This window comes from Somniosus microcephalus, chromosome 18, assembly GCF_052327205.1.
Source record: "Somniosus microcephalus isolate GS21.2 chromosome 18, FLI_Smic_1.0, whole genome shotgun sequence".
Classification (NCBI taxonomy): Eukaryota; Metazoa; Chordata; class Chondrichthyes; order Squaliformes; family Somniosidae; genus Somniosus; species Somniosus microcephalus.
Window position 1 is genome coordinate 56,423,422 of NC_141004.1, and position 491,426 is coordinate 56,914,847.

Sequence of the window (491,426 nt, forward strand, 5' to 3'; positions counted from 1 at the left end):
TATCGAAACATATAAGATTGTGAGGGGGCTTGATCGGGTGGATGCGGGGAGGATGTTTCCACTGATGCGTGAGACTAGAACTAGGGGGCATAATCTTAGAATAAGGGGCTGCTGTTTCAAAACTGAGATGAGGAGAAACTTCTTCACTCAGAGGGTAGTAAATCTATGGAATTTGCTACCTCAGAGCTGTGGAAGCTGCGACATTAAATAAATTTAAAACAGAGATAGACAGTTTCCTAGCTGATAAGGGAATTAGGGGTTACGGGGAGCGGACAGGGAAGTGGACGTGAGTCTAGGTTCGGATCAGCCATGATCCTATTGAATGGCGGAGCAGGCCCGAGGGGCCGTATGGCCTACTCCTGCTCCTACTTCTTATGTTCTTATGTTCATTCACGACTGGATGTGGCAGGACTGCAGGGCTTTGATCTGATCCATTGGTTGTCGGATCACTTAGCTCTGTCTATAGCATGCTGCTTTTGCTTTTTCGCATGCATGTAGTCCTGTGTTGCAGCTTCCCCAGTCTACACTCCTCATTGAACCTGGTTTGATGATAATGGTAGAATGAGGGATATGCTGGGCCATGAGGTTACAGATTGTGGTGGAATACAATTCTGCTGCTGGTGAGGGCCCACAGCACCTCATGGATGCCCAGTTTTGAGCTGCTAGATCTGTTCTGAATCTATCCCATTTAGCACGGTGGCAGTGCCATACAATACGATGGAGGGTGTCCTCAGTGTGAAGACGGGACTTCGTCTCCACAAGGACTGTGCGATGGTCTCAGCTACCAATACTGTCATGGACAAATGCATCTGCGACAGGTAGATTGGTGAGGACAAGGTCGAGGTTTTTCCCTCGTGTTGGTTCTCTCACCACCTGCTGCAGGCCCAGTCTGGCAGCTATGTCCTTCAGGACTCGGCCAGCTCGGTCAGTAGTGGTGCTACCGAGCCACTCTTGGTGATGGACATTGAAGTCCCCCACCCAGAGTACATTCTGTGCCCTTGCTACCCTCAGTGCTTCTTCCAAGTGGTGTTCAACATGGAGGAGTACGGATTCATCAGCTGAGGGAGGGAGGTAGGTGGTAATCAGCAGGAGGTTTCCTGGCCCATGTTTGACCTGAAGCCATGAGACTTCATGGGGTCCGGAGTCAATGTTGAGGACTCCCAGGGCCATTCCTTCCCGACTGTATACCACTGTGCTGCCACCTCTGGATCATACCCAGGGATAGTGATGGAGGAGTCTGGGACATTGACTGAAAGATATGATTCTGTCAGTATGACTGTCGGGCTGTTGCTTGACTAGTGTGTGGGACAGCTCTCCCAATTTTGACACAAGTCCCCAGATGTTGGTGAGGAGGGCTTTGCAGGATTGACTGGGCTGGGTGTGCCGTTGTCGTGTCTGAAGCCGGTGCCGAAATCGATGCCGGGTGGTCCGTCCGGTTTTATTATTCTTATTGTTTCACAACTGAGTGTCTTGCTGGGCCATTTCAGAGGGCAGTTAAGAGTCAACCACATTGCTGTGGGTTCTGGAGTCACATATAGGCCAGACCAGGTAAGGACAGCAGATTTCCTTCCCTAAAGTGAAATAGATGGGTTTTTACGACAATCCAGTAGTTTCATGATTACCATTACTGATACTATCTTTTTATTCCAGATTTATTTAATTAACTGAATTTAAATTCCCCAGCTGCTGTGGTGGGATTAGAACTCACGTCTTTGGATCATTAGTCCAGGCCTCTGGATTACTAGTCGAATAACATAACCACTATACTACCCTTCCCTTGTGGTCGGGATTCGCTGGTGGTAATGCCACTGAATGTCAAGGGGAGGTGTTTAGACTCTTGTTAGAGATGGCACTTGTGTGGCGCGAATGTTACTTGCCACTTATGGTCATCTACATGCTACCTCTTAGCAGATTTCTTGAACGACATCCAGTTTTGGATGAGCCATCATTTTCTCCAACTAAAAAGTACTGGGGAGGGCTAAAGCCAGCGTAATTGGCCCCCGGTACAAAGTCCGTACCCTCACCACCGACCCTTTCCCCCGCCCCAGCCACTGTCTCAGGCTGAACCAGTCTGCTTGTAACCTTGGCAGCCTGTTCAATCCTGAGCTGAATTTCCGACCTTATATCCTCTCCAACACAAAGACTGCCTACTTCTGTCTCCATAACATCACCTGTCTTTGCTGCTGCCTCAGTGCATCTGCAGCTGAAACCCTCATCCATGCGTTGGTCACCTTCAGACTCGTTTACTTCAACGCTCTCTTGGCCACCCTCCAACCTCCAACCTCCATAAACAGCACCTCAATTCAAAATTCTTCTGCCTGTATAACATCTCACACCAAGTCCTGTTTGTCCATCTTCCCTGTCCTCGTTAACCTACATTGGCTCCGGGTCCCTAAATGCCTCAAGTTTAAAATCCTCATCATTGTGTTTAAATCCCTTCATAGCCTCGCCCCTCTCTATATTCATAATCTCCACCAGCCCAAAACCTCTCCTGAACACTCCATTTCTCTGACCCCACCTTTGCTCCATCACTGGTGGCAATCTAGAGCCTACATATTCTGCAATCCCCTCACCAAAACCCTCTGTTTCTCCATCTCCTTCTTGTCCTTTAAGACTCTCCATAAAATCCACCTCTAAACATGCTTTTCATCGCCCATCCTAAGCACTACTTCATTGGTGGGCATCCATTTTTCCTTATGCCTCTGTGGAGCGCCCTGGGATATTTTTCCACATTAAAGTGCTGTATAAATGTAAATTATTGTTGTTATGACCTGAGCTAGACAGCCAATTTAACCTCAATTTGTGCTTAAATTACAGTCAGCTTTTATCGTAGTGTGTCAAGGCCTACAAGGAACTCGGCTTACAGTGTCCCAAGCTCTTTTCATGTAAGACCCTTACCGCTGGCAGGGAATGAAAACTCTGATCCCCAGGGTTGGATTGATATCAGGTTCAAGAGGTAAAAGGGTAATTTGTTAATTTTTATTGAACAATTTGAAAAATGACAGAAAAATCAACAGTCTTGTATCAAATCTAACCATCAGGGAATGTCATAATGAGGCAATGTTATAATGAGGAGCTTGTGCACCTCTTAGATCAAAGCACTATCAGCATCAAAATATAGCTTGGGGAGAGAGGCTGTTGCAGATAACAGTGTATAAATTCCTACAGGGAAACAATTAAGTGATCTGAATGTTCGATATGGATAGATGACGGAGCTGTTTCACATTGATTAAAGTAATTTGCTGTTCAGTATGTGGAGCTGGTTAAAGTCTGCCAGCAGCGTTTCTGGTCCTGGTAGAATCACTGCATTGCAGCTCAGTTCCCGTTACCTGTCATCACGTACACAATGCCACGACCAGGAGACAGCAGCCCACTGAACTGAACGAGACGCCTAAGTTACTGTGGGTAATACCCAGCTTACACTTGCAGTGTTACACAATGCTCTTAAACTATAACAGGGCTAATACAGTATAGTGGTATATAACAGGGCTAATACCTATAGTGGACTGTAACAGGGCTAATACAGTATAGTGGACTATAACAGGGCTAATACAGTATAGTGAACTATAACAGGGCTAATACAGTATAGTGGACTATAACAGGGCTAATACAGTATAGTGGTATATAGTGTCTTGAACGCTAGCCCAGATTACCTTGGCCTGGAAGCAAGTTCTCAACCACTTCTTGATAGGGGTCTAAGACCCAGGCAGACCGAAGAAATGGAGTGCAATTTTTTTTTTTAATTGCTCTCTTCTACTGTACTTGGCCCATGATACTGCAAACAATTTGAGACTGTGGTTTAATTGTCAACCAAACATTGTACTGAGGATGAGCTAGAAACATAATTTTGCAGCCTGAGCTTTAATTATCAAGGTACAAAATAGATAATTTTACCCATAGATTAAGTCTTTGTGCACAAGTGGGATATACCACATTCATCACTCACTGTAATATGTAAGTATGTGAAGAGAGGTGAAGAAAACAGCTTCAGGATTCAAGCTAAATATAGAATGGGTGTTACTGCTCTATCATATTCTTAACGGAGGTGCACGTTACTCACCGTACACCTATGGTGTCCCTGAATGTACAGTATGAAAGATTGATGAAGAAGCAAGCAGCATTTCTGATTGCTTTTACAATTTTGGAATTTCAGTGCACATTTCCACACAGATGGAGTAGTTCATCATCACTGGGCGATAGTGCCAGACTGTACAGAACACTGGCCCCAGGTCTACACCAGGGCCTGTGAAAGGGTTTCAAAGTCATTTTCATGGTACCCAAGTAATCATTCTCTTTGCTTTGGGAAGCATCTTGTGGCGTTTAAAACTTAAACCTGCTCTCGTCTGCCAAAACTGCTCACTGTTCCAGGATCTTCCTGGAATGCAAAAATAACCCCCGGCTTCTCTTTTAATACAGAAAGGTGTGAGGTGAGGCAATATACACTTAATGGCACAGTTTTAAAGAGTGTGCAGGGACAGAGGGACCTGGGAGTTCATGTGCATAGGTCCCTGAAGGTGGCAGGACATAGTGAGAGAGTGGTTAGCAAAGCATATGGTATCTTGGGCTTCATAAATAGAGGTATTGAGTACAAAAGTAGAGAAGTTATGCTGAACCTTTAGAAAGCGCTGATTAGGCCACAACTGGAGTATTACGTCCAGTTCTGGTCACCACACGTTAGGAAGGATGTGAAGGCACTCGAGAGGGTGCAGAGGAGATTCACCAGAATGGTTCCAGGGATGGGGGATCTTAGCTACAAGGACAGGTTGGAGAAGCTGGATTTGTTTTCATTAGAGCAAAGGAGGTTGAGGAGTGATTTGACAGAGGTGTACAAGATTATGACGGGTTTCGATAGGCTAGACGAGGAAAGGCTGTTCCCACTAGTTGATGGTACAAGGACTAGGGGACACAGATTTAAGGTTTTGGGCAAGAGATACAGGCGGGACGTGAGGAAAAACTTTTTTACGCAGCGAGTGGTGAAGACCTAGAACTCGCTGCCGACAGAAGTGATGGAAGCGGAGACACTCCATGTTTTCAAGGGGAGACTGGATAGGCACTTGAGGGAAATAAACTTGCAGGGCTACGGGGATAGAGCAGGGAAATGGGACCGACTGGATTGTTCTACAGAGAGCCGGCATGGACTTGATGGGTCGAATGGCCTCCTTCTGTGCCGTTATGACTCTTCTCCACTGCAAATGTCTTCTTAAACCCCTTTCCCCTGCCTCCTCCACCCTCAACTCCAACAACAAGTTCAAGGAGCCCCTGGACTTCTTTGTCATTAAGATTGAGACCATCCATTCAGCTAACTCTGCTGCTTCCCTCCCTTCCCCTAGCCCACCAGGCAAAACGTTCCCTAAGGCCCTAGCCCTGAACTCACATCTTTCTCTAGTTTCTCTCCGATCTCCTCTCATTCCTTCCCCAAGCTCATCTCGTCCATGAGATCCATCTCCTGCTCCGTCAACACTATTCCCACCAAACTGCTGACCACCCAACTTCCCTTCCTGGGCCCCATGTTGACTGATATTGTTAATGGTTCCCTTTCCTTGGGTACTGTCCCCCTCTCTTTCAAATCTGCCGTCATCACCCCTCTCCTCAAAATCCCTGGCCGCTCTGTTCTTGCAAAGTACTGACCCATCTCCAACCTCCCTTTCTTCTCCAAAGTCCTTGAACGTGTTGTTGCCTCCCAAATCCATGCCCATCTTTCCCGCAACTCCATGTTTGAATCCCTCCAATCAGGTTTCCGCCCCTGTCACAGTACCGAAACAGCTCTCATCAAAGTCACAAATGACATCCTATATGACCGTGACTGTTCTAAACTATCCCTCTGCGTCCTTCTCAACCTATCTGCACGGTTGACCACACCACCCTTCTCCAAAGCTTCTCCTCCGTCTTCCAGACGGTTCCATTCTTATCTATCCAGTGGTGGCCTGAGAATCACCTGCAATGGCTTCTCTTCCCACTCCCGCATCATTACCTCTGGTGTCCCCCAAGGATCTATCCTTGGCCCCCTCCTATTTCTCATCTACATGTTGCCCCTCGGTGACATCATCCGAAAACACGGCGTCAGTTTCCACATGTGCACTGACGACACCCAGCTCTACCTCACCACCACCTTTCTCGACCCCTCCATGGTCTCCGATTTGTCACGCTGTTTATCTGACATCCAATACTGGATGAGCAGAAATTTCCTCCAACTAAATATTGGGAAGACCAAAGCCATTGTCTTCAGTCCCTGCTGCAAACTCCATTCCCTAGCCATCGACTCCATCCATCTCCCTGGCAACTATCTGAGGCTGAACCAGACTGCTCACAACCTTGGTTTTGTATTTGACCCTGAGGTAAGCTTCCGAACACATATCCGCACCATCACCAAGATCGTCTGCTTCCACTTTCGTAACATTGCCCGACTCTGCCCCTGCCTCAGCTCATCTGCTGCTGAAACTCTCATCCATGCCTTCCTGACCTCTAGGCTTCATTATTCCAACACTCTCCTGGCCAGCCTCCCATCTTCTACCCTACATAAACTTGAGCTCATCCAAAACTCTGCTGCCTGTAATCTAACTCGTACAAGTCCCATTCACCCATCATCCCTGTGCTCGCTGACCTCCACTGGCTCCTGGCCCGGCAACGCCTCGCTTTAAAAATTCTCATCCTTGTTTTCAAATCCCTCCATGGCCTCATCCCTTCCTATCTCTCTAACCTCCTCCAGCCATACAACCCTCCGAGATCTCTGCACTCCTCCAATTCCAGCCTCCCGAGCATCCCCTATTTCAATCGCTCCTCCATTGGCGGCCGTGCCTTCAGCTGCCGAGGTCCTAAGCTCTGGAACTCTCTCCCTAAACCTCTCCGCCTCTCCATCTCTCTTTCCTCCTTTAAGACACTCCTTAAAACCTACCTCTATGACCAAGCTTTTGGGCATCTGTCCTATTATCTCCTTATGTGCTTCGGTGTCAAATTTTGTTTGGTAACGCTCCTGTGAAGCGTTCTGGGACATTTCACTACGTTAAAGACGCGAAATAAATACAAGTTGTTGTTGTTAAATATATAAATAAAGTTCTACTTCTTTTTGTAGTACCCGAAACAACTACCTCCTCCAAAAGAAAGAACGTACTGGGACAGTATACTGTACACCCAAAACAGAGTGCATTACGTTGCAATATATAAAGTAGCATTACATCTCTGCCAGAGTGTGAGTGTGTAAAATATACACCAGCACGTTAGGGCTCGGAAAATGTGCATAATTTCTCACTATTACCCCTTATTCTGCCAGTCTGTTGTCATAACATTGTAAAACATTGGGTTAGGTTAAAGTTATGTTACATATTAATTGAGCTGTCGAAAATTACAGATGAATAAACCATAAAGTGAGGACTAAAGGAAGAAAACACAAGGGAGGGAAATCGTTTTCACCTATTTAACTCCCCTTTTGGTCACGCTTCCGAATATCTCCTTCTTTAGTTTGGTGTCCACTTTTTTGATTACACCTCGATGAAGCGCTTTTAGATATTTTTCTACGATAAAGGTTGTATATAAATGCAAGTTGTTGTTGTTGGGAACAGCAGGGGTGCTGGTTTCGAGGACTCATCCCCAAAGTGAAGTCAGCTGCCCAGTTGAGTCTCAGGAAACCAGAATCCAAAATGCCAGGGAATTTACTCAGACAAAAGACTGGGGATTCAGGCTACCAGACAAACTTGACGTCTGTTTGCAATATTAAATAAGGTAATAGCTAATGTCAGTGCTGCAGCAACATTGATGTAATGTGTGGTTTTTATACTTCAGACATCAATTAAAATTGATTTAAAAAAAAGGACAAATTGCATTTGATTAAGTTTCATCATTCCTAAATTATGATAAAATACTTACAATCAGCATGTTGTTCTTTCTCAACACTCCACCATTCACGTTTCAGCAATCATTTACACATACGCTGTAACGCATTTAGTAACACTTAGCCCGTTGTATAGATGTCAGCTCAACTCAGTTGGTTAGTGCTTTCTCTCCTCCGAGTCAGGAAACTGGACTTGCAAGCCCCATTCCAGAACTTCAGCATGTAATCCAGGCTGACCCTCCAATGCAGTACTGAGGGAGTGCTGTAATATTAGATGCTAAACCAAGGCTCTGTCAAATTGCTGAGGTGATCAGCGCAGCATTGTGAAAAGTTGAGTAGGGAGTTCTCCCGATGTCCTAACCAACATTCTTTCTTCAGTCAAAAACCACCACAAACAGATTAACTGCTAATCCATCACACAGCTGCTTGTGAGATCTCATCATTTGTAGTTTCTATAGGGGAAAAAAAATTAAAATCCCTAAAACTCCCTTTCATCTGCTTCCTGTCTACTGACATTTGGCTGTAAGGAAATGCAATTGAATAGTGAATTGTGAAGGAAAGAAGCAAGGAAGATGAATTAAAAGATACTTTTAAAGCACCGTCTTAGCATGGAGTCTGGGAGAACCGTATTAGTGACCCTGCTCCAAGTGTTTGCACTGCTAAATCCAGCTTCCTTATCCTGTTGGCAGGCTGTTCACATTCAACTATTAGTCAACCTCCTTCTTTCTATGGTTCACAGTGACACGCTTTGAGTAAGCATGAGACACTCAATGGTGGAATACATGGAACAGACTTTATTGATATCCAATATATAGGTGATCGATCTATACTTTTAATATTGCAAACAGACGTCTAGTTTGTCTGGTAGCCTGAATCCCCAGTCATTTTGTCTGAGTAAATTCCCTGGCATTCTGGATTCTGGTTTCCTAAGACTCAACTGGGCAGTTGACTTAACTTTGGGGATGAGTCCTTGAAACCAGCACCCCTGCTGTTCCTTGAAAAAGTGTAACATCCCCACCGACACCTGGGAATCCCTGGCCCAAGACCGCACAAAGTAGCGGAGAAGCATCCGGGAATGCGCCAAACACCTCGAGTCTCTTCACCAGGAGCAAGCGGAAGCCAAGCGCAGGCAGCGCAAGGAGCGCACGTCAACCCAAGCACCCCACCCACCCGCCCCTTCAACCACCATCTGCCCCACCTGTGACAGAGACTGCAGGTCCCGCGTTGGACTCATCGGTCACCTGAGAACTCATTTTTAATGTGGAAGCAAGTCATCCTCAGTTCCGAGGGACTGCCTAAGAAGAAGGAGAAGATTGATCTATACTGTACACAGAGAGTGGCTTTTCGGTTTCTGGTTCTATCTTTCGAGCCCTCTGAAAATTTTTTGAAAGCGATGCTCCTTTATACACCAATATATTTTGCCTACATGTCACAGAGAAGACCTCATGATGTATCTGTTCCTGGATCCTTTGAAAATAGTCTATTTACATAAACAGTCATAGTTGTTTACTTCAAAGATACTTTTCTTAAACAAGTCTTCCTGGCTTAACCGTTCTCACATCCTTTGAAGAGCAGGCTTTATTAACCATTATCATTCCATACTATAGTTAATAGCTCCCTCTGCCTATGTTTATTACCCTAGCCACTAAAGTTAAACCTTAATCACTCATAGCTGATGTCATTACTGTCACTTATTTCTTTGCACAAGCACATTTCATACATAACACTCAGACACTAAAAGCAGTAGACAAGCTATGCTTTCTTCTCATGACACTCCAAAGCCATCCTCTTTATCTTGGAAAGTCTATTGCTCCAAGATGTTCGACTATTGGCCCTTAACTCTCCAGGGTGTCCAATACAGGCTAGGCCTAAAAACTGGGGTTATGAGTCTGCTGCTAGGGTAGGTTTAGTACTGTAAACTGAGAACAGGCTCACAGATACCAGTCTCCCAGAATCCAAAGTAAAGCAGAGCCAGTATAAAAGCAGCTTAATAGGAGCATCACCTCCTGCATTTTCTCCTGGGATGCAAGCCCAAAGCATCGAAATCAAATTCACACTTGTTTACAGGGGTTGACAGAAAAATCCACATATAATCATTCATCTTGTAAATAATTTTTGCCACCTGCTTTAATTTCTTCTTCCTCTTTATTGCTTCCCCGCCTCCCCCACACCCGCCCCACCACCAACCAGGGCTCCAATTTGCTGCATCATTCTTAAATGAGAGGACAGGTGCTTGACCCATTCGCAGGCCTCCATCAACAGACTCCCAGGAAAACCAGTTGTTGCTGTGTCCTGCAAAAAGGAGTTGGATAAGTAATTGATAATGGGATGGATGCTTGTAAAGGTAGGTGCAGACTGAGATGATCAGTTAATCCACAGCACACAGAGGTTCCTGTGAGTTGCAGCTTTGTCATCATACTTTCCTGAGTGCAAAAGACCTACAAACCAAAAGCACTGCGGAGGCAGCCATGGCATTCACATGGGAGAGTATCGCAGTGCAATATCTGGTAGTGCTGTAGGGTAGATGCTGATGGAGTGCTAAGAATGCTTTGCAGCAGATAGGTCTGTTAAGTGGTAATTTACTGAAGTGAAATTTATAAATTATTCCCATGGAGCTTAAAAAAATTGGTCCATTACAAAAAGAGACAGAATTGAGTCCCAGTAGGAATAGACAGACCAAACTATCTATTTTGTGTTGGCTGGCAGTCCTCATGAACAAACACTATTAACGTACCATCAATCTTAAAAAGAATGTTCTCTTTTAAGATAAATTCTCCAGAATAATCATACACTGAGTGCAAACCTCAGTTCAGTTCTCCGTTTTCAATGTTGCTAGATGAGACTTTTCCTGTACACTGCACATTGTATCTGATTTTTTTTCCTCTTGGGGCCTTTTACTGCACATCACCTGTACCCAAACACAAAGCAGAATCCACCAATTAAATTGAGGAAACACTGAAAACGTAACGATGTTCTGATCCAGTCATAATATATTGCCACATTTACTGGCCACAGGATTTTATAGTCGTCAGCTGCAAGTTATTTCTCAAAAAGCTCAGCGGCCATTTTGGAAGTGGGTAAGAATAATGTCATTTATGAATCCCACAGGATTTGCTGTACTGATCCATATTTGACTGAAGAATGCTATTAAACGTGGGGTTTCCCCACAGATATGGGATTACGGCATTTTTCAAAATTTTCCCTCACATCACTATTCCAGAGGGGGCCTGCCCCCACTCTTGATCCTTGAGTGAGCCATTAGAAGGTACACCAGAATGGCGTCCTCTGCTTTAGCCTCACTTCCTGCCAGTAAGTGCCTCCCTCACCCCGAGTGCCCTGGCGGAGATCAGAAACTCTGGATGTGGAGAATCATGATTTACCTACCACCCTGTGGAGCAGCAGAAGCACAATTGCCTCCAGAATTAATGGCATTAATACATATATTTTTTTAATTCAATGTTTTCAAAAGATGTAGGCCCAGAAATTGGGCCACTTACCGCCACCCGGTTGCGCCGCTGTCCTGGCGGAAAATGGCGGCCACCACTCTAGCGCCTTTCTCTGGTGCGGGATTCGGCGGCTGCTATTTAGGTGAGGGCCTTTTCACTGCCGATAGCCGCGCTGGCCCTGGAGATGTAAATGAAGAGAGGGTGATGTCACACGCCAACTTAACATCACTTCAGAGATCTTTGACCTTAGCGCGGAGTTCAGTGCTGGGTCCTAAGCTCGCTATGAAAACCCAGCGTTCAACAGACTGACAGAGATGCTGTCAGCACCTCTTAAAGGGACACACACATTTTTCAGGTAAGTTTGCATTTAAGCTTTTGGCTTGGATTTTTAAAATTTTATTGAAGTAGTGGCTTGGTGCAATACATGTTAAAAGTTTTTTTAAGTGTGCAGGGAGTGCTGCTGGATGCTTGCAAGGCCTCGGATGGTAAAGGAATGCCTCTGAGGAAACTGAAAATGCTGGAAATACTCAGCAGGTCAGGCAGCATCCGTGGAGAGAGAAACAGAGTTCACGTCTCAGGTTGCGAGTATTTCCAGCATTTTATGCTTTCATTTCAGATTTACAGCATCCGCTCGCAGAGGGAAGAGGAAGAAGACACAAGAGAAAGAAGAAGAGCAGGAAGCAGAAAGAAGGATGCAACCCAGACTGCCCTTTTCTGGCCGGAATACCAGGGATGCAATCATCCACCTGCGTTATCAGTGACCACAACCCCTATTCGCCTTTCAACATTTGTCCCATACCTTACCTTCCCTCTGTTACTGACCAGCATCCTCTTGGCCTCAATGCTGAAATAAAAGCCACCACAAAGCAAATTTTCCAATCCAACATCTATCCATCCAATATGACAGCAAGAAATCAACTCATCACCCTTATGCATTCCCTTAGTGGCTGTCTTGTGTGTGCCTTTGCCCATCCTACTGATGTCACGCAGTGCTACCCCAGTGGCTACAGCATGGCTGGTGGAAGGCCGCTGATTTTCAGTGGGGGACACTGCAGATGACCTTGCTGGTCAACCTTGAGGAGCTGGTGGCTGGGAGGATGAAATCGAGTGATGGTGTTTCTTCTTCTTCACTCTACACTCCCTCTTCTTGGTCAAGCACTGGCTGGGCAGGCTGCAATTTTTGGGTGTGTGAAATGAGGAAGGCACAAGGGTGGAGTTGCGGTGAGGGGAGGGCAGGAAAGCAAGAGGTGCATGCGAGGAGGATAACATATGAGGATATCAGCATCTTGTAACCTTTCAGCCCCGCTGCTGGTCAAGAGCTCAGCCATGCCTCTGCCAAGAATATTAAGAAAAAGAGGGTAGTCAGGAGCAATGTTGGCCCATTAAAACTGAAAGTGGTGATATTGTCAATGATAATAAGGAAATGGCAGACATGTTGAATAATTACGTTGCGTCAGTATTTACAGTAGAGGAAGAGGATAGCATGCCAGAAATCCCAAGAAAATTAATATTGAATCAGGGACAGGGACTCAATAAAATTAACGTGAGTAAAATAATAGTAATGAAGAAAATAACGGCACTAAAGAGTGACAAATCTCCAGGACCAGATGGTTTCCATCCCAGGGTTTTAATGGAAGTAGGTGAGTACATTGCAGATGGCCTAACTATAATCTTCCAAAGTTCTCTCAATTCAGGAACCATTCCTTTAGATTGGAAAATTGCATGCATGTCACTCCGCTATTTAAGAATAGTAAGAGAGGGAAACCATGGAATTATAGACCAGTTAGTCTAACATCTGTTGTCAGGAAATTGCTAGAGTCTATAATTAATGATAGGGTGACTGAACACCTTGAAAATTTCCAGTTGATCAGAAAGAGCCAGCATGGATTAGTGAAAGGTAGGTCATGCCTGACAAACCTGATTGAATTTTTTGAGGAGGTGACTAAAGTAGTGGACAGGGGAATGTCTATGGATGTTATTTATATGGACTTCCAGAAGGCAATTGATAAAGTCCCACAGAAGAGACTGTTAACTAAGGTAGAAGCCCACAGAATTGAGGAATGTTATTGACCTAGTTAGGAAACTGGCTGAGTGGCAGGAGACAGAGGGTAGGGATAATGGGCAGGTGCTCTAATTGGCAGGATGTGACTAGTGGTGTCCCGCAGGGATCTGTGTTGGGATTTCAACTATTCACAGTATCTATTAATGACTTAGATGATGGCATAGAAAGTTATATATTCAAATTTTCCGATAACACAAAGATAGCTGACATCGTAGACAGTATAGATGAAAGCATAAAATTACAAAGGGATATCGATAGATTAAGTGAATGGGCAAAACTGTGGCAAATCGATTTCAATGTAGGCAAATGTGGGGTCATCCACTTTGGACCTAAAAAGGATAGAACAGGGTACTTTCTAAATGGTGAAAAGCTAAAAACAGTGAAGACTTGGGGTTCAGGTTCACAGATCATTAAAATGTCATGAACAGGTACAGAAAATAATTTAAAAGGCTAATGGAATGCTGGCTTTTATATCCAGAGGACTAGAATACAAGGGGGTAGAAGTTATGCTGCAGCTGTACAAAACCCTGGTTAGACCGCACCTGGAGCACTGTGAGCAGTTCTGGCCACCACACCTTAGGAAGGGTATATTGGCCTTGGAGGGAGTGCAGCCTAGGTTTACCAGAATGATACCCAGACTAAGTTACGAGGAGAGATTACACAAATTAGGGTTGTATTCCTTAGAATTTAGATGGTTAAGGGGTGATCTGATCTAAGTTTTCAAGATATTAAGGGGAACAGATAGGGTAGATAGAAACTATTTCCGCTGGTTGAGGATTCTAGGACTAGGAGGCATAGTCGACAAATTAGAGCCAGAGTTTCAGGAGTGTAATTAGGAAACACCTCTACACACAAAGGGTGGAAGAAGTTTAGAACTCTCTTCTGCAAATGGCTATGGATGCTAGATCAGTTCTAAATTTTAAATCTGAGATTGATAGCTTTTTGTTAACCAAAGGTATTAAGGGATATGGGCCAAAGGCAGGTATATGGAGTTAGGTCGCAGATCAACCATGATCTTATTGAATGGCGGAACAGGTTTGAGGGGCTCAATGGTCTACTCCTGTTCCTATGTTGCCAATGGCCAGCACCGTCTCCTCCAAGGGGGTGAGGTGAAGCTAGGAATGGGAGGTGTGCCTCGTGTTTGGTACAGATTATTGGTAGGTGAGTGATTGGCGGGGGTGGGGAATCGTGCATTAAGAATTGTGCAAGGCTACTGGTGCAGTTGGTAGGAAACAGCTTTTGAAGATGGATTCACTGACGTTGACCACTGGTCTGAGGTCATGAAGCTTCTTTGAGCACTGGAGCCAGGTGGTGGGGGCAACGCTGCTGGCAGTGACGGCCTCGGTGATGTGCGCCAACGTTGTTCTTTCGGGAGGGCCTCCTGGCCCCTGGGGGTAGAGGACCTCTCTTGCAGTGTTGACCCCCTGCACAAAGCTGGAGTGCTGCGTGCGAGACCCTGGGTGCCACTTCCCTGGCTTGATGAGCCATTTGTGTTAGTGCTGAAGCACTTTTCCCATTTTTGTAGGTGCGGAAGGGAATTCAACTTTAAGAGCTGAAGGCTCCCATTTGAGAATCCTTTTTAATGTTTTTTTTTCAGAAGGCAGTTGAGCTGTAAGGGCTAAAAACGGTATATTTTTACATCATTTTAATTTTTTTCATTTCAGAAGGCATTGCCCCTTTAAGAAACTGACAATCCTTTCGGAAATCACAGCCTCGCTTTCAGAGAGGTTGTTCTTGCTGCAATAATGCTACGGCCACGCTACATTGAGGCCTCCTGCTGGGACCATTGTCACCAGGACGGTGTTGCATGGTGAGTTTAGTGCTGGGCTAATGTTAATGAATCCCCAGCGCTAATTCTTTAGTCCTGCCAGCACCACCACATTCGGTGGCCATTAACACCCGGTTGCAGTGTCACCGGCAGCTTTTGTGGTAGTCACGAATTTCTAGGCCATAGGCTTTAGTTGTCGGTTGAAACAGAGGTCAAATTTCAAAGGAGTGGCTATCAGTTAAATTTGCAAACTACAGGCTAGGGATAGATATATTCTCTTCTGAACACTGTCTTTTCTCATAGATCCCTTCAGTCCGCCGCACTTACAACCTCCCTTTCCTCTCATAGTTTCCTCCCACATCTTTTCTGTAATTCTGCTTGAACCTCTTCAATCAGGTTTCCACCCCTGCCACAGCACTGAAACAGCCCTAATCAATCACAAACAACATCCTCTGTGACTATGACCATGGCGCACTATTCCTCATCCTTTTCGACCTGTCTGCAGCCATTGATGCCTTTCCTCCGCTGTCCAGCTGAGTGGGACTGCCTGTTTGCACTCATACCTATCCAGTCTAGCCAGAGAATCTCATGCAATGGCTTTTCTTCACCCCCCCCCCCCATTAACTATGGACTCCCCCAAGAATCTATCCCAGGCCTCCTCCTATTTTTCATCTATACGCTGCACCTGGCCAAAGACATGACATCAGGTTCCACACGTATGCTAACGCCTCTCAGCTTTACCTCACCACCAATGTTCCCTCTAATTTTTTGGGGATCGCACGGCTCATTCAAAATTCCGTGCATGTGTGGTTTTTCCATTTAAAAGCTGGTGAGCCGGCTGCGCGGGACCTCAAGACCGCTGCGCGGCCGTGCAGCTTAACGGGAACATTGCTCACCACCACCTCTCAACACCGCTGTGTTGTCAACCTGCTTGTCCGACTGGATGAGCCGCACTTATCCTCCAATGAAACATTGTGAAGACCAAACCACTGTCTTCACCCTTCACAAACTTTATTCCTATGCCACTGATTCCATCCCCCCACCCCGCACCTCAGGCTGAACCAGACTGCTCACAACCTTGGCATCCTATTTGACTGAGCTGAGTTTCTGACTCCATATCCTCTGCATCACAAAGATCACCAACTACCACCTCTGTAACATCAACTGTCTCCGCCCTGCTTCAGCTTATCTGCTGCTGAAACCCTCATCTATGCTTTTTTTAAACCTCCAGACTCGACTATTTCAGCGCTTTCCTGGCCGGCCTCCTATCTTGCACCCTCAATTGACTTGAGATCGTTCTAAACTCTGCTGCCTGTATTCTAACTTGCACCAAGTCCTCTACACCCATAACCCCTGTGCCGCCTGACCTACATTGCCTCCCAGACTGGCAAATGCATCAAATTTTAAATTCTCATCCTCATTTTCAAATCAGTCCATGTCATCGCCCCTTCTTATCTCTGTGACTTCCTCCTGCCCAAAACCCTCCGAGAACTCTGCGTTCCTCCAACTCTGGCCTCTTATAGATCCCCCAGACCTTTCGTTCACCATTGCCAGCTGTGCCTTCAGTCTTACAGGCCCTCAGCTCTGGAATTCCCTCCCAAACTCACTCTGCCCATCTCTCCTCCTTAAAACCCACCTTTTTGACCAAGCTTTTAGTCACCTGTCCTAATACCTTGGTGCCACTTCTTGTCTGATTACACTCGTGTAGCACCATGGGACATTTTACTACGTGAAAGACGCTATATAAATGGTAGTTATTGTTCAGTACTTTACACATTTTTCCCTTCATTATCTTGGCTTTTGGAGGTTGCAATATATTTATGAAACAGGAAAACTTACAGGATTGCCACCAAATCAGAAGTTATCAGCTTCATAAAAGGTCAGTGCAGCTTCACAATGAAATCCTCATCAGACCTGATGTAAATTAGATTCCTACTGAAGACAAAAGGACACTGCTGGAGATTATGTGCTGTATGAACGGCACAAGTTTGACACCTGTGGAAATCTTACCATCGTCGCTATTCTGTCCTTGTGGCAGAAAGCCCATTATTTTATTAACATTTTTCAGCAGGTAACTGGATAGTGTGGCTTGGATGGAGAACAAAATATGTATTAAACCTAAACCCAATGGCCTGGTTTTCAAAGCTCAAAAAACTGTATACAAAGAGCCACAGACTTTACATATACCCTATAATAGTGAACTTACCAATTTTTCACCAAGTATCCTATGCATCAATTTTTGAAATGTAGCCCAATGACGTGCCTTATTCCCAATTTTCTTGAAATTCGAATTGTACGATCTTATTCCCTCTCTCTGTGTCGCTCACCTTCCCTTTATTCATTTGCTCATCACCTTTTCCTTTTCCTCGCTCAGCATTACTAACACCAGCTCTGTCTGATAAGCCTAAAGACTGGACGTGCAGTTTGTATCACAAGAGCTTCCATGCGTGGCATTTACTCCAGCCATTCTTCAGCAGTTTTTGGATTCAAGTCAATATACGTTAAATTCTCATCTTATGCTGAACACAGAATTATATCTTGTGCATGTGTGAAGGAAGGAGAAACAAAGTTCAGCGATGCAACAGGAACATTGAGGAAGATACAGTGATGTCTGTGGAGAAGCGTGGGTGTGCTTGCTCACTTTATTATTCAATAACTGTAGTGTAGATATTATAAAAAAAGATTTTATTTAATAAATCCAAGAAAATAAACAATCATATTAGAGCCATATTAACTTGTTACAACCTACAAGCAGTTCATGCAGAAATCAAGAATGCATAAAACTACTGCAATCAACACAATGAAGTTTTTTGTAAAAAAAAAACTACTTAATCAAATCTTAAACACCCCTGATCCCACTCCTGGATTTTAAGTACATAAATCTTGCTTCCTAAAAAAAAAGTTCTTCATAAAAAGCAACGCTTCACTTTTCGGAAAAGTGAAAGCTGAGTTTAGGAATCCTAATTTGCTCAAAGAGAGGGATCAATATGTAGGATAGGAGAGAAGTCCATGATAGAAAAATAATGAACTCCGCATGGAGTAGGCTTCATGTGCCAAATGGCCTCTTTTATGTTATGGCTGGAGTCCCACTACACTCATTCTGTTGCTCCGTTCACATCACCAATTAAAAATTTAGTGAAGTAGAAACAGGGAGAGTAGACATTTCTTCTCCTTTTGTCATTACATTTTAATGGGTATAATTCATTAGTGATTCTGTCACTCCTTCCCCAATGAACACATTACACCACATCGATAGAAAGCTATTACTGCCAGCTTAGCTGCACAGTGATGTGAGCACGAAAAGGTAAAATTGAAGATATGAACTCTTGGTTTGGGCTGTGGGATGCTCAAACAATATTAATGATTGGTTTCCATTCTTGGGAATTTTAATATATACTACAGGTGGGACTGCAAGATCAGGCACTGTTTTTCCTCACACTACTCCACAGGCATTGTTGACGGTGCTTTAATGGAAAATGCAGGGCTTGCCAGATAGTTTTTTTTCTCCCCTCAGAGACTGCACCAGAGAACTCAGAGTAGGTCAGCAGTCTGAGAATTGCGATTTGCAGGGGATTAATTTGGGGAAAGGGTGAAAATAGGCTCTAATTGGGTGCTGTGCTAATAGGAGATGCCTGTTTAAGTCTGAATTTAGCCTGCAATTTTGGGGCTAATTGCTACCATGATTTAAACGAGCCTGGAGGGGCTAAAACGGAGACCTGCACGTTTAGCACTCAAGCGCTGATTAGGAGCAATTTTCCTGGAGTGGTATTTGTAGCCTCCATGCATGCACTTCCACTGAAGATGTTTGAGTGCACTGACTGACAGACAATGGCACATGTCAGGATGGCTCAGGGACCGAGGGAGAGGGCTCACAGGTTTGCAGAGGTGGCACTGGAAGTCCTGGTGGAGGAGATAGAGGAGGAGGGATGTCCTGTGCCCGCAGGGGGAGAAGGAGGTCACATGTGTGGCTGATGTGAGAGGAGATCGCCGAGGAGGTCACAGCCAGGAGCACTGACCCCAGGACAGCTGCAAAAAAGTTTAATGATCTGACATGAGTGGACAAGGTAAGATTCTATCTCACAAACACACTTCTCAATAGCTGCACCACCACCAACATCACAACCTCAACAAACTGCATCCACCATCTAACTATATACTGACATTAACACAACCCATCCTATTGCATCCTTCACAGACACTACTCACACCTCAGCCACATCTCACAGCTCTTCAACCATGTGAGGGCATCACACACAAACACACCTGCCAATTACCACTCCTTCTCTTCCAGAACAAGGTAGCGCATAACAGGCACTGGGGTGGGGCGAGAATGACTCCATGACATCACTCCTCTCGAGGAGGCAGTGCTAGCAGTAATCGGAGGGGAGTGGCAGATGCTGTGGCCACAGGCAGAGCAGGTGACATATTGCCTACATTCCAGCTTCCTTACATATCCACAAGTATTCCTGATCCCTAATTCCCCAAACCTATCCTCACTCAAGTTCCATATGGTTTCATCACATACATCCTCCTATAGCGGCCAAATGCGCTGCACCCTAACCCTTGATCATTGCAGGCTCCCAGGAGCAAGATCCACCTCGCCCCCCCCGGAGGAACTGGAAGAGGAGGAAGAGCCACCTCGCCCCTGAGGAGGAGGAGGAGAGCGAGGATGAAGGCACTGCGTCAATCGCTACCACTATCGCAGGCAGCAGCTCCATGACAGGAATCCCATGTAACAAGGAAAGAACCGGGATCCTCACAGTGGCACGCACCGGGCACTAGTGGACAGCAGCTATGCTGCGTGGGACACCACAGGTGGCATCTTGCCAGGGGTCAAGGTCACATACTAGTTCTACTGCAGAAGAGTCAAATGAGGACTTCGCAGGGCCAGGTTTCAGAAGGCTAATGGGTTTGACAAACCAAATGCTTGGTGCAATGGGCAGCCTGCCTGAAAGCTTATGGATCGTGGCTAGGGGGATGGAGGAGTCCACCTCCAGCTTTGCCTGTGGCTTCACGCAGAGCCTGGAACCCATCTTCTCCAGCGTGGAGAGGCTGGCCAATTCCATCCAGCGACTTGTGGAGCCCAACACCATGTAGTGTCTGATGAATGAGGTTGCAGCTTCCATGGAACGACAAAGTGCTGCAATGGAAGCTCAGGCAGCTGTCATGGTGGCTCTGGGCTCCTCGATTGAAAGGGGCTTGCAGAGTGTCTCAGCTGACCAGAGATCTGTCTTCCAGCAGATCAGTGGACTGGCTGAACAGACGCCCCAAGATAGTGGCGTAGGAATCATGGAGCAGGAAGCTACTGGCCTCTCTCCGGATGGCAGCATTCCTGCTCCCTCCCCCGGCACTCCACCATTGCTCTTGCCGTTGCCTGTCAGGCAAGTGGCCCAGACTGCTCAAGCCTATGCTGAGATGGTGCGATCACGGCCCACGGCCTCTTGAGGGCATTGCAGGAGGACATCTGAACTGCCCTCTTCAGATTCTCAGCAGCTATCCAGCTTGCCTGCTGCTGCCACTCGGGATGCACTTCGTAGAAGAACCAGAGTAGGCAAATGCACTTAAAGGACAGCCTCGAAGGGTAAGGACCAAGGTAAATAGTAAGTGCTGTTGGTAGTTGTCATGTTTTCATTGTTTTTGGTATAAAGAGTAAATGGTAATTGGGTAGTGACGGAATTAGTGTTTTTTTTATTGTGATCTTCATGGGGAAGCGGTTGAAAGGATCGAGTGCAGAGGGTGGACTTCTTGATGGATCCTCAGTCCTGGAAGGTAATGCGTGTGGCAACAGTGCTCCGGAGTCTGCTGGTAGAGGATGTCTCTCAAAAGCGGTCTTCAATTAGATGGCGGCGAGCATCCCTCCCAGGTGCAGCCATTTACCTGAAACCCTCTGGTGTTCCCCCAAGTCTTCCTCCTCCTCTTGTGGCTCCTGAGCTTGACCCTCTGGCACAATTGCTGGTGGTAATGATCGTCAGATTGTGGAGCATACAGCAAGTCACCACGAATCTGGACCCTTTCTTGGCCAAGTAGTGCAGGGCACCTCCTGACTGGTCAAGGCAGGTAAACCTCCGATTGAGGACCCCAATATTCCACTCAATGATATTCCTGGTGGCAGAGTGGCTCTAATTGTATGAGTGCTCAGCTGGTGTCTGGGGCTCTCTCAGGGGCATCATGAGCCATGGCATGAGAGGGTATCTCTTGTCACCTTGTAGCCAGCCATGCACACTGCATTGGGACTCTCAAAATTAGTGGGACAGATGACTGTCTCATTATAAAAGCATTGTGGCAGCTCCCTGGATGGCAGACATCCACCTGCATGATGCGCTGCCGGTGGTCACATACGAGCTCACACTGAAGGAATGGAATCCCTTCTTGTTCCTGAGCATCTGGGTTTAAATGAGGGGCTCGCATAGCCACATGTGTACACTCAATGGCTCCCTGGACCATGGGGAATCCTGCAATCCTGTAGTGCCCTGCCTCTGGTAATAGGGAATGATATATAGTCATTCCTCACAGCGTATAGAAACTCAGCAACCTCCCTTATGCAGCAGTGCACAGAGGATTGTGATATGTAACTGATATCACCTGTGGCAGCCTGGAAGGTGCCAGTAGCATGCAAATTAAGTGCTACTGTGACCTTGAGTGTCAGTGAATGCAGTCCTGGCTGTGCTGCAAAGTCGGAGTCTTCCTTCCACAAGGCTACAGATCTCTGCGACCTCCTTGGTAAAGCGCAGACTCCTCATGCACTGGTTGGGTCATGTGAATGGAGTAGTGCTCTCTGAATAGCCTGGGTGGATAGGGCCTTCTGCTGACAACCCCCCTCTCTCTTCCAGCAGCTACTGCTGCTCTGCCTCGCCTCATCTCATCCTCCAGACCAAGGGGGACCTCTTGCGAGAACCCCCATGACCAAACACTCCCTTTCTCCTGGTGATTCCTATGAGGTAGGGAAGTCCTCAGAGAAGTTCCAAAAAAATTAATAGAGTGTTGAAGTCTTGACAAAGTCCCCCACGTGCATCAAAAGACCTCTTCAAACGCAGTGTAGTCAGTCGATCTCCAGCAGCAAGTGAACAGTGAAAGCTGAGTATGGCTTTAAATAGTGCTCGCAATCCTCACCAAGGACTTCTTTACTCCTGTTCAGCTGGTCGCTGTTAAGAGCCAGCAAAATGGCATGCAGCCTCTTTAATGAACATTAGGGACCAATTTAATTGGTAATCAGAGGCGTTCTTACTGCGCGTTTAAACTCCTTTACCGAGATGACGTCTTGCACTGAAGACGGGCTAACCTGGCATTTGCAGCTCAAGACCCCATCTTGGCCACCTCAGAGGCTCGAGCACCTAAACTACTAGCGCTACAGCAGGGAAAATAGTCCCGGCAGTCTCTCCTTTCAGGTGAAGCAATCTACTCTCAATTCCCTAGTACAGTACAAAGAGTCATTCACTGTGAATCGATCTCACATATTGTAATGCTTGAATTTGCAACGTTGTATATCTGGGATCAAATATTGGAACTGAAATATTTTCACAATTTTTCAAACACTAATGGGATCAAATATTGGAGCTGAAATATTTTTTTACAATTTTTCCAACATTAAAACTGAAGTAAGCTACTGACAGACTTAACATGGCTTTGTTCCTTGCATCCACAAATGTTTCCAGAATGCTACACCCAAATCCCACCTTCATCTTTGCTAAACTTTTAGCATTTCTGACCTGCTGTGATAACCAATTCTGTGGTTGGGTGGCCTCTATTGCCTACTGATGTCAAAAATTTGAGATCCTAGGGGCACATTACTAGAAATTTTGCCCATTCACTATGTGAAAAGTGGGAATGGTCACTTGAAACTGATGGGAGCTCCTGAGATTTGTTGGTGAAAGAGTTGAAGCAAAACAATGTGATATGAACTAAGATATATTGTGGCTTCTGTAATGGAGCAAAGGAAACCTGAGCTTCACTGCAAAGAACTACAACCCTGCAAATAACTGCAAAGCAAAAGCATTTGGAGCTGTTAACCTTGGTCCTTATGAAAGATTTACACAAACAGTTTCTCAGGTTCTGTTTATTCACTGATTTCCAATTGTACAAATAATGGCAAAAAGAAATAACAAAAACAGACTGGAAGCCCAAGTATATTTACAAACTCGTATCGTTATGAGGTCAGTCTAGTCTTTGCACAACAATCCTAGTGTTTGGTACCATGATATGTCCAGTTTCAACACTTGATCATGAATCTACAGTTATATACACAAGAAATATGTCTTTCAAGTACTGCAATACAGAACTGGAAAATTAATAAACACCCATCAATACATATTAGATCCAATGCTAACCATTGGAAATGTCTAAAATTTAGAACAAGATATACACCAGTAAGCCCTGCTTAGTGTCTACACAGCATTCACAGCCCTTGACCCAGAGTACAAATATTTTTTAAAACTTAATTTTACAACAGTAAAACAATAATCAGATTGTGACTCAAATTAGGTGAAGCAGCTACTCCCCCTGCCTATTAGTGCACTTTTACTGAGATTATTAGTTAATCAAAACAGAATCAAGACATCATGAAGAATATCTACTAAAAATCTCTACAAAATAGGTTAGCTGTTCATCATTAATCAACAGGTTCTGGGCAAATCCCATCAAGTTATTTAATCAAGCAAGTTAGATTAAAAATACCGCTGCTTAGATATTTGTACATAATTTGAATACTTAAAAAATACTCCATTCACTGGCCCACTCTTTTGATTCAGAAGCCATTTTATGGCATTATGTCCTGCTTAGTATGAATTAGTAATTATATTTGTTTGCTTATTGGAATAATTGTCCAACGATTTTGCTGTTACATTGCACTGCACCTATTATTAAGTTTCTCAAAGAATCCCCACAGAAGTTGACACGTGTCCTAGCAATAAAATGACAACTTGTGATTACAGCTCAGGGTTGCCAGTCACTCAAGCTTATCTACCATTGCTCTGCTTGGGTGCAAATTATGTTGCTTCTTGACTGGGCTGATGTATGGTGCATACTGCATGATGGGATGTTCCACCATTGAAGAGGCTGGTGACAAAATGGCAGTTACCAGCTGCCTCCTTTACAAAATGAATTTTGAATCAGGAAATCATGGAGCTTTTTTGACTAGGGTCACAAAGGAAGCCATTCCCCATATGATTCTGTTCTCTTGGCCATAGGAGGTTGCATAGTGGCAAATGTCTCCGAAAGGAAACTAAGGATTTTTAAAAAGTTGACAAGTGCAAATGCAGAAACAGGTTTAAGCCGTACAGAATTAATTCACGTTCAACCCAAATCCAGATTTGTACCAGTCGAAGGAGTGGCTCGGGGAAGGGGCAATTCGTTAAATGTTTATGTTCTTAGACAATGGCTACTAACAGAAGAGATGAGTCAGTTCTATAACCTTATAAATCACACAATGAAATCATAAGTAGATAGAATTTCATCCCCTTGTGCCATACTATGGTTTCAATATAAAACTGGTAATATTTAAATCCCCTCAACATGCTTTATTAAAATGCCTTGCCCTCCTCCATATTGCAATAAAAATGAAACCGATGACAGCTTTTTATATACCATAAAGACTCTCAATCCCAAAGTATCCTTTATAATCTTACGTTCAACTGAACGTCTTAAAACTACCTTGAACTTTAACCCCAAGACCCAGATATGAAAACGGGATTTCTTCACATTTGTAAATTCATCTTACATAAGCTGATAAGGACACCATTCTGCTGTGGAACAGAAGCACTGCTTGAAATCCTTTCCAGTAACTCATAGCATAACGTAGTATTTTCTGGTGTCTTTCAGCTTCGCTCAAGTACAGGTTCATAGTTTAAAACACAACAATGCTACTGAAGCAAAATACACCATGCTTCCAGACTCTTAAGACTTTGATCCTACAGCTTCTTCCATGTGGAAATGGTGGTAATGATGCTGGCAGGTTAGAATTGATTTGAACACACAAAAACAGTTGAGATGCCTGCAGACTAAGATGATCAATTATCATTTTTTCAGGCAATCAGTTCAGAAAGGTTAACGCTGCAGCTTAGACGACGTACACATTAACCGTGGTACTATTGCTTTGGGTTAGAACTACAGAATTCAATGATCTTAATCAGGTTTGTTTTGGGCGATGGGGAAGGGTCGAAGGAAACAATGGACAAGTGAAAAACCTATGACTTAATGAAAATATGTTCAACGTAAAATAAAAATAAAATCCTTTTCCTCACAGTTTATGTACGAAGGCTTTGGGGTCAGTGCACATCAGTGCTTGCTGTTGCATAAAGCAAAGCAGCATCAACCAAATTAAAGATGATTGCTCCATTTGATCGTTCTCACAAAGGGCAAATTAGTGCTGTTCACAATGATGATTCTTTGGTTACGTGGCTAAATTTCTTGATGGTATCCAAGCACTTGTTAGGTAAGAAGTCCTGAAAATGCTTTTCCTATGTTGTGCTGTTATAAAGTAAGTGGAAACCACTGCTGCACAAGTGAACTTCGGTTCCATGTTCTCTCTGGTATGGGATGCAGCTGCTCAGATGGTTTTAATACTCCCTCATGTTGATCTGGGACACCCATTGCCACATTTCCAGTAAACATACACTCACCCCAGAGTTTCAGCTACATGGAGTTAAAACAAAGAGACAAAATGTAGGTGATGTTAAACTTAAAGCGTATACAAACGATTACCAATAGTGATTGAACTGAAGATGCTCAATACATTGATTTCCACAGAGGCAAGGCTAGAAACGATCCTATTGGAGTCCTGAATTTTTTGTGCATTTTTAGAACAGCTCATCTAGAATACATACAAAAAGAATTTTAAGCCAATATGCAGATTACAAAGGGGAATTGGAAGACTCAATGGAATTGGAAGAATAAATGGGAGTCGAGAAACATTGCTATGTATCCAAAAAACTGGGACACACAGACAGGAATAAATCTAATTTATCTAATCCCAACAGCTAAATAGATAAGATTTCATTTTAAATGCATTGGGAGTAAACAGGTTCAGAAAAAATATATCCTCCAAATTGGATTTCCCCAAGTAAATGCATTCCATTAGTAGGCACATACTGTACCACATAGATTAAGTGCTTTCCAAGGTCTGGCGAGCGTGATGGTGCAGTGTACAGAAACATCAACATGTGATGCTATTTGATGGTAGGAGACAGCTATGATCTTTTACTTGACTAAGTTTCTATCTCAGCTGTACCTTTCTGGGAGAGGGATTGAAGAGAGGGGTGACAGGGGCCTGGCTTTCGCATTCAGCGGCGAAGGAACGGCGCTCGCCATTCACTATGTTGACAGCTGCCCACAGAGTTTTACACAGGCTTTTGAGCAGTAACTTGATGTCATCAGGTGTCTGATCCACTATGGCGCCCTCTCTTGGGTATCTGTGGCGTGTGTGAGCAGGACAAGAATGAGCATGGCTCTTCAACCAATCCGATTGAAGAATCCTCACTGAGCTACGGAACATCTAAACCAGGAAGTATAAATTAAATTTAAATCATGCCCAGAGAGCAAAATAAAGATTGGGAAAGAAAGATGTGATTAAGGGAGTGAAATAAAAGAGACAGACAGAAAAAGTTAAAAAAATGTAATTTTATAAAAAATCTCCAACCCTAATTAAATTCTGAAGGAATGAGACTCCACCCTTGTAAAATTTAATTTTCAGTGTCAGAGGCGTTGTTTGGCAGTAATTACGACTGGTCATGCCGTTAAAAATTCACTTACCCCTGAATGCACCAGCCCTAACTTTTTCTGCTGTGTTTAGTGCGTAACTAGTGGGTAAGTACCGTAACTTCATGCCTTTACATTGATTTCAATGCCGAGTCTATGGGCAAGGGGCTGTTATAGCACAGCCTGTGGAGCATCGGGGTAACTCGGAGTGCAATTTCCGTGTTTAACTATGCATGTGCGTACTCCGGAAGTTGCTGTTAGCCTCACTGTTACTCTCAATGCAAAATCTGGGCCAATGTTTGAGCAAAGGTTGGGCATCTTTGAAGTCTTGTATGGTCTACAAGCTCTGTAAAATTGGAGGGAAAACAATCGCCAGGGCTTCAATTGGTTGGCTGAAGAACAGCCGTGACAGAGATCTGCAAACAGGTGCAGTCATTTTTTGGCCACAGGTAGTGAGTTGGCCTGGTAAGACCATGTGTGTGGGGCTGGGTGAGCAGAGAGGTAAAGAGATATTGGGAGAAAAGAAAGACTGGCTTTCAAAAAATCAAAACAGCACAAGAAATATTGTCATATAGCTCTGACGACTGTTTATAAAATCTTCAAAAAACAAACAGAAGTGTCCACTTTCAACAGAAGGTTACTTGTGGAAATCAGATGGATTAACAGACTGTGCCATTGAGTTAAAGGAAGCAGTTTTGGACTTCCTATTCCCCAAGTGAATTTATGATCTTGCCGGAGTCTTTGGGATCTGATTGGTGCTTTCTCGCAAAGACATGAAGGCAAGAAACCTCATTTACTCACCGAACAACTGGTCACAGATCGCCACTGGGTAAAGCTTAGAACTGGTGCTTGGCCACACTGATAGCCAGCGATCAGAGCAGAAAGTGAAAAAAGGGGAAAATATAAATGTAAAAAATATTTATAAGGTTAGAGAATTCAGACATGCAAGCAGTCATTTATTTATTTAGATGTATGTATTCATTCCTTAAGTTGCCTGCCACTCTGAATCATACTACTGCCATATACAAGACTACCTGAGTTATTGTCTTTATTTTGACCACCAATGACATTACCGAAGTGACCAACAGAATGGACAAGGACCATGTGCCTTTTTCTTCTCTCCCCAAAGACTTTGCTTCCAGGGTGTGCTCCATCAAACAGATGAGCCGAAGAAACTCAAGGCAAGCGTGTTTGAATGACAGGCAGCCCCGAAACTCAAACGCATGACCTGGTTGAGAGTAGGATGTGGAACTGCTCAAGATGATCTGAATGCCTCAGCAAGGTAAGCAAACTTATTTAGAAACATATTTAACATTTTTGATTTACACCAGATTAAGTTCATCATCAGTCATTCATTTTTTTTAAAAAACAACTAAATTCTATTCAGACACACCTTTACAATCAATTGAATATTACATAATTTGTTGGTGCAGAAATGTAATCGTAACTTGCAAGATATTTATTGCACCATGTACAGTTACAATAGTGCCACCTGAAATCTACGCAAGACTAGGAACTATAGAGGGAGCAGTATGAATGTGGATTTAGCAGTTAGGGTTCGACAGACAGCATTCTACTAAAAGATCATGATCAAGTCAGCTGCTAATCTGCACAGGCCCACTGAAATAAAATAATGGGTTAGAGTAGGTAAATATTTTAATGGACATTCATCATTTTTTCCAATCAGTCTGTCTCAATACTTGGAAAGACTCATTTCTAGCCTTGCTGAAGTGGAGAAATGCATCCAATTTCTCTCTTCTCCCTTCTATTATGCCAATGAGATACTTTTGACCAAGGTAGACTGGTGGTGGACTGCAGTGATGCACCAGTGAGCGCTATCGTGCATGTCATGAGATGGACGCACTCTCATGACTAATCACACAAACTTAATGGCTCATCTGTGGAGATGATGCCCCACAGAGGAAGGGTCGTGTGCGGGGGGGGGGGGGGGAGGTGGGTGCAAAGAGGGGAAGATACAATTGGCAGTCAAATCACAATAGCTTTGCTGTTTCACATCTCATCATGGTCTGAGCCAGAGGAGTGCTGGAAGCTGATTGCCTGGCTACCTTCTCAGCTGCAAAAATGGGAGAAGGAGAAGACAGAAGAAAACAAAACATGGGACACAACACTTCCTTGTAAAAGGACACAAAATTAGACAATCCCTAATTTCAACTGTGCCATGCAGGATTTCCCCCTAAAATGCAGTGTGTTTCAATGTTAACAACAAACAGTTTATATTTCATAATCCATTTTGCACAATTATTAATAATTAAAGGTCAGCTGCATGTTAAAATGAACATTCCTAACAGAAAGCATCCATGGTCAGAAACAATCATAAAAGGAATGCATTTTGTAAATTCTTTCTACATAATATACTTCATACAACTGCACATAGGATTCCAATAGATTTTTTGTTATCAACTAGATATAGACAGGAAGAGAGGCTTTTTTGATGTCAGAAGAAAATAAACTGCATTATTTCAAATTCCTTGTGCTGTTTTAAAGCATTGCAGTGAAGCCATTAATAAGTATATTTTTTTGCAGAGTTCAATCTTACTATGGACACCAGATTACTGGCTTTTGTTCAATGAAATATGGCTTCAGTTTTCTGTATCAAACAAATGCTTCTAACAGTACGTGAATCAGTATAAAGTATATACAGCAATTCATTTACAAAACCTGTTATTGTTTCTTGAATGTCACAATAGCCACCCACATGTGCATAAAACTTTGTAAGCAATGTTTGGCCTGGATAATTTAAGAAAAATAACATGACAAATAAACTCAAAAATGATTAACTTAAGTTACCAAAAACAAATGGATGTATAAACTGTTCCAATGTGGGGTTAGCAGGTAGGTGATATTTCTGTAGAATGAGACTGGTCCTGCCATTGTGCTACTTTTGTGGTGCAACCAGGAACTGGTAAAACTGTCTAATGAAGGAAGCTTAGCTCAAAGGACAGTCACTGCTTGGATTCTAATTCCAACTCTGGTTGGTGATCAACTGTTTTAAAAAAAATCAGAGCTAGCAATCTGCATATAACCACTGTCCCTTCACTGGTTACTAGTTGTGGTCACACTTTAACAGTAACAAACTAAATTTTAGTTTTTACACTTTTTGAGCAATGTGATAAAGATCACAAAGTTCAGTCCATTTTATTTTCAATAATAATTTACTGGTATAAGGCAAGTGAACCAAACTGCAAAACAGACATTTTACTGGTCATGGCTGTTAATGACCAACAGATTTATTTACTTCTAACCTTTCAAATATGGTACACGTATATAAAGAATGTACACATGTACTGGCTCAGTACTTGTGCCTGTTCACCATAACTGGTAAACACTGTTTGGAGAGGGGGGGCTGGAGGTGGAGGGAGTAAGGAAGGGGTATGATGTGAACAAGTGCTCACCTCAGATTTCCCCTACTAGGAGATACAAAAACCAGGAAAGCCAAGTTGTATCAGTTCTCTGAGTCCACACAATGAAGCAATTTAGGCAAGGGAACCTGATGTCTGGTCTATGTGTGACTACAGTCCCTCACCAATGTAGTTGAGACTTAATTGCCCTCTGAAGTGGCCTGGCAAGCCACTCAATTGTAACAGGGCATCTAGTGATGGGCAATAAATATGGCCTTCCCAGATATGCAAATATCCCAAAAATTAATTTAAAAATAGGCTCATATCCTAGTTACTGATTCATATTGAATCATCCATACCTAATGAACACCAATTCACACATGAAATACCTTTGTCCTCATCATTTATGTTATACAGAGCACTTTGAGCTGGGACTTAAAGTTGTAGCAACAATAAAGTTTCATGGAAGAGAGAATAAACAAATTGCAAAAAGGCTGCTATCCCAAGTAGCACTAACAAGAAAGGCTGGCTTCCGAACCAAAGAATTAAAAGTATGATATCCCAGCCTGGGTGTCACTTAACTCCCATTTAAGATTTTTTTTTCTACGCATGCAACTATTTTGATTCAGGATTATTACTAAGATTAGATCAGAATGAGACTTATAATTTTAATCTACAAAAATGTTATATAATCTTTCTAACAAAGTATTACCATCTTACATCAGTGTGGAGATGGCCTTTCTGGCTGTCGCTCAGTTTCAAAATTAACAGCAGCGATAATAAATGAATTGTTATTGCTTTGCTTACACTGAAGTTGTTAACTGCGTTAGAATGCCTAGTTTTAAAATCTTATTCCTATTGAGATCTGATAAATAAAGAGAGTGCATTTTCCATTAACTCATGCTCGTGGATGAAAGCACACGATGGAAACATTTTGCAAGATAGCATTTACTGTGAGCTAGTGGCATCCAGCAGAAACTGGACCATTTTCTTCTATAGTAGCAGAAAAAATCTATCAAGATCTGTTAAGATCAACCTTTCATTGGTCAATAACTGATCTTAACAGAACACTTTTTATTAGATATATTACACATGCACATAAACGTCTGTTTCTTATTACCACGGATTGCAAAAGCAAAATTTTAGTTTTCCAATGTCAGAACAGCCGTACACACGATATAAGGGGTCGGATATTATTTCCAACATGGTCTATAGTGAACGTTAAATATCCTTCTCCACCCTAGTTAATTTTACTATTATGTACCTTTCATAAGAACATAAGAATTAGGAGTAGGCCATACGGCCCCTCGGGCCTGCTCTGCCATTCAATAAGATCTTGGCTGATCTTCAACCTCAACTCCACCTTCCTGTCCAATCCCCATATCCTTTAATTCCTCTGGAGTCTAAAAATCTATCGCTCTCAGCCTTGAATATACTCAATGACTGAGCATCCCACCACACTTTGGGGCAGAAAATTCCAAAGATTCACAACCCTCTGAGTGAAGAAATTCCTCCTCATCTCGGTCTTAAAAGGCTGGCCTCTTATCCTGAGACTATGTCCCCTAGTTCTAGTTTCTCCAGCCAGGGGAAACAATTCATCAGCATCTACCCTGTCAATCCCCCTCAGAATCTTATATGTTTCAATGAGATCACCTCTCATTCTTCTAAACTCCAGAGAGTATAGGCCCAATCTACTCAATCTCTCCTCATAGGACAACCCTCTCATCCCAGGGATCGATCTAGTGAACCTTTGTTGCACCGCCTCCAAGGCAAGTATATCCTTCCTTAAATAAGGAGAGCAAAACTGTGCACAGTACTCCAGGTGTGGTCTCACCAGAGCCCTGTACAATTGTAGCAAGACTTCCTCACTCTTGTACTCCATCCCCCTTGCAATAAAGGCCAACATACGTTTGCATTCCTAATTGCTTGCTGTACCTGCATACTAACTGTGTTCCTTGTACTAGGACACCAAAATATCATTAAATATGTAATGAAAAACATATAAAAAGGATTGTAATAGAGGAGCTAAAGATATAGACACACGAGAATATCACACAGCTTTAGCTATCAGTGTTACAATTACCTTTAAGCAGATTAGCTGAAAATACACTGCATTTATTTACAAAACTTCCTATCCTCTCCACTGCTCAAGGCAGCCCCAAGTTTAATGATTATATTAATGGAATCCAGACTGGGTTTTAAAAATGTTCTTTTGATGTTTCCTTTAGTGTAATTAGTTTTGAAGGTAATGTTTTTTAACCTTGAATTCTCTCTGTTGGGCTCCAATAAACTATTAGTCCCATCCGTTATTCCTGCTTATCGGATCTGTACATATAAATTGTCTCATTAGGCAGTGTATTTGATACCAAATCCAATTTCACACAGAGCACTGGAATCATTCTCCAATTTCTTGAGGAAAGCAAAAAACAAACAATAGCTCATACATTGTGCAGCTCCGAACCACAGTGAATGTGCAGCTGTAACAGATTGATTCGGTGCTCCTCTCTTTCACTTTCCCCCTCCCCAATATACATCCAATTATTTTGAATTACAACAAACTGCTCATTACTTGCTCAAATCAAACAATAGCCTCACTCCGCCCACTCTGAATGACCTTTTCCAGCAATCTGTTGTATCCTGCAGCCTGTTTCTCTGGGTACTGCTTGTTCTGCTCCACCATTGGAGGCTAACTCACAGTGACGTCCCAAACCAGTTTTCTTTATATACAAAAAAAGTCGAGCAGGGGATTGATTACTACTGATGCACGAGATCGCAGAGACTTGGGTTTTTACATGGTTAAGTGGCTGAAGCCAATTCCTTATACGAACTCTGACAAAAATCAACACGGTGGCATAGTGGTTAGCACTGTTGCCTCACAGCGCCAGGGACCCGGGTTCAAATCTGGCCTCGGGCAACTGTCTGTGTGGAGTTTGCACATTCTCCCTGTGTCTGCGTGGGTTTCCTCCGGGTGCTCCGGTTTCCTCCCACAGTCCAAAGATGTGCAGGTTAGGTTGATTTGGCTATGATAAAATTGACCCTTAGTGTTAGGGGATTAAATACGTGGGGTTACAGGGATAGGGTGGGATATGTGTCGGTGCAGGCTCGACGGGCGGAAATGGCCTCTATCTGCACTGTAGATTCTGTGAACTGCTTAACCTGGATCACACTATAATGTACAAACTGATTATTGTAATCAGAAAATCAAATGTTTAACAAATTATGATCTGTACAATACTTGGGAGATATCCCCAATAGAAAAGCAAGGATTGAGGTCGACAATATGCATTTGATGCCTTTTCTAAAGTGGGACAAGGTTAAACTTCTGAAACACTTGAATCTAGTCAGACTTCAATATCGAATTTTCAAGAATCCAACAGAAGATTCAAGAAATCAAAGACGACAAAACACTGATGTGGCAATCGCATCAACAGCTGACATTTACATCACTTCTCATGTAAAAGAACATCTCAATGTACATTACAAGGCAGAGAGGTGGACAATGAGCAGGAATTGGTGGGTGAGGAGGGAACCAAGGGTACTGTCACAGAGCTGAATTTTTTTTAAGTGGCATCTGAAGGCAGGGAGAGTTAGAATTCCAGAGACCAGAGGCGCAATCACAAAGGAGGACACAAATATCCCAGAGATGTCGGGGAACATAGGGTCTAATGAGAGGGAGGAACTGAGTGAAGTCAGTATTTGTAGGGAAATGGTGTTAGGGTAATTGATGGGATTGAAGACCGATAAATCCCCAGGGCCTGATAATCTACATCCTAGGGTACTTAAGGAAGTGGCCCTAGAAATAGTAGATGCATTGCTGGTCATCTTCCAAAATTCTATAGACTCTGGCACAGTTCCCATGGATTGGAGGGTAGCTAATGTAACCCCACTATTTAAAAAAGGTGGTAGAGAAAAAACGGGGAATTATAGACCAGTAAGCTGGACATCAGTAGTGGGGAAAATGCAAGAGTCCATTATAAAAGATGTAATAGCAGAGCACTTGGAAAACAGTGACAGGATTGGACAAAGTCAACATGGATTTACAAAAGGTAAATCGTGCTCGACTAATCTACTGGAATTTTTTGATGATGTAACTGGTAGAATAGATAAGGGAGAACCAGTGGATGTGGTGTATTTGGACTTTCTGAAGGCTTTCGATAAGGTCCCGCATAAGAGATTAGCGTGCAAAGTTAAAGCACATGGGATTGGGGGTAAGGTACTGACTTGGATAGAGAACTGGTTGGCAGACAGGAAGCAAAGAGTTGGAATAAACGGGTCTTTTTCCGAGTGGCAGGCAGTGATTAGTGGGGTACCGCAGGGATCGGTGCTAGGACCCCAGCTATTCACAATATATATTAATGATCTAGAAGAGGGAACTAGATGTAATATCTCCAAGTTTTCAGATGACACAAAGCTGGGTGGGCATGTGTGCTGTGAGGAGGATGCAGAGAAACTCCAGTATGATTTGGACAGGTTGGGTGATTGGGCAGATACATGGCAGATGCAGTATAATGTGGATAAATATGAGGTTATCCACTTTGGTGGCAAAAACAGGAAGGCAGATTATCTGAACGGCAATAGATTGGGAGAAGGGGAAGTGCAACGAGACCTGGGTGTCCTTGTGCACCAGTCGCTGAAGGTAAGCATGCAGGTGCAGCAGGCTGTTAAGAAGGCAAATGGTATGTTGGCCTTCATAGCGAGAGGATTTGAGTACAGGAGCAAGGATGTCTTGCTGCAGTTGTACAGGGCCTTGGTGAGACCACACCTTGAGTATTGTGTGCAGTTTTGGTCGTCTTATCTGAGGAAGGATGTTCTTGCCATGGAGGGAGTGCAGCGAAGATTCACCAGACTGATACCTGGGATGGCAGGAATGACGTATGAGGAGAGATTGGGTCGATTGGGCTTATATTCGCTGGAGTTTAGAAGAATGAGAGGGGATTTCATTGAAACTTATAAAATTCTAACAGGACTCGACAGACTAGATGCAGGAAGGATGTCCCCGATGGCGGGGGAGTCCAGAACCAGGGGTCACAGTCTAAGGATAAGGGGTAAGCCATTTAGGACAGAGATGAGGAAGAGTTTCTTCGCCGAGTGGTGAACCTATGGAATTCTCTACCACAGAAGGCAGTTGAGGCCGATTCATTAAATATATTCAAGAAGGAGTTAGATATATTTCTTAAGGTTAAAGGGATCAAGGGAAGAAAGCAGGGACAGGGTACTGAGTTTGGATGATCAGCCATGATCTCATTGAATGGCGGAGCAGGCTCGAGGGGCCGAATGGCCTACTCCTATCTTGTATGTTTCTATGACTGAAAAATCAATCTCTGATGGTAGAGCAGAATGAGCAGTAATGCAGAGTCAAAGAAACCGAGGCCACAGGATTTAAGTTATGGCTGGAGAAGATCACTCAAATAGGGCTCAGTGAAGCTGTCAAACGATTTGAAAATTAGAACGAGGATCTAGAAAATAATTTGTTGTGGTGTAAGGAGCCTGGCAAGATGGATTTATGGAACTTTGTGTTGGAAAGGACAGGGACCGTAGAGTTCTGGATTAGCTGAAGTTTTTCGGGGCAATGAAGATGTGGATAAGCCAGTGAAGACAACATTCAAGAAATCAACCTCAGGGTGATGAAGGGGTGGATTATGCTGATAGCTCAGGGTTGGATACCAGATTCAGCTTCAACAAGTAGCGACAAAGTCATTTTCTGGCAGAAGCCAAAATGGATTGCTATATTCTGCTGCTATTCAGCAGAGGAAAATTTCAGACGATCCAAGTGTTAGAGGCGGCAGAGGCAGAAACCCTCAATGTATTTAAAAAGTACTTGGATATGCACTTGAAGTGTCGTACCAGGCTACGGACCAAGAGCTGGAAAATGGAATTAGTCTGGATTGCTCTTTTTCAGCCAGCATAGACATGATGGGCTGAATGGCCCCCTTCCGTGCTGCAAGTTTCTATGATTCTATAAGTGTTGATGTTGGGTAGGCAATCAAAAAGGACAGCAATGGTCTTTGCGTCAATTGTGGTAGCAGAATGGCAGAGTTGAGTGTTGTCAAATGGTTGTAGATTTATATTGCTAAGGGGCACAGTGTAAATGATCACTAGGAGGGGACCATTTACCGTACAGGCACAGGAAGAAAAATCATTTAAGTAGGCTGCAATGGGATCATATAGGATGCTATGAAAGAAAAGCAGGTGGAAGAGAATGGAGCAGTCGAAAATTGCAGAGCGATCAATGAGGGAGGGGGCAGTGAACCACAGTCACAGAGGATTTGTTGGCGATTTTGACTAGGGTAATTTTAGTGCTGCAGGCAGGTTGGAAATCGGTTTGGAGGGTCTTCCCAGCCCTCCCTCTGCTGCAAATGTTTTCAACATGCTTTGTAAAATAGCAAAATACTGTATTACTAAATGTGTTAGTGGCATCTACAGACAGAACATCAATACTGGAAACTAGTTTCCTCATTAGCTATCCATGGATAAGACAACTTGCACGCATTGCTGTATCTAACACTGGCCAATAGGAAACTTCCAGCCAGATTGTTTGTGGACTGCTTAATATTTATCGAAAATCCATTTCTCATGGGGATTATCACGATAAAAGAACTAAACTAAAAGCTGGGCTCGTGGCAAATTGTAACTCTGTTATGAAGCTGGTATCATAATAGTCTGCTTAATGTTGCCAAATAATGCGTCCATTTTAAAATCTGCTTGACCATAGGAAATTAATAGTTGATGTAACAATTATTTTTTTGTAAATTCTTTGCAATGGCCAGAACTCCTGAAATGCAAAATAATTTTGTTTCAATTTACAGGAAACTTTGTGCTATCCGGAAGTTGAATGTCCGGCAACTTTGATCTAACGGCAGAAATCAGCAGCTGTTTTGGTTAGGTTTTTTTTTCTGCTTTTCACAGGCAGGCTCTGGAAAGCGTCTTTGTCGCTTAGCAACAGCTTCAGAGACGCTTCCAAGCTACTGGGCCGAGTGTTTACAAGCTGTTGCTGAGCAACAGTGTTTGTGGTCAGACACAGCAGGCTCTAGAAAGCGTCTCTGTATCTTAGCAACAGCTTCAGAGATGCTTCCAAGCCACGAGCCGAGTGTTTACAAGCTGTTGCAACAGTGTTTGTGGTCAGATACTGCGATGAAAAGCTCCTATCTGATAACATTGATGCTGGTCTATCCGGAGCTTTTAAAAAAACGGCAGTAGCTCGGTCCCATGGGTGCCGGATAGCACAAAGTTTCCTGTACCTAACAAATCATTGGGCCATATTTTGCGACCCCTATGGGTGCTTACGAGCTGTTTACGCGCCCGTAGGGGCCGCACAAGTTCTGGGTTTAGGCATGCGAAGTGCATGCGCTAAAACCCGGAACTTGCGATCTGTCAAGAATCTTCTTGCCAGGTCCTCCGCATCTCCGGGAGAAGGGCCTCCGCGGGCAGAGAGTTGCGCTATTTGCCCAACTTCCGCTCGCTGAATGCCCGTGAAATTCTTACAACTGGTGAAAGCAGGCATAAGGCCTGCTTTTACCAGCATAAGTGTTTTAATAAAAAATATAAAAATAAAATGTTATCACTCATTTATACATTAAAAACCCTGTCCAATAAGGTAAGTTTATTTTTAGCCCTGTTAAAACATATAATTTTTTTTCAAAAAATGAAATTTTTGTTTAAATGGCATTTTAATTAATTTTAAATGTGTAATTAAAAAAAAGTGTCATGTGTTGGTGTATTTTTTTTTTTTTTTTATTAAAAGTGATCCCCATTCATACTTATGGGGTTTCCGTATGTACGCAACTCCCATAAGTATGAATGGGGATTCCCTTCTTTTATTGGTTGGGCCGGCCCACGTGATCCCAGGGGCACTTGCGAACCGCCTGCGCCCCATGGATACTTGGGCCTCTGCCCGCGCGGACCCAGAGAGGCCCAGGATCGCAAGTCTCCATACCTCCCAGGTCACCAGGTAAATTCGTAGATTTTGTACAGGTTCCGGAGGCATCCACCCGCGGGGAAGCCACTGATTGCAAATTTTGGGCCATTAGAGAGTGAAAAACCAAAATACTGCAGATGCTGGAAATCTGAAACAAAGACAGAAAATGCTGGAAACACTCAGCAGGACAGTCAGGCTCCCTGGAGAGAACAGACGAGGTAACGTTTTGGGCATTGGCGCTCCTTCAAATCGGAAGTGTTAACTTGTCTGTTCTCTACACAGACGCTGACTGATTTGCTGTGTGTCTCCCGCATTTAGACAGAATCTTTGCAGGCGAAAAGTACGGCTGTTACCAGTCTCAATTACAGACAGTGAAAGAACACGGTTCACTCTGAAAGTGAAGTCTTCTAAGCACAAAATAAGTGAAAAGGGATGAATACAACTGAAAAAGTTTTACCAGTGAGATTTAAAGATTCTAAAATGTCCCGTTCACAAATTCTAAAAAAGAATGTAACCGAGCCATGGAGAAAGAAATCAAGAATTCCACACAGTGATGGATGACATACGATAACACAGGAGCATCCAAAGTGTATATAAATACTGGGTACAAGCTGTATGGTAGTACCCAGTATGTACAATTCTAGTGTACTCCTGATAATTCAAAATTGTTTTTGTGCTTAAAGAAATCTGAATGATCCAATAATTTGAATTAAGCAACATAAATAATACAATGGGAAGTTAGAGCCTAAATATGAGTGATCAGATAATTTGAATAAAGCAACTTGGAATTAAAAGAAGACGACTATAAATGGCAAACACTTAGTGGTTGGAAATAGGCCAGAGCTACAGTTCTGAGAGATCTCAGAAATTGCAATATTTTTGATCACTTATAAAAGCGAAATGGCACATCTGTTTCTTAATGTATTTGCTACGGTAAGCGTTTCTGTAACCTTATTAAAAACCTTGATTTTTTCAGAAATGCCCCATCCTGAAGTAAAAAATTAAAAACAAAATGTTGTAGCCAATTGTGGCTAGAGGTCAGTCAGCCTTTTCAGTCATTAAAAAAAAAGTAGCCAAATCTTAATTTCTTTTTGTGTGGTAGAAGAAACACTGTAAAAAAAAATCAGAATAAGGATTTATTTTTTATTAATTTAAACCAATTTGGCTGAACCATACTGCATCTTTCTTCAACCAGTTTGGATGAGGCATGTGTTGTGAATTTGTTTAAATCAAAGTGTTTAAGAAAGAAAGCTAAAAGGATATGCAGTTTGTTAAAAGCACATTAGATCCATCAGCAGAAACACCCAACCAATAGTACCTACTGAAGATGTGTGGTTCTGGAAAAGATGCAACAGGCCCAGGTGCTAATGCATGCAACACTGACATATGCCTTTTAGTAGCATTTGGGTGAATTAAGTAACAGTGCAGTAGCTCACAGTGCTGGGAGGTTAGAGTATTTCAAAGCTCAGGCGTGGAATAAGATTCCCAAGTAATTTTCAGAGTTTTTTTTTTAATTAGCTGAAAGATCACCAGGACTTCTGAAGGCAGCTGTAGTTGAACTATAGAGTACAGTACAGGAAACTCGAGTACAAAGTTCCCTTTGGGAAAGAGAGTGAAAGCAGCTTTGAGGCCCGCCATAGGAAGCGGGGAAGTGGAACAGGTTCACAGTGCAAAGGCACAGAGTAGAAGCAGGAACACCAGGTGGTCAGAAAATGGTGGTTTCATACTTTGTACTGATTGTCCTCTTGGAGTCCTGCTTGGAGTCAGCTATCCATGCCACACTGCCGTGCGATTGAGAATCTTGCTCAATAGAGTCAATCTACAAAAGCAAGACAAATGTGTGAGACAATGCAAAATATACTGGAATGCAGGCTGTTCCTGCGAAGTGCATTTAATAAACAATCCAAATCTGATGAGAAGTGCACTGAAGTTTGCTGACAATCCAATGAGGTAATAATTTAGGGCTTTAATCAACATACAGACTTGTGGGGTGGATTTCTGCAGGTGTTGTCCTGCTTGTCCACTGTAACTTTTGCAGAAGAGCAATGCAAACCACAGAAAAACAGTATAAAACGGTGAGTAAAACCCAAATGGTTGAGACTTAAAAAAAAAAAAAAAAAAATCCCTCTTATGTATTACTGGTAAGGAGTGGATATGCATGAAAAACCTGGAAGGACAGAGCTGAAGACAAATGGGCTTCTCTGTTAAAAGTGTCTAAGAATGTGCTCTGCAACACAAGGCAAATTCTGCAGGCTTACTTGTCCCATTAGAATGATACCACCATACATGTTAGTGCACTTCAGCTCCCAAGGGCCATCCATAAATGGCACCTTTTTCAAAACAATAAAAGGAGAATTAACTTCAGTTAAATGTAGTTTCTTCCCAATCAAAATGAGCTACAACACTGAATAACAATAAAATAAAAAGTGAATGTAGCTAGAGGATTTAGCTACTAACTTCAGAATACTCTCATGATGATGATGATGAATGAGGCCTAATAAGGACTGCAAACGCAACAGCTGGTTCTCACTATTGTGTCTTTTTCCATTTTGTTTTTGCAAAATATGCTGGTAAAATATAGTCTCAAATAGGAACTATAAATGTCAGTGTTTTACTATAACATACTACTGTTTACTTGTTCCGATTCCACTGTGCAATTTAAGATCTGGTATGAAGACCACATCAGCAGTCAGTTAAGCCATGCACATGGTCACACGTCCCTTAGGAGTCCAGAGCGCATTGAACGACAGAATCCTGTAACTTTCCTATTACTCGTATTAATAAATACGCAACATCAATGCTGAAGTTGCATATTTGGCAATCACAAACTTAAAATGATTTGTGTTGGTGCAACAACCTGTGAATTCTATACTTACAGCATACGGTGTGATTTGCAACCAGAGTATTGCAATTTTGCTGTTTTCTGAGTGGGTTTGAGATAAATTACTTGCACTAGTGATGAGTCATCTGTGTAAGCATTACACTGACACCAGCACCAGAACAAAGTTAAAAATTATAGAGGCACTAGCCTTACATGTCAAAGTATCTTCTTGTATGATCTACATATAAACTGTCAAAATCATTAACTATGCAATTTTCAAGTTTTCCCTCGAAATGGTTTCTGCCGTCACCTGTCATTCTCCAGCTGCGTCAGCTGTGGCTCACTGGTTGCACTCTCACTTGAGGCAGAAGGTTGTGGGTTCAACTCCCATACCAGGGACTTGAGCACAAAAATTCTAGGATGACACTCCAGTGCAGTACTGAGGGAGTTGTCGTCTTTCGGATGAGACGTTAAACCGAGGTCCCGTATGCCCCCTCAGGTGGATGTAAAAGATCCCATGGCACTATTGCGAAGAGGAGCAGGGGACCAATATTTATCCCTCAACCTACATCGCCAAAAGTTATCTGGTCATTATCTCATTGCTGTTTATGGGACCTTGCTGTGCGCAAATTAGCTGCTGCATTTCCCACATTACATCAGTGACTGCACTTCAAAAAAGTACTTCATTGGCTGTAAATGCTTTTGGACATGGACTTCTCCATAGGTACCATTAGTGCCGATCAATACTTGTCTGACGGTTATTATTTGGTATGACAAGGCTGGTTCTGCCATTTGTTTTTCTCCTGGAAACAGTTCTCAGTTGAGATCCCTTCAGAACATGTGAAACTATCCAAACTGTGTTATTTGGGAGTTTTGACCTATCAGCTCCCATCTTTTGCCCTTTAAATTGCTCCCTCCCCTAAAGCAAACTTTTTTTCCCCCTCAGAATTGTACATCTGGCCATGCGGCACTTACCTTACAGTGCTGCTGCCAGGGCCAGCTCAATTTCAGTGATACCACCTCCAGTGAATTAGAGGCCTACTTGAAGAGGTATTCTCCAAGTCACCTTTGGAGGTAGATACTGCTGGAGGAGCAACGCAAATTCTTTTGGTCTGTACGGATCTTCCTCACCTATTTAGGAAGGTCTGACAGCTAGACACAAAAGTCATGCTTTAAACAACTGTCTGTTGCCCATGGTGCTGTGGAACCAAACCCTGAGTAGCAGCAGTTATATCAAATTAATGCAATATGCAAATGGACAAATTTATTATAGCTTATTTCAGTCCCGCCCATGAGCTGATCAGCAGGTGATGCTTGGAGTGCAGGGAGCGTGTAATTTTTCTTATTTCCTTCTTTATCTTGAGCATTGGTCCTACTTTATATGCAAATGTGTCAGCAGTGGCTCAGTTGGTAGCACCTTCGCCTGAGTCAAAAGGTTATCAGAGACTTGAGCACAAAAATCTAGGCTGACACTCCAGTGCAGTACTGAGGGAGCGCTACACTGTCGAAGGTGCTGTCTTTCGGATGAGACGTTAAACCGAGGCCTGGTCTGTTCTCTCAGGTGGACTATTTCGAAGAAGAGCAGGAGAGTTATCCCCGTATTCTGGCCAATATTTATCCCTCAATCAACATCACAAAAACAGATTACATCTGGTCATTATCACATTGCTATTTGTGGGAGCTTGCTGTGCGCAAATTGGCTGCTGCATTTCCTACATTACATCAGTGACTACACTTCAAAAAAGTACTTAATTGGCTGTAAAGCACCATGGGACATCCGGTGGTCGTGAAAGGCGCTATATAAATGCAAGTCTTTCTTTTTGATCATTACCAGTACTTGCATCAGAGGTCAGTGAGCATTTGCAACATAAAAAATTGAGGAAGAAAATCTAAAAGAGCAAGCAAAAGATTCACTATAAACTGCTGTTATCAGCACGAACCTAGATTCTGCAAGGTAAAAATGGCAAACAGGAGGTTCCTCTGGAGAAGCAGAAAAAGATCGAATTCAGAACCTGAATCTCAAGTCAGGAGCAGATTGATTCTTTGTCACATTCACCCAAGACAGAGGCAAGGAAAAAGAGACAGCTGTTTGGCACCCTAAGGGGTAACTTACCCCTCCCCAAAATCATGGACCAAACTGAACACTAAGGCAACAATAAAGCAGTAAATAGGAAGCTCAAAGTGCTTGATAAATGCAGTTCACACAAGGCAACAAAAAAGACCGACTCATGAAAGAATCTTTGCACATGTTCATGTCTATTTGTTGCACAGACTAATACAAATGTAAATGGAAGGGGCTAAATTCAGAAAACGAACATTAATGAGTTTTGCTATCTGTTACTCGGTATTCCTGCACTACAACTTCAAACAGATATTCATAAATAAATAAAATTCACGTCACAATTTATCTTCGATTTAAAATGATTGGCGAACACAACACCTGCTCCCAAGTACCCCCCTCAAGGTGATGCATCCACTTTATTTTAAAAATTTATCAACACCATCACTTTAAGTTTGTTACATAGAATCCAGTAAGTGTAGACTAACCTCTTATGAAAATCACTTTATTCTACTTTGCTACAGAGCGCTAAAAATCTGGTCTATCTACTGCAATGGACATTGGTCAATATTACACTAAAATTTCATTTACGGGGATGCAGATTGATTGTGAGGAATTAAATATTGGCATTCAAATCCCATATAGATTAATCACTTAAAAAGGAATGGACAAGTGTTTGAAAAGGAAGAATATAAAAGGGAGAAGGAAGAATATAAAAAGGAGGGAAGAATTTAAAAAGATGCAGGCAATGGGATTAGCCGAAAGTTGTGGTTGAAGAACGAGCACCCGCATGGGCATGATGGACTCCTTCTGTGCTGTAATTTCCATGATTAAATCATTTGTGTGTCTTCTAATGCCAAAGAATTTCCACATTTCTTCAGTTCCTTTGTGTTTATTTCTAGAATGTAATATTCTCAATTTCATTTGAGAAAAATTGCAGTTAAATTTTACAAAGCGCGAGTACACTTTCAAATCTCATGAGACTCTGATTTAGACTGACTTATTTCCTAATATAAATGCTCCATACCTAGTGCCACATACTATAAATAGTTCTTATTGTATCTTCTTGTTACTTCCAGAAATATCAAAATGTACATTAGAAACTGAGTAGATCTAGAAATTTAGCCCCCAGTAATGAATATTTTCAATGCCTATTTTAATGCTGGTGGCACCATGCATGAATGGGAATGTAAGTGAGTACATTGGAAAGAAACAGCGATATATATAAATATAGAGAGAGAAACCTGAACTCCTTGGCTGAACGAATGCAGCGGTAGAGGCGGAAGCGAAGGCCTGTGAGTAGTGCACGTGTGACAGTAACAGCATCTGCTATTAGGTGGCTGCACCTAGTTCATTTGGCAAGAAACGACAGCAGAGTCATTAGTGAACCCAGTTACAGCGTAGTGTAAAATCCAGCTTTCTAAATCAGCAGAAAAATGTATTAATCGAACCCACTCATTTATTGATCAACTGCCACCGGTCACTAATGTATTATACAGATCAGAGCAATGGAGCACAAAGTCACAACAATTTTTAAGCAAGCTCAAATGTAAATGAGCTTTTTACTATTTGTTCAGTTTTTTTTATAACACTGAAGTCAGTTTATTATTTCTGTGGAGAAGATTTGTATTCATCAAGGTGAGGGATGTTGGCACTGGTGAATAGGACATTTTCCTATTTCAGATACCTAATGTCAATATTCAGCACTCCCCAGACAAGTATAGCGCTGGCTAGATATAAAGTAAAGCTCCCTCCACTCAATCCCAATGATATGTCTGCACCCTTCCGCAAGAGAAACACTCAAGTTAGGGTGGCTCAGTAGCTAATTAAGCACTGGATGAAAGCCTGAGCTTGAATCTTAGCTTCGAATGGCATGGGGGCTTTGGTTGGCTGTTGCTTGGGGAACTCGACAAAGAACAATGCACTGGCAGACTGTTCACCTTTTATCAAAGGCACCTTGATGGTGGCAACAGATTTCGGTGTCTTAAACTATTCAGTCTTTGTTCCCGGTTGAAACAGTGACTACTGTCGTGTGGAGACAGTGGGGTCAACTTTTATCCTATCAAAGTGCTCTACATAAAGAATTACTACTGTACGCAAGCATTTTACTGACAAAAGCCCAATCTGGTGGAACAGAATGTATATGTTGCTACAAGTTGCATTTGCCCATACAACATGCCTTAATAATCCTGACAATTAAAAGAAAGTCACATTTACAGGGTCACTATCCAGAATCTAAACCCAATAATGCCTTCCTGAAGTATATATTTCTCTTGCAACAATTCAGAGTTTCATCAATTTTGTTAAATCACATTAAGAGCCTACTGTGTGTATTACAGATTGAATTACATCTTCAACACTTGAGGATTTGTGGATACTCACAGTAGATTTTCTCATGCTGGATCGTGGTTTGGGGACTGGTTTAGAAGACCTCACCTCCGCAGACTCCATCTCAGCTGTGGAAAAAGACTTCTGAGGTGGTTTCTGGGCTTGCAGTGCAAGCTGGTAGGCCACTTCAAATGCCTGTCCTAGTGTAAGGATTATTTCATACGTTAAATTCTGGGAACAAAAAATAAAGCAATGAATGAGATATTATTTTAGTTTTTATTTCAAGTTTCAATACCATGTTATAGAGTAATTTCTACTGTGTTCTTAGTCATTTTATTATATAGTGATCTTAACAAATCAAACCCCTATTAATCAATCTGTAAAACACCAATCTATTTTAATATAAGGTGTCCAAATTGTGAATTCCTATGGTCAAATCTGAGCACAGTCCTTCCTATGGTGCTACACTCAAGCCTGCTGACCATACAGGATGTGGATGATTTATAACCGAATGCAGTAACGTGGTGAATGAATATTGCCACTATATAAATACAATTTGAAAACAAAACAGGCATTATCGCTTATCTAATTATACACAGTCATAGTCTGCATTGCACTCACCGTGCAAGGACATATATATCAAAGAATTAGTCACAAAAGGACTCCACCAGGCTGAATCCAGGTTGTAAAAATCACAAAAGCAGTTTTATATATTACAGGAAACTTTGATTAACCGGCCCCTAAATAACCAGAAATGTCGGTTAACCGGCAAAATTCAGGAGTCGGTTTCAGGTAACTTTTATTACTTGCACAGCAACAAATGGAGGAAGGCAAGGGTTTGGCTGCAGCGGTTACTAAGCTACAGAGACGCTTGCAACTTGTGGACCTTAGCTTTGTTGCTTTATACAGAGCTCTAAGGTCCGTATCTTTTACTATAGCATTCGGTTATCCGGAATTGTTGCTGAACCGGCACCACGTCGGTCCCGTCCGTGCCGGATACCAGAAAGTTTCCTGTATTATGGATGGAAACTGAAACTTGGTAAAGGTTTTACATCAGGGAGTACTCTGGCACAAGACACTGCAATGCCTTTATTCTAAAGAGCTCGTTTGAAATATATGCTGGACATGTGTTTTACGAAACACAAAACATCTTCTACAGAGCTCCCACCTTCGCCTATTTCCAACACTAGAGGAGGAAAAATGTTGCTTAGCCTTAGCTCCAAGTACACCCTGCTGTTCAATGCTTTCTGAGAGTAGCAGGAGGGGCTAGAGCTGTTGATGACAAATCATGTTCATGTACCTAGCCTTGGAAAACACTTAAGGATGTGGCAGCCCCAATCAGAAGAGCAACTACCTCACGGTGAATTTCTTAAAAAAATGACCTGTGACTTGTATAATAATAGCTCTTTACACTTTAGATGGAGTTTCTTTTTAACCGGGGGGGGGGGGGGGGGGGGGGGGGGAGCATGGCTATTGGAGAGCCTCATCTTGCAATATTCCTGTTTTCATCAAGCCCCGTGCCCAAGTTGGCATTATGCTACATCATTTGGCTGTAGTCATGCAATCTTGAATAGCACACCTCATCTGATGGTTTTGAATGGGAAGTGGTGAAATATTAAAGCTTTTCAAAACTGCAAACGGAAGATTTCAAATTTATTAACAATTATATAAACAATAGCCATAACCTTCACCAAATTGTACCTAATTTGTCCAGGAATAGTGAGGAACCAAGGGGCTGATGAGAGTGAGGAACTTAAAGCAATTAATATCAGTAGAGAAAAGATACTTGAGAAACTAATGGGCTAAAAGCTGACAAATCCCCTGGACCTGACGGCCTACATCCTAGGGTTATAAAAGAGGTGGCTGCAGAGATAGTGGATGCATTGGTTGTGATCTTCCAAAATTCCCTAGATTCTAGAACGGTCTCAGCGGAATGGATGGTAGCAAATGTAATCCCGCTATTCCAAGAAAGGAGGGAGAGAGAAAACATGGAACTACAGGCCAGTTAACCTGATAACAGTCGTTAGGAAAATGCTGGAATCCATTATTAAGGAAGTGGTAACAGGGCACTTAGAAAATCATAATATGATTAGGTAGAGTCAACATGGTTTTATGAAAGGGAAATCGTGTTTAACAAACTTATTCGAGTTTTTTGAGGATGTAACTAGCATGATAGATAAAGGGGAACCAGTGGATGTAGTATATTTGGATTTTCAAAAGGCATTCGATAAGGTGCCACATAAAAGTTTGCTAAGCATGATAAGGACTCATGGGGTTGGGGGTAACATATTAGAATGGATAGAGGATTGGTTAACAGACAGAAAACAGAGTAGGGATAAACGGGTCATTTTCTGGTTGGCAAGCTATAACTAGTGGGGTGCCACAAAGATCAGTGCTTGGGCCTTGGCTATTTACAATCTACATTAATGACTTAGATGAAGGGACCGAGTGCAATGTATCCAAGTTCGCTGACGATACAAAGCCAGGTGGGAAAGTAAGATATGAGGAAGACACAAAGAGCCTGCAAAGGGATAGAGACAGGTTAAGTGAGTGGGCAATAAGGTGGCAGATAGAGTATAATGTGGGGAAATGTGAGGTTATTCACTTTGGTAGAAGAATAAGGGGAAACAGGGAGAGAGAGACCGAGGGGAAACATCGAGAGAGACCGAGGGGAAACATCGAGAGAGACCGAGGGGAAACATCGAGAGAGACCGAGGGGAAACATCGAGAGACCGAGGGGGAAACATCGAGAAAGACTGAGGGGAAACATCGAGAGAGAGACCGAGGGGGAAACATCGAGAGAGACCGAGGGGAAACATCGAGAGAGACCGAGGGGAAACATCGAGAGAGACCGAGGAGAAACATCGAGAGAGACCGAGGAGAAACATCGAGAGACCGAGGGGAAACATCGAGAGAGACCGAGGGGGAAACATCGAGAGAGACCGAGGGGAAACATCGAGAGAGACCGAGGGGAAACATCGAGAGAGACCGAGGAGAAACATCGAGAGAGACCGAGAGGAAACATCGAGAGAGACTGAGGGGAAACATCGAGAGAGACCGAGGGGGAAACATCGAGAGAGACCGAGGGGAAACATCGAGAGAGACCGAGGGGAAACATCGAGAGAGACCGAGGAGAAACATCGAGAGAGACCGAGGAGAAACATCGAGAGAGACCGAGAGGAAACATCGAGAGAGACCGAGAGGAAACATCGAGAGAGACCGAGGGGAAACATCGAGAGAGACCGAGGGGAAACATCGAGAGAGACCGAGGGGGAAACATCGAGAGAGACCGAGGGGAAACATCGAGAGACCGAGGGGGAAACATCGAGAGAGACCGAGGGGAAACATCGAGAGAGAGAGAGGGGAAACATCGAGAGAGAGAGAGGGGAAACATCGAGAGAGACCGAGGGGAAACATCGAGAGAGAGAGAGAGAGGAAACATCGAGAGAGAGAGAGGAAACATCGAGAGAGAGAGAGGGGGAAAACATCTAGAGAGACCGAGGGGAAACATCGAGAGAGACCGAGGGGAAACATCGAGAGAGACCGAGGGGAAACATCGAGAAAGACTGAGAGGAAACATCGAGAGAGAGAGGAAACATCGAGAAAGACTGAGAGGAAACATCGAGAGAGAGAGGAAACATCGAGAGAGAGAGGAAACATCGAGAGAGACCAAGGGGAAACATCGAGAGAGACCGAGGGGAAACATCGAGAGAGAGAGAGAGAGGAAACATCGAGAGAGAGAGAGGAAACATCGAGAGAGAGAGAGAGAGAGAGGCAACATCGAGAGAGAGAGAGAGAGGAAACATCGAGAGAGAGAGAGGAAACATCGAGAGAGAGAGAGAGAGAGAGAGAGAGAGGGGGGGAAAACATCGAGCGAGACCGAGGGGAAACATCGAGAGAGACTGAGAGGAAACATCGAGAGAGAGAGGAAACATCGAGAGAGAGAGGAAACATCGAGAGAGCGAGGAAACATCGAGAGAGAGAGGAAACATCGAGAGAGCGAGGAAACATCGAGAGAGACCAAGGGGAAACATCGAGAAAGACCGAGAGGAAACATCGAGAGAGACCGAGGGGAAACATCGAGAAAGACCGAGAGGAAACATCGAGAGAGACCGAGGGGAAACATCGAGAAAGACTGAGAGGAAACATCGAGAGAGACCGAGGGGAAACATCGAGAGAGAGAGAGAGAGAGAGAGGAAACATCGAGAGAGAGGAAACATCGAGAGAGAGAGCGAGAGAGAGAGAGGGGGAAAACATCTAGAGAGACCGAGGGGAAACATCGAGAGAGACCGAGAGGAAACATCGAGAGAGAGAGGAAACATCGAGAGAGAGAGGAAACAGCGAGAGAGAGAGGAAACATCGAGAGAGCGAGGAAACATCGAGAGAGACCGAGGGGAAACATCGAGAAAGACCGAGAGGAAACATCGAGAGAGACCGAGGGGAAACATCGAGAAAGACCGAGGGGAAACATCGAGAGAGACCGAGGGGAAACATCGAGACCGAGGGGAAACATCGAGAGAGACCGAGGGGAAACATCGAGAGAGACCGAGGGGAAACATCGAGAGAGACCGAGGGGAAACATCGAGAGAGACCGAGGGGAAACATCGAGAGAGACCGAGGGGAAACATCGAGAGAGACCGAGGGGAAACATCGAGAGAGACCGAGGGGAAACATCGAGAGAGACCGAGGGGAAACATCGAGAGAGACCGAGGGGAAACATCGAGAGAGACCGAGGGGAAACATCGAGAGAGACCGAGGGGAAACATCGAGAGAGACCGAGGGGAAACATCGAGAGAGACCGAGGGGAAACATCGAGAGAGACCGAGGGGAAACATCGAGAGAGACCGAGGGGAAACATCGAGAGAGACCGAGGGGAAACATCGAGAGAGACCGAGGGGAAACATCGAGAGAGACCGAGGGGAAACATCGAGAGAGACCGAGGGGAAACATCGAGAGAGACCGAGGGGAAACATCGAGAGAGACCGAGGGGAAACATCGAGAGAGACCGAGGGGAAACATCGAGAGAGACCGAGGGGAAACATCGAGAGAGACCGAGGGGAAACATCGAGAGAGACCGAGGGGAAACATCGAGAGAGACCGAGGGGAAACATCGAGAGAGACCGAGGGGAAACATCGAGAGAGACCGAGGGGAAACATCGAGAGAGACCGAGGGGAAACATCGAGAGAGACCGAGGGGAAACATCGAGAGAGACCGAGGGGAAACATCGAGAGAGATCGAGGGGAAACATCGAGAGAAAACATCGAGAGAGACCGAGGGGAAACATCGAGAGAGACCGAGGGGAAACATCGAGAGAGACCGAGGGGAAACATCGAGAGAGACCGAGGGGAAACATCGAGAGAGACTGAGGGGAAACATCGAGAAAGACCGAGAGGAAACATCGAGAGAGACCGAGGGGAAACATCGAGAGAGACCGAGGGGAAACATCGAGAGAGACCGAGGGGAAACATCGAGAGAGATCGAGGGGAAACATCGAGAGAGACCGAGGGGAAACATCGAGAGAGACCGAGGGGAAACATCGAGAGAGACCGAGGGGAAACATCGAGAGAGACCGAGGGGAAACATCGAGAGAGACCGAGGGGAAACATCGAGAGAGACTGAGGGGAAACATCGAGAAAGACTGAGAGGAAACATCGAGAGAGACCGAGGGGAAACTGAGAGAGACTGAGAGGAAACATCGAGAGAGACTGAGAGGAAACATCGAGAGAGACCAAGATGGAAACATCGAAAGAGACTGAGGGAGCACTTTATTTATTAATTTTATTGATTTATTAATTAATTAATTGAATTTATTTAATTATAAGTTGTGAGTTCCTCACGATGTTCTCCCAGGGCGGCCACCCTGTAGCCAGAGATTATTCTAGAAGCCTGGGTAGAAATATCAATTTAATTACTGTAGAAATTACTTTTTTTTTACATTATTGCTTGTTCATTTTATGTGCTGTCTTTTTTTGTCGTCTTTTATTTATTTTATGTCTGCTTTTTTTATATTTATAAAGTACGTATGCGTGTATATGTCGGTATGTGTTTTTTTGTGATGGCGCCGATGAAGATGGCTGTCGTCCTTGCGGGCTCTGTGCGTACCAGGCAGCTAAATGCTCTCGCTGCTTGGTGCTCTCGGCTCGTCAAGAAAAAAGCATTTCACTGACTAGATTACACTTCTTGTATTTAGTTATGTGATAAATAAAATTGAAATTGAATAGAAAAACAGAATATTTTTTAAATGGTGAGAAACTATTAAATGTTGGTGTTCAGAGAGATTTAGGTGTCCTCGTACAGGAAACACAAAGTTAACATGCAGGTACAGCAAGCAATTAGGAAAGCCAATGGCATGTTGGCCTTTATTGCAAGGGGGTTGGAGTACAAGAGTGAGGAAGTCTTACTACAATTATACGGGACATTGGTGAGACTACACATGGAGTGCTGTGCACAATTTTGGTCTCCTTATCTGAAGGAGGACATACTTGCCTTGGAGGCAGTGCAACGAAGGTTTACTAGATTGATTCCTGGGATGAGAGGGCTGTCCTATGATGAGAGATTGTGTAGAATGGGCCTATACTCTCTGGAGTTTAGAAGAATGAGAGGTGATCTCATTGAAACATATAAGATTCTGAGGGGGATTGACAGGGTAGATGCTGAGAGGTTGTTTCCTCTGGCTGGAGAATCTAGGACTAGGGGGCATAGTCTCAGGATAAGGGGTCAGCCATTTAAGACTGAGATGAGGAGAAATTTCTTCACTCAGAGGGTTGTGAATCTTTGGAATTCTCTGCCCCAGAGGGCTGTGGATGCTGAATGATTGAATAGATTGAAGGCTGAGATAGATAGATTTTTTGACTCTAGGGGAATCAAGGGATATGGATGGAGATAGGGTGGGAAAGTGGAGTTGGGGTCGAAGATCAGCCATGATCTAATTGAATGGCGGAGCAGGCTCGATGGGCCGTATGGCCTACTCCTGCTCCTAATTCTTATGTTCTTATGATTAACAAAGCATACAGCTCAATGATCAGATAAAAATAGCAACATAAACCAAAGCTGGTCAGTGATAGCCAAGAAAAGGGGTTGGGGTCATATTTGGCCACAGGGACAAGCTATTACAAAGAAATTGAAAGCTACCGTCATGCCGCCTGGAGGACAGCACAATGCACAACATCATTTAGTTACTTCTTTTGAGAATGAAAGAATAATAATGACATACTACATCAAGTGTGCTGAAAACATGGCAATAGTGGTGATTTGTCTGTAGGTCTTTAGTGATGTAAGCAAATGTACAAAGGTCTTCAGGGTCCTGGGCAGCACAGGAAATATTGCGGATTTCATGCTCGGCGATAATATTCTGTTAATGAAACAAAACAAACATTATTAAATGGTTTGGAAAGTTTTCCATTCTAGAAAAAAAAACTCCACAACAAAGAAACTGGGGGGCGGGGGTTGTGGAATTATGCCAAGCATATTTACTGTATGTGACACCTTATTGGAACAAGTCACTTTCAATTTACCCAGCAAGTCATATATAAAAATACATAAAGGATGGCTGGCAGCAAAGTAACAAGATAGTAATTTAATTAAGTTGCTCTGATATCATAAGCCATTTGATTAAATTAGTGCCATTCTCCCTGGCAGGTATATTAGCCTCCTACAAAAGCATGCACTCTCATCAATTAGGCCATCGTCTGTCCAAGAGGATGGGGCAGGTGGCCTGCACCAAGGTACCATCAATGCTGCTATTAACCAGTCACCAGAAGGTCCATGAATGTGGCATGGGAGAGGTGGTGCATTCGACATTTCCTCTTCCTGCATATTCTCCACTCTTGGCAGGGAAGCAACTCGGCTGAGAATGGAAACTAAACAGACCCAACCTGTGACCTATTATTCTACAAGCTGAACATGATACTCTGTACTATATTGGACTATATACTATAAGCAACTTTCACTTTTAGTTTATTTTTTTATTGCTGCAGAAACATGGAGCATGGATGTTGATTTGTTCTGTGCAAAGTGCAAGGACAATTTAAGGGCAGTATCTGCCAGTATCAAGGCTTTTCTTGTTGCTCAATTTGTCCTAACTACAAAGCATTTAAGTGTACATAAATGACCCTGTCACTGTGTCTGGCTTTGCTATCAATATATGTTTGTTACAGTGGCACAGAACAAAAGATTTTACACTGTCGGCTGTAGCGTATCTCTAGGAGGTAGTAGAACTAATGGCGTGATATAATGACAAACTTCAGCTGGCAGCCTGCCATTTAAAATATAGTTTGGATCACGAGAGCTGCAAAGACAATTTGAAATAACTGTCAGCAGGAACTGGAAATCTGTACCCTAAGCCAGATCAGGAGAGATTCACGACACTTTGTAGACTTCACAGAAACAAGAGAAGTACCAGTGAGAGAACGATAATGTTGGTTTGATGGAGGGTTTCTGCTGGCGTAATGCAGAAATATTTCTATAACCCTTCAGAGTCGTTCCTACACTACTGCTTTATGTAGTGAACTGCACGGTTTAATATAGATATACAGTGTTACTGGCTTTGGCCATTTTTATCTATCTTTACAGGAATTTCTGTATTTTGCAAGAAAAAGAACGCTGCCTATCCCACACTTGAAAGCATGACATTGAAAGTGGCGCACATGGAAAATATACATCACACTTGTAACAGCAATAAATCACAATCGAGCAATCGTATAAAAATGAGAGCCAGTCATTTCGTGCTGAGCGTGCTGGCTGCCCCAAAGGGAAGGACCCAGAAAATATCTAGCTTAGACACAGCTCCATTGTAGCCGCTCCAGACCCCAGACTACCCATGAACAATGCACTGAAACATCAACTAGTATGGGTACAAAGATACCCAAAGCAAAATAAGAAAATCTGATAATTTACCTAGGGAGGAGAGGGGCACAGGCAGACAGAAAGCAAGTAATGGGTGCAGATGTAGACACAGACCTATTAGCAGGTTGCAATGATTTGACACTGGAACATTGTGGGGCGCATTCAATTGAATAGGCAGCATAAATAGATCCTTAATAGGGGTATATCCAAGAATTAAAAAAAAAATTTCAATGCACATAACCCATTGCGGGAGGCATTTGTACATTGGTCTCAATTGCAGTTTACATTAAGCGTATCAGAATTTTGTTTTCACATCTTTTGCGTTGCATTTTCATAATTCTGAATGGATAAAAACACAAGAAAATGACACCTCGATCTGCCCTTGGGATAATCTGCATTCTATGCAAAACATAAAATAATTGAAGGGCAATGGGGGTGGGGAGAGTGGAGCAAGAAGTCACTCGATTTCTAGGTCTTATGCCGATCACTCCATAATAACTTAGAATACAAAATTAAATGGAAAAACGATTATTAGGTCATGAGATATCAAGTCAAACAAGTTTGAAATAGGCACTTCAATAAATAAATAGCAGTGAGCATGACAATGCTGTTAAATGTCAACAGGACAGATGAGGAAGTAAAACGCCTGAGTGTGTTTTGCTGGGAATTGAATAAATCCATTGGCAGTTCAAGACTCAGTATGCAATAATAAACATGCCATTTCTAGAGGGCAAGACAGCTCAGTCCTTTTTTACGTGCGTCAGATTTAAGTGTGGTAAGAATAATCTTTTAAAAGATATATAGGATATTATTGCATTCACAAGATGACAAGCGATATATAGGCAACCCAATGCAAAACAAATGTAAAATCTAATGTGCATTTTTCTGTAATTGTATGAATCTAAGAAAATTAACTAAAAATTCAATTGAAAGGCAGGATATATAAGATACAATGAAAATAATGACGCTTAATAATTCCACAAGTACCTTGTTGAAGGCATCAATAAATTTTACACCTTTGTATGTGATGGAGAGGAAAATAGTTGGAATCTTTTTCATTTGTTCAGTAGATTTCTAGACAAGAGCACAGGGGAAACATTAAAGACTCAAACATAGTTTAGTCCAAAATACTGTGTCAATTTGTGACCAATAGATACAAACCCTCATCTTTGCACAAGCATCTTGTGTTGATTCTGTCCCCTTTAGCTCTTTAATCAGCATGGAACCCAAATACTGCAACAAATGAAGACAGTTATTCATAATAGCTCCAAAAAGTAAATTGCCTTGGATTATCCTGTAAAATGTTCTTTGAATTAAAACTTTTTACAACACTTTTTGGGGAGAGGAGTGAATAAGTCACATGCCTTTCAAAATTTATAGAAGTAAAGCTATAAAAAAACCTTACATCCAACACATGCTTCACACTTCAGTCATGCACTTTGTAAAACACAAAGTGTAACTGAACAATCTTACAAAAGGAGGGGGCGGGGGGAAGCAGTTATTTCCTGCTACAGGAAACTCTCGATTTACCGGCACCCAAATAACCAGTAATCTCTGTTAACCGGCAAAATTCAGGAGTAGATTCAGTTAAGTTTTACTTCACATCAGTGGCCGTTCCTGGATCTGTGGCCCTGTAACCGGGGTTCCTGTACCTGTTGCATAGCAACAGGGACGCCTGGATCTCGTGGCCGGGGTTCCTGCACCTGTTGCATAGCAACAGGGACGCCTGGATCTGTGGCTCTCGTACCTTTTACAATACCTCTCTGGAATCCGGACTTTTTGATAAACCGGCACCACGCCGGTCCCGGATAAAAAAAAAGAGTTTCCTGTAGTTTCTTTTGGCCTGCAGATAACCTAACCTCTGAGGAGCCAAGCAGCTGCCTACCTAGGGAAGCTTCCAACAGCAATTTTCCTCATTATGTCTTTTTAAGGCCACTTTTCCACAGCAAGGGGGTGAAACTCCCCTCGTTTGCACCTCTGCAGGAGGTTAGCGGCAGCTGTGCATGGCGCTAACCTTTTCAAACATTAGTTAAATTCCCATTTTTTTCTTCCAAGGGGGAAGTGGAGCGCTAAATCAAGCCTCCACTTGCCTGTTGGAGCGCAAGAGGCGGGGAATGTCCCGATCCGGGGCGAAGTGCTCAGCAGCGCTACAAGTGGCCAAGCGTGACGCTGCCGCGTTGCAGGGGCTCTTCCCTGCATTAAAGGGAAGGTCCCCACGCTGTGCATGGAGATCATGTTGTCATCTCCGGGCGCAGCGACCCGGAAGAAAAATTCACAATCACACCCTGTAGCAGCACCAGGCGATGTTACCGACTGCTGCAGGGGTCGCAAACACTGAGGCCGGCTGCTCCTAGGGCGTAACTTAAAGGCGCGATGGGCGGCTGGCCAAAAAAATCTGCCGATTTAAAAAAATATTTATTTTTGGCCACCGGTCGTGGCGTCCGTGCCGCGATCGGTCAGCCTGGCACTCTGCATGAGTGCTGAGCTGATCGCCTGGCACTCCCACTCCCTGGTGGCCCACATATCTAAAAATAATCCTGCAGAGCTCACAGCGTGGGGACCTTCCCTTTAATACAGGGAAGAGCCCCTGCAACACAGCAGTGTCACGCTTGGCCACACGTGGCGCTGCTGAGCACTTCGTCCCGGATCGGGATATTGCCCGCCTCTTGCGCTCCAACAGGCAAGTGGAGGCTTGATTTAGCGCTCCACTTCCCTCTTGGAAGAAAAAAACGGGAATTTAATTAATGTTTGAAAACTTTGCAAACTTTTTTTTAAACTTAGCACCCCAAATGGCCCTCTAGGGGAATTTCACCCCCTAAGTTCCTAAGCAGTGGCCTTAAAGACAGTCAAGGTTAGCAGCTAAACATCACAGCATACTTTAGACTCCAGACACCCATAAGCAATGCCACTGTACATCAGCTAGTACTAAGTGTTTCTGGAGAAGTGTTTTTAGTCCCCTTAATTAGAAGTAACATCAGCACAAGATCAGCAACAAGTAATCCAAGAGGAACTATACATCTTCATGCATAAAAAAGGATGGTGAAGCAGAGGCAGAAATGTTGGCTTACACTTCATAAAATAAAAGGGTTTTGATGACAATTATGTACATAATGTGACTGTTCGCAAGAAATAAGTGAAGTACACTGTTCAATTGAGTATCTTAGGCTGAGCAATTAAGAGACTAGCCTAGTAAGGAATGTGGTGCGGTCAATGGGAACAATAACAATAATGATACCTGGTGGGTAATTGGCTCCAAGCATCTTCATTCATTATACTCCAAATACTTTTAGAACTTAAAGCACAATAGTGCTTCAGATAGGTGGCACTGCCATTTGAAAAGTATTAAGGCCTGAAATGAGTACGTCATTTATCGTCCCACACACATTTTGTTTATTGATTGTAGCATGGTGCAAAGCAAAATGCTAATTCTAGGACTATATACTCACGTTAGCTTCATAGCCACAAGACTCAAAGATAAGTTTCTCTGGCTGGTGCTGCCAGTTCTGAACAGGAGCATACGGTGTTGCTAAACTTGGTGGCCGAAGTGTTAATCTCGACTCACGTCGGTCATCCTGGGGAAATGAAGCAACAAAAACTCGTTGGTACAACATGTCTGCCATCTAAATCAAACTGAACCTATGCAATATCCACATCTCAAATGTATCAAGTACAACGCCAAGTTTGGATTGGTTAATGAAACAGAATCTGGGTTCACATATCTGAAAATACCGGAAGTAGCTCAAATGGGAATCAGAAACTAGTTGCGAAATTGGTGCTGTAGCGTTTAACAGCAGCACAGGATGAATGATGTGCAGAAATAGTGACATCATCAGCAGTCAATGCCCTTGGAAACACATTTCATGAAGGAGACACCAATCTGGGTTCACGAGTGAACTGAATAACAAACATCAGTGCAGTTTGAACCTTAGTAACCTGTTCTTTAAAAATTGCAAACGGCAAGTATGATGTGCAGTGACCAGTGTGAAAAAGCACACGTTTCTGATGCTACATGGTTTACACTTGGTTAAACTGTTTAATCAGTCTCAAACGGTTTCCCATTAAAAAAAATTTATAGCAAAAAGTTTTTGCTGCAGGGAGATTTTCTATCCAATTTTCTCCTTGGCCTCCCCCCAATAGTTTTTGTTAAGAGAAATTTTAAGTTAACATTTTTTAGATGATCAAAGCATTCATTAAAGATTATTGATATTACCTATATAGCCATTGATATATTTACATAAAACTTTCACACTCATCTCAGTTTAGAGTCACAGATACCAAGATATCTTTAGAAAAAAAAGCCAATCACTGCATGCTGCTGGCAATCTGCAAAGAAGCAATCATCCTCTAAATGACTTTAGGATGTGCCCAACAGGGACTGGCATCAAGCTAACCTCAGAATATGCTTATTTACAGTAGTTAGACAAGGTGACTTTAAATGAACAGGCTAAGTTACACCTTAGCAGCAGATTAATCTTATATGGTACAATGCTGCTATCCTGAAAAAGCAGCGCATCCTTCAACTTTGAACAATTATAGTATTTAATCAATATTGTCACTTTGAGGTTAGATCACACTGAAAATGCATTTTCAAAAATTGTAGATACAGGAAACTTTTGATTTACCGGCACCTAAATAACCGGAAATCTCGGTTAACCGGCAAAATTCAGGAGTAGGTTCAGGTAACTTTTATTACTTGCCTTCCTCCATTTGTTGCTGTGCAAGGGTGTGGCTGCAGCTGTTGCTAAGCTACAGAGACGCTTGCAACTTGTGGCCATTGTTCTGAAGCACAGGGTTTGTTGCTTTACTATAGCGTTTGGTTATCCGGAATTTTTGATGAACCGGCACCACGTCGGTCCCGTCCGTGCCGGATAAAAAAAAGTTTCCTGTATACTCTTGGTGAATTCTTCACAGTTTTAAATGAACAAGTCTCAGAGGCAGATCTCCTGCTGCTGCTGCATAGCAGTATGAAGTGGGAGTAGACTTAGTCAAATATAGTTCCTCCTACCTCTATCCAGCTCACCCTATTTTGCCCATACATTTTGTCCACCTAATTTAAAACAGGGAAAAGAGAACCTTGCACGATCATATAGACATTTGACTAGTGCAGAGATGGAGAATGCAGCAGGGAAAAAATAATGTAACAGGAGATCATAGAATGTTGCACAGACCTCAAGTGTAATCTAAAGAAAGAAAATGCTATCCGAGAGTTTGGGAAAGTCAAACATACATTTCAGATGAAATTGGACAGATCGCTTAAAGAATATTGAGATACCACAAATGAATTTACATCTTGCACAGGAAGCATGACCCACTGAACTACTGACTTTCCATTGTGGACTCTTGGGTTTGTAGACTGCACAGTGGAGCTCATGACAGCTGCGAATTATGGCAAGCATCGGATGAATAATTAAACATCCAAAAATGTCGAATTATTTAAGCCAGTAATAAAAGCTATACTTTACTGCAAATTACAGCTGAAACAGCTGTACAAGGCAGCAGAAGGATGAGAAATCCATTCTAATCAAAAAAAATGTCACCTATGTGGCTTCAGGAAGAAGCAGCTGCAGCAGAGTTTTAAATGACAATTATTTTCAAATCGTTTGAACAGCAGAGGATTACGTTGTTAAATTTGTATGGACATTTAATTTTGAGTCGCCTCATGAATCAACAGGCAAAAACAAAGTTTTCAAACATGCGTAAGTTCCAATTTATCTGTAGTCATCATCACAACTGTTTGTGTTCATGTGTGAAAAGGTGTGTGTTTATCCTTCAGCAAAAAACTGCGGATACTGGAAATCCGAAATAACCAGTTCTGAAGAAGGGTTTCAACCTTAAACGTTAACTCTGTTTCTCTCTCCACGGATGTTGCCTGGCCTGATGAGTTTTTCCAGCATTTTCTGTTGTTATTGTGTTTATCCTTTGTTATTTACGCTTCCTTGTTTTATAGTTAACATTATTGTTAAATTATGCAGTACTAATGGACTTTAAAGGCCCGGAATTTGCGGTGGGTAATAACGGCGAACGAAGAACATTCGCTGTTATTTCCCCTCCGAAACCGACCGCAACTTCAAGATTTAACACATTTGCATCTAAACGTGGAAATCCTGAAGTTGTGGTCATTCATTGCTCAACACTAGCTGCGCTGTGGACTCCCCAACCCATAGCCGGCAATCAGTGTAATTAGTAAAACTGACGAAAATTTGGACTTTTCCGCCGTAACATAGCTCTTAAATACACCATTAAATGTCAAGACTTGTTGGAATAGGTATAACTGGGGTTTTAATAGCTTACTGACTGCTAAACAAACGTTATGGCCCTGAAAAAACTAATTTTTATATTTGAAAGTGTTAAATTTCATTATGATAAAAATTACAATTTAAAAAAAGTTTGTTCATATTTCAGGTTTTTCCTTATCCCCACATGAGAGTCCCAATCTTAATTTCGCTCTCTAACATTTTTTAAAAGTCCGGATAAAAGCAGCTTCTCACTTCCTAATCTCCTAGCTGTGAGAATTCTGCAATGTGATTGGCTGCTTGGGCAGCTTGTTGATGTCACAGCAGCATCGTGCTAGGGATTCTCACTACAGAGCGCTGAAATCAAATGAACATCAAAAAAGGCAAACTTCTTGCCACAGAGATCTCGGTGGGCAGCTTTCTTCGGGGCCAACCGTGAGTGCCTTTGCTTCAAATTCCGGGCCAATATATTTACTTGCCATCACTTGGAAAGTGACATGCTCCAGTTATAAGTGCCACATTCATTTCTCTGGTACTGAGAAAATGCTGCTCATTTGAAACCCAACTTTTATGAAGACTCTGCATTTATTTTAAGGTCTCTGGGACAGAACCATGATATCTGCAGTGCTGTTTTGTTTTTTTTGAACTGTAAAATAACAATTTTGAAAATTCTTAGGAATGTCACCATCATTGCAACATACAAACATATGAAAGAGACAGGGGCAGACTATTTAGTCCATCACACCTGGCCCATCCAGACGTGGCTCAGCCAATGCCGCAATACCCTGCAAGCAGCAGCACAGTTACACAAATCTGGAAGATGAAGGTAACGAGTCCAAGGAGGTATTTCTCAAAGAGCACAGGCGAGGAGGAACAAGTGATTGTATGAGAGGAAGAGCTTGAACCTACTAGTCACCTTCAAGAATGCCTATGCTTTGGGAAATGCAGCTATCATTAGGCAGCATGTCACTCTCCCCTCATTAAGAAAGATGAAATCATAGAATGATACAGCAACGAAGGAAGCCATTTGGTTCATCATGCCTGTGCCGGCTGTTTGAAATGTTCCTCTTCGAGTATTTATCCAATTCCCTTTTGAAAGTTATTATTGAATCTGCTTCCACCACCCTTTCAGGCAGTGCATTCCAGATCATAACAAGTCGCTGCATAAAAAATATTCTCAATGCGCCTCTGGTTCTTTTGCCAATTACCTTAAAACTGTGTCCTCTGGTTACTGACCCTTCTGCCACTGGAAACAGTTTCTCCTTATTTACTCTATCAAAACCCTTCATGATTTTGAATACATCTATTAAATCTCCCCTTAACCGTTTCTGCTCTAAGGAGAGCAATCCCAGCTTCTCTAGTTTCACCATGTAACTGAAGTCCCACATCCCTGGTACCATTCTAGGAAATCTCTTCTGCACCCTCTCCAAGGCCTCGACATCCTTCCTGAAGTGTAGTGCCCAGAATTGGACACAATACTTTAGCTGGGGCCTTATCAGTGTTGTATAAAGGTGTTGAATAACTTCCTTGCTTTTGTATTCTATGGGCAGGATTTTCATTGGACCGTGGAAGCGGGATTGGAGGCGTGTGGGGGTTAAAATCCCGAAATCGGGGGGCACGAACACATCCCGCCCCCAACCCGCCTCCATGCCAGTTTCAAAGGAGGCGGGTACCCGACCCACACTGGGACCCACCTCCCCGAGGCGGGAAGGGGATTAGTGCCAATTAACTGCCTGTTAACAGGTAGTTAACAGGCAGTTTTTAGCCTAATCCCTATTTTCATTCTTGAAGTGTGGGATTCCCGATGGCTCCAAACCACGCCAAGTTAGCGAGGCGGGCCGTCGGGCTGAAGGGCTTGGAGGGGTCGAGATGTCCGGTGTTCAGGTGAGTGATGGGTGCATGAGTGCAGAGGTAAATGTGTTTGGTGTGTTTAAAGAAGTTTTACTTACCTTTACAGCCTTCCTTCCTTCAGGTCTCGGGAGTCCTTCATCTCGCCGGCACAGAAAGCAGAATGGCCGCGATCTGTCAAAAATTGCAACATTCAGCTTTCTGTTCCGGAGAGATCTCTAAATCATCCTGAGAGGAAGGAATTAACTTACAGTACAGATTGTCAGTGTTTGACAGCTTCAAACAGCTGTCAAACGCTGATATTTCATCTGTCAAAAGGTCTTGACAGATGAAATATCAATCTGTGACATCACCTGTTGCCAGGTGGCCCTTAATTGGGTTCAACAAGATCAATCAAGTCAAAATCGCGTGGGTTGGCTACAACTCGATGGAGGCAGGACTACAACCCCGAAAGTTGTAGCCCCGCCTCCTACATGAAAATCCAGCCCTACGCCTCGGTTTATAAAGTCAAGGATCTTTAAAAGATGCACCTATTTAGCAGCCTTCTCAACTGCCAGCTTCAAAGACATGTGTACGTACACCCCCAGGGGTCTCTGTTCCTGCACCCCCTTTAAAATTGTACCATTTACTTCATATTGTCTCTCCTCATTCTTCCTACCAAAATGAATCACTTCACATTTCTCTGCATTAAATTTCATCTGCCATGTGGCTACCCCTTTCACTAATCTGTCTATGTCCTCCTGGAGTCTGTTACTATTATAGCTACCAAAATGCATGAAATAGATAGCTATGCTGACCAATGCATCACAAAGTGGCTTCATACCTCTGTGGGAAGCATATTGGCTAATGTTGGGCCATAATTTGCTGTAGCAGGACATCCAACTGTGTCTGCTGTTAGTTAAGACTTGCCCTTGCACGTTTAAGATTTTAAAGTTATTGCATGGCAAGTTGCGAAAAGTGTGAGCTGATAACGGCACAGTGAGGGAAAAGGAGCAACTGGTACCCAAGTGAAAAGGGCAAGCAATTGTGTATCTTTTTAACCAGAGTAAACAGTGCAAGGGCTGAGAAGGAAATATAAATTAGAGCAGGTGAATTCAATGTCAAATCAGATATACGTGAAGGAATGAGACTTCACACATGTAATGATTAATTTTCAGTGCCAGAGAGGTTGATTGTCAGTAATTAACAGTTATCACATCGTTGAAAGGGTACTTGCACTTGAAATGACAAGGCTTCTGTGGCAAGTTTAGTTCGTACCTACCACACAAATACAGGAAATTCACGCCATTCAATGGTGAGGCAGACAGCAAGATGCTGTTCTCGCAAACCTAACGGCAAAGCAGCGCAACTCGGACAGCAGCTTTTGGATATTCGCGTTTAGCTACTCATCTGCCCCTTGCCTGAAGTTGCTGTACCATTTACGCATACATAACGGCAAGCGCCATTAGTCTCACTATTATTCTGACAAGTAGTTCTGGCCCAATGTCGATGTTGAACTGGAAGAAGTCAAAGTCAAAAAAGTTCTATGCCCTGTTAACCTTGCTTGCCAACAACCATGCAATAACAGCGTCATCAATGCAATCTTAGCTCATGACAAACAGTTCCTCAAACAAGTCCAGTTAAATTGCCACTGCCTGATAATGCAGTTTGTAGGGTAATCCTCCTCTGGTGCAACCGTAAGTGGCTGGTATCATTCCATTCTTCCTTCAGAAACCAAATAGTGATATTCCAGCAATTTGTAGAACCAAATCAAAACACGGTGGTGCCACAACCCATGGAACAAAAACATTTCATTGAGTGGCCAAAAAATAAAGTGCTTACATAAAAACAGCACTAATTACTTTTGGTTACTATAAATCATTTTTACATCCAGCACAGCACCTAGCCCATCTGGAACACCTATTTCATATGGGATGAACTGATGCAATAGTGCTCATCTGGTGTGAATGTCAGCAAATTGCATGGACACCCAAGTGACACCATAATCACCTGGTCCATATATCACAATTTTGCAGCCATCAAACTGAGAAAATCTACATGATACAAGTAAAAGGAAGAGGTCTGGTGCAACTGATCTACGCCCATATCTCCCAATCGATTACACTTTCATTGTAACTATATATTGAATGTAACCAATTGCAAAATCTACACCATTAAATCCAGTAATGTGAGGGAGCTGAATAAACATGAACAGTTGAATTGAACACTCAAGCAAAGTCAGTCAAAGATCACTTTTTACTGATGGCAATTCAGCTCCATCATACTCCACCGCAACTTTATGCTCGTTCCCATGAAGTTACCAGCATTTACTGGTTAAGTAAAGATCTTCAATAAAACAAAGACTTAGACATGAAAAAATAAAAAAGGATATTAAATTAATTTTTATTGATTTAATTTCAAAAATGAGCACACACACTTATATAGCAAGAGTCTTCTGAAGTCCCAATTTTGGTTAACGTCTCCCTGTGCAAATGTTTACTAGTGGTTTTAAGAGGAACAAACATTGTGAGGTCATGAAACATTAAAACTAGACATTGAATAATGAGAATAAAACCTTATTACGGCTTTTCTGTACATAAATCTAGTCATATAAAAGAAACTGAGTGAAATGTCAAATCAAATATTATTGGTCATTGAAATCTTTGGTGAAATTTTAAGGAAACTGCATCAACTTACTGAAAGGTAGTTATGTCAATTCAATCACTATCCAGGTACTATGTTGAATAAAGGACGCTGTCTCTTTAAATCCAGTATTGATTTATCAACGCAGTTTGACATTTATGGTTTGTGAAGCACATTTCATTTTATGATTAATGGCACCACTAAGTTATCACACAACCCTTGCCAAGGACAGAATGAAAAATGTTCACCGCATCACAACTACTTAGTACCCTACTGACCTATTACCATGGGGCTTTAATCCTTAATTTTTTATTTAGGTACCTGTACTACAATGTGTATGTGCTGCATTTTGAATTTTTATCCATACATGGAACAATTCAGCGGCTAGATATTGAATGAAGGGAACATTAAACAGTTCAATTAGCCAGCTAAAGGATTTTACCATCACATTGTCAGTTTCCGTTCTGTGGACTATTTTAAACCATTTTGCTGGAAATAATTATGCTAATTTTGCAGCGTATAGACCATATATGTAAACTGAATATGTAGAACATAAGCATACAGCATTATATCATGCATAATACAATTTTATACCGTCATAACTGTCAGACAGCTTGTGTGTGAGTATGTCATGGGGCTGGCTCGGTGATCAGTATCAATTACATAATTTTAATATTTATTGTAGGCAATCAAAATATAAAACATAATTAAAAAATGCAAGATGTAGACTAATACCCTTTCAATCTCCAACCTCCCTTACCTCTCCAAAGTCCTTGAACGTGTTGTCACCTCCCAAATCCATGCCCATCTTTCCATAACTCCACGTTTGACTCCCTCCAATCAAGTATCCGCCCCACCCCAGTACTGAAACGGCCCTGATTTAAAGTCACAAATGACATGCTATGTGACTGTGATAAACTATCCCTCCACATCCTCATCATAGAATAGTACAGCACAGGAGGCGGCCATTTGGCCCATCGGGTCTGCGCTGGATCTTTTGAAGAGCAATCCAGTTAGTCCCACTACTCAAGCTCTTTTCCCATATCCCAGCAATTTTTTCTCCATCCCCTTCTTAACCTGTCTGCAACCTTTTACACGGGTGACTACATCATCGTCCTCCAGCTGGGTGGAACTGCCCTCTTACCTATCCAGGCATAGCCAGAGAATCACCTGCAATGGCTTCTCCCCACTCCCGCACTGTTTCCTCTGGAGCTCCCAAGGATCTATCCTTGGCTCCCTCCTAGAAACATAGAAACACAGAAGATAGGAGCAGGAGTAGGCCATTCAGCCCTTCGAGCCTGCTCTGCCATTCAATGAGATCATGGCTGATCATCCAAATTCAGTACCCTGTCCCTGCCTTCTCCCCATATCCCTTGATCCCTTTAGCCTTAAGAAATATATCCAACTCCTTCTTGAATATATTTAATGAACTGGCCTCCACCACCCTCTGTGGCAGAGAATTCCACAGGTTCACCACTCTCTGGGTGAAGAAATTCCTCCTCATTTCAGTCCTAAATGGCTTACCTCTTATCCTTAGACTATGACCCCTGGTTCTGGACTCCCCGGCCATCAGAAACATCCTTCCTGCATCTAGTCTGTCCAGGCCTGACAGAATTTTATAGGTTTCAATGAGATCCCCTCTCAATCTTCTAAACTCCAGTGAGTATAAGCCCAATTGACACAATCTCTCCTCATACGTCATTCCTGCCATCCCAGGTATCAGCCTGGTGAATCTTCGCTGCACTCCTTCCATGGCAAGAACGTCCTTCCTCAGGTAAGGCGACCAAAACTGCACACAATACTCAAGGTGCGGTCTCACCAAGGCCCTGTACAACTGTAGCAAGACATCCTTGTTCCTGTACTCGAACCCTCTTGCTACGAAGGCCAACATACCATTTGCCTTCTTAACCGCCTGCTGCACCTGCATGCTTACCTTCAGCGACTGGTGCACAAGAACACCCAGGTCTCTTTGCACTTCCCCTTCTCCCAATCTATTACCATTCAAATAATAATCTGCCTTCCTGTTTTTGCCACCAAAGTGGATAACCTCACATTTATCCACATTATAGTGCATTTGCCATGTTTCTGCCCAATCACCCAACCTGTCCAAATCGTACTGGAATTTCACGACATCCTCCTCACAGCATACCCTCCCACCCAGCTTTGTGTCGTCTGCAAATTTGGAGATATTACATCCAATTCCCTCGTCCAGATCATTAATATATATTGTGAACAGCTGGGGTCTTAGGACCGATCCTTGCGGTACCCCACTAGTCACTGCCTGCCACTCGGAAAACGACCCGTTTATTCCAACTCTTTGCTTTCTGTCCGCCAACCAGTTCTCTATCCAAGTCAATACCTTGCCCCCAATCCCATGTGCCTTAATTTTGCACGCTAATCTCTTATGCGGGACCTTATCGAAAGCCTTCTGAAAGTCCAAATACACCACATCCACTGGTTCTCCCTTATCTATTTTACCAGTTACATCCTCAAAAAATTCCAGTAGATTAGTCAAGCATGATTTACCTTTTGTAAATCCATGTTGACTTTGTCCGATCCTGTCACTGCTTTCCAAGTGCTCTGCTATTACATCTTTTATAATAGACGCCAGCATTTTCCCCACTACCGATGTCAGGCTTACCAGTCTATAATTCCCTGCTTTTTCTCTACCACCCTTTTTGAATAGTGGGGTAACATTAGCTACCCTCCAATCCATGGGTACTGTTCCAGAGTCTATCGAGTTCTGGAAGATGACCAGCAATGCATCTACTATTTCTAGGGCCACTTCCTTAAGTACCCTGGGATGTAGATTATCAGGCCCATGGGATTTATCGGCCTTCAGTCCCATTAATTTCCGAACACCATTTCCCTACAAATACTGATTTCTTTCAGTTCCACCCTTTCATCAGACCCTATGTTCCCCGGCATCTCTGGGAGGTTATTTGTGTCCTCCTTTGTGAAGACAGAACCAAAATATGTATTTAGTTGGTCTGCCATTTCTTTGTTCCCCATTATAAATTCCCCTGATTCTGACTGCAAGGGACCTACGCTTGACTTCACCAATCCTATTTCTCATCTACATGCTCCTCCTCAGTGATATCATCCACAAATATTACTTGTCCGACATCCAGTACTGGATGAGCAGAAATTTCCTCCAACTAAATCTTGGGAAGAGTGAAGCCATTGTCTTCTGTCGCCACCACAAACTCTGTTCCCTAGCCACCGACTTCATCCCTCTCCCTGGCAAATGTCTTAGGTTAAACCAAACCGCTCGCAACCTCGGTGTCGTATTCGACCCCGAGATGAGCTTCCGACCGCCTATTTGCACTTCCGTAACATCGCCCAACCTGTGCCCCTGCCTCAGCTCATCTGCTGCTGAAACCCTCATCCTTGCCTTTGTTACCACTAGATTGACTATTCCAATGCTTTCCTGGTCGGCCTCCCAACTTCAATCTTGCATAAACTTGAGCTCATCCAAAACTCTGCTGCCCGTATTCTAACTCACACCAAGTCCCATTCACCCATCACCCCTTTGCTTGTTGACCTACATAGGCTCCCGGTCCAGCAATGCCTCAATTTTAAAATTTTCATTCTTGTTTTCAAATCCTTCCATGACGTTGCCCTTCCCTATCTCTAACGTCCTCCAGCACTACAAATCTTCGAGATCACTGCACTCCACTAATTCTGGCCTCTTGCGCATCCCCGATTTTAATTGCTGCACCATTGGCAGCCGCGCCTTCAGCTGCCGAGGCCCTAAGCTCTGGAATTCCCTCCCTAAACTTCTCCACCTCTCTCTCCTCAGTTAATAAGCTCCTTAAAACCTTTGACCAAGCTTTTGGTCATCTGTCATAATAGCTCATGCGGCTCGGTGTCAAATTTTGTTTGATAACGCTCCTGTGAAGCACCTTGGGACGCTTTACTACGTTAAGGGTGGTATCGGAATTCAAGTTGTTGTTGTTATCACACAAGACCCTAGCTAACACCAACACAAAAGTTGCTGTCTCTTTAAAGAAGGGTCTGACATTTTCCCCTATAAAATTGCTTTTTTATTTATATATGAAATTACATCCAACTGCTGATAAATATACACTGAAGAATATGACTCAACTGTTCCTCCAAGTAGAAATGTTCCCTAATGATAAGTTTACATTGCAGTCAATGAGAAGTGATTAGAATTTAGATCTTATGGGGAGGCTTCAAAATAAAAAAAATTCTACAGGAAGAGGAAAATAAAACAAAAACCTGGTGGGTGCTTTATGTTGCTGGGACCTTGCTGGAGTCACCGGAGGGGGGTGGGCGGACAGAAGGCAAGGAAGGAAGAGCAAAGAAGAAAAATACTGTAAGGAGACAAATAGTAATTTAGAAAAATCTGTTCATGCAGAAACCTATTTGATAAAACTTTAAATTGCACAAGGTTTGTCACATCATTTGCAATACTTATTGTGCTTCAGTATGTGTCCACATCACAGTTGCAAATCTGTTCATATCCATCTCAATATTTGCCTGAAAAGCTAATTGTTTGTATTGTGCATTCACAACTGTGTTATGCCATTGCCTAAAAGGAAACGCAATCAAAAGACAAAAACATTCAAAATGGTAATTTATAATTGGGACTTTGTGATTTCAACTTCTCTTGTAGTCTGTTTAGAATGTAGACATGCAATTTAACACAGCAGCTGAATTATCTAAATATTGGGCTGTAAGATATGGTTCATGGCAGTCCTAGGTAATGGGGTGGACTTACATCCCTGTTCTCATCATTCTCATGTGCGGGTCATATGGTGGAAAACCAATCCTAAACTATCAGAGCTCTTCTGTGAACCTTCAGAAATTTGGACTGAGTGGCTTCAAATAGCCACAGTTCATTTTTCAGCTGTAAAGGCAACTGCCAAAAATCTCCCAGGAAAATATCAACTTTCCCTGAAGAGCCACATCAATGGATCAGTCATATTTCAAACATATACTGTAAATTACAGAATAAAGGCATATGAATGTAATTTTTATCTTACAAAACTGTACTCCTGGTGTCCAAACCAAGGAGGATTCAGTCATCTTTACTAATTATTCCTGGTACAGTGAAATGGGTAAGCATCTCTATGGATTCAATCTGAAACCTTACAACTGACTCACGATTGCAAGTCTATTTTCAGATAAACTTGGTGAGTTTTTGTTCGGTGAAGTGCACTTTCCCAGGGGAAGGTGGAGGATCAAAAAAAAAACCTGAAACCGTAAACAATCAAAACCGTTCTTGCAAGCTGTATGGAAATGGGAAAAATGTAAAGTGTCATTTAAAAAAAATAAATGAGCACATTACAAAACAGGCACGTCTATTTAATCTTTCCCGTTAGAAATAAAATATGGTACACTGCTGACAAGGTAGATGATAATGAAACACACAAACCTATGAATACAGTATTTGAATAAATGGAAGATTTGACTTTGGGGATGATGTAAATGTGCTCCCATGGTACAATGCCCAGCTGTTGAGTATTAGTGTTCTTCGTAAATTATAGGACCTAACAGCTGTGCCTTCAGCAACAAACCACTATGACAAATCTTGTCATTCATCATCTAACATTCAGCATCTTAATAATGAAAACCTCCAAAAGGTTTCAACAGCTTCATTTGTATTAATAATTTTATTTGTGATTAAATCCCAAATGGTGCAGATCTGACAATTTGGAATAGACTTCATTTTTTAGACAATTCTTGAGCATTTCAGCTTCCCTGAATAATGATCTGGAGCAAGAATCCTGGCTAACTTTTATCCTTGCCATGCCTTTTGACTCTGAAATGTAGCCCTTCTACTGTTCTCTCAGCTAAGATTGGCGAATCCAGCACAAGTGACAAATTAAACATGACAATTTTAATGACAAATATATCTTACCTATGTAGGAACAGATATTTTTGTCCCTCCCCAAGAATGATGCATTTGAACTTGAGATTGGACTGAGATGTAAAATAATTGGTGCATGTTCCAAAGGGGCATTGGCCAAGCTATAAAGTATTGTGCATCATGAAATACACATCAACGAAAAGCACTTGCACCTTAAATCTGCTCTGACCTAAAGAAGACAAACTACCAACAGCGCCATCAAATTTATACTGGTCTCTAATTATGCCTTCTTTCTGTAATCTGAATTACAGTGCTTTTATACACCATCACCTAGATCTTGATAAATGAATCCAGATGAAATAATCGCTGTGAAGTTCTTGTTTAATTAGGCCTTTTATATCACAGAAAAAGTACGGCTAAGAGTCCCTAACACTTCTCATATCTTTGAAACCACAGTACACAGAGCAATATTCAGTAGCAAAAATGTAATAAACTGCACAGCATCATGTCCTAGAACACAAATAGGGATGAAAAGTCCTATCTTGGAAAAGATCAAAATAAAACCAGAATTGAACTTCAGATGAATGATTTACAGATCCAAAAAAACTTCTGTGAATAGCGCAATAATATGAAATCTACTGTAATTCCTATAAGCAGTGTACTGCAGTTGGCCAATTTTCTTCTATGCTGTACAGTGACAGCAAGGGCAATATTTTAACTTAAAATTAAATATACACGGTCTTGAATTTCAACTTGCTTAAAATGAAATCAATGAGGGTGAAAACGATTTAGTACAATTAGCATTGGGTTTATCATAAGGGTAGTAAGTTGAAGAAATCAGTTCTTTTCAGGAGGAAATATAGTCAAGATAGTGTGGATATGCTAATCCTGCAATTATTTACATTGTATATATAGGGTTCCTAGCGTTTGTGAGAAACTGAATGCAGTAGCATGAATCAAGCATGTAATTTCCACAAAAAAAAAGTAATGCCATATTTTGCCAGGAAATTTGTGGCTAAGAGGTTTGTGTTTGCTTATAAATACCTTTACAACAACTTGTATTTATATCACGCCTTTAATGTAGTAAAACCTCCCAAGGTGCTTCACAGGAGCATTATAAAACAAAATTTGACACCGAGCAACATAAGGAGATATTAGAGCAGAAAAAGAGGTAGGTTTTAAGGAGCATCTTAAAGGAGGAAAGAGGGAGAGAAGCTGTGAAGTTTAGGGAGGGAATTCCAGAGCTTAGTGGCTTGGTAGCTGAAGGCACGACCACCAATGGTTGAGCGATTATAATCAGGGATGCTCAAGAGGCCAGAATTAGAGGAGTGCAGATATCTCAGAGGGTTGTGGGACTGGAGCAGATTACAGAGATAGGGACGGATTTGAAAACGTGGAAGAGAATTTTAAAATCGAACGTTGCTTAACCAGGAGCCAATGTAGGTCAGCGAGCACAGGGGTGATGGGTGAACTGGACTTGGTGCGAGTTAGGACACGGGCAGCAGAGTTTTGGATGACCTCAAGTTTAGAGAGGGTAGATTGTGGGAGGCCAGCCAGGAGTGCGTTGGAATAGTCAAGTCTAGAAGTAACAAAGGCATGGATGAGGGTTTCAGCAGCAGATCAGCTGAGACAGGGGCAGAGTCAGGTGATGTTCCGGAGGTGGAAATAGGCAGTCTTAGTGATGGCGCAGATATGTGGTTGGAAGGTCATTTCGGGGTCAAATATGACACCAAGGTTGCAAACAGACTGGTTCAGTCGCAGACAGATGCCAGGGAGATGGATGGAGTTGCTGGCTAGGGAACAGAGTTTGTGGTAGGGGCCAAAGACAATTGCTTCAGTCTTCATAATATTTAGTTGGGAGGAAATTTCTGCTCACCCAGTACCGGACAATTTAGAGACAGTGGAGGGGTTGGGAGAAGTGGTGGTGAGGTTGAGCTGGGTGCCCTCAGCATACATGTGAAAACTGACATCATGTTTTTGGATGATGTCGCCGAGGGGCAACATGTAGATGAGAATTGGAGGGGGCCAAGGAAAGATTCTTGGGGAACACCAGAGGTAACGGTGCGGGAGCGGGAAGAGAAGCCATTGCAGATGATTCTCTGGCTACAATTTGATTGATAACAATGGAACCAGGCGGCTGCAGTCCCACGCAGCTGGACGATGGTGGGGAGGCATTGGAGGAGGATGGTGTGGTCAACCTGGTGCCACACCACAACACCAGACTTGCTACATTTCTGTGAAGTACAAAACCCCTGTCCAGAAATGCCATGTAGATCCAAAACACCAGAAGACCATGTTAAGTTGAACCTTGATTTTATCACCGAGAATATACGAGAGGTGATAGCATTTTAGTTTCCAAGTTCACACTGATTTTGGTCCATGCTAGGCTTAACAAGTAAAGATGCAAGTTGTCCCAAGCCAGATATCCCTTGCTGAGATGTGATTAGTTTAAAAAGAAAATGTACTGAGGCGTATAATTCAGCACATGCTATGGAGTTAGTCCAATTCAGGCTGATTCTCCGGTTGGTGATTTTCTCTGGAAGAGGGCTCCTGCTGGCATGTCCTTGTAGAATTCCATCCAAATGTGACAACTATTTACCTGAAGTACTTGAGGCTAGAGTCCAACGGATCAGAGATTTCATTTGAGGTGTCCAGATTTCTGTTTCTAATTAATGAAACAAGGGAGCCCAGCAACTGCTGTGCTATTCACATTCTCAGGAAAGTAACAAAGCGGTCAGACTTGCTGCTATCGTGGGGCTGAACAAGAAATTGCAGTCCTTCTAACACTGTGCTTAATAATGCACTAATTCAAGAACTGCTGGGTTACTTAAAATAAGAAAGATGTTGTATGCCTTTGTAGTGATGGTGTTTTATGATCAAAGGGCCAAGCCAAAGATCTATAGCTCATGCCATTTCTTTCGTGGAGTTCTCAAGTCAACTTTCACTGTGATTACAATTGCGGTTGATTTCATCATTCACGTGGGTGTCTTATTCAATATATATGGTTTCTAGTTTGTCAGTTACAGCCAATGATAAGAGCCATCTCAAACATCCAAACGCCTCCATCACCATCCCTGGGTATGTCCTGGCCCTCCAGCAGGACAGACCCACCAGGAGTGGCGGCACAGTGGTATACAGTCGAGAAGGAGTGGCCCTGGGAGTCCTCAACATTGACTCCGGACCCCATGAAGTCTCATGGCTTCAGGTCAAGCATGGGCAAGGAAACCTCCTGCTGATTACCACCTACTGCCCTCCCTCAGCTGATGAATCAGTGCTCCTCCATGTTGAACACCACTTGGAAGAAGCACAGAGAGTAGCATGGGCACAGAATGTACTCTGGGTGGGGGACTTCAATGTCCATCACCAAGAGTGGCTCGGTAGTACCACTACTGACCAAGCCAGCCGAGTCCTGAAGGACATAACTACCAGTCTGGGCCTGCGACAGGTGGTGAGAGAACCAACACGAGGGAAAAACCTACCTGACCTCGTCCTCACCAATCTACCTGTCGCAGATGCATCTGTCCATGACAGTAGTGGTAGCAGTGACCACCGCACATTCATTGTGGAGACAGAGTCCCATCTTCACACAGAGGACACCCTCCATCGTGTTATGTGGCACTACCACCGTGCTAAATGGGATAGATTCAGAATAGATCCAGCAGCTCAAAACTGGGCATCCATGAGGCGCTGTGGGGCCATCAGCTGCAGAAGTGTATGCCACCACAATCTGTAACCTCATGGACCGGCATATCCCTCACTCTACCATTACCATCAAGCCGGGGGACCAACCCTGGTTCAATAAGGAGTGTAGAAGAGCATGCCAGGAGCAGCACAAGGCGTACCTAAAAATGAGGTGCCAACCTGGAGAAGCTGCAACACAGGACTACATCCATGTTAAAAAGTGGAAACAGCATGCTATGGACAGGGCTAAGCGAACCCACAATCAATGGATCAGATCAAAGCTCTGCAGTCCTGACACATCCAGTCGTGAATGGTGGTGGACCATTAAACAACTAACAGGAGGAGGAGGCTTCATGAATATCCCCATCCTCAATGATGGTGGAGCCCAGCAGACAAGGCTGAAGCGTTTGTAACCATCTTCAGCCAGAAGTGCCGAGTGGATGATCCATATCGGCCTACTCTTGAGGTCCCCACCATCACAGAAGCAAGTCTTCAGCCAATTCAATTCACTCCACGTGATAAAGAAACGGCTGAGCGCACTGGATATAGCAAAGGCTATGGGACCCGACAACATCCCGGCTATCATGCTGAAGACTTGTGCACCAGAACTAGCCGCGCCTCTAGGCAAACTGTTCCAGCACAGCTACAACACTGGCATCTATCCGACAATGTGGAAAACTGCCCAGGTATGTCCTGTCCACAAAAAGCAGGACAAATCCAACCCAGCCAATTATCACACCATCAGTCTACTTTCAATCATCAGCAAAGTGATGCAAGGTGTCATCAACAGTGCTATCAAGCGGCACTTACTCGCCAATAACCTGCTCACTGATGCCCAGTTTGGGTTCCGTCAAGGCCACTCGGCTCCCGACCTCATTACAGCCTTGGTCCAAACATGGACAAAAGAGCTGAATTCCAGAGGTGAGGTGAGAGTGACTGCCCTTGACATCAAGGCAGCCTTTGACCGAGTGTGGCATGAAGGCGCCGTAGTAAAACTGAAGTCAATGGGAATCGGGGGGAAAACGCTCCGCTAGCACAAAGGAAGGTGGTTGTGGTGGTTGAAGGTCAATCATCACAGCCCCAGGATATCACTCAGGAGTTCCTCAAGGCAGTGTCCAAGGCCCATCTATCTTCAGCTGCTTCATCAATGACCTTCCCTCCAACACAAGGTCAGAAATGGGGATGTTCGCTGATGACTGCAGTGTTGAGCGTCATTCACAACTCCTCAGATAATAGAAACATAGAAGATAGAAGCAGGAGTAGGCCATTTGGCCCCTCGAGCCTGTTCCGCCATTTAATGAGATCATGGCTGATCATCCAAATTCAGTACCCTGTCCCTGCTTTCTCCCCATATCGCTTGATCCTTTTAGCCTTAAGAAATATATCTAACTCCTTCTTGAATATATTTAATGAATTAGCCTCAACTGCCTTCTGTGGTAGAGAATTCCACAGGTTCACCGCTCTCTGGGTGAAGAAATTCCTCATCTCAGTTCTAAATGGCTTACCCCTTATCCTTAGACTGTGACCCCTGGTTCTGGACTCCCCCGCCATCGGGAACATCCTTCCTGCATCTAGTCTGTCTAGTCCTGTTAGAATTTTATAAGTTTCAATGAGATCCCCTCTCATTCTTCTAAAGTAATAAGAAAAATAATGAAGCAGTCCATGCCTGCATGCAACAAGATCTGGACGACGTTCAGGCTTGGGCTGATAAGTGGCATGTAACATTCGCGCCACAGAAGTGCCGGGCAATGACTATCTCCAACAAGCGAGAGTCTAACAACCTGCCCTTGAAATTCAAAGGCATTACCATCGCCGAATCCCCCACCATTGACCAGAAACTTAACTGGACCAGCCACATATATACTGTGGCAACAAGAGCAGGTCAGAGACTAGGTATTTGGCAGAGAGTGTCTTACCTCCTGACTCCCCAAAGCCTTTCCACCATCTACAAAGCACAATTAAGTAGTATGATGGAATACTCTCCACTTGCCTGGATGAGTGCAGCTCCAACAACACTCAAGAAGCTCGACACCATCCTAGACAAAGCAGCCCGCTTAATTGGCACCCCATCCACCACCTTAAACATTCACTCCCTCCACCACCGGCGCACCGTGGCTGCAGTGTGCACCATCTATAAGATGCAGTGCAGCAACTCGCCAAGGCTTCTTTGGCAGCACCTCCCAAACCCGCGACCTCTTCCACCTAGAAGGACAAGGGCAGCAAGCGCATGGGAACACCACCACCTCCAAGTTCCCCTCCAAGTCACACAGCATCCAAACTTAGAAGTATATCGCTGATCCTTCATCGTCGCTGGGTCGAAATCTGGAACTCCCTCCCGAACAGCACTGTGGGAGTACCTTCACCACACGGACTGCAGCGGTTTAAGGCGGCGGCTCACCACCACCTTCTCAAGGGCAATTAGGGATGGGCAATAAATGCTGGCCTTCCCAGCGACGCCCACATCCCATAAACGAATTTAAAAAAAGACACAAAGAAGATGACACTTAATTCTTGGCATTGCTTACGCTGTGGCATCTCTTCTACTGAGTGACGCAGCAACTAGAACAAAATATCAAACTCTACATACCACACTGACAGTGAAGAGGAACACAGTTGCTGCAGTATATAACTAAAAAATTACTGCTCTTGTGGCAATAATGAAAAGGCTGGTCTCTGAGAATATCTACATCAAATTCAATACGCTTAGAGCTGGTGCCAGACTTCTAGTTGAGAGTAATCCAGGGGAAGAATTCATTGAGTTTAGGGCTGCTACATTTGCTCAGTGCCACTTATCAAGCAGAACAACTTGGAATTCAGCTTTAGCGTTCTGTCTTTTTAAGTGTTTAAAGCATCACTCTGTTATGCAGCACATGTCTCTGGCCCATATAGAAAGGATGCATTCTCTTCAAACTTTGAATACTAGAAGTTTATTCTTCATTGTTTCAATGCTTGTGACATGAGTTCTAAAGAGTTTGCTGAAAAAAAGTTACAAAATAAAAATGTAAAAAAAAAATAAACTCGAAAAACAATGGACCCGGGCACAAGCACAATTTGTGTAAACGAGTAAAAATTCCAGTCCTGTAAAAGGTCAAATGAAAACTCGAATTTAATGTCAGCAAGACTTAACTCAAGGATAAGAGTAACCTTCAGGGCCAACTGGGTGCATCCAGATGCCAAGTATAACCTGGTACCTGGACTCAACCTCTGGCTCCCTAATAATAATTCTGCCGTATCACTATCAGTTGCTTCTTCTGCCACCTGTGTTCTAAAACATTTTTTAAAATCTGTACATACTGTGTTCAAATGTGCACACGCATTCATTTTTTTCTAGTCTTCTGGGGCCAAACATTCTGTGGCTGCCTGTTCCCAGGCATTCACCAAAGTTGCTCTGATGTGGCTGCATAACAGTAGAGTTGACTCTCCTTCCAACGGGAGGGAGCAATGGTAGAGGAAGAGCGGACAAACAGGAGCACAGGCCAGAGGGCGTCTTTGCTTCAGTGGAACATCTAACAATATTCAGCAGTCAGCTCCAATGAAACGAGCAGCAGCAAATTCAAAAGCTGATTCCAGATTACAGCAATGAGTCCCAATGTAAACACAGAAATAAAAACTCCCAAGGGAGGAGGAAACAACAGTAATTATAAGGGTCAAACTGAGGGAGGCCAACAGAAATGAAAAAAAAGTTGCAGATGGCACTAAGTTGTGACCATTGCACCAATCTATTAAAAAAACAAGTTTCTCTTAATGGAGATCTTTATCTTAATTGCATGAGCTTAATTTGCTATGTTGGGAGATAACTAAAGCTTTATCACAAGCAAATTTGAAGCTTTCTTACATCTTGGTTTATGTCTGACTGCATCAGTTGCTATATATGATGAAAATAGAACTCCAATGAATGCAAGCTGTACGATGCCAGTAGTACAGCGAGAAATTGCCATTTATTTTAGGCAGTAAGGGGCTCCACACTAGGTTTTGTGACATGTGCACATGCTTGAAAGTGTGCAGAGGATGCTCGGAAAATGTTGTTTGACAATAGACCTTAACAGAGAACTTCAGCAAGCTGGTGCTTGCCTGTCAAGAGCCATTTTCAGAACCCAACTGCCTTGTTCTTAAATTGCATCCGAGGAAGAGGCAAGCATCAAGAACAAACATTGCGTTTTGACAGAACAACGTACGAGCTAATGCAAAACTGTCACCGTCTCCACATAACTTTCTGAATCTAATATGACCAGAAGGCAAATTCAGAAACACTTCATCAAAAGTATTAAAGTACTATAAGCCTAGTGCGCCTCAAAAACAGGAAGGCAGATTACCTGAATGGCAATAGATTGGGAGAAGGGGAAGTGCAACGAGACCTGGGTGTCCTTGTGCACCAGTTGCTGAAGGTAAGCATGCAGGTGCAGCAGGCGGTTAAGAAGGCAAATGGTATGTTGGCCTTCTAAGCGAGAGGGTTTGAGTACAGGAACAAGGATGTCTTGCTGCAGTTGTACAGGGCTTTGGTGAGACCACATCTTGAGTATTGTGTGCAGTTTTGGTCGCCTTATCTGAGGAAGGATATTCTTGCCATGGAAGGAGTTCAGCGAAGATTCACCAGGCTGATACCTGGGATGGCAGGAATGACGTATGAGGAGAGGTTGGGTCGATTGGGCTTGTACTCGCTGGAGTTTAGAAGAATGAGAGGGGATCTCATTGAAACTTATAAAATTCTGGCAGGACCGGACAGACTAGATGCAGGGAGGATGTTCCTGATGGTCGGGGAATCCAGAACCAGGGGTCACAGTCTAAGGATAAGGGGTAGGCCTTTTAGGACAGAAATGAGGAGGAATTTCTTCACCCAGAGAGTGGTGAACCTGTGGAATTCTCTACCACAGAAGGCAGTAGAGGCCAATTCATTAAATATATTCAAGGAGGAGTTGGATATATTTCTTAAGGCTAAAGCGATCAAGGGGTATGGGGAGAAAGCAGGGACCGGGTACTGAACTTGGATGATCAGTCATGATTGCATTGAATGGCGGAGCAGGCCCGAGGGGCCGAATGGCCTACTCCTGCTCCTATCTTCTATGTTTCTAAAGGATGCAAGGTCATTGGGTCTAAAAATCTGTGGGCCACGATCCTGGTGGTTATGCAGGCTCATGCCCGCTAATGCCCTTCAGTGCTAATCTTGCTGGAGTTTGCCACATCACCACAGGTGCTTCTCCAATGCCCACTTGTTCTACATTAATGGAAATGCTGCACATACTCACCATCCTCAGGGTGGGGGTGCTTAACCAGCCACCCTGAAACCCCATCCACCCCCTCAGCTTACTGTGCAAGAGAACCAATATAATTTTTTTTTTTTTGGGGGGGGGGGGGGGGGGGCACAATTGTTTCACCTTTTGGGGTCCAGGCCACTCTCTTCACCTGTATCCTTCCTCCACTGGGGCTCACTCACATACATCTGAAGGCTAGTAGGCTTCATCTCTCGATGTACTAGACTTCAATAATAAACCAGTCAAGCGGGAACTCCCAGCACAGGAAGTCTTTGTCCCATCAATGTCTGGCCTTGCTAGTGGGTTGGTGGGGGGTTACAAGGCTGACTAGGAACTCCTGGAGTCCTGAGGAACCTAGCTTAAGCAGTGCCCTGCCCCTTTCTGTTGGGTTCTGCTGGACATCCGCTGGAGTTATGGAGGGAATCCACTGGAACCCTCAAATAAATTCAGGGCCATTATCTTTTCGATCACAAAACCTAAATCCAAACAAAAGTTAATTTGCATAAGGCTACAAACGTCACCCCAGTGGAGGAAGGATACAGGTGAAGAAAGTGGCCTGAACCCCAAAAGGTGAAACAATTGCGCCCCCCCCACAAAAAATTATATTGGTTCTCTTGCACAGTAAGCTGAGGGGGTGGATGGGGTTTCAGGGTGGCTGGTTAAACACCCCCACCCTGAGGATGGTGAGCATGTGCAGCATTTCCATTAATTTCCATACAAACGTCACCTCTTAGGCAGTCCCTCGGAACCGAGGATGACTTGCTTCCACGTTAAAAATGAGTTCTCAGGTGACTAATGAGTCCAATGCGGGACCTACAGTCTCTGTCACAGGTGGGGCAGACGGTGGTTGACAGGGTGGATGGGTGGGGTGCTTGGGCTGACGTGCGCTCCTTACGCTTGACTTCTGCTTGATCCCGGTGAAGAGACTCGAGGTATTCGGCGCCTTCCCGGATGCTTTTCCTCCACTTTGTGCGGTCTTGGGCCAGGGATTCCCAGGTGCCGATGGGGATGTTGCACTTTTTCAAGGAGGCTTTGAGGGTGTCCTTGAAGCGTTTCCTCTGCCCACCTGGGGCTCTCTTGCCGTGTCGGAGCTCCGAGTAGAGCGCTTGTTTTGGGAGTCTCGTATCGGGCATGCGGACGATGTGACCCGTCCATCGGAGCTGATCGAGCGTGGTTAAAGCTTCGATGCTGGGGATGTTGGCCTGAGCGAGAACACAGACGTTGGTGCTCCTATCCTGCCAATGGATTTGCAGGATCTTGAGGAGGCAGCGTTGGTGGTACCACTCCAGTGCTTTGAGGTGCCTGCTGTACATGGTCCATGTCTCTGAGGCATACAGGAGGGCGGGTATTACTACTGTTCTGTAGACCATGAGCTTAGTGCCAGGCTTGAGGTCCTGGTCTTCAAATACTCTCTTCCTCAGGCGACTGAAGGCGGTGTTGGACTTCGTCATCGACGTTTGCCCTGGTTGACAGTAGACTCCCGAGGTATGGAAAGTGGTCCACGTTGTCCAAGGCCTTGTCGCGGATTTTGATAATCGGGAGGGGCAGTACTGTGTGGCGGGGGCAGGTTGGTAGTGGACCTTTGTCTTACGGATGTTTAGTGTAAGGCCTATGCTCTCGTACGCTTTGGTGAATGTGTTAACAATGGTTTGGAATTCGACCTCAGAGTGTGCGCAGACGCAAGCGTCGTCTGCATACTGTAATTCGACAACAGAGGATGGGACGACCTTGGATCTGGACTGGCGGCGACGGAGGTTGAACAGTTTTCCGTTTGTTCTGTAAATTAGCTCCACTCCAGCGGGGAGCTTACTGAGGGCGAGATGGAGCATTGCAGCAAGGAAGATCGAGAAGAGCATTGGTGCGTCTGACAAACCAGTTTATAAACAGGATGAAAGCAAGACTGCATGAATGAGCAACTCCAACTTCTTTGTTTATTGTAATTATGTATAATTTTTCACACTAACAGCTTTATGCCATTCCATTAATTCTGAAAGATCATGAGTCATAGGATGAGGATATGGTTATGACTAAAAAAACAATGTGATTAATAAACCAAGTGCACTTATATTCAACATCAACAGGCACAGCAGGGTAGTTGGGGTGCATCAATATTTTTTAAATAAACGTAATGGAAAGGTGACGGCAAGAACTGGACCTCAGCATAATAGACATGATGTCAGAAGAACATTAAAAATAAAATCAGTAAGAACAGGCCATTCAGCCTATTAAGCCAGAGTCCCTGCATGATTATTTGATCATTATTTCCTCCCACACCTACTGTAGAAAACATTTATTTTCTTCCTTGACCGCCTCTGAAAAAATAACCAAAGTGTTATAACTCTCATTCCAGCTCCTTTTTGAGGGAGCCAACTGACCCTGAATCAACTAATTCTGTCTTTATGCAGGGCGGAACTTGGCAAAAATGATGAGCATGGGAAAGCATAGGCTAAAAGTGACAAAGGCATGGATGAAGACTCCTGTGGAAGTGGGGACTGCGGTAGGGAAGTAGATTGGACAACAAGAGAGAGGTGGAAGTAGGCTGTCTTGGTGGTGAACTAGATGTGGAATTTGAAGCTCCGCTCAGGGTTAAGCTAAACACCTGGGTTCTGCAACATCAGGTTGAGCTTTAGTGGGCATCCAGAAAGATGGTTAGGACCAAGGGCTAAGATGTAGATTGTCTGGTAGGGACTGAACAGAATGACTTTGGCCGTGCAAATGTTGAGCAGCAGAAGCACAGCAACAATCATGGGTGGTAGTGGAGAGATGAAGCTGGGTGTCCTGGCAGACACATGAAAGCTTATCCCATGTTTATGAATAATGTTGCAGAGGAGCAGAATGTGCATGAGGAATAGGAGGGGCCAAGGATGGAATCCTGAGGCCACCGCTGTTAATCTATTCCATCACCCTCTTTAAAAAAAAGTTCTCTGAATTTCACATTTTCTTTTGGCTTCTTTAACTTTAAAGTGTCCCCTAGTCCTCAAATTCTGGGCCCAACAGAACGACTTTCTTGCATCCAAATTGTACATATCCATATCAAGTGCCCCCTCATCCTCCTATTCTCCAGAAAGTAAAGTCCTGACGTAGACAATCTTTCTTCAATACTCAGCCTTCTAACATTCAAGAATCAGTCTCATAGCCTTACTCTGCATTCCCTCCAATAATTCTAAACTTTCCTGTAGTATGTAGACTAAAACTGAACACAAAAAGTCTAGAAGTGGCTTTATGCAGGCCAGAGAGAACTTCAACATCAACCCCTTAGACTTACAGGACCAGAATTTCCTGAAAACTTGCGTTGAAACGACGACATAATGCAGATTTTATTGCATAAATGATTAGAGGGAATGCGGGCACAAGTGATTTATGCCCAAATTTCCTCGATCTTGTATGTCAATTCCATGAAACCTCCGCCGAAACCCTCCCCCACTCATTAACATAGCTCTGTCTCCCATGCAAAAGTGCAGCTCACATGAATTTACCTGTACTGAATTTACGCCAGTTCTGAATGGGCTTTATATTTATGCCTAAAATTTTACATGCAACAGGACCCAAAGGCATATTTCTGGTGTGTTATGGTGATTTTTTAAAGCAATTAAAAAAAAAAATTCTCCTTTCTGAGACCGACAATTAATTTTTTGTATCTCTGAATGCATCTTTATGGTATCAGAATGGTTTGCAGTAAACACTGAAAAACATACACAAATACATTTTCTTAAACTGCTGTATCTAATGTGCATAAATAATGGTTTGATGGCTTCAGACTTTAATTTTCACGCATATAGAACATAAAGAAAGAATATGGTTTAAGTTCCGTGCTTTCCTCGAGCCATGATTTCCACACTGGATTTTACGCTCCGACATATGTTAGAGAAATGTTGGCGTAACTCACTGACGGGAAGATCAGTGTAAATTTCAGCATGACTTACTGGTTACAGTGTTTTGGGAAATTCTGGGTCATAGAGTCACCCTTAGCTATTCATCCCAACAGTTCATTTCCTTTCTTCACCACCTGCTTTGTTATCTCAAGCCTGTTTCCATTTAATATGTAATATGTAATCCACATTTGTGCCGCTACCCAAGCCTTTACACTTAACCATGCTGAATTTCATATGCCACCTCTCTGCTCACTGATCTAGTCCATCCAGATCTCTTTGGATTATAGCTCTTTAGACATTTCATCCAGTTTGGTGTCAGCTGCAAACATAGACACCTTGGTCAATACCCCATCTTCTAAGCCATCTATAAAAGCAGACCCAAATACGACCTCTGAGAGACACCAGAGAGCCCACTGACAACTAATTTCCACTCCGACACCTCCCTATGCACCACTACCTTCTGTTGTCTACCTTTCAGTCACTACTTTCCCCACAGTTGAGGCAAGTGTCACAAGTCTATAATTTGAGGGTTCATCCCGTGTTCATTTTTTAAAAATGGTGGTTACATTTTCTATTTCCCAAACCATTGGGATGCTACCCCATTCCAATGAGCTTTGAAAGCTTATTGGATTCAAGTGAGAGGATTTGCAATCAAACCTTGGAGCCGCATTTACCTTGAGTTTCCTAAACCTTTCTGCTATGTCTTTCTTGGAATACAATGGATATCCAGTCTGCTCTCTCCCTTAAATTTCTCGCTCAACTCAGGCATCTCACCCCACCCTTTCAATGGTAAAACCAGTTCCAAAATATTGATTTTGTAATTCTAACACTTCCCCCTCATCACTTTGAGTGCCACCGGTAAAAGGTGCAATGTCCTTCTGCACCCTTTGCTTGCTCCTGATATACTTAAAGAATGTTCGTTATTGTCCTCTATATTCCTTTCAAGCTCCACTTTGCACCGGTTGTCAATTTCTTGACCTTCCTTTATTTGTTTCTATAGCTCTCCCTTACCAGTTGCTTGAACATTTCCAGAATTTTATATACCTGTTCTTTCTCCTGAGTAGTAGTTTTACTCTCCCGTTTGGGTTTTGACTTGTTTCTAGGATAAACTACTTCTGCACTGTAAAAAAAAAAAAAAAAAAAAATCCGTAAAACCCATTTTCCTTCCATATCTTTCCGTTTAAATAATTCTTATTTTATTCCTTTCATCCCCTCAAAGTCTGCTATCCTGAAATACAATTTCTTAATCACTTTTATTATCTGTTCTGTCATTTCCATCTTAAAATCCACAAGTGAATCATTAGACCTCAACTGTCCCCCTTACTTCTGCCTCGGCTTATTACTCCCTGCTCAATAGTTCATAGGTCTCTCCATTGTAAGTTTCCCCACCAGCTGTTCAAGAAAAAATGCTCAAGTACCTCAACAAACCCCTCACACAGACAGCTTACCTTCACTTGAGTGGTCATCTAGGCCAGGAAAATTAAAATCCCTCATGATTACAATTATGACCACCCACAGTGATATATCCAGCTATGTTCTTCCACTTTCTATCTTCCAGATCCACCCAAAGGGACTGTGCCAATCCCCAGTTTCTGCTCCCAGCAACATGTAAACCTTCCCTGATAAACAATGCCACCGTACCCTACTTTGCTTCTCTATCCTTCTTGAAACTCATGTAGTCCTGCAAATTTGTTCTCCACTCATCCTTTCCCTTTACAGAATATCTAATAGCTTTGCTTGTGGAAGATAGGTACTGGTTGAAACAAAACCCTACAGGATACGAGTCCAGTGAATAATCATCCACTCAATTCCTTATATGGCTCATTTAAACCAGTCCCAACTTGTACTCGGTCATGTATCCAGGCCTTGTATCGAATTACTGACTGAACTCATAACAGTGAATAATCAATAATGTTGTTGCAGTTATTTTAAATAGTTTTTCTCACAGGCAGTTGACCACAAAGGAGGACTAATCTTCTTGCAAGTCATTCTCTGTATAAATATACACTGGAGAAAGAATTCAAGATAAATATCTAAATTAGGTTCAAGAAACAGACATGGCTAGAGAGAAGTAATTTTTTGTGTCAGCTTTGCCTATTACTTGGACTAGCTCAAAATGATTGACTTGAGGTGATTTCTCTCCCTTCCCAAGTGCCTGACAACAATCTCTCAACACTGGCTGTGGAAGACTAAAACAGATAACAGCACGGCAGGGCAAAATTAATTTTAACATTGCATTGAGATACAACGCTTCAATACCCACTGAATAAACAATTCTTCAGGACTGCGGATGCATGCCAGGTTCTTGAATTCATGACAGAGACCAGAGTTACTCATAACATGTGGTCCTGAAATATAGATTTCATACTTAAAAGAAATCTGGCAACTCATCTCAGCTTTACTCTAAATATAATATACACTAGTGAATAAACAACTTGTATTTATGTGGCACCTTTAATATAAAAAAGCATCCTGACACTTAACAGATAGAGGCAGATAAGGGAGTGCACAGTGGATCATGAAGAGATTGATTAGAGACTGATAGTCGAATAGATGAGTTTTAAGAAGGTTTTTGAATATGGAAAGATAAATTGGCAAGTGGAGGAGATTAGGGAGGGGGTCCCAGAGCTAGATGTCTAATATGGAGTTATAGTATAACGGAGCTATAGTAAAAGTGGGACTTAAAAGTTAGAGATAAAAGTTGGATTTTTGAGGAGTGGGATGTGAAGTTCAGTTTTATAATATGTATGGGCAGTGCTGGAGAATAGGGAGAGGTTGGGGATGTCAGTGAGTATGGAATGGAGAACATAAGTTTGGGAAACACAAGCTGAGATAGGAAAAGGATCATGGAAGGTGGTGTGTGTTTCATGGATGTAAGAAATAGTAGAGTTTGGGGGAAGTGGGAGCTTGGTTCAGTGGAAGTGTTCAGCTGGAAGTCATAGAGACTGGGGAGGGAAGGGTCAGAGGAGGAACAGGCTACTGTGTGAATGGCCTCAATTAAACACAAAACTCAAATTCTGACCTGACCGGAGAGAAGTGGTATGACACTGAATGAAGTGCAACTTAGAGTGCCATAAAACTAAGTAAAAAAAACTTGGTAGTGCCTAGCTGACCTGGATACTTTTTAATCTCGTGGGAGTTAAATATTTAGATAATACTGGCGCTGATTTCAAGCTCTCTACATATTTAAGTTTTAAATCACTGAGAGAGGGACTCTACACATGTAACGGCACAAATTCAGACCTTTCTCCTGTGCATAAGAATGGAGTCTCAGCCGAGACAGTGTCAACTACGTGACTGAAACCTATAGTGCAGCCACTGGTCTCAGACTGGTAGTTACAGTATAAATGTAGCATTGGAACGTGCCCAAAATAATCTTGTGAAAATTACTTGTAAGCACAATCCACATATACCACAGATCGATGTCAGCCTGCAACCGGTCAGTTTAAAACACAACTGGGCAAATCTACAAGCAGGCTTCCTTCCCACCCTCTCTGCAGCAGAGACGAGCATCTAAGTGAACAGATACAGCTACTTACCTTGGAAAAATTACAAACAAAAAGATTAATTAAAATACTGAAAATCATATGAAAGCTTTAATTTTGGAAATAATACTGGAGCCAACAGAAATAAAAGGTTAGCGTGACAATATTAACCAGCAACATCGCTACTGCCCTTTCACACTCCTGAACTAAAGCCAGTTAACATGGCATGAATGTGATACCTTATATTTACCATCTTCCCTTTCGGCCTTTCTTTCCTGATTGTATCAATATTGACAGAAGCATTTCTGCTATCTCTGGAATCTATTGATTTGCACTTTTGCAGAATAAAATAAGCTATGTAATCAATACAACGTTATCTCTTTTTGAAGTAACTAGTGCTCTTACCATTTATCTGATCACCACTGTTACAGCACAGACCTGCTTTCATGCTGCATTGATCGATCGTGTCATTCATTTTCTGTTGCTACAGCAACATTAATGTAAGGGTAAGGCTGTGCAAGAATCTGTTTTCCACGATTTTTCACAATTATTGGGAAAAAGGAAATCTTTACACCCTACATAGTTCTATTATCCTTCTTAAAAGCTGCGAAGAGGCACAGGTTGAAACAAATGTGCATGAATTTGCATGAAGATTCGATCTGTATCCCCAGTTCAAAATACTCAGTACCTTTTAATGAAATCTATTTTCAGTCATGTGTACTTTTGTAAATTAACAATTTGCAGTCTAAATAAATAAAGCACCCCTTCCAACCCCATTGAAATGTATGTTTTGGTCATCTTTCTAGGCAGCCCTTCATTAATCAACCAAAATGGTAGACAAATGCCCTTCACCTTGGCATCTGAAACTGCTACTCAAACTAGTTAATAAGAGAAGCAAAAAAAAAGGTGCAGACCAATCTGCCCTCTAATTTTCCCTTCCTTTCTATGAAGAAGCATGACTTGCCTCCACTTGGCTCCTCCCCAAAGACACAGCTAAGGTCAGGACACAATATGCAGGAGGCCAAGCACTAACCTACATACAACCACTTCATGGCACAGCTCATTAAAAAATGATTTTTATTAGACGTTAAACTGAGGTCCCGCCTGCCCTCGCAGGTGGACTTAAGATCCCATGGCATTATTTGAATAAGAGCAAGGGAATTTTCTTGGTGTCCTGGCCAACATGTATCCCTCAACCAACACCTAAAACAAATAATCTGGTCATCTAGTTATGGGGAATGAGCCAGAGCAGATTAAGAGATGTAAAGGTAGGGCAACATATAGGCAATAGCGACCATAATATAACACGCTTCAAGATGATAATAGAGAAGGACATAAGTATGACAAAAAACAGGTTAATGGATTGGAGAAAAGCTGATTTTGAGGGGCTGAGAATAGAACTTGGAAAGATAAAATGGACAACAATATTGCAAACAACGCTGTAGAACGACAATGGGAAACATTTAAAACGGTGTTCAACAGAGTGCAGGAAAAATATGTTCCACTAAAAGGAAAGAGCAAACTAAACACTAATGAGACTCCATGGATGAATAAAGACATAATAGAACAATTGAGGGTAAGGAAAGAGGCATACAGTAAGTACATAGACAGCAGAGGAGTGCATGGCAAGAGGGATTAGGAGAGAAGTCAAAAAAACAATTAGGAAGGCAAAGGGGAACCATGAAAGGTTGGGATGGGAATAGGGCCATTAAGGGACAGACAGGACAATGCCACAGGCAATGATAGGGAGATGGCAGAAATATTAAATCATTATTTTGCTTCGGTATTTACCAGGGAGATAGAACAGGTGGACATGACATTGGATGAGGAGATGAGTAATGAGATAAGTGCATTTAAAATAAAAAAGGGGATATATATTAAATAAACTAATCAAACTCAAAGAGGATAAAACCCCTGGTCTGGATGAATTGCATCCACACATTTCAAAAGAATCTAAAGAGATAGTAGAGGCATTACTACACATATTTAATAATTCATTAGAAAAAGATGTAGTGCCAGAGGACTGGCGGATAGCTAACATAATACCTATACTTAAGGGGGATAGAACATGTCCAGGGAATTATAGACCAGTCAGCTTAACATCAGTGGTAGGATAAATAATGGAATCCCTACTAAAGGAGAGAAACCCTGTTCCTGGGGCTAGGGACAGGGTCACTGGCAAGGCTTGGAAGCTAAGCAGAGCCAGGCCTGGTTAGTACCTGGAGGGGTGACCATCAGGGAAGACCAGGTGCAGAAGGTCATGGAAGGAGCCCCGAGGAGGGGCGGTTGGTGAGAAGGTCACGGAAGGAGCCCCGGGAGGGGCGGCTGGTGAGCAGGCCCGGGCGTTGGGCTGAAGATTGTCGGACAGGAGGAATGCTGGAAATGGAATGGCGGCGCGCACAGACGCAGCGGCTTTGCTTCTCCCAGGACGGTGCTATTTACGTTTAATGTTAATGTTAATGTTATTTGTACTGGACTCATGGGAGCTTGCAAGATCACATTTCGTTGTTCATGTACTTGTGCATTGTACAATGACAATAAAGTTGAATTATTATTAATAGAAGAACATCTAGAAAACAAAAAGTATAATAATGAATAGTCAGTATAGATTTCAAAAGGGAAAATCTTGCTTGACCAACCTTATTGAATTTTTTGAAGAGGTAAGAGAGAGAGTAGACAATGGGAATGTAGTAGATGTAATTTATCTAGATTTTCAAAAGGCCTTTGATAAGGTACCCCATAATAGACCAATGAATAAGTCAGAGAATGCGGAGTCAGGGGACAAGTAGCAGAATGGATTGCTGGCTGGCTTCAAGCCAGAAAGCAGAGAGTGGGAGTAAAGGGTAGCTATTCACAGTGGCAGAAGGTGGGTAGTGATGTTCCACAAGGATCAGTGCTGGGACCACTGCTGTTCACAATTTACATTAACGAGTTAGACTTTGGAATCAAAAAATCAATTTCTAAATTTGCAGACGATACCAAATTTGGGGGGGTATAGTCAATACTGAGGAGGACTGCAACAAATTACAGGAGGATATTAATAAACTTGCAGAATGGGCATATAATTGGCAAATGAAGTTCAACACAGATAAATGTGAGGTATTACATTTTGGTAGGAAGAATAGGGAGGTCACATCACTTGGAGGGTGCGAGTCTAGGTGGGGTAGAGGAACAAAGGGATCTTGGAGTACAAATACACAAATCACTAAAAGTTGCGCCACAGGTTAGCAAGGACATTTAAAATGCAAACCAAGCCTAGGGTTTATTTCTAGAGGGATAGAATTGAAAAGTAAGGAACTTATGCTAAACCTGCATAGAACCTTGGTTAGACCACATAATTAGAGTACTGCGTGCAGTTCTGGTCGCCATATTATAAAAAGGATATAGAGGCACTGGAGAGGGTGCAGAGAAGATTTACAAGGATGATACCAGAAATGTGAGGGTATACATATCAGGAAAGGATTAACAGGCTGGGTCTCTTTTCTCTTGAAATAAGGCTGAGGGGTGACCTAATAGAGGTCTATAAAATTATGAAAGGTTTTGATAGAGTGGATACAGAGAGAATGTTTCCACTTGTGGGGAAGAGCATAACTAGAGGCCATCAATATAAGATAGTCACCAAGAAATCCAATAGGGAATTCAGAAGAAACTTCTTTATCCAGAGAGTGGTGAGAATGTGGAACTCGCTACCACAGGGAGTGGTTGAAGCGAATATTATAGATGCATTTAAGGGGAGGCTGGACAAGCATACGAGGGAGAAGGGAACAGAGGATTACGCTGATAAATTTAGATGAGGAAAGACGGGAGGAGGCTCGAGTGCAGCATAAACGCCGGCATGGACTGGTTGGGCCGAATGGCCTGTTGCTGTGCCGTATAGCCTATGTAATCCAATGTAATTTATTTCATTGCTGTTTGTGGGAGCTTGCTGTGCGCTAATTAGCTGCTGCATTTCCAATATTACTACATTGACTACACTTCAAAAGTACTTCATTGGCTGTTAAGTGCTTTGGGACATCTTAAGGTCATGAGTGGCACTATATAAATGCAAGACTTTCTTTACGAGAATTTATCCCTTTGAATGATTAACTGAATATTAAGTAAAAAATAAAATCGTGTCAATCAAACTATTCCACATATTAATTTGAAATGATGTACTGTATTGGTAGACAATTATTTTAGATTCTAAAGATACCATTCAAGACTTAGAACCAGTCTATCTCTTGGTTTACACAGGAAGTGAGTAGGTCTCAGCTGCTGAAATCTTTGAGCTGGCTCATAATACTGAAGTCCCCAGATTCTGCTGGGGTTAAGGACTTTGCCAGTCTTCAAATTATTTACTTTGCCTTCAATTTAATTACAATTTCAGTTAGAAATGCTTAAATATTACAAGACACTTCAATTTAATTAAATCTTCAATTACAACTTTTAAATCATTCGTGTTACTTCAATTCACTTATTTAAGCTTTCATAGGAACAGGAGTAGGCCATTTAGCCCCTCGAGCCTGTTCTGCCATTCAATGAGATCATGGCTGATCTGTGAACTTGCTCCATATACCCGCCTTTGTCCCATATCCCTTTATACCTTTGGTTAACAGAAATCTATCAATCTCAGATTAAAATTAACAATTGACCCGACATCAACTGCCGTTTGTGGAAGTGAGTTCCAAACTTCTACCACACTGTGTATAGAAGTGTTTCCTAACTTCACTCCTGAAAGGACTGGCTGGCTCTAATTTTTAGTCTATGTCCTCTACTCCTAGACTCCCCAACCAGTGGAAATAGTTTCTCTATCTACCCTATCAATTCCCCTTAATATCTCGAAAACTTTGATCATACCTTAGTCTTCTAAATTCCAGGGAATGCAACCCTAGTTTAAAATACAATCCTCATAATTTAACCCTTGGAGTCCAGGTATTATTCTAGTAAATCTACGCTGCACTCCCTCCAAGGCCAATATATCCATTCCTAAGGTGTGGTGCCCAGAACTGAACACAGTACTCCTGGTGTGGTCCAACCAAGGCTTTGTATACCTGCAGCATGACTTTTAACCCCCTTGTATTCCAGTCCTATAGATATAAAGGCCAGCATCCCATTAGCCTTTTTGATCATTTTTTGTACCTGTCCGTGACATTTTAATGGTCTATGTACCTGGACCCCTAAGTCTCTCTGGACCGCCACTGCTTCTAGGTTTTCACCATTTAGAAAGCACCCTGTTCTATACTTTTTAGGTCCAAAGTGGATGACCTCACACTTGCCTATATTGAAATCCATTTGCCACAATTTTGCCCATTCACTTAATCTATTAATATCTTTGTAATTTTATGCTTCCATCTACACTTATTTTGAAGAAGAACAGGGGAGTTAACCCGGTGTCATAATCAATATTTATCCCTCAATCAACATCACTAAAACAGATTATCTGGTCATTATCACATTGCTGTTTGTGGGAGCTTGCTGTGCACAAATTGGCTGCCACGTTTCCTACATTACAACAGTGACTACACTTCAAAAAAGTAGTTAATTGAGTGCTTTGGGACATCCAGTGGTCATGAAAGGCGCTATATAAATGCAAGTCTTTCTTTTTCTTTACACTGCTTACAATGCCGCCTATCGTTGCGTTATCGGCAAACTTGGATATGTGGCATTCTATCCCATCATCTAAGTCGCTAACAAATACAGTGAATAGTTGAGGCCCCAGAACAGATCCCTGTAGGACACCACTAGTCACGTTTAGCCAATTAAAGTACATGCCCATTATTCCTACTCTGTCTCCTCCCACTCAGCCCATCCGTGTTTGCGTGGGTTTCCTCCGGGTGCTCCGGTTTCCTCCCACAGTCCAAAGATGTGCGGGTTAGGTTGATTGGCTATGATAAATTGACCCTTAGTGTTCGGGGGATTAAATACGTGGGGGTACGGGGATAGGGTGGGATATGTGTTGGTGTATGGGTTACGGGGATCGGGTGGGATATGTGTCGGTGCAGGCTCGATGGGCCGAAATGGCCTCTATCTGCACTGTGGGGTTTGTGTGATCTGTGATCACCTTCCAGGTCAATAATTTGCCCTCAATTCCATGAGCTTCAACTTTAGTTAACAGTCTCTTATGAGGAACTTTATCGAATGCCTTCTGCAAGTTCATATAAATAACATCCATAGACATTCCTCTGTCCACTACTTTAGTCACCTATTCAAAAAATTCAATCAGGTTCACCGTGCATGACCCACCCTTTACAAATCCATGCTGGCTCTCTCTGATCATCTGAACATTTTTAAGGTGTTCAGTCACTCCATCCTTAATTACAGACTTTAGTAATTTCCTGACAACAGATGTTAGGCTAACCGGTCTATAATTCCCTGGTTTCCCTCTCTGACCTTTGTTAAATAACGGAATGACGTGCAATTTTCCAATTGAAAGGAACGGTTCCTGAATCGAGAGAACTTTGGAAGATCATTGTTCGGGTATCTGCAATGTTCTCACCTACTTCCTTTAAAATCCTGGGATAAAAACCATCTGGTCCTGAAGATTTGTCACTCTTTAGTGCCATTATCTTCTTCATTACTGTTAATGTGCTTACGTTAATCAACATAACAAGAACAGATTATCTGGTCATTATCACATTACTGTGTGTGGGAGCTTGCTGTGTGCAAATTGGCTGCCGCGTATCCCACATTACAACAGTGACTATACTTCAAAAGTACTTCATTGGCTGTAAAGTGCTTTGAGGCATCCAGTGGTCGTGAAAGGCGCTATATAAATGCAAGTCTTTCTTTTTCTTTCTTGCATGTATTATCTAGTGCCTGCAGTTCCCAAAGATGTGCTCAGCTGCAGCAAAAGTAACTCGTGCAAGATTGTAACGTCCTTTCACACTACACTCATAAATCCAAAGATGTGCCTCCCAATGAAAATAAGTTAGGCCTAGTCCAGGGGGCTCGTATGAATTTATACTCACTTGTGTATCTGTTGCTCAGTGTCCAGGACCATCCCAAAGTTTACCAAAATTATCAGACTTTATAGAATCTAGACATTTGTTTCCGTGTTTTGAAACAGTAATGATAACACCACTCAACCTGTGACATGGTTTGGAAGAAGTCCACAGTGTGATGAAATATTCCATTCATCACTGCCTGTGACTGTGGTTGGTTTCAGGTTCCCCCTTACCATTGTATTGCCTGTGACTGTGGTTGGTTTCAGGTTTCTCCTCACCATTGTATTGTGTATTGGAATGTATGGAATGTGTTGTGTGCAGGGCTCCGCCTATACCTGGCCTCTATGTAAGCCAGCTCAGTCTGGCCTCACAGCCAGTACTGCAGACCTCCAGGGAAGATACCTCCCTCCACTGCGTGTTATCTTCTAAGTTAATAAAAGCCTTGTTTTGTTTCGCTAACATCGAGTCTCGGGATTATTGAGGCACATCAATTTTATTAACTTATTTTTCAACACAATGGATCAACTCCTGAAACCCGAACGTTTGGATTTGGATCAGCATGCTCCGGACGCATCAGCACGCTTCGGACACTGGTTTATGTGTATGGAATTCTTCCTGGACAATTCCGCAGCCGTCAAAGACGCTACGGACGCTGCGAGTATGAAACTCGGAATTCTGCGGAATTGGGTAAGCCACCGGGTTTACCCCCTCATCCAAGATGCCGACACGTACCTGGCCGCCTGCGACATCTTAAGGGCGCATTACCAGCAGCCTACGAATGAGGTGTATGCTAGGCATCTGCTCGCCACTCGCGCACAGCGACCTGGGGAATCGGTGGAGGAGTTCCTAGGCACCCTGAAAATGCTTGGCAAAGACTGCAAGTGCCGAGATGTAAAAGCCGCAGTGTACACCGACGAGCTTGTTCGCGATGCCTTTATCACAGGCCTCAGCTCCACTTACATCCGGCAAAGACTGCTGGAAAAAACAGGATTGGACCTGAAACAGGCTGCGGACACCGCGCGATCCCTGGATGTGGCCCAGAGAAACTCGGACGCCTACTCTTCAGCCCGCGCCGTCCACGCCGCCACGTGTGCACCAAGGGCGCCGCCATCTTGGAAGGCATCTTCCCCGCCCGGCAGCCCGACACCGTCGGGGCCCCGCTCTCCCCCCAGAAGCCCTACGACAGCCGCGACGCGTCGGGGACCCAACTGCTACTTCTGCGGGCAGCCAAAGCACACCAGAAACCTGTGCCCGGCGAAAGGCACCACCTGCTTTAAGTGCGGTAAGGGGGGGCACTTTGGGAAGGTGTGCAGAGGGAACCCCGCCGGAAAACCAAAACCCGCCGCCACCGCCGCGTGTGCGCCGTGGGAGCGGCCATCTTGGACGCCATCTTGCCCGACCTCGTGGGGTCCGCCATCTTGTGAGCAGACAGCGCGGACGCCATCTTGTCTCGATCAGGGCCCTACAGTGGCATCGGTCACAGTGGACCAGACCAGGCCCCACCCGCTATCCAAATCAATGGTGGACATCGAGGTAAACGGGTGCGGGGTTAAATGTTTAATTGACAGTGGAAGCACGGAGAGTTTTATCCACCCTGAACTGGCACAACAACTCTCCCAAAAGGTGGTCCCTACTCGGGGTACCATCTCTATGGCTGATAAAACCCAGACATCGACCATTCTGGGTTACTGCACGGTACAATTGTCTGTTAACGGGACTGTATACGATAATTTTAAAGTATTAATCATGAAGAATCTATGCGCGAGCGTGATCTTGGGCCTGGATTTCCAGTGCAACCACCAAAGCATCACGCTCAAGTACGGTGGGTCCCAGCCGCCCCTCACAGTGTGCGGTCTGGCTACCCTGAAGGTAAAGCCGCCTTCGCTATTCGCGAACCTTACCCCTAACTGCCGGCCAATAGCGACCAAAAGCAGGAGGTACAGCTGGGAGGACAGGCGGTTTATCGCAACCGAGGTAGACAGGCTCCTGAAAGAGCGCATTATTGAATGCAGCAATAGCCCGTGGCGCGCCCAAGTGGTGGTGGTAAGGGGTAGCGAGAAGAAACGGATGGTGATCGACTATAGCCAAACGATCAACAGGTACACCCAACTAGACGCCTACCCGCTACCCCGCATATCAGAAATGGTGAACCAAATCGCCCAATACCGGGTGTTCTCCACCATCGACCTCAAGTCAGTGTACCACCAGCTCCCTATCAGACCAGAGGACCGCCCGTACACCGCCTTCGAGGCGAACGGACGCCTCTACCAATTCCTCAGAGTCCCCTTTGGGGTGACGAATGGGGTCTCGGTCTTCCAGAGGGAGATGGATCGCATGGTCGATGACCACCACTTGCAGGCAACCTTCCCCTACCTCGACAACGAGTTAGGAACGTAACTAAAGGTTTTTATTGACTAAATAACAGAGCCCACCCTCGTGGGTGATCGGGTCCAACAAGGAGGAATACCAGCCAGTCGACTACCTTTATACCTGGGCAGGTAGGTGGAGCCATGGGCGGAGTCGGAGGTGGTCAGCCCAGGTATAACAGCGCGACAAGAGGCGACCTCGTATAGTGATACAACAGTGAGAACGGTGATAACAATACAACAGTGATAACTATAGTGTAACGATAAAAGTGGTTTACCACATTCACCCCTTGTTTAGATTTGAGTCCGGCGGGGTGAAGTGTACTACCAGTTCTGGTATGTCAGTCTGTCCGGAGGCCTCGTAAGCCTCCCCGATCCCCGGTGCTGCATTATCCGGTGTTAGTGCTGGTGTCTGCGTGGTCGGCGAAGGCTCGTGGGGTTCCGGCATGCCGTCTACCTGGGCTGGAATTGGGGGGGTGGTGGGGGGGGGTAAAGGTGGTGTCTCCGGAGTGCCCGAGGGTGCGAGGTCTCGTAAGGAGACAGTGTCCTCCCGCCCGTCTGGGTAAGCCACGTAGGCGTACTGGGGGTTGGCGTGCAGGAGGTTCACCCTCTCGACCAGGGGGTCTGTTTTATGGGCCCTCACGTGCTTTCGCAGCAAGACGGGCCCCGGAGAGGTCAGCCAGGTTGGTAGAGTGGTTCCCGTAGTCGACTTCCTGGGGAAAACAAACATTCGTTCATGGGGGGTGGCGTTAACGGCAGTGCAAAGTAGTGACCGGATGGAGTGCAGCGCTGTCGGGAGGACTTCCTGCCAGCGGGAGGTTGGGAGGCCCTTAGACTTTAAGGCTAAGAGGACGGCCTTCCATACCGTCGCGTTCTCTCTTTCCACCTGGCCGTTCCCTCGGGGGTTGTAGCTGGTGGTCCTACTTGCTGCAATACCTCTCGCTAGTAGGAACTGACGGAGTTCCTCGCTCATGAAGGAGGAGCCCCGGTCACTATGTATATAGTTCGGGAACCCGAACAAGGCGAAGAGGTCGTTCAGGCACTTGATGACCGTGGTACTGGTCATGTCTGGGCAGGGGAAGGCAAAAGGGAAACGGGAGTACTCATCAACGATGTTGAGGAAGTACACATTGCGGTCAGATGACGGTAGAGGCCCCTTAAAGTCGATGCTCAGGCGCTCGAAGGGGCGGGTGGCCTTGATCAGGCTTGCTCTGTCCGGCCTATAGAAGTGCGGTTTGCACTCGGCGCAGGTCTGGCAGTTCCTGGTCATGGTCCTGACCTCCTCGATGGAGTAGGTCAGGTTGCGGGCCTTAATGAAATGGTAAAGTCTGGTGACCCCGGGGTGGCAGAGGTCGTTGTGGAGGGTCTGAAGTCTATCAATATGCGCGCTGGCGCATGTAATTCGTGAAAGAGCATCAGGGGGTTCGTTCAGCTTACCTGGCCGGTACAAGATATCATAATCGTAGGTGGATAGCTCGATTTTCCACCTCAAGATCTTGTCATTCTTGATTTTGCCCCTCAGCTTGTTATTAAACATGAAAGCAACCGAATGTTGGTCGGTGAGGAGGGTAAATCGTTTGCCTGCCAGGTAATGCCTCCAGCGCCGTACCGCCTCCACAATTGCCTGGGCTTCCTTCTCGACCGACGAGTGTCGGATCTCGGGGCCCTGTAGGGTCCTCGAGAAGAAGGCCACCGGCCTCCCCTCCTGGTTAAGGGTAGCGGCTAGGGCGAAGTCGGATGCATCGCTCTCCACTTGGAAGGGGATGGACTCATCCACTGCGTGCATTGTGGCCTTGGCTATGTCTCCCTTGATGAGGGAGAAGGCCGCGCACGCTTCCTCCGTGAGGGGGAAGGATGTGGACTTCATGAGGGGTCTGGCTTTGTCTGCATAATTGGGCACCCATTGGGCATAGTAGGCGAAGAGCCCCAGGGTTCTCTTAAGTGCCTTAGGGCAGTGGGGGAGGGGTAGCTCCATGAGGGGACGCATTCTTTCGGGGTCGGGGCCGATGAGTCCGTTCTCTACTACACAGCCAAGGATGGCAAGGCGCGAGGTGTTAAACACACATTTCTCCTTATTGTAGGTGAGGTTCAGCCGTTGGGCTGTACGGAGGAATTTCTCCAGATTCACGTCGTGGTCCTGCCGGTCGCGGCCGCAGATGGTGACGTTATCTAGATAGGGGAATGCGGCCTGCAGTCCGTTCTGGTCAACCATCCGGTCCATCTCCCTTTGGAAGACCGAGACCCCGTTGGTGACACCGAAGGGGACCCTAAGGAAGTGGTATAGGCGCCCATTCGCCTCGAAGGCGGTGTACTGGCGGTCCTCGGGGTGGATAGGGAGCTGGTGGTAGGCCGACTTAAGGTCGATGGTCGAGAATACGCGGTATTGTGCAATCTGATTGACCATGTCAGATATGCGGGGAAGGGGGTATGCGTCCAGCTGGGTGTATCTGTTTATGGTCTGGCTGTAGTCGATGACCAGGTGATTTTTATCGCCGGTCTTAACGACCACGACCTGGGCACGCCAGGGGCTGTTGCTCCCCTCGATGATGCCCTCCTTCAGGAGACGCTGCACCTCAGAGCTAATGAAAGCTCTGTCCCCAGTGCTGTACCGCCTGCTCTTGGTAGCGACGGGTTTGCAGTCGGGGGTGAGGTTAGCGAACAGGGAAGGTGGCGGCACCTTGAGGGTGGATAGGCTGCAGGTGTTACGCGGTGGGCGGTTTAACATTCGCTGGTTGTCGACTGTGAGAGGGGGGAGGGGTCCACCGTATGCTAGGGTTACACTTTGGAGGTGGGATTGGAAGTCCAGCCCTAGTAGGACGGCAGCGCAGAGCTGGGGGAGGACGAGGAGTTTAAAATTTTTATACTCTGTGCCCTTAACCGACAAGGTCACAGCACAGTAGCCGCTAATGTCCGTGGCGTGGGACCTCGATGCCATCGAGATTCGGTTGCGCGCTGGCAGGACAGGGAGGGAGTAGTGGCTCACCGTGTCTGGGTGGATGAAGCTCTCCGTGCTTCCGCTGTCGAACAGGCAGGTCGTGGCGTGTCCGTTTACTTTGATGTCCATCATCGACTTGGACAGGTGGTGTGGGCGGGCTTGATCCAGAGTGACGGAGGCTAGTGTGTAGGTAAGCGAGTCGTTGTCGTCGGCGGTCGTCAGGTCCGGGGGCTCGGTGGCAGTCGGGCGTGGTGGGTAAAATGGCGTCTCCCACGAGGTAGGACAAAATGGCGGAGAAGATGGCTGCCCCCATAACTCACATGAGGCACTATTGGGGTCGGTTGCCTTGATCAAAGATGGCCGCCCCCATGACTCACGTGTGGGGATGCTGGCCTCAGTTGCCGTGAAAGAAGATGGCCGCCCCCACAGTTCGCATGAGGCACTGCTGGCCTCTGAAGATCCGCTCCTGCAGGCCTTAGAGAAGTGGCCTTTCTTCCTGCAGGTTGAGCAGGTAGAGTTCCTGGCTGGGCAGCGCGACCTCGGGTGCTTCTCCTGGCCGCAAAAGAAGCAGCCGGCGGCCCGATCGCGGGTGCCCGATGTCGGAGCCGGTACCGGGGGTGGCGGGCCCGGTCGGGTCCGGGACGCCGACGCTGAGGTAGGTCCCGGGGGCGGCGCTGCGAAGGGTATTGCGGTAGGGGTCGGGCCCGAGTCCCAGGGTCGCGAGCAGTACCTGGAAAACGCCTCCTGGTCCTGATGGGCCACCTCTAGGGAGAGAGCGAGGGCTTCAGCTTTGTCCAGGTCGAGGTCTTTAGCTTCAAGCAGTCTTTGCCATGAGTAGTCGGACCGTAGGCCTTTCACAAAGGCATCGCGGATATTATCTTCCGTATTTTCAACAGCCGTCACCGCTTTAAAGTCACAGTTCCTGCCGAGTGCTCTTAGCGCCCGTAAAAATTCAGCTACAGACTCTCCTGGCTGTTGCGGGCGGGATCTTAGGAGGTGCCTGGTGTACATGTAATTTACCGGGCTCCGGTACTGCTGTTTCAGTAGGTTGATAGCGGCCTCATATGTAGTCGTGTCCTGGATGAGTGCGTATACTCTCGGGCTCGCTTGGGCGTTCAGAAGTCTTAGTTTGGATCTCTGCGGGACGCCGGATTCTTCCAGGTAGGATTCGAAGCAGTCCAGCCAGTGTTTGAAGTTGAGGGCTGAGTTTGCTGCCTGTGGGTTTAGATCCAGGTACGGTGGTTTGAGGGCTTGCAGCCAAGCCGGCTGGCGTGGCTGGTGTAGCCCGGTGTCTGAAGGCTGCTGTGGCTGTGCTTCTGGGAGGGCTCCTGGCTGGTCAGTAGCAAACATCTTTAAAATTTAGTCAATAAAATTGATATACCTATCAATTCGTCCAATAAAAAGCGACGAGTTAGGAACGTAACTAAAGGTTTTTATTGACTAAATAACAGAGCCCACCCTCGTGGGTGATCGGGTCCAACAAGGAGGAATACCAGCCAGTCGATTACCTTTATACCTGGGCAGGTAGGTGGAGCCATGGGCGGAGTCGGAGGTGGTCAGCCCAGGTATAACAGCGCGACAAGAGGCGACCTCGTATAGTGATACAACAGTGAGAACGGTGATAACAATATAACAGTGATAACTATAGTGTAACGATAGTGAACGATAAAAGTGGTTTACCACAGCGCCCAAGTGGTGGTGGTAAGGGGTAGCGAGAAGAAACGGATGGTGATCGACTATAGCCAAACGATCAACAGGTACACCCAACTAGACGCCTACCCGCTACCCCGCATATCAGAAATGGTGAACCAAATCGCCCAATACCGGGTGTTCTCCACCATCGACCTCAAGTCAGCGTGCCACCAGCTCCCTATCAGACCAGAGGACCGCCCGTACACCGCCTTCGAGGCGAACGGACGCCTCTACCAATTCCTCAGAGTCCCCTTTGGGGTGACGAATGGGGTCTCGGTCTTCCAGAGGGAGATGGATCGCATGGTCGATGACCACCACTTGCAGGCAACCTTCCCCTACCTCGACAACGTCACCATCTGCGGTCACAACCAGCAGGATCACGACTCGAACCTCGAGAGGTTCCTGAAAACCGCACAAAAACTCAACCTCACCTACAACGAGGACAAGTGCGTTTTCAACACCACGCGCCTCTGCATACTAGGCAGCGTGGTGGAGAATGGGGAAATCGGACCAGACCCCGACCGATTGCGCCCCCTACGGGAGCTGCCCCTGCCCAACACTCCCAAAGCCCTGAAAAGGTGCCTGGGGTTATTTTCTTATTATTCCCAATGGGTCCCCAACTACTCCGACAAAGTCCGCCCCCTCTTGAAAGCAGCCTCTTTTCCGCTCTCTGCTGAGGCCCACGCCGCCTTCAAAAGCATTAAGCAGGATATTGAGCGGGCCACGCTACAGGCAGTGGACGAGAACACTCCATTTCAAGTGGAAAGTGATGCGTCTGACTTTGCCTTGGCGGCCACCCTCAACCAGGCGGGGCGGCCCGTAGCTTTCTTCGAGGACCCTCCAAGGGCCCGAGATCAGACACTCCTCCGTGGAAAAGGAGGCCCAAGCCATCGTGGAGGCAGTGCGCCACTGGCGCCACTACCTAGCCGGCAAACGCTTCACCCTACTTACCGACCAGCGGTCGGTAGCGTTTATGTTCAATAATAAACAGAGGGGGAAGATCAAAAATGATAAGATTCTTAGGTGGCGGATCGAGCTCTCCACCTTCGAGTATGACATCATTTACCGGCCAGGGGCCCTTAACGAATCCCCAGATGCCCTCTCACGAGGGATGTGTGCCAGCGCCACCGGGGATCGGCTACAGACCCTCCACAACGACCTCTGCCACCCAGGGGTCACGCGGCTGTTCCACTTCATAAAGTCCCGCAACTTACCCTACTCGATTGAGGAAGTTCGGTCTCTGACCAGGAACTGCCGCACTTGCGCTGAGTGCAAGCCTCGGTTCTACCACCCTGATAGAGCCCACTTAATCAAAGCTACACGGCCCTTTGAGCGGCTCAGCTTAGATTTCAAGGGCCCCCTCCCGTCCGTCGACCGCAATGTTTACTTCCTGAACATTGTGGACGAATACTCCCGGTTCCCATTCGCCTTCCCCTGCCCAGACATGACCAGCGCCACGGTCATTAAATGCCTCAACAGCCTGTTCTGCCTGTTCGGTATGCCGAGCTACATCCACACGGATAGGGGGGCGTCCTTCATGAGTGAAGAGCTACGCCAGTACATGCTGTCCAGGGGTATCGCCACGAGCCGTACCACCAGCTACAACCCCCGGGGTAACGGTCAAGTGGAGCGAGAGAACGGGACAGTATGGAAAGCAGTCACTCTAGCTCTAAGGACCAAGGGCCTCCCTATCTCCCGCTGGCAGGAAGTCCTCTCAGATGTGCTCCATTCGATACGGTCGCTATTGTGTACTGCCACTAATGCCACGCCTCATGAACGAATGTTTAGCTTCCCCCGGAAATCCACCTCAGGCGTATCCATGCCGTCATGGCTCTCCACCCCGGGTCCGGTATTCGTGCGAAGGCATGTGAGGGGCCATAAGATGGACCCTCTCGTGGAGCCAGTGCACCTACTCCACGCCAACCCCCAATACGCGTATGTCCGGCACGCCGACGGAAGGGAGGACACCGTGTCAATAAAAGACGTCGCCCCAGCCGGTAACGACAACAACCACGGCAATAGCAGCAACAACGACCACAGCAACTCTTACCCACCCACTACTCTTTCATCACCCCCGGAAGAACATCGACCAACGGCACCCCCACCAACTACCCCTTCAACAACCCTGGCGGCACCCCCGGCAGAGACCCAGGAGGCCACCGGGGACACCCAGCCGACACCCGCGACACCACAACAGCCACGTCGGTCGCAGAGGACTACCAAACCCCCGAACAGACTAAATCTATAGAAGGGGTGAATGTGATGAAATATTCCATTCATCACTGCCTGTGACTGTGGTTGGTTTCAGGTTCCCCCTTACCATTGTATTGCCTGTGACTGTGGTTGGTTTCAGGTTTCTCCTCACCATTGTATTGTGTATTGGAATGTATGGAATGTGTTGTGTGTAGGGCTCCGCCCATACCTGGCCTCTATGTAAGCCAGCTCAGTCTGGCCTCACAGCCAGTACTGCAGACCTCCAGGGAAGATACCTCCCTCCACTGCGCGTTATCTTCTAAGTTAATAAAAGCCTTGTTTTGTTTCGCTAACATCGAGTCTCGGGATTATTGAGGCACATCACACAGCAGGGTACATTTTAATGGCCTATTTTCTCACTTTCTATCAGTAGCGTAGACAAGCAATCAGATTCAATGTAAATCAAACAATTATAGCTGCAAGTGCATAGTAATTTTCAATAGCATATCACATTATGTAGCAGATTTTTTATTCCCTGAAAGGGGCATAGATCATAAAAAAGTCAAGGCAAAAGAAGATGAAACTATAATAAGCTGGTAAATTTCAACAGTCGACACATAATTTTAAACTTTGTTTTTTGCAAACCTTGTGAAAGGTGAGAGATGTTAGTGCTAAGGAGAGGAGCACTTTCTATCTTCGGCTCCCAGTGCCAGCCAACATCAACCACTCTCAGGTTAGGTGTAACAGGTTATATCAGGCTTAACCCCAACCTTAGAAGAGCACCTGCAGCGGTCAGCCAGGAACTCAACTGAAAGCACCTAAACTCATTTCACTCACAGACAGGCAGAAATTACTTTGATTACATCAGTCTTGACTTGATTTGAACATAAGTCTTGGCGGTGAAAGGCTACTGACTAATCAAGTGCAGCTTATTATGCAAAAATGATTGCTAGTTGCTAAAGATTTTGTAAACTGCAGTTAATATGAAGATTACTGGCGATGCCTTCAACAGTGCAGCACTGTAACATTTATAGCTTCTAATGAGCATCACTAGATGATAATAGGGTACTGAATACTTTAGAAAGAGAGATGCTCGTGTTTTGTAAGAGAAATGCTCTAAGAATTGTCTTAAATGTGTCCTCAAGATGGAGTCAGTTGTGAGAATGAATGCAATGAAAGGAAAGGACTAATGCTAATTAAACGGTAAAGGCTTACACAAACTAAACATCAGGGATAGAATACAAGCTACCAAGACCACAAGCCTTGGTCATTAAGGGGACATAAAAATATCCTGCCTGATCTGGACCTGTGTTAGCTAAGTTTGGAACTCTCTTCCGCAAATGGCAATTGATACTAGGTTAATTTTAAATCTGAAATCGACAGATTTTTGTTAACTAAAGGTATTAAGGGATATGGGGTAAAGGCGGGTATAATGGGTTAGGTCACAGATCAGCCATCATCTCATTGAATGGTGGAACAGGCTCGAGGGGCTGAATGTCGCACTCCAGTTCCTATGTTCCGAAAGGCCTGAGAAGTTAGGAAGTAAACGAGCAACCTTGTCATGTTTAGGTGCCGGTGCTTCATTGATTTAGAGATCATCGACACCACAAGGGCTGTGTGAGGTGACTGACACCAGTAGGACTGAGCTCGAACATGGGTGTCACTCAGATTGATCAATGGAAGTTAGGCAGTTACTTTGAAAAGTAAGGATATATATGATGTTTTTGACACTTAGTTTACAGCCCTTAGTTTAGTTCTGTTCTTTTAGTAATCTTAGTAGACGACAGTACAGAGTTATTTGTCTTGTATATGTAAAAGAGTCTGTAAAATTAGAATGCGCATCTCTGACAGAGAAAGAGGTTACATAGTTTAAGATTGTATGGATATACCAGGAAGCTACAGGCAGATATATGTGTGCCACTTCGATATACAAGTTTCCTTGCGATCAAGGGAGCTGAGATTTCAGGCAGCTAGTCCAGATATAGCTACCAGCTTAGAAGATGAATTTACTCAGGATCAGAGGATCCAGGAGGAATGGATAGCACCTCGACAGTCGGAAGTTCATCACTCTGACGCCTCACAAGGCTAACAACATCCTCCCAGAGGAAGAGGAGTCAACCAGCTCATCCATGCCAGCTCATAAGGATGAGGTCATATAAATTCTGGAAAACTTGCCAACTATAAGCATATAGGCTTGAATCTATTCAATAGACTGGCCATCTAATGCTGTTTACTTGTGAGTTATGTAAGGAATCTAATCCTAAATTAATCTCACCAATTTACATCAAACTCAGACACTGATCATCAGTAAGTAGTTAATGCTGAATTACTATGACACACTGAACTGCTTTGTTTTCCTTGTTATTTAGTCAATCAACCCTATCTCCTAATTATTTGCATACTCAATGTTTAAGTGCTGCTAAATATGTTAATAAACAGCTGTTAGTTTATGACTTGGTTGTCTGACTTCTCTGATAATGGCAGAAGAGGGTTCATTAATTCACTTAGCCATAGTGTAAATGCTAATTATAATCCAAACTGATTGATACAAGACAGTTTGGTGAGCCACAGTTAGGCATCATTAACTCCTAGGTATAAACTGGGTGGTAAATAACAGATGGTTCCTTGACAAGGAGTTAAGACGAAGGGTTAAAGATTTGTCTGGTGCCCTTCATGAATATTCTCGTTAGGAAATTGATTTGTGTTCTTGCAATGTGTTGGTCCAACTAAGGTGATCCCTCTTTGTGCTACATCTAATACCGTTGTTAGTATTTTAAAATACGACTAGGCACAGAGCAGCAACAACACGATCATCTTACCTTCAGTTGGGACGATCGTGGTGGTTTCTGAGGTGGTTCTTCGTAGGGCCGGTCTCCAAGAGATGCTAAGATTCGTTTGCGATGACCAAGTAAGGCTATTTTCAGCACCTAAAATAACACAAAACTTAATCAGGAAAAAGAAATGATCATGCAGGAAACTGTTTATCCCACTTCACCATATGGGTGATCAATCAACTGAATACCCTTGATGTTTGAACACACTTCTCAGATAAAGTCACTTCAGGTTGAATGAAAAATAGAGGTTGCAGGAAAACCAGTCCTTTCCACAACTTACAGCCAAGGCTGATAGATTTATTTGATAAAAAATACTATTCAATAAGAATCACTCACAACCTACGTGCAATCTGCTCTTCACACGATTATGTGACCTTGCTGAATTGACAGTTATACCAGATTTGCTTTCTTAGGAAAGCAGTATCTGAATGTTCAGTCACACACATACAAGATTCTATTTCATAGGGAGAAATCTCCTAGTTGCTTTACCTATGCTCCATCTTCAAATAACCAAAAATTAATCAAGTACTTTTTAAACAGCCCAATGGCATCTATAGTTTTCAAAGAAACACAGAATTTCAATAATCTATTCTCTAAAATTGTGGTTGAAATTAGTACCCAAATGGTTATATACCCTCATAGAGAAACTTATAGTTACTATAAAATAGTGCTTGAATGAAATGAGAGGAGCCATTAGATGCTTAGAAAAAATGTTTACCCACTACTCAGTATTTCGCCATCTCCGCCATGTCTGTTCTGACGATACCACCTCCTACCTCCACCTGGACCATGACCCCACTACCGAACATCAAACCACCATTTGCAAGACTGTCACTAACCTCATCTCCTCTGGAGATCTTCCCCCCCCCACGGCCACCAACCTCATAGTTCCCCAACCCCGCACAGCCCGCTTCTAGCTCCTTCTCAAGATCCACAAACAGGACTGCCCTGGTAGACCCATCGTTTCAGCCTGTTCTTGCCCCACGGAACTTCTCTCTTCCTATCGCGACTATTTTTTCTCCCCTTGTCCAGTCTCTTCCCACCTACATCCGCGACTCTTCTGACGCCCTCTGCCACTTTAAGTTTCCAGTTTCCTAGCCCCAACCGCCTCCTTTTCACCATGGACGTACAATCCCTCTCCACCTCCATCCCCCACCAGGATGGCCTGAGGGCGCTCCGCTTCTTCCTTGAACAGAGTCCCAACCAGTCCCCATCCACCACCACCCTCCTCCACCTGGCTGAACTTGTTCTCACATTGAACAACTTCTCCTTTTGACTCCACTCATTTCCTCCAAATCAGAGATGTTGCTATGGGTACCCGCATGGGTCCTAGCTATGCCTGCTTTTTCGTGGGATATGTGCAACACTCTTTGTTCCAGTCCTACTCGGCTCCCCTCCCTCACCTCTTTTTCCGGTACATTGATGACTGTATCGGTGCCGTTTCCTGCTCTCGCCCTGAACTAGACAATTTCATTCACTTTGCCTCCAATTTCCACCCTTCCCTCACCTTCACATGGTCCATCTCCGACTCTTCCCTTCCCTTCCTCGACTTCTCCATCTCTGGGGATAGTTTATTGACCTAATAAACTACAAGCCCACTGACTCCCACAGCTAACTGGACTACACTTCCTCCCACCCCTCCTCCTGTAAGGACTCTATTCCATTCTCCCAGCTTCTCCGTCTCCGCCACATCTGCTCCGACGATGCCACCTTCCACACCAGTGCTTCCGACATGTCTTCCTTTTTCTTCAACCGAGGATTCCCCTCTACCGTGGTTGACACGGCCCTCGACCGTGTGCGTTCTATCTCCCGCACTTCTGCCCTCACCCCTGCCCCTCCCTCCCGGAACCACGATAGGGTTCCCCTCGTCCTCACCTTTCACCCCACCAGCCTACACATTTAATGGATCATCCTCCGCCATTTCCGCCACCTCCAACGTGATCCCACCACCAAATGCATCTTCCCCTCCCCCTTCAACATTCCGTAGGGACCACTCCCTCCGAGACACCCTGGTCCACTCCTCAATCACCCCTAACAGTCCTTCTCCTGGCACCTTCCCGTGCAAGCGCAGGAGATGCAACACATGCCCATATACCTCCCCCCTTCCCACTGTCCAGGGCCCCAAACACCCCTTCCAGGTGAAACAGCGATTTACTTGTACTTCCTGCAATTTAATATACTGTATTCGCTGCTCACGATGCGGTCTCCTCTACATTGGGGAGACCAAACGCAGATTGAGCGACCACTTTGCGGAACGCTTCCATTCAGTCCGTAAGGGTGACCCTGAGCTTCCGGTCGTCTGTCACTTTAATTCTCCGCTTCACTCCCACTCTGAGCTCTCTATTCTCGGCCTATTACATTGTTCCAATGAAGCTTAACGTAAGCTCGAGGAACAGCACCTCATCTTTCGATTAGGCACTTTACAGCCGTCCGGACTCAACATCGAGTTCAACAATTTCAGACAATAACCCCTGCCCCCATTTTTCATGCTGTATTATTTTGCCATTCCCATTTGCAACATTTTATCTTTCCTGCCTCTTACATAAGCACAGTATATTCTTTCAATTCCTTCCTCCCCTCCTAACCGCCGCCCCCCCCTCCACCGTCTCTGCACCTGCTTAATATCTGTTACATCTCCAGCTTTTTCCAGTTCTGATGAAGGGCCCCAGACCGGAAACATTAACTCTGTTTCTCTCTCCACGGATGCTGCCTGGCCTGCTGAGTATTTCCAGCATTTCCTGTTAACTCAGTATTTTGGTTTCATTTCTGATTATATCAGGTTAGAGTGCTTACATTTTATGACAAATTTCAGTGAAGTTAGTCTAAAAGCTTTTCGGTACAGCTCCCTCTTTTGGGATGTTGCTTTCTCTTCTACCCTTGTCCACGTGCCATGTACTTACTAGCTGCAGCTAGGAAGTGGGCAACCTGGTCCCACGTGGTTTTTCCTATGCCAGTCTGAATTAATTGCTGGAAGATGTGGAAGAGCAGCTTTTGGGTGAGTCCATTCGAACGTTCCCAGGTTTCTGTAAAAGATCAACTCATTGCTGCTCCACAGTGAAAACCAACTTAGCTCGGCTTATTGCTCCTCCCCCAAGATGGGTAAGGTGCAATGTAGTAAGACTGCAGAATGAATCCATGCCTCATTGGGTAGAGTAATCGTGGTCCAATGCATTTTGCCAGCATGATGCCCCAGTTTTTCCACAACATCAGTATCTGCATTGAATTCTGCAGCCAGATAACTTTGGGTGGTGCCAAATTCTCGAGCAATGGATTTCCTTCGGTGTTGCATGAATATTCTACAATACATGTGCCAGCATTTTGTAAAGTCAGACAAAAAGCAAATGTTTTATCCATGGAATACTCAAGGCATTTTCTTGTTTCATTTCTCATACACGGCAACCCAGCAAACCAGCTAAAGCTGACAAACAGTTTCAAAAAGCTGACACAGCCCCCAAAAGGCTCATAACTCAAAAACAGCCCTCATTACAAGCCTATGATATGTGAAAACAAGAAGCACACTGTTGTAACTTAAGCTATAAGTATCTACAATGTTTATTCATCTGTATTGTAGAGAAAAAGCATCTGCATGAAAATCTGAAGGGGTCAATAAAAATGTTGAAGGCACAAAATTGCAAGGCATTTCTGGGGGGAGGTGGTCCGAGACAAACATCCTTGGAATATTTAGAATTTTTACATTAGAATTATGTATTCGGCCGAACTTCGACTTCACAACTGATAGTTTTAAGTGGCATTTGGATTTTCAACAGACCAGACCATCACTCAACCAAAAATGACCATAAGAACCACTCTTGCACATCCAACACTCCCACCTCAGTTCACAGGGACATTACCGTTTTTGGACCACAAAGACACTGTACTCCATCCAACTCCTTACCCTTTCATAGAAACACTCTTATCTTCCAATCTTCCTAGTTTCGTTTTCCTCTCAAATTGACCTAACACTCTACACCCTCCGCCCCAGTTCCAGTTGGTATTCGTCCACCTCCCCATTCAAGCTGGCAATTCTTAACCTGCTCAGTTCAACCAGACATTTTGCTTCCCCAACCCCCCCAAGTTCAAGATGACACTCTCCTTCCTCCCCATCCCAGCAGCTCACCCCCAGACTCTCCCTTCTTCTCCCTCAAAGACCCGCCGTGTTTCTGTCCCCTTCCTGCCATCCAGTTAAAGTGTTAAAATGGGATTCCCGACCTGAGCCCGCCTCCAACCTGCCTACTTCCGGTTTTGCCGGAGACGGGGTGGGTGACCAACTCACTCCCAGGCGGCGTTACTTCAATTTAAATATTGTAATGAGGCTGGAATCATCTTTATCCCCGTCCATTTTGATTTTAACTGCCTGTGGATGGGTTTCACACAATTTGTGTAACCCGGCAGTTAAACACAGGTGGGGACTGCTGCATCCAGGAAGTAAGTGGCTCCTAGATCCAGGGTCCCTACCTAACCACCCCCCCACCCACACGAGGTCTCCGATCACCTTCCCAGGCCTCTCTACCACCCCCCACATGATGATGATGTCAGCCACAATCCTCCAGTGGCTGGCTCCGATCCTCTCTTTCCCCCCCCACCCCCCGATCCCCGGCCGAACCCCCTCCCCCCGACGATACTCTTCCAGCCCACCACCTTGATCCCCAACCCCTCCCGATCCTCTCCCCCCTCCTCCTGATCCCTGACCCCTGCCGATCCTCTCCCCCTCCTCCCCGCCGATCCTCTCCCCCCTCCTCCTGGTCCCCGACCCCTGCCGATCCTCTCCCCCTCCTCCCCCACCCCTCCTGATTCTCTCCCCCTCCTCCCGACCCCTGCAGATCCTCTCCCCTTCCTCCCGATCCCGCCTCCCAATTCCCGACCCCTGCAGATCCTCTCCCCTTCCTCCCGATCCCCGACCCCTCCTCCTGATCCCTCCTCCCGATTCCCGACCACTCCTGATCCTCTCCCCTTCCTCTCGATCCCCGACCCCTGCCGATCCTCCCCTTCCTCTCGACTTCCTCATGATCCCCAACCCCTGCCGATTCTCCCCCTCCTCCCGATCCCTGCTGAACCCCCTCCACCCCACCAATACCCTCTCTGGCTGGCTGCGGGTGGAAATCCGAGGCCTCGCATTCAAATCAGGCCCCGCCGTTAAAGTTGGCAGGGCCTGCGGGAAACCGGGCCTCCCAGGTTTCCCGCCTGCCTCGGAGGCACCCCCCCCCGCCTCCCTTGAGAAAATTCCGGCCACTACGATTCTAACTGGCATTCAATCCAGAAATCTCGTTTTTTGTTTAATTTGTGAGATAATGCATCATTTCTGCCTGGCTACAGGAATATTATTTTTGATAGTATAGGAATAGTATTCTTGATGACATTTGGCAAATTGGATGTAGTGGTGGGAGGGGGACTTATGGACCAAAACGAACTACTCTGTGATACCAATTTGCATTTATGCATAACTGTTTTGCAAGAGCATGGACTCCATTGAAATGACTCTTGAAGGTTGCTTTCAAACAAGAGTAATAGGTGTAGAAACTGTCCGAGCATTAATTATGTTAAATTAGCGAGCAAGGGCAGTTGGTAGAAATTTACTTTCATCAATCTTCTCTCCCATACCATGCCGCAATTTGGTGTCAGCAGCAAATGTGGAAGTATTCTAGAATATACATCATGGGAACTCTGATCAAGAGCAAGAACGTTCTGCTCAGTATCCTGGCCAATGTTTATCCCTCAGCCAATATTACTGAAACAATCTGGTCGTTATCTCATTGCTGTTTGTGGGATATAGCTGTGAAGCAAATTGGCTTCTGCTTTTCCCTATATTACAACAGTGACTACAAATCAAAAAGTACTTACTTTGCTGTAAAGTGCTTTGGCATGTCCAGAGGTCGTGAAAACGCTGTATAAATCCAAGTTCTTTAATTCTTTCCATCTACTTCCCTTGCCCACTAATTCAATTACATCTCCAACAATTTGTGCAGCTGTTTCTATTTTTTGAAAAGCAACATGGACGAGTTCTCAGTAGAAACTATCCCCTTCCAAAGCAGTTATGCATAATTCACAAATTTAAACACAAAATTAATTCCCGTCCAGAAGAAATATAACAACTTGTATTTATATAGCATTTTTAACAGAGTAAAGTAAAACGTCCCAAGGTGCTTCACAGGAGCGTTATCAGACAAAATTTGACATAAGGAGATATTAGGCTAAGTGACCAAAAGCTTGGTCAAAGAGGTATGTTTTAAGGAACATCTTTTAAAGGAGGGTAGGGGGTGGTTTAGGGAGGGAATTCCAGAGCTTTCATCAATGGCTATTTTGCATTGAACTAAAATATATATTATAGAGAGAGAAAATAAATTAGAGCAAGATTCATGCCCAAGGTGCGCTTTCACCTTAAAGTTTGTCAGAGCCTGTGGAGCAGGTGAGCCACAGCTCAAGGCAGCGAGGGGGATCTGACTGCCCCACCCAAAAAGAACTACAGTTCTATAACTTACTTCATGGTGAAGTAGAAATAAGGTAGAATTATGTGAATATATGATTTTTCAGTAGGTGTCAGATCTGATAAAAACAGCATTTTCACCATCTCCTTACAAGACGACAAATACTAGTTTATTTAGCTTACATTTACAATTTCCAGTTCCCAGAGGTTTTTCACACAGTCCATTGAATTGTACCCACTGGACAGAAAGGCTTGATTGTAATCCTCCAGTCCAAGTGATTCCAACCATGCTGCGATTGAAGTATTGCTGTTTCCATCAAAACCAAATGGTTTAATCTGCAATACAAAATCAATAATCAGAATATATTATATTGAGTTGCCTCAGCTGATAAAACCATAACAATGGCAATTCAGCTTGTTCTCATTACTAAGAATAAAAACACTACAATTTTGGGGAGGTTACCAACTCTTCAAATCATAACGATTTTTTCCCCATGAAATTTAGTTTGTCTAGAGGCCTGCTACACAGTGAATTATATAATCCATGTGTTTCTCTTACAGTTAAAATCCATCATAACTGGTGGCATATTTGATGCTCCAACATCCTGTGCCATGCAGAAGAACATTGCATCCATAATTCCCTATACTAGAATATCTTCATCCTAGCTGTGCCATCAAGGAGCAGCGAGGAGTATTTTGTTTGGCCAGTCAAGTGTCTGACACACATGGAAACCAATCACCATGTTGAAGAGTCTCCAAATTAAGCTACTGAGAAATCTAGACACTCAGGCTTTTTGCTTGCCTGATAGAGTACACATTTGGTTCCTAAAAGGACACACCTCACTTATCCAAGCTCAGGGACCTTAGCTGGCAGAACCAAGGCTTAGGGAACCCATGAATACATAGGGGTACAGCTGGAGTCTAACTGCCCAGCCTACAAGATTAGAACACTGGCAAACTTGCCACCATTTGTCTAGCTGGTACCACCCTACTTGTTAGGACATTAGTTTACAGAATTAACCAGAGCCAAGTGGAATGAAGAGGCAAACTACTGCGGATGCTGGAAATCTGAAATACAAACAGAAAATGCTGGAAACACTCAGCAGGTCAGGCAGCATCTGTGAAGAGAGAGACAGAGTTAACGTCTCAGGTCTGTGACCTTCTGCCAGAACTGGAAAATGTTACAGATGTAACAGGTTTTAGGCAAGCACAGAGGCCGGGAAGGTGGGGGGCAAAGAACAAAAGGGAAGGTCTGCGATAGGGTGGAAGGCAGGGGTGATTTAAATGACAAAAGGGAATATAGTGCAAGGCAAAAAGGGGGTGGTAATAGGACAAGTGAAGAAACAAAAGATAGGTCTAGAGGAGCTGTAAATGGCAACAGCAGAATCATTACCAGCAAGTTATCCAAAAAAATGGGAGCAGTGGTTATGATCTGAAATTGTTGAACTCAATGCCGAGTCCGGAGGGCTGTAAAGTGCCTAATCGAAAAATGAGATGCTGTTTCTTGAGCTGAAAAGAATTAGTTCCCAGTGATAGGTCTACCCCTTCAGATTCCATCATGCGCCAGGCTGGATGATCAACTGGAACACTACTGACCGATCTGGTTCAGGTATTGGATTGCTGAGAGAAGATTTGGTTCCAAACCTCCATTGCTATGCATATCATCTTAGAACCTTCTTGACTTCAGTAACCCAGCATGGGTTTGAGCCCTCAATAGGTGGAGAAGTACCAGGACCTCCACATGAGTGACACAGTAAGTAACGTCTGGGGAATAAGCAGGAGAATGGACTTGACTAATGGTGAATGAAGAAAAACAACATGACAGGCTGAAGTGCCCGTTTCTGTACTATTAACATTCTTTGATTCTATGAAAGCCTGTAAGGGCGACGAGGGTGTAAAATGGAAAGTGCTTGATGCACTTTAGATACTCAGCTCCCAAACTAAAAAAAACATTCTATTACCCAGCACAAACCTCTCTCACCCTGACAAATCAAAAACAAAAAAAATTTAAGGTCTAGATTTTTTTTTAAAAGACATGAATCACTTATGACAGAGCTCTGTGATGCCAGCATCCCCACAGCTTTGTCTTCTTATGCATCTGCTAACCATTTATTGTCCAACTCTGTGTTCTCCTACCAAAACACGAGTCTTCCTAGAACTGTCATTAAAATGATAATCAAAGACCCTGTTGAAAGACCTAAAGATAATCGTGGATGTCAAACACCAATTAAGTGGAAAATATTCACAGTAATCCACCTCAAGGTACCTGATGTGAGCACCAATAACTTACATGGCATTAAGGATTACTTGCTGCAAATATTTGGTGTTTGACAATTAATATGTTATCCATCATCATCCTTTTGCTTACTTGCTCAAGCATTTCCTGATGTGTCTTTTTAAAAGATGAACGCAATGTAATATCAAGGGGTTATGACGGTGAACAGGACCTAAAGCATGCAAATCCTAAAGGGCTGTGGTTGTTCTTTCAGCACAATTAATGCAAGGCTGAAAATGTAACTGCTGAGCTTTTTCACAATTCATTGATCATAGTAACAGCTGAGAAATCTTGGGAAAAGTATTCAAGATGTAGCTTCACAATTTGCAGCATTTCAAATTCAAACCTAACTATTATATTTCATATGCAAGAAGCACATCTTCAGATTCATTTCATAATACGGCAAATAAGAGTTGATAAACTTGAAACTTTATTTGGGAAGAAATCAGTAGCCTCCTCCTTCTCCCTATTGACCCCACCCCGCCACCACCCTCCAAAAATATATATATTAGAGCCGGTGATGGAAGTTGGTGCATTCCAGCACAGGTAGAACTATTCTTGGTTGGCCCTCCTCCATCCTCTAATGGAGACTCTAGATTAAATAAATCAACCAATTCACTAATACTTTTCTGTCCTTTTATGTCTCCTTTCTCCTTGCTGACCCTTGCATACAATCCTAGAGCGTCAGTAGGTGGTCAATTTGTGAACCCAGGAATGACGTGTCTTTCAATCCAAGATAATGGTACATTTATTTTGGATTTTAGCTCGACAGAAAGCTGGGTACAGCCTTTTGACTTCATGGTAAAAACATGAGCACAAGCCTATGTCCTGTCGCTCATTCCATTGGCGCAACTTTAAATCACAAATTTAAATTCAACCATTAGATTACCTCTGGACTTCAGGGAGGGCTCTGACACAGAACCTCACAGCACTGATTGCTCTCCATTAGAACTGCTCATGTGAATCCAGAAAGCTCACAGGGAGCAACAGAATATTGATCAAGAACAAAAGCACAGACTTAGAATTCATCATTGCCCTGAAATTAGGTGTGTGCATTTATCCAAGTTTTCATTCATTGGGGCTGTTTTAATACTCTTTTGTCACACGAAAATTCACAATAAAGTCAAATAAATCACACCATTTTTTATTGTTTGCCCAAACTGAAGCAAAACTAAATAAATTCCAATGAAACAGAACTTATTGCCAGAAGCACCTTTGCGCCAACATAATAGGCTGGTGAAGGAAACGATAAAACAGCATGTTGTGGTATTTCCAACCCTTTACAATGCAATAATGGTATCGCTCAAACCAGAACCTTCACCCTGACATCATCAGCATCATAAAAACAGCATGTCAGATACATAGAAACATTAGAATCCCACCTCTGAGAAACTGCAGAAATGGCAATATCCATTCGGACACCATCACTGTAACTAGACGGCAATCTAGTCTTTGGTCTTTCTCATCATACGTGAAGCTTCTGTTATACCATATATAGAGTGCAGCAAACAAAAAACATATTTGAAGTTCATTCTGGTAAACCCAAAATTGGTTTGGAACAATAAATGTTTTGAACAGTGCCAAAACTTTACACCACCAATTTGGTTTTCTTGTTATACGAAAATCTAGAGAGTGAAAGAAGGTCAAAAAGCCTGTTCTTCCAAAATTATGTTTTAGCAGATTTCCAAATCAGATGCGATCTTTATTAACAATCTATTTCAATGACATTTTAAATTAAACTGTTAGTTTTTGATGGATTTGTGTATGGTCATGCTAGATTTCCCTTTTCCCCCATATCACCTGTTGATTCGCTTTTTTTAATCCAATTTCACACTGAAAGAACAATCAAATGAATCAAACTATTAATATCGCTATAATCTTCAATCTCCCTATACAATAGATATTGATCCACCTCCTTTGAAAGGTGCCAACTTCTCCCAAATCAACAACCTTCACTGGGGTCTGTTTCACAAATCCGCTATCTTCTGAGGGGAGGGTGTTAATATAATCTTAAACTTGGCTTGCGGAATGTGAACTTTGTACTTGTGTCCAGTTCGATGGTTAAATAGTGTATTCACTTCAACCTCATCTGGACCTTTTATTATTTTGAACAGCTAAGATCTCCCCGCAATCATTTCTCCAAGGAAAATAAGTTGTCCCTCCACCTTTCTGTAAAACTTATTTTCCTAAGGCCAGTAATCAACTTGGTGACTCTTTTCTAAACAATTTCTAATGCATCTATATTCTTTTTGAGGTAAAGTGACTAAACCTGTATGTCAAACTCCAGAACTGGCCTCACCATTGATCGTACAATGTCAGCATACCCTGTTCCAATTTGTAGGCCAGTGTTTTCCCGATGGACCCCAGTACTCAATTAATAATTGAGTCACACTGACCAGATGCTTTCAGAGTACGACTAATGATCATTCCCAAGTGTTTTTTTGACTTCTGTTATCTATTTCCATGTGCATTATCCTATATTTATCCACATTAAAAACCACTTGCCATATCTCAGACCATTTACATAATTGATCGAAGTCTTAACGAAGATGATCGATCTCCTTTCTACTATCTACCTGCTCAAAGAGCTTTGTATAACCAGAAAATCCAGTACGTCTTCTGCAGTCACCTGTTCCAGGTTATTCAAAAATGTGGTAAATAGCAGGGGTTGTAGAACAGATTCTTGTAGTATACCGCTGGTTACTTTTTCCCAAGCAGAGCAATTTCCATTAATCACCGCCCTGTTCTGTTGTCAAGCCAATTCTCAATCCATCTAGACAATTTATCAACTATTTCGTGAGCTTTAAGCCTTTTGAAAATCCAAGTGAAGCTCTGTAGCAGAAGGTACATCTTAAATTACCCATGTTCATTATACAGTAGCTTAGTTGCCTCCTTAAAGAATTCAAGGAGGTTTGCAAGGCATTTCCTTCTAAAACCATCCTGACTGCACCCTATGATCCCTGTGCTGCTCAAGTGTTCATTTACAGCATCCTGTAGAGTGCCATGTTAAGACTAACTAGCCTGCCATTATCCCTACACTTTTTTGAATACTGTACTGTAATTATGTTTGCCAGCCTCCAGTCTGTAGGTACTACACCTGTATTTATAGAGCCCTGAATAATATCAACCAAATCATCACTAATTTTCTCCTCTAATTCCTTGATGGGCATGCATCCCAACTGGCTTAGGAATTTTATGGATATTTAATCCTTCCAGTTTCTGCAAAACACATTCTTCATTAACTTCTATGCACGCTATGAATTACTTTGTCTCATTTACTATGAGGGGAATTTGTACTGTAAAGTCCTTTGTGAAAACTGCTGTAAATAATCTGTTCATTCTATCTTCTACTTCCTGATCAGACGTAATAGTTTTGCTAATTGATCCTTCAATAGACCATTCATCCACTGTTAACATAGTTGTGACTTTTTGGGGGTTCTCCTTACTGTCCTCTGCAATTTGTTTCTGCTTCTCTCTGACTTTTTCTAGTACTTTTTTTGATCATCCCCAGTTGACTTTTGTCAGAATGCCAAATCCCCACTATTCTGTGCTTCTTTGTGTTTGAAAGTATTTTTGCTTGTTTTTATGTTCCTTCTACCCTCCTTATTAAATCATTGCATTTCTAACTGAAGTTTTCCAATGAAGACATTTCTCATAGCTCGAAAATCCGTTTTTCAAATCCTGTACACCACACTGCTGTCAAAGGTAAAGGCAAAAAAAATCAAAAACAATGGTCATCAAATCGTAGAAGCTCACCAACCTAAACACTCAATCCAACACAACTTCCAATGAACTGGTTCACATACTGTTGGGGGGAAATAATCCCTGACTGCTGCAATAAATTTGTATTCTCATTCCTCGCTTCAGATATCAACGATCTGATCCTGTGGGATGTTGAACTCCTTCAGGATTAGCCACTCTCAAAAAAACTCGCCCAACAATCTTTTGAATGCTTGCACTGAATCTGGGCTCACTGCATGTGTCGACAACTTATTCCAGAGGTCAACAAACCTCTGTGAAAAGAAGTACCTCCTAACTTAGTTCTTACATAACTTACAATCATATACCCTGGTCCTCCCTAACCTATCAAGCTCAAACAGCCTATCCACGTGGACCAAGTTTAATCCTTTCATTATTTTAAAGACCTCAATCATATCTCCTCGAAGTCTATACTTTTCTACAGTAAAATGCCTCAGCTCGCTCAGCCTATCCTGCTAACTGATGGCCCTTAAACTAGGCATCAATCTGGTGGCCCTCCTCTGAACTTTTTCCAAGGCTTCTATAGCCCCCACCATGTGAGAGGACCAAAACTAGACTACACTCCCAAATACTATGCATCAATGATTTTTTTTAAATGGCTGCTACATCCCTGACTGCTCCAGGTCTTGTGTTATCAGATTTCTTCCATGTGTCCACATGCAGTCAGTAAAGCAGGCAAGCCACATGAGATGATAGGGGGAGCAGAAGCCATTTACCTTTTGCCTTTAGAAAGTACAAGCAACATTGGTATCATCACTGCAGGTATCAGCCTTGGCTCAGCGGTTGCACTCTCGCCTCGGAGTCAGAAGGTTTAAGCCCCACTTCAGAGACAAGCACATAATCTAGGTTGATACTTCAGTGCAGTACTAAGGAAATGCTGCATTGTTGGAGGTGCAGTCTTTCAGATGAGATATTAACCCGAGGTCCCTTCTACCTCTTTTTGAAGAGGAGCAAAGGAGTTTCTCCCGATGTCCTAGCCAACATTTATCTTTCAAACAATACCACAATGGCACAAGGGATGAGGGACTTCAGTTACATGAAGAAACTAGAGAAGCTAGGGTTGTTCTCCTTAGAGCAGAGACGGTCAAGGTGAGATTTAATAGAGGTGTTCAAAATCATGAAGGGTTTTGATAAGAGTTTGTTTACAGAAGAAGAAATTGTTTCCAGTGGCAGAAGGGTCAGTAACCATAGGACACAGATTTAAGGTGATTGGCAAAAGAATCAGAGGCGAGATGGGGAGAATTTCTTTTACACAGCGACTTATGATCTGGAATGCACTGCCCGAAAGGGTGGTGGAAGCAGATTCAATAATAACTTTCAAAAGGGAATTGAATAAATACTTGAAGGGGATAAAATGCAGGGCTATGGGGAAATGGGATTAATTGGGTTGCTCTTCCAAAGGGCCGGAACAGGCACAATGGGCCAAATGGCCTCCTTCTGTGCTGTATCATTCTATGATTCTAACCTCCAAGTATTTTGTGCTACAGACTTGGTGGATTTTGCAGAGCCCACTTCAACAGAATTCAATAAAAAGTTAAATGATAATCGGTACCTGACATTCCCTACTAAGTAACATACATTTAAAAAACCTAAAATGAGTATGATCTTCAATTAGTTGTTCTGCAAATGTTTCAACAGAGAGGGCACCAACAGTTAACAGTTGGCACCAAATCCCCAATCAATGCTGTTACTCGATATTTTTTCAATATGTACTAACATCATTTTAGTTGCATTATGTAACTGAATCTGAAGAGACCTGCAAGCGGTGCATATGGTTTATGGCTCTTTGCATCTTGCATGTTTTCGGCATGAAAAAATAAACTCAATTAAATCTATACTAGAGAATCGCCATTCTATAATTTCTATCAAGATCTGAAATGGGTCATAAATGAGAACAAATCAGTTTGGGGATTCATAATCTTACACCAACATATATGAATATGGAGCAGAGTTTCAGAATCATTACTTTTTAAATATTTTGTGTTTCAAATGTGATCTATTTCACAGAATCTATCAATTTATCTCACTCTTTGCAGAAGAGCCAGTAACATTATGGATGCCCTTCACCGTTGTGGCCTGGCTCCAGTGGTGCAGTAAAAGATAAAGAAAGCTCAGGTCGGTTATGATGTTTGCAGTAATAGTGAATTTCAAAGTATTATCTTTTATCTAAAAGTTTTAATGTGCAAATCATAATTCAAACTTTGCCCAAAATGTCCTTAAATAAAATAATCATGCAGATCCCAACTTCCTGCCATCACCACAAACACTCCAATTCAATTCATTTACAGCAATTACTAACTGACATAGTGAGAAATACAGCTTTCATTTTCTGAAAACACATATTTTGTAACTAAAGGTTTGATGTAAGTGTTAGTATAAGCACTTGCTTCAATCATTGCAAAATAGTCCACTGAGTTACCAATGTTATGATTTTATATCAGTTCTGACGAAAAGTCAACGACCTGAAACGTTAACTCCGTTTCTCTCTCCACGGATGCTGCCTGACCTGCTGAGTATCTCCAGTATTTTCTGTTTTTATTAATGTTATGATTCTTTCTGGTTTCACGGGATTCTGGTTCACATTGGTCACTTTCACAACAAGAAAGTCAGTTCTGCATTAACTCTTCGATTTATTACAACACTTAAGCGCTGTTCATCCTTCCTAAAAATTACCATTCTCTGATAAATGAGAATTGCTCTTAAAGTGACTTAACTATGAACAATTCAGCCATCTTGGTGAAAAGTAGGCCATTCTGTGACTATACTGGTGCAACCTCGGTTTTGAAATGGTCTACACTAATCCTATTACTTGATGCTCTTTCCCTGTACCCTTTAGTATTTCCTTCATTTATCTAATTCTCTTAAATGTTGTGATTAACTTGGCTTCAATGGCCACTTGTGGGAATACATTCCATATCCTAGCAATTCTCGGTATGTGGAAATTTCTTGTAACCACTTTCTTTTCTTTGAGGCATACAAAACAGAGTACACTCATGTATTCAAAAAAACTTGTAAATCAGATGTACACATTCTTTTCTAATTAGCTATTGCATATGCAGCAGAATTCATTTTGCATTGTTTTTTTAAAAATTTACATTAGTCACAATGGATATAATAAAATAAAAGGAATATCAATTTGACACCATTCCTTATAAACTGATGTACATTTCTGCATTATTTATTTGGAACTGTCTGGAATAAACCAACTTGTTCAGTAATAATTACAGCCAGTTACCCCTTCGTTAATAAATTCCATTTTTGTTATTCATTGTAAATTACTAAATTTTCATTTCACATTGAATTTCAGTCTATTTTTGGCCTGCTACTATACAAAATGCAATCAGAAGTCTTACCTTTGGAAAGGAACGTGCAGCTTGAAGAATTTTTCGCCGATGTCCTGCTTCATGAATTCCAAGCTCTCGCAAGTCCTGCTCCTCCATTACGTTAGTCCCCTGGGGAGACAGACAGAATTAAAAAGCCAGAAAGTCTTGGCCCTGCTTAGCAGTGCACAGCCAGAGTATTCAAATCCGTCCATGCTCACTTCACAACTGCTGGCATGCAGCATTGGTTGCACTGGAAAAAGATTGATTGCCTGAGCCTGAAGGGTTTGAGTTACACTGTAGTATTGCAAACTTCTATTATTTCCATAGACTCAGACAACCAAAATTAAATTTCATCAGTGCTATTCCAGAAGAAAGATGGAAGTTACGATTAGGCACCACCTCATCCCCTAGGGTTTTGTTCTGGGAGGACAGTTTGTTTTATTATACCAACTACTGAGCTTTTGACTTTGTTAATATCAGGCCCCAGGCTCAGTTCCAACTTCACAGGACTTTCACATTGTGTCAAACCTAATTTTAACATTGCAAAGACTTACTGATTCTTTTCTTTCAAAATTGAAAAAACTTGGAAGTCAAAGTGAAGCATTATTTAGTAATTATTGGGCTGCATTTTGTGATAAAACTATTAAGGTGTAAATTGGACAGCAACTTCCAGCGACCGCACTTGCGCAGTTAAATGCATAAATCAGGAAGTTGCTCCTGCTTCTCCAGAAGCTGCGCTATAATGGTAGCTCACCAAGAGACTCAAAATTGAAATACTTGGAACGACGTGAAGTCGCCGTACTTACCTGATACATACACACTAAACTCGCCAGGAAAAGTTTGGGCTTGTCCATTCCAGTGTAAGAACTCTTTTAATGGTGTGAGAAATGTTAATTACTGCCAAACAACCACTTAGTCACTGAAAATTAACTTTTACATTTGTGGAATCTCATTCCTTCAGATTAAAAAAAATAAAAACATTAAAAAAACTCTTTTACTTTTTCTTTATCTCTTTTATCACTCTCTTTCAATCCAATTTTTCTTTTCCTCTTTATTACACTTTCTGTACCTGATTTGATATTGATTTAAATATTCTAATTGGATCAGACTCTGTGCTACTCATTAACAATTCTTCAATCCGATTGGTTAAGGAGATACACAGGTGCTCTGTAGGACGCTGCGCTTTTTAGATAGTTGGATGAGAAAAACTTGCGCGTAAAAAACCATAAAAAGTCTATGGGCAAGTGCAAGAGCAGCAAACAGCTGGCGCCATTTGTTCACTGCTGACCTCAAAATCTGGCCCATAAATTTAAACCCAATATTTTCCAAAAGATTATTCAACAATAAATGTCTTCTTTTGGAAATTAGAAATTGCCATGTCACAGGTTAGAGGTTAGAGACTAGCACTCCCACTTAACTCAACTACATCTAATCCGTTTTGTCAGTGGTTATCCAGCCTATGATATGGTATCCAAGGACTGTCACACAGCATTTCAACATCAGATTAGTTAAAGGCAGTTGAATCAATTGTCCAAAGAAAACAAATATTCAACCACTAATAATATTACATACAGACATACAATCTGAAGGGAATAATTATTAGATTTTCTCCATCTATGGTACACAATTATGTTAGCAATATAATAAAATAATTGAAGCTGCTATGCTCATCACTTAATAAAGGAAAATAACCTTGAACCACTTACTGTTTAATGAGGGGTACTACAATATCTAAGACTAAGAAATTGTAGTTTGTATAGAGCATACAGCCGATCTCAAAAACCCAAGGATTTAGATCTCAAGTTGATTTTGAAGGCAGTTCATTTAGCTGCAAATTTGCATCAATCTCTACACATCATTGCCATATTAAAGAACAAGGAAGGTTAAGGAGGGAGCTACAGTGTAAAAACTATAGACCCAATATTCACAGGGACTCACATTCGGAGTCGGGGGGGGGGGGGGGGGGCGGAATTCTCCCGGACGTCCTGCAGGTATTTACTGCAGGACGTCTTTAAAAAAATTTCTGCAGGTTTCCTGCTGCGGGAAAGCTTGCGGCACAAGGACACAGCCGAGGATCAGAGAGGGAAGCAGGGAAAGAACGCAGTCGGAGGGAAGAGAGCGCGAGTTTGCATGGTCGGGGAGGGCAAATGGCGGTCAGGTGGGGGTAGAGATCGGTGGGAGGGGAGGAGGTTTGGAGTCAGGGATCCTGAAGCTGGAAGCTGGTAAGCTCGATGGGCCAAAGGGAACCACTCCTACTCCTCCTGGCCCACAAGCAGCGCTATAAAAGGACTTAACTAGTAAATCCGGCCCTTCTTGCCTCCTTCTACCTGCTGGATTTCCCGAGGCCCGGGAAACCTGGCCAAAATGGGTTAAAAATAAAAGTTCAGTTAAAATGGAGGCACACAGCCACTTAAAAGCTGTGAATGACCAACCAACCCGCCTCCCAAAAGCTGATTGGTGGCCCGCCACCCCATTCTGCCGCCATTAAATCCGGAAGTTGCTGGGTTCGAAATTTTTAAGCTTTTAACTTCTCACCCGACCTAAACCCACCCGTTCATGGGGATCAAAATTATTCTCCATGTGCCGCAGATAAGTTTGATTTTTCCTCTCTGTCCACAGAACAAAAAACAACTCTGGCACACAGAGAAAACACAAGTTAGCTGTATTTTTGTGCCACTCATCAATCTGGCAGGCATAGACAACTTAAACATTTGATACTTAGCAACTATGCGGTCAGGTTAACACAGTTGTGGACATGGTTTGTTGTAACAAAATCAGTCCCCTTTCAAAAATAGTCACATGGTTTCAAAACCTTTTATCGCCTTCTGTCAATTTCTATTGATTTTTTTTTAAAGAAATCTTTTCCCTCAAACAGCAAGTGCTGACTACACTACTAAAGGATCTCACTTAAAAGTTATTGAGCCAGACTGCATGAGCAAAGTTTGCGTTACAGTTTGATTTCTTTACGTTATTGCTCTCTGAAGCACTAAAGCCTCAATTTTAATTCAGGACGGATAGGGGGGGGGGGGGGGGGGGGACAGTCCGATATGATCATGGGTAGCCCAGGATCCTCCTGGCCCACAAGGAAATCATTGAAAAAAATAACTAACATTTCCAGTGCTGTTCTAGGTCTACTGATCCTTAGCGCAGTTTCCCCGGAAAAAGTTGTCCTTTTTCTATACTCTTGTCCTTGTAGAGATGCAAACACAACGTTGTGCCACTTGCAGCTATCTGCTTACTGGATTTGGCACGAATGCGTGATGTTACTAAATTCTCTTCAAAATGGTAAATAATACTGCACAAGCAAGCGGTTTACACATTCGCTCATTTAATATCTTTTACACATGAACAGTAGTTTGACGCACAATATATGGAATGGGTTAACTACTCTTCATAACACCCAATTCTGATTGAGGTAAAATGTCTGTTAATTAACAATTTTTGTATGTTATGGCGCCACAAATTCTGCCTATTTTTGTGTTCTGTTAAAAATCATCATTTACCCTCGAGCATGGGTCATTCCTTTGAGTTCCCGTTTGATTCAAACAGGCATTTTGAATAAATTCCAGTCTTTTTTTGAACTCTATGCTTTTAACTCCTTAGATGTTCAACTTTGAGCTTGGCTTCCAACTCCCTATCTCCAGTATTATACAGGCTGCTTACTTCCACCTCCATAACATTGTCTGTCTGTCAGACCTCAGCCCATTTGTTGCTGAAACCTTCATTCCTGCTTTAGTCACCTCCAATGCACACCAAGTTAGCTTCTTACTTTCCATCTCCAAAAACTTGAGCTCATCCAAAACACTGCTGCCCATTGTCACCAACTGCATGGCACAAGTCAGGAGTGTGATGGAATACTCTCCACTTGCCTGGATGGGTGCAGCTGCAACAACACAAGAAGCTCGAAACAATCTGGGACAAATCAGTCCGCTTGATCGACAGCCTATCCACCACTTTAAAAATAAACTCCCTCCCACCACCGGTGCTGCAGTGTGTACTATTCACAGGATGCACTGCAGCAACGTGCCAAGGCTTCTTTGAGAGCACCTCCCAAACCCACAATCTCGACCACATAGGACAAAGACAGCGGGTGCAAGGGCACACAATCACCTCCAAGTTCCGCTGCAAGTCACACATCATCCCAACTTGGAAAGATATTGCCGTTACTTCATCGTCACTGGGTCCAAATTCTAGAACTTCCTCCCTTCCAGAACTGTGGGAGTACCTTCACCACATCGACTACAGTGGCTCAAGAAGGCGGCTCACTGCTACTACAACAACTTGCATTTCATAGAATCATACAATGGTTACAGCATTGAAGGCGGACATTTGGCCCATCGAGCCTCAGCTAGTCCCATTACCCCCGTAGCCCTGCAAATGTTTTTTTTTCCAGGTACTTATCCAACTCCCTCTACGACAGGTTATGTACTTTACAGCCTTCCGGACACAACATTGAGTTCAACAATTTCAGATCATAACCACCGCTCCCATTTTTTCCAAGACAGCAGCTGTTGGTAATGATCCTGCTGTTGCCATTTACAGCTCCGCTAGACCCATCTTTTGTTTCTTTACTTGACCCATTACCACCCCCTTTTGCCTTGCACCATCATCGCTTTTGTCATTTAATCTCTCCTGCCTTCCACCCTATCACAGACCATCCCTTTTGTCCTTTTCTCCCCTTCCCCCTTTCCCTGCCACCTAACTTGCTTAAAACCAGTTATATCTCTAATTTTTTCCAGTTCTGATGAAAGGTCATCAACCTGAAACGTTAACTCTGTTTCTCTTGCCACAGATGCTGCCGGACCTGCTGAGTATTTCCAGCATTTCCTGTTTTTATTTCAGATTTCCAGAATCCGCGGTGTTTTTCTTTTGTATTAATGTCGTAAATACTTTGGTATGAAAGCTTGATAAATTGCTCACTCATTGCTGACAATGTATATAGCACCTTTAACGCAGTAAAATGTCTCAAGGCGCTTCACAAGAGCATTATCAAACAAAATTTGACACCGAGATATTAGGGCAGGAAAGAGAGGTAGAGAGGCGGAGAGGTTTAAATGGGAATTCCAGAGCCTAGGGCCTAGACAGCTGAAGGCATGGCCACCAATGGTGGAGCGATTAAAATTGGGGATGCGCAAGAGGCCAGAATTGGAGGAATGCAGATATCTCAGAGGGTTGTAGGGCTGGAGGAGGTTACAGAGATAGAAACATAGAAGATAGGAGCAGGAGTAGGCCATTTGGCCCCTCGAGCCTGTTCCGCCATTTAATGAGATCATGGCTGATAATCCAAATTCAGTACCCTGTCCCTGCTTTCTCCCATATCCCTTGATCCCTTTAGCCTTAAGAAATATATCTAACTCCTTCTTGAATATATTTAATGAATTGGCCTCAACTGCCTTCTGTGGTAGAGAATTCCACAGGTTCACCACTCTCTGGGTGAAGAAATTCCTCCTCATCTCAGTCCTAAATGGCTTACCCCTTATCCTTAGACTATGACCTCTGGTTCTGGACTACCCCGCCATCGGGAACATCCTTCCTGCATCTAGTCTGTCTAGTCCTGTTAGATTTTTATAAGTTTCAATGAGATCCCCTCTCATTCTTCCAAACTCTAGCGAATACAAGCCCAATCAACCCAATCTCTCTTCATACGTCATTCCTGCCATCCCAGGTATCAGTCTGGTGAATCTTCGCTGCACACCCTCAATGGCAAGAACATACTTCCCCAGATAAGGCGACCAAAACTGCACACAATACTCAAGGTGTGGTCTCACCAAGGCCCTGTACAACTGCAGCAAGACGTCCTTGCTCCTGTACTCAAATCCTCTCGCTATGAAGGCCAACATACCATTTGCCTTCTTAACCGCCTGCTGCACCTGCATGCTTACCTTTAGCGACTGGTGCACAAGGACACCAGGTCTCGTTGCACTTCCCCTTTTCCCAATCTATTGCCGTTCAGATAATAATCTGCCTTCCTGTTTTTGCCACCAAAGTGGATAACCTCACATTTATCCACATTATACTGCATCTGCCATGCATCTGCCCAATCACCCAGCCTGTCCAAATCATACTGGAGTTTCTCTGCATCCTTCTCACAACACAAAGCTGGGTGGGCGTATGTGTTGTCTGCAAACTTGGAGATATTACATCTAGTTCCCTCGTCTAGATTATTAATATATTTTGTGAATAACTGCGGTACCCCACTAGTCACTGCCTGCCACTCGGAAAAAGACCCGTTTATTCCAACTCTTTGCTTCCTGTCTGCCAACCAGTTCTCTATCCAAGTCAGTACCTTACCCCCAATCCCATGTGCTTTAACTTTGCACGCTAATCTCTTATGCGGGACCTTATCGAAAGCCTTCTGAAAGTCCAAATACACCACATCCACTGGTTCTCCCTTATCTATTCTACCAGTTACATCCTCAAAAAATTCCAGTGGATTAGTCAAGCACGATTTACCTTTTGTAAATCCATGTTGACTTTGTCCGATCCTGTCACTGTTTTCCAAGTGCTCTGCTATTACATCTTTTATAATGGACTCTAGCATTTTCCCCACTACCGATGTCAGGCTCACCGGTTATAATTTCCCATTTTCTCTCTACCACCTTTTTTGAATGGTGGGGTTACATTAGCTACCCTCCAATCCATGGGAACTGTTCCAGAGTCTATAGAATTTTGGAAGATGACCAGCAATGCATCTACTATTTCTAGGGCTGCTTCCTTAAGTACCCTAGGATGGAGATTATCAGGCCCTGGGGATTTATCGGCCTTCAATCCCGTCAATTTCCCTAACACCATTTCCCTACAAATACTGATTTCATTCAGTTCCTCCCTCTCATTAGACCCTATGTTCCCCGACATCTCTGGGAGGTTATTTGTGTCCTCCTTTGTGAAGACAGAACCAAAATATGTATTTAGTTGGTCTGCCATTTCTTTGTTCCCCATTATAAATTCCCGATTCTGACTGCAAGGGACCTATGCTTGACTTCACCAATCTTTTTCTCTTCACATATCTATAGAAGCTTTGAGTCAGTTTTTATGTTCCCTGGAAGCTTACTCTCATACTCTTATTTTCCCCCTCTTAATTAATCCCTTTGTCCTCCTTTGCTGAATCCTAAACTGCTCCCAATCCTCAAGTTTGCTGCTTTTTCTGGCCAATTTATATGTCCTCTCCTTGGATCTTACGCTATCCCTAATTTCTCTTATTATCCACGGTTGAGTCACCTTTTTTGTTTTATTTTTATGCCAAACAGGGATGAACAAATTCTGTAGTTCATTCACGCGATCTTTAAATGTTTGCCATTGCCTATCCACCGTCAACCCTTTAAGTAACGTTCTCCAATCCATCCTAGCCTACTTGCGCCTCATACCATCGTAGTTTCCTTTATTTAAATTCAGTCTGAGTCAAATACTTCACTCTCCATCTTAATGAAGAATTCTATCATATTATGATTGCTCCGCCCCAAGGGGCCTCGCACAACAAGATTGCTAATTATTCCTCTCTCATTACATAATACCCAGTCTAAGATGGCCTGATCTCGTTGGTTCCTCGACATATTGGTCCAGGAAACCATCCTGTATGCACTCTAGGAATTCCTCCTCCACAGTATTATTACTAATTTGGTTAGCACAATCTATATGTAGATTAAAGTCACCCATGATAACTGCTGTGCCCTTATTGCACGCGTCTCTAATTTCCTGTTTAATGCCATCCCCAACATCAGCATTACTGTTTTCTGCCCCTTGGTATTTCTCAGCTCTACCCATACAGATTCCACATCATCAGAGCTAATATCCTTCCTTACTATTGTGTTAATCTCCTCTTTAACCAGCAATGCTACCCCACCTCCTTTTCGCCTGTCTTTCCTGAATATCGAATACCCCTGAATGTTGAATTCCCAGCCTTGGTCACCCTGGAGCCATGTCTCCGTAATCCCAATTATATCATATCTGTTAACATCTATTTGCGCAGCTAATTCATCCACCTTATTACGAATGCTCCTCGCATTAAGACACAAAGCCTTCAGGGATAGATAGGGAGGGGGAGCCATAGAGGGATTTAAAAACAAAGATGAGAATTTTAATATCAAGGCATTGCTTAACCGGGAGCCAACGAAGGTCACCGAGCACAGGGGTGATGGTTGAACGGGACTTGGTGCGAGTTAGGATACAGGAAGCAGTTTTGGATGACCTTAAGTTTATGGAGGATGGAAGATGAGAGGCCAGCCAGGACAGCAATGGAATAGTCAAGTCTAGAGGTAACAAAGGCACAAATGAGGGTTTCGGCAGATGAGCTGAGGCAGGGGAGGAAGGTGAGAAGCCGACTAGGTGAGCATTGGAGTGAGAGAGTCTGGAGGCTTTTTTTTAAATTCATTCTCAGGATATGAGCATCGCTAGCATTTATTGCTCATCGGTAATTGCCTTTGAGAAGGCGCTCTGGACCCGAGCCCATCACGTCTACCTCCGTACTAATACAAAAGCAAAATAACTGCGGATGCTGGAAATCTGAAATAAAAATAGAAAATGTTGGCACATCAAGCCATAGTTTCCATCTATAGCCTCATCTCCCTCTCTTTACACCACCATTAGCAGCTGTGCCTTCAGCCCCTTACGTCCCATTCTCTGGAATTGCCTCCCTAAACCCTCTGACTCTCCACCTCCTTCTCCTACTTTAAAATACTTCTGAAACCCTCATCTCTCTTAATCTCTCCTTCTTCAGCTCAGCATCTGTATTTTTCTCACAACTCTGTGAAACACCTGGAGGCATTTTTCTACATTAAAGGCATTTTGGAAACACAAGTTGTTATTAGATGTTAATACCAACACCGCTGTTACCTCCTCAATAATACTGGATACAAAGATATTCAATTAACAATAGAACTCTGATGCCATAACTTCAGGAAGATATGCATACTTTCCATGGCTATAAACACAAATCTTCAAAATGCAACAAACCAGTTTTTTTGATCAAAGGAAGATCGCTAATTAAATTGAGGCAATAAACCAATTTGATCTTAATCCGATGTTTATGCAAATTAAATAAATAAATTAAATAAATTCAGATTTTGTCATTGTCCCACATAGTTGACATGAGAACTTGTACCTTCACATCATTAAAAAACTTTTCTTGTAGGAGATTTAGCTTCTACGTATGAAAAGAAAATTCACTCATACCAATTATACAGAAAGATAAATTGTGTTTAAATATATCTTCCTAAATGTTTGCCTCCAATAGTTTCTTCCACTAAATATCTTCTGTAATAAGTCACTGAAAAGATGTTATTTTTTGAAAACTGTGAGCCAATTAAAATAATAATCGTGACTTTTTTCTGAAGTACCTTGCAAGTAATTCAGTAGAGCTGAATCCCTGCAGGTAATTTCTACAATTGCACAAAAGGTGTGTTACTTTAGAAATATTGAAGGAGTTTTAGGATATTTGTTTCACGTGGATGTACTACGTAGGTCGGACTCAGTTTTAACCTACAGCATCAAATAACAATACCAAGACTGTAGCCTTGCTATGTGACCAAGGTTTGTGTTAGATCTAGAGGGATGTGTGATCAAGGACCTCTCAGATTTATGTCTTCACCATATCGGCTGCTTTCCGTATGGTTAGTGATGTGCACCAATAACAGTCTGTCTTAAAATGGCAGCTGCGTCAAGGAGATCTTCACTCATATTCTGACACCCTCCATACAGAACAACCAATGGCTAATAGTGAATTATAAGGCAGTCCTGTAATTCAGTCAAGGAGTTCTGGTGGCATGAAGAGCAAAACCAAAGCTTAAGTGGTTCATTAACAGCAAAACTGCAGAACTGAATGTAAAATCTAGGGAGTGTTCAGGGCAGTCAATCATATAGTCTGCAATTTAATGATCTTTAAGTTTATGTGTTAATAATAATGGTAGAAACAGCATGATGTAGGACCTTAACATGTATGGCACCATGTGGCTGTACTTTAGTAATACCAGTTTCCTTTTTAGATTACTAAGAAATATACACTAATCACATGCAGGCTTCTGCAGTGGAAAGTCCTGCAACAGCATCTTAAAAGAGAGCTACAGATGTGTAGTAGATAATTAAAAATGAATCTAAGTGTTTCTTTACCCCAAAGGGGAGGAGAGAGGTGCTGCAGCACCAAGTAGGACAACATTTTCTAATACTCCCATGGTGAAATAATTCGAGCAAATGTGGCAGAACATGGCAGCCCTCTTTACCAGCACAGGCCACTGTCCACAAAGTTACTGGCCTTCTAGCTACACCTCTTATAACTGCTCCATACTTGTCCAGTTGTAGGCTAATTTTTATGGCATGCAGCAGATGACAATGATGATCTGCAAGAAATTTGCTGGACTGTATTGGAGCATGCTCTCTGAGCTGTCAAGTCATCTGAAGTACTGCTCAAGGATGCCTACGATGTCTTCTATAATCTTCACAGCTGCAGGAACCTCATTGTAGTTGTGTTCCATAGCTGTCTAAGGAGTCATAAGTCATATCTCCAGAGGGTAGCCTTGGTTACCTAGCAACTAAACTGTCTGGGAATGTAAGTTGTGAGGAGGATGCAAGGAGGCTTCAAGGGGATTTAGACAGGCGAAGTGAGTGGGCAAGAACATGGCAAATGGAATTTAAAGTGGAGAAATGTTAAGTTATCCACTTTGGTAGGAAAAATAGAAAAGCAGAGTATTTTTTAAATGGAGAGAGATTGGGAAATGTTGGTGTTCAGAGGGACCTGGCTGTCCTTGTACATGAATCACAAAGTTAACATGCAGGTACAGCAAGCAATTAGGAAAGCAAATGGTATGTTGGTCTTTATTTCAAGAGGATTTGAGTATAAGAGTAAAGACGTCTTACTGCAATTATATAGGGCCCTGGTGAGACCACACCTAGAGTATTGTGTACACTTTTGGTCTCCTTACCTAAGGAAGGATATACCTGCCATAGAGGGGGTGCAACAAATGTTCACCAGACTGGTTCCTGGGATGGGGATGATTATCCTATGAGGACAGATTGAGTAGACTCTGGAGTTTGGAAGAATGAGAGGTGATCTCTTTGAAACATACAAAATTCTTACAGGACGTGACAGGGTAGATGCAGGGAGGATGTTTTCCCAGGGCTGGGGAGTCTCAGAATAAGGGGTCGGCCATTTAGGACTGAGATTAGGAGAAATTTCTTCACTCAGAGGGTGGTGAATCTTTGGAATTCTCTACCCCAGAGGGCTGTGGAGGCTCAGTCGTTGAGTATATTCAAGACAGAGATTGATAGATTTTTGAATATTAAGGGAATCAAGGGATATGGGGATAGTGGAGATGAGGTCGATGATCAGCCATGGTCTTATTGAATAGTGGAGCAGGCTCAAAGGGCCAAATGGCCTACTCCTGCTCCTATTTCTTATGTTCTTAAATAATGGAGGCACTGATTTGCCTGCAAATAAAAGTAGCGTGTTTGCTGCCTTTGAACTGGATACGGACGTGCATTATTTTGTGTTGTTAAACACAGGTGAGCGGTTGATGGAATGGTAGAACTTGAGTCATGACGATGGCAGGGGCACATGGGTGCCACCAATGACATTTTGGACTGGGAAATTCTGACATCTCCCCTCTCGTGCGGCTGCTCCTTGTCCATGGGAAAGTGATGAACTGGTTTGTTCTTCCATATAACAGATCAGTCACCAGGTTTCTGCACCTGTGCACTGCTGACTTAGGTGATGGATATCTCATGTGGCACCCTGGAAAGATCTATAGCCATAAACATTGAGGGCTGTAATGACCTGGACAGTCTCCAACAGTGCGATGCTCGATATGGAAGTTTGGCTGGAAGCCAGTATGCAGCGTGTAGCATAATCTCTGAGGCACAACCGATGGAAACAGTTTCTCATACAAATCCAGCTACGTGCTCCTTTGTCGATAACTGCAAGTTGAACGCAAATGACTGGTGCAGCAAATAGGCCACTGGTGTGAACTTACCTGTTGGACTTTCCTTTTTTACTCCTCCTCCAAATAACAAAACACAGGGCGGTTCCCATTGGGATATCATTTGAAATTAGAGCAAAAAATTAGCACTACCAAAACTCTTGTTACAAAGTGAAATCTAACAAAGTGGTGCGGAAAAAAGACAAACCACCAACATTATGCTGCTGCCTGAAATACTACAAAACAAAAATGTCAGTATACTGTTAAATCTTCAGCATTATCATGACAGAACTAAACAATTGTTATATATAGGCACAATTGAGCCAAAGCACAATCTTATCATTCGAGGTGAGAAACTATATTAATTTCAGTTTTATTGTTACAGTATATTTAATGAAGCTCCTGCCTGCTTTCAGCAGAGCACAGCAATTACTATATATATTAATGGTAAGCTCTCTAAATATCTAACCCTGCATGAGCTGATTCAATTAGGTGGAGTGCATCAGTGCAGTGCAATTGTTTCAAAAGTAAAGCTTTGTGGGATATTTCGCTGTATGGAAGAAACAAAATCAGCCTCTTTACTGCAAGGTCAGACCCTAAGTCAAACCCAATACAAAGCAATATCGCTAGTTGATGAAGAAGAAAAAACTTGCATTTATATAGTGCTTTTCAAGTCCTCAGGATGTCCCAAAGCACTGCACAGTAAATGAATTATTTTGAAGTGGAGTCAATGTTGGTCTGAAGGCACATAAAATCTGTACAGCTACAAACAGTTGAGCACAAAATAAACATCATTATGTGAATTTCTACAGAAGTTTTGGGTGTGGGGAGAAAGGGGGAATAAACAATCTCGAGTAAACACAGAACAGGATTTATTCAGTACTTTATCATGAATTTGAGTCCTCACGCAGAAGTCGGTGTTCTATGTTTGATTCTTTGTCTCAACTGAAGTACAATTAGCTTAAAACCCAACTTTCATGCTGACCTCAATTAAATGATTTTTTGTAGTTACTGATGAAGTTTCCTGATTATTTTCCTGTTTTGAAAGGGTTTATAAAGTCTAGTGTTGCTGCATCTTACTGTTGCTATGTATTTTTCAACCTCTAAATAAATTCACTAGCCTTAGCCTGTTAACATTGCTTGACAGCATGATATTTTTGCCGTTTGAAATAGATAGGACAATGTGGTGGGCATCCTATCTGATCTTTGACGTACTGTATTACCGTACTTAGTTAAGTGTTAATCCTAGGCACGCCGTCTTAGACTTGGTTTACTTAGGGAAACTTATTTACTATGAATACAAGACAAACATTTTGAGCGAAAGACTGAACTGTAACTGTACTGAGTTACCTGGCCTCAGCTGGAATGGCGGGTAAGGGCGCTGTAATTGGTCTCAGTGATCTCAAACTGTGTGGGGGGGGGGGGGGGGGGGGGGGAAGAGAAATCAGTAAAGGCTCGTGCTTCTGATCACTATCCAGTGACCCATAACGCCAATGCAAATGGGTGGGTATCGGATGAAGACAGGATTGGACTGGGCTGGGCTGCGACGACTCCTCTCCACTATCACCAACCTGCAGACATTCACCGCCTAGGTTCGCTCACCACTCGGATAAGGTACTGGTGAGAAACCGACATGGTGGAACAGTGCCTCGGAAAGAAGGGAACATCTTCAGGAGAGGAAGTGGTGAAGAGAGAAAATTAGTGGAAAAACGGAGAAAACTTTTTTTTTTTTTTTTTTTTTTTTTTAAAAGGAAGCATCTCTTTGTCCTTGCCCATCTTTATTGTGACACATGCGTGCTGTGACAGGAGTTGTCACAGCTGTTGGTCACAGACATCACAGTGTCCTCTATTTCAGTGGTTCTCAAACTTTTTTGGTTGAAGGACCCCTTTTCAAATGGATTAGTAATCACGGACCCCCCACCTAAATTATAATACTACAGAATACTCATAATATGAAAGTGCTGGATGTAAAGAATGTTTTAATAATGCTTTTAAATAAACAGGTATTTACTTACAGGTATCAGTGAGATGATGTGCCTGCTTCTCACACCAATTCTGGATATTCCGCAGCAACAGAGGGCCACTATTAGCCACTTAGTGCTGGACAATGTTTATAACTGTCAGCCGGCTGGCCAAGGTGAGCGAGGGCACGAGCATCTGTGCACATGCTGGGATGCTGCTGGAAGCCTGACTCACCGCCGTACTGCCCCACTGGCATCTTCTGTAACAGCTGCACTGTGGGATCATACGTGCTTGTGAACATGTTCAGACATGTGTTTGAAAGGCTCCGCAGGCTCTCTGATCACGTCGGGAGGATAGCACCGGGTCGCAGTGCCAGAGAGAGGAATCGGCTCGACCGAAAGCGAGCACTCGTTGCCAAGTGAGCGAGAGCTGTGGGCCTCTGTGAGGAGGCGGGCCCAGCCGTTGAGAATAATTCGCAAGAACTGAATCAGTGTCGGTTCTATAAAGCGGGGCAGGCTTGAAATGACCTCCGGCCGCGGAGCCCCTGGAAAGTCTCTACCGACCCCCCCAGTTTGAGAAACACTGCTCTATTTTAATCACAGACTACAAAATTATAACACAAAAGTTAAATCACACTTTGCTCTACGCAAGACAAGCAGAACTGCGTAACACTTGGCCCCTTGCCAGCTAGCAGAGAAGGCCAGGTTTACCTAGCTGAAGTTGAAACATAACTCAAATAACCCAAAGGGGATTTTTTTTCCATCACATTTCCTTGTTATTCTATCAATCAATTGATTGTTTTACTTCATCTATTACATAAATGTTTTAATTTCAACAGAAATATTCAGACAATGTTTGTCTTGTGGCGGTACTACCGAGTGTCCCTTACTTATATTGTACATAATTCACTTTAACTTACCTATGTATGTATATAACTTACCTGTTTGGGCCGTTGCCCCTTTAAGAAGCGGCCTAACGCGCTGACGTCACACATCACGTGACGCACCTAAACGCGTCGGCCGCCGGCCTACTTTGGCCATCCGCTCCCTCGACGATCGCAACGGCCAGCCACAGTGCCGAGTGCCTCTCGCGCTCGCGACTTCGGCCAGCCTCAGTGCCGGGTAGACGCGTCAACGTAGCTACGCGGGCCACGTGACCGTCCCAAGCGCGAGCAAACGCGGCGACATCACGTCGCGAGTCACGTGACGCCCCAAGCGTGGACAACGTGATGACGTCACGACGCGAACGTGATGACGTCATCACGCAATCCACAGGACTGCGAACTCAGTCCTCATGGCGTCCCCGCTGGGACAAGACCTACCTGCTGGTTCTCCTGCATCCATCTGTATCGTCGCTGTATTCCATCTGTTTCCTGCATTAAAGAACTTATTTATTGTTCTCCTGAAGTCGCACTCGATTATTTAGTAGGCAATTCGTCCAATACCTACCTAGATGAACACGAATCGCTACAGTCTAACCTGAATTACATAATATGCTAATGTACACTTAAAGTAGCACCGTTAGTGTAGTCAAACATTCTAGGACGTTTCATGGGATAGGAGAGAACTGACAACAAAGAGGCGTTGGTGAGGTGATTGAAGAGCTAGGTTTTTGAAAGTGGGAGAGATGTAGCAAGGAAAGGAGTAGAATCTGAGAGAACAAAGCAACAATGGCTGAAAGCTCTGAGCCAAATGACGTTGGAGATTGAGGGAAAGCAGGGTGGGAGGGGGGGGGGGGGATGCGGCAGCAGTGAGGTTGGGGGTGGACACAAAGTAGCCACAAAGTAGTAGGTGGAAGAGTTGTATCGTAAACGCTGTTGGAAGGTGGCCATGGAGGGATTTGTAAAATTATAAAGTTGATGTAATTCTTTCCAGTTTGAGAGAAAAGGAAGAAATTCCACACAGTACTGTAATCTGTCAAGTACATTTGGGACTCACTATAAAAGCTTGTAAAATGATTTAGTTCACAAGCCGAGAAGCAAAAATTTACATGGACAGCTAGACAGCGTCAAACAACAGACCGTGTCAGCAATGGGAAAGCGAACTGAGATTCAAAGGAGCTTTGATTTGCCAGCAGCCTGTCACATTTGAATATTGCTCACTTGTTGATGCTGATGTTGGCAGCTCAGTAAACATCTCACATGCATAATATGCAACCAATTTAAATATTTCACATTCACGGATTAATTATAAATGTTGCGGAATGCACACTTTAGATTCATCTCCCTATTAGCTTATTTCCCTTTCCAGCCAAATTAGCAATTTCTTCCTATGACATTATTTACAATTTGAAAAAAATTACTCAGCATGTGAATACACAATGATGCTAATGAAGACTCAATTCTCTGTAGTCTCCCTCAAATGTTCCTGATGACTCCAATTATAAATACCTGTATTGCATCTGCTCCCTGCTGCAATTTCGACCACTTTTTGCTTTGGTCACTGATTTACCACCAGTTGGTACAGCAAAAGAGTAATTAGATAGAATTTTACAGCACAGAAACAGGCCATTCGGCCCAAAGGCCCAATGCCATTATTTATTCTCCACACGAGCCTCCTCCCACCTTACTTCATCTCATCCTATCAAAATATAATTTCTTCTTAAATAACAACAGGAAATGCTGGAAACACTCAGTAGGTCAGGCAGCATCCGTGGAGAGAGTTAGCGTTTCAGATCTGTGACCCTTCGTCAGAACTGGAAAAAGTTAGAGACGTAACAGATTTTTAAGCAGGTGCAGGGGCAGGGAGAGGGGGGGGGGGGGAGGAAAGAACAAACGGGAGGGTCTGTGATAGGGTGGAAGGCAGGAGTAGTTAAATGTTGCAAATGGGGACGGCAGAATCATCAACACTTGCCGCCTGAAAAAATAGGGGCAGGGGTTATGGTCTGAAATTGTTGAACTCAATGTTGAGTCCAGAAGGCTGTAAAGTGCCTAATCGAAAGATGAGGTGCTGTTCCTCGAGCTTACGTTGAACTTCATTGGGACAGTGTAAGAGGCCGAGGACCGAGAGGTCAGAGTGGGAGTGGAGCAGAGAATTAAAGTGACAAGCAGCTGGAAGCTCGGGGTCCCCCTTACGGACTGAACGGAGGTGTTCCGCAAAGCGGTCACCCAATCTGCGTTTCGTCTCCCCAATGTAGAGGAGACCACAGCTTGAGCAGCAAATACAGTATACTAAATTCCAGTAAGTACAAGTAAATCGCTGTTTCACCTGACAGTGGAAAGGGAGGAGGTAAAAGGGCAGGTGTTGCATCTCCTGTGCTTGCATGGGAAGGTACCGTGGAGAGGGATGGGGAGGGGCTATTGGGGGTGATTGAGGAGTGGACCAGGGTGTTGCAGAAGAAGCAGTCCCTTAGAAATGCTGAAAGGGGAGTGCGTGTGTGGGGGGGCTGGGGGAAGATGTGTTTGGTGGTGGGATCACGCTGGAGGTGGCGGAAATGGCAGAGGATGATCCGTTGAATCTGGAGGTTGGTGGGTGAAAGGTGAGGACAAGGGGAACCCTATCGTGGTTCTGGGAGGGAGGGGGAAGGGGTGAGAGCAGAAGTGCGGGAAATGGAATGGACACGGTCGAGGGTCATGTCAACCACGGTAGAGGGGAATCCTCGGTTTGCCACAGAGAGAGCGGAGCGAAAGTTCACCAGGCTAATTCCTGGGATGGCAGGACTGTCGTATGAGAGAAGATTGGGTCGACTAGGCCTGTATTCACTAGAGTTTAGAAGAATGAGAGGGGATCTCATTGAAACATGTAAAATTCTGACAGGGCTAGACAGTCTAGATGCAGGGAGGATGTTTCCCCAGGCTGGGGCTGGGGGGAGTCTAGAATGAGGGGTCACAGTCTCAGGATACGCGGAAGGACATTGAGGACCGAGATGAGGAGAAACTTATTCACTCAGAGGATGGTGAACCTGTGGAATTCCCTACCACAGAAGGCTGTGGAGGCCAAGTCACTGAATATATTTAAGGAGATTGATGCCTTTTGTGTCTAGAAACCTATCTAAGGGTATGGGGAAAGGGCGGGAATATGATATTGAGATAGAGGATCAGCCATGATCATATTGAATGGCGGAGCAGGCTCGAAGGGCCAAATGGCCGACTCCTGCTCCTATTGTTCTATGTTTCTACGTTGAGGAAAAAGGAAGACGCATCATAAACACTGGTGTGGAAGGTGGCACCATCAGACAGATGCGGCGGAGACGGAGAAACTGGGAGAATGGAATAGAGTCCTTACAGGAAGCAGGGTGGGAGGAAGTGTAGTCCAGGTAGCTGTGGGAGTCAGTGGGCTTATAGTGGATGTTTGTCGATAGCCTATCCCCAGAAATGGAGACAGAGAATTCGAGGAAGGGAAGAATCGGAGATGTACCATGTGAAGGTGAGGGATGGGTGGAAATTGGAAGCAAAGTGAATGAAATTTTCTAGTTCAGGGCTTTTCTTCTTCATGTATTTATCTCACTTCCCCTTAAATTCTCTATGCTAATCGCTTCAACCACTCCCTGTGGTAGCGAGTTCCACTCTCTCGAAGTTTATCCTATCGCTCGTTGCAACAATAACGGATTTGATAGGGTTGTGGAGAAGTTATGTTAAACTTATGTAGAACCTTGGTAAGACCATACTCAGAGTACTGTGCATAGTTCTGGTCTCCATATTACACAGAAAACTTAACAATCCTAAATGAATACAGTCAGTAGGTTTTTTTGTTCTCATGCCTCCTGGAGGCTGACATTTCGCCAACTTTAGTGAATTGACAGAAAAGTGATATCCTTTTCGGTAGAAAGCGCTAACACTCTATTCATCAATATTCTGTGCTACTCTCAGGATTCCCGTCCCTCCAAAAATGGATTAATGAACATTCATGAAAAGTTAAAGAAAAAGTCAATTTTTACTTAAGGTCTTGCTATGATGAATAAACAGGAACTCAATCAGTATTCTGCACATGCAGTCAAGCCAAAAAGTGAAAGTTTTACTCATTATCAGATCTGGACATCTGCTACGCATAAGGCAGTGAAGGTCACCAATGGCCTCAACTTCAATGTTGTAGGAACATTCCAAGTACCAACAGGAGACATCTCAAGAGTAACTTTCACTTTACAAGCCTCTTTCAAGTAACCATACACCTTGTGTTAACAGAATGGCTGGTATTAAAAAGGATTTTGTGTCTCTTACAGCATCATAAATAACAATAATACAACATTGTATTGTCAGTGAACCTGGCTGTATTGTATTGCCTATAAAACTACAGTGACTACATTTCAGATGCAACTCATAGTCCATAAAGGACTTTGGGACATTCCAAGCACATGAAAGGCAGATTATAAATGTAAATTCTTCCTTTATTTCAAAATGTTTGTGGGCATCGATAGCATGTTTTTTCCTAAATCAACGTTTTAAAGACAGTTTTCTTTAATTGCTCCTTCCATAACATCAGATATTCAGTGGGATATTATGGCTCAACTGTGGCAAACCACTGTCAAACTTTTATATAAATGGGGATCAGCCGACTGAAATTTCTCAAGTAAATTCTGAACTCATAAGGCACAAGCATGTTTTTGTCAACCTGTATTTACTCAACGTTTTCCTGTACTCCTATCCTAATATCTAGATGGCACAAGAAACATTAACTACGCAAAGTCAATGGGGCCACTCAAACCACTCATCCCCTTCGGACCAACCATAAGGTGTGAACACAAGCAGGTCACTGTTTACTCATAATAGTGTTTCACTGTGATGGCAGGAATCACTGCTGAAAATGCCCCTTCAATTCAGTTTGTACTTCATGTGGAAACCCCAGTAAATTACTGGTGCAATTCTTCAGAGAACATATTAAAAGCAGTCTTTTTATTTATTCACATAGCACTAATTTAAAAGAACTGTCCAGAACAATGCTCCCTAAGGACACAAAGTGGCATCTCAGTGGATATCAAATATAAATCAACTCCTTGCACCTCTATTTTAAATGAAGTGGAGCACCAGTACTGATCAGGTATAAGGCTCCAGGTATGCATGGCTTCAGGACAGAGCATTAACAGAAGATCTGTCAGAAGGTGTGTGACTACTGAAGATGCATTTAACCAAATTTCAGACTGAAACTATTTAAAATATTTTGCTTGTTCAGTGAAGCTTTGCTTTTAGTCTTAGCCAACAAAGGGTAAGGAATCTTCTCAAAATGAGATACCAACCTATCTTCATGTGAAATGTAAACCATAAAGATGCTGGCTATAAACATTCTCACCAACAAGAAAGAAAGAATCAGCCATCTCAAATAAGGACCAGGTGGGTTTTGTGAGTGGCTAGTCTGTTGTGGCATTCAGAGAAAACTGTTGCACTGGCATAATGTAAACACAGATTTCATTATAAACACAATTCACAATCTACATCAATGATTTGGATGAGGGGACCAAATGTAATATATCCAAGTTTGCTGATGATACAAAGCTGGGTGGGAATGCAAGTTGTGAGGAGGATGCAAGGAGGCTTCAAGGGGATATCGACAGGCTAAGTGAGTGGGCAAGAACATGGCATCTGGAATATAATGTGGAGAAATGTGAAGTTATCCACTTTGGTAGGAAAAATAGAAAAGTAGAGTATTTTTTAAACGGTCAAAGATTGGGAAATGTTGGTGTGCAGAGGGACCTGGGTATCCTTGTACACGAATCACTGAAAGTTAACATGCAGGTACAGCAAGCAATTAGGAAAGCAAATGGTATGTTGGCCTTTATTACAAGAGGATTTGAGTATAAGAGTAAAAACGTCTTACTGCAATTATATAGGGCCCTGGTGAGACCACACCTGAATAAAGGAAACTACGATGGTCTGAGGAGCGAGCTGGGTAGGATTGATTGGGGAATGGCACTCAAAGGGTTGACGGTGGATAGGCAATGGCAAACATTCAAAGACCGAATGGATGAGCTACAGAATTTGTTCATCCCAGTTTGGCATAAAAATAAAACAAAAAAGGTGACTCAACCGTGGCTAACAAGGGAAATTAGGGATAGCATAAGATCCAAGGAGAGGACATATAAATTGGCTAGAAAAAGCAATAATCCTGAGGATTGGGAGCAGTTTAGGAGTCAACAAAGGAGGACACAGGAATTAATTAAGAAAGGGAAAATAGAATATGAGAGTAAGCTAGCAGGGAACATAAAAACTGACTGTAAAAGCTTTTTATAGATATGTGCAGAGAAAAAGATTGGTGAAGTCAAGCGTAGGTCCCTTACAGTCAGAATCAGGGGAATTTATAATGGGAAACAAGGAAATGGCAGACCAACTAAATACATACTTTGGTTCTGTCTTCACAAAGGAGGACACAAATAACCTCCCAGAGATGCCGGGGAACATAGGGTCTGATGAAAGGGAGGAACTGAAAGAAATCAGTATTTGTAGGGAAATGGCGTTAGGAAAATTGATGGGACTGAAGGCCGATAAATCCCCAGGGCCTGATGGTCTACATCCATGGGTACTTAAGGAAGTGGCCCTAGAGATAGTAGATGCATTGCTGGTCATCTTCCAGAACTCGATAGACTCTGGAACGGTACCCAAGGATTGGAGGGTAGCTAATGTTACCCCACTATTCAAAAAAGGTGGTAGAGAGAAAACGGGGAATTACAGACCGGTAAGCCTGACATCGGTAGTGGGGAAAATGCTAGAGTCCATTATAAAAGATGTAATAGCAGAGCACTTGGAAAGCAGTGACAGGATCGGACAAAGTCAACATGAATTTACAAAAGGTAAATCATGCTTGACTAATCTACTAGAATTTTTTGAGGATGTAACTGGTAAAATAGATAAGGGAGAACCAGTGGATGTGGTATATTTGGACTTTCAGAAGGCTTTCAATAAGGTCCCACATAAGAGATTAGCGTGCAAAATTAAGGCACATGAGATTGGGGGCAAGGTATTGACTTGGAAAGAGAACTGGTTGGCGGACAGAAAGCAGAGAGTTGGAATAAACGTGTCGTTTTTCGAGTGGCAGGCAGTGACTAGTGGGGTACCGCAAGGATCGGTCCTAGGACCCCAGCTGTTCACAATATATATTAATGATCTGGACGAGGGAATTGGATGTAATATCTCCAAATTTGCAGACGACACAAAGCTGGGTGGGAGGGTAAGCTGTGAGGAGGAGGTCGTGAAACTCCAGTACGATTTGGACAGGTTGGGTGATTGAGCAGAAATATGGCAAATGCACTATAATGTGGATAAATGTGAGGTTATCCACTTTGGTGGCAAAAATAGGAAGGCAGATTGTTATTTGAATGGCAATAGATTGGGAGAAGGGGAAGTGCAAAGAGACCTGGGTGTCCTTGTGCACCAGTCGCTGAAGGTAAGCATGCAGGTGCAGCAGGCGGTTAAGAAGGCAAATGGTATGTTGGCCTTCGTAGCAAGAGGGTTTGAGTACAGGAACAAGGATGTCTTGCTACAGTTGTACAGGGCCTTGGTGAGACCGCACCTTGAGTATTGTGTGCAGTTTTGGTCACCTTACCTGAGGAAGGACATTCTTGTCATGGAGGGAGTGCAGCGAAGATTCACCAGGCTGATACCTGGGATGGCAGGAATGACGTATGAGGAGAGATTGTGTCGATTGGGCTTATACTCACTGGAGTTTAGAAGATTGAGAGGGGATCTCATCGAAACCTATAAAATTCTGTCAGGTCTGGACAGACTAGATGCAGGAAGGATGTTTCTGATGGCCGGGGGGTCCAGAACCAGGGGTCATAGTCTAAGGATAAGGGGTAAGCCATTTCGGACTGAAATGAGGAAGAATTTATTCACCCAGAGAGTGGTGAACCTGTGGAATTCTCTGCCACAGAGGGCGGTGGAGGCCAGTTCATTAAATATATTCAAGAAAGAGTTGGATACATTTCTTAAGGCTAAAGGGATCAAGGGATATGGGGAGAAGGCAGGGACAGGGTACTGAATTTGGATGATCGGCCATGATCTCATTGAATGGCGGAGCAGGCTCGAAGGGCCTACTCCTGCTCCTATCTTCTATGTTTCTATGTTCTCTGTGTACAGTTTTGGTCTCCTTACCTAAGGAAGGATATACTTGCCATAGAGGGAGCGCAACCAAGGTTCACCAGACTGGTTCCTGGGATGGGGGATTGTCCTATGAGGAGAGACTGAGTAGACTAGGTCTATATTCTCTCGAGTTTAGAAGAATGAGAGGTGATCTCATTGAAACATACAAAATTCTTACAGGGCTTGACAGGATAGATGCAGGGAGGATGTTTCCCCTAGCTGGGGAGTCTAGAACCAAAGGTCACAGACTCAGAATAAGGGGTCGGCCATTTTAGGACTGACATGAGGAGACATTTCTTCACTCAGGAGGTGGTGAATATTAGGAATTCTCTACCCCAGAGGGTTGTGGAGGCTCAGTCGTTGAGTATATTCAAGATAGAGATCGATAGATTTTTGAATATTAAGGGAATCAAGGGATATGGGGATAGTGCAGGAAAGTGGAGGTGAGATAGAAGATCAGCCATGATCTTATTGAATGGCAGAGCAGGCTCAAAGGGCCAAATGCCCTACTCCAACTCCTATTTCTTATGTTCTTATATTTCATTGTCTCTCTAGCTATAGTGGCATGATTCAACAGTAGCACTACTTATTCTATTTCTACAATACTTTGGGTTTGGCTGATGTTTCATCCAATGACTAGGGGTTTATATGCTGCCACCTCTGCTTCGATCATGTTAAATGATGGCAGCACCCCTTCATTTGGCCAGGATAGGGGAACAAGTCAAGGTTGGCCTTTGTGCTTGCTAATGTTTTAGTAGTTTTATCTTGAAGATTGAGTGACTTTGTGAAAACAAACTCTGGAATGAGCATACAAATACTGAGAAACTATCTGTAATTATTGGGTTAAACTATAGGCCTTTTACTTTTAAGGCCCGAGTTCAGACACAACCAGAATGATGGGATTATGGCCATCTTTCTTTCTGACACCTGTAAGGGTCTTAATATAGTTCTCAGACAGCATACAACCGAAACACGTTCTAGGCTTACACTTCAGTGCAGTACTGAGGGCATGCTAAATTAGCAGAGGTATCATTCTTTGGATGAAATGTTGAACTGTGGTCCCACCCTCCTGTTCAGGTGAATGCTGAAGATTATTTGAAAAGCAGGGAGCTCATCTGGTCCTGGCCAACATTCTTCCCTTAACCAACACCAGCAAAAATAGATTAACTGGTCAGTTATCTCATTACCATTTATGATAGTTGCTGCATTCACCTTTATAGCAACAATGAATGCATTTCAAAGTAATGTGTTTGTAGAGCACTTTGGGGTGCCATGAGAAATACAGTAAGGTACAATATAAATGCAAGTTCTTAAGTTTTAAAAGTTTTGCATTTTTAATTTATTAAAAATGAGCATTTATAGTTTATTGTTAATATAGTAAAGCTACTGTGGTATTTGACTGATATTATCACTATAATAAGTGTTTATTTACACGTCAAAGTACAAGCTAAAAACATACAAAACTGGCCAGCACAGCAAAACAGTACAATTTAAGGGTTTTCTTTCTGCATAAACTATTCAGCAAATTTATAATAGTATAAAGGCTGTACAGCTAGAACAATTAAACATAATTAATTTTTAAAATGGTACCACATGAGGAAGTTGCCTCAGGCAGCTCTTCTACAAAAAGCAATTTTTTAATTGCTGTAATTTAGGTCAGAAGGACATGGTTCTGAAAGAATAATCTCTTGAGCCAACTGGTCTCACTCAGTCCACCTGTGAACACTTGCATTTCATCTATATTCTCTGGTGATCATTGGTTACATCCTCCCTCACCAAAGGAAGCACAGTCTAAAACTGCCTTCCTGTATCTTGTAATATACCTATCTCCATCTTTGCATTCAGCAATCTGCTAAATTCTTGTGTAAAAATGCCCTGGATTCTATCGCACATGCTAACTTAATCTGCATGCAATGAGCTCTTTTACATCACAACACATCACCCTTCAATTGTTTCCCTTTAATGTGCATGATCTGAACTCCTTAGGTCGATTTTAGGAGTCCAGAAATCATCCCTGTAGCCCTCTCGCTGTGTTAACATGCCTTTTGAGGTAAGGTGACCAGAATACAAAGCATCATGAAAAGACATTTCATTAATCTGTTATTGAATTAGTACAACTTGCTGCAGCTGCTCCTGACACAACCTAATGTTCTGTTTGTTTTGCTGGTCACAGTCTCACACTATGGATTTGCCAGAGCTGGTTAAGTAATGAACCTTTTTCCTCTTCCAATATATAACCATCACTCCTTCCTGTTATGGTTTTTATACATATATGTGAAAGGTAAAATCATCTGCATCCATTCACATGGTTATTTTCAGGCCAAATGTCCATCTTGCTAAATCACTTTGCATATAAAGCCCACTTTTTCCCCACATAGCTTACTCTTATTTAATGATGCTGTTTCAGTCCTCTTTAGGTCACAAACTGGACACTGGCAAACAGATCCATGAGGAAATACATTACACAAACATTGTCCAATCATCATACCCGCCATCATCATCTTGTCAAGTCAAATAACAAGTCTACCAACAGAAATATTACCCAGTTCCCCAGCTATGTCATAAAGCCTTACATTTGTTTAATTCTGTTACCATGTCAAATTTCTTAATATTCCAGGTATGCAATACTCAATTCATGAATTTCGTCACCTTCTCAAAGGCGTCTTTGCAGAACCTGATATGAACTGACCCTATCACCATAAATACTGCGTTTTGTTCTAACTGAAACTAGTCATGCAGTAAATCGGTAATTAACTAAAACCATGTGACAATGACTTTATGAAATTTAAATGTTTAACATCAATATTAGAGAAATACACTCATTGTGTAAGAGATTTTACTGAATTTGGGCTGTTCCAGCCTTAATTTTCTGTTAAGTGCTAACTGATGTGCTCTAAGTTTCGAGCATTTTCTATTTTTAATACCCAAGCAGCTTTTGCCCATTAAGAAAGTCAGCCACAGGGAATTTTGGATTCCATTGTTAATCTAGCATCAGACTGCAGCAGCTGATTTGGTTGCCTCATTGATAATTACACCACTACAACTATCCATGGATGGTCCAACAGTGGATAAAAAAAATCTTCAGGGCTGGCATTGTTTTGACAAGAAATGAAAATTTCTAAGTGTAAAATATTATTTGAGTAATCCCAAGCCAATCGAAATATTTACATTTATTTAAGGGACAAAATTACTGCTTTTACAGCAAAGCATTTGCTAAGCGTAAGACATCAAGGCAGCATTTCCCGGGTGTGGCATCAAGGAGTCCTAGTAAAACTGAAGTCAATGGGAATTGGGGGAAAACTCTCCACTGGCTGGAGTCATACCTAGCACAAAGGAAGAAGGTCAATCATCACAGCCCCAGGACATCATTGCAGGAGTTCCTCAGGGCAGTGTCCTAGGCCCAACCATCTTCAGCTGCTTCATCAATGACCTTCCCTCCAACATAAGATCAGAAATGGGGATGTTCACTGAAGACTGCACAGTGTTCAACGCCATTCACAACTCCTCAGATAATGAAGCAGTCCATGCCTGCATGCAACAAGACCTGGACGATGTTCAGGTTTGGGCTGATAAGTGGCAGGTAACATTCACGCCACAGAAGTACCAGCCAATGGCCATCTCCAACAAGCAAGAATCTAACCACTGGCATTCAACGGCATTACCATCGCCGAATCCCCTAACATTAACATCCTGGGGGTCACCATTGACCAGAAACTTAACTGGACCAGCCACATAAATACCGTGGCAACAAGAGCAGGTCAGAGGCTAGGTATTCTGCAGCGAGTGTCTCACCTCCTGACTCCCCAAAGCTTTTCCACCATCTACAAGGCACAAGTAAGGAGTATAATGGAATACATTCCACTTGCCTAATGAGTGCAGCTCCAACAGCACTCAAGAAGCTCGACAACATCTAGGACAAAGCAGCCCGCTTGATTGACACCCCATCCACTCCCTCCACCACCGGCATACCGTGGCTGCAGTGTCTACCATCTACAAGATGCAATGCAGCAACTTGCCATGGCTTCTTCGGCAGCACCTCCCAAACCCGCGACCTCTTCCACCTAGAAGGACAAGGGCAGCAGGCGCATGGGAACACCACCACCGCCAAGTCACACACCATCCTGACTTGGAATTATATCGCCGATCCTTCATCGCTGGGTCAAAACCCTGGAACTCCCTACCTAACAGCACTGTGGGAGTATCTTCACCACACGGACTGCAGCGGTTCAAGAAGCTGGCTCACCACCACCTTCTCAACGGCAATTAGGGATGGGCAATAAATGCTGGCCTTGCCAGCGACGCCCAGATCCCATAAACAAATTTTTAAAAAATTGACAAGGGCCACAGAGGAATGTGAAGTGAAAATTAACTTTAACAATCAGTGTATATATGCCTCTGGAAGATATATTTGTAGCACAATGAGTTCAGGTACTCTACATCAATGTAAATGTTTTATTACAACCTAGTTTCCCCAGGAAAAGTTGTTGTGAAATATATGATTTTGTAAGTCATTGAAATCAATGCAACAGATTGGCGTATCGTTTGGATGAACTTAAGCACAAATACTGGAATGCCTCCTGGTACATAACAATGAATACTTCCAAGGCAAGACAGAAGTTATTTCAATGGGCAATGCCAAAAGTTACCAGTACAATATCTGATTAGATGCTGCACTTTGCCTCCCATATTCTTTGGTTGAATATTTCTCTGAAAATGTGTACATTTGTCTTTTATCAATGGCAAGTCTGATGACAGCAATTAATAATTAATGAATAGATCTTTGAATATATATTCTATTAAATAACATTGCAATACTTATAAAATCTACTTTTAAAAATAGCCTCAAGAGAGATCACATGGCATTAGGGCCCGGATTTTGCAGTCAGCGGCGAAAGAACGGCACTTGCCGTTCACTATGCTGACAGCTGCCCACAAAGTTTTTGCGGGTTTTTGAGCGGAGACTTGCTCGAATCCGGTGTCTGCTCCAGCGCGACGCCCTCCACAGGGGATCTGTGCCGTCTGTGAGCAGGACAAGAAACAGCGAGACTCTTCAACCAATCAGATTGAAGAATCCTCACCGAGACACTCGGAATCTAAACCAGGAAATATAAATTAGATTTAAATTACGTACAGAAAGTGAAATAAAGATTGGGAAAGAAAGATGGGATTAAGAGATAAAAGAGACAGAAAAGGTAATTTAAAAATTTTTTTTAATTTTTTTTTTATTAAAAAGTCCAACACTAATTAAGCCAGGATAACTCGAACGGCAACTTCCGGATTTCCGCATATAACTGCGCATGTGTGTACTCTGGAAGTTGCTGTCCGATTTACTCCATAATAACGGTGAGCGTCGACAGCTACGCCGTTATTATTAACACAAAATCCAGGCCATTGTATATTTTGGACTGAATGTAAGGGACACTGAGAAAGATCAAAATTAAGAAATTAATCTTTATGGGTTAATAAATATATAATGAAAGGTTCCAACATGTGCTATGGGGTGATGAGTTTCTCTATTGAGCATCACAGTTGTGGGGAGGGAGTAGATGTCATTCAGGCACTCCATCAGGAAGGAATGAAACAAAACTATACAGACCCAGTCACCTCAAGCTCCTCTTACTCCACAGCAACAAATTGTGCATAGCGTAAGTAGAGGTACAGAAGAGCATGTTTGTAGCCTGACCTCTTAATATGTGATAAAGAGAATGGTCAATGGAGGAAACTTTAGCTTACACAATTATCTGTACATATGAAAATGCAGAGTTTATTTTGTGAATCACAACAGAAAATGAATACTTGGTGATTCATGGCAAAATTGCAGATTTATGCTTAATGCGCAGGAATCTCTGAACTTCCCATTCCAGTACACGGAATATGAATGAAAATTATGTCCCTTATGTTCAGTCCACTGAATGCAATAGGGTCTCATTCAAGCTATTTTGATGAGTACATTTTATAAGTATTGCTATGTTATTAGTAGAATACATGCAGCAATTCCTATTGCACTACAATTTGAATCAGACTAACAGTAAATACTGAGATTTTCTCTTCCATTAGTTGGAAAGACATTAAAGAGTTTCAATAACTTTAATCTGCATTTACATCTCAGTAAAAATAATTTTAACCAGTTATGTCTCTTATGCCATGAATAAAAACAGAAAATGCTGGAAATACTCAGTAAATCAGGCAGCCTGTGAAGAGAGAAACAGAGTTAACGTTTCAGGTCAATGACCTTTCGTCAGAACTGGAAAAAAGCAGGAAATGGAACAGATTTTTAAGCAAGTGAAGAGGCTGGGAAATGGGGGAGGGGATGAAAGAACAAAAGGGAAGGCCTGTGATAGGCTGGAAGGCAGGAGAGATTACGAGACATTGAGACACATGAAGAGATATTCAAGGCAAAAGGAGATGGTAATGGGACAGGTTAAGAAACAAAGGATGGCTCTAGATGAAGTGTAAATTGCACTGGCAGAATGGAAGCCAGCTTCCATGTGGGAGAGAAGAACAGACAAAAAAGTGTGGATAAAAAAAAAAAAATATATATATATATATATATATATATATATATATATAAAATATATGTTATGATCTGAAATTGTTGAATTCTATGTTGAGTCCAGAAGGCTGTAAAGTGCCTAATCGAAAGATGAGGTGCTGTTCCTCAAGCTTACGCTGAGCTTCAGTGGAACAATGCAAGAGGCCGAGGATGGTGAGGTCTCAGTGGGAGTGGAGCAGTGAATTAAAGTGACAGGCGACCGGAAGCTCGGGGTCCCGCTTACGGACTGAACAGAGGTGTTCTGCAAAGCGGTCACCCAATCTGTGTTTGGTCTCCCCAATGTAGAGACCACCACATTGTGAGCAGCGAATACAGTATACTAAATTGCAAGTACAACAAGTAAATCGCTGTTTCACCTGGAAGGGGTGTTTGGGGCCCTGGACAGTGGGAAGTGGGGAGGTATAAGGGCATGTGCTGCATCTCCTGCACTTGCATGGGAAGGTGCCGGGCAAAGGGGAAGGGGTGTTGGGGGCGACAGTGGAGTGGACTAGGGTGTCGCAGAGGGGGCGGTCCCTACGGAGTGCTGAAAGGGGAGGTGAGGGGAAGATGCGTTTGGTGGTGGGATCACGCTGGAGGTGGCGGAAATGGCGGAGGATGATACGTTGAATGTGGAGGCTGGTGGGGTGAAAGGTGAGGACAAGGGGAACTCTATCGTGGTTCCGGAAGGGAGGGGTAGGGGTGAGGGCAGAAGTGCGGGAGATAGAACGGACACGGTTAAGGGCCGTATCAACCACAGTAGAGGGGAATCCTCGGTTGAGGAAAGAGGAAGACATGTCGGAAGCACTGGTATGGAAGGTGGCATCGTCAGAGCAGATGCGGCGGAGACGGAGAAACTGGGAGAATGGAATAGAGTCCTTACAGGAGGCGGGGTGGGAGGAAGTGTAGTCCAGGTAGCTGTGGGAGTCAGTGGGCTTGTAGTGAATGTTGGTCAATAACCTATCCCCAGAGATGGAGATGGAGAAGTCAAAAAAGGGAAGGGAAGAGTCGGAGATGGACCATGTGAAGGTGAGGGAAGGGTGGAAATTGGAAGCAAAGTGAATGAAATGATCTAATTCAGGGCGAGAGCAGGAAATGGCACCAATACAGTCATCAGTGTACCGGAAAAAGAGGTGAGGGAGGGGACCTGTGTAGGACTGGAACAAAGAGTGTTCCACATATCCCACGAAAAGGCAGGCATAGCTAGGACCCATGCGGGTTCCCATAGCCACACCTTTGATTTGGAGGAAATGAGTGGAGTCAAAGGAGTTGTTGTTTAATGTGAGAACAAGTTCAGCCAGGCGGAGGAGGGTGGTGGTGGATGGGGACTGGTTGGGCCTCTGTTCAAGGAAGAAGCGGAGCGTCCTCAGGCCATCCTGGTGGGGGACGGAGGTGTAGAGGGATTGTACGTCCAGTGAAAAGGAGGCGGTTGGGGCCAGGAAACTGGAAACTGTTAAAAGTGACGGAGGGCGTCGGAAGAGTCGCAGACGTAAGTGGGAAGAGACTGGACAAGGGGAGAAAAAAAGAGTCGAGATAGGAAGAGATAAGTTCCGTGGGGCAAGAACAGGCTGAAACGATGGGTCTACCAGGGCAGTCCTGTTTGTGGATCTTGGGAAGGAGGTAGAAGCGGGCTGTGCGGGGTTGGGGAACTATGAGGTTGGCGGCCGTGGGGGGGTTTAAGATCTCCAGAGGAGATGAGGTCAGTGACGATTTTGGAAACGGTGCCTTGATGTTTGGTAGTGGGGTCATGGTCCAGGCGGAGGTAGGAGGAGGTGTCGGAGAGTTGGCGTTCAGCTTCCGCTAGGTAGAGGTCGGTTCGCCAAACAACAGCACCACCCTTGTCAAGCAGGTTGTATCTGGGTCGGGGTTGGATCTGAGAGAATGGAGTGCTGCAAGTTCAGAGGGAGGTAGGTTGGAGTGCGTGAGGGGAAGCAGAGAAATAGAGACGGCCGATGTCACGCCGGCAGTTTGCAATGAAAAGATCTAGAGAGGGTAAGAGGCCAGAGGGAGGGGTCCAGGTAGAATGAGAATTCTGAAAGCGGGAGAAAAGGGTCAACCGTGCAGGGGGAAGACTCCTGGCCAAAGAAGTGGGCACGGAGGCGAAGACGGCGGAAAAAGAGCTCAGCATCGTGCCAAGCTCGAAATTCATTGAGGTGGGGGCGTAAGGGGATGAAGCTCAGGCCTTTGCTAAGGACTGATCGTTCAGGGTCAGAGGGGATAGTGAAAACACGGCAGGCGGTGAGATTGGGAGAAGGGATGGGGTCAGAGGAAAGTGATGGGGAAGAAGGTTCCGGAGGGGCGTTGGTGTCCAAGAGCTGTTGAAGCTTGCGATCCTCGACACCTGAAAGGAAGAAAAAAAGTTTTTTGTTGAAGCGCCGGATGAGGCGAAGAATGAAATGGAACTGCGGACCAGGACAGCTTCGAGATAGAGTGAGTCAGTGCTGCTGAAGAGAGGTCGAGTGTGTTCATGTGGCATCGCATGGCATTCCGCGTGGATCGCAGGATACGGCGAGAGCAGTGGTTCGAGGAACGCTGAATATCTTGGAGATATCTGTAATCCTGGGTGGATCCAAAACATGAAGGGTGGAATTTCAGTTGGAATCCACGTGGAGTAAGTCGGAGCTGGAGACAGTTGCTGAGGAAAGATATGTGGCTGTGAAAGTGAGTTTTGGTAGATACCTGATCAAACACGAGAAGGGAGACAGAAAGCAATGAAGATGAACAAGGTAAGAGACAAACGGAAATCCTGTCAAAGAGAAGAGCAGAACTTCTTCAAGGTGGGCATTCCTGGAAGAGAAGTGGCAGTGAATTAAACACTAATACAAATGTCTCTTATGCCCTCAGCTCAATGAGTTCCATATCTGGATGTGTGCTGTATTCCATCTTTAGTCTGATTAAAAATTTAAACCAATTATTTTTTTTGCCCAGTTAGTGTGGTCTCAAGATTTATCTCTCTCTTTACACGCCTTTAGTGTAACAAATAGCCTATTCAAAAAAAGTGCTCATTAAAACAAACTCCGTTCTAGGGAAGGGAAAGCGATTTCTCATGGTACAGCACAAGCAAGAAAAGGAACATTACACAGGTTTTGCACTTTTTCTCTCCTTTCATTATTCAAATTGTTGAGAGATGAATTTGCGTGTTCTCATTGCAACCGCAGCAAGTGCTACTGCAGGAAGTATACACGATCACAGTTTTTCAAAAAATGGAAGTTGCATCAATGAATGAAATGGAATTGCAAATAATTCTTAACCGCCTTCTGGTTTTTGAATGCTCAAGCATCAGGTTACCCATTCCAATCATCAAATTGAAAGGAATTGGAAAGGTTGTGATCTTCAGAGACTTCAAGGAAAATCAAACCGGTTAAAAAAATTTACCCCGTTTTTAAGAAAAAAGTATATGAAACACTTCCATAATTTCTTTAATTTTCAGGAAAGGTATTGTGCCAAGAATTACCATCAGAGCGAAAGACATACACATGGTTGCAATGCTTCCCTTCACTGCACATAACTGATTGTGTGAATCAATATTGGATGATAGACTATATCAAAATAGAAGCACAGGAAGACTGAATACCAGTCAATATATAGCTAATCTGCATACAAAAATTAATAACAATTCAAAAAAACAAGGTAAATGTGGCAGCTACTTTGTGCGCAAGGTGGTGCAATGGTCAGTTAATGTGTTTTAGTGGTGTTGGTTGGGAGATAAATGTTGGCCAGGACATTGGGAGAACTCGACTGCTCTTCTTTGAATAGTCCTCCTGCCCAGGCAGATGGGGTCTCAGTTTAACGTCTCATCAGAGAGACATAATTTCCAACAATGCAGAACTCCCTCACTACTGCACTGAAGTGCTCAAGGCCCTGGAGTAGGGCTCAAACCTGTAACTTTCTGATTTGCTATGAGAGTGCCGAGTCAAATTGATAATAGATTGACAGAAACCACAAACAACTGTCAGGTGTGGATTACGGGAAACTTTTCTTGTGAAATATTTTCCATATTCAATAAACTAAAATGCAATGCGATACCATTTTGCTTTTTTTTTTTTTTTTAAATACAGGTCTTTCATTCTGGTGTCCTGGTCAATACTTATCCCTAAGCTAACATCAAAAACAGATGATCTGGTTGTGGGAGCTTGCTGTGCGTAAAATTGGCTGCTGTGTTTCCTATGTTACAACAGCGACTATACTTCAAAAGTTCTTAATTTGGGGCATCCTGAGGTCTTAAAAGACACTACATAAATTCAACTCTTTCTTTCAGAGGATACACTTGTGGATTTTGGAGCAGTAGTCCAACTGAGGGATTCTGGTAACATCACACCGTGACTGCTTTTGGAGGAATTTGCCAACCATCTGAATCCTAGAATGGAGTTACTGCTTGTGACCTCTGCCATCCACCCAGTATATTATAAGAATGATTTTTTTTTTTTTTTTTAAACTCTGCCAGTATCATCCCTCTGGTTAGCACACAAAACAGTCTCTTTATGAACTGCAAAGGATTCCAACCACCTCTATCTAACAGAAGATTGTGCACTGTGTTTTGACTTTGCATGGTATTTATCCTCTTTGCTGAATTGCTTCTAGAATATCATGTTTATAGTTCAAAGATTTTTAAGTACTTAAACTCCACTTGTTTGCATTAAATGTGGAACTGTTCCAGTCTTATTGTAACTGCCAATTTGAGGTATAATAGGCTGTGGAAGCTAAAGCAATAGGTCAGGAAACTATGGGTCATTCCAGATGCATATTCTTTATTGTTCCTCTTTTACAAACTAACTTCTCCTGCAGAAATGCCCACTGCTCTGGCTTGTTAAGTGTTCTTCGCTCTCATCCCAAACCTGCAGTTTTCTGCTCAAGCTACTAGCATTAATCTGTGTGTACACACAGTTTGTACATGTGTAATGCTTTTTCTTAAAACAAAATGAAAAATCTGCTGATAAGATGTAATGTAAATATTTATGGTTCTATTCAGGATTATGTAGAGACACTGGGGCAGTGGGATTACAAATCAATGGATACCCACCCCTACAAAGTGTGAAACTCCTTTGGGAGAAAATCAAGTTGGAAATGGGGAAATAAATTTTAAGAAAAAATTCAGGCAATTACGACAGGGCGAGTTGTAACCAAACAGCTGCTGTTATATATCAGTTGCATTTTTATCAATCTTTTGTGCATTTCCTGACCATAAAATCTTATTCCAGTTTGCACCGGGGAGTGTGAACAATGATGAAAGCTACTCCTGCTGTATTCAGAATTATCCTGGCTTATTGCACTTTGCAAAATTCCACTGTAAACTTCAAAAACACTCATGATGAGTACTTATGCATACTGAAAACCAAACTTTAAGGAACACATGAGTCACAATTACATTACCTTCATTATTTTTTGCTCTTTTATGGAATATATTGACGACACCAAGCATCTTACTATAAAGACACAAAACATTGGACTCCTAATGACTGTTCGGGAACATGCTGAAACATACCATCAGCATCAAGCCTAGAAGCTGGCAGTATATATGATAGAGGGTGAAATGGTACAGATTTGCAGCTGGTAGTTTCAGTTCTTCTTACTTGAAGATAAATTGCCCCAATTAGTTCCAGAATACCACAATACACACAAATTCTGTAAATGCAAGCTTTTTCTGCCGAAAATTAACAATTATACAATCAACATAGGAGAGCACATGGAAATGATCAAAGAATTGTAAATATAATCAAAGACATGCATGTCTTCTACAGTTTTGTATTCCGTATGGAATTCTGTGAGAAGTCTGCACAGATTGATTGCAGAGTAACTGTCCTACTTGGCTGTAAGAACAAAGAAGGTGAGAAAGAACAGAGGTGTTGTACACTGAAATAGATGGCGAACAGGAGACCGACCTCGAGCGTTCCTCCCCCCACCCCCCCGAATCCTCAGGAGTCCCCAACCCGCCGTCCTCATTAAAATTTAGCAACCATTAATCATCACAACCAAATATTAATGTGCATATAGAATCTAAATAGAGTAGTGCAGTGGATCGGGGGGGGGGGGGGGGGGGGGGTTGATCGGGCCGGATTCCTGCAGATCGGGGGGGTTGATCGGGGCCGGGCTCCTGAGGATCCGGGGGGGGGGGGTTGGAAAGAGAGGGAAGCATCAGGGTTGGATCCTCGGAGGGTGGGATAGGAGAGGAACGGGGCAGGCCTGAGGATGATTGGTTGAATTGGGGTGGGGGGGTTGAGGGAGGGTCCAGTAAGACAATCGGAGGCCTCACGAGGGGCGGTCTCTGATCGCAGGGACCCTGGATCCAGGAGGTAGGTGTAAAGGCACTTACCACCTGGATCCACCAGTCTTCGACCTTGCTGTAGCTGCCGGGTTTTACAAAGTGTGTAAAACCCGACCAGCTACAGTTAAACACAAAATGGAGGTTAAAGAGGCTTCCAGCCTTATTATAATATTTAAATAGGCTGCCCACCTACTCTGCATGTTGGCATTACGCCTTCCATTCCGTCTCCGTTAAAACCAGAAGTGTGCGGGTTCAGGTCGGGATTCAAATTTTTAACACTTTAACTACCCCCATGACCCCAACCCACCCGTTTTTTTTTAGGTTAAAATTTCCCCCATTGTGTTCACAATCAATAACTTTCTCTCAGAGACAAACATTCCGCTATGTAAATAATAGGCCCTTTAACCATTTTAAATTCTTTGCTTATTAAAATGGTGGCTAGAAATCACTGAAGGCCTAATCTGTCAAACCCCCTGCAGTCTGCACTGTCCATTTCCAGTTTAAGGAACAATCAGACAAAAATCCTGGCAGTGAAAACACACTGTATCGGTTGTGCTGACACTGGGAAAGAAATTCTAAGCAGGAGTAATCAGCTGGGGTATTGCTGCGTAGTTTCTAATATAAAAACATAGAAACATAGAAGATAGGAGCAGGAGTAGGCCATTCGGCCCCTTGAGCCTGCTCCGCCATTCAATGAGATCATGGCTGATCATCCAAATTCAGTACCCTGTCCCTGCCTTCTCCCCATATCCCTTGATCCCTTTAGCCTCAAGAAATATATCCAACTCCTTCTTGAATATATTTAATGAACTGGTCTCCACCGCCCTCTGTGGCAGAGAATTCCACAGGTTCACCACTCTCTGGGTGAAGAAATTCCTCCTCATTTCAGTCCTAAATGTTTTACCCCTTATCCTTAGACTATGACCCCTGGTTCTGGACTCCCCCGCCATCGGGAACATCCTTCCTGCATCTAGTCTGTCCAGGCCTGACAGAATTTTATAGGTTTCGATGAGATCCCCTCTCAATCTTCTAAACCCCAACGAGTATAAGCCCAATCGACACAATCTCTCCTCATACGTCATTCCTGCCATCCCAGGTATCAGCCTGGTGAATCTTTGCTGCACTCCCTCCATGACAAGAACGTCCTTCCTCAGATAAGGCGACCAAAACTGCACACAATACTCAAGGTGCGGTCGCACCAAGGCCCTGTACAACTGTAGCAAGACATCCTTGTCCCTGTACTCGAACCCTCTTGCTACGAAGGCCAACATACCATTTGCCTTCTTAACCGCCTGCTGCACCTGCATGCTGACCTTCAGCGACTAGTGCACAAGAACACACAGGTCTCTTTGCACTTCCCCTTCTCCCAATCTATTGCCATTCAAATAATAATCTGCCTTCCTGTTTTTGCCACCAAAGTGGATAACCTCACATTTATCCACATTATAGTGCATTTGCCATATTTCTGCTCAATCACCCAACCTGTCCAAATCGTACTGGAGTTTCACGACATCCTCCTCACAGCATACCCTCCCACCCAGCTTTGTGTCGTCTGCAAATTTGGAGATATTACATCCAATTCCCTCGTCCAGATCATTAATATATATTGTGAACAGCTGGGGTCCTAGGACCAATCCTTGCGGTACCCCACTAGTCACTGCCTGCCACTCGGAAAATGACCCGTTTATTCCAACTCTTTGCTTTCTATCTGCCAACCAGTTCTCTATCCAAGTCAATACCTTGCCCCCAATCCCATGTGCCTAAATTTTGCATGCTAATCTCTTATGCGGGACCTTATCGAAAGCCTTCTGAAAGCCCAAATACACCACATCCACTGGTTCTCCCTTATCTATTTTACCAGTTACATCCTCAAAAAATTCTAGTAGATTAGTCAAGCACAATTTACCTTTTGTAAATCCATGTTGACTTTGTCCGATCCTGTCACTGCTTTCCAAGTGCTCCGCTATTACATCTTTTATAATGGACTCTAGCATTTTCCCCACTACCGATGTCAGGCTTACCGGTCTATAATTTCCTGCTTTTTCTCTACCACCTTCTTTGAATAGTGGGGTAACATTAGCTACCCTCCAATCCATGGGTACTGTTCCAGAGTCGATCGAGTTCTGGAAGATGACCAGCAATGCATCTACTATCTCCAGGGACACTTCCTTAAGTACCCTAGGATGTAGATTATCAGGCCCTGGGGATTTATCAGCCTTCAATCCCGTCAAATTCCCCAACACCATTTCCCTACAAATACTGATTTCTTTCAGTTCCTCCCTCTCATTAGTCCCTATGTTCCCCGACATCTCTGGGAGGTTATTTGTGTCCTCCTTTGTCAAGACAGAACCAAAATATGTATTTACCCCTTCTTAATTAATCCCTTTGTCCTCCTTTGCTGAATCCTAAACTGCTCCCAATTCTCAGGTTTGCTGCTTTTTTTGGCCAATTTATATGTCCTCTCTTTGGATCTTGTTATTCCTAATTTCCCTTGTTAGCCACAGTTGAGTCACCTTTTTTGATTTATTTTTATGCCAAACTGGGATGAACAAATTCTGTAGTTCATCCATGCGATCTTTGAATGTTTGCCATTGCCGATCCACCGTCAACTCTTTGAGTGACATTACCCAATCAATCCTACCCAACTCGCATCTCATACCATCATAGTTGCCTTTATTTAAATTCAGGACCTTAGTCTCTGAGTCAACTACTTCACTCTCCATCTTAATGAAGAATTCTATCATATTATGATCGCTCCGACCCAAGGGGCCTTGCACAACAAGATTGCTAATTAATCCTTTCTCATTGCATAATACCCAGTCTAAGATGGCCTGATCTCTAGTTGGTTCCTCGACATATTGGTCCAGGAAACCATCCCGTATACACTCCAGGAATTCCTCCTCCACAGTATTGTTACTTAATTTGGTTAGCCCAATCTATATGTAGATTAAAGTCACCCATGATGACTGCTGTGCCCTTATTGCACGCTTCTCTAATTTCCCTTTTAATGCCATCCCCAACCTCTGCATTACTGTTTGGGGGTCTATACACCACTCCCACTAACATTTTCTGCCCTTTGGTATTTCTCAGTTCTACCCATACAGATTCCACATCATCAGCGCTAATATCTTTCCTTACAATTGTGTTAATCCCCTCTTTAACCAGCAATGCTACCCCACCTCCTTTTCCTTTTTGCCTATCTTTCCTGAATATTGAATACCCCTGGATGTTGAGTTCCCAGCCTTGGTCCCCCTGGAGCCATGTTTCCGTAATCCCAATCATATCATATATTCATTTACCTCTATTTGCGCTGCTAATTCATCCACCTTATTACGAATGCTCCTTGCATTAAGACACAAAGCCTTCAGGCTTGTTTTTTTAACGCTCTTAGACCTTTTAGAATTATTATTTACTGTGGCCATGTTTGTGTTAAACCCTTGATTTCTTTGATTGCCACCTTTGTTTTTCTCCTTCCTGTCTTTTGCTTCTATCCTCGTTTCCCTTTCCTTTGTCTCCATGCTCAGGTTCCCAACCCCCTGCCATTTTAGTTTAAACCCTCCCCCACAGCACTAGCAAACACTCCCCCAAGGACATCGGTCCCGGTCCTGCCCAGGTGCAGGCCGTCCGGTTTGCACTGGTCCCACCTCCCCCAGAACCAGTTCCAATGTCCTAGGAATTTGAATCCCTCCCCCTTGCACCATAATGGCCAGTGAGGACCAGCATCGGTGCTTATTTGAAGGTGCACAAGTGATTGATGCAGAAAGATCCATAAAGGGAACTGGAACAAAAAGGAAGACTGAATAAAAATTGAATAGAGGGATTTCACACACAGAAAAATTCTGGAAAACTGTTACTCGGATTCTTATTGACATGATATACAGCAGGAGCTAGGGATGGGCAATAAATGCTGACCTTGCCAGCGACGCCCAGCTCCCGTAAGCGAATTAAAAAAAGCTGAAGTACTGTGTTCAATTCTGGGCACCACACTTCAGGAAGGATGTCAAGGCTTTAGAGAGGGTGCAGAGGAGATTTACTGGACTGGTACCAGGGATCAGGAACTTCAGTTATGTGGAGAGACTGGAGAAGCTGGGGTTGTTCTCCTTAGAGCAGAGGGGGGTTAAGAGGAGATTCGATAGAGGTATTCAAAAATCAGGAACAGTTTAGATAGAGTAAATAAGGAGAAATTATTTCCAGTGGCAGAAGGACCGGTAACCAGAGGACACAGATTTAAGGCGATGGACAAAAGAACCAGAGACGAGATGAGGACATTTTATTTTTACACAGTTGTTGTGATTTCGAATGCACTGTCTGAAAGGGTGGTGGGAGCAGATTCAATAGTAACTTTCAAAAGGGAATTGAATTAATAAGAGAAGGAAAAAAAATTACAGGGCCATGGGAAAGAGTGGGACTAATTGGAAGCTCTTTCAAAGAGCCGGCACAGATACAATGGGCTGAATGGCCTCCTTCTGTGCTGTATCATTCTATGATTCTATATACAGCAAACAAATGGCCATTGATTTCTCATATTTTGTTAGTTAAACAAATTTCAAAATCACAAGGTTTATTAAATATAATCAACGTCTGAAATCACACCTGAGGCAATAGGTTCCTTAAGAAATAAAAATTAAATATTTGCAGAAATTAATTTAAATACAGTGCATAAAATTGAAATGGGATGGGGCAAAGTACATCTACTTCAGAAAATAGGTAAATATTGAAAAGGGCACATTTTGTTGGGCATAAACAGATGGTTGTTAGAAGATGCAACAGAGGTAAAGGCTATCTCTTCAGTCATTCTTGTTGCACTAAGTTATCATTGCACAGTATTTGAATGAAGAATTCACTGCTGTAACACCTCGAGAATCAATCATTTTGTCAGTAAAAAATATGAATGGTACAGGAAAGGGGAAAAAATATAGAATCTGTGCAGCAGAATGCGAGGGGTTGAAAAGGGAGGAAAGATGTCAGCTTCCAACATGACCTTCAAGGAATGAAGGTCAGAAATCAACTTTGACCCACAAGCTGTTCTAAAGCATGACCATGTCCTACTTAAAATTTCTCTGCACCTCAGCAGCTATTTAAAGCTGATCTACAATTTAGAATTGGTCAGCCATGACACAGCTTGAAAATGTACTTGAATTTCATTCCAGTGCAGTACTGTGGATTGAATACATAATGCAGGCAAAGCTTTAACCCAGGAAGAACTCCCGAGTAAACACACACTGCAAGAGCAGTGCCTACTACCCTGAAAAACCCATGAACCACCCTTGCCCGATTTACATTAAGCAACAAAAATTCAACTCAGATCAGCTGGAACTCCGCTCCACTTGAATTGGTGTTGATTTAGTCAGGGTCCACATTTCCACTGCATTGGTCAGCACTGTTCCAAATAGGTTGCAGAGGATTTTTCATAGAATTAATTTATATCTGTGTCTCATCATTCCCCAAATTCATTCTAGAGTCAACTTGGTGAGAATCTGTGTGAACCCTTTGCTCTTATCAAAGTAAATGATGGCCCAGAAATTCGGGTCCCAACGCGAGTAAGCACGGAGTACTCACGCGTGGACCCGATGGAAGTGCCGGTTTCTTGCATGCGCGGGAAACCGGCATTTCCAATCCTCTGAACGAAGGGGTTCAGAGGTCGAACGCGTGCGCGCAGGAGTCTGCGCGTGCGCGTTGAACTTCCTTTTTTTTTTAAAACAGGTTTTTCCGTGCGTGAAGGCCTCTACATTTTACACATTTAAAAACCAGGCGTAAGGACTTCATTTTAAAAGGTAAGTGGTCAATTAATTAAAATTAGAACATTTTTTCCACAGGTTTATTATTTTTAAATACTTTAAAGTAAGCTAAGTGTATTTTTAGCCCCTTTTTTTTATAAAATTATTTTTTTCAAAAATTTAAATTATTGTTTAAAATAGTTATTTAATGTTATTTATAGTTCATTTAAAAAAAAAATTATTTTAAGGTTAAGTACTGTTTTGGGGGCCGGAGTTTTCATAAGTTTGACAGTTCTTTCTGTCAATCTCATGAATGGGATTTTCCCTCCTCCGATTGGTTGCCCATGGCTCACGTGATCCCAGCGGACGCATCGCACTAACTACGCCGCTGGATCACGCAAGCACAGCGCGCCGGGAGCTGGACCGGGCCACAGACAGGAAATCCATGCAGGCCCAGGCCTCAACAGCCGGCGCGCTAGGTAAGTGTAGGTCGGGAGCTTGCACCCGCGGGAAGCCCCCGACCCGAATTTCTGGGCCATTGTATTGATGCACAAATAGGCTGCACCCCAAATTTAAACCTGCTAACCCGGAAAAATAATTCAGATATACATATATAAGCCACACCACTGACTTTTGCTTTAAAACAGTAAGGACTGAATGAGAGCACAGTATACGTCCTTTTCACATAAGTTTCTGCAGAAAATATGAATGGAATTTGAACATGCTACCAACCTTTAGGTATCATTTCAACCATGAAAAATAAGAGTCACAATATGTTAAAAACTGCTCGGAGAAGAGTAACTGTTTATGCCACTGGAGATCAGATACCAATATTTTCACAGTATTGAAGATTGCTAACCATATGCAATGGGACATTCAACCCTTTTAATCCATCAAGAAAAGCACAAACTTCTCTGGCCAAAACTACTAGAAAAATTTACTTCTTCATTAGGTCACCTGGCATGGGTCACTCATCAAATGGGCTGAGGGTCACTGTCAAGGTTTCACTGTAGTATCCTCCATGCCACCATACCTTGCCCTAACTGACTGAAAGCAAATTTTTGCCTCGCAACATAGAATGTCAATAAGATACCAGGACTGGAAAATATATCATTCTGCACTCAACCAAACAGCCAGACTGAGAACTGATCAAACTCATCACAACCGAAGCTGGCAGATTGGGGAATGAGACAGAGCTGGAGTTCAAACACACAATCCCTGGATCATGAAGCTAGTGTACTCCCTGCAATATTAAATCCTCTACATACACTTTGCAAAACATAGTTCTCATACTTTTTGCTTTTGTTGTGCTCCTTATGGTTGGGATAAACGCTGAGACAGAGAAAGAGGGAGAGGGACAGTACAATAACTTGCTAAACATTCCCGGTCTACATTTTACTTCCAAACATACTATAGCATCATGATGGCAAGAAATCTAGTCTGACAAAATACATTTGAAGAAACCATTTATTATTTACTCTACTTTTATTATATGTGAAGCGTTGAGATGCTCGATGTGAAAGGCGCTATATAAATGCTATGTTCACAGTTCTTCAAAAATGAGCATTTTATGCGCTTTAGTTGATCCTATATAGCAGCACAAAAAGGGAACATGAAAGTATCAGGAGGGAACAGCCAATACCATCATAATAGAGTCAATTCTCCAACAAAGCACATTAAAATCAGGAGTAGTGCATATAATGCATTGTTTCCCATTGGCATTCCTGGTAACGTCACTCAGTATTACACTGGTTAAAGATCTATCTGTCTGATTCATGTCCCTCTCTGGCAGTGACTGAATTATTTGTGACAAACATTCTGCTTCCATCTGTCTGGTAATTCACTGTGCCTCTCAATGTGTACAAGAAAACTTCAGCAAATGTTGACAACACATTTTCTTGCTTTGACTAATCTGCAAAGGCATGATCCAGGAATGTGATGGGCATAATTTGTTTTGTTTTACAGCACTTGCTAGATTATTCAAGAAATTGTTAAAATCAGTTTTCATTTACATTTATCAAACACTCTGTTCACACTGCACTGTACATTAATTTGCTGCAATTTTTCAAAGTGTCCAAGTCTGTCATCTTGGTTCATTGCACTCTTGTTCTGTAGGGGGTTTCTCTTGCTTGTTCTGGTCTCCTGCCAGGCTTCTTGCAATAATTACCTGTGAGTGGTTCGACCCACTCGCCCCTACGGTTCTCGACCTTGGACTTAGGTGCAGGGAGCTGTAGTGCAGAAAAAACTCAATAGACCAGGTCGAATAGCACGAAATGGATGCCTTTATTGAACAGTTTGCAGCATTATAAAATACATGTCATATGCACAGATTAAAGCAACTACAAGCATGCACACATCTATAAACTTAACTCTATGGAAATGGGGAACACACGGCACATCGTAAAAGGGGCAACACATTACAATTACCCTTAACCCCCTCCCCTAGACCTAACTAAGTTTCGATTTGAGGGACTCTGGATCATGCTCACCACTTTAAGAATTGCGAAAAGGGCTTTGCAGCCTTTCGACACAGCTTTCCGTCGTCACGTGGGTTTGGAAGCTTCTGGCGCAGCTTGTTTTCCTCTTGGTTCTCCTGCGATGAGCGCTCGCCGATATGATGCTGAAGAACTGGAGTACCGGGCCCCAAAATGACACTTTATACAGTCATGATTGTCCTTCTGATTGGAGTACCTGGGCCCTGAGGGTCTTCTTCTCCGGCCTGGGTCGTCGATGATCTCCCGACAAAAGTACCCGGGCCTCCCTCGTCGTCTTCCCGTCGTGGCCGGGCCTTGCCTGGCCGAGCTGGCTTCCAAGCCGAAATCTTCTCGTCGTCCTTTCGTCGTGGCCAGGCCTTGCCTGGCCGAACACGGTCCGAACCGAAGTGCTGCTTGGTTCCGATGGAGTCTGTCCCGAAGCGTACCGATGGAGAACTCACTGATGGACTTTACTTAATCCACAGTTATACTTTTTGGAACATTCTTATCTCCCGCCAAATCATAGTCCTGTCTTTGTAATAATTTTGGCGGGCAGAACTCTCTGCAGGGGTGTTTTGTCTTCATAACGGGAGTCGGTGATAGCTGAACTGGCCTTCCTGGGCCGATAATGTCTTTGCTTTGTCACCGTAACTCGGTTTGTATATTAATCGGTCTGGAGATTGCCCTGGATGGCTGTTAAACGGCTTCTCTTTGTACAGTGTAATGGGCTTAAGCGTTCGTTCAATTGTCCGCCCATTTCTTGATGGGTCTCATCCTGTCACCCAAATCTGTCCTGTACTTATAATCTGATCAATATGTATACTCAGTTCCATGAGTTTCGGCTTCCCGAAACTGGTTTTCGCGGGCTTTTAATGTCCTCAATCCACAAGCCTGTCTGGCTTGCAGTAACAGAAATGCAAATGGTCCCAGAAGCTGGTCACGAGGTCTGGCGGCCATTTTGTGTGCCCTTTTATCAAAGGTTTCTCTGTAAAAGCTTCTTTTGGTCAATAAAGCTGTTTTATTAACCCTATTTTCCTACGTGATTATTTAATGAAAATTTCGCGAATCTTAGAGTTCTGGCTCAGGAGGTTGTGTGTTTAAGCTGCATACCAGGAGTGTGAGCTCCTTAGCTAAGCTGACTCTTGACTGGAATATTGCCACTATTCAAAGAAAAGCAGAGCATTCTCCCAATGAACAGGCCAACATTCCTCCCTCGGTAAACACAACTAAAAAGTACATTCGCTGATCATTCATCTTGTTGTTGTTTGTGGGGTCTTGCTGTGTGCAAAACAGCTGCTTTATTTGGCTATATAACAGTCATTGCAGTTCAAAATAATTCATTACATGTGAAACACAAACGATGAGTCTTTTTTCTTTCAATATTATCAATATATAATGGTGTGGAGATGCCGGAGTTGGACTGGGGTGGACAAATGTAAGAAGTCACACAACACCAGGTTATAGTCCAACAGCTTTATTTGAAATCACAAGCTTTCGGAGCGCTGCTCCTTCGTCAGGTGAAGTGGAGAAATGCATAAAGACACAGCTTATATAGTCAGAGAATAATGTCAGATGTTTACAGGTAATCTTGCCAAGGCAGTTGGCAAGATTACCTGTAAACATCTGACATTATTCTCTGACTATATAAGCTGTGTCTTTATGCATTTCTCCACTTCACCTGACGAAGGAGCAGCGCTCCGAAAGCTTGTGATTTCAAATAAAGCTGTTGGACTATAACCTGGTGTTGTGTGACTTCTTACATTTATCAATATATAAAACACACAAACTGAGAACCCTGTTTTTTTTTTTTTTTAAATGGCTATATCAGGGGCCCAAACAAAAAAAGGTTTCTCCAGGCCTGTACTCCAGGCTCAAGTCCTATGTTATCCCCATTTTCGAGTCTTAATATTAATACAAACTCCTCTCATATCTTATTATAGGCACAGTTTCTGGATAAACGTCTTGGACTCCTGGCAACCTCCCCTTATATTCCATGATGATTGCATGTGCTGCTTCACTGAAAGCTCAAATGCAGGAAACTCTCGATTTACCGGCACCTAAATAACTGGAAATCTCTGTTAACCGGCAAAATTCAGGAGTAGGTTCAGGTAAGTTTTACTTCATATTCGTGGCCGTTCCTGGATCTGTGGCCGTGTAACTGGGGTTCCTGCACCTGCTGCCATGCAACAGGGACGCCTGGATCTGTGGCCGTGTACGGGGCTCTCGTACCTTTTACTATACCTCTCTGTAATCCGGACTTTTTGATAAACCGGCACAACGCCAGTCCCGTTGGTGCCAGATAAAAAAAGTTTCCTGGGTACATTATTATTTTAGACGAGGGGCCAGAGAAGTGCTGGTAGGCTAAAAAGCTTAAACATCATCTTTTGCCACCCAGACTTGGAAAGACTTCAATAGTGCCAGTTCCAATCAGCAGTTCAACTCTTGAGGCAACAGCTTAAACTATATACACCTGAACAAGTTTAATTTTTTTTTTTTAACACAGATATATCAGGATAGGTAATTGGGGTATTTATTTTAATACCACTGGGGTTGCCATGGTGAGTTGCAGTGGCTCCTGGATCAAATTGTACCTGATGTTACTAGTATTAATCTCCCTACTATGGCAAAAGTTGAACAAAATTTGAACAAAAAACACAAACTTTTACATGTTATGAAACATAATTAACAAGGTTGTAAAATATTGGAAACTATATATTCTCTTTCTGTACACCTCAATGCTGCAGGACTTGGAGCAATGGTTATTATGCTCCACAATATGACTTCTAATTTTCACTGCATAACATACTCAGTTACAAGTTTAACTAACAATGCTGTAAAACACAATCTTGTTAAATCAGAAATGTGTGGGCACACAGCCTTTGAGGAGAGCATGGGAACATTTAATCACTATTTATGTACCTGTAAGATACAGAATGTACAAATCCTTTATTTTGGAATTATAGTCTGAAATAATTATTTTAGCTGCACTCCTTTCAAGCGTTGTCTGCATCCCTCCACAAAGCAGCAAAGGAAAACAAGCATCTGAGTCAATGTTCTGCCATGGGGTCAAAATGGAACAAATACATGAGAAGAGGAACAGAGAGGTTTCTCGGTACCAAGACTATAAACCATAAAGTAGATGAGCGCCAGCCAACCAAAGAAAAATAAAATAAAGTCAAGGTTTAAAGCCTTTTATAAATTATTATATGTTAACAGTGCTCCAAAATATATTGGCCCGTGTTTTCCGATTGCAGGCCTCCCACGTGCGGAGGCCTGCGATCTGCACCCTTACCTGAGGGCTCCCGGGGCGCACATAGAAACATAGAAGATAGGAGCAGGAGTAGGCCATTCGGCCCCTCGAGCCTGCTCCGCCATTCGATGAGATCATGGCTGATCATCCAAACTCAGTACCCCGTACCTGCCTTCTCCCCATATCCCTTGATACCTTTAGCTCTAAGAAATATATCTAACTCCTTCTTGAATATATTTGAAGACTTGGCCTCAACCGCCATCTGTGGTAGAGAATTCCACAGGTTCACCACTCTCTGGGTGAAGAAATTCTTCCTCATCTGTCCTAAATGGCTTACCCCTTATCCTTAGACTATGACCCCTGGTTCTGGACTCTCCGGCCATCGGGAACATTCTACCTGCATCTAGTTTGTCCAGACCTGTCAGAATTTTATAAGTTTCGATGAGATCCCCCCTCATTCTTCTAAACTCCAGCGAGTATAAGCCCAATCGACCCAATCTCTCCTCATACGTCATTCCTGCCATCCCAGGGATCAGCCTTGTGAATCTTCGCTGAACTCCTTCCATGGCAAGAACATCCTTCCTCAGATAAGGTGACCAAAACTGCACTCAATACTCAAGGTGTGGGCTCACCAAGGCCCTGTACAACTGCAGCAGGACATCCTTGCTCCTGTACTCAAACCCTTTTGCTATGAAGGCCAACATAACATTTGCCTTCTTCACTGCCTGCTGCACCTGCATGCTTACCTTCAGCGACTGGTGCACAAGGACACCCAGGTCATGCTTCTGCTCCTGGGCCTCACCAAACTTGAAGTGCGCAGGGCCCACGTATCCCAGGGGTGCATGTAGTTCATAGCGTCCCTGGGATCACGTGGGCCATGGGGATCCAATCACAGAACGGAATCTCCCTTCATATACTTGACAGGAAAACCTCCATATGAATGGAGATCAATGAAAAAATAGTAAAACTTTAAATAAATTTTTTAAAAATCACATTTTTAAAATGACTTGAAATTACAATAAATTAAGTATTTTAAACAAAAATTTAATTTTTTGAAAAAAAAAAAAAAAAATTTACAGGGCTAAAAATAAACTTACCTTTTTTAAAGTATTTTTAAATGATAAATCAGTGAAATTTTTAAAAACTTTTTTTTAATTTTTTTTTTAAACTCTTATCCTGGTAAAAGCAGGCCTTACAATTCTTATGCCTGGCAAAAGCAGGTGTAAGGGTTTTCTGCGGGCGGAGGGTCTCCAAAAAGCAGAACTATCCGCCCGCAGAGGCCCTTCTCCCGGGCAGCTGGAGGATCTGTTAAGAGCATTCTTGACAAATCGGAAATGCCGGTTTTCACTGCATGCGCTGTGCATGCCTGAAACCGGCATTTCCGATGTCCCTACGGGTGGATACACAGCGTGTACACACCCGTAAGGATCGGAATATCCGGGCCAATATAGCAGAATCTCACAAAGCAAAGTCTCACCAAGGAGTACTGATGTATAAAATTCACTATTACAGCTTCACACAACAGTATTCTTGTAAGCATACCTGATCTAAATTATTTAGAATTTTTCTAAGAATTATCTGAATGGAATAAAAAAGTATGACCAATAATTTTCTCTTTATTTAAGGAAAAGCATGCAGTAATTTCCCTTTACATGGTACAGCTTAGCTCACAAAGCGATCTGCTCCCTCTTAAATGACAAAATGGAACATTCTTTGGCAAACCATCCAAATAACTACACATCGTGTTTGGCTAACTTAATTGAGTTCTCTGATTAAATGACGGAGAGATTTTGACGAGGATTGTGCGGTTGATGTTGTGTATATGGACTTTCAAAAGGTGTCTGATAAAGTACCACATAGTAGACTTGTTAGCAAAATTGAAGCCCGTGGTATTAAAGGGGCAGTAGCTGCATGGATACGAAACTGGCTAAGGGACAGAAAGCAGAGAGTAGTGGTGAATGGTTGTATTTCAGACCGGAGAGAAGTTGCCGTGGTGTCCCCCAGCAGTCAATGTTGGGATCACTGCTCTTTTTGATATATATTAATGACTTCGACTTGGGTATATAGGGAAAAATGTCAAAGTTTGCAGATGAAATGAAACTCGGAAATGTAGTAAACAGTGAGAGGGATAGTAACAGACTTCAGGCTGGTAGAATAGGCGGACACATGGCAGATTAAATTTAATGCAGAGCAGTGTGAAGTGATTCATTTTGGTAGGAAGGATGAGGAAAGGCAATATAAATTAAATGGTACAATTTTAAAGGGGGTGCAAGAACAGAGACACCTGGGGGTGTATGTACACAAATCTTTGAAGGTGGCAGGATAAGTTGAGAAGGCTTTTAAAAAGGCATATAAATTGAGGTATAGAGTATAAAAGCACAGAAGTTATGCTAAACCTTTATAAAATACTGGTTAGGCCCAAGCTGGAGTATTGTGGCCAACTCTGGGCACCACACTTTAGGAAGGATGTCAAGGCCTTGGAGAAGGTACAGAGGATATTTACTTGAATGGTACCAGGGATGAAAGACTTCAATTATGTGGAAAGACTAGAGAGACTGGGGTTGCTCTCCTTAGAGCAAAGAAGGTTAAGGGGAGATCTGATAGAGGTGTTCAAAATCTTGATGGGTTTTGATAAGAGTAAATGAGAAACCATTTCCACTGGTAGAAAGTTCGGTAACCAGAGGACACAGATTTAAGATACAGGAAACTCTCTTTTAACCGACACCTAAATATCCAGAAATCTCTCTTAACCGGCAAAATTCAGGAGCAGATCCTGGTAAGTTTTACTATATATTAGTGGCCGTGCAACCGGGACTCCTGCACCTGTGGCCGTGCAACCGGGACTCCTGCACCTGTGGCCGTGCAACCGGGACTCCTGCACCTGTGGCCGTGCAACCGGGACTCCTGCACCTGTGGCCGTGCAACCGGGACTCCTGCACCTGTGGCCGTGCAACAGGGACTCCTGCACCCGTGGCCGTGCAACCGGGGTTCCTGCACAATTGCCGTGTAACCAGGGCTCCTGCACCTGTGGCCGTGTACGGGGCTCTCGTACCTTGGTAATTATACCTCTCTGTAATCGAACTTTTTGATCAACTGGCACCACGCCGGTCCCGGATAAAAAAAAAAAGAGTTTCCTGTAATTAGCTAAAGATCGAGAGGCGACATGAGGAAAAACATGTTTACACAGCGAGTTGTTACGATCTGGAATGCACTGCCTTAAAGGGTGGTCGAAGAACTTTCAAAAGGGAATTGGATAAATACTTGAAAAGGAAAAATTTGCAGGGCTATGGGGAAGGAGAATGGGAGTGGGACTAATTGGATAGCTCTTTCAAAGAGCCAGAAGAGGCTCGATGGGCTTAATGGCCTCCTTCTGTGCTGTACCATTCTATGAGGCTTCTTCTTATCTTAGGTGCATCCAACCCATTTCTTGTACCTCAATCCCAACATTTTTGTTTGTTGAAGGGTATGGATTAAGAAGTTATTTTTGTCTTCCGCATGGTCGACATATTTGAATATTAGCGTACAAATAGTAGTTTTTTTATGTAATATATTTTTATTTGGTTAACATCCAAGCTTCTGAGCTTTCTTGCAACATAATGGTAGAAATCCCAAAATATATTTGTGCTGGATAAAAAAAGCTAACTTATGTGTAACAACTTAGGCACCACATCTCTGGAGACCCTGGTGTGGCTGATGCAGCTTTATATCACTCATGGAATGGCTGAATAAAGGAATGTCATCCAATGGGAAGCTGCAGAATATGGAATTTGGGAAATGGAATATGCAATCAGAAAAATAATAAGCACTGCTGGTGTGAATGTCAGTCACAATTGGGATCAATTCACTGTACAGTACCTTGCCCATTGATTGTGCGAACAACTGTACAAATATATCACAACATAAGCTGATATATAGTAGTTCTTCCAAGAGGAACTTATTCCATGTTGGAGTTCCTTCACCAGCTTCCTGATTCTGGTATGTATTTACATGTTGTAATATTTACCATGTCAACTTCAGGGAGCTAGACATGTTAAAATAAGAAATAACAGAAAATGCTGGAAAAACTCAGCAGGTCAGGCAACATCCGTGGAGAGAAATTTGAGTTGACGTTTTGGGTCGAACCCTTCTTCAAAACTGGAAAGAACCCTTCTTCATAACCTCGGCCCCTATTAATTTTTTACCTGTAATTTTTCCACTCCTTTCCCCCCCCCCCCCCCCCCCTTTCCTTTTGTTTCACTCTCCCACCTGGCAGCTATCTCTTGCCCTGCCAGTACACTTCACACCTAATCTCAGCCTATTACCATCTCGTCTGGCTTCGAACACCTTTTATTGTCTCTTCTACTTCTTTTGTCTCTTTCACTTCTTTTCTCCGATCGCAGCCCTGCCTTTGATCTATTTTCTTTTCTTTCCAGTTTTGAAGAAGGGTTCGACCTGAATCGTCAACTCAAACTTCTCTCCACGGATGTTGCCTGACCTGCTGAGTTTTTCCAGCATTTTCTGTTGTTATTTCGGATTTCCAACATCTGCAATATTTTGCTATCATGTTAAAATAAGATATGACTGAAGTAGTTTTGAGGAGTAGGAAAGCAGTTCCAGATCTTTAGCTGTGCAAGTCCTGAGGTAGTTTATTCTCTTACCTTTTTCTCCTCTCATCTCCTGAAGCTAATAACTCATGCTGAGTCACTCCGATAGCTCACCCAGGTGGCCACTGAATACAGCAGCCTATTCAAACTTAGAGGGCATCACAATTTAGTAAATTCTAGTTTCACAGATGCCATCTATGGTGCCACATCGCATGTGGCAGGACAGCTGGCTGCAAAGGATCACAGCCAAGCATGATTCCATCCTCACTCAACATCAATGCAAGCGTACTTTCAGCAAGGATCACTAAACAGCAATCAGAAACGGGAACTTGATATCAACCAACTCAATATAGACCTGAAATCAGATCCAAGATCCATTTGGCTCATTACAACTACACAGTGTATGCAATGATCCATGCTGGAAGCATATTTGGGATCAGACTTGGCTATGACAGCTATCTGTAGCCAGATGGCCGGCCGAGGCTCACAATCTGTCTTTGCGCATTAGCCATGACACCATAACTGACACCTGGAAACCATGCTCCAGCCAGAGGTTGGTGCTTTCATAAGAGGTGGCGTGGATAAAAGAGGATAAAGGGCACATACTCTGATTGGCAGGATGTCAGAGTCATAACGGCACAGGAGGCCGCCATTCGGCCCATCGAATCCGTGCTGGCTCTCTGTAGAGCAATCCAGTCAGTCCTATTCCCCTGCTCTGTCCCCGTAGCCCTGCAAGTTTATTTCCCTCAAGCGCCTATCCAGTCTCCCCTTGAAAACATTCAGTGTCTCTGCTTCCACCGCCAGCGAATTGCAGGTCATCACCACTCGCTGCGTAAAAAAGTTTTTCCTCACATTGCCCCCTGCATCTCTTACCCAAAACCTTAAATCTGTGTCCCCTAGTCCTTGTACCATCAACTAGTGGGAACAGCCTTTCCCCGTCTAGCCTATCCAAACCCGTCACAAGTGGTGATGTGGTCTTCCCCAGGGATCTGTTCTGGGGCCTCGATTTTTCACCACATTTATTAATGACTCGGGTGAAGGAATAGAGAGCTTTATATCCAAATTTTCAGATGACACTGAGTTAGGAGGGAAAGTACATGCAGATGGGAGCAGGAAGTTGCAAAGGGACATTGACAGATTAAGTGAATGGGCAAAACTATGGCAAGTGGAGTTCAATATGGGTCAGTGTGACGTCATCCACTTTGAACTCAATATAGATAAATCAGAGTATTTTCTAAATGGTGAGAAACGAGGAACTATAGAGGAGCAGAGAGATTTGGGAGTCCAAGTACACAAATCATCAAAAGCTAGTAGACAGGTACAAAAAACATCAATAAGGCTAATGGAAAGTTGGCCTTTATCTCAAGGAGGCTGAAATACAAGAGCGAGGAAGTTATGCTTCAGTTGTATACAGCTTTGGTCAGACCCCATCTGGAACATTGCATTCAGTTTAAGGCAATGTATCTCATGAAGCATATACTGGCCTTGGAGGGGATGCAGTGCAGATTCACCAGAATGATACCAGGGCTTAGAGGGTTAAAGTATGAGGACAGGTTGCATAAACTTGGGTTGTATTCCCTCGAGTATAGAAATTGAGGAGTGATCTGATCGAGGTGTCTGAAATGTTAAAAGGATTTAATAGAGTAGATACAGAGAAACAATTTCCTCTGGTAGGGGAATCAAGAAGAGGAGGACATAAAATCTTTAAATTGGAGCTACGCCATTCAGGAGAGAAATCAGTAAGCAGTTTTCACACAAGATCGTAGAAATCTGGAACTCTGTCCTCCAAAAGGCTGTGGATGTTAGGAGAACTGGAGCTTTCAAGACTGCGGTCAATAGACTTTTATTAAGTAAGGGTATCAAGGTAAAAGGAGCAAAGTCGGACAAATGGAGTTGAGCTGCAGATTGGCCATGATCTAATTGTTTCTAGTGTTCCTATGATTTAAAAAAAAAGTTAAATGCTGAATCTTAAACACCTACTATTGTGTCACACAGTAACCAGACAGCAAGCTTATGGCCCAAAATATTCTCACTGTGTTACCACATTAAATAGAAGCTGGCACATTGGAGGTGACTCTCCACACCTCCAAGCAGCTGAACACAGGAATACCAAATTGTTCTCCAGGCACTCTCCCAACACTCTGAAATTTGCTGATGCATTAAGCCTCCACTACCTCTTGGCAATTAATTACATACATTCACCACCCTTATCGAAGTATGAGGCTACGCTCTCTGGTAGAAGCTTTGACTATCTTAAACATATTGACATTTATCTGTCTACAACCTTTAGGATCTTGATTACTTCAATATCATCCTTGAGCCTTCTCTTCTCCACTGTACATATTCCCAGTTTCTGCAGCCTTCTCTTATATTCATGTATCTAATCCCAGGTATCAATTCGGTTGCCCTTACCCAGACCCTCTCCAATGCCTGGATGTCTTTCTCATAATGCGGTGACCATAATTGTACACAGTTAAGGATGAACCAGCGCTCTATACAAACTCAATCTCTTCCTGAGATTTGTACTCTTTCCCTCTGGCTATATAGCCCAAAACCCTATTTGCTCTCTTTATTGCTGTTGCACACTATGCTGATAGCTTCAGCGATCCATTCACCAGTACCTCCGAATCCCTCTCCTGTGTTGTGTTCTGTAGAATAGTACAGTTTAACTCATATAGCCATTCTTCCTGATCCTTTCCCAATTTCCTAGATTTGCATTTGTCCACATTAAATTACATCTGCAATCCATCAACCCAGCTGCCCAATCTATCCACATTCTTTTGTATTTGATCAGCCTGTTTTCAGTTGTTTGCTGTCCCCACTAGTTTGGTATAATCTGCAAACTTGGAGAGGTTTGTTTCTGTCCCTATTCCAAGTCATTTATGCACAATGTAAACAGCAACAGTGCCAGCACTGATGCCTGAGGCACCCCAGTAGCTACATCCTTACTTGATCCAGCTCCATGTACAACCAAGCTTGGCTTCCTCTGCTTCAGCCAGTTTTCAATCCATTTTAGAAACACACTATCTAAGCCATGCGTTCCAACCTTGTGGACCAATTTCCTATGTGGGAATTGATGAAAGTTACAGAGAGGCTGTCAGTGCTTGTGGAACCACATACCCCATATAAACTAATATATTCAAGAGAGGAAGAAAGAAGAAACGTAGTACAAATCAAATACTTAACAGGTAACAAATGGATTGCCAGTTTACACCCGAGAACAACTTCTGTAACTCACACAGCTTAATTCCCTGTAAGCAAATAAGGTCCACCAAACTATTCACCACCGAGTATTCCAGTGTTGCATATTGTACACCATTGATACTGCATGCAGAGCAAGACTGCTGCTGTATCTTACTAGATAAATGCACATAACTCAGATAGAACACAGAAATGTACACTTTGTAAATTTGTTTCTAAAACCCCAATTTATAATCTGTCACTTCAGTAAAGACTAGTTTTAAATATTAAAATTCAATCCAAGCTGCAGCTCCTTTAATGAGTATTGTAGTATGTTTTATTACCTTAAATTTCAACATCCATTTGGTTACTGGATGATAAAAAAATGTCAAAACCTAAGATTAACTCGACAAAACATGCAGCCAAACGTCCAACACCAAAGGTAAAATTCATTACTTTCAACTTCTTAGTCTTTGGCAATGAGGGAAGCATCAGATTTGATAAGCTATGAAGAAATAATTTTTAAAAATCTACAATTTTCAATCCTTAAACCACCTACATCTTTTGAATGAATGAAATAGTATCTGAATGTGTAACAGAAGGGCCAGTGAAGTGGCACATAATTTACTGCTCATTGTTCACTGCAGCCAGAGGGTTTTCCTGTTCTGTTCATAAATATTCTGGAAAAGATTTACATCAACTAATAACTGAACATTCCTCCCAACACTCACCTTGAGCATGAAAAAAATCACCAAAAACTATTCATTTAAAAGTTAAGACTGTTAACAGATCACACAAAAGTGTTATTTTTCTTAGAATAAAGTGACATTTTTACTCTTGCTAGCATTCATTCCTCTTTGGTCAAAGTCTCTTAATCTGGCTTCACTAATGCCTAGACCAGATAAAGAACTTTGTTGGTTAACTGCTACTGTTACAACTACAACACTCCACAAATCTCGACTCATGAAACTGCCCAGACAATACGATGAATGTTTCTACATCCTAAAGAAAGCAAGGTTAAATGCCAATTCAATGGCCGCAGAGACTACATTGGTAAGACTTTGAAATTGAACCTGTGACAGTGCGGGGCTCTCTGCAGCTTCATTTCCAATAGAAGCAAATGTCAGAATTCCTACACACGTTATTCCAATCTGATCTCAGTGTTAGTGTGAAGGCTGGAGCTCAGTTTACCATTTGAAGCTTGCACACAAACTGTCACCAGCTGTACTGAACTGAGTTATAACCGCCAGCAGTAAAGCAGTTAGTGACTGCAATAAAGGCCCAGACAGCATAAAGGATTATAGAGCACTGTACACTTCCGGTAAATGCTGTCCTTACTGATTAACTCTTCCTTGGCTGTGCCTTTCATGGAATGGTTATGTGAATGGTGTAATGCATATCTTGATTTTAGGCGTCATCTTATTTTTGGAATCAAAACTCATAATTATGCAGCACATTAGACAGGAAACCAATGTTACAAAACAAACTACCTTTAATACATGTCTCAGAGCACCAGCATCCTGAGAGAATACCCTCATTCCCGAAGCACCAGTGCTACTGCAATTGCTTAAAGTCAGATTAGTTCCGTAACAATTGTGCATCCAGTGGAAGAAAAATTAAATTCTAACTCAAAGAGAAAAGAGATATCAGTAGTTGCACTTGGACTATGTATGCTGCTCAAATACACTTTAATGCTAATTAAAATAGAATCAGATTGCTATTTTACAAACAAAACCCGAGGCCTTGTCCGTTTCCTCAGGCTCTGCTGCATTTCAGAACTGTTAATAAGACTGCATTGCCCTTTTTAAAGGTTACATACATTAAAAAAAAAGAATATTTGGCAATTATGCTCAGTTTAAACTTTTTCTTTTACAATGAAAACTTGAAATATACACATTTCAAAAAGCCTCCACACTTCAAATCCATCTAAAATGGAGAAAAGCATTATATTGCATATAATGTATAGCGAGAAACACTCACTGCATTTTTTTCCAAATTATTATATTCTTGAGAGGAAGAGACACACATATAGTTAGCAATGAGAGTGAGGCATAGACAAATCAAACCTGTCTATTTGTTTAACCTCTTCAGAAATTGGGAACATTCTAGCCCTGCGCAATGAATCTGGTTACCATCAACTTCTCATTTTTAACAAACTTTTCCTAGAGCCAATAGATGATCCACCATAGTCAGAAAAAGCACTGATACCTGGGTAAGTTGGTAAGAGCTAATGAGAACTACTTTACTGGTCCGCCATGAGCTTTTCATGTGCTAGTTTAATTATTTTTGAATGTGGTACAAAAATATTACTGCAGTCTTCCAAGGGATAAGATTCTGAACTGATTAATCAGACTCAATCTTTCTTGGCAACTTTTACTTTTGATCATTGATTTGAATGTTTGGCAGGAATGCATAACATATGCTTAAATTAAATAAACTAGTGAAGCTGTTAAACGGTTGGAATTGACTAAGAAGGCATAGATGGGTGTACTCACCATGAAGCGCACATCATCGAACCCATTCAGCACCAGCTTGCTTTCATACTGTTGCATCCCAATGGACTCGAGCCACTGCCCGACACTCTGCTCCAGTATCCGTGAACCTGTTGAGAGATTGATCGGCAAACGCTTCAGCAAGGAAAAGCCATTGAGGCGATAACAGCGGCACTCCGAGGAGGAGATATGACACTGCCACATCATGGTCCTCCGCAACGTGCTGGGGCAACTGGTCCAAGCAAAATACCCCCAAGTGTAGCAGCTCACACCGTTGCACCAAATCCAGAGAATGCTCTAAAACCCTGCGGAGTTCCTAATTAGCGTGCAGGCATATCAGTGTCAGTTTTTGCATAGATTTTAGTAATCCATAGTGATGGTCATGCAGAGTAGTTGTCAAATATCCCAGACTCTCTGGTGTCCCCATTAGTTAACTTGTTTGAATCAAGTATGTGGTATGCAGCATCTGGGAGCTGCTGCTTCTGCACTCAAGTCAGCTCAAGCGGCTGCACTTGCTGCCTCTACTCTGATGTTGTTAATAATACAGCGGGGAACTGAGCCTCAAACTCGTATTAATGATCAGCTCTTGGTGCTGCAGCAGTGTTCATTGTCTGCCAGCTGAGCTCCTCGCTTGGTCCCTTCACACTATTATCTCCCTATCTTCCCCCCTCCCCCTCTGAGCTCCTAGCACACAGCACTGATTAGAATACACCATCAGCCATTCAATAGCCTGGGCAGCTTACGACCGACTGTCAGGAGAAATGAGGCAACTTCAGGAGGAACGAAAAAACGCTGAAAACTCTGCACTCTGCGGCAATAAGCATGCACTTCTGGTATGGATATTAGTCTTAACGGTTGGTAGTGTTCAGTGTGGACATCAGAAGGAAGCAAAGGGATTTGATTTAGAAAATTAAAATCCAAATCTTTATTCTGAAAATTTTCCTTCATAACCCTAGCCTGTTTCTATCAGTTGGATGCTGTCCCCACCTGATTGATCTATTTGTACATAATTGCCATCCGCTAGGGAAATACAACAATTCAGGAATACAAATTAAAGCAAGTGAACTCATGAATGCAATAAATTTGCTTATCTTTGCTAAACTGCGAGACAAAAGGTGACATATTTGCATAATGAGCTGCATAGTTATTAAAGTCTGTTAAATTCTGACTGGACTGGGGGTAATGAGATACAGAAAAGGGGTAAAAGAGAGAGAACAGGGAAGTATGGGGAGGAGGAGGAAGATAGCAGAGATGGGATGGGGAGAAGATGGGAAGGGGAGGAGGAAGAGGAGAGGAGGGATGCATCAGATGTGAGAAGACAGGAGGGGCGGGGGGGCCAGGAGGGGGGCAGGAGGGGCGGGCGGGGAGGGGCGGGGCGAGGGGAAAGGGAAGGAGGGGCGAGGGGAAAGGGAAGGAGGGGCGAGGGGAAAGGGAAGGAGGGGCGAGGGGAAAGGGAAGGAGGGGCGAGGGGAAAGGGAAGGAGGGGCGAGGGGAAAGGGAAGGAGGGGCGAGGGGAAAGGGAAGGAGGGGCGAGGGGAAAGGGAAGGAGGGGCGAGGGGAAAGGGAAGGAGGAGGGGAAAGGGAAGGAAAAGAGGGAAGGAAAAGGGGAAGGGGGACAGGGCTAACATTCTTGGTCCAATTTCATTTTGAGATTATGTCCCTCTACAATAAGTCTTTATATGCTTCCACCTGAGTCTCCCCATTTCCAGGTCCAGGACTTGAACCTCTATATACAACAGGACATCACCGATAATACCCTTAGGCAGTTGCGAGGAAGTGATTAATAGCCGTCTAGTGGAGATGCCCATTCTGATTTCCCCTCCCTCCGTGGGGACACACCAAGCACTTTTCAGTGCAACAAGGCTGAGATGGAAACTCGATGGAACAGGTGCTGAAGGTCGTCCCTTCACTCAGACAAAGCTCCGACTCACAATGAAATCCTTGTCGTGTAACATGCGCCAGCCAAAGTACAGTAGCAATCTGCTCCGAGGACTCTGCTGGTGGTGTCTCAGGCAGTGGACTGCTAGGTGGTTCAGCCACCATGTGGAGATGTTCCTTGCTTTCATTCAACACTTTCCACTAATGCCGTGACAGCTACCTGTGACTCTAACTTTGGGAATCACAGGATTAATTCTGCATCCAACCACCCTAAGCCAACGTTCAATGCACTACGAATAAGCCACCTTAACTGGATATGGTTTCAAATGCTGGACACTGAATACAACCCTTTATTATAATTTTTTTTTACATTTTACATGCATCTTGTTAGCCACACTGTTTATGACATCATTTATATATGCACCAAATAATCAGAGTTCAATTCACGTTCAAAAGAACCCAGCAATCATTTAAACAGCGCCTCACAATAGTAAACTAATTGGTCTAATCCAAATTAAATATAACACTGGTTGCTTTGATGTGGAAATCAAATTAATTCTATTTAACGCTAAGTGTTGAAACTATTGTTCACTATGGAAACAAATGGATACTAGCCCAAGGACAACCAACTATACAATATGCAAAAAGTTATTACTGTCTTAAGAAAATATTTTCATAAGATTGGTAACGTGTTCACCAACTTCTTTTTGACTGAAACACACAGTATAGAGAAACTTTGTAAAATATTCTATTATAGAAGTTTCCCCCTCAAGAGTGGTATAAATTCACAATCCTGCCCTCCCCAGAAAATATTCAAGGTATCTGATGTAGAGTGCAATACCCATTTGGTACCATATAATCTGCAAATACTTGCACAGCAAAAGACTGGTCTGAATTTAACTTGGGTTTAGTCAACTAAATGCACTTTTATATTAATAGGTTTCCATTGGCAGCAGACTTGTTGGAACCCAACTACCATATCATACTATAACGGTGAACTCCGTCCCAGGAATGGTATGCAGGACCTGCGACAGAGTTCAGAAGTGCAGGATACAGGGGTCTTTTTCCCCTCTGGCACTCCAAGTGGGCTCCACAGTCACCAATGACATGCTGGCACATGTAAAGCCACGAGTGGAGCATTTTGAGGTTGTCTAAACATCCTTTCAACTCCCCAGCAGCAATACAAAATTTCTTTAAGTTATTTTTCCATAAAGCCTCAAAATTCTGGTCTCAATTTAGCAGGTTAAGAGTTAAATTGTTTTCAACATAAACCCAAAGATAAATGTAAAAAGACAATGAAATTGTTTTTAAACTCTTTCTTGGTCCAGACTGTCATGGATATTTACATAAAATCATAGCTTCCCAACTTCTCTTCAGGAATGATCAATCTTGGATTAAAAAAAATAAACTCTCAACAAGCTTTATATAGATTCACAAATCAAGATGAAAGCCTATTTGTATTGCACCTAATCTTAATATGTAACATACCGTAAGCATTGTTACAGCCAGCAGGCAAAAAATAATGCCATGTTCAGTGGTTTCTTTGCAAATGTAGGCTATTCTAAACTAATGATGTGAATACTTTTCTTTAATCGCAAGGCGTAATTACTAGTCGTTACCTCACATGTAAAGAAATTCAATTTAAGTTTAAACACTAGTATATGAATTGACTTTTATGCAAATTCCAACTTATTCAACCAAATAGCTAATATACATTTACACACTCTAATTACCTGAAGCATTCTGCCATTCTTTTCTGAAGTCACTGTCAATCCCTGCATCAATGGAACTCATTATTTTTTCAATCTAGAAGAGGAAATAAGCAGTTAGCATACTGATCGTTTTGACAATGGCACATTTCTTAGTTAATCCTGATACTTCCAACTGAAGATCAACATCAGCAAGCACAAGCCAATTTAAGCGAGTCATGACACTAGCTAAAGCCCAATTAAGTCTTACAGATAGATCTGTTGCAACAGGCCACCCTTAAAAAAAATACAAACATGCACATCCACTAATAAAAAGGAAAAAGAAGCAGACCAATCCAGCAGCAAGTGTTGATTAGTATTAAATTAACAGGCATATCTTCAGTTTCTGAGTCTGCAAAGGTCCGGAGTCCCTCACACCATTCTAGAACCCAATTTCACAAAAAAAATCTTACACTGTACATAGATTTAGTTCTGCGAGGATTAGGTATTGGAAGTAGAAGTTTCCGCTGTGGGAGATGAAATAAATGCACGATAATGAAGTAAACTGCAACTGCAGAGGACTAGTCGTCAAATTACAATTATAGCCTTGACTTAATAATCTAGCTCATTTATCAAACACATCTTCTGCAGACTGCACAAATAAGCTGCAAACAACAGGAAAAATGCTCTCGATGCAAGGTCAAATATTATTAAGCTGCTGGATTCAAAGATGAATTAGCAAATCCACGTATGTGTGTAAAGTACATTTGCATATCACAGCAGATCTCACAGAATGAACATCAGATACCTTCGAGATTATGTTTTTTCAATTTGATGTTTTACATGTACAGTATTAGCAACTGGAGAGCTGCAACATTTTCCTGTATACAACTGCCTAGATTAGTTTTTTTGGGTTGTTTTAGGTAGTGTCGAGAAACAACAAAACAAAATTTATGCAGGAATGCTGAAGTGAAGCAAAATTCAGACAGTTACAAAAATTAAATTCAAGCTTATGAAACCTTGAACTCTCGCCAGAAAATCAATCCATTGTCTGGCTTCACAGTGACGGTGAGGGTGCGGGGGGAGGGGGTAACAATAGCCCAGTGACTATAAAGTGTTAAGAACACTGCCAGGACGATTGTTCTAATTGCATTTTGATGAATAAACCAAATGCTGTTACCATAAGTTACAGAATCCTTCCCCATTCCGGTGTAAATGAAAATCATTGAGTTTATTGTTGCATGAGAAAGATCAGGGCTGAAATTAAAATACTTTTACCAAATAAGTGATTGATGTACTATTTTCTGTTGTCGATGACGTGGTTAGCCACCTGATAAAATATAATTTTAACTTTGTATTCTTATTGGCGTGTCAATCGAAAAGGAATATGACCTGTGAGCTTCTGTGCTTAGACAACTAACACTCAAATGCAATTCAGTTGAAGTATTACAAAGGAAATAGATTCCAAAAGCAACAGGGGGTAGAGGATGGAAGCATGGCATAAAGATAGGAGGGAAACTATTTGTGGGTGCTGAACAGTGACCTTGAAAGAATAAAAGGCAAGTCAGCCTCACAATTCCACAACAATGTAGCATTAACAATTCTTCACTGTAATAAAACAATGATGACAGCTAGGGATATATTCTTTTTGTGTGAAGAAACAACCCCTAGACTAATTCAGAGTTTAAATTTTTCAAGTGACTTTGACAACCCACAAGTCTGTCACTTGTTAAAGTTGGAAATTTGGCAATGGGTGAGAAGACACAGCAAATAATCAACATATGCAAATTACAACACGTTGCCATACCCTCAGTTTCATAAAGATCAAACTGGAATCATGTTAACTTGGTATAATCTGCTTCATTCTTAGCTAATATGCATCCTGGTTGGTTCTGCAGAAACCACGTGCTTAACATGAATCTAAAAATATCACAACACTGCAGATAGTGTCTCACATGGCCTCATGCACAGTGTCCTTCAAAGCTTCAGATGATACCATGATACCAATTCATTTCAAACTAGGTGCAACTGATGAACTTAAAAAGCCCAGCCCCCCTCCCCGTCCCTCCCAAAAGAAACTATTATTGTGCAGGGCCCGAGGGATTGGTTGGGTAGCAACATCGTGTGTAAAGGATGCATATCATTTGATGAAAAGGACCGATGAGGTAGACACATAGAAAAATAGGAGTAGGAAGCGGCCATTCGGCCTTTCATGCCTGCTCTGCCATTCAATATGATCATGGCTGATCCTCTATCTCAAAACCATATTCCCGCTCTCTCCCCAGACCCCTTGATGCCTTTTGTGTCTAGGTAACCTTCCTTTCTTCATTTTAACCTATACCAAAGTAGATTCAGAAGATGGAGGTGTTGTGCATGTACCTTTAAGAGAAGAACTGATTCAATACTGCAGTACCGGCAGTGACCACCCCTGCATATAAAGCCATAGCAGGCTTCTGTATTTCAGTCTTGAGTTCCCCTCTGTTCAGTAAATACCTGTTTTATTGTTCTCCTGCAGTCCGAGTATTATTGATACCCGGACACTACACTGGCGACGGGCAGGTTCGAACTCACCTGCAGTACTGCATCACCTCACGGGGATCTTTTCCCTGGAGAGAAGCTTCTTGGAGGTCGAAGTCAGAACGGCGGGCGTCGACCGCGGGCAGCCGCCCAGGGATCCATCGGAGAGTTGCAGGGGAGGCTCTGGAGAGCTGGGCCTGGCTCCCCAGTCGAGGTGTTCCAGCAAGTCGTGCTGGTAGGTAGCAGGTAGTGCGCTGACCCTTCCGGACTGCGGCGGGCTCGGGCTCGATCGAGCGGCTCTGCAAAAGGGCCGTGCAGCGTCGTCGGGAGGAAGAGAGGGTGGAGCGCACAGTCGCTGCTCAAGAACCGGGCAGCGTGGAGAGGGTAGAACGAGGGAAAGGAAAAGTGATACGCATCAAAGCCGCGGGTCGCCGCCATTACCCTGCAGATCGCTAGGAGCAGCGTGGCAGCAAGGGGAAGAAGGAAAAGCGCGGGAGGCGCCATTTTATTCCATTGGGGAAGAAGGAAAAGCGCGGGAGGCGCCATTTTAAATCACTCAAGATGCCGAAGAGTGGCAGTATCATTGCTTTCGACAACGAGGTAGAAGACTGGACCACGTATGTGGAAAGAATTGAAGTGTACTGCGAGGCAAATGAGGTGGCCGATGGAAAGGCGGCGTCGGTATTATTAAATTTGATGGGCGCGAGAACGTACGGCCTATTGCGGAATTTAATTACCCCAGCTAAACCAATGGAGAAAAGTTTTGAAGAGATTGTTAATATCTTACAGGAACACCTAAACCCTACACCGCTGCTGATAGCAGAAAGATTTAAGTTCCATAAAATAAACCAGCACAAAGATGAGAGCAATGCTGACTATCTTACGGAACTACACAAGTTATCGAAGCACTGCCAGTTCGGGCGAAAATGACAGTGAACACCTTGCCAACCTGGAGCAGGTGCTCACGAGATTACAGGAATATGGGCTACGAGCCAACCGCCCCAAATGCGAGCTCTTCAGGAGACAAATCTCGTATTGTGGCCACATGATTGATGAGGAAGGGTTGCATAAGTCGCCGGACAAGATTGAGGCTGTAATCAAGGCTCCAGCACCAGAAAATGTGTCGCAACTGAGGTCGTTCCTCGGGTTGGTGAACTACTACCATAAGTTCTTGCCGAATTTATCTACAATTCTGCACCCACTGAACGCCCTGCTGCAAACTGGAGTAACATGGAAATGGAGTGATGAGTGTAAGCGTGCCTTTCAGAAATGTAAATGCCTAATCACTTCAAAAGAAGTATTGGCCCACTACAATCCAACACTACCGATTCGGTTAGCATGTGATGCGTCTCCCTACGGCATCGGAGCGGTGCTGTCACACAAATTCCTTGACGGTTCAGAGAGGCCAATAGCCTTTGCGTCGCGCTCGTTAACCTCAGCCGAGCGTAACTACGCCCAGATTGACAGGGAGGCCCTCAGCCTGGTGTGGGGGGTGAAGAAGTTCAATCACTATCTGCACGGGGAGAAATTCACCCTACTGACTGATCATCAGCCCCTGGTCTCCATTTTTAACCCAAAGAAGGGCGTTCCGGTGATGACGGCGCAACGGCTGCAAAGATGGTCACTTTTTCTAGGGGCACATCAGTACGACAGAGTACAAGGGTACGAAACAGCATGGAAATGCTGATGGGCTGTCGCGCCTACCGTTGCCTACGGTAGAGGAAGCACCTGCAGTGGACCTTGTTGAGATATTCCATGCGACCATAGTCGAATGTCTACCTGTTACAAATGCAAGTATTGAGAAGGAAACCCGAAATGACCCGACACTCTCTCAGGTCTATGATTTGACGGTGAAGGGATGGCCAGCACATGGCGACTCACTGTTGCCAGCATTCTCGCCAAGGAGAGAACAGCTGTCAGTGTGCCAGGGGACCTTGATGTGTGGATCCCGAGTGGTAATTCCACCCAAGTTGAGAGACAGAGTGCTCAATGAGCTTCATGAGGGGCATCTGGGAGGGGTAAAAATGAAGAGCCTAGCCAGGGCGTTTGTGTGGTGGCCGGGAATCGATAAAGAAATCAAAGATATGACCAAGAGATGCACAGGATGCCAGAAGGTCTAAAACGCTCTACCACAGGCCCCGCAACATCCATGGGAGTGGCCCTCATCTCCATGGCAACGGGTACACATTGATTTTGCTAGTCCATTTATGGACTCAATGTTCCTAATCGCTGTGGACGCCCATTCGAAATGGCCAGAGGTCATCAAAATGTCCTCCACCACCACGGAGAAAACTATTGTAGTCCTACGGACCATCTTTGCCAGGAATGGCTTGCCAGAACAGATTTGCTCCGACAATGGGCCACAGTTTGTGTCCGAGGATTTCCGGAGGTTTCTGAGGAATAATGGGGTGAAACATTACACATCTGCCCCATATCATCCAGCCACAAATGGATTGGCTGAGAGGTTTGTTCAGACCTTTAAAAAGGCAATAAAGGCAATGCATAATGACGACATACCACTACAACACAAGGTGGATAATTTCTTGTTTGCTTACCGGGATGCGACACATGCAGTCACCAACCAAGCTCCAGCCATAATGTTCTTCAACCGAAGGCTAAGATGTCGCCTGGATTTGCTCAAACCAAACATAAGAGGAGATGTTGAGGATAAGCAATTCCAGCACATAAATGAGAAGCCAACCAGGAGCTTCAAGATAGGGCAACCAGTCTTGGCCCGCGATTACCGAACAGAAAAATGGCAGCCAGGAACGATATGCACACAGCAGGGACCACTAATGTACACAGTGGACGTTGGAGAGAGCATCGTGAGACGCCATGCTGACCAGATTCTAGAGTCACAGGAACAAGCCAAACCCATACCACAAGCAGGTACACCTGGTAATCAACCCGAAGTACAGATTGCGTCTACCTCAGAAGCAGTGGTATTGGAAGCTGACGAACCAACCAATGACAATGAGCCAGAATCAACTCCGCCGCAAGAACAGGATACTCGAGAAAGGCGCTATCCAGTCAGGATCAGGAAGCCTCCTCAAAGACTGAACTTATAAATGATTATTTCAGTTGATGTATATAGTACAGAGAAAATTGTAATTGTAATTAGTTATTATTTAGTTGTTAAATGAATGTTATGTACTGTTTATCTAAAAGGGGAGGAATTGTTGTGTATGTATCTTTAAGAGAAGAACTGATTCTCTACTGCAGTACCGGCAGTGACCACCCCTGTATATAAAGCCATAGCAGGCTTCTGTATTTCAGTCTTGAGTTCCCCTCTGTTCAGTAAATACCTGTTTTATTGTTCTCCTGCAGTCCGAGTATTATTGATACCCGGACACTACAGGAGGCACCTGAGAGGTGGCAAAACGCCCATGGCCAGACTAAAACAGAATTAAGTCTGGAAAGTAGGGTTGCAAAATTCTGGGAATTTTTAAAAGAGGAAACTTTCCATGGGAATTTTCAGGAATTTAGAGTTTTTTTTTGCACACTGATGGTTTTTGTCTCTGACCCTTATATTATCTTTGTCGTCAAAATAGGCATACTGTTCCATACAAATAAAAACAGGCTTTCAAAACTTTATTTAGGTTATAATTTTGATCTTTATTGAACCCCCACAAAAAAGACCCATCTAAAATAAAATAAAAAGAGCGTCAGCCTATTTAGCCTGTAATTTGTCCTTATTTTGTCCCTTTGAGTCTTCTACTCATCATTGCTCCTCCTGATTCTCTGACTCTGGCTCTGACGTGTCTATTTCCTCCTCTGTGTCAGTGTCTAGCTGTGTGGTGGACACTTCTGTATCTGGCTCAATAAGTTGTAGGTTCGCCCGGATAGCCACCAGTTTCTCCACTCTCTTGTTAGTCAGCCTGTTGCGCACCTTTGTATGCGTATTCCCAAAAAGTGACCAGTTTCGTTCAGAGGCCGCTGATGAAGGTGGGATTTGGAGTATCACCGATGCAATAGGTGACAGGGCCTCAGATGCACAAAGTCCCTTCCACCAGGTATGTGCACTGATATGCTTGCATGATTCCCATATCCCATCCCCATTCCAAAGACCTTGCTTGGTAGAGAACTTTGCCCACATCCAGATTGAGATGGTGTGAGAGGGTAGAAATCACACTGTAAGCGCTGTTGATCTGTTCTCCAGAAAGTATTGGTCTCCCAACATGCTTTGGGTCCAGCATGTATGCTGCAGCATGAATCGGCTTGACACAAAATTCTTGACGCGTCTGTATGAATTGAACAATTGCCTTCTCCTCTGCTTTGAGCAGCAGGGATGTGGGTAGGGCAATGCTGATTTGTTCTTTTAAATCAGTAAAAAGCCTGAGAACATCTGACAAGACAGCGTCATCTCCTTCAATCTGAGCAATTGCAGATGCTACTGGTGAGAGTAGTTTAAGGCTGCTAACCACTCTCTCCCAAAACACATCATCCAGCAGTATTTTCTTGATGGTGGTTTCCATATCCCCAGACTGGGATATTGCCATTTCTTGCAGCGACTCCTTACCCTCCAGAAGGCTGTTGTACATTATGACAACACCACCCCATCTAGTGTTGTTGGGCAGCTTCAGTGTGGTGTTCTTGTTCTTTGTCATTTGCTTGGAGTTGTAGGTTGCTGCAACTACCTGTTTTCCCCGGACATACTTAACAACTTGCTTGGCTCTCTTGTACAGTGCTTCCATGGTTCTCAAACCCATGATGTCCTTGAGGAGCAGGTTAAGCCCATGAGCTGCGCACCCAATAGACGTAATATGAGGGTAGGCCTTCTCCACTTGAGCCCAAGCAGCCTTCATATTCGCAGCATTGTCAGTAACTACTGCAAAGACCTTATGTGATCCAAGATCGTTGATGACCGCTTTCAGCTCATCAGCAATGTATGTGCCTGTTTGTCTGTTGTTCTTCGTGTCTGTGCTCTTGAAGAACACTGGGAGAGGAGTGGAGACGACACAGTCTGCCATCGCTATCGTTTCTTTGAGCTTTCCTTGGACTCTGTTATACTCAGCCTCCAGCAAATAAGTAGACAAAGCATGTCTGGTGGGAGGACAGTATGCAGGGCGAATAACATTGAAAAATCTCTTCCAGTGCACATTGGCTGTGAGCATGAGGGGTGAGCCTGTTGCATATACAGCTCGAGCAAGGCACTCATCTGCATTCTTCTGGCTATGGTTATCCATTGTATCAAAGAACCTTCCAAGTGGGCCAGGAGTTGCTGATGATAAGGAGCCTGATGCTGAATGAGAACCATCATCTTCTTGAATGGAAGCAGAGGAACTCTGGGCTGACTGCTGTGAGCTTTGAGTGAAGTTGTTGCATTTGGATAAATGCTGCTGCATCTTTGTGGCATTCTTTACGTATGGCTTTCTACAGTGTTTGCACATGTACACAGTCTTTCCATCTTTAATGCCTGGGGTAAAATGCTTCCACACATCCGACAGTAAACGCGGCATTGTTCTTTGCAAAGAAATAAAGGGCATTCATCTCTGTGTCGAACTGCGGTCGATCAGCACGATTGCAACAGGGTGAGTACATTTTTGCTGATGCTCCATGTGATGGAAGCATGACCTGTACACACACGACGCTACATCACCAATAGTGTATTATTTTGTATATTTTAAATTGAAGGACAACAGAGTTCAACAAGTAACTGGTTTATTTGGTATAAAGTCTGATTTACTTACTGCATCATCACAACATCAGCAGAAAACAAAATGACTTCCCTCAGGGCCCCTAACCTGGATCTTAAAAAAACTATAGCAGTCTTACAGATGCCTGCAGGCCAATCACAATTCGATATGCAAATATTACAAATAGAGGGAGCTAATCGTTCATCCACTCATCCAACCAATTAGGACACATTTGTTCACAGTCACACACAAAACTTGTAATTATTAAAACAAGCCAAGTAAGAAGATAAACATATATTGATTAAGAAATTCCTTAATAATTAAGATTCCATCTCTGTTAGTAATTTTAAGAGAGGACCTGTGGGGAAAAAAAGAAATACAAAAAAAACAATATTATGCTAGCATGTGCTTTTTTGGGCAAAATTCCCAAGCTAAACTTCCCGTGGAAAATTTCCGGAAATTTACCGGAAACTTTCCACCCCTTTGCAACCCTACTGGAAAGTAATGTTTAGTAAATTTATGAGGCATACCCCATGTGGCAGGCTTGCAAGTACAATTAACCAGAACCTCATTAAGAGATGCCCCCAGTCATGGAATGGTTAGAATGCCCTATAACCTGTTTCGCTGAGCATCTATCCTGCAAGAAGGTAGCAGCGCAGAATGCACTCTAACACTAATTCAGCATTTCTCTACTTAATCATCAGTTTTGCCTTCGGTTTTTGCATCATAGTGGACTGTGTGTGCTTGCACTATTTTGGGAACAGATCCTGCCCATTTTTGTATGCCAGCCCCAACAACCGTCACTACAGATTACAAGGCATTCAACATAAGAAATAAATGCAACTACTAATAGTCTGAGAGAGATCTGAAGGAAGGGTTCTACTTCAGTGTCAATGAGAGTTCATCGAGGCTTTGAGTGACCCACATGTTAAACCAGACTGTTAATTATTCTGTGCCAGAAACCTTATCACCCTCTGCAGAGGAAGCTAGCAATGCTTGGTTCCTCTCAGAAGTTGTAAAGGGCAAGTTGTGAACTGGGTTGCAAGCCTAATGCATACTGTCCAGAAAGGGTGCTAGGTTGGCACAGACTTTCTCAAATCTCCCTTCTAGGAGGGAGTCTATGGTAGGTTTTGAGAGAAGCACTTGTATTGAATAGGGTGTCAACAGCAAACATTCGTGTGTAACTTGTCTTGAATTACCAATCATCCACAATGGAAAAGTGAGAATGCCAAGCTAGTTTAGGTTAGAAATCCTTTCTGTAACGATCACGGTTTTGGTGGGTCCTTAAATCCCTTCCTTCAGGGAATTTTAATGAATGGTTTGATGCTGTATTCCGAAAATCTCTGAACATGTAGTACATGAGGTGTAGCATTGGGAAGGCCTTGGCAATATCATTCTGGATGTGGCCGCAACTTCTTGGTTGGGGGACTGCCATCCAAAGGCTGTTCTGCTGTTGGCTTATATGATATTAAGTGTCAATTGGGCTGGTGTCTCCTCAGTAGTGACTCTTGCCATGTATCCCCGGCACAAACACCCAATTGGGAATAGTTGAAAACACTAAGATTGGCGAGTCCCAACTGCCTGCAGTGCTCCAGGTACAGGTTCAGTACTATGCCTGCAATTCTGTAGCCAAAAACAATGAATCTCACCCACAGCATTGGAAGTAGTCAATAACTACGGTGCACAATCTGCAATCCTTACCGCAGATCAGTAACTTCCAATAACGCAGCAAAATCCATGGCAGTAAATGGATAAGCACAATCTATTGGAACAGTTGTTACAGGATTAAATACATGAGAAATAATTCTGAACTTGAAATTGCAGGCTAGTTGTAGAGGGTCAGTACCTTCCCTAACTTGTATTATAAAATCTAAATGATGCTAATAGGAATTTTGTTTCGATTCCAACAATAGGAGCCAAATATTTATTCCTGATATGTCGATTTTCCATGACTCATCGAGACATTTTCAGAAAATAAGACCCTGGGAGAGTTGTGGCAAATTCTGGCAGCAAATTCAAAATCACGAGTAAGCACAGTACCGTTGTATTATTGATCTTTGCCATTTACACAAGTAATAGATTTTGAGATTTGGCTCGTGCATAGATCTCCTTTGCATGAATAAATAGTCATTTGTTTTGATTCAAGCAATGTACTTCACTAGTCAGTACCAAACGATCATAGTAAAGCTAAGGGTAGGAAGCGGGAGGGTGGGAGAGAAGAGGAGAAACAAGGGTAAACAAGAGGGCAACAAAGAAAAGAGAGAAAGAGAAAGAGAACAAGAACTATACTGAGTGTAATGATTCCAGATGTGTGCCTCAGCCCTATTCGTTTGTGCGTGCCTGTTTTTAAGGTTTACTATATGGTCATCAGAAAGCATGAGATTGGAACAAGGCTGCTGCCAAGTAAACTGGAAAAAGCATTTGCAGAAGAGTCTATGAACATCAATTTAATTTAATTTTTCTTCATTTTTACATGTTCGAATAAGGACAGCTCTTTTTTATTGATTGTTGTATGGGAGGTTTGTTGATCAGTGCCCAATCTGTGCGAATTCTCTGAATAAAACCTGAAAAAGGAGAAAACATGGACTAGCTAACTAGTTACAGTAGTAGACTTCGTTCCAATTCAACAGTTCGAGGTATGATGTGAGGGCTGGAGAACAGTCTTTTTAGCTGAGGCAAAAAACAAACTGGTACAATGGCACAGGCCTTATATGGCATGATAGCAGACAACCAAGTGTGGCACCAATAATATACAATGCCATGGTATTGATAGGTACATGCTAAACAAATGTTCTGCCTAGAAGCAATTAAACTTGACTTTACTCCTACAGTATGTACAGGGGATGATTAAGTAAAAAACATGATTTCCAGATTATGAGATAGCATATATTCTACCTGAACCAATCTAAATTCATATATTGCATCTAAATATCATACTGTATTAATAAAAAAAGAGTACTGCAAAAAATCACTGTTTTCATATTTTAACCTTAGCTGAACATCTAATCGCAGATATTTGCCTCAAGTTTATTAGGATTCCCCCCTCCCCAGTACATTTTAAGCTTAGCTCTACTTTTGGCGTATTTATATTGTTTCAGCCATGATTGGGGGGGGGGGGGGGGGGGGAAAGAGGGGGACGGAGAGAGGTGGGGTCGGGTGGGGGAAAACGGGGAAGAGTGGAAGGAGGAGGAGAGGGGGCAGAGGAGAAGTTAGAGGAAAAAGAGAAGAAAATTCTTGCCAGTATAAGTTTCCATGGAAGCCAGTAGCTGACCCAAGTGGACAATCGTCACGTCAGCCTACACAGCATGTGTTGGCAACTACTCGACTCTGGAAATAATCACGGACAAGCCCTGTCGTCTTCACAGCCACATATGTGCACTTTTCGGCAGAGATAATTGAGAGCAATCAGCAGTGGAACCCCTGGATGACTCTCCCTCCCTGGTCCAGGGGTGGCGAGGCCAACTGCAGCAGCTCAGTCAGCATAGAGCAGGGGCTGAACATGGAAACTTTGAATGGGTCAGTAACACACTGGGTTTTTCATTTGCTGAGTAAACCAAGGTGGATCTCCTATTTTAATATTTAAGTGCAATAAACCTCAAATGTACATAGTCAGATTCCATCAGTTTAAGAGGCCTCATTAAAATATAACAGTTATAGTATTTTATAATTTTAATATTTCAAATCGAGGATGCGATAAATATCAAAATAGAAACAGGATGCTTTTGCTAATAGAACCTGGCACATGATTAGAGCATGCACTTATGAACTTTGTGTAAATAAAACATTTTTACTTGTAAATGAAAAATTTGCACTGCATGAAATTGAGAAACATAACCATCTGTAATATAACAGAAATGAATAGGAATAGTTTTTGGGAACCAGACTGTCCTATGAGAAGCAAGCAATAATTTTGAAAATGATGCAAGTGTGGCTTACAATAAGTTAGCAGAATCAGTGAGAAAGTGCAGTATTACATCAGGATGTACAGTTCCCATCATTTTTCAACTGGCACCCAAAGTCTAATTAAAGGGAGTCTTTAATTGTAAATTTAAGGGCCAAGTTCTTGGCTAGTGCAATACAATATTATTTTGAAGATTGAATGGAATGATGATAACTTGTACTATGGCATTGTACACAGTGATAATTGGCCAACTGATTTAAGTCTAGAATGAAGGGACATGGATACAAGATATTTAGGACAGAGTAGGAGAAGAGGGTTGCGAGGCTTTGGATTTCAATATCAGAGTTAAGTGACTGAACTAGAGACAGTGTCAACATTTAATAATAGGCTAGAAAGGTAGTTGAAGGAAACGGGAACAAAGGAACATGTAAACAGAGCAGGGATTAGGACGACTGCTCATGTGGAGGATAGACAACAATATGGACTGGTTAGGCTGACAATCTGGCCAAAATTATCTGGGCAGAAGAGTTAGCCAACAGGTTGACAGATCAGCAATGGGAAATCTAATAGGAGAGGGACGTTGTACGAAATAAATATACTTCTATAAGGCAAAAGGGGGGGGTCAAAGAATAGATTTCTGCGGATCTAGAGAGATAAAACTAAACTAAAACTTAAAAAGGAGATACATGATAAAGTTTACAATGACAATACCAAAGAAAATCACAAAGAATATAAAAATATGTAGTGGATGAGGAAGAGGGGGATTAGAAGCGCTAAAAGAAAATATGAACAATAAAAGTGGAAAAGGGGATAGCACCACTCAGAAATGAAGGAGTGAATCTAACTGGAGGATGAAGGTATGGTGGAGATATTAAATAAATATTTTGCATTTTTTTTCAAACAAATGACGGCAGAAGTGAGAGTTTAGGTGTTCTAGAGGAGGATATGGAACAATTGTTACATATAAGTGCAGAAATGAAAAAAATAAACAGCTTCCAATTATATAGCACCTTTCATGCCTTCAAGATGCCCCAAAATGCTTCAGTGAATTAATTTTTTTGAAGACTAGTCACTGTTATTTTGTAGAAATACGCAGCAGCCAATTAGCACACCGAAAAGTCCCACAAACAGCAACAAGATAAACTGTTCTTGGCGGTGTTAGTTGAGGATTAAATGTTGGCCAGGATACTGGGAGAACTCCCCTACCCTTTTTGAAATAGTGCCACAGGATCTTTATGTCCACCCAGGTCCAGGAATTAACAGTTCATTTGAAAGACGACATCACCAATGTTGTATCCGTGTGTTAATGGAGACACGGAATGCAGGAGTAGGTTTCACAGGTGTTTACTGAACAAAGTCTGGAGGTGAACTAACAGATACAAGACACTATACAGGCTTATATAGCCCGAGTGGCCATTACCGGCATTACAGTACACAGGGGGCTCTTAAAGACACATACACCACAATTCCTCCCCTTTTAGACAACCAGTACATCATATTTTAAGTAATCATTAATTAACATATTACAAGAACAATAATCTACACATTTGCTGCAGTTAATCAATTATAAGTCTCTCTGGAGGCTTCCTGACTCGGTGGTGTCGTAGGTTTTGGTGGTGTAGTAGGTTCTTTTGGCAAGGTCGATTCGGCTTGAATGCCAGTGTCGGGTTCATCTGGTTCCAGTATCACCGGATCGGAGGTAGATACTATGGGTATCTCTGCTTCATCATTAGGCGTATAGAGTTGTGGTGTAGGTTGTCCCTTTTCGGATGACTATGATCTGGTCAGCATGGCGCCTTATTATGCTTTCTCCAATGTCCACGGTATACATCAGCAGTCCTAGTCGTGTGCAAATAGTTCCAGGCTGCCATTTCTCGGTACGGTAGTCCCGGGCCAAAACTTGCTGACCTATCTGGAAGGTTCTAGTTGGCCTTTCATTCATGCCTTGAAATTGCCGGTTCTCCACGTCCCTTCTGATGTTTGGCTTGATCAAATCCAGCCGGCATCTTACGCTTCTATTGAAGAACCTCATGGCGGGAGTTTGGTTTGTAACCACGTGTTGCATTCCTGTATGCAAACAAGAAGTTATCTACCTTATGCTGAAGTTTTATGTCTTCATTACCCATGGCCTTTATGGCCTTCTTGAAGGTCTGGACAAATCTTTCAGCCAATCCATTGGTGGCGGGATGGTATGGGGCGGACGTGTAGTGCCTAACCCCATTGTTTTTTTGTTTTTTTAAAGAACTTCCTGAATTCTTCGGACACAAATTGCGGTCCATTATCAGAACAGATCTGTTCAGGCAGCCCATTCCTGGCAAATATGGTCCTTAATACTGTGATGGTTTTTTCCGTGGTGGTGGAGGACATCTTTATTACCTCCGGCCACTTGGAGTGTGCATCAACCGCGATTAAGAACATCGAGTCCATAAATGGACCAGCAAAGTCGATGTGTACCCTTTGCCATGGAGATGAGGGCCACTCCCATGGATGTAGAGGGGCTTGTGGTGGGGCGTTTTGGACCTTCTGGCATCCTAGGCAGCTCTTGGTCATTTCTTCGATGTCTCCATCGATACCTGGCCACCACACAAACGCTCTGGCTAGGTTCTTAATTTTCACTCCACCCAGATGCCCCTCGTGATGCTCCTTTAGCACTTTATCCTGGAGTTTGGGTGGAATCACCACTCTGGAGCCACACATCAAGGTTCCTCGGCACACTGTCAGCTGTTCTCTTCTTTGCGAGAATGCTGGCAACAGTGGTTCGCCATGTGCTGGCCATCCCTTCACCGTTACATCACAGACTCGAGAGAGAGTCGAGTCATTTCTCGTTTCCTTTTCAATGGCAGAATTTGTTACTGGTAGACATTCCACTATGGTTGAGTGGAACATCTCCACTGGGTCCACTGTAGGTGCCTCTTCTACCGTTGGCAACGGTAGGTGCGATAAACCATCAGCATTCCCATGCTGTTTTGATCCTTTGTATTCTATGTCATATTGGTGTGCCCCTAGGAAAAGGGACCACCTCTGTAGCCTTTGCGCTGTCATAATGGGAACACCCTTTTTAGGGTTGAATATGGAGACGAGGGGTTGATGGTCAGTCAACAAGGTAAATTTTTGTCCGTGTAGGTAATGGTTGAATTTCTTCACTCCCCATACCAGGCTAAGTGCTTCCCTGTCGATCTGGGCATAGTTACGCTCAGCTGAGTTCAATGAGCGTGACGCAAAAGCTATCGGCCGCTCCGAGCCATCAGGGAATCCATGCGATAATACCGCTCCTACGCCGTAAGGGGATGCATCGCACGCCAGTCTGATTGGCAGTGATGGGTTGTAATGAGCCAAAATTTCCTTGGATGTGATCAAACCTTTGCATTTATGGAAGGCACGTTTACAGTCTTCGCTCCATTTCCAAATTACTCCCGTTTGTAGCAGTTCGTTAAGAGGGTGCAGAAGAGTTGATAAGTTCGGTAAAAATTTATGATAGTAATTTATCAATCCCAGGAATGACCTTAATTGAGAGACATTTTCAGGTGCTGGGGCTTTTATGACCGCTTCAATTTTTTCAGGTGACTTATGCAACCCTTCCTCGTTAATTATGTGGCCACAATGTGATATTTGTTTCTGGAAAAATTCGCACTTGGGTCGATTTACTCGTAGGCCCCGTTCTCTCAACCTAGTGAGCACCTGCTCCAAATTGGCATGGTGCTCGTTGTCGTTTTCTCCTGTTACAAGGATGTCGTCTAGGTAGCATTGAGTCCCCGGAATCCCTTGGAGGACTTGCTCCATAGCTCTTTGCCAGATAGCTGGAGCTGATGCTACTCCGAAAACCAGTCGATTGTACTGGTACAGGCCTTTGTGTGTATTTGTGAGATACTTTTTAGAGGCCTCTTCAACCTCCATCTGTAGATATGCCTGAGCCAAGTCAATTTTGGTGAAACGTTTTCCTCTGGATAGTGAGGCGAAAATATCTTCTATCCTCGGAAGAGGATACTGTACCGTGTGAAGGACCGGGTTTAGAGTCACCTTGAAGTCCCCACAGATGCGAATTTTTCCTCTGTTCTTCAGATTTATCATTATTCAATGCTTTTTTCATGACCGGGACGATGGGTGTTGCCCACTCGCTCCAATCTATCTTGGATAATATGCCTGCCTTTTCCAAATTCTCCAGCTCTGCCTCGACTGCTGGACGAATTGCGTATGGCACCGGCCTTGCCTTAAAAAACTTGGGAATTGCCGCATCTTCCACTTTTATTGAGGCGGTGACGCCTTTCAAGGTTCCTAGTTCCTGTTGAAACACTTCCTTGGCATTGGCCAAGATGTCTTTTAATCGTTCAGGTATGACGTCATCATCATCTTTTTTCTTACTGGTCACCGTCAGTGCCTGAATGGAGTGCCAGTCTAAACGTATCTTCCTGATCCATTCACGTCCCAACAGCGGTGGACCACCATCTTGCAGAACGTATAAATACAACTTCTGTATTTCCTTGCCGTTATATACAACAGGCACCTTTATTTTCCCTTTGGGGTATACTTTCTGCCCCGTATATGTCTTCAAGATAATGGATGTGTCTTTCAAAGGTATATGCGGAAATAGCCGCTCGTAATCCCGTCGACTTATGACAGTCAGAGCTGATCCTGTATCTAGCTCCATTTTAACTGGGGACCCCGCTATCGTGAGGGTAACCCAAATGGTCTGGTAATCTTCTTTGGCAATTACATTATGTAATTTGAGACAGCTTAGTCTCTTGTTTCCGGAGTCGCTATCGCTCTTCTGGTCTTCGGAGCTACTGTCCGTCATCATTTGTACCTTTCTGTACTTTTCCTTATTGATTTTTTTCCTGTCCATGGATTTTTTTTGTTTTTGTCCAGATCGGCATACACGTGCAATGTGTCCAATCTTTCCACATTGCCTGCATGCTTTGTCCTTGAACCAGCAGTCCCTCTGGTCATGGGTGGATCTGCCGCAGTGATAACATCTCTCGAAACCCTGTGTCATTTCATGGGTGCCGCAGTCCTGTGGCTTTTGCTGTATCTCTGCAGCTCCTCTTGCGGCTGCTTCGTATGATACAGCCATACTGAAAGCCTTGTCCAGTGTCAAATCTTTCTCAGAAAGTAGCCTTTTCTGTGTTCCTTCACTTAGGAGACCGCAGACAAATTTGTCTCGAAGAGAATCTGCCAGTCCTGCCCCGAATTGGCAGTGCTTTGACAGCTTCCTTAATTCGGTGAGGTAATCAGCGTTACTTTCATTCTTGTGCTGATTCCTCTTGAAGAATTTGAATCATTCCGCTATCAGCAGCGGTGTTGGGTTTAAGTGCTCCTGTAGGGTATCAACAATCTCCTTAAAATTCTTGTCCTTTGGTTTGGCTGGAGTGATTAAGTTTCGTAACAGCCCGTATGTCCTTGCGCCCATTAGATTTAGAAGTACTAATGCCTTATCATCATCTATTTCATTTGCTGTGCAATATACCTCCACTCTTTCCACATATGTGGTCCAATCCTCTATATCGCTATCGAAAGCATTAATATTGCCAGCCTTGGGCATCCTGAAAAAGAAATGGCACCTCCCGCGCTTTCCTTTCTTCCCTGCAGAAAAAAAATGGCGCTTCCCGCGCTGCTGCTGCTGCTGACAACGCTGTTCTCCGCGGTTTTCATTTACATAGGTTTTTTTTTCCAAATAGGTGGAGACTCGTTCCCGCCGGGCTCTCTGGGACTTTTCCCTCCCTCTGCTTGGTCCGAACGCCGACCTGCTTTGCAGCGCCAGCCGTCTCCCGAGTGCTCCCCCCGTGTCTCTGTTTACCTCCGCCTTCGCTGCTCGGCTCTGCTGCAGAGCCAGCCGATGGAGCCCCAGCCCGCCGTCCAGGAAGGACCACTGCAGTACCTGCCACCAGCTCGGCCAGCCGGTGAAACCACAGCCTTTCCCTTTTCTTTCTTGTTTTTCTTCGACTTTCGTCTGAGGAATCGATCTCCTTGAGGTGCTGCCGAATTGCAGGTAAGTCCGTTTCCAATTCGTCGCCACTGTTGTATCCGTGTGTTAATGGAGACACGGAATGCAGGAGTAGGTTTCACAGGTGTTTACTGAACTAAGTCTGGAGGTGAACTAACAGATACAAGACACTATACAGGCTTATATAGCCCGAGTGGCCATTACCGGCATTACAGTACACAGGGGCTCTTAAAGGCACATACACCACAACCAACAATACAGCACTCCTTCAATACTGCACTGAAGTACCAGGCAGGCTGCTGTACTCAAATCTTGAACGCACGACCTTCTGTTTGAGAGGCAAAAGTGCTACCACTAAGTAAAGCTGATACTTGGTTCAAAGAAAAATAGCAAAACTCAAAGTGGATAAGTCATGATAGGTCAGAGAGGACATAGCAGAAGCTCTGGCCACAATTTCTAAATCCTTCTTAAATATGCAAATTGTGCTGTGGGACTGGAAAATTGTCAATGTTAGAATCCATAATTTGAGCCAGTCATCGAGCATTTAGAAATGCATGGGTTAATTAAGGACAGCCAGCACAGATTTGTTAAAGGCAACTCGTGTTTGACAAATTTCAGAGTTTTCTGAAGAAATGACTGTCTGGATAGAAAAAAGCAATCCAGTCGATGTATTGTACATGGATTTTCAGAAGATATTTGGTAAGGTTTTTCACAAAAGGGTTGTTAGAAAAATTCAAGTGTATGAGATAAGAGGAAGTAGTAGCTTGGATAAAAAGTCAGTTGGCGAGACAGAAATAAAAATGTAGGGTTATTGGGCGTTGCTAGGACTGGAGTAGGGTTGGATGTGATGTACTCCAGAGTTCAGTGCTAGGTTGACTTTTATTCTCTGTATATACAGATGATTTGAATTTGGGCCTATGTGCCACAACCTTCAAATTTGCTAACACAAACATGGGGTTTGGCAAACCGTGAGGGGGGCTGTTAAAGACTTCAGGGAGACAGTGTGGTTAGTGGAATGGGCAGATAAGTGGCAAATGCAATTTAATGTGGATATATGAGAAGTAACACATTTTGGGTAGAAAAACAAGGAGAGAGAGCATACACACAATGGGGATGTGGATGAATAGAGACACCTAAAGCTTCAAATACCTAATTCCCTGACAGGGCGAATGCAGGTGGTTAAAGCTATTTAAAAAAGGCCAACAGCATTTTGGATTTTATAATAGACAATTAGATTTAACAGAGGTTTTTAAAATTATGAACGGTTTTGAAAGAGGTAATAGGCAAAGACGATTTCCTCTGTATCACTAAAACAGATTATCTGGTCATTTATCCCATTGTTGTACTCAAATAGGCTCCTGCGGTTCCCTACATGACAACAGTGACAAAAATTCAAACGTTCCTAATTGGCTGTGAAGCGCTTTGGGACGCCCTAATGTTGTAAAAGGTGCTATATAAAGACAAGTTTATTCTTCTCTGGCTGGGAATTCAATAATGAGGGATCATTGATTTAAAATTGTCATTGTCGTGAGGAGAGAGGCGAGAACACATTTATTTACAGAGGGATGACAGAGCATGGAATGCTTTGTCACAAGGAGTGGTTGAGGTGGAGACCATTTCATCTGATAAGAGAAAATATCTGAAACAGAGGAGGGTGCAGGGCTCTGGGGAGAGCACAGGACAGAAGGATTAGTTTTGGATTGCTTTAGCAAAGAGCAGCACAAATACTGTGTCGGGAGGAGCAGAGAGCGGCGCTACAGTGAGTACTTAAACTCACTTTCGCGGGCTTTCCTTCAGAGGCTTACCAATCGCAGACCGGCGGCGGCATTCCGGAGCCCCGTCACGATTCAAAAAGTGACGTGGGTAAGAGGAAGCAGCTGATTGGGCGAGTACGGCCAGGTGAGTATTTATACTACTCTATAGTTTGACAGTTAAGATTAATAGTTGATAAAATTTAGAAGGTCTTAATTTTTGCGGTTATAGTTTCTAAGGTCTCTGTTGTGTATTGGGGAGTGCTAGTAACCAAGGGCCCTTGAGTATATCATTTAATTGTAGTGTGATTAGTGGTATTGATTTGATTTAATTTAATTAAAGGGTAATTCATGGCAGGACAGCTCGGCCCCGTGGCATGCTCCTCCTGCACTATGTGGGAAATCAGGGACACTTCCTGCGTCCCTGACGACCATGTGTGCGGGAAGTGTATCCAGCTGCAGCTACTGACAGACTGCATTGCGGTGCTGGAGCTGCGAATGGATACATACTGGAGCATTCGCAATGCTGAGGACTTCGTGGATAGCACGTTTAGGGAGTTGGTCACACCGCAGGTAAAGGCTGCACAGGCAGGAAGGGAATGGGTGACCACCAGGCAGAGTAGTAGGCGCAGAGTAGTAGGCGCAGACTGGTAGTGCAGGGGTCCCCTGTGGCCATCCCCCTTTCAAACAGATACCACTTTGGATATTGTTGAGGGAGATGGCTTATCGGGGGAAGGCAGCAGCAGCCAACTTCCTGGCACCATGGGTGGTCCGGCTGCACAGGACAGGAGGAAAAAGAGTGGGAGAGCTATAGGTGATAGGGGATTCTATTGTAAGGGGAATAGATAGGCGTTTCTGCGGCCGCAAACGAGACTCCAGGATGGTATGTTGCCTCCCTGGTGCAAGGGTCAAGGATGTCTCAGGGCGGCTGCAGGGCATTCTGGAGGGGGAGGGTGAACAACCAGTTGTCGTGGTGCATATAGGTAGTTAGGAGGTAAATTTAAAAATAGGACCTCAAAGGTAGTAATCTCAGGATTGCTACCAGTGCCACGTGCTAGTCAGAGTAGAAATAGAAGGATATTTCAGATGAATACGTGGCTAGAGGAATGGTGCAAGGGGGAGGGATTCAAATTCCTGGCACATTGGAACCGGATCTGGGGGAGGTGGGACCAGTACAAACCGGGCGGTTTGCACCTGGGCGGGACCGGGACCGATGTCCTAGGGGGAGTGTTTGCTAGTGCTGTTGGGGAGGGTTTAAACTAAAATGGCATGGGGTTGGAAACCTGTGCAGCAACACAGAGGAAAGGGAAGCAAGGAAAGAAACAAAAGACAGGAAGGAGAAAAGCAAAAGTGGAAGGCAGAGAAATCAAGGGTGTAAATCAAACAGGGCTACAGTAAATAATAATTCTAAAAGGACAGAGTGTTCAAAAAACAAGCCGGAAGGCTTTGTGTCTTAAATCAAGGAGCATTCATAATAAGGTGGATGAATTCGCAGCGCAAACAGGTGTAAACGGATATGATGTAATTAGAATTACGAAGACATGGTTCAAGGGTGACCAAGGCTGAGAATTCAACATCCAGGGGTATTCAATATTCAGGAAGGACAGGCAAAAAGGAAAAGGAGGTGGGTAGCATTGCTGGTTAAAGAGATTAACACAATAGTAAGGAAGGATATTAGCTCCGATGATGTGGAATCTGTATGGGTAGTGCGGAGAAATACCATGGGGCAGAAAATGTTAGTGGGAGTTGAATACAGACCCACAAACAGTAATGCGGAGGTTGGGGATGGCATTAAACAGGAAATTAGAGACGCGTGTAATAAGGGCACTGCAGTTATCATGGGTGACTTTAATCTACATATAGATTGGGCTAACCAAATTAGTAACAATACTGTGGAGGAGGAATTCCTAGAGTGTATACGGGATGGTTCCCTGGACCACTATGTCGAGGAACCAACCAGAGATCAGGCCATCTTAGACTGGGTATTATGTAATGAGAAAGGAATAATTAGCAATGTTGTTGTGCAAGACCCCTTGGGGAAGAGCGATCATAATATGATCGAATTCTTCATTAAGATTGAGAGTGAAGTAGTTGACTCAGAGACTAGGGTCCTGAATTTAAATAAAGGAAACTACGATGGTATGAGGCGCGAGTTGGCTAGGATGGATTGGGGAACGTTACTCAAAGGGTTGACGGTGGATAGGCAATGGCAAACATTCAAAGACCGCATGGATGAACTACAGAATTTGTTCATCCCAGTTTGGCATAAAAATAAAACAAAAAAGGTGACTCAACCGTGGCTAACAAGGGAAATTAGGGATAGCATAAGATCCAAGGAGAGGACATATAAATTGGCCAGAAAAAGCAGCAAACTTGAGGATTGGGAGCAGTTTAGGATTCAGCAAAGGAGAACAAAGGGATTAATTAAGAGGGAAAATAGAATGAGAGAGTAAGCTTTCAGGGAACATAAAAACTGACTGTAAAAGCTTCTATAGATATGTGAAGAGAAAAAGATTGGTGAAGTCAAGCATAGGTCCCTTGCAGTCAGATTCAGGGGAATTTATAATGAGGAACAAAGAAATGGCAGACCAATTAAATACATACTTTGGTTCTGTCTTCACAAAGGAGGACACAAATAACCTTCCAGAGATGTCGGGGAACATAGGGTCCAATGAGAGGGAGGAATTGAATGAATTCAGTATTTGTAGGGAAATGATGCTAGGGAAATTGACGGGATTGAAGACCGATAAATCCCCAGGGCCTGATAATCTACATCCTAGGGTACTTAAGGAAGTGGCCCTAGAAATAGTAGATGCATTGCTGTCATCTTCCAAAATTCTATAGACTCTGGAATAGTTCCCATGGATTGGAGGGTAGCTAATGTAACCCCACTATTTAAAAAAGGTGGTAGAGAGAAAACGGGGAATTACAGACCAGTAAGCCTGACATCGGTAGTGGGGAAAATGCTAGAGTCCATTATAAAAGATGTTATAGCAGAGCACTTGGAAAACAGTGACAGGATCGGACAAAGTCAACATGGATTTACAAAAGGTAAATCAAGCTTGACTAATCTACTGGAATTTTTTGAGGGTGTAACTGGTAGAATAGATAAGGGAGAACCAGTGGATGTGGTGTATTTGGACTTTCAGAAGGCTTTCAATAAGGTCCCGCATAAGAGATTGGCGTGCAAAGTTAAAGCACATGGGATTGGGGGTAAGGTACTGACTTGGATAGAGAACTGGTTGGCAGACAGGAAGCAAAGAGTTGGAATAAACGGGTCTTTTTCTGAGTGGCAGGCAGTGACTAGTGGGGTACCGCAGGGATCGGTACTAGGACCCCAGCTATTCACAATGGCCCAGAAATTTGGGTCTCCACGGGAGAGTACACACGGGGTACTCACCCGTAAGCCCAATGGAAGTGCCGGTTTCCTGCATGCGCGGGATACCGGCACTTCTGTTCCCCTGAAAGAAAGGGTTCAGAGGTCGAACGCGTGCACAGGAGAGGCTGCACATATGCATCGAACTTACGTTTTTTTTTTTGCAGGTTTTCCCGGGAGGGTAAGTCTCTAGAAGTTACACATATAAAAAGCAGTCGCAAGGCCTGCTTTTTACAAGGTAAGCGGTGAATTAATTAAAATTAAAACATTTTTTCCACAGGTTTATTATTTTTAAAGACTTTAAAGAAAGGGAAGTTTATTTTTAGTCCCGTTAGAAAATAAAATTATTTTTTTCAAAAATTTAAATTATTGTTTAAAATAGTTATTTAATATAGTTTATTTTAAAAATGTGATTTAAAAAAAATTTATTTGAAGATTTAGTGATGTTTTGGGGCTTATATTATTTATAAGTTTGACAGCCCTTCCTGTGAAACTTATGAATGAAGCATTCCCTGCTACCATTGGCTCTCTATGGCCCACGTGATCCCAGGGGACACATCGAACTAACTGCGCCCCGGGATACGCAAGCACTGCGCGCCGGCAGTTGGAGGAGGCCCAGGATCGGAATTCCACGGGAGCCCACAGCTCAACGGCCAGCGCGCAAGGTAAGTGCAGGTCGGGGGCTTACACCCGCGGGAAGCCCCCAACCCGAATTTCTGGGCCAATATATATTAATGATGATCTAGATGAGGGAACTAGATGTAATATCTCCAATTTTGTAGACGACACAAAGCTGGGTAGCGTGTGTGCTGTGAGGAGGATGCAGAGAAACTCCAGTATGATTTGGACAGGTTGGGTGATTGGGCAGATGCATGGCAGATGCAGTATAATGTAGATAAATGCGAGGTTATCCACTTCAGTGGCAAAAACAGGAAGGCAGATTATTATCTGAACGGCAATAGATTGGGAAAAGGGGAAGTGCAACGAGACCTGGGTGTCCTTGTGCATCAGTCGCTGAAAGTAAGCATGCAGGTGCAGCAGGCGGTTAAGAAGGCAAATGGTATGTTGGCCTTCATAGCGAGAGGATTCGAGTACAGGAGCAAGGATGTCTTGCTGCAGTTGTACAGGGCCCTGGTGAGACCACACCTTGAGTATTGTGTGCAGTTTTGGTTGCCTTATCGGAGGAAGGATGTTCTTGCCATGGAGGGAGTGCAGCAAAGATTCACCAGACTGATACACGAGATGCCAGGAATGACGTATGAGAAGAGATTGGGTCGATTAGGCTTATATTCGCTAGAGTTTAGAAGAATGAGAGGGGATCTCATTGAAACTTATAAAATTCCAACAGGACTCGACAGACTAGATGCAGGAAGGATGTTCCCAATGGCAGGGGAGTCCAGAACCAGGGGTCACAGTCTAAGGATAAGGGGTAAGCCATTGAGGACTGAGATGAGGAGGAATTTCTTCACCCAGAGAGTGGTGAACCTGTGAAATTCTCTACCACAGAAGGCAGTTGAGGCCAACTTAAGAAATATATCTAACTCCTTTTGAATATATTTAATAAGGCTAAAGGGATCAAGGGATATGGGGAGAAAGCAGGGACAGGGTACTGAATTTGGATGATCAGCCATGTTCTCATTAAATGGCGGAACAGGCTCGAGGGGCCGAATGGCCTACTCCTGCTCCTATCTTCTATGTTTCTATACAATCAGCCAAATGACCTCCTCCTATGCTGTCAACTTCCATGGTTTTATGAGTCCTTTTAAACAATGCAGAAGAAAAAATCTCATTTCTCATCAATTGTTACATTGTTCCCCCTTTTTTTTTACATAAAGGATGTTTCTTCCCTGCCCAAAATTAATCACAGGACAGCACACAGTATTCCTGAAATATGAGCACAGACAGAGAATTACGCTTACAAGCCATTGCCAATGTTCTCAAGCTGGCTGCTAAGTACAAGAGAGAGGAAGAAAGGCGACTCTGTAAGAAAGAATGCAATGCAACACCAAAGTGCTTTGCTATTTTACATTACTCTTCCAACTGGGAGCATGTAACCACCGCCAGAATTACATTGGGTAGATAAAACTGATGCTGACCATCATCTATTCCTCCTCCCCAAAATGGAGCATTGCATCAATGTAAAATTCTCCAATTAGCAATTTAGTAAAGAACTGTTGAAACTCACTGTGGAAATTCTAATCTAAATGCGAACTGAGGTGAAGATTTAAACTGAAATTTTTCACGCCTTAATGCCCCCTCACTAATATCTATCAGACTGGATTTTTTTTTTTTGTCAGTTGAAATTATTTTAGATGCTTAACCGGCATCACTATGTCACTGTGACGTGATGCCAGTAGAAATATAATTTTATTCCCAAACGAGCGCAAAACTAACTCTCTGCTGTGGAAACAACCTGTTCTAAACTCACGGAACTTGCACACTAGATTCATCATTTAGGTCAGCATGATAGCAGAAGTATATATTTAGCATGAATCATACTGATTTTGTTTAACAAAATTGTCCAATTACAACCATTTGTGTTGCTGATAAAATACGTGCGATAAAATGTGGTAGATACGAGAGAGAGAAGATACAGGTGACTCCAATCTCTATTCCCCTTCTTCATCCTAGTCATTTTAGCAAAAGGATATTAATTAAATTGTACATTGTGACCAGATCCAGAACTTAATTTCCGATCTCCAATTTGATGGTTTTGTTTTTTCAAGTCACAATGCAAATTCTCATCCTGATCGCATCTAGTGCTGGCCCTTCAGCTTCCCATTTTATGTGGTAAAGTCTGCCTCTTCACCAGTAGCTTGTAGTAGCAGGGGAAAAAACAGCAGACAGTTTGAGCTGCTTTATTATGCAAGTAGTGGCTAAAAAAAAAACAGAAAATGGATAGATCAAAAGATAAAGATTACATTTAAAAAAACTGACATAGAAGGCATTTTATTCTCCCATGAGAACTGGAAAAAAAGTAGAAAGAATGAAAATGAATGAGACACCAAACTTCTTTAAGCAGCAGAAAAGAACTGAGATATGTTTCCAGGAGGAGGCTGGGGAGACACTTAGTGATCAACATGGTTTCTGTATTGTACCAAACTCTGAAAGGGACAAGATCTCTGAATGGTTTTCCTTGTTGGATAGACATCCATTTCTTGGTATGCTGCTGCTGCACAAATGAAATGAATACGTACAAAATATGGATAAAAATGAGAACACGACTTACAAAGGACCTAAATGTACTGCCCCTACCACATTGATCTTGTGTCTGGAAAAGTATTGCGAACTATTGAACTGAGCCAAATTCAATCACAGTGCTTACCAGAACAAGTAATATTGAAACTCAACTGAGGACAGAAGGGCAAGTTGACATCGTCACATGACACTTTGATAAGGGACAGCATTAGCCCATCATCCTAATCAGTTTCTTGGCAATATTGGAGACCTCCACTATTTTTTGTACTGGGAGAGCAATTTATAAATACCACAAAAGGGCCAAAAAAAATAAGGAAGTAGATGACACAGCAATAGAAACTGACCAAGCAATATTAGATAATAGCTAGGTATTGGGTAATGGATAACTGCCGCCAGTGTACAAAGCAGGGCTGACCACTTGACCATTAACCGTTACTTACTATTCCATTAGTAACAGGCAGCAGGCCATTTAAGAAATGTGTGCTCCATTTACTGAACAATGGTTCTTTGCATACATGTTCAGCATTTTGAGGTCAGCCCATCATGTCAAAAGTAAAATTTTAATCTAAATACTTCCAAAATTAATTTTAAAATTTGTTAGATGCATAAAAAAAAAATCACAAATGCACAATGAATAGCTGTAAAATAAACTGCTAGGAAATGCCATTAAGATTCAGGAGAAACTGTTTAATAATCCATTGCCTATCCTGAGATAAACTATATTTTAACATTTCATAATTAGCAGCTGGTAGAAAAGATAAATAAAGTAAAATACTACAGGGATGCAGGTTATCATACGAGTTATTAAATGTACCAGTAAGCAAATCAATATAACTGATTAAACTTTAGTCTTCAAGTTGGTAGCTTCAGATTCAAAATTCAGTCAAGTGCTTAACCCTTGCCTTGAGCAATGCCATTTTGGCACAACAAATGATTTATCAAGTGTTTGATGGTTTAACATACAAGCCAACAATAATCAAATTCATAAAGCAAAATAATGACAATGCTGGAAATCTAAAATAAAAACAGAAACACTTAGCAGGTCAGGCCGCATTTGTAAAGAGAGAAACATACGGTTAATGTTTCATGTCGATGACCTTTCATCAGAACGGTTTCGCTTTCCACAGATGCTGCCCGACCTACTGAGCTGTTTCAGCATTTTTTGTTTTTATAATCAAATTTATGAAAGACACATTTTTCGTCAGCAGTTCTAACGAAAGCTCACCAACCTGAAACATTAACCCTCTGTTTCTCTCTTCACAGATGCTACCTGACCTACTGAATGCTTCCAGCATTTTGCTTTTATAATACAATTCATGGAAGACTTAAGCTACAGCACGGACAGGCTGTGGCGATTTCTACACCATTCGTGGCACGTGAAATTATGCTCCTGAGGCAGTCAAAGAGAACCAAGATTTGCAAAGAGGATAGCTCTCTACAAGGAACGAGTCATATGGCTAATTTTGATCTTCAAAGAAACATAGTAAATAACAGAACCAAAGGAAGCTGAAAGGCGATATGATAAAATGGGCAAAAAAGTAGCAGGTGGAATTCAATGCCATTAAGTGAGAGGTGGTACATTTTGGTAAAAAAAAATTAAAAATAACACTTTACAGGAAATCCGGGTGATGTGGAAGAGCAGAAATTTGAGGGTTCGGGCTCACAAGACATTAAAAGCATCACCTCAGTTGAATAAGGCCGTAACAAAAACTAATGAAATACTGAGTTTTACGGCAAGAGGTATGTAATATAAAAGTGGAGATGTAATGATGAATCCATGTAAAATCTTTCTATGACCACACTTAGAGTACCATGTGCAGTTTTGGGATCCACACTAATAGGAAGGGATGTTGAGGCAACAGAGAGGGTATAATGCAGATTCACTGGGATGCTGCCCGATATGAGGAAATACAAATATGAAAAACTGAGGACAGGGTGGACACATGGATTGGGATTACTGCTCGCATGGAGGATAAACACCAAACGGTGCATTGGATGGCCTGATGCTAGTGGGTCGCCATCCCAGTCTAGGTCATCTGACCCCGTTTTTCCATTTGTGAAGCACCATGGGACATTTTCATGTTAAATGTGCTATATAAATACAAATTATTTTTATTATTGTTTTGTGTGAAGTTTCTCCCCCCATCCCACCCAAATGCATCACACCTATATATCAGGGGTCCCCAATTATAATCAGCTAAGGACCAGGTACATGATTCATCAACCTTAAGGTTTATAACCAGTTCAGCATATCTAGAGTTATAACTGTTAAGGGTATTATTTCAATTATTGTGTTCCTTTCTTACTAGAAATTTATTTCCACCCGATATCAAGAGGAGAAATTTGAATTTCAATTTAAACCCGAAATATAACTGCTTTAACTTTTGTACGTGACAGATTTAGTGTTTGCTATGACCTACCCCATGGGATTGGAATGGGCAAGATAAAATTACTCTATTATAACTGTCACTGGACTAAATAAATCATATGCACACAAATTAGCAATGTATAACCTTGGCAGTGGCGATCAGGAGCTCTGTCCTATCCTTTATCTTTATGTACATCACTGTCAATCATTGCTCATTTTCACTCAGTAATAGAAGTGAGTGATGATTGACCAAGCAGAATGTAAGCAGCTTCACGAGTGGGACAAAAATTGATGGGACAGGTCTGTGCTCTTGCCATCCCGCACCTCAAGATTCTGCATGGTTCACAAGAACCAGACTGTGGTTTACTGTTTGCAGACTGTGAATATACACTGATTGAGCACTGCCAAACATCTGACTTGTTCCAGTCAGATCACCAGCCTAAATAGTTGAGCGAACCTTGGACTTAGAAGTAGCATTCCCACCTCCGAGTCAAAAGGAGCAAGGTTCGAGCCCCACTCCAGACAGTCCCGGTGGGTGGAAACTGGAGCTCCGGCTCTGACTCCTGGGTTGACATCAAGTGGGATACTTGCATCTGGTGGGTGTGGGTCGTGGGAGCATATAAAACCCTCCCGGACGAACCACCCTATCGGCTGGTATAAAGATGGTTACAGCCATGCAAGGAGTGTTCACATTACAGCCTGTCAGACTGTTAATCAGCAGGTGAATCCCTCCAGCACTTCACATTATTCTCCAAACAGGAAGAGTGTGAAGATATGAAGACCACCAGCCCACATGTAATTAAAAAGCACTCGCTCAAAATTCAGAGGGCCTCATGTCAATCCAGACGCTATTGCTGATTTTCTGTAAGTGACAGCTATTCTTCCACAAGATTAAATATTTTGGAAAAGTTTCAACAACCTAAATTATGCTGCAAATTAACTGGAATATATTTTGTAATTTCTTCAGAAGATCTCATTCTCCACACGAGAAACAATAAATCTTATTGACAGTACTGAAAAACAAGGCTGGGTCACAAACACCTATAACACATTTCAGATTTATGTCTCAAATCTAATGAATGTCATGAGTTTCTATCCAAACAAAATACCCTGAAGGTGGTTTTCAGTATTTACTGCAATTGGATTACATGAAAACTGTAACACTGACAGCTTACACTTTCAGTCTCTCTAAAGGGACATAATGTGGTTTGATTTAAAATTAATATTTGCAGATTATTGATTTTTGATCAATTCACAAACCTCAAATTCAGCTCAAATCTTTAAATCTCAGTATTTTTCATTCTGACAAAACATTGTTTTCTAGCCATCTTATATTTGCTTTAATTTCCTTTGTTGTAACAGAGGGTTGTGGCATATTAAAGTACTAGAGCTTAAGGGGAAAGGTCGCAAGAATTGTCAAGAAGAAAATGGTGGAAAAATAATTTGGAAACATCTCTGCACCATCGTCCAGGGCAATGACCAGATTTTCTGTATCTAGGCACATTTATTTCTATGTGCAAGACACATATGTCTGCTATTTCTCTATTAAAAATGCCTACAAGTACATTCTAACTCGAGATGTTAAAATTCACCAACATGAATGCTGTTTTAAGAAAAGCATTTTTTGATAATCCAGAAAAGGCTGGAGAGAAAAGGGGGATTTATATCTGTCTGTAAATATCAGTTGGGCATTAAAAAAAACCAAATAAGTCTGCTACTTTCTTCCCCACCTTTGTGCCATCAGAATAAGGATCTCCATACAGGGGAGAGGAATATTTTTTTTTCTGAACACCTTCAAATCAGAGATATTATGTAAGGAAATAGGTAAACTGCCCAATGTGCCTTTCTTGCACCTTGAATGAATACCTTCAATACAGAGATCCAGTATCATTTCAACTACCATCCTTGTGCCCTCAGAGTCTGAAAATTCAGTGCCAATTCATGTCAAATTATGAACAACTTTGGATCCATGCATGCGAATGACCTGCTCAAAAAAAAACAACGGTTGGTCTCTGAGCCAGTCTATTTATTTTCTAAGCCATATAACAGTGTAGAGAGTAGAGAAAAAGAAATCAAATAACTAAAACTGCCACCATCAGAATAACTATTTCTACCTCAGGTATCTGATCCCTGCAGCAATGGGGTACATTCTCTACAAAACTCCTGTACCACATCACGACAGTAAAAAGACATACATCCCACTCTCCATGATATAATAATCTTCAAAACTATGAAAAAAAAGTACAAATTCTGGGAGGAGAAATTTCAATCTCCAGCATCATCACGCTGTACAAAATCTACATCAAGTACAACCTGGAAAAGCATAACAAAGTAATTATTCGAAACACATACTCACATGTAGCATTTAAAAAAATGCTTCGGACATATGACCAGAACAGTTCCGTCATACAATACATTTAACTGCGTTATCCATCATACCCAGTTTGTAATGTCACCTAGTGCCTCGCGACTTCCTCTACTTGCATTTCCATAGCAACTACCAACACCAATGAAAATGAGGCAGAGAATACACATCAAACATACCACAAACACTAATTTCCATGGATTACAATGTTTAATTCAAACAAATAATGCCTGAAATGTGCACAGAAATTGATGAAGAATTTACAAAGCAAGATTTTGAGCAAATAAGCCAAATGAAAATGTCTCAAACAGTAAAGAAACCACTGCAGCAAAAGCAAAAAATCATCACAGAAGTGACACATTTGAAAGTGAGACTGGAAATATGCCGAGATGTTAGATAATCACGAACAGCAGCAACTGAACAACCAGGATCTTCGATGGCAACAAAAACTGAAAATACCAATAAGCGAAGGCTCATCACAAGAAACATAGATCCCATAGAAATCAAACATACTTTGTGAATGTCATGCACCAAAGGAAAATGTTTATAAATCTTTCATCAACTATCAAGGAAATTAGATAAAAGCAAAACCAAAAGGGTACACAGCACAACAGAAGACAAACAAAAATCAATTCAGGAAGTAAGAGACCAGAAACCTGTGATCAGAGACAATACAACATTCTCCTTACCATCCACGCCAACAAAAAGGGATCAGCGATGCAAAAAGCAATTAAGAAAATGCAATCAAAGGCACAAAAAAAACCACAAATAGACTGTTCAATACGGGTCCACCCAAAACTCACTAACTCAGCAGAATTTCGAGGGCATGACACACAATTTGTGAATGTCATTCGACTTTAATCTGCTTTTGACAAAATGTAATTTTGTCTGTATTAGATTATTGATTTTAGTTTTTTTTTTTTTTAAAACAGCATGAGGGGTTTTAAATATACCCAAGATCACACAGTAATGCCCAGGCATTTTGATATAGAACAGCTAACCCCAGAAGACTCTATGGGTTCTCTAATATGTAAATGAGTATTTCTATAATTGGCTCCTGATCAACAAAGGGACATTTTATATATTAATTGTTAAATGGCCTGATTATGCTGATAGAGTTAGATGAGGAAAGATGGGAGGTGGCTCGAGTGGAGCATAATCGCTGGCATGGACTGGTTGGGCCGAATGGCCTGTTTCTGTGCCATATATTCTATGTAATTCTATTTAAGTTATGGCTGTATTCACACAAAGTCATTGGTGACTTTAGGGAGGTCTTGGTGCTGCGGCAGGTTGAGAACTGGATTTGTAGGATTTTACAGGGAAAGGTGAAAGCGTAGTTGGGTGGCCACGACACATTCAAGGACCCCGAGTTATCTGCATTATGAACTTAAATTTCTACTTCAAAACCAAATCCTCCCACTCCTTTTGTAACTACACAGGATAGTGGGAACAGAACCTTATGTTTTACTGGCCTAAGGATACCTTCCTTATATGAACTGAAAAAGGCAAGATTCTGCATTTAATGGGCCAAAAGCATTTTGGACTGAGTACCAGCTGTCCAGAGAAAGGCACTCTTTTGAATTTTGAGGGGCCTGGAAAAGGCATATCCTTTTCTGACAGTTTTCCTCACCCATGCATCAACAAAGTTCCCTTGGACCAATCCAATCTTTAATCAGATTCTTTCTTTACGGTCGTGTAGTGGTTAGGTTACTGAATCTAGACGCCTGTACCAATAATCCAAAGAATGCGAGTTAAAATACCACCATGGCAGTTTGAGAACTGGAACTCAGTTTTTTTTAAATCTGGAAATAAAAAGCTGTCATCAGTAAAAATGATCATGAAGCTGTCAGATCGTTCTAAAAGCCCAACTGGTTCATTAATGTCCTTCAGCAAGGAAACCTGCCATCCTTACCCAGTGTGGCTTGTGTGTGACTCCAGTCCCACACCAACATGGCTGACTGATAATTGCCCTTTGAAGGGCTTAGCAAGCCACTCAGTTGAAGCAAATAGCTACAAAAGTGGCCTATTGTCACCTTCTCAAGGGCAACTAGGGATGGGCCTTGCCAGCGACACCCACATCCCGAGAATTAAAAAAAATCTAGAGATGGGCTTCTTGGAGGAACTGTAGCTCGAGACTTCTTTGCATTATAAACACCGAGTTTGGATGTTGGCGTCGGTAGGTCTGCCTGCTAGCAAACAAGATAGTTGTGAAAAACACTTTTGTCAATTCTACAGCAGATCCCATACTTACAGAAGCTATGTAGCATTAGCAGATAACTGAAGGTTGAAGTTATCGGTCATGGAGGAGAAGCTACCAAAACGACGCAAAACTTGAATGTGAAAGCTAGCACTGACTAACCGCACTGTTCATTGACTGCATGCATCAGCAGGGGGCCCAATATCGTTACTTGCTAGCGCTACTTAAAGCTAACTTGCACTACTTAAAGCTAGCCTGCACCTCTTAAAGGGGAGGTGCACTGTGACTGCTGGAGGTGCTGATATCATTGGGAATAGTGCTGTACAACAAACAATAGCTGAGCATGGGAGAGAGCGTGCACCAAGGTTTTCTGACACTGCACTGGAGGCCTTGGTGGAGGAGGCGAAAAGGAGGAGAGATGTCCTGTATCTGCAGGGGGACAGGAAGTCCTACAGACACACAGTCCTACAGACACACAATGAGAAAGCAGTGAGAACAGATATCCGTGGAGGTCAATGCCAGGAGTTTAGTCGTGAGGACCTGTATGCAGTGCTACAAGAAGTTCAATGACCTCACATGAGTGATCAAGGTCAGTGAATGCATCGTCAAATGCCGTATCCTACCAACTGCACCACTAGCCTCAGCCAGTGCTCAATTCACCACACCCTCATCACTCACCTATCAACAATCTCTATCAATCAGGACTCATACCTAATATTCATATGCTTCACCTCACCCTCACAGACTTAGCACTGTTGCAAATCTCTCACCCACATCTTACGGCTTGCACACACTGCCAGCTCTTCAACCATGACAGCCACATCACCCAAACAAATTGGACAACACTCATTGACACACTTTGCTCTTTCTTGCAGGAGAAGGTGGTGCACAACTGGAGGCAGCAGAACTATCCAGAGGGGGAGAAGCGCACCTGAAGGTTCTAACCACCCCACCCCCCAATAGAGGAGACAATGCTGGTCATAATTAGAAGGGTCATTGCTGAAGCTGTGGCCAGCGGCAGGGCTGAATCATTGAGGACAGTATCCTCATACCTAATCCTCCTTCTCAAATCCTACTTACCCCTCACTCTCTTCTCATTTACAAGCTGCAGATGGTGTAATCATGCACTCCTTACTTTCCCCCCTCCCCTCACCACAGCCTTATCCTTTGTCCCTTTTTCCTTTCAGATGCCCAAGAAGTGCAACCTGTCCAGGAAGTGGAGGAAGACCAATATGACAGTGATGATGAAGACACACTGTCACCTATTTCACACTCGCAGCCACCAGCTCAGATACTGACACTGTGCGTATCTTAAGAGGATAGCATAGAGGTGGGATCTGCACGCGTGAATCACCGTCCACAAGTGCGCTCCAGTCAGAGTAGGGGGAAAGGATAGTGCAGGTGTCAGCTCGCTCACCAGTTCCGCTGCACAGGACTCAGATGAGGATTTCGATGGGCCAGGCACTGATGAGTGTACACAACAAAATGCTCGGTGCATTGGGAAGCCTGCCAGGAAGCCTGCATTGAGTACTAAGGAGCATGGAAGAGTCCGGCACCAACTTGGCACAGGGCTTTGAGCAGAGCTTGGAGGCCATCCTTTCCAGTATGGAACTGGTGGCCAACTTCATCAATGCACTTGTGGACCCAACCATGATGCAGCAGCTGATGGCCGATGTCTCAACTTCCACTGCAGCCCAAGCAGCTTCCACCAAAAGTCTGAGTGTGACAGTGGAAGCTCAAGTGCTTTCATGCAATCTCAGGTCAGCTTGCTGCTATGCAAGCTCAGACTGCTGCCGTCAGGGCTATGGATATCAGTGTTCAAAGAGGCTTGCAGGGCATCAAAGGTGGTGCAGTTTGAAGATGGGCCTTCTAGACCCAGAGCTGCTCAAGGTCGCCCTCTGAGGCCATCCGCAGTCTCCTCCACTGAAACTCAGAGCAGCCTTCCACCAGCTATGCTGCAGCCACTGGGGTAGCACTTCGTAGGAGCACTAGGACAGGCAAAGGCACACAGCAGACAGGCACTAAGGGAATGCACAAGGGTGATTAGTTTTAAGTTTGCATGCAATATGGCATGATTTAATTTATAAATTTGGTTTGGAATGTGTATTTTGTGTTTTTGCATTGGGGCCAAGAGGGAGGTGTGATGGTCAGTGACAGAGGGAAGGTAAGGAGTGTGGGACTGTTGGTGAAAGGGGAATTGGGGTTGAGGTTACTGGTATCGCACTTGAATTAGTTCTTCACGTACAGCCCGGGCATAAAGGATTTGTCTAGGGTGTCGCCTCACTTTCTTTTCCACCTTCTCCTCTTCATCCTCCCCCTCCACCTCCCTCTTCTATCAGCTTGTCCTGGTCTGCATGGCCCTTGCTCATTCTCCCAGTCATGCTCGATTCCAAGAGGAAGGCCCATTAGTGAACCTATGTTTGGGAAGAAGCCTTGAAGTCAGCAAAAAGTACTTCAGCACCTGCCACACCACTCCCAGTTGACTTTTGTAACTTTAAACAACTAAGGAAAATGACAAAAACATGAGGAATTGCAGCAACAGCCAGAAGGAATAAACCAGCAACTAACCTGCAAGTAGTTGATGATCCCTTCAAATAGCACTGGTCGGGGTTGGGGGTGGGGGTGGGGGGGGGGGGGGGCGGGCGTCCTTCATGCTACTTAACACATGGTCAGCTGTGCGAGGTTAAGAGAGGGCGTCAGCTGGAGCGTGGAGTACCAAAATGGCAGCGCTGGTGTCAAATGAGCAATGCATGCTGATTGACGTCATGATCTGCATGCTCTTCATACTTCTCCCAGATGTTAACTGCACTCGCGCTAATCCCTTTACTAAGATGGCATCCGGCACATTTTGCATCAGAAGTGTGCGCGGCCGTGCTGAGGAAGCCATTTTGGAACCTTAAAGGCACTCGTTGCACCCAAAAAAAGGATGCTCTTGGGTCCAATTTCGCCCCCAATTTTTTTTTTTTTTTTTTTTTAATTGAAAAATCAAGGTGAAGCCCAAGATCTACTGGGCAGGGTACCAGAGATTGAAAAGAGTGAATTAAGAAAACATGATTCATCATAATCAGCACCAAGCTCGAGTTTTAAAAACCTGAAGATTGTAAAAGGAGAGGAAGTCTGAGGGAAACAAGGAGTTACACATCGTTAAGGTCCCGAGAGACGTTGCAGTAAGAGACTGCGCTTTGTGTCTAGATTTCAACACATTGGGATGTCACGAGGAAGACAATATAGGACTGCATCTTTGCTTAGAGGAGCGCTGGCCATAACTATACCAATAAAATTGAGAAAGAGAAGAGAAAGAGTGAGAAAAAAATTGGGGAGATGAGAAGGGAAGGAGGGCGGGGCGAGAAGGAGGGCGGGGCGAGGACGAGGGGGCGGGGCGGGGACGAGGGGGCGGGGCGGGGAGGAAGAGAGGAAGAGCGACAGGGACTGTGAGAGTGAGTTGAAGAGGGAGCATGAAAAAGTGGGAGAGGTAGAGAAAGAGGGAAAGAAAGATGGTGTGAAAGTGGGAGAACGAGAAGGAGGAAGGACACAGCAGAAACAGATAGATATTGGAAGCTGGGGTGGAAAAGCAATTGACAGAATTTTCCTACATCCAGCATGGAAATCAAAGGAGATGCTAGATGAACTTTCTCAGACAGAGAAGCAATATTAGTGTTGCATGGACCTAGGCTTCATTATGAGTTAAGAGTTTTGAGTTGAAAATAAATGTTTGGCATGAACACAGAAATTGTTTCTTGAAGCTAGCTTTAGCAATGAAGATGTAGGAATTCTGTTGTGTATGTACCTTTAAGAGAATAACTGGTCTCAGACTGCAGTACCGGCAGTGACCACCCCTGTATAAAAGGCGCTAGTAAGCCTCTGTAGTTTCAGTTTCCCGATTGACTCCTTTCAGTGAAGACTTGTTTTGTTCAACTCCTGCCGTCCGTGTCTCAATCATACACGGACATAATAAATTCCATTTGTGGTCATAGGATATAGTGAAACCAAGATGAGCCTCATTATTTCTTCTCACCTCAAATGGAATTCGATAGATGAGAAAAACTAAGTGAGGAGCCATCAAAAGATAAGGTGGCTGCTGTTGGTTAGACTTGCAGAGACGTGAAGAATCTAGGTCTTTAATAAATTGAAAGAAACAAGATTTTCACTGCCCCGCTGAAGGCCATGATGGAGATTAAGATGTCATGATTCAGCAACTGCAATATGAAAATAATTATAGAAATTTACAGCACAGGAGGCGGCCACTTGGCTCATGGTGTCTATTATGGCTCCTTTACTAGAGCAAACCAAAACTAATCTCATTGCTCTGCTCTGTCCCCATAGCCCTGCATTTCCCTCTGCTTCAAGTGGAGGTTGTGGGCACTGAGGCCATGCAATATGAAGTTAATGAATATAGGATGAAATAACAGCAAGAGTAGATAGGATTGGACAATTTCATTCATGAAAAAGAAAGAGTCCCGAATGAATGGAAAACAAGTCAAAATACTACAGCACAGATGGAGTGATTTGTAAGGAAACTAGATAGCCACGAATACAACTTTAGTGGGAAACCATATGATGTTAATGTGTTTACAAGTATGTGGTGGTAGAGCCTGTCAAAGGCCTTGGAGATGCCCATGGCAATGATGGGTGATTCAAAGTGTTCAGGTCAAAAAGCTCCAGAGGTAATTGCATACGCAGTATGCACAAGTGGAATGACATTCCAAAAACTATACTATATGATCACGAATTAAATGAGGACGTTCAAAATGACCAATAGTTTGAGAGTTAAGTTCAATTACTAAGAGCAGCAGTTTTAAAGGTAAAAGGCATCTTTCTTACGAGTTACAGTGGACAAGATCAAATTTTCAAGGAGAAGGAACGGTGAAGTGAGAGCAAGGGATTAAAGAGCCAGCGCAGGACAGACTGGAATCCAGAGTTTGTCTTATCCTTTGGTGAGACAATAGAAAAATGGAGGGCAGTTTTTCCCCCCCAAGATTGAGATTGAGTTGGAGGAGTTAAGCAAGCCAACAATCTCTTTTGGAAAGCAAGCAATGATAACTTGAGGACAGAATAAGATTGGAAAGGAAGATTTGCAGCTAAGTTACTAAAAATAGCTTCGGCAAGTGTCTAGAAGTGGCATCTCTAATAGTGCGTTTACAGAAGTTACATGCAAAGACAAGTTAGACTGATCAAGAGGGCAGAATTTTGGCGAGATGCAGCAAATCAGCTGTAATGATTGCACCAAGATGTTGCACCAGATCTGACAGAAGAAAGTTAACTAGGCCATCATTCAAAAAAAGAAATGACCAACATTTTTACGAAAACTCTAGGGAAACAGTGATCTACAAAACTGCCTTTATGAAAGTGCAGGACACACTGAAGAGTAAAGAAAAAAAATGTTCTTATGTGCAGGTAGATTAAATAAGAGGTTTGAGTTTTATTTATCTTAAATTAAAAAATCAAATCTTTAAAGTAGCTATATTCCTTAGTTGACATCACAAAAAGTTGTTTGAACATCATTCCCTTAGTAAGAATGTGCTTGCAAAATTCACCCAATATTGCAGTAATTATACAATTTTGGATTTGGACATATATTGCCATTCCTTCATCACCAGTGGGTCAAAATCCTGGAACACCTTACCTAACAGCATTGTGAGAGTACCTTCGCCATATGGGCTGTAGCGGTTCAAGAAGACCAACCACAACCTTCTGGAGGGCAAAAACTATGGACAATAAATGCCGGCTTTGCCAGCGATGCCCATATTCCAAGAATGAATTTTTTAAAATGCAGATTCACTAGGATGCTGCCTGTTATGAGGGAAAACAAATACAAAGACAGACTTGAAAAATTAGCTAGGGCTAGAAATTGGGTATCGCCCCAGTTGGGGCGCTAACTTTTGGAAAGTAGGAAAAGTAGAGCCAGGCGCTAATGATTCTCTCCTGACGGGAAATTCAGCTTTAGCACTCCAAGGAGAAGGTGGAGCGCTAAATCAAGCGATAACCACTTCTCCTAGGGCGCTAAAGTCTTGGAGCGGGGCAGTAGTGGCAGAGCGCTCAACAATTTGGAGTTCATCGCTAACGGCATCAGAGGCTGCTTCCCTTGCTTAGAGGGAAGGGCCAGTGATGCTTCATAACCCACTTGTCGGCAGGTCTGCGTTGCAGGGCGACCTGCGCAGCTGCCACTCCAGCCCCAAACACTCTACAAAATGGAGGGCTTGGACATCTTGTTGCAATGAAGCGGCCAAAAACTTTCAGCAGGAACCAGACTGGTGGAAATATTAAAGGTTGGCCTACCTGAAAACCCTTCCCTTTAAATAGCGCTCCCCAAGCGGCCAGGCGAGTTGACGACTCCTCCTCTTCCTGCCGTTGTTTACAGCCAGTGATACAACAGGGGGCGGAAGCCAATTTCACATCGGGGGCGATAACGGGGCACGCGCACTTGATGATGTCACGATCTGCGAGGCGCTCGAGGCCGAGGCAGCGCCAGCAAGAAACTGGAAATTAATTTTGCGGGCGTCGCAGCATTCGCCACACCCGGTCGCTAACCCCTTAGCGCCTCCCCCAGGCGCTAACCAACTGAATTTCTCCCACTAGGTCTTTTATTGTTAGAACGACGTGGATTATGGGGCGATATAATAGAAATGTTTTAAATTATAAAAGGATATGACAGGGTAGATAGAAGCAGACTGTTTCCAGTAGTTCAGGGGTCAAGAACGAAGGGCCATAGATACAAGATTAAATGCAAGAGATTTAGAACTGAGGGCAGGAGAAACTTCTTCACACACAAAGGGTTCTGAAGCTGTGGAATTCACTTCAGTTAACGGTGGAGGCAGAAACTATGTCAACATTCAAGATTAGATTAGATAGGTGAATGAAGGTAAAGGGGTTGAAGAGATATGGGAACAGGGTGGGTAACTGTGAATAATACTATTTGCTCGTTTGGAGGGCAAACGCTGACAGACTTGTTGGACCGAATGGCTTGTTTTCCTGTAACTTCTGTGTATTTCGATGTAGGACATTGAGATTGCGCACAGGCTGGTTTAGCCCGAGACAATGGCTGGGGAGGAGGTTGAAATCGATGGCGAGGGTACAGAGTTTATGGTAGGGGTTGAAGCCAATGACTTCAGTCTTACCAAAGTTTAACTGGAGGAAACTGCAGGTCATCCGCAACTCTATATCAAACAAGCAGTCTGACAACACAGAGGCAATGGAGGGTTTGAGAGAGGTGGTCGAGAAGTAGAGCAAGGTATTGCCAGCATGCATGTGAAAGCTGGCCCTTTGTGCATGATGTTGTCAAGGTGCTGCAAATCTCATCATCTCTCTCTCTCTTTGTCCCACGTGAGAGACTAGTAAATGTTGATATTCAGAGAGATTTGGGGGTCCATATACACGAATCACAGAAAGTTAACATGCAGGTACAGCAAGCAATTAGGAAAGCAAATGATATGTTTGCCTTTATTGCAAGGGGTTGGAGTACAAGAGTAAGGAAGTCTTGCTGCAATTGTACAGGGCCCTGGTGAGACCACACCTGGAGTACTGTGTCCAGTTTTGGTCTCCTTACCCAAGGAAGGATATACTTGCCTTAGAGGGGGTGCAACAAAGGTTCACTAAATTGATTCCTGGGATGAGAGGGCTGTCCGCTGAGGAGAGACCGAGTAGAATGGGCTGATATTCTCTGGAGTTTAGAAGAATGAGGGGTAATCTCATTGAAACGTATAAAATTCTTAGAGAGCTTGACAAGGTAGATGCTGAGAGGTCGTTTCCCCTGGCTAGAAAATCTTGAACTTTGGTCTCAGGATAAGGGGTCGGCCATTTAGGACTGAGATGAGGAGAGGTTTCTTCACTGAGGGTTGTGAATCTTTGGAATTCTTTACCCCAGGGGGCTGTGGATACTCTGTTGATGAGTAAATTCAAGACCGAGATCGATACATTTTTGGGCACTAAGGGAATCAAGGGATATGGGAGGAAAGTGGAGTTGATGTGGAAGTTCAGCCATGATCTTATTGAATAGCGGAGCAGGCTCGATGGGCCGAATGGCCTACTCCTGCTCCTATTTCTTATGTTCATATGTTATGTTCTTATCTCCTTCTCTATGCCACAATTGCTCTTGTTCTCTCTATCCCACAAGTTCCACGTCTTCCTGCGTCCCCCTAACAGCACTGTGGGAGTACCTTCACCACTTGGACTGCAGCGGTTCAAGAAGGAGGCTCACCACCACCTTCTCAAGAGCAATTAAGGATGGGCAATAAATGCTGGCCTTGCCAGCGATGCCCAGATCCCATAAAAAAACCAATAACTCTCCCTCTCTCTCTGTTCCACAACTGGTCTCACTCCCTCACTCTCTCACAATCACGCTCCTGCTCTCTCGCTCAATAAGACACCCTCTGGCTCTCGCTGTCCCACAAGCGCTCTCCCCCTCTCTAGCTCTGTTTCACAAGGTAGTGCTGGAGGAAGTTAGAGATGGATGGGCGGGGGGGGGGGGGGGGGGCAGTGGCAGGTGAGGCCATAAGGGATTTAAACACGAGGATGAGAATTTTAAATTTGAGTTGTTGAGAGGCAAGGAGCCACTGTGACAATAGGGGTGATAGTTGGATGCAACTTGGTATAGGATATGAGCTGCAGAGTTTTGAATGAATTTAAATTTGTGGAGGTTGGACAGTCAGCCAGAAGAGCATTGGAATAGTCATGTCTGGAGGGGACAAAGGCGTGGATAAAGGTTTCAGCAGCAGATGGGCAGAGGTTATGGAGGTGGAAGCGGGTGGTCTTCGTGAGAGAGGGGGTGTGGAGTTGTAAGCTCAACAAGGGGTCAAACAGGACGCCAAAGTGGCAAACACTCCAGTTCCGCCTGCGACAATGGCCAGAGAGGGGGATGGCATCAGTGGTAAAGGTCATGTTGGGGGCAGAAGATGGCTTCGGTCTTCCCAGTGTTTAGCTGCTTAACCATCAAAATATGAATAAACATTAACCAACTGGATATTTACAAATAACCCTGCAACTTCCTCTACACCCATCCAAAAAGCTTCACTATTAAGAGTGACCTGATGGAGGACTTCAAGGTTATAAAGGATTATAATAAGAGAAACAGTGATATATATTTTTTTCCCCACTGGTTGCTGGTAAGGAGGAGGCACAAATGTAAGACAACAAAAAGTAAGAGTTGTTGAGATTAGGCGGGGTCAGATTAAGAGAGAATACAAGAAGGTCTAAGATAGGTTTACAGTGCATGTGTGTGACTGCACGGAATGTGGTAAATAAGGTTGGTGAGCTGCAGGCGCAAATAGCCACATGGGAATATGATGATGTGGCAATAACGGAGATCAGGCTCAAAAAAGGGTACTAAATATTCCTGGATATAAAGCGTTCAGGAAAGATAGGGAAGGAAAGAAAGGAGGTGGGATGGCAGTATTGATTAAGGAGAATATTACAGTGCGAGAGAGAGAGGATGGCCTGGAGGGGTCAAGGACAGAATCTATTTGGTTCAAGTTGAGAAACAATAGAGGTGCCATTACACTACTCGGTGTATTCTATAGGCCGCCAACTGGTGCGAAGGATATAGAGGAGCAAATTTGCAGGGAAATTACAGTGAGGTACAAGAACTATACAGTGGTGATAATGGGGGACTTCAATTATCCTAATATAGACTGGAATAGTTATAGTGTAAAGGGCAGAGAGGGGGAAGAATTTCTGAAGTGTGATCAAGAACTTTCATGATCAGTACGTTTCCAGCCCAACAAGGGAGGAGGCATTGCTGGATCTGGTTCTGGGGAATGAGGTAGGTCAAGTAGTGCAAGTGTCAAGTAGGGGAACATTTAGGGAACAGTGATCATAGCATCATAAGATTTAGGTTAGCTATGGAAAAGGACGAGAAGCAATCCAGAGTAAAAATACTTAATTGAAGGAAGGCCAATTTCAGTGGGTTGAGAATGGATCTGGGACCGGGTAAATTGGAATCAAAGATTGGCAGGCAAAACTGTAATCTAACAATGGGCTGCCTTTAAAGGGGAGGTGGTTCAGGTACAGCTGAGGTACATTCCCCCGAGAGGGAAAGGTAGGGCAAACAAAGTCAGAGCTCCCTGGATGACTAAAAAGATAGAGAGCAAGATGAAGCAGAAAAAGGGGGCGTATGACAGATGTTAGGTTGCGAATACAAGTAAGAACCAGGCTGAATATAGAAAGTTCAGAGAGGAAGTGAAAAAGGAAATAAGAGGGGCAAAGAGAGAGTATGAGAATAGATTGGCAGTTAACATAAAAGGGAATCCAAAAGTCTTCTATAGGCACATAAACAGTAAACAGGTAGTAAGACGAGGGGTGGGGCCGATTAGGGACCTACGCATGGAGGTAGAGGGCATGGCTGAGGTGCTAAATGAGTACGTTGCATCTGACATTACCAAAGAAGATGATGCTGCCAAAGTCATAGTGAAAGAGGAGGTAGTTGAGATGCTGGATGGGATAAAAATTGATAGAGGAGGTGCTAGAAAGGCTGGCTGTACTTAAAGTAGATAAGTTACCAGGACCAGATGGGATGCATCCTAGGATGCTGAGGGAAATAAAGGTGGAAATTGCGGAGGTACTGGCCATAATCTTCCAATCCTCCTTAGATACGGGGGTGGTGCCAGACGACTGGAGAATTGCAAATGTTACACCCTTGTTCAAAAAAGGGTGTAAGGATAAACCCAGCAACTACAGGCCAGTCAGTTTAACCTCAGTAGTGGGGAAACTTTTGGAAATGAAAATCCGGGACAAAATTAACAGTCACTTGGACAAGTGTGGATTAATTAAGGAAAGCCAGCATGTATTTGTTAAAGGCAAATCGTGTTTAACTAACTTGATTGAGTTTTTTGATGAGGTAACAGAGAGGATTGATGAGAGCAATGCGGTTGATGTGGTGTACATGGACTTCCAAAAGGCATTTGATAAAGTGCCACATAATAAGCTTGCCAGCAAAGTTGAAGCCCATGGAACAAAAGGGACAGTGGCAGCACGGATACAAAATTAGCTAAGTGACAGAAAACAGAGTAGTGGTGAATGGTTGTTTTTCAGACTGGAGGAAGGTACACAGTGGTGTTCTCCAGGGGTCGGTACTAGGACCACTGCTTTTCTTGATCTATATTAATGAATTGGACTTGGATGTACAGGGCACAATTTCAAAATTTTCAGATGACACAAATCTTGGAAGTATAGTGAACAGTGAGGAGGATAGTGATAGACTACAAGAGGACATAGACAGGCTGGTGGAATGGGCGGACACGTGGCAGATGAAATTTAACGCAGAAAAGTGCAAAGTGATACATTTTGGTAGTAAGAATGAGGAGAGGCAATATAAACTAAAGGGTACAATTCTAAAGGGGGTGCATGAACAGAGAGACCTGGGGGTATATCTGCACAAATCGTTGAAGGTGGCAGGGCAGGTTGAGATAGTGGTTAAAAAAGCATGGGCTTCATAAATAGAGGCATAGAGTACAAAAGCAAGGAAGTTATGAAAAACCTTTATAAAACACTGGTTCGGTCTCAACTGGAGTATTGTGTCCAATTCTGGGCACGCACTTTAGGAAGGATGCGAAGACCTTAGAGAGGGTGCAGAAAAGTTATGGGGAGAAGGCTTAGGGCTGGAGAGGTTATGGAGTTAGTGAGGGTTATTGCCATGTAGGATTTCAAAATAATGACAAGAATTTTAAATTTGAGATGTTAGTGGACTGGGAGCTACGGTACATCAGCAGGAACAGGTGAATGGGTCAGCAGGCCTTACTGCAAATTAGGATGCACTTTTAAAAGGTAATTAGATTGTAGCTTGAAGAAGAGTAATATTAAAGGTTACAACGGAGAGCAGGAGAGTGGGATATGACTAAGTGGTACATATGGAGAACACAAGTCCCAATTCCGGTGCTGTAACATTCCATAATACTAATCATCATTTCAGGTTAACATGGCAACGATACTCTTTTTACTCTATTGGTTTTTATCTTGGCTATGTCAGTCATTTTAAAGTAATCCATTTGCAATCAGCAGCTAGAGAAGGCTGGGCTAAGTGAAGTGATTTATACCTTCGAAAAGGCGCTATATAAATGCAAGTCTTTCTTTTTTTTTTATTTATGGGGCCAGGGTTTTCTACTTGTGATCTTGCCAGTCCACGATTTTCCCCCATTTTGATGAACAGGTAAATCATGGGCTGGCGCATGCACAGTGTAAAACACCTGCCTATATTTTTGCATTTGTGGAAATGATAATAGCGCATTTCCTACATTACAACAGAGACTACTGTTAGACATCATGGAGAAATGTATGATGGACATCTTGGGGAGTTAAAAGTTTAACAGTCGAACTGCTTTGTATCTTAAAGCAACAGGCTTTCCAATATAAACAGGTTTTCCTGGAAGTGTCATAAAAGGAATGCATTACATAGAAAATAGGAGGAGTAGGCCATTCGGCCCCTCGAGCCTGCTCCGCCATTCAATGAAATCATGGCTGATCATCCAAATTCAGTACCCTGTCGCTGCCTTCTCTCCATATCCCTTGATCCCTTTAGCCTTAAGAAATATATCTAACTCCTTCTTGAATATATTTAATGAATTGGCCTCAACTGCCTTCTGTGGCAGAGAATTCCACAGGTTCACCACTCTCTGGGTGAAGAAATTCCTCCTCATCTCTGTCCTAAATGGCTTACCCCTTATCCTTAGAGTGTGCCCCCTGGTTCTGGACTCCCCGGCCATCGGGAACATCCTTCCTGCATCAAGTCTGTCTAGTCCCGTTAGAATTTTATAAGTTTCAATGAGATCCCCTCTCATTCTTCTAAACTCCAGCGAGTACAAGCCCAATCGACCCAATCTCCTCTCATACGTCATTCCTGCCATCCCAGGTATCAGCCTGGTGAATCTTCGCTGCACTCCCTCCATGGCAAGAACATCCTTCCTCAGATAAGGCGACCAAAACTGCACACAATACTCAAGGTGTGGTCTCACCAAGGCCCTGTACAACTGCAGCAAGGCATCCTTGTTCCTGTACTCGAACCCTCTCGCTACGAAGGCCAACATACCATTTGCCTTCTTAACCGCCTGCTGCACCTGCATGCTTACCTTCAGCGACTGCTGCACAAGGACACCCAGGTCTCGTTTCACTTCCCCTTCTCCTAATCTATTGCCGTTCAGATAATAATCTGCCTTCCTGTTTTTGCCACCAAAGTGGATAACCTCGCATTTATCCACATTATACTGCATCTGCCCAATCATCCAACCTGTCCAAATCATACTGGAGTTTCTCGGCATCCTCCTCACAGCACACACGCCCACCCAGCTTTGTGTCATCTGCAAACTTGGAGATATTACATCTAGTTTCCTCGTCTAGATCATTAATATATATTGTGAATAGCTGGGGTCCTACGACCGATCCCTGCAGTACCCCACTAGTCACTGCCTGCTACTCGGAAAAAGACCCGTTTATTCCAACTCTTTGATTCCTGTCTGCCGACCAGTTCTCTATCCAAGTCAGTACCTTGCCCCCAATCCCATGTGCCTTAACTTTACACTGGACCTTATCAAAAGCCTTCTGAAAGTCCAAATACACCACATCCACTGGTTCTCCCTTATTTATTTTACCAGTTACATCCTCAAAAAATTCTAGCAGATTAGTCAAACACGATTTACCTTTTGTAAATCCATGTTGGCTTTGTCTGATCCTGTCACTGTTTTCCAAGTGCTCTGCTATTACATCTTTTATAATGGACTCTAGCATTTTCCCCACTACCAATGTCAGGCTTACCGGTCTATAATTCCCCGTTTTCTCTCTACCACCTTTTTTTGAATAGTGGGGTAACATTAGCTACCCTCCAATCCATGGGTACTGTTCCAGAGTCTATAGAGTTTTGGAAGATGACCAGCAATGCATCTACTATTTCTAGGGCCACTTCCTTAAGTACCCTAGGATGTAGATTATCAGGCCCTGGAGATTTATCGGCCTTCAATCCCGTCAATTTCCCTAACACCATTTCCCTACAAACACTGATTTCTTTCAGTTCCTCCCTCTCATTAGATCCTATGTTCCCTGACATCTCTGGGAGGTTATTTGTGTCCTCCTTTGTGAAGACAGAACCAAAGTATGTATTTAATTGGTCTGCCATTTCTTTGTTCCCCATTATAAATTCCCCTGATTCTGATTGCAAGGGACCTACGCTTGACTTCACCAATCTATTTCTCTTCACATATTTATAGAAGCTTTTACAGTCAGTTTTTATGTTCCCTGCAAGCTTACTCTCATACTCTAGTTTCCCCCTCTTAATTAATCCCTTTGTCCTCCTTTGTTAAATCCTAAACTGCTCCCAATCCTCAGGTTTGCTGCTTTTTCTGGCCAATTTATATGTCCTCGCCTTGGATCTTATGCTATCCCTAATTTCCCTTGTTAGCCACGGTTGATTCACCTTTTTTGTTTTATTTTTATGCCAAACAGGGATGAACAAATTCTGTAGTTCATCCATGCGATCTTTAAATGTTTGCCATTGCCTATCCACCGTCAACCCTTTGAGTAACATTCCCCAATCAATCCTACCCAACTCGCGCCTCATACCATCATAGTTTCCTTTATTTAAATTCAGGACCCTAGTCTGAGTCAAATACGTCACTCTCCATCTTAAATGAAGAATTCTATCATATTACAATCACTCTGCCCCAAGGGGCGTCGCACCACAAGATTGCTAATTATTCCTTTCTCATTACATAATACCCAGTCTAAGATGGCCTGAGCTCTAGTTGGTTCCTCGACATATTGGTCCAGGAAACCATCCCGTATACACTCCAGGAATTCCTCCTCCACAGTATTGTTACTAATTTGGTTAGCCCAATCTATATGTAGATTAAAGTCACCCATGATAACTGCTGTACCCTTATTGCACGCGTCTCTAATTGCCCGTTTAATGCCATCCCCAACCTCTGCATTACTGTTTGGGGGTCTGTATACAACTCCCACTAATGTTTTCTGTCCCTTGGTATTTCTCAGCTCTACCCATACAGATTCTACATCATCAGAGCGAATATCCTTCCTTACAATTGTGTTAATCTCCTCTTTAACCAGCAATGCTACCCCACCTCCTTTTCCTTTTTGCCTGTCTTTCCTGAATATTGAATACCCCTGGATGTTGAGTTCCGAGCCCTGGTCACCCTGGAGCCATGTTTTTGTAATCCCAAACAGATCATATCCGTTTACATCTATTTGCGCAGCTAATTCATCCACCTTATTACGAATGCTCCTTGCATTAAGACACAAAGCCTTCAGGCTTGTATTTTTAACACTTAGACCTTTTAGAATTATTATTTACTGTGGCCATGTTTGATTTAAACCCTTGATTACTCTGACTGCCACATTTGCTTTTCTCCTTTCTGTCTTTTGCTTCTATCCTTATTTTCCTTTCCTCTATCTCCTTTCACAGGTTCCCAACCCCCTACCATTTTAGTTTAAACCCTCCCCCACAGCACTAGCAAACACTCCCCCTAGGACCTCGGTCCCAGTCCTGCCCAGGTGCAAACCATCCGTTTTGTACTAGTCCCACCTCCCCCAGAACCGGTTCCAATGTCCCAGGAATTTGAATCCCTCCCCCTGCATTGGTAGGCTTTCCAAGATATAAACAGGATGACATTGAAGTGTCGTGCTTGTTTTCTGAAATGTAAAGTGCTTGTGTAAGGGAATAAGTGTTAGTAATGACATCATCCATGAATGGTTTATGTTTAGTTTTAGGGTAATAAACATGGGAAGTAGGTATCCATTAGATAGATAGCAATTGGTCAAAGATGCTAGAAAATGTTACGTCAGGAAATCTCGTGCAGGGGAAGTGGTTCTGAGGTAAACAATTGCAAACTGTTTACATAGATAATTTGTTCTCAGAGGATTTGGGAAATAGATACGTCACTTTGGCATTTTCCTTTCATGTAGTTAAAATATGGTGTATAAAGGATCATGGTTTTCAACAGTTTGTCAGTGTACTCAAAAGATACAGAAACCAGTAAAGTCACTCTCTGTATACAGATAAAGGCCGATCACCTTTCTGTGTATCAATAGTTTGTTCCGTATACTCCACTATGAAGTCTTATGCTTATTCGAAACGTGTTGTTGTGAACCAGAGAACAAAGGAGGTTTCTTAACAACTACACCTCAAAAGGCGCTATATAAATGCAAGTCTTTCTTCTTTTTTATTTAAGGGGCTAGAAAGGTTTAGGAGGTGGTAATTTTGTTCCAAGAGCTCTCAAATTTTATGTAGAATTATAAAGTAGTAACCAAAATTTCAATTGCCATTTTTGTAAAATCACCAATTTAATTGCCCACATGAAGACACTCGAGTCAGGTCACCCTTGCTGTTGGATTAGTCTGGAGACATCGTTGATGGGGGAACATCCCCGCATGACTTCTTAACTGGCCTGAAAATCTCTGCAGAATCCATACCAGCATTCTGCAACAACTTCCAGCAAAATTCTGATGAGTACAAAATATTTTTATATAAACTGAGGGAAGTGCTTGAACAGAAAGTATTTCTCCATATTGTACAGAAATGTTATGTCCATTTTCAAACAATATCAAATAATAACCACCTCACTTAGTCCAAACTCCCCTGTAAGTAAAATATAATACCTTAAAAATACTGAAAATAAATAGCAATAATAAAATCCAACAGTAAAATCATTTGAGAGATCAAACCCACATTTGCAGATTGGACTGAATGCACTAAGATTTACCATATTTGGTCTGAAACAAGGCTCTCAAACCTTTGTTTAAGTTCTCAGCATCGTGCCAATTACTGTCATGTGATGACGTTAACAAATCATTGCCTTTCAGTTGGCTCTATTTTCATTTAATGCAGCTAAACAGCGCTTGCCTTTAGATTTGCAGTTTCCAACCCCATCTTCTCCTTCACAAAATTCAATCTCTAATCACTTAAATCTTCTTCTGTTCAAACATACTCTACATCATAGCTGTTACTAGTTTTATTTAAAAGGCTATTTAAATCCCCTTTTAAAGGCTCAATGCTCGATTTACACTAAGATATATACGCACCAATAAAAATGAATTGTTTCTGTTCCATGTAATATCAAGTGTCTTTTTTTCCAGCGTCAATGCAAGCCATTAATTGTACACAGTAGAATGTTACAGGGAACTTGCATGTTACAGAACTCTCAATGAGAGTTGGGAACAATCCATGACTGCACAACATTTGCGCCCATTTCTTTTAACTTCCGAATTACAATTCACACGCCAAGGAAGATGCGAGTATAACGAAGACAGATATTCCATAACGTGTTTGCCACAGAAAAGCTCTACATTTTGTTGAAATAACCAATCGCCTGAACTGTTCATACATTTAGAAAACATAACCCCAATTTGACAACAGAAGCCTGGAGTGTACTTTCTGTGGAGGTTCCACTCGGTTCAGCTTTTCCCTGTTCGGTCATTTATGATCCACTTCAAGATCCCGAAAATCCATAAAGTAAATTTTCCAGACCATTAACCGTACCCTGAAGTTACCTTTTTGGCAAAGAATCAAATTGCTCCCAAATTTCAGTCACTGTAGTTCCAAAGAAACTTCTGAGCGATTTCTTTGCTCTGGTCTCTTGCACAATTATACTTTTAGGTTGACACTAGATCAAATTTCTTGACTGCAAAAAGTACATTTTTTGAACAAATTTTAATAAGTAACAGTAATCACATGCAAGTGTAATGCTTATTTTTGTCTTGCCATGGGAATTTTTAGTCCCTTTTACATTCTAGTCTCTCCAGGCCACATATCACCTACAGCAGAGAAAGCAGGTAAACAGGTCCCTGTACTAATACGCACCAGGCTGACAGCTAAAAGTGTCAGCCATGGCTCAGTTGGTAGCACCCTCGCCTCTGAGTCAGAAGGTTGTGGGTTCAAGTCCCACTCCAGAGACTTGAGCACAAAAATCTAGGCCAACACTCCAGGGCAGTGCTGAGCGAGTGCTGCGCTGTTGGAGGTGCTGTCTTTCAGATGAGACGTTAAACCGAGGCCCCATCTTCTCTCTCAGGTGGACGTAAAAGATCCCATGGCACTATTTCGAAGAGGAGCAGGGAAGTTATCCCCGGTGTCCTGGCCAACATTTATCCCCCAGTCACAGATTATCTGGTCATTAGCACATTGTTGTTTGTGGGAGCTTATTGTGCACAAATTGGCTGCTGCGTTTCCTACATTACAACAGTGACTACACTTCAAAAAGTACTTCATTGCTGTAAAGCACTTTGGGACGTCTGGTGGTCGTGTAAGACGCTATATAAATGCAAGTCTTTCTTTCTAAAAGCTACTCAAGAACAGCCCAGTGACCAAACTTCTTCTCATTTTCTCCTCACTGTACGAAGGCGTTACATCGGCTCAATGTTTTCCTACAGATGGCATGAAGAACTCAGTCGTTTACTTTTTTGGGAGTTGGGCTGGAGGAAGAGAGAGGGGAAGAATCATACTGTGCATTAACAGTCTGTGGTACTCTCCATGGGTTTTCCAACTAAGCAACTTCAGTCCATTCTCAGGGCAACTAGAGATGGGCAATAAATGTGGCCTTGCCAGCATTGCCCACACTTAGATCCAAGTTGGAAAAAAAATTTTGTCCTTCCATACTCCAGTTAAGATATGTTGCGATCTTGTGCAAAATATAAACACAAGAGCTGTTTGCAATGGAGTAGTCTGATCACTCAAATAAGAGACAAAGCAAACTAGAGCCACATTTACTACTAAAATATGTTTATGGTTCATCATTAACCCATGCAGATTTAGTCAGATTCCCTCAAGTCTCAACTGCTATTTTAGAAGTGGCTTTCTCAAACAATCTTCCTTTCCTTTTACAAGAGCAATTTTGAACATGAGCTACGAAATAGTAGGTACTGAGTGAATTAGCACAGCATTTGGCATCCACATTAAAAACTGCTTTACAGTGATATACCTGGTAGAAAACCAGACCAGGACAGAGAATATTAAGTTATCAAGTTACAAACTGTAGCATGATAATTGATGTTTTTATATTGACTGAATTAATTCTTTCATTTTAATGCCTAAATAAGACTGGAACAAACCAGACACAGCCTGTTTCAGTGTTCATCAATAAACTTAACAGACTCTTAAAGGTCATGCTTTTATCCCCACTCTAACTTCTATGCACAACATAGTCAGAAAAATATAAACACTTTTATTGAGATTATCTGTTTTTAAATTCAGAGTAGGTGTGGCAGGTCCGGGCTGAAAAAACAAAATCAGTTGTATTAATATCAGTGCGATAAACGTTTCTAAAGATACCTTTCATCTTAGTTAAATGTTGGACTGTTAAAATGATCTGCAATAATTAATCATATGCAGTTGTGCTACTCTTAGCTGTGGATTTTTGCTTCGTATCTTTTTTTTCATACAATGCACACAGAAATCAAGGGGGGACATCAATGAGGCCTACCAAGTCAGCCATTTTGAGTGCAGCAATAGTCCAGGAGCTGGTGTGAATTCATCAAGTATACATCTTTTTCCCCCCCCATACACGCTTAGGTGGCATTACAAGCTCATGTTATCGTACTTCTGGTTTACATGGTGACAGCTAATCAAGCTGAGCTAGAATGAATAATTTATGTATATGTACCAGAATGAATTCTTAGGGGTGAATTATTTAATAACTAATCTGTTCTCCCTTCAAAAGCTTTCAAGAAAACCACAAAGTGCAGCTTGAAAAATAAATTCAATTTTTGATAAACTTTAATGGTTCCAGAAAGGAATGCTACTTTAAGCCTTGTGTTTATACTGGGAGACTGCACTGAGAATTGTTCAAGTTGATCAGAACTGATAGCAATCTTTCAGTGCTTACACAAACTCGACTGTTCCTACATCAAAACAGATCCAATTACCTGATGTATGTGCTGCATTCCTGTTCCCTAATAGCAACACAACATCACACTGTGGGGAGTAAGTGGCTATAAGTTCAAATCCAACCATTTATACCTGTCAGATCTTACTTGTACTCATCACAGCAATCTCTAAACCAGCAGGAGTGTCTATGAAAAGCACCAATAATGTTGCACTAGCCACACTTGCAGTTTTACGATCAGTTAGCAATCTGTAGCAAGTGCAAATTCAGCTTTACAGAAATTAGAGTGCTGCCAGGAGAACAATATTTTGGTTTATTTAGAGCAGTACAAGTACCTAGAACAGATTAACCCAGCTTGATCTGTAACAGTTTTAGGTTACAAAGATCCATTGCCTAAATTTATAATATTTAATTCTGGTAAATATCTTATTCGGTTGGCCGACATAAACAACAATTAAAAACTATAGTTAGCTGTACGTACCTCCTCCCATTCCGACTGAAAGGATGGTGATTTTTCTAACCGTTTCTTCACTGAACTGCAGTTCGAAAGAGACTCACTGCGACTTCCCAGCATGTCCTCCTCAGATGGGGAACATGTAATGAGGTCTGAATCCGATTTTGACAAACTTCTTGCTAATTTAAGGTCCGCTTTACCCTTTCCACTTGGCCGTACCCTTCCCAAAGTACATGTCCGGTTTTCTACTCCCTTGCTAAGCGGAAGGTCTTTACATTGAACAGACTTGGAGCTTATTAAAACCTCTGGATCCGTCTGGTTGATGTTGGTGTGGAGGATTGTATTATAGATTACCTGCTGCCCTTTTTGCTCAGCAGTATCTGCTGCAGCAGAGTTCTTAATGCCAGTGTTCTCTGCCTGCCCTGTTGCACAATGTTGCCTCTCTGGCAACTCTCTGCTTTGCATCGTCTCAGCTTCCACTCCCCCTTTGCTCAAAGCAGCTAGCAGTGTGACTGGATCGTCCTGAATCTCACAGATTGGAGGTGACCCATGTAGAAGTCCCGAAAACTGCTCAGGAATGTTGGCGTCTTGAGATTCAACCTCACTTTTCATATGATCTTGAGGAGCAAAAACATAAAAGAACGTTTATTAAATATCCAGCCCACACAGCTGCAACAGACAGCTGATTGTAAAAGATTTCTGCAAACACACAGTCGCACAACATTTGTGAAATTCCAATCCCAAAGCTGATTTATTCAGCCTGGCGAAAGACATTGCTGCCTATGTCTAGTCTTTATTAACATTAATAGCAGACACTTGCTTTATATGGAGAGAATTCTATGAATAAAACTGCAAGCTGTACAATGAAAGGAAGATGATCAGGAATAAGTCAGCCCCTGAGGAAAACAAACATTCAATTGCACAGAAAAAAATTGCAAGAGATATCAGATTGCTTGATTTAACACAATACAATCCTCATTAATAAATTATGTTTTTTTTAAAAATCCAGAGATTTGCCATAGACAAAAGAGAGCATTTTAAACTCTATTTCTTTTAAACATATATATATTTATTTTGTTTGTACAGTTTACCCCTCCAAATGACAAATAAAATTGCAGCATGCCTTTTCAAATAAACATGGTATATTTTGAAGGATTTTTCACAATACCAGAAATCGGTCCTGTTGTGGAGGCTGGCATTTTGGTAAACCCATTACAAGAAAAGGGAATTCACTGTGTTTTTTATATTGACCTTGTTTTAACAGATTCAGGGAGACTGTTCTACTGCTAAATCTGGCTCCCTTAACCTGGCCGAAGACTCAGACCCAGTACTTCGTAGATCTACGAGCCTACTGCAAGGATAAGGGGACCAGATTAAGCTCTGTAAACATGGGGGACCGGCCTCTTGGAAATCAAATTAAAATAAGGTCAATATGAAAACTGCTTTTAATTCAGATACAATTCCCAAAAATGGTCAATTTAAGTGGAACTGTCACTACATTAAAAGCATGGACGACTAGAACCAGGTGAACAGAATTTACAAATCATCACACCTAGGTCAGCAGTCAACAGAACCATTTCTGTTCAATTATAATTGCATTCAACTGAAGGGGGTCAAAATACTATTTTAATTACACCATATTCAAATCAAAACATTTCTGAGCCAGTCGACTATACACAAGTCACTGCGCATTTCTTTTGTTTACTTCACCTCTACAGTGCTAAAGTTTATTCAGGCGATTCACTCCCCAGTCTACAGAAAAAATGTATCCTTTACAATAAAATATTTATATAATGATAACAGTGCGTGACCAGTATGATAACCCATCTTGCATGACCACAATGAAACTTAGAACCTCAGACATCATCACTAAATTCAGCCAGGTACAGTCAGTCTCCCAAGCGAATATTTATTAAAACAATTTTAAACAGTTAGAAAATAAACTTCTTTCACAACTGAAGTGGGGACATTGGTCAGTACTTTCATTATACAACTTATGACACTTGTTATGATATGCCATGCTCAACAGCAACTTAAAGTGCCAAAATAATAGCCAATCCAAAAGTTGAAAACAAAATCATTGCCTTTGCCCCATTTTCATATGTCCCACACCGGTAGGCCCCCTGCAAATATTGAAGGGCGAGGGATACCTCACTGACTGTTTGAATTAATTGCTGGTACAGGTCATACTGGATGTTGGAGAATTTTTTTAAAAATCGTTGATAAGCCACTACCAGATCTATATACCCAACAGATAGGTAGGAGGTACGGGTCTAATGTGACGAGCTGCAGTTCTGTCACAGAAAGTCTCCCCACATAATTTGTCCGTTTTACAATAGAACTGGAATGTATAGGTACTGGTCAAAAATACAGTCCAACAGCACCACTTTAGAACTGCTCTGATTTCTGTGCATTTTTCCTTCTAAGCATTCTTACATATTATTCTTGTACTGTAAGTGACAATAACCAGCATACCTCAATAAAGTAGCTAAGTTGTGCACTTAGTAAAATGTTTTCCCTGATAACTGCTCCCCTCCACCCCCACCATTCTCAAGCTGAGATGATAGATAGACAGCCTAATTCAAATACAATCTCTAGTTGTACTTGTGAGCAGGCTGCTGGAGATACCAGAGTAAAATTGGGGTGAGTCACCTCTAATTTTTTCTCTCCCTTCCAGTGGAACATAGGAAAGTACAGGAGGAGAAAAGACTCTGCAGTCCATCGAACTGGTCCCCAAAACGAATACCTCTCAATTACCCATTTCCTCAAATATCTGCCCAATTCTCACTTAAATTTTTCCAAACTATCTGCCTTCACTCCTGCCCAGGGCAGTTCATTCCAAACCCTGTTCACCACCCTGTGTGTAAGGCAGTTAAATTTAAACGATCTCTATCTCCCTATGTTTGGGCAGTCCAGCGGGGTGTGTAAAAGTCAACCGCTGGAGGCGTACTTCAATATGAGTAGAAAATCAAAAAGTGAATCAAGTCTGGGTGCTGATGCACACCTCCGAGCAGTTTCTTCCGCCCAGCTATTAGGAGTCTGGTGGAAGGTCACTGGCCCATCCACTCAGCCTGGGGAACTGTGCATGAGCACCTGAAAAAGGGGGAAAACATAGAAGCGGAAGCTGTTTATCATTTTTTTTTATTAAGGTAACTACACATTACAATAACTTGTACTTACATAGCAGTTAAATTAGTAGAACGTGCCAAAGCAATTCATAATAAGGGAGGGGGAAAAAAAACTGAGCAGGAGTTGCGTGAAGAGTATGGGGAAGTGACCAAAGGTGTGGTTCAAGAGTTAGAATACAAAGATTAAAACATCCACATCATGATCAGCTCACAGCAAAACTGTGAAAGAAAATCAGAATTATTTAAAACAGATGCAAGAGTTGGTCTTGCCAGTTAATATCCTTTCTAAACAACCACGGTTTTACTTTTTCTTCAGCTTATCCGGGATTGATTCTTTAAATACAGAGCGCAGATGACCTCAGTTTGGAGCAGTTTGCAAAATGGTAGTGAGAGGACGGAATTATGAGGAGACACCATCCTCCAACTCAGGGTGCTTGTCATTTTAAATGTAAACAGTTAATTCAACTCTCTCACATGGCCAGGCTAACTGATCGCCTCAAACAAACCAGTGTCACTCACATGAGGTTAACAACAATTCTTAATTTTTTTTCTTGTTTTTTTTTTATAAAAAGAGCAGTGCTGAGAGAGTCGCTCTTTCAATCACAATCCGTTTTTAATTCTTGCTGGTATCTTGTTTACACGGAATCCCAATGACTTAATTTGGTCTCAGAATTCTGATCTGCACCATCTGATTTAACAAAGTTCCCTGTTTACACAGACCGATCTCAGAGGATTATCTCCAAAGCAGCATGTATTTTTCTTGTGGCATGCAAAAGCACCCAAACAGCCAGCACACTGTCAGTATGTCTGTGTAACTCAGTAATGAATCTCGCTGTCGATTACACTGCACTGCCTCTGAATTAGGCCTGCTACAGAAGCTAGTCCAAAGTTGGAGTTTGCTTTGGGCCAGGACCAATTCAGATCAGACAAAGCTCTATCAACTAAAATTCAGATTTTACCAGCCATGTAAGTTGCCCCCATATCCAACTGGCAACTAACAAAAGTAGGATACAAGAGGAAGACAATGATCAGACATAAACAAGAGGAAAAGAATGAAGGCGAAAAGTTATTAGGGGACTGCGTAATGCATGGGGTTAATATGCTGCCTTTTTACTTCAAGATTCTAATTCAGACCACGCAAAGTGTCTTCTCTTAACCAGCTGTAAGGATCCTATGTGAAATGAATATAGGCAGTCACAATACAGTTGCTCCTGGGTGTGGTCCTACAGCACAAACTCCTTCAAGTTCAGTATTAATTAGGGCCGTCAAATAATTGTAGTTAACTTCTCCGATTAACGTATTCATATTTTTGGAAATTAATTTTTAATGCAAGTTAATCACAGAAGTTACACGGAGAGTACCTCGTTAGGAATTTTAGTATTAACACACCAGCACTGGAAGAGCATGTGTGTGGAAGTTAAATTAAGACAGAATTAAGCTCTACTGTGATTCCTCCTGCAGCTGAATAACCTGGCAATCACTACTAATACATGAACAATAACTGCATGCATGAGGTCACGGAAGGTGGCCTGCACCTATGGAACCATACCCCAACAGGTTAACCCTTCCGGAGAGGAAAACTGGTGAGAAAAGGAGATGGGGAAAAAATCATCACAAAGAAGTCTATTCAATGTTACATATGAATACGTATGGGATATCACATTGGTTCTATTTCAATACTATATTTATACAAGTCAACCGAACCCAACACTAAGCTACAAGTGTTTCATGACACATATCACTGTGCTGCTGCGTTACAGAGCTTCATGGAAGTGTGCCGCTATATCTGTTGCATAGCTACTTTCATCATAGAAAACCTTTCATGTCACTTCCCATAGAATTCTATAAACTTCAAACTACAATAAAATAACTTAATGTAGCACTGGCCAACAATGTTTGCCATTTTATGGACAAAGCTCAAGCCTGCACTAATAGAAACAAAGGAGCTACTCAGTGTGTGCTTGTGGTCTTCCCACACAGTGAACGTTGATATTACTTGGGCCTTAAAAAATGTCAGAAGACCAGCTTGTTACAGAGTTAATATGTTGGAAGATATGCTTCGCGTAGCAAGCTTCAAAGGAGTCACTGTTCAAAAGATTCTAAGATTGATGCCCTTTTTTTATATCCACAGGAGGCAGTACAGCAGGATTTCCTTAGCTGGTCAGAGTATCTGATTAATTTTCCTGTTTATCTAGCAAATTGTGTGTGTTTACTTTCCTTTTAACCCTTTCTCGCATGTTTCATTTTTAATCAGAGATTTAACTTGTCACCTTCTACCTGAGCTTGGAAAATGCATCTTGGCAGCTGCAAGAAACAAGGAAATGGGGGAAAAGCAAGTTTCCAACTGGTTAAAATAACTTAGTTAAAAAATGTACTCCAGTTTTAAAGTACTGGAGACAGTAACAAAAAAAAATTGTATTTAACAGACATTGATCAGATTAACACATGGACTTTACACTGTTCATGCTTAATCTAAATGGCTCACAGTAAAATGCTTAAATTGTTGAATAAGGAATACACTTCTACTATCCACGAATGCTATAAATCAACTTTTTATGGGTTAAGAAAACAGTGCTCTGAAGGAATAATCCAGGATAGGGGCATAAACTTTGTGTACGCTGTAGTGTATGTACTTTGAAGAAGGAACTATATTCTGCAGCCCCTGTATACCGCAGTACCAGTAGTGACCACCCCTGTATATAAGCCTGTGTAGTAACTTTGTATAGTAGTTCCAGTTTTGTCTCCATTCAGTAAACACCTGTTATAACCAACTTCTGCAGTCCGTGTCTCAATTACACACGGACATTACATACACATCTGAACTATAAACCAGTGTCTAGTCACAAAACATTCTAAATTTGATTTTTTAATGCCATCAGGTGTTAGCTTTAATCAGGACTACAATTTTCTTAGCATCCCAGGCTAGGTGTGGAAACATGAGATTTTGTTGGTTAGCCTCAACACCCAGTCTTAAATGATGCGCCTGTTTTCCTCATGGAAAACGGGGACAAAAAGGGCCAATTTTTGAATACAACTTCCTGCACCCAATTAGCGCCTGCGTTACGAGTACTGCCATACTGGTTGTAGGCAGCCTTGCAGCAGGTGCTAGGCTCCTTGCATATGTTAATTAGGAGCCTAAAGCTGGTTGAAGGACCCTTCTGTAAAATTAGTTTACAATGAATGAAGCAGGTGCCACTGCTGGGAGCATCCTAGGGGGGAAAATCATAGGGGCCTAAAAAAATAATTAAATTATTAATTATAGAAACGTTGGGAGTTGGGAAAGAAAAGGCTGTTTGACTGACAGTCAAGAATCATTTAATTGGGTGAAGAGCATGTTCGTATTCCAATTGGCGTGGAAAGGCGTAGCACCATGAGAATGGGCTTGCTGGACAACCAATCGGGGTGGGGGAGCGTGAGGGCACGGCAGTTGAAGGGAGGAGGTGAGGCGAGGTGATGAAATCTCCAGGAATACATCCAACCAGAGATGGCAACCCTGGCCAGCCCCGCTCAGAATGCTTTAGCGGTCCCTGCGGCTGTCAATGAAAGGTAAGTGTCTTTTTACATTTAAAGTTAAAAAAAACCTTCCTGTGGTGCCAGGAAAGGCAGGACTGCTCTCCCGACTCCACAGTCGCCATGAACGCCCCTCCACACCTCCCCCCCACAACAGTTGCCTGCTCCAAACCCCCCTCCTGGGACTTAGCTTCGGGCTACTGCCAGCAAGAAAAGTGGCCCGACGTTTGGCATTTACAGTGCGCGAGCTGCCTGTGGAGGCACGACAGGCAACCCACGCATAAAATGTTAATGAGGCATGATGCCCAATTTTGGCCTGGCCTTGGTCCTCTCGCAGTGCTGAATCTGGGTTCGAAAACAGGCCAAATATCTTGTCCCATAGGTACATTTAGTCCACTTTCCTGCTACCTTAGTAGTTGTATTCAATTATGTATTTCTCTTAAAAGTAAATTTGGACAAGTATCTTGAAGAGCTCTAAGCTACATGACTTATAACCTCTTTTGGTAAGCTAATGCAAAACCTGACCATCCTTTCACTAATGTTCCTTACATCGCTCCTGAATCGCTCTCTTCTCAGCTGATACTCACCGATATGACTATGGCAGTAGGTGACAAAACAAAATGTAACATTTTAGTCTCGAAATGTTACGATGATGGTGACCCTAAAGAAGCAGCGAGGGAAATGTTTTTTTCCCTCCCAATTACAGTGGTAAACATTATACTCAAATATACATCGTAAAGCCCTAACATGGAATTTTTCCTTGAAAAGGCTGAAGTCCAATTAGCTTTAATTATGAAGCTGAAATACAAGACTTACTCTTAGAAGTAGAAAAAATATTATGGGACCCAGCTAACTTTTAGCAATACTGGAATTAACAGTTCAATGAAAACAACTGGAACGAATGACATTTAGATTTATGAAACACAACCTTGTAATCCAAATGTTAAAATGTTGCGTTGAATTGATGCACTTAGGTAGATTAAAATTGTATAGAAAATTAACAGGGTCATGGAGGATGAGCAGCTCAATGGCATCACATTACGAGCCAACATCCTGAAACAATGACAGCACCTCCCAAACCCCCGACCTCTACCACCTAGAAAGACAAGGGCAACAGGTGCATGGGAACACCACCACCTCCAAGTTGCCCGCCAAGTCACACACCATCCTGACTTAGAAATATATCACTGTTCCTTCATCATCGCTGGGTCAAAATCCTGAAACTCCCTACCAATGTTCCCTGTAATTTTTTGGGGGGGCCGCACAGCCCATTCAAAATACCACGCATGCCAGCAAGCCGGCTGCACAGGGCCCCTGGAATGCTGCACGGCCATGCTGCTTAAAGAGAACATTGCTCCCTACCCAACAGCACTGCGGGAGTACCTTTACCACACGGGCTGGAGCGGTTCAAGGCGGCGGCTCACCACCACCTTCTCAAGGGCAATTAGGGATGGGCAATAAATGCTGGCCTTGCCAGCGACACACATATCCCAGGAACTAATCAAAATAAAAATGAAGCATATCCTCAAAACAATTCCATCATCACAGAATCTTGATAACTCAATATGCTTCAGTTACATACAGACATTAATTCGACTTACAATGTAAAATGTTATTACCTTTAAAATTCCAGTTATATTTATAACCAATTCCAAAGTGCCTATTAACTCAGCACAGACAGCAGAGTCTGGCCCAATGCCCACAAATTCTGCTGAAGCTCAACAGGAAAACATTAGTTTTTAGGTGTTGCACAAACATTGCATTTGTTTTGTTTATACTAGAAACAGCCAGCAATGTCAGATGTGCCCATTTAATCTGGCAGTGCAAGTTGCTATGGGAACACGTACATTTGACATTTAAACATTGCAAGGAAATTTTCCATTTCTTTGCATTAGCTACGAACAATATCCCTGCAATCTGGACCTTTTTTTTCTCGTAAGCAACATGCAAACTATCCTGTAATTTTGTTCCTCTAATGCCAGACATCTGTGATGATGTTTCACTTCTATTGTATGCTCTTACTCACCAATCAGCTCCCCAACTGTGAAGTAGGCTTACTCTGGGATGTGGTGTCAGGAAGGAAAAATAAACTTGCATATAATATGCAAACAGATGGTAAGATGAGTAAAGACACGCATGCTCAGATAATTAACGGTGCCTTGTGTACACCGCTAGCATACATGTTTGTAATTTACTTCTGACAATACACACAAGCAAAATGTTTTTCATGCGACACTTGATGATGGTATGATTCCACAATTTTTTCTTTTAGGAATATTCATCATAAAAATCTGCAATTCCCCAGAGTCTGTCCAGGCACACTTGGAGTACTGCATTCCGTTCTGGTTGCTGCAGTGTAAGGGAGTCACCCAGGCCCTCGATGATGTCCAGAGGAGAACAACAAAGCTGACCCTAGTGTTAGGTGAGGAACAACTTGATATGCTAGGGATTTTCAGTCTCAAAAAGCCTCCTCTCAGGGGGATATCCTGCTGAATATCTTGTATAGGCAGACATATAAAAGTTATGTAGGGATAGAAAAATTAAAAGAAAATGCTTTGATAAGCCAAGGCAGCAGGACAAGAGGGCATAGATTCAGGGCCATGAAGGGCAAGTTTCACGCAGAGGATGATCAAAAGCTGGGGCAAGTTTCCGGGGAAGGGTAGGACACTAGTCTCCTTTAAGAAATAGCTAGAATCTGTAGGGAGAAGACAATAGGTTGGTACTTTGGAAAGCCAAAATCAAATGGTCAAAAGGACCATCATCATCTCACCCTAGATCTTGTGATCAAAATGTGCCTGATCACTGTAATGTGGGTGTGTGGAATAACAGGGGAAAGAAGGACACGGAATCACGCATGGAAAAAAATGAGCTGTTATGCCATGCCGGACTCTACCTGCCCACCTTCTAGCAAGAGACTCAAGACTAGGTTGCCTTGCTGCCATTAATCATCCAGGAAATAACGCCTTTCACAGGGCATGCTAAAATGTAGGTAATAAAATTTAATGAACTGCTATAAAATAATGGTGGATTAAAAATGAATGGGTTTTACTTAAACAATGATCAAGTCTTCTTGGGGCATCGGATTTTGTTTGGCCGCATTAACAGAAGTCCAACTACATTAAGCACACGTATGCAATAACTATTTGGAAAAATTAAATAATAATGACAAACCCAGAACCACCCTTCAGATGAATACTTACACCCTTATTATGTAACCAAACCTTTCAAGTAGAATAGGTTTGGCAGCACACTGGGGCTGTAGAATCTTCTCTGCAATGTCAGTGGGGTGGCTTCCACAGCGATGGTAGCAAAGGCAAAGCAAATATGCATGTGCAATCCTGTGTACACACATGTTTAAAAGTCACAAATCAAGTCTTCCATTTCTGGCCATGGCCTTCCCGGATGGTACCAAAATCATATTGCTGGCTGATTCAGGTGGGTTGAGCACCAAGTCAACCAGCGGCCAATAAAATATTGCGGCCTACACTTTTGACAGCAAGCATTTAAACTTGCCCGCCAGCACAGTTTTCTATGGAAGATACACACACGCCATCTCGAGTTGACTCTTCAGGCATCGGTAGTGACGCTTCATTTACATTACAAAATTGAGCTGCCAATAGTTGCACTGCAATGTAAACAGGCCTTCTTAATCAACTCTTACCTGTATGCCTGGTGTAATTAGGACAGATGGATTAAACAGAAACCAAAATCTGATTGCATGTCAAAAACTGATATTTTACATTCTTCAAATTTAGAATTCTTTTTCAGGAGATCGGGCATTACTTTGAGTATTTCTGTCCAAAAAATGTGGAGGAAATGGAGGATAAGGGGAAAAAAAAGTTTAACAATCAGAATGACATTTACTTACAAGTGGAGTGGAAATTGCAATAATTTTCACCTTCTTTACTTGCCCACTGTGTACAGTGAAAACCTCCTGTAGCGGCAATATTATAGAATTGTGTTCAAATTTGTTTGGTTTAGATTAATAAATACTGAACTTCATTTTCTTCATAAACTTCATTCATAGACGACAACATGTGCAATAAATATCTAATCAGATATGAGTACAGGTACACTATCCCTTCTCCGAAAGCCTTGGGACCAGCTGAGTTTCGGTTTTCGGATTTCAGAAGGTATTATTATAAGACTGGGAAATTTGTCCGGGGTCGGGGTCGGCCGGGGGGGGGGGGGGGTGGTCGGCCGGCGGTTGGGGGGGGGGGGGGGGGGTCGGGTCGGGTGGGAGGAAAGACTATCGGACAGGCCGCTGCAGCTATCGGATGGGCCGCTGTATTGTTGGGTTCACTCTCCCGGTATTTCCTTCACACTGCCCGGCTCGGCCTGCAATCTCCTACCCAGGAGGGAACTCTGTGACCCTCTGCCCTGCTCAGCGTAAGTCGTGCGCCACTCTGGTCATGTCGTGCGCACGACTTACGCTGAACGAAAAAACTTTCGGTTTTTAGAGGTTTTCGGAAGTTCGGATAAAGGATAGTCTACCTGTACAACCTCTCATCAATATTTAAACCAAAGGGGGGGGGGGGGGGGGGGGGGTGTTGTGAATGCTGGAAATTTTGAAATGTGAAACAAAAATTCTGCAAATTCACAGCAGGTTCATTTTCAGTATCTAATTCAGATGGGTTTAGCACTAAACTAGGGTTGTATTCCCTGGAATTTAGGTTAATGGGTGATTTGATCAAAGTTGTCAAGATATTAAGGGGAACCGATAGGGTCGATAGAGAGAAACTATTTCCGCTGGTTGGGGAGTCTAGGAGTAGAGGACATAGACTAAAAATTAGAGCCAGGCCTTTCAGGAGTGAAGTTAGGAAACACTTCTACACACAAAGAGTGGTAGAAGTTTGGAACTCACTTCCAGAACTGGGTCAATTGTTAATTTTAAATCTGAGAGATATTTTTGTTAACCAAGAATATTAAGGGATATGGGACAAAGGTGGGTATATGGAGTTAGGTTGCAGATCAGCAATGATCTCATTGTATGGCAGAACAGGCTCAAGGGGCTAAATGACCTACTCCTGTTCCTCACTTTCCTACAAAAAGAGAAAAGATTGGTTAAATCAGTGAAGAGTGTACAGTAGAGATGTTAGTTGTTGTAAATACAAGTTGCTGTTGTTGTAGTCGATCTTTTCTCTCTAAGATATTGATTGACTCGCTGTGTTGCCTCCAGCATTTTCTGCTTGAACAAAAACCTAGGTTTAAATCAGTGAAAGGGTTAACCCAAGAGCAAAAGACACTGAGGCTAAGGACTCCAGTGTAATGAAAAGTAAAATGAGTGTGTTGGATGCTTTAAAAGGTCAGAGAAACAATTACTTCAATTAACAGAAGAATCTGCTTTAAACTGCAGTGGTCAATAAGGAAGTAAGCACTGGCCTAAATAATTTGTTGAAAATACATCAAATACTGGCCCTTTATGACAATGATCATCTTCAAAGTGATAAAATTACTGTAAAACTGACTGTTCAAATAGCTTTTTAAAACTTCTTTAAACCTATGCTTGTATATGCCACTCATCTCTACACTATTATCAATTATATATCAAATCTAGAAGCAGCAATTAAGTACAATGCAATAGCATGTTTCCTTCTGTACATTTAAAAAAAAGTTGCATTACATTTTTATTAGCAGACAGTTTGAGTTTTCAACTGAGGTACTCGTGACCATTCCGTGATGTTAAAGACAAATCTAAAAAAACTTACATCCACTTAACATTTGATTCTAAAATTTGGGTTCCAGTGAATGTTGGCTGTAACACTGGAAAACAAGTTCACTGTAACAATGCCCTCTATTCTGGTGCAGTCTATTTATTATCCAGTAACAGCACTTTGAGATTTTCAGGCTAATGTGAATGCAGACTTGAACTGCTTAAGAGATAACAATGTTTCTTGAAGGTTGGCCGAGATATTTCTCAGGTCAACACATGGAGTTCCACCTGTCATTGCTTGCTTGCTCTACAAGATGATTTATAGTATAACCAACCTTCAACAGAATAAGCTAGCTGCAAGTGGAATGCAGAAGCCTCTGCCAACAATTGCTACGCAGCAAAAAAAATCTTTTAAAGGTCATAGGCATAGTTGAGCAACCGAGCAGTACAAAGACTAAATCTGTATTTTCGCCTGCCATTAACATCCAAAATAAGACATTATATAATGCTTCATTCATCAATACTAAATTAGTCTTCTGACTAACTGTATTTGCTCTAAAATGTAAAGTACCATCTGTGGCCAGTAGCAGGAATTACTAACTGTCCCTTAAGGTTAAACTTAAGGCAATCCAGGCAAGAAAGGATTTTATTTTACCAAGAACGTATCTCTCTGAAATGATCATTTATGTTTTAAAGAATTTTTTTTAGCCTGCTTTCCTTAGGCGAACCATGATCCTGATGTTTCACTTAGCCTGTTATGGGAGAATGCCAAAGCTATTCTTCAAGGTGACATTATTTCACATTTTATTATGCCCAGGGAGGAGGAAACTCTGGTTTCTCCAATAGCTTGTAGAGGACACAACTTAGTTTGTAGAATTCATACATTAAAGCAATTGCAGTGATGATCTCCGTTTGGGCCAGGAAGGAACTGAATTGACTCCTTTATTACTCAAGGTTATCTGTTTTATGATCACAGTCTCATCAAACCTGATTCATAATGCTAATATTTCTCCTATAAAGTAGAGGAAGATGTCTACAGAAACATGTGACTCAAGAATACTGCAGAGGCACGGCAAAGGGATTTGAAGATAAGGATCTTGCAATGGATCTGCTGAGTACAAGAAGTGAGTGTAGCTTGACGAGGAAATTTCAAATGTGGGTGTGGGACTTTATTTCTGAGGGTGGAAGAAAGGGGTTTTTGTATTGTTGGACGTGCTCAATCTGCTTTGTATTGCTGAGGTGCCTAAACTACATGCAGCAACTTGGTGCACAAAGCCCAAGCAACTCAATTCAATTTGCATTTACATTCCTTCCTCATTGGTCTGTTGTCTCAAATTTTCAAGTCCCAGAGTTTGGAAAGGGCTGTGCAAAGTGTTGTTAATTCATTGGTGGGTAATACCTAAACCAAAACGCCAAGGTCTGTTAGTATGTGAAGTAAGATATATGCAAGTTAATGGGAGCATTGATTTAAACTTCATATGTGGCCCACTTGAATCGCTGGTATGTACCTAAGCAGTCCAGAAAGACAAAAAAATATGCACATTCCTTGCCGTAGCAGATCGGTTGTAGGGGGAAAAAAGCTCAGCTTAATGACAAGAAGAATATCAAGGCTTTGCACATTTACGCTAAGCCTGAAGTGGCATCTAGAGAGGCTGAGAGTGTTCAGGCCACAGACTTTTGAGAGCCAAACAAGGCATTAAGCTAGAGGATATTATGCCTCATTCCAACCCTAATGTCAGACAGGCAAATGGAAAGGATGGCAACAGTAGTAAAATTGATGATAGAAGCAAAAATGTAAAACTGATTACAGAGAATCCTGTCAGTGTTAAGAGATTTTGCGAGCTTTGAGGTTGCAGTACAATGACTAGGTCTGGGTGGTAGCCATTGTCAAAATGGTGTCACTATGGAGATTTAGGGAGGCAAGGAGAGCAAAAAGCAGCAACTTCCCTCACTTTACTGAGCAAAGTCCTCAGGGAGCAGCACAAAAGCTGCCCGACTCCCTCAAAAAACATATTATACAACAACGCACATCACAGGCCGGCATAATCACTACCTCCCCCAGTTGGTATTTCTCCCGCCCCCAGTTTGTGCTTCTCCCTCCCTCCCCCAGTTTGTATTACCCTCTTGAGCTCATCCAAAACTCAGCTGTCCATGTCCTAACTCACACCAACTCCCATTCACCCATCACCCCTGTGCTCGCTAACCGACATTGGCTCCTGGTCCAGCAACTCCTCAATTTTAAAATTCTCACCCTTGTTTTCAAATCCCTCCCTATGTCTGTAATCTCCTCCAACCATACAACCCTCAGATCTCTGCACTCCTCCAATTCTGGCCTGATATGCAACCCTGTTTTTTTCTCGATCCACCATTGGCAAGCATGCCTTCAGATACCTAGGCCCCAAGCTCTGGAATTCCTGCCCTAAATCTCTCTATCCTTCTTTAAGGTGCTTCGTAGTCCTACCTCTTTTGGTCACCTGTCCTAATGTGACTCGGTGTCAAATTTTGTTTGATAATCACTCCTGAGAACAGCCTTGAAATGTTTTACTACGTTAAAGGCGCTGAAGTTATTGCTCTCTCTCCCTCCCCCAGTTTGTGTTGATCTCTGACCCCCCCTTTCCCCAGTTTGTGTTGCTCTCTCCCCTCCCCAGTTTGTGTTGCTCTCTCCCTCCCTCCCTTAGTTTATGTTGCTCTTGCCCCCTCCCTCCCCAGTTTAAGTTTCTCTCTCCCTGAGTTTGTGTTGCTCTATCTCTCCCTCCCCCAGTTTGTGCTGCTCTCTCCCTGCCTCCCTGTTTCTGCTGCTCTGGCTCTCCCTCCCTCAGTTTGCCTTTCTCTCTCCCCAGTATGTGTTGCTGTTGCACCCTCGCTCCCCAGTTTGTGCTGCTCGCTCTCCCGCTCCTCCAGTTTGTGCTTCTCTCTCCCCCCACCCCTGCAGTTTATGCTGCTCTCCCCAGTTTTTGTTGCACTCTCTCACTCAGTTTGTATCACTCTCCCTCCCTCCCCCAGTTTGTGCTGCTCTCCCAGGACTCGTTCAGTTTTCATGCGACTTTCGTTGCCCCGATGCCACCACCTGCATAACTGGTAAGGAAGCAGTGCGTTCCAAATAGCAGACTGACCAGCAGGGCCTAAACATCGCAGATTGGCTGTAAGTCACGACAACCAGTATGCTGCGAATGCACGAACCACGCATACAAGGACCGTTCCTCCCCAGTCACCAGCAGAAGCGCACGGGAGACCAATCGCCCATTCTGGTAGACACCCGCCAAAAGCGGGAGTGTTGGAACCCCAACCTTGGGGACCTTCTTGACCCGTGTGGTTCAGCTACTCACTGGATAAACTCACTAAGCCATCGGGGCAGCATGCTTGTTTAAGTATACACTTCTGTGGAAGGGTAAAAATGCACCCAGTTACATCACATTGTATGCTATGATTTTGCAGGTACTGTAGAATACTGCTGGACTTCAGAAAGCTTCACACCTCATATTTAGTGATAATTATCAGTTAATCAGACAACTTGCATAGTTATTATTTGCAGTGTTGTAACCATACTTATTTAGCATATTCGTACCAGTACATTATAGGAAAAATCATGCATTAACCCAACACTCTTTAATGTTGTGGCAATACTCTTGTGCAATCCTTTTAATTCATCAGCTCAACGTTCCCATCACAACTACTGCTCCTGACAATGTGACCATCAATACGTCATTCTATCCTATATAGCTCAAAAAGAGGACATAATTCAAGGTTGGAAGGGAGAAATCTAGAACTGTACTTTTGGAGATTTTTCACAATTCAGGTAAACATAATATAGGTATTTCACACATCCATCATTACGCTTTAAATGACAATGCTGCACTTCATGTCATTAAATTGCCTCATCTTTCAATAAATAGTGTATAAGTAATCAACTTACCTGGGGTAACAATAATAGATGGAGGCTTAAGGTTGAGTACTAGTTTTGGTTTACTGCTACAAAGGTTAGATGGCAAGCTGGTCTCTTGACTCTTGACTGAATGATTGGCATTAGGTGCAGGCACAGCTGTAACCTGGAGAGAGAGAGAAAAGAAAGCTGTTTTATTCCTATTCTCAGTAACACAGTTGTGTGTATACACAATAAGGCAACATGCATCAGATTCTACCACTTTTCTGAGCTCCTGAACTCATCTGCAATACAATGGGAAGGTGCCACATAGTTGCCCAGCCTCTGGAAGGTGACGTGCACATTAATGCACTTTCTGGTAGGGAGCCAACAATAAACAGTGACTTTGTAATAAGCTGCTTGACTTTCCTTCTCAACCACTGAGGTACACGGCCCAGGAGGAACTAGCAAAGGAAAAATTACCCTTATAAAAAGGAACAAAAATAATGTCTTAATATAATTTGCTTGTAACCTATATACTGTAACAAATTGAACTTTTTTTTCAAGAAAAAAGTCAGTTACAGATAACCTAAGGATAGCCAAGAAAGTGGTCAGAAACAACACTAGTTCAAAAAGTAGAACGTTAGACAGACCGATTAACAAGATTTTGTCTCACTTCAAAGACAACCTGCACACAAGGAATGTGATTTTGTTGCAGAAAAAAGTACAAACGTATTCAATTTTAAGTAGATTAACTTTTACAAATGAAAACTCAACTGTTAAATCTACTTGAACCCCATTACTTAAAATCAGAGTGAATATCCTGTCTTTAATTTATACCTGGCTCTCAATGATGCATTATCCAACTTCACCATTACCTTTCGGCCTGCAATCGATTCTGCAAATCTCCTGGATCCTCATTCCCATGGAAATAACCTCCATCGTCCAATTTTCAACCTTCAAATAGCTTTTGGATTTCACTCGCCTGCTACACCCGTCTCCGAACATGGACAACAGTCTATAGATGCCCCATGCCGACTCCACCCTACCTACGTCAACTTAATCCCATCACAAGACCCCGACTTTAACTCTGGACTCCCTCCTATCAAATCAAATTTTATTGTCATTGTTAGTGCACAAGTGCAGTACAACGAAATGTAGGCTTGCGGCTCCCGAGAGTGTACAATTTGGATTAGGACACTTAAACATTTCAACATACATTTGTACATATATATTAGCATAAATATGACCATAATAAAGTGCATCGGCAGATGTGCAGGCTTTAGTGTTTACTTGTGGAGTTCAGTAGGATGACAGCCCTGGGAAAGCTGTTCCTAAATCTGGTCGTATGGGTGCGAATGCATCTGTAGCGTCTTCCAGATGGTAGGAGGGCGAACAGACTGTGGCTGGGGTGGGTAGGGTCTTTGATGATGGACCGTGCCCTCCGTAGGCAGCGTTTCTGATATATATGTTCTATGGTCGGTAGCCGGGTGCCGGTAATGCGTTGGGCAGTTTTGACTACCCGCTGCAGGGCTTTCTGGTCATGGGAGCTACAGCTGCCGTGCCATACCGTGATACAGTTTGTCAGGATGCTCTCTATAGTGCAGCGGTAGAAGTTAGAGAGGATCAGGGGTGACAGATTACATCCCTTCAGCCTCCTCAAGAAATATAGGCGCTGCTGGGCCTTCTTCACCAGAGAGGTGGTGTTGAGGGACCAGGAGAGGTCTTCCGTGATGTGGATTCCGAGGAACTTAAAGCTGGCCACCCTTTCCACCTCCGCCCCATTGATGTGGATGGGGGTGACTTCCGCCTTTGGACTTCCTGTTCTATTCCGTTACTACCAGGAAATATGTATATCCAAATAATTGCTACATGACCAGGCCTATGTAACTTGAGTTTTCCCTGTGTTCATTCGCGTGCACATTTTGGCTACCGCTCCAAACTTGAGCCAATCACTTCTATTTCCACTTTTTTCTCACCCTATTTCTTTGCTCTCTACCCCTCCCTGACTCTCCTGTCGTCGCACCTCCTTTCATTTCTCCTCTATCGGGTACTCTACCCTCCCAAATCCCTACCCCAACTCTTCGTTACTCTTCAATCTTCCTACTCTCCTGCCGTCGTCCCAGGCTTGACTCCCTCAGATAAGCCTACAGCTTTCCTCCGTGCCTCTCTTGACATCCACCGAAGAGCCCATCGAGCCACTCGTTGCAGCCTCCTTACGAGCAGCAACCCCAACTGTCCCATCCTACTCTCTCGCCGACCTTCCCGCCCAGCGCCCCTGCTGGGGGCTAATCTTGCTAATCTCCTCCCAGTCCAACTCGGCCAGCAGCAGCACCACCACCCCCGCCCCCCAACCCTGTGCTGACCCTGTGGATTCTGGTAGCGGATCAGCTACCACCACCCTTCTCCGCAACTCTTTCCAGAATGTCCGTTCACTTGTGAACAAGGCTCTTGCCATCAATGAGCTTATCGTGGATGATTGCATCGACATCATGGCCTTGACGGCAACCTGGCTGAGGGGTGATAACACCTTACCCCGAAATGACGCCTCCCCGCCTGGCTATACCTTCCACCACTTGCCCTGTCCAGAACGTCGTGGTGGCAGTGTGGCTCTTACCACCAAATCACATCTTTGTCTGCCCCCCCACTCCTCTGGCACGTTCTGCTCCTTTGAGAAACTCATTAAAAATCCTCGTTCTCTACCACCCACACAAGTACCATAAACATTTTATCACCAAGGTACCTTCACTGTTTTCCTCCCTTAGCCTCTGCACCAAGCAACTTCTCATCCTCCGTGATTTCAAACTCCATCTCAATTCATCATGCCCCCTCTCCTCTGAGTTCACTCGCCTCCTATCCTCCCTTAATCTCTCCCTCCATATAAACTCCCCAACCCATATTCATGGCCACCCCCTCGACCTCGCTATTCCAATCGTGTCAATCACAGATTAAGCCATCTCTGACCACTTCCTTGTATTGCTCTCCACCCACATCCCCCTTTCCCCGCAAAACCCTACTTCCTCCTGTGTCCGCCCCTGGAAAAAACTCTCTCCTAACTCACTTGCAACTGCACTTACAAAATTCCAACTGTATAGCCTTTGGCCCTCCATTCACCATAACATTTCTGCAGCTACCGATCTGCTTAACCACAACCTCACCACTAACTTTGATGTCCTAGTCCTTATTAAAACAATTACTCTCGCGCACCCTGGCCATTCCCCCGGTACAGCCCTCATCTCTGCGCCCTTAAGTCCAAGGGGCGCAGACTTGAACAGATATGGCAGACAACTGGTTTAGCCATTCACTGCCAGTTCTGGCTGGACCACATAAAGCATCATCAGGTCCTACTCTTGTCTGCCAAAACTGCTCACTATTCCAGGATCATTCTGGAATGCAAAGATAACCCCCAGATTCTTTTCTCTACTGCAAACTATCTTCTTAAACCCCTCTCCCTCCACCCTCACCTCCAATAACAAGTGCGAGGAGCTCATGGACTTCTTTGTCTCTAAGATTGAGAGCATCCGATCGGCTCCGCTGCCACTTCCCTTCCTGCACCTAGCCCACCAGGCCAAACATCCTCTAAGGTTCCCCCTGACCTAGCCTTGAACTCGCATCTGTCTCCAGTTCCTCTCCAATCTCCCCTCATGCCCTCTCCAAGATCATCTTATTCATGACCCACTTTCTGCTCCCTTGATCCTATTCACACTAAACTGCTGACCACCCAACTTCCTTTTCTGGCTCCCACGTTGACGGTTCTCTCCTCAGGAACTGTCCCTCCTTCAAATCTACTGTCATCACGTCTCTCCTCAAAAAAACAACCCCTGACCCCTCGTCCTTGCAAACCTACCAGCCCCATCTCCAACCTCCCTTTCCTCTCCAAAGTCCTTGAACGTGCTGTTGCCTCCCAAATCCATGCCCATCTTTCCCAGAACTCCATGTTTGAATCCCTCCAATCAGGTTTCCACCCCTGTCACAGTACTGAAAAGGCTCAGTCACAAATTACATCCTTTGTGACTGTGACAAAGATAAACTACCCCTCCTCGTCCTTCTCAACCTGTCTGCAGCCTTTGACATGGTTGACCACTCTATTCTCCTCCAACGCCTCTCCACTGTCATCCAGCTGCAGAGAGAACCGTCAACATGGGAGCCAGAAAAGGAAGTTGGGTGGTCTGCAGTTTAGTGGGAATAGGGTCGAGGGAGCAGGAAGTGGGTCTCATGAATATGATGATCTTGGAGGGGGCACTCACCTGGTTCCATTCTTATCTATCTAATCATAGCCGGAGAATCACCTGCAATGGCTTCTCTTCCCACTCCTGCATTGTTAACTCTGGGATCCTCCAAGGATCTACCCTTGGCCCCCCTACTATTTCTTATCTACATACTGCCCTTCAGCAAAATCTTCCAATAACACAGCGTCAGTTTCCACATGTACGCTGATGACACCCAGCTCTACCTCACCACCACATCTCTCGACCCCTCCACAGTCTCTAAATTATCAGACTGCTTGTCCGACATCCAGTTCTGGATAAGCAGAAATTTCCTCCAACTAAATATTGGTTAGACCGAAGTCACTGTCTTCAGTCCCAGCCACAAACTCCGTTCCCTAGCCGCTGACTCCATCCCTCTCCCTAGCATCTGTCTGAGGCTGAACCAGACTGTTCGCTAACTTGGTGTCATATTTGACCCTGAAATGAGCTTCCGACCACATATCCGCGGTGTAACTAAGACCGCCTACTTCCACCTCGGTAACATTGCTGGTCTCCGCCCCTGCCTCAGCTTATCTGCTGCTGAAACCCTCATCCGTGCCTTAGTTATCTCTAGACTATTCCAACGCACTCCTGGCTGGCCTCCCACATTCTACCCTACGTAAACTTGTCATCCAAAACTCTGCTGCCCATGTCCTAACTCGCACCCAGTCCTGTTCACCCATCTCCCCTGTGCTCGCTGACCTACATTGGCTCCCGGTTAAGCGATGCCTCTTTTTAAAAATTCTCATCCTTGATTTCAAATCCCTCCATGGCCTCGCTCCTCCCTATATCTGTAATCTCCTTCAGCCCTACAACCCCACCCCCCCCCCCGTGTTATCTGCACTCCTCTAATTCTGGCCTCTTGAGCAGTCCCGACTTGAATCGCTCAACCTTTGGTGGCTGTGCCTTCAGCTGCCTCGGCCCTAAGCTCTGGAATTCCCTGCCTAAACCTCTCCACCTCTCTTTCCTCTAAGACTCTCCTTAAAACCTACCTCTGACCAAGCTTTTGATCATCTGCCCTAACTTCTCCTTATGTGGCTCGGTGTCAAATTGTGTTTTATAACACTCCTGCGAAGTACCTTGGGACGTTTTACTACGTTAAAGGTGTGATATAAATACAAGTTGTTGTGGTTGTTATTTCCTGTATGTCAATATGAACCACTATACTACATTCATGCTACAGTATATTACCACACTTTCCTAAAGAGGTACAAAAATTTGCTTTCAAAAGTAATTCCACTTGGAATGCTCCACAGCAGCTCTTTACACTGCCATGGTGCTCCTTTTTACTAACCTGAGATAAGGTGAGGTTCCGCCCAGGTTTGGTTGCCACTTCAGAGGATACAGAAACAGGCCCAGCCTTCTCATCTGTAAGAACCAAATCAGACAGAAGTTTTTCTTTTATTGTATTAATACTGCAGGAATACCCTTCAGCATTGTGGAAATGCATGGTTCTCACTTCCCAGGCAGTTTTTTGTTGTTACTTTAAGCCCCTCCCCAACATAGCAGCTCAAAATGGCCAATTCATCCATAACGGTAAGTCCAAGCACAATTATCAATTGGGAGTGATATTAAGGCTAAAGGGATCAAGGGATATGGGGAGAAAGCAGGGACAGGATACTGAATTTGGATGATCAGCCATGATCACATTGAATGGCGGAGCAGGCTCGAGGGGCCGAATGGCCTACTCCTGCTCCTATCTTCTATGTTTCTATTTGTATGATTGGTCACTATCAAATGGTCACAGTCAAATGCTGAACACCTGGAATACTGTGCACAGTTTTGGTCTCCTTACCCAAGGAAGGATGCAGTTGCCTTAGAATGGATAAAGTAACGATCGCAGTTAGGAGAGATGACCAAAAGCTTGGTCAAAAAGATGGGTTCTCAGATGATTTTTAAAGATGGAAGTGGAGAGGCAGAAGGGTTAGCGTGAATTCCACGGGGGGGGGGGGGGGGGGGGGGGGGGGGAATAAACAATTTTTGAAAACAAAATTCTGTAAAACATGGAAACGGGTTAATGCATTAAAAAATCCATCAGTGGAGCTCACGCATTGGCCTAATTACAGAGAATATAAAGCATAGAAACAGGCCATTCGGCCCAACCAGTCGATGCTGGCATTTATGCTCCACTCGAGCCTCCTCCCATCCTTCCTCATCTAACGCGTTGAGCATAATCCTCAATTCCCTTCTCCCTCGTATGCTAAGCTAGCTTCCCCTTAAATGCATCTATACTGTTCGCCTCAACCACTCCCTGTGGTAGCAAGTTCCATATTCTCACCACTCTCTGGGTAAAGAACTTTCTTCTGAATTCCATTTGCTTTCTAGGTGACTAGCTTATATTGATGGCCTCTAGTTTTGCTCTTCCCAAAAGTGGAAATGGGCAAAAGAACCACCTGGTGCTTCACTAAGCCATATGTCCCAGATTCATGCTCCAGATCACAATTAAGTAACCCCTGCTAGACATTTTGTATGTGTGAATCTCAGCTAAGAACAGGAACATGCTTGACGGTTATTCCCTCCATATTTTAATAGCCTGCCAACACTCATTGTCTAGGCTCATGTGGAGAATGGCTACTTGGGAAAGGGTTAATGGCAGTCACAGAACCATATCCCAAGAACTAGCACCTTCAGGAGAGCAGAGGAGAAAACTAAAAAAAAAAATTATTAACATGGACAATTTGTAGATTCCCCAAGGGTGACAATCTAAGTTGGAATTTTTAAATATTGGAGACTGCCATTCACCCAAATACAAGCAGGGTCACGCAAAAGGACTGTGCTTCTCAAATGTGGAACCCACTCACTGAGGGTCAAGGTTTGCAGAAGCCCTGGTTGGTTTGTGGATTACTACCTGAGAAGCACAAATCTGAGTATCAAGATTATACAGATCTTGAAATAAAGATGTCTTCAACAGAATTTTCATTTGTGAAAATTAGGCACATGCTGTGCAAAGCAATATATCTCAGACTCTTTAAAAGTCTATGTATAACGCCTGGTACATATTAGTGGTGAGAAACAGCACCTAGCAAAGATGTCTCCATTAAAAAGGGCAGTATCCCCAGAAGTTGTACCCTCACCACCATTCAATGACTCAAAATTAATTAATATTTGGAAGTTGACAGAAGTCGTCAACACTCCTTCAATCTCAGCTCTCTCTCCAACTGCAGAGTCTGGCACCACTGTTTATATCACATATCGGCTGCTCTTGGAAGTCAAGCTGCCATAATTACTATCACCATCAACTGCAGGAGTAGAAGGAATGGAATCAATGTCAGAAACATCGGAAAGTGGCACAATTGATGTTGATAAATTGCTACTGGACCAGTTGTACTTGAGTACACTGACTGATTTTAAAAAAAGATTTCCTCTCCAAACTGTGCCATTCAGAAGACATCAGAGAATAAACTGCAGGCAGTAGAGAGGTACTGTATCAAAAGGTTTAGCAATTGTACAAGACCCAGTAGAGGCGTTTATGTGCCTAATATGTAACTCACATCGACAATTTACGGCAGCACAGGTAGGGTTTTGGGACAAACCTACCACTATAAACAGAGCTATAGAAACTTAGGTGGCCACCAGAAAATAGATTATGATCCCATTTGCACAGACTGAATTCCAAGCCACTATTCAGCAATGAAAGGGAAGTGTTATACATACAAGGAAGCAGTGCTGGATCTAGTTCTAGGGAATGAAGTGAGGCAATTGAAGCATGTTTCAGTCAGGGAGCTTTTGGGGAACAGTGAACATATCATTAGGTTTAGAACAGTTATGGAATACGACTCGGAACAATCAAGCATAAAAATACTTAACTGGAGGAGGGCTATTTTCAGTGAATTAAAAAGGGATCTGGCCCAGGTGGATTAGAATCAAAAACTGGGAGGCAAAACAGTAATTAAACAATGGGAGGCCTTCATGGTGATATTTCATGTAGACACAGTCCCACGAGGAGGAAAGGAAGTACATCCAAAGCTCGATGACTAAAGATATAGATATTAAAATGAAACAGAAAAAGGATTATGACAAATGTAAGGTTGATAATACAGTGGAGAACCAAAATGAATACAGAAAGTACAGAGGAGATCTAAATAAGGGAATAAGAGAGGCAAAGAGAATAGATTAGTAGCTAACATAAAAGGAACCCAAAAGTCTGTTATAAACATATAAATAGTAAAAGAATCAAGGGAAGGGTGGGGCCAATTAGGAACCAAAAAGGAGAACTTCTTTTGGCATGGCTGAGGCACTAAATGAGTACTTTATATCCGTCTTCAATAGAGAAGAGGATGCTGCCAATATAGCAGTAAAGGAGGAGGTAGTAGTGATATTGAATAGGATAAAAATAGATAAAGAGGAGGTACTTAAAAGTGTAGCAATACTCAAAGTAAAAAAGTCACCTGGTCCGGATGGGGTGCATACTAGGTTACTGAGGGAAGTACGGGTGGAAATTGCGGAGGCTCTGGCCACAATCTTCGAATCCTCCTTAGATATAGGGGTGGTGCCAGAGGACTGGTGGATTGCAAATTATACACTCTTGTTCAAAAAAGGGGAGGGGGATAAACCTGACAACTACAGGCCAGTCAGCCCAACGTCAGTGGTAGGGAAATTTTGAGAGACAATAATCCAGGACAAAATTAATTGGCACTTGGAAAAGTATGGGCTAATTAATGAAAGTCAGCATGGATTTGTTAAAACAAAATCGTGTTTGACTAACTTGATTGAGTTCTTTGACGAAGTAACGGAAAGTGTTGATGAGGGTAGTGCAGTTGTTGATGTGCATATGGGGGGAGAAATTCGGTATCGCCTCGTTTGAGGCGCAATTATCAGCCGAGCGCAAAATTTAGCGCCTCGCGCTAATTATCGCCTCCAACTGCAAACTTGGCTTCTATCGCCCCTGGAGCCGATTGGAGCGCTAAATCAGGCGCTACACACCTCTCTTAAGGCACTAACGCCGAGGAGCGAGGCACTAACTCAGAGCGCTGGCGAAGCTCATGTGATGTCTGTCAGCAATGGAACACAGACACACTGGCGCCAGCTAGTTCTTAAAGAGGGGGGGGGGGGGGGGGGGGGGGTCGATCTTGCTCTCCATCCACACCCTGCTCATTGCAGCCTTGAATCTCGGCCTGGAGAAACCTGTACATCAATTCTGCTGGAAAGAACAATGGAGAGGCCCATGGAAAGAGCTGAGTGCAGCCCCCATAGTCTTTTCTAAATCGATGCAAGGAAGGACAAATCAAAATGAACCTGCAAAGTGCAGCTCAGTACCCAAAACTCCTTCACACAGCGTTGAATCTCTCCAGAAGTCTCTTTCTCAGAATGCGTGGTGCGAAAATGTCGCCGACAAAAAAAGTCAGGAAGCGGTCGCCTTTAAATAGCGCTCTCCAGTCCCTTGCCGACAGCAAAACCTTTCCCTCAACCTGTCGTTGCTAGCGGCAGGCGGTAAGGCAGGGGGCGCCACTCAATATCCAGTCTGGGGCGCTACCGGGGTGTTGCACACTTGACTGAAGTCACGATCTGCGGGCGCAGGAGATCGTGGCGGTAGTGTTTCGCGTCGCCGCAAAATGTCTGGTCAATTTCACGAGCGTCGCAAACATCGTTGCACCTGGGCACTAGTTGCTTGGCGACCCATTAGTAGGGCACTAACGGGAGGCGCAAAGCAACCGAATTTTCCCCCATGGACTTTCAAAAGCATTTGACAAAGTACCACAAAATAGTAAGCAAAATTAAAGGGACAGTGGCAGCCTGGATACAAAATTCTCTAAGGGTCAGAAAGCAGAGAGTAGTGGTGCATGGTTGTTTTTCCAGACTGGAGGCAAGTGTACAGTGGTGTTACCCAGCGGTCGGTATTAGGACAACTGCCCTTTTTGATATATATTAATGACCTGGACTTGGGTAGACAGGGCAAAATTTCAAAGTTTGCAGATGACACAAAATTCAAATGTAGTAAATAATGAGGAGGATAGTAACAGACTTCAAGAGGACAGACAGACTGGTGAAATGGGCAGATACATGGCAGATGAAAGTTAACGCAGTGAAGTGTAAAGTGATACATTTTGGTAGGAAGAATGAGGAGAGGCAAAATAAATAAAATGGTACAATTTTAAAAAGGGGTGTAGAAACAGAGTGACCTGCACACAAATCTTTGAAGGTGGCAGGGCAAGTTGAGAATGCGGTTAAAAAAGCATATGGGATCCTTGGCTTTATTAACAGAGGAAGAGTGTTCAAAAGCAAGAATGTTATGCTAAACCTTTATAAAACACTGGTTAGGCCTCAGCTGGAGTATTGTGTTCAATTCTGGGCACCACACTTTCGGAAGGGTGTCAAGGCCTTAGAGATGGTGCAGAAGAGATTTACTAGAATGGCACCAGGGATGAAAGGCTTCAGTTATGTGGAGAGACTGGAGAAGCTGGGGTTGTTCTCCTTAGAGCAGAGAAGGTTACGAGGAGATTTCATAGAGGTGATATGTAAAAGAACTAGAGGCGACATGAAGATTTTTTTTTTTAACCCAGTGAGTTGTGGTGATCTGGAATGCATTGCCCAAAAGGGTAGTGGAAGCAGATTTAATAGTAGCTTTCAAGCAGGAATAAGAAGGAAAAATATTTACAGGGCTATGAGGTCAAAGCCAAGGAGTGGGGCTAATTGGATACCTCTTGCAAAGAGCCAGCACAGGCAAAAATCGGCCAAATGGTCTCTTTCTGTGCTGTTTCATCATTCTATAATCACCCCTAAGGGAAGGTTTGCTTAATTTAAATAACTATACAAGGCTAATAATTCAATCTATTTTGCCTCCAATGACTCGGAGAAATGATCTAATTTAAGAAACCTATTTGTATGATAATGAATTACTGTAGGAGAAACAAGCTCACTCAATCAGGTAATTTCAGCAAACAATGATAAGTAGCAGTTTATATCATTAGCTTTCTATAAGGAATTGCCAGAAAACACAGCTTAAATGATATTATAAACAATCTGGGGATTTAGAATAATTGCCTGAAGACTATTCTTTTTGACATTTGTTAATAAAACCTGAACAACTTCCAGCCATTGTTCATCATAAACTCAATCGTATTTTTTTTTTTTTTTAATTTTCAGCAAAAATTTGATTACATGGCCTGTGATGATACCCAATGCTAATTCCTTGTGTATTTATCTGCATCTTTTCTGACAGCAGAAAGTTAATTTGAAAAGCAATTACTCTAAGCATCTATTGGCTATAGATGCTGCTGTGTAAAGTCATGAATATATCAGATTATAGAAAGTCATACAAGTGCAATAATATCTTTATTGTGGTTTATTTACACTGGTATCGGAGGTCAGATCAGATCAGACCTGGTACATACCTAATTTGACATTTACAGGGGTCTTAGTGACGGACAGTTTGAGGAGTTTTCACTTCATGTATTTTTGCACTCGTGCCAGTGATTGAAATGCAATATTCTTCCACTTTCTGTATCCACTGTCAACACCCAGCACTTCGAGCTTAGCTGCAACATGGATTCGATACAGAACACAGCTCCCTCTACAATGCTTCAACAACCCTCTCCTCCCCCCACCCACTCCCTTCCAACTAGTGTGACATTTTTATTTACCAATGCAAGCAATCCTTGTAGCTTCCGTTAGCGAAACTGATAAATTCAGTGCAGTGATCTCAAATGAACCAGGAAATGAACAGACTGCATTTCATTTTGAACTTCCATTTTTTTGATCTTCACAGCAAAGGGGAAGAAACTATACACCTGGGTTAGCAGCATCAGAGGTCCAACAAATTATTACTGTACTGTAATATCTCAACTAAATTGATGTCATGCAAATTGCATTGCCGTATGATATGCTTATTTTAGAATTAATGGTTAGAATATCCTGTAGATATTACATACTATTTACAATCTGTCCCTTCAGTGAGACAATTGCATTGGTTGGTAACTATTTTTGAAATCCAAGACTCCATAATTTTAAAGGCACTCGCACCTTTACCCTTTTTGGTCTCCCGATACCACTGAGCAAAGCAACCTGCTCTAACCTTCAGCCAGCGCTGGAGACTCCAGAATCCGTGAATGAGTGCGAACAGCCTATAAGTGAAGGACAGGGCCAGATAACTTTGGGATAGCTAGCTTGAAAGTGGACCCACACCTATTCGACTTTGTTATTTTTTCATGAAATGAGAAGCATAAGGAAATGACTGATACAACTATGTAAACTGCATCCAGTTCATTTGTGCATTTGATGCAAAAATAAACCAGTATGTTGGTTTGCAGCTGTGCTTCGTCTCAATAGCATGCTTTTCAATCAACACACAAAAAAATATTACCTGGTCGTTATCACATTGCTGTTTGTAGGAGCTTGCTGTGCACAAATTGGCTGCCACGTTCCCTACATTACAACGGTGACTACACTTCAAAAGTACATCATTGGCTGTAAAGCACTTTGGGACGTCCTGAGGTTATGAAAGACACGATATAAATGCGAGTCTTTTTCTTATTTTTTAGTACGCCCTCAGTGAAGACAGAAGAATTCATGTGGTGGCACAAGTGATATTACAGTTGCAAGGGTTCTGTTACAATCTCTAGATCATGTTAAAGTTTAACTAGATACTGGGCAGTAAAAGGTAGAGCATCTTTCTTCTCCACAGCACCAATCAAATTATTTTATAAAACCTGTATTTAGATAATCGGTAGATGAAGGGAGGCCGACTGACCACTGGGTAGCAGGTCTTGAGTTTGGCAATACTGAGATAAGCTGAGTTTCTAGTGGTACCTTGAGAGGATCCATAGGAGCACTGGGAAAGGAAGTTCTGGGAATATTGAGGCAGGTCCTGAGGCAACTCGTCAGCTGCTGAAACCCTCATCCATGCCTTTGTTAGCTCCAGACTCCAAACTATTCCAACGCTCTCCTGCCCAGCCTCCACCTTCCATTCTCCGTAAAGTTGAGTTCATCCAAAATTCTGCTGCCCATATCCTAACTCGCAGCAAGTCCCATCCACCAAACACCCCTGTGCTCGCTGAACTTCATTGATCCCCTATCTGGCAACGCCTCGATTTTAAAATTCTTAGTTGTGTTCAAATCCCTCTATGGCCTCTCCCCTCCCTATCTCTGTAACCTCCTCCAGCCATACAACCCTCAAAAATCTCTATGCTCCTCCAATTCTGGCCTCTTACGCATCCCATGAATTTCATTGCTCCACCATTGGTGGCTGTACCTTCAGCTGCCTAGGCCCAAGCTCTGGAATTTCCTCCCTAAACCCCTCTTTCCTCCCTTAAGTTGCTCCTTAAAACCTACATGTCCTAATATTTTCTTATGTGGCTCAGTACCAAATGTTGTCTGATAACGCTCCTGTGAAGTGCCTTGGGACGTTTTTACGATGTGATATAAGTACAAGTTGTTGTTTATTAGGAAGCACTGGCAATTCGGTCTAGCAGCTTTTCAGCACCGAGTGGGTCCAGTAGTACTGAGGAAAGGATTTTGGAGTATCGGAGGGTCAGAGTCTGGCATTAATGGTGGGGTTGCAGTCATTTGGAATTATTGGAGGAGAGCAGGGTCTACTAGCTTTGTGATCAGGGGGTGAGGGGGGGGAACATCAAGAGAAAATGCCATCAGCCCCTTTCAGACAATTTGGCACCACCCACCCAACTTGCTCTTGTCCACTAATCTTCTCCCCTGACCTGATCATAGCCCCTTTTGTGCCCTCAGGTATTCTCCATTATTTTATCCATCAGTGGTTCCTGTCATGTTTCTGCCTTAAAGGATAACAAAACTGAGATGAGAAGAAACTTCTTCACTCAGAGGGTAGTAAATCTATGGAATTTGCTACCTCAGAGTTGTGAAAGCTGCAACATTAAATAAATTTAAAACGGGGATAGACAGTTTCCTAGCTGATAAGGGAATAAGGGGTTACGGGGAGAGGGCAGGGAAGTGGACGTGAGTCTAAGTTCGGATCAGCCATGATCCGATTGAATGGAGGAGCAGGCCCGAGGGGCCGTATGGCCTACTCCTGCTCCTACTTCTTATGTTCTTATGTTAAAGCTTCCTGCTTCCTAAAATTAATGATGGAAAGTCGAAAGTCATGGGTTGGGTGGGCAATTTTCCCAATATGCGTTCCTGGAATGCGCCAGGAGTGAAAAAGCAGAAAATATGTGCACTATTTGTGCGTTTGCCAACTTACAGTCATTAATTAATATAGATATCCATATGCAAAATGTTCTACTAAAAAGTTCAAAAGTTCTAAATAAAATTCTTAAGGCTGTAAAATGGTTCAGAATCATCTCAAGCTGACACCTTGAATGAAAGTATCAAAAGACTTAAAGGACAATTCAATGATAAAAAATGTAATCAAATTACGTATTGTGAAATATGTAATTTTTTGATTTTTGTTTTTTTAGAATCTTATTTGGAACATTACAAATTTCAGTTCCCGAGACAAAATGGCAGGCAATTTATTTTATAAAAAGTACTTTGAATGATTCTATTGGTTCAATAACAAACCATGAGGGGCAACTGTTTACTTATAATTCTAAAATGTTTGCATAGGGTTTTCCCATTATAAATAGTTACGTACAGTTTTCCCATTATAATGTTGACGTGTTACAGGAAGTAATGCAAGATTTTTAACAAAGATAGATGGGCAGCATAAACAGAACACGATGACTGATTGGAAGATCCATGGCACTCTCATCAAGCCAAGTAAGTAATTCAACACTCCAAAATTTATTGAACACGTTCAGTACATAACGTATAATTTAAGAATGGAAAAGATGTCCCCACACTCTTACTGTAAAATCTTAACTCTGTCCCTGGTGAGCTGAGGTCATCAGCTGGCTCTGGAACATTTTTCTAAAACCTTGCTACATTTCTGAATTTCTAAAACTGGAATTCATAAGGCTGTTGTAATCCTTGACCATGACTGTGTCACAGTTGGAACAAAGCTTGAAGCCAAATTATCCCTGGTGTTCACAGTTCCGCAGGAGATTCCAAACATTTCTCTATGTGCATTAATCTTTGCCTTTAACCAAGAATTCTCATCTGTCAGACTTGTGCTGCAATCATAATTTATTCTGTCCATTATTTGCCCTTGCGTTTCCTGCTACAACTTCATTATGTCCATTATGGTAAGTGCACATTTGTCATTGGTATTCATTTTTAGTGCAGAGGTACCCACATACTCAAGTATGTGATGCAGAGTTTGTCATCGGTGTTATAATGCTTCCATGCAACACCAATGCTAAATATATATAATGCTGATGATTATAAAGTGATGTGAAAAATGCTGTAAGAGTGGTGAAAACCATTTGGACAGAGTTGTGTTTTGCATTTATTACTGTACGAGATGTGAAATTGCAAATTGCACCTAGGAGCGCCAACCCTGGTTGGACGTATTCCTGGAGGTTCAATCACGTGACATGTGAACACATGACATTCAATCATGTGACACTGCCCAGGCTCTCACATGAAGAATGGCCACTCGGGGGTGGTTGGCACATGTGGAACCATACCTCAGTGAGTCAGTGCCAGGTGAACCATACCACAGTGAGAGTCAGTGCCAGTAGAACTGTACCCCAGCAAGTGCTGGTGCCTGGGGAACTGGGCCCCTGCAAAAGTTGATGCCAGGGAAGCCGTACCACAGCGAGAGTCGGTGCCAAGTGACCCATACTTCAGTGAGTGTCAACGTCAAGGGAACTGTACCCCAGCAAGAGTTGCTGCCAGGAGAACCATCCGACAGCGAGGGTCACTGCCAAGGTAACTGTGCCCAAACGAGAGTCTGTGCCGGGGAACCAAAGCCCAACGAGAGTTGTTGCAAGAGGAAACATAACTCAGCGAAACTCAGTGACTTCAGGGGAGGAGAGGAAAAAACAACAAAAATGCTCTTGGAGGATTATTATATTGCAGAAGAGGAATTCCCCTTAAAAACTGGGTTATTTACATATACGCTTATCCCTTTAAGAGGTGTGTTGCTGACCTTTCTGGAGTTTGGTCAAAAGCATTAATGTTGTTTGTCAGGAGCTGAAACTCGCTGATTCGGATTTTTAACTTCATGTAGATTGAGTAGATCCGTTTAAATTTCAGGTGGAAGGCCAGCCCCAGGAATTCCCTCTCGTTTCTAATCAAGGGGAGGCCAGTACCGCCTTAGTGAGTTCAGGAACGGTCTGTCAATGTGCAATCCATTGGGCAGGTAGACCCACACCAGCGCCATCTTCTCGGCGATAAAGTAGTTAAGTGTCCCATTGTTGGCATGCAGCATGGCCACCACATTCCAAGAATTTAAAGAGCGCAGACGCAAAGTGCGGATGTGAAGTAATTTACTCCCGAGTTAAGAACATAAGAAATAGGAGCAGGAGCAGGAGTAGGCCATACGGCCCCTTGAGCCTGCTCCACCATTCAATAAGATCACGGCTGATCATCGACCTCAACACCACTTTCCCGACCAATCTCCATATCCCTCGATTCCCCTAGAGTCAAAAAATCTATCTATCTCAGCCTTGAATATACTCAAAGACTCAGCATCACAGCCCTCTGGGGCAGAGAATTCCAAAGATTCACAACCCTCAGTGAAGAAATTCCTCCTCATCTCAGTCTTAAAAGGCCTACCCCTTATCCTGAGACTATGTCCCCTAGTTCTAGACACTCCAGCCAAGAGAAACAACCTCTCAGCATCTACCCTGTCAATCCCCTTCAGGATCTTATATGTTTGAATGAGATCACCCCTCATTCTTCTAACCCCAGAGAGTATAGGCCCATTCTACACAATCTCTCTGCATAGGACAAGCCTCTCATCCCAGGAATCAATCTAGTGAACCTCTGTTGCACTGCCTCCAAGGCATGTATATCCTTCCTTAGATAAGGAGACCAAAACTGTGCACATTACTCCAGGTGTGGTCTCACCAAGGCCCTCTACAACTGTAGCAAGACTTCCTTACTCTTATACTCCAATCCCCTTGCAATAAAGGCCAACATGCCATTTGCCTTCCATATTGCTTGCTGTACCTGCATGCTAGCTTTGTGTTTCTTGCACAGGAACACCAACATTTAAAGGTTTCTCACCATTTAAAAAATATTCTGTTTTTCTATTCTTCCCACCAAAGTAAATAATCTCATATTTCCTCACATTATACTCCATCTGCTACCTTACCGTCCACTCAGTCTATTTGTATCCCTTTGCAGACTCTGTGTTCTCCTCACAGCTTACTTTTCCACCTAGCTTTGTATCGTCAGCAAACTTGGATACATTACACTCAGTCATAAGAACATAAGAAATAGGAGCAGGAGTAGGCCAATCGGCCCCTCGAGCCTGCTCCGCCATTCAATAAAATCATGGCTGATCTGATCCTAACCGCCAATCCACTATCACAGAACCATCTCCTGAATCTAACAGAATTAGACACACGAAATAGGAGCAGGATCAGGCTACACGGCCCCTGGGCTCGCTCCGCTACCCACAGGGCCATGACCAGTCCGAACCTAGGCTCATGTCCAAATTCCTGCCCGCTCCCTGTAACCCTTAATTCCCTTTACTTCTAGGAAACTGTCTATTTCTGTTTTAAATTCATTTAATGATGTAGCTTCTACAGCTTTTTGGGGCAGCATATTCCATGGACCTACCACCCTGAGTGAAGTAGTTCCTCCTCATCTCAGTTTTGAAAGAGCAGCCCCTTATTCTAAGACTATGCCCCCTAGTTCTCGTTTCACCCATCATCGGGAACATCCTCCCCGCATCCACCCGATCCAACCCCTTCACAATCTTATATATTTCAGTAAGATCGCCTCTCATTCTTCTGAACTCCAATGAGTAGAGTCCCAATCTACTCAACCTCTCCTCATATGTCCATCCCCTCATCCCCGGGATTAACCGAGTGAACCTTCATTGTACTGACTCGAGAGCAAGTATGTCCTTTCTTAAGTATGGACACCAAAACTGTACGCAGTATTCCAGGTGCGGTCTCACCAATACCTTGTACAACTGAAGCAATACCTCCCTATTTTTATATTCTATCCCCCTAGCAATGAAAGCCAACACTCCATTGGCCTTCTTAATCACTTGCTGCACCTGCATACTAACCTTTTGAGTTTCGTGCACCAGGACCCCCAGATCCCTTTGTACTTCAGTACTTTCCAGTTTCTTGCCATTAAGATAATAACTTGCTCTATGATTTTTCCTGCCAAAGTGCATAACCTCACACTTTCCAGTATTGTATTCCATCTGCCAAATCTCTGCCCACTTACTTAGCCTGTCTATGTCCCCTTGCAGGTTTATGTCCTCCTCACTCACTACTTTCCCTCCCATCTTAGTATCATCTGCAAACTTTGATATGTTACACTCGGTTCCCTCCTCCAAATCGTTAATATAGATTGTAAAGAGTTGGGGACCCAGCACTGACCCCTGCGGAACACCACTAGTTACTGATTGCCAGTCTGAGAATGAACCATTAATCCCAACTCTCTGCCTTCTGTTAAATAGCCAATCCTCTATCCATGCCAGAATATTACCCCTAATCCCGTGATTTTTTATCTTAAGCAATAATCTTTTGTGTGGCACCTTGTCAAATGCCTTTTGGAAGTCTAAATACACTACGTCCACTGGTTCCCCTTTATCCACCCTATATGTTACTTCCTCAAAGAACTCCAGCAAATTTGTCAAACATGACTTCCCCTTCATAAAACCATGTTGACTTTGTCCTATTAAATTATGATTATCCAAATGTCCTGTTACTGTCTCCTTAATAATGGACTCCAAAATTTTACCTACCACAGATGTTAGGCTAACCGGTCTATAGTTTCCAGCCTTCTGTCTACTGCCCTTTTTAAATAAGGGTGTTACATTAGCAGTTTTCCAGTCTGCCTGGACCTTTGCCGAGTCCAGGGGGTTTTGGAAAATTATTACCAATGCATCCACAATCCCTACCGCCACTTCCCTCAAGACCCTAGGATGTAAGCCATCAGGTCCAGGTGATTTATCCGCCTTGAGTCCCATTATTTTACCAAGTACCACTTCCTTAGTGATTTTGATCGTGTTTAGCTCCTCCCCCCCTTTAGCCCCCTGTTTGTCCAGTGTTGGGATATTCTTAGTGTCTTCTACTGTAAAGACTGATGTAAAATATTCAGTGTTCAGTCCCTTCATCTAAGTCATTAATATAGATTGTAAATAGCTGAGGCACCAGCACTGATCCTTGCGGCACCCCACTAGTTACAGCCTACCAACCTGAAAAAGACCCGTTTATCCCTACTCTGTTTTCTGTCCGTTAACCAATCCTCTATCCGTGCTACTATATTACCCCCAACCCCATGAGCCCTTATCTTGTATAATAACTGCTTATGTGGCACCTTATCAAATGCCTTTTGAAAATCCAAATATACTACATCCACTGGTTCCCCTTTATCTACCCTGCTAGATACAAGCTCAGAAAACTGTAATAAGTTTATCAAACACGATTTCCCTTTCATAAAACCATGTTGACTCTGCCCAATCATCCTATGGTTTTCTAAGTCATAGAGTCAGAACGGCACAGAAGGAGGCCATTCGACCCATTGAGTCCGTGCCAACTCTCTGTAGAGCAATCCAGTCAGTCCCATTCCCCCACTCTATCCCTGTAGCCCTGCAAGTTTATTTTCAAGTGCCTATCCAGTCTCCCCTTGAAAACATTGAGGGTCTCCGCTTCCACCACTTCCGTCGGCAGTGAATTCCAGGTCATCACCTGAAGGCCGATAAATCCCCAGGGCCTGATAATCTACATCCCAGGGTACTTAAGGAAGTGGCCCTAGAAATAGTAGGTGCATTGCTGGTCATCTTCCAGAACTCGATAGACTCTAGAACAGTACCCATGGATTGGAGGGTAGCTAATGTTACCCCACTATTCAAAAAAGGTGGTAGAGAAAAAGCGGGGAATTATAGACCGGTAAGCCTGACATCGGTAGTGGGGAAAATGCTAGAGTCCATTATAAAAGATGTAATAGCAGAGCACTTGGAAAGCAGTGACAGGATTGGACAAAGTCAACATGGATTTACAAAAGGTAAATCGTGCTTGACTAATCTACTGGAATTTTTTGAGGATGTAACTGGTAAAATAGATAAGGGAGAACCAGTGGATGTGGTGTATTTGGACTTTCAAAAGGCTTTCGATAAGGTCCCGCATAAGAGATTAGCGTGCAAAATTTAGGCACATGGGATTGGGGGCAAGGTATTGACTTGGATAGGGAACTGGTTGGCGGATAGAAAGCAGAGTTGGAATAAACGGGTCGTTTTCCGAGTGGCAGGCAGTGATTAGGGGGTACCGCAAGGATCGGTCCTAGGACCCCAGCTGTTCACAATATATATTAATGATCTGGACGAGGGAATTGGATGTAATATCTCCAAATTTGCAGACGACACAAAGCTGGGTGGGAGGGTATGCTGTGAGGAGGATGTTATGAAACTCCAGTACAATTTGGACAGGTTGGGTGATTGGGCAGAAACATGGCAAATGCATTATAATGTGGATAAATGTGAGGTTATCCACTTTGGTGGCAAAAACAGGAAGGCAGATTATTTGAATGGCAATAGATTGGGAGAAGGGGAAGTGCAGAGAGACCTGGGTGTTCTTGTGCACCAGTCGCTGAAGGTAAGCATGCAGGTGCAGCAGGCGGTTAAGAAGGCAAATGGTATGTTGGCCTTTGTAGCAAGAGGGTTCGAGTACAGGAACAAGGATGTCTTGCTGCAGTTGTACAGGGCCTTGGTGAGACCGCACCTTGAGTATTGTGTGCAGTTTTGGTCGCCTTATCTGAGGAAGGACGTTCTTGCCATGGAAGGAGTGCAGCAAAGATTCACCAGGCTGATACCTGGGACAGACTAGATGCAGGAAGGATGTTTCGGATGGCCGGGCAGTCCAGAACCAGGGGTCATAGTCTAAGGATAAGGGGTAAGCCATTTAGGACTGAAATGGGGAGGAATTTCTTCACCCAGAGAGTGGTGAACCTGTGGAATTCTCTGCCACAGAGGGCGGTGGAGGCCAGTTCATTAAATATATTCAAGAAAGAGTTGGATATATTTCTTAAGGCTAAAGGGATCAAGGGATATGGGGAGAAGGCAGGGACAGGGTACTGAATTTGGATGATCAGCCATGATCTCATTGAATGGCGGAGCAGGCTCGAGGGGCCGTATGGCCTACTCCTATCTTCTATGTTTCTATTCTCACTGTTTGCCACACCCCCAAGTTTGGTGTCATCGGCAAATTTAGAAATTCTACTCTGTATTCCAATATCCAGGTCATTTATATATATCAAAAAAAGCAGTGGCCCCAGCACTGACCCTTGGGGAACATCACTGTCTACCATCCTCCAGTTTGAAAAACAGCCATTAACCACAACTCGCTGTTTTCTGTCCTTAAGCCAATTCCTTATCCAAGCTGCCACTGACCCAACTATTCCATGAGGCTCAATTTTGTTATCAAATGCCTTCTGAAAATCCATGTAGACAACATCCATTGCATTCCCTTCATCAATCCTCTGTTATTTCATCAAAAAATTAAATTAGATTAGTCAAACACGATCTGCCTTTTACAAATCTGTGTTGGCTCTCCTTAATTAGCTTAAACCTCTCCAAGTGCCCGTTAATTTTTTCCTTGATTGTTGTTTTTAAAACTTTACCCACCACTGATGTTAAACTGACCGGCCTGTAGTTACTAGAATTGTCCTTGCACCCTTTCTTGAACAATGGTGTCACATTTGCCACTTTCCAATCCTCAGGCACCTCACCCACATCTAGGGAAGATTGGAAAATTATGGCAAGCCCTTCCGCTATCTCCTCCCCCAATTCCCTTAGCAACCTGGGATGCCAGCCATCTGGACCAGGCGACTTGCCCACTCGAAGCATACCCAGCCTTTCTAGTACATCCTGTATCAATTTTCACCTTCCATTGCTTCTACCTTTTCCACTTCTACCGATATTTTGTCAGCATCCACCTCCTTAGTAAACACTGATACAAAGTACTCAGTGAGTATTCTAGCCTAGCCTTGTGCCTCTAGGCAGATATCACCACCTTTGTGTCTAATAGGCCCCACCCCGCCTCTTACTACCCGCTTACTATTTACATGCCGGTAGAAGATTTTTGGGTTCCCTTTTATGTTCACCGCCATTCTACTCTCATATTATCTCTTTGCCAATCTTATTTTCATCTTCACATCCCCTCTCAACTTATTGTATAAGTGCCCTGATATCACTTCCTTAACAATGGATTCCAGTACTTTCCCGACAAAAGAGGTCAGGCTAACTGGCCTGTAGTTCCCGGTTTTCGCTCTCCTCCTTTCTTGAATAGCGGTGTTACATTTGCTACCTTCCAATCTGCTGGGACCATTCTAGAATCTAGGGAATTTTGGAAGATCAAAACCAATGCATCCACTATCTCTGCAGCCACCTCTTAGAACCCCAAGATGTCGGCCATCAGGTCATGGGGATTTGTCGGCTCAGTAGACGAATTGTCAATTTCGGGAGACTCCCACCCAAAGCGACGCAATGTGTATCCCACCGCATACACCAACATCACAAGTGCCTCAGTGGACAATCTGAATCATGGAGTACTTTTAATTCAAACTCATGTCATTCAACATTTTTTAGCACTAAATTCCTGCTTTTTGCTCTGCTGCTTAGAATACTTCATTCAAATTATCAGATCGTTCACATTTTGTTTCAGCACAGAGGACTTTGAATTATTAGGAATGGAGTGCAAAGGCACAGGACTCCCAGGCCCATAAACTGCAAACTCCCCCATGTGGTGCTAGTGGAGAATGCAACTCGCAACTAAATACTGGCACACTGGAAAGGTGAAAGTAACGATAGGGCGATGGCAGAAATATTAAATAATTATTTCGCTTCGGTATTTACCAGGGAGATAGAACAGGTGGACATGACATTGGATGGTGAGATGAGTAATGAGATAAGTGCATTTAAAACAAACATAGGGGATATATTAAATAAACTAATCAAACTCAAAGAGGATTGCATCCACACATTTCAAAACAATCTAGGGAAGAGATAGCAGAGGCATTACTACACATATTTAATAATTCATTAGAAAAAGGTGTAGTGCCAGAAGACTGGCGAATAGCTAACATAATACCTATATTTAAGAAGGGGGATAGAACATGTCCACGGAATTATAGACCAGTCAGATTAACATCAGTGGTAGGAAAAATAATGGAATCCCTACTAAAGGAGAGAATAGAAGAACATCTAGAAACAAAAAGTATAATAATGAATAGTCAACATGGATTTCAAAAGGGAAAATCTTGCTTGGCCAACCTTATTGAATTTTTTGAAGAGGTCACAGAGAGAGTAGACAATGGTAATGCAGTAGATGTAATTTATCTAGAGTTCCAAAAGGCCTTCGATAAGGTACCCCATAATAGACCGATGACCAAGGTCAGAGAATGCGGAATCAGGGGACAAGTAGCAGAATGGATTGCTGGCTGGCTTCAAGACAGAAAGCAGAGAGTGGGAGTAAAGGGTAGCTATTCACAGTGCTGGGACCACTGCTGTTCACAATTTACATTAATGATTTAGACTTTGGAATCAAAAACACAATTTCTAAATTTGCAGATGATACCAAATTGGGTGGATAGTCAATACAGAGGAGGACTGCAACAAGTTACAGGAGGACATTAATAAATTTGCAGAATGGGCAAATAATTGGCAAATGAAGTTCAACACAGATAAATGTGAGGTATTACATTTTGGCAGGAAGAATAGGGAGGTCACATCACTTGGAGGGTGCAAGTCTAGGTGGAGTAGAAGAACAAAGGGATCTCGGAGTACAAATACACAAATCATGAAACGTTGCGCCACAGGTTAGCAAGGCCATTAAAAATGCAAACCAAGCACTAGGGTTTATTTCTAGAGGGATAGAATTTAAAAGTAAGGAAGTTATGCTAAACCTGCATAGAACCTTGGTTAGACCACATAATTAGAGTACTGCGTGCAGTTCTGGTCGCCATCTTATAAAAAGGATATTGAGGCACTGGAGAGGGCGCAGAGAAGATTTACAAGGATGATACCAGAAATGTGAGGGTGTGGCGGAGCCAGCAGGGGATTCAGGACAATTGTTTATAATTCCTTTAACAGCAATGTCGTGCAACCGGGGGCTGCACCTTTAATGTATCTATTAACTGTACTATGGCTTCTTTCCTTTACTCCGCGTGATGACGTCATGCCGCCCGTCACGTGATCCCCCAATGGCGGGAAGAACGTCATGACGTCAGTGCTCGGAACCTTCTAGCAGTTCTAGAGAGGCTTTCAACCAGACCAGACCTATTGGCATTGTATCCAGCAGTTTACTGTTTAACTTCGTTTGTTCATTAAATTTTATTGTTTTTGATTCTCTGCGTCGATCTCAATTCTTCAGCTAGGAACCTCCATTCCTACATTGGTGACCCCGATTTTGTCGAACAATTTTCGTTGAAGTTACATCATGGACACGAACGCCGTCACCCTCAAACTGCCGCAATTTTGGGAGCAACAACCAGCCGCGTGGTTTTTCCAGGCGGAAGCCCAATTTGCAATCCGGGGAGTAGTAGCGGATTCGACCCGTTATTATTACGTGGTTTCCGCCCTCGACAGCGCCACGGCCTCGCGGGTCGTCAGCCTCCTCAGGAGTCCTCCGGACGATGGCAAGTACGAAGCTTTAAAAACACGGTTACTGCAGGTTTTCGGTCTGTCCAAGTCGGAGCGCGCTCGCAGACTTATCTATCTCCATGCCCGACCTCGGGGACTCAGCCATCAGAGCTCATGAGCCAGATGCTCACGCTCTTGGGCTTGGAATCGGAATGTTTTCTGTTCCGGGAGTTGTTTCTCTGCCAGTTGCCAGAGCCAGTACAGGCGGCCTTGGCCAATTCCGCGATCACGGACTGTGCTGAACTCGCTGCAGAAGCGGATAAAATTTTCACTGTCACACAACAATGTTGTGCGGCCACGAGGCGCCCATCCCCCACAAGAGCAAAGCCGACTCCTCCGCCAGCAGGCTGGTGTGCATACCACGCTCGTTTTGGCGCGAAAGCCCGATGCTGCCATCCTCCCTGCAGTTTTCCCCCCCAAAAAAACGTACCTCAAACCAGCGGTTTCTGAGAAGGGCGACAGGGCCTGAGGGACACGCCGGAGTTGCGATGGCCGCCGGTTCCGCAGGGAAACTCCTTCATATCACAGACTCCCTGTCAGGTCGACGTTTTCTCTGTGATACTAGCTCCCAGTGCAGTATCCTACCAGCGTCGAAGCTCGATCTTCAATCCGGCGGTCACGGTCCCTCCCTCGAGGCAGCCAATGGTGCGGCCATCCGCGCGTTCGGAAAGCGTAGGGTCCAGTTGCGTTTTGGCGGCCAGCATTTCGTTTGGGAGTTCATCACGGCGAAAGTCTCACAGGCCATCCTGGGGGCAGATTTTTTTTGCGCCAATGGTTTTCTCGTTGACGTCCGGCACTGCCGGTTAATCAACGCGGCCACCTTTCATTCGGTCCCCTGCCACCGCAGCACCGCTGTGTCTTGGTCAGTTGCCTGTGCAGTCCCATCTCCAGATGAGTTCTCTCGTCTTCTCGGTGAGTTTCTGGAGCTCACCAGGCCCACTTTTTCTTCTTCAGTCGCGGGGCACGGTGTGGCACACCACATTACCACGACAGGATCCCCAGTTTATGCACGGGCTCAAAGGCTGGAACCTGGTAAACTCGCAGCCGCAAAGGCGGTAGTTCCATACCATGGAGCGCCTGGGAATTATTCGACGATCGAATAGTCCTTGGTCTTCACCATTACACATCGTTCCTAAACCAGACGGCGGATGGCGACATCTCGATGGGAGTCCCCCGACCAATTGTACCAGTCGAATGGCGGAGGAGAGTTTTCGACGCAATCCACGGTTTGTCGCACCCTGGTATGAGGGCTTCACAACGACTCATGGCAAAGAAGTTCGTCTGGAAAGGCATGCATCTCGACGTCCGTGACTGGACCAATACCTGCGTGAGTTGCCAGAAGTCCAAAATCCAACGCCATGTTAAGGCCCCAGTGGCCACTTTTCCAGTTCCAGAGCGTCGCTTCGACCATGTTCACGTGGATCTGGTTGGCCCTCTCCCTTCTTCTCGTGGTTTCACGCATCTCCTCACCGTGGTAGACCGCACCACCCGGTGGCCAGAGGCAATTCCTTTGGTTGCCACCACAGCAGCGGACGTTTCCAGAACCTTCATCTCGTCATGGGTGGCTCGGTTCGGGATACCGGCCAACATCTCCTCCGACAGAGGACCTCAATTTACCTCGGAACTTTGGAATGCCGTGGCTCAGGGTTTGGGTACCAAGCTTCATCGCACCACCGCCCATCATCCACAGGCAAACGGTCTGTGCGAGAGATTTCACAGGTTCCTTAAAGCTGCACTGCGTGCTAGTCTTCGTGGGACTGCTTGGGTGGACAGGCTCCCTTGGGTGCTACTGGGTCTTCGCACGGTTCCTAAGGACGACCTGCAATCTTCTTCTGCAGAACTGGTTTACGGCCAACCACTCAGAGTTCCTGGCGATTTTCTTCCTCCTCACACAGAACCCTGGTCCGCAGCTCAACAGCCCGTCAGCCACCAAGAGGCGGCTAAGAATTTCATCCCAGTGCCTACGTCTCATCGCGACCTGCAGCACTCCCATGTCCTGGTGGAGCTTAAGAGCGCCAAATACATTTTCATTCGTCAAGATGCTCACAGAGACCCGCTCAAACCGCCTTACACTGGTCCGTTCCGCATCATCTCGTCAGGTGACAAGTCTGTCACAGTCGACGTCGGCGGTAAGCCTGACCACATCTCCATCGACCGGTTAAAACCGGCTCATCTGGATCTGAGCAAGCCAGTCGTTACCGCTCAACCGCCTCGTCGCGGGCGTCCGTCGGCCATCAGTCCAGTACAGCCACAGCCAGCCACCACTTCTCAGACGCCTGCGGCACCATCCCAACCACGGCCAACTGCCAGTTCGTCTTCTAGCGCTCCGTTCCAGTTGCCAGAGTATCGCAGTCGGTCGGACAGACTCGTCAGACCCCCTTCTCGTCTTACCTTTCCTGTTAAAGACAATTCTGGGGGGGCGTATGTGGCGGAGCTACCAGGGGATTCAGGACAATTGTTTATAATTCCTTTAACAGCAATGTAGTGCAACCGGGGGCTGCACCTTTAATGTATCTGTTAACTGCACTATGGCTTCTTTCCTTTACTCCGCGTGATGACGTCATGCCGCCTGTCATGTGATCCCCCAACGGCGGGAAGAACGTCATGACGTCAGTGCTCGGAACCTTCTAGCAGTTCTAGAGAGGCTTTCAACCAGACCAGACCTATTGGCATTGTATCCAGCAGTTTACTGTTTAACTTAGTTTGTTCATTAAATTTTATTGTTTTTGATTCTCTGCGTCGATCTCAATTCTTCAGCTAGGAACCTCCGTTCCTACAAGGGTATACATATCTGGAAAGGATGAACAGGCTGGGTCTCTTTTCTCTTGAAAAAAGGCTGAGGGGCGACCTAATAGAGGTCTATAAAATTATGAAAGGTTTTGATAGAGTGGATACAGAGGGAATGTTTCCACTTGTGGGGAACAACATAACTAGAGGCCATCAATATAAGATAGTCACCAAGAAATCCAATAGAAAATTCAGAAGAAACTTCTTTACCCAGAGTGGTGAGAATGTGGAACTCGCTACCACAGGGAGTGGTTGAAGCAAATAGTATAGATGCATTTAAGGGGAGGCTGGACAATCATCTGAGGGAGAAGGGAATAGAGGGTTATGCTGATAGATTTAGATGAGGAAAGAAGGGGGGAGACTCGAGTGGAGCATAAACACTGGTTGGGACAAATGGCCTGTTTCTGTGCCGTATATCCTATGTAATCCTAAGTAACCTAATTTCTTGGATCTCTTTCTCACCTTTAATCCTAATTTAAAATCCTATTTTTATACTAGTTTTAGTGGCATGCACGTGCTACTGGTGTCTGATGCACAGATCACATGCAACCAATGACACTGAGGTAGTCTTTGAGAATTCTTCACGACCGTGCCTGATCCAATTGCTGCTTTCACTCTTCTGATCCGTCTATGCATACCGGTCAAATAACTGAGGTTATTCTCGATGGCAAAAAATGTTTCCTATGTTACTCTTGTCGTTCCATCAAATTGAGTAACGCACTTTGGTTGAGCCATGTCTGTCAGTTTTGTAAAAATTCTGTTCATTACTCTGATCATTCTGAAAAATTGTAAACCAACTTTATTTCTGCTCGTACCTTCTATAAATTCATTACTGGAGGTGCTAACTGCAATTTTATTGAAAAAAAACTTTGTACCCTTCTTGCAAATGCTCCTTCTGGTTCCATGTCAAAGCTGCCTCCTAAAATGTGAATCTTGTTCCTCTTCTCTTGTAACCTGATGTTACAGTTGCTGATCCCTTTTGACTCCTCCAACTCTTAATCTTGATCTTGGATAAAGAACATCCTGACACTATTTCAATCTGTTTTACCGTACAAACCCAACTTCCTCATCCTCCATTATCAACAACCTCCCATCTAACATGTTTGCTGGCGGCTAACCTCACCAACTTACTTTCCGTAAAACCCAATCCACCACTGTCCCCTGGCAGGTCATCCGCATTTCCTTCCAGAAGGTCCACTCACTCATGAGCAAAGCCCCATCCATGACCTCATTGTGAATAATTGTACTGACATCCTAGTTGGCTCATGGATGTTAACCAAAAGTTGGCTCATGGATGGCAACATTTTCCCCTTTATTGAAGCTTCGTGCCTGGGTATACTTTCCAACACCTTCCCTGACCAAATCACAGCAATGGTGGTATGCCCCACATCAATAAGTCAAACCTCGGCCTCTCCTCCTACTCCTCTTTCAATCACCTCACCCTGTTCTACCCCGGCTTTAAAGTCCTCCTTGACTACTAACTGCAAGCCTTAATTTCTCACGATATCCTTTCTTTCTACCCTTAGCCTCTGCACCAAGCAAGTCTTCATCCTTGACTATTTCAAACTTTACATCAGCTCCCCTTGCCCTCTCTCCTCCAAATTCACCGCCATCTTGTCCTCACTAATATTCTCCCTCCACATGAACTCTCCTACCTATATTTACCCCTCCCCAACCTCACCACCTCCCATGGCCTTTCTACTTCCATGGTCTCCATCACCAACAGGACTATTGCTGACTGCTTCCTTATTTCCCTCCCAATCCACATCACCATATCTCCTTCAATGACACTTCTTTCAACATCTGTCCCTGGAGAAAACTCTTCAAGTGGTTAACAACCACACTTTCAAACTCCCAACTGCCTAGCTTTTTACCCTGCATTCCGGATACCTCTGCAGCCATCGATTTACTCAACCATGCCTTCACTTTTACTTTCAATGTCCTCTGTCCCTACTAGAGTCTCCCACTACCATTATTCCGTTTGGTATAGCCCCCATCTTCATCCCCTTATGCCATAGGGGTGCAAACATGAGTGTAGATTGTGCACAGGTGGCTTAAATATCCATCACCAGAGCTGGTTGGACCACATCAAGCTCAAATGAGCCTTGCGCTCCTCTAACAAAACCACATGCTACTCTGGGATTATCCTGGATATCAAAGATAATCCTAGGTTCCTTTTCTCTACTACCAACCACCTCTTTAAACTCCTGTACCCTGCACTTCCATTCTCACATCTAACAAAAAGCACAAGGAGCTCATGGATTTCTTCGTCAAGTTTCAAACCATCCACTCAGCTGCCTCCACTTCTGCGTCCTAAGCCAAACCTCCCAATCTCTGTCCCACCTCTATCTAGTATCTCCCCTTAATTTCTCCAGGCTCATCTTGTCCATGAGACCTACATCTTTGCTCCTACCTCTACAAAACTCATGACCACTCAACTTACCTCCTGGTCCATATGCTAGCTGACATTGTAAATGGTTCGCTCTCCAAGCACTATCCTTTTGCCAGTAAAAACTGCCTCTATCACCCCTTCCTAAGCCACTGTCTCAAGCTGCATCAGGCTGTCCACAACCTTGGCATTCTGTTCAACCACAAGCTAAGTTTGTAATCTCAGATCCTCTCTGTCACAAAGACTGCCAACTTCCTTCTCTGTACTATCACTTGCCTCTGCCCCTACCTCAGCCCAGCCTCCTACCTTAATAAACTTAAATACGTCCATACTCTGGTATTTGTATCCTATCTTGCATCGAGTCCTTCTTGTCCACAACTCCTACTCTCGTTGACCTATATTGGCTCACAGTCTTCCAATACCTTAAATTTACAATACCAGTCCTTTCCTCATCTTCGAATCACTTCATGGCCTCAACCCTCTCATCTCTCTAACCCTGCAGCACTCCACCTTGACTCCAGCTGTTCCTCTAACAAAGCAAGGTGGGAAAGTAAGCTGTGAAGAGGACGCAAAGAACCAGCAAAGGGACATAGACAGGTTAAGTGAGTGGGTAATAAGGTGGCAGATAGAGTATAATGTGGGGAAATGTGAGGTTATTCACTTTGGTAGGAAGAATAGAAAAACACAATATTGCTTAAATGGTGAGAAACTATTAAATGTTGGTGTTCAGAGATTTAGGTGTTTTTGTACAGGAAACACAGTTAGCATGCAGGTACAGCAAGCAATTAGGAAGGCAAATGGCATGTTGGCCTTTATTGCAAGGGGGTTGGAGTACAAGAGTAAGGAAGTCTTGCTACAATTGTACAGGGCCTTGGTGAGACCACACCTGGAGTACTGTGCACAGTTTTGGTCTCCTTATCTGAGGAACGATACACTTGCCTTAGAGGCGGTGCAACAAAGGTTCACTAGATTGATTGCTGGGATGAGAAGGTTGTCCTATGAGGAGAGATCGAGTAGAATGGGCCGATACTCTCTGGAGTTTAGAAGAATGAGAGGTGATTTCATTGAATCATAAGATTCTGAGGGGGATTGACAGGGTAGATGCTGAGAGGTTGTTTCCCCTGGCTCGAGAGTCTAGAACTAGGGAGCATAGTCTCAGGATAAAGGATCAGCCATTTAAGACTGAGATGAGGAGCAATTTCTTCACTCAGAGGGTTCTGAATTTTTGGAATTCTCAACCCCAAAGGGCTGTGGCTGCCAAATCAATGAGCCGGTTATTCCAATCCCTACGGGTGGTTACGCGCTGTGTACTCACCCGTAGGGACATCGGAAATGCTGGTTTCAGGCATGCAGAGTGCATGCGCCGGAAACCAGCATTTCTGTTGTCAAAAAAGCACTTGACAGATCCTCCGGCTGCACTGGAGAAGGGCCTCTGCGGGCGGATAGTTCCGCTTTTTGGAGACCCTCCGCCCGCAGAAAACTCTTACAATTCTTGCACCAGGATAAGAGTTGAAAAAAGTTCACTGATTTAGCATTTAAAAATACTTTTTTAAAACAGGTAAGTTTATTTTTAGCCCTGTAAAAAACTTTATTTTTTTGAAAAATTAAAATTTTTGTTTAAAATAGTTAATTTATTGTAATTTCAAGTCATTTTAAAAATATGATGTTTTTTAAAATTTATTTAAAGTTTTACTATGTTTTGTGGGTGATCTCCATTCATATATTTGACAGGTCTTCCTATCAAGTGTATGAAGGGAGGTTCCCTTCTGTGATTGGCTCCCCATGGCCCACGTGATCCCAGGGACGCTGCGAACTACCTGCACCTCTGGGATACGTGGGCCCTGCACACTTGCAGTTTGGAGAGGCCCAGCATCGGAATTGTGCGCGTCAGCCCTCAGGTAAGGGCGCAGATTTTTCCTGATCGCAGTCCTCCGCCCGCGGGAGGCCTGCGATCGGAATATCTGGGCCATTAAGTATATTCAAGGCTGAGATAGACAGAATTTTGGACTCCTGGGAAATCAAGGGATATGGAGATCCGGTGGGAAATTGGAGTTGAGATCAAACATTAGCCATAATCTTATTGAATGGCAAAGCAGGCACGAGGGGCCGAATGGCCGACTCCTGTTCCAAATTCTTATGTTCAACCTTTTATGCAGGTCCCTCCATTCACCCCACCACTGGTGGCCTTGCTTTCAGCAACCTAGGTCTCACTCTCTGGAATTCTCTCCCTAAACTCCTCCACCTCCCTGTGCTTCTTCAACATCTACTTAAAAACAACCTCTCGGACTAAATTTCAAAATTCTCATCCTTGTTTTCAAATCCCTTCATGGCCTCGCTCGCCCCTTCCTATCTCTCTAATTTCCCCCCCCCCCCCCCCAAGAGATATCGGCACTCCTCTAATACTGCCCTCTTGAGCATCCCTGTTGCCTAGGCCCTAAGCTCTGGAATTCTCTGCTTAAACCGCTCCGCTTCTCTACCTCTTTCCTCCTTTAAGACGTTCCTTAAAACCTACTTCTTTGACCAAGCTTATGGTCATCTGCCCTAATTTCTCCTTATATGGCTCGGTGTCAAATTCTTTTGTCTTATAATACTCCTGTGAAGCGCCTTGAGATGTTTTACTACATTAAAGGGGCTACATAAATACAAGTTGTTGTTGGCTCCTCCTAATCTCTTCTCCTTTGGCTCGGCATCTGTTTTCCACACACCTCTGAAGTACCTTGGGATGTTTTATCTGCATTAAATGCATGTTGTTTTATTCACTGGCATCACAATGGACATTAAACATTCTCCCTGCCAAGTCTGTTTGATCATCTGAACTCTGAAATCAGCAAGACTCTAAATTTATCCCTGTCCTATATAGTCTCTTCAATCTCTCTTCTGGCCCAGTCCATAATCAGCAGTATATTTTTTCAGAATGGCTGTTCCAACAGTGAACTTGTTGCACCGGTTATTCGCTTCTGAAATTCTGCTGTCAGACATTTTGGTGAACCATCTATCACCGCCTTTGGTATCTCTGAAGTCTCCGATAGGGTCTGGCATGGTAAATTTCTAAATAAGTTAACCCAATATCAGCCCCCCACAAAAGTTATGCTCTTGGCTGTCCAGTTCTTCTCCTGAAATTGCTCTGTGCTGAAATTAATTGCTCATTCCTCAACACCTTTTCCATTACCTCAGGGACTCCATTCTCTCTCCCACTTTGTTCCTTGTACAAGCAAAAAATTTTGTCAATTTTTAGCAAGTTACCACATCAAAAACTCTCAAAGCAGTTCACACAATGAATGGCATTTACAGTAAGTAGGCAAAATGCTGCAGCAAATCTGCAACAGCAATGATTTGAATAGCCAATTCTGTTCTTCATGCTGATGAGCTCTTCCACTCATCATCTAACACGTTCCATATTTTTCATTGATGATTCCACTCTGCCTTTATCACACACCCTCAGTCCACATATCTCCAGTCCCCTCACTACATCATGATCTCTTCCTTGCTCTTACATAGGGAAAGGAAAATCTAATTTCTTTTCGTTCTTCAGACTCGGTTTCATCATGCCTCTTGCAACCGAAGAACTGCTACATCATACATTTGCATTCTCCACCCTTAGCATTTTTGGCTTCAGTACCTCCGCTGATCTCAAAGGAAACTCTCAACTCCTCTATTGATAAAATTGCCTCGAAGTTGTTCCATTTTCTCTTACGTGTCAAGCACTTATTTCCCTCCCCCCCCCCCCCCCCAAGAACTCTATGGGGGAGAAATTGGGTGAGTAGCGCCACCTGTTAGCGCCTAAAGAGGCAGTCAGTGGCTGTAGCGCCACTGGCTGCGCCTCCCGCGATATTCAGCAGCGGCGCTAATGGTGGCGTTAGCCTGTTGCGCTGCGCCGCCACCGATGACGTCATCGGTGTGCGCAGCGCCCCATTCGCGATATTTTCTAGGCCTATGACTCCAAAGTTCATCTAAGGCTTAAATATTGTTTATATTTTTGGGCAGGCTCTTCAGGTATCTTTGTCAACAAGCTTAACACCTCACCTCTAATGTCATTATGTGCAATGTACACACATCTGACTGTCCAGAGCTGCACATCACTGTGGGAAATATGACCAAACGAAAGCCAGCGTAACAGATTTTGGGGCCAGAGGAAGAATTCTATTCATACAGCATACACTGAAGATTTTACTGACCTTTTTCCAAATACGTATTCTATCAAGAACAAGTCATCCTGTGCTGAGAAAAGTCATTCAATAATTAGCACCCTTTAAGTCTTCATATTACTGCAACACCTTTGAGATTTAAGTAGAATAAAGTGTCTCATTTACAGCCAATTTGTCAGCACAGCTAAGAATATAGTACATCACCTCAGATACATTTGTAATGAACATCTGTATGAAATATGCAGTTCATTTTCCACTTGGTTGGATGTTTTGATTTATAAAATACAATCCTTTATGGCACCAGAAAGTAAATCTCTACTAACACTAGTGGAAGTTTACACTGTAACCTTAGAACACCTGAATCCTAATAAAGTTACTTTTAATGAATATTCACAACAAAGAAAACAGTCCAGTAGTGATCACATCATGCCATTTCGAACAGTACAATCTTTCCTATATTATACAACTCTGCCCTAAAATATCACATACTGCAGGAGTCCACTGTAATACTTAACATTTTAAGTGATGTGAAATTTTAACTGGCCAGCATTTCATATTATATTTCTGTATTTGTTTTACAAAGCAAGTCAGCTCCACAATTTTTGTTCAAGTATTGTCTGTCTGAATTTCATGTCACTAGTCCTGAAAGGGAGGCCAAGCAAGCTATCTTTGGCTAGCCACTAGGAGGCATGAGATACTGCTCAGGCAGGACAATCACCTGCAATTTTCCTCTCCTCTCCCAATACAGTTCAGATCAAGAAATTAACACAGGATATTAGCAAGCGTATACACACCCGCTCTGTAGCAGGGTGCAAGTATTCAAAGGGCTAGCATCTTTACTACATGGAGTTTTAACATATACGGCTTTACTCAAATATTTATCTTGTGGTCAGTGCCAGAGACGAGCCCTCACTCCCTACAATTTTAAACGCACATCTGGTAATATAGCATTGCATAGGGATTGAACCAAAACCCTTATTGCTGTAAGCAGCTAACCAGACTCGATACTAGACCTCTTGTATATGCCTAGTTTTCGAATGACGGAAGAATAAACAGCGCGGCAGATTGAGAGATTTAGGCTATAAACCACAAATCAGCTTTATTCAAAGTAAAGGTAACTGGTAGCACACAGTCAATATAGCAACTTTCACTTGCTAACCAAACATTTAATTTACTCCTCTCCAATATGCAAAAATAAAAGATCTGACACTTTGCTAATTCTTAAAAAAAAAAATGTTACAGATTATGTTATGAGGTTTTGCCTAACAACCACAGAATCGTTTCTATGATATATGATAGGTGTTTAAAATTATGAAAGGATGGGACTTGGTAGATAAAAGCAGACTGTTTCCATTACTTGAGGGGTCAAGAACAAGGGGCCTTAGATACAAGATTAAATCAAATAAATTTAGAGAAACTTGTTTAGAGAGACTTGTAAGGATGTGGAATTCACTTTCAGGGTTAATGGTTGAAGTATTTGAGGGAGAGACAACGGAAAAAGGGTTGCAGGGATTTGGGAAGAGGGTAGGTAAATGTGACTCGAACTATTTGCTCACGCGGAGGGTAAATGTCAATGTGGACTGGTTGGGCCAAGTGACCTGGTTCTGTGTTGTAACTTCTATCTATTTCAATCTCTATGAACCCAGAGGACTGATGAACTGCAGAAGACTATTCTATTCTATCCTTCAGTATCAGCAACTTCTGGCTACTGAGCTGCCCACTCAAAGCAACAGTAACCCCTCCACCATTCCCTGCCCCATTCAAAAAACTGGCTCCAGCCAACCAAGGTGAAAGGTTGACAATCAGCTAGATTGAATAGACTATTACAATAGCAAAATACTGCGGATGCTGGAAATCTGAAGTAACAGAAAATGCTGGAAACACTCAGCAGGCCAGGCAACATCCGTGGAGAGAGTAGCAGAGTTAACGTTTCAGGTCTGTGACCCTTCGTCAGAACTGGAAAAAGTTAAAAGTCTAACTTTTTCCAGTTCTGACGAAGGGTCACAGACCTGAAACGTTAACTCTGCTTCCCTCTCCACGGATGCTGCCTGGCCTGCTGAGTGTATGCAGCATTTTTTGTTATTTTAGATTGAATAGGCTGATGATTGTGCACAGTTATCAGGAAGTGTTTCTGCTAAGATCAAAATTAATGGCTGTAAAATTTAAACAGTATTAACATATCAAGTCCCACTGATATCATGCAGCCATATGTGACCGTGTCATATGTGGATCTACATTTTCCTCTGCATCACAGCTACAGAGAATGGATTCTACCTTAGCCAGACACTATGCCTACAATAACAAATTTAAAGTGACCAGTAACATCTGAGATTGATATTAAAAATATATAAGCTTTATGATTTGAATTGTGACAGACCTCTTATTCGTCAGATGCGCATCATCCATGTTGGAGGTCTCAAAAATAGTTGATTTAAAAGTGAACCCTATTAAGATGACATCACGCCACTGTCATTGGGTGGTGACAAGATAGGAATTTTAAAATTGTGATATGAGTCACAATTCAAATATTACATACATGGAAACACATCCCTAGAAAATCAGTTCTCAGAATGAAATATATACTAGTTAAGTGGACTGGGAAAATGTACAAAATATTTCTGGTTATTTGTCAACTTTTAAACATTCTTTATTAGTTGATGTACCACCTTAATCCTGGGAGGTTTATGACTGCCTGCAGTTTAAGAGAATGATTAGTTCTTATACAGGCTCCTTGCCTGTGCACAATTACAAAATTCATCACATTTAATAATACTTCTTTATTAAAATGCAGAGCTGTTCCTTGGCTACTAGTGAATAATCATTTGTCAACACACTGCTTTGTTACAGATAAGGCATATAAACAAATACATTATGAATTCAACACCTGAATGTTCCTTCAAGGCATCCATAATTAAATCTTCCTGCAATAAATTGTGATCTTACTGTAAGTGCATCTACACGTTTAAACCCACTTACATTTCTAAATGAACCAATTTACATTGATGAATTAAAAATCCGTGCAATTTTGAGGAATGATTATTCAGTACTTTAAAAGATAGAAATTTTTCCTCTATCAGTGGTATTTACAGGTGATTTGAATGTTTTACACCCTAGCCTCGATAGAAAATCCCATTCACTTGGTATTTTCTTGGGAGTCTGCTAAATGTGTATTGGGAAACGCAACACTTCAGTTGAGAAAAAGCCTTTGTGGTTATAATGGTGATGAAAATATGGAAATGGAGTGAACATAAGAACAGGAGTAGGCTATTGAGCCTGTTCCACCATTCAGTTAAACCATGGCTGATCTGCACCTCAACTCCATTTAGCTGCCTTAGCTCCATATCCCTTGATACACTTACCCAATAAAAATCTTTCGATCTCAGTCTTGAAAATTTCAAGTGACCCAGCATCGACAGCCTTTTGAGGGAGAAAGTTCAAAATTTCCACTACCTTGTGTGTGAAAAAGTTCTTCCTGATTTCACTCCTAAATGGCCGAGCTCCAATTTTAAGATTGTGCATCTTTGCTCTGGATTCCCCCACCAGAGGAAATAGATTCTCTGTATCTACCCTACTGAATCCTTTTTATCATTTTAAACACATCAGTCAGATCACCCCTCCGTATAAATTCAAGGAGATACAAGTTTGGTTTGTAACTCTTGCTTCTCCCTCTCAAACCTAAAATTAAACTAGATTAGTCAGATATGATTAACCTTCCTCAAATCCACACCAACACTCTTTGATCTGCTCATTCTTGTTCAGTGCTCAGTCACTCTATCCCTGATGACAGATTTCAGTAACTTTCCCACAACTGATCTTCAACTGACAGGTCTGTGGTTTCCCGATTTCTCCCTCCCTCCTTTCTTAAATAATGGAGTGACATTTGTAATTTTCCAAGCCAAAGGCACAATTCCCGAATCTATAGAGGTTTGGTAAATTATGACTAAAGCATCTGCAATTTTCCCACTTGTTTTTTTTAACACTCTAAGGTGGAAACCATTAGGTCCTAGCTTCTCTACCTTAAGTCCCATTATTTTCTCCGTTACCATTTCTTACTTATATTAAATACAATGGCCCGGAATTTGCCCCAAAGTATGCTTCGCACAAGGATCTCCCAATCGCTGTGTCGAGAACTTCGGGTTTTGCAACTTTCAATTCAAATCAACGGAAGTTAGTGGGAGCCCCTTGTGTAAACTGCTGCGATGTCAACAGACTGTCTAAGCAGCCAATCAAAATGCAGATTTCTCATTGAACAATAATCTAACTTTTTAAAAAAATATTAGAGAGAGCAAAACAAAGAGTAGGACTCTCAGATGAAGGAAGGGCAAACCCAAAATAAACATGGGCCAACTTCAAAAAAAAATTTAAACATTTTTTGAAAAGCTTCTTAAAATGTTTTATTTTTTATTAAAATGGCCACATTTCACACTGCACAAAATTAAAATTAGCTTCCAGGCCCTTAACATTTGTTTAGCAGTAATAACACTGTAAAAACCCCAGTTACACCTAATCCCTTTGAGTCTAATTTTTAGTGGGGAATTTAACAGCGTAATTACTGTGAAGAGCCAAAGTTTATCAGTTTCCCTGATTTGGCTGATTGCACAGATTGCCGGCTCTGTTGGGTAGGTGGGAGGATGGGGAGGCACAGCACAGCCTGTGGAGGAGCTGTCATTGACAGACAACAACTTTAGGATTTCCGCACGCGCCTGCACATGCACCAAATCCTGAAGTTGTGGCCAGTTTCAAAGCTGGATTGACAGCAAACGCAAATTCCGGCCCAATAAGTTTTACGTTCCCTTATACCACTAATATTTTGTCCTCTTCCTCTACTGTGAAAACAGATTATAGTCTCACTTGCACCTGTCTTTAATGGGCCCGCATTCCCCTTATTACTCTTTCTCTTAATATCTTTATAAAAACTTGTACTATTGGATTTGATATCCCGTGCAAATTTGTTTACCACAGGTAGAGCTTTTGCCTTTTAGGGATACGTACTGGTTTTGTATTGTACCAAAACATATTTGATTACTTCCCACATTTTTATCTGCAGGTTTTATCAATAACAGCTCAACCCAGTTTGCAGTGGTCAATTTATTACCCATCCCTTTGAAGTCTGTCTTACATAAATTTAAAAGCTTGGTTTATGACTCTTGCTTCTCCCTCTCAAACCTAATATCAAATTCAATGACATTATGGTCACTATTCACAAGATGTTTCCTTACAGTCAGACTGTTAACTAATTCTGATTCACTACTCCTCACTAAATCAAGTACGGCTTTATCCCCGTCAGTTCGAAAACTTACTGTTCTAGAAAACTGTCCCAAATACATTCAAGAAATTCAAAGCCTTTAGCTACTTGTCTATGTGAAAATTAAAATCTATTATAACCATATTGTTTCTGTTACATGCCTCCCTGATCTCTGTATTTTTACAGCTACCATTACATCACTACTATCAGGAGGTTTGTAGACAACTCCCACCAGGGTCTTTCATCCTTTACTGTTCCTTAGATCTGCCCACACTGTTTCCACTGTCTGTTCAGGCTAAATTACGTCCTTTCGTTCTATTGCTGTAATTGTGTATTTTATCAATATGGCCACAGGGGACATCTTGTGCAAAACCTGGATGGAACCACTAGGTGACTTTAAGCCAAGAAACTAGAATAAATTGATTCAGCAAGCAGTACAAGGAAGTGAGTTTCAAGTAGAAACAAAGAAAAGATGCGGTTGGATCAGTTCCTCGCACAGGATCTAAACTTTATATTTAACTGAAACGTATTATGGCAACTGAAAATAAAAGACTTCCAATTTCCAAAGAAATTCATATCTAAATGATTAAAAACCAAGTTATGAACCTTCAGTCTCCTGTAAATCAATTTTTCAGAAAAGAATCTTAGTAAAGATAATTAGGGAAAGAATTGTACATATAACTTCAATTTTTCAACTAAACACAACAAAACCACATATACTGTAATGCAATAATTTTCAGCAGACAAACTTCTGCAATAGCAAGATTCATAAATGTTTCTTTTTAATTGGACTATCCTGGCCTAGTAGATCTAGTGACAACATGAAGGAATTCCTATTCAGAAGTTAATTATACCAATTTTATTTTTTCCTGGGGTTGGGGGGCAGGGGAAGAGAGATGGGATGGGAGAATACAGCCCGAGGACTTCAACCACTTTCATCGCCTTCGAAGGCTGGAATCCTAGTCTTTGAAAACATCCTAATCCATGGGAGCCAGGTTTGAATCATTAGGAAGACTGGATAGATTCTAAATACTACACATGCTAGCCAATCACCTGTAGCATTGCTCATGGTGCGCCAGAGGAAATGGGATAGGGCAGGTTGTGTCACGGCTCGCAGTAGTCTTACTGGGGACTTCCTGGCCTGCAGACTAACCAGATAATGTTTGGGATCTATTTTCTTCTTGCTCATTTTGTTACAGGTCCTTTCTCTTGGCCGTTTACTTTTCCCTCCTCTACTGAGTTTTGCCTTTTTCCTCTCTCTTGGTGGTGTGCTTTCGCAGTTCATACTTGCCTCCAGTTACAGCTTTCTTCGTTTTTCTTACCCCACCTCCCCTCCCACCCACCAAACTGTGCATTTCAATTTTGGTGGTATGAAGGAAGGGATCAGAAGTGTGTAAATGGCAAGACTGGCCGTGTGGGTGAACAGGTGAGGAACAGGAACAGGAGCAGTCTGGACAGGCAGAGTGGGAGATTGAGTAGATAGGGAAGAGGTAAGACAATGCAAAACTGAAGGAGTTTTGAAACATCAGGCATGTGCAGACAATAGGGCCCTAGGCCATGCATGTGCAATTGGGCTGCATTGTTAGGAAAAGAAATGGGCAAAACAGCCCTGTTTAAAAAATAAAGCTGGAAGCAAGAGCAAATGAATCCCAGGCATCCAAGACACAGGTGGACCTGTGGAAGCAAACTGCTTTGTTTGAATGTGGAATACTATACAGGGAATTCTATGGGTGACTTTAGCGATTCTAGGTTGAATAATTCCAATTCTTTTTGCGTGTTGAGTTATAACTGTCATCCATTGGCTCTCTATTCATCTCGATCATGAATAAAATAGCAACTGCAGCCACTTAAAGAATAAACAAATTCAGCAATGCAATTGGTAGAAATTCCAGCCTTTCAAAGAGTTGCTTTTCTGTGAGTTTCTATGAGATCTACTTTTCAGCAAATCAGAATGTATAAGTTGGTTAGCCAATGAAAAAATTATGACCACTTTTTTCTGCTATGGAAGGACTTGTGTGGTGTGCTGTATGCAAGATTTTCGTTATAGATATACAGGTGGTCAAACGCAAATGTTAAAATGCTGGAAAGGCTGAGGAGTTGAATTTGCTGTGAAACTTGTATCTGAAGCAATTTTTTGGCAATTTATAATCCATGCTATAATCAATTTTGTTTTGATGACAGGGCTCAATGCCAACTCAAAAATGTTTTTTTATTTTTCAAGATCTTTTATTTCATTTTGAAAGCTGAGAAGATACACAATGCTTAAATTCATGATGGCCAGCAGCTATTTTTATGTACGTACTGAATAAATGTGAACCCAACTGTGGTGTCTAGAGGAAAGGGCAGCATCTGGTACATGCGACAAGAAAAGCTGACAACACAATAAATCATAATATTAAATGACACAACATGAGCTAGTCTCACGTCAGTAATGTGTTTAATCTGGTATGCAAATTAATGCTGGTTCTAGATAACTTGACTAGTCACTATCAGAATTATTTCATCTTAATCTATTTGTCAGTTAATCCCCAATGCAAACCATCAACCTTGCATGACATGGGAGCAAAGTTTTATGCTGTCGAATCACATCTGTAACCATATATTTATTCTATAACCATATATTCATGTGGAAAGTTCATTTCAGGAAAAAACCTTCTATAACGATTTCTAAACTGTGATCATAATTTACATACTCTCATTCCAAAAGGCAAAATAGCCTCCATATTAAAAATGAAACTCATGAAAATGCATCTTCAGTTTTCTCATGCATTAGCATTCTGTTGGGAGCTGTAGTAATCTAAGCATAAGAACATAAGAAATAGGAGCAGGAATAGGCCACTTGGCCCATCAAGCCTGCTCTGCCATTCAGTAAGATCATGGCTGATCTTGGGCTCAAAGCCACTACCCTGCCCGCTCCCCATAACCCTTCACTCCCTTATCCTGCAAAAATCTGTATCTCCACCTTAAATGTATTTAATGACCCAGCCTCCATGGCTCTCTGGAGCAGAGAATTCCACAGATTTACAACCCTCAGAAGAAATTCCTCCTCATCTCAGTTCTAAAAGGGCAACCCTTTATTCTGGAACTATGCCGAGTTCTAGATTTCCCCACGAGAGGAAACATACTCTCAGCATCTACCTTGTTGAGTTCCCTCAGTAAGATCCCCTCTCATTCTTCTAAATTCCAATGAGTATAGGCCCAACCTGCTCAACCTTTCTTCATAAGTCAACCCCCTCATCTCAGGAATCAACCGTGTGAATCGTCGCTGAACTGCCTCCAATGCAAGTATATCCTTCCTTAAATAAGGAGACCAAAACTGTACGCAGTACTCAAGGTGTGGTCTCACCAATACCCTGTGCAGTTGTAGCAGGACTTCCCTGCTTTTATACTCCAACCCCCTTGCAATAAAGGCCAACATTCCATTCACCTTTTTGATTACTTGCTGTACCTGCATGTTAACTTTTTGTGTTACATGCACAAGGACCTCCAGGTCCCTCTGAACTGTAGCATTTTATAATCTCTCCATTTAAATAATAATTTGCTTTTTTATTTTTCCTGCCAAAATGGATAACCGCGCACTTTCCCACATTATACTCCATCTGCCAAATGTTTGCCCATTCACTTAGCTTGTCTATATCCCTTTGCAGATTCTTTGAGTCCTCTGCACAACTTGCTTTCCCACCCATCTTTGTATCATCTGCAAACTTGGCTACATTACACTTGGTCCCTTCATCCAAGTCATTAATGTAGATTGTAAATAGTTGAGGCCCCAGCACCGATCCCTGTGGCACCCCACTAGTTACCATTTGCCAACCGGAAAATGACCCATTTATCCCGACTCTCTGTTTTCTGTTAGTTAGCCAATTCTCTATCCATGCTAATATATTACCCCCAACTCTGAGCTCTTATCTTATGCAGTAACCTTTTATGTGGCACCTTATCGAATGCCTTCTGGAAATCCAAATACACCACATCCACTGGTTCACCTTTGTCCACCCTGCTCGTTACATCCTCAAAGAACTCCAGCAAATTTGTTAAACATGATTTCCCTTTCATAAAACCATGCTGACTCTGCTTGGCTACATTATGATTTTCCAAATGCCCTGCTACTGCTTCCTTAATGAAGGACTCCAGCATTTTCCCAATGACAGATGTTAGGCTAACTGGTCTATAGTTTCCTGCTTTCTGTCTCCTTCCTTTCTTAAATAGGGGTGTTACATTTGTGGTTTTCCAATCCATTGGGAGCTCTCCAGAGTCCAGGGAATTCTGGTATATTGCAACCAATGCATCCACCATCTCTGCAGCCACTTCTTTTAAGACCCTGGGATGCAGGCCATCTGGTCATGGGGACTTGTTGTCTTTTAGTCCCATCATTTTACCAGCTACTTTTTCCTTAATGATAGTGATTGTCCTCAGTTCCCCCCTCCCTGTGGCCCCTTGATTATCCATTATTGGGATGTTGTTAGTGTCTTCTACCGTGAAGACAGATACAAAATATTTGTTCAGAGTCTCTGCCATTTCCCTGTTCCCCATTATTAATTCCCCATTCTCATCCTCTAAGGGACCAATGTTTACTTTAGCTACTCTCTTCCTTTTTATATACCTGTAGAAACTCTTACTTTCTGTTTTAATATTTCTTGCCAGTTTACTCTCATAATTCATCTTCTCTCTCTATTAATTTTTTTAGTCATCCTTTGCTGGTTTTTTTTTTTAATTTCCCAATCCTCTGGCCTCCCACCAATCTTGGCAACATTGTATGCCTTCGTTTTCAATTTGATACCATCCTTTACTTCCTTAGCCACGGATTGTGCTCCCTTCTCTTAAAATCTTTCTTTCTCACTGGAATATATTTTTGTTGCGAGTTATAAAATATCTCCTTAAATGTCCGCCACTGCATTTCAACTGTCTTATCTTTTAATTTATTTTTCCAGTCCACTTTAGCCAGTTCTGCTCTCATGCCATTGTAATTGCCTTTGTTTAAGATCAGGACACTGGTTTGAGATACAACTTTCTCACCTTCCAACTGAATTTGAAATTCAACCATGTTATGATCACTCTTAGAGGATCCTTTACTAGGAGATCATTTGTTAATTCTGTCTCATTACACAGTACCAGATCCAAGATAGCCTGCTCCCTGGTTGGTTCCATTACATACTGTTCTAGGAAACCATCCCAGATACACTCTTTTGAACTCCTCCTCAAGGCTACCATGGCCAATTTGATTTGTCCAATGAATATGGAGATTAAAATCACCCATGATTATTACCGTACCTTTTTTACAGACCTCCATTATTTGTTGATTTATACTCTGTCCAACAGTCTTGCTACTGTTCGGGGGCCTGTTGACTATGCCCACCAGAGATTTTTTCCCCTTATTATTTTTTTATCTCCACCCAAACCGATTCTACATCTTGATCTTCTGAGCCAAAATCACTTCTCACCACTGCACTGATCCCATCCTTTACCAACAAAGCCACCCCACCTCCCTTTCCTTTCTGTCTATCCTTCCAAATTGTCAAATTCCCTGGAATATTCAGTTCCCAGCCCTGGTCACCTTGCAACGGCGATCAGATCATACCCATTTGTATCTATTTGTGCCATCAACTCATCTATCTTGTTACAAATGCTGCGTGCATTCAGATATAGAGCTTTTAACTTTGTCTTTTTACCATTTGTCCTTGTTTTGACACCATTTTCTGTTGCAATCTTATTTTTAAACATTCTGTCTCTTCCTGTCACACTCTGGTTATTATTTCCCCCATCTATCCTGCTCTATTGTTTTCTCATTGACTTTTTAAATTCCCGCTCACCTGGACCCTCCCCCCCACTATTTAGTTTAAAGCCCTCTCTACAGCCGTAGTTATTTGATTCGCCAGAACTCTAGCCCCAGCATGGTTCAAGTGAAGCACGTCCAAACGGAAGCATACCATTGAACTTCAAGTCATGTGTTCCATACTTTTCGGAGTTCCTGAATATTACAGAATTTTTTTTCCCCCATATAGAGATGGGATGAAAATTAGTAATCATCTACAGAAACAAAGAGAATGTGGTGTCTATCCTCGTATCCCATTAATAGCTTAGAGGTGTAGTGATTTTAAAACTGATAGCACAAAATTAATTAAGCTTTACAGCAAGCATTCAGCCACCATCTTTAGGGACACATCAAGCTTTATAAGCCAACCATTTTCAATGCCCAAGTTAATTTCAGAAGTGGCACTTGCAGATTAACATTAAACGTCATTTTCCTCTATATAGTGTGTAAATATCATTTTTCTCTATATATAGTGTGTAAGTATCAACACAATACCTGTAGTTTCTGCTTTATGTTGGGACACATCCAAAATGGTTAGCTTCTTTGTTTCTGCAGTCAGGAGAAGTTCATAGGGATTCTCATCTTCCTCAAGCTCTTCTGGAGTCTCCTTCGCATCTGAATCCTGAGAAAAAGCAATTACCCGCACATTAAGCTCAAGAGAGAAGCCAATGTGCAGAGGATCCTGAAATATGCCTCTGCATGTTATTGCCACAAGACACCTTATTTTAAAATTTACCAACAAATGCTCAACAGCAAATTAAATTGAAGCAACATGGAATGTTATGATTTCATGTAACTTTTTTCCCTTCATCATCTCTCTCCCCAAAGTCAGAATTTAGTTAGTCGGCACATCTTACACTCCTGCATATATTTTAAAATTGCACCTCATTTGTTTTAAGCAAATATGATATACCAGCAATTTAAAGAAAGAGTTAACTTACACAGGCACCATTACGGTTGGAAGGACGAAGAGAAAGTAATCAAATAAATTAAGGTACCTTTTAAAATCCTGAATATTGTTAGAGAATAGGGGCCTAAGAGAGGTAAGGTATCCTCACAGTCTGAAGGTCCTGGGAAATAATTAAATTGGAATGGGAGGCTGTGCAATAAGTCTTGATTTCAACAGAGTGAAGATATAGGAAAGAGAGAAAAGGAGTAAGATGACTTAGTTACAGCTCAGAGACAAGAGAAGGATGTTCTGAGCAATACTAACCGATAAATAGACAGATTAGAACAGTTACAATCGTGAGGAAAGAAAAGGAAGAGAAATGCCAGAAAGCAGGTGTAGGTTCAGAGGTCCACAGCATGAAGATGTTATATCAGCTTTCGTCAGAAGAGCAAAGAACCACTATACGGATAATAGGGATGAAAAGGAGGATTCACAGAATGAGAATATGGGAGCTACAGGGGTTGCAAATATATACGAATATCAAAATAAACTTGAAATGCAAAGTCAAATGCATGCCCCCCAGAAGACCACCACACTACCATTGCTCAGGAGAATAATGTTACCACTTTGCTATTAGCTGCTTCCGGCAGTCAGCTCAAATCAAAATCCCAATGCCCTTGGCTATTTCCAATGACATTCAATCCTATGACACATGAATACAAGGGAGATTTGTTTACACATCAGTTCATCTGAACATTGTAATCACACTCGCAAAGGTCCAAAGATTGCAAAATGTCCCTAGAAAATAAATGAATATTAATGAGTCGGTCTGCAGTGAAACAGCTGCGAAAGCAGCAAGGGCAAGGTAACTTTGACTGCACATTTTTTCGGTCTCCAGAGACAACTGTTGAATTGATCCTTGTTCTCTTGAAAAATGTATTCAGGTTTTAGTGCACGTAATCGGTAGATTTTAAGGTCCTCGTTGTGTGTGTCTTTTTCGTAGCTTGTTCGTTCACACTAGCATTTCATTTCAGCCAGAACAGCTCTTACTGAATTCCAGCTGCAAAAAATCAGTTCACAGGAGGTCACCTTCACCAAAACCAACCAGTAATAAAGCTTCTCAACCCCTGGCCAGAGGTCAAACTCCCAGCTTCTCCTTTTACTGGATCATAACATTTGTACAGATGAGTAAAAATTTTTAACTCACATTAGACATGTTGCTGACATGTCAAAATGCTGGTTGGGATTCAAATCTATATTCTCTGTGTGATTATGTAATTAAACAGAAAAAAAATTGAACTACTGAACTTAATAGGTGATTTATTTAATAATTTGTAAGATTTCAGAATTGAATTAGATGTACTTGAACTTTTGATATAGTTGCTGTATTTTAAATCTGTTTTCAGCAATTCTTTCCCATGCAGATTTACAGAAATGTATACAACCATATACAACGGTGGCATAGTGGTTAGCACTGTTGCCTCACAGCTCCAGGGACCCGGGTTCGAATCCGGCCTCAGGTGACTGTCTGTGTGGAGTTTGCACATTCTCCCCGTGTTTGCGTGGGTTTCCTCCGGGTGCTCCGGTTTCCTCCCACAGTCCAAAGATGTGCAGGTTAGGTTGATTGGCTATGATAAAATTGACCCTTAGTGTTAGGGGGATTAAATACGTGGGGTTACGGGGATAGGGTGGGATATGTGTTGGTGTAGGGGTTACAGGGATCGGGGGTGGGATATGTGTCGGTGCAGGCTCGATGGGCCGAAATGGCCTCTATCTGCACTGAGGTTTCTGTGATTTCTGTGAATACTTCCTCAATTGCAGCTGAATGTTTCTCTTCCTTACAAATGCTATGGCATTTTGAAGGGGTTTAGTCATCTACAAATAGATAAATTAAACAGCTCACCATACAGACTTCTGTGTCCTAAGGGCATAACACTAGTATTTGCAACATCCTTTAAGTCATGTATCAGCTCAACTTCATTTCACAGTTCCTGCTGTAATCAGTCTATCGTTCAATCTTTCACTGCCCTTAGGACCATCTTCATTCTACCTGTTATCAGGCAAGAACATGTTTGGGCAATCTCCGTTGCCATTACTTAACCCAAATTAGACCAATTTCTTCTTTCTTAACATATTAGTCATCCTGTCCTGCAGAAACCAGGTGGAACAGGAATTAAGATGGAGCTGTTTTTCCTGCTCCGATATCACCCCGTCGCGATTTTAACAGCGGGCAGTTGAGGAGTCCGCCCGAGTCAGGCGACGTCTCATTAATATATGTTAATAGGACCCCGAGGCAATTTTAACAGCCTACTGGCCAGATTGACCACTGTGGTTGAACCAACTAGTGAAACCTGCTGGACACCCAGCAGAGGTCCCAAAAGGTAAGAAAAAAACTTTTCAATGTGGTGCTAGGAGGAGCATAGGAACAGGAGTAAGCCATTCAGCCCCTCGAACTTGTTCCGCCATGCAGTTAGATCATGGCTGGTCTGTACCAACTCCATTTACCCACCTTGATTTCATATCCCTTCCATACCGAACAAAAATCTAACAAACTCAGTTTTGTAATTTTCAATTGATCTAGCCTCAACAGCCTTTTGAGGGATAGAGTTCTAAAGTAGGAGTGCTTCCCCCAGGACACACAAGAACCTGGGCCTCTAGGTCCCAGGCTCTCAGTCCCCTTCCTACCACAGAACCCTGCCGAAATGCCCTCTCCATAACTTACTGAGTGCCAGCGGAAAGCCTGCAGGCCGCCTGATGCTCACCTGCCGGCAGTCAGCCAACTACATCTTCACATCCTTTTCAGGCGAGCAGCTGGTTAGTGAGGTGTTAATGAGGCCTGAAAAATCGGCTGGGCCTCCTATGGAGACTCCAGGGTGGGATGTTCGATTGCTCCGATTTGTGCCCGGGAGTTAAAATCCATGCTATTGGTTTCATATTCTCCAAATATCTAAAAGGAGTCACCTTCACAAAGAAAACCTCAACTTCTATATTTAGTTATCGATTATGCAACTGCCAATATATTTTCACAACCTCTTGTTCTTCACTACAGAATTTGACAACACTGCCATGTGATTTCTATCACATTGACCTTCTCATTAACAACCTGGCACTTATACCGATATTGTGTACTGTCAGTTTTTGCACATATGATATTATGTATTCATGCGAAGATAACAACTCGGCAAAGTGAAAATCATTGAGTTGCTCCTTGTAATGCCACCTTATTTCCCAACTGGTTCCCATGGTGTTCTGCATATAAAAATATATTCCTGTGCTTAAAAGCAACAGGATGCATCCTTGACACCTGGGTGACAAAAAATTGAGCATTTTTGCCTATGGTGAATGGCAGAATTGATTTCTTTCATAGTACATATGGGGTTAAAGACCAGGTTCATTCACACAAAATGGAACAACTTATTCTGGTACATAACGAGGTATTATTGTCTTGGTCACGTATGCAAGGGAGGGGCTAACCTGTTCAATTCAATACAGAAATTTTGTGGTTTTTGTCCGAATATAATTTTGACTGTCAGCTCTTCTTGACTTTAAATGCTTTGTCCTGTTCGTTTCCCCCCCCCCCCCCCCCAAAGTATTATTCAGGGATCCGGTGTCCAATTGATTTACAATCCAATTTAGGGTAGCCGATATACTGGCTCAGATATTCCAATCGCAGGCCTCCAGCAGGCGGAGGACTGCGATCTGGAAAAATCTGCGCCCTTACCCGAGGGCTCCCGGGAGGCGCACAATTCCGGTGCTGGGCCTCTCCAAACTGCCGGTGCGCAGGGCCCACATATCCCAGGGATGCTGTGAACTACATGCGCCTCTGATACGCATGGGGAGCCAATCAAAGAAGGGAATCTCCCTTCATACATTTGACAGGAAGATCTGTGAAATATATGAATGGAGATCACCCCCAAAACATAGTCAAACTTAAAATAATTTTTTTTTTTTTTTTTTTTTTAAAACATCACATTTTTAAAATGACTTGAAAGTACAATAATTAACTATTTTAAACAAAACTTTAAATTTTTCAAGAAAAATTATTAAAGTTTTTTACGGGGCTAAAAATAAACACTTTTTAAAAAAAAAAAGTGTTTTTAAATGATAAATCAGTGGAAATTTTTGTTTTAAACTTTTTTCAACTCTTATCCTGGTAAAAGCAGGCCTTACGCCTGCTTTTACCAGGCGCAAGAATTGTAAGGGTTTTCTGCGGGTGGAGGGTCTCCAAAAAGTGGAACTATCCGCCCACAGGGGCCCTTCTCCCGGGCAGCCGGAGGATCTGTCAAGAGCTTTCTTGACAGATCGGAAATACCGGGTTCCAGCGCATGCGCTGTGCATGCCTGAAACCGGCATTTCCAATGTCCCTACGGGTGGGTACACAGTGCGTACCCACCCGTAGGGATCGGAATATCCGGCCCACTGTTATTTTCTATCTTATGAGGATGGACAATTAAGCTTCTATCTACTGCAAATCTACAAAGTGTTACTACTACAACTCACAGGTCCTCTATTTCCTGTTTATTAACTCTGTTTGGCAGTTGCAGCCTAAACCACAGTCTAGTGAAGTAATTATTTCCACCTACTTCCAAAGTCAAGGAAGATCAAGTGGAAACACAAGATATACCCAGGATGCCAAAATACATGAACAAAGGTTCAAATATGGGCACTGTACAAATTATCTAGATATTGACCAGGTAAAGGGACACTCTGGACCAGTGAGTGAGGCCTTACCTATGAGAAAAAAAAGCTAGTGTATCCTCCTCATCCACATGTTGGCCCTAGGCAAAATAATGCATAGACATGGCACCAGCTTCCATATGTATGCTGATGACACGCAGGCCTACCTTTCTCCCGTAGTCTTGATGAACTACAATTTCCTCCAGCTAATCACTGTTAAGACCAAGGACATCATCTAAGTAATCCACCCCACCCCCACAACTTGCCACCGTTTCCCTCCCTCTCCCTGGCCACAGTATAAGGTTGAACCAGATTGTTCACAGCATCCCATTGGACAGTACTCATTTTCCAATCCAATATCTGCTCCATCACAAAGATTGCCTACTTCCACCTCCATAACATCACTCGCCTCCACCCCTGGCTCAGCCCATCTGTCACTGAAACCCTCATTCGTGCCTTTGTCATGTCCATTCCGATGCTCTCCCGGCTGGTCTCTCATCCTCCACCCTCAGTAAACTTCAGCTCATCCAAAATTCTGCTGCTCATATCCTATCCCACACAAGGTCTCACTGACCCATCACACCTGTCTTTTCTGACCTACATTGCCCAACGCCTCCTAATCAAGTACTTCTGGGCAATGAATCCATGGCATCAACACTCTGAGTAGCAGCAGCTAAATCGCCATCTCTGGATCTCCTAGGAGACTCAGTAACCATCTCGGGTCATATTAAAGTACTTCTGTGCCTTGCAGGCTTTCTAGCATAAACGTTGTGCATAATTTCAAGAAACAACCAAAAATCCCTTTGGTATATGGGGTCTATATCCCCTGAACTAAACAGATCTCCTTTAGATTCAAGACAAGATGCATAAACATTCAAATGGAAAGACACTCAATGCACTTAACAAATATTTTGCGGTTGGCTAAATCACTTTCCCCCAAGGATAGCTACCTCTGAGTGAATGTTGTCTGGACCCATTCACAAGTGATAAATCAGCCATGACAAAAAAGTCCTCAGTGGTTTTCCTCCCTTGTTACTATTTATAGCATATATCCAAATTGCGTAATTTTCACAGTTCACAAAATAATCTCAATTGGGGGGAAAAATAACTATCTATCCTGCTACCATTAGAGTCAAGATACCCAACAATGGCATGAACACAAGTTTCAGTCAGCCATCTCCTCCTCAAGGATGGATTCAAAATAGCAAGGAATAAAATCTCCAGCGGTCAGATAATCCAATGTCCAAAACATCATCTCCTATTAAACCATATTAAATCTTTAATATAGTTGAGCTGGAGTCCGAGGTGCAGACATTGCCGGGCATCAGGGAGGGGGAGAGTTATCTGGACACTTTGATCCAGGAGGAAGTCACACCCCTTAGGTTAGGTAGTGGTACAGGCCTGGTTAGCGATCAGGGACAGCAGGGTGTGACTGCAACTCAGGCAGGTAAGGTGACCCCAGGTGCAGTGCTGGAGGATACCTTGTCCAACAGGTATGAGATTCTTGCTGTTTGTGTGGATGATGGCAAAGTCTGCAGGGTGGATGAGCAAATTGACCACAGCACCATGGTACAGGAGGCCATTCAAGTTTTTTGGGGGGGGGGGGGGGGGGGGCGGTGGTGAAAAGGAATGCTGTAGTGGTAGGGGACAGTATAGTCAGGGGGATAGATACTGTTCTCTGCAGCCATGACCGGTAGTTCCGAAGGCTGTGTTGCCTGCCCGGTGCCAGGGTTAAGGATATCTCCTCGCGGCCGGAGAAGAATTTGGAGTGGGAGGGGGAGGATCCAAATGTCGTGGTCCACATAGGAACCAACGACATTGGTAGAACTAGGAATAAGGTTCTGCCGAGAGAGTTTGAGGAGCTACGGGCCAAATTAAAAAGCAGAACCTCAAAGGTGATAATCTCTGGATTGTTACCTGAGCCACTTTCAAATCGGCATAGGGATAAGCAGATCAGAGAGTTAAATGCGTGGCTCAGAGTGGTGTGGGAGGAACGGGTTTTGATTCATGGGGCACTGGCACCTGTACTGGGGAAATAAGGAGCTATTCCGTTGGGACGGTCTCCACTTAAACCGGGCTGGAACCAGTGTCCTGGCAAATTGAATAAGTAGGGCTGTAGATAGGGCTTTAAACTAAAAGGTGGGGGGGAGGGGTCATGTGAGGGGTAATTTAGAAATATAAAGAGAAATGTCAAGGCAATGGAGCGTATTGGGTAAAGATAAGCAGAGTGTGACAGGAAGGGACAGAGAGTTGAACAGTAAAAGTGCATCAGCGAATAAGGTGAAAGCAGGGAATAATGGTAAAAAGTTAAAATTAAAGGTTCTTTATCTGAATGCATGAAGCATTCGTAACGAGAGACAAATTAGTGGTACAAATAGAGATAAATGACTTTGATCTAATAGCCATTACAGAGACATGATTGCAAGGTGACCAAGGTTGGGAATTAAATATTCCAGGGTCCTTGATGTTTAGAAAAGGCAAGCAGAATGGAAAAGTGGTCGGGGGGTGGGGGTAGTCCTGATAATAAAGGATGACATAAGGGCAGTTGTGTGAAATGATCTTGGCTCAGAAGATCAGGAAGTAGAATCAGTATGGGTGGAGTTAAGAAATAACAAGGGGTAGAAAACACTGGTGGAAGAAGTTTATAGGCCTCCAAACAGTAGCTATACTGTTGGACAGAGCTTGTAACAAAGGTAATACAATAATCATGGGGGACTTTAATCTTCATGTAGACTGGGCAAATCAAATTGGCCAAAGGCAGTCTGGAGGACAACTTCATGGAATGCATTGGAAACAGTTTCCTAGAACAATATGTCATGGAACCAAACAAGGAACAGGCTATTGTATTGTGTAATGAGACAAGGTTAATTAATAATCTCAAAGTAAAGAATCCTTTGGGGAAGAGCGATCATAAAATGATAAAATTTCACATCGAGTTTGAAAGTGAAATACTTCAGTTGGAAACGAGAGTCTTAAACTTAAATAAAGCCAATTACACAGGTATGAGGGGCAAGATAACTAAGGTAGATCTATGATGGAAGATAAATAGTGGCAAACATTTAAAGAAATATTGCAAAATTTTCAACGAATGTACATTCCATTGAGAAATAAAAACTCCACGGGAAAAGTGATCCATCAGTGGCTAACTAAAGAAGTTAAGGATAGTATTAGATTAAAAGAAGAGGCTTATAATGTTGTGAAGAATAGTAGTAAGTCTGACGCTTGGGAGAGCTTTAGAAACCAGCAAAGGATGACCAAAAAACTAATAGAAAGAGAAAATACAATGAGAGTAAACTAGCAAGAGAGTAGTAAAAGTAAGCGTTGGTCCCTTAGAGGCTGAGACAGGTGAAATTATAATGGGGAATAAGGAAATGGCAGAGACTTTAAACAATTATTTTGTATCCGTCTTCACGGTAGAAGACAGAAAAAGCCTACCAAAAATAGTGCGGAACCAAGGGGCGAATAAGAGTGAGGAATTTAAAGTAATTAACATCAGTAGAGAAAAGGTGCTCGAGAAACTAATGGGATGAAGAGTCGACTATTTCCCCTGGACCCGACGGCCTATATCCTTGGGTTCTAAAAGAGGTGGCTGCAGAGATAGTGGATGCATTGGTTGTGATCTTCCAAAATTCCCCAGATTCTAGAACGGTCCCAGCGGATTGGAAGGTAGCAAATGTAACCCCGCTATTGAAGAAAGGAGGGAAGAGAGAAAACGGGGAACTGCAGGACAGTTAGCCTGACATCAGTTGTCTGGAAAATGCTGGAATCTATTATTAAGGAAGTGGTAACAGGGCACTTAGAAAATCATAATATAATTAGGCAGAGTCAACATGGTTTTATGAAAGGGAAATCATGTTTAACAAATTTATTAGTGTTTTTTGAGGATGTAACAAGCAGCGTAGATAAAGGGGAACCAGTGGATGTAGTATATTTGGATTTCCAAAAGGCATTCGATAAGGTTGCTACGCAAGATATGGGCTCATGGGGTTGGGTAATATATTAGCATGGATAGAGGATTGGTTAATAAAAGAGAGTAGGGTTAAACGGGTCATTATCTGGTTGACAGGCTGTAACTGGTGGGGTGCAGCAAGGATCAGTGCTTGTGCCTCAGCTACTTACAATCTATATTAATGACTTAGATGAAGGGATCGAGTGCAATGTATCCAAGATTGCTGATGGTACAAAGCTAGATGGAAAAGTAAGCTGCGAGGAGGACACAAAGAGCCTGCAAAGGGATATAGACAGGTTAAGTGAATGGGCAATAAGGTGGCAGATGGAGTATAATGTGAGGAAATGTGAGGTTATTCACTTTGGTAGGAAGAATAGAAAAACAGAATATTTTTTTAAATGGTGAGAAACTATTAAATTTGGTGTTCACGAGAGATTTGGGTGTCCTTGTACAGGAAACACAGAAAGTTAGCATGTAGGTACAGCAAGCAATTAGGAAGACAAATGACATGTTGTACTCCAACCCCCTTGCAATAAAGGCCAAGAGTATGGAAGTCTTACTACAATTGTACAGGGCCTTGGTGAGACCACACCTGGAGTACTGTGCACAGTTTTGGTCTCCTTATCTGAGAAAAGATATACATGCCTTAGAGGTGGTGCAACAAAGGTTCACTAGATCGATCCCTGGGATGAGAGGGTTGTCCTATGTGGAGAGATTGAGTAGATTGTGGCTATACTCTCTGGAGTTTAGAAGAATGAGGTGATCTCATTGAAACATAAAATCTGAGGGGAATTGACAGAGTAGATACTGAGAGGTTGTTTCCCCTGGCTAGAGAGTCTAGAAGTAGGGGGCATAGTCTCAGGATAAGGGGTTGGCCATTTAAGACTGAGATGAGGAGGAATTTCTTCACTCATCGAGGGTTGTGAATCTTTGGAATTCTCTACCCCAAAGGGCTGTGGATGCTGAGTCGTTGAGTATATCCAAGGCTGAGATAGATAGATTTTTGGACTCATGGGGAAATCAAGGGATTTGGGGATCGGGCGGGAAAATGGAGTTGAGGTCGAAGATCAGCCATGATCTGAGTAAATGGCGGAGCAGGCTCGAGGGGCCGTATGGCCAACTCCTGCTCCTAGTTCTTATGTTATGTCAACTTTGCAATCCAGATCAATATTTATTATTGTTTACAATGGTATTTAGTAAAGTTGTAAAAATGTAGTCCACTGACAGCAACCCATAACAAGCACACTTTTACCAACTAGCTTTGTTCAATTACATTTGTCCAAGAATTCTGTTGAATTTATGTAAATGACAAATAAAAACAAAATAAAAGCTTCACTTAATGGAAAATGAACTGAAGCCCTTCCGCAGCAACACTTCCTTCATACTGCAGAGAAATGGAAAGGTTCCCAATAAATGATGTCCCAATGTCACATCATTAACATCGCAAAGTCCTAAAGGGAAGGTGGCTTCCATGGTTATTTTCCCTGGTAACATGGTCCCAGCATGCCCTACTCCTGACTTGTGCAGAGGATGCGAAGAATTCAGAATCTTGCTTTACCATAAAATTAAAGCCACGACAATAACAATTTGAGCATTTTCACCCAGATCACTCATAACTGGGTTTTTTATCTGGTTTTTCGCCTCTCCCGGGAGATCACATGGGATCGGGTGGGATGGAGAGTGATAGAAGATTTGAGGTTAGGATCCGATCAGCCATGATCTTATTGAATGGTGGAGCAGGCTCGAGGGGCCGATTGGCCTACTCCTGCTCCTAGTTCTTATGTTCTTATATTGGATTGTCTGCATCTGACTTTTATTCAAGGTTGCAGCACCCTCTGCTGGACCTTCAAGTTTGCTATATTGTATCAGGCAACTGGAGAGGCTTACGTGCAGGTAACATACTGAATTACTATAGACTATTGATGCTCATTTGTGAATTTCACAAATAAAAGTTTTAAATGAGATCTGGTTTTGAATTGGAAATTTTATTATAATATTCAGCTTTATTACATACAAGATTCGCTCAAGTTAAACATTTAACAGTCAAAGGTTTATCTTGTAATTTCTAGCTTTGGAAACCCACTACCGAAGTTAATCCTGTGAACCAATTGGGCACAAGCCTATAGTAAAATTTACTTTTAAAGCTCTTAATCCATTACTTTTTTAGACTGAATAAGGAACAGTGAGCAAATAATTTCAGTGATATTTCAGGTGGCTCTGCTTTTCTGTTTCTTATACCTCAACTGGTAGAGAGACAAGAAACCACAAGCCTTTTTCCCCAGAACCCGGCCACCGCTTCACACTCGGTAATGTTGTTAATGCAAGACCCTGCAATACAGTAAACTCAAGCGAGCCAAAAATAACACTCGCGTGTAGCTGATGGTCTGCAATGCCATATCAACTCTTCATGTATGTCGTGGCTGGGACTATGGTGCCCTATTTAAGCAATGCATGTAGCCCACCAGATAGTGTGATGACTGTCAATTGCGTCAGGAGGTCAGTTCCATTAATTATAGAAATGCATAATTGCTTCCATAACCAAGGGTGCATTTCCTTAAGTTTTAAGAACAATTTTTATTTATATAGTATAGTCAAGCATAGCTTTTACACTGAATCTTGGAGCTAAGATGATCAACTGCAGCGTATGGTTGATGGTAATTTGTTCGAAAACCTATTATTTTAGCGTAATGTGAATGATCTCTTCAAAGCTTTGGATCCCAAAGTAGAGCCTGCAAAATCTTCAGATTTCTGACCATCTGGGGTTGGATATATTGTGTGCTGCAAACCTGTGTCTGCTAAAGTTTGCATTCAATAATATATTTTGCGTACTTGTTAATTTGGTAACACATTATTTTTGCTGCTGTATACAAATGATAACACTTCTTGCAATACACTGTTTTCCTTTGGGTAGATCAGAGGTCCTGGACAAAGCAGCCGGATATTTGCAGGAGGACTTCCCCACAGTCAAGTTTGAAAAACAGTGCTTTAAAGGAGCAACATTATTGGGCATTTCCAGCTTGCAAGATAATGGGAAAATAACCAGTGTAAGTTTCTAATAACTACTGGTGCAATATCGTGGCAGCATGGAAGTTCCCCAGGTTTGCTTTAGCAACTATCTTAGCAGTTCAAAAGTGTGTGACCTGCCTCTAAGCAACAGTCACAGTTTGAAATGTTTCAAACATTACTAAGACCACAGCAGACTTGCATTATATCAAACCCTTGGTAATACTCAACTATTGCCATCACTATGACAACTGCTTAGGCTATTCTAAGACATTAACATGATAATCCTGCCCTACATCGCTCCTGCCAAAACAAGTAAAAGGAACGTTTGTTCAAGAATCTAAAAGACAAATATTAAATTGGATAAATGATCAGTAATACCAAATCAATTCTTGTCCATTCATATGGCAGCATTAAAATAGAAACTGCATTCCAAAAGCAAATTAAGTTCCTGCATCAAAGAATTTAAAGACATGCTATTTAACGGATGGCATTTTACGATCAGCCTATCAGTTAATACGAAATAATCAAACATGTCACTAGAAACGTGCAATTACAACAGGTCAAAAAGGGCACTAAGTGATTAGCAACTCATGATTACTCTTAACTTTATAACATCCTTTAAAATGCTCATGTATTTCATTTCTGCTGGACACACTTACTTCTTCAGAACATTTTACTTCATATTTGTAGCAAATTTAAGTTTGGATTCTCGAAGATTACCAATTAGACAGCCACAGAAGTATTACTGTATGGAGAGAGGGGGGCTGCTGGAAACACACCACTGGCATTAACTCCATACCTGCAGCATAATCCAGTCGACATTTACTTTTATAGAACACAATTTGAAATTGCTAATTCTTTTAGTACTGACCTTGATTAATTCCTGGCTTGAACTTGTTTCCTTGTCAGAGGCTTTCAAGCTTTCCAGGCTTTCTACAGAGTGTGATGTAGCATTGCACAAGGCCTCATATGGACATTCCTCTTCTGGCTGGTTTTCAAACTCTGTAATAAGCTTGGTTAGTTCCATTTGTTCCTCACCTTCAAGTTGGGGGAAGGAACGGAAACAAGATGAACTGCATCTCCAGTCAAATTCACCCAGACAAACACAATCTGCCATCAAAGAAGTGAAGGTTAAACACTCTACCCACTGGAGACTGTACTATTACACACAGTAAACAACTATTTGCTTTTCATCAACGGCTTGCATTAATAGGATGAGCTACTACTGCCTTATTCATTATATGCAGGTTTAACTTTATCTTAATTTCTCAGAATACACGGCTAGTCATAACTAGGCTTCCTGCTCGTAATTTTAATCATTTTGAGTATTGTTAGTGTCAAAATGTAGTAACATTTTACAGTTCTTCATTTAAATCCCTAATGGAAGACAGCTCAGTCGGAGATAGGAAAAAATATAGTTAAGTGAATGAAATAGATCCAAGGAGCAGCACTTAACTATCGTGTTAATTAACAAAAACAATATGCATTCTGTGGTAAACCACGTTCACTATCGTATCACTGTTAGTAGTTAGCACTGTTCACCACTGTTCGTTATAACTGTATCACTGACCACTATTGTATCACGGTACGAGGTCGCCTCTTGCCACACTGCTATACCTGGGATGACCACCGCCGACTCCGCCTTGGCTCCACCCACCAGGCCAGGTATAAAGGTGAGCGACTGACTGGTATTCCTCCTGCTTGGATCGGATCACCCACGAGAGTGGGCTCTGTTATTTAGTCAATAAAAACCTTTAGTCACCTTCGTAACTCTTCGCCTTTTATTGGAGGAATTGATAGGTATATCAATTTTATTGACTAAATTTAATGATGTCCGACAACGAGTCACAACCGGCGGAGGAGCCACCAGCGCAGCTCCCAGGAGCACAGCCACACCAGCCAGCTTGGCTGCGAGCCCTCAGACCGCCGTACCTGGACCTGAACCCACGAGCAGCAAACTCAGCCGCAGACTTTAAACACTGGCTGGTCTGCTTCGAATCATACCTGAGAGAATCCAGCGTCCCTCAGGCATCCAAACTAAGTGTCCTGCAGGCGCAACTGAGCCCGAGAGTATACACTCTCATCGAGGACATGACTACCTACGAGACCGCCATCAACCTGCTGAAACAGAAGTACCGGACCCCGGTAAACTACATGTACGCTAGGCACCTCCTAAGATCACGGCCGCAACAGCCAGGAGAATCAGTAGCCGAATTCTCACAGGCGCTATATGCACTCGCCAGGAACTGTGACTTTAAATCGGTGTCGGCAGCCGAAAATACTGAAGATAATATCCGCGACGCATTCCTGAAAGGCCTACGGTCCGAGTACTCACGGCAAAGACTGCTGGAAGCTAAAGACCTCAGCATGGAAAAAGCTGAAGCCCTCGCTATCTCCCTGGAAGTGGCCCACCAAGATCAGGAAGCATTCACCAGGTACTGCTCGCGACCCTGGGACTCGGGCCCGACCCCTACCACAGCACCCTTCCCAGCGCCGCCCCCGGGACCTACCTCTGCGTCGGCGTCCCGGACCCGACCGGCCCCGCCACCCCCGGCACCGGCCCCGACATCGGGCCGCCGGCTGTTTTTTTTGTGGCCAGGAGAAGCACCCGAGGTCGCGCTGCCCAGCCAAGAACTCCACATGCAGAACCTGCCTGAAGAAAGGCCACTTCTCCAAGGCCTGCAGGAGCGGATCCTCAGAGGCCAGCAGTGCCGCATGCGAACTATGGGGGCGGCCATCTTCGTTTAGGGCAACTGAGGCCAGCATCCCCACACATGAGTCATGGGGGTGGCCATCTTTGTTTAGGGCAACTGAGGCCAGCATCCCCACACATGAGTCATGGGGGCGGCCATCTTTGATTAAGGCAACCGACCCCAATAGTGCCTCATGTGAGCTACGGGGGCAGCCATCTTCTCCGTCATTTTGCCCTACCTCGTGGGAGACGCCATTTTACTCACCACGCCCGACCGCCTCGCCCGCAGATGACAACGACTCGCTCAGCTACACACTAGCTTCCGTCACCCTGGACCAAGCCCGCCCGCACCATCTGTCCAAGTCAATGATGGACATCAAAGTGAACGGCCACGCCACGACCTGCCTGTTCGACAGCGGAAGCACGGAGAGCTTCATCCACCCAGACACGGTGAGCCACTACTCCCTCTCTGTCCTACCAACGCGCAGCAGAATCTCGATGGCATCGAGGTCCCACGCCACGGACATCAGCGGCTACTGTGTCGTGACCCTGTCGGTTAAGGGCACGGAGTATAAAAACTTTAAACTCCTCGTCCTCCCCCATCTCTGCGCTGCCGTCCTACTAGGGCTGGACTTCCAATCCCACCTCCAAAGCGTAACCCTAGCATACGGTGGACCCCTCCCCCCACTCACAGTCAACAACCAGCAAACGTTAAACCGCCCACCGCGTAACACCTGCAGCCTCTCCACCCTCAAGGTCCCGCCACCCTCTCTGTTTGCTAACCTTACCCCTGACTGCAAACCCGTCGCTACCAAGAGCAGGCGGTATAGCGCCGGGGACAGAGCCTTCATTAGCTCTGAGGTGCGGCGCCTCCTGAAAGAGGGCATTATCGAGGGGAGCAGCAGCCCCTGGCGTGCCCAGGTCGTAGTCGTAAAGACCGGCGATAAAAACCGCCTGGTCATCGACTACAGCCAGACCATAAACAGATATACCCAGCTGGACGCATACCCCCTCCCCCGCATATCTGACATGGTCAATCAGATTGCACAGTATAAAGTATTCTCGACCATCGACCTGAAGTCGGCCTACCACCAACTCCCTATCCACCCTGAGGACCGCCAGTATACCGCCTTCGAGGCGAATGGGCGCCTATACCACTTCCTTAGGGTCCCCTTCGGTGTCACTAATGGGGTCTCGGTCTTCCAAAGGGAGATGGACCAGATGGTTGACCAGAACGAACTGCAGGCTACATTCCCCTACCTAGATAACGTCACTATCTGCGGCCGCGACCGGCAGGAACATGACGCGAATCTGGAGAAATTCCTCCGTACGGCCCAACGGCTGAACCTCACCTACAATAAGGAGAAATGCGTGTTTAACACCACACGCCTTGCCATCCTCGGCTGCGTAGTGGAGAACGGAATCATCGGCCCCGACCCAGAAAGAATGCGCCCCCTCATGGAGCTACCCCTCCCCCACTGCCCTAAAGCACTTAGGAGAACCCTGGGGCTTTTCGCCTACTATGCCCAATGGGTACCCAATTACGCGGACAAAGCCAGACCCCTCCTGAAAGCCACTTCCTTCCCCCTCACGGAGGAGGCGTGCGCGGCCTTCTCCCTCATTAAGGGAGACATAGCCAAGGCCACGATGCACGCAGTGGACGAGTCCATCCCCTTCCAGGTGGAGAGCGACGCATCCGACTTCGCCTTAGCCGCCACCCTAAACCAGGAGGGGAGGCCAGTGGCCTTCTTCTCAAGGACCCTACAGGGCCCCGAGATCCGACATTCGTCGGTCGAGAAAGAGGCCCAGGCGATCGTGGAGGCAGTACGGCGCTGGAGGCACTACCTGGCAGGCAAACGATTTACCCTCCTCACCGACCAGCGTTCGGTGGCTTTCATGTTTAATAACAAGCTGAAGGGCAAAATCAAGAATGACAAGATTTTGAGATGGAGAATCGAGCTCTCCACCTACGATTATGAGATCTTGTACCGGCCAGGCAAGCTGAACGAATCCCCTGATGCCCTTTCACGAATGACATGCGCCAGCGCGCATATCGATAGGCTTCAGACCCTCCACGACCAGCTCTGCCACCCCGGAGTCACCAGACTCTACCATTTCATTAAGGCCCGCAACCTGACCTACTCCATCGAGGAGGTCAGGACCATGACCAGGAACTGCCAGACCTGTGCGGAGTGCAAACCGCACTTCTATAGGCCGGACCGAGCAAGCCTGATCAAGGCCACCCGCCCCTTCGAGCGCCTGAGCATCGACTTTAAGGGGCCCCTCCCGTCCTCTGACCGTAATGTGTACTTCCTCAACATCGTTGATGAGTACTCCCGTTTCCCCTTTGCCTTCCCCTGCCCCGACATGACCAGTAGCACGGTCATCAAGTGCCTGAATGCCCTCTTCGCCTTGTTCGGGTTCCCGAACTATATACACAGTGACCGGGGTTCCTCCTTCATGAGCGAGGAACTCCGGCAATTCCTCCTAGAGAGAGGTATTGCAGCAAGCAGGACCACCAGCTACAACCCCAGAGGTAACGGTCAGGTGGAAAGAGAGAACGCGACGGTATGGAAGGCCGTCCTCTTAGCCTTAAAGTCTAAGGGCCTCCCAACCTCCCGCTGGCAAGAAGTCCTCCCGACAGCGCTGCACTCCATCCGGTCATTACTTTGCACGGCCACTAACACCACCCCCCATGAACGAATGTTCGTTTTCCCCAGGAAGTCGACTACGGGAACCACTCTACCAACCTGGCTGACCGCCCCGGGGCCGGTCTGGCTGCGGAAACACGTGAGGGCCCATAAAACGGACCCCCTGGTCGAGAGGGTGAACCTCCTGCACGCCAACCCCCAGTACGCCTATGTGGCGTACCCAGACGGGCGGGAGGACACTGTCTCCCTACGAGACCTCGCACCCTCAGCCGATCCGGAAACACCGCCACCACCCCCCCCAACCCCAGCCCAGGTAGACGGCATGCCGGAACCCCACGAGCCCTCGCCGACCACGCAAACACCAGCATCAACACCGGATAAGGCACCAGCACCGGATAAGGCAACACCACCGCTGCGGCGATCGGAGAGGCTTACGAAGCCTCCGGACAGACTGACCTACCAGAATTGGTAGTACACTTCACCCCGCCGGACTTAATTCTAAACAAGGGGTGAATGTGGTAAACCACGTTCACTATCGTATCACTGTTAGTAGTTAGCACTGTTCACCACTGTTCGTTATAACTGTATCACTGACCACTATTGTATCACGGTACGAGGTCGCCTCTTGCCACACTGCTATACCTGGGATGACCACCGCCGACTCCGCCTTGGCTCCACCCACCAGGCCAGGTATAAAGGTGAGCGACTGACTGGTATTCCTCCTGCTTGGATCGGATCACCCACGAGAGTGGGCTCTGTTATTTAGTCAATAAAAACCTTTAGTCACCTTCGTAACTCTTCGCCTTTTATTGGAGGAATTGATAGGTATATCACATTCAACATGTTCAAGATTAAAAATAAGTATGGTACCGTAAACAGTAAAAACGAGAGATTTACCATTTATTTTAGTTATCTTCTTAATGGAACAGAACAATTTTTAGTATAATGATAAACTAATGGCTATACTGGCCTTCCAAACATTTCGAACAAATTCATCATTGAATTGTGAATGACTTATGTTGGATTTGGCTTCATCACAGGCAGTTCTATCTTGTGCCTCTGCTAAAAATCAATAAACCAAAATTTACCCCAAGATACAATGATGTTTTTTCCCCTTGCTTTCACCATTTCACAGACACAACTCAGTTTTCTGGAATACTAAGCATGCATTTGCAATATGTATCCCCCTCCACCCAATTTTCTTGCCCTCCTTTACTGGACAGATGCTTGCAAACAAGTCTTGCTGCATCAGTAGCCGTCTGGTTCCTCACCGAAGTGCTCTGTCTTCAGGTGTGAACCTAAACAATGAGGGTCACCAGACATTTTGACTTGAGGGTTATATTACAGCTGAGTCCAATAGACAGGGGTGACTGAAGTTTGAATTCTTTCCCCTACTCTCTAGTTTTCAGAGACAATGAGGCAAATTGTGAAATCATCTAACTCAGCACAGAACAGGCATTGACCCTGGTGAGATCCAGGTTCTTTATGGCTCGTGCCACACTTTGCAGTACAACAACAACAAATTGTATTTATATCGGGCTTTTAACGTAGTAAAACATCCCGAGGCGCTTCACAGGAGCGTTATTCAAACAACCGAGCCACATAAGGAGATATTAGGGCAGAAGTAGGTTTTAAAAAGCATCTTAAAGGAAGAAAGAGAGGCGGAGAGGTTTAGGGAGGCAATTCCAGAACTGACGGCCTAGGTAGCTGAAGGCACGGCCGCCAATGGTGGCGCAATTAAAATCAGGGATGTGCAAGACGCTAGAATTGGAGGAGCGCAGATATCTTGGAAGGTTGAAGGGCTGGGGGAGATTACAGAGATAAGGAGGGGTGAGGCCATGGAGGGAATTGAAAACAAAGATGAGAATTTTAAAATCGAGGTGCTCTTATGCAGGTCAGTGAGCACAGGGATGATGGGTGAACGGGACTTGGTGCGAGTTAGGACATGGGCACCAGAGTTTTGGATGACCTCAAGTTTGCAGAGGGTAGAACTTGGGAGGCCGGCCAGGAATGAGCTGGAATAGTCAAGCCTAGAGGTGACAAAGGCATGGATGAGGGTTTCAGCAGCGGGTGAGCTGAGGCAGGGGTGGAGTCGCAGTTACAGAGGTGGAAATAGCTGGTCTTACGGATGGTGCGAATATGCGGTAGGAAGCTCATCTCAGGGTCAAATAAGACACCAAAGTTGTGAACAGTCTGGTTCAGCTGCAGACAGTGCCCTGGGAAAGGGATGAAGTCAGTGGCTAGGGAACAGAGTTTGTCGGGGGCGGGGGGGGCGAAGACAATGGCTTCGGTCTTCCCAATATTTAGTTGAAGGAAATTTCTGCTCATCCAGTACTGGATGTCCGACAAGCAGACTGGCAATTTAGAGACAGTGGAAGGGTCGAGAGAGGTGGCGGTCAGGTAGAGCGTCGTCAGCGTACACGTGGAAACTGACGCTGTGTATGGATTATGTCACCGAGGGGCAGCATGTAGATGAGAAATAGGAGGGGGCCAAGGATAGATCCTTGGCGCACACCAGAGGTAACAGTGCAGGATCAGGAAGAGAAGCCATTGCAGGTGATTCTCTGGCTACAACTAGATAGATAAGAATGGAACCAGGCGAGTGCAGTCCCACCCAGCTGGACGATGGTGAAGAGGTGTTGGAAGAGGAAAAGTGTGGTCAACCGTGTCAACGGCTCCAGACAAGTCAAGAAGGACGAGGAGGGATAGTTTACCTTTGTCACAGTCATATAGGATGTCATTTGTGACATGGATAAGAGCCGTTTCGGTACTGTGGCAGGGGTGGAAACCTGATTGGAGGGATTCAAACATGGAGTTCCGGGAAAGATGGGCACGGATTTCAGAGGCAACAACACCTTCAAGGACTTAAGAAAGGGAGGTTGAAGATGGGGCGGTAGTTTGCAAGGGCAGAGAGCTCCAATGTTTTTTTTTTTTTTTTTTTTTTGAGGAAAGGGGTGATAATGGCAGATTTGAAGGAGTGGAACAGTACCAGAGGCGAGAGAACTGTTAACAATTATGTATACAGCCACTGAGAGAGCCAAAAACATGTAGTACTTTTTAAAATGATTATACTAATATCACTCTAATGATCCAAGTCGTTCTAGTTCCCTTTTACTTTTCTTCCTCAATAATTGCCTAATAAAGAAATTACTGTACAGATTTGCTTTGTAGAGTTGCTCCTGCCACCAAGAAAATAGAAACAGGGCTGTTAAGTGATCTTCAAGCATATCAAATATATCAATTTAACAAAGTGGAGTTGTTCATTAAATGTAATTTCATCAAAGGCGCAAGTACTCGATATCCAGTTTAACAAATACAAGAGTCCTTACCTGTAGATTTTTGATTACCAGGCTCAGAAATGGAAAATGGGTGTATTTTGGACACTGGAACTGTATTTTCTGTATTCTTCGAGATATCTTTCCCTGCCATATGATCTGCACAGAGAATGATGAAACAGAAGAACTAAGAGGAAACACTAACTAGTCTCTCATCAATTAATTTTCAAACAATGATAACACAGCACTGCCCACAGTACAACATCCTGTATAATATTCCACTTTATAAGATCAACCTCATTCTTCCTTGGATTTACTTTAAAAATAACCATGGCAAACTAAAATTTCTTGAAGACTGCCGAGTTTGTCATTCCAGTGGCAGGAATGTTTCAGAAATACAAAATTCTGAAAACAACTTGGGAGTCCTGAATCCTAAAAATCAGATCAATTTAGATTAGCAAAATGTTATACCAAATGGCTGAATATGGTGCTTGCTCTCAGATACACAAATCATTCCAGTGCTTCAGTCCTAGCGAGAGCAATAATGTCCTGAAGCTTGAGTCACCATAATACTAGGTGTTGCCAGTGATGTTGGCACGCAATAGAGTTTTAGAGCAACCAAAAGGTTTTGCCTGGTGCTGCTGCCTTGATATCAGCTTTTCCCCTCACCACTTTTACATGCAATGTTAAGACATTCTTCACTTCCCTCACTATCCAAAACATCTGTCTTTGTCTTTTGTTGGAGAGTAGCAGCAACCACACATGCTGGCTCACTAAAAGTAGCTAAGTAACAATCAATTTATATTATGCAGTTGGCAGCAGGAGAGGAGTTGCAACTGGCTTGAGTATGCCTTTTTCTCTGCGATCTCATATTCCACTTGCCTACTGTTACTGAATTGCAATGGAGGCTGTCAATTGGTGTTTTTCAGAAACAGGTGTCACTGTCTTTGCAAGCTCCTTTAGTGATAGCTGTTATCTCTAGCTTTTAAAACATTGCACGTTTACAGTGCATGATTGCTGCCAACTTCAGTAGTTACACTGGCAGCAAACACATGCTGTAAATGGGGTGCAAGACCCACCTTCACATATGATCCTCTTTTTTTTTTACAGACACTGTTTTATATCTACAACCAGTGCTGCTCCGCTAGACCACCAATATACAGCAGTTGTGGAGTGGGTTTCCTGTTGCTTCACAGCCGCAACAGTATCAAACTGCAGGACCCAACTGCACACAACACCAGATTTTAACATAGACATTTATTTTAAGCAAACATACACACCCACATATAAGTACACTTGTTCTTGTAAAATCACTAGAATAGAAGTGAACTTCAAATGTTTACTTCAAAGAGTTGTAAAGTGTCCTTTTAACACCATGGAAGAAGCAAAGTGGTAGTTTAACAAGTTGATAGTCCAGCACACTAATCTGGAATATTAAAATTCCTGGCAGTGAAGTTTCGAGCTCAGCCATGCCACCAATGGGGAGTTGGGCTGAATTGACTTGGAGTATTTCCCCAAAGGGAGAAAATGGGAAGTAAAACAATTAAGAGGGCAAGATAATCCTGACCCAATCTTCTGCATCATCTAGCATCAAAGAGCATGGACAGCAGATGCCTAAAGAGAGATCATCTGCTGCCTCCTGTTACCCTTCCCCACAAGGAAAAGGTGAATTTTTTTTTAAATGGAAGGTAATAAGCTTAAGATGTTACCAAGAACAAAGGCTTTGTACCTTGAATAAGAGTTGCTATTTCTTTACTCTTCTGAGCTGGATGTTCCTGCACGATTTCTAATGCTGACTTCCCACGGATATCTTTAATATTAACATCAACCTCTGTCAAAAAAAAAAGCAATGTTTACATGCAATCATCTGGTCAGGAATTCTTCATATCTTAATTATGCAGTAGTGCTAACTAGGTAGTCATGCATAAAACAAGTGTCTACCATTAGAAGTTACATTTACTGTTGCGCAGAGAAACAAATCACTTCCTCTTTGGAGAGGGGAGATAAATATGTAGGCAACTCTATTTAGTAAGTCTCACAACTTTGAATTACAAAGCATCACATTTTTTTGGTCAGTCAAATGAACCTAGCAATGCGTTGATAAATTCCAATGCAAGATAGATTTTTGCATAAAAGTGCCTTCTGAAAAAGGATTCTGAAATAGTTACAAGCTGCAGGAGGTCGGTGACCCTCCCAGGCTGGCCAATGGGCAAGTTCAACCAGTAGCTCTCGAACACTGCAACTGAGCATACTGTAGGGTGTGAAAGTTGAATACAATATTGCAGCTTTAGGCCATAATATTTTGAAATAGTTAATCGATGTTATGGAATGTCTGAACAGATTGTACTGTATGAGAAAGTAGCCTGTAGAAACAAAAAAAATAGCATGGAAATGCCCTTGGGAAATGCGGAGGTATGTGGACATGTAAATGGGGTAGCTCTTAAAGTTCAATAGCCTACAGAAGGGGAAAGATTATACTGAGTCAACAGTAGTTGATGTTTACCAGTGTTAATTGTAAGGATTCAGACTAATGTGTTTAAACTTCATGGGAAAACTGAGAAACAAAAGGAGTTGCAATAGAGCTGTCACATAGCAGTGATATAAAGGGAGCGAGTATACAGCTAGAGGTGGAACTACAACAACTACTCCACAGAGGAAAGAAGACCGCAGCTGACATAGCTCCCAGACAAAGATAATAACTATGTTCCGTCGGTAAGGTTACCATAGCAGAAATGTAGCGCAGTGTCCGCTTACTGCTATGGTTATGTTGCTGACTTTGTTGGTACTTGTAGCCTGTCATGAATAAAGATTAAATTAATTTTAAAAATGTACGTGTAGTCATGTCTGATTTGACAGCCCTGAACAGAAATTATATCGAGGCACGGTACATATAGTTTTGGCTAACAATGGCGCCCTAGCTGTGACTTCAGACCACAAAGCTGCCCCGTGGGGGTACCTGGGGTCATGATGCGGTGCCTGTTGGGTAGGGTAAAGGAGTCTGGTGAGGGGCTCTCTGGGCAGGTGCGGTCGATACCCACAGCCAAGTGACTCGTATGTGTCTGGGTTAAAGTGCAGTCAGGCAGCTTGTGCTGAAGTCATACAACTTGGGCTGGGCCACCCAACCTAGCATCGAACGGTAGAGAGGATTATATAATTAAATTTTTAATGTCTAAGGAGATAGGAGACCACAATCTGATCTGGAACAGAAAACAAAAAGCCTCTGTGCATGCAGGCAGTATACATAAACTTTTAAGTGAGGAATTAACCGCCCTGAATCATTGCAAAAAATTAAAGTGGGGAAAATTAGGTAAAGAAGAATCGTTAAAAATATTTAGTAACAAAAAAACCAACAGTCGGGATGTATGAGAGACTTGCCGTTAGCTTTTCTTTACAAAGCTGAAATATGTTGGAAGGAACTGGTGGAGGTTGGAACAATGAACTCATGCAACAACAAAAAGCTAGATGCTGTAATGCGAAGATGGCAGTGTTGGTCTTCGGGAAGAAGAAAATCAAAAGGGCTGAAGGCTCTTTTTCCAAAACTATCTTGTGATCATCTGACTACTAAGTTCTGACCAATAGGTATGCAAAATAAAAATAGCTAAATAACAAATGTCAGGATTTATTTCTGTTTAAATCACTTGTATGAAGGCCAAACATTATTTAGGTGCATTATTTGGAAAACATTAGCCACAGTCTATTAGAAAACCTATGTTTGATATCTTGGGTTTAAGCAACCAGAGATCCAAGAACTTACCAGATGCTAGGAGTATCTGGACCACATCAGTCTTCCCAAACAAGGCAGCCTCATGAAGCGCACTACCCTTCTCTGTCTAGTGTTTGGGGAAGGGGAGAAAGGAAGAATTCTGTTTCAATTTAGACAATAATTACTGCTCCCACCCAATCTTTACAAACAAGTTGCCAAATTTTGCAGTCAAGATAAAAGTTATGAGCACAACTGAGTTTGCATTTATAATTTTTTTTTTTCTTCCTCCCAAGGCCAGCACGGTGGCATAGTGGTTAGCACTGTTGCCTCACAGCGCCAGGGACCCGGGTTCGAATCCGGCCTCGGGTGACTGTGTGTGGAGTTTGCACATTCTCCCCGTGTTTGCGTGGGTTTTCTCCGGGTGCTCCGGTTTCCTCCCACAGTCTAAAGATGTGCGGGTTAGGTTGATTGGCTATGATAAATTGACCCTTAGTGTTAGGGGGATTAAATACATGGGGTTACGGGGATCGGGTGGGATGTGTCTCGGTGCAGGCTCGATGGGCCGAAATGGCCTCTATCTGCACTGTGAGGTTTCTGTGATTCTGTGAAGGCCCCACTTCTGGAGGCCATGATTGTACTGGATTGTATACTAGTCAGAAGTGCTTCATGCCCATTCTTACCTTGCTCATGTGGCTATATAGAGTGGTCAGCTTATTCAACTAGAGGTTATCACAAGCAAGCACAATCCTGTCCCGCCCACTGTTCACACAAATACCAATCAGGGGTTATTTGATAGCTATTGAGAGAAAGAACCCTATTCAATTTTTACCTCCCTAGCCCTGGAATGAGAACCCCACAGATGCCTCAACTGAGATTAGCACAGTAAACAGAGATTAAATCTAGGATACTGCAGGACTGTACGGCTCAGAACCACTTCAATTACTCATTGAATCATCTACAGTCGCAGGAAAGCACCAAACCCTGAAAAAGTTTGTAGATAACTGTAAGGAAAGGGTTAATCAGATGAACTTGAAGCGTATTAATGTAATACTGCTATTGATTTGTCTTTATATTGTACTATATTTTACGTGTATGCCTAAGTACTATTGCATGCTTAATAAAGCTATGAACACTTGACCTCATTGTTTCAAGGACCTTACTGATTTTCAGGAATAGTTAGAACATCTAATCATGAATAAAAACCATCCAGTAACATATCCACAATAATATCAAAGTTCCTGTTTGTCACAATTTAGTCATGCTTTGTGATATTGTGGCATACCTGCTTACATTACTTTTACTTGGTAATGTAATAAATCCTTGCTAAAATGACCATTTACTTAGATTTCATGGCACTTCAGTACTCCCACCATTGGTAATGAGTCACCAAGCTCGGCACACCATTTTTTTCCCTCACTTCATTTTCCTTTCTCCACAGGCAAGTTGTGTTTTTAAGTTTAAATTTCTTTAAATTTTATATGTATTAATTGTCATCCCTTGAAGTCTCTCATCACTGCTCCCAGGTACTGTATGTCTGGCCCCCTGTTGGTCTCCGTGCTCTGTCGACCTTCCTGCGTTGCACCTGCCCAGTTGAGTTGTCCCCACAGCCTCTGTCTCTCAACTTAAGCCAGCCTTACTGCTGCTCCTACCCTCCTTTGCTGCCCCTGCCCCCTCTCCCAGCCTTCCCCAATCACCTCTGCTGGCTTTTGCAGCCTCTCCTAGACCCTTCTTGGCTTCTCCTACCGTTTTTGTTTCTGCACACCCACCACATCTGCCAGTCTTTATAGCCTCTCCCAACCTTCGTTGCCATCCACCTAGGACCTGCGCCCCCGGCTCTTTTGTTTTAAATAGTAAATAGTCTATCCCAGATTCCACCATCTCACTACTCTATTTAAAATGCAAAATGGTCTAAAACAAACAAAAACAACACTTCAGCTTCTCCGCTTTTCAGACTTTACCTTTGTCCTCCATCCCCACTTTCCTCTAGTTCGGTTTCCCTCTCCACTGCTCTAGATCCATTATCTTTTAACAGACATTCTTTTGACCCGCTTATTTTGCCAACTGGGCCCCATTTCCCTCCTTGCAAATCCACATTTTACATTTTTAATACGCCTTTTCACCTTCCAATCCTCTTTACCCAGTTTCTCTCTCACCGCTTCCCTCTAAGTAACTTTACTTTCTTTCCCCTCACAATATTTCCCATATTAAATTACCCAATCCTAGCTCCCAACTTACTCTTTCAACCTGCAGGCAACTTAAAAAATATCTATAATACTCCAACCACACTCCCCTTAAAAATATGTGGAAGACTCATTCCACTTGCCTCCATGCTCCTCCTCCGCCTTTGCTCATGGTACTCCTTTCCTGCTCATCGATAAGAGAAAACTGTTCCGCTATAGTATATTTAAAAACTCATTCCTATAGCACACACTTCCTCCCACACATCAGACATCACACTTTACCAAATCTACTGACTCATCATAAGCAATACCACAGGGGATCAGCTAGTGAGGTAAAATAACAAGGAGGCAAAGCAATACATTGGCACTGTGCATTCGAGAAATTTGGGGTCCCACAAAGCAAGAGGACATAGGTTCCATACCCCATTGTGCTGAATTCCTGATCTACAGCTATGCTGTGCGAGAAGGTGTCAGTGAAATCTAATTGGACGTAGTCACCAGGTTGCTTTTGCACAGTTCCTGGTGATCAAATAAGAAAACAAAAAATAAAAATGGCCAGAATTGCATCTTCTCATCATCATTAACAAGCCCTGTTGCAGTGTGTTATGGTCATCAAGTAAGGACACAGTCAGTCTGGGTTTTAATTGTACCCATAGCCTAATAGTGCACTGACGCTGATCGCCCCACCTCATGTGGAAAAATGACCACTCCTGTAAGTTACCACTACCAAAGGAAATATATCTCATTATTAGCTGCACCTTGAGGAGGGGTAAGATGAGAAAACTGAAGGAAAAACACAAAAAAGTCACCATTGGTGTTTTGTGCCCCTAAATACAAACACCCTGGCCATTACCTGATAGTTAATGTCCATTCCTGCTTCCAGAAGGACTTGCACTACTGCTTTTTGCCCATTTCTTGCTGCCAAGTGAAGCGGCGTGTGTTTCTTGGTGTTACAGCTCAGCAGGTTTGGGTGGGCAGTTAGCAGCATTTTCACCACCTCCAGCCTCCCATATAATGCAGCCAGGTCCAGTGGTGTTTCAAATTTGTTGTTTCTCATTGTAGGATCTGTGAGTTCCTCAAGAAGAACTTTTACAACATCTGAGTGACCATACTGTGCTGCACAGTGCAAGGCCGTCTCATTGTCATTGTTCTGTTACAAAAGGGATGACAAAGTGCACAAAAATGATTAAAAAGCTCAAGATATTAATCAGAATAAGCCAATTAATGGCATGCACTCACAGCTCTGTGCTATCCTAACATAATTATCCTACTACTATAATTGGCAAATTATAGTATTTATAGAAGTATAATCCATAGCCTATATGTGTTCAAGCTTTCCAGTTATTTCAGAGAAATGTGGCCAGTTTTAAAATTATGCAAATAATACTGTAATGAGGATAACAGTGGATCAGATTCTGTTCACCTAGGAAATCAACTCTGCATTAGTGGATATAAATTGCATACCGCCTTGTTATCTGGCTTTCAATTTCTTCAAAAAAAATAGGTAAATACTTCGTTTTAAATTAGGAAAGTTTTAACTGATTAGTTGAAGAAGCTGTAGCAAGGCAAAGCATTAGGTTAAAAATGACATGCTTACACGTTTTCTTCAAGCTTTAACTAATTAAAAGTGATGAAGTTGATATCCCTTCATACAAGTGAAAGGTTAAAGAGACATCGCCACTCAGGTTTAGTCGCATGCTCCAGAGCAGAAGCCAGCACTGCTTTTACAACATTTCCATAGAGACAAAAAGAGCAAAGAGAAAATAGAGTCTAATGCACATGAATAAACAAAGACTGAAAACAACCATATCATTTTATAGAGTACAAACTGTAGTTAATGGTAAAAATCATACAATATCCCACATCAAGCTTTTTCAAAGAGCCAAGAAGAGATTTATAAATTCAGTTGTAAGAGAGGTTAAGGTGATGGAAATTATATGACTTTGTAAAACTGAAAGTATTAATATTTTGTGCGCATATTCTGAAACCAAACACTCAGTGAATTAAAAGATACAGTCGAACAGTGAAGACAGAAAAGTGAAAGATTGAACAAAGTCTTACAAGTGAGCGCCAAATCAGATTAGAGTGCAGGATTTAATTGAATTGATAAAAGCTAATGTTTCTATAATCCCAAACATTTTAGTTTGTGTTGTTACCTTGTACATGCAAAGGATTAACCCAAAATTTAAACAGGAAAGGGTTATGACACAATTTGGATCTTGCTGTAAAAAAAGACAGACATTCTCTGGGCTATTTAGTTGGAGATTAACCAGAAAACAAAAGGTCAGCAAACTATCTTTAATATAGCAACAACACAACCTGTATTTCTAGCGTGCCTTTAACGTAGTAAAACGTCCCAAGACGTTTCACAGAAGCCTTGTCAAACAAAATTTGACACCGAGCCACATAAGGAAATATTAACACATGAGAGGTAGGCTTTAAGGAGCATCTTAAAAGGAGGAGAGGGGAGTAGAGAAGTAGAGAGGTTTATGGAGGGAATTCCAGAGCGAAGGGCCTAGGCAGCTGAAGATATGGCCACCAATGGTGGAGCAATTAAAATCAGCGATGCACAAGAGGCCAGAATTGGAGGAACACAGAGATCTCAGAGGATTGCAGGGCTGGAGGAGGTTAGAGAGATAGGGAGGGCCGAGGCCATTTAAAAACAAGGATGAGAATTTTAAAATTGAAGCATTGTCGGATCGGGAGCCAATGCAGATCAGCAGGCACAGGGGTGATAGGTGAACGGGATTTGGAGCGAGTTAGAGTATGGGCAGCAGAATTTTGGCTAAGCTCAAGCAAAGCATCAGTTTAACTCTCTTTGAGCATTTGAGATGCAGCTTTACACCAACTATTCTTTAAAGGCAGCTTACTTGATAAATTACAGCTACCCATCAAACCGAAAGCTCAATTTGTATATTTGTATCTTAGATAAATTATTTTCAAACCATTGAATTATAATGCTTTACGATTTATGCTGCGCTTAAATTATTTAGTTCATGAACATATAGTAAGGCATGAAATTAATTGTGAAACAGCCATACATAAATGACAGTGTAGCTACATAAATACACATACACACCAACATACATATACATGAACAGGACAAAATACAAAACTTGGCATCAGCTTATTGCACTAACAATTCACATGAAATCAAATACAAAAAACAGAAGTACAATACTGTACTAATGCGTAACAAATGAAAAAATCAGTATGACTTAATGAATTTAATCAGTAATTTCCTTCATTCCTTGCTACAATTCTTTTTTAGTACAACTTGTAGGTTTTACAATGAAGTCCATAAAACTTTGATGTGAAGTGCACTGATCAACCTTAAACTTCACTGTGTAATGCTCTGCTCCGTCCAAGAATCCTGCCCTGCCTCTGAAGGTACTTCATGCATTCTCAATAGGTGGTTTAGGTCTGTATTTCAATGTGTTTAAATGGGGTGAGAAAACACGAATAGGTTCTCCATGGAAATAGATCCAAAGCACAAGTAAAAGTGAAGTACAGCAGCTATCAAACATTGGCATACAAAACAATTGGGGTTGAAAAAAACATTTTCAAATGGATTGATATTACTATGTTGAGTCTTATGTACTCCATTCTTCCAGTAACCAGTATTGTTGGTATTATGGTCTCAGGATACAAGACTGCATTGTCATATCCTACATCGTAAAACTAGCTATACTGATCCAGATGGCACATTTTAAAAATGGCAAGAGGAGTTCTTTCTGTGCCAGTTAATACATTAAAAACTGCCTTGCATTTTAGCACGAGTCACTGTGAAGGTGCTGTATTTATTGGCTCGTTTATCAGTGAAACTCAGTAAAGATTATAGAACAGAAAACTGTGGAATACCCAATATATTCTGTAAATGTGAAAGACACACTAACTCAGATTTAAGTAATGGGTTGGGCACCATTATATATTCCATTTAAACAGGCGTTTAATTATTTTTCTTCAAGTTTTGATAATTTTGGCTTTAGTGGGCCATTTCCTTTCGTGCAAAGGGCAGTTAAAGCTCATTTCATATAAGCTTCCTCTCATCCCTTTCCTTGTCCAAATGGTCTTACCCTGAAAATCTCCTTGTGGGGGTGAAATTCTAAATGCACATGGCCACAATAGCCTCAGGTATGACGTGTACAAGTGAGTAATGAACCCACGATGAACATTTAGTTCTCAAACTACATACAAAAGTCTAAACATGTCTTGGCCAAATTTGCCGTTAACCACTTACAGAAAAATTTCCCTTGAGCAGCTTCAATTCCGTATCATTGCTGCCAAGTGCCCATACATGAAAAACGGACAACTGTTCGAAAGGGAAGAGTCCTAGTTAAGAGGTTTTACATCACAGCATAATACCTTAAACAGGACTTATCAAAACATGTATTGCATATAAAGTTTATTGTATATTTGTGTTGCTAATTCAGTTATTGTAAATACTGAATAGTCTACTTCACACTCAGCTCCTGACCACTAGTTACATATCCTTGCCCCACTATTTGCTGACATTCTTAATGGCCATGGTGTGGAGATGCCGGTGTTGGACTGGGGTGGACAAATGTAAGAAATCACACAAACCAGGTTATAGTCCAACAGCTTTATTTGAAATCACAAGCTTTCGGAGCGCTGCTCCTTCGTCAGGTGAAGTGGAGAGATGCATAAAAACACAGCTTATATAGTCAGAGAATAATGTCAGATGTTTACAGGTAATCTTTCTAACTGCCATTTATCACACCTCGGCAGAGAGATAATCACAGCAATCAAAGGTGTAAATGGTGTCCAAACAGGTCAGTCAGGAAAACATTACATCAAAGAACAATGAGGTGGGGTCACAAGGGGTCAAATGTTGCAGATGCTGGGGTCTGTATGAAAAACAAAAAAAGACAAAAAACTTTTTTTTTTTGCTGGCTATATAAGCTGTGTTTTTATGCATCTCTCCACTTCACCCGATGAAGGAGCAGCGCTCCGAAAGCTTGTGATTTCAAATAAAGCTGTTGGACTATAACCTGGTGTTGTGTGATTTCTTACATTCGTAATGGCAACCTTTTTTCCCTCCTTCAAAACCATCATCAGCACCGCTTGCTTCAATGACCATGCTTGACCCTCCATCCTTTCCAACTACCACCCCATTTCTGATCTCGTCTCCAAGGTCCTTGAAAATGCTGCTAACTTACCAGCTAAGTTCTCAGTTCTCCCATAAATCTCTGCTTGAATCTCCTCCTTTCAGGTTCCACTGTGTACACAGCATCAAGAGTGCCCCGGTCAAAATTACCAACACATCCTCTGTGACTCTGACCATGATGTGCAATCATTGCTTATCCTCTTTGACCTCTCCAAGGTGTTTGACAAAGCTGATGACACCAGTCCCCCGCCACCTTGGTAGATTGCCCTAAAGTGGCTCCACTGATTCCAACCCCAAATGCAGTCAGTGAACAACAACAACTACTTGTATTTATATAGCGCCTTTAACGTAGTAAAACATCCCAAGGCGCTTCACAAGAGTATTATAAGACGAAAAAATTTGACACTGAGCCACATAAGGAGATATTAGGGCAGATGACCAAAAGCTTGGTCAAAGAGGTAGGCTTTAAGGAGCGTCTTAAGAGGAAAGAGAGGCGGAGAGGTTTAGGGAGGGAATTCCAGAGCTTAGGGCCGAGGCAACAGAAGGCACGACCGCCAATGGTTGAGCGATTATAATCAGGGATGCTCAAAAGGGCAGAATTAAGAGGAGCACAGATATCTCAGGGGGGTTGTGGGGCTGAAGGAAATTACAGAGTATGGGAGGAGCGAGGCCATGGAGGGATTTGAAAACAAGTTTGAGAATTTTGAAATCGAGGCGTTGCTTAACCAGGAGCCAATGTAGGTCAGCGAGCACAGGGGTGATGGGTGAATGGGACTTGGTGCGAGTTAGGACGCGGGCAGCCGAGTTTTGGATCACCTCGAGTTTACATAGGGTGGAATGTGGGAGGCCAGCCAGGAGTGCGTTGGAATAGTCAAGTCTAAAGGTAACAAAGGCATGAATGAGGGTTTCAGCAGCAGATGAGCTGAGGCAAGGGCGGAGGCGGGCGATGTTACAGAGGTGGAAATAGGCGGTCTTACTTATGCTGCGATATGTGGTCGGAAGCTTATTTCAGGGTCAAATATGACACCAAGGTTGCGAAGTGTGGTTCAGCCTCAGACAGATGTTAGGGAGAGGGAAGGAGTCGGTGGCTAAGGAACGGAGTTTGTGGCGGGGACCGAAAACAACGGCTTCGGTCTTCCCAATATTTAATTGGAGAACATTTCTGCTCATCCAGAACTGGATGTTGAAAAGCAGTCTGACAATTGGAGGGGTCGAGAGAAGTGGTGGTGAGGTAGAGCTGGGTGCCGTCAGCGTACATGTGGAAACTGACGCTGTGTTTTCAGATGATGTCACCAAGGGGCAACATGTAGATGAGAAACAGGAGGGGACCTCCAGCAATAACTTTTTCTCCGGTTCTCCACTCCATCCAACAGTCACCTCTGGTGTATCCCAAGTTTACATTCTTTGCTCTCTCCTTTTCCTGATTTACATGTTGCCCCTCATTAGATATGGGGGCAGTTTCCATGTATATGCTGACAAGATGCAATTCTATCTTTTCACCACCATCTTTGACTCCATGTCTATCTCTATGTTGTCAGACTTGCTATCAAACGTCAAGTCATGAACTGAGTGAAATATCCTCCAATTAAACACTGGGGATGCCCGAGCCATTTTATTTGGCAGTTGCCAAAAACACTGTACCCTATCCATGAAATCCATCTCCTTCCTCAACTGCTCACTTACGACTGAACCACATAGTGCAAAACGTTAAGAGTTCTGAGGTGTGGGACTAAATTGGACAGCTCTAAGAGCTGACTCAGGCGCGACAGGCCGAATGGCCTCCTTCAGTGCTGCAGAATTCTATGATTCTAAGCTTTCAGCCATCTTGGTCCTCTCTGGAGCTTCCTTCCAACAATCTTTGAGCTATGCTGAGTTAGCTAACATCCTCTAGGACAACAGTAAAGGAGGAAAAATTGAGTTCAACACTTCCTGGGCTTAAAAGGGGACAATTTGTCAGCAAAGGTTCGCATTCTGGTTGGAAAGTACACACATATGATCATGAGGTGAAGGCAGATTCAGCAGTCAAATAGTCTGAATACCAATGTTTAGGCTCATACATAAAGAATGGTTACTTGGGCAAGGTACCAGAGAGCAGCTCGCAACCAGAGAGCTATAGCCAGCAGAGGTCAACAGTTCAGGAGGGAAGACTAGAAAATTGGGGAAGGAAGGCCATATTTGACATACTGCTCCTGCACAAGAGTGCTCACACATAAGAGAATTTTATTTCCTCGGTATTAAGTTTAATAAAAAAGCAGACCGATGGAGCAAGACCAGTAGAAAGCAAAGAAAGGGCATTTCATCCATTTCTACCACTACTCAAGTCTTAATTTTATCACAAAATAAGTTTAAAAATTAAAAAGTGGGGGGGGGAGCCACTCTTAAAAGTCAACCAATAGAATCATATGGTAGTGTGGAGGAAGGAAGAAAGAAAATGGAAAGGGAGTCTTAAACTCCAACTCTGACCTTGTGTTAGTTACATAAAGGGCAACATTAAGCAGTAGCAACACAGCTCAAATTTATTATCTAAAAGTAATCTAAATGCAACACTACCGAATAGCAATAAAATAAAGCTGTAAGTGTTTTAGGCAACATCACTTGCAACCAAAATAAATTAATTGAAATATTTTATTAAGCGTCCAATGCTCGATACATTGAATTCTATTTAAATTAAAGATGTTTTCAATCAGAATATCTAATCATTTCAAAACCCTTGTTTCTTATATAATGCGATGCTAGCCATGAAAACGTAAATAAATCTGAAGTGGTTGGCTGACAGTTATTTAAAATGTAAGAGAAATACAAACTCAGAACTGCAATTTAAGAACTAATACAAAAATTACACATTCAAACTTTGAGAAGTGGACAATGCAACAAATGCTAGATTTTATAAACTTATATCTAAAGGGAGTATAATGGTGACGCCAATCATAATCATCTTCCTCCATCACCATCCCTGGATATGTCCTGTCCCACCGGCAGGACAGACCCACCAGGGGTGGCGACACAGTGGTATAGTCGGGAAAGCGTGGCCCTGGGAGTCCTCAGCATCGACTCCAGACCCCATGAAGTCTCATGGCTTCGGGTCAAGCATGGGCAAGGAAACCTCCTGCTGTTTACCACCCTCCCTCAGCTGATGAATCAGTGCTCCGCCATGTTGAACACCACTTGGAAGAAGCACCGAGAGTAGCAAGGGCACAAAATGTACTCTGGGTGGGGGACTTCAATGTCCATCACCAAGAGTGGCTCGGCAGCACCACTACTGACCGAGCTGGCCAAGTCCTGAAGGACATAACTGCCAGTCTGGGCCTGCAACAGGTGGTGAGAGAATCAACACGAAGGAAAAACCTACTTGACCTCGTCCTCACCAATCTACCTGTCGCAGATGCATCTGTCCATGACAGCATTGGTAGCAGTGACCACCGCACAGTCAGTCATTCTGGAGACGAAGTCCCGTCTTCACACTGAGGACACCCTCCATCGTGTTGCGTGGCACTACCACCGTGCTAAATGGGATAGATTCAGAATCGATCTAGCAGCTCAAAACTGGGCATCCATGAGGCACTGTGGACCATCAACAGCAGCAGAATTGTATTCCACCACAATCTGTAACCTCATGACCCGGCATATCCCTCACTCTACCATTACCATCAAGCCAGGGGACCAACCCTGGTTCAATAAGGAGTGTAGAAGTGCATACCAGGAGCAGCACCAGGTGTACCTAAAAATAAGGTGCCAACCTGTGGAAGCTGCAACATAGGACTACATGCATGCTAAACAGCGGAAGCAGCATGCTATAGACAGAGCTAAGCGATTCCACAATCAACAGATCAGATCAAAGCTCTGCAGTCCTGCCACATCCAGTCATGAATGGTGGTGGACCATTAAACAACAGGAGGAGGAGGCTCCACGAATATCCCCATCCTCAATAATGGTGGAGCCCAGCACGTGAGTGCAAAAGACAAGGCTGAAGCATTTGAGTCATAGAGTCATACAGCACAGAAAGCAGCCCTTCGGCCCATCGCGTCCGCACCGGCCATCAAGCCCTGTCTAATTCTAATCCCATTTTCCAGCATTTGATCTGTAGCCTTGTATGCTATGGCATTTCAAGTGCTCATCCAAATGCTTCTTGAATGTTGTGAGGGTTCCTGCCTCTACCACCCTTTCAGGCAGGGAGTTCCAGAATCCAACCACCCTCTGGGTGAAAAAGTTTTTCCTCAAATCCCCTCTAAACCTCCTGCCCCTTACCTTGAATCTATGCCCCCTTGTTATTGACCCCTCTACTAAGGGAAAAAGTTCCTTTCTATCTACCCTATCTATGCCCCTCATAATTTTGTACACCTCAATCAGGTCCCCCCTCAGCCTTCTCTGCTCCAAGGAAAACAACCCCAGCCTGCCCAGTCTTTCTTCATAGCTGAAGCGCTCCAGCCCAGGTAACATCCTGGTAAATCTCCTCTGCACCCTCTCCAAAGCAATCACATCCTTCCTATAGTGTGGCGACCAGAACTGCACACAGTACTCCAGCTGTGGCCTTACCAGCGTTTTGTACAGCTCCATCATAACCTCCCTGCTCTTACATTCTATGCCTCGGCTAATGAAGGCAAGTATCCCATATGCCTTTTTAACCGCCTTATCCACTTGTTCTGCTGCCTTCAGGGATCTATGTACATGCACACCAAGGTCCCTCTGATCCTCTGTCTTTCCTAGGGTCTTACCATTCATTGTGTATTCCCTTGCCTTGTTCGTCCGTCCAAAATGCATCACCTCACACTTTTCAGGGTTAAATTCCATTTGCCACTGTTCCGCCCATCTGACCAACCCATCTATATCGTCCTGTAGCCTGAGGCTTCCCTCCTCGCTATTTACCACCCCACCAATTTGTGTCATCTGCGAACTTACTGATCATACCCTTTACATTCACATCCAAATCATTAATGTAGACCACAAACAGCAAGGGACCCAGCACCGATCCCTGCGGTGCCCCACTGGACACAGGCTTCCAGTCACAAAAACAACCTTCCACCATCACCCTCTGCCTTCTGCCACTAAGCCAGTTTTGGATCCAATGTGCCAAGGCACCCTGGATCCCATGGGCTCTTACCTTCCTGACCAGTCTCCTATGTGGGGCTTTATCAAAAGCCTTACTGAAATCCATGTAAACCACATCCACTGCACTATCCATCTTCAGCCAGAAGTGCCGAGTGAATGATCCATATCGGCCTCCTCCTGAGGTCCCCACCATCACAGAAGCCAGTCTTCAGCCAATTCGATTCACTCCACGCAATATCAAGAAACAGCTGAGCACACTGGATACAGCAAAGGCTATGGGCCCCAACAACATCCCAGCTATCCTGCTGAAGACTTGTGCTCCAGAAGTAGCCGCGCCTCTCGCCAAGCTGTTCCAGTACAGCTACAACACTGGCATCTATCCGACAATGTGGAAAACTGCCGGTCCACAAAAAGCAGGACAAATCCAATCCGACCAATTACCGCCTCATCAGTCTACTCTCAATCATCAGCAAAATGATGGAAAGTGTCATCGACAGTGCTATCAAGTGGCACTTATTCATCAATAACCTGCTCACTGATGCCCAGTTTGGGTTCCACCAAAAGCACTCGGCTCCCGACCTCATTACAGCCTTGGTCCAAACATGGACAAAAGAGCCGAATTCCAGAGGTGGGGTGAGAGTGACTGCCCTCGACATCAAGGCAGCACTTGACCGAGTGTGGCATGAAGGAACCCTAGTAAAACTGAAATCAATGGGAATCAGGGGGAAAACTCCACTGGCTGGAGTCATATCTAGCACAAAGGGAGGTCAATCATCACAGCCCCAGGACATCGCTGCAGGAGTTCCTCAGGGCAGTGTCCTAGGCCCAACTATCTTCAGCTGCTTCATCAATGACCTTCCCTTCAACATAAGGTCAGAAATGGGGATGTTCGCTGATGACTGCACAGTGTTCAGTGCCATTCACAACTTCTCAAATAAAGCAGTCCATGCCCGCATGCAACAAGACCTGGAAGGCATTCAGGCTTGGGCTGATAAGTGGCAGGTAACATTCACGCCAAAGAAGTGCCAGGCAATGACTATCTCGAACAAGCGAGAGTCTAACCACCGCCCCTTGACATTCAATGGCATTACCATCGCTGAATCCCCCACCATCAACATCCTGGGGCGTCACCATTGACCAGACACTTAACTGGACCAGCCACATAAATACTGTGGCAACAAGAGCAGGTCAGAGGCTGGGTATTCTACGGTGAGTGTCTCACCTCCTGACTCCCCAAAGCCTTTCTACCATCTACAAGGCACAAGTCAGGAGTGTGATGGAATACTCTCCACTTGCCTGGATGAGTGAAGCTCCAACAACACAAGAAGCTCGACACCATCCAAGACAAAGCAGCCAATTTGATTGGCACCCCATCCACCACCTTAAACATTTACTCCCTCCACCACCGGCGTACCGTGGCTGCAGTGTGTACCATCTACAAAATGCACTACAGCAACTCACCAAGACTTCTTCGGCAGCACCTCCCAAACCCACAACCTCCTCCACATAGAAGAACAAGGGCAGCAGGCGCATGGGAACACCACCACCTCCAAGTTCCCCTCCAAGTCACTCACCATCCTGACATAGAAGTATATCGCCGATCCTTCATCGTCACTTGGTCAAAATCCCGGAACTCCCTACCTAACAGTACTGTGGGAGTACCTTCACCACACGGGACTGCAGCGGTTCAAGGCAGTGGCTCACCACCACCCTTGAGGGGCAATTCGGGATGGGCAATAAATGCTGGCCTTGCCAGCGACGCCCACATCCCATAAACGAATTTTAAAAAATCTTTTTCTAAACTGACCAGATCCTCTCATTCACTAAAAAAGGAATCCCTAAAATGTTAATCCGCATTGCTGTCTATCTTTGTTTTGAACACGCTTCGTATCCCATTATATCTTAGATTGCTTCAAAGTGTTTTGCAATATTGGGAAATATATTAGATAAAATGTATTAAATATATGAATATATTTTGTAAATCTTGGCACCACAAATTAAATAACATTTATTTCAATTCGAAGATCATAAATTTGTCCGTACATAGAGAGCGAGAGAGCCAGCAAGGCGGCATGCATGAGAACTAGAGTGAGAGAACAAGTGAGATCTATAGCTAAAAATAGAAATATCTGTTAGAGATACCTAGAGATAGAGTGGTAGATATCTAGAGAGAGAGAGAAATATTTAGAGATGTATAGAGATATATTGAGAATGAGAGCGAGAGGGGGGTGCTAACACAGTAGATAGATATGTAGATCGGTAGATAGATAAGAGAGATTGAAACAGAGGTATCGTGAGAAACAGGAGATATTAAGAGAAATATTGAAAGAGAACTTTCATTTTTAAAGTATGACTGTTAAGATCAGTAAAGTGTCACAGATTCTATCTTCAGTACTAATTGAGGCATTTTGAATTCTGGGAATCTTGTACATTCCTTTGTTTCTTCATACTTATTCTTTCAATGGCATATTGAGATTTGCCATGTCACTTGAAAAGATTGCCAAAGAGAAATCCATGCTAAATGTAAGTTTTCTTTTATTACTAACAGATTTCCTGTGGAGTTGCTCAAGGTGAGTTGAATGATATCCTTTTAATAAGAACAAACGAGGGTTGTACCATGTAGTGCACAGTGCATTATTCTGCTGTTAAGGTGGAACAGTCTTCCTTTAAGAATACAAACGCTAACTATTACTAACTAAACACCAACTGTGATCAGATATTAACTGTTAATCGATCAGGGAATTTTGTAAATTTGAAAATGATTTCAAGTTTCAGAATACAAGTCAGAAGCAACCAACACTGACTGGTTTTCTTTCTTTTTGAAAGCTTGCTATGCAATTGTAAAAAAAAAAGCACGACATCAGATGGGTGCTATATGGTGTTGTACCATCTAATAAACAACGTATTTCAAGGCCATTGATTTAGCATAATGAGACAAGGTCATTGTGTTATTACATCATATTCTGGGATTTCTACTGATGTTTCAGGGATCAATTCAGTGATTGATCATTGGACTTGATTACTATTAAATTCCATTATCTATGTACTTAATTCATCTTGCTTAACGCTTAAAAATAAATCAGGATACCCAGCAAGTTGTAACAAATTGTACGTACATACTAAGATCCAGCAGGGAAAGGCTGCCTTGCTACTGATAGAAAACACGGAAATGAAAGAGAATTTGATGGGTTGCGGACTTGTGCTGGCAGAGAGCAGATAAAAAGCAGCGGGGCGTGGTGGCCTTGGATTTCATCGTTAGAGAGGGGTGGTGGAGGGGTTGCTGGGTGTGGAAATGGCCGAGAGGTTCATATTCAAGGGAAGGAAATTTTGATTAAAGACAGTGGCCCCAAAATTTCGAGTCACATAATCCGCCGCCATAAGTTGCGTGAGACAGGTTTTCCGTCCGCCCAATGGCCCTGATGCCGCCAGAAATCGCAGGGTCAGTTTGTTTTAATATTGCTAGGTGGGACAAAGATGCAAGTCCCACCAGTAATTCATGAGTTAAGTCCTGGAGGCCCAACAAATAAATGAGGTGGACAGAGGAAGCCCTTCTGAGCACGCAGTTGCAGGATATAAAGCTGGACTCCTCTTAAAGCATAACATGTAGCAAAGTAAAGCCATGCCTGTGATAGAAACAATTAAAAGAGCCGCAAAATTCTCAGAGACACGTTAATATTCGTCTGATTTTAATCAGGCACAGGGGGTATGGAATTGTAGGAGTGGATGGCAAAGGACCTGCCAACATAGCAGCCAGAGCCACATGGAAGGTGGTAGACAGAGTGTGGCTACTCCCTAATCCATGCAACAACAACTTGTATTTATATAGGAAGTCACACAACACCGGGTTATAGTCCAACAGCTTTATTTGAAATCACAAGCTTTCGGAGCGCTGCTCCTTCGTCAGGTGACGAAAGCTTGCGATTTCAAATAAAGCTGTTGGGACTATAACCTGGTGTTGTGTGACTTCCTACATTTATCCACCCCAGTCCAACACCGGCATCTCCACATCATGTATTTATATAGCGCTTTTAACATAGTAAAACGACCCTAGGCACTGCACAGGAGTATTGTAAGACAAAAAATTTGACACCGAGCCACATAAGAAGAAATTAGGGCAGGTAACCAAAAGCTTGGTCAAAGAGGTAGGTTTTAAGGAGCATCTTAAAGGAGGAGAGAGGCGGAGAGGTTTAGGCAGGGAATTGCAGAGCTTAGGGCCTCGGCAACAGAAGGCACGAAGAAGTAGTGTGCAGGAAGAAGTTTAATGACCTCACATGGTCAGAAAATGTAATTGTGATGGTAGCAGCTGTCATTCATCTATATTTTAAACTTTACAGACTATATCAGTCAAAGTGTAGCAACCAATTTAAGATTATAACCCTGTGAACTAAAGGAATTGTACAGACTGTTTCACATGGAACAATTACATGATATCACTAGAGAGTCCTGCAATGCAAGCATGCCCTTGGAAGAACCATTTTTTATATGGAACTCAAAAGATGTGATATAAATTCTTCAATGGTTAAATAAATTAGTATATTATTCAAAGAAACAACCATTTGTTCTCATGCAGAAGAAAATTGCACATAATTTGGGGAGCAACGAGGTACGGGGGGGGAGAAACCAGATATCCGTTCCCTAACCCAGTAGCAGAAGGCAATTGAGATCCTGGGATTACACTCATCTGAGGCGATGAGATGTCCTGAACCCACAGTTGATTTGTGCTGAAGTATTAAATGTTCAAAGATCGAAAAAAAATGTTGATACTCATACTCCGAGGAGATCCTTACATAAGAAACACAAGAACATAAGAAATAGGAGCAGGAGTTGGCCATTCTGCCTTTCAAGCCTGCTCCACCATTCAGTAAGAGCGCAGCTGATCTTCTATCTCAACTCCACCTTCCCACACTGTCACCATATCCCTTGATTCCCTTACTATCCAAAAATGTAGAGATCTATCTTGAATATACTCAACGATTGAGCATCCACAGCCCTCTGGGGTACAAAATTCTAAAGAGTCACAACCCTTTGAGTGAAGAAATTTCTCCTTATCTCAGTCTTAAATGGCCGGCCCCTTATCCTGTGACCGTGACCCCTAGTTCTACAATCCCCAGCTAAGGAAAACATCGTCCCAGCATCTACCCGGTCAAGCCCCTTAAGAATTTTATATATTTCAATGAGATCATCTCTCATTCTTCTGAACACTAGGGAATATAGGCCTAGTCTACTCATTCTCTCCGCATAAGACAATCATCGCACCCCCGACACCCCCCCCCCCACCCCCAGGAACCAGTCTAGTGAACCTTCGCTGCGCTCCCTCTAACCCAAGTATATCCTTCCTTAGGTAAGGAGATCAAAACTGTACACAGTACTCCAAGGCCCTTATATCGTTGCAGCAAGGCTTCCTTACTCTTATACCCCAATCCTTTTGTAATAAAGGTTAACATATCATTTGCTTTCCTAATTGCTTGCTGTACCTGCATGTTATTCATGTACAAGGACACCCAGGTCCCTCTGAATAACTACATTTCCCAATCTCTCATCATTTAAAAAATATTCTGCTTTTCTATTTTTCCTACCAAAGTGGCTAACTTCACATTTCTCCACATTATATTCCATTTGCCATGTTCTTGCCCACTCACTTGACCTGTCTATATCCCTTTGCAGCCTCCTTACTTTCCCACCTAGCTTTGTTTCATCAACAAACTTGGATACATTACACTCGGCCCCCCTTATCTAGGTCATTGATTGATTGGTTGTAAATAGCCGAGGCCCAAGCACTGATCCTTGCGGTACCCCACTAGTTACAGCCTGCCAACCCGAAAATGACCCGTTTATTTCTTACATGAGCAGATAAGGAAACAGCGGCCAACAGAAAACTCATTGCATTTCTCTGTCTTGTTCTCTTCACAGGAAAAAAGCAGTCAGAAAAACTGATCCAATACCAAGACCTAACAGCAGGGATAACCAGCAAATATTCATCCTCTCTCACCAGTCCAGCTAGAGACACTTGAGGATATAGATAGTTCAGATGAGGACTGGACCCTGGATAAAGCATGACCCACAAGGAAGTCAAAGAACGTAGTAGTGGAAATGGAGAAGGTGTTTCTGAGCAGAGGCTAAGGATTTGTCAGACCTTGGCTGAAGAATATTCGGAGAACAATGATAGATGTTCTACCACGAAAAGAAGCATGCCAGCAGAACATCAACGTCATATGAAAGCAGTGCAAAGCCTCTTCAAAAATGTCCAGGGCAGGGCTAGCAGCAGAGTTCTTTGTGGCAACGGCAGGGAGGGCTTCTCAATAATGCAGAGCACAATGCAGAGCAGCCTGGAGCAAGTGACAGCTCCAGGAATGTTTGCTTATATCCCACAGAATACAGAAGCCTGGAGGTAGGTATTCACTTGTGGCATTCAGGCCAATGGAGACAGAATGGAGAGCAATAGTTACCCTATACTAACATTGAAGGGCACCATTTCTGATGGTTGGTAGGCTACTCGCAAAACTCTCTCCTGGAGATCAGGAGATATTGTTAATTCCATAAAAGTATGTTTTCCCACAGATCACTGGCAAGCAATATCATGTTTTGTCGGAGAGCAGGCGATGGTTCCAAGTAATGTCTTTCCTCAGGACAGCAGCAGCAGAGAGCTCAGTCAAAAAACAGCCAGGTAGAAAAGGCAAAAACTGTAGAGATTTCATGCCCAATGAAGTGTCGTGGATCCACCCCAAGAGGATCACAGTCATATATAGCAACTGTCCACACCTCAGCCCCCAGGCCCTCAAGTGGTAGAATAGGATTCAGTAAAACTCAAAAAATGGAAGTTACAATGGATAATGGTGAGTTTAACTGAGTTGTCGGTTATAAAGTTCCAGAACTCTCATATGATTGTTGTCAGAAATATTGTCGTGATTCTTCTCTTGAAAATAAAGTTGCATTGAACTGAAAAAGATGTTTGCGTACTAAAGAGCCTCATCGGATCTCTGCTTTTAATGATGAACCAAGTGTTCTGAAAGGTTGTACATTTAAATTACGTGGAGTTTTCTGGTTATTACAGTTGTTGTATAAGCTATATAATCAGACATTACTGAAAGTCTCTCTGATGAGTTTGTCTCAAAGCTTTTTCCCAGCAGCTGTGTCTTCATGTCCGGGTTCCTCCGGTTCAGGGGCTCAGCTTCTGACTCAACATTCTCTTCGGGAATCTCAACTTCCAGGCTTTTCCGAACAGCGAAACTGTGGAGTTAACAGCGAGCACCCACAATTCACGATACAACACCAGGAGCATAATGGAGAGAGTCCCTCACCTCTCCCTACATGAATTTTTACTTCAGCAGGTCAATGACCTGTTCAATTTTAATTCAACTATGGATTTGAACCTCATTGAAGTGTTCCTCTGCTTCACTGGTCATCCTTGTCAATGGTGTTAGAAGTCACAGTAGTACTGGATACCCCTCATCTCCAAGAAACCAGCCAATACCTTGTCCTTGATCCTGAAAGAGCGCAAGAACACTCGATTGCCAAAGGATGAATGACTCACGGCAGCTCCCTGAATAATGGACACTAATATACATCTGTAGGTGCACATTAAAAGGACATTAAGGAATCTAATTGTGTGGGTCGACAGTAGGACTGCATATCGTTGCGTGTACTCTATAGCTCCAAGCACGAGCGGAAACCCTGCTCACTCAATGGTGGTGTTGCTTTGTCAGAACTGGCCCGCCCTATCCAAAAGTACATTAATTACTCATGTTATGCAAGAATGGACAACAAACTGTTCTGAGCTATACCCATTTTATACTGGCATGTTAGATCAATGGATCCTCAGGAAGAAATTACTTAAATTAGGACTGATGATCATCATCCTGGCCTAAACCCATCATTTGCATGGCTGCATCATAGCTAGGGCAGGCATATCATACACCCTCCCTCACTTCCAGCAGAATTTAGGGTAGTACTTAAATAAGATGGAAAACTGGTGGATCCTGGTGTCTGTCAGAACTGGGGGTGCCCCCCTCTGGCAGCACTAGGGAGAAGTTGTTGCCGGGTCCAGCAGCACGGGGGAAGGGTGGAAAAGAGGGTTTCCAGCAGTAGGGCGGGTCCAAGAAACAGCTAGTGATAGTTTTATATAATACTTTGCTCAAAAAAGCTTGCTTCCTCTACCTATTTCAGCTATTTACACAAATAACTAGAACAGCTACATAATCAAATGTTTCCGTAAACAAAGACTATTTTTGAATTCAAAACGTGGTCTAATCACCTGTCGCGATTTGCCTGTGTACGAGAAACAACAAAAATACTTCACCTTGGGACTCTCTCAACTGATTTGGTAAAAGGAAATCTGAGCAATTCTGTTACACCATGAGGAAAGACGTTCACCTTGAAAATACATACATTTTCTGTATTTTATTGCATTCCAAGTGTTTTTCTATAATAGTTTTCCCATCTATTCCTCTCTCTCCAAGTTTGCTTCCTCTGAAGGAAAAAAAAAATCTATTTTAGCTATTGTGAAAATATTAAATTTCAAAAAGTTTTAAAAATTCTTCACCCAGATTTTTTTGAAAGCATGTGGAAAAACAGTATGATATTACAGGCGCAAAAGAAACAAGTTTCCACTTGGACTGAAATCATAAATGCTACAGCCTAGTTAATTCTTTACAATGCATCCACATAGACTGTAGAGTTCTGGGAATTGCAGGAACTGATTGAGTTGATAATCACTGTCAGCTGAAGGAAGTTAAATCTGGAAAAACTATCAACTCTAAATCCAGGCTTTCAGGAGTGCTTTCATTAATGTAAAAATAGTAACAAAGATACTCAAACACAAAGACGAGATTGGAGGTAGGTTTATTAAAGTGTGTGTAATTTAACATGTTATATAAAAATCTCATTTTGAGCCCATAATTGACAAGCGGAAAGGTGAAAGTTAGATGGCAATTTTTTTTTTTTTAAACGTATCTGGAGTGATTTGCTGTGCTGTTCTCTCTTATTGGTAGATTCTGCAGGCTGAGGATTGTTGATTTGTTCATGCAAAATATCTGATCATTCCTAATTGGCTGTTTTTACTGTGATTTTCATTGATAAGTTGTAAAGCTCTTAAACTGTGACTTGTTTTATAAATATGGGTGAAGTGTGACGCAGGTAGACTACATGGTAGACATACTGAAATGTGACAGACAAAAAGTCCATGCTAGATGACAAACTCACATGGCACTGCTTATGCTAAGTTGCATGATATGTTATTTTATAAGCATTGGTCTAATGTAACATATAATGCACCATATATTATTTAGCCAAGGTGTGTTCCTTTAAGGCAACCAAATCTCGTAGCTAGGCTGAGATCATTGAAAGATAAATTGTTGTTTGGTGATCAGTTTGAGACTTCAGGTCCTAAGTGCACAGTTTTTAAGACTGCTTTACAGTTTTTAAGTTTGCTTTGCACCTATGTTAAATGCTGCACATGGTCTGTCACATCTACATGTTTTAATATATTACAAATGAATCTTCCATGGCAATGCTCAAGGTAAATCCTGGATTATGCTGTTTTATAAGAACATTTTATCACGTAAAACACAACTGCCCAGAATTTACTGTTGTAATGACAGCGAAATTGTAAGCATTTACCATCATTACGCTGTGAAACTGACAGCAATTTTTGGCGTCTGCACACGCGCAGTTAAACGCGGAAATCCAGAAGTTGCTGTCAGTGTTTCCCCGCTCCTCCACAGGGGGTGCTGTTGAAGTCCTCACAGATGAAAATCTTAGAAGTCACTTGAAATGACGTGAGCTTCCACTTTTTACGCTGTAATCTCGCCATAAAAAACCCCCGAAAAATTTAAGGGTTGTTGAATGAGGTGCAACTGGGTTTTTAAACGCAGTACTAAGTCATAATTACTGAACAACTTCTCTGGCTCTGAAAATCTAATTTTATATTTGTGGAATGTCAAATTTCTCCATTATGATACGAATTCCATAGATTTCTAAAATAATAAATTATTTGTTGCTGTTGCTGGACACCGGAGGTTCCCTATAGGTGGCACCAGAATTTAATTAACACCGTGAAAGGTGAAATCCACACCACAGAGATCGCTAGATCTTCGTGGGCAGTTTTCTTGGAGGTAAGTGGCGAGCACAGTCTCTTTGCCACTGACCGCAAACTCTGGGCCATTAGGCCAGATTTCTGCCGTTCATTACACTTGCACTTGCCCATAAACTTTCTATGGGGTTTTGCACTGGAACTTACTGTAAATTAGAGATCCAAAAAGCGTAACACCCTCTACAGAGCATCTAGGACCTGTGTGAACAGGGCAAGCAACTGTATACCTCCTTAACCAATCAGATTGCAGAATCGTTAATGAGTCTGAACCAGGAAATGTCAGTTAGAACAGTGAATTCAATGACAAAATCAGGTAAATAAAGCAAAATAAAGAGGGAAAGAAAGATTGGATTGAGAGAGGGATAAAAAAAGAGACAAAGAAAAAGTAAAACAAAAGTTTTATTTAAATGTTTTTAAATCTACAACAATAATTAAAATCTGATGGAATGAGTCTCCACATGTGTAACTGTTAATTTTCAGTACCAGAGAGGTTGTTTGGCAGTAATTAAAACTTACCTCATCGTTAAAAGGGTACTTTCACTGGAATGGGCAAGCCCCAACTTTTTCTGGAGAATTTAGTTCATATATATCAGGTAAGTACAGCAACTTCACACCATTCAATGTATTGGAATGAGGGGCCAGACGGCAAAATGCCGTTATCATGCAGCTTTTGGAGGAGCAAGGCACCTTGGACAGCAACTTCCTGACTTTGGCGTTTAAATGCATGTGCGATCGCTGGAAGTTACTGTCCAATTTTCACCTAAATAACAGTGAGCGCAGTTAGCCTCACCGTTATTTCAACCGCAAAATCTGGCCTATTGTATTATTCTTCTGCTGAAGTACAGGTGTATGTCTCTTTAAGGCCGTGAAGTTAAACAAACACCGAATGAGCTCCTACTGAAGTCAATTAAACGGCTGGAAACATTTAGGCTCGGAGTCTTTGTGTTTCTTGAGCTGTAGCCTTACCTCCTGTTTAACCCATTTCAAACCCCACATCCTAACCATCATCATGACCACCTATTTCCACCTCTGCAACATGGCCCACCTTTGTCCCTACCTTACCTCCAATGCTGCTAAAATGCTTACCCACCTCCATGCAGTTACTCCAATGCTCCTGTTGCTGGCCTGCAAAGATTGGCCCTTCACAAATTGCACACTCATCCAAAACTTCCACCCACATCCTATCCCACACCAAGTCCTGTTGAATCTCTTTGATCTCGCTTTTGTCACCATGCTAATCGGTCTTCCTCCATTTTTCGGTGTCCAATTATTTTTGCCATTACGTCAAGTCTTGTGTGCTACAGTCGCCATCTCTTAATTCAAAGTCATTTAATTCAAATTGTCTGAGGCACGATTTTTTTTTTTTTTAAAGCACTAAATACACACTTTTCCACGTTATTTATGTTAACATAAGAATATGAGAATTAGGAGCAGGAGTAGGCCATACAGCACCTCGAGCCTGCTCCACCATTCAATAAGATCATGGCTGATCTTCGACCTCAACTCCACTATCCCGCCAGATCTCCATATCCCTTGATTCCCCGAGTCCAGAAATCTATCTATCTCAGCCTTGAATATACTCACGACTGAGCATCTACAGCCCTCTGGGGTAGAGAATTCCAAAGATTCACAATCCTTTGAGTGAAGGAATTCCTCCTCATCTCAGTCTTAAATGACCGACCCCTTATCCTGAGACTATGCCCCCTAGTTCTAGACTCTCCAGCCAGGGGAAACAACCTCTCACCATCTGCCCTGTCAATCCCCCTCAGAATCTTATATGTTTCAATGAGATCACCTCTCATTCTTCTAAACGCCAAAGGGTATAGGCCCAATCTACTCAATCTCTCCTCATAGGACAACCCTCTCATCCCAGGGATGCTGCTTACTTTGAATTATACAAGTAAACAGTACATGTTCTTATTGCTAGAACTGTGCAGCGGAGGTCAACGTTCAATTACTCTGCAGGCAGTTAGAATCAAGGAAGAAATGTCTGGCTTTTTTTCCTTGAAGGTTATTTTTAAGTCATAGATTGTAACAATCTATGTCCTGCTTTAACAAGGCACGTTCCCTCTCCATTCCAAATGGCTGGATTCTTTTTTCAAAAAAATTAATTGTATAAGAAATTTGCATATGAGCTAATCAGCTGCAAGAAATGTGCATTATATTTGTCTGTAATTCAGGGCAACAGCGAAGTGCAAGATGATAGACGGGAAATGCGCATACGTATTGCTTTTATTACATGACTAGTTGTCGTCAATGGCATTGCTCATGGTGAGTCGGGAGATGCGCGTCTTTATAAAAATAGGGGTGGCAGCAACAAAGTGTTACAGGAAATAATGGACTGTCATGGGATGTTTTGACCATTTTTCCACAGAAAGAATTTGGGGGGGGGGGGGGAAAGTTGCATTTAAATGTTGAACTTTAAAGCAAAGTGTATTCCAAAGTGTAAATAAAAAAAGACAAATGGTAGTTAAAATGTGAATAGCTACACAGTTGATGTTGCTTTTCCAAAGATTGTAAAAATTAAGCAATTTGTCAGGCTGTTTCGGTCATCAATAAACTCTTCACACCCGATGTGTTGGGAAGTTCCTGGTCCCATGCATGCAGCATGGGTGGTCATACGGGCCTTCTCTTCTAGCTGTGGACAGATACTGATACAAACAGAGACAGAAACATAGGCAGTTGGGTCTTCTATCGGAAAGCTGGCTGTGAGGGCACGCTTTGGTCAGGCCCACAAGATTAACTTGAAGACAGTAGTTAGCAGTTATTTTGTCAAGATAACTCACTGATGTGCAAAAGTGAAACGTTCATTTTTTATATTATCGCACAAAGACAAGTTGTACTGATTAAACTACGTGAATCCGATCACAGTACTGCTCTGTAGGTTCACTCATTGTGAAATAAAAGTTTCAGTTAGTTAGTATCCAGTCTCGTTTTACTAAGTATTTTCTCTGGGCGCCTTCAAAGATTTAGAAGCAGCACATGTGAAAAACACAAAGTATCCGATTCAGATCATGAGGGGATACAACTATTACAATCATGGGTTACATTTTCATATAGTTAGGCATTTGGCATAGCCCTAAACCCAAGACATGCAGGCTGCATACAGGAGTGACTAGCCTTGCTGTACTCCAGAGAATATCTAAGGCAAGACCCTCAACTTGCAACATCGATACTTACAAGTGCATGCTATATCCAGGGCATTTTGTATATTACAGTATTAGTGGATCTCCAGTGGCAATGTACAGAATAATGCTTTGTGCATTATATGGTAAAACACTCCTGTTATTATACGACATATAATCCAACATACCAGGAAATCCACCGCAATAAGTATACAACAAATTAATTATAAATTCATGTTGTTGACACCATAACTGTTGAGTTTTTTTTCCAAATAAAAAGATTCCCATACATATAACCATGGCAGCAGTTGCTGCCTTTGGCTAATGCTTGTTTATATGTATAAAGGTTGTTTGTATGGATGCTCTGAATAATTTTATAAGACAGCATGTGTAGGTCAACAATTGGCCAATAGCACCCATAATCAGAATTTAGAACTTTTAGGTAAGCTAGTCTTAATGCCAATACACAAGCTAAATAAAATACTGTTCAGAAAATAACTATTTACTGTATACAAAGTGTATATTTCATCGGAGTTCAAGGAGGGAATTGGGGAAAAACGATGGGCCATAGCATTTAGCTTGCATTGTACATACAGTACACCCGATGTGACTTGCCTTTTCCTTCATTTTAAATAAGCACCAACATAGCCTATGTATTTTTTTCTTACTATTTTCCACTTTTCTTTCTTGATGCACATATATAATCCATTTGTACAGTGGAGATTTCCCTTTTTATTTCAGCATCAATATTAAAGCCGTTCTAATATTTTTTACAATCTAGATTATATATTGCATTGCACAAGGGCTTTGGGGGGGGGGGGCGCAAAACAAGCAGTAGTGTATCAGCCGCCCATTATATCCCCACCCATTGACTTCAATGGAAAGGTAAATCAGGCAGGGTGTATAACGGGGCAGCTGATTAGAAGATAAATTTTACCCCAAGGCAGCAGCAGCTATGACCAAGTGCAGTGTTCAGGTGAAGCAGGGTTAGAGGAGATGGGATCATTGGACCACGGCTTGCAGTAATTACACCCTTCCACAGTGGTGGCTTCTCAACATATCCACTGGGGAACAGGATGGAATTACAACCTGACAAATTTACACAGGCAGTTTCCATTACAAATGTGGACAAAGGAATTTATAATGTTAACAGGAAGTGAACGCAGCCCCAACATTTTTTTATATATTACCAATCGATCTCGCATGGCATTGCACATATGAACTATACTTTTATTGAGTTCCTAAGTAGAGCAGATTTAGAGGGGTTATTTGAAGATGGGGGGGGCAGGAGAGAGCGAGGAGGTGGAGCAGAGCAGAGGATGCAGAGGTTGAGGAAGTCGTTCAAAGGGGCGAGATAGCAGGCGGGGTCATTTTAATATCCCCTCTCCCTGCCTCTTCTCCTTTCCCCTCAACACCCTCCCTCACTCCCTCTCGGGTGCTAATCATTTGCATCTCCTTGTCAGTGATTTCATAATGATCACGGCCAAAAAAAACAGGTTTCTCACCTGTCCCCTCAGCTGCAAGTACTGCAAAATGCAGAACAAACAATTCAGAGAAAGACAGAATATAGCTTGGATAACATGTTAACTGCCAAAAAAAAAAAATTAAATATTAGTTAATGACTTCGCTGCAGATTGTTCCAGTGAACCAAACATTAGATCAACTGAAGAACCTGGCTAGGAATTAACCTACTTTTATCTTGACTGAGTTGAATGTGCAGTTATTGCTCAAACAGCATGTTAAATAAGTTAGTATATGCAGGCTCATTTCCATAGCGGATGTAACATTAATCTGTTAAATGCGTAATAAAAAGTGCGTTTGCATTCCAACTGAAAGAAATCCCTGACCACTTATGTAATCTGGATTTTAATTACTGTTCAGTGCTCTCTGTGAATACACATTTATAACAACAACAAAAATTCCTAGCATTGTCTCAAACTCAAGCAAACAACAAACAGGACACAGAACATGAACAAAAGAAACAATAGGTATAAAACAGAGACAGTAACATAGGTGACAGGAAAGATGGAACTGAAATGTGGGCAAGGAAGAGGAAGCGTGAAACAGCGACATCGGTCTACACACCTTGGCATTGATATAAGGGTCAAAAGGGCCATACTTTTTGAGGTCTTTGCTCTCAATAGTATTCTATGAGGGAAGGAAAGAAAATGCAAATGATAAAACACTGAAAAATAAAGATGAATGAACTCTGATAAAATGCAATGAGTTAAAAACAGTTGCAGATAACCAGTAAGAATTTAGATACTGAGAGCACTTAATCATAACAAACTCAAATTAAAATTCTTCTGTTAAAAGTTTGAAAACACACACTTGGAACAAAAATAAAATTATACAAAACTAGGAATGCACACAAGAGATCAGAATTTGACCAGTACATTAGGAACAATTACTTTCTTCACAGGTGCTGTTCCTAGAACTACCTTTGAGTATCCAGCTGGAGTATTCCTGTGTACCTACTAACAATAGCATTTTATTTTCAAGGTTTAGCAGCTGGCCCACTGCTCCTGGAAGTTGAGAGTATCCGTAGCAATAAAAAAGCACCGCTTCCACATCGAGAAAAGGGTTTCTTAAAGCAGCAGAGTCTTCAAATTTTTCTTTAAAAAAAAACTACGTACCCATAATAATTAAATGAGCAGTTTGAGTCTCTCATGTGCATCCCTGCTGCAAACAGACAACAGTTGGCATTTCTTTTTTCACAGCCAATAGCAAACATTGGGCAAAGATCCACTTGGCCACTTCCCGACTGACCGAAAAGGTTGGTGTGCAAGTACTTTTTTTAACCACACATATAGGGATTGAGTAGCTGCTAAAATACACTTGCTTTTTTTTTATTAAATACAGTACACTTCAGTAATCTTTTACTGTAATGTATGGAATTAACCAAAATAAGCCAACTTGCACACCATTTTTTTTTTTACAACAATTGGACTGACCAAGCAGATCAAGGTAAAAGACCAGATAGGGATTCAAAAGTGACCTGAAAAAGTGGGCTCATTCTACTTTCTCCGGCATAGTTTACATGGTGGCACAAGCATGTTTATACAGAAAGTGAAGCAGCAAATGAAGGAAACTGCATGCATGCACAGCACATACAGCACTTGGTGTGGCACGGTCATGAGCATGCTGCACCGTCGCATGAAATGCCAGCAGTTGAGCGCTGTGGTTTTACAGTACCTGATGAGGGTTAAACAGATCATTTCAAAATAAGCATTTGGAAGGATAGGATTATATTATACTGTTTTATCTGCACAATAGCTACTAACGCTTTCAATAACCAAGATTTTTCCCACTAGTGCAAAATAACCTGGTTTAAGGCAAGTCTAGCATCTCTAGAAATGCACCAAATAACAAATCGCACTATTTTTGTCTGAACACAAAAATATATATATATTTTTTTTTTTTTTTATAAAAGGGCTCTCATTATAAATCAAAGCATTCAGTCAGCATGATCCAAAAGTAATTAAGGTAAACAAATGAAAGATTGTAAGAGTAAACGTGTGTACACCATCATATAAATAAAACCGTCAGGAGCATTTTTGAGTGGATGAAAGAAGTCTATCTAAAGCTTTGTGCAACCTCAAACACAGCTTTAGGCACAACATATTAGATTCTAAAGCTTTTTGGTTGTGAACAGTATTTCTGTAAATAATTTTAGTTAACAAATTATAATTATGCAATGCCCAAACACCCTTGAACTCTAATTTGGACACTATTTTTTCATATATAAAGCAGCCTTGCTACATTGTAAAAATGGTTTCTTTAAACTGACAGTTGTTAAACTCAGAAAATGTTAAAAAAGAAACAAGTTAACTCAATTTGCCAGAGACCTAATTATGTCCAGTAGCTATCAGAGATTTTCTTTTTACACCTGAAGATGATCTTACAAAGGGCCATTATAGACTCTCATTGTTTATCTATTTTTTCATATTGTACTTTTAGTATTTTTTGAAGCTATACATCTCTGTTTAATTGTACATAGACTGGTTGTGATTGTCTAAAGGCCATTTGGCAGCGTAGCTCGCAATTCTATCTACTGCAGTAAACAGACTACTGAGAGTAGGGTAACTGTTAATCCTCAAGTCAAGTACCTCTACTAATGACAGATCATTGAAAAAGTACAGCTTCTAACATATAGGGGAGAAGTTTTGGAACTATGAAACCAGAGAGAAAACAAGTTTGGTAAAAATCCAATACTGTGACAATATCCAGAATATGTGCAGAATTGATTAAGATGGTAAACGGTATAGTTGACAGCACAATTTTCATTTAGAATCGAGGAACAGGACAAACAATGGGATTCCTCTTGTTTTGCTCACCAACCATAAAAGTGAAAAAGTGAGTTATTGATTACATTCTTAAGTACCAACGGCCAGACTGCTACATTATAAAACTCGGGCTTGCAATAAAACTTTATGTTAATAGCAAAATACAACTGCAGAATTAATTATGTCAGATGCAAGAAAATAAAATGATTGAATTTTAGTACAGCCCTGAAGCAATTTCCAAATATTCTAAACACTGGACTTAGCTGTCTTTTCTGAATGATCCTATAGTTTCAGTTCTTGCCCAAAAGTGTACAAAATACTTGCAATGCCGTTGGTCACTATCACAGATCAACACAGTGACAGTGCAATCATTTGTATTTCTTTCAAAAAGCAATGGGAAAGAGATAGAGGTACTAAATCAATAAGGACGAGGAATTTTAAATTATTCCGTGTGTTAAAAATGAAACAAGTAGCTAAATATAGTGTGACTCGACCTAATTCTATGCTCACATGGTTGTAAAACTATTTGGTGGAGGTTAACTTTGTAGATACATTTATTTCATGCAGGTTATACAAAATCTAATTGTGCACTTTACACTTATTACATACAAAAGCAAAGAAATCAAATGTTAGCTGCTGCCAAGAACTAGGATTTTTTTCTGTAAATATGTAGCTCTTCCCAAAAAAAAAAACCACAGTACAGTAGTTTCAAAACCAACCACTTCACAGCTCAATGGACTAGGGACAGGGTCCCCTCAATTTCAAGCCTTAATAAATAAATTTATGTAATTAAGTAATCAAAGTAAGTTTTAAAATATTGTGCTGGCCTACTGAGTTTAAGTGTACCAAGTATCCTAAGTGCTGTTGTGCATACACATGTCAGTCTGCAATGTTTGTATAAAAGCAGAGAGTGTGTGTCCAGATTTCTAAGTCTCCATATTGATGTACAATGATTTGGAGGCTAGTATATGGACGTGTATTACAGCACATCATAAATACAAGACAGCAATATTTTTCATCCTTCAGATATTCAATACAAATGCACTTGCCCATTATTTTAACAGTATATATAGATCACTGCAAGTACACTACATGTGCATAAAATTTCAATGTTTATTTTCTAACTCTTCCCTTAAATTTGACAAAAATGAAGCCAGTGCAAACCATTTTGGGGAAAACAATTTTGATGTATTCAATAGTGAAAGAAAGCAAACAGCAGTGGCATGGCCCACCGCAAACTTCAATACCTTAAAGAGAAATCACTCTGGAATTATTCTTCATGGCACCCAAATAGTGAGAGACAATAATTATTCTCAGCACATGATACTTCAGTCCGTCTTTTAGCAGGTTCTCCTTTTGACGAGATTCATTATCTGTCCAGATAGTGCTGGACAATGAACATATTTACTCATGTTATGAGGTACAAGCAGCACATTTCCAAGGATTGTTCAACAACAAAATAAGTTGGTCAGAGTTTTTCCCCCAGTGTAAAAAAAAAAGTGATCTTGAAACCAAAAGCTACATTTCAAATTGTTGGGGAGCTGAGCAATACATTCCTGAAACAGATCTAAAATGTGCCAGTAACTAGTCCCTCATCGTGGGCTACTTTTATTTGTCTGATACAACTTGAGAGACATAAGGGCAGGGGTGGAGAAAAGGGGAAATTGAGCATTTATTCAAAATACAGCAACTTTCACAATGAAGCTTTTAATCACCAAGACCATTTTAGCTCTATTGAATTACCTGGAAGATAGCGCTGCAGATTGGCTTGGATGCTTTTCTGGACGAGGCCACGATATACCAAGCAATAAAGTGGTACAGGGGAAAACATTAGGCTGGAGCCATCTAACATGTTCCTTGAAATTGGGAAAATTAGGGAGTATTTCATGCTGAAGATACTACCCTCAGGCTTTCCTTCCCTCATTTGTAATGCTCTAAGGAACAAATTGCTTTTGATTCATTTCACTGTCCACTCTACAACCTTAAGGTTGCAAACAATACAGAAGGCTCAACGCAATTGAGACCAACATATTTTATTTCTTTTTGAAAGTAGCTAGGTGTTGGTTCCCTGATTAAATTTCCACAAGGGTTAAAAGCATAATAACAAAGGAAGATTTTTTTTTTGTTTCTGATACAAACACCAGCTGCAACTTAACATTTTGACTGGCACTTTGCGCTCAGATGGCCGGTGTTGGTGATCAAACTGATGGGGCATAGGGCAGGTCAAGGAAATGTTAGCTGCTGGTGAGCAGTGGCTTGCATTGTTATTTATCAATGTGTCTATGAGCAAGCCTCACTAGTAACTAAAAATGTAATACTGAATATCACTCAGGGTACGCCTATATCCCAAGAGATTTTCATGGATTATGGTGAAAGTCAGTGTTCAGTCCAAGAGACTTGTGTGGTCTATTGGAAATAGCACTAAAGCAAATTTACAGTTCAAAAGGAATAGGAATACATTTTGGGCTTTACTGTTGTCACAATTACTGTAAAACCTTGCTTCAAGAAACTCTTACTGTAAACCTATTATAATGAAGCTTCTGCCAAAATATCTCAGATGAGTTTAGACCATGACAAGAAAAATCCCTGATCAGAACTACTTTTCTGTTCCATCTTTTTGCAGAGTTTTTGACAGTACCTGAATGTCAACAAGAGGAAATGTGAAATTAAGATACATTCCATCATTTATAAAACAGATTAAATACATATCCTTCAACACTACTTTTCACAAACCCTTCTAAGACTTCAGACCTGTTCATTGACTTTTGCATGGGACGGTCCTTGATGAATAAGAAGTCTGACTATATGTGCATCCCCTTTCCAAGCAGCCAGGTGAAGTGGATAACATCCCTTGCTGTCTGCAATGTTAGTGGAAGCTTCATTCTTCAGCAGCATTTCAACAACTTCCCTATTAGCAAAAACAGACATATTAAACAAATCTTAAAACAGAAACTACAATTATAAAATCCTGCAGTACTTTTCAAAGGGGTCTGCCTAAATCATTACTGAGTGCATGGCATACCAACAGTGTTCTGAATTAACCATAACTAAAGGTTCACTGCACAATCCACATTAGTTTCCTATAAATATATATTAAACGCCAACTTCCAAGTTTCCCTCCAAGTCACACATTATCCTGACTTGGAAATATATCGCCGTTCTTCATGGCTGCTGGGTCAAAATCCTGGACCTCCCTCCCTAACAGCACAGTGGGAGTACCTTCACCACAAGTACTGCAGCAGCTCAAGAAGGTGGCTCACCACCACCACCTTCTCAAGGGCAATACATGCTGGCCTTGCCAACGACACCAATATCCCATGAACGAATATAAAATATATATATATTTTTTTTTTAAGTATATTTTTATTTCTCTATTCTTTTTGTGGTCATCACACACCACACACATCACCCACAGGTGAGAAAGTGGGTCATACCACCTTCTCCCAGACCACGACTGCACTGTGCCTCGGAGGCACAACAGAGATCCCAGAGTGAGACTCTTGAGCAAATTTTTCTCCTACCTGCAAGCCAATCTCCTAGGCTTCAAACGTAACTTTCTGCGGTACACCACTTCTCTAACTTACGACGTGAGGAACATAGAACAAGAGTAGACCATTCAACTCCTCAAGCCTATTCACCCATTCAACTAGACCATGGTTGATCTGTACCTCCACTCCATTTTCCTGCCTTTGATCCCTATTCCTCAAGACCATTGCCCAACAAAAATCCAGCGATCTTAGTCTTGAAAATTTCAATTGACCCAGCTTTTTGGGGGAGCAAGATCCAGATTTCCACTACCCTTTGTGTGGAAAAAGTGCTTCCTGATTTCACTCTTAAATGGTCTAACTGTAGTATTAGGAATGATGAAAGGTCGTTGATCTGAAACGTTAACTCTGTTTCTCTCGCCACAGATGCTATCTGACCTGCTGAGTATTTCCAGCATTTTCTGTTTCTGTATCTTTTCTGATGTTTGATGCCCAAAATTAAATGCTGTACCCCAGATGGGGCCTGACCAAGGCTCTGTACTAGTGAAGCCCAACTTCCTCCCCTTTGCATTCCAACCCCCAATGAGATAACGGCCAGCATCCCATTAGCCTTATTGATTACTTTTTGTACCTTTTTATGTACGTGGACACCCAAGTCCCTTTTCTCCTCCACAGTTCCGAGTCTCTTACCATTAAAAAAAATACTGATTTATCTTTCTTGGATCCCAAGTGAATGACCTCTCGCTTCCCCCACAGAAACTGCAGGTGCAAACCAACATCCGATGACAGCAGGCTGCCACTCCAGTGCACTTCCCATGCAGCATGAGAAAATGATTTCCCAGTGTCTATGTAAAGGCCAATGTGTATGATATTCAAGTTATAAAAGTGAAGTTCAGTTTCAGGAAGTCACGTATCATAGCAGCTGTGTTTTCTTCAGAATGGAAAAAAAACCGTGTGAAATTGAAGTGTCTGTTCCACATAGGTTTGTAGAACCTCAAGTTTCCAAAGTATACTTTAAACCAAAATGATGATTCTATTTATGGCTTAGTTTTCAAATAGTTGTGGATTCAGTTTTGCGGATGTCCATTTAGTTAACTCTGACTGTGAATGACTGATTCAGCTACAGAGTCACTTTTAGCTTGGTGCAGCAGACAAGGCAACTTTCAGCAAATCAAAAAAACTACTTCAAGACTGCCTGTGCATTATTCCCATATTTCTTTGGTAACTTCTGCCAGGTTAACTATCACAGCAAGATCTGTAGGTTGGTCAAGATACACAATATCAGTTTATATTCAATGCTCCAGTCTCTCAATCATCAAAACTGCGAACACAAATCCAAATGTTTTTTTGTCTGCAAGCACCTCACTTACTTTTGTCCATTAAGAGCAGCATGGTGCAGTGGCGTATAGCCTGAGCTGTCCACACAATTGACATTTGGTCCTCTCCAAATGCTGAAAAAGAGAAAAAAAAGTTACATTTTCCTTTGAGAAATATTGTCCCCAACCCTCCCAAAAAAGACAATCCTCAGATAGAACTTTGGTCCCTTCTCTGAAATCACTAACTATATTAAAACACTCAACTTTCTAACAAAGCAATTCTATATATTGTCATGATAGTACACTGGAACAAAAAAGCCCGACAGCATGAGGTGGAGGTTCACTGTTCCATCCCCCATGTTACTGATCTTAGTTACGTTGTTGCAGGGGGGCATTAATCAGAAGGCAAATCTCCAAAGGGTATTTCTCGCCCACTATCTTGGCAACCATACAGCAACATGGAAGGAGATCACCACCTCAGACACGAAGTTATGCAGTCCTGAGAAAGGAAATTTAAGAGGATCTGTCCCCTCACAGGAGTATACATATAAAATATTCCAGATCTTCAAAAAACAATCACAAAAAGGAGGCGAATTCAATGGCAACGCATCTAAAATATGTTCAGAACATTTAAACAACAACTTGCATTTCTATAGCACCTTTAACGTAGTAAAATGCTTCATGGGAGCATTATTAGACACCGAGCTACATAAGGAAATACCAAAAACTGTGTCAAAGAGGTAAGTTTTAAGGAACGTCTTAACAGGAAGAGAGGGAGGTTGAGGTAGAGAGACTGAGGGAAGGAATTCCAGAGCTCAGGGCCCAAACAGCTGAGTGCACGGCCACAAAAGGCGGAGCGATTAAAATCGGGGATGAGCAAAAGGCCAGAACTGGAGGAGTGCAGAGATCTTGGAGAGTTGCAAGGCTGGAGGAATTTAGAGATAGGGAGGGGAGAGGCCATGGAGGGATTTGAAAACAAGGATGAGAATTTTAAAGTGAGGCGTTGCGGACCGGGAGCCAGTGTAGGTCAGCGAGCACAGGGGTGATGAATGAACAGAACTTGGTGCGAGTTAGGACACGGGCAGCAGAGTTTTGGATGACTTCAGGTTTATGGAGAGCGTTGCAATAGTTGAGTCTAGAGGTAACAAAGGCAGGAATAAGGGTTTCAGCAGCAGATGAACTGAGGCAGGGCCGGAGACAGGCAATGTTGTGGAGATAGAAGTAGGTGGTCTTGGTGATGGAGCGGATGTGTGGTCAGAAGCTCATCTCAGGTTGCGAACGGTCTGGTTCAGCCTCAGACTCAGACAGTGACCAGGGAGAGGGATGGAGTCAGTGGCTAGGGAATGGAGTTTGTGGCAGGAAGCGAAGACAATGTTGGAGAAACATGCATTTGCAGTTGTTATACTTTTTATAGTCCATTTGCTTACTATGCTTTATACAGCTTGAAGTAGCAATTAAATTTTCCCCACCTTCATATGCTTTAAAAAACTCAACGAAGCCTTGCAGCCTTTTATCCACAATTCACCAGCAGTAAATTAACAACCCCAGCTCAGCCATTTAAAGGGGGGTTAAAAGCAGTTTAAAAAATGTTATAACTTGGTTTACGCTTGCTATGCTCTTACTAGTTGTTCTAGATAAATGCAATTTGTTGTTGTTTAAACATTCTGAACATACTGGGCCAGAATTTGCGGTGGGTATGACAGCATACCGCCTTTGAAATGGACAGCAAGTTCAGGATCACATGCACTAAATCCCGAACTTACGATCTGTCAAGTTCTGACTTGATATCGAGGTCCAGGGTACTGTTTATTTAAGGAGGGCAGGAAAAATAAACCAGGAAATTATAGACCTATTAATCTAACATCTGTTGTGGGTAAATGACTAGAATCTGTTATTAGGGGCAGAGTGACTGAGCACTTGGACAAATATGAACTGATCAGAAATAACAACAGAAAATGCTGGAAAAACTCAGCAGGCCAGGCAACATCCGTGGAGAGAAATTCGTCGACATTTCGGGTCTAACCCTTTTTCAAAACTGGAAGGGAAATGAAATAGATCGAAAGGCAGGACTGGGAGGGAACAAAAGAAGTGGAGAGACATTAAGAGGTATTCAAAATGAGACGAGATGGTGATGGGGACTAGTGGAGACAAAAGACGGCTCAGATTAGGTGTGAAATGGTCTGGCAGAATGAGACACAGCTGCCATGTGGGAGAAAGAAAAAAAGAGGGGGGAGGGAAAAAACAAAACTAAGGGGTGGAAAAAAATATAAGTAAAAATGTAATAGGGGCTGAGGTTATGATCTGAAATTGTTGAACTCGATATTGAGTCCGGAAGGCTGCAAAGTGCCTAATCGGAAGATGAGGTGCTGTTCCTCAAGTTTACGTTGAGCTTCCGTGGAACAATGCAAGAGGCCAAGGACGGCGAGGTCCGAGTGGGAATGGAGCGGTGAATTAAAATGACATGCGACTGGAAGCTCGGGGTCACCCTTACGGACTGAACGGAGGCATCGTACAGGGAATCCATCATACAGGGAACCCCCAGCTTCTGTCGCGACACTACAGACTTCTTACAGAAACTCAGCACCCACGGACCAGTTGAACCAGGAACACTCCTTGCCACGATGGACGGCTCGGCACTCTACACCAGTATCCCCCACGATGACAGCATCGCTGCGATAGCCTCAGTACTCAACACCAACAACAGCCAATCTCTAGACGCCATCCTACAACTCATCCGCTTCATGCTTGACCACAGTCTTCACCTTCGACAGCCAGTTCTTTACCCAAACACACAGAACAGCCATGGGGACAAAATTCGCACCCCAATACGCCAACATCTTCATGCACAAGTTCGAGCAAGACTTGTTCGCTGCACAGGACCTCCAACCAACGCAATACACCAGATACATCGACGACATGCTCTTCCTATGGACCCACGGCGAAGAATCACTGAAAAGACTACACGATAACATCAACAAGTTCCATCCCACCATCAAACTCACCATGGACTACTCCTCAGAATCGGTTTCATTCTTGGACACACGAATCTCCATCAAAGACGGACACCTCAGCACTTCACTCACCGCAAGCCCACGGACAACCTCAGGATGCTCCACTTCTCCAGCTTCCACCCTAACCACGTTAAAGAAGCCATCCCCTATGGACAAGCCCTGCGAATACACAGGATCTGCTCAGACAAGGAGGAACGCGATGGACACCTACAGACGCTGAAAGACGCCCTCGTAAGAACGGGATATGATGCTCGACTCGTCGATCGACAGTTCCGACGGGCCACAGCAAAAAATCGCATAGACCTCCTCAGAAGACAAACACGGGACACAACCAACAGAGTACCCTTCGTCGTCCAGTACTTCCCCGGAGCGGAGAAACTACGCCATGTTCTTCGCAGCCTTCAACATGTCATCGATGACGACGAACACCTCGCTAAGGCCATCCCCACGTCTCCACTACTCGCCTTCAAACAGCCGCCTAACCTCAAACAGACCATCGTTCGCAGCAAATTACCCAGCTTTCAGGAGAACAGCGACCACGACACCACACAACCCTGCCACAGCAACCTCTGCAAGACATGCCAGATCATCAACACAGATACCATCATCACACGTGAGGACACCACCCACCAGGTACATGGTACATACTCATGTGACTCGGCCAACGTTGTCTACCTCATACGTTGCAGGAAAGGATGCCCCAGAGCATGGTACATCGGCGAGACCATGCAGACACTGTGACAACGGATGAACGGACACCGCACAACAATCGGCAGGCAGGAGTGTTCCCTTCCAGTCGGGGAACACTTCAGCAGTCAAGGACATTCAGCCTCCGATCTTCGGGTAAGCATTCTCCAAGGCGGCCTTCGAGACACACGACAGCGCAAAATCGTCGCGCAGAAACTGATAGCCAAGTTCCGCACCCATGAGGACGGCCTTAACCGAGATCTTGGGTTCATGTCACGCTACATGTAACCCCACCTGACTTAGGGTCACCCAGACTCGAGTCGTTGTTGGCTTGTTCTCTCTACACAGATGCGGCCGGACCTGCTGTGATTTCCAGCCAAAAAAAAAATGTTTTTTTGTCTGTTTTTTGTTTTTCATACAGACCCCAGCATCTGCAGCATTTGACCCCTTGTGACCCCACCTCGTTGTTCTTTGATGTAATGTTTTCCTGACTAACCTGTTTGGACACCATTCACACCTTTGATTGCTGTGGTGATTATCTCTCTGCCGAGGTGTGATAAATGGCAGTTAGAAAGATTACCTGTACCATCTGGCATTATTCTCTGACTATATAAGCTGTGTCTTTATGCATCTCTCCACTTCACCTGACGAAGGAGCAGCACTCCGAAAGCTTGTGATCTCAAATAAAACTGTTGGACTATAACCTGGTGTTGTGTGACTTCTTACATAAATAACTTAGATGAAGGAATAGAGAAGTGTATATTCAAGTTTGCTGAAGACAATAAGTTAGGTGGACCAGTATTTCGTGTAGATGGGAACAGAAAGTTGCAAAGTGAGTGGGCAAAACTGTGACAGATGGAGTTCAACGTGGGGAAGTGCAAGGTTATCACTTTTGACCCAATAATGGTAAATCAGAGTATTTTCTAAACATTGAGAAACGAGGAACTATGGAGGAGCAGGGAGATTTAGGGGTCCGTGTACAGAAATCAATAAAAACTAGTGGACATTTACAAAAAATAATTTAAAAGGCTAATGGAATGCTAGCCTTCATCTCAGGGGGGCTGGACTGCCAAGGGGTGGAAGCGATGCTACAGTTGTATTAAGCTCTGCGGTTAGACCTCTCTGGAGTACTGCGCCCAGTTCTGGGCACCATAACTCAGGAAGAATACATTGGCCTTGGAGGGCGTGCGGCACAGGATACCGGAGCTAAAAGGGTTAACTCATACAGCAAGGTTGCACAGATTAGGCTTGCATTCCCTCATGTATAAAGATTAAGGGGTGATACATTTGAGGTGTTTAAGAGGAGTTTAAAGGATCCGATAGGAGAGAGAGAAACTATTTTCTCTGGTGGGAGAGTCCAGAACAAGGGGGCTTAACCTTAAAATTAGAGTTAGGCTATTTGGGGTGATGTCAAGAGCACTTCTTCACACACAGGGTAGAGGAAATCTGGAACTATCTCCCTCAAAAAGCTGTTGAGGCTGGGGGTCAATGAAAATTTTAAAACTGCGACTGATAGATCGTTAGGCAAGGGTATTAAAGGATATGGAACCAAGGCAGGTAAATGGAGTTAAGATACAGATCAGCCATGATCTAATTGCATGGCGGAACAGACTTGAGGGGCTGAATGGTCTACTTTTGTTCCGATGTTGTGTGTTAGGTCTTGTTCGAGTGTTGGCTTCATAATTTTTTGCATATTACTTAAACCTTCCATTGTAGGGCAGGATTGTAGGGAATAGGTAAAACGTGTAAACTTGTTAAATGGTGATTTTTTCCCCCTAAGATCTCACTGTGGGGTGAATGGTACTTACGGTGCCGATCACCTATCCTGTTTGAACACTTGTGCTTTAGCACTGAACTGGATTACATTCTCACCAGACTTTAACTATGGTTGCACTGGGAGCCAAGTTTAGATGCAGACACATCATGTTTGACTGTCTAGCCTCAGAAATATTGCAAAGTTGGTAGCTCAAATCACAAAGCTAGCCACTTTTTTTTTTTTTAAAGTTTTAACCTCAAATACATGAAAGGGTGCACAAGGGTACATTCAGATTAATACACAAAGTGAGGCTTATCCTGGAGCATTCAAGATGAAAAGAACGCAGCACAAACAGCCATGTTAACATACGTTGCGATTTTTAATTTTTTTTACACAATGGCACACAGCAAAAAACAAATTAGCTTTACCTGTTAAGCAGAATGCCGACGCTCACTCAAAATCTAATTACCAGAACCTAAGAACAGAGCATGATGTGTTGGATTGCCAATCTATCGCAATTCACAATATCCATATTAAAACAGACAATTTTAAGAAAAGAAACCTACTATAGTTCAGTCTAACATCCATATGCTTCCCAATGGCAATAAATGGGACATTCACCAAACCACAGTCATATACAATTTGTCCACAAGGTGCTGCTATAGCTTGCTTTGTAAGAATGACCTGAGCGGCCTTTGAATCAATATAAGCAACAATATAACAGCATTTGTAAACACTAATTCCCTTGCAAAAAAATGTATATTTCAAGTCTCTCAAATATCAAACTTATTTGCATTTCTGAATATTCATGATATCACCGATACTCAAATTGAAATATCAAAAGGAAACCACAGTTCATAAAGTTACTGGTGATGATTCTGGACAAAATGTTTATTCTCTTACCTATTTCTTACATTTAGCACAAGACCATTTTCAATTAATGTTTTGTTTTTCTGCAAATTCCAGCCCTCACAACAAGCAAACCATCAGCATTAATAAGCAGGAAAATGAAAGGGCACAAATTAGACAAAATTTTGACAGTTCATGTCATGTCCGAGCAAAATTTGAGGTTTCAGTTTCAATGTATTTTAAACAGACCATATGGCATGAAATTCTGAGCCACAAGCTTAACAATGTGACAAGTGATGCATATACAATCTCCTACTTTTCAAGAGTGACCATCACCGTCAGCTGTAAAAGAAAAAGGCCCAAAAATTACTATAGCAGGCCAACAAACAGCACCCACCATTAGTTAGACTTGCCCTTGCCCATTTAATCTCCATGATATTTTGCCCTACAAGTTGTTGGAAGTGAGATCAAAACTGCGCGGCACCTTCTACAGGGCATCTGGGATCTGAGTGAACAGGACAAGCAACTAGGTATCTCCTTAACCAATCAGATTGAAGGATTGTGAAATTAACAGCACACGGTCTGAACAATGAAGTGCAAGTTAGAATGGTGAATTCAATGTCAAATCAGGTACAGAAAGAGAAACAGAGGGAAAGAAAGACTGGATTAAGAGAGAAAAAAAATAAAAAATCTCCAACAATTAAAACCTGAAGTAATGAGACTCCACACTTGTAATTTTCAGAGTGCCAGAGAGGATGACTGGCAGTAATTTACACTCATCGCATTGTTAAAAGGGTACTTTGGCTGAAATGGACAAGCCCCAACTTTCTGTGGCGAGTTTACATCGTATCTACCTTGCAAGTACAGGAACTTGATGCCGTTCAATGCATTTGAATGGGGAGCCAGATCGCGAGATGCCATTTTCGCGCGGCTAACAGCGGAGCTGCACATCTCGAACAGCAACTTTTGGATTTCTGCGTCTAATCGCGGATCTGGCCTTGCCATGAAGTTGCTGTGCATTTGCACATAAATAATGGCAAGTGCCATTGGTCTCGCTGTTATTTTGACAGCAATTTTTGGGCCATTATAAAATCTTATCACTTGTTATTCTATTTCTGTTGAAACAGCAAAAAATGCATAAGATAATCAGAACCAAAGGGATGGAGAAGTCAGTGGTGGCCAAAAATGTGAGGAAGCTGAATTAGGAAGTGAAGCTTCCCCACAAGTACAGTTGGAATGCCGATTTCCCCATCTTGACTGCCCTGTTGAGGCCAGCTCAGCTGCATTAGAAGCAGGCTGGAACCAAGCCAGCCGCAAATCGAATGGCCCAAGGAGACCAGGAAGGTGGTGGTGCAGAAAAGGTTAATAATGACCAACATAGCTTAGCTACTATGCTCACGTTGTGTCTCAGAAACTCTTCCAAGCTCATTTTCTTTCCTGCCCCCGACAACACATCAGAAATACTAAGTTCAAATCCTTGACTCAAACAATTGCATGCTGCACAAAAAAGTATAAATCCGAACAAACCGTTTTCTTTCAGCCCGCTAAAGTTTGCATTAAGGCCCAATACCTACTGTGCCTTTGACCAGCTCAACTTCCTTGCTTTCATTTGCTTTCATTTTGTTTTCTTTGCACACTACATGAGAATTTCCACACACCAAATTCTTTCTGAAGGTATAATTCCAATATTGAACAGAACACTGCTGTAATGTAGAATGGCTGTGTACCTCAGGCACTGTTTTTAGGTGGCTTTGTGCAGTAATAACACATTGAGCCATGGAACGGTAGGGTAGAGATTTGTGTCTAAAACTCTTCGTGCTCAGCTCCTGAATTGGGACACATTATAATTGCACCAAGCAGAAGCCAGTCACTTCCACACAGGGACCTGCTACTGGCCAGTTTCAGAATGGCATTTGGCGAGGTCTAGAAGCAGGTCACCATGCCTCTCGGCTAGAAAAGGCATGTTGCACAGGAGGACACAAGAAAGGGCAAGATAAGAAACTAACATTCAAAAAGAAAAGTAAATTTAAAAATTGAGTCCCTATGCCCTTGAGAGAACAAAAAGAGGGAACAATCCCAAACCTGCCACCTGCCTGTCAGGACAAGATCAACCAAGCCTGTGGAGATACTCCACAACTCCCATCTTCCAAGCAGCATAGGATATGTGGGAAAAGGAGAAATAGGGGAATATTTACAATGAATAGCTTTGATCTACAGCATAATCCTTTTTGAAGAAGCAATATATTCTGCAATTGTTGAGAACAATTGATTACTGTATACCATTGCTACAAAAAGAATTCAGAATATTTATTACAGAAAACTGACCTGATTGCACCCAAGTTTTATCACCAAAAAAGTGATCAGAGCTAAAAAAAAACCCCACAAAACATGCAATATTCCATAAGTTCCAGCAAAACCACAGAACCCGGACTTAAATAGTTGCCTAATGAGGAGTTTCACCACGGTTGAGATGTGACCATTTGTAGAGTCACTGTATTGCTACATTCTCATTTTAAATCTAGTATTTGGCAGTACTGATACCAATGACTTAACAGCAGCCAAGTACACAAAATTTAATGGATTTAAAAAAAATATATTGGTTTACTCCATAAAAGAGACCAAACAAATGTTTAAGGAAAAAATTGACATGTTATGCATAAGGATTTAAACATTTGGGGTCATTTCATCGTTAATCTGTTTAACATGATTAATAAGCCAATGATGATGATGTCTGCTCCCAGGATCAAGTTTTTTTTTGCACTTTAATTTAAAGATTATGCAGTTCTGGAACAATTAACTTATCGTAATGAAAGAGAGCCAAGCTCAACTTGGAGCACAAACAGGAATGAGCCTAGATTCGGTTCTCAACACAACAGTGCTTCACACTAACTGGATGCAGAACCCTAACTTATTAAATTATTAAAATCCCAAGAAGTGCTCAGTGAGGCAGTCGTTCTCACGGTGGCATCAAACAGCTTACAGAAGGAAAGCTGGAACTCTTCCAGCACTTTCTGGTTTTTGTTTATAAAAGGAACGCTTCATCTCCTTTTCTTCGCTGAAGTACCAGAGAACTGATTATGCATGATGCGAAATGCAGAAGAAAAATGAGTAACTGGAAGGTGAAGCTGGAGCTATATACATATACAGCTGATGAATTTAAGGATTTAACAAAATTCTAACAATGAATACATTAAAAAATAAAAATCAATTGTGTTGAAATACTTCGATATTGGGGTATCCCTTGAGCGAATCAGCAGAAACGTTCAGCATGCTAACCATCCAAGTCATTAAACGTACACAAAATCCACCTGGTGCTGACTTAGCTAATCGTACCTAAGACAAATAAAGTAAAGAACCTGCATTTATACAGTTCCTTTCATGGGTGTCCCAAAGCACTTTACTGCCAATTAAGTACTTTTGCAACATAGTCACTGTTGTAATGTAGGAAACGTGGATCAAGGGATATGGGGAGAAGGCAGGAACAGGGTGCTGAATTTGGATGATCAGCCATGATCTCATTGAATGGCGGAGCAGGCTCGAAGGGCCGGATGGCCTACTCCTGCTCCTATCTTCTATGTGGCAGCCAATTTGCGCACAGCAAGGTCCCACATACCGCAAGGAGATAATGATCAGATAATCTGTTTTAGTGATGCTGGTTGAAGGATAAATATTGGCCAGGACACGGCAGAGAACTCCCCTGCTCTTCTCTGAAATAATGTCATGGGATCTTATCCATCTACCAGAGGGCAGACGAAGCCTCGGTTTAAACGTCTCATCTGAAAAACGGCACCTGGGACAGTGCAACTGACCTCCGCAGAATGAGAAGCAGAAACCAACCATGAAAGCTACACATGCTGGATAAAGATAAAGCTGTCCTCTCACGCAACCAAAAAACAATTGCTTTAAAATCCAAATGACATAACTTTGGAAAAAATAGACAGCTATAGCACAGAATCAGAGACAGCATGAGCCAATTATCAGCTGACAGAGAACTCTTCGAGTTCAATCCAACCCATGCATTTGGAATCTATTTTTGGTACCAGGGTGAAGAACAAGTAAACCATATGCCTGATGCACATAATGTCACTGGAAATCAATGGCAAGGCCATTAAAAAAAAATGTTTCAGCACTGTAAATCACACCACAGTACGTTATGCAGCATATATATCAAAGTTTATACAAATAGGATAAGATCCTTTTTGAAAGCACACAATTGAATTTATTTTGCTAATTTTGGAAGAATAAGACAACACTCTCTTCATGCCCTTGCAGAATATGATCTGAAAATACAATGTTTTATGGCATGACAATTTAAAATGATTCTTAAGAGGAGAGCACCATTAAGCGGAGATAAATTACGTTGTGAATGCATTAGGGGCCACATAAGTATAACATTAAGTATATCATAGACAGCGTCTATTCAATTAGGATAAAGCATTAATCAAGCAAATAGTTTCCGACAGCCAAAAAGGTCATGGTAAGAGTCACCATCAATGAGTGCCTGAGCAAAATCAGATTCAATTTCCTAATACTTTAGATCAAATATCTGACTGACCTACGTTATCAAGTTACCTGTGAATGAAGGTATTTCTAAACAGGTTCCTAGTTTACTTTCTAATAAAACCAAATTGTACCACTTGACATGGAAAACAAATAGCATTTAATTATTACCAATGATACCCTGAGTAATTATAACACAAGTTTTCTTCCCTCTTCACACATCAATAAACAAAACTAACGAGGACTGAATGGAATCACAAATATCCTAAAGGCAACATAACCAATAGTTATTCAATTTATTTCTTCTGCTACTCTGGGAGGGGACAGGGATCCAGAAACTGCGCTCATGGTGAAGTCACCCACATCTGGGCTGTGAATCTCACTGTTATTCTTGAGGTATGTTCCCCACATATCAAAACTTTACAATCTGGTTGCTGCAAATGTCCTCCGGGTTGGTCACGTCTTCCATTCTATCAGCCAAGCAGTAAGGATGTGCAGTTTGCGACACCAGGGGCCGAAATTTCATCAGAGATCAAATCAACCCAGGTTAAGAATCTCCTTTTTCTGATATTCCCCGGGGACTATTTCCGACAGTCAAAGAGCTTTGCACCCTGGTAGACCTCTGTCCACAACCAGTGCTTCAGCCTCTTCATAGAATCATAGAATGGTTACAGCACAGAAAGAGGCCATTCGGCCCGTCGAGCCCATGCCGGCTCTCTGCAAGAGCACTTCAGCAAGTCCCACTCACCCACCCTTTCTCCCGCCATTTTTTTTCCTTCAGGTACTTATCCAATTCCCTTTGGAAAGCCACAATTGGATCTGCCTCCACCACCCTTTCAGGCAGTGCATTCCAGATCCTAACCACTCGCTGCGTAAAAAAGTTTTCCCTCATGTTGCCTTTGGTTCTTCTACCAATCACCTTAAATCTGTGTCCTCTGGTTCTCGACCCTTCCGCCAATGGGAACAGTTTCTCTCTATCTACACTGTCTAGATACCTCATGATTTTGAACACCTCTATCAAATCTCCCCTCAACCATCTCTGCTCTAAGGAAAACAACCCCAGCCACTCCAGTATAGCCACGTAACTGAAGTCCCTCATCCCTGGAACCATTGTCTTAAATCTTTTGTGCACCCTCTCTAAGGCCTTCACATCCTTCCTAAAGTACGGTGCCCAGAATTTGACAATACTCCAGTTGAGGCCGAACCAGTGTTTTATAAAGGTTTATCATAACTTCCTTGCTTTTGTAGTCTATGTCTCTACTTATGGAGCCCAGGATCCCGTATGCTTTTTTAACCGCTTTCTCAACCTGCCCTGCCACCTTCAACGATTTGTTCACATATACCCACCAGGTGTCTCCGTTCATGCACCCTCTTTAGGACTGTGCCCTTTAATTTATATTGCCTCTCCTCATTCTTCCTACCAAAGTGAATCACTTCGCACTTTTCTGCACTAAATGTCATCTGCCACGTGTCCACCCATTCCACCAGCCTGTCTATGTCCTCCTGCAGTCTATCACTATCCTCTTCACTGTTCATTATACTTCCAAGTTTTGAAATTGTGCCCTGTACACCCAAGTTCAAGTCATTAATATGTATCAAGAAAAGCAGCGGTCCTAGTACTGACCCCTGGGGAACACCACCGTCTACCTTCCTCCAGTCCAAAAAACAACCGCTCATCACTACTCTGTTTCCTGTCACTTAGCCAATTTCGTATCTATGCTGCCACTGTCCCTTTTATTCCATGGGCTTCAACTTTGCTGGTAAGTCTATTATGTGGCACTTTATCAAACGCCTCCATGTACACCACATCAACCGCATTGCCCTCATCAACCCGCTGTTACTTCATTAAAAAACTCGATCAAGTTAGTTAAACATGATTTGCCTTTAACAAATCCATGCCGGCTTTCCTTAATTAATCCATACTTGTCCAAGTAATGGTTAATTTATCATCAATTTTTATCCCATTCAGTACCTCAACTACCTCCTCTTTCACTATGACTTTGGCAGCATCTTCTTCCTTGGTAAAGACAGATGCAAAGTCCTCATTTAGTACCTCAGCCATGCCCTCTGCCTCCATGTGTAGGTCTCCATCTTGGTCCCTAATCGGCCCCACCCCTCCTCTTACTACCCGTTTACTATTTATATGCCGATAGAAGACTTTTGGATTCCCTTTTATGTTAGCTGCCAATCTATTCTCATACTCTCTCTTTACCTCTCTTATTTCCTTTTTCACTTCTCTGAACTTCCTGTATTCAGCCTGGTTCTCACTTGTATTTGCAACCTAACATCTGTCATACACCCCCTTTTTCTGCTTCATCTTCCTTTCTATCTCTTTCGTCATCCAGGGAGCTCTGACTTTGGTTGCCCTACCTTTCCCCCTCGTGGGAATGTACCTCTTTAAAGGCAGCCCATTGTTCGATTACAGTTTTGCCTGCCAATCTTTGATTCCAATTTACCCGGGCCAGATCCAATGAAATTGGCTTTCCTCCAATTAAGTATTTTTACTCCAGATTGCTCCCTGTCCTTTTCCACAGCGATTCTGAATCTTATGATACTGTGATCACTGTTCCCTTCTTGATCAGTATGTAAACGTACTGATCAAGAAAATATCTTTGCAGGGAGGTTTGCTAGCACTGTTCGGGGGGGTTTAAACTAAAATGGCAGGGGGTTGGGAACCTGAACAGGGAGACAGAGGAAAGGGAAACAGGGATAAAAGCAAAAGATAGGAAGGAGAAAAACAAAAGTGGCAGTCAGAGAAATCAACGGTTTAAATCAAACGTGGCCACAGTAAATAATAATTCTAATAGGTCTAAGAGCGTTAAAAAAACAAGCCTGAAGGCTTTGTGTCTTAATGCGAGGAGCATTTGTAATAAGGTGGACGAATTGGCTGCGCAAATAGAGGTAAACGAATATGATTTGGTTGGGATTACGGAAACGTGGCTCAAGGATGGCCAAGACTGGGAACTCAACATCCAGGGGTATTCGATATTCAAGAAAGATAGGCAAAAAGGAAAGGGAGGTGGGGTAGCATTACTGGTTAAAGAAGGGATTAATACAATTGTAATGAAGGATATTAGCTCTGATGTGGAATCTGTATGGGTAGAATTGAGAAATACTAAGGGGAAAAAAACATTAGTGGGAGTGGTATATAGACCTCCCAACAGTAAGGCGGAGGTTGGGGATGGCATTAAAAGGGAAATTAAAGCGTGCAATAAGGGCACAGCAGTCATCATGGGTGACTTTAATCTACATATAGATTGGGCCAACCAAATTAGTAACAATACTGTGGAGGAGGAATTCCTGGAGTGTTTACGGGATGGTTTCCTGGACCAATATGTCGAGGAACCAACCAGAGATCAGGCCATCTTAGACTGGGTATTATGTAACGACAAAGGATTAATTAGCAATCTTGTTGTACGAGGCCCCTTGGGTCAGAGCGATCATAATATGATCGAATTCTTCATTAAGATGGAGAATGAAGTAGTTGACTCAGAGACTAGGGTCCTCAATTTAAATAAAGGAAACTACGATGGTCTGAAGAGCGAGTTGGGTAGGATTGATTGGGGAATGGCACTCAAAGGGTTGACGGTGGATAGGCAATGGCAAACATTCAAAGACCGAATGGATGAGCTACAGAATTTGTTCATCCCAGTTTGGCATAAAAATAAAACAAAAAAGGTGACTCAACCGTGGCTGACAAGGGAAATTAGGGATAGCATAAGATCCAAGGAGACGACATATAAATTGGCCAGAAAAAGCAATAATCCTGAGGATTGGGAGCAGTTTAGGATTCAACAAAGGAGGACAAAGGGATTAATTAAGAAAGGGAAAATAGAATATGAGAGTAAGCTTGCAGGGAACATAAAAACTGACTGTAAAAGCTTTTATAGATATGTGAAGAGAAAAAGATTGGTGAAGTCAAGCGTAGGTCCCTTGCAGTCAGAATCAGGGGAATTTATAATGGGAAACAAAGAAATGGCAGACCAACTAAATTCATACTTTGGTTCTGTCTTCACAAAGGAGGACACAAATAACCTCCCAGAGATGCCAGGGAACATAGGGCCTGATGAAAGGGTGGAACTGAAAGAAATCAGTATTTGTAGGGAAATGGTGTTAGGAAAATTGATGGGACTAAAGGCCGATAAATCCCCAGGGCCTGATAATCTACATCCCAGGGTACTTAAGGAAGTGGCCCGAGAAATAGTAGATGCATTGCTGGTCATCTTCCAGGACTCGATAGACTCTGGAACAGTACCCATGGATTGGAGGGTAGCTAATGTTACCCCACTATTCAAAAAAGGTGGTCGAGAAAAAGCAGGGAATTATAGACCGGTAAGCCTGACATCGGTAGTGGGGAAAATGCTAGAATCTATTATAAAAGATGTAATAGCAGAGCACTTGGTAAGCAGTGACAGGATCGGACAAAGTCAACATGGATTTACAAAAGGTAAATCATGCTTGACTAATCTACTGGAATTTTTTGAGAATGTAACTGGTAAAATAGATAAGGGAGAACCAGTGGATGTGGTGTATTTGGACTTTCAGAAGGCTTTCGATAAGGTCCCGCATAAGAGATTAGCGTGCAAAATTAAGGCACATGGGATTGGGGGCAAGGTAATGACTTGGATAGAGAACTGGTTGGCGGACAGAAAGCAAAGAGTTGGAATAAACGGGTCGTTTTCCGAGTGGCAGGCAGTGACTAGTGGGGTACCGCAAGGATCGGTCCTAGGACCCCAGCTGTTCACAATATATATTAATGATCTGGGCGAGGGAATTGGATGTAATATCTCCAAATTTGCAGACGACACAAAGCTGGGTGGGAGGGTAAGCTGTGAGGAGGATGTCGTGAAACTCCAGTACGATTTGGACAGATTGCGTGATTGGGCAGAAACATGGCAAATGCACTATAATGTGGATAAATGTGAGGTTATCCACTTTGGTGGCAAAAACAGGAAGGCAGATTATTATTTGAATGGCAATAGATTGGGAGAAGGGGAAGTGCAAAGAGACCTGGGTGTTCTTGTGCACCAGTCGCTGAAGGTAAGCATGCAGGTGCAGCAGGCGGTTAAGAAGGCAAATGGTATGTTGGTCTTCGTAGCAAGAGGGTTCGCGTACAGGAACAAGGATGTCTTGCTACAGTTGTACAGGGCCTTGGTGAGACCGCACCTTGAGTATTGTGTGCAGTTTTGGTCGCCTTACCCGAGGAAGGACGTTCTTGCCATGGAGGGAGTGCAGCGAAGATTCACCAGGCTGATACCTGGGATGGCAGGAATGACGTATGAGGAGAGATTGTGTCGATTGGGCTTATACTCACTGGAGTTTAGAAGATTGAGGGGATCTCTTCGAAACTTATAAAATTCTGTCAGACCTGGACAGACTAGATGCAGGAAGGATGTTTATGATGGCCGGGGAATCCAGAACCAGGGGTCATAGTCTAAGGATAAGGGGTAAGCCATTTAGGACTGAAATGAGGAGGAATTTCTTCACCCAAAGAGTGGTGAACCTGTGGAATTCTCTGCCACAGAGGGCGGTGGAGGCCAGTTCATTAAATATATTCAAAAAAGAGTTGGATATATTTCTTAAGGCTAAAGGGATCAAGGGATATGGGGAGAAGGCAGGGACAGGGTACTGAATTTGGATGATCAGCCATGATCTCATTGAATGGCGGAGCAGGCTCGAAGGGCCAAATGGCCTACTCCTGCTCCTATCTTCGATGTTTCTATGTAACACACTTCAGAAATTCCTCCCCCTCTCTGCCCTTTACACTATTACTATCCCAGTCTATATTAGGATAATTGAAGTCCCCCATATCATTACTCAATAGTTCTTGCACCTCCCTAATTTCCCTGCAAAGTTGCTCCTCTATATCCTTCGCACTAGTTGGTGGCCTATAGAATACTCTTAGTGTAATGGAACCTCTATTGATTCTCAACTCGAATCAAATAGATTCTGTCCTTAACCTCTCCATGACATCCTCTCCAGCACTGTAATATTCTCCTTAATCAATACTGCCGCCCCACCTCCTTTCTTTCCTTCCCCATCTTTCCTGAACACCTTATATCCCAGAATATTTAGTAGCCAAATCCAGTCCTTTTTTGAGCCAGGTCTCAGTTATCACCACGACATCATATTCCCATGTGTCTATTAGCACCTGCAGCTCATCAACCTTATTTACCACACTTGGTGCATTCATACACGGGTACTGTAAACCTATCTTCGACCTTCTTGTATTCTCTCTTAGTCTGACCTCACCGAATACCACACTATTTCTTACTCCAGTGCTACCTGTCTCTCCCAATCCTTTGTGCGCCTACCTCTCTCCGTCTTCCTCAGCTGCTTGTTGATTTTGAAGGTTTCAAGGTGTGTGAGGACCCCCATATGAACAGCAGAAATACCAAGACAATTGAATTGTCAAGAAACCATGAAGCAGCACATAACAGTTGCAGTTGGCACTGCACGATCTCCACAAACCTAATGCATTGCTGACTGTTAACACAATTATGGCATCTTTCATTCTCGAATAATTGCAAGAAAACGGTTTAGAAATCCAGTAAAAATTTAAATAATTAAATATTTTTAGCATCTATTGAAATGATGTTCCAAAATTTACCTAACTTAAGTTGTACAACTTAAGTGTTCTTTCCACAATGCTGGCCATTATCGAATTTACACATATCTAAAATCAAAATGCCTAAGAGTAACATGTATTGATTACAGATGACACCACTTTTTTGTGTGTTCGTTCCTGGCTGGGATGTGGGCGCGGCCGACAATGCCAGAATTTATTGCCCATCCCTAGTTGCCCTCGAGAAGGTGGTGGTGAGCTGCCTTCTTGAACCGCTGCAGTCCGTGTGGTGAAGGTACTCCCACAGTGCTGTTAGGGAGGGAGCTCCAGGATTTTGACCCAGCAATGATGAAGGATGGGCAATATATTTCCAAGTCCAGATGGTGTGCAACTTGGAGGTGGTGGTGTTCCCATGCGCCTGCTGCCCTTGTCCTTCTAGGTCGTAGAGGTCACGGGTTTGGGAGGTGCTGTCGAAGAAGCCTTGGCGAGTTGCTGCAGTGCATCTTGTAGATGGTACATACTGCAGCCACGGTACACCGGTGGTGGAGGGAGTGAATGTTCAAGGTGGTGGATGGTGTGCCAATCAAAGCGGGCTGCTTTATCTTGGATGGTGTCGAGCTTCAAGTGTTGTTGGAGCTGCACTCATCCAGGCAAGTGGAAAGTATTCCATCACACTCCTGACTTGTGCCTTGTAGATGGTGGAAAGGCTTTGGGGAGTCAGGAGGTGAGACATTCGCCGCAGAATATCCAGTCTCTGACCTGCTCTTGTAACCACTGTATTTATGTGGCTGGTCCAGTTAAATTTCTAGCCAATGGTGACCCCCAGGATGTTGATGGTGGAGAATTCAGCGATGGTAATGCCGTTGAATGTCAAGGGGCGGTGGTTATACTCTCCCTTGTTGGAGATAGTCATTGCCTGGCACTTGTGTGGCGCGAATGTTACTTGCCATTTATAAGCCCAAGCCTGAATGTCATCCAGGTCTTGCTTCATGCGGGCATGGACTGCTTCGTTATGAGGAGTTGCGAATGACACTGAACACTGTGCAATCATCTGCGAACATCCCCATGTTTGACCTTATGATGGAGGAAAGGTCATTGATGAAGCAGCTGAAAATGGTTGGGCGTAGAACACTGCCCTGAGGAACTCCTGCAGTGATGTCCTTGGGCTGAGATGATTGGCCTCCAACAACCACAACCATCATCCTTTGTGCTAGGTATGACTCCTGCCAGTGGAGAGTTTTCCCCGATTCCCATTAACTTCAATGTTACTAGGCCTCCTTGATGCCACACTCGGTCAAATGCTGCCTTGATGTCAAGGGCAGTCACTCTCACCTCACCTCTGGAATTCAGCTCTTTTGTCCATGTTTGGGCCAATGCTGTAATGAGGTCTGGAACCAAGTGGCCCTGACGGAAGCCAAACTGAGCATTGGTGAACAGGCTATTACTTAAAGAACTAAATCCAAATGCTTAAACAAGAGTGAGCAATGGGATGGAATAATGAGCACCTGGCTTTAGTTCTTCGGCTCTCCATTTACTCACATCAACCATTCAATTTTTTTTATATTTTATTTATTTTTGAGCTGTGGCAAGGCAGCATAATTGCCCTGAGGGCATCAACAGTTTACCACATATGTGAAACTGGCATCACATGTAGGCTATACCAGGCAGGGGTGGCAGATTCCCTTTCCTTAAGGACGTCAGTGAACCAGTTGGGTTTTGTATGACAATCCAGAAGCTTTCAGTTATTTTTCCTGGTGCTGATCCACAAATTGCCAAATTTATTGAATTCAATTTCATAAATTGCTGGAGTGGAATTTGAACACTCAGGCTCTGAGTTGCCAGTCCTATACCAAAACCACTAGGTTACCATACCCTCTTCTGCTTGGGATGTGGGCGATGCTGGTAAGGCCACATTTATTGCCCATCCCTAGCTGCCGTGAGGAGGTGCTGGTGGGCCTTTGCTGCAGTCCTCGTGTTGACAGCATTCATAATCAAAGCCTCGCATCCACTGCATCATCTTAGCATATTTCTGCTGTACCCTCAATAGTCTATATATATCCTTCCTATAGTAGGGCACTGGACAAAATATTCTAACTGTGGCCTAACCAATTGTTTGGATAGGTTTAACATTGCCGTTTGCTTTCCTACTCCACGCCCCTATTTATAAAACTCAGTATCCCATATGCTTTAAACAGTTTCACCAATGTGTCCTCCCAGGTTCTGACCGTTCCTTGGCACAGCTGGCTCTTGACTGGCTCAGGTCAGTCTGTGAAAAGAACATACTGAGTCTGACATTAAATAGATTACAATGGGGGCAGCCAGACACGTTAGATCAGCAAGCCTTGAACACAGAAGACCAACCAGAGAATGATTTTGATATACATTATGGCGATGGGTTCTGACGCAAGGTCATCGACCTGAAACGTTGGGGTCGATTTTCCTGAAGCTGGCGGGAAGGCGGGGCTACAACTTTCAGGTTTTAGACCCGCCTACTTCGACGTCCAGCCAATCCGCATGATTTTCCCTTGCTTGACCTTGTTGAGCCCGCCCAGCGGGCTCAGCAGGCCAATTAAGGGCCACCCGGCAACAGGGGACGTCACAGACTGCAATTTCATCTGTCAAGAGTTCTTGACAGATGAAATATTAGTGTTTCACAGCTGTTTGAAGCTGTGAAACACTGTCAATCTGAGTTCTAACATGAGTCCTTCTGCACAGACTCAGTTAGAACTCTCAGCAGCACTCAAAGCTGAAGGCTGTCACTTTTCACAGCCATTCAGCTTTAAGTGCCGGGTGAGTGACGCGCTCCCGACGCCTGCAGGAAGAAAGGCTGTTAAGGCAAGTGCAGGTAAGTAAAAGTTCTTTACACACACCAAACACACTTACCTTTGCACTCATGCACCTATCACTCACCTGAACACTGACATGTCGACCCCTCCAACTCCTTCAACCCGACGACCCGCTTGCTCTAACCTGGCGTGGTTTGGAGCCGTCGGGAATCCCACACGAAACCCCTCAAAATAGGGATTAGGCTAAAAACTGCCTGTTAACAGGCAGTTAATTGGCACTAATCCCTTCCCGCCTGGTTTCGGCGGGTCCCAGCCGCCTCTGAAAGTTGCGTGGAGCGGGGTTTTGGGCGGGATGGTGTCGGGACCCCCGAATTTGGGATTTCCCCCCCCACACGCCTGAAACCCCGCCTGACGGCTCCACGAAAATCGACCCCTTTAACTCTCTTTCTCCACAGATGCTGCCTGACCTGCTGAGTATTTCCAACATTTTCTGTTTTTATTTCAGATTTCCAGTATTCGCAGTATTTTGCCTTTGCGTTGATCTACATCATGTCTGAAGCTGTGAGACCAAAATCCCAATTTATTTTCACGTGTCAGCAATGAGGTGTTTAAACCTAAATATCCTGTGATAGAGTTAGATGAAGAGATGTGGGAGAAGGCTCATGTGGAGCACAAACACCGGCTTAAACCAGTTGGGCCAAATGGCCTGTTTCTGTGCTGTTAATTCTATGTAACCATTTAAAAAATAAACAAGTAGTTAAATAGATGACCTGTGATCCTTTTCCTTATGAGGACAAGAAACATAAGTTTTAGGCCAATTATTGCACCGTTGGGGGCAACAAATAAGATTTTGTTGGACTTGCCACCATAGCTACATTCAGTTTTACTGCAAACAGGACACTGAATTTTAGTCAGAGTACAATGGTAACTGTGTTCTTCTGGAATCATTGCCAAAGAGATTCAAATATTTCTGAATCAGCTGTGTGGGAAGTTTACATGATGCGCTCCAAACAGAAACCTGAACATATCACCTTTTCAAAGGTATATGGCACATAAAGTGACCAATGTTAACTTGTAATATTTATTTCTAAATAAACTGAAAAGGAAGTGGCTCCAATTGCACAAAAGTATGATGCCTTTTAAAGCCCAACATGACAGAGATCAAAAGTGAATGGACAAGTGTTAACAGGATCAGCGAAGAAAACCAACATTAAATGGTAGCGACAGGCGTGCAATTAGCTTACTTTCTGAATACCTAAAGGTGGTTCATTTCTGAAATGCTTTTACTGTAGTTTTAGACCATTAAGTGAATTTGTTTATCCAATATAACAGGGAACAGAAAAAAATTCCACAACACAAATTATACAAATAATATTCACCATTTAAACCTCACTCCATTTATGACACTAACAATGGAGAATATTTCAACAACAACTGAAGGAGAAAGACCCAAGACAGTAATCAAGATTCTTCAGAGTCGCAAAAAAGACAGTATTAAATGATCATCTCCCCCTTCAGAGTGACCTAAAGTAATATAACTGTGAAAGGTAAGATAAAAATTTAAATTTGAATGGCAAACATTGAGTTGACAAACCACAGGCCATCCAGCCAGGTAGTGAAAATCCAGCAATGCAAGGCTCAGCAAATCACAGACTGTAATTTGTGTACTATGTCATCACCACTTAGAAGTTCTAGCAGGCAAGTCACTCGCCATCTTTTTCACAGCATTTCAGGTTGTAGGTTTTTATTGCATAGGAACATCCTGATAGGAACATGAGTAAGCCACTCAGTACCTCGAGCCTGTTCTGCCATTCAATTAGATTATGGCAGATCGGGACCTCAACTCCATTTACCCACCTTTGCCCCATATCTTTTGGTACTATTACCTAGGGGTGGGAGCAACCAATGTTGTGCTGGTGGAAGTAAACTATCGTGACAACGGATAGCATGTCAGACTTAAAGCTCAGCTCAGGGACAAACAGGATGCCAAGATTACACATGATCTGGTACAGCCCAACAGAGTGATTGAGCAGGGATAATGTGTTCATGGCAAGGGACTGGAGTATGCGGCATGGAGAGAATACCATGACCTCAATCTTTTCAATATTGAGTTGGAGGAAGTTGTGACTTGTCCAACACCTGACGTTGGACAGGCAGTCTGAGTCAAGACAAAGAGCTGTGGTGAAGAGATACAACTGGGCATTGTCAACTGCATGTGAAAGCATATCCTGTATCTGTACTTGATGTCACACAGGGGCAGCATGTAACCAAGGAAGAGGACAGATCCTTTGGAAGCCCAGAGGTGATGGCTCAGGGGTACGGAAAAGCAGCCATTGCTGGAAATGTACTGGTTCCATTAAGATAGGTAGGAATGTTATTACGTTAGGGCAGTCAACAACAACAACTTATTTATATAACATTTAACGTAGTAAAACAGCCCAAGGCACATCACAGGAGCGTTAGCAAACAAAATTTGACACCGAGCCACATGACCAAAGAGAAAGGTTTTAAGGAGAGTCTTAAATGAAGAAAGAGAAGTAGAGAGGCGGAGAGGTTTAGGGAGGGAATTCCAGAGATTGGGGCCTTGGCAGCTGAAGGCACGGCCGTCAATGGTGGAGCGATTAAAATCGGGGATTTTCAAACGCCCAGGATAGGCAGAGCGCAGAGGTCTAGGGGGATTATAGAGCTAGAGGAGATTACAGAGATAAGGAGGGGTGAGGCCATGGAGGGATTTGAAAACAAGGAAGAGAATTTTTAAATCGAGGCATTGCGTAACTGGGAGCCAATGTAAGTCAGCAAGCACAGGGGAGATGGGCGAGCGGGACATTAGCACACGGATGGCAGCGTTTTGGATGATCAAGTTTATGGAGGGTAGAATTAGGTAGGCCGGCCAGAAGTGCATTGGAATAGTTAAGTCTAGAGGTGATACAGGCATGGATGAGGGTTTCAGCAGCAGTTAAGTTGAGGTAAGGGTGGAGACGGGCGAAATTACGAAAGTGGAAATGGGCGGTCTTCGTGATGGAACGGATATAACGTAGGAAGCTCAATTCGTGGTCAAATATGATACCACGGTTGCGAACAGCCTTGGTCAACCTTAGACAGTTCTCAGGGAGAGAGATCGAATCAGTGGAGCAAGGGAACGGTGTTTGTGGCGTGAACCGAAGACAATGGCTTCGGTCTTCCCGATATTTAATTGGAGGAAATTTCTAGTCATCCAGTGCTGGATGTCGGACAAGCAGTCTGATAGTATAGAGACGGTGGAGGGTTTGAGAAAGGTGGAGGAGAGGTAGAGCTGGGTATCATCAGCGTACATGTGAAAACTCACATTTCGTTGCCGGATAATGTCACCGAGGGGCAACATGTAGACAAGAAATAGGAGGGGGCCAAGGATAGATCCTTGGGGGGACATCAGATGTGACAGTGCGGGATCGGGAATAGAAGCCACTGCAGACTATTCTATGGTTACGGCTAGAAAGATAGGAATGAAACCAGGCGAGTGCAGTTCCTTCCAGCTGCATGATGGTGGAGAGGCGTTGGAGTAGAATTTTGTGACCAACCATGTCAAAGGCTGCGACAGGTCCAGAAGGACGAGAAGGGATAGATTACTTTTGTCGCAGTCAATTAGGATGCCAAGTGACCTTGGTAAAAGCAGAGATGAGGGGTATGCCAGACGGAATGGATAGAGAGTGTGTAATGATTTTAGTGGGGACAAGGGCATCAGAAGGTGGTGGAGAGGGTGTGATTTACTAAGTCAGTAGCTGCAGATGTGTCATGGAGAATAGTAAGCCAAAAGCTAAGGTAGTTGGAAATTACAAAGTGCAGTGGTAACGGACTTGAGGGCGAGTTTTTTCCAGGGGCGGATACGAAAAGTGGGTTTAGAAGGGGGAATATGGGTAGAGTGTGATATAAGGAAATGGTTGGTGGGGATAGCGAAGCTAGGTGAGCTAATAAGATCGAGGGGGTGGGGGAGTTGACATGGAGAGAGAGAGATTAAGGGAGGAAAGGAGGGCAGTGAGCTCAGAGGAGAGGGAGTAAGATGAGCTGAGATGGAGGTTGAAATCACAGAGGATGAGAAGTCGCTCAGTGCAGAGGTAGAGGGAGGAAAGCAGAGTTGTAGGGCTGGAGGAGGTTACAGAGATAGGGAAGATTTGAAAACTGGGAGCCAATGTAGGTCAGGGGTGATGGGTGAACGGGACTTGGTGCAAGTTAGGACACAGTTTGGGATGACCTCAAGTTTACGAAGGGCAGAAGATGGGGGGCCGGCCAGGAGTGGGTTTATTAATACAAAAGCAAAATACTGCGAATGCTGGAAATCTGAAATAAAATCAGAATATGTTGGAAATACTCAGGTGGTCAGGCAGCATATATGGAGAGAGAAACAGAGTTAACATTTCAGGTCGATGACCCTTCGTCAGAACTGGAAAAAGTTGGAGATGGAACAGATTTTTAAGCAAGTGCAGGGGCGGGGAAAGGAGGAGGGGAGGAAAGAACCAAAGGGAAGGTCTGCGATAGGATGGAAGACAGGAGAGATTAAAAAGACAAAAGGGATGATGGTGCAAGACAAAAGGAGATGGCGAGTTTATTAAGTCAAGTCTAGAGGTAACAAAGGCATGGATGAGGGTTTTAGCAGCAGATGAGCTGAGGCAGGGGCAGAGTCGGGCGATGTTACGGAGGTGGAAATAGGCGGTCTTCATGATGGTGCGGATGTGTGGTCGGAAGCTCATCTCGGCGTCAAATACGACAAAGATTGTGAACAGTCTGGTTCAGTCTCAGACAGTTGTCAGGGAGAGGGATGGAGTCAGTGGCTGTGGAACGGAGTTTATGATGGGGACCAAAGACAATGGCTTTGATCTTCCCAATATTTAGTTGGAGGAAATTTCTTCTCATCTAGTACTGAATGTCAGACAAGCAGTTAGGCAATTTAGGGACAGTGGAGGGGTCAAGAGGTGGTGGTAAGGTAGAGCTGGGTGTCATCAGCGTAGATGTGGAAACTGACTGTGTTTTTGGATGATGCCACCAAGAGGCAGCGTGTAGATGGGCAATCAAGTCCGTTACCACTGCACTTTGTAATTTCCAACTACCAAGGGGGTCAAGGATAGATCCTTGAGGTCACCAGAGTAAACGGTGCAGGAGCAGGAAGAGAAACCATGGAACTGGACAAGAGAGGAAAGGCGTCAAAAAAGTATGATGTGGTCAACCATAATCAATCACTAGGAGAGGTGGAGGAGGTCGCAGAGCGATAAAGCAACAATCAGTTGAGGATATAGAATGCAAAAATGGTAACAACTCGCTTCGCATAGCCAAGGACCCTGTCAATCTAAAATGGAGGATCCTGTCAGCATAAAATGGTGGTGAAATGTCAACATCGCTGAGTCACTTGCATATTGTAAGAAATTATCATGTTAACTCAAGAAACTGTGAAGGCAGCAGGAAGTAAAATAAAAGAAGCTAAACTGATCTGTGGCTGCTAATATGGCTGGCACCCACGATGTCAAACCCTTGCTGGTGGAAACAGTGTAGGGCGGAGTGCAGAGGTTATACAGACAATAGGCGATCAGAAAACACATTACCATGATTGCAAACGCATTACCATAATGATTAGGTGATCGTGAAACCATTACCAGCATATTTACTTAACTATAAACCATTCAGTGAAATGTGACTTCTTTGTTTCATACTGCCAGGCCAGGAAATCAAATTAAATGTATACGTGTACAGCTCGGGATTGCTGCAGACTGTACGATGTGTTAATGTCTTCTCAAATGCAAGTATAATAATGTGGCACACTGTATGAAAGATTGCTTGCTCTGGTTTAACCCGTCGGGACTCTTCTGGAGTCAGGACTGTGCTGTATCAGAGTAAGTCTCCCGGGATGACGGAATAAAAACTGTTGAACTCCACCAGTATTCGACTCAGTGTTTGTACTGAACCAGATTGAGGACCAAAAGAATCCATTTCAACATTTGGTGTCAGAAGTGGGATCTCAACGGACAATCACCGAGAATTCGCGAAATTAAGAGCCGAACTAGTTTTGGACGTGGAGGAGGAGGAAATGGGCCCCCGGAGTGAGTATGTTTAAATTTACCACCTCGGTTTTCCTCTGATCCGTAAGTCCGATAAAAGTTTTGCCACTCGCTAATTCTTGCGTGGTGTCCCGACGAGATCTGGGTCAATCTGGCGAATACTGTGTAAACTTAGGAAATAAGTATCCAAGTCGGGTAACGCGCCGGCCTCGTATTTCACTTGGTCCGCTCAGGCTCCGATTGGACTAAAAAGTAGATAAGTAGTGATTTTAGAGAAAGAGAAAAAGAATACTTGAAAGAAAGTAAAAAGAGAGAGAGTCGGGGACTCTAGAGCTCGAGCAACTTGTACTCGGGGAGTGCAAGATAAGGGTTGTATAAGTTGAATAATTAGAGTTTAAGAATACCTGTACCAGGCGGTGACAGAGGCTAAATTTACGATTTGAATAATTAGGCTAAGAATACCTGTACCCGACGGTGACAGAGGCTAAAATTACTATTTGATGAATATAGACGACTCACTGTGTTTTTGTTTGGTCTAAGCACGGTGGCATAGTGGTTAGCACTGTTGCCTCACAGCGCCAGGGACCCTGGTTCGAATCCGGCCTCGGGCGACTGTCTGTGTGGAGTTTGCACATTCTCCCCGTGTTTGCGTGGGTTTCCTCCCACAGTCCAAAGATGTGCAGGTTAGGTTGATTGGCTATGATAAATTGACCCTTAGTGTTAGGGGGATTAAATACGTGGGGTTACGGGGATAGGGTGGGATATGTGTTGGTGTAGGGGTTGCGGGGATAGGGTGGGATATGTGTCGGTGCAGGCTCGATGGGCCAAAATGGCCTCTATCTGCACTGTGGGGTTTCTGTGATTTCTGTGATATTGTAGTTATTGTATTGTGGTGTTTAGTTTTGTGTGCCGGTATCCGTGAAATATACGAGACACTTTTAAAAACGTAACTCGAATCCTGAAAGGGAGCCCTTGGTGTAAGAGAACCATGGGTAATTACCTAGACACAAGTGACGAGGGCAGTGCCCTACAAACATTGAGAGACAAATATCCGGATAAAGCCCAACAATTGAGACTACTCTCAGGGGGTTTAAATAAAAAATTAGGCAGCGAACAATGGCCACTAGGGGGTCCCAAAAGTTTAGAAACGGTTAAACAAGCTCAAGAAATGATTTGGAAAAAGAACATGGGAAGCAAGACTAAAAAACTAATTGGACTCTGGCGACAGTACTGCCAAGAAATTAAAGACAGTTCCCTATTAGCCAGCTGGCAAGAAAATGCTGTTAAATTAGGAATAAAGTTAACCGAAGGAGGAAATCCTAAACCCATTGAAATACTTAAGAAAGAATGTGCACATGAGAAAAGGTCAAAATCTGAAAAGATGCCAGATAAAAAAGGATAAAAATGAACTACGTCGTTCAATGGTTGGCCTTAGGTTGAAAGAGGGAGACGGAACAGATGAGGACTTAGACAATTGGATGTACAGAACTCCTAATGCGCCACCTCCTCAGCCACCCCAGTACATCAATATTTACCCCTCCCTTCCAACATCGGCCTCACTAGCGATGCCTAATACTACCCCTCCAGCAACCCTCTCCGCAACCAGTCCCCCATTCACTCCAGGAATACCCCCAACCACCTTACCCGATAGTGCCACAGGCGTTACTGATCCCATAAGTAGTCGGACCCGGTTACAAACGGCAGGACAGACAAACCCTGTGCCAAATTATACTCCTACCCGGAGTGATAAGAAAAAGAAAAAGGAGGAAGAGGAGAAACGGGGAAATAAGAAGAGTCAGACAGTTAGTTCAACATAAATCCACTCAGGAAAGCGACACTGAGTCATGTAGTGACTTTACCGATTCGGAGGATGATTTATCACCTCCTGAGGATCATGAGTCAGAATCAAAAAATCATTCCGGTAACCCACCCAGGAACCTTCCAGTGAGAAAGATGCCAAACCCAGATCAGGCTAATGCTGCAGCTAACCCCACCATAGATGTATTCTTCCCATGGAAGCCTAATGAATTAATGTCCATCCTAACTAATGCGCCGGATCGCCACAAAGCGCCTCAAAAGTTTGTGGACTTTTTACGAACCACCATTCAAGTGTACAACGCTGAATCCCGAGATTTATGGGCTTTAATCCAACAAGTACTGACAACCTCGGAACATACGCGATTCTTAACTCACTTGCGACATGCTAATCTGGCAGCCCTAAATGTGGCCATGGGGAATGACAATGATAGAATAACAGCCATGCTTACGGCTGCTAGTCAAACACTTCAGAAGCCTATTAACATATCCAATGTCCTAGATACTAAGCCAAAGAAAGATGAGGGACCTGAGGAATTTTTGGAGAGATTCCGTGAGGTTTATCAGGGACAGTCGGGGGACACCAATTATCAAGGAGGAGCCAATTCACCCCAATTCTGCGCCATTCTGATGAACTGCCTTCCGGCTGCGGTAGCAACCGCAATTAAAACCAATAATATGAACTGGGCAGAAAATAGCCCAGCTCAAATTACTAGAGCCATAAAATATTATTGGAAAGAGAGTAAAGGTTTGGAGAACCAACCCCAGAAGACAATAAAAACAGAATATTTCGTGAAGGAAGTCCCAATTCAACCACACACGATAGACAGGGCAGGGTATCAGATGGAACCTCAATACTGTACCCCTGGATGGGTAGACTCTCAGAATTATGGATATTACACTCATCCAAACGGCCCCGATGCTCCTGCATACGGCCTACCCTACGCCCCTCCACAACAGAATTACGGAGGTAGAGGAAGGGGTAGAGGACAAGGACGGGGATACCAAGGTCCAAGACAAGGGCAGTTATAACTGTGGAGAGGATGGCCACTGGGTCAGAGACTGCCAATCCTTAGCCTATCGAGACCCACCTAGGAGAGGCATGGGAAGATGGAGAGGAAACAAAGGAGGACCTAGAGGAGGCAGGGGAGGATATACCAATTTCTCCCAGAACAATCCATTCCCACAGAATTGACGAGCTAATCTAGTGGTCAGCACTTTACATTCGGACCGAGAACCCTTATTAATGTTGCAAATCCAGGATCAATGGTATCCCTTTTTAGTAGACACTGGAGCCGCCATGTCCTCTGTCCAATCGGACCTTAAACTTCCCCGATCCAACAAGGCCCAGGAATTATCAGGCTTCCAAGGTCAAATGACCAAGTATGCGATGTCAGAACCAGTTCAGGTGACCTACAAAAATCAATCTGCAACCCACCAATTTGTAATAACTACCGGCTTGGACTGCAATTTAATGGCCAGAGACTTACTATGTGCATTCCAACTCAAACTTGATTGTGGTGATGAAGGAATAGCAATAGGACATTGGGCAAATAAAAGGCAATGTTATGTTTCGACTACACCTCAATGGTGGTCGCTCGACCTCAATGCATCCTCCTATCATGTGACACTGGCATATGATCGAAGTGGAAAGGATAGGACCCTTGAGGAGTATTTTAAAGATCAGGAAGGTACCGAATGGACAATCTACCTCAAGGCTGTAGTAACTGGACCTGAGAGAAAAGCAGAGTTTGTGCAGGTTCCCTTACACTTGCGGAAGCAGCCTCCAACAGTGGCCCCTCATATCACGCGGGAAGTTAACCAGCCTTTCCATGCCAAAGATTTGGGGCCCATGGCAAAACGAGCGATCGATCAGGCAAACCCTGAATGTCACCAACCGCAACAGTTACCCGGAGGTCTGATGGTCCAATTTTACCAAAACCCTGAGCCTAGCCTGACTGTGGTGCACCGCCATGTAGGGAAAGACATACTGGAGTATGTGAATCCACAGGTATGGGCAGAAGACCCAACGCATGTAGGTCTAACCGGCATAAAACCCATTGAGATCCCAGTGAAGGAAAATGTGACCTTGCCGACGGTACGACAATACCCTTTGAAACACCAAGCTCTTCAGAGTATAGACAGACTCATTAAGGGATTGTTGGAGCAGGGGATTTTGGTAACTTGCCAATCCAGTTGTAATACACCCATCCTGGCTGTTCCGAAGCCTGGTAAGCCTGATCAGTTCCGCCTAGTGCAGGATTTACGAGCAATAAATGCGATTGTTCAGCCACTTCATGCGCTAGTACCTAATCCAGCACACATCTTGGCCTCGATACCTGCTGCTGCTAAAGTTTTTGCGGTAGTCGATCTCCAGCACGCCTTTTTCTCCCTGCCATTGGCCACTACTAGCCAATACCTTTTTGCCTTCACTTACAACGGTCAGCAGTATACGTGGACTCGATTACCCCAGGGCTTTGTGAATTCACCTACCCTGTTTTCGCGATGCCTTCAACAGCAATTACAGACACTGACATTAAATTGTGGCTCCAATCTGATCCAGTATGTGGATGACCTTCTCATTCGAGCCCTGATGAGCTAAGTAACAGAGAGGACACTATTCAGTTGTTGAACTATCTCTCAGAATTAGGATATGTGGTATCTCCAGCGAAAGTATTGGTGGCTCAGAAGACAGTTAAATTTCTGGGAGTTATGTTATCAGCCGAAAACCGCAGTTTGGAAACTAGCAGAATACAGCCAATATGCGAGACGCCAACCCCTAAAACGGCCAAACAAGTCAGGCAGTGGCTGGGAATGGTTAATTATTGTCGACAGTGGATACCTAATATTGCAGTATTAACCAAACATCTGACTCCCTACACGGCTAAAGAGGGAGAGTTTGAGCTGGAACTAGAGGCACAGCAGGCATTTGAGGAATTAAAACAGGATCTGATCCAAGCACCAGCCTTGGGACGACCCCTGTATGATAGGCCATTCCAGTTATATTGCACAGTAATGAACGATTGCTCAACAGCAGTTCTGACTCAGAAGTATGGAGATAAGCATCGACCGGTAGCTTATTATTCATCAAAACTGGATCCGGTAGCCTTAGGACATCCCTATTGCACCCAGATCCTTACAGCCATCTACAACAGTCTACAGTCAGCTGCTAATATGACACTTCAGCAAGACATTACCGTGTATAGCTCTCACTCAGTCACTGCGTTATTGGGGAAATTGCAGACCCAACACCTGACTACCGCCAGGCAAAATAAGTATGAAATATACTTACTGAACAATCCTCGGCTAGCATTTAAACACTGTAGCACTATCAACCCTGCCAGTTTCCTTGCAAATCCGCCCTCCGAGAGTGATGAACCAAGCCAGGATTGCTTAAACCTCATTAAGGATGATACCTCAGTCAGACCTGATCTGTCTGACACTCTTATTGCAGATCCCGATATTACCATGTATACGGACGGCAGTTCTTCAGTTGATGAGATGGGAAAACGAATTTCTGGTTATGCAATTGTAAATCAGGAAGGTGTCACCTTAGAATCAGCAGCCTTTGAATCCCCTTTTTCTGCCCAGCAAGCCGAACTGTTTGCACTCATACGAGCTTGTACTTTGGGAGAAGGATTAAAAATCAATGTACATGCAGACTCTAGATATGCCTTTGGAGTAGTTCACAACTTTGGACAATTGTGGAAAAATAGAGGTTTTCTGACCTCTTCGGGCAGCCCGATCTCTCACCGTCAGTTAGTCTCAGATCTCTTGCAAGCCCTTTTACTCCCCAAACAGATAGCTGTGATTAAATGCTCTGCCCATACCACTGGCCAAAACCTGGTAGATATAGGAAACCGCCGCGCTGATGAGGCGGCCAAAAATGTTTCTAGGCGTCACCAAATGATTGTGCCCCGAATGATGAGGCAGACTAAAAATTCCAAAAAGAATCAGTCTACCTCGGAAAAACTAATGCCAACCATCCAAGAGGTGATTAAGTTGCAGGAGGACGCTCCTGATAGTGATAAGCATTTGTGGAGAGAATTGGGATGTGTATATAACCCTTTATCAAAACTCTGGACTACTCCCGCGGAACAGACTTGCATGACTGGCAGCTATCTTTTACCCTGCCAGTACACTTTACACCTAATCACAGCCTATTACCATCTCGTCTAGCTTCTAATCTCTTTTACTTCTTTTGGTTCTTTTATTCTTTTGTCCGATCGCAGCCCTGCCTTCGATCTAGTTCCTTTTCTCTCCAGTTTTGAAGAAGGGTCAAACCCGAAACGTCAACTCAAATTTCTCTCCACGGATGTTGCCTGACTTGCTGAGTTTTTCCAGCATTTTCTGTTGTTATTTCGGATTTCCAACATCTGCAGTATTTTGTTATCAGACTTGCATGTCTGATGAGCTAGCTTTATGGGTTATTGAATGTGTACACTTTGCAACTCATTGTGGTGCCAGGGCAGTGGGTGATTTGCTTCTAAGTACTTGGTGGCATCCAAGGCTTCAAGCAATAGCACAGAACATTAGCGATCGATGCCTGATTTGTCAACAACACAACCCTGGAAAGGGAGTGCCTTGCGAATGGGGAAAAAACCCTTTACCTGAGGGTCCCTTTGAGACCCTGCAAATGGACTACATTGAGTTGGAAAGATGTCAGTGTTACAAATACGTACTTGTCATTGTAGATGTATTTAGTAAATGGATCGAGGCATATCCAACCACAGACAATAAAGTCTCTACTGTTATTAAGGTATTGCTGAGAGAGATCATACCTCGGTATGGTATTCCAACTCGGTTAAGTTCTGACAACGGTCCTCATTTCACTGCCCAAGTGAACAAGGAACTTTGTACTCAGCTGAACAGTCATCAGCAATTGCATTGTGCTCATCGACCACAGGCTGCAGGACTTGTCGAAAGAACCAATCCGACTCTGAAGAACAAACTTGCTAAACTGGAAGCCGAAACCGGCTCCACTTGGTTGAAATTGCTTCCTGTGGCTATCTTTCAGATCTGCACCACACCAGCGGGTAAAGCACGACTTACACCTGCTGAGATTATCTATGGTAGACCACTCAAGACTCCCTGGAACCAAAATGCTCCTACAACAGTGCATTTTCACCATATGACTGAAGAAATGACGACCTATGTCTTGGCTCTTACTAAGGTTTTGCGCGGGCTGCATTCACAGGTCCGTGCTGCATATGGTGAACTTCCTGACTTATCTGGTTCTCTAAAAATTGAACCAGGTTTGTATGTGATGGTTAAGAACTGGACTCGTAAAAGTCTAGATCCAAGGTGGGAAGATCCATATCAGGTCTTACTAACAACCCCGACTGCAGCTAAGGTCGAGGGAAGAAGCGCATGGGTGCATTTCCACCACTGTAAATTGATTGGAGAAACCAATCAAAAGGGGGGGGGGGGGGGGCCGGCGGAGATAATCAGTAGTAAATCAGTACAGTATAGTAAATCAGTACAGTATATAGTAGATTTTAGAGATAATCAGTAGTAAATCAGTACAGTATATAGTAGATTTTACGAACAATCATTAATTTTATTTTGATTGATCAGCCATTGATAGGAGACTACAGAACTCGTGCTCGGCCTTGATAGAGGTGACTGCAGCTTTTACGAGGTCTGGTGTTGTGTTTGGATTGTTCTGGCCTGCTGAAATCCTACTCTTATTATACTTATTATACGATTTTAATTTTTAATTTTAAGTTTTAATATTTTAAGTTTTAATTTTGATTGTGTGTAAGCCTTTTATTTCATAGATTAACAACCGCTAGGGGACCATCTGCTTAGCATCAAGTTTCAGAGCCGGGAGAAAACAGCATCCCAGGCGGGTCGGAGCCGAGTGCTACAAAGAAGAAAACACCACCACAGGCGGGAGCGCCCACTGAAGACTGAAACCATGAAGTTGCTGCTCGTTGTTATTGGACTTTTTGGACTATTGTGCCTGACTCAAGGCGATACGGACAAATCACGGAAGAAACGTGAATTACTTACCAACACCTTTCTGCACATGTCATATGAATACGCCAAAAGCTATAACTTAACAAGCTGTTGGGTTTGCAGTCACATTCCTATCCATAGTAAAAGAGGGATTCCCTTGAGACCCATCCCGTTCAATGCCACAGAGATGGCGGAGTGGGTCATGCGCCAGAACGCCAGCGGCGTTTATAAAGATTCATACAACCAGGAGGGCGACAGGGACAAATGGAAGTCGGCAGGTTACGACCTAGCCACTTTCCAGTGGTGGTACTTGCCGTAATTATGTGCATTTTTCTAGTTTTCACGCTGATTAAGTGTTGCTGCAATAGATTAGGAGCAACTGTAATTCCAAGTCAATTGGTACAAAGGAAACCATCAGAAGAAGAAATTAAATTTGAGAAGGAATTAATGGAGGAGGAGTATAATAGACTCAATAAGATAGAGATGGACCAGTAGGATGAAGCCCAGAATCACTGGGTACCTTAGATGGTTATCATGGAATGATAAGGGGGGAATGAGGATATAGAATGCAAAAATGGTAACAACTCACTTCGCATAGCCAAGGACCCTGTCAATCTAAAATGGAGGATCCTGTCAGCATAAAATGGTGGTGAAATGTCGACATCGCTGAGTCACTTGCATATTGTAAGAAATGATCATGTTAACTCAAGAAGCTGTGAAGGCAGCAGGAAGTAAAATAAAAGAAGCTAAACTGATCTGTGGCTGCTAATATGGCTGGCACCCACGATGTCACACCTTGCTGGTGGAAACAGTGTAGGGCGGAGTGCAGAGGTTATACAGACAATAGGCGATCAGAAAACACATTACCATGATTGCAAACGCATTACCATAATGATTAGGTGATCGTGAAACCATTACCAGCATATTTACTTAACTATAAACCATTCAGTGAAATGTGACTTCTTTGTTTCATACTGCCAGGCCAGGAAATCAAATTAAATGTATACGTGTACAGCTCGGGATTGCTGCAGACTGTACGATGTGTTAATGTCTTCTCAAATGCAAGTATAATAATGTGGCACACTGTATGAAAGATTGCTTGCTCTGGTTTAACCCGTCAGGACTCTTCTGGAGTCAGGACTGTGCTGTATCAGAGTAAGTCTCCCGGGATGACGGAATAAAAACTGTTGAACTCCACCAGTATTCGACTCAGTGTTTGTACTGAACCAGATTGAGGACCAAAAGAATCCGTTTCAACAAGTCACAGAGGATGTCATTCGTGACTAAGATGGTTTCAGTGCTGTGAGAAAAATGAAAGCAGTGAGTGGAGGGATCCAAACAGGGAATTTTAGGGTGAGATGAGCACAGAACTGGGAGGCATCAACATGTTCCAGTATCTTGAAGAAAGGGAGCTTGGAGATGGGTTGGTAGTTGCAGAGGACAGATGGGTCAAGGGTGGTTATTTTGAGGAAGGGGCTAATGACTGCAATTTTGATGGGGAGAGAGTTTTTGCATAATATAAATGGAGAGGTTAAGAGGTTTGTTTGAACAGAGGACTGTATGGACATGGAATATCCTACCAGAAAGTGGTGGGAACAAAATCCATATAGCTTTTAAAAGGGAAGTAGATCAATATTTCAACAAAATACATTTTAAATGGTATGGTCAAGGGAATGGGACTAAATGGATAGTTCTTTTAGTGAGCTGGTGCAGCAGCTTTGGGCCAAATGCTATAAAATTCCATGATTCAATAATTACCATAAACCTCTAACAAACAGCAGGGGCAAGAATTGGAATGCATTGTACGAGGATGCAAAGTCCTTTTTGGGAAAGGATACTAAAAAAAAAAATATTTTATGTCTGGAACCAACAGCCCACCTTGTAATCATTTGCATCACATCACCATAGCACAGGATATTAAAAAAGAAAAAGTTGCTGCGACTGACCAAATAGTCTCCCAGTTACAAGAGAGAAGGACATTCATTTAAGACAGAATAGCTAAAAAAAAGTGCTCTTTGGAATGCAGATTGGAACTCTATGAAAATAGCTGGAAACCACATGGGTTACAGTAATTAAAGGTTAAGTAGGGAACTAGACAGCAGGGTATTGGATAATAGGGTTGGAAACCAAAAGCACTGGATAACCCAAGAGGTTAAAAGAGCCATCTGTTGGTGAAAGGTTTTGGAAAGTGCTTTTTGGTTCACGTGTCAGTTGGCAAAGGTGAAAAGGTGGAAGAAAATGGAGTGGGACAGATAGGAGTAAAATCAGATTCAAGGCTCGAGCACCAATAGCCTGTACAGTATGTTTTCCATCAAAAGGTGAAAAAAACAGGAATATTCAATGTAAAAAAGTGTGCTCTTAATGGAATGATAGCAGCTTGTGCCCACCCTCTAAGCCTGTCATACCATGCGACTGTCACTTTTTAAAAGAAAACATGTTTGCTGTCGTTTTTGTTTGCGAGATTAAAAAAAAAGTAGTTTTTATTTAAGTTAAGTGCGTGAGTGGACAAAAGATATCTGCATAAGCTTCAATTCACTTAAGGCTCCAATTAAGCTTATAGCAAATTACGAGACAGGGAATACAATTTAAATCTCAAATGTTACTGTTACGCAAAGTACAAACTTGTGAGAAACTCATGATTTGTACCGTCAAGAATTACTACCCAGGTAGCCAAGTTCTGATTGCAGGATGTGTAGCCTCTTGCTGAACTGATGGTGTGGCTCCCAACTACTTTACAAGATCATTCGTAAACTTTATGCATTTAACCACTTAAGCTTCCAGTAAAGGAAGCCACATCACAATTGTATTTTGCAAACTGCTTCACATAAATACTGTTTTGTTGGCAAGTACTCTGCCATTGATTAACGATCAACAGTAAACAATTGGACATGATTTTAATTCTATTATACTAAACAGGATTTTGACATAAATAGGCATAGCTTCCTAGCCAAAAAAAAAAAATAGGGTAAACATGTTTGCTTAACATAACTTTAATCGCAGAAGCTGCAAGAAAACAGATGCAGCATTAATGGTAATAGTATATAGGTAATGTGGGGAACTTGTCAAACTGCTGTACAATCCACTGGCATGCACAGATTTATTCCATTTCAGTTTTACATGAAAAAAGTGAAACTGTTCAAGCAGTAATCGAATCAGAAAACAGCACAGCATTGTATTGTAAGAGTTAAGCTTACAAATCATTAAACAGAGCGTGACCAAAGGCTTCAGTATTAATTTTGCTGACCTCTTGAGCACCGGACAAGCAGTGATCAAATTTTACTTGGAAACATCAGTTGTTCATGTTTCCACATCAACTACATATCCAACAGTGAATCCAATAAATGCAATGTGCAAACTCCTCAAAGTCTTCCATGGGCAAATAACCACCACTGTGATCGTTGTAGATTCAACCACTAAAATGTGAGACAAGAACTTGATTAGTTGAGTAACCAAGTGCAAAAGGCAATTGTCTCAAAATTAAGTTGCTGTGCCCTAGCCAAGAAGGAATGTCATGCCCTGATCAACATTATGGGCACTGTATGAGAGCGTGTAAGAAAGTGAAATTACAAGCTGTCCATTATTGCTCAGTAACAAAAAATATTCTTACACAACTTCTGTACTAGCTGTTTACTAATTAATTTACTAATTGTAATTAAATAGCAATGGATTAAACTAATAGTTTTCTACAGGTTCCTTGAACAGCAAACTGAACATTTGGTGTGTTTTCAAGCAATTCCACAATCTTTGTTAGTTACCAATTTCTATTCAAGTAGTTGATCGACATTGATCTGTACTCTCTGCCGCATGATGCGCCTCAACTGACTGCAGTTTGCAGCGGACCTTGGCTCGAACGGCAAACTCATTCTGAAGGATAAACCAGCCATGAGAAACTTGGGATCACATGATTGAACAAGAAAGCTTTGTTGCTTTCCATTCTCTTCCTCCCCCACAAATAAAATGAATGTGATACGTATGTACTACACTGCAAAGGAGAGGTTTTGCACAACAAGGAAGATACTTCATAGAAGGTAGTGAATAAAGAATTTAATCCTTCTTTACAGGTCATGGCTTCAACCTCTCCCAAGATTTTCTCCATAAAAAGATTAAAATCTTGCTGGTGGGATTTGCAGCTAGAAATTATGGCCTGCCACAGCTTTAAACATCTCGATCACATGAAGTGGAGTAAATTCCAAGCTTCCTGACTTGCAGCATTCCAAATATCAAGAATATTAATCTTCCATCTGCTGGAAAGCAACATTAGTACTGCTCCCAGGTAACAGGAACAGCTCCTCACTTCAGTTCCTTCCCAAACTGCTAATTTCAAAATATAATTGTAATGCCAGCATTTCTCAGCATTAAAGATTCAGGCTATTTTTATGAGGCATCTTGGAGTTCTACTTTTCGGCATTAATTAAGGTAATTCTGGGACCATACAGTAGCAAATTGTCCCAGCTACTGCATCACAATTACATAGACAATAGGTTCAATATTCTATACCGTCAGAAGTTCTATCTTATACAAAGAAATGCACCAATACAGATTAAGAGTAATGTCACCATGAACTAAGAACTGGGTCAACAATGGCACAATAGTCAGAATAGAAATTTTGAAGGGTATTGTATTAGAACTGAGGTATTTTCAAGATGTCTCAACTCCTAGAATAGCTATGAACAGAGTCAGCTGAAAACTCAGTTAAATGCTGCCATGGCCTACATCCGTGCCTGTTCATACTGATGACATGGCATCTATCCGACAATGTGGAAAACTGCCCAGCTATGTCCTGTCCACAAAAAGCAGGACAAGTCCAACCCTGCCAATTACCGCCCCATCAGTCTACTCTCAATCATCAGCAAAGTGATGGATGGTGTCATCGGCAGTGCTATCAAGCGGCACTTACTCACCAATAACCTGCTCACTGATGCCCAGTTTGGGTTCCGCCAAGACCACTTGGCTCCCGACCTCATTACAGCCTTGGTCCAAACATGGACAAAGGAGCTGAATTCCAGAGGCAAGGTGAGAGTGACTGCACTTGACCAAATGTGGCATCAAGGAGCCCTAGTAAAACTGAAGTCAATGGGAATCAGGGGGGATAAATAGATAAAACTGATCTCCAAAAATCTGCGAGAGGTGGAGAGAGAGATTTTGGGGGGGGGGGGGGGGGGGGGGGAAAGAGAGAGAGAGAGAGAGAGAGAGAGAGAGAGAGAGAGAGAGAGAGAGAGAGAGATCATGCAAATTCAGTACCCCGTCCCTGCCTTCTCCCCATATCCCTTGATCCCTTTAGCCTTAAGAAATATATCCAACTCTTTCTTGAATATATTTAATGAACTGGCCTCCATCGCCCTCTGTGGCAGAGAATTCCACAGGTTCACCACTCTCTGGGTGAAGAAATTCCTCCTCATTTCAGTCCTAAATGTCCTACCCCTTATCCTTAACTATGATCCCTGGTTCTGGACTCCCCGACCATCGGGAACATCCTTCCTGCATCTAGTCTGTCCAAGCCTGACAGAATTTTATAGGTTTCGATGAGATCCCCTCTCAATCTTCTAAACTCCAGTGAGTATAAGCCCAATCGACACAATCTCTCCTCATACATCATTCCTGCCATCCCAGGTATCAGCCTGGTGAATCTTCGCTGCACTCCATCGATGGCAAGAACGTCCTTCCTCAGATAAGGCGACCAAAACTGCACACAATACTCAAGGTGCGGTCTCACCAAAGCCCTTGTTGCTGTACTCGAACCCTCTTGCTACGAAGGCCAATATACCAAATGTCTTCTTAACCGCCTGCTGCACCTGCATGCTTACCTTCAGCGACTGGTGCACAAGAACACCCAGGTCTCTTTGAGAGAGAGAGAGAGAGAGAGAGATGGAAGGGGGAGAGAGAGAGAGATGGAAGGGGGAAGAGAGAGAGAGAGATGGAAGGGGGAGAGAGAGAGAGATGGAAGGGGGAGAGAGAGAGAGATGGAAGGGGGAGAGAGAGAGAGATGGAAGGGGGAGAGAGAGAGAGAGATGGAAGGGGGAGAGAGAGAGAGAGAGAGAGAGAGAGAGAGAGAGATGGAAGGGGGAGAGAGAGGAAGATGGAAGGGGGAGAGCGAGGAAGATCGAGATCGATCGAAGGGGGGGGAGAGAGAGAGAGAGAGAGAGAGAGAGAATTGTTAAATTCAAACTTAACATAATTCAAACAGTTAACTCCATTTCTCTCTCCACAGATGCTGCCCTGACCTGCTGAGTTTTTCCAGCGTTTTCTGTTGTTATTTTGGATTTCCAGCATCCGCTGTATTTTGCTATCATACTTCAAACAGTGTTAGCTGGAGAAATTGATAAAGGCTGCCCACTTAAAAAAAACAGCCTGCATGCTTCAGGATAAGGTTAAGTCACATGCCTCTGGTCCGGCACCCAATGGTCCCAGAATGAAAACCTAATGCCACCCAGAGGAAGTCTAGGTTGAATATAGACTGGCATATTTTTTTATATTCGTTTATAGGATGTGGGCATTGCTGGCAAGGCCAGCATTTATTGCCCATCCCTAATTGCCCTTGAGAAGGTGGTGGTGAGCCGCCTTCTTGAACTGCTGCAGTCCGTGTGGTGAAGGTACTCCCACAGTGCTGTTAGGGAGGGAGTTCCAGGATTTTGACCCAGCGACGATGAAGGAACGGCGATATACTTCTAAGTCAGGATGGTGTATGACTTGGAGGGGAAATTGGAGGTGGTGGTGTTCCCATGTGCCTGCTGCCCTTGTCCTTCTAGGTGGAAGAGGTCGCGGGTTTGGGAGGTGCTGTCGAAGAAGCCTTGGCGAGTTGCTGCAGTGTATCTTGTAGATGGTACACACTGCAGCCACGGTATGCCGGTGGTGGAGGGAGTGAATGTTTAAGGTGGTGGATGGGGTGCCAATCAAAGCGGGCTGCTTTATCTTGGATGGTGTCGAGCTTCGAGTGTTGTTGGAGCTGCACTCATCCAGGCAAGTGGAGAGTATTCCACCACACTCCTTACTTGTGCCTTGTAGATGGTAGAAAGGCTTTGGGGAGTCAGGAGGTGAGTCACTCACCGCAGAATACCTAGCCTCTGACCTGCTCTTGTTGCCACAGTATTTATGTGGCTGGTCCAGTTAAGTTTCTGGTCAACGGTGACCCCCACGATGTTGATGGTGGGGGATTCGGTGATGGTAATACCGTTGAATGTCAAGGGGTGGTGGTTAGACTCTCGCTTGTTGGAAATAGTCATTGCCTGGCACTTCTGTGGCGTGAATGTTACCTGCCACTTATCAGCCCAAGCCTGAACATCGTCCAGGTCTTGCTGCATGCGGGCATGGACTGCTTCATCATCTGAGGAGTTGTGAATGGCGCTGAACACTGCAGTCATCAGCAAACATCCCCATTTCTGACCTTATGTTGGAGGGAAGGTCATTGATGAAGCAGCTGAAGATGGTTGTGCCTAGGACACTGCCCTGAGGAACTCCTGCAGCGATATCCTGGGGCTGTGATGATTGACCTTCAACCACCACAACCATTTTGCTTTGTACTAGGTATGACTCGAGCCAGTAGAGAGTTTTCCTCCCGATTCCCATTGACTTCAGTTTTACTAGGACTCTTTCATGCCACACTCAGTCAAATGCTGCCTTGATGTCTAGGGCAGTCACGCTCCCCTCACCTCTGGAATTCAGCTCCTTTGTCCATGTTTGGACCAAGGCTGTAACAAGGTCAGGAGCAGGGTGGTCTTGGCAGAACCCAAACTGGGCATCAGTGAGCAGGTTATTGGTAAGTAAGTGCTGCTCGACAGCACTGTCGACGACACCTTCCATCACTTTGCTGATGACTCAGTAGACTGATGGGGCGGTAATTGGCCAGATTGGATTTGTCCTGCTTTTTGTGGACAGGACATACCTAGGCAGTTTTCCACATTGTCGGATAGATGCCAGTGTTGTAGCTGTACTGGAACAGCTTGGCTAGAGGCACGGCTAATCTGAAGCACGTCTTCAGCACGATAGCCGGGATGTTGTCAGGGCCCATAGCCTTTGCTGTATCCAGTGCGCTCAGCCGTTTCTTGATATCACGTGGAGTGACTCGAATTGGCTGAAGACTGGTTTCTGTGATAGTGGGGACCTCAGGTGGAGGCCTGGATTGCTTCATCCGTAGCAGTGTGCATTAAGGGACCGTTCCACTGGGACTTCAAGCTCTTAAAATGAAACTAACTGCCAAATCTAACAAAGTTTACTGTACTAAGGAAACAAGACATAATATAACAAACATGAGTCGTAGATGGAAACACTGGTATTCATAAATGTCAAGACAGCCCTGTCCTCAGTTCTGTACGATAAAGAGAACAGAAGAACATAAGAAATAGGAGCAGGAGTCGGCCATTTGGCCCTTCAAGCCTGCTCCGCCATTCAATAAGATCATGGCTGATCTTCTACCTCATCTCCACTTTCCTGCACTATCCCCATATCCCGTGATTCCCTTAATATTCAAAAATCTATCGATCTCTGTCTTGAACATACTCAATGACTGAGCCTCCACAGCCCTCTGGGGTAGAGAATTCCAAAGATATTTCTCCTCATCTCAGTCCTAAATGGCCGACCCCTTATTCTGAGACTGTGACCCCCTGGTTCTAGACTCCCGAGTCAGGGGAAACATCCTCTCTGCATCTACCATGTCAAGTCCTGTAAGAATTTTTTATGTTTCAATGAGATCACCTCTCATTATTCTAAACTCTAGGAGAATATAGGCCTAGTCTACTTAATCTCTCCTCATAGGACAAGCCCCCATCCCTTTAAATCTTTGAGATGCCACAGCGTGAAACTCAACTGGAAAACCTGACGACAGTGTTCTGTCTGCCCAATCACTTGTACAAAGTAGGCCTTGTTAAACCTGTATTTATCTTGATTGCAAACCTGTTCATTGAAGAGTGGATCCATTGCAGTGCCAGGAATATCTGTAAAACTTCAATGCCAGTTTCAATTACTTGTTTAAGCCAGTTTTCCTTTTGCGTGCATACAGGAAATTAATTCATGCCTAAGCAAATGTTCCCTTCAAAAGTCCTCATTAATAGCATGGTTATATAATCAACACATTGAAGTGCCTGGCATATTTTCCTGCTTTACTGCCCAGATCCTCAATTACATTTTTATGATGAGCTTTGAAAATGATTTGGCTACACTACCCTGATGGCACCACTATTTAACATTCAGAATTTAACCCAGCCTGTACTGGGTTAGCTGATCTAATCCAGGCACTACAATGGGCCGGAGGCTGGATTTTTTTTTTTTTGGGGGGGGGGGGGGGGGGGGGGGTGAAAAGAGGGAGAAACAACTAAATGTCCTTCACTTCATTGCAATTCAGCAACACTAGCTGGAAGTGTGCACATTTGCACAGCAAGTGAGGGCAGGATCAGTTGGCAGTGATACCTCCTGGTGAAACTGCCTGCCAACACTCATATCTATGTTGATGGTATGGCTACTGGATGGAACCACACCTTAAATCACAAACCACCTCCTTCAGGAGAGCAGGGCAAAATTGACAAAAATAAAAATGTAAACATTTCTCAAAAAAATGATTTGATGGTGAGCTGAACCACACTCTTGCCAAATCAAGGGTTTTAACTGCCCGAGAAGTCTTAGAGCTGATCTGGACATGGTCTCATTCACACATATACTCACACACACACAAAAACTCACACTGAAAGCCACATTCTTACCGTTCAATGTATTTTGGTAGAAAACATCAGTACAGTGCCAGTGAAAATGCTTGTGAAGTGAAGTGAAACATAAAATGGACGCCAGAAGAACAGCATCTCCACAACTGAGCGAACATTGAGCCAGAGCTTCTGTAACGTTAAGTCTGTTATGATCTTCAGGATTTAGACAATCAAATCCAAATGGCATGGCCAGTACGGTCTTTATGAACTTGGAAACTAGGTGACACCAGGTGCTCTCCTGTTGCATGGGTTTCTGATCACAGTAAAATCCTACCAGTATATCTGAGAATCAAATTGGATGATGAACAATTTTAAACTGTCCTTCAGCCCAGCAAGAACATAGTTAACCTTGTTGACATTACATGTTGCTGGTCATAGGTTGGAAAATAAGATTCACTTAAACACTGCGTCAGGAATTATTGAGCAACTGGCCCAAAGAAACAATGGTGAGTTTGCCAATGAAACAGGTAGGTGAATGGTAACATGCATGCTGCATTGTCAGCTGATCATAAAATCTCAAAAATGATTGCACTGAAGGCAGCTGTTCAGCCCTTCACACCTGTGCCAATGCTAACACTTCAACTGGAACTATTAACTAATCCAATTTCATTGCCCTTTCCCTATATCCTTTTATATTCTTTTTCAAGTACTAATCCAATTCCCTTCTAAAGGATTATAGTCTCTGCCTCAGCAGCTGCTGTGATAAACTTCATGTTCTAATAACTCTGTAGAAAATAAATTCAAACTTTCCCCATCGTATTTGTTTAGTGGTAATCCTGAGTTATTCCCACTTATTCCTACAAAATTCTGACAGGACTGGACAGACTAGATGCAGGAAGGATGTTCCCGATGGTCAGGGAGTCCAGAACCAGGGGTCACAGTCTAAGGATAAGGGGTAGGCCATTTAGGACAGAAATGAGGAGGAATTTCTTCACCCAGAGAGTGGTGAACCTGTGGGATTCTCTACCACAGAAGGCAGTAGAGGCCAATTCATTAAATATATTCAAGAAGGAGTTGGATATATTTCTTAAGGCTAAAGGGATCAAGGGGTATGGGGAGAAGGCAGGGACAGGGTACTGAATTTGGATGATCAGCCATGATCTCATTGAATGGCGGAGCAGGCTCAAGGGGCCGAATGGCCTGCTCCTGCTCCTATCTTCTATGTTTCTATGTTATCGATTCACTAACCAGGGGAAACAAGCTTTCACTATTTACCCGCTCAACACATTTCCTAATTTTGAAACGCTTTCATAATTTTAAAACTTCTATCAGATTCCTCCTTTTACCATCTCTGTTAAGAGTGAAAAAAGCTCCAATTTTTCAAGCATTTATTCATACCTAGAACCTCAATCCTTACATCATTCCAATGAATCTTGAATATAATCTGTACATAGCTCTAATATTCTTCCTGTAATGGGGTGCGCAGAACTGTGGCCTAATCAACAGGTAAAAAGTTACTTGATTTTATATTTTGATATCCTGTAGGTGACGTTGACATCATGGGCCAGGAGTTGGTGTAGCAGGGCAACGAACGTCATTAGTGTAACCGTGATGATATATTGCGGCATAAGTTGCTAGAAATGAGAGATGGAAACGGTGCGAAGCCCCCTCAAGGGCATCTGAACGAAATCTGAAGTTGACCAAGAAAAGGTCAGACCAGATGGCACTAAATAGTGAAGACATGCCCACCAATTCAGTCAGGAGTGTCACACACGAGTAAAAAGAACTGAATCTTGAAATGACCTTAACTGTAAAAGTTTAGCTTAATTGTAAAGAAACTTTTAAAATCATTTTCGAAAAATGCAGTGCATGAACAGTTTTGAAAATGCAGTGCAAATTAATGAACAGATTTTAAAAAGCAGTGTTCATGGTCAATTGGTGTTGTGATTTATTGATATCTATATTTTTATGATTGTTTGTATTATACTTGTTGCTGCTGCTCTTAAATCATTTACTCAGAAGTCATTTGGAACAGTTTGAAATTTTTTAAATAATATTAACCACGTTAACATACAACAGTTTCCAAAGTAGAAAATTACTAATTACCTCAAATTTTATTTGAAGTTTTGCACAACAATATTGGCAAACAATGACGCAGAACAGCAATGGGAAACATTTAAAACGGTGTTCAACAGAGTCCAGGAAAAATATATTCTGCTAAAAAAAAAATCAAGCTAAACAATAATGAGACACCATGGATGATGTAGTGTATGTGCCTTTAAGAGCCCCATATGTGCTGTAATGCCGGTAATGGCCACTCGGGCTATATAAGCCTGTATATTGTGTTATATCCGTTAGTACCCCTCCAGACTTTGCTTAGTAAACACCTATGAACCAACTCCTGTCTTCAGTGTCTCTATCAACACACGGACACTACAGATGAATAAAGCCATAAGGGAAAAATTGAGGGTAAGGAAAGAGGCATACATGGACAGGAGAGCATGGTGAGGGAAAATATAAAGATATTTGGAAAGAAGTCAAAAATCAATTAGGAAAGCAAAGAGCAACTATGAAATTAAGTTATCAAGGAACAAAAACAAAACAGTAAAAAATTTTACAGGCACATCAATAAAAAAAGGTTGGGATGGGACTAGGACCACTAAGGGATGGACAGAATACCACAGGCAGTGATAGAGAAATGGCAGGAATATTAAATAATTACTTTGCCTCCTTATTTACCAGGGAGATAGCACAGGTGGATCATGAGATTAGTAATGAAATAACTGCATTTAAATATTAAATAAACTAATCAAACTCAGGAGAAAAAAAACCCTGGTCCGCACAATTTAAAAGAATCTAGGGAAGAGATAGCAGAGGCATTACTACATATATTTAATAATTTGTTAGTAAAAGATGCAGTGCCAGAGGACTGGTGGATAGCTAACATAATACCGATATTTAAGAAGGGAGATAGAACATGTCCAGGGAACTACAGACTAGTCAGCTTAACATCGGTGGTAGGAAAAATAATGGAATCCCTACTAAAGGAGAAAATAGAACATCTAGAAGCCAAAAATATAATGAATAGTCAGCATGGGTTTCAAAAGGGAAAGTCTTGCTTGACCAACCTCATCGAATTTTTTGAAGAGATGAGAGAGAGAATAGACTAGGGTAATGCAGATGTAATTTATCTAGATTTTCAAAAGGCCATCAATAAGGTATCACATAATACAATAATGAATAAGGGCAGAGAATGCGGAGCCAGGGGATAAGTAGCAGAATGGATAGCTAGCTGGCTTCAAGACAGAAAGCAGAGAGTGGGGGTAAAAGGTAGCTATTCACAGTGGCAGAAGGTGGGTAGTGGTGTTCCACAAGGATCAGTGCTGGGGCCGCTGATGTTCACAACTTATATTAACGAGTTAGACTTTGGAATCAAAAACAATTTCTAAATTTGCTGATGACACCAAATTGGGGGGAGGGGGGATAGTTAATATTGAGGAGGACTGCAGCAAATTACAGGGAGACATTAATAAACTTGCAGAATGGGCATATAATTGGCAAATGAAATTCAACACAGATAAATGTGAGGTATTACATTTTGGTAGGAAGAATAGGGAGGTCACTTATTACTCGGAGGGTGTGAATATGGGTGGGGTAGAGGAACAAAGGGATCTCCGAGTACAAATACACAAATCACTAAAAAGTAGCGACACAGATTAACAAGGCTATAAAAAGGGTTTATTTCTAGAGAGACAGAATTGAAAAGTAGTGAAGTTATGCTAAACTTCTACTGAACCTTGGTTAGACCACACTTGGAGTACTGCGTACAATTCTGGTCGGCATATTATAAAAAAAGGATATAGAGGCACTGGAGAGGGTGCAAAGATTTACAAGGATGATACCAGAAATGCAAGGGTGTACCCATCAGGAAAGGATGAACAGGCTGGGTCTTTTCGTTTGAAAAAAGGCTGAGGGGTGACCTAATAGAGGTCTTTAAAATTTATGAAAGGTTTTGATAGAGTGGATACAGAGAGAATGTTTCCACTTGTGGGGAACAGCTTAACTAGAGGCCATCAATATAAGATAGTCACCAAGAAATCCAATAGGGAATTCAGAAAAAACTTCTTTACCCAGAGAGTGGTGAGAATGTGGAACTCACTACCACAGGGAGTGGTTGAGGCAAATAGTATAGATGCAGTTAAGGAGAGGCTAGATAAGCTTGTGAGGGAGAAGGGAATAAAGGGTTACGCTGACAGAATTAGATAAGGAAAGATGGGAGGAGGCTCAAGTGGAGCATAAACGCCAGCATGGACTGGTGGGTCGAATGGCCTGGTTCTGCGCCGTACAATCCTAAATATCTCAATTGTTAGTTGCACTGCTGTAATAAAAGTTCCGTTGGAATTTTAATTTTGCTTGTTCTTTTGTGTGCTTTCCTGAGGAGGGGGAGGGGAGGAGGTTTGTTGTCACTTTCATCACTGCCCAAATGACTGAGTCACCAGCTGCTCTCTCGCCACCCTGTCTGCTGCAGCCATGGCTTCCTGGGGGGGGGGGGGGGGGGGGGGGGGGCACGAACCATGGCAAAATTAATGGGACTAAAAGTCGATAAATCCCAAGGACCGGATGACCTGCATCCCAGGGTTTTGAAAAAGGTGGCCATTGGGATAGTGGGCGCATTGGTTGTCATCTTCCAAAATTCTATAGATTCTGGAACGGTTCCTGCAGATTGGAGGATAGCAAATGTAACCCTGCTATTTAAGAAAGGAGGGAGAGAGAAAATGGGGAACTACAGACCTGTTAGCCTCACATCAGTAGTTGGGAAAATGCTGGAATCCATTATAAAGGATGCAATAACTGGGCACTTAGAAACTAATACTAAGATTGGGCAGAGTCAACATGGATTTATGAAAGGGAAATCCTGTTTGACAAACCTATTGGAGTTCTTTGAGGATGTAACTCGTGAAGTAGACAAAGGGGAACTGGTAGATGTGGTCTATTTGGATTTTCAGAAGGCCTTCGATAAGATCCCACACAAGAGGTTGGTGAACAAAATTAGGGCACATGGAATTGGGGGCAATATACTTGATTGTTTTGTGTCTGTTAACCAATTCTCAAAGAGTAGGGATAAACGGGTCTTTTTCAGGATGGCAGGCTGTGACTAGTGGGGTACCGCAAGGATCGGTGCTTGGGCCCCAGCTATTCACAATCTACATCAATGATTTGGATGAGGGGACTAAATGTAACATTTCCAAATTAGCTGATGATACAAAGCTAGGTGGCAGTATCAGTTGCGAAAAGGATGGGAAGAGGCTTCAAGGGGATCTCAACAGGCTCAGTGAGTGGGCAAGAACATGGCAGATGGAATATAATGTGGATAAATGTGAAGTTATCCACTTTGGTAGAAAAAACAGAAAGGCAGAGTATTTCCTAAATGGTGAAAGATTGGGGAATGCATATGCTCAAAGGGACCTGGGTGTCCTTGTACATGAGTCACTGAAAGTGAATGTGCAGGTACAGCGAGCCATTAGGAAGGCAAATGGTGTGCTGGCCTTCATTACAAGAGGATTTGAGTACAGGAGTAAAGAAGTCTTACTCCAATTATATAGGGCCTTGGTGAGACCACACCTGGAGAACTGTGTACAACTTTGGTCTCCTTACCTAAGGAAGGATATACTTGCCATAGAGGGAGTGCAACAAAGGTTCACAAGATTGATTCCTGGGATGGCGGGACTGTTGTATGAGAAGAGATTGAGTAAACTAGGCCTGTATTCTCTTGAATTCAGAAGAATGAGAGGGGATCTCATTGAAGCATACAAAATTATTACAGGGCTTGATAGGGTGGATGCTGGGAGAATGTTTCCCTTGGCTGGGGAGTCTAGAACCAGGGGCCACAGCCTCAGGATAAAGGGTAGGCCATTCAGGACCGAGATGAGAAGAAAATTCTTCACACAGAGGGTGGTGAATCTTTGGAATTCTCTACCCCAGAGGGCTGTGGAGGCTCAGTCTTTGGGTATATTCAAAACAGAAGTCGATAGATTTCTGACTAGTAAGGGCACCGAGGGATATTGCGATAGGGCCGGTGAATGGAGTTGAGGCAAAAGATCAGCCATGATCTCACTGAATGGCGGAGCAGGCTCGAAGGGCCAAATGGCCTACTCCTGCTCCTATTTCTTATGGTCTTATGTCCCCAATGCCATCCAGGTTGGGATCCTCCAGGCTGTCCATTTCCACATGCATCTCACCTGCCTGGTTAAGAGTCAGTCCTTGCTGCAGGACAAAGTTGTGCAATGTACAGCATACCACCACAATCCTCAAGTTTGATAGGCGAGTACTGCAAAGCACCGCCTGACCCGCCCAGTCACCAGAAGCATGATTTCAGCATCCCTATTTTCCTCTCCACTACTTGGCACATGCACACGTGTGCACGGTTGTACCGCTGTACCGTTCCTGTGTTGCACTAGTGCTCCTGCGGTAGGGTGTCATCAGCCATGGCTTTAGCAGGTAGGCCTAGTCACCCAAGATCTCTCCAGATGCTTGCGGAGAAGGGAGTCATATAAGTTTGAGTGCCGAAGGCATCATGAGCACTTCCCAGGTGAACTGCATTGACATTCATGATCTGCAATTCAGTATCGCAAAGGGTCATCACATAACAAATGGTACCCTTTCCTGTTGATGTGCGTGACAAATGCATCATTGGGTGCCTTCAATGGCACATAGGTTCCGTTGACAGCCCCCTGCACTTTGGGGAATCCAGCGACCGTGTGGAATGCAATAGACCTCTCACTTTGCCACGCTGGGGACACGTCACAGGTGAAGAAGTCAGAAGTCCTGTGGAATATGGCACCCGTGACCTGATAAATGCAGGCCCTTGCAGCGCTCTGGGTGATGTTGCACATGTCACCGGTGCCTGACTGAAATGACCCGCATGCATAAAATTTAAGGGCTGTAGTTACCTTCATGGCTACTGACACTGACAAGGTCCTGCGGGAGTTGGAACCTGGTTGCAGGTCCGCTAACATTTAACAGATTGCGTCCTTACTAAAGCATAGTAAGAAACCGCTCCTCCAAGATCATCTCGAAAGACAGCCTCTCCCTGCAGACTCTCTGGGTGGGTAATTGTTCCTCTTGGTGAGCCTCCAGGCTTGGTGCCTGACTCTTTGTTGTTGTTCCCTGCGTCGACCTTCCATGCTGTACAGTAAATATATAAACGATGGGATGCCTAGTGGAAAATTAGTTTTTCCCTTTGTCTCACAGGCTTCTTTAAGCACTTGCAGGGCTGTTGATGGCACATAAATGTGAATAAAGCTGTCATCCTGGGTCTCACAGGTGAGACAGAGAATCTCTGATAGCTAAAAAGCTCCCTCTGTCTGAATCCAGGTGTAATTAAATATGCGCGGACCTTAACCGACGCCAAGACAGGTTCCTTGCATCACTTCAGACAAGCCTTAACTTTCTGTGCTGAGTTCAGTTCGTATCTACTGCACAAATACAACTTCATGCTTTTCAATGGTGAGGCAGACAGCAAGATGGCGGTTTCGCAAAGTTGACAGCGAAGCAGGGCATCTCGGACTGCAACATTTGGATATCCGTCTTTAACCGCGGCCGCTCCCGCTCACCTGAAGTTGCTGCACCATTTGCTCATAAATAACAGCGAGCACCATTAGTCTCAGCGTTATTCTGACAGCAAATTCTGGCTCAATGTGTCACAGGCTGATTGTCATTAGTGCCCAGCTACAGTGACTGTCAAGTTTCAACATCATACAGGAAGGGCAGTAGAAGAGTGGTATGAAAGATATAAAGCTCTTCTACTCCACCACATGTGCTGTTGAAGCATAGGACAGGATGAATGGGGAACTTATATATAATGACATTAGAACCAAAGTATGTGAACTGCTCAGTACAGTCAATGCTGTTAGTTCTAACTTGCAGACAAGCAAACGTTGGTTATTGGAAAGGCATTACTTTTACCGAGCCAAACCTGGTAACTTCTTTGGGTAGATGGGAGATTAATTTGATGACATTTTGAAAGTCTACATATATTGTAAAAAAAACAATCTTATCTCATCACATTCATATCTTTCATTTTTGAAACTCAAGCATTCTTTTTACATTTAAATAGGAGTCCTTAACTATTTAAAGTCTTTGTATTGTAAGGGCTACTACCCAAAAATATTTGGAGACGGCGGAGAAAAAAATAAAATCGCAAGCACAGCATTGTGCATCTTCTGTATGTCAAGATTCATTTCTGCACTTCTTTGTTGAGGATTTAATTGTAAATGGGTCTCTCGCCCTGTCTTCACCCAAATAAAATATTTTAAAACATATCAGAGTCCTGGATTCCAAGCCCCAAGGTAAAAAAACCTCTCACTGACCCAAAATTAATGTCATTATCTTACCATTGTCACCAGTATTTTAACCGACCAAACTAGGGCACTTACTCAGCACTTATCACATTACAATCTGACAGGGGTACTGTGGTTTACCACAAGACAGGAAAGGAGCAGATATAAATCTAATGGTTTGCTGCAGATTTCTAATCTACTTGCAAGGTTTTAAACAAACACTGAAAGGTCAGAGATTTATACTCTAAACATCAAAGTTCCACATTTTACATGGAGAATTATGATTGGGAAATTCCATAAACTGGGAACAAATCCCAGTTTTCAATCGCAGGGTTACAAGCTGCTTGGTTTTGGACTGGACAGTTTGGAAAATTTATTTTGTGTAAACAGGCACCAAAAGTAAAATTTAAGTCAATGTTTCCACTTACTGTTATGTTTCAGGATGTGGAGACATTAGTTAAGTTTTTCAATGATTTTTCATCAGCAAAGAAATCAGTTTTGGATAAAAGATAACAAATATTGTCTTCCTCAGGACCAGCTGGCAAAGGAAGTCAGAGAAGGGATAAGGGCAGAGCACAGAGGTATAAAAGTGACCACAACTTCAATGAGTCGGACCGGCAAACACTCCTTGATGAAGAGGAGATTTGGACTGGCAGGTGTCTGTGGGATAAAGCCTCCACAAAATGTCTCATGTGCCACATGGAGGGAGGTGGCACAGGCATGGAGTGTCAACTCTCACCCCCAGGGCAGCAGTCCAGTGTCACAAGAAGTTCAATGACCTGACCAAGACCGGCAAGGGTCAACACTGGCCATTTTCACTTTTCTTCCTTGGGCAGCAGAATTCTTCACCCTTTAAAATTAACAGCTGCACAAATAGCCCTTCCCAATGCACTATGGTTAAGGGGGACACTAACTCTTCTTCTTAGGCAGTCCCTCGGAACCGAGGATGACTTACTTCCACACTAAAAATGAGTTCTCAGGTGACTGATGAGTCCAATGCGGGACCTACAGTCTCAGTCACAGGTGGGGCAGACGGTGGTTGAAGGGGCGGGTGGGTGGGTGGGGTGCTTGGGTTGACGTGCGCTCCTTCCGCTTGGCTTCCGCTTGCTCCTAGTGAAGAGACGCGAGGTGTTCGGCGTCTTCCCGGATGCTTCTCGTCCACTTTGTGCGGCCTTGGGCCAGGGATTCCCAGGTGTCGGTGGGGATGTTGCACTTTCAAGGAGGCTTTGAGGGTGTCCTTGAAGCGTTTCCTCTGCCCACCTGGGGCTCTCTTGCGTGTCGGAGTTCTGATCGAGCGTGGTCAAAGCTTCGATGTTGGGGATGTTGGCCTGAGAGAGAACACCGACATTGGTGCGCCTATCCTGCCAATGGATTTGCAGGGTCTTGCGGAGGCAGCATTGGTGGTACCTCTCCAGTGCTTTGAGGTGCCTGCTGTACATGGTCCATGTGTGTGAAGCATACAGGAGGGCGGGTATCACTACTGCTCTGTAGACCATGAGCTTGGTGCTGGGTTTGAGGTCCTGGTCTTCAAACTCAGGATCTTGCAGTATGACAACTCATCTTCCCTCACAACAATTCCCTCCCTGGCATCATATCATTTATTGCCCATTCCTAGTTGCCCTGAGTGAATTAAGCGTTACTACATAGTGTGGGACTGCAGTCACATGTGGGCCATATCAGCTAGGTGTGGCAGGTCCCTTCCCTGATGAATATTAGTGAACGAGCTGGGTTATGACAATCTAATAGCTTTTACGGTCATTTTTTTCCAATGCCAAGCCAAAAATTACCAGATTTATTGAATTCAATTTCACAACTTGCCAAGTGGGATTTGAACTCACTTGCTAGTCCAGCATCATAATCTCTAGGCCATCATATTCTGAACAATGTAACATCTCTTACTTCAACTGTCCCATCGGCACATACTTAGAAGTTGCTGGTCTTCACCTCATTCACTCAACCTTACTGCAGAACTGGTGCATAATGCCCGAGAGAAAGAGGCAGACCATTCCTAACATTACGAAGCTCACTCCCTCTGGGGAGCAAGCCATGGAGCTATGGGGAGTTAGTCTGCTCTTGCTATGGGAAATGGCATGGTCGGGGAAATATTGCTGGCACCAGATTAATGACTGAACACCTTCACAGTTGTTATGGATATCCATGTGAAGAACCATAGAACCAGAAGCTTCCACACAATTCTCCTCTTTAATCCCAAGGGGGTTATGCTTTTCCATCCTTGGCTTGTACCGACCCTTCCTGAAGATCCTCCGCATCAGGAAGAGATGGATGGAGAAGGGCAGAGAGAAGTAATAGGAGGTACCAGAGGGTAAAACTTAATGGTTGAACAAATGGCTAAGAATGTTGAAGCAGAGGGAGTTGGAGATGAGGCGATGTCCTGTTAGAAAACCGGAAGATGTGTGTGGGATCTTATGGCATTATATCACAAAGGTAGGGTGGGGCAGGTCCATGGAAAGATTTGAATGCAAGTACAAAATCTTGGAAGTTAACGTGCCAGAGCGCAGGAAGCCAACGGAGCTTGAAGAGGACAGGGTGCGGAACTTTGTACACACGGGACCTCAGTTTAACGTCTCACCCAAAGACAGCACAACCGACAGTGCAGCACTCATTCAGTACGACACTGAAGTGTCAGCCTGAATTATGCGCTCCAGTCTCTGGACTGGAGCTTGAACCCATGATCTTCTGACTCAGAGGTGAGTGCGCTACCACTGAGGAACAGCTGACACCTGGACCACTTAAATTTAAAGGTCTTGCACTGTAATGGAAGTTTTCCTATTATGCTTAAGAAAAAGAGTGAAACTGCTTTTCAAGACTACCTAATGTAATCCTATTCCCAATGATAAAGTAATCTACACCTATAGTAGGCAACCACGCCGCCAAAGACCGTTTGCATCTTTTCCAGTTTCCAGAATCCTTTTCTCCATAAAAACCACCATGTCTACCTCAAAAGTGAACATTTCTGTACAAGTTTTAGTGTTAAACTAAAACATAATTCAGGTAATAACCTCAGTTTTTGACCTTTTTTGGAGAAAGGAATCAAACAACTAGATCTGTCTGTACAAAATTGCAATCAATTCACCATGTCTACACTTAAAGAAAATGAAATCCTTTAACACTTAAAAGGCCCCATTTCCGTCATTGGTGATCACTCAACACAACCAGGCTAGTTGCTCGCAAAGCTAAAGGTCAAGTCTAATCAGAGACAAAAGAGAACAAGGCAGTGCAAACTGCAAACACAATCTAATGTAACTTCCCAGTTGAGGAAACATTTATATTGTAGAATTGCTTCCTGAAGTGGTCCTGCAACACCAGCTGCAGCTCCCACTGCTGTGGAGTCTGCCCTACTTATGTCAAGTAGTTTGTAAAACAACGTGCTCCACACTCAAACCGCAAGTGTGCAGTTAAATTCTAATCTATGGCCACAATTATTTCCCAGCAACTGCCCAATAGTTGGGCAAAGCTCAGACAGATAAATGGGAATTGTTGCTGAGCTCCAGGGTCTCCCAGGAGTTTTTTGTTGAAAAGGCTGCTTCTCATGACATCCACTGGAAATTTGTGTTGCCAACAGAGCCAGTGCTGCTGGAGATGAGGACCAAAATGACATTACTAGTTAGCCACCAACTTTGAGGATGTTATCAGTGGCACTGATATGAAGACAGCTGAGCAAAGTACTCCAGATATTGTGGCTGGTGTTGAGGCAGTCAGGTTAATAATTGACTGAACATCCGCACATGCCAAGTGTAGATCACAGATCTATGGCTACGAGTATCGAGTCTCAAGAGACTTTTGTGAATAATACTTTATATGCATCTTGTACCACATGTCTTGCTGACAAGAAAAACCATAGAGTCTTACAGCACGAGTCCATTCGGCCCACCGTGCCTGTGCCGGCTCTTTGAAAAAGCTATACAAGTGGTCCCACTCCCCTGCTCTTCCCCCAGAGCCAAGCAAATGTTTCCTTTTCAAGTATTTAACCAATTCCCTTTGAAAGTTACCACTGAATCTGCTTCCACCAGCCTTTCAGGCAGTGCATTCCAGATCGTAACAACTCACTGCTTAAAAAAATTCTTCTCAGTTCACCCTGGCTCTACCTTAAATCTATCCCCTCTGGTTACCGACCCTTCTGCCAGTGAAACAGTTTCTCCTTATTTACTCGAACAAAACCCTTCATGATTTTGAATACCTCCATTAAATCTCCCCTTAACCTTCTCTGCTCCAAGGAGAACCATTAGTCTTCTCTAGTCTTTCCACATAACTGAAGCCCTTCATCCCTAGTATTATACTGGTAAATCTTCTCTGTACACTCTCGACAGCCTTGACATTCTTCCTAAAGTATAGTGCCCAGAATTGGACACAATACTCCAGATGAGGCCTAACCAGTGATTTATAAAGGTTTAGCATAAAAGAAACTTTCAGTATGGCTTATAAAAATATAAACTTTTGCAAGCAGACCAACAGCACAAGAGCCAAAAAAAAACTGCCACTCAGTTCATCAATATAAATTGATTACTGCACATCTAAATATTTGTGGCAGCTTTCCCCCACATTGTAATATTCAACCTTCCTCAGCAGCTTTTCAGAATCTCACTGATTAAGTGCTCCAGATAATATTCATGGTAATCTTTTCCAATACGACATTCTTGGGGTACAGTTGCGTTGATTTGTCAATTTGCCTGAAATCAGCCAAACCAGTGCAAAAGATCAAGAAATTTCAAACGCAAGTTACATGCAGCGCAAATCGAGTTTCCGCGATCCTTTGCACTAGTTTAAAAAAATCATCACTCTGGAAGCCGGCCTTGCCCACAAAACTGGCCAAGCCCCCAGATCGAAGTAATGAGCATGGCGAGTTTCCGCCAATTGCGCCCGTTTGCGGCCCTTCGAGGAGGCTCTTAAAATTAAGCCAGGCTTTTTGGTGCAAGGGCACCAATAGGCACCTTTTAAACATTTTTAGTAAATTAAATATATTTTAATATTTAAGAAACTGACTAGTGTACACCAACAAAACTAGCAAATGGTTCTGTATAGCTTTTTAAAGTCATTTTCAGTTATTTAAAATCAGGTTACTCAGGTGGTAGACTGGACACTTAATAAAAATGCTTATTTTGGGGGGTAAACTCATTTTCAGCTGTATTAATAAAACTTCAAGTTACCACTGTTAAGTATATCAAGGAATATTTTTTAATGCAAGGGGAAAAAATAAACAAATGATCTGAAACACTGTCCGATTGCACTAGTTCATGGAAGATTTTATGTTTGTGATTATGAAATGAGTTTGAGCAGAAACTTGAACCATAACTTCACTTTGGAAAAGTAGTGTAATTTTGAGTGCAATTTGCAAACTCTACCCCCTTGTCACTAAGATTTCAAACTCAACTAGACAGCTCTTTGGATTCAAGTTCAATTATCTGCTGCGTATATCAGGGAAAAAACACTGGCTGAATGTACGTCAACACCCAGCTCTACCTCACCGCCACTGTCTCTAAATTGTCAGACTGCTTGTCTGACATTCAGTACTGGATGAGCAGAAATTTCTTCCAACTAAATATTAGGAAGGCCAAAGCCATTGACGTCAGTCCCTGCCCCAAACTCTATTCCCTAGCCACCGACTCCAGCTCTCTCGCTGGTAACTGTCTGAGGCTGGACTATTCTGTTCGCAACCTTGCTGTCAATATTTGACCCCGAGATGAGCATCCGACCACATATCCCCGCCATCACTAAGGCTGCCTATTTCCACCTCCGTAACATCGCCCGACTCCGCTCCTGCCTCAGTTCATCTGCTGCTGAAACCCTCATCCATGCCTTTGTTACCTCTAGGCTTGACTATTCCAACGCCCTCCTGCCAACATCCCACGTTCTACCCTCCATAAACTTGAGGTCATACAAAACTCTGGTGCCCATATTCTAACTCGCACCAAGTCCCGCTCACCCATCACCCCTGTGCTCGGTGACCTACATTGGCTCCTGGTTATACAACGCCTTGATTATAAAATTCGCATCCTTGTTTTCAAATCCCTCCGTGGCCTCGCCCCTCCCTATATTTGTAGTCTCCTCCAGCCCCACAACCCTCCGAGATATCTGCACTCCTCCAATTCTGGCCTCTTGAGCATACCATATTATAATCACTCCACCATTGGCAGCCCTAAGCTCTGGACTTCCCTCCCTAAACCTCTACGCCTCGCTACCTCTCTTTCCTCCTTTAAGACCCTCCTTAAAACCTACCTCTGTGACCAAGCTTTGGGTCACCTGCCCTAATATCTCATGTGGCTTGGTGTCAAATTTTGTTCGATAATGCTCCCATGAAGCACCTTGGGACATTTTACTATGTTAAAAGCGCTATATAATTGCAAGTCGTTCTTGTTGAATGATTGAACACTTGATTTATGCAAAATCACCTATTTAAGAAAAGCAGAAGGAATGTGTCCATCAATGATGTATGTTGCTGCTCCATGTCTATAGAAAGAGTGGTCTTGATGGTTCAGTTGGTCTTTCCCCAACCTTAGTTTTGTATATTACTAGGTAAGAACTACTTTAAGTTTAGAAGAGACACAGATTATTTCCCTATATAGTAGCGTCCCAACAAGATCAGAGCAACTTGTCAGATTACAAAAATGTCTACATCATGTTTGCCACATTGTCAGAGAGCTCAGGTTGGAAAACCTAAAGAAATCCCAAGCTTTGGTCACCCCTCGCGGAAGAAGGGTGGCAGGGGCACAGAGGATACGGAGACAGTATGCTCTTGACCGCTGTATGCAGAATGAGAAACTCAAAATGCAGCCCACACCAATTCTGGTTGAGGACATTCCCATCTACTCTGCAGAACAAAGATATCTACCAAATTATCCAATCTCTACCAGTTTTTGGAAATGGAATAAATGTGGTCATCAAAACAGTACTGTAAACATTATATTCTATCCCATTTGTCTTTTCAATTAGTCTCTCTTATTCCCTTTCACCAGTGAGGTGGATATTCGGAATGTTTGTTTGTAAAAGTCCATGACGCAAAAGACAGAGTTTAATGCTGTTCTCCGCTACAACTGGAAAAATCAGACCTGTGACGTTACACATCAACTAGTGTATTGGTTCTATCTAAGCCAAGGTACAAGTGTGTGTTCCAGGTCTATTAACAATAAATCAACTTATTCCTCGTCCATTTATAGGATGCATGTGATCTCAGAAATGATTTCTCTCTTGGGGCGGTTTCCTTTTCTCCAAGGTATCTCAATTCCTCTAAACCTCTCCATTCTACTTTTCCTTGTCCCACTTTACCCCATCAAACAACTGTCTGGTTAATATCTCCTTCTTGATCTTGTGTTTCTGGCGCTTCACTAGATATGGTCTTTATCCCCATCTAATCTGCTGGTCCGTGTTTCCTCATAGGTTTCCTGTCCCCTCTGCTATGTTTAATTACAGAATGAGGCATATACATGGAATCAAAATGTTGCACAGCTGCTTCACCCATGAGGTTTCCTTTACACCACACCTCTACCCTCCTTCCATAATTTTTCCCCCCAAATAAGGCAAATGTTTACTTTAAGTAGGTTTATTAGCCATACAATTTGTACATACAGCAATTATTGGGTGGAAGTGAGATAGAAGGCTGAGCAGTTTGGTAGCCATAAATGAAAACATCACACTTTAGATAAAATTTAGTTACTCTGAATTATTAAGAAAAGCAACGTGGATAAATGAGTGAAAATATTCAGTGACCCCAAGATAAAAAGAAAAAAAATCTATTGTCTTCTCCCGAGCATCACAAAATAGTTTTATTTATGAACTGCGCAGTAACTGGATAACACACTTGCAACACCAGACTACACTGTCTGAAGTCAATCTGTGAGTTAAATTATTACTTTTCATTCCATGTTTATTGCCAACAGCCAACAGCCCAGATCATCAATATTTCAACATGTTGCAAACTATTCCAATACAGACTTTTAGTCCAGGCTCTGCACACTACTTCCTCTCATATTCCCCAAGAAATCGCCATGCGCATTCAACATTCTTTTCATTGTACAGTATTTGTCGCACCCTTGCAAAGTTCCACCATGCTATGTTACTTTATGCATACCACGATCAGACTTCCAAACACAACATGATCAAGCTAAGCAATCTAAGCCCTTATTCTCATTTGGCACCTGGAAAGCAGGGGTATCATGACTTTAGCTATTTGACCTAGCTGGGATTTCTGGTTTATGCTCAGGTCCAGAATTTTTAATAGTTAATTTTCAAAAGGTCCAGCGTCCATTTTATCAGAGGTGCACAGACTGGTATTGTCAAGACAAAGAGGGGATTGGTATGCTTGTGAGCTCACCCGGGAATTAATTAGTTAGCCATTAAAACATTCCCCATAACAATGTGGGACAATGAGTAATTTGTCATCTCATTTCAGATACTGCCAGAAGACATTCATGACATGGTTGGAGAAACTTTTTTTATTTGTTCAGGGGATGTGGGTGTCGCTGGCATGGCCAACATTTATTGCCCATCCCTAATTACCCATGAGAAGGTGGTGGTATGGCTTGCTAGGCCATTTCAGAGGCCAGTTAAGTGTCAACCACATTGCTGTGAGTCTGAAGTCACATGTAGGCCAGACCAGGTAAGGATGGCAGATTTCCTTCCCTGAAGTACATTAGTGAACCAGATGGGTTTTTATGACAAGCCAATAGTTTCATGGTCACCATTACTGGTACTAGCTTTTTATTCCAGATTTACTTAATTAATTGAATTTTAAATTCCCCAGCTGCCGTGGTGGGATTTGAACTCATGTCGCTGGATCTTTAGTAACATAACCACTATGCTATTGTACCCTTTAGTACCCCTTACATACACAACCTGGAATTGCCCCATAGGAACCCACTTTTAGAAGGGTGGTAGCTGGTTTAATTGGTAACTCTACTGGCCAATCCCTAGACAGAGAGGGAAGGAGTGAAGGGTCCAACTGCCAATTGCCCTGTTTAGAGATGCCACAAAAAGAAAAAATAGAACACAGTTCAGTTAGTAAGGTTTGCTGATAAGTACATATGAACTATGACAATGACTGACAGGGAAAGACCCACTTGACTGTGATGTCTTGTGCATCACGATATATACACTCCCACCCCACCCGAAAGCCATGTGATCTCTTGGGAGAGGCAAAAAAATATAAAACCCAGGCCAATTCGGGGGGGGGGGGGGGGGGGGGGGGGAGAGAAAGAGAGAGAATCTGGAAAATTCCTTTCGAACCCCTTTAGGCGATCAAAACTAGTCCAGGAGATCACTCCAGCCCTCATTAATGTTATATGACACTCTTTATATGAGGTGACCGCTGCCCCAGCTAGAAACAGGTCCAGCTCTCGCTTGAAAGAATAAAGAGGATTGGCTTGGTTCATCTTTCAAACAATAAAGATATTTGTATTGGTTTATCCCGAGAAAATATCTGCATTATGAGCATACAATGCATTTTCTCTGAAGCACCCCTCTCTGCTACTTCAGCTGAAGCCTTAACCCACTTAAAATCATTTCTGGGCCCTGGTATTTCAGTAACGGTCTCACTCCTGCCCATAGAGGAGACCATTGTTGCCTCTCTTCCAGATTCCAGAAGGTGCAATGATAGGAGGAAGCAGGTGGGTTCTTAAAGCAGCATATGTATAAACATATAAGCAAGAAAGGCCTAGGCCAATCTACTTTATCGAAAGAATCAAGCAGACCCACAGCAAGCCTCGGTCTGATTCAGTGATAGGGCTAACCAAAAACAAGTGTTACTTAGCTCAGCAACCAGGACTTATTTCTGGGGAGGGACAAAAGTTAAGTTGAATTAAGGTGAGATTTGCTGAAACTGTTAACTCTGTTGCTTCACTTACTGACTCTAAAGTAAAGCAGCTTAACATTCTTCCGGCCTCGGCTCATTAAAGTGTTGATCAGTCTTCCCCTTCAGGAGACTGGAGAAGTGTAGCTGAGGGCACGCAAGAGGATCATGATATTCAGTTCATATAACAGAGGGCTCTTGTTACATACCCAGGTTATGCTATCATACCATCAGATATTGGGTAGAACAGGCGAACTCCTAAACACAACACAGGATCCACTTATGAAAATAACCAGCGCTACTGAACCTGAGAAAATATCTAAGGCAGACCAGAAACTTGTAACAAGCGATATCCAACTTTTTGTGCGCCACCATTAGTGAGTGCGCCATGTATGATTAATTCACTTTTGATTCAAACAAAATAGCAATTGAACATCATGCCCAACTCCCAATCTATTTTGTATTTCTTCGAGTCCTTATACCATTTCATTTCCACCAAACATTGAATAAAATGACAGTAGGATATCCATGGGGCATAGCAATATAGAACGCACATCACTTCTCCTGAAGGGGAAGACTGATCAACAGCCTCCCAAAAGCAACTGACTCAAAGGGGAGACAGAACCGATATCATTGCTGCCTTTAACTCCTAGCACCTCCACAATATACCTTCAAGTCTCTTGGGAGCCAGCAGATGGGTTAAAATGAGTGAATTCAACAACAACTTGTATTTATATAGCGCCTTTAACGAAGTAAAACATCCCAAGGCGTTGCACAGGAGTATTTTAAGATAAAAATTTGACACCAATTCACATAAGGATAAATTAGGACAAATGACCAAAAGCTTCATCAAAGAGGTAGGTTTTAAGGAGCGTCTTAATGGAGGAAAGAGAGGTAGCGAGCAGGGAATTCCAGAGCTTAGGGCCTAGGCAACAGAAGGCACGGCCACCAAAGGTTGAGCGACTATAATCAGGGATGCTCAAGAGGGCAAAATTAGAGGAGCGCAGATATCTCGGGGGGGGGGGGGGGGGGGTTGTAGGGCTGAAGGAGATTACAGAGATAGGAAGGGGCGAGGCCATGGGGGGATTTGAAAACGAGGAGAATTTGGAAATCGAGGCGTTACTTAACCAGGAGCCAATGTAGGTCAGCGAGCACAGGGAAGATGGGCGAACAGGACTTGGTGTGAGTTAGGACACAGGCAGCAGAGTTTTGGATGACCTCAAGTTTACGTAGGGTGGAATGTGAGAGGCCAGCCAGGAGTGCATTGGAATAGTCAAGTCTAGATTTAACAAAGGCATGGATGAGGGTTTCAGCAGCGGATGAGCTGAGGAAAGGGCAGAGACGGGCGATGTTACGGAGGTGGAAAGAGGCGATCTTTGTTATGCTGTTGATATACGGTCGGAAGCTCTTTTCCGGGTCAAATATGACACCAAGGTTGCGAACAGTGTGGTTCAGCCTCAGACAGATGTTAGGGAGAGGGATGGAGTCAGTGGCTAGGGAACGGAGTTTGTGGTGGGGACCGAAAACAATGGCTTCATAAATTCATAACTTTCTACAGTATTTTGGAATAGCATAATTATCATATGGAAGTTATCAATTCCCTACTTTCTGTCATAACATATATCTGATAGCTTCCTAGACAAAACAAGTGCTGGGCCCAATACATATTTAAAAAATTTAATTTTTAAAAATTTAGTCATGATAATAAGATAGTGTTCTATTTCCAATCTAACAAAGCCTGGATCAGCTTTCATTCTCTGTAAATTGTCCCCTTTCTAAGCTAGTAATAGACACTATATGTAGGTTATTAGCTGTACGCAGTATGGTTCAGAAATACCAAGTCAATTGAGTTGTTGGAAAAGAAAATAGTTCTCAAGTATAAAAACTAAGTGTATTAAAGAGATATGGAGGAAGGCAGGGAATTGGGGTTAAAAAGATGCAGCTGTCATGTTTAACAAAATGGCATTACCCTCTTTCTAGATAGTGCCGTTGGTTTTTCCGTCTAGAAAAACCAACGTCTCTTGTCCCTACACTCCCAATCCCAAGAATACTGATCAACAAAGCCCCATGTCTAGGATTCTAATTCTTGGAGAAATCCTGGATAGATCCTGATAAAGTTAAAACTAACAGAAATCATAAAAATCATGAAAAAAAACAAAGTAAAGTCTCCACCATCATTTCTATCTCTCCTTCTCTTAAGCTCTTCAAAACTTTTCTCTCTCCTTGCTTAGATTTCTCTTCTTGCTTCTCTTCCTCCTAATTGTCTCTGTAGCTGCAGACAAGGAGAAGCAGTAGTACTGCGACTCGGATTTGCAAGTAGTGACATGTACCTCCCATTCCAAATGCCTCACTCTCCACTAGTCAGGACCTGTGGTATCCAATTGCTGTGAGTGGGCAGAAATGTGTTTTTTTTTAAATACTTTCCACCAAAAGATCAACTGTTTCGACTAACAGTTTTTTTTAGGGCTCACCTCACTCATCTGTTGCCAATGTCTGGGTTTTCATCCAAATACTCTTTTCTGGCAAGCTGCCCACTTAAAAAAAAAAACAGCAAAATAATTTTCATGAAGTAGCCTAGTTTTTGTCTGGTTTTCTGGTTCACATAATATCTTAGAGCGGATTCCAACTGGCCACAAGCCAGCCAGTCAGGCCAAAGCCCATTCAGCCATATCAGGAAGCACATGACAGAAACAGCCTGAGCGCACACAGCGCAGATTGAGGTGCATCAGCCACTGCACGAGGTGCCTCCAACAGCAAGGGCTACACCTCCCATATTGCTGTTTTCCAATAGTGACTCCAGTGGCAACTATGGCCTGCTCACAAGCCTCATTTATTTACAAAATCATAGAATCAAGAGTATAAATCAGGAAATTAGAGATGCATGTAACAAGGGTAATACAGTAATCATGGGGCCTTTATTTTTTATATAGACTGGGCAAACAAAATTTGCAGAAATAGCACAGAGGAAGAGTTCATGTAATGCATTCAAGATAGGTTTTCTAGATCAGTATGTCAAGGAACCTATGAGGGAATTGGCTATTTTAGATCTAGTACTGTGCAATGAGAGAGAGTTAATTAACAACCCTGTAGTAAAGGAGCCTCTGGGGACCAGTGATCATAATATGATAGAATTTTATGTTGAGTTGAGTTTGAGAGAGTGATTTATTTAGTTAAGTCCAAAACTAGAGTCCGAAATCTGAACAAAGCAAACTGCGTAGCTATGAGAAGCGAGTTGGTTAAGGTAGTTTGGGAAACTAGATTTAAAAATGACAGTAGAAAAGCAATGGCAAACATTTAAAGTAATAATACATAATTTACAACAAATATACATTCCCTTAAGAAATAGAAACATCACGGGAAAAATGGTCCAATCGTGGCAAACAAGAGAAATTAAAGATAGTGTTCGATTAGAGGAAGAGGCTTATAATGTTGCCAAAACAAGTAGTAAGCCTGAGGATTGGGAGGATTTTAGAATTCAGCAAAGGAGGACCAAGAAATTGATAAAGAAAGGGAAAATAGAATGAGAGTAAACGAGCGAGAGACATAAAAACAGACTGTCAAAGCTTCGATATATAGGTATATAAAAAGGAAAAGAGTAACGAAAGTAAACGTGGGTCCCTTACAGGCTGAGACAGGAGAAATTATAATGGGAAATAAGGAAATGGCAGGGAAATTAAACAAATACTTTGTGTCTGTCTTCATGGAAGACACAAAAAACATCCCGGAAATAGTGAAGAACCAAGAGTCTAGCGAGAATGAGGAACTGAAAGAAATTAGTATTAGGTAAAAAAAAAAAATAGTACTGGAGAAATTAATGGGATTCAAAGCCGATAAACCCCCTGGACCTGATGGTCTGCATCCTAGGGTTTTAAAAAGAGGTGGCTATGGAGAGAGTGGGTGCATTGGTTGTCATCTTCCAAAATTCCATAGATTCTAGAACAGTTCCCACTGATTGGAAGGTAGAAAATGTAACCCCACTATTTAAGAAAGGAGGGAGAGAAAAAACAGGGAACTACAGACCAGTTAGCCTGTCTTCAGTAGTAGGGAAAATGCTAGAATTTATTATTAAGGACGTGGTAACAGGGCACTTAGAAAATAATAATCGGACTAGGCAGAGTCAACATGGATTTATGAAAGAGAAATCATGTTTGACGAATCTGTTAGTTGTAACTAGCAGAATACATGAGGAGGAACCAGTAGGTATAGTGTATTTGGATTTTCAGAAGGTATTCGATAAGGTGCCACACAAGAGGTTATTGAACAACATTAGGGCTCATGGGATTGGGGGTAATATACCAGCATGGATTGAGGATTGGTTAACGGACAGAAAACAGAGAGTAGGAATAAACGGGTCATTTTCAGGTTGGCAGGCTGTAACAAGTGGCGTACCGCAAGGATCAGTGCTTGGGCCTCAGCTATTCACAAGCCATATCAATGATTTGGATGAGGGGACCAAATGTAAAATATCCAAGTTTGCTGATGATACAAAGCTAGGTGGGAATGTAAGTTGTAAGGAGGATGCAGAGAGGCCTCATGGGGATATGGACAGGCGAAGTGAGTGGGCAAGAACATGGCAAATGGAATATAATGTGGAGAAATGTGAAGTTATCCACTTTGGTAGGAAAAAACAGAAAAGCAGAGTATTTTTTAAATGGTGAGAGATTCAGAGGCACCTGGGTGTCCTTGTACACAAAATCACAAAGTTAACCTGCAGGTACAACAAATTATTAGGAAAGCAAATAGTATATTGGCCTTTATTACAAGAGGATTTTGAGTATAAGAGTAAAGACGTCTTACTGCAATTATATAGGGCCCTGGTGTACACAATTTTGGTCTCCTTACCTAAGGAAGGATATACAGGAAACTTTCTGGTATCCGGCACTGACGGGACCGAGCTGGTGCCGTACCATCAAAACTGCTGTAGAAACCAGCGCTAATGTTAAAACATACAGAGCTTTTGAGCTCCGTGTGAATCAACAACCCCTGTTGCTTAGCAACAGCTTCAAAACAGTCGGCCGCAGCTTAAAAGCATCTCTGTAACTAAGCAACAGCTTCAGCTAGACCTTGCAGAGCCTGACTGGAAAAAAAAAAGCAACGAGAAGTCAAAAAACTTATAGGAAACGGCTCCTGAATTTTGCCGGTAGATACAGCTTTCCGGACATTTAACCTCCGGTTAAACGAAAGTTTCCTGTACTTGTCGGAGGGAGTGCAACAAAGATTCACCAGACTGATTCCTGGGATGGGGGGAATTGTCCTGTGAGGAGAGATCGAGTAGACTAGGCCTATATTCTCTCGAGTTTAGAAGAATGAGAGGTGATCTCATTGAAACATACAAAATACTTACAGGGCTTGACAGGGTAGATGCAGGGAGGATGTTTCCCCTGGCTGGGGAGTCTAGAACCAGGGGTCGCAGTCTCAGAATAATGGGTCGGCTATTTAGGACTGAGATGAGGAGAAATTTCTTCACTCAAAGGGTGGTGAATCTTTGGAATTCTCTACCCCAGGAGGGCTGTGGAGGCTCAGTCGTTGAGTATATTCAAGACAGAGATCGATAGATTTTTGGATATTAAGCGAATCAAGGGATATGGGGTTAGTGCAGGAAAGTGGAGTTGAGGTCGAAGATCATCCATGATCTCATTGAATGGCGGAGCAGGATCAAGGGGCCGAATGGCCTACTCCTGTTCCTATTTCTTATATTCTTATGTAATCTTAAAGTACAGAAGACGACCATTTGGCCCATCACACCTGTGCCGGCTCTTTGAAAGAGCTATCCAATTTAATCCCACACCCTAGCTTTTTCCCCGCCAAGCCTTGCAAATTAGTCCTCTTCAAGTACATGTTCAATTGCATTTTAAAAGATCCTATGGAACTGATTCCACCACCCTTTCAGGTGGTGCGTTCCAGATCTGTGCGTTTCTCCTCATTTCCACGCTAGCTCTTTTGCCAATTATTTTAAATCTATGACCTCTAGTTACTGACCCACTTGCCAGAACTAGTTTCTCCCTACTTGCGCTATCAAAATGGTTCATAATTTTGAATACCTCTCTTAGGTCTCCCCTTAAGCTTCTCTGCTCCAAGAACAATCCGAGCTTCTCCAATCTCTCCACATAACTGAACCCCCTTATCCCTGGCATCATCTTGGTAAACCTCCTCTGCACTCTCTCCAGGGCCTTGACATCCTTCCGAAAGTGTGGTGCCCAGAATTGTATACAACAATCCAGCTGAGGCCTAACCAGAGATTTGTAAAGGTTTTGCATGACTTCCTTGTTTTTATATTGAATGCCCCTATTTACAAAGACAAGTACCCCATACGCTTTCTTAACTGTCTTCTCAACTTGCCCTGCCACCTTCAAAGATATGAATATGCACCCCCAGGTCCCTCTGTCTTGCACCCGCCTCAAAATAGTATCATTTAGATTATACTGACTGTCCATGTTGTTTCTCCCAAAGTGCATCACTTCACACTTATCTACATTAAATTGCATCTGCCACATGTCTGCCCATTTCACCAGTCTGTCCAAGTCCTCCTGAAGTCTGCTACTATCATACTCATTATGTACTACGTTGCCAAATTTTGTATCGTCCACAAATTTTGAAAGTGTACTCCCTATAATTAAGTCCAGGTCATTTATATACAAGAAAAGCAAAGGTCCTAATACCAATTTGTGGGGGACCCCACAACATACTTCTCTCGAGTCAGAAAAACATCCGTTCACCACTACTCTCTGCCTCATGTCCTTTAGCCAATTTCATACCCAAGTTACCACCGTCCCTTTAATATCATGTGCTTCAATTTCCTTAGTCTGTTATAAGGTACTTTATTAAATGCCTTTTGAAAGTCCATATATACATCTACTGCACTACCTTCATGGACCCTCTCTATTACTTCATCGAAGAACTCAATCAGATTAGTCAGACACAATATGCCTTTAACAAATCAGTGCTGGCTGCCCCTTATTAACCCATGCCTCTCTAAGTGAGAATTAATTTTGTCCTTGACAATGGTCTCTGGTAGTTTTCCCACCACGGACGTTAGACTAATTGGCCTGTAGTTGCCAGGTTTATCCCCTTTTTGAATAGGGCTGTAACATTTGCAATTCTTTCGTCCTCTGGCGCCACTGAAAGATTGCTGGTGAGAAAATGTTAACTAAAATCAATACTTTGCCACAGAAATTGAACTTCGGGTATATCAAGCAAACTACGGGTGTGTTCATACCCACAGAAAAATATGCCGGAACACTAGGACAAAAAAAATACAAGGAATAGACTGGCTATCATCAGGTAAGGGGACCCCAGGTGCAGTGCTGGAGGAGCCTCGGCATGTACCCTTATCCAACAGGTATGAGGTTCTTGCTGCCTGTGTAGGTGAGGGAAACACCTGCAGGATGGATGAGCAAGCTGACCATGGCACCATGGTGCAGGAGGCCATTCAAGTGGGGGGAGTGCAAGGGAATGTAATTGTGGTAGGGGCCAGTATTGTCAGAGGGATAGATACTGTTCTCTGCAGCCGCGACCAAGAGTTCCAAAGACTGTGTTGCCAGGGTTAAAGACATCGCTTCGTGGCTAGAGAGGAACTTGGAGTGGGAAGGATCCAGTTGCCGTGGTCCACGTAGGAACCAATGACATAGGTAGAACTAGGAATGAGGTTCTGTTCAGAGAGTTTGAGGAGTTGAGGTCCAAATTAAAAAGCAGAATCTCAAAAGGTAATAATCTCTGGATTGTTACCTCAGCCACACGCCAATTGGCATAGGGATAAGCAGATTAGAAGGTAAAATGCGTGGCTCAAAGAGTGGTGTGGGAGGAAGGGGTTTCGCTTCATGGCGCACTGGCACCAGTACTGGGGAAAGAGGGAGCTGTTCCGTTGGGACGTGCTCCACTTAAACTGGGCTGGGACCAGTGTCCTGGCGAATCCAATAACTAGGGCAGTAGACAGGGCTTTAAACTAATGACGGTGGGGTGGGAGAATTCAGGCAAGAGTAAATTTAAAAGCAATAAGAGAAATGTCAAGGCTCGAGAGCAGAACAGAGTTTTGGGTAAAAATAAGTAGAGTGGGTCAGGAAGGGACAGAGAGAGTAACAAAGGTAATAAGGCATCAGTGACATCAGGGAAAAATAGAAAAAAGTCAAAGCTAAAGGCACGATATCTGAATGCGCGAAGCATTCACAACAAAATAGATTAATTAATACCACAGATAGAAATTAATAGGTTTGATCAAATATCCATTACGGAGATATGGTTACAAAGCAACCAAGGTTGGGAACTAAATATTCCAGGATACTTAACTTTTAGAAGAGATAGGCGAAATGGAAAAGGAGGAGTAGCCCTGATAATAAAGGATGGGATAAAGACAGTAGAGAGAAAGGATCCGAGCTCCGAAAATCAATAGAATCAGTTTGGGAGGAGCTAAGAAACAGCAAGGGGCAGAAAACATTGGTGGGAGTTGTTTATAGGCCCCCAAACAGTAGTTGTAATGTAGGGCAGAGTAATTAGGAAATTAGAGGCACATGTAACAAGGGTAATACAGTAACCATGGGGGACTTTAATCTACAGGAAACTCTCGTTTAAACGGCACCTAAATATCCAGAATTCTCTATTAACCGGCAAAATTCATACTCCGAAAACAACACCTCAATAACCGGAAATGTTGCCGAGTCCGAGTCTGAGTCTCCCGCGGTGGCCGAGTTAGTCAGTGGGGGTAGTTCTCCAAACTGCCACTACTCGGCTTCTTGGCGCCGTCGGAAGTCTTTAAAGAGTTATGGATTACCCTCAACTGGCAGTACTGTACTTAATCAAGCATCTTCCACCATCCATTTAACACAACATTCTGTAGGTGAGTACCCAATTACTGTATACTGCACATTTCTTGATATTTTTTATTTTTGTTTGTTAAAAATAGCCTCGGTGGATAACCCTCTCTGTCATCCGGAATTTTTAATCAACCGGCACCATCCCGGTCCCGTCGGTGCAGGATACCAAAGAGTTTCCTGTACATATAGACTGGGCAAACCAAATTTGCAGTAATAGTGTTCATAGAATGTATACAAGATAGTTTTCTAGATCAGTCCGTTGAGGAACCAACTAGGGGACAGGCTATTTTAGATCTAGTATTGTGCAATGAGAAAGGGTTCATTAATAACCTTGTAGTAAAGGGGCCTTTAGGGAAGAGTGACCATAATATACAATTTTATATTGGGTTTGAACGTGATTTAGATAAGTCCAAACCTAGGGTCTTAAATCTAAGCAAAGCAAACTACATTAAAAGGTATGACAGTAGACAAGCAATGGCTAGCATTTAAAGAATTAATACATAATTTACAACAAATATACATTCTTTTAAGGCACAAAAACCACACAGGAAAAGTGGTCCAACCATGGCTAACAAGAGAAGTTAAAGATAGTATTAGATCAAAGGAAGAGTTACTTATAATATTGCCAAAAAGAGTAGAAGCCTGAAGATTTTAGAATTCATCAAAGGATGACCAAGAAATTGATAAAGAGAAAAAGAGAGTAAATTAGCAAGAGACATAAAAACAGATTGTAAACGTTTCTATAGGTATGTAAATGGGAAGAGATTAGTGAAAGTAAACGTAGGTGCATTAGAGGCAGAGACAGGAGAAATTATAATGGGCAATAAGGAAATGGCATGACATTAAACAAATACTTTGTATCTGTCTTCACGGTAGAAGACACAAAAAACATAAAGGGGAACCAAGGGTCTAGAGTGAATGAAGAACTTAAAAGAAATCAGTATAAGTAAAGACATAGTACTGGAGAAATTAATGGGACTAAGTGGCAACAAATCCCTTGGACCAGACAAGCTGCATCCTAGGGTTTTAAAAGAGGTAGCTGCAGAGATAGTGGATGGGCAAGTATTAATCTTCCAGAATTCCCCAGATTCTAGAAAACTCCCCACAGATTGTAAGGTAGCAATTGAAGAAAGGAGGAAGAGAGAAACGGGGAACTATAGGCCAGTTAGCTTGACATCAGTCGTAGGCAAAATGCTAGAATCTATTATTAGGGACGTGGTAACAGAGCACTTAGAAAGTCATAATATGATTAGGCAAAATTAGGTTTTATGAAAGGGAAATCGTGTTTGACAAATTTATTAAGAGTTTTTTGGGGATGTAACTAGTAGGATGGATAAGGGGAACCAGTGGATGTAGTATATTTGGATTGTCGAAAAGCATTCAATAAGGTGCCACACGAGGTTATTACACAAAATTAGAACTCATGGGTTTGAGGGTAATATATTAGCATGGATTGAGGACTGGTTAATAGAAACATAGAAGATAGGAGCAGGAGTAGGCCATTCGGCCCCTCGAGCCTGCTCCGCCATTCAATGAGATCATGGCTGATCATCCAAACTCAGTACCCTGTGGCTGCCTTCTCCCCATAGCCCATGATCCCTTTAGCCTTAAGAAATATATCCAACTCCTTCTTTAATATATTTAATGAATTGGCCTCAACTGCCTTCTGTGGTAGAGAATTCCACAGGTTCACCACTCCCTGGGTGAAGAAATTCCTCCTCATCTCTGTCCTAAATGGCTTACCCCTTATCTTTAGCCTGTGACCCCTGGTTCTGGACTCCCCGGCCATCGGGAACATCCTTCCTGCATCTAGTCTGTCTAGTCCTGTTAAAATTTTATAAGTTTCAATGAGATCCCCTCTCATTCTTCTAAACTCTAGCGAGTATAAGCCCAATCGACCCAATCTCTCCTCATACGTCATTCCTGCCTTCCCAGGTATCAATCTAGTGAATCTTCGCTGCACTCCTTCCATGGCAAGAACATCCTTCCTCAGAAAAGGCGACCAAAACTGCACACAATGCTCAAGGCGTGGTCTCACCAAGGCCCTGTACAACTGCAGCAAGACATCCTTGCTCCTGTACTCAAACCCTCTCGCTACAAAGGCCAACATACCATTTGCCTTCTTAACCGCCTGCTGCACCTGCATGCTTACCTTCAGCAACTGGTGCACAAGGACACCCAGGTCTCGTTGCACTTCCCTTTCTCCCAATCTATTGCCGTTCAGATAATAATCTGCCTTCCTGTTTTTGCCACCAAAGTGGATAACCTCGCATTTATCCACATTATACTGCATCTGTCCAATCACCCAACCTGTCCAAATCATACTGGAGTTTCTCGGCATCCTCCTCACAGCACACACGCCCACCCAGCTTTGTGTCGTCTGCAAACTTGGACATATTACATCTAGTTCCCTCGTCTAGATCATCATTAATATATATTGTGAATAGCTGGGGTCCCAGCACCGACCCCTGCGGTACCCCACTAGTCACTGCCTGCCACTCGGAAAAAGACCCGTTTATTCCAACTCTTTGTTTCCTGTCTGCCAACCAGTTCTCTATCCAAGTCAATACCTTACCCCCAATCCCATGTGCTTTAACTTTACACGCTGATCTCTTATGCGGGACCTTATCGAAAGCCTTCTCAAAGTCCAAATATACCACATCCACTGGTTCTCCCTTATCTATTCTACCAGTTACATCCTCAAAAAATTCCAGTAGATTAGTCAAGCACGATTTACCTTTTGTAAATCCATGTTGACTTTGTCTGATCCTGTCACTATTTTCCAAGTGCTCTGTTAGTACATCTTTTATAATGGATTCTAGCATTTTTCCCCACTACCGATGTCAGGCTTACCAGTCTATAATTCCCCGTTATCTCTCTACTACCTTTTTTGAATAGTGGGGTAACATTAGCTACCCTCCAATCCGTGGGAACTGTTCCAGAGTCTATAGAATTTTGGAAGATGACCAGCAATGCATCTATTATTTCTAGGGCCACTTCCTTAAGTACCCGAGGATGTAGATCATCAGGCCCTGGGGATTTATTGGCCTTCAATCCCGTCAATTTCCCTAACACCATTTCCCTACAAATACTGATTTCATTCAGTTCCTCCCTCTCATTAGACCCTATGTTCCCCAGCATCTCTGGGAGGTTATTTGTGTCCTCCTTTGTGAAGACAGAACCAAAGTATGTATTTAATTGGTCTGCCATTTCTTTGTTCCCCATTATAAATTCCCCTGATTCTGACATCAAGGGACCTACGCTTGACGTCACCAATCTTTTTCTCTTCACATATCTATAGAAGCTTTTACAGTCAGTTTTTATGTTCCCTGCAAGCTTACGCTCACTCTATTTTCCCCCTCTTAATTAATCCCTTTGTCCTCCTTTGCTGAATCCTAAACCGCTCCCAATCCTCAGGTTTACTGCTTTTTCTGGCCAATTTATATGTCCTCTCCTTGGATCTTATGCTATCCCTAATTTCCCTTGTTTATTCTTATATCCCTTTGTAACAAAAGCGAACATATCAACCCAAGTCCCTCTGAATGCAAACATTTCCCAGTCTCTCACTTTTTCAGGTTGGCAGGCTGTAACTAGCGGGGTACTGCAAGGATACGTGCTTGGGCCTCAGCTATTTACAATCAATATTAATGACTTAGAGGAAGGGACTGAGTGTAACGTAGCCAAGTTTGCTGATGGTACAAAGTTAGGTGGGAAAGTAAGCAGTGAGGAAGACGCAAAGAGGCTGCAGAGAGATATAGACAGGGTTGACTGAGTGGGCAAGAACATGGCAAATGGAATACAATGTGGGGAAGTGTGAAGTTATCCACTTTGGTAGGAAAAACAACAAAGCAGAATATTTTTTGAATGGTGAGAGACTGGGAAATGTTTGCATTCAGAGGGACTTGGGTTGGTATGTTAGCTTTTGTTACAAAGGCATTTGAGTACTGTATAAGAGTAAAGAAGTCTTACTACAATTATATAGGGCACTGGTGAGGCCACACCTGGAGTACTGTGTACAGTTCTGGTCTCCTTACCTAAGGAAAGACATACTTGCCTTCGAGGGAGTGCAGCGAAGGTTCACTAGACTGGTACCTGGGATGAGGGGATTGCCCTATGGAGGAGAGATGGAGTAGTCCAGGCATATATGCCCTAGAGTTTAGAAGAATGAGAGGTGATCTAATTGAAACATAAAATTATTAAGGGGCTTAACAGGGTTAATTCTGAGAAAATGTTTCCCCTGGCTGAGGAATCTAGAACATGGAGTTCCAGTCTCAGAATAAGGGATTGGCCATTTAGGACTGAGATGAGGAGACATTTTTTCACTCAAAGGGTTGTGAATCTTTGGAATTCTCTATCCCAGAGAGCTGGGGATGCTCTGTCGTTGAGTATATTCAAGACAGAGGTCAATAAATGTTTGGGAGCAAAGCAAATTAAGGAATATGGGGCAAGTGCGGGAAGATGAAGTGAAGTAGAAAATCAGCCATGATCTTACTGAATGGCGGAGCAGGCTCGAAGGGCCAAATGGCCTACTCCAGCTCCTATTTCTTATGTTATATTGAAGAAAGTCTGATCATGACAGAAATATTGGCCAAAGTACAACTGCCACCGATAGGCTGTAAGAATAGGAGTTAGTGTAAGATACACTTGATGCTCCTCAAACATTTTCTGATGCACGTGGTATTTGCAGGTTAATGAAGTACATCGATTTTAAATGTAACTGCTGTTTCTCCTTAATATTTGACAAGATGTAACCATTGCATCACCTCTATAATTGTCTTGAGTTTTCAATCTTGTTGGCACACAAGGGAAAATCCTAGGAAATAAACCTGCAAGGAAATAGCACTGCAATGAAATATGATGGGGAACATATGCAATATGAAAATTCTAAGATCTATGAACATTAGAACAGTAAAAAGTTAATTTAAGTTCTACTTTCTAATAGAAAGCATTATTAATTCAGCAGTTAGTCGGAGGAAGTAATTAATTTTTATTTTAGGCTGTTCCATCAGTATAGTGTGCACTGCAATACAGCAACCAAATTTTTAAAGCTACAAGCTGCTTCACCTCTCTAAACAGCACATGGAAGTAGAGGAGATTGAATACAGAGTATGGGAAAAAAATCTCAGGAGTTCTTAACAATGGAACTGATTGGGAAATGACTTATAACGTCAGAATTCTGTGCTTAGCTCGGCTAAGCATTTATCGGGAACAAGTTATCACTGAATGAACCCAGCGCATGGAGTATATCACACTATGTTCTGCATGTGATACAAGCTATTTTCATTGGCAGTTCACAAGGGCAATTTCTCCAGACATCTGGCCAGTTCCAATCCTTCCCACAGTTAACAACTATGTTCCAATGAGTTTGGTAATGGCTGTCTGAACTGATTTTCCCACGATATTTAAAGGAGTGTAAAACTCCATATTCCATTTTATCTCATCCCAGTAAGAATATGGAGTTTTATCACAAATTGAACCACATTTTCCTAAGAAGCTGTGATGAAAATAGATCAATTAGGATTTGCTCAGATTTTACCTCGCACTACAGTGGGACACAGCAATAAATTCAAAAGGAACTGTATTGAGGAGTGTACAACACCAGCACTCATCACTGTGCAATCACACATTCTTACAAAACCACTGATCTGTTACAAATAGCTGAGAACTGCATTAATTAGACTACTTTTAAAAGGCATTTCAAACAAGCATGGTGCAGTGTAGGTCTGTCCAAACTGAAGGCTCAACAGTCAACTTTTTGATTCGTTTTATGTGATGGTAGGTAATTTGTTAAGTAGACCCCGCTAAGCTGCTGATGGACTGAAGCAACTTATCTTTTGATACTTCATCATCTTCCCTCCTATAAATGTAAACATTTCCAAACACACAGCAATTGAGAATAGCAGAACTGGGGAGCATGCAACAGCCGAGTCAAGAATAAGTGGTGTTTCACACATAATCCAGACAGGATCAACCAAGAGTACAAAAACAATCACTAGAATGTACTACTTCCTAGAAGACATTTCTTAAAACTGCAAATGCACAGTTGTTCCCTTTCTCCATCAGCCTTCCCCACCAGCTACCCTCGGATACTATAACCAAATGGCCACCTTTTTATGTTTGACCCTAGAAACTGATCATCATCAATAAGAGCATCGCAGCCTAGCCGATCATGCCCTCACATTCCATACATACCTGCACTTTCCTACTGTGGTCACTGGATAGCGATTCGGAATCAAGGGATCCTGGCTAATCTTCAGTAATAAAAATGGAATGCGGTTTCTTCAGTCATCATACACTAGTGGCCCTGTCTATCAGTTTACCACAGGATAACCATTTCTAACGGCTGAAGTGCCATTTAAACAACATCTGGTGTTTTGTTTCACTCTATAATCTTTTTGGGTTTGTGCATTCTTTTAGATCTGCTTCAGAATACATCTTTCTAAAAAAAGTGTTTAAAAAATGAATCTTAAAAATGTTATAATAAAAGATGTGCAGTTTGAAAGCTGGAATGTCTCAGTAGTCAAAGGGGTTAAATCATAAGCAGTCATTTGTAAAGCACTAATCTTCATCAGGAATTTTATTTGCAGGCTAGACAGCATTATACTGATCTCTGACTGTGAAAGGCTAAGAATCAGAATGTTTTAATTATTTCACTTCTTATAACCAGACTGTTAAGATCAAAACAACTTGACTATAGGAATGATTTTATACATAGTCTTGTTGACTAGACAGTACAAATGTAGACTAGGAAGTAAGAAAAGTGAAGGGTAAAAAAAGGTCATTCAGCTCAAAGCTCATCTCTTTAGTACAAGAACAAGCAGCAATATTGCGCCTCTAACAAAGAACATCCCAAGGCACTTCACAGATTGACTTGATGTCTATTTTCCATAAGCCTGAGGAGGAGATTAAGATGGGAAGCCAAAAGCATTATTGAATAAATGTTTTTTTGAGGCTGTTTTTAAAAAAGGTGCAGGACTGGAAGAGCAGTAGAATAACTCATCCAGAACTAGGCTCCCAATATTGTCAGGCTACATAAATGTAATGCGCAGGTATAGTTTATTTGGCCAATCCAATCCTTGATGGAGGAGAATGAACACTCATAACCCTTCACTTTTTTATCTCCAATTGCAGAGAGCTTTTTTAAAAAAAAATACATGCACTTTATAAAAGAAGTTTAAAAAATAATTTGAAAATCTGGCAAGAAAACAAATGTCCAAATATCTACAATGGAAATTTCCCTTGGGCAGTGCCAACATCTGACAAAAAGAATACAATGACCCGGATTTTGCATTCACCGCTGATCTCAAAGAAAGCTTCCCACAAAGATCTAGCAATCTCTTTTGAGTGGATTTCACCTTTCCCGGCGTTAATTTCATTCTGGCACCAACTCTAGGGGGTATCTGGCGCCCAGCAACAGTGATGTCATCAAGCAGGCTAAGCAGCCAATCACTTTGAAGAATTCTCACAGACAGCAAACCAGGAAGTAAAATGCAATGATTAACCTTCACTTTTTATAAATTTAACAGACAGCAAAATAAAGATTGGGTTATACACATGCAATTAAGGTAGAAGCTGAATTATCAAACTTAAAAAAAAAAAATTAAAAACCTATGGAATTTTATCATATGGAAAAATTTGACATTCCACAAATATAAAATTAGTTTGTCAGGGCCAGAGAGATTGTTCAGCAGTAGCTATGACTTAGTACACCATTAAAAACCCAGTAACACCTCATTTAACAAGGCTTACGTTTTACCGGGGGGGGGGGGTTGGTTTAATAGCGATATTACAGCATAAACGGGGAGGTTCACGTCAGTTCAATTGATTTCTAAAGATTGCCGTCTGCAGGGACTTCAATAGCACACCCTGTGGAGGAGCAGGGAATCACGGATAGCAACTTCTGGATTTCGGTGTTTAACTGCGCATGTGCGGGTACCAGAAGCTGTTGTCAGTTTCATAGTCATTATAACCGCAAAATCCGGGTCAACTATACTATTTAAATGGATTCAACTTTAAATCAACACCAAATCAAACCTGTAAATACTGCATTACCGTAACTTAATTTCAAATTGAAGCCTTTCAGGGCTCAAAGAGGCCCGTTTAAGGGGTGAAATATATATTTTTTGTTATTCCTTTCATTTATTACACAGAATACGCTATTCTTCTGCAACATGCAATGAATAAAAAAGTTATTTCAGTTCTAATAAGGTATACTAATTCAGTTATCTATCCATAACAACAGCAACAAAAACATGTGAAAACAGAATAAAATGGGTGGTGTCCACCATGACAAATTCTACATTAAATCAAAATACACACGCACCTCCAGTGCACAAAAAAACTGAAGCCACGCACTGCACAGTTTAAGAATTAACAGGATTCAGGACAAGGGAGGTTAATCAGTAAATCCATATGGTCATTTTGTTTGAGGGTCCAAAGATAAACCTGGGAAGTTTGACACACACGTGCAAAGTGGGGTAATGAGTCACACACAAGAATAATGCATACACAAAACTTGAAATTGCCTCACAGTAACACCCCTCTGCCCACTACATAGCAAGAATAGGCATTTTAGCACATCAATAAATTGTGTTTGGGGAAACTCTTTTTCTTGTATGTGGTCAAACAGACCTTCTGACCGATTGCTGTATGTCTGTGTGGAAACCAGTCTTAGGGCTCAAAACTTTATTTATTTTTTTTTTAATATTCAACTGTTAAATACTAATTTCCATAAAAGAAGCTACGCAAAAGCAAGCATAACCACCAAGACACAACACAACAGCTTTCACAGCACATCACTGGCACACACTGCTTTCAAAACTGTATCCACTGGATTCTCGAAGTAAAACAGAGGGCAGAAAGAAAAAAGAGGGCAGAGGGGAAAAAGAAATCACAGATCCCTAATGCTGGCTAGCAGAAACGAAATCAGTCAAAATCACAAGGCACGCGAAGCCATTTAAAGATATTCAGGAAACAGTAAGTTGAAACCTGTCACTTTAAAATCTGCTTTCAATTTAAAGAAAGCATTGGCGGGGGGGGGGGGGGGGGCGGTGGAGGGAGAGAGCGAAACAGAGGCAACACAGCACAGTAACAACCGTTTCTTTGCTTAAAGCAATTATGACAAAGCTTTGAGGCAGTCTAGGGACTCAGCAAATTAGGAAAAGCTGACCTACAATGGAACACCTAACAGTTATACATCATTTGAGCAGAGTTTCAGTGATAAAGATGAATCCCACTGGGCCTCATCTTTAATAAACCAGCAGTGCATAAAGACCTAGGAAAAGCAAAAATTCAGTCCTTTACTAACCTACAGTAACTCATGCTTTCCCCTATTTAAACACGACACACACTTTCACAGGCAAATTGCAACAGGCACAATTGTTTGAAGTTAGTTTGCAACTTCATTTTCAAGGGAAGGTTGGCCAAGGCTAGCAATCAGGAAATCCTTACCACTGGCCTATATGAGCAGGCTGAGCTGCCTAGGAGGCATCAATGTCAGGTCCTTGGGCTCTCCAAATGAAACAATGAGCCCAGAGCAGAAAATTCAGAACTGCAGACTCCAGGTCTCTGGTATGCACAAGTTCTGGCAACATAAAATAAAACCAAGCTTCTGCAATTCAAAAACAGAATGACAGGTGAGACCATTTAAAGAAAGTCAGGAAATACTGAAGTAGACAGGTCTGCTTTAAATTTAAAGAACAAACTATATAACATGTTACCAGATTTCTATCAATCAGTTAACACAAAGGATGAAAGATCAGCCTGCAGTTTTTATACAGATCTATTTGAGTAAGCCTATATTTTTGGGAAAGATCAATCCAACTACATTTCAAACACAATCAATAAATCAGTTCTAAACTCAGTGTCAAGCCAGCGAAAAGCAGAACTTTCCAGTGATTAATTTTGAATATAAATATGCCTTTATTTGTATATTGTAATCCTCAAGTCGGAGACTTAAAATTAGTGTTTTGTTTCATCATCTTTTAACCATTTACACTTTGGTGAAATGTCCTTGGTTCTCCAAAATACTGCATCACAGACCGAAATAATTACATTCTAAAGTTCATTAGTCCATTTGGCAGATAGGATTTTATTACTTGCCAAGTTTTAAAACAAAATGTTATTTGCCTAATTAAAAGAAACAGCCAGCGCCCCCATTGCCTCAATGGATAAATGCAGAACCCACTGTGGTATTGAGCCACACACACCAGGGAGGTCCCAGGCTCGTTCCCAGACAGTGCTGATTAGCCGATCTCAATTGCAGCAGTGCCCTTGGCTAGAGAATTTATTTTTTAAAAACCAGATAACCGATAATTCAAAGTTTTCTTTTGCGCTAAAATTTTCAATCTAATATTTGAATTAAGCAATGTAAGTTACGCGGCAAAGTGGAAATTTAGTGCTAAGAGAATTCTCAGATAATTTCAATCAGTCCACTTTGAATCAAGAAGAGACTGCGTTAACGCTTTTGATCACTGCCCAGTGCCTTCCCCTGAAAAGTATATATGTGCATGTTAGGAGAGGACAGAGTTAGATAAAGTCAAAGAAACTCCAAACACTCAATGTCACGACTGACATGAAGAATGATCATTTGAAGTACCAGAGCCATATCCCAGTGCAAGTCAGCAGCTTCAAGATGGGGCGAGGGGGGATTTATTTTTATATTCTCCTCCAACTCTGAAGGTAATGATTCCTTAACTGGGATATGGTTCAGTGCATGGGAGTCAGCACCAGTACTGCATCCAAGTGTTCATTATTTTTGCGCAAACTTCTAGTCAGTGTTGGCAGACTATCCAAGTGGAGGATTTGAAACCAAACCTGTCCTCTCTGCGCTGCAATCAGGTACGTAAGTCCTGGCTCACTGTTCCCCTGTTTAACCCAAAGGTTCTGTACCACCCCTATCCCAGCTGACGTCAGCTAATTCAGCAAAGACTGTGACTGAACCAAGGTCCTTGCTGCTCTCAGTGGTCTACATATGCTAAATTGAACTCAAATGGTCAAGCAGAGACATTTTTTTTTTAAAAAGCAAATAGAATTAGGTTTGCCTTGGAGCTTTTCACTAAAAATGATCAACATATACTGTATTCTTCGGACTACTGGATTACCTAACTGTATGCACCGTAGCAGTTTCATGAATTACTTTCTAATACCTACCCCAATTCAACCAAGGGCTTTGAAAATACTGTATTACCTGCCAACTACAGGGTTCTTTTCTCAACATTGCCAGCATATCCCTTGGGCAGAGACATGTTATTGCTGAGTTGTACAGGTCACTTACATGGACCTGTTAAATGGAACATTAAACTGTACAGACTAGTACTAATTAACAAAGGAAACATTTTACAGTTAATGGAAAACTGACAATTTTCAAAGATTATCAAAGTAATAAAAACAATGGATTTTCAACATAAATATTATGTACAATGCCCCACTAATCATTAACCTAGATGTTGCAAATGAAGTTTAAGTACTTTGCTTCCTCTAAAGCGAAAAATCTTACTTTACTAACTTTGCAAAATACACTTGGGGAGTACGAGAGCCATTTTCACATTGATATGGCCAGAATTTACAGAGCTGCTATCTTTCACATATTATCCACTCCAATTACTACATCACCCATTAAACCACAAGGAATTAATGCTTTTGGTGAGAAACTGGTGAATGGTGACACAGCTCAATATTTCATTGTCAAAATAGTATTGCTACTGATTAGTGATATATTTATAAAACTTACAAACCCAAGTGGAATTACCACATTTTATGATTTCTGGAACAAGGGAAGGCTACACTTTCACCTGAACCAAAACTGCACCAATAACCTTGCAGAGAGGGTAAACAGAGCAGCAGGAAAGGACTTAAACTAATATTGTAGGGGGTGAACAAAATCTAGGTTTGAGGTTTAATTGAAATAAATAGTGAGAAAATACTATGAGGAAAAAGGTTGGTGTAGAAGGGACAGTTAGCAAAAAAATTAAGTGAGAAAACCAGGAGTCAGAACTGAGTGGTATGTACGTGAATGCACAAAACATTCGAAACAAAATTGGAGAGATACAAACATCAATAATTATGGAGCAATATGATACAGCAGCTGTAATAGATGTGCCTTAAATTTGGACTGGACTGAGAACTTAAGTATAACTTGCTGTAACATTTTCAGGAGAGACAGGAAGGTTAAAAGGAGGTGGGGTAGCGTTAGTAAAGGATTATATCACAGTGCTAGCATATAACAATGTCCTAGAGCTTGCTCCAATTAAATAGGTTAGTGAGGACATGGGGTCACAATTTTAAGTTGTGCAAGGCCAGATCTAGGTTAGATGTCAGGAGGTGGTTCTTTTTCCAGAGAACGGTGGACCTCTGGAACAGGCTGCCTGCTCATGTTGTGGATGCCAATTCGCTGAATTCCTTCAAGCAATAGCTGGATCTGTTTCTGGCTGGGTCAGAGATCACTTCGTACATAGAAATCAGGGCCAGAGTGATAGCCTGGACAAGGTTTTTTTTTTTTTAATTGCCTAAGGGGCAAATTTCCCAGATATTTTTTTTCCCCAAATTGGCCTGGGTTTTTATGTTTTTTCACCTCTCCCGGGAGATCACATGGTTTTGGGTGGAGTGCAGTGTATATATTGTGATACGCAATATGGACCAGAGGGTCTTTTCCTGTCCGTCATTGTTTGTATGCCCTTAGGGGGTTGCATTAATACAGAATCCAGATGGATGGAGCTCAGAAATCGGAAATGAAATTCTTGGTGTGCATTACAGGCCATCAAACAGTGTAGATGAAATAGAGGTGGAAATATGCAGACAACAACTTGTATTTATATAGCGTCTTTAACGTAGCAAAACATCCCAAGGAGCTTCACAGGAGGGTTACAAGACAAAAAAATTTGACATCGAGCCATATAAGGAGAAATTAGGGCAGGTGACAAAAAGTTTGGTCAAAGAGGTAGGTTTTAAAGAGCGTCTTAAAAGGAGGAAAGTAGGGAGGCAAGGAGGTTTAGGGAGGGAATTCCAAAGCTTGGGGCCTTAGCAACATAAGGCACGGCCACCAATGGTTGAGATATTATAATCAGGGATTCTCAAGAGGGCAGAATTAGAGGACCGCAGTTGTCTCGGGGGGGTTGTGGGGCTGGAGATTACAGAGATAGGGAGGGGTGACGCCATGGAGGGATTTGAAAACAAGGATGAGAATTTTGAAATCGAGGCATTGCTTTACCGAGAGCCAAAGTAGGTCAGCGAGCACAGGGGTGAGCGATGAACAGGACTTGATGCGAGTTAGGACACGGGTAGCCGAGTTTTGGATCACTTCAAATTTACGTAGGGTAGAACGTGGGAAGCCAGCCAGCCAGGAGTGCGTTGGAATAGTCAAGACTAGAGGTAACAAAGGCATGGATGAGGGTTTCAGCAGCAGATGAGCGGAGGCAAGGGCGGAGACGGGCGATATTATGGAGGTGGAAATAGGCGGTCTTAGTTATGCCGTGGATGTGGTCGGAAGCTCATTTCAGGGTCAAATATGACACCAAGGTTGAGAACAGTGTGGTTCAGCCTCAGACAGATGTTAGGGAGAGGGATGGAGTCAGTGGCTAGGGAACAGAGTTTGTGGCGGGGACTGAAAACAATTTCGGTCTTCCCAATATTTAATTGGAGAAAATTTTTGCTCATCCAGAACTGGATGTCGGACAAGCAGTCTGACAATTTAGAGACCGTGGAGGGGTCAAGAGAAGTGGTGGAGAAGTAGAGCTGGGTGTCGTCAGCGTACGTGTGGAAACTGATGCTGTGTTTTCGAATGATGTCGCCAAGGGGCAACATGTAGATGAGAAATAGGAGGGGGCCAAGGATAGATCCTTGGGGGACACCAGAAGTAACGATGCAACAGTTGAGTGACAATAAAAATGAGTGAATTTAACTGTCCCAAGAAAGACTGGAATAAAAGTTATGCATGTGGTCAAATGGGGAACACTTCTGAGAATGCATCCAGAACTATTTCCAAGATCAGTAGTTTTCTACTCCAACGAGCAAAGAAGCATTTTTGAGAAAGTATTATTTGATTTAGTTCTGAGAAATGAAATGGGGCAAATATTAGATGAGAGTAGAACAACAATTGGGAAATAGTGACCAATGCCAAGATTAAAAAAGGACAATGAAGAGTCAAAAAGGGTGCTGGACTGTAAAAATGCAAAGTTCAGCAAGATAAAAAGGGAACAAAATTTAAATACTGTGGATGCTAGAGATTTAAAATAAAAACAAAATGCTGGAAACTCAGTAGGTCAGGCAGCATCTGTGGAGAATGAAACAGAGTTAACATGTCAGGTTGATGATGTTTCATCAGAACTAGAAGCTGTTAGAAATAAACAGCTTTTAAGCAAGGGCAGAGCCAGGGAAAAGGGGGCAGGAAAAGAACCGAGATAAGGTGGAAGATAGGAGTGGATAAATGACAAAAGTGTGATGGTGCAAGAAAAAAAGGAGGTAATAATGAGCCAAGTATAGAAACAAACAATGGGTCCAGAGGAAGTGAAAATGGTTACAGCAGAATAGCAGAAGGGGAGGAAAGCGTGGAAAATCTGGCAAAGAGGAGAAGGCTTCCATAGCCCAGGAATGTGGCAGAAGAAAGGCAGCTAAAATCCCAGAAATAACAGAAAACACTGGAAAAGCTCAGCAGGCCAGGCAGCATCCGTGGAGAGAGAAACAGAGTTAACGTTTCAGGTCAAAGACCTTTCATCAGACCTGAAACGTTAACTCTGTTTCTCTCTCCACGGATGCTGCCTGGCCTGCTGAGTATTTCCAGCATTTTCTGTTGTTATTTCAGATTTCCAGCATCCGCAGTATTTTGCTATTGAGCTAAATCCCGGGGTCCAGCCGCATACCAATAGGGGATCCCCACCCTAAATACCAACCCACACCTCCGCCATTCCCAGTGGCTTTAGTGCAGCCATTCTCCATTACCAGCACCTGCTGTCCAAGAGAAAATGGGAGTGGTGGTTAAGGTCTAAAGTTGTTAAACTCAATGTTGCGGCCAGTAGGCTATAAAGTGCCTAGTAGGAAGATGAGGCGCTGTTCCTCGAGCTTGCGTTAAGCTTCGTTGGAACAGTGTAGGAGGCCAAGGACAGAGAGGTCAGAGTGGGAATGGGATGGAGAAATAAAGTTGCAAACAACCAGAAGCTCAAGGTCAAACTTGCAGACTGAATGGAGGTAGTTCGCAAAGCGATCACCTTATCTCCGTTTGGTCTCCCTAATGTAGATTGGAGATCTAGCTCTGGCCCAAATTAACTGGGTAGAAAAGTTGGTACACAGGTCGACAGATCAGCAGTGGGGCATGTCCCAATACAAGATACATAAGAGTAGAAAATAAATCTCTTTCTGTAAGGTGAAAGTGGGTTGCAAACTGTAGATTTCCATGGATAGAGAGATTAAAACTAAAGAAACTTAAAAGGGAGGCAATATGATAAAAGTTTGGGTTAACATACTAAAGATAGTCAGAAAGAATATAGAAAGCGTAGAAGGAAGGTGAAAAGGGAGTTTAGACGGTCTAAAATGGAATATGAAAAAAGACTGGCAGATAATATAAAAAGAATTAGTAAGGGCATTGAGAAGTATATAAAAAGTAAAAGAATAGTTAGAGAGAGAATAGGGCCACTAAAGGATGAAGTGGAGGACAAATATATGGCTGAGATATCAAATAAATATTAACTTTTTTTTATATAAATGATGGTGGAAGTGAGAACATAGGTGTACTTGGAGGATATGGACCAATTCCTAGAGATAACTGTAGAAACAGAATGGTTTCTAAAAAAAGTTAACAGAACTCAAGGTAGGTACATCACTAGGCCCTGATACCATGCACCATAGGCTTTTGAAAGAAGTCAGAGAGGACATAGCTGAGGCCCTGGCCACAAGTTTACAATCTTCCTTAAAGATGCAAGTTTTGCCCCGAGACTGGAGAGTAGCATGTGTTCGAGAAAGGAAAGGAGGAGAAACCAGGTACTGTAACAACAAACTAGTAAGTTTGAGAACACTTGTGGGCAAACTCTTAGAATCCATAATTAAAAATTCTTAAGCATTTAGAAATGCATGAGTTAATCAAGGACAATCAGCAAGGATTTGTTAAAGACAAGTCAGTTTTCACAAATTTAACTGAGTTTTGGGGATATTTAAAGGGATGTAGTAGATGTAATGTTTATGAATTTTCAGAAGGTATTTAGTAAGATGTCTTACAAAAGGCTTGTTAGAAAAATTCAGGCATATAAAGTAAGACGAAACCTAGTAGCATGAACAGATTGTTGGTTCATGGACAAGAAACAAAGTTAGGTTAAATGAGTGTTGCTCAGATTGGAGGTTGTGTGCCCCGGCGTCAGTGCTGGATCCACTTTTGTTCTCGGTGTAGATGATTTGGACTTGGGTAGAGAACACAAACTCAAAATCTGCTGAAACAAAAGTAGCAGGTTTGCAAACAGTGAGGAGGGCTACTAAAGACTTCAGGAAACCAAGACAGGTTGGCAGAATTGCCAGACAGGTGGCAGAATGTGTAATGCAATACATTTTGGGGGGAAATAAGGGATGGGAGTATACGCTTTTTATGAAAAGACACTGAAGGGCGTGAATGAACAGAGAGACCTGAAAGTGTGATTTCAGGTAGAAAGAGCTATTAAAAAGGCCAGTAGAATTTGGGGTTTTATAAATAGGGAGAGGCATAAGAGCACAAAGTAAAGAAGTAATGATGAACCTATACAAACATCCAATAGACCACTACTAGAGTATTGTGTACAGTTTTGATCCCATGATAGAAAGGACATTAAAGTCATAGAGACTGTATAGCGTAGATTTATCTAGAAGATACTTTGTCACAGGGAGTAGCTGAGGCAGACACCATTGCATCTTTTAAGGGAAAAGTGGATAAATATTTGAGCAGAGGAAGATACAAGGCTATAGGAAGTGTGGAATAGTTTTGGATTGCTCTAGCTCAGACATAATAGATCAAATGGCCTTCTTCAGTACTGTAAATTTCTATGGTTTGATGGAAAGATCATCTCTGATAACCAGGACCTTAATTTGTTTCTTCTTCTAATAGCAGTTCCAAAATATGAGCTGGTTCCCACCGTCCCATAATTTCCCTATTTGTACTGTATGGTGGAGTAATAACTGTGCCTGCCATTCTGACCGTGAACCTTCCTGATATCAGACGGTCCTACAGGCCAACAATGTGAAAGCTTTTTTTTTTTTTTTTTTTAAACTGGCCTGCACAAGCCGGTTGGCGAGTCAGCCTCACGTAAATCCCATCCAGTTACCTTTGTACCACCACGAACACGGCCTCTGGAAGTAGGGATTGAAACTGGAGGCAGTTACAGATGCCTTCAGAAGCACCAATGCAACCTCATTTATACAGGCTCTGGAGGCAGCTATGATAAAATGAGGAACTAAGTTCTTGGATATCCGGACAAAACTAGCCAAGTACTCAAGTTTTAATAAGTAGCCCGCCATACAGTATATTTTAGATCTTTGCTCCTTATCTCAAGACACACTTTTTAAAATTTGTTTATGGGATGTGGGCGTCGCTGGCAAGGCCAGCATTTATTGCCCATCCCTAACTGCCCTCGGGAAGGTGAGCCGCCTTCTTGAGCCACTGCAGTCCGTGTGGTGAAGGTACTCCCACAGTGCTGTTAGGTAGGGAGGTTCCAGGATTTTGACCCAGTGGCAATATACTTCTAAGTCAGGATGGTGTGTGACTTGGAGGGGAACTTGGGGGTGGTGGTGTTCCCATGCGCCTGCTGCCCTTGTCCTTCTAGGTGGTAGAGGTCGTGAGTTTGGGAGATGCTGCTGAAGAAGCCTTGGCAAGTTGCTGCAGTGCATCTTGTAGATGGTACACACTGCAGCCATGGTATGCCGGTGGAGGGAGTGAATGTTTAAGGTGGTGGATGGGGTGCCAATCAAGTGGCTGCTTTGTCCTGGATGGTGTCGAGCTTCTGCGTGTTGTTGGAGCTGCACTCATCCAGGCAAGTGGAGAGTATTCCATCACATTCCTTACTTGTGCCTTGTAGATGGTGGAATGGCTTTGGGGAGTTAGGAGGCGAGACACTCGCCACAGAATACCTTGTCTCTGACCTGCTTTTGTTGCCACAGTATTTATGTGGCTGGTCCAGTTAAGTTTCTGGTCAATGGTGACCCCCAGGATGTTGATGGTGGGGGATTCGGCGATGCTAATGCCATTGAATGTCATGGGGAGGTGGTTAGACTCTCGCTTGTTGGAGATAGTCATTGCCTGGTACTTCTGTGGCGCGAATGTTACCTGCCACTTATCAGCCAAAGCCTAAATGTCGTCCAGGTCTTGTTGCATGCAGGCATAGACTGCTTCATTATCTGAGGAGTTGTGAATGGCGCTGAACACTGTGCTGTCATCAGCGAACATGCCCATTTCCGATCTTATGTTGGAGGGAAGGTCATTGATGAAGCAGCTGAAGATGGTTGGGCCTAGGGCACTGCCCTGAGAAACTCCTGCAGCGATCTCCTGGGGCTGAGATAATTGACCTTCAACCACCACAACCATTTTCCTGTGTGAGCTATCTACTGTAATCCCATTTCCCTGTATCCTTTTATATTTTTCCTTTTCAAATTCTTAATTTGAAATACTTAAACATCCCTTTTAAATGATATTAGTATGGATATGAGAGATGATCACATACCTGCTCCCAGCAAGATTCGCAGGTCAGAGATCGCCAGCAGTGCAGAGACCTTGGACTCCATTTCCATGCTACTCAAGGTGATTCATGCCACAATCTTTGCACGAACAGTTGTAGACAGAAGTAGTCAAATTATTTACCCAAGTTATAGTCCAAAACCAGACTAAATGTTAGTCGCATTAGCGGTTTACTCTTCTGTGTCATCACCTATACAAGAAATCAAAGTGCTATACTCTCGTTCCACCAAAGGAAAATCCCAATATAGTATTTTAAATAGATGACTAAATATTGTCCCGTACTGGTCAATCTCCTGTGGCATTGCTTACAAGTTTTTTCTAAAAAAGGGAACAGAGCCGGAGTAGTTGTAGCAGATATTAAAGATCCCTTGTTACTATTTTGCTAGCTCTCTCAACCAACAGCAAAAAAAAATACATCTGAGGTGGTGAGGTTTGGGGAAAGAATTCCAGAGCTTGGGCCGAGGCAGCTGAAGTCAGGGCCGTAGAGCGATTAAAATCGGGGATGCGCAAGAGGCCAGAATTGGAGGAGCACAGCGATCTCGAAGGCTTGTAGGGCTGCAAGAGGTTACAGAGATAGGGAGGGGCGATGCAAGACTACAAGCAGAAGCAGCAAGAGTGCACCCTGCCCCCACATGCACACACACGTCAAAGGTAGAATCACATTGGCATCACATGGGTTCGATACCACGAGGTCTAACTCCAGTACGGTGTCAAATCTCGTTCAAAAAGTGAATAGAATCTCTAGGACCTCTACAGCATTTTAAGTGTAACTGGAGTTCACTTGGATGTTAGAAGAGTGCAATCTCAAACTGGTGGTTCCAAGATAACTACATCATTAGTGCACTCCACAGTGATTAATAAAGAAAAGATCAGATACTCTGAGCATACTTACAAGTCATCTGCTACCTTCTTGGCCACAGACCTATGCATCTGCTCAGAGCTGGTTCCTTGATTTAATCTTTAAGGTTTTTTTTTTAAGTGCAAATGATATGTTGGCTTTCTGGAAATGCAATACATTATTCCACTACCGTGCAGGATGTACAAGCCGGATACAGCATTATAACCTGCATGGGTACAAGCCAAGCTACATCAAACAGCTTTATGTGTAAATTCAGTACTGTTCAAGGGAAAAAAACAAAGTGACATACTGTTGAAAAAGAACTGGGGGGCGGCAGGGGGGGGGGGGGGGGCGGGGGAGAAGGTTGTGATGATGTTAACTAATAACAGGAGGAGGCTCAATTATCAAGTTCCCCAGAGTTGGACACTCTCACTCAGTCTAGGATCACACATGAAGAAATATCACTGACAGCAGGTAACTGACAGCGAGTACCGAAGCAGCCACATGCTTACAACTGCAACAATTTGCATTTATATAGCACCTTTAACATAGTAAAACATCCCACGGCGTTTTACTGGAGCGTTATAAAACAAAATTTGACACAGAGCCACATAAGGAGATACCAGGACAGGTGGTCATATAGGTTTGAGAAAGAGAGAGAGAGAGAGAAAGAGAGAGAGGTTTAGGGAGGGAATTCCAGAGTTTAGAGTCTAGGCAGTTGAAGGCACAGCCGTCAATGGTGGAGTGAAGAAAATCAGGGTGTGCAAGAGGCCAGAATTGGAGGAGCACAGAGATCTTGGAGGGTTGTAGGGCTGGAAATGGTTACAGGGATAGGGAGGGACGAGGCTGCAGACAGATTTGAAAAAATGGATGAGAATTTTAACATGAGTCGCTGCCTTCAGGAAGAGAAGAGAGAAAATTGGAAGGGTTTTTTTTTTTTTTTTTTAAATGGTCATCTTTGGGGGAAACCAAATGTTGTCTGGCGATTAGCAGGCCTAGGTTTAATAATGGAGCTGGATGAATATTCTGGAGTTCTACTTCATTGCCTGTGGGAATCTAGATGTTTTAAAACAGAATTTTCTCCCCCCTGACTAAATGAGCAAAGTCAAATAGGTAGGTCGTATGTGATCTGTGCAAAGATCAGGCTCGATAGGTTGAATGAACTTTTCGCATTCAATGCTTCATGCTCTTATTTTCATTAAAAAGTGAAGAAACCCATCGTCAGGTTTCAAAAGTATATAAATGAAAGTATGAACTAATAACCAGTACAGGAAACTCTCTAATAACCGGCATAATTCTCACTCCGAAAACTACAGTATACAGTCATTTAAAAGTTTTGTTTTACTGTTAAGTAATTAAAGAGTTATGGATTACCCTCAACTGGCATTACTGTACTTAATCAAGCATCTTCCACCATCCATTTAACACAACATTCTGTAGGTGAGGACCCAATTACATAAAGAACATAAGAAGTAGGAGCAGGAGTGGGCCATACGGCCCCTCGGGCCTGCTCCGCCATTCAATAGGATCATGGCTGATCCAAATCTAGACTCACGTCCACTTCCCTGCCCTCTCCCCGTAACCCCTAATTCCCTTATCTGCTAGGAAACTGTCCATCTCCATTTTAAATTTATTTAATGTTGCAGCTTCCACAGCTCTCTGGGGTAGCAAATTCCATAGATTTACTACCCTCCGAGTGAAGAATTTTCTCCTCATCTCAGTTTTGAAAGGGCAGCCCCTTATTCTTAGATTATGCCCCCTAGTTCTAGTCTCACCCATCAGTGGAAACATCCTCCCCGCATCCACCCGATCAAGCCCCCTCACAATCTTATATGTTTCGATAAGATCGCCTCTCATTCTTCTGAACTCCAATGAGTAGAGTTCCAGCCTACTCAACCTTTCCTCATACGTCAACCCCCTCATCTCCGGAATCAACCGAGTGAACCTTCTCTGAACCGCCTCGAGAGCAAGTATATCTTTTCTTAAATATGGAAACCAAAACTGCACGCAGTATTCCAGGTGTGGCCTCACCAATACCCTGTATAACTGCAGCAAGACTTCCCTGTTTTTATACTCCATCCCCCTTGCAATAAAAGCCAAGATTCCATTGGCCTTCCTGATCACCTGCTGCACCTGCATACTAACTTTTTGTGTTTCATGCACCAGGATCCCCAGATCCCTTTGTACTGTAGCACTTTGCAGTTTCTCTCCATTTAGATAATAACTTCCTCTTTGATTTTTTCTGCCAAAGTGCATAACCTCACACTTTCCAACATTATATTGCATCTGCCAAATCTCTGCCCACTCACTTAGCCTGTCTATGTCCTTTTGCAGGTTTTTTATGTCCTCCTCACTCATTGCTTTCCCTCCCATCTTTGTATCGTCGGCAAACTTGGACATGTTGCACTTGGTCCCTTCCTCCAAATCGTTAATATAGATTATACTGCACATTTCTTGATCTTTTAAATTTTTGTTTGTTAAAAATAGCCTCGGTAGATATACCTCTCCGTTATCCGGAATTTTTTAATCAACCGGCACCATCACGGTCCCGTCGGTGCCGGATACCAAAGAGTTTCCTGTATTCTGCTGCCCAGATCCTTCAGTCTTAAATGTAGTTTCTGCCAGTGAACTACACGCTATATAATTCACTGTACCCTTGCACATTTAACAAAAAAAAAGGCAGAACTGATTGCAAGTTTACACATTCAGTTTCAGTGCTCTCCCTTGTAAAGGCAAAAGGCCACGTGAGACTTGTGTAACAATATTGGTTATCTCTCCCATTGCTCCTCACTTGGACACTTTTTGACCTGCAGAGAATTATGCAGATTATCTAGTCTTTCAAAAGTTCTCCACTTTAAACACGTAAACCTGTGGAGAGTACCCAATGATTATTTAAAAGCCACTGTGAGATGGTAATTTCCAATGTGAAGTTACAGTTTTATTTAAATTTCAAACAGGAAGGCTGGTTAACTTCTGGTCAGATTAGCTTGGGGGGGAAAACAAATGTTTCTCTTTTGAAACAGGGACGCATGTAGAACAGGTAAATACAGCACTTCCGAAATGCACCCACTCTATGACCACAATAACCACATTAATCAAATGTCAACTGTACCATTTGCATCAGTGTATAAACAAAAATGTGAAATTTCTTTTCTTACAATACACCTGTGCAGCGCCTTGGGACGTTAAAGGCGCTATACAAGTTGTTGTTGTGTATACAGATATTATCATGCTCAGGACTGTAGCAGCAGTTTTCATGGAAACCAATGAATTAAGAAAAATCCCTTAGCGGTGTACAAATTATTCTAATACCGGTTCTGTACATTACCAATGCAAAGGATTATTTTCCAGAAATTATACATGTACAAAAAGGGTATGCATTTTGAAAGTTGAAAAAGCTTAAGCGTAAAATCATACCATTTTAGCAGACAATTTCAATCAAATCAAATCCCATACAAAAAAGAACTAAGCCCAATGTAAATTGCACACATTTTGCTGCGGATGTAATCAACCATTCTTTCCGAAGCCTTCCGGGCCACACAGCTTATGTACCACGCAGCCTCAACAGCCACACACAGTTTGAATCATGTTCCTATTATTTACATATATTCCAAGTTGCTGACAATATCAATTCTTAATGTTCCGAGTTGCATTTATTCAACAATGATGCGAGAGACTTGAAACAGCCGCTTTCAATTCCCAGACTCCAAAAAGAGAAAGAACCAGGACAAACCATTTAAGAATTATAAGCAAAATACAACCGAGATACCTTGTCCTTGACTGACAGAACTCTTGGGATGTAGTGCCTCTACAGCCACAGGTTGAACAACCCTGGTTTAAGATAAACAATGGTCAAAATAATCATATCTTTTTACTGGCTGCAATTTGTATTCAAAGCTACACACTAGCTCTTAAAGACTCACATCATATATTAAAAAACTGCTCAAAAATGGTCCTGTTAAATTCTGTTGCTTTTTGGCTTGAATTTGTGTAGTACTGTACAGTAGTATGATGGGAACTATTAGAAGAATACAGTCAAAAGCTTCAGAAAACATCAAACACTACAATTCTGATTGCATATATGGTTTTAATTCAGTATTTTGACATTTTTTTTGGACTGACAATGATTGAGTGATTTCAAGCAACAAGATACGTGATTGTGATATAATTATCAAGAAATAATCTACGATTTGCAGGCTATTTGAAAAAAAAAATTAAACTTACCAGATAGTTTTAATTAAATATCCTTGCTGATGTGAATACAATAATTTCTGACTTTCCATATGTTTAGCAGGATGCTTCACTGTATAATATCACATTCCCACAGCTCTTCATTATTGAATCGATTCCTCACCTGAACAATTGGCTCCAATGAAATCCTGGTCATTTTCATACAAGAAGCTGTGAAAGGATAGTTAGTGTGTACAGTACTAAAATGGTGGGGTGGAGATGGATTTGAGATGTGCATATACTGTTGGTAGAGTTATATATCATGGGATTTAAACAAAAATATTAGATCTGCAGGACCCAATGTTTTAGAGGTCCTATTCTGCTGCTCTCAGTTATGCCGATTATTCATATTCATGTACATAATCACCATTGAATAGTGGTGTGAGAAATTTCTTGGTGGGGAGGGGGGGTTAGGAGTTGAAGAATGTGTTGAGTATTTTGCTTCATCAGCAAATGCTGCTCAGAGTTTCTTGAAGTTAACAATGCAGCAGTGTGAGGGAGCTTTATTAACACATGGTTGAAATAACTTCTACCCTCCTCCCCACCACCCCCAGCTGACAATTGTTAAATATTTTATTTATGTCATCCGAATCAAACTCAGGGACTCCTTCAAGCAACTTTTCTGCACCACACTCTTTGCCTCCCCCCACCCCCACCCCCCCAAAAAAACCAATGTAATCAGAATTCAGCAATCAACAAAAAATGCTTCGTATTTAGTTTTCTTCAAGGCCAACTGCTGATCAAGACACCCCATTATGGCAGGTTCACAAATTCAAAGCTTAAAGAAACTGTTCTGGCATTACACGTCCATTAAAATTCAGAAACTCTTACCAACTGTTCCCATTTTCAATATACGAATCACAGCTTAAATGGCCCAGATTTTGCAGTCAGCGTCAAAGGGACAGTGCTTGTTACTGGCCTCGAAGAAAGCTTCCCACAAAGATTTAGCGGGCTCTGTGGCGTCGATTTCCCCTATTACGACGTCAATTTCATTCTGGCGCCATCTATAGGGGATCTGTGGCATCCAGGAACAGTGAAGTCATCAAGCAGGCTGAGCAGCCAGAGGTGAAGAATTCTCACAGACAGCAAACCAGGAAGTAAAAAACACTGATTATCATTCACTTTTTAATCATTTTACAGAGAGTGAAATAAAGATTGTGACATACACATGGAATTAAGGTGGAACCTGAAATATCAATTAAATATTTTAAAAATCTATGGAATTTTTATGAAATGAGGGAATGGCACTCCAGACTGATAAAAATTAGTTTTTCCAAGGCCAGAGGTTGTTCAGCAGTAATTATGACTTAGTACGCCGTTAAAAACTCATTTACACCTCAGTCAACAAGACTTAACTTTTTCAATGGTTTTTACAGCGAGAATTGTGCATAAAAAGTTGAAGTTCTCGTCAAATCATTGACTGTGTGTTGATTGCATCTACAAAGACTGCAACAGCGCACTGTTGAGGAGCAGGATATCACGGACAGCAACTTCCAAATTTCAGTGTTTACTGCGCATGTGTGGACGCCAGAGGTTACTGTCAGTTTTACACAGAAATGACAGCGAGTGCTAACCGTTTCGCTGTCATTACAACTGCAAATTCCAGGCCATTATTTAATTTCTCCCATAAGTGACAAGCAGGAAACACCATGAAGAGACCTTTAACTATAAGAAATTTCACACGCTGCAATTAGTGACCAAAGTGTCAATGACTCCCGTCAAAAACCAGCCGATTCTCAGAAATTTCACACACTCCACATGAATATGTGCTTTCTTCACTTGCTCAAAACGATGCACTAACGTTTCATTTAAAAATAGTTCCCTGTGCAAGTCACAATCGCATTGATAAGGTAATTATAGTAACAGGATACTATACAGTATATTTCACCACTACAATGCCTGGCTATTTATCCAACACACAGTCAGTTTGTGCTGCCCTCTACACCAACAGAATTCTTTAATTGCAGACTTCAATCACCATGAACAGACCTTCCTGTTGCAAACACTTCCTCCTGCTTTAGGTTAGTAATCTCCAGAGACAAAATAGTTACAAGGCAAATATCGTTTTATTTTTATTATATCCTTTTCTTGATGTACCTGTTCTGTGGGAAGCAAGTGGGAAGATAGGAGCAGGAGTAGGCCATTCGGCCCCTCAAGCCTGCTCTGCCATTCAATGCGATCATAGAAACATAGAAGATAGGAGCAGGAGTAGGCCATTCGGCCCTTCGAGCCTGCTCCACCATTCAATGAGATCATGGCTGATCATCCAAATTCACTACCCTGTCCCTGCCTTCACCCCATATCCCTTGATCCCTTTAGCCTCAAGAAATGTATACAACTCTTTCTTGAATATATTTAATGAACTGGCCTCCACCGCCCTCTGTGGCAGAGAATTCCACAGGTTCACCACTCTCTGGGTGAAGAAATTCCTCCTCATTTCAGTCCTAAATGGCTTACCCCTTATCCTTAGACTATGACCCCTGGTTCTGGACTCCCCAGCCATCATAAACATCCTTCCTGCATCTAGTCTGTCCAGGCCTGACAGAATTTTATAGGTTTCGATGGGATCCCCTCTCAATCTTCTAAACTCCAGTGAGTATAAGCCCAATCGACACAATCTCTCCTCATACGTCATTCCTGCCATCCCAGGTATCAGCCTGGTGAATCTTCGCTGCACTCCTTCCATGGTGGCTGATCATCCAAATTCAGTACCCTGTCCCTGCTTTCTCCCCATATCCCTTGATCCCTTTAGCCTCAAGAAATGTATACAACTCTTTCTTGAATATATTTAATGAACTGGCCTCCACCGCCCTCTGTGGCAGAGAATTCCACAGGTTCACCACTCTCTGGGTGAAGAAATTCCTCCTCATCTCAGTCCTAAATGGCTTACCCCTTATCCTTAGACTGTGACCCCTGGTTCTGGACTCCCCTGCCATCGGGAACAGCCTTCCTGCATCTAGTCTGTCTAGTCCTGTTAGAATTTTATACGGTCACTTGCATCCTTTTCAAACAACCACCACAGGGCATAATTATACTCATTACTCCAAAGCATATTCTCTTAGACAAACAACCCCAAGATTGAAACAATTACCTCTCATAACACTGTCATAATAGTGAAACGTTAAGTGTCAGGATTGCCAGATGGTTCAAACAGTCAACCTATGCAATTACAGACATTTATTATATTTCTCAAATAAAAACAGAAAATTCTGGAAATATTCAGCAGGTCAATCAGTGTCTGTGGACAGGAAAGACAAGGTAATGTCTCAGGTAATCTTCAATTAAAAATATCAGGTAAGTAATAAAAAAACTGAGATATAATAGGTATAATAGTTCCTGCAAATCGGAGATTATTTCTTGATAATTATGTCACGATTATGAATATCCTTTATCAGAACTGAAATCTGTATTTCTCAGCTTGGCTACTTAGGTGGACAACTTGGAATGAGTTTTGATTACAGTGAGCGAGGGATCGCTCTCATCTCAGACAGCTGAACAAAAATAATAATGATTATAAAGCCCTAGGACGTTTTACTACGTTAAAGGCAGTATATAAATGCAAGTTGTCATCAGTACTTGCGTAAACATGGTATTTCAATGCTAAAATGTAATTTTTCATCCCTAGTCCTCTATCCTCCTCGTAGCGTCCTACACCAGCCAAGAGGCCATTCTTCATGATAGAGTGAGTTTTTGCAAGCAATTTTACCATGCCTTGGAAGGTGGCCCATCACAGCCAAGCAAGGTCATATTCATACCCACACTTTCAAGTAGAGATCACTAAAATACCAAAAAGTAGTGGGAACTTTGGCCAGTTTTTCCCTTCCCAAGCAGAGTTTGAGGCCAATCATAGCGTCCAACTTTCTTGGTCTGTCTAACTCAATATGCAACTGATCCACTTGGAAAATGGTTGTTGGAATATTATAATTGTACATCTTGTAAAGGTGGTCTCCACTCTAATTTTCTCCTTCCTCTGGGGTTACCCTCCTTCCCTGTTTCAATAGGATGACTAGACAGACAATCACCTCCCAAACCTCTCTCTTCTCTAACCAGCAACTAGGATATACTTCAATATCTTTTGGGTTAATTTCCCCCTCTGATTTTTTTCCTTCCGTATACAGTAGCATGCCACCACAATTGAGACATTCTTTCTGATGTATTATGCACCAGACCTCAATATTTTTTAACTGTTATACTTTTAAGTATTCAAAAACCTTTGACAATGAGGCAGAGTCATGTATAAATATGTACCTGGAACAAGTTAGATAGAATTACATAGAATATACAGCACAGAAACAGGCCATTCGGCCCAACCAGTCCACGCCAGCATTTATGCTCGACTCGAGCCACCTCCCATCCTTCCTCTGCTAACTATCAGCATAACCCGCTATTCCCTTCTCCTTCATATACTTATCTAGCTTCCCCTTAAATGCATCTATACTGTTCGCCTCAACCACTCTCTGTGGTAGCGAGTTCCACATTCTCACCACTCTGTGGTAAAAGAACTTTCTTCTGAATTCCCTGTTTGATTTCTTGGCGACTATCTTATATTGATGGCGACTATCTTATATTGATGGCGACTATCTTATATTGATGGCGACTATCTTATATTGATGGCGACTATCTTATATTGATGGCGACTATCTTATATTGATGGCGACTATCTTATATTGATGGCGACTATCTTATATTGATGGCGACTATCTTATATTGATGGCGACTATCTTATATTGATGGCGACTACCTTATATTGATGGCGGCTACCTTATATTGATGGCGACTATCTTATATTGATGGCGACTATCTTATATTGATGGTGACTACCTTATATTGATGGCGACTATCTTATATTGATGGCGACTACCTTATATTGATGGCCTCTAGTTATGCTCTTGCCCACAAGTGTAAACAGTCGCTCCGTGTCTACTCGATCAAGACCTCTATTGGATCACCCATCTCTTTTCTTTTTAAGAGAGAAGAGACCCAGCCTGTTCAACCTTCCCAATAGGTATAACTTTGCATTTTGGGATCATCCTTGGAAATCTTTTTTTCACCCTCTCCAGTGCCTCTATATCCTTTTTATAATATGGTGACTACACACTGTACTCCAAGTATGGTCTAATCAAGGTTTGATGCAAGTTTAGCATAACTTCTCTACTTTTCAATTCTATCCCTCTAGAAATAAACCCTAGTGCTTGGTTTGCTCTTTTATGGCCTTATTAACCTGCGTCACTACTTTTACTGATGTGTGTGTTTGTACTCCCAGATCCCTTTGCTCCTCTACCCCATTTAGATTCTTATTTTGTAAGTAATATGTGACCACCTCATTTTACTTACCAAAATACCTCACACTTATCTGTGTTGCAATTCATTTGCCAATTATATGCTCATTCTGCAAGTTTATTAATGTCTTCTTGTAATTTATTGCAGTCCTCCTCAGTATTGACCAATGTTCCCTCTAAAGCTGTGCTTTGTTGTGCGCGGCCTGTTTTATTTCAATACGTGGCTCCTTTAAATTTCTACTCATGCGCGGTATTTCCAATGCAAAAGCTTGTGAGCGGCCTGCACGGTACCTTGCAGATTACTGCGTGGCCGCGCACACACATTGGTATTGATCATCCCCCCAATTTGGTGTCATCTGCAAATTTAGAAATTGTGTAGGAGTCCAAAGTCTAATTGTTAATATAAATTGTGAACAGTGGTCCCAGCACTGATCCTTGTGGGTCCCCACTTCCCACCTGCTTCCACTCTGAATAGCTACCCTATACCCCTATTCTCTGCTTTTTTGGTTTCTAGATAGTTTTCTATTTTTCCCTTTAGTAGGGGTTCCATGATGTTAAGCTGACTGGTCTATAGTTCCCTGGACATGTTCTATATCCCTTCTTAGAATATAGGTACAATGTTAGCTCTCTGCCAGTCGTCTGGCACGACAACCTTTTCTAACAAACTAATAAATGTGAACAGTGTCTCTGCTATCTCTTCTCCAGATACTTTAAAAATGTGCAAATGCAATCCAATTTTTAAAAATTACAGTTAAGCCCAAATATATTAAGGCAGTCTAACTCCATTATAACATTCACTTGAACAATGTAAACCAGGGTGCTGTACTCTGGAAGAAAATGAATGTGCAGGTAATTCACTGGTGCATGGAATCAGTCCCAGCTACTGCAATCTATTGTAGTACATGACCTCATACTTTAGTGTTCTACTGAGCCAGGCAAATTGATCCTGTTGACGCACACAGAAATGATGCAGTTTGAGGTATGTTTGGTTTGAGATTCAAAACAAGCTGTCCATGAGGGAAAATACCCATAGTCTGGAAGCAGGATTCTTCCTGGGTCGCCACTTCAAGTCGAAAGTATACGGTAGTCTAAAACAGATGCAATAATGCTTTTCTGACACCCAGTTTTAGTACAAACCACCCACTTCAAAAATAATCTTGCTGTTCAGATACTTCTTAAAAACCTATTTGCAGCCAATTACCTTTAAATATCAATAGATTCCTGGATGCGTGTGACTTGCCCACTCTCAGCAAGGAAAGGAGAATTCAGGAGAGAAGAGAAATACCTTGGATAAACCATGAAGAACAAATTTTCCATTCATACACACATTTTCACATTCCTGGCTCCCACGAAGGGGCCACCATTCTCCACCCAAGGTAATGTGTGGAGGAGATTTTAATGAGGTTAATTCCCTTGACTGCCTCTTAGATAAGACCACAGCTTCCCTCTGTGCCTCTCTTGGCATCCTACGAAGAGCCAATCGAGACACTCATCGCTGCCACCTTATGAGCAGCAACCCAAACTGTCCCATCCTACTCTCGTCGACATTCCCGCCCACTGGGGGCAAATCTTGCCAATCTCCTCCCCATCCAGCACTGACCCTGTGGACGCTGGCAGTGGGGCAGCCATCACCGACTCTCTCCGCATCTCCCTCCAGTACGTCCGTTTACTTGCGAACAAGGCCCTTGCCATCTATGAGCTTATCGTGGATGATTGCATCGACATCACGGCCCTGACAGAAATTTGGTTGAGGGGTGATAACACCTTACCCTTAAATGAAGCCTCCCCGCCTGGCTATACCTTCCACCACTTGCCCCGCTCAGACCGCTGTGGTGGCGGTGTGGCTCTCATCACCAAATCACACCTTGGTCTGTCCCCCTATTCCTCTGGCAGTTTCTCCTCCTTTGAGCATCTCACCTTATTCCACCCCTCTCATTTAAAATTCTTGTTCTCTACCACCCACCCAAGTGCCATAAAAATGTTATTACTGAGATATCTTCATTGTTCTCCTCCCTCAGCACCGAATGGCTTCTCATCCTCAGTGGTTTCAACCTCCATCTCAATTCATCATGCTCGCTCTCCTCTGAGTTCACTCGCCTCCTATCCTCCCCTAATCTCTCCCTCCATGTAAACTCCCCAACCCATATTCACGGCCACCCCCTCAACCTTGCTATCTCTCATGGCCTCGCTACTTCCATCGTGTCAATCGCAGATAAGGCCATCTCTGACCATTTCCTCGTATCGCTCCCCACCCACATCCCCCTTCCACCCACCCCAACCCTACTTCCTTCTGTGTCAGCCCCTGGAAAAAACTCTCTCCTAACTCTCTTACAACTGCACTTATGAAATCCCAACTGTCCAGCCTCTGGCTCTCCATTCACCATGACATTTCTGCAGCTGCCGATCTGTTCAACCACACCCTCACCACCACCTTTGATGCCCTAGTCCCTAGTAAAACAATTATCCTCTCTCACCCTGGCTGTTCCCCCCGGTACAGCTCTCATCTTCGCGCTCAAGTCCAAGGGACGCAGACATGAACGGATATGGCAGACAACTGGTTTAGCCATTCACCGCCAGATCTGGGTGGACCACATAAAGCATCATCGGGCCCTGCTCTAGTCTGCCAAAATTGCTCACTATTCCAGAATCATTCTGGAATGCAAAGATAAACCCCTGCTCCTATTCTCTACTGCTAACTGTCTTCTTAAACTCCTCTCCCCATCGTTCTCGCAATTCCATGTTTGAATCCCTCAAATCAGGTTTCCGCCACAGTACCGAAACGGCTCTCATCAAAGTCACAAATGACATCCTTTGTGACTGTGACAAAGGTAAACTATCCCTCCTCGTCCTTCTCGACTTGTCTGCAGCCTTTGATACGGTTGACCACTCCATCCTTCTCCAACGCCTCTCCACCATCGTCCAGCTGGGTGGGACTGCACTCGCCTGGTTCCATTCTTATCTATCTAATCATAGCCAGAGAATCACCTGCAACGGCTTCTCTTCCGGCTCCCGCCTCATTACCTCTGGTGTCCCCCAAGGATCTATCCTTGGCCCCTTCCTATTTCTCATCTACATGTTGCCCCTTGGCGACATCATACGAAAAGACAGCATCACTTTCCACATGTACACTGACGACACCCAGCTCTAACTCACTATCTCTTCTCTCGACCCCTCAACGGTCTCTAAATTGTCAGACAGCTTGTCCGACATACAGTTCTGGATGAGCAAAAATTTTCTCCAATTAAATATTGGGAAGACCGCCAATGCTTTCAGTCCCCACCACAAACTCCGTTCCCTAGCCACTGACTCCATCCCTCTCCCTAACATCTGTCTGAGGCTGAACCACACTGATCGCATCCTTGGCGTCATATTTGACCCTGAACTGAGCTTCCGACCACATATCAACAGCATAACAAAGACCGCCTACTTCCAACTCCGTAACATCGCCCGTCTCCGCCCTTGCCTCAGTTAATCCGCTGCTGAAACCCTCATCCATGCTTTTGTTACCTCTAGATTTGACTATTCCAACGCATTCCTGGCTGGCCTCCCATCTTCTACCCTACGTAAACTTGAGGTCATCCAAAACTCGGCTGCCCATGTCCTAACTCGCACCAAGTCCCATTCACCCATCACCCCGTGCTCGCTGACCTACATTAGTTCCCGGTTAAGCAGCGCCTCGATTTCCAAACTCTCATTCTTGTTTTCAAATCCCTCCATGGCCTCGCCCCTTCAAATCTCTAATCTCCTCCAGCTCCACAACCCCAAAGATATCTGCGCTCCTCTAATTCTGCCCTCTTTGAGCATCCCTGATTATAATCGCTCAACCTTTGGTGGCCGTGCCTTCTGTTGCCTAGGCCCTAAGCTCTGGAATTCCCTGCCTAAACCTCTCCGCCTTGCTACCTCTCTTTCCTCCTTCAAGACGCTCCTTAAAACCTCCCTCTTTGACCAAGCTTTTGGTCACCTGCCCTAATGTATCCTTATGTGGCTCGGTGTCAAATTTTGTCTTAAAATACTCCTGTGCAGCGCCTTGGGACGTTTTACTACGTTAAAGGCGCTATACACACACACGTTGTTGTTGTAAAATACAAGTTGTTGAGGTAGAATTGGTTCAAATCCAGTACAATATTCAATATAAATCAATCTAACTGTTGTCAAGAACTGGTCAAACTAGTCTTAAGAGTAAGAGTATGATTAACCAGTTTTAGAACAGTTCAAATGGCAAATTGAAATGTACAATCCTTTGAATTTAAACAGAAAGCTGGAATCGACAATAGTTTGGAGTTATTGTACCAATGTTTGAGTGGAATGCCAAAGGCTCTCACCCAATGAAGAAGTATTATGAATGTTGTGTCTTAAATGTTATGTTCATTTGTGCTCATCAAGCATGGGTCAGTGTTGTTGGTGATTTTCCTCAAAAACTGCTTTCATGGATGTTTTCACCCTTGCTACTAGAAATCTGTTTCCTTCATGTCAACTACTGAAGTTTATCCAAGACAGTATTTCCTTCCCATAATTCATTGTTGGCTTAGGGTCCACCAATAACTACAGGCAACAAAATCCAACCCCAGATACACGGTTCCCAAGAACAAGTCATATGTTTTCACTCGCTGTGCTCTAAAAATGTTTCAATATACCGTCGTTCATTTTCTTACTTGCCCCTTCCTCAATTCCACCATGCCTATTATCGCATACGATCCCCAAGCAATTTTCTAATTCCACTTGTGCCAATATGAGGTAGCGCCAAGCTAGACGAGGGCTTGGTCTATCACTCCCACAAAATGCACTTGCATCTTTAGAACGCTGTTATAGCACAGGTGCCAGTGTCAGAAGCACAAATGGCAGACCCAACCTACTTTGCTGGATCCTGTATCACTCTCTGTCCAGTGAAAAACAAACTCAGTAACACTCACTGGCAGCCAAACGGTGGTTAAATGGCAATGTTAGGAGAACGTGACAGGAACATCAGCTCTCTAGCATTAAAAATTAAGTTTAAAAACTTTTAAAGTTAGCTTTGTATTGGGCTGCAGTTATCCTGAAGCAAGTGTGAAGTCCATGTAAATAGGAAGCAAAGACCAATAATCAATAACACAAATTCTAACTAGACAAATGCGATCAGCAGCCTACCCAAGAGATAATTCTTGACAACACTACTATTCAAAAACAACAACAGAAAATGCTGGAAAAACTCAGCAAGCCAGGCAACATCCGTGGAGAGAGAAATAGAGTCAACGTTTCAAGTCAAACTCTGTCAAGACTGGAAAGGCACAGGAAATGAAATAGATTGCTATCCTACTATTCAAAAAGTTTACCTGATGTGCCCTCGGCCAAGAGGTGCAAAACTACCTCTTCACGGTGGTCTCACACCTCTTGCCAGTACTTAACACCAAATTTCTAATACACAGTTTCCAATGAAGCAAAGCCACATTGTCAGAGCCCTGGGAGCAAGGCTCCTTCCAGCTTGTTCTCAGATAGAAGAAAAATAGGAAGAAATAACCGACACCAATAAACATTTACCATTACGACGCTGTCCTTTCACTGCCATGACCCGAGCTCAAATCCAGCCAGACAGATAGAATGGCATTGTTTGCAAAAGGTAGGAAAGTAAGTTGTATTACCCCCCTTCCACTTAGCATTTTTGTGCCACAAAATAAATAAGATTTCAAACTAAACTACAAAGACCACAGTTTCATGCAGTTTTAGTGTCAGTTTGGCTCAAATTGGAGGCTGTATTCTTGCACCATAGGCATACACTTGTTACAATGCCATTCTTCAAAAAAGTGCAATGTACTTTCTTTTTATAACCTCTACCTCAAGTTACTTCTGCAAGAATACAGAGTAATAATGAAGTTCTTCTCTGACTAGCTAGCATGTCAACTTACTATTTTTGATTGCATTTAACAAGGTGCTAAAAACAGATATTAAGAATGCAGCAGAAAATGCTGGAAATACACATAGATCATTCAGCATAAGTAGAAAGAACAAGTCGATGTTTCAGACTGGACCCTTCTGAGAAGTTCTGAAGAAGTGCTCAGCCGAAGCATGGACTTTCTTGTTCTATCCATTGATGCTGAATGATCAATGTGTGTTTCCAACATTTGCTGCTTTTGTTTAAGATTTTCAGCTTACTTAATTTCTAAGAATACAGCAGCAGTGCTTGCAATATTGAGATTAAGTTTACTTGCTTGGCATACCAGCAAGCATCAAGTCAAAAAGATACAAATAAATAACCACATTCTTATTGTTTCATTGGCTATTTTCTGTTCAAACAAAGAGTACTGGTGACATAAGGGGAACAGACCTGGAGGAGTCACCCAGCTTGACAGTATGCAGGAGCTGAACATTAATCACTAACTCACATTACCGGGTTCAAGGGTAAATGTATCTATTCCATCACACTCCGGGGTTCCTGCTTGGCAGCTATCAACATAGACTGTTTATAAACAAGACTATTTCAAACAAAAAGTCGGAAACAACAGAAATAAATGTAAATAATCTTTTGATAAGTTTTAAAAGGGGATCCCAATACTTCCATTTCAAACAAGTAAACATATACACCAAACTTTTAAACCAAAAAACAGGTTACAAATACAAGGGTTGCAACCATTTCCTCACTCCCTTAACGAGAACTTCAACATTTATTACTCACTGCAGATTGCACAACACTGTCACTGCAAGGAACCAACCCCAAACATTCAAAACGACTTTTTTTTAAGTCACTTCTCCCGCGGCATCAGCTCGCTTTTTAAATTTAAAACATCTCCCCTCTGCCATCAGGTCCACTGAGATGTTTCTAAATGCGAAGTGGTCGCAGCCACAACACTGACCGCTCTACACAGGACGGGACGCGACTCCAGACACTAAACAACCAACACAGCCGCTCCAACCCCACGTACCTCCCGCTTTAGCCCAGCCCCGGGCCCAGCCACCCCCTCCTCATCCTTACTCGAGTCCCAAGTTGTTGCCTGACCCACCTGAGAAGGTTGGAAAGCTGAGGCAGGGACACCGTTCCGCCACCGCCGCCTGCCGACAGCCGGTGCCTGCCGCTCAGGAGCTTCTCCACCACGGCCACATTGCCGGTCCTCGCCGCTTCCAGCAGCTCCTGCTCCTTGCCCATGGTGCCCGTCGGGTCGCCGCAGATTCGCGAGCCACCGTTTCGATCCCCGTCCCCTCGAGCCAACAGTCAAGCGCAGGCGCACTGACTGCTTCTCGTCCTCTCTCCGCCCCCCTCCCTCGCCAGAATGAAGCGCAGGCGCACTGGCTGCTTCTCCTCTTCTCTCCACCCCCTCCCTCGCCAGAGTCAAGCGCAGGCGCACTGGCTGCTTCTCCTCCTCTCGCCGGCCCCAGAGTCACGCGCAGGCGCACAAGCTCCGCAGCCCGCAGCCTCGCTCCGGCAGGGTATTCGCCTCTGCTAATGCACCCGGGGAAGTGCTTTGCTGAACGAGGGTTTCCCTCCTCATCCTGTTTACCCACCGTAGAAGCTGGTAAAGCTTCGTTACCAGCATTCTAGGAGAATTAAGAGCAACAATCGTGGAGACAGATTGCGAATCTTTTTTTATAAATGTCATAAAGAGAAAGAACTTTATTTTATATAGCACGGTTCATGACCTCAAGGTGTCCCAAAGCATTTTACAGCCAATTTTACATATACAGGTACACTGGTACAGTTTCATGGGCATCAGCCTATATATCCTGGCGGGTATCGCTCCCCCTGATATAAGAAGAACGGTAGCCAGCAAGAAAGAGCGACTCCGTCAAACATCAGATGCGAGGCACCCCCTGCATTGTCACACACCCAGCCGCCTAAAGTCAAGGAAGAGCTTCATGAACAGTGTTGTTCCATTATAATCAACCTCATCTGAAGCCCGCATCGCCTTGTGGAAAGACCGGCTCGCCAGTCTTGAACAACCCCCAGCGATGGAAATTTTACCTGATGAAAGCCTTCCCCCAGGAGCTAATTGCAACTGGGCAACCTGGAAGTGCCTTAACAGACTTAGGACCGGTGTAGGTTGCTCAAAGGTGTCACTAAACAAATGGGGATATTCAACCAGCCCGACAACTTGTGAATGTGGAACTGAGGCACAGACTATGCAACATCTCCTGCAATGCCCATCGTTAGAGGAACCCTGCACTGTTGCAGATCTTGCCGAATTCAACAACAAGGCACAAAAATTTGTCCAGCTCTGGCTGGGCTATGTATAGACTGTCCGTGGACATGATAAGAAGAAGAAGAAGCAGCCTTCTGATGTCTTGCTCAAGTGGCTGCTCTTAATGTGTAAGCCTCGACCAACAAATGACTGTCCTCATGGAGGGCAGGGGCAGCAAGCCCCCAAGTGGTTAATTTGGTTTCAAGATGTCATACTTGGCAATGGATGATTGGAACTGAATCAACCCTCCATGGGGTCCTCAGTAACCCAACATCTGCCAGCCTGCCAATAGCAGGTGTTATGCTAATGAGTAACTAACCAGCCAGGCTCATTAATGGAATCTGGAGTACACCTGCCAATTGGGCTGAAATTCTTCTTCTGGTTACTGACCCGACCCCTCTGCCACTGGAAACAGTTTCTCCTTGTTTATTTTATCAAAACTCTTCATGATTTTGAACACCTCTATTAAATCTCCCTTTAACCTCTGCTCTAAGGGGAACAACCCCAGCTTCTCTAGTCTCTCCACGTAACTGAAGTCCCTCAACCCTGGTGCCATACTAGTAAATCTCCTCTGCACCCTCCCTCATGCCTTGACATCATTCCCAAAGTGTGGAGCGCAGAATTGGACCAAATACTCCAGCAGAGGTCTTACCAGAGTTTTATAATGGTTTAGCAGAACCTCCTTGCTTTTCTACTCAATGCCTTTATAAAGCCAAGGATCCCATATGCTTATCTTTTAACAGCCTTCTCAACTTGTCCTGTCACCTTCAAAAATGTGTGTACATATGCCCCCAGGTCTCTCTGTTCCTCTGTCCCCTTTAAATTTGTACCATTTAGTTTATATTACCTCTCCTCGTTCTTCCTACCAAAATGAATCATTTCACACTTCTCTGAGTTGTTTCATCTGGGCCAACAACAACAACTTGTATTTATATAGCGCCTTTAACGTAGTAAAACATCCCAAGGCACATCACAGGAGTATTACAAGACAAAAAATTTGACACCAAACCACATAAGGAGAAATTAGGGCAGATGACCAAAAAGCTTGGCCAAAGAGATAGGTTTTAAGGAGCGTCTTAAAGGAGGAAAGAGAGGTAACGAGGTGGAGAGGTTTAGGGAGAGAAGTCCAGAGCTTAGGGCCTAGGCAACAGAAGGCACGGCCACCGATGGTTAAGCGATTATAATCAGGGATGCTCAAGAGGGCAGAATTAGAGGAGCTCCGATATCTCGGGGGGTTGTGGGGCTGGAGGAGATTACAGAGATAGGGAGGGATGAGGCCATGGAGGGATTTGAAGACAAGGATGAGAATTTTGAAATCAAGATGTTGCTTAACCAGGAGCCAATGTAGGTCAGCGAGCACAGGGGTGATGGGTGAATGGGACTTGGTGCGAGTTAGGACACGGGCAGCAGAGTTTTGGATGATCTCAAGTTTACTTAGGGTAGAATGTGGGAGGCCAGCCAGGAGTGCGTTGGAATAGTCAAGTCTAGAGGTAACAAAGGCATGGATGAGGGTTTCAGCAGCGGATGAGCTGAGGCAAAGGCGGAGAAGAGTGATGTTACAAAGGTGGAAATAGGCGGTCTTAGTTATGCTGTTGATACGTGGTTGGAAGTTCATTTCAAGGTCAAATATGACACCAAGGTTGCGAACAGTGTGGTTCAGCCTCAGACAGATGTTAGGGAGAGGGATGGAGTCAGTGGCTAGGGAACGGAGTTTGTGGTGGGGACTGAAAGCATTGGCTTCGGTCTTCCCAATATTTAATTGGAGAACATTTTTGCTCATCCAGAACTGTATGTCGGACAAGCTGTCTGACAATTTAGAGACCATTGAGGGGTCGAGAGAAGAGATAGTGAGGTAGAGCTAGGTGTCGTTAGTGTACATGTGGAAACTGACGCGGTGTTTTCAGATGATGTCGCCAAGGGGCAACATGTAGATGAGAAATAGGAGGGGGCCAAGGATAGATCCTTGGGGGACACCAGAGATAACGATGCGGGAGCGGGAAGAGAAGCCATTGCAGGTGATTCTCTGGCTACAATTAGATAGATAAGAATGGAACCAGGTGAGTGCAGTCCCACCCAGCTGGACGACGGTGGAGAGGCGTTGGAGAAGGGTGGAGTGGTCGACCGTGTCAAAGGCTGCAGACAAGTCAAGAAGAATGAAGAGGGATAGTTTACCTTCCATGTGACTTCCCATTTCACCAGTCTGTCTATGTCCTCCTGAAGTCTCTTACTATCTTCCTCATTGTTTACTACATTTCTGAGTTTTGTATCTTCTGCAAACTTTGAATGTATGCCTTGTATACCCAAGTCCAGGTCATTAATATATATCAAAAAGAGTAGTGGTCCTAATACCAACCCCTGGTGGACACCCTGTACACTTCCCTCCAGTCTGAAAAACAACCGTTCACCACTACTCTCTACTTTCTGTCCCTTAGCCAATTTTGCATCCACGCTGCCACTGCCCATGGGCTCCAATTTTGCTAATAAGTCTATTATGTGGTATGTTTTCAAACGCCTTTTGAAAGTCCATGTACACAACATCAACTGCACTACCCTCATCAACCATTTCCATTATTTCATCAAAGAACTCAATCAAGTTTGTCAAACACAATTTGCCTTTAACAAATCTGTGCTGGCTGTCATTTATTAACCCATATTTTTCCAAGTGACAAATAATTTTGTCTTGGTTTATTGTCTCCAACAGGTCCCCCACCACTGACTGTAGGTTGACTGGCCTCTCCCCTTTTTTTGAACAGGAGTATAACATTTGCAACCCTCCAGTCCTCTGGCACCACGCCCATATCTAAAGAGGATTGGAAGATTGTGGCCAGAGCCTCTGTTATCTCCACCCTTACTTCCCTCAGCAACCTAGGATGCATCCCATCGGGATCGGGTGACTTTTCTACTTGGAGCGTTGCCAGTCTTTTAAGTACCTTCTCTTTATCTATTTTTAAACTATCTAATTTCTCTACTACCTCCTCCTTTACTGCTACATTAGCAGCATCCTCTTCTTTAGTGATGACCGATGCAAAGTAGTCATTTAGTACCTAAACCATGCCCTCTGCCTCCACAAGAAGATCTCCTTTTTGGTCCCTAATCGGTCTCACCCTTCCTTTGACTACCCTTTTACTATTTATATGCTTATAAAAGACTTTTGGGTTCCCTTTTACGTTACCCACTAATCTATTCTCATACACTCTCTTTACCCTCTTATTTTCTTTTTCTGTTCTCCTCTGTGATTTCTGTATTCAGCTTGGTTCTCTACTGTATTCTGATCCTGACATTTATCGTAAGCTTTCTTTTTCTGTTTCATTTTAATCTCTGTATCTTTAGTAATCCAGGGAGCTCAAGCTTTGGATGCTCTTCCTTTCCCCCTTGTGGGAATGTGTCTAGTCTGCCAAATGTGTACTTACATAAAAATAGGAGCAGGAGTAGGCCATTCGGCCCTTTGAGCCTGCTCCGCCATTCAATATGATCATGGCTGATCCTCTATCTCAATACCATATTCCTGCTCTCTCCGCATAGCCCTTGATGCCTTTTGTGTCTAGACAGGGGAAAAGAGTACACTCCATATCAGACAAATGGAAACTGTGTGGATTTCTCAGTAGCTTAGTTTGGAGATTCTTATACATAGTGATGGTTTTCATGTGTTAGACATCTAGTTGATCAAAACAACATGTCTGAGCTTAGATCATGTTAGCAAGCTATTCACCATTGTGAAATGCATCAGAGGCAAACTTAATCCTTATCCAATGTTGACAGGGGGCAATTTCCAGCAGAGGTCACTGGATAGCGATCTGGGACAATGAGGCCAAATGTAGTGCCCCACCACTGCCTTGCCTGGAATCAGCCAACTTAGCTCCACCTAGGGGTCTTCTTCGTCTGTATAGCTCAGTAGAATGTCAGGAAAACAATTCACCGCTGAGCCATCAGGAGTGTCTCTCATACATGCGCCTCAGTTAACAATAAATTCACAATTGATAAAAACTGAAATCAAGAGAGAAAGTTTCCAATTAAATATCAGTGAAAGAGCACAATTGCTTTGCTAGGCAGGAAATCAACCAGAAGGAAGGATATGACCTACATATAAAATGACTCCCAAACACTTTGAGCTCCTAACAGGTACATACATTCCTACTCTTATAGGCAAGTTTATGCAATATTTGTTTTAATATAGGAATGAGAAAAGTTCTTTCAGTCTACCTGGCTCATCCTGTCATTCAAGCACATTTACAGAGCCTTCTCAGCCCACGTTTTTCTTTGTTATTTTTCTGCCCTTCTCAAGCTGTTGACTCTTGCTGGGACAGCTCAAAAGCACTGGCCAGTACCTCATCCAAGCAGCCATTCTTTTTGCATATGCCTAAACAGTAAGGTCTTCCCAATTGACCACAGGGGAATTGGGAACACCACAGCTGAACACAACCGTATCTTTTGCCAACATCCATGTGGTGCACATTCCAGTGGAGGTCTTTGGATAGCGATCAGATACAGGAGATCTGGCTGAATTTCCGCTCCTTAGACCTGGGGAACTGAGGCCAATTATAACATGACTGTCTGTCACTCCAGATGAAATTAGCTAACTCAGCATTTACCGGGCCTTCTGTTCTTTACAGCTCTGCTATACACTGCTTTAGCCAATCGCATCATCAGAGCAGTCCTTTAGGTTCCCTTTCAGTACCCTTTTGCCTTATAATCATCCCTCCACTCCCTGCTGAATCAGAAGTATGTTTATTTCTTTTCTGAATGCTTGAAAAAATCTCACTGCAGTAGGTGGCAGTCCGTTCCATGAGTCTAATATTGTACGTTAAGGTGGTAAAAAAAAACACTGAAGTACGGATTACTAGTACTAACCATTATAATGATGTCAAAATAAAAGGAAAAACTTCAATGCTGGAAATCTGGAGCAGAAGCACAAAATGTTGGAAACACAGCTGGTCAGTCAGCATCTATAGAGAGAAAACCACAGGTTAACATTTCGGACCATATACAAACTCATTATTCATCTAACGTTTTAGATGGGGAGGCATATTGATGTCTGTACATTTGTGTTGTAATAATCAACGGTTGGGATGGACTGGTCACATCTGTTCCACACCAGGGCCCATACATTGAGACATTTTGGTGTGAAGACCTATATCTATCACCTCATATTAAACTACTTTCAGTACTTATTTCCAAAATATATTGAAAGTTTTTTTCCCCCGCAAGTGCCCTTTTCATTTTGAAAGGATGAATTCTTACACAGCAAAAGAGCCAGCAGCATCATCCCGACCTTCTAAACAGGTTCACTGTACACAGCTAGAGGCACTCAAAGGTCTGAATTGGTTGTGCATTTTCAGGAGCCTCTTCATGACCGTAAAGACATTTATAGCAGGGAAGGGAACCACATTGGGGTAGTCCCACAGATCAGAAACAACCTGCCTGAAAACATATTGATTCATTCCCACTCCTGAACACATTAACTGGCATCAACAGAGATTCTTGCCAAGAATAGAGGAATGTGATTAATGAGTCGGGTTTAACTGCAAAAAAAGGTGTCTCTTCCAGAAGCTCCACCCTTATTAATTCCCTGTGCCATTAGATGTTGATTATAACTTGCAGATTCCTAATTATTCCCATCCAATATCAAGATCATCTGAGGACTGAGTGTTGTAGTCCCTGTGTATTATTCTTATATCCTAAGACCTCAGGCTCAGACATATCTGCTGAAATAAAAAATATTTAAAAATGAATGCAGAAAACAGAAAATGCAGGACATATACAGCAAGTCCACCAGCATCTGGGAAAAAAGAAAACAGAATGGTGTTTTGGTGCTTCCAGCATGTTCTAATGGGGTGAAAGTCTATTCCCTCTGATGGTTATAAGAATCATGCATGAAATAAGTTTGAACAAACTCAAAATGGCTGCAGACCCATATGAAAAAACTGCTAATGATGCAGGGCAAACTGGCACACTTGTTCAGAAAGGTTGTAAAGGTTGGAGTCCAACACTTTAGAGTTACAGCTGCAGAGTCAATTTATTAACTAACACGGTGAACAATTACTCAGTTCAGCAGAAAAGTGGCAAAATTTTGAGACCTCAGCGTCGAATTTCTTTCAGGATTCTCCTGACCATCGGTTGTACCTTCAGCGGAAGATCAGTGGAAGCCCCGGAGAAATGTAACAACGCCCTTTCCCTGGGGTTTCCATGGGTCTTCTGCTGAAGTTACGGTGGAAGACCAAGAGAACCCCTGTAGACATTCAACCCCATCGTTTTTCCATAAACTCTCTCTGTCAGCTGACCATGTTATTTTCACAAACCCCCCTTTGCCTACGCTTTCAATTGATCAGTTTTTAAAAAAATGCTTGCCTATATCAATTGTCACTTCTTGTAGCCCTTGTATTTCAAGCAGAACGGAAGGCAGCTATTGCTGATTCATCTCCATGGGCCTCACAGGGCCCAGTACTACAACTGGAATGCAAACACCAAGAGAACATTTCAATCTGTTTTAGCCTTGATGTCTGCAAATTTAGCATACTCAAGCCTATAGATGATACTTCAAAATAGAATTACAAATGACTACAGTACTGGGAGTGTGACAAAAAGCAGCTTGTGCAGTCAACAACACGTAACTCAATGGATACCATTTTGATGAATGTATTCAATTGGAACTGAATACAATTAATTTATAATTCTACATCTTATTAAAGAGGATTAAATAATTCGCTGCAGGTAAATCTTAATAAATTAATCATGTTGTTGAATGTTGATATAGGAGCCATTGAAAGAAAGACTTGCATTTATATAGCGTTGTTCATGACCACCAGACATTCCAAAGCACTTTACAGCCAATGAAGTACTTTTGAAGTGTAGTCACAGTTGTAATGAAAGAAACGCAGCAGCCAATTTGCGCACAGCAAGCTCCTACAAACAGCAATGTGAGAATGACCGATAATCTGTTTTTGTTATGTTGATTGAGGGATAAATATTGGCCCCAGGACACCGGGGATAACTCCCCTGCTCTTCTTTGAAATAGTGTCACGGGACCTTTTACGTCCACCTGAGAGAGCAGACGGGGCCTCGGTTTAACGTCTCATCTGAAAGACAGCAGCTCCAACAGTGCAGCATTCCCTCAGCACTGCACTGGAGTGTCAGCCTAGATTTTTGTGCTCAAGTCTCTGGAGTGGGACTTGGACCCACAGCCTTCTGACTCAGAGGCGAGTGTGCAACCCACTGAGCCACAGCTGACACTGAAATGAAAATATATATAGAGTTGATGACCCAGTTGGTAAAGACATGGCCCACTGTATTACTAAGTTATAAAGACCAGAAGATACAGTTTCACTTTCAGGTCTGTAGTTATCTGATCTCAGGTCAGGCAACAGTTGAACTTCTACAGTTGGTCTCAAGACTCCTGGGTTCGGAAGGGTAAAATCTAGCTGGGGTTCCTGCACCTGATCACTATTCAGTGACTCCTGTTGAACAGTGTGCCTCTGCTGTGATAACCTCCACAGTCAAATGTTACATGTGAAGAATGAACTTGTGGATAAGACACTGGCAAGCAAAAGTCAGAGTCTTGAAGAGAAAATTCTTGAAACATTAGTGGGAGGGATGGGTCATCAACCCTAAATAAGTCAGTCTCAATAAGTCCTTCAGTGGAGAGAGGAGGGTACCAGCCTCTTAACGTCCTTTAGTAGTGGAAAGAGGAAGAAGGGCAGTGACAGGGCCAGAGCTTCAGTGAGGGAGGGAAAATTCCCCAGTCATCAGAGGTCCTTCCACAGGAGAGGTTGTCCAAAGAGTCCAGCAGAAAGAAAAAGAATCCTGTCCCAGAAAGTCCTCCAGCGGGACAGTTGCCAGCCATGAATAGAGGTTCAGTGGGGGTGCAGGGAACATAGGAACATAGGAAAAGGAGTAGGTCATTCAGCCCCTCGAGTCTGTTCTGCCATTCAATGAGATCATGGCTGATCTGCGACCTAACTCCATACACCCGCCTTTGCCCCATATCCCTTAATACTTTTGGTTAACAGAAAGCTATCAATCGCTGAATTAAAATTAACAATTGATCTAGCATCAATTGCTGTTTGCGGAAGAGAGTTCCAACTTCTACCACCCTTTGTGTATAGAAGTGTTTCCTAATTTCACTCCTGAAAGGTCTGGCTCTAACTTTTAGACTACGCCCCCTAGTGCTAGAATCCCCAACCAGTGGAAACGTTTCTCTCTATCTACCCTATCTGTTTCCCTTAATATCTTGAAAACTTCGATCAGATCACCCCTTAACTTTCTAAATTCTAGGGAATACAACTCTAATTTCTGTAATCTCTCCTCGTAACTTAACCCTTGAAGTCTGGGTATCATTCTGGTAAACTTATGCTGCACTCCATCCAAGGCCAATATATCCTTCCTAAGGTGTGGTGCCCAGAGCTGCTCACAGTACTCCAGGTGTGGTCTAACCAGGGTTTTGTATAGCTGCAGCATAACTTCTACACCCTTGTATTCTAGGCCTCTAGATATAAAGGCCAGCATCTCATTAGCCTTTTTGATTATTTTCTGTACCTGTTCATGACATTTTAATGATTTATGTACCTGGACCCCAAGTCTCCACTGTTTTTAGCCTTTCACCATTTAGAGAGTACCCTGTTCTATCCTTTTTAGGTCCAAAGTGGATGACCTCACATTTGCCTACATTGAAATCAATTTGCCACAGTTTTGCCCATTCACTTAATTTGTCAATATCCCTTTGTAATTTTATGCTTTCATCTACACTGCCTACAAATCCACCTATCTTTGTGTCATCAGCAAATTTGGATATATGACTTTCTATGCCATCATCTAAGTCGTTAATAAATACTGTGAATAGTTGAGGCCCCAACACAGATCACTGCTGGACACCACTAGTCACATCCTGCCAATTTGAGTACCTACCCATTATCCCTACTGCCTGTCTCCTGCCGCTCAGCCAATTTCCTAACCAGGTCAATAATTTGCCCTCAATTCTGTGGGCTTCTACCTTAATTAACAGTCTCTTATGTGGGACTTTATCAAATGCCTTCTGGAAGTCCATATAAATAACATCCATAGACATTCCCCTGTCCACTACTTTAGTCACCTCCTCAAAAAATTCAATCAGGTTTGTCAGGCATAACCTGCCTTTAACAAATCTATGCTGACTCTCTCTGATCAACTGAAAATTTTCAAGGTCCATCAGCGGGGCTGGGAGCAAAAGCAATCTTCAAAATCCTTCGACTGGGTGGGGGAATCCTCATTCAATAATGTCCATCATGCTGGGGGTGAGTATTTCCTGACTTTCAGCAAGGGTTGGGAGGATGCTGGCCAAGAGAAGATCTTTAGTGGTGGCGGGGGCGGGGGGTAAATTCATAGCTTGATAATATTGTCAGCTTGGGGAGTCCATAGGTCCGTGGGCGAGCAGCCCCAGTCAATGAGATGGTAGCAAAGAGGGCTGGGTGGCAAGCAGTTGAGGTGGCAAGTAGGTGGGCATGATGGGAGCAGCTGAGGCAGCAGGCAGGAGGGTAGCGCCCAAGCCTGCTAGTGGGCAAAGTGACAGCAGTCTAGTTGAACAGCAGCTGTGGCCGATAGTAGGTGGGGGAAAAGATGATATCAGGCAAGCAGCCAATGCCAATAGTAAGTGAGGGGGAGGGGGGTGGTGGTGGCTGAGGTGAGGAGAGGCTGAATCACCACCACTGTGAGTTCAGGTTACATTGCTGATGGTTTAAACAATTTGGGATTAGGGTTTGACTGAGACACATGAAAGAATGCAATCTACATTAAGATGCTTATAAAAGAATGCTAGAAGCATTAGAACAAAGGTGACAGAACTGGAGATGGTTGTGTCAGTAGAGAACTATGATGTTTTGGGAATCATGACTAAACTCAGAGGATAGATATTAATTTAATCCAGGGGTATAGAGTGTTCAGCAAGTACAGAAAAGGGAGGTGGTTTGGCCATATAGGGCAGGGACAACTGGGAAGTAAATTAAATTGATCCAGTGGGAGGGGTAAGCCACCGAAAGAACTAATCCAGTTAGAAAGCTCTAAATGTGATTAATCCAAGCTAACACTAAAGGGTTGCTACAAACCACCAAGTCAACACAAGAAGGATTGTTTATGAAGAGATGAGAAGGGTGTGTGAGAACAGGAATGTTATGTTAATGAGAGACTTCAATCAAGCAGTTATAAATTGGGAAAATCCAACTGGTTCAGATTCCAAGTTGGTAAATGTTATTACGATAGCAAAATACTGCACATGCTGGAAATCCGAAATAACAACAGAAAATGCTGGAAAAACTCAGCAGGCCAGGCAACATCCGTGGAGAGAAAATAGAGTCGACGTTTCGGGTCTAACCCTTGTTGTGCATCGCTGCTTCATGACTCAGTGCGTAGGAGAAGGCACAAGTGGCAGAGCTCGTCTTGACCTGGTATTCGTAAATGACCAAGACAATTTACAGGAAATGCTCCTCTGGGAGACGGCATGAACAGGTTTGGCATGATCTGGGACTGAATCATACCAAAAACCAGGAGCCAGGTTTATATCTTTAAAAGGGCTAAATTCAAAGAGATGAGGGGAAACTGAAAACAAATGGAGGAGGATGTTTGTCACCATCTCCGTAGAAGACAAATGGAACACCTTTAAATAATGTTGGGCATACAAGGTAAAAAATACACATAAGATCAACAATCTCAGACTATAAGGGGTAGATTTTGATTTTGTGTAATCGTGTAAAATGGGCGATAGTTAATCGGTAACCCGTTTTACATTGGAACGTCATGGCTTTAAAGTCCTTTTCTATGGCGCATCAAACTGCGCCCAGTCCTGTTCTGTTGAAGCTGTGACTACAGTTACACACTGTACTCGGGGTTTCAGAAGCTGCCTGACCTGCTGATGGTTCTCTTGGCCCAACCTGTATAATTGTTCGTGGGCAGCAGGTTATTGAAGTGAGCGCCGGATCAACGCCGGCCGGTGAACGGCACGTCTGATGATGTCTCACACCCTGCAGGAGATGGAGGAGGTCTGAGATCGCAAACATTCCTCAACCAATGTCCCATAGACCTTGTACACCTGAACGGAGAGGCGTAAAATGGGCTGCCGACTCACGATCACCCATTTTATACACAGTCAAAATGAACCCCAAGGTTTGTGACCATTGATGTGCCTCAATTATTCCGAGACTCGAAGTTAGCAGAACAAAAGTAAGGCTTTTATTAACTCAGAACATAACACGTAAAATAGAGAGATGTCTACCTTCAAGAGGCTGATGCCGGACTGAAGTTAGATTACAAAGGAGCCAGGTATGGGCGGAGCCCTGCACACAACCAGTTCCAGCACATTCCAATGCATAATACATGAGGACTGGGGGAAGGGAAAAGACACAGAAAGCAGGCAGTTAGAAGACACAGAAAACAGGCAGTGATGAATGGAATATATTTCATCACATTCACCCCTTCTATAGATTTAGTCTGTTCGGGGGTTTGATAGTCCTCTGCGACCGACGTGGCTGTTGTGGTGCCGCGGGTGTCGGCTGGGTGTCCCCGGTAGCCTCCTGGGTCTCTGCCGGGGGTGCCGCCGGGGTTGTTGAAGGGGTAGTTGGTGGGGGTGCCGTTGGTCGATGTTCTTCCGGGGGTGATGAAAGAATAGTGGGTGGGTAAGGGTTGCTGTGATCGTCGTCGCTGCTATTGCCGTGGTTGTTGTTGATGCCGGCTGGGGCGACGTCTTTTATGGACACGGTGTCCTCCCTTCCGTCGGCGTGCCGGACATATGCGTATTGGGGGTTGGCGTGGAGTAGGTGTACTGGCTCCACGAGAGGGTCCGTCTTGTGGCCCCTCACATGCCTTCGCACGAGTACCGGACCTGGGGTGGAGAGCCATGACGGCATGGATACGCCCGAGGTGGATTTCCGGGGAAAGACAAACATTCGTTCATGAGGCGTGGTATTAGTGGCCGTACACAATAGCGACCGTATCGAATGGAGCACATCCGAGAGGACTTCCTGCCAGCGGGAGATAGGGAGGCCCTTGGTCCTTAGAGCTAGAGTGACTGCTTTCCACACTGTCCCGTTCTCTCGCTCCACCTGGCCGTTACCCCGGGGGTTGTAGCTGGTGGTACGGCTCGTGGCGATCCCCTTGGACAGCATGTACTGGCGTAGCTCTTCACTCATGAAGGACGCCCCCCTATCCGTGTGGATATAGCTCAGCATACCGAACAGGCAGAACAGGCTGTTGAGGCATTTAATGACCGTGGCGCTGGTCATGTCTGGGCAGGGGAAGGCGAATGGGAAACGGGAGTATTCGTCCACAATGTTCAGGAAGTAAACATTGCGGTCGACGGACGGAAGGGGGCCCTTGAAATCTAAGCTGAGCCGCTCGAAGGGCCGTGTAGCTTTGATTAAGTGGGCTCTATCTGGGCGGTAGAACCGAGGCTTGCACTCAGCGCAAGTGCGGCAGTTCCTGGTCAGAGACCGAACTTCCTCAATCGAGTAGGGTAAGTTACGGGACTTTATGAAGTGGAACAGCCGCGTGACCCCTGGGTGGCAGAGGTCGTTGTGGAGGGTCTGTAGCCGATCCTCGGTGGCGCTGGCACACATCCCTCGTGAGAGGGCGTCAGGGGATTCATTAAGGGCCCCTGGCCGGTAAATGATGTCGTACTCGAAAGTGGAGAGCTCGATCCGCCACCTAAGAATCTTATCATTTTTAATCTTCCCCCTCTGTTTATTGTTGAACATAAACGCTACCGATCGCTGGTCGGTAAGTAGGGTGAAGCGTTTGCCGGCTAGGTAGTGGCGCCAGTGGCGCACTGCCTCCACGATGGCTTGGGCCTCCTTTTCCACGGAGGAGTGTCTGATCTCGGGGCCTTGGAGGGTCCTCGAGAAGAAAGCTACGGGCCGCCCCGCCTGGTTGAGGGTGGCCGCCAAGGCGAAGTCGGACGCATCACTTTCCACTTGAAATGGAGTGTTCTCGTCCACTGCCTGTAGCGTGGCCCGCTCAATATCCTGCTTAATGCTTTTGAAGGCGGCGTGGGCCTCAGCAGAGAGCGGAAAAGAGGATGCTTTCAAGAGGGGGCGGGCTTTGTCGGAGTAGTTGGGGACCCATTGGGAATAGTAAGAAAATAACCCCAGGCACCTTTTCAGGGCTTTGGGAGTGTTGGGCAGGGGCAGCTCCCGTAGGGGGCGCAATCGGTCGGGGTCTGGTCCGATTTCCCCATTCTCCACCACGCTGCCCAGTATGCAGAGGCGCGTGGTGTTGAAAACGCACTTGTCCTCGTTATAGGTGAGGTTGAGTTTTTGTGCGGTTTTCAGGAACCTCTCGAGGTTCGAGTCGTGATCCTGCTGGTTGTGACCGCAGATGGTGACGTTGTCGAGGTAGGGGAAGGTTGCCTGCAAGTGGTGGTCATCGACCATGCGATCCATCTCCCTCTGAAAGACCGAGACCCCGTTCGTCACCCCAAAGGGGACTCTGAGGAATTGGTAGAGGCGTCCGTTCGCCTCGAAGGCGGTGTACGGGCGGTCCTCTGGTCTGATAGGGAGCTGGTGGTACGCTGACTTGAGGTCGATGGTGGAGAACACCCGGTATTGGGCGATTTGGTTCACCATTTCTGATATGCGGGGTAGCGGGTAGGCGTCTAGTAGGGTGTACCTGTTGATCGTTTGACTATAGTCGATCACCATCCGTTTCTTCTCGCTACCCCTTACCACTACCACTTGGGCGCGCCACGGGCTGTTGCTGTGTTCAATAATGTGCTCTTTCAGGAGCCTGTCTACCTCGGTCGCGATAAACCGCCTGTCCTCCCAGCTGTACCTCCTGCTTTTGGTCGCTATTGGCCGGCAGTTAGGGGTAAGGTTCGCGAATAGCGAAGGCGGCTTTACCTTCAGGGTAGCCAGACCGCACACTGTGAGGGGCGGCTGGGACCCACCGTACTTGAGCGTGATGCTTTGGTGGTTGCACTGGAAATCCAAACCCAAGATCACGCTCGCACATAGATTCTTCATGATTAATACTTTAAAATTATCATACACAGTTCCGTTAACGCACAATTGTACCGTGCAGTAACCCAGAATGGTCGATGTCTGGGTTTTATCGGCCATAGAGATGGTACCCTGAGCAGGGACCACCTTTAGGGAGAGTTGTTGTGCCAGTTCAGGGTGGATAAAACTCTCCGTGCTTCCACTGTCAATTAAGCATTTAACCCGGCACCCGTTTACCTCGATGTCCACCATTGATTTGGATAGCGGATGCGGCCTGGTCTGGTCCACTGTGACCGATGCCACTGTAGGGCCCTGATCGAGACAAGATGGCGTCCACGCTGTCTGCTCATAAGATGGCGGACCCCACGAGGTCGGGCAAGATGGCGTCCAAGGTGGCCGCTCCCACGGCGCACACGCGGCGGTGGCGGGTTTTCCGGCGGTTGGTTTTCCGGCGGGGTTCCCTCTGCACACCTTCCCGAAGTGCCCCTTCTTACCGCACTTAAAGCAGGTGGTGCCTTTCGCCGGGCACAGGTTTCTGGTGTGCTTTGGCTGCCCGCAGAAGTAGCAGTTGGGTCCTTGACGCGTCGCGGCTGTCGTAGGGCTTCTGGGGGGAGAGCTGGGCCCCGCTGGTGTCGGGCTGCCGGGCGGGGAAGATGCCTTCCAAGATGGCGGCGCCCTCGGCGCACACGTGGCGGCGTGGGCGGCGCGGGCTGAAGAGTAGGCGTCCGAGTTTCTCTCGGCCATCTCCAGGGACCGCGCGGTGTCCGCAGCCTGTTTCAGGTCCAACCCCGTTTTTTCCAGCAGTCTTTGCCGGATGTGAGTGGAGCTGAGGCCTGTGATAAAGGCATCGCGAACAAGCTCGTCGGTGTACACTGCGGCTTTTACATCTCGGCACTTACAGTCCTTGCCAAGCTTTTTCAGGATGCTTAGGAACTCCTCCACCGATTCCCCAGGTCGCTGTGCGCGAGTAGCGAGTAGATGCCTAGCATACACCTCATTCGTAGGCTGCTGGTAATGCGCCTTTAAGGTGTTGCAGGCGGCCAGGTACGTATCGGCGTCTTGGATGAGGGGGTAAACCCGGTGGCTTACCCAATTCCGTAGCATTCCGAGTCTCATCTTCGCAGTGTCCGTAGCGTCTTTGACGGCTGCGGAATTGTCCAGGAAGAATTCCATACAGTCAAACCAGTGTCCAAAGCGTGCTGATGCGTCCGGAGCATGTTGATCCAAATCCAAACGTTCGGGTTTCAGGAGTTGATCCATAGTGTTGAAAATTGAGTTAATAAAATTGATGTGCCTCAATTATTCCGAGACTCGAAGTTAGCAGAACAAAAGTAAGGCTTTTATTAACTCAGAACATAACACGTAAAATAGAGAGATGTCTACCTTCAGGAAGCTGATGCCGGACTGAAGTTAGATTACAAAGGAGCCAGGTATGGGCGGAGCCCTGCACACAACCAGTTCCAGCACATTCCAATGCATAATACATGAGGACTGGGGGAAGGGAAAAGACACAGAAAGCAGGCAGTTAGAAGACACAGAAAACAGGCAGTGATGAATGGAATATATTTCATCACAACCATAAATCGATTAACAAACCAATTAAGAATGAAATAAAGAGGAAAATTATCTCTACAAATTATGCAGCAAGGAAGCAGGGCTCAATCTGATACACTAAGGAACATGCAGAAATAAGTGTAAAAGGTTAGCTACAGTAAACATTTCTTCACGTGCTACAATAACAAAAGGGCTGTCAAAGGAGAGGTGAGAATTTACAAGGATGATACCAGAGCTGCTAGAAAAGAGAAAGCTGAGGGGTGACTTAACAGAGATCTTTACAATTATGAAGGGGTTTGATAGGGTAGATGTAGAGAAGATGTCTCCACTTGTGTAGGAGTCCAAAAGTAGAGGACATAAATATAAGATAGTTACTAATAAATCCAATAAGGAATTTAGGAGAACCTTCTCTACCCAGAGAGTGTTTAGAATGTGAAACTCACTACCACAAGTAGTCGAGGTGAATAGCATAGATGCATTTAAGGGGAAGCTAGATAAGTACATGAGGGAGAAAAGAATAGAAGGGTATGCTGATAGGGTTAGATGAGGTAAGGTTGGAGGAGGCTCGTGTAGAGATAAACATCGGCATAGGCTAGTTGGGCTGAATGGCCTGCTTCTACCTACTCCTACACATCCCACTTTACCCTTACATCCCATGCACCCTTAACCATCCCTCTCTATGTACACAATCACTTCACTATAGGACTATGCTGCCCACACACTCGTTATCACTGTGTTGCTATGGCAACAACTAACAACGCACAGGGAGGGCACTTGGTATTGGCACCTCACTCCATCTTTGTCTCCCTCTAAGCATCTATGCTATGGATTCTCTACACTCACTCCTTCATTCTCACTCAAACGCCAATTGTGTCCCTCATTGCAGGAAAAGAGAGCCCACAATTGTTGAGTCTGAGTGTCCCAGATATGCTTATTCTAAATCACTGGACACAGACAACAAGAATAACTTAAACAGGTCTTTACTAATCGAAGGTCAGGGCTGAACTGCTTAGCAAATTACTACACAGAGTTTATATACCGGTGTGGTCACCACCGGTACTACAATATACAGTAGCCAAGAGAAAGTAGTCCATCTCTTAAGGTAGTCTCTTAAGGTGGTACAGGTTACATACACCACAACAATAAGAGGGAGAGGGGCAGGACAGAAGGAGGGCCACCTTCCATAGCCCATCTCACCAACGCTGAGGAGGCGGCCCTGGAAATCATTGGAGGCGATGAGGATCTGGAAGTGGGGGACGGTCAGACGGGTGCAGCAGAGCAAGCTGGTGACAGAATAGATTTGCATCTCTCTCATTTACATTGCATGAGTGACTGACATGGCATCTGATGCTCATACAGATTGACTTATGATCATCTGCACAATTCCATGTGCATGTCATGTGTGGTAAACCACTGTTTGTATTCCTGTTTGTCCTGTTTGTATTCCACTGTGTACATGCCTGGACATGCCTCGGCTGACTCCTCCCACAGGTCCTAGTATAAAGGTGATTGCTCCCCAGCCCTTTGTATCCTGGACCGGTCGACCACTCGAGGCAGACCTCCATTCTTTTGTTAATAAAAGCCTTTAGTTACTCTTCTAACTCTCAGTCTTTTATGAGTAATTGATAGCGCATCATTATGTTAATATCACATGTCTAACTCATGCCTTTACTCCCCCACAGGACCATCGAGAGCCCCCCTCCCCACTGTCCAGGAGGAAGAGCCTGAGCTGGAAGACACCTCAGAGGAACCTGCAACCTCTGAGGGTACAGCGTCAGCAGAATTAAGCGCACCCAGCACCAGCGCAGATACGCACATCTCAGTGGGACCTTCGTGATATAGAGTAGTGTTGTCACCTGGTGTATCACAGCTCACAAGTGAGCATCAGCAGATGGTGGAGCTAGGGACAGCAGTGTACTCGGCGGAGGTCGCAGGATGCTCCCAGCTCTGCTCAGCAGCATGTGGACCCTGTGCTTCTGGGGCCATCCAGAAAGAGAGTGGTGCTGGAACTCCAGGAACAAGTGCAGGAGTCTCTGGCAGGTTTTGCATCCAGGGTTAGTGCGAGTGTGGAGAGGATGGAGGAGTCCATGTATAACATGAGCAGTGCCTTTGTGGAGGCAATGGCACATGAACGCAGCACCATGGAAAGGATGGCAACCTCCCTGGAAAGGATGGCTACCTCCGTGGTAATGATGGCTACCTCTCTGGAAAGGATGGCTGCGGTAGAGGAGAGGATGGCTACGGCCATGGAGGAAATAAGTCGCCAGAGTCTGGGAAATATGGTGAATGTTCAGAATAGACTGACATCTCTGGAGGAGCGATGGGCAGCTATTGAGCAGAGAAACCAGAGCTTCATGGAAGTCATTTTGAGTAGGACTGCCAGTGCAGATACGGGTCCTCATGGCCCCCCTGATGTGCAGCAAGGTGCTGTCAAGCCACTTGCTAGCACTGAAGTGGGGCTGACCCATGAGAAGGATGTTGGTGGCAGGCAACAAGGAAGTGGGGACTCCTCTCCAAGCGTTCACACTCCCATGCCACTGAGTAGCCCTCAGTCAGAGCCCCACCAGAGTCCTCACCCAACTGAGATGGGCGTCTCAGTCCCTGCACAGACGCAGGAGGAACAGACTGTTGCTGAGCCCTCACAGGCTCAAATACCCAGAGGATGCCTGCCAAAGGTGTCGAAGCAGGAGCAGCATGAAAGTGAGCAAGATGCCTCCACATCTGCTAAAGCCACAGGGGAAGCATGACGTAGAAGTACGCGTAAGAGGAAGATAAAGCACAATTAGTCACAAGGGTAGTCACTTGGGTGTTATGTTCTGTTGTCTTTAATTTTTGCCATTGTCATCCTTTTATGCATTGAATAAACAGAAGTGATGGCAAACAGTTGAAGTTCGGGCCTGTGTGATCTGGAAAATGGAAGTTGCACATTGAGGGCTCAGGGTGACTTGCATTTATAATGATGGTGGTCAGAGTGATAGGAACCCGCAGGTTCTTGTCCATTGTCTATGGTGTGATAAGAAGGTGCCAACCACATGTGTTTGATTCATCTACCTAAGCGAATCTGACAAAGATTAGTGCATCCCTTGCATCCCGGACAGCAATAGGCTTGCATGCTGCTGCAGCTGGCTCATCAGCCTCTGCAAGGTCTTCCTTCTCCTCTTCCTCCTCCTCATCTGAGGAGGCTATGCGCTGAGCCACTTGTTCCTCAGGCAGCTGCAAGTCACGATGCTGTGCGATGTTGTGCAGTGCACAGCAGACCATGATGATTCTGGAGACCCTGGCTGCTGAGTACTGTAGGGCTCCACCTGATCTGTCAAGGCATCTGAATCGCATCTTCAGCAAGCCGATGGTTTGCTCGATGATGGATCTGGTCGAAATATGGCTGGCATTGTAGCGCTCCTCAGCTTCGTTCGATGGCCTCCTTAACAGCGTCATCAGCCACGTCTTCAGGGGATAGCCCTTGTCTCCAAGTAGCAACCCGGAAAGTTGTGTTGGCGGATTGAAGAGTGGAGGCACACTAGACTGCCACAGGATGAACGAGTCATGACAACTGCCAGGGTACTTCGCGCAAACCTGCAAAATATCCTTCCTGTGGTTACACACCAGCTGCACGTTAAGGGAGTGGACGCCCTTGTGGTTTACAAAAACAGCTGGGTTGTGATGGGAGCACCAAGAGTCACATGTGTGCAGTTTATGACGCCCTGCACCCTTGGCAAGCCTGTCATATTTGCAAAGCCAACCGCATGCACGGTTACACTTGCTTCATCCGTGGAGAAGTGGATGTAATTGTGCGCCTTTGCAAAGAGGGCATCGGTTACCTGCGTGATGCAAATGTGTGCGGCCGATTGGGAGATGCCGCTGATGTCTGCTGATGAGCCCTGGAAGGACCCTGAAGCAAAAAAATTGAGGGCGGTGGTGACTTTGACAGCCACTGGTAAGTGGTGTCCACCTGCTCCTCTGGGCTCCAGGTGTTGGTGCAGCATTGCGCAGATGTCAGCGACTACCTCTCGCGAAAGTCTCAGCCTCCTTTGGCACTGTTGTTGAGGAAGGTCATCCTCGGCCTGTAAACCCTGTGTTGGGGGTATCTCCTGCGGCAACGTGCAGCCCTGCACTAACGCCTTCTGCCCTGTGCAGCATCAGGTGGCTGAGCAGGAGGTTGGCGCTCCTACTGTTGGTGCTGCTGTTGTGCCTGGTTCTGCTCCTGCCGCGGCTGCGCTTCCTCCGAATCTGAGGACCAGGATGAAAGGAAATAAATTCTTCCCATGCTGCTGGTAGATATCTCAGTTGAGGAAGTGCTCAGTCAATGTGGGGAGAGGGTTTTCCCAGGAGGTCACAGTGGAGCTGGATCTCAGCTTCACCACTTCCAAAATCAACAGACCTGCAAAATGTTTTCCAAGACCTGAAAAAACAAAATTCTGCCACCTGCAACTGATCCTTGTTGAGAGCTCCATTTTTATGCTGGAGCTGCAGCTGTGAAGAAGGCAGCCATTTGTGAATCCACCACAATCAGCTGGCGGGGTTTGGGAATGGTGTGGAACAGGCAGAAAAAGTGGCAAAATCTAAAACCGCTGTCAATCCAGGCAGTTAACAAGCAGTTAACTGCCTTAAGAGCCTATCCCGCCACTTGGTGGTGGGACCAATCGAGAGTCTGGAAGGCCGCCTTTGGGAAAGTTGTACGAAGGCGGGTTGACAGCTGGATCAGAACCCGCTGTCAATGTTTGCGATTTTACCACCTGACCCGCCTTCAAACCTGCCCTCTGAGCGCCGGCAAAATCGAGCCCTCAGTGTTGGAACTACTACTTTTACTAATTTACATCTGTGACTTGTGTTCTGAAACTCATTGGTTAACTCTTGGTTATATTTGCAGATGATACCAAGTAGCTACAGTTGAAGCTGAAAGAGATCTAAGAGTCTCAGTAGACTCAATGTTCAACTAACGCCAAGCAGGACTCAAAAGCAATTAAAATGTTGAACTACAAAGCTAAAAGAGTAACTTACAAGTCAGAGGAAGTTGTGCTCAAACTCTACAGTGCTATGGTCAGACCACACTTTAAGGGCTGTATCCAAGTTCTGGTTGCCGGGAAACATTCAAGTGCTGGAGGCAGTGCAGAAAGCAACCACAACGCTGATAAAAGAAAGAACTTGCACATATATAGTGCCGTTTAAGACCTCAGAACGTCCCAAAGTGCTTTACAGCCAATGAAGTACTTTTGAAGTGTAGTCACTATATTGTAATGTGGGAAATGTGGCAGCCATTTTACGCACAGCAAGGTCCCACAACAGCAATGTGATAATGACCAGATGATCTGCTTTAGTGTTGTTGGTTGAGAGATAAATATTGGCAGGACACCGTGATTATTCATCCCTCGTGTCAGGGGTCTGAGTTAAGAGGAAAGACTGGAGAGACTTGGGCTTTTCATCCTGGAAAGGAGGTGCAATGTTCCCTGTAAGCTACACTTTGTTCTGCACAGCCTGTTTCTTTTAATGTGCGGTCCCTTTAAATTTCTGCACATGCACGGTATTTACAATGTAAAAGTCGGTGAGCGGCCTGCGCGGGACCTTTCCCATTACTGCACGGCCCTTAGAGGGACATTGCCTGAGAGGTGATCATATAGAAAGAAAGACTTGCATTTATATAGCGCCTTTCACGACCACCGGACATCTCAAAGCGCTTTACAGCCACTGAAGTACTTTTGAAGTGTAGTCACTGTTGTAATGTGGAAAATGCGGCAGCCAATTTGCGCACAGCAAGCTCCCACAAACAGCAATGTGATAATGACCAGATAATCTGTTTTTGTTATGTTGATTGAGGGATAAATATTGGCCAGGACACTGGGGATAACTCCCCTGCTCTTCTTCGAAATAGTGCCATGGGATCTTTTACGTCCACCTGAGAGAGCAGATGGATATAGTAGTGGTATATAAGGTAGCAAATGGTATGGAAAAAGTTAAAATGGAATACCACTTTAAATTAAATTGTGGCAGTAGGACAAGAGCACACAGGTTCAAAGTAGTAAAAGGTAACTTTAGGACTGATATCAGGAGGTTCTACTTCATGTGGACAGCGATCAACACTTGGAATAGACTCTAGGCAGAGTGGTGAAGGTGAAAATCCTGGAATCATTCAAGAAACAACTAGATGCAGCAATGGGGGAGTGTAGTGTTGTGTATTATGATAGATCAAATGATGTTCATCATCTGTAAGTATCTTGTGAATGCTGCTAATCTCTCTTACCTCAGCAAGGAGGCTGCACACTGCTCAGCCACATATCATAAACCCTCACTCTACTGGTAGATGCAATGACTTTACCAGCACTTCCTGGTATGGGGGCCATCTTCATAGATTTTCAGAGTTTTTTTTGGGGTGGGGGGGGAAACGTTAATTTAAAAGCTGTCAGCCTTGGCTCAGTTCAAGGTCCATTCCAGAGACTTCAGGCTTGAGCTGATAAATGGCAAGTAACATTCGCGCCACACAAGTGCCAGGCAATATTTATCTCCAACAAGCGAGAGTCTAATCACTGCCCCTTGACATTCAACAGCATTACCATTACCGACTCCCCCACCAGCAACATCCTGGGGGTCACCATTGATCAGAAACTTAAGTATTGTGACCACAAGAGCAGGACAGAGGCTGGGTATTCTGCGGCGAGTGTCTCATCTCCTGACTCCCCAAAGCCTTTCCACCATCTACAAGGCACAAGCCAGGAGTGTGATGGAACACTCTCCACTTACCTGGCTGAGTGCAGCTCCAACAACATTCAAGAAGCTCGACCCCATCCAGGACAAAGCAGCCCGCTTGATCAGCACCACATCCACCCCCTTAAACATTCATTCCCTCCACCACTGCCGCACCACGGCTGCAGTGTGTACCAGCTACAAGATGCACTGCAGCAACCCGCCAAGGCTACTTCGACAGCACCTCCCAAACCCGCGACCTCCACCATCTAGAAGGACAAGGGCAGCAAGCGCATGGGAACACCATCACCTGCAAGTTCCCCTCCAAGTTACACACCATCTTGACTTGGAAATATATTGTCGTTTCTTCATCGTCGCTGGGTCAAAATCCTGGAACTCCCTCCATAACAGCACTGTGGGAGTACCTTCACCACATGGACTGTAGCGGTTCAAGAAGGCGACTCACCACCACCTTCTCAAGGGCAATTAGGGATGGGCAATAAATGCTGGCCTTGCCAGCGACACCCACATCCCAGAAACGAGTAAAAAAAACTTGAGCACATAACCTAGGCAGATGCTTTAGTACAGGACTGAGGGAGTGCTGCAATATTGGAGGTGTCCTTCGAATGAGCTGTTAAACCAAGGCTCTGTTTGCCCTCTTGGGTAAATATAAAAGATACCCTGACACAATTCAAAGAGCTGGAGAATTCTTCTCGTGTCCTAGCTAACATTTATTTCTCAATCAATATCACAAAAAAATGATCTGATCAATACTTTATTGCCATTTGTGTGGCCTCGCTCTGGCTGCTGTTTCCTACATTAAAAGTACTTAATTAGCTATGAAGTGCTTTGAGATGTCCTGGGATTGTGAAAGGCACTATATAAATGCAAGTTCTTTCTTTAAGAGTTGCATGCTTTGCTGTTTAAAAAAAACTTTTCAACAATTTGTTTTCTCCCTGTAACCCTGAAGACTTGCAGCAGAGACTGTAACTGCTACATCTAGTGGTCCAAAGAGAAACAGGAGTCCTTGGGAAGGTGAGTTGGTGGCGGCTGCAAAAGTAGTTCACTTTTTTTAACGTTTTATTTTTGGAATTTCGAATTACACAGCAATTAATACAGCACACAGGGGAGGAAAAAAAGGAGTAAAAATACAAATGGAGAAAGAAAAATACATTTAAAAAGAGGTCACCTTCACATTATATACAGCAGGAGAGCAATATTGCAACAGTAACAAACTGGAGTACATGTCAGAACAGCCAAACACCTGAGGCATGATTGAGCCAATCGACGGTAACATTGAAAGATAACATAGAGTAAGACAAGAGATTCTGTTCTCTGGACAGGACTAAACTGAGAAGAAGCACTGGTAGAGGCTGTTGGGATCAGGGCATGAAAACATGGGATTTATACTAGGACAGGTGTGATAAGAATGTATTTCTTGGTCCAAATTAAAATTTTTAAAATTTACGTACTTTGTATCACTAAAAGCAACATTTAAGGGGTTAACATCCAAGGTCACACAAAGCATTCTTGTCAGCAGAAAGCTATCAACTCCTAACAGGCAGTTGTCTGGGAAAGGGCTGCGCAAGGTGTAAGTTTTTGTTTGGGCCCACACGGGTGGTCTAACGTGTTAACTCATCAATCGTCCAAGGGGCAGGAAGGGTATCTGCAATCCTCGACATCTTTTACTATTGTCAGAGATGGCCAAAATTGTTCCGCAGAAGTAGTTTAAGACACCTTGCTGCTTGAAGTGTTGTTTGATTCAATTTGCCCAGTTGTGGCACATAGCCAGCCATATTACGAGAAGAGCCCCTGTTCACAGTTTCAAGGATTGGCCACAGGCTGGGATATTGTCTGTGACTGACAACTCACATAATTATATTGGCAGCTCACAGTCAGTCTAGAATGAGAGAGAGCACTCCGTTTTTGAAACTCACAGCCAACAACCAAAAGGTTGTCTGTATTTTAAAAGCCACAGACAGCTTTGCAAGGGAGAGTTATGTTTCCAGTAACTGGTCTGCTGTTTGAAATTAATGCATCGAGAGAAAGTTGTGTCTTTGTTGTGTTATATGTGGAGGAGTGTGGGGAAATGTGTATCTCATTATATTAAACACATTGTAGTAAGATAGAACATGTCCAGGGAACTATAGACCAGTCAGCTTAACATCGGTGGTAGGAAAAATAATGGAATCCCTACTAAAGGAGAAAATAGAAGAACAATTAGAAATCAAAAATATAATAATGAATAGTTAGCATGGATTTCAAAAGGGAAAATCTTGCTTGACCAACCTTATTGAATTTTTTGAAGAGGTAACAGAGAGTAGACAAGGGTAATGCAGTAGATGTAATTTATCTAGATTTTCAAAAGGCCTTCGATAAGGTACCCCATAATAGACTAATGAATAAGGTCAGAGAATGCAGAGTCAGGGAACAAGTAGCAGATTGGATAGCTAGCTGGCTCCAAGACAGAAAGCAGAGAGTAGGGGTAAAGAGTAGCCTACTACAAAGATTTATAAGGATAATACCAGAAATGCAAGGGTATACCTATCAGGAAAGGATGAACAGGCTGGGTCTCTTTTCGCTTGAAAAAAGAAGGCTGAAGGGTGACCTAATAGAGGTCTTTAAAATTATGAAAGGTTTTGATAGAGTAGACACAGAGAGAATGTTTCCACTTGTGGGGAAGAGCATAACTAGGGGCCATCAATATAAGATAGTCACCAAGAAATTAAATAGGGAATTCAGAAGAAACTTCTTTACCCAGAGGGTGGTGAGAATGTGGAACTCACTACCACAGGGAGTAGTTGAGGCAAATAGTATAGATACCTTTAAGGGGAGGCTAGATAAGTATATGAGGGAGAAGGGAATAGAGGGTTATGCTGGTAGAGTTAGATGAGGAAAGACGGGAGGAGGCTCGAGTGGAGCATAAATGCCGGCATAGACTGGTTGGGCCGAATGGCCTGTTTCTGTGCCATATATACATATACCTTATGTAAATAAAACCACTTATTCAATGCCTATGTCACAAATTGATGAGTGTGTAGACAGTCCACCATTTGGAGAGAGAGCGAGTTCATGTGGCAGCACATGATACATTCCAGTATTCGGTGTAGAATAAGTGTTCTCGGTTACAATCCCTGGTCATGAAGTTACTTACCTGGATGTTGGTCAGAAGGTATACTCCATGTTTTAGGGGATGCGAGGTCCGCTGACCCCAAGAAACTGCCTTGTGTACTAACCCGAAAACATGGCAAAAAGTTTTAGATGTGATTATCGAGGCTCCAAAGAATCAGACCAACATGGGTGAACATGTATTCAAGCCAGACAAGCAGATATGAACTCAATCGGATGACAAAAATCAGAGAAAAAGGGCATGTAAGAATTTGGGATGAGAAGCAACAGGTGCAGCAGGGGCAGTCTTTGGGGCACATCTCTAGCCCTCATTCAACAAGCTTGATTGGTGGTGGAGAAATACTGAGCTCCTCAAACCCCAGGCCCAGCAGTAAACTGAGAACTCTAGGATAAGTGCAACCTGCCCTCACCTTTTGCACAATAACTCAAATTAGGATAAATGAATACATTTAACCTGAGATAAGACAATAATTCTCTCCCATTGGTCCACCTTTGATCCCAAGCAAAATAGCATTGGTGCCTGTCTCCAGAGAACTGGAAAGCTCTGGTGTGCTGTGAACAACAGGTCAAATAAATGTTTGATTCCTAATTCCAACGGGACCACCACACAAAAACCGAATATAGAATATGATGGATTAGGTGAAACAGAGACAGCTGTGATGGACTTGACTTTCTATAGTATCATGGCCGGAATTTTCCCTACCAAATCGGATCAGGTGCATGCGGGTGGCGTAGCAGGTCGGTACCACGATCTATTGATCAGCCCGCTCTTCAGAGCGACTTTACCGTAATGGCCCCTATTAAGGCAGACATGCACGTTTCCCGGTCCTATTAAATGGAGTGGGTCTGATGACATCATCGATGACTCGTTTCCAGCGCCGATATTTAAAACAGTCTTGGCCACATCTTATTTGAAGGTTCATGTAGGAGTGTGGAGGGTGGATTGGAGAGGAGTGTCTTGTTGTGGAGAAATAGAAAAATGACTTCACAAAGACAGAGGGCTGCACCCCGCCTTTCCGATGAATCACTACATATTCTTGTGGAGGGAGTCAGAGCATGCAAGGTGGTCCTCTTCCCTGCTGATGGGTGGAAGAGACCTCCCCAAGAGACCAAAAGAGCCTGGCTCTAAATTGCTGAGGAGGTCAACAGCAGGGATGTTGTAAGGAGGACCTGGGTGCAGTGCAGGAAGCCCTTCAATGATCTGATGAGATCAGGAAAAGTGAGTGCAAAGCCACACTCACCTTCATCCTGAAGTGCCTCTCACTACATCCCCATCACCCTGCCTTCCCAAGCCTACTCCTGCACATCATTACTTACACCAACATACCTTGCACATCCACCCATCCCTCTCTATGTACATACTCACATCCCCATCTGACTAACCACTTCTCACACTCACCCTCATCCTAATGTAATCATACCAAGTGACACCAGAGAAAGAGGC

At 43.2% G+C, this 491,426-nt stretch overlaps 1 protein-coding gene across 13 annotated transcripts; it reads right to left on the bottom strand.

Moving 5' to 3' along the window:
• Positions 1-23,136: 23,136 nt before the first annotated feature.
• On the bottom strand, positions 23,137-463,763 carry anks1ab (ankyrin repeat and sterile alpha motif domain containing 1Ab). Of its 13 annotated transcripts, none has more exons than XM_086011493.1 (28): positions 463,503-463,762; positions 357,033-357,113; positions 354,929-355,085; positions 349,977-350,039; positions 325,359-325,655; positions 322,377-322,452; positions 320,352-320,453; positions 318,677-318,781; positions 310,876-311,114; positions 297,979-298,105; positions 257,783-257,856; positions 252,296-252,428; positions 236,119-236,708; positions 183,059-183,112; positions 182,631-182,703; positions 179,023-179,129; positions 121,694-121,792; positions 112,490-112,642; positions 105,871-105,978; positions 57,563-57,688; positions 55,278-55,349; positions 55,104-55,190; positions 52,486-52,623; positions 45,326-45,502; positions 44,188-44,289; positions 39,791-39,882; positions 27,591-27,647; positions 23,137-25,727 (listed from the first exon to the last, which is right to left on the bottom strand). In XM_086011493.1, the coding sequence occupies exons 1-27, from the start codon at positions 463,643-463,645 to the stop codon at positions 27,626-27,628; spliced, it is 3,597 nt and encodes a 1,198-aa protein (XP_085867619.1). In that variant the 5' UTR covers positions 463,646-463,762; the 3' UTR covers positions 23,137-25,727; positions 27,591-27,625. The 13 variants fall into 13 exon arrangements, with proteins under 13 accessions (XP_085867619.1, XP_085867624.1, XP_085867623.1 ...); XM_086011498.1 differs by having other exon boundaries at positions 310,876-311,042; positions 463,503-463,761; XM_086011497.1 differs by lacking the exon at positions 349,977-350,039.
• Between the last annotated feature and the right edge of the window lie 27,663 nt (positions 463,764-491,426).

Excerpts from the sequence above, each read along its gene's own strand:
- anks1ab (XM_086011493.1), bottom strand. The coding sequence starts at position 463,645 with ATGGGCAAGGAGCAGGAGCTGCTGGAAGCGGCGAGGACCGGCAATGTG. Across the intron at positions 318,782-320,351 it reads AATAGCAACTCTTATTCAAG|ATCATATGGCAGGGAAAGAT; the intron begins GTACAAAGCCTT and ends TTCTCTGTGCAG. Across the intron at positions 298,106-310,875 it reads CAAGCCAGGAATTAATCAAG|GATTCAGATGCGAAGGAGAC; the intron begins GTCAGTACTAAA and ends GCTTTTTCTCAG.